The following is a 561,646-nucleotide window of genomic DNA, read 5'->3' as shown; positions in this document are numbered from 1 at the left end:
CAACCAGCACTGCTCTTGGGTGATAAGGCAATTGTGCACGCCTTGCGTTTTAATATTTTTAACAGAAGCTGGCTTTCTTAAAAACATGTAAATCATAACCCAGTACTTTGCCTGATACACCTCAGTCATTTCTCAATCCTGAGAAAAAGGAAGAGATTTTTATTTCATTGGTTGGGAGGCTCGAGGTCTTTGCTCTGGGAAGGATAGTCACTGAGCTTACCCTACCACCTTCAAAAGTTTTTAATAGCCCCCATTTCTAAAAAAATTTTATAACTATTTAAGCACACCAGAACCGACGATTTTCCGCATTTCTATAAAACTATCCAGTAAGTTCTCCTATAACTCGAGCTTGGCGCATGATGGCCTTAGTTGCCTATGCGCCATAAACCACAACATAACATCTCCTTCCGCCCCAGGGCGACCAAAACCTGCCCGCAGATGCAGAGGGCCACCGCCGCAGTACACAAGCTCACCGCTCGAGGCCAGGGCATCTCACAACAAGCCGCGCTGCGGCTCTGCAATGCCGCCACCCTGGGGGCCGCTCTCTACGCTCTCCCGGTTGTCACAGTGCGCAAACCGAACTGGAAACAGCTCGAGGTGTAAAGCCCTACGTGTTTGCCTCGGCCTCCCCGCGAACTCCCAGTGCGCGGAGACACTAGCCGAGGCGGGCGCGTGGCCACTACAATTTCAAGCCACGTGACGGGCGTTGCAGCGCATCGACATACTACACCATGCACGGGACGGCGGACCGCTACTGCAGCGTTTGCGCAAGTACCAACGCTCGCGCATGGGGGCGGTGCTCCTCGAGTACGAGCAGCTAACCAAAGCCACGCCCCCATACGGCCTCTGTTCGCCCTGGCCTGCTCTTTCGGAGGTTCAGCGAGACATCGTCGGCATCGCAGAAAAGCGGAGCACCCCGTTCTGTGCAGTGCAGCAGTTGGCTGGAGCCGTCATCTACGAGGAGCTTCGAGACCACCTCTTTGTTCACACCAACGGCTCCGTGGCGAACGAAAGCCGCTCGCTTGCTGCGGCGGCCACCATGCCCGCCCTGCACCTTCTCATACAGCAACATGTCACCTTTCTGGGCTCCTCAACCACGGCGGAGCTTATGGGCATCCGTTTGGGGCTCGACCTCCTCCTCTGCCTTGCTCCGCCGCCGCCAATTTGTGATCTGCTATGCGACTCCCACGCTGCCGTCAGCCGCCTGCAAACAAAAAGGCGCAATACCCACCTGCTGTGTGAAATCCGCGCGCGACTAGAGCGCCTAGCGCAGCAGGGCTGCGCCATACGAGCATAGTGGGTGTCCGGCCACTACGGAATTGAGGGCAATGAGCTAGCCGACGAACTCTCTCGACCGCCGAACACCAGCTGCCTTCTAGTGACCTCTCTCTTGCACTGGAGGACGTGCGAGCGGTCATCTACTACCACCTCCGACAGCAGCATCCCGACCCGCGCATCGCACGAGGGGAGCGCATCGACAGCATCAGTGGTGGCTCCCTGACACGACTGTGGCGCGCGATGATCATCCGTGCGCATGTGGGATGCGTGTGGCCCGGGGACAGCCCAATGGTCCATAAATATACAGTGGACATTCGATTTAGATACGAATGTCCAAGAGCGGAACAGGACGGCCAGGTGGCAAACACAGGACATCGACTTTCGGACATCATCAACGTCAATTTATTTTGATGCAAGAGGCGTCCTACGGAAGTTCGCACACGGCTATCAGATATATATCCTCCGACCAACGTACTCAGGACGACCTCACTGGGTGTACTTTCAACAAGATTTGTTGCACCAGGAACAAATGCTTCAATTCAGTTGTTGATAATGCAATCTGTACGCTGTTTAAATCAGTGCCAGATCTATCCCTGTCAGTAATGCGCTTGCCGTCCAAGCTACTGTGCAGAATTACGAGCATCAACAGGGACTGCGCCTCACCTTCGCGACTTAAATCCAGCTGACTTTCAACATATAAAGCGGCACAAGGAGGGTCTGGCAGAGTTATATCAACAATTTTTATGCTCCATTATGGTTCTCTGCAGGGCGGCGTCTGCAGCTTGCAGACGTTGGTCAGTGGCGACACCACGGGTTCTCGAGCATCCGCAGGGACATCCCCGCAGGGGGAGGATGGTGGACAGTGCATTACCACGGACCCGAGCACCCGCGCCTAGCCGTGCGTGGCATCGCCGTGTCCGGCTAAAAGGGGATCCTGGTGGTTCAGCCGATGCCGAGCGTTTGGACCTTTAAGGCCCCTCGGCGAAGGCAACACACCACATTGGCCCCTGCTTCCTGTAGACGCCACCTCCTGCCTGACCCGACCGGAGGAAACCGGCAGTCGCCTTTTCCTGTCCTCCCCTCTATCTTTTACTTTCCTACCCCTTTCTCACAGCTATCCTGTCTCCTACTGACTTCTTCCTTCTTTCTTTTTTCCCGGCGGCCAGGATTTACCTTGTGTGGCCAACCACCCTGAGTTACATCATATTTGGTTATAGTTAGGGCGTACAGCTGGCATGGGCAGGCCTTGCTTGCAAGTTCCTGCCCATCCCCTAGTTGGGCTCCATGGTGGGTGGCTGGCACCATAACCGAAAAACTTGATTTTTCCTTTCTTTTCCAAGCATGATTGCTCTCACAAAAGATGACGGAACGAAGTAGCAGATTTTTTCTCTAAAAGAGACAAACATTCACAAAATTTTATTTTATACACAGTCAGTGTGATGAAAGACAAGCCAAAATAATATCTCCATTCCTTTTCTCTAAATGCTTAACCGATACCTTGGGCCCTGGCTACAAGGTCTCAAAAATGGCCAGCGGTCACTTACTGCTTGAATTGTGTGACAGCATCCAGTGTTCCAAACTCTCAAACATTGCGTCTATAGGGGACATCTTTGTCTCCATGACCCCCCGCCGATCTCTCAACATAGTCCGAGGCGTAATTTCTGGAGGTGACTTTATCCATCTGACAGAAGCTGAAATACTCCAAGGACTATCCGACCAGAATGTAATTGACGTTCACAGAATCAAAATCCGCAAGGACAACAAAGAAATAAATACTAAGCACATGGTATGACAGGTTCTCTAAGATCATGAATAGCAGGATGCAAATATCTCTGAAGAGAAAAGTGTACAACAGCTGTATATTACCGGTACTCACCTACGTGGCAGAAACGTGGAGGCTAACGAAAAGGGTTCAGCTTAAGTTAAGGACAGCACAGCGAGCCATGGAAATGAAAATGTTAGGTGTAACGTTAAGAGACCGGAAGCGGGCTTAGTGGGTGAGGAAACAAACGCGTGTTAATGACATCCTAGTCGAAATCAAGAGGAAGAAATGGTATTTGGCAGGACATGTACTGCGAACGCAAGATAGCCGCTGGTTCCTTAGGTTGAAAGCGTGGATTCCAAGAGAAGGCAAGCGTAGCAGGGGGCGGCAGAAGGTTAGGTGGGCGGATGAGATTAGGAAGTTTGCAAGCATAGGGTGGGCGCAGCTGGCAAAAAACAGGGTTAATTGTAGAGATATGCGAGAGGCCTTTGCCCTGCAATGGGTGTAGTCAGGCTGATGATGATGATGATGATGATGACATGGTCTTTACATTTAACACCGGTACCTTGCCCAAAACTATCGAAGTTACGTTAGTTACCTGAAGGTCAACATCAGAGATAACATACCCAATCCCCGCCGATGTTTTAGTTTTCAGAAGTTTGGCCACGGCTCACAAAGTTGCGCGGCCGAAACACTTGCACGAAATGCGCTTCGAAGGACCCCCATTCTGAAGAATGTGACGCAGCACTACGCTGCACAAACTGCGAAGGAGACCACGCTGCGTACTCTACGGCGTGTTCGTCCTGGAAAAAGGAAAAGTAAATAATCAGCATAAAGACCAAACAAAATATTTCATGTAAAGAAGAGAGGAGGCAATTTGCCCTCCACCAACACATTTTCCTCTACAGCGAAACGCAACTTCGCTGATGTGGTACGCAGGGGCGTAGCACCACACAGCACGCCAGCACCTGCCGAGGCCGCTTCCACAGAGCCTATGGCAGGGCCGTCCACGTCCCATCCAGGGTCAGCGAAAGCTGACCTGCCGTTCCCAAAGCAGGGAGCGCCAATCCATGGGTCGGCATCCCGCCGGACTTCTTCCCATCGGGGGAGGCCTGAAACTAATACAACCGCGGCTTCTCCGTGGTCATCCAGCACCTCTGGCGAGGTGATGAATGTAACCCCCCATCCGCCTGCTTTGCAGCGGCGGAACAGCTCTATTGAGCGAAAGAAAGACAGAGCCCTCATAAAGGACCTGTCACATAAGCAAATGCCTTTTCATTCCCTCTCAAAAAGATAAACACGGCTTTCTTAATTCAGTGGAACTGTAGAGGACTTATGCAGAATTACAGTGACATAACACATATTTTGAGGGTCAATGTTACCCATAGTTTTATGTCTTCAGGAGACCAATCTTGGTCCACAACATGTGCATATCCTGAAACATTATAAAACGTTTAGACGCGATTGCGAGCAGGCAAATCGACTCTCGGTAGGCGTCGCAATTGTCGTCCGAAGCAGCGTCCCTGCTCACGAAATCAAACTAAAAAAAACTTTAGGCGGTTGTAGACAACATCGTCAGCTGCAAAACACTAACAATCTGTTTCGTATACAATCCTTCACATTTTACATTCACAGTCCATGATCTACAAGAACTGATAGATGAACTCCCAGAGCCATATCTGGGGTAGTTTGGGATTTTATCGCTCACTCCACTTTAGGCGAAGCGAGCGCTGTGAGTCTAGGGGGCAAACAATTGAAGATTTTATTCTCACAAATAATACAGGTCTTTTAACCACGAGAAAGGCCACATACTGCTCTCCAGCCTCGGGAGATATGAGCTGTTTCGATTGATTTTTATTTCACCATTTGTTTTTAATTACTTTAAATGGAATGTCATTGACAACCCATACGGCAGCGATCACCTTCCTGTATTATTAAGTTGGACATCTCCACCAGAAGTCATCCCAACTAAGCCTCGACATTGGAAGCTGCATTTAGCGGACTGGCTACTTTTTAGAGAACAAAGCATCGATGAGATAAACGAAATGTTCACGAATTGTATAATTGCTGCTGCGCGCTTAGCTATCCTACAGTCTTCAGGAGTGGCGCGGCAGAAACAAAAAGTGTGGTGTACAAAAGAATGCAAGGAAGCAAGAGAACGACAAAATAGAGCTTGGGGTAAATTTCGCAGGTATTCAACACAGGAGAACCTTGTAAATTTTAAAATGGCACGAGCTAAGGCTCGGTACGTCCATTGTAGTGCCGAGAAAGCATTATGGCACAGCTACTGTCATTCATAAACAGTGAAATCACGTCTAAAAATTGTAGGAGCAGGATCGAAAATTAAACGGCAACTTCTAACCGTACACAATTCCGCATTTGACAACACCTGGTACACAAACAAATATAAAGGAACCGGCAGACATATTAAGGAAGCACTTCGCTGCAGTCTTTAGTTCGTCGCATAATACCCAATCATTTTTAAAATACTAAAATATTGCCGGAAAACAAAGACTGCCAACATGTGGAGGTGCTAAGGAACCACACAATAGATTAATTATCCTCAAATCACTGCAGTACTGTCCGAAGGCACAAAAACTGCTCCAGGACCCGACAAATACATTAAGAAAAGCTGGCCAATCTTTCCCGGCCTGCAGAGGCACTTTTAAGATTCGTTAACAAAGTATGGGTATCGGGGAAAATACCCGAAGCCAGGAAAAATGCAAATATTTTGCCATTTCTTAAGCCCGGAAAGCCACCAACACCTCCTAGCAGTTAGAGACCCATAGCCCTTAGCAGGTGCCTAGCCAAAGCCTTTTAAAGTGTCTAAATATAATATTAAGTTTTGTTCTTAAACCCTGTGAATTTGTTGACAGCCGCGAATGTGGTTTCCAAAAGAGATGCTCCACTACAGATCACATAGTTCTTGAAAATACTGTCCGAGAGGATTTTCTTCATAAGGAATACTGTCTTGCTGTGTTTTTTTATTTGTAGAGGGCATACGACTCGGCTTGGAGTTTCGGGATTCTTCATGACCTTGCCGAGTTGGGCATCCGAGGCAGAATGTTGAATTTCTTAAGACTTCTTATTCAACCGTTCATTCCGTGTCCGCCTAGGTACAACCCTTTCGAGGAATTTCATTCAGGAAAATGGAGTACCTCAGGGGTGTATTTTAAGCACTTCTGTCTTTCTTGTAAAAATGAACTCTCTTAGTAAAATAATTCCAAGGTTCGTTAAGTACTCAGTCTATGTAGACGACCTTCAAATAGTTTGTACATCCTTCAATGTATCAACATGTAAAAGACAAATACAATTAGCAATAAATAAAGTGGGAACATGAGCAGCCAGAAATGGTTTCCGGTTTTCCCCACAGAAATCAGTGGCAATTCTTTTCTCGCTCAAACGTGGCATACACACAGATCTTACCCTGCACTTGAACGAAATAGAGTTGCCCGTGAGAAATTAACATAAATTTCTAGGTATAACATTTGACACAAAGCTCACTTTTCTACCTCACATTAATGCCTCACGTGCGTAAACAAGCCTACATTACTTTTGTCAGGCCGCAGCTAGAGTACGCTTCATCCATCAGGTCCCCTCACCAGAATTATCTATTAGAGAAGTTGGAAGCTGTCTAGAATAAGGCTTGTCGTTTCATTTTGCAAAATTACAGTTATCAGTCCAGTGTAACCCAATTAAAGATCGAACTTTCGCTCCATCCGTTAAAATTTCGCTGCGAGATTGCTCTTTTTTCTATCTTTCACAAATACATCGATGACACTGATTCACCGCCAGCACGTCTACAAAGTCCCTCCTACTTATCACATAGATTACATAATGCCTACAGCTATGCCCGCATTTGTGGTAACACACATGCTTTAAACCTCGTCACTGCCGCGTGCCATCCGTCTCTGGAACGATCTTCCTGACTGTATTGCCCTGCAGGGTAATCATGACACCATTCACGAGCATCTACTCAAGCACTTCATTGATAACGCTTAGCATGTCATTTATGTACTCACGATTCATATAACTTCGTTTTCAGCTGCTTGAGACTATTGCCTCGTTGGTTCTGTTGATGCGCAGCTTTCCTTGTGTATGCCTGATATACTTTTTTTGGTTTTGTATAACTCTTTGTGCATTTCCAATATTTTTGTTACATGGCGTATAGCTGTTTTTTACTTCTATCACTTTTTGCGAATTCCGATATCTTATCTGAACTCACTCGTTTTTTGTTTGTTTTTCGATACTTTCACTATGTTTTTTTTATTTCTAACCTATTTTGCAAAATTTCTGTATGTGACCCCTGTATCGTACGTCTAAAGGGAATAGGCACACATTGCAGCAAGGTGCTGTGCCGACGAAGAAAAAAGCCCGCTCGGCAGTTTATTCCTCTCCTTTTTAAAGGCCACGAAACGAAAGAGGGGAAGGGGAACGAGGGAGGGAAAGATGCGGCCCGCCGTTCTCGGGCTAATAAGCTGCTATCTGATACATCTTCTCTTCTGTATAAAAAACAAAAAACAAAAAGACAAACTACGATATTTGGCGGAAACTGCAGTCATAGTGAAGTCGTCGAGGTTCCGCACGTTGCCTGGTTGATTTCCGCGGACCTGACGAGGTGAGATCGTTTTCATGCGTAGCTGCTTTTGGATCTTCGATGTTCTGTCTGTGCCGTGGAGATTGTTCTTGCGAGATGTCGACGTCCCGGCCTGTCTCCTGAGCCGCGTGCGTCGGATGCACCATGTTTTGTCGGTCTGTATGTGCGTGTCCTCCCGGGCGGTCGATATCCTGGTCTTTGTCGCTGAGACACTGTTTTCCCAGGCTGTCGACGTCCTGATCTCTCTGCATACTTTCATCGCCTCCGGGAATGTGCAGCAAGTGTTGCCTGTTTCGCCTCAAGAGCCGCTGGTTCTCAGTCTTCACCACGTACGACCTCGGTGCTGCTTTCTCGATTACTGTTGCTGTGCGTGACCAGTTGTCGCCGTGCACACGAACTGAACTGCCCTCTTTGAGAGGTGGCAGTACCTTTCCCCTCGAAGATTGGCAATGCTTTCGCACTGGGACACTGGAATCCTCGTTGTATTCAGGCAGGGAAGTGCGGAGGCGTCGGCCTTGCAGCAGTTCGCCCGGAGAGCGGCCATCTTCTAAGGGAGAAGAACGATAGGCTAAGAGACCCAACCAAAAGTCACCGCGTGACTCATTCGTCTTCTTAAGGATGCGCTTGATTATCTGAACCCCCTTTTCCGCAAGCCCATTTGACCTTGGGAATTCTGGACTCGATGTGATGTGCTGGAAGTCGTACTTCTGCGCAAACAAACGAAATTCTCGCGATGAAAACTGGGGCCCGTTGTCAGTCCACACTTGCACCGGGATGCCGTACCGTGAGAAAATGGCCGATATCTTGGCTATGACCTCTTTTGCCGCTGTGCCTCTTAGCTTCTCTACTTCAGGGAAATTTGAGTGGGCATCGTACACTACGACATAAGCGGCTCCCCCAAACTGGCAGAGGTCAATTCCTACGCGGTACCATGGCCTATCCGGGGTGGGCTGCATGAGCAAGGATTCCCTCTGCTGGTTGTACGCATACTTTTGGCAAGTACTGCACACTCGCACGAACTCGTCAATGGCACTGCTGAGCGCAGGCCAGAATACCAATCTCCGCGCTCTGGCTTTGCATTTATTTAGTCCAAGGTGCCCCTCGTGAATCCTCTGAAGAATTTCTGCTCTCATAGATTTAGGTATGACAACTTTAGAGCCCTTGAGCAGTATTCCTTCTACCACAGACAGCTCTCTGGCAAACGGCTTCAGTTCACCGTCGATGGCAGCCCCTTGTGAAATTCGCTGTCTCACCTCGCTTAAGTACGGGTCATCCCTGATTTTCTTTTCCAGACGCTCTTTCATTGGCGTGCTTACGATGCTGGAGACGACCTGTACGGCATGGATGTCGCAGTCTGCTTCCGATGAGGCACTCGACGCCTGCGTTGGCACCGGTGCACGTGACAACATGTCCGCCAGCAGCAAGTCTTTGCCAGGAACGAACTGCAACGTATAATCATATTGTAGCAGCCTAATAAAAAACGCTGCAATCGCGGAGGCATGTCTGCAATGTTCTTTTGGGAAATTGCAAGCAAGGGCCTATGGTCAGTTTCGATCAGTACCCTGCGGCCATAAACAAAATGATGGAACTTTTCGCATGCGAACACTACCGCAAGCGTTTCCTTTTCAATTTGCGAATAGCGGGTTTCGCTATCTGTTAGGGTCCTTGATGCGTACGACACTGGTCGCCAGTCACTGCCATATCGCTGCAGTAGTGCAGCGCCCAAACCAGTCCCCGAAGCGTCCGCAGTGATCTTTGTTTCCTTTGCTTCATCAAAAAGCGCGAGTAATGGAGGGTTTGTCAGTGCGTCGCAAATTTCTCTCCATTCACGCTGATGCGCCGCCGTCCATTCAAACTTGACGTTTTCTTTTAAGAGTGTCCGCAGTAAGACTGTCTTATCACTCAGTGACGGGACGTACTTGCGAAAGTAGTTAACAACGCCCATCATTCTGCGCACTGAATGCCTATCTTGCGGCGCCGGCAGCGAAAGGACGCTTTCAACTAAGTTGCGACCGGGACGAACGCCTTGCTCACCTATTACGTCGCCCAAGAACGCAATTTCTTTCAACCCAAACACGCATTTCTGCCTGTTAAACGTCAAGCCCGCCTGTGCTGCCCTCGTTAGCACGGCATGGAGGCGCTCGTTATGCTGCTTCTCACTGTCACCCCACACTAGAATATCATCAATGTATATGCGGACGCCTTCCAGTCCCTCGAAGATTTCATTTAGCGTTTTCTGGAAAACTTCGCTCGCTGATGAAATTCCAAAGGGAAGACGCAAAAATCGGTAACGCCCAAATGGTGTCGCAAAAGTACACACCCGCGATGTAGCTTCGTCTAATAGGATTTGATGGAAACCTGCATTTGCGTCTAGCCGGGAAAAAAACTTTGCACCCGACAGCTCTGCCTCAATCTCTTCCCTTGTTGGCATTGGATAGTGCTCGCGTTTGATGTTCTTGTTGATTTCCCTTGGATCCATGCAGACACGAAGCGCTCCATCTTTCTTACGCGCTATCACCAAAGGGCTTACCCATTCTGTGGGCTCATCCACCTTTTTGATAATGGCAGCCTTTTCCATGCGCTCCAGTTCTTGTCGAAGAGGGTCCCGGAGGGCCAAAGGTACTCTTCGTGCTGGATGCACTACTGGGACAGCATCCGCCCGCAGGACCATCCGGTACTGCCGTCCAACACACCCCGTACCCTGGAACAAGTCTGGAAAGGCTTTCTCCGGTGCTGTCTCATTTTATTCCACCGAATCCACAGCTTTCGGCACTAGCCCAAACTGCTGACATGTCTGCAGCCCTAGTATGGCCTGCCGACCCTTCTTGACCACGAAGAAGGTCACAACGTGTGCCACACCGTTGAGAACAAGGATCTCTCTATCCACTCCGACATGCTTGATAGCACTGCCGTTGTACGCCTTCAGCACTGCAGTGCTTTTCTGGAGGCTCGCGGTGTTTTTCAAACGACGGTAAAGAGTTACAGGAACTATGTTTGCTTGTGAGCCTGTGTCAACTTTGAATCTAATTTCTTTGCCGCGTATGTTTCCGCTGACCGTCCAGTCTGCACCGGCCCCGTCGCTGATTCCGCACACTCAGATATCTAAAATATCGAACCCGTCCTCCATCTTATCTTCTTTTACTTCATCTACCTGTCTGCTCTGGCGGCGCCTGCAGCATACCGCAAAATGATTCGGCTTCTTGCAAGCATAACATATCTTTCCATACGCCGGGCAGTCTCCTTGCGCATGAGCCCTGTTGCATTGTCGACATCGAAAAGGTTTCCGGTCATGCTCCCGTTTGTGGGCGTAGTCTACTTGTAGGGTGTCATTCGACCAAGCAGCATTTTGCCGCGCCGAGACCTCGGCCGCTTTGCACATCTGCTCCGCCTTCTTTAAGGTTAGGTCCTTTTCTTGTAGCATTTTCTCCCTTATCTTCGGATTGTTAGTGCCGAAAACAACCTGATCTCTTATCATAGATTCTTCGAGCGTGCCGAAATTGCATAGCTTCGCCTGTTTCTTTAACTGCCGCAGATATTGCTCAAAAGGCTCTCCTTCATCCTGCACGCGGAGGCGAAAAACGTGTCTTTCGTAAACTTCGTTTCCTTCATCCACACAGTACGCCTCAAACTTGCGCAGCACTGTCTGGTAGTCTTCCTTGCTCTCACCTGCTTCGAAGGAGAAGTTGTTATAGACGTCGAGAGCCTCTTCACCCGCGGCGCTGAGAAGGATTGCCGTCTTGGCGGCTTCCGATCTGGGCGGTGTAGTGGGCGTAGCCGTGAAGAAAAGCTCCAGTTTTTGCTTGAACGTGTGCCAGTTTCTTCGTAGGTTTCCGGAGAACTGTAGCGGCTCTGGAGGCTTGACAATATCCATATCGGCGGGGCTTCGGCACTTCTGACACCATGTATCGTACGTCTAAAGGGAATAGGCACACATTGCAGCAAGGTGCTGTGCCGACGAAGAAAAAAGCCCGCTCGGCAGTTTATTCCTCTCCTTTTTAAAGGCCACGAAACGAAAGAGGGGAAGGGGAACGAGGGAGGGAAAGATGCGGCCCGCCGTTCTCGGGCTAATAAGCTGCTATCTGATACAACCCCTCTTACACAATGCCCCTCCGGAGGCCTGTAAGGTGTCTGCAAATAAATAAAATAACAGAAAGCGTCTCTATCCATGAGCATACTCAAAGAACTTTTCCGAAAATACTGGGGTGTGGATAGGACGTGTCTTCTGCAAATTTATCGCTCTGCAATACGCTCTGCCTTGGATTTTAGATGTGTAGTTTATGGCGCAGCAAGACCACCGTATCTTAAACGACTGGATCCGGTACATAATTTAGGTTTCCCCGCAGAGGGGCGTCTGCAGGTTGCAGGCGTTGGTGAGTGGCGACACCACGGGTTCCCGAGCATCCGCAGGGACATCCCCGCAAGGGGATGATGGTGAACAGTGCATCACCACGGACTCGAGCACCTGCGCCTAGCCGTGCGTGGCATCGCCGTGTCCGGGGAAAAAGGGATCCTGGTGGTTGAGCCAATGTCGAGCGTTTGGACCCTTAAGGCCCCTCGGCGGAGGCAACGCACCACTTTGGCCCCAGCTTCCTGTAGACGGCACCTCCGCCCTGACCCGACCGGGAGAAATCGGCAGTCACATTTTCCTATCCTCCCCTCTATCTTTCACTTTCCTATGTCTTTCTCACAACTCTTCAATCTCCTACTCGCTTCTTGGTTTTTCCTTTTTTCCTGGCGGAGAGGGTTAACCTTGTGTGACCAACTACCCTGAGTTGCGTCATATTGTCACGTGGTGGTGACGCTGAAGAACGCAGTAGCAATACTCTGAAAGACAAAACTAACTTTTATTGGGCGAACCTGTGCCCGCAAAAAAAGGCTACACTTACAGAACAAGGGTAGCGGCGAACACAGTCGGCGAACGTCAAAAATCTGCCCCGCGGGTCAAGCGCGTCGGCTGTTATATAGCAGTCGTCGAATGTTCCAAACTAATCGTTGAGACGCGCGTGCCTTCGACAAAGTTCTACACCATTCACGTCAGGCGATGAAATCAGATAACATAAGGTTCGGCTACAACAGACAGCGATTAGAAGCATCGATGACATGCCAGAAACTTCGGATAGATGCAGGCGCGTCCCGCGCTGTGCGATAACACTTGTTAGGCGGCGAAACGTGTCGCCCGATAATGATAAGTACACGTGTCAATATTTGGTTATGGTTGAGGTGTACAGCTGACGTGGGCAGGACTTGCTTTCAAGTACCTGTCCCGTCCGCTTGTTGGACTCCGTGGTAGGTGGCTGGCACGATGACCGAAAAACTACATTTTTTTATGGCTCCCCTACTTTCAAAACCAGATCGCTCTCTCAAAATAGGACGGAACGAGGCTGATGACTTCTTTCAGTTAAGAAAAGTAACCTTTCACAAATATTATGTGATTCACAGTGAAGAACCAAATAAGCAGGCAAGAATAATATCCCCATTCCTTGTGTCAAAGTGCTTGACAGAAATCTTAGGCTTTGGATACAAGCTCTGAAAAATGGCCAGCGGCAATTTATTGCTCGAACTGTGCGACAATGTCCAACACTGTAAGCTCTCCAACCTGAAGTCCATAAAGGAAATTCCTGTCTCCGTGACTTCTCATCGCTCACTTAACACTGTGCGTGACGTAATATTCGAAAATGATTTTGTTCACATACCTGAAAAAGAAATGCTCGAAGGGCTCATCGACCAAGACGTCATAGATGTCCACCGAATCAAAATCCGGAAGGGCAATAAGAAAAAAGACACTAAACACTTGATGCTCACGTTCAACACCAGCACACTGCCCGACACAATCGACGTGGGATATTTGAAAGTCAATGTAAGGCCATACATACCCAACCCTCGCAGATGTTTCAACTGTCAAAGGTTTGTCCACGGCTCACAGAGCTGCTGCGGTCGCAAAACTTGCACAAAATGTGCCTCGAATGATCACCAGTCTGAAGGATGCGATGAAGCCCTGCACTGTGCAAACTGTGATGAGACCATGCTGCATATTCCAGGGCGTGCCCGTCCTGGAAAACAGAAAAAGAGATAATCATCATAAATACAAAGAAAAATATTTCTTTTAAAGAAGCGAGCAGGCGTTTTGCGCTTACAAACACATTCTCCTTCACATCAAAACAAAACTTCGCTGATGTGGTGCGCAGGGGCGTAGCACCACACAGCACTCCGGCACCTGCCAAGGCCGCTTTTACAGAGCCTATGGCGGGGACATCCACGCCCCAGGCAGGGTCAGAGAAAGCTGCCCTGTAATTGCCAATGCAGGGACCGCCGGTCCATGGGTCGGCATCCCGCAGGACTTCACCCGTCGGGAGAGGCCTGAAACTAACATAACCGCGGTTCCGCGGTCCTCCGGCACCTCTGTTGAGGTGATGGATACAACACCCACTCCGCCTCCATTACAGCGTTGGAACAGCTCTCTTGAGCGAAAAAAAAACAGGCCCCCCATAACGGGCCCACCACATAAGTAAATCCCTTTTCATTTCCTTTCAAAAGCATAAACATAGCTTTCGTAATTCACTGGATATTGTAGAGGACTTATGCGGAATTACAGTGACATAACACATATTTTAGGGTCAATGTTACCCATAGTTTTATGTCTTCAGGAGACCAATCTTGGTCCACAACATGTGCATATCCTGAAACATTATAAAACTTTTAGACGCGATCGCGAGCAGGCAAATCGACTCTCGGGAGGCGTCGCAATTGTCGTCCAAAGCGGCGTCCCTGCTAAAGAAATCAAGCTCAATACAAAACTTGAGGCGGTTGCAGTCAGCATCGTCAGCTATAAAACACTAACAATCTGTTCCGTATACATTCCTCCACATTTTACACTAACAATTCATGATCTAGAAGAACTAATAAATGAACTTCCAGTGCCATATCTGGTTGTTGGCGATTTTAACGCTCACTCCCCTTTTTGGGGAAGCTAGCGCTGCGACTCTAGGGGGCAAACAATCGAAGATTTCATTCTCACGAATAATATACGTCTTTTACACACCGAAAAGGCCACATACTGTTCTCCAACCTCGGGCAATATAAGCTGTTTAGATTTTGTCTTTTACTTCTCCATGTGTTTTAACGATTTTAAATGGGATGTTATCGACAACCCATATGGCAGCGATCACCTTCCGGTATTAAACAGTTTGACATCCACGCCAAATATCATCCCAACTAAACCGCGACGTTGGAAGCTGCATTTAGCAGACTGGCTACTTTTTAGAGCGCAAGCAAATTTAGAGGATATATTTTTATAAAACCTCGACATCGATGAGATAAACGAAATGTTCACGAATTGTATCATTATTGCCGCACACTTAGCTATTCCTCAGTCTTCAGGAGTGGTGCGGAAAAAACACTAAGTGTTATGGACGCAAAAAAACAACAAAATTAAGCTTGGGGCAAATATCGCAGGTACCTACACATGAGAACCTGGTACGTTTTAAAGGACACTGAGGAGAAATTGAAGTTGACTTGTATAGATAGAATACGAGCTCCTGATCCCAAAAACGCCGCTCGTACTTAAAACAAAGCTTTTGAAAGGTGGAAAATAGCAAGAACCAAAATACAGGTATCGCCGCCACAGGCCAATCTCGCAAGTACAAGCGTGGTGCCGTCATAGGACAAGAGACGCCACCTTGGAGGAATTTTTCTTCCTACATGGTGTCTCTGAGGCTGACAAAGGAATGTTGCGCGGTTCAAAATTGAAGTAAGTGTTGTTTTGTAACCGACAGTGCACTTTTATCACACAAGGAACGCAGACAAAATACAACATGAATGTTGGAAGCAAAGAAAACCGATGCTTGGGGGCGCCAGAGGCGGCCAGGAGAGTTTCGATTTTTTATGGCGCTTCGTGTCTATGAGCTTTGCGTGCCCCGTGGTTTTGTGTTTGACACGCCTCGATTTAGAAGCGCCGAACAGCAGAGGAACTCAAAGTGCCGCTTCAAGTGCTAGTCAATCCTTGAAGGAGCCTGTTAAGGCTTGTCAGATGATCGCCACGGTCGATGAAAAACTATGATGGCACGATGGTCGGTGATCGTACAAGGCAGTTCGCAATATAAAGAGCACTTGTGTCTTCGCACGCTCGCCCGACGAAACATTCCCGGCTGTGCCAGTCAACTTCAAACTACTTAACGGAAATCGTTTATTAGGGACGGGAGACAAGGTACAAGGCAGTTCAGAAAAATTGCTGATAGCCTAGCTCTGTTAGGCCAGGATATACGTAGTGAAAGCGCGGAGATTTGTGCATCGGAAGATTGCATTCACTGGATGCGCATTTATTGGTGGTTGTAACTTGAGTTGTCCTGGCGGCAACTCAAGTTACAACGACCAATACAACTGCCTTGTACCTTTCCTCCCGTCCCTAATAACTTCAGTTGTCGTGGCGGCCGGCAATAAAGAAGATAAAGTTGTCGTGGCGGAGTGACAGCGTATCCGCCTGAAACACCAAAGGCCCTGGTTCGATTCCGAACCTCAGCACAGGATTCTTTTTTTTTATTCAGTGAGTGGGCGAGGGGTTTCAGTGGCTCCCATAGATTCCGCCACCGAATACGTTGGTTAGCGGTTAAGCGCAGGCTCTGTTAAGGCGTGTTTATGCTCCGGCATAACGCGCGCGCGCGAACTGCACGGCGACGTCACGACGGCCAAAGCGAGACCCTCTATACTCCAACTGCGCTTGACCGCCGACGCGTTCGGCGGCTTCGGCGCACTCTGACCGCACTGGCGGGGAGACTTTGAGCATGTCTCTATTTCGCGCCGAGTGCGCCAGCCGCCGCCGACCCGGCCAGACTGATTCGGCTCCGCGGCGAGGTGCGCGTTGTGACGTAATTCAATAGCTTCGGCAGTTGGGCGGAGGTGTTGTTTTCGAACTCTCGGCTAATTTAATCCATTCACAGTATATATCTGAAGGTACATGCAAGTGGGCGAGAGAGCCCGATCCAGTGGACCCGTTGGATCTAGCGGAAGCCGTTGAAGCGTCGTGCGCCGGCTTTAGTTTCAAGCGGCCAACTTTAAACGCGACAGCCGTTAAGCACACATCTGTTTTTGTGGCAAAAATAAACAACTTGGCTCTTGCAACCGTGAGAGACCTCGACACCGCCTACTGCACCGTGCAACCGCGCCGTTCAAGGAATCACAATCCGTTGGCCCCAAAGCCCCGGCCAGCCTCCGATGGGCGCAAGGCGCCGACCTTGTCGTGGCCCCTCGCGACTCCCCGCACTGGGGTTATGATATTTAGTTTGCAACGGCTGCTCACTGAGGAAGGGGGAAACCACCCGCCGGCGCCTAACCTAACCATGCTCCCTCAAAAGCATCGCACGCTCTGTGGGGCGGAGGTCGCTGAAATGCAGGCCGGAGTTCTTGCGAGAACTACGTCGTCGGGTTCGGGAACGGGATCCATCGTAACGCTGGCAAGACGCCGGTGCAAACGTAAACGAAGCGACGGTAGCGACCTCCGATAGATGCCTTCAACGTGCGGCGGCAGTAGCTTTCATTTCGGCAGCTGCTGGACCGCACCGCTAGCCGCCAGAAATCACGGAGTCTTCGTTTACGTCACGTTTCACGTCACTCCGTCGTGTGACGTCATAAGAGTTCTCCGTGACGTCATAAGAGTTCTCGAGTTTGAATCGAAGCGGCGGGAAAAACTTTTCCAACTTCGAATCCAAATTTCATTGAAATAAATGCATCTTTCGCTTCCGGACAAGCGGCAACAAAGCCATGAAATGCGGAACTGTCAGATTTTGCTAACAAAAAAAATTGATAGGGTTCTCCTCAGTGTCCTTTTAAACAGGCAAGAGCAAAAGCTCGGTACGTCCGTCGCAGTGCTGAGAAAGCCTCATGGCAGAGTTACGTTTCATCTATCAGTTGTCAAATAAGATGAAAGAAAATGTGGGAACAGGTTCGGAAATTAAATGGCAGCTTCTCACCGTTCACGATTCCTCTTTTGACAACACCTGGCACACAAACAAGCATAGGGGAACAGGCAGACATTTTGGAGAACACTTCGCTGCAGTTTCTAGTTCATCTCGCTATACGCAGTCCTTCCTGAAATACAAAAGTATTGTCAAAAAACAGAAACTTCCAACAAGTGGAGGTGCAAACCAACAATATAACAATTTAATCACTCTCCAAGAAATCAATGCTGTACTGTCTGCCGTCAAAAAAACTGCTCCAGGACCCAACCAGATACACTATCAAATGCTTGCCCATCTTTCCCAGCCTGCCATAGAGGCACTCTTGAAGTTCTTAAACAAAATATTCACAGAAGGAAAAATACCTAAACAGTGGAAGAAAACTATCATAGTGCCATTCCTGAAACCTGGAAAACCACCAACTTCCCCAAGTAGCTATAGGCCGATAGCCCTCACAAGCTGTCTCGCTAAATCTTAAGAAAGTGTCCTTAATATAAGATTAATATTTGTCCTTGAATCCCGTGAACTTCCTGGTGTCCATCAATGCGGTTATAGAAAGAGATGTTCAACAACAGACCATTTTAAGAGAAGCTTTTATACACATACCGCACTGTCTTGCCGTTTTCTTCGATATGGAGAAAGCGTATGATACAACCTGGAGATTTGGGATCCTCAGCGACCTCGGCAACCTAGGTATCGGCGGTAGGATGTTAAACTGCCTCACTGACTTCCTTTCAGACCGTTCATTTCAAGTACGCCTGTGAACAACCCTGCCTAGGAGCTTCGCTCAAGAGAACGTGGTTCCTCAGTGGTGTATTTTAAGCACAACATTGTTTATTATAAAAATTAATTCGATAAGTAAAATAATCCCAAATTCCATCCTGTATTCAGTGTACATTGACGATCTCCAAATAACCTGCACATCCTCAAACGTAGCAACATGCGAGAGACAAATACAGTTGACAATGAATAAACTAGTGACATGGGCAGATCAGAACGGTTTCCAGTTCTCCACACAGAAAACAGTAGCCATCCTTTTCTCGCTGAAACGAGGCATACAAGCCGCCCCATTTATACATCTGAACGGAACACAGATACCCGTAAAAAATGAGCATAAATTTCTAGGGATAACTTTTGACAAAAAACTCAACTTCCTGCCTCAATAAACGCACTGGAAAGAAAGCCTCCGGATCCCTAATTATACTCAAAGTACTGTCACGTAAACGTTGGGGTGCTGACAGGACATGTCTTTTACAAATCTATCGCTCAGTGGTGCGCTCCACTTTAGACTATGGATGTATTGTTTATGGGTCAGCGAGACCTTCTTACCTGAAACGATTAGATCCAATACAAAATATAGGTTTGCGTCTTTCCTCTGCTGCTTACAGGACGTCACCGATAAATATACTTATGTAGAAATCAATGAACCGTTACTTACAGATAGAAGAACTATGCTCACCTGCTCATACATTTTAAAAATCCGTTCACTGCCCAAACACTTATGTTGCCCAATAGTCACAAAGTGCCCATCTAGAACATTGTTTAACAATAAACCGCTCGATATTAGGCCACTCCTCCTGCGTTTTGAAGAGATGTGCCAGAACCTCGGCGTACTATATACATTACCTAACATTGCTCGGAGACGAGATCCACTATCTCCTTGGTACAATTTTCCTGCAATCTGTGATCTTACTCTTACTCAGTTCCATAAAAAACAAACTCCGCAACAACATATACTAAAAGAATTCCTTGCACTCGAAGAAAAATACAGTACTTTTACGCAGTTTTACACAGATGGTGCAAAGACAGACGTTTACGTAGGAAGCACAGTGGTCCGAGGGAAGTCGGAGGAAACAGTACGACTTCCACAGTGCTCATCCATCTTCACTGAAGAATGTTACGCAGTCTGTGTGGCCATAGAAAATATAGAAAACGAAAACCTCACCAACAGTATTGTTTGCACAGACTCCATCAGTATACTTACAGCTTTGCACTCTAGAAATGCAGTCACTTCGATTATTGGTGACAGCATACACAAGGTAGTAACAGCGACAGCTCGAGGGCAAAACATAAAATTCTGCTGGGTTCCCAGTCATGTCGGGATAAGAGGCAACGAGAGGGTGGGTTTCTGTGCTGCTAGAGCTCGTGGCAAGGAAATAAAAAAGTATATATACCTTTTGGGGATTGCATGAACTTAGTGCAGCGTAAATTAAGAGAAAAATGGCAGTCCGCATGGAACGACGAAGTGAATAATAAGCCACACTTGGTAAAACCGGTTTTAGGTGAATTTAAATCATGTGTTCACCAGAAACGTTTTAAGGAAGGAATTTTATGCCGTCTCCGGATAGGCCACACGCACCTTACGCGCAACTTCCAACTAAAAAACAAGGCAAATCGCTTTGCGAATACGGCGATGATCTCACTGTTAATCACAATTTTTTTCATGTGTTAAACTTGAAACACTAAGAAAAAAGTATTTTACTCAATTTTATAATGAATGCATTCCTTTTCATCCAGCACTGCTCTTAGATGATAATGCCATTGTTAACATACCTTCCGTTTCTAGCTTTCTAAAAGAAGCAGGGGTACTTAAAAAAATGTACATTCTGAACCGCTTGTTCGCTTTATTGCATGGTACACCTCAGACACTTTCTCATGCCTGAGAAGAAGGATGAGGCTTTTTATTTGATCACTTGGGAGACTCAGGATCCTCGCCTAGCCAAGAATAGCTGCTGAGGCTACCTTACCTTCTGTGCTGTTTTTACTATTAGCTATTTCCATCTCTTTTTACCAGGCAGTTCAATATTTTAGGCCATCTACATCATCTTTGACTTTTTATATTCCTAAACATTCTACAGAAAGCCATTTCTATACCTTGAGCTTGGCGCATGATAGCCTAAGCTGCCTATGTGTCATAAGACCCAACACAACACATAATTTAGGTTTGCGTCTTTCTACTGGAGCATACAGGACGTCGCCCATAAACAGTCTGTATGTAGAAACGAACGAACCATCACTTACAGACAGAAGAACGATGCTATCCTGTTCCTACATTCTAAATATCCGTTCACTACCTAAACATATGTCATCAAATAGTCACAAAGTGTCCATCCAGAATACTGTTTAACAACAAACCGCACAGTAATTGGCCACTCATCTTGCGTTTTCAATAGATGTGACAAAATCTCGGTGTACTAGACACATTGCCTTGCATTGCTGGAAGACGAGATCCACTGCCGCCATGGTACAATTTCTCTGAAATCTGTGATTTCACTTTTACACATTTCAGCAAAAAACAAACTCCACAACAGCATATAGTACAAGAATTTTCTGCACTCGAAGAAAAATACAATCCTTGCTAATCTTTTTATACAGATGGTTGAGAAACACGTTTACGTTGGAAGTGCATTGGTACAAGGGAACTGCAGTCAGTAAGGCTTCCACAGCGCGCATCAGTCTTCACTGCCGGATGTTACGTCGTCTATGTAGCTATTGCACAAATGGTTTCTGTTAGCGTTGGCTTTCATCACGCATGTCATAACGAGCGCCTTTTTTCCCTTCCGTTGTCTATTTTAAAGCAATGCTTTGTTTTCAATGTATGTACAATGAAGTAACTTCCCGCTGCTGCTGTTGTGCTACTCAGGCGATAGGCATTCATGCTAGACTTCAGCAGACCCCTTTGACCAGCCTCCAGACCAGGGCGAGCATTTCATTCTGCATTTTATAATTGCATTATTTGGTTCACCTGGAACTGTCAATGTCAGGTTAGCAGTTTGTAAAACAAAAAATATTCGCTGGACAGCATACTTGCATTGCCTTCATTCTGCACCTCCCAAATGGCCCATAATGAATTCTCTTCGCTCATTCTTCAGCCTTCATCCGCCACGATGGCTCAGTGTTTAGCTGCTAACCCGAAAGACGCGGATTAATTCCCAGTCAGGGCGATGGCATTTCAATGGAGGTGAAATTCTAGCGGCCTGCATACTGTGCAATGTCAGTGCACGTTAAAGAAGCACAGGTGGTCGAAATTTCTAGAGCCCTTCTCTGCAGCGTCCCTCATAGCCTGAATTGCTTTGGGATGTTAAGCCCCTTAAATCAGAAACAAACCTGCAGTCTTCATACAACTAAGGCAGTAGGAACACCTGCTAAGTGTGTCATGTCTAGCGTGACTTCACTTTTGCGCCAAAGTCAGTGTCCATACAAGAAGCGGAGAACAGCATGATCATGTGCATGCAGAGATGACACTGCTTAAGCAGACATGGTGGGCCACTGAGCCTATCGAAGACTGGTGGACGAGTATTGGACGCTAGCGTACAACACTAAAGCACTTTTATAAGCAGTCTTGAAGGTGATGTTTTTCTGTTCATTCAACACAAAGATCTATGCTCTCTCAATGGCAGTTGTTTGTGTGGAATTTTGGCATTTTCAGCATATACTGATGCGTACCTAGTGGTTTTCAGAGCTGAGCGTATTTAAATGCGTCACAAGAGCCTTTTGCTATGCAGGCAGATTTAAAGATATTTACAGACAAAAGACAAGAATGCATTATGTAATTATTAAAATATTTTCCTACAACTTTAGTGGTTTTAGGACCTGACATGAGCAGACCACAAAAAAACACGGTGGATTACGGTAACTATGCTGAATATTCTCATGAAGTTCAGGAATGCACTCAAACTTAATTTGCCCTCTTGTATACTCATCATTGCACGGATAGAATGCTATTAAAGGTACAGTTTGTGCGCAATTTTGTGCAAATGTACTTTGTTGTTGATTTATGATTTTAAAAAAATTACCCTCCGCTGTTGCTGAATGGCTTTGGCTTTCGGCTGCTGATCCCAAGGTCGCAAGGTTGATCCCGCCTGTGGCAGCCGCATATTCATGGAGACAAAATACAAAAACACCTGTGTGCTGTGCGACGTCAGTGTGCAATAAAAACACCAGGGGGTCTAAAATAATTCGGAGCCCTTCACTATGGTATTCTTTAAAGCCCAGGCCGCTATAGGACATTAAAATTTTAAAATAATAAAATGTTGAACAGGCTCATTTCTTGCGTTGTTGCTGTTACATTTGTGATTACTTCTTAAGGCAAAGAAATTTCAGAATGTGATATTGAAAATTAGCTCGTTGTTAACTGTGTTTTGTTTCTTGTGGCTATATTTTTGCACTTACAGGTTTTAAGCAGCACGTGATCAGACTTTTAAACGTGCTACGCTTCACGCTGCATCATCACGGCTAACTGTTGAACAAGATATGTGGGAATCTGCACGGAAATCGCGTCATCATATATGCCCCGCTTATAGAAGAGCCGTTTAAAGATTTAGCAGACGTTTTAATCTTCGACAACAGTTTGAACAAGGAGAAGACTGCGTGTCAGGTAAGTACTATTTTTGGTAAAAGCTAGATGAGGAAACTAGGCGTTGCAAAAGTTCAACGAAAATGTAACGGACAGCAGAGAAGAGGCTTGAAATAATTCATCATTCCAACAATCTCCATTTAACACTCTAGAAATCTTTACCACAGGCCTTTGCAATTAATTAATTTTTTGTAGGACTTTTTGGCGCACCATGTACACATTTCTTATTATGTAAATTGTTTTTTCATATTACCTCTCCCCCTATCCTCTCTTCCTGTCCCGCCACCTCTTTCATTTCATTTCTCCATTATACCTGCTATCCTTACTGCCGCTGCCCCAGCTCAGGTGCTTCAGTATCAATGGCAGACGCCGAGGCTACAAAAAGTCTTATCTTTCCTTTTTATTATTATTTTATAAAACTACTACTACTACCAGTACTAGTACTACTAGTTCGTAACTACGTAATTGGCATGCGATGGGTACTGTGTTCTCAATGTAGAAACTGTGATTAGTGCTAGAGTTGCCAGTATTGACATGCTTGGAATTTTGCATTCAGGATGTGCCTTCATTGCATTAAGGTTTTTCAATATCTGCATTTGTGTAGGAGTAGTAACAACTTTCGATTTGTTATGGCTGCACACAGCACCAATTTTTGATGTCAGTAAATGTTAGCATATTCTACTTTTATCTGCTGTCGGCAGCTTGAAAGTGCCGACATTTTTAATTTTTTGTGCAAAGGTTCTGGTTTAATTGTAATTATTTTTACAAACAGTAATTATTTTTTGCTTATGACAGTAATGAGTCATATTTCAAATCATTTCATTTTTCCTGTTTGGTTCTAATTTTATGCCTGAACTGTATAATTCACCTTATTCTAAAAGGAACTTGCTGGAGCTTTTTTCTGTATATATATATATATTTATATATATATATATATATATATATATATATATATATATATATATATATATATATATATATATATATATATATATTCAGTGAGTGTTGTCGAAATGTTTGACAAATTCAGGAGTTGACAAAGCTTGCGGGAAAAGGTCCCAACTCAATGACCTCAATGACCTTGCTTCACAATTTTCAGCGGTTGGAAGAAAAGGCAAAAGAAATTTCTCATGTTTGAAGATTGCAGCTGCAATAATAGGTAAGCTGAAGCTGCTTGCATTGGAAGGCCTGTTTTTTTCTTTGGCTGATAAAGTCTGATGTTTTTATGTAGTCTTCCCGAAGCAATGCTGTTTCACAAAATAACTTGTCAGGGTGCTTAGAGACAGTTATATGAAGATGTAGAGATGTTGTAGTTTTTTCTATACAGTGCTAGTGCTGGTTCTTGTGTTACATGCGTTAGTTTTACATTGACGTTTGTGTAAGCTCTATGTTGTTTTTTATTGTAGTGTTTGTGGGGACCTGCCCTGCAGTCCCCTGTGTTTGCTTCCCCGCGAGGCACCGTGCAGCAGCACCCTCACCTGGAGGAGGAACGCATTTCCTTGTCAGTTACATTAACTCGCAAGAGAGGGCGCCAGCGTCGCTGCGCGAGAGACTGCTTGAAGTCTGCGCGCGGGAGAGGGCATGGGGGTCTTCTGCTGAGATCGTCGGCGCGAGCGGACGTGTCGCTCTAGGGTGCCTCGATGCGCTCCTGCTCTCCGTTTAGGGTGAGGACAACCGCGTCGTCTGCTAGCGCGGCCGCCATTTTCTTGCATACGCGTGTCGCGAGGCGCGCGTTTGCTGCGTTACGCGCCTAGATAGAGATGGCCCCGCTTGCAGTGGGAGCTTGAATTGGACTTTACCTTTGGTAATCATTCCTTTTCTAGTTTGGATGAAGAGTAGGAGTAAAGATTCGTTGATGCCTTCGCTACTTCGAGACGATTAGCGAAATTATGGCGGGTATCTTTGCTTTGGATGGACAACTGCTCGCCGTCGTTGTCACACCTGCGCCGTGAACTTGCTATCATTGCGCTTGCGTGTGGATATAGTGGAAAGAAAGTGAAGTACGCCAAATGAACAGCAGCATATTCAAGTACGAACGCATGGCATGCTTACGTCCACTTGCAGTATTATGCAATGGTGGCAAACTGCGTCATGCATACACATGCAATCAAAACATAAAGACAGGCGCACGTAAGAACGATTATTTAATACCTTAAAGCACAGATACAATATCTACAAAATGATTACGAACGACGATTCACTGCAAGTATAACGCAGCTTATGATTCTTGCGCTTAAGTTTCTCTCACGCTTATGTGCATACGCACGAAAAGTTCACACTCATTACAGCGTCTTTAAGGAAGACTGACACCAGCACAAGTTTTGCTTCCGTGACCACCAGCACGTGTGGCTGTGTAGTGACGTAGATGAATGCGTAGCCGCAGTCGTGTGTAGGTGGCTATCAGCATTTTGCTTATTGCTTCCTTGTGATTTGCGCAGGTGTTCAGGCATGGGCGGTCTACCTTCGTAAAGTATTTTGTGAGAGATTTCAGCGGGGACTTCATCGTGTCTATTTTGTTCTTACACCATGCGACAGCGCCTATGAAGTATTCCTCGTAGTTCTTGAGAGTGCGGATCACTTCACTGCTCGGATAAATCAAGTTCCGTCCATCACTCACATACTTCTTGAGAACTGTCAAAGCGGCATATTCATTGCTTACAGTTCCGATGAGGGCATCCTTGCACTCGGAGCAAGATACGGACTTTAAGATGCTTTTCAGGATGAAGCCTCCAAATTAATATAAAATGGAACATTACGTTGACGTCAGCTCTTCAATGAACAAAATCTCAGAGTCGTCTATTTCTTCAGGCAAATTTTCTGAGCACTGCTTCTTTGCTTGAGAAAGGAGGTCGACGAGGTACTCTCGATCATCAAGCTCACAGCTTGTTCGCGGTGTATGCAGAAACTGGGTCACACTCACAAGCCTCAGAGAGAATTTTAAATCATACGCCGTCGGCACTGGCTTCATTAGGCGTACAAACAAAAAAAATTTTTGAGGCAGTCTTGAAGCAGCCTGCTTGTTAAGAAAAACTCGTAGCGTTCACTGCCCAGGAAAACTTCTTAGAGGCGAAGGACAACTGTCGTGGAAATAAGCAGGACAGCTTGGGATAGTTTCCATTGAGAGGTGGCGCCCATGTTCATACCTTGTATTGTTTCTGCTGCCAGGCGCAAGGTTTTTAGAGCAGAGTAATATTTCTTCATGTTTCGGTGGCTTGAAGCTAAAGTGGGATGGCGTGATGACATGAGGGCATACCACTTTGACACCAGATTCAAGAACCACGCTGTTGTTTCGGCAGATGGGTCAAGCAGGCCTTCTTTCACCAAAAATCGGATAGCCGGTGCAGCTTCTCAGAAGAATTGACGAGCTACTCCAACCTTCATTTTTGTAAAGTGGCCGGAGCTGACATGAATCTTCGATAGGGCAGGGACTACTTTAAGTTCCCTCTCTGCGTCATAGTCCACCACTGCCTGGGCATGCTCTAGTTTCACGTTAGGTGATGGGAGGTTGTTTTCGAGCATGGTGGCATCGCTCAGTGCAAAGACTTCGGAGCTTAAAGTTGCGCTCGTAGGTTTTTCAACACATGTGCTGCATCAGCAGTGAAAAAGAGCTCTTTACCGTCCAAACATGGATGCGGTATTGAGCACACTGTGGTAGAATTTCTGTGGCTCGAAAATCCTAATTCTCGCCACATCGCTCGATTCGCTAATCCGATTTCACATGTAACAGCACGGATTCTGAGGGAGATCTGGCCACAGCGCTGGACGATGTCGAGCCCCATAGTCTTTGAGCAGAGCACCTTCCACGTGTTGGCCAGTGAATTCAGAGCCGATGACCTGCTTCCATCGCTGATTGATTCCTCCCACCATGAATACCAAAGCGTGATTGGCGGGCTCCTCTGGCTTCGAAGGAAGCGTTATACTTCCAAGGAGGGCATCTTCACCTCGGTCCAGTTCAAACGCTGTAGCAATTTCCATCTCGTCTAGAAGCAGCACGCAGTCTTTTTGCACGTTTTCCATAGTTTCAGCCTTGCACTTCATGACGTCAAAAACTTCTTGAAGAATTCCTGGAAGGAACTTCAGTCCCTGGATCCTCTGTGCTAACGTCCTGCTGGACGGAAGAGGGTAACCCAACTTCCTCAATGTCTCAACTCCGGTCGTTCCGCAAGCAAACTTAATTTGCAACCTTTGCTTAACCGTCTCCGCAGACCACGTGTGTCCCTGGGTGCTATTTTTAGAAAGAGCGGATATTTGGTCTGCATTCAAGAACCGCGTATTTTTTGCGAAATTATCAGCCTTGCTTTCATACTTTGAACTTGCTTTTTAAGCTTTTGGATTGTAATCTTAGCAATTGTTTGATGTTCTTGAAACGTGGCGTATTTTCTTTCCATGTCTACCAACTGCTTTTTCAACTCAGCAGAATCCGTTTGTGTCTCATTAGCTGTGGGTGTTTCATCTGTCGAGCTTGGACTTCCGACGTTCAAAGGTTCTACATCTGAGCTGTTGAATTGCAGGTTGACCGATGACGTATCTTGTGATACCATGTGAGTTGACTCGGCGAGGAAATCTGCCTCATGCGGTGCGGAATCCTTCAGCGGGGTTGTTCACCTCTTCATTGACGGATGTGGGCACAGACTGCGTTCTGTCTCTAGGTGGTTTTCGCTTCCTTGGAGCAACTGGAAGCAGAAAGATGTACTAACAAATCATCAAACTGAACGTTAAGTAATGGGAAAATGCGGGAATCACGGAATATGAAAAATCAAGACAAAAAGCAAAGCGAACACAAGGCGTGACCAGCGTCTCGGCATTTTTTTTCAGTTTGTAGTTTTCCACACGAAAACATCTAAGGGTTGGGGCCAAAAGGTGCACATAGGTACTTGACTTGTTCCCTGCTCCCTGAATTATTTTTTGTCGCCTTAGTTAATTACATTTGTATTAATTAAAGAAGGCGACTGATTCTGCCTTTTCAAGTGGAAATGGGTTAAGTGGGTGTTTTAGATGAAGGTTGTTGCGTGAGCCAATCGACAGTAGAATTGAATGAGTGCAAGGTTTCTTCTCCATAAGAACTTGAGAAGCAGAATGGATACATACATACATGAACACATAACGTGTTAAAGGCGAAATAAGTCACCCATGCCGGGCCAGCGGCTCAAATGCCATTGAAATGTTTCCGAGCGACCACCACTTTGTTAGCAACGAATGTATGCACTTATACAGAATCAGGCAGTGAATCGAATGGGAAACACCTACCCCTAAATGGGAAAGCCGTTGGTACTGCATTCGGCTTGAGCTTCTTCCATCCATCTGCCCGGTTTTGTTTAAAACAGGATTCTTCAAAGTGAGCCTGGACGAAAAAATATTGTTGCTAATTTAAATGCTTTATTCCCTGGCAAATAAGATTAAATTACGATAAATAAAGAAAATCAAACGCACACCAGCACGCATATGGGCTCACATCCGCACACATGCACAAAATAGAGATTACTTCACACTCATTTTTTTTTGTTTTCATTTCCATGAGCTACTTCCGTGACATATGATAAGCTAGAATAAATGTCTTGAATAACATAGTGCAAACAAAAGTATAAAAGATCTGAATTTGATGCAACGCGGAGAAACACAAGCTTAACGCGTTGTGTGCTTTTTTTCACTCTGGGATTCACTTTTCGCACTGCTATATGCGCCGGTCAAATTAAGCGGGCACCGATGGCGTTTTTGAAGGAAGCGTGATGCACTGCTGTTGAAGCTTCGTGGCTAAGAAAGAGCGTAATATTTTTGCAAGGCTGGGTCTTATTTCGTGATGCGGAGTAAAATGAACGAAGCCGTAAATGCGCCGGAGGTTTCATATCGCCCCAAGCTCTAATTAAGAGACTACGTCCGTTTGCAGCGATCAAATATCAAAAGGCTGAAAAAGCATGATATGGCGCCTCCGACAGGAACACAGAATCGCACGTCTGATTATCAGAAAGAGTCGCACAGACAAGCTGACATAAGCCCCAAAATAAATTCAGCACTGCAGAGAAGTCCGGAACGAAAACATCCTCCAGCCATTTTTAGCGCTGCTAGTGCACTGGGGAACGCAGCACCCAGGCATTCTGCAAAGAGACTGTATGAAGAATGCCGCTTCCCCTGTCTAGCATGTGAGTCGGCGGGACAGCGGGAGCGGAATGCAAGAAAATGGCGGCGGCGCCTCCCGAGAACCGGTTTTGGCCCCGACGACCCATTCAAAGAGACAAGCGTTTCGGTGCAGGCGGGCTGGAAACGCTGATTGGTCAAACAAAATGTGACGTCACGCATAAAACGTCACGTGACGTCATAATCACGTGACTTTTAATGACGTCGTGTCCGGTTGGGAAGAGACATATTTTCCCTAGGTTTTTCTCGGAATTCCCCACGTTTTTGACAGCGCGCGCGGGTTCAAAAAGCGCACCTGATGCGCCGCACTTTCACACACTGCATGCGCGTTTCTGTCCAGAATGGCGTCAGTGTTTCCAAACCAGAGTGAACGTCAACCTGAGCACGGTGATCATGATCGACGTTGCGGCGTCTGCGACAAAGTCTTCACTCAGCGGAAAAACATGCTGTAGCATATGAGGATGGTGCACAAGTTGGAGACGAAAGGAGCCTTTCTCCACTGCGACCAGTGCAGCAGCCTGCTATCAACACTCGAAAATTTGGTTCATCACTACAACGTGGCGCACAAATTCCCAGCCGAAAATCTGCAACTGTCCTTTGGGAACGACAAAGGTAAGGAGACATGTTTGCAACGCGACGTGCATGAATTTTCCTGCGCTGCCTCTTTGGCTTTTTTTTTGTTTGTTTTGCTTTAACGTTCTTAGCAAGTCTGTGCGAATGCATCTATATATGTGTGCAGCGGGCGAATTTACAGCTTTTTGCAGCGAGCTAAATCCCGCATTTTATTTTTATTATATATGATATCCTTGAACTGCTGGTGTATTATTTTAGTGCGCTCGAACGGCGCGCTTCGTTGTGCATTTATTATAATCGCCACTGCCTGGCGGACCCGATACAGCTTTTGCAGACCTGAGAGGTTAAACACGTACTATCCATGCAAAGCCACGCAAATGCGCCTACGGGTGACCACGCCCGTCTATCAGCGCTCCGTCGAGTGCCTGCATTTACAATCGAGTGCTGTAGGACTATGAACCTGACCTAGAGCATACATATTATAATTTTTCCTTGTATTCTACATTCTCTACATGCAGGAGACTACACTCATAGCTTTCGTTAGTGCAGAAATTTCGTACAACCGTGTCAAAATTTGGCGGTCCGGTTTTGTTCTACACGACGTTTTGGAGGAGAAAAGCATTGGGTCTTTGAAGGACGACAGTCTATATAAACTCCTATTCACTGTGTCGTCGTACCTATCGTAATTAATGACGACATAAAAGGCTTTTGATACAACTCTCGTGATTTAAAACAAAACTGTTCGTTTCACTAACCCGCGAAAAAATATTGCGCGCAATCATTCGCCACAGCCCGTTGCTGCGTAATTTTTGTTTTGTGCGGATTTTCTTTTATAATATGACAGCTGCACGCGATAGCTTATATATATAGTTGCGCAGCCGACCACTGCAGGTACCAGTAAACACGTACCCCGTTTAGAATGAATTTAAAAACGCGGTCGGGAGTTGGAATTATTTGTCCGGGACGCTGCGGTCAAAGTTCGCAGTTTTGAAAATTGAAACACGGAAATTTTTGCGCATAGCTAGTCACTCTTGCATAAGTAAATATCTTATTCCTACCCATCATCCCTTTGTCAGAACACATATATTAATGAGAAAAACGACCCATTTGATGCAATTAAGTTCACAGTCCTACAGGGTGGGTTCCACAACAAAGAGAGCAACGGGAGTCGTACTTTATTTACAAATTTGTAACAATTCCTCACGGCATTAATGAAAGTCCGGGTTTATTGACCTCCATCGCCCCTTTCAGAGCCAGTGCTGACCTTAGGAGTGCCGGCGCGTCAAACCTCGGTCGTTTGCCGCCAGCGGCATCTTTTTCAAGCTTCGCTGCCCGTCCGCTTACACAAAGCTCATAATTCATCCCCCACCCCTGTCTTCCCAGTTCGACGTACCACCTTGTCGAGCGGGGTGCAATTGAAGAACCAAGAACCCTTGATTAAATGCTCCTGCCATTCACCTTTACCCCCCCACAGGACACTTTCGCGAACTCGTATGTTTTGCCGCCTTTTTTTTTCTTTTGTGTGTGTGTTTCATGCACAGTGCACGTGTGTGTAGTTAAGCTAACTGCGCCGCTGATTCCGCCTTCACTATTCGTACCGAAGACGCTCCTGGAACGTCTCCTGCCCTGTCTGAATTTATTGTTTATTTGTTTGCTCGTTTTGGCCGGCGGCACGGGCAGTACATGCATCTATGATTCTTATCTGCTCCGGGACTCCGCCAAAGTCTGTCATTGTTGCTTTGAGGGCCCGGATGCCCTCCCTCCCCTTGTTATTCCTTTTTTCCCCCGTGCTGGCCTCCCGCGCAAGCTCGCTGGGCGGCAGGGGACAAAGCGTTTTTCTTTTTCTCTTTATTTCTTTCCCCTTTTTCTAGTATTTTTCTTTTGTGCCCATCAAGGGTTCTTGGTTCTTCAATTGCACCCCGCTCGGCAAGGTGGTGCGTCGAACTGGCAAGACAGGGGTGGGGGATGAATTCAGAGCTTTGTGTAAGCGGGCAGCGAAGCTTGAAAAAGATGCCGCTGGCGACAAACGACCGAGGTTTGTCGCGCCGGAATTCCTAAGGTCAGCATTGGCTCTGCAAGGGGCGATGGAGGTCAATACACCCGGACTTTCATTAATGCCGTGAGGAATTGTTATTAAATTTGTAAATAAAGTACGACTCGCGTTGCTCGAGATCTCTTTGTTGTGGAACCCACCCTGTAGGACTGTTAACTTAATTGCATCAAATGGGTCGTTTTTCTCATTAATATATGTGTTTTAACAAGGGGAGGTAGGGATAAAATATGCGCGCGGTGGTTATTAAAGCGAATTCGTATAAAGTTAACGGCCTGCCCAATGTACTGCGTACTGCACACACTGCATCCTAGGAGGTATATTACGTTGCAGAAATCCCAATCAGAGTTGTCATTAATTTTCCATTTGAATCCTGAAGCTGTCCTTATTTCACAGCTTGATGTTTGTAATGTGTTTGCAGACGTGGAATCTACTTTTTCCACAAGGTCGACACCCCAAAACCGGCTCTTTATGTGACTGAGTGTATTAGAATGTTTCGAATGTTTTTCGGTCGTCTGTAGACTGCATGAGGGAGAGCAGTGAAAATTTTGGCGAGGCGCTAGCTCGCTTTGTTTGAGAATGTTGAAATGTTTTTTTGAAGATTTTGTTTACGTACGTTAGGCGGCTGGGTTACTGGTGAAGGGAAGTACGAGATTTGCCTGATGGTCTGTTTGCTCGCTGTATCGACGTCACTCCAGTATTTGCTCTCGGTTGGGTTTAGATGTCCTTTGAATGGCATCGTCGGCAATGGCGACGGGTATCGCTGCTTAATGAGGACTTCTTGCATGCGTTTGGAATTTTTTACGAAGTCTTCATCTTGGGAACATGTTCCTTTAGATCGATGTGCCTGAGAGTATGGGATGCTTGTTTTAGAGTGACGAGGATGGCAGCTTTGGAAGTGTACGTATTGTTGACGGTCCGTCGGTTTTCTATATACACTGGTGGTGAGTGAGCTTTCGTTTACCAAAATCTCAACATCTAGGAAGTTAATTGTGGTGTGGGCGCACGTGTAAGTGAAAGATATGTTGGGGTGGACGAGGTGTGTCAGTCCAAATTAAAAAGATATCATCCAAGTAGCGTTTGTATAGGGTGGGCTTAATGGGACAATCTTTCAAAAATTTAGACTTATTACTATGCATGAAGATGTTGACGTAGGTGTGGGCCATCCTTGTACCCATGGCTGTGCCGTTAATTTGTGAATAGTGTTGATTGATGAATTCGAAGTTTTTATATTCGAGTACGATTTTCAACAGTATTTATAAAACACGTGGAGCAGGGGAGCATCAAATCACTGATCGAAGCGTATGAACAAAACAGAAAGGAGGAATCCCCTGCTGCACGTGTATTAGATATGTTGTTCACAGCAACATCTTGCATGAAGCTGCAGGGAAGAGAAAAGTCGATGAGACGTAGCCAGTTGTACTTGAGCCGTCTACATCGAAGGAATCACCACCGATCCTCTCACCAGGTTTCGTGAAGCTTGCGCTTTATCGTGCCGGTTTACCACTGTCCTTCTTGCTAATGAAGCGATTATTTTTTTAATGTTCTCTTTTTGCCCCATTTGCCATCTGCCATTTTTGATCGTGCCATCTTCTGGGCAAGTACTACGTTTGAGGTTCGAAAAAGGTGCATAAGCGATCACGACCTATGCAAACAATAACAAAGACGAAACACGCTACAAGAGCACCACTAGCTGCATATCTGCTATAAAAGTAAATATTTCCAACAATACATTATCTTTTAGTATGCACCGTTTACTTGCCATACATACACACACACAAGCAAAAAAAACACGCCATAATGAAGAAAACCGCGAAAAACAACGATAAACAAACCGGCCTCCGAACTCCACTTGCCACTTTTACACGCCAGGGCGCGTGGCACATTTCGGCGCGACATCTGAACCGCGCTGTGTGTGTCTTGTGTGTCCCTCCTGTGTCCGTGTCTTTTGCGCTGTTTAAAACAAGTATGCAGCACCAACTAGCCCGCACGTCTACCCTTGTAGCCTTCATTTAAACCGCTTTGAGCGGGCGCTCGAGGCCGCGCTTCCGCAGGACTGTTCCGCATAGTGTAGTCGATTTTTCTGTGCCAAAATTCCAAATTTGATTTTTGGTGGAGGGTTACCCTACCATACTCCCTTAAAAACGCACTGATATCATTGCCTTCAATACCTTTGATATTACTTTATTCATCGGGCGCACACGTCCACAAGACAATAACGATAACACGAGGGGATCGCATTCCAGGATTCCACCACGCAATTGCATGCTTCAGCGTTAAAGTGGGTATTACGAGATAGTAACTAGGGCCACATAGCAAACACGCGTGCAGATATTGAGCAAGGTGATGGCAACAGAAGCATATAGCGCAAGTATCGCAAACCTTCGTGATATTGTTGAATTGGGCATTTGAATGCTGTATTTTCTGCAAGGTACAAAGTTCCGCTTTTTGGTATGTACAGTGTATACATGAAATTATGGTGCACATAATCCTCCATGTTTTTCGAATATTTTTCAAGCATTGTTCATTCGTCACTGACAATGACAGTGCCTTCAGTTTTAACACCTTTCTACACAATATTTTCTAAAGTATTTTTTATGCATTTTACAGAGTTCCATGATTGGAAAGGACAGGAGGAAGCGAGCCAGGTGTGCAAGTTCGTAATATCCACAGGTGAAAAAAGGCTCACCAACGGATGTACGAGGACCTACTACGCTTGCAACAGGTCAGGAGTGGCACGACCAGGTCCAGGCAACAAGACTCGTGCGATGAAAAGTCAGGGAAGCTGCAGGAGCGGCAGGACATGCCTTTCTTTTCTGATCGTTACTAGAGACGAGGGTACTGTCAAGGTATCGTACCAAAGGACGCATTATGGGCATGATGCAGATGTTGAACACCTGAGTATGACTGACCAGGAAAGGGCAAGCATTGCGGATGACCTTTCGAAAGGAGTGCCCATGAGGACAATATTGAAGAAAATAAGGGAATCGGTGACAAGCAAGCTAACTCCTCTGCATTTGACAAATCGCATGGACTTGCACAACATCAAGCGGCAATATAACCTCACAGTTCCTGAAAGATGTCATGATAATGATGCTGTGAGTGTAAGCATATGGGTGCAAAGCATGAGGAACAAGGGGCAACCTGTTGTTCGCTTGTACAAAGAGCAGGAAGTTGTTGACCCAACGAATACCTTTAGTACAAAAGACTTTGCTCTTGCCTTAATGACGGAGCCACAGGAAGAGCTGCTGAAAGTTCTAGGTACAGGAACAGTCTGTGTTGATTCCACACATGGAACAACAGGGTACCAATTTGAACTGGTGACTGTTCTGGTGCTGGATGAATATGGAGCAGGATTGCCTATGGCTTACTTCATCTGCAGCACGATTAATGAGAAAACCCTATCAGCATTCTTTGAATCCCTGAAGTCCTCCACAGGAGCCCTGTCAGCTAGAACTTTCATGACAGATGATGCATCCGAATACTTCAAGGCCTGGTCAACAGTCATGGGCCCACCTCAACATCGACTACTCTGCACATGGCATGTGGACAAAAACTGGAAGCGAAGGATTTCTGAGAAGATAAAAGGAAAAGAACTCGCAGTAGATGTTTACCATGCTGTTCGTACACTGCTAGAGTGCCCAAAAAAAGACGAAGTGGCTGAGCTTCTCGAGTCATTTCTTGCCAACAAAGATCCCAGGCTTCAGGAGTTTATTCAGTACTTCAGAGGAAATTATGCTCACCGCCTGGAGATGTGGGCCTACAGTTTTCGAACTGGACTTGGCATCAACACAAACATGTATCTTGAAAGGATGCACAGGACTTTAAAGCATAGTTTCCTGGAAGGTAAGAAGAATCATCGTGTTGACAGGCTCATCACTGCACTGATGGACATGACATACGAGTCTTTGATGAAGAGGGTACAACACATTGTGAAAGCAAAGAGAACGAGCAAGATGAGCCGGATCGAGAAGAACCACAGATCTGCTGTGGCAATTACTACGCCTGCCAAGAGGAATGAAGATGGAACATGGACTGTGCAATCCCAGTCCACAAGAGGCCTCACATACAGGATTTCAAAAGAGAAAGGTAGTGCCTGCTGCCCTCTGAAGTGCAGCGAGTGCATGGTGTGTGTGCATAGCTATTCATGTGATTGTGAGGAGCACCGAATGAGCTTGACGATCTGCAAACACATTCACTGTGTGGTCATCGCTGGCGCACCTGAAGGAAGAGATCAGAAGATCCTGAAAGCTACTGAAGCAGTGTCATCCAATTCAAAGGCAAGCGAGGCTTTCCACATTTTGGAAAGTGTTCAAACAGCAGAAGCCTCTACAAGCATGACAAAATCTGACTTGGTCTTGGCCAAGATGGAATTGCTCAAAGAGTATGTCGCAGAGCAAGAAATTCCTCAAGAAGTGCACAACAAGGCCAGCAAGCTTTTGGACCCTGTACTGAAGATTTATGAAGGCACTAAGAAGCAAGAAATGCCCCACACATCAAGGGAGCCTGCAAACAAGAAAATCGAACACCAAGTCAGGTTTCATTCCACTAAGAAGCAGAGGCTGTCCAGCTCAGGTACAAGTTTTTCAAAGCCAACTGAGCTTCAGAAGGAGAACATAAAAAAGCAAATCCTTAACAGCAATGATGAGGCAACTGTTATAATAACATCTCCAGGACACAACTACATATGAAAGATGAGATCGACTCTATGGCCCTCTCTTCTGGTTTACAACCCGTCTACAAGTTCATCTGTGTACTTATAGACCTCGCCTATGAGGTGTGCAGCTGTCTCGAACCAGATGGATGGTGTGTGCGTTAGAGCGCGAGAGGCACCTCCATACTGGCCATATATGCTGCAGGTAAGTATATTTTCCTTTCAGCAGCAGCTTTGTGGTACCAGTAGGATGGTGTGTGCGTTAGAGCGCGAGAGGCACCTCCATACTGGCCATATATGCTGCAGGTAAGTATATTTTCCTTTCAGCTCAGTGTGTTGCACACTTAAACAACTGAAGCGAAACCTACAGCACAATGGTTTCTCTGCATCTGGCTTAGCCAGACCATTTTTTTTTCTCGGCAGAACCTGACTGCTAGAGAGCGCGTCTCCCAGGTGGCGGATAGGGAGGCTCTTACCAAGCACCTGAAGTGTGCAGCTTGCAAAAGGCACAATAAGTTTGATTAAATGAGGGAACCTTCTGGCATGGTGTGTCTTATAAGTACAGAGTGCTCGGTAAGAGTGGTGCGTGCACCCGCGGACCAACAGGGGTTTCACTGCCTTGACACATTCCCCACCTGTACATGCTTCCTTTTTCCTCAGGTCCATGGCTACACATTGCTGGCAATTCACAAAGTTGCTGTTAGGGTGCAACTTGATGCAGACATTTTCTGAACAACTCTGCTAAGTGGCACATGGTACTATTATGCGCTGTCAAATAAGAGTTCGGTGTGTGCAGAGCTAAAAGCGACGACTGTTCTAATTTGCGCTGTTGTGATTGTCTTTCAGGTGACAAACAACCAAAGAGACGTGAAGACAACATTGATGGCCTTTCATGATTGTACTGAAGATGTCATTAGCATCAGTTATTGAAATACTTGGAAGATCGCAACTTATACTATGCCTTACCTTTCCTTCAGATTCTAGTATATTGCAATCTGCCTGTCATAGCACAGAAATAAACCTATATTTATTTTGTTCCTGCAACTACGTTGTCGTCCAATCTCTTTGCAGGTACATGCATCCAGAGATTTGAATTCATTACCAGCATTGTCTGGCGTGCAGTGCAGAAATAAACAAAGCTGCAACACTTTTTAAAGATGCATTGTCACCACAAGCAATCGTAAATTATTTTTCCAATAAAAACAATCTATACATTGTAGATTGTTTACATATTTTCTTAAGCACCCACATAAATTAAAGTAGATAAACTGAGGTGTGACAACTGAACAGATGTGTGAATTGAGATATGGTTAAGTGAGTGCACAAAATAGACAAAGGGACCACAATAACACTGTTCATAACACTGCTCAAAATGCTATACTGTTGCAGTACTGTAGAATCTGCAGAAAGGGCCACACAGCATTTCACTGAGTTAATAGGTAAGATAGATTAGCCTGAATTCATAGTGACAGTCATTAGAACAGCTGCATGGCAAACTCTTTAAGAATGCATCCAAGTCATCAGAGCCTTTTTTTATTAAATAATTATTGCATTAGCACTGCACAAATATTTACTGTTTACATTACAATAGACTACATTGGTAACAATAGCTTGGATTATCATCTCCTGATATGCGTATACAGTTGAGCTTAAAGTGATATAGACACAAAATTTTTGCTTACATCTTCTTTGAAATGATGCATCAAACATTAGTATAGACGGGTCATCACTTGACATTTGCCTACGGCCGCTAAATAATTTGTAACAATGTCACTAATTAGGTTACATTGTTCACGATACAAAATGTGTGATGCATGTTCTAGGTTTGGGCTAGGATTAGTGTAATGTATGCAAGTCATTTTTCATTTACAGGAGCTTATTCTAGATGTTCAATAAAGCCCAGGAAGGTGTTAGCAGAACACACAGTTATTCTTTTGATTCCATGACAGGTATGACTTAAGATGAACACCAAGATATTTATATCTTGTGATAAGCACGCTAATAGCTGTTATCTGGAAACTATCTGGAGGATATTCGGGTACTCTGTGAATGATGAATTCAGCATTAGAGACATTAAGGAGCAAGAAATTGTTTCATCGAGATGTGACCTTTAATATTAGCAGTCCATATGAGCAATCACACTGAGGTAAATCAAAGCATCATCAGTGAATAATCTAGTCATGCAGACAATCTTATATTACGTGTCGATCAACGACTGGTTCCATGTGATGAGTATAGGGTAAACTGTGCTTGATGACCTGCTTCAATTCGAACTTCCTCCCCCATGAAAAGTAATGCTGATATTCATATGCCCATACACACGCCCATGCCAATATTCATATGCCCATACACAGAGTGTTTAGCGTGGGAGAGTTGAGATGCAAATATGCAGCAGTATGCAGGCCTCCATTACATTTCTGCTACAAAACAGCTCGAATGAGTTCTGCACCAATTGCGTGAATTAATTATCAACTCTTGCAGGAGAAAATATACAATTTAGATTTCAACAACATATATCATACAAATGCTCACACTGAATTCGAAAATTTTGCTGAGGCTCTTGAGTCTGCCATATCGAAATGCACATTATGCACTACCCGTAGGTACGAACAATTCTTTGTGCCTGTGGATGAATCAGAACATACTTGAGGCTATACAAGAGAAGGATCAATGGTATCGTAAGTGGAAACGTCAAAAAGAAAACATTTGTTATTCAAACAAGTTCAGATCCTCCAGAAACTATGGAGTGGCATTAATACAGATGAGAAAGAAAGAATACAACTGTATGCTAATACAGAAAGCAGAAGGAAACTCCTGAAAAATGTGGGATGTGGGAAATAGCGTAATCGGTAGACAGTTAAAACAGCGCGTAGTTCCTGAACACATTGATGAAAACACAGTTGATAGGTTTGATAATTCCCTCACAAACATTGGCCCTGAGTTTGTAGCTCATATCCCTAATCTACCATGCTCTGTTAATGACCCTTGTGTTCATGACACCTTCTTACCGCAAGCTGTTGCCGATTGTGACATCACAGCAATCAAGAAAACTCGTTGCAAACAAGGCAACCAGACATGACGGGATTACTTTGAGAGCATTAAAGAGAACATCCACCAACTTGCTCCACTCCTATCAATAATAATGGATCATGCAGTTTACGAAGGTATTTATGCAAATATTTTGAGGATCGCTGCAGCTATACCAGTTCACAAACAAGGATAGTAATGATTCAGGCAGTTACCGTCCAATCTCGGTTTTGAGTATCATTAACACTGTGTTCGAAAAACTTGTCGGAAAGCAACTAAATTACTACTTGGAGAGAACTAGAATCATATCTCACTGTCAACAAGGCTTCAGAAATAACAGGTCTACATCTACAGCAGTAATGGCATTGTCTCAAGAGTTATGTTCATCTTTGCATAATTATGAAATGTCTGCAGCCTTGTTCCTAGACTTAAAGAAAGCATTTGATACTGTTAATCATAACATTTTAATTCACAAGCTAATGAAATATCTGCAGCCTTGTTCCTAGACTTAAAGAAAGCATTTGATACTGTTAATCATAACATTTTAATTCACAAGCTAGAGCACTATGGTTTTAGGGATTCCACTCTTGATTTCTTTACAAGCTACATTACTAACAGAAAACAATTTTTCCACATAAAACACTTAAAATCATCTCGACAGCCTGTGTGTGCTGGAGTGCCTCCAGGGGTCAGTCTTAGGCCCTGTGCTGTTGAGTGTTGCTTGCTAATACTTTGTTCACTGATCATTTATAACCAAGTTTCATGTTGGCATCTTCTGTTGCTGTAATAACAAATGTGTACATTGGGCCTATACTAGCTTCGGCTATTGACCCAGCAGTTTTTGCAAACGTTTTGTAGTATCTGAAGTTAAAAGAAAGTACATGCTCTGAATTAAGCATCTGTGATCACGACCAGTGGTAGAGCCGGATCAAACAAGTGCATTACGTCACAAGTTGAAAGTAGTTACTTCACTTCATGAAAGCTTTGAACTGCCTCAGAGTCCCAAGCGAAAGCAACGTAGTGTCACAAGAGCCTGCGCAGAGGCTCAACAACACCTGCATAGTGAGACCACAATTGGGACCACTTGTTAAAACCACCTGTTTTGAGGTGGCACCACTTGAAAACAAGTGGGACCATTTGGAATCCCACTTCATATTTGGAATCATTGTCTATAAAGTGGGGACATTTGGAATCCCACTTCATAGACACCTCGAATTGCCATGAACTACTTAAGCGCACACTCCAAGGGAATGTTGAAAATCCGCTGCAGCACGAAGAGGCTCATGACTGAAAAAATGCAGATGCAGGAACCATTGGAAGCAAGCTGTTGTCAATGCACAGTGTTTAGAGTAAATGGTACCACAGGCCCACAAAGCGCAGATTTTGTTTAAAAAATCGGCCGTCTTGTTAGCATCAATGCCGCAGTGTCCAGGTATCCAGTGAAAGCGCATTTCTTTACCATGTAGTGGAATGAAAAATCTTAGAGAATGGCCCAGAAGAGCGTCCTTCGAGCCTTCGAGTGAGTCAGGACAGAAAGGCTGTCAGCAAGTATAATGACATCAGTAACGATGCAAGAGACCTTATCTATAGGGCCAACTGAACCCCTAGAAAATGAACAGCGAATATAGGTGTATAATCAGGGGCCCGAAACGAATAACTGCAATCTAGAGCCAATAGCTGCCTATAGGCGACTTCATGCAAACATTTAAAGCGAAAGCCTTTAATGGCTCTCGTTATCCATCCGTCCGCGAAATCTGTCACACTATGACGTCATCAATGGTGGACACGGCAACCCCGTGGTGACAATGTCAACTGATGTGCCACTATTTGTGCAGGTACTTACCGGATTCTTTTCCATCGCCTTGGGCCGTGCAGTAAGCGCAGACAGCGGCTTCAATCGTCACCCAGCTTCTGCCGATGCCTTTCGACTGCCGTGCGCGGGGGGCGTACATTTTTCACACTGCGAGCTGCTGTCGTGGCACGTGGATACTACCTTCTGCGCACCCTCTTCGAGCACAGCGACGTCATCCACACTTCCAGCCCGGATTTTGCCTATAAAAGGAACGCCTGCGCCTTCCATCAGCAGTGGACACGGCAACCCCGTGGTGACAATGTCAACTGATGTGCCACTATTTGTGCAGGCACTTACCGGATTCTTTTCCATCGCCTTGGGCCGTGCAGTAAGCGCAGACAGCGGCTTCAATCGTCACCCAGCTTCTGCCGATGCCTTTCGACTGCCGTGCGCGGGGGGCGTACATTTTTCACACTGCGAGCTGCTGTCGTGGCACGTGGATACTACCTTCTGCGCACCCTCTTCGAGCACAGCGACGTCATCCACACTTCCAGCCCGGATTTTGCCTATAAAAGGAACGCCTGCGCCTTCCATCAGCAGTGGACACGGCAACCCCGTGGTGACAATGTCAACTGATGTGCCACTATTTGTGCAGGTACTTACCGGATTCTTTTCCATCGCCTTGGGCCGTGCAGTAAGCGCAGACAGCGGCTTCAATCGTCACCCAGCTTCTGCCGATGCCTTTCGACTGCCGTGCGCGGGGGGCGTACATTTTTCACACTGCGAGCTGCTGTCGTGGCACGTGGATACTACCTTCTGCGCACCCTCTTCGAGCACAGCGACGTCATCCACACTTCCAGCCCGGATTTTGCCTATAAAAGGAACGCCTGCGCCTTCCATCAGCAGTGGACACGGCAACCCCGTGGTGACAATGTCAACTGATGTGCCACTATTTGTGCAGGTTGGTGGACGAAAATATTGCTGCCGTAGCAACTGCCTTTTTTGATCGTGTTGCCGTGTCCACGCACATTGCTGGTTTGCTTTAGTGATTGTATCTCAATTGTAGGCCTGTTGCTGAAGTTATCCGGTGATGTTGAGGAAAATCCTGGCCCGGATACAATGGAAATGATTCAACAAGTAATTGCTTCTCAAACTGAAATCCTCAGCAAATTAAGCGAAATACAGGAAAACCAAACATCGTCTGAAGCAAGAATTCTGGACATGCAATCCAGGCTGTCTGCTATAGAACAAAAGCTACAAACCTTTGACGAGTCTCGGGATAGGCTTTCGAAACTAGAAACTTTTGCTGAAAGATGTGAAATAGAAATGACTACAGTTTCGAGAAAACTTGATGAGTTGGAAAACCGCTCGCGGCGCAATAACTTGATTGTACGCGGAGTCAAGGAGGAGGAATCAGAGAGTGAAGAGGACCTACTACAGAAAGTAAACAATGACATCTTTGATAAAATTCTGAAACAAAGGGTGGACACTATTGAATGGATTCACCGACTTGGAAAGAGGGAACCAGGTAGAGACCGTCCGATTATTATTAAACTTACTGACTTTAGGGATAAGATGAAAATAATGAGTAACTGTTTCAACCTAAAAGGCACTCAATTTAGTGTAAATGAAGATTTTTCTAAAAGGGTTGTGGAAATACGAAAAAATCTTTGCAACTCCTGTGCCGATGAACGAAAGAACGGCGTGAAAGCTAAGTTAATTTTTGATAAGTTAAAAGTCAAGAATACCTTATACGCATGGAACGAGGAGACCAAGCAGCGGTTCAAATGCCAGGTTGCCACTAGCTCTAGCAATGAGTGACTAAACAATCATAAGACGGTCTGCTTTAAAATTATAAATGTGAACGCTAGGAGCATGCTTAACAAGGTTGACGCCATAGAAAGTATATGCCTTGAACATGAACCCGATATTATGGTAATCACAGAGACATGGCTACATAAAGATATTAGAGACTGTGAAGTTGCTCCCCCAAACTACTCCATAGTACGAAAAGACCGTGAAAGGAGGGGTGGCGGTGTTGCAATACTGGTTAAGAGTAATATAGTATTCTCAGTTATAGAAGGGTTTGATGATTTAGAAACTGCATGGATTAAAACCAGACTGAATGGTCGTACTGTCTTAGTGGGTGCTTTCTACAGAGCTCCCAATTCAACCATAGACGTGCTTGATAACCTAAAAAGGTTACTGGACCTAAATGTACACTTTGGTGACAATATTATGCTGACAGGTGATTTTAATTTGCCAGGAATTGATTGGATGTCGCTTTCTCCCGGCAGAGTTGATACAGCTAGCAGTGAACATCTGATCGAACTCGCCTATTGCTATGGTTTGACTCAGATTGTTGAAAAGAGTACGAGAGTATGTACGACAACATCCTCGATACTAGACCTTGTCTTTTTGTCATCTGGTCTACTAGAGTTTTTGCTGAGTTGTGATGTTGAAGAAGGATTGTCTGACCATAAAATGGTGATTATGTCGCTCAATATGACTCACGAAATATGTCACAAATCTTGCAGAAAGACTGTTTTGAATTTTGCGGCTGCCGATGATGTCGGATTACTGGACTACCTTGAAATCTCGTTTGATGAATTCATGTGTTTATATCAAGACGGACTTGGCACAGATAAGTTGTGGGATTTTTTTGCAAACATGACAGCGAAAGCAATTGAGATGTTCATTCCTAAAACCACGAAAATAACAAAAAGGAAGCATCCTTGGATTAATAGAGACATTATTCACAAAAAACGACAGCTCAAAAGGAAACGAAAAAGATGCTCACAATACCCAAGCCCTGAATTAAAAACCTCCATATGTCGTATGAGCCAAGAGTTAAAGCGACTCATCAAAGAAAGTAAAAATACCTTTTACAGTCAGACTCTCACCAGATTTCTTACTGAAGCGCCCAGTAAGTTCTGGCGATATATAAATGGCGGCGGTAAAACTCACCATTCTAATGAAGAAGAGAGCCCCCAGAGGGCTGAAAGTTTTAATTCATTTTTTGCATCTGTTTTCACTGAAGATGACGGCGAATCACCGTTTTTTGAGACTCCAGGTTGCCCTCCTATACCCGATTTAGAAATAAGTGAAGAAGGAGTTCTGAAACTCCTTTTGAATATCAACACTAAAAAGAACTCAGGACCGGACGGTATCCCGAATGAATTCTTATATAGATATGCAGAGTGGAATTCTAAATTTCTTACCAAAATCTTTCAATCGTCTATCGACAGTAGTTGTGTTCCCATTGCCTGGAAATGTGCGAAAATAGTGCCTGTGCATAAAAATGGTCCCACTTCTAACGTTGAAAATTATAGACCCATTTCCCTCATTAGCACGTGTTCCAAGTTACTCGAACATATTATGTACGCTCACTTATCAACTTTTCTTGAGAGTAACAATCACCTATTTGTAAACCAGCATGGCTTCCGCAAGGGGCTTTCTACCATCACACAACTCACGGAAACTGTACATGATCTTTCTCAGTCAATTAATTCCCGCATGCAAACAGACATCATAATTTTGGACTTTGCAAAGGCGTTTGATAAGGTTTCGCACCCTAAGCTATTACTAAAAATCAGTGCCATATTTAAAAATGAAACTATAACTAAGTGGTTCAGGTCATATCTTTCGTCTAGAGTACAGTATGTTCAGGTTCAAGAGTATAAATCCAACATCATGCCAGTCGATTCCGGTGTTCCCCAGGGCAGCGTTCTGGGCCCTCTCTTGTTTTTGATCTTCATCAACGACTTGCCTGTTGGTTTGAGCGTTCCAGTTAGACTGTATGCAGATGACTGCATCGTTTATAAACAAATTAATACTCCAGAAGATCAGGCAGAACTCAATCAAAACTTGCAGAAAATACATGAATGGTGTAAGGTGTGGCAGATGGTATTAAATTCAAACAAAACAGTTTTTATGACCATTACAAGAAAGAAAACTGTCCTTGATTACAGTTACAGCATTAATGGTAGATTACTAACTAGAGTAAGTAATTTTAAATACCTTGGAGTAACACTCACATCTGACTTACGCTGGAATTCACACATAGATAATGTATGTACTAAGGCTTCCAAGGCACTCTGGAGCTTGAGACGCAATATGTGCAGTGCAACTCCTGAAATAAAAAGTCTGGTTTTCAAAAGCCTAGTTAGGCCTATCCTCGAATATGCAAAAGTTGTCTGGGACCCGTACACTGCTTCCAACTGTTCTAAGCTGGAAAGAATCCAGCGTCTCGGAGCAAGGTTTATATTTAATAGGTATCGTTATTCTGATTCTCCAACTTCTTTGTGTAAATCTGCTGATTTGCAAACACTTGACATTAGAACCAAATGCGACAGACTCAAGTTTCTTTTCCAGATCGCTAACCACTACTTGAAAATCGATCAAACAAAATACTTTGAAATTAAAACAGGGGAAACATCACGCCATCGTCACAGTTTGTACATCCCAATGCCGCCTGTCAGAAATGATTGCTTTAAATTTAGTTTTTTCCCGAGAGCCATTAAGGAATGGAATATGTTACCAAACTCCGTTGTCACGTCACAATCACTAAGCGAATTTTTAGATAAACTGCACAATATTTTATGTTCTGCTTGATTTCTATGACAATGTTTTCGTTTTGTTCAAGTGGCAAACACAATTATGTATGAAATTTAGTGTTGATCTCAGTGTTTGTTTAATGTGTTCTTTTTCTGTTTCAAGTTTGATTTCCACTCCTGTAATAGCCCGCCCAGGGCTGACAGTATGAATAAATGAATGAATGAATGAATGAATAATTGATATAACCCATATAGTCTTAGCAATTAAGAAGTAATTGGTGATTAGAAATTGCGCATTAGTTTGTAATTACACATTAATTTGTGAAGTAAATTAATAGCTCAACACGAAACGTTAAAAATAAAAATAAATAACAATTTTAAAGAAACAAAAATAAAAAGGAAAAATTAACTTATGTGACAATGCAGTTTCAGAAGCGAAAAATTAAAAATAATTAAATAAAAATTAAAAGAAGCAGCCACAGTGGGCGCAGAAAGGCTTTCGCCTCGCGCACTTTACATCGCCAAAGTGACCACTGAATTTTAAAAAAAAGTGCCTCTTCGTACAAGCGATTAATCGCCTTTTCCCGGTTCGCCCTGCACCTTCGAGCAACAATTCCATCCTATGAAGTTGTCCGACGCAACGCCAGAAACGAGCTGATCACGAACAACAGTGTTCACGGAATTGTCGAAGTCGCAGTTCTACGCAGGTTCGCGTAACTGAGCAATGTAAACCTGCAGCTGACAGGCTCGCCAGGGTTCTGTAAACATATCTTGAACCGCGGTAGCGTTCCGTCGTGGCTGAGGACAGACGGTTGCAAGTGCTGAGCGCGGTTTGAAACGTATCTTCGCCTTTCGTAACTTCACTTATGGCGAATTCCACTGCTGGATCTGAAGTGAGGCGCTCGAATCGCAAAAGAGCGCCCCAAACCGCCTCGGAGCAGATCCGCCACTGGTCGGCGTATCAACCTTGTGAGCTCCGTTGGAACGGAGTTGCTCCAATCGACCAGCGGAATTCGCGCGGTCGGTCCAGGTCGACCAGTTGAACTCGAATTCGTCGTCGCGGAGCAAGAAAAGCTGCTCCAGCACGACCAGTGGAAATCGCCATTAATTTAGGTCCCTGCTCCTTCATTTTGCGCTCGTGGCAGGAGGCGTTAATTGCGGAACGACGCTGACCTTCGACGCCGCGCGACTGCAAAGGCATGGCTTTGCGCCGGGTTGCAGCAAACTCAGGCCAGACGCCTCCTGAAAGTAGGTAGAAAACAGTGCCTTCCACTGGTTCCATGGTACTGGTGACTGGCCCGGTGTTTCTAGGAATGTACGAGGGGGCGTAAGATCCCGTGCAACTCATAGGTTTACCTCGTCGACACGTTGTTGTATTGTAGATGCAAGATCGAACGACACACCGGAGCGAGCGATGTCATGATGACGCCAAGTTTCCGCCGAACCCCCCCCCCCTCTACTTTTCTTGCGTCACGTATACGTGGTGTCAAGAGACATGCATGTGACTGAAACTCTGAAGAAGCGAAACTGAAAGTAAGACAACCGAAACTGAAAATAAGAGAAGAGAAACTGAAACTGCCGCACAGTTCATTGCCTGATGGACACATGCAGTATCACGTATTATTTAACGTCTTCATAAAACCGCTGTTTGTTCTTCTATAGGATTAGCAGCATTAGTATATGTTTCCTATTAATGACACCCAGGTAATGAACATGATTTACCAACTTAAGTAGTGTTGGTTCTGGTGTAACGCACGAATAATTTATAGACATGCCTTTGTGTATACGCCAGAAATGAAATTGTGAAGCAAGCCTTGAAACTGCCTGTGCATTTCTCATAAAAAAAAAGAAAAACATTATCTTGTTTTCAAAGCATGCGTGTCATCTATATCAGATGTGACTAATGTTGAGCTATAACTTTAAATGGCTCATGCTGGCTGCCATCAAAAATCACTTTTTTTTATTCAACAAACCTCATAACTCATTTCTGTCACGAAAGCAACGAAATGCTTCACTTATATCTCATTGCTTTGGTGCAGTCATGGTTCATTATGCAATGTAAAATCTGATTCACGAATATTTTTGTTACTTGTAGCACGATACGTTTGTTCCTGAAATTCAGCACATCCACCAGTATTGCGTTCCCGCGCGGCTTTCTTTTTTTTAACTGAGTACAGGTGAATAGCCACCGGATTCTTGGCTGATCGCCCAGTGTAGGTATGTGCCATCTTTTGATAGGCTAACAGCATCAACAAAATTCGTCTTTCACTTCCAATCATGTGTGCTGCGGTATACTTTTTCTTCGACTTTGTATTGATTCCATCCGTAGTAGGCATGGGAGGCATTGGCCACGCTATCAGCTTCCGCAAGTTAGGTTCACGCAGAATTTGTTAGCTCCGCTTCAAGTTGATCTGATCTCCTTGCAACGAGTTGCTGAAGAAAACGGGTGGACGGGGCAGTGCGGGAAGAAGAGTCGTCGAAGGAAGACATTTGTAATGTTTCTTGAATATAGCCAAAGTTTCTGTTACCGTTATTCAGTTTTTGTCCCCCTGTGATTTATCAGCTATTATTCGAACCCCCAAAGTTTAAAGTTCAAAGTAGTAGCATTACTTTTAAATTCAGAAGAAGCTACTAAACATTACAATTGGGATATATTCGCAGGATCTGGCTTGGAGCTATTCTGTTTGTATCCCTGATTATACTCCTATATTCTTCGTAGAGTTTTTGGTTATTTTGGCTCTTCTCTTAATTCCCAGGCATGTAGCTTCAGTTCTCATTCTTGCAGACTGCCTTTCAGTTCTAGTCTCCAAAATTCCGGAAAATCGTTATTGAATTGGTCGCTTAGGTTTTATGTTCCGTGCACAGTGCGTGAGATCCACTTGGTCTGAGTACCTGCCTATTCGGGTGTTTATTTTAACGAGGTGGCTGATTTATTGGCAAGGTCAGCTCTCAGCGCTCCTGTAATCTTTCCTGTCCTTCACCTCATTATGTTGGAAACTTCACGTTTCCAGCGGTTCCAACATATTTCAGCCAGCTTGAGTGATCCGTTGCTCAATACCGTGGATTTTCACCACTTAAATTACCCATGGAATGTCCAGTGGTGTAAATCAAGGCGTTGCGGGGTGTCAGTGACGCTTCTGCGATGCAAAATCCCTCACTTAAATTTATACTTGCGCCGATGCGGGTTCGCTGCGACAAACCTTTGTGTCTCATGTGGGCAAGTTGAAACAATAGGTCATTTTCTCCTCTCTCACCGGCGGTTCGCAGTTCAAGGAAAGCAGTATTTGGAGGTCCCTCTTTCGAGGTTAGGACTCCCTCTGTCTCTTCCAGTTCTTCTCTCGTTCGGTGCGAGCGCCAAGGAATTCCCGTTAAGCAGTGTTTGTGGCTACCTTCATGATTACATAAGTGCGACTGATCGGTCACCTTGTCAGCTGCATACAAAATTCTGTTGCATGTCTAAAATGCTTGATTCTATTCTCGGTAATTCATATTTCTTAAATTTTATTGAATTTTTCAATTTTTATCCTGATTCAGTCTTCTACGCCGCCGCCTCACGTCTTTTTTTTCCCCCGTGCAAATATTTCATTGGCAATCTCCACTGTACCTTGGCAAATCCCCCCGCGTGGGTATGTGCCATATATATTTACTGACGTGAAGAAGAAGAGTGTGGGCTACAAACACTGTCTGTACTTGTGCTCTTCCTTTTATTTGTTGTCTGTTTGCATTGTAAGGCATTAATAGGTAGAAAGGCATGCACGTAATGGGCATACCCTGTACGCATGAATGCGGAAGATGGTCATGGTTGTCCAAGCATTGCCATCAAAGCAACGGGACCTTCAAGAAACAGCTAGGATATGGTTGTGACCCCTCACATGCAGTGATGCTCACAAAATTTGAAAATGTTGCAAGTTACAGCAGTCCCGTGGTTATATTGCTGCAAAACAATTAAGCTAGCCCATTCATGCGGAAATATTTTTAGAGGCTGCCAAAAAGGAACATGTCAAAAAGTTACACGTCCTGTTTCATTGTGTTTGAAATGAGGCTTAAGATTAAATTAATGTTACAAATACGCGCTGAAGAAATGAAACGATTAAACTCTCATGTGAAGGAAATACAAAAGGGTATATTTACGAAAACTTATTTACAAGCTAAAATAGCATCGCACACACACTCTCACGGGTTCCTTGTCGTCTGTCACTTGACTGAGTCGCCTCCAAGCGCTGCAGGTTACCGCGCACCTGCAGTGCACCGGAAGCGCACACACACACAAACACACACACTCTCACCCGCACACGTGCATGGGTCCACTTGAAAGGAGACGCCGCACGGCTCTCCGGTTCGTACTTCTGGCAGCGGCGGCATTTCCCGCGGCCCTAACGACCACACCAATAAGCTAACGAAGCGGGCGCCCATCGGTCCGTTCGCAGAACGGAGGGTGCCGCCAAGGACGCCCTCCCGCACCGAAAGCACACATGCGGGCACAAAAGAACGCTCGCTGCGCAGAACGACACTTGCAGAGAAACACATGTATATGAGAAATGGCCCCTTCTTACAAATGATGGTGGTAAACGAAATGAACAAGCAACTGCTGTGCAATCCATGCACTGTCATGCAGTACTTACACAATCACAGTCCAGTGACTGCAGAGCGGTCTGCAACCAGTAACTTGCAAAAAAACTATACTATGCAGCGAGCTTGTTTGCACGGTATTTGTTACATTTATCGAACGATCACATGAAATTGGTATGGCTATTTCTACACAGTGCATTTCCTAAAGATTCCTTTCTGCCATACTGTACTTTTTACCCAAAATGCTTCTTACAGAGTCATAAATTGTTACGTACGCGTATAAAGATGTTTGTAGCAGGTGTGTGAGCGTGAACAAAAAAAAACTTTTTATTTTCCTTAATTCTTCAGTATTCCTGATTATGACGACATATGGGCATTTATAAGTTAGTACAATTTTTTTCACGCATCACAATTAACTGATGCACCGATGTGTTTGGTACACATTCATCTTCAGACATTTCATGTCTGTTTGGTCAAAAAAATACGAAATAATAGTTGACTGCATTAGTTTTGACTAGCATCACACAGCATGCTCTTGAAATTCCTCTAGCTGTTGTACAGAAGTCTGTAATTGGCTTCATTGCATAGCTTCATACTTGAACCATTTAAACTCTGCAAACTGTTCTTTTTACCGCACATGGCGACATGGCATGCGAAGCCGCGTGGGAACGGGCGAGGAGGATTCGGAGGTACAGCTGCAACTTCGCTGGAATCCAAAGACAGCTAGGCACTTGTCACGGTTAATTTCGGAAAGGCGGCTATGCCCCAGTAAAGTTGCGTAAGGTCTTTCCTTGCAGACCTTACTAAGTCCCTTGACTTCGCACCAGAAATGCTCACCGCCCGAGACGGTTACTTGGTTGGATGACCAAAGGCTTCTTGGCACCAAAGGTGCTCCGTCAGAGACGATATTGCGACTTTGCAGAATGCAGGTATTTCAGGGGAGTATAACTTGACTGTATTTACACAAATATTTACATTGCAAGCAGATTGATACACATGAAAGACAAGTTAAAAGTGGCAAAAAGGTTAGAAAGGTTAAACAGCAGAAAAGTGGAACTGGCTACCACTAGGGGAGGCCCCTACTCGGCATAGCCGAAGATGCATCACATCAGACCGTAGCCCAGAACCCTTTTCCATGGCTCCGGGCCCTGGTTTTAAAGACCTAAAGGCCCGGCCCATCCCTTGCATCACCCAATCACAATATACCACATGATTGGTTCATGAGCCGCGTGGCACGCCTTCAAGTTTCAGCAAATTTCCAAATCTGCTCTCAAAAATATATAGCATGAAAAAACATCAAAACTACTATGAGCAATTGAATTCCGAGAATGGACCCTCGGAATCATTGGCCCACCAGGTTTGCATGCCGTGCCCCCTACATCCACAGCATTGCGGGACTCTCTCCCCAGGTAGTACCGAACATTAGAATAGTGTTATAAAAATGTTATCCAAGTTGCAGTAACGTTACATGTTTCATTGTAATACGTTAAAAATTAACATATAACGTGTGTTATGCAGAAAACTCTATTTTAACGCTCTAAAGAAGCGTTTTAATATAGTCTTCAACAAAAATGTAACATTATTGCAACGTTTCGGTGCTACCTGGGTCCCTCAGGAGAAGGCAAGCAAATACCACCCGGCGTCGTGTCCGCATGTGCACTCGGTTAGCTCTCCTCTCGGAAGGAAAGCAAAAACAAGTGCGGTTGGTTTCGTCTTTCTCGGGAGACGAAAGCACCAACGCTTCGCGCGCGCACACGTGCGACTGATTTTCGCTGACGATCGGCCGCTCCCGCTGTATTCAATTAGCTGTGTCGCCAGATCGTCTGTAGCGAGGCGCTTTCGCTGTGCCCGCATGACCGCTTGTCTTGACCTTCCAGGGGAATTGCGCGTTGCTCGCGCGCGGCTTAGCCCGAAGCCGGTAAACCGGCTGGCCACCGCCACATCTGGACCTGGTTTGACTCAAATTGGTCTCAGCCGCGCGCCGCGTCTTGTTCGGTTCGGGCGCGAACAATACGCGAGATTCAAAGCGCTCGGCCGTCTCTGTCTCTATGGGGGGGCACTTGACCCCAAGGGCGCTCCTTTTCAACACCACCCCGCCGTCGCCCGCCTCCGATTGAACAGGCGGGGGGTGGTTCAAAAGGGAGCTGCCGCGGAGAGGCCGGGCAGCTCGTCCTAATGACAGCGCAGAACATGCGTCACTGACAGCCCCCTTCCTTTCGCCGTCTTGTCCATCGTGCGTCGCGCCGAGCCCGACAAAGAAAAGGCCGTCACCCCCCCCCCCCTTCCCCTTCTGAATCGGGGGGCGGGGGGGGGGCGGAAATTCCGCAAATAGTTTCCCAGAGGCATCCCAGAGATAAACAAAGGCGCACTGGAGCTGGGTATGTGTCATGTTTAACTGCGCAAAGAAACGAAGACAGAGAACAAGAAGGCACGACACGAGCGCAGACTATCAACCGATTTTTTATTCAAGGAAAAAAGGCCTATATATGCATCTTCATCCCGCGAAAAACATGCTAAAAAACCCGAAAGCGCAAACCCTATCACACACCATCTTGGCACATGTAACGTGATGCCACTGATCACAACCTAAAAGCAATCTCCGCATCGTCAGAGACAAGATACAAAACAAACAGCGAACTCACAGGCACACTCCTGCCAAGCTAGCGCTCCACACCGCCTGCTTGCGCTAAAGAAACTGCGCAAAAAAGGCATCGCCCCATCAATGAGGCCTACAGATGGTGATGCTACACAGTCATCTGATTCCTTCTTGATCTGGTACGCTTCCACCAACTCCCTGCAAACCTGATCCCTGTGTTTAAACAAGACGCTGGTCATGTTCAATCGTGGGAAGCAATCTTTGCACTCTTTGCAGTGCAAGGCAAGATTAGAGGAAGGTGCGCCCTTCAACGACCTGCGATGCTCTGCTAACATCTCGTTAATACATCGACCCGTCTGGCCGATGTACTTCTTCCCACACGAGAGGGGGACTTCGTATACGACTCCAGTCTTACACTCTGTGAGCCTGGTTTTCTGTCTGTGCGCTATCGAGCACTCAGCTCCAGCACGATTGCTCTCAGGCTCGAGCTTCTTTCGCACAGCACTACAAGTCCTTGAAAGCTTATTCTTTGCCATGAAAATCACGTCCGCCCCGTATCTCGCCCCAACTTTTTTGAGCCGGTGTGAAATTCCATTCCCTGAACGTTCAGGACAATCATATCCGAGCGCAACACTTGGCAGCATGTTGTGTCGGGATTTCTACGGCGACATTTGAGCTCACTCAAGCTTTCGGATCCTTTCTTGGTGAACAATTCCGCAAGTGTGGTTAAGTACCTGTCTGGGCTGGATAAGAAAAAGTACTCTACCTTCAGCATCGATGTGGAGGACTTATTTTATTCGCTACCCCATGCTCAGCTCATGCAGAGAGTGAAAGACTGCATTGTAAAAGACAATGACGAGTTGGTGTTCGTGGCGGGGTGCGGGGGTTTCCATAGAAAGTTTCCTGGAGCTGCTATCATTTTACCTAGAGTCAACCGTTGTTGGGCGGGGCGAAAAGGTGTACGTCCAAAAATCGGGTGTGTGCATCGGCTCCCGTGTGGCACCCGTTTTGAGCGATATTTACTTGAGCAGGATGGATCAAGAACTGGCACAAAATCTTGCTGACCTCGCGCTAAAAGTGTTCCGTTACGTCGATGATTTTTTAATCATTCTTAAGTCGAACTCTCCCAGGGCAGTTCCGGACGTCGTCAAAATCTTCAAAGATACAGGTAGTGGCCTGCGATTCACCTTCGAACTACCCAGCTCAGCTACCCTACAGTTTTTAGACCGACCGCAGCGGTGGCCAAGTGGTTGAGCATCCGCCTCGCATGCGGGAGGTGCGGGGTTCGATCCCCAGTGCCGGGGATACAATGGGTACAAGCTTTTCTCTGGTCTGGTGCTCGGCTTATTTAGGGTGAAATGCTTGGGAAATGGGTCTTTGACCCCACCTTGAGAAAAAGAAAATACCTTGTGTCAAGGCGTATTTGGCCATAGATGCCCTTGCGCCATAAAAAAAATTTTATACCTCCGGATCCATTATCTAGAGAGCAGGGTCTGTTGCGAATATCACCATAGGACAAAAAAAAAAACCTCTCTTGAACGTCAGTTAGGGGCATTCCACACTCGTCAAGGCGGGTATAGCGACTTCATGCTTAAAAGAGCTCTTGGGAAATCCTGTACACACAGAGCGGAGGCTAGCTTCCTGGGGCAGGTAGAGAGGCTGAAAGAAGCCGGGTATCCTGATCTGAGTTGGCTCAGATCTCCGAAAGGATCCTGTTCAAAGGAGGGAGGCCCATGCTAGTAAAAAAGAGGACGGTGGACGTAGACAAGTGGTGTGGGCATTCCATACATCCATTGAATTTCACACCGGCTCAAAAAAATTGGGGCGAGATACGGGGAGGACGTGATTTTCACGGCAATGAATAAGCTTGCAAGGAATGTTATCGGCGGTCGCACGTGCATGACAATCCTTTCGACATGCGTGACGATGCCCACCGAAGGCATTTCAGGCTGTCGAAGGGACTTGTACGCTGGCTAAGCGAAGAGCGCGGAACATGCGTCACTGACAGCCCCCTTCCTTTCGCCGTCTTGTCCATCGTGCGTCGCGCCGAGCCCGACAAAGAGGAGGCCGTCACCCCCCCCCACCCACCCTTCCCTCCTGAATGGGGGGGGGGGGGGGCGCGGAGATTCCGCAAATAGTTTCCCAGAGGCATCCTGTTTTTTTTTTTCATGGGGTCAAGGAAGGTGGCCCAAGCAGTGTGAGGCAACGTTCTCTGTTCATTCTAGAGAAGCAAGCTTACACTGCAAAATTAAACCTTGTCTCTCTCTTCCAAATGCAATTAACTAGGAGTCCTGTCCAAAACCATTTCAGGTTGTTATGTGGGCACCCCCAACCTTTTTTATTTCCGTGTAACTCCAGCACTTCTTCACCTTTGTCATTGTAGCCGCTATTGTTCAAGTACCATGCAACATCTTGTTATTAAAGGACCTTTTTAATTGGAAATGAGAGCATGTGCACAGGGTGGAAAGCGCGTGATCTGCCAGGAAACACTAAAGCGGCCCCGAGAAGGGATCTTTATTAAGGATGCCAGCCATCTTGGGCCTCTCCACTTGGCAACGACGACAAAGCGTGTGCGGTCCCTATGGTTAGGCCCCAGCTGTGGAAGCCATCCTCGGACACGACCATGACCTTCGACATCTGATGTTTTTATTTAAAAACACAGGGACCAAAGTCGTGCTGTATGCAGTGCAATCGCCATGTGGTTCCATAATCATCCATTTAGCCCGGCTCTTTGGACGGATTCAGGAAACGACTGAAAAGAACAAAAGTAACGAGCAAACAATGGTGCGCTGCATAAAAGTTAGAACGTAAAGAGACGAAGGCACGCTGCGCTAATGCTGTAGCGAGGTCTAACATGTAAAATTTCGCGGCTGGCGTCGATTTCTACAAAGCGCGAGTAGTGCCTACGGAAATAAACAAAGGCGCACTGGAGATGGGTAAGTCTGTATACAAGCACGAGTTTTTGTCTCTACCAGCGATTTACTAGCTCACACCACGCGATTTTGATGTCTGGCGTCGATTTCGACAGAGAGGGAATACGGGCACGAAACGGGACGCTCGCGATCTGCCAGGAAACAATGAGGTGGCCCTAAAAAGGGCCGTTTGCAGGAGCACTTCAACCGCGACCTGCAGCGGCGTGGCGGCGCGGTGAGCAGTAGGCCCAGCAGTGGTCCGTCTTGTGCCCTTTGGCTCCGCACCGACGACACCGGTGCACGACGTACACCTCTCCTGGTCTTGCCCTTGAAGCCGACGCTATCCCTGGTCCGTAGATCTTGACGAGGGCCGCGACGATAATCTTTGACATCTGGTCGATGCCCCGGTCTGCGGCAAACAAGGACAGCATCGGCTCGCCAGAAGCATCCAGGAAACGATGCTGCAAAAAAAGTTACGTTACAAGCGCCGCAATTTGGCGAGTTCTGCACGAGAAAACTTGCGAAAACGTTGTTCAACCCTTACCTCGTGACTGAGAACGTGCACGCCCGACAAGCGCTTCATCGTGGCTGTCAGACGGCGGTTCAGATGGCGACGCCGGCGGTCCTCAAACCGCACCTTATGTGGGTCGTCGTAATGGAGTTGCAAAATTTTGAACACCAGCACGACGTGCTCCTGCAGCAGGAAAACGAGGTCCTGGAATGCGCAAGGCATGTAGGTAAGCGGTACAGCACTTCATGAAGCGAAATTTGAGATAAAATGCGTACCTTTATGTCGCTGGCGATTTCTCGCGGGTCAGCGCCTTTTGGGTGTCGTCGCAATGTCGTGGAAGCAAGAACTGTACAGAAATTTCAGCTGGCTGCGCCGACGAGCGCACCACGCAAAAAAAAAAAGCCATACCTGGACAGCTTCCGAAACGCGCGCGCCGCCGCCTACGCTCACGAAGAGAATGCCCGCAGACCACGCACGCCCGGCGGCCGGCCAGCCGGCCCTAGCGATTCCCTAGGCACTCTAGGAACAGGCCGAGAGAGGCGCGGCGAACCCACGTCCGGTTGAGAACGAGGGAGAAGCAGAAAAACGTCACGGAGAAGCGCATCCCATCGACCAATCAGCGTTTCCAGCCCACCTGCACCGAAACGCTTCTGTCGAGAATAGGGGCGTAGGGCTAAACGGAGGAACCTGATCCTCGTGTCACGTGGTTTTTAATGACGTCATTTCAAAATGGCGTTTATCTCGGTACTTTTTTGGATACTTTTTGTCGCAAAATTAGGTAAAAATGGCGCTGAAAACTTTTGAAACGTCCCTAGCCACAGTTCCTAGGTCGCTGGCGTCTCCATGGTTGCCACGGGGACCATCGCTGCCATCGCCACGGTGGTTTGTTTACATGGTTGTTTAGCGCGCGGTGCATTGACGTGTGAAAGAAGTGGTGCCGTCAAAGGCATGGAAGGTTAGCGCAAAGGCGAGTGATATTGACCGCGCTAACGTCCGGACTTGTGCCCTAGTGCTGTCTTTATTATGTAAGCTTGCAGTGCGACCGGTTCCAGCTAGTGGTATGATATGGGAAGCTCGTAAAGACTACATTTTGCAAGGCGGTGCCTGCATTGAATGAGTGTGTCGAGAATTATGGTTTCCTTGGGTTCCGCGTAACTGATTCTGACCTGTACGTACTGATACGGCAACCTCGCATGCATAATGCAATCTCTATGCCCTGTGCGATGTCTGTATTCTGTCATCCCATTTGTCAGTTGTGGTATTTACCATGTTCCTATAGTCCTGCATATGTGCCCACCGGCGGCAAGCTATGCGCAAAAAAGGCACTTGTGTACCGAAGGAAGGCGGACAAGAAGTACTGCACTAGCCTGTGAAAGGACATATCTTCCGTCTTACATGTTTGATATGCCTGCAAAGTCTAACCACCAACTAGCCAAGCTGTAATGGATTACTTCGCATCACGACCGGCTTTAAAGCCGGTCGTGCTTCGCATTGACGCCCATGTTGCGCAAAGCACACGGTAGGCCACAGCTGCTTTGCACGACGCCGCAGCGTTTCCCGCGGAGAGACCTCACGCAACGCGACGCATCGTGCCACATATGAGCTGTGGTCCCTACGCCGCTTTCTTCACTGATAGGCTTTTAGCGAATTTTGTAGTATGGTCACACCACCTAACCTTGTAATATCTGTGAAAGCTGTTGGTGAAGTGTTTTTATAACCTATAAGTAGAACTTGTGAAAGTAACATGGTTCTTGGTGTATTTTTTCTAACGTTCAGCATTGGAATGAAGCCAGACAAGGCTAAAACTTGTTTTGCTGGCTCTGTCATTCCTGTAGTGGTTTGTGATAATGTGGGAGGCATGACAGGCTTTCAGAATCTGCGTAGCCAGAGTCAGTACAATGTGGCCTTAGGGTTCGCTTGGAAACGTTGGGTTATTGCATGGTAAGTAAAACATAATACAGAGAGAAAAGTAAACACTCTGAATGAGCAGTCTCTTGCACCTTCTGTGTGTAACATTTTCTGAGCTTAAATTCCTAGACACCATGAATGCATTCCAAATTTCACAGCTGTTGTTTCTGCTGCTGCAGTTAGTAAAAACGCCGACTGATAGGCTAGTTAGTATGGCATAATAAGGATAAAACAGCACACCTGTACAAGGACGAGACTGTGTCTTGTCTTATCTTCCTTTGTCCTTGTGGAGGTGCGCCGTTTTAGCCTTATTAGTAAAAGTATGCTGTACATATGGACGTTGGATGCCATGCATGCTGTAATCTGTTGCATGAACTTTGTGCTAGCATTTGTAGCTAGAAGGGTTTCTTTTTGACGTTAGCGCTGTATAAGTGAATATAATTTATGCACGTACGTGAACAACATGCTGGCTTGGCCTTATGTAGGTCAATGGATCATTACGATGTGCATGAGGTGTCACATTAATTGCATGCCTGGTGTTACAGCATGTTGCCACTTTTGAGGGGAAAATCTGTTTTTTGGAATGGGTACTCAGAAGTGACTAGGCAAGCTACCTTTAACTTCAAATGAGCTTACACCTTAGATGGCAGCTCTATGGGGCAATGGACGCTAAAAAAAAGAGTAGCCATGATCTTTTAATATAAAGTGAAGAACCAGCATAAACCAATATCAACACATCATACATGTGACATGCTTCTGTGCATATAGTGAAGAGCTTAAAAATGCATGAAAATGTAAGCATGGCTTGTCTACTTATATTTGGTTATTCCTTGTAGAAGGAAGCATGTTGACAAATTTTTCTATGGTTTAAGGCAAACGTCTAGACTGGAGTGCAATTTCAATAAGGAAACAGTTACAATTGGCCACATATGAGTATGAAGTCTTCAACTTGGAAGGTCTGAAAAAACCGTGTGCCTTTCCTTTCTATCTGCATTCTATTTTTACTTCCTCACTTGACATGCTGCTGAATGGATGGACCTGCTGGTTTCTGAATTACTGGTTCTGTAACATGCACAGTCAGAACATATGCACACCACAAGTATGAGGCAACATGGTTAAAAGTGCAATGAGAAAAGAGCTTATCGATACATTTTTGAAGGTAGACAGCTCAGTTTGCTGATATGTTTAGGTGCGTTTTATATTGTTAAGGCCCAGTAGGTATTAAAGGAGCAGAGGCACCAAAATTTTAGTTGTTTTCTTTCAGTTAGAATGATTCGCAGTAGCTTGGAAAACCTAGACAACTGCATGGATTGCTCCAACAAGAGACAGTATATTTATAACTGTATTTTTCTCTCACACTGTTTAGCTTAAACAACCGAACGACGACTATGAAGTCAGCGGTCCGTTCAGGTCACGTGAGGCATGCAAAGACTGCAGTATTGTCACAACTTTGTTCGTTGTTATTTATATCAACTCGTACACAAACCTGCGAAGAGTTGGAATGACATAAAGTGAACTGGCAACGATTATATCTCAATTTTTTGCATGCCTCACGGGACCTGAACTGACGAAAAATTAAAAGGCTCAAGTGTGTAGCAAACCAAGAGCAATGGAAACCAAGGAGGGCTTTGGGCAATTGTAATAATTTAAATGAAGTGGGGAAATTGCCTTTTGTTAATTTTTACATTGCAGGTATAGTAAAAGTACACTATGCCGCCACCGTCGTGCCGCCACAGTGGCTGAATGGTTAGGGTGCCTGACAACTGAGCCCAAGGACACGGGCTCAATCCCAATTGCGGCAGCCGTGTTTCAGTGGAGGTGAAATGCAAGGCGCCTGTGTACTGAGTGATATCAGTGCACGATAAAGAGCCCCATGTGGTCAAAACTAATCCGTAACCCTGCACTATGGTATCCCTTATAACCCTGTTGCCTCGGGGCATTAAACCTCATATTCCATACCATACCATAACTTTGGTGTGTGTTCTGTGTGCTTGACCATTTAAGCTGCAGTAATTGCTAGCACTCTTGAATTTTGACGCCATCAGATGTGCGTACACGTACTCTCACCTCTCTTCTCACCAGATCGGCACCCATCAGGACCCTCTTTCTTCTCCTCCTCCCCTTCCTGAGTGCAGAGAAGCAGGCCAGATATCAATCTTTCTGGCTGACCTCTTTGCCCTCGTTTCATTAAATTTACCTATCTTAAATTTTCATGAGTATTTGTGTGTGGAAATGCACAATATGTGGTGTTGACGAGGTGCATATCAACTATTACATATGCATGCCACCCATGCTATGATTGGCATGCATGTGTGCATTCATGCCTGTCATGTAAATAAATGTAAGTAGCACAGGCTCCATACAGTGGCCAGAGAGCGCTGCGGAGCAGCACTGCTTTCAGCACTACCGTGGCAGGTATGACGATACTGGGAAGGCGAACACGCTGGCTGCACTACTTGCTCTCAAGTCCTTGCTGCGTTTTGTACATGACCGCCGGCCGTGTTCTTGCTGCATCATGCGCTGTGCTTTCCAATGTCGCAAGTGGCCTTTTCTGGTTTTATGCCTATTAAAGGCTTTTAACAATGCGTTGTTCCCACCGCTCTGAAGGGCTTAATTCAGTTGCGCTTTATTTTATTGCGGAAATTCACTCTTTGGCATCAGTGGAATGCAGGACTCCAATGAGTAGTGCATACCATGGTTGTTAAGGGACGATTATGGTGTATGAAACATGTCAGATACCTATCATCTCTTGAAGGTCTCTTGGTTGCATAGACTCGGCTAACTGTAGTAATTGGCATGCGTTCAAATTGCACTTTTTTGCATATTTTCACGAGGTGGTTAGTGTAGATGCTTGTTGACTAATTCGACACAAATTTGCAGCCATCGCTCTGAATATAAAATAAGATGAAATAAAGCGACAACAGCTAATTTGCACTATGGCGCGGTATGCGTAAGCCGCGCAACACAGGCAAACACTAAAGTTTATGGGACATACAGATTTAAAAAAAGCCCAATTGCTTGGCACTCGATCTAAGCATGCAGCCACAAACTGGAACATGTTCGTTACACTTCCCTGCACGAACTGCACAGTGCACCCCTCCTCCAGCAGGCGAGGAAATCCAGCTTTTTCGTGATTTCGATATTCAGAAAACTTGTGGGCGTCAGTACGTGCTATTGGCAGCAAAGGTTACAGGACGCAAGTTCTCGGATTTAAAAAGAAGTTGTAGCGCTACCTCTTACCCAGTCGCTAGGTAGTATTACCAGTGGAAGGAACGCCCCGTCATGCATTTGTACATTTCAGGTGATATGCTTGCGTGCTGAAATAATCCCACCCCCTCCTCGCATTACGTTAGCTTCTGATTCCGACAGCACGTACGTGTTTGATATGATCACAAACATCAAAGAAACTAAAGCACGGTGAGAAGCCACACAAACGCCGAAAGTGCGGTTAGATGCCCACAATTAGAAAGTAGCTCTAGCGCTATCAAAATTCTAAATGCATGTTGCAGGAGTTGTAACGTGTATGCAATTTGAAAATGTAGCTTTAAATGCGCGGCAGTATGACTGACGTTGAACTTGACAGAGGTTGTTGACTTGACTCTCCGTACTGCTACAGTCCACCTCTCGGTTGTGCAGCCTACCAGAAAACTTGCACATTTTGATGCCAAGCTTCCTGCCCTGCTGTAATAATTCTGGACGCTGCATAACCGGCAGTAGTGTATTTTGCTTCCTGAAATTTCTTAGGTCGTTTCCGCTAGTACTCGCAATAGTTGCAGTGCCGTGAAAGCATCTGAGAGAGTGCTGCAGCACACGGCGCTTCCGCTCCCCCGCCCCACAGTTTTGTGAAAGCTGCGCTAGTTGGCGCAGGGCTCGTGACCAAACTTTACTGTACGGAGCCTATAAGCAGTGAACTAGGCGTGGTGTCAAAATGTGTGTGAAGCAAAAAATTCTCGTGTTTACATGTGCTGATGAGTCATTTTCATTGTAATGGCAAGCATGATTATGTTGAAGATTGCAGCAATATATCAGCACACTATGATTTTGAATGGTCAAATCTTTTGACTTGCATCTGTTGCAGTGTAAAGTACACATTACTGCCAATTAACGTGATTAGTGTGAGTGGTTTTATTGTACACTGTTGGGAGTGAGGCTTCCAGTCCATCCGAAGTGCTCTGATGAAAAGTACCTTTTATAATGGTACTTGTGGTTGCTTCATGTCATTGAAACTAAACTCGAATAACAAATAATGTGATTTTGAGCCATATAAGTGAAAATTATGTGACCGCTTTGTTCATGACACTACATTTGGTTTGGTTCTATCCGCTACAATGATAGAAGACTGTGCTGCTTTGAAACAGCAAAGAGACATGCACTGAAGCCTTGGATGCGCAGCAAGAGACAAAGCGTGCATATTGTTGACCATGCAATGTTGACCCTTTTGTGTCGTACGTTTCCAGCTCCTATTACAGTTTTTTTGCTTAATTTTCTTATGCGCCGATTTAGAAATCTGCTAAACATGGTCGCACGTCTCAGCTTTAGTCTAACCAGGCAGCTTTGGAGAAAGCGCACATATTTATAATGTTTTGGTTTTATTTTCGTGAATGACACTGATGTATCAATTTTATTGGCGCTTCCTTTCAATGAGTGTGTTGATTATCGACAGCTGCATAAGTGACTATCTTATTTATAATGTAAATTCTAACTCATTGTTTTTTTTTCTAGTTTATTCCCAATATAGGCTATTTTTATTTGCGCCTCTTTGAGGAAGATCGCGATGATGATGATGGTAGCGCTCTTAAAGCGCCCCCTACACTCAGTGAGCTAAGAAGAAAAAAAAACAACATGGCGCTTGTTTACGTGCTTCGAATCGCGGTCGGCGGTCGTTGCGAGTGAAGAATTCGCCGGCGTCGCGTCTTTGTGGCCTGTGTAGGTATTTAAATTTGCCCTTTTTGTTTGTGACCAGCAGACCGCCCGTAGAATGCGTGTTTACCTCCCATGCGCCCCTAAAGGTGAGTGAACAGGATGCAAGCGCGTGCCGTCCAGTATTGGCGTCCCAGATCTGGGTGTTTCAAGCTCATTGCGGAAAAGATCTGTACATATAGCTCTTGTTATAATCATCACGATGCAGTGTGTAGGCTGTGATACGTCATCGCCGTGACTATCTCATGGAGCAAGGGTTGGAGAACGTTGCAGCATGTCTTTTCTAGCCCGCCCTCTAACAGTCCAAGGCACTGATCTGGACACCAAATGGCGACAGTACCGATTGACGACTGTTGTGGGTGCTTGTGTGCGAAATTGCATTGATCTGCCAGATCGCAGAGTGAAGCAATTGTCGGCAGAACAATCGCAAGGCTTACCCGACTGTAGCTTGCAACCACCTCAGCGGTCCCAATACTTGGGACAGAGCGAAGAAATAAAGCTGCACAGTGCGAACGCTGGATTATCGAAAACCGTGCTTACGTCTCGTATAGTAGCTATTGGAATTGAGTATTCTGGAATGCACTGGCAATGCGTACTTCTGCTCTTGGGGCCGAGTGACCCGTCTTCCTTCATGGCGCAGGCAGAGTGTACTGAACGCGTGTGCACACGCTGAGTGGCGCATCTGAAAAAGTGAAAAGTGTTTCCATGTTCACTGCACGCTTTCATCGACGTAGGAGTTCTAAGGTAATCCTGTGAGTTCACGTTCTGTTGGTATACAGTCATATTTGGTTTGTGCAATCAGTAACTGCCCACATACTGTTGAAAAGCGAGATTTTTATTGTCTGCCAAAGATGATGTGGTGGCATGTATAAATTAATATAGCATAGTAACAATGTGACACTGAACACTTTTGTTAAGATGTAATAGCAAGTAATTTCGATGTTTGTGTAAGCCAGTGTGTTTGCCTTCATTGCTAAAGAGACTGAAGCAAGTGTTTGGGTGTTTATGAGTGGGGACAGAACTGGTGTATCAAGTAGGTGATAGACAGGTGCCCAGACCATGCATACTCTGATGCTATGTACAAGTGTCGCATTTTGTCAGACTTCAGCTGCGAGTGATTCTTCGTGTCCTGCATCTTTTTGTTCAATGTAAAGAAAGTTGGTAATAACAAAGCAGAGTAGCTCAGAATGGAATAGGCTTGGGCAGGTTGGTAATTCATTGTAACACAGTGAGCATAGCACGGGAAGAACGAGAGGGGACAAGCACTATTCTTGTCCTGTTTCCTCTTCGTCCTGCGTTCTTTCCGCGCTATGCTTACTGCGTTAGAGCAGCTCAGTGCGGCCAGACTTCACGGGATACCAAGGAGGACACATTAGAGTTGGGTCATAGCGATGATAGGTTACGTCATTCTAATGAAAAGGGGCTGCTTTTGCTGAGGATGAAGCTTTTATAGGCTATAATAGGCCAAAAGGTGAAATGGAAGTGTCATCATCCTGGCCGTTTTTACAAGCAACCTGTGCCAAGTTTTTGAGCGCAGTGCACCAAAGCCAGACAACATTGCTATTCACTTTCTAACAGTAATCACGGAGCCCTTCTCTATGTTTATATCACGAGTTTGAATCGAGTGCTCGGAAAAATTTGTAAATCTGATTTTATTTTTGGTGAATGCAGCAAACATCAACATAACCAGAAGACCAGACGTTAGATGGAGTTGTTCTGGCATGGTCATACTTGCCAGCCTAATTTAGAAGACTCAAAAAATGGTCGCGCATCTTAGGGTTTAGTTGTAATCAAGCAGAGTAAGGAGGAAAAGAATCTGGAGTCGTTTTTGCTGTGAATTTCGTGACTAGAGGAAAGGGGAAAAGAGGGAAGGTAGTGCTGAAATTAACTAGTGTTCAGCGTTAGTAAGGCAAGTCAGGAGGCATGCTGCTGACGCATAGCACTGACCATCGAAGAGTTGAGTCAGTGCTGTGTGTTCGGTTCTCGTGTTTGTGCTGTCTTTATTCGTTGCAATGTGATCAACCTTAGCTTCAAAAGCAGTCTTCACACTCTGTACAGGGGGAGTGCACATGCAACTGCTGCACAAAAAAGGCCTTAATAAGGTAATAAACATTGTCCATTTCGCGCTCGTGTCTGTGTACAGCACCTGGTGCTAACTGCTCGCTACACTGCACATTTCAATTTAGGCGCCAAATGTACTTCCTTGTGATGCATGGTGTAGCGTGTACTTTTCTACTTGGCATGTAACAAACTGTAGCTGTGATTCAAAAATATCATTGTAATGCGTCAGCATCAGAACCCCCATGTTGGAATAATTCGTCCATCCATCCGTCTGAAGCCTCAGGGGGCAAAGTGGAGAGAGTGGAAAGAGAAGAGAGGGTAGGTGGAGATGGTTGGCAAGCGGTTGACAATCACAGTCGAGGGGTGGGGAGAGTGGATGTGTCACAGATAGCTGGATTTCATTAGGTGAGTGGAGTGGGCGTGTCACGTGGTGATTGATGGGACCCATTCGTAGTCTGAACCTGTCAGCAGCTGCTGCGCTCCGTCTGGCAGGAACATAATGCTGACGCATACTGTGCCGCATGAGTCACATTGATGGTCTGTGATTTATTTTTAGCCTTAATTGATCAGCATTTAACACATGTACCATTCGTGATTAAATTTTATCGGTTTTCATGCGGCACTGCAGGGACCAGCTTCGCGACATTCATGCGTATGCCATCTTCACGTTTGCTACAAGTAACAAGCTCATGCATTTTGTACTATATTTCATGATTAATTTCAAACAAACCTAATTAATGTAACAGTCCTTATTTTGACATCACCTTATACTGACACCACAGGCTGATTGTGACCATTTAGATTGAACTAGCGAGAAACTATTTTCTGCAAAAGATGTGAGATACTACTACACGTGAACAATATTGACAAAGGCTTTGACCCTACAGGCACGTTTTGTTCAAATGAAAGAAACTTTTCTAATCTTCAAGTATTCCCATCATTATTGTGTTCGGACAATAACTGGAAGTTGCAGCAAAAATGCTGTTAATGAACATGCATTGAACACCTTGTCAGTTATGCCCATGTGATGTGGGTATTGCAATTAATAGACAAGTTGGTTGTTTGGTTTATGAGGTTTAACGCCCCAAAGCGAATCAGGCTACGAGGGGCGTCGTAGTCGAGGGCTCCGGTAATGTCGACCTCCAGTGGTTTCGCACAGCACACGGACCTTTAGCATTTTGCCACCATCAAAATTAAATCACCGCAGCTGGGATCGAAGCGGCGTCTAATGGAATCTATTGAATTTCAACGTTACACACACAGATTAGTTTTTGCTATGTGCAAGTTGTATTTAATGTCTGTACTAGGAAGGGTAGCTTTCTAAAGCCACAGATGGGCTTATAGGGCATCGTAAACATCCATTAGAATCAATGTTTTTGTACAGTGATCACACAATGGCAGCGTATCTATGACTGCAAATGTTTAAATCAAGCGTAGTATCTTGAAGCTTATTAAAAATAGATCATATGTAAAATTAACATTCGTGGAGAAATGCAATTGAAAATTGCCAAAATGCCTAGGAAAAGAAATTTTGGCAGCCAAGAAAGGAAAAGGAGCACTTTATGCGAGGACTGTGGAAGGATGAGTTGCACCCAATTGTGGAAAACGATGAACCCTAAGAAATGATATGTGAAGGTGTTGCAATTCACATTTCGTGCATACTGGGCTGCCTTGCATTACGACAACTTGTCCAGGTTGACTGCCACAAGTCAAGGAAAACCCCTGATACATACAACCGCAGCTTTCTGTTACATTTTATTTGCAACATTCGTTATCTAGCTGACAGGTTATCAATATCCCGAGGTGAATGTGAGGTGCAGGATGAAACGGGTGCCATGTCTGGATACTGGAGAAAATGTGGTGTGATGAGCCTTGGGAGCCTTCCTCTTCACGTGGCTCCAGGCAGTTTTGCGGCCACATATTACGGTTGACAGTGCTTCATTCTTTAACCTAATACCACAGTTACTTGCATAATGGATGCAGTCTGTGGGAAAAAATTTGAATGGTAATTTTGGTGCATTTATTACATGCTGTAAAACTTGGTGTGGTCAATTAAACTTCCCCAAATTTTGGCGACTGAAGTAGGCAAGGCATTTATTATGCAAGTGCATCCATTATGTAAGTAAATATGGTGTACGAAAGCCTGAAACAAAAATAGAAATAAGTATCTGCATGAGTGGAACAAATTCCTAGCAACTTTGCCACAGCACCATACCTATGACTGCCAAGCACATTCATTTATGAAGTGCTTTACTATTGTGAGGGAAGGCCATTCTCAACTAGTTCTACCACGGCAATATAAGTCCGTGTGACACATTGCACCAGCAATGTTCCGAAAAATGAGTAATACTGTTTGTCTGCTGCAGCAGTATTGTCTTTGTTAAATAAGATGAATGGTAGTTATGTGCTCCACGATAACTGCATATTCTCAACTGTCCTCTAAAAGGGCAGTTCACTGTGACATCACGACATGACAAAGAGGTATGTATGCAGCATGGAGTGCCACTTGATACTGCTTTTCCTGAAGTGCACCACATGCAAACAAAAATGATAGTGAATGCAAGGCAGGTATGAACAAGCAACAGAGTGCACTAATTGCCTAAAGATGAGAAATGCTTGCTAATTGTCAAGAGGTTCTCTGTTGAGCAGCACCAGAGAAAATTTACTCACACATGCAGATTCTGAGTGGGGAATGAGGGGCCTGAAATATCTTATTTTTAAACTGTGGGGTTTATATTTGAGAGCGACACATGGGCTATGAGGGACACCATAATGGAGGTCTCCGGATTAATTTGCACCCCCTGGGGCTTTTTAACGTGCGCTGACTTTGCACAACATATTGGCATTCTTGTATTTTTCCTCCACTGAAATACAGCCGCCACGGCCAGGATCAAACCCTGGGGTAAGCAGTCTAAAGACGCCAGAGCCACTGAGGTGCCATAGCGGGATGAGTTCTCCATTCCTAGGAGGAAAATGTCGGGAAGAAAGAATGACTAGAAAGGAATTACTTGAGGCCGGTAGTGTACCCTTACTGGTGCTGCTTGACATGGGATATCAGTTCCCTTGTTATGACCATGCGGGCTTCAAGAAAATTAGCAAATGGCACTCCTCTTCCCTGCTGTGTTTTGAGCTTGCTATGCTGAAGAACTTTGTCAAAGCAGCCCAGCAACTACCTCACAAAATAATCCTCACCTGAAATCTGCCATCTTCAGTTGGCAGGGTCTACAAACAGCCAGCACATACAGGTGCTACTTTCTGCATTAAATATTTTCCCTCATCAAATCTGCAAAAAACAAACGCAAGCAAGGCAAGCACACAACTTGTGAAAAAGCTACATTTTCTCTAGTCAAGGACAAGTGAGCACCTGTCCCTATGACCAGTGTGGTTCAGCCTAAAATTTGGATGGCTAGTCTGGTGTAAAAATTTAGTTCTCTATAAAAACGTTTTGCAGCCTATTCTGCTCTGCACACAAAGATACAGCAAGCTTCCTGCAATGCAAGCATGACAAGGACTATGTATTGCTGGACTGTATCAACAATGCCTAGGATTAGAATGCCTCCTTATAGTTAGTGGAGGTGCTGGCTTCCCTCAACCTGAACCCGCAGCTCTGCAGCTGTACATTGCCCCAGATGTTAGCATGGCTCAAGTCAGCAACCTGCAAGCCCGTAGCATTAAATGGAGTTGTACTCAGGATCATTGATATTGCCACTTGAATGACAAGGTAGGCTCACCATAATTCAGGGCACCAGGGTTCTTCCGTTACCTGACTGCACTTTATACAAACAGCCCGCTTTGGCCTGCTACATTAGAATTTTATAAGTTCCACCCAAATACTGTCTGGCATTGCACAAACCTTTTGCTTAAATAGTTTTTACCAAGTGAGAATGAAACATACAGTTAGGAAAGAGTTAGGCAAATACTTCAGTACATTACAAGCAATGCATTCATATGCACTTAGGCTAAGTCTTTACTGTAAGCTTGCCTATGCCACAGCAACTGGTCCATCAAAACAACAATATGGCATTTGCTGCACTTTCCTTGGAAAGTGTTCAGTGCAGTCATGCTGCGAAAATAAAATTCAGACTCTTTGAGAACAGCTATACACATCACTGGTGCTCCCTCAGTAACGGCATCTCTGGTGTCTGAGTCATCATCGGCAGCTTGTGAGCATGTCTCATGGACATTTTCAGCCAGTTTTTTTTTAAATCTTAGTTCCCTTTGTGCTGTCCAAATCGTCAACAGCTTGTGAGCATGTTTCATCGCTGTTTTGAGCTAACACATCTGCTGTCCTGTGCTTTTTGACCTTAATGGCATGTTATACCTGGGCAGAAGTATTGCAACAATGTGTATTGTGAAAGTTCTGGTTAACAGAAAAGTGACAGCTGAGTTTAATTTGCACATGCTTCCTTAGACTGCATATATATGCAACCAAAAGACTGTTTTCTCACTTCAACATATTCTAGAATTTAACTGGGCTTGCATTGAGAGCTTGCTATATACTTTATGTCAGCTCCACCTGTGGCACTGTTGGAGATGCCTCTCATGCTCTTCAACACACACACCATCCAAGCCACTGCCACACCGCTGTACACTATGTTACACATCTATGTACACTCCATGCACACACTTACCAGCAGCACACGTGACAAGGTTGGAGGTGCCTCTCGCGCTCTAACGCACACACCATCCAAGCCACCGCCACGTGGCTGCACACCATAGCACACATCTATGTACACTCCATGCACACACTTACCAGCAGCACACGTGACAAGGTTGGAGGTGCCTCTCTCTCACACACCATCCAAGCCACCGCCACGTGGCTGCACACCATACCACACATCTATGTACACTCCATGCACACATACTTACCAGCAGCACACGTGACAAGGTTGGAGGTGCCTCTCGCGCTCTAACGCACACACCATCCAAGCCACCGCCACGTGGCTGCACACCATACCACACATCTATGTACACTCCATGCACACATACTTACCAGCAGCACACGTGACAAGGTTGGAGGTGCCTCTCGCGCTCTAACGCACACACCATCCAAGCCACTGCCACATGGCTGCACACCATACCACATCTATGTACAAGTGCAGGCAGTACAAAAAGGAACATGTGGTCAAGAACAGTTATTCCAATTTATCAATTCAGTGAGCACTGCTGTTCCGCTTTTCATGGAAGACAACTGAAAAGCATGACATACTTGTTTTTTTAAGACATGTTGGGTAAAGCACTGGCTCGCTTTGGGGCATGCTTGCGTGTTCCCTTTCATAATGGTTGCACTTGTATGTTACACAAGCAACAGCACAAATTAAGTTCGAGATGCCTCTTATGTTATAACAGATGCACTATCTATGACTTCCCTTATTTATGCTTGCTATTTACTGTTTTCAGTCAATGCACTCCATGAACATTTTGCTACACAGGGATAAACTGCACATTTCTCAGCTTTGGACAAAGTTCAATCCGCAAGGAAGCATTATTTTACTTTTTTACTTTACAGTAATCGTGGTCATTTCCGGTATGAATAATCAAGACTTCTTCGTCCAGTCCATGAGAGAGAAGCTGCCGTTTTACTGTTTCCTGCTGCAGCATAGTGGGAGGACGGCCCAATGCAGGCTTGATTTTGCCATATTTCAGTGCTCCATACCGCGGCTGCTTTTCAACGTTCTTATTTGCAGGCACCAGCCGTGGTTTTTTTTCTGTTGGCTGCTTTGCGGTTGCAAGGCTATGCTTTGCATCAAACTTTGTCAGGTCTTCGTCTATCATCTTTTGCTCCTCGGCAGTTTTCTCTGGAAGCTGGTTAATCAGCATTTGGAAGGTAGACCCAGCTTTCAATTTCAGCACATTAGTTCTTTCTGGTGATATTTTTAGTGTGGAGCCTTGCTGAGTGCTCTGCATAATATGTTGAGCACTGGCCATTAAGGAGCCTGCATCATCGATAGCATAGTCTTGGATGCCATCTTTGGAAGGACAATTGGAACAGGTGGCCTGGCTGCTCTGCAACTTGCGCAACTGCAGCTCCATTAAAGCAACAGCATGCATGTGCTTGCACATGTGCGCATGCATTGCATGGTCAACACATGTGCATGTGAACATGTTGTGGCAAGCCTCACACTGCTTGCAATGAAGCTCACAGCCACTGCATGATTTGCTAGTCCTTTGCACTGTGTGCTTGAAGTTCACCAAGCTTTGTGACTTTACATGCCACTGGCCATCTCCCACTCTCTCAGTACTGGTCTTACAAAGCTCAATCCCCACTTTATGCCTCCCAAATAGGGCAGATTTGCGGTGGTCTGCTCCTCCTTTCATAAGTGCAATAGCCCTGTTGTAAAGCTTGTCAGACGTCAAATAAAAAAGTACTTGATTAATTTATCCAGTCGCCCATTTATCTTGCCACCAAAGTGAGAGTACTTCAGTGTCTTGTGCATTGACTCCAAGTGATTATTTGTTGTTAATCCAATGTACTGCCGATAGCAGTAAGCCCACTGACATGCCCTCTTTGCGTATGTTTTTTCAAAATATCTGATGAAGCCATCCAGCTCTTCCAGCTCCTTTGGAGCAAGGCGATTAAGCTGCTGCTCTTTGGAATAAATGCTAAGAAACGCAGGGAGCAACTGTTGAAACTCTGTCTCATCTGTGCACTTCATCAGAGTGTGTAGCATGTCCCTTATTGTATCCCTGCAGTCCTTGTTTGTGACCGTATTCAGGCGCGCGCCCCAGTTGTGCAGCACGTGCCAGCTGCAAAGCAGTCGACTCTTCAGGGTACCCATCACCTGCTCCCATGCATTGCCATAAACAGGGGCATCATCAGACATAAATGCCTGACACTGTACTGTGTTTGTTTTTTCTTTGATGGCCTCGAAAAACCTCACCATGGTGCCCATGTTCACCCTTTTTGAAATCACATAGGCACACGGGATACCAGATCCGTCTTCAGAAATTGTGAGCAGGGTTGTCAGTTGAAATTTGTACTTATTTGTGCCATGGGTGGAGTCAATGCACAGTTTCTCTGTCCCCAATTTAGAAAGTAACTCTCGTTGTGGGAATGTCATTAACGCTAGCTCAAAGTCACCATCATGACTGTTGGGGTCACCCTTCTTCATGTAATACAACAGTGGTGACTCGTTTTCCGCCCTCATTTCTTCGACCCATAAGTCAACACTTTTAAAATCGTCTGGATCTCTCTGCTCTTCTTTGCCAATCCTAAACTTATCTGCAATGTTGCGGAGGTCCTTAGTGGTCACAAGTTGCATCCGTGGGCTTGATCTACTTGTGCCTGCTCGGATGTTGTGTACAACGGTTTTTGCGGGCACTCCTTCTGCTAACCGACCTGAAAATTGTACAGAAAAAAAAAACTGTTAGCATCTCTGGTACATTTGCTTACTGCCATGTAATAAAGTGACAGATACTTCTTGTCAGATTCCTTTGTCTTCAGCCTTGTTCCTTTTTTACAGATGACACAAATTACATCATAACTTTAATTTCACTTTTGTGGCACTGCACAGCACACGACAAAATGCTTGTTTCACAGCCAGATGGTATTCATTTTATGTGCTTGAGTGTTTAAACATGCATAGAATGCAAAACAGGAAAGTTATATACAGCCTGTTATAAATGCAGGATATAAAAGCTCTGAAAATGTGGACAAGAAAAGAAGAAGGACATCTGGTTCTCATTCAGTCCCGTTTCATTCTACATATTCAGAAAGTGCACCAATTGACCTGACTGCACCTTTAAAGGAGTAGACAAACCAAATTTCTGAATGCGTTCTTTGTTTCTTTGGACTGGAGCACAATACTGTGCATGAGGCGCAATGTAAAATCCTGAATAATTTCTAAGTGAATATTTTTCTCAAGCTGTTTCGGCTTCAGCAACCGAATGACTGCTGCTAAGTAAGAGACTATTTAAGGGTGTGCAAGTTATGCATAAACTGCAATATAATCTGCTTGTTCTTTTTTTTTGTGATTTGAACTCTTGTCCAGGCTTGTGTTTAGTGGTTTTTGAGGAATGGAAATGGCACTGTGGGCACCTGAACGTGCCATGAGGGAAGGCAGGAACGTGGGAGTGAACGAAGCAAGGGAAAGCCGTAGTGGAGGGCTCCGCAATAATTCCAACCATCTTGGAATCTTTGGGCACTGACAATGTGCAGCACATGGGCACCTCTTGCATTTCGCCTCCATCGAAACGCAGCTGTTGCGGCCGCGTTCGAACCCGGGTATTCCGGCTCAGTAGCATTCAAACCACTGAACCACTTCAGCGGGTTAGGCTTGCATAACAAATGCTGCGAATTAAAACGACGAAAGCAGTGACCATCAAATCATCTGTGACGTCACAGCCACCGTTCAGCTGTTGAAACCGTAACGGCATAAGAGAAAAACATTCAGTTATTGTCGCTTGTTGGCACAATTCACATGGTTGTCAATATCTTCTCATGTGCTGTGCATCGTTGCAAAGACTGAACGTACAGCTAAAATTTGGTATCTCTACTGCTTTAATGCAGCCTGTTATGAGTACTCTAAACGGCTTATTAACATGGGTTCACGAAACAAAAATTTTCTGCACGTAGTACAAAATTTGGAGAGGATAGAAATGCAGTTATGGTCACGCAAAGTAATAGATGAAAAAACTAAACCTTTAACTGATACCATAATCTTTAACTATTTATGTGGCAACAGCGGACACTGGTGTCTCCCACCTGCACAACTTTACAATTTGTGTATAGCTCGTGAGATGGCCATTGCCACTCTAGGACCGGAAATTCCTCATATGAACACTGCACTGAACTATAAATGTATTATTTTTCTTTTGTGTCATGGTGAAAGCAATATCAGCAGTTAAACTTCGTGCTCATTTCTGACGAGTGATGTTTCCAGCTGGCATTTTTTGGAAGCGACACAATCTTGATCCGGGCTTCCAAGAACATTTTTGTTATATTCCGCATGTCAACAGGAATGTCGGGACCCTGTTTGTGAGTGGATTTCGTAACTGGATGCACACTACTCTGTTTTATGTTTGAAAGTGTGGGCGTCAGTGAGGAATCATTACGATTAGCATTGACTCTGTTCCAGGCATACATTTTTAATGCAACGAAACTCTGCAGCGGCGTTAACCAGCAGTGATCCCAAAAATCCCAGATGATGTCTCTGTGACATCAAATAAAAATAAAATTTCGAAGGTGCAGGGAATTGAGCCCAGGACTTCCAGATTGCAAAGCGAGCGGGGAACCCACAGGCCACAAAACCATGTTGCGTCTGGGCGAGCAGAGGTGAACCAAGTTTATGCGTTACCTTACAAATGTATGCTAATGAGTAGGTGTGTAAATAGAAAGAGAAAAATTTGAAATGAAAAGGAACTGAAATAAAAATGCTTTCACACTCATGTAAGTAGTTTAAGCGCCCTTAGTAATTTTTCTTGGTATTGCATTCACCTAGTGACCTAACAGGTTTTCATTGTTCATAGTTAAGGGGGATCCGATAACTGAGGAGACCTTAGAACTGTTCTTCAGCTTTCTAGACGATTAAAAGCAAGGCACTGAATGATTTGGGCAGTGGTTTTCGAGCACCCTCCACTTTGGTTCTCACGGAGACATTAGATTGTGCAAAGCCAACACCAAAGGAAGCTGCAGGATCTCTAAATGCATGCTCAACCAGTTGGCGATGGTAGGGAAAATGACAATGGGATGGGCTGCTGTAAAGCTTACTGACATTCCTGCGAGCATTAGTAATGAAGTGACAACACAGTGAAATAGTCCGAATTAATGAAAGTTCACTGCAGACGAACCTGTCTTGTGAGAAAAAACATGCCCCTTATACAACCGTTAGCCTGGTAGCGTTGTTGCTCTTAACAGAACAAAATGCCTACGCTTTCGACAGGCGGCCAAAATGGGGGCTAGCATTTAATTTTTTATTTGGCTCTTGATGCTGCAATTGTCATTCAAGACGCATTTCATGGAGCTCAAGCCAAATTCTTGTGGCTGAAGTTTAATGTCAGCCGTCTGAGAGACAAACCTAGGATAGTCAATGAAACCAGCAGAAAAAAATTGGCGGTGGTTTAGCTCTGGTTAAACCTGGTGTGACGCGATAGCTACAGCTGGCCGAGTGGAACTCGCTTAGTCGAATTGCAAAGTCAGTCTTTCGCCGCTCCGTTTTGCTGGGCGTTTCATCTTCACCTTCGTCCCACTTGACATGGCGCATGCGCACAAATGTTGCAGCTCGGTTTCGCCTGCTCTGCACCATGTGGCTGGTCACGTGACGAACCACGTGGCCATGTTGCGGTGGCCATGGTCACGTGCCACCACCACGCTAAAGGCTCGAAATGCTACCGTAATGTAGCTATCGCTACAAAAGAAAACAGACACTGCAGTGGTTCAGTTCTAGACGGCATTCCTAATCATGTTCAATTCGAAAGACTGGACCACTTCCACAAAGCATCTCTAAACTAAACAGCATGAAGTTCGTACGCGCAATGCGCCTGCAATGTGCCATTGTAGATCAATTGTTTTTCACCCTTCCATGCGACCAAGCAAGCTCAAGTGTATTGCACTATAGTCAGATACAGCTCAAGAACAAAGTGGCGCATGGCCCTCAAAGAAGACCCTCCATTCAATGGTATCAGCTGATTTTCATGACCCAGCAGTTAAGCCGCAACTAATCCCCGTTCATCTGCCACCATCCTGCAATGCTACTCCTTAGGATTAACGTGACATCATAAGAATTGGTCGACACCACTGCCTAGAAGGCTTCCTTTGAGGGGCATTGGTCACTTGGTTCTTAAGTTGTATCCTACTATAACTTATTCTGCCCCCTCGTTTTGTGGGACATACCTTTTCCCACTTTACAATAGGTGTTTTCATGTGTCGTACCACCTCTTTTGTGCCATGAGTGCATTGCAGGAGAATGAAAATTCATTGTAATGATCACTCTTCAGTTCAATGAACAAATTATTTCCCTAAATTTCTAGTAATGCACTTTTGTCTCACACCATATGAAGGGTTGATAGAGTGTAGCCTCTAAATGTTTTTACATTCTGGTACAGTGAACACTGCATGCACAAACGCTTTGTACAAGAGGAGTGGCTAACCTGCAAGCACTCTGGCCTCATCCTGGGACAGCCTCTGGTGGCAGACTTCATTGAAGTGTCCGTAGTGTTTCTTTTGAAACAGTACATATACTTTGCTGTCTTTCTCCGTAACCTCTAGAGTTGCAAAGCAATGCTTGCCAATTCTGCAGCTTCCTTGCCCCTTTTTCTGCCTTTGGCGCTGTTCTATAGGAAGCTCTTTGTGCGTGCCGGAACGGTGGCAATGCAGGTAGCGTTTGAAAACGCTTCATGCGCTTTCTTTCCTTCCTGTTGAAGCTATGAAATGACAGCAAGTTCTGCTTTCTTCTCCATCTTTCCAGGTGCAAAATTCTGAAATGAAAAAATTAAAAATATAACTAAGCACTCCACACAGTAGAAGTTAATTATTGGTGCAAGAGCACTATTCTGATGCGTAAACACCCGAGCAAGATTTTGTGAAGTATGTGGGTCTGTGCCAAGAGCATAGCAACGGCAACATAGCAACCACAGTGTCATAGCAGCATTACAGCATAGTTATGACGTGATCAAAGTCCATGACTAAAAAAGTAAAAGAAAAAACAGGCCTGAACATACATGTGCTTCATTTTGATAAAAATGTACACAATGACAGTGCATGAAAAACGGCATAAGGCAACATTAGAAAGCCAACAGTGAAGTAACAAGACAAGGCAACGTTCATGCAATTCTGCTTTTGCATGTTTATAGAATTTTGGCAAAAATTCTCTTTTTTTTGTGCATCACACCACTTTCATTTTTTTGAAAGGCAAGTGCAAAGTGAAGTTTGCTCTTTTTACATAGACTAACCCGACCGCGGCGGCTGCGTTTTTATGGAGGAAAAACGCTAAGGCGCCCGTGTGCTGTGCGATGTCAGTGCACGTTAAAGATCCCCAGGTGGTCGAAATTATTCCGGAGCCCTCCACTACGGTACCTATTCTTCCTTTCTTCTTTCACTCCCTCCTTTATCCCTTCCCTTACGGCGCGGTTCAGGTGTCCAACGATATATGAGACAGATACTGCGCCATTTCCTTTCCCCCAAAGAAACCAATTATTATTTTACATAGACTAATGAAAAATGCAAGCACTATGGATTGGGAACACGGGCAATACTCCCGCGCTACTACTGGCGCTCTGCTTGTGCCAAGTGCACATGACAATCACGGATTTAGTTGACCATTTTTTGCCTTTTGCCAGTAGTGCAGAACTGCGTTTCCCAGCTTATTTTTACTATTAAAAAATTGATCAGTCATTCACTTACGGTTTTTTCATGCTACTGGTGCATGAGCAACAATTTCTGGAGAATATTGTTTAATATACTAGGTTAACTGATTACACGAACTGTTACATAGTCTACTTCTGCAAAGCTCATTCCTGCATGGCAACCTTTTACGTGGCCCTGTCCTTGGACCACAAATTCAGGGCAGCTTTGTTGACTTCCAGAGGCTAGAATAACACTGGGCATTCCTCCTGCACACTTCTGTGTGTTGCAACTGCGATGGCTACAGCACTGCCAAGCCAGTGCATGCCGCGACAATGTCCTGTGTCCTGTATGTGTGTACCTCTGTCACATTGCGGTTGTGATGGAGATATGAAGTGCAGTTCGGTCAAGACATCGCAGGTGCAACAGAGCATAAGCAAGGCCTGTAGCACCGAGTCTTGCTGCTAGGATAGGCTGCACGAGCAGTTTTTTTTCCTGCAGTGGCTAATTTAAATATGAAAGAGAGCCCCTTATGGAGGACCTAGGATACCAAAAAAAATCTGCAAACACACTTAAGCGAGAATGCGAAATCATTGAGTCACGGCTACGTAGCATGACTAAGCAAACTTTGTACAACCTCTGTACACATTGCATTACTAAAGTGCTGAGTCATGCTATGCTTCATAACCATTATGAGTCGCGGCTATGACTACGCATACTTTGTAAATTTCATTACGTCGCTTGTATGATGATTATCGATTTTTATGGCGCAAAGGCATCTATGGCCAAGGAGCGCCATGACACAAGGTATTTTTGACTTCTCAGGGTGGGGTCAAAGACCCCGTTTCCAAGCAGTTCACCCCAGATAAGGCGAGCACCAGGCCAGGGGAAAACTTGTACCCATTGTATCACCGGTGAGTGCCCGGCGGCACTGGGGATCGAGCCCCGCACCTCCCGCATGCGAGGCGGATGCTCAACCACTTGGCCACCGCGGCGGTCATTACGTCGCTTGTAAAGTGCCGAGTCATGATACATTGCAGAATGACTGACTACAATCATGACTTCCATAGGTCATAGTACGCTGCGTTCCAAATTTGACTAAAACGCGCATGTCATCGCGAAGTTTTTATGCGCAAAACCACGTGCACGTTTCCCCGGGTGAGTGTAAGCCCGTAAATAAAAATAAAAAACGAACGGGCTTTGTATTAACACACTTCAAAAGCGCGCACTCGAAAGGTCAGTAAACTGCAACTTTTAAAACAGTAATCGAAGCTATAACGAGCGTCCGACTGCCTCCCGCTCTGCCCCTTTGTTGTCGTGACCACTGCGTGCATGCATGCAATAGCATCGACTTCGTTTCTTACCTGTATTAGAGTCGAAGACTAGATTCTCCACTTCTTCCTCGAAGTTGTGTTCGTCCACATGGTGCCGCCGCAGGTCACGAAGAATGACAAAATGCTTCGGACACAAGTCGCACGAGAACGACCGTACCTTCATCGTCAGCGCTTCCTCGTCTTTTACATGCTGCAAAGCTCCTTCCCCGTGAACGTTCTTTACGTGTTTTCTTAAATTACTAGTGTTGGAGAACGCCTTGTCGCAAAACTTGCACCACTTCCGTTCGGAATTCTTGCCGGTGGTCGCTGAAGCAGCACCAGCGCTCACGTCCGTCTGCATGCTTGAGGCGAAAGGAAATGGCAGGAGAGAGAGAGATGCACCTTGGGATATGGGCACCTATCGTACCAAGGAACGCGGCGCAAGCAAGGATTTTCGCAGAGTTGAAATTCTCCCTATCGGTTGAAGCACAATGCTCCCCAAAAGTCCCCACAGAGTGACGTAGCGCAGAGCAGTGACGTCTGTTTTCAGTTGGCCAATCGCAACGAGGATCATCTTCCTCTGAATAGCCGCTCCGAGAATAGGGCCCCCGGACGAACACAAGCGTTTGCGGGCAGGTGGGCTGGAAACGCTGATTGGTCAAACAAAATGTGACGTCAAACCTAAAACGTCACGTGACGTCATGGTCACGTGACTTTCATTGACGTCATGTTCGGTTGGGAAGAGACATATTTTCCCTAGATTTTTCTCGGAATTCCCCACGTTTTTGACAGCGCGCGCGGGTTCAAAAAGCGCACCTGATGCGCCGCGCTTTCACACACTGCATGCGCGTTTCTATATTTTTATTATATATGATATCCTTGAACTGCTGGTGTATTATTTTAGTGCGCTCGAACGGCGCGCTTCGTTGTGCATTTATTATAATCGCCACTGCCTGGCGGACCCGATACAGCTTTTGCAGACCTGAGAGGTTAAACACGTACTATCCATGCAAAGCCACGCAAATGCGCCTACAGGTGACCACGCCCGTCTATCAGCGCTCCGTCGAGTGCCTGCATTTACAATCGAGTGCTGTAGGACTATGAACCTGACCTAGAGCATACATATTATAATTTTTCCTTGTATTCTACATTCTCTACATGCAGGAGACTACACTCATAGCTTTCGTTAGTGCAGAAATTTCGTACAACCGTGTAAAAATTTGGCGGTCCGGTTTTTTTCTGCACGACGTTTTGGAGGAGAAAAGCATTGGGTCCTTGAAGGACGACAGTCTATATAAACTTCTATTCACTGTGTCGTCGTACCTATCGTAATTAATGACGACATATAAAGGCTTTTGATACAACTCTCGTGATTTAAAACAAAACTGTTCGTTTCACTAACCCGCGAAAAAATATTGCGCGCAATCATTCGCCACAGCCCGTTGCTGCGTAATTTTTGTTGTGTGCGGATTTTCTTTTATAATATGACAGCTGCGCGCGATAGCTTATATATATAGTTGCGCAGCCGACCACTGCAGGTACCAGTAAACACGTACCCCGTTTAGAATGAATTTAAAAACGCGGTCGGGAGTTGGAATTATTTGTCCGGGACGCTGCGGTCAAAGTTCGCAGTTTTGAAAATTGAAACTCGGAAATTTTTGCGCATAGCTAGTCACTCTTGCATAAGTAAATATCTTATTCCTACCCATCATCCCCTTGACAAAACACATATATTAATGAGAAAAACGACCCATTTGATGCAATTAAGTTCACAGTCCTACAGGGTGGGTTCCACAACAAAGAGAGCAACGGGAGTCGTACTTTATTTACAAATTTGTAACAATTCCTCGCGAAATTAATGAAAGTCCGGGTTTATTGACCTCCATCGCCCCTTTCAGAGCCAGTGCTGACCTTAGGAGTGCCGGCGCGTCAAACCTCGGTCGTTTGTCGCCAGCGGCATCTTTTTCAAGCTTCGCTGCCCGTCCGCTTACACAAAGCTCCTAATTCATCCCCCACCCCTGTCTTCCCAGTTCGACGTACCACCTTGTCGAGCGGGGTGCAATTGAAGAACCAAGAACCCTTGATTAAATGCTCCTGCCATTCACCTTTACCCCCCCACAGGACACTTTCGCGAACTCGTATGTTTTGCCGCCTTTTTTCTTTTTATTTTGTGTGTGTGTTTCATGCACAGTGCACGTGTGTGTAGTTAAGCTAACTGCGCCGCTGATTCCGCCTTCACTATTCGTACCGAAGACGCTCCTGGAACGTCTCCTGCCCTGTCTGAATTTATTGTTTATTTGTTTGCTCGGTTTGGCCGGCGGCACGGGCAGTACATGCATCTATGATTCTTATCTGCTCCGGGACTCCGCCAAAGTCTGTTATTGTTGCTTTGAGGGCCCGGATGCCCTCCCTCCCCTCGTTATTCCTTTTTTCCCCCGGGCTGGCCTCCCGCGCAAGCTCGCTGGGCGGCAGGGGACAAAGCGTTTTTCTTTTTCTCTTTATTTCTTTCTCCTTTTTCTAGTATTTTTCTTTTGTGCCCATCAAGGGTTCTTGGTTCTTCAATTGCACCCCGCTCGGCAAGGTGGTGCGTCGAACTGGCAAGACAGGGGTGGGGCATTATGATACATCGTTCTGGCGCACGAAAAACACGGACGAAGGAAGAACAGACACACAATCGCCGGACATCAACTGAAGTTTATTCACAGAAACCAGTCCTATATGTACACATGTGACCACCAGGTAACTGATATCAAAAGCACAAAATCGGGAAAACCAAAAGGCAATCAACCAGAGCCACAGGTTCCATATCGGGGGATGAATTCAGAGCTTTGTGTAAGCGGACGGGCAGCGAAGCTTGAAAAAGATGCCGCTGGCGACAAACGACCGAGGTTTGACGCGCCGGCACTCCTAAGGTCAGCACTGGCTCTGAAAGGGGCGATGGAGGTCAATAAACCCGGACTTTCATTAATTTCGTGAGGAATTGTTACAAATTTGTAAATAAAGTACGACTCCCGTTGCTCTCTTTGTTGTGGAACCCACCCTGTAGGACTGTGAACTTAATTGCATCAAATGGGTCGTTTTTCTCATTAATATATGTGTTTTGACAAGGGAAGGTAGAGATAAAATATGCGCGCGGTGGTTATTAAAGCGAATTCGTATAAAGTTAACGGTCTGCCCAATGTACTGCGTACTGCACACACTGCATCCTAGGAGGTATATTACGTTGCAGAAATCCCAATCAGAGTTGTCATTAATTTTCCATTTGAATCCTGAAGCTGTGCTTATTTCACAGCTTGATGTTTGTAATGTGTATGCAGACCTGGAATCTACTTTTTCCACAAGGTCGACACCCCAAAACCGGCTCTTTATGTGACTGAGTGTATTAGAATGTTTCGAATGTTTTTCGGTCGTCTGTAGACTGCATGAGGCAGAGCAGTGAAAATTTTGGCGAGGCGCTAGCTCGCTTTGTTTGAGAATGTTGAAATGTTTTTTTGAAGATTTTGTTTACGTACGTTAGGCGGCTGGGTTACTGGTGAAGGGAAGTACGCGATTTGCCTGATGGTCTGTTTGCTCGCTGTATCGACGTCACTCCAGTATTTGCTCTCGGTTGGGTTTAGATGTCCCTTGAATGGCATCGTCGGCAATGGCGACGGGTATCGCTGCTTAATGAGGACTTCTTGCATGCGTTTGGAATTTTTTACGAAGTCTTCATCTTGGGAACATATTCCTTTAGATCGATGTGCCTGAGAGTATGGGATGCTTGTTTTAGAGTGACGAGGATGGCAGCTTTGGAAGTGTACGTATTGTTGACGGTCCGTCGGTTTTCTATATACACTGGTGGTGAGTGAGCTTTCGTTTACCAAAATCTCAACATCTAGGAAGTTAATTGTGGTGTGGGCGCACGTGTAAGTGAAAGATATGTTGGGGTGGACGAGGTGTGTCAGTCCAAATTAAAAAGATGTCATCCAAGTAGCGTTTGTATAGGGTGGGCTTAATGGGACAATCTCAAAAATTTACTTATTACTATGCATGAAGATGTTGACGTAGGTGTGGGCCATCCTTGTACCCATGGCTGTGCCGTTAATTTGTGAATAGTGTTGATTGATGAATTCGAAGTTGTTATATTCGAGTACGATTTTCGACAGTATTTATAAAACACGTGGAGCAGGGGAGCATCAAATCACTGATCGAAGCGTATGAACAAAACAGAAAGGAGGAATCCCCTGCTGCACGTGTATTAGATATGTTGTTCACAGCAACATCTTGCATGAAGCTGCAGGGAAGAGAAAAGTCGATGAGACGTGGCCAGTTGTACTTGAGCCGTCTACATCGAAGGATTCACCACCGATCCTCTCACCAGGTTTCGTGAAGCTTGCGCTTTATCGTGCCGGTTTACCACTGTCCTTCTTGCTAGTGAAGCGATTATTTTTTTAATGTTCTCTTTTTGCCCCATTTGCCATCTGCCATTTTTGATCGTGCCATCTTCTGGGCAAGTACTACGTTTGAGGTTCGAAAAAGATGCATAAGCGATCACGACCTATGCAAACAATAACAAAGACGAAACACGCTACAAGAGCACCACTAGCTGCATATCTGCATATCGCGCGCACACGTGCGACTGATTTTCGCTGACGATCGGCCGCTCCCGCTGTATTCAATTAGCTGTGTCGCCAGATCGTCTGTCGCGAGGCGCTTTCGCTGTGCCCGCATGACCGCTTGTCTTGACCTTCCAGGGGAATTGCGCGTTGCTCGCGCGCGGCTTAGCCCGAAGTATAGTGAACTAGAATACTTTCTAGTGGCGCGACCGGTGGCTGCTGGGGCCAGCTCGGCTGAAGCGAGTTGACACTGACGGCCGCCAGGGGCGCTGCTGCGCCTTTTCCTAGCCTCCGGCGCGCGCGTTGGCAGCACATGGCAATGCGGTGTGTGATTTAGCTCGCTTCGCGCGCGCGCTGTCACGCAGTTAATTTTACTTTAGCGTTCGTATCTTGCTGTTAAGTAGGGATAGCAGTGAGCAGGAACTATGTAGCATCAGTGTCAGGGAATTTAACGAAGTTATGGCGAAAAGAAGAACTGATTCCCACTGTTTTGCGCCAGGCTGCCGCACCGGCTCTTGCAGGATCATTCATGGTGTTATACAAGTCATGACGTCACGCTTTCCAGCTGAAGCACTGCGTCCCAACTCTGCATCGGCCGACAAGATGAATTCTTTTCTGTCGTTTCTGTCAGAGTGGGAACGCCACGCAAATGGGCAGCGGGGCTTTCTAAGCCAGTCCACAGTAACTGGACTGCGTGTAACTCTATGCAGTACCTTGTCGCTGTTGAAGTACTTGACTCAACACATTGGTTTCAAGTAAGTAATGACAAGCAGGGTGAGCCAAGACCCCGTGGAACATCTTTTTGGCATCATCAGACAGTCATCGGGATGCAGTACTCATCCTACACCTCAGCAGTTCATTGCTACAGTGAACTGTCTCAGCTTCAGCAATCTTGCACACTCTGTGTCAAGAGGAAACTGCGAGCCTGCTGTTTTAAGTTCACTCTTGAATGCAGATGCTGGTGAGCAGGACACTTGCACTGGGAGGGAGAAACTCATTGACAGATTTCTCGATGCCGGAAACTTGGATGCAGCCGACGCCCTGCTCACAAAAGCTGTGCCTGACCATTCTTCCATTGTTGTGGCATCAAGCGACTGCAGGCTAACCTTTTACATTGCTGGTTACGTCGCGCGAAAATGCGTTCTAAAAACGGGTTGTGAAAGGTGTCTTAACCTTCTTTTGCTCACCAAGGAGGCAGCTTACAATTTAAACATGGCCGAGCTTGTCCGTTTAAAGGACAATGGTGGGTTACTTTACCCTTCAAGCAAGTTGTTTAAATTTGTGGCTGACCTCGAAGAGTCATTCACAACCTGCTTTAGCCTTTCAGAGCTGCACTCTGAAAGTGTGCTTGATGTTTTGGACCTTGCTAAGCAAAAGCAGCAAACTAAGCTTGGATGCCCTGAGCACGCTCATACCATAGCTGCAGAAATAACTGCATTTTACCTAACTACTCGTCTGCATTTTTTCACGAAGAGCATTAATCGAGCCAGCGACAGCAAGCGGCAGGCGTCAAAGCACCTTAAATTGAGTAGGTGCTGAACAAGGCAATGGCAGGGAAGTTGTGGATTTTTGCAAACAAGATTTTTTTCTGATCATTTCTGCACTGAAGTCAGTTGTAAATAAAAGCTTCATATGGTGTTCATGTGTACATAGCTGTGACATCAATTTTATAATTATTACTACATCAAAAACAACACCAAAACTCACACCATAGCGGCAAATCGATCATATTTACAAGGCCATTGACTTCTCTGAGCCATATATGAGCTCAAAATGCCGCATAATATTTAGCTTAAATGGTTTACTTCTGAAAGTGTGTGGACAATAAATGGCTGTGAGTCTTTCGGGTCTTGATCTTCAAACCACAGCAATGGTCGCGCAAATAATTTGCTCTGTATGTCATGCTGACCGCTTGTCATTCTGCGATGGTGTTTTGCGCCAAAAAATCACTCTGCAAGTCGGAGTTTAGCAGACGACGCGACAGTAGGAATATTGTATCCTTGCTTAGGTACGTGGTTTTCGGACGCGTTTCAATAATTAACAAGCCTAGTCACTGTAACTGACAGGCGGAGAACAGCAAGAAGTAATAAATGAGCGATTCTTATTAGTAAATGAGATGAAAAACGCAAGATGACAGACGACCTTTTCAAAACTACGCGAATTCCTGTGCCTATGAAAAGTTGCGGTGGCGCCATCTCATGGCGTCTGTTAGAAAACGGCTCGCCTGCGCCTCGCCGCTCGCGCCACTAGAGAGTATTCTAGTACACTATAGCCCGAAGCCGGTAAACCGGCTGGCCACCGCCACATCTGGACCTGGTTTGACTCAAATTGGTCTCAGCCGCGCGCCGCGTCTTGTTCGGTTCGGGCGCGAACAATACGCGAGATTCAAAGCGCTCGGCCGTCTCTGTCTCTATGGAGGGGGGGGGGGGCACTTGACCCCAAGGGCGCTCCTTTTCAGCACCACCCCGCCGTCGCCCGCCTCCGATTGAACAGGCGGGGGGTTCAAAGGGGAGCTGCCGCGGAGAGGCCGGGCAGCTCGTCCTAATGACAGCGCAGAACATGCGTAACTGACAGCCCCCTTCCTTTCGCCGATTTGTCCATCGTGCGTCGCGCCGAGCCCGACAAAGAAAAGGCCGTCACCCCCCCCCCCCCCTTCCCCTTCTGAATCGGGGGGCGGGGGGGCGGAAATTCCGCAAATAGTTTCCCAGAGGCATCCTGTTTTTTTTTTTCATGGGGTCAAAGAAGGTGGCCCAAACAGTGCGAGGCAACGTTCTCTGTTCATTCTAGAGAAGCAAGCTTACACTGCAAAATTAAACCTTGTCTTTCTCTTCCAAATGCAATTAACTAGGAGTCCTGTCCAAAACCATTTCAGGTTGTTATGTGGGCACCCCCAACCTTTTTTATTTCCGTGTAACTCCAGCACTTCTTCACCTTTGTCATTGTAGCCGCTATTGTTCAAGTACCATGCAACATCTTGTTATTAGCACTTGCTAATTCATGCCTTCTGCAGGGTTTAAAGGACCTTTTTAATTGGAAATGAGAGCATGTGCACAGGGTGGAAAGCGCGTGATCTGCCAGGAAACACTAAAGCGGCCCCGAGAAGGGATCTTTATTAAGGATGCCAGCCATCTTGGGCCTCTCCACTTGGCAACGACGACAAAGTGTGTGCGGTCCCTATGGTTAGGCCCCAGCTGTGGAAGCCATCCTCGGACACGACCATGACCTTCGACATCTGATGTTTTTATTTAAAAACACAGGGACCAAAGTCGTGCTGTATGCAGTGCAATCGCCATGTGGTTCCATAATCATCCATTTAGCCCGGCTCTTTGCACGTATTCAGGAAACGACTGAAAAGAACAAAAGTAACGAGCAAACAAAGGTGCGCTGCATAAAAGTTAGAACGTAAAGAGACGAAGGCACGCTGCGCTAATGCTGTAGCGAGGTCTAACATGTAAAATTTCGCGGCTGGCGTCGATTTCTACAAAGCGCGAGTAGTGCCTACGGAAATAAAGGCGCACTGGAGATGGGTAAGTCTGTATACAAGCACGAGTTTTTGTCTCTACCAGCGATTTACTAGCTCACACTGCGCGATTTTGATGTCTGGCGTCGATTTCGACAGAGAGGGAATACGGGCACGAAACGGGACGCTCGCGATCTGCCAGGAAACAATGAGGTGGCCCTAAAAAGGGCCGTTTGCAGGAGCACTTCAACCGCGACCTGCAGCGGCGTGGCGGCGCGGTGAGCAGTAGGCCCAGCAGTGGTCCGTCTTGTGCCCTTTGGCTCCGCACAGACGACACCGGTGCACGACGTACACCTCTCCTGGTCTTGCCCTTGAAGCCGACGCTATCCCTGGTCCGTAGATCTTGACGAGGGCCGCGACGATAATCTTTGACATCTGGTCGATGCCCCGGTCTCTCGCCACGTGATATCGGTCTGCGGCAAACAAGGACAGCATCGGCTTGCCAGAAGCATCCAGGAAACGATGCTGCAAAAAAAGTTACGTTACAAGCGCCGATATTTGGTGAGTTCTGCTCGAGAAAACTTGCGAAAATGTTGTTCAACCCTTACCTCGGGGTTGAGAATGCGCACGCTCGACAAGCGCTTCAGCGTGGCTGACAGACGGCGGTTCAGCTGGCGACGCCGGCGGTCCTCAAATTGCGCCTCACGTGGCTCATCGAAATGGCGTGGCAAGACTTTGAAGACCAGCACGACACTGGCCACGTTCTCCTGCAGCAGCAAACCGAGGTCCTGGAATGCGCAAGACATGTAGGTAAGCGGTACAGCACTTCATGAAGCGAAATTTGAGATAAAATGCCTACCTTTATGTGGCTGGAAGCGAAATTTGAGATAAAATGCGTACCTTTATGTGGCTGGCGATTTCTCGCGGGTCATCCCCTCTGTCGAGATCGTTGCCGCCAACATATAGGACAACAAAATCGGCGTGCCGAAAGCATGTCTCTCGAATCATTTCAGCTAGGCTGATTGCGTCGTGGCCGCTAAAGCTGAAAGTGCATGTTCACACTAACGGCGAAAGCCGTAAGCGAGAACTGCACAGAAATTTCAGCTGGCTGTCGCCGACGAGCGCACCACGCAAAAAAGCCATACCTGGACAGCTCCCGAAACGCGCCCGCCGCCGCCTAGGTACACGGAGCGAATGCCCGCGCACCACGCAAGCACGGCGGACGGCCGGACCTAGCGATTCCCTAGGCCGTCTAGGGACAGGCCGAGAGAGGCGCGGCGACCCCACATCCGGTTGAGAACGAGGGAGCAGAAAAACGTCACGGAGAAGCGCATCCCATCGACCAATCAGCGTTTCCAGCCCACCTGCACCCAAACGCTTCTTCAAAGAGTGGCACCACCCCCAGCGGAGAGCGGGCACGCATCAAGGCACCCTATGTCGCTCGCAGCTCCGCTCTTCCCTGGCGGGGCGAGGAAGCGGCGGGAAGACTGGCTCCCGTATCTCGTCCCGTCCAGGCCGCCGAGTTTCCCGCTCCCTAGCGCGGGCGAACATTCGCTCGGAACCTTGCTGGTGAGTCGGGCGACCTTGATTCATTAGCGTACCTTGTTGCTAGCTGGCGTTATTGTTGCTGTAGCAATAAATGCCTGTTTGTGTCAGCCAATGTGTCGTTCCCTTGTTCCCTCAGAGCAGGGCCCGCTGTGGTTGGCGTGCGCTCGGTAGCGTACGCGATCACGGGGTGGGGTTCGGGCGGCTTCGAACCGTGCCAGCCGCGATTATGTGGGGAGAACGTATTTATCTCCCCAACTCAACTCCACATGTTCGACCGAGTTTCGTGCACGCTCTATGTTCTCAGCCTTGAACATGAGCCTGCAACTCATTGCAGTGTTATGCAAAAAGGTATGTGCTGTGCACGCTTATTAATGTCATGAAAAGCTCAGCATAGCTGCAAATAAGATGTTGAAATTTAACGACGCAAGGGTAGCTTTGGCCAAAAAGCGCCATGGCACAAGACATTTTTTTTTTACAGAAAGTGGAGTCAAGCATCTATTACTGAAGCAGGGGTGAAATGGCTGCAAAAAATTAGCACAATCAATTCTAGTCTAAAAATGTTCTACACTGGATGGGTATTTGAATAATGGGAATTTGTTGCTAAAAGGAGTGAGAACGCTTTGGAGTGTTGCGCTTTGAGGAAGTTGTTAAGAATATGTACTTATCTTCAGCAATTAAGAAGAACGACAGAATGGTCGAGTTCGTTTTGCATAGTTACTCATAAAACAGCGCTACAGACACAGGACAGAGAAGAAAGGGACACATACTGCTCTGACTTTCAACTGGATTTAACGGGGAGATCATGCTTGCTTTTCAAGCAAAACATCAAGCTTGCACGCATGCGCATGGTCAAATACAAACATATGCACTTGTCACATCTAAACATTGTCTCGTGGATACACATGAGTGTCCGTAGTTCGCTCCTGGTTAACAAGCACATTTCCTTGGACGACAAGGTTACGGAAGGCTGACTAATACGCCTAATTCATTTCCTTAAAATGTGAAAAGCTCTTGCCGCTTCTCTAGTGTTGCGATCGTAGTGTACATACAAGCTTTCAGTGTCAACAAAGAACGGAGTGCACTGGCAAACAATGCTTTTGCCATGTTTGTAGACTTCATTAAAGGAATTTAGGGGCTCCAACAACCTTATATTGATGCATTGGCTGGTCTGTCCTATATACGTACGTCCACAGGACAAAAGAATTTCATACACAACCGCAATCTTACAGGCAAAGAACTTGTTTCCATGGGCTATTTTACAACCGCTCTTCTTACCTAATTCGTCTTTATTGGGACAGCTGCTCCCACCTTACCCATTTTATTAGGAGCTGAGAGCATGACATTGACACCATATCTGGCCCCCACTCTCTTAAACCTGTGTGAGATTCAATGGACGTATGTTATTACAGCCACTTTTTTACGTCCTTCATAAGGGCTAATAGATCTCTAATCCAATGAATTAGAAATTGATAGGATAAGAAATCTATTAGTCCTGATGAAAGGCGTAAAAAGTGGATGTATTGCCAGACGCCCATTCGACCGGGTCGGCAAACTCATGGTAGGGCGAGAGCGAATTGATAGAGAGTTTGGTAGAGCGACTGCTCCGGTGCAGTGGTGGTCCCGAGCTCGTACCCCAGACCAGGGCGAATTAAATACATTTCAGTTTGCGGCTCTCACCTTTAAATTTCCATCTTTTTCCCGTGGGCAGTAAATTAAAGTGGAAAAAGAGAAACCATCTCGCATTAAACAAATTTTTTATTTTTTGCTTTATATACTACTGTGGCACAAAAAATTAAGCAGCATAGCAAGATTGATCGAAACCACTATGTTCAATTTTTTTTTTAAGCCCTGAACCCGCTTGAACCAGTTCTATGCAGTCCGAACGTGTTCGAACCAGAACGAAATGTCGCTCCGGAGCCGAACCCAGCGCTATACCCGAAAGGCGTGAACCCGGACTCGAAAAATTTCTGGTTCGACACCCTGCTTTCCGCTACACTGAGAATTGGCCACTTGAATACACTATGCTGAGAAAATGTCCATAGCAAGCTGTCCATAGACATGAGCGAGCGGTGCAACAGTGATTTTGCGAAACCTGTGCCTGCGTCCTTTATCAACGTCGTGACGACAACCAGTAAAATCGTGATGGGCAGTTCGTCAACGCGCTTAATGACACACATGTTCCTTCCAGCTGGGTCTAACTGCAGACATAAGCGTCCCACTACCCTGAACTCAAAAGAGATACATTCAAAATGACGCAATTAAAAAAAACTTTAATCAATGTTTTCCGAGCTTTTATAGATGGCGCTCAAAATTAAGCTTTACAAATTTCTTAAAATTAGACAAAGTGGTGCATCAAAAAAAGATGCGCAAAGGTTCTGCGGATAGGGGGACACAAAGTGAGATGATAATTGTCAGTGTCAAGCGCCTAATACCTAAAACAATGCACTTTTTAGCCGCATCGCCTAGCCTGAATCTTTATATTGGAAACATAGATAGGGGGTTGCATTTCTAGACTATTCCTTTCGGTAGAACTCTTGAAGAACACGCGTGTTCAAAGATATATTCGCCCCCTCAGTTTCCACTGATTTCGCGTAATTACGCATACAAGGAGGTACTTTTAAGTCACCTGCTTTACTCAGCCGCAAACAAATAATTTTTTTTTTGCTGAGAACCCACAGCCCGCAAAGGTTGTCCATGATTGTATAAGGTTCCAGTATATCGCGCTGCGATTCTAGAAATTTTAATGAGGCGTTGTGCGTATGCATTTCAAAGCTTGCTCTAGATCTTCTTGAGAACTAATGGCATGTGGTACTGAGATAAATGGAGTGGACGTATTAACGGAATTATGGAAACACTGTTGTGTGGCCTCTGAATTTCGAAATGTAAACTTAGAATTTAATTCGCACTGAGGAACCAGTAAACGCACGTACATCATGTAGCCGAATTCTGAACTCTCTCCACTCCCCCCCCCCCTATTCACATACAAATGGAAGTGAAATTCTTCCGTCACTGTGTGCTGACGTCGGCGGACAGGAAAATTATGTGCTGCGTGAAACAAGGGACGAGTGGAGGCCGCTTGCGATAACGACACGGGTAGCGCGAGTTTTCCGATACTCAAGACGCTATCGCAGATGAAGCCGCAAACAGCTGCAACCGTAAAATTTTGATGCTTCTCATTTTTAATGAATGGCGCAGAAGAGAGCTCCTTCAAACGCTGGGAATTCAGTAAACTATGACATTTCGTCTTTTTTCGGAGCGCGAAACTAGTCACTGTTCGACAGCGGGGCTTAACGATACCGACTGGCGTTGCACTCTTTGTACCACTGACCAGCATTCGTCTGAGAGCCATTCACGGAGCACTTTTACTTCACCTGTTTTGTTCTCCTGGTCCTTGGTTCCGCGAGCACGCTGGACGCTGACGATTCCTCATGGAAAGCAGTAGGTATGAATCTGAGCAGTTTGCCAAACTGGTCAAGTTATTCGCAGAAAAACGAAGGTGATACTAGCGTTCAAATTGGGACCGTACTAACCAGAGAATGCCAGAAAGTGCTGTAGATCTACCTGATTCTAGTACCCCTGCCACACTGCAAATTTAATATTTTCTTTGAATGATATGAGCACTTAATGCCATTAATCGGCTGCTACAAGGGAACATTTAATGTCGATAGGTTGGAATGACATTCGCCATCGAATGAGTTTAGAGAACTCATCAGCATTCGATCTGGAACCGAATGTGTACTCTGGACAGCAGATACGCAGCAGAAACAAGCAACGCGAAAAAGTAGTATCCGCACTGCCAAAGTTGGGACTTGTTTTTATTTAGTTCTGCTGAAAATGTTAGTTTTGGTGCGAACCTCTTGACGTTTGAAGCTGTCGTGGATAGCTGTTACTCTCGGTCCCAGCAGCAGCCAACAGCAGTGGCCGACCACGAAGCAGGGCCTTTCCCGCGACCGTCGATCAATTTGGATTGCGTGTTTCTTGCTGGTTGGCGTTCCATGTTCGTTCAGCTCGGAAGCTCGGAGGGAAGTCACACCCCGCGCAACGCAGACTTGTTGACTCAGCAGTAACGACAGGTTACCTTCCGCAACCCCGTGAGGAGTGCGTGGGTTGGAGCATTCCACCGTAATAAACAAACTGGAGCGTGGTGGTGGCGTGACATTGTCATCAATCACGCAAAAAATAGGTCTGTCGGGCTCGCTGCTGTCGGCTATGGCACAATGAGGTGAGAACGTCACGACAAGTTCGCGGAGGTTGATTATCGCACCGTGTTCCCGAAGAAAATCTAACCCGAGGATGAGGTCCTTCGAGCAATGAGCCAACACAGCGAAGCAGGCAGTGAAGGTGACACCACGAATCTCCATCCATTCTAGCGGTGCAGACGCCAAGCGGTGTCACCAGACGGCCTCCAGCTGTCCGGATGTGTGTTCCAGGCCAAGGTGTCAGTACTTTCCTCAAGACAAGCGTCAGACCACGACTCATGACGGAGAAATCGGCGCCGGTATCTACGAGAGCAGTCACGCGGCGGCCATCAACGATGACCGAGATTTCAGCCGAAGCTTGGTCACCGTCAGAAAAACGCTGTGTGAGGGAGGTCGGACTAGGGGATCGTTCTCGCGGTCGGGTTGGGGCATCAAGCGGAGGCGTCTCCGTTCGTCGAAAAGTCGTCGGACTTAAGGGTCGTTCAGATTGTCCAATTGAGGCGTCAAGCGAAGAAGGCGTCTCTGGGCGTCGAAAGGTCGTCGCGGCGTGGGGTCGGAGGTCGGGTCGCATGCTAACGTCGGTGAGCGGAGGATGTTCGTCATTATGTCCGGTGACGGCGGCCCTACCTCCGGGGGGTCGCCGTACTCAGTTTTCCCGGCGCGGGCTGGAGGACTGCCGGACGTAGGACTGGCGAACTGGTGAAGAAAACCGTCGAGGCGACAGTGACCTGGACTGACGTTGGGCAGTGGGTACAGGTGGGACGTTGGCCCCTGGGTACTGATCGATCTCGCGGGGTCGTTCACCATAGCGCGGCAGGGGTGCGTCGGGCGAAAAGCCGCGCAGGCCAATCCGTCGGTACGGGCAGTGACGACGGATGTGGCCTGCTTCGCCGCAATGGAAGCACAGGGGCCTGTTGTTCGGCGTTCGCCACATGTTTGCCTTCGTGACGGGTGGGCGGTCGTCTGGCAGCGCTGTCGTATGCGGGAATCGGTGGAACGGCGCGGTAGGGGCAGGAGAGTAGAACGCCGGCGGTGGTGGCGCAGGACTTCGCAATGTCTCGCTGTATGTCATCACATAGGGCGGTGGCGGCGGTGGAGTGGGCTGCACCGTGCGGCGTATCTCGTCACGGACAGCCTCCGAGATGGCGGTGACACTAGGAGGCTGCTCCACAGAGCGAAGCTTCTGCAGCTCTTCGCGAACGATGCTCCTGATGAGCTCTCGGAGGGAGGTGTTCTCATCCCCGGGCCTCGGCATGTGGCACTCCACAGCAGTGATGTTTGAGGAACGGCCGTAGTGCGCAAACCGCAGCTGCAGGGCGCGCTCCATGCTTGCCGCCTCCTTTGCAAAATCGGTGACAGTAGCCGGAGGATCGCGCACGAGCCCAGCGAACAATTGCTTTTTGACGCCCCGCAACAAATGGCGCACCTTCTTGGCTTCCGACATCGAAGGATCAGCGCGGTTGAAAAGCCGGGTCATGTCCTCCACGAACATCGCCACGCTCTCGTTTGGCTGCTGCGCTCTCGATTGCAGGGCCAATTCAGCCCGCTCCCTCCGCTCGTTGCTGCTGAACGTATCCAGCAACTGGCGCCGGAAGTCTTGCCAGGTGTGGATGGCGGACTCGTGGTTTTCGAACCACGTCTTGGCGGCGTCCTGGAGGGCAAAGTAGACGTTCCGAAGCTTGCGGTCCTCGTCCCACAGATTAAATTCAGAGACCCTGTCATACCCGTCCAACCAGTCCTCCACATCTTCAAACTTGTCACCATGAAACGGCGCGGGCGTACGAGGCGAATGAAGAAGCAGCGGTGGCGAACTCACAGTTTGCTGGAAGGTCTGGCTGGTCACCGTAGAGGTCATCTTGCGGGATGGCGCGGCGAGGGGATTGTACTCGGGAGCTAAGCCTTTCAAACGGCGGCTTGACTTGTGGACAGGTGTCGTGTCCAGGGGGTGTGGCTGAGCGCTGGAGGTTCCTGGGACCTCTTCGTACATAGATCGTACCCAGCACCTCCACCAAAAATGTCACGGACGCCGGTAGGACGTTCAATCCCTGGCAGAACAGTACCTGGCGAGCACACTGCGCAGAGCGTAGCCGGCAGGGCCTAGCACCGAGCAGAAGAGGACGAATTCCTGCGCGCGACAAAGGTCGAAGACAGACCGCACGGGGGAGCCGGTAGCGTGATGGCTAAACTAATTGCGGCATTATGTAACTGAGCTCTGCACCTTTTGGAAGTCATTTCCATGCCCCGAGCGTCTCCGCGCTACCGTGAATCCGCGTGCCACCGTATCAGCCATTTTGTTGGTTTACATTTATCAGATTTTAGGTTTATTTTGTGCTTGGCTTAGCTTTTGATGGCTAAATTAGTGCTGCAGAATGACCATAAATATATAGTTAAGCGTATAGTATTACACAGAAATGTTCTCACCCGCTTCTGAAACACTACATAACAATTTCAAACATTTTTTTTTGCGCGCTGATGTCTTTCAATTGTACAATATTTTTTTTCACTGACCGTTACAGTGTAGCCCCGAAAGAGACCGAATGACATCCGACGCTTCGAATACCATTCGGTTGGAATGAAATTAAATTTGTCGAGTGGCAGGGATATAAGTCATTTTGATTAATGGGTGCCAGGACGAGACGTAACCAGCGGAAAGAATAAGATGCAGAACAAGACATTCAAGGTGCGCCTACACCACCGCTAACGCGCAGCAATTTTCTTGACAGGACGAGACGTAGCATGTCCCGTCGCCTTCTTCGTGCTGTGGCTTGTCGTGGCGCTTATTAACCGAGGGTGCGCTCACGAACTCACTTGCTTCGCAGTGTAAAACAAAAACAAAGAACTTGATCAGGACTTGCTTTCTTTATTTCCAGGTTCCTGCATGCTGAGCTAACCGCCGTCAAGTAACCGCGGCTGGAGCACTGGTCATCTCTGTTACTGCGGCTCGGCAGCGGTTGAGGATGGCGCACCAGGGAGACAATGCGGGAGCAGAGGTACCGTGCAGCAGCGGGTCCGACACCCTTCCAGTCTTTATCGTGAAGTTCAGCAACCGGCGGTAGAGGAGCTTGGATCCAAAGCCAGTTGGAGTGCATTCATTCAAAACCATCACACAAAGGAAACTTGTGCATGCACGGACGTAACCAACACCGGCTGGTCGTCGGTCGCCGATTTATTTTTTTTTTCCCAGATGTGCATTGAGGCTGTCGGAACAAAAGCATCTTGTTCGCAGTCAGGCGCTTCCCCGCGCACAGTCTTAAAATTATTAACGGATGGTTAGTAACAACAACTTTTTACTAACGCTGACTGATTTTTAAACTTGTAACTCTCCACTACAACCCTAAACAGTTAGCCTGTGTAGTGTGTCACTTATTCCCAATACTTGCTATTAACTTGTTTTAATAGCTTAATTAATTTTAAGGGATCATGAAAGTCAGCAAATGACGCGCGAAAGAACGGCACTCGTTGGTGACCACCAATCAGTCACCTTTTACCATCTTCCATCCCAAAAATATAGTGGGCACTTTAAATGCATACATATTAAATGTGCTCTACACGACAATTAAAGAAGCCTCTGCACCACATTTGTGCAATTTCGCGGCACCGATACCAAAGTAAACTGATATTATTTTTGTAATAAAAGTTGTTTGCAGTTTGAAGAGCATCTCTTAATCATGTTTTGCAATGTCATATTTTAAAGCTAACTTATGAATTGTATGCAGCAAACAAGCACCACTAGCTCTCACAGGTGGCTCATATATCACGGGAATATAAGCTTGGAAGGAATATAATGAGCGTATTCGAACTCTGTAACTTGTTCTTTGCAGTCTTCGTGTTTTGAGTAAAGTTACGTGTCGCGTTTGGATGTTTCTGCCTACTCAATTTTATCACCCCTTCGGAGCATAGTTTCCTCTGCGAGATCTTGCCGCATATTCTGCAGTGTGGGCATACTGCATCACTGAGAATTGACATTCAAGCCACACAGTCCGATGTCGGTTACCCCATAAGTATTCCCCTGATATTTTACGAACATCCGAAAAGGAGAGCGCCATTGGCAACCCGCCGAAAATGTGACTCAAAAAAAAAGGCATACGCACGCGGTTTCTGAATGCATTAACAATTTAAACGTAATTCCAAGACTGTTGCTGACACCTAAAGCAAATGCCTGCTGCGCAAGCTCTCTGAGTGCCACTGACATCGAGCGAGAATTCTGCAAAAGATGTTACTTTCTGGTCGGCGGCATAACCTAGAGGCGGTGACCCTCAGTTTTCAGGTCTTAGTATCACTACTACACTTTTGGTTGCCCGGCTGTTTGCCACTGCTAGCTTTTTCACAACTTAAAATACAAAGCTACAGCTACTAAGAAACCAATCGAATATCGACACACTTTTGGCTAGAAGCCCTATATCCTCATTTTTAGGACAGCAGCCTTCACACTATCTTTTCAGGCCTCGTGTCAGCGGCCTCCGACAATCGCTGCGTGTGTGCACTTTGTTCTTGGTGCACCTTTCAGCGCGTCAAGAAAAACAAAAAAATATATGAACCGCATTGTCAGGGCCCCCCAGCATAATGCACGCCCTCTCTCGAAGAAATGGCACATTAGCCTTGAGCGGCTTGCGCTCCAAGCAGGGTGGACAGCTGCGCTACCTGGTAATAACTCAAAGCGAACCAAAAGCTCGAGAAGCGACGGAGACACAATGGGAACGAAAAGGGGACAAGCTAACAGGTAAGGCCTTTATTCGACGAGATATACCATGTGTTGCAAGGAGGCCCGCTACTAAGTTTTAAAACTAGGCTTTTTGAAGTTTATTCAAAGAAAGCTTCTCCATCATGCAAAAGATAGCTTTTGCAGTGCTGGCGCACATCAGAAAATAGTAATAGCCATATCAGTTTTTAGAATCTCGTAAACACGAAAGCACCGAATTGTGCTCATCCTGCGCCAAAAGCACGCGCTTTCAAAAAGCGCGCCTCTTTCGCGAAGGCAAAGTGAAGCCCCGCATCGTACGTCACTTCGTGGTTCACGTGCCACGTGAGCTTTTATGTCCCACCCGCGCCTCGGTTGCTTGTTGCCCACACGGGAGAGGGACGGTCACGTTGCATGTACGCCGCGGAACGACTTGTGGTGATGGACGTTGCTTTTGAGAAAGAGGTCTGCATCTCAATTCTTGAATGACGAGACTTTGCGCCTTTCGCTTTTGGTGATGTTGCCCTGTTTATTTCTGAGGAACCCTTCTTCTCATGCATTTATACGCTTGCCCAATACATGCATTCCATTGCCTGTCAACGCTCGTGTGTGTCTCTTCTTCTTTTCCGTTTATTTGCGCTTTGTTCTGCTACACTTTAAAGTCACCGAATGGCCCAATTCTCTACTTAAAAAGTAGCATTACTTTCACAGCCCAGCTTGCGTACCACCGTCACTTGTCCCTGCCAACATTCGCTTTCTGAGCGTGCGACATCACAGCTTTAATAACTAGGGAGGTGAGGGACCAGTCATGGTTTTGTGAGGAGGGGTTGCATTATAAAATCATAAATTGTCATCGAAACCAAAGAAAGCATGGGAATGTTATCTTTTTATGCTGTGATTCATTAGAGTGGAAGACTAGCTACAATATAATTTTAATAGGAGCTAATTTTCTTGAAAGTGGAAGAATTGACAGACACACGACGCCGGTTGCATACGAACCAACGCCCTCCGCATGTCGCATGCAGTGCTCTAGCAACTGTGCCACAGTGGCAGCTGTCCAGCCCTCTACTTTTGAATGTATTTGTTTTACGTGTAGCCTAGCCTTGAGAGCGTCCACCAGAGCTTCACCCTAAACCAAAGCGGCGTTTGCGGAGCGTGCAGTTATACCGCAAATGCACGAAGAACATACCCGAGCGGAGAGGACAGCAGCTGTGCGTCAACTCCTTCTTCACTTGACCTTGTCTCCTCCATTGACTAGCAATGTTTCAATTCTATTAGTCTTAGAGGTCATGGGTAGAATTAAAGACCCTGACAGGAATCGTTGTTTAGGGGCTGTAGGTACCATAAGAGGGCTCTTGCACAGCTATTGGCCTCCCCGCTTGATCCTGTTCTACGTGGAATTTATGGTATAATAGGACGTTGCACGCCCACCACTATGGTCGGTGGCAACACACTGGCCGACCCTCGCAAGCCTAGGCTACACGCAATAGAGAGACATTCGATATCAGAGGGCGAGACAGGCGCCGCTGTATAGATTCGCAGGTCGAAAGGCTGACGGGTGTTGGGTTTTAGAGTTATGTGATTTTATCTGTCTGCGAGATGTTGATCAGAAAGACCGAGACAGCCTCGAAAAAAGCTGCATCCGAAATCAAAGCAACAGGACAAAAAAAAAACGGCATGCACTTTGTAAACAGTGAGCAAAGCTCTTCCCTGTCTCTTCTCGCTATCGCTACCCTCTGTCCCTTCCCTTGCTATCTTCTCTCTAGCCCTTTTATTCCCTCGGGTGCTTAAGTTATTCTATAGCAATTGCCGTGGCTGGCAACATCTTGTCCTGCCATTTTTCGCGTTGTAATAAAACTGTTAATACTACCTGACCAGTGTGGCCCACAACTTGAATAATGTGGCCAGAAGCCATGAAGCTAACGTTCATTGCTTTCGCCGCTAGAGTTTAGGCGATACAGGGGCAAAGTAAAAAGCCGATTTGTAAGATGCCCCGATCATTTCCCGTGCACTGCTAAGCACAGAATCCAGTTTGTCAAGCGCGGCTATGCTGTAGTTTACCGGTTACAGGCGACGTAAGGGACAGAAAAAAGCGCTCTCCGACCCTGGCCATTCCCCTATGTCGAAAACCGGCAGCGTGGCATAAGTGGACGTAGCCCCCTTTTTGATTACGCTTCTATATCATTCCTCCACTGCGACCAAAAGGTATAGAAATAACCGCGGCGCATTTTACCTGCAAGAAGCGGCACGTATGCTAGCCAGCCGTCGTTGGCGTTGACAGACAAGGAAGGCAAATACAAAGGTAGGATCTTAACGGTGGTTTTCTTATGGGTTTTCGGGTTTTAATTGCTCTTTGTGTCACATGCGTTCTCCGTCAACGCCTCTTCTGTGCATTCCTCGCTTTATTTTGTTCTGTTTCTTACGTCTGTCCCTGTCTATAAATATATGTCTATTCGAAAAAACCAGTTAGTCGTGAGACCCAACTAATTCTGGGTCCCTTTGTGTGTCAGCCGTTTTTCATGGCATGGGTTTATTTCGAGTTAAACGCTAAAACTCTGCTTAGCAAGCTGTTCCAATATTTCCGCGCGAAATTTATCCTATAGGCAAAAATACAGTGGTGCTTTCGTCTCACTCTCGAGAAATTTACATCCACACGTGAAGACCTCTGGTGTGTTCTATAGCATCCGTTCTCAGTGGCGTAGCCCTGCAGCACCTGCATGAAACATGAAGATAAACAGACTGCGGCGGAAGGTGTGTCGCCGTGAGGCAAGCTGTTGTGCCCGTTTGTTCGGCGAGTGCCTTGGCCATTGCCGGCAGTGTGGCCGGCACAGCGAAGCTAGCAAAAACGAGCCAGAGTGGTCACCGCCATGGATGAGCAGGCACAGTGTGGCAGCTTTTCGAGACAAAGTGGCTACTAATCCGCAATCTCACGACGAGGCGTGAAATAGCTTGCGAAATAACTATCGTGAGGTCCCTCGGTTCCAAAACGCCTCGCGAAACGCCTTGCGAACCTGACCACCTTTACTGTGGCCGACAGGTCGCCTAGCAGCGCAGCTGACGCGAAACGAAAAACGAATTTGTGTCACACTTTCGCGTTGGCCTTACGCGACAAACAGGTCTTGCGTTAGCAGTGCCTACACAAAAGGGACACGCTGCTGTAGCGAACTACGAGATCTTGGTACACACTTTAACGTTTTGGCAAAAGAAACCCCCTTTCTGTCTACAAGGTAGAGCAGCGAAATGCTGGCTATGCTACAGCTTCGTCTACACATGACATAGAGATAGAGCAGCGCCGCCTCAGGGGACATGCAATAACCTGCGCGCAGCGCTTTGGCTGGCCGGCTGAGCAGTGCGAAGCTTGTGTGCAACGTAGCCCACCCGAAAATCTCTGACTGAGGCAGCTGTGGATGGTGCTGTTGAATGGCGACTCTTTAGAACGGAAGAGTCACACTGCGTTCCTTCTTCGCACCGGACAAGAACTACCCCCCTGTGCAGCGCGGAGAGGGCAGTGTACAACAGCAGAACCAAGTGAACACAGCGCCAGTGTCGCCTTTAGGCGCGAGCGAAAGAGCGCTCTTTGACGGACGAGCCCGCTATCAGGATGCCTTGTTGCTTTCCCGGAGAAACCGGTCCCCAGGCGCGGCATTCTCCACGAATATGCTGGCTGTGACGATGCCTGGTTTGTCGTGGACGCCGCCCTTGCGCTCAGAGTTTGCTGTGGGCGCCTGGGCAGCGGGTGCTCCGCCGTCCGGGTTCTGTGGCGGGGAAGGCTTGCAGGGCAGCTGCCGGTACTCGAGGTGGAAGCCCGTGCCGCCGCCGTAGCCGTCGGTCACGAACAGGATCCGGATCTCGGGAGAGGGGCCGTCCGGGAACGGGAACTTTCCTGCACCGGGTAAAGCCCAAGATGCGTCAGCCTACGGCGCTTAGACATCGCCGCCCATATTCGCGCTGTTGATCATTCGTGAGACTCTGGGTATGTACGGTTTAAAGCCTTTAAGAGCATAATGACTGCGCCGTGTTTACCTTATTAACATTAACTGGATGGCGTTGAACTCCTCGTTACCCAGAAAATCCGGCGTCGGCGTTGTCGGTGCCGTGAGCGAAAAATAGGGTGGCGTAGGGTGGCCACCCGCCGGAGAAGCAACATAGGTGGGCCACATAGGTCATATGACCTTGTGGCGTCATCAAAGCCTTCCCTCCGGATTATGAGCAAACTGATCACTATGGCAGGTGGCTGTTAAATCATTTATTGATCGCGAGAGGTTGCTTCGGAAGAGCCACTTTGGTCGCACAAGCCCTGCCGTTGGCAGGAGTGGTGTGAGGACAACTAGGGACCTCCAAGTAACCCCAGAATGACCAATTCCAGATATATGACCACGAACTCATAAACGCTATCGCGTAATATCCTTACAGTGGAACTTAGTGTCCCCTCTAATTTTCATCAGTTAAACCCCCACCTCTCTCTTTCCTCTCCGTCTGTTTCCTCCGATCTCTAATGAAGCGTCCTGAGGCAGCCGAGACGACTCTATGTCAACAAATCTCCCCAGTTGGTCGTTTCTTACGCAGGTATTGTTCGTACTTGTGCTCACAAGAAGTATGTTTCGTGCATTTTTGTTTACCTTGTGTACTGCATACACTTCTCGAAGTTTCTTAGATGTGCTATACAAGCTGTTACAGGCAAGACTACGTAATTTTCAAAAATATGGTTTTTTTAGTTAAAAATTGATTTTGCGGAGTAGTGTTACCAGTGTTGGTGAACACCGGAAAGTTAGTGAATAGTTTTAAGTAGTAAGCTGGTTAAATGATTTCTGATAATTAAATTTTAACTATTAGAGTTGGGCACCTAGTTTCAATGAGGGATTTGTAGCTGATATAGTTTTCAGAATTTCTTAAACGCGATTATCCTCGGTTCTGCTCGGTGCTGTGGCTCGACGAAAATTTGTTACATCGTGCGAAAATACATGCGCTTCGAAAGCATGCAGGCAAAGCAACCGCTCCAGTGCACTAACTAGTCAAAAAAGCCGAATTTTGACAATCCACAGCGCCAAGGGCAATCGCGTTTTCTAAATTCTAAAAACTGATATGGCTATCACAAATTACTGGCTGCAAATTTCTAATTACAACTAGGTGGCGCTTAACTCTAATAGTTAAAAAGTGAATTATTAAAAAATAGTTAACCAACTTGCTACTTAAATCGATTCCCGGTTTTCTGGTGTCCGCCAAAACTGGTAATACTACACTGAAAAAAGCCATATTTGTACCTCAAGAAGCCGATTTTTGGAAACTACTTAGTCTTCCCTATAACACCTGGTATACTCTATAAGTGAGAAAGCACTACTCCGATGGGTCAACCACAAGCAAGATCTAGGAATGTTTGTATTCTTGCGGTCATGTGAATTTGTGCGAAGTGAAATAAAAAGATTTCAAATAAATATCCATGACTGGGAATCAAACCATCAGGGGAGCAAAGCAACCAACTTCGCAAGCCGAATCGCGAGAGCACTAGGCTATCGAAGCAGCCGAGCACGCTTCGCGTTAAAATTAAACACACTCTCGCGCTGTGCATTACACATTGTCGTCTTCGTCCACTAACACTGCTGCGAAACTAATATTCGCGCCTTGAGATATACGGTGGTAGCGACCGAGAGATGTGCACTGCATGCGTTGGCGTGGGCAACGTTGTGGCAGAAACAGGGCGCTAGAGCAACAGGCGTTGGCGTTGACAACATTGCTGCAGAAATGTGGCACTGGAGCATCGGCGACCGGCGTACATTACGTAAAATGGCATTGGCGATAAGAAAGTTGAAGACGCGCACAACTCGCTCCATGGGTGAGCGGAAACCTCAATGGTGCTTTCAGGTGCGTGGCTGTGGTGTCCGCCTGCGAAAAACTGCTTTTCCACAATATTTCGAGCTTAGCAATGCTAAACCGCGCTAATTTTTGTTTGTTTTCAGTATCTACTGCACTTCTTTCTTAGAGTTATCAGCTTGGAATACCTGAAGGTTCTTTTATCTATTAAACGTCAGAGCTGCTGCTGCAAATCAGTAACTCAATCAGGCTGAAGTTGAAAAAAAATTATTGCGCTAGCACTGAGGGTTCTAATCTAGAAAAAAACCTTCTTTGAGTGTCTGAAGCCAGGTAGGCCTGCAGAAATATCATAAATATAGCAGCGACTGCGCCACGCCAGAGTGCCGACCCCGCGGCGGGGCGAAGAGATCAACTTCGCTGGACACAGCACGAGAGCACTATGCTGCCGCCGCGGGCGATCGCCCTCGTGTTTAACTGCCACACTCTCACGCTGTGCATTGCATGTCGTCGTCTTCATCAACTTCCATTCATTCGCAGTGTATCCAGAGCACACCGCTATTGTAGCGACCTCTTAAGGTGCGTGAAGCGGTACCAAAATTTTATAGTATGCTACCACTAAGGCCCCTAATCGCCAATTTCTTTGATCATTGCCTCAAGCCTGACCCTAGTCTCGAACCGAAATGAAACTGGGCGTGCTGCCGGAAACACATCGCATTGGGCCAAGTAAGCTAAATCGGCTGTAAATTTTTGCTCACGTAACCGTTTGAGAATTGCGAATACATTTGGAACAAAAAAATGTAATGAAATTAACTTAGTTCAAATCAGTTTCCTGTCTCACTATCTGCCACCCGGGGCAACGTTTTCGGTTTGGAGGGAGAAAAACGGCTGGTTTCACGGGGCAGGGTTCCGCTCCTCCTGTGACCGCATCTCTCGCATGAACTGTTGTTGCGTATAAAGTCGTCTTCTCTCCCTTTGAGGAGTTCTTGCGCTCGGCTTTTCGGACTCGAGCACACCATGAAAGCACTGCTGAAATGCGCCGAAGCGATTGAGCACTTGTGCACAATTGGATGGGACAAGTGCTCACAGGCGTCATGGAGCACTCTGCCTCCAACGGATGACTCGAAACAGAGCATGAGAAATTAAGCGTCGGTCACTAATCTTCCCCCGTGAATGATATTCGCTTCTACGCTCTGGGCGTGAACTGAGGTTCATTTCATCTCCTGCATTTAACGCACGCATGAACCGGTGGAAGCAAAGCTCTTCCTCATCCACCCAAAAATAGTCAGCTTCCCGCAGTCAAAAAAAGTCTACCCTCAGAGCGCCATCACTGCAGTGGAGCTCACCACGCCAGAAAAAGAAGCAGATTCTCTGACACCTTCTCAAGTAAGATTGAGAAAGTTATTTCACATTAAAACTTCATGACTTAGAAGACCTAAGAGTTACGAACGAGATAATAGGATAATACTGGCTCTGTATTGATGGGTCCCAATTAGAAAAAAAAATGTGGCTGTGACAAAACTCACTTAAGCCTGGATATATAAAGCGATTGCTGTGTTAAGCATGGTTAATTATAGTTTAGCTTTGGTTCAGCTTTTAAAGACTTCAGCAGGAGCAATTCGTGCCACAATCACGTGCCACAAACGCAAGAGTGGGCGTCTAGAGCGGTTGTCGGCGCAGCGGCCGCCGTCACTGATAAATGCAAGAGCGAATCACGTGACAAATCATGTGTCACAACTGGTGAGCAGGAGGGGCCGAGCAGCCTGCGCAGCGGCGGACGTCACTGCCAAGCGCACCTGCCACGCGCGACTTTGCACATGCGGCGCGCCTCCCTTTGGAGGTCAAATCTGAGCCAGATGACCTTCAGGCTCATCATGGGATGAGTGGAGCTTTTCGCTCTAAAAGCGGTGCCCCAGTACGGATTAGGTTTATGAGGTTTAGCATCCCAAAGCGACTCAGGCTATGGGGACGCCGTAGTGGAGGGCTCGGGATAATTTAGATCATCTGACGTTGTTTAACCTCCACTGACATCGCACAAGACACGAGCCTCTAGCGCATTTCCTTCATCGAAATGCAACCACTGCGGTCGAGAGCGAACCCGCGCCGTTCGGTTGACCAGCCGAGCACCATATCCACTTAGCCACAGCGGCGGCTTGCCTAATTTTACGAGCGTATAGTATGCCCCCTATCTAAATGTCGGCCAGCTTCGACAGCTTCTCACCGACACATGGTTCAGCGTTAATTCAGCGCTCTAGTGACGTGTTGCAATGAGGTAGGCAGCGATGAAAAGGAAACGAAATGGAGGGGTGCAAAGAATTTCGTGGAGTATCAAGCAGCTCGCAGACATGAGGTGGCCTGCGCTCTCACCGGAACGGCATGGCTGAAGACCATTCGAGAAAGTGTTTTCCCTTCAAGGTATTTAATTCGGGTGGTGATAATAACGTCTCGCGTTTATACATCCCCAATCCAAGGGAGCATTGAGGATTTTCGGATTTTTCAATGTACGTGGTTCAATTGAAACCTAATGGGTCTGCTAAATGCGACAGTTAAATTTTTAAGGGGATCAGAAATGCAATCCTTTCAGCCTCGAATCACGTATTCTTAGCATGGACACTAGGGTACTCACGAATGGCTTTATTCAGGTCGTTGCCACAGTGCCGCTGCGTCTTGTCCACCTCGAGGTAGTCTTTCATGCAGCCCGGTGAGCTTTCGACATCGAAGAAATGGAAGTACATCTCCACATGGCAGTGTCCCGGCACGGGCTCCAGGCGGTACGTGCACCGTGCGTTCGGTCCGTACTGCTGCGGGTAGTTGGGACTGGACAGCTGTCCCCGGGCCTCCCGCTGGCAGTAGTCGCACAGAGGATTGGGCGGCGCAGGAGGTGCTACATGCAAGCGAAAGCCGCCACGGATTGGAAATCGGCCTCCAGAAAAATGTCGAAATACTGACAGCTGAGGAGGAGACGAAAGTCAACTTCCGATAAAGTATGTAATTTCTGGCGTATTCGAATCGGCACTCCAGAGTAAGTTTTTTTTGCTCCCGGGAAACCTAAGAGCGTGTTTCAACGGGCGATTTGGTTTCAGATCCTTTGTTCTGATTGGAGCGAACGAATATCTTGCTCCTTCGCCGTTTCGGAGAGCTGCTCCGGATCACCTTTTGGAATACTCCATTAGCAACCCGCCGGGTAGAGCTTGCGTTTCCTAATACGGCAGTGCTCTTTGCATACGTCGGCCATGTAAGAACCTCGAGTATGCCTTCGCGTTAAACCTGATGCGCCAAGTAATTCTTCAGCAGCAAAGCTTCGAGCCCCACTTATCGTACCTGCCGAGTGCGGTATCAGGTACGGAGCATTCTTTGGTCTATGATGCCGATAAACCAGCCTCGCTTCCACGTGTCGAAACACACTGACCGGAAATCAAATAATCGCCAACTCTTCGCTTCATAGTTCATCTTATAACCATTGCAGTGAGGTCGGCCTTTCAGACCACTTGCCGGCAACTTCGACGACTAAAGTGACTGGACGTAATACGTCCCAGCTGTGCCATCATCGCCTTCAGTACCACAAGAACTCAATATGCGCCGTCCCGATCATGCTGTGGCATGCACTGCTGCCGATGTGTTAGAGCATAACATCCAGTGTTGGGACATGACACTTCATCACACCTGGAGGACAAGGTTATATCGCTGGTTGAGCGTTCCTGGTTCTCGCCATAGCTCATTTCGTCCTTCCATTTTGACTAGTTTTCTATCCGCTGCCGAGAGCAACCGCTGCGCAGCAGCTCGACGGCTCCCGTTTGCGCGGAGGCACACATTCTTTTCTTCATCTATTACCCGATCGTGACATCCCTTATAAAAATGAGCCTTGAATTTATGTTGACGCAATGTTGAGCATGTGTTGAGCCAACAGAAATTCAATAGAAATTCAACTCGTGTTGAGTTTACACAACACTCACCCAACAGAATTTCTGTGCCCAAAACCTCAACACAAATATGGTGCATAATTTCTGTTGAATTTCTGTTGTTTTTTTCTTTGAGCACCCACCAGAAAAATGTTCAACAGTAAGTGCTTTGCAACCATCCGTAGCACTGTGTGCCACGTCATGAGCTGTTCTGACAGGAGAATCTACTGCTATGTTAGAAATCGGCTGCTACTCTTGATTCATGCACAAACAAAACGGCGCGAAATGCGGGGACAAAAGAGAAACATACACGACAGACCAGAGCCACGGTGTCTCCGCGACGACGCCTCCCCTCTCGCGAGCACACACCGTCGCCTGCAGTTCTTTCGAAAGAATTAACGCACACACCTCTCGCTGAACGTTGATCCGTTGGCTACAAATGGACTTCTACAGTGGACTTAGGGTTGCTTATTGACGGCGGAATTTATCTCTGATCCATCAAGGCGACTATTTGGTCCGAGACCCTTTTCTCAAGCATCACACCTTAGAAGACCCAAGGACCAAGGCAGGTGAAATCTTGCACCCATTAAAAACCGGTGGGTACCCGGGGGCACTGGGGATCCAACCTGGCACCTCCCAAATGCGTTGAGTAAAAGAAAAATCTCCCACATCATTAGCACTAATGAACTTCACAAGAACCACTTGAAAGCATGCACAGTGTCTGCATGCTGGCAGGTAATGCCGCTCTTTCTTGTTTTGGTAAAGTTATCTTATACCCAACCACACTTGCCTTACGAGCAATTGCAGTGGATCGACAAGATGGCATTCATCAAATGCTCTAAGAGATAAGATAGAAAATGACATAAAAACTGAAATGTATGAAATGCTTATTCATTGCCTGTAACATTCCTATACTTCTGCTTTCTCAAAATGTCAAGGTAAGGACTATGAAAAGCAGAAGCTGGTTTTTTGAATAATACTGCGGTGTTATCAGTAGCTATAGACGGATAAAACTCATGATCAAAGCAGCAAATGCCCTTCATACGAGGCATGGCCCCTACCGATCGTCATGATGTCCTGGTTTATCCAGGATTAATGCCTGTGCACCTGCCATTTGCCTGTGATGTCATGCTAAAGCATGCAAGGGGATTAATATCGTGATGTCATAACAATTGGTTGACACTGTTGGCTGTAGGGCCTCTTTAAAGAGTACTTGTTACATCATTCTTTTGTTTCATCACACTGTAGTAATTTATGCATGCTTTACACAATAGTCATTAATAACAATATTACTGCAGAGTAGGCAGAACACAAGAATGATTGTAATGTGCAGCAGTGTTGTGCCTTTGTATTGATATTTAGAGGCAGGAATTCAGTTCAGCAGAGTGAAGATGGCATTCCGACAAAAAATGGTACCAAAGTACAAGGTTGAAAGCGAGCAGTTTATTGCACACAAGCTAATTTTTTCAAATACAATATTCAGATCTGAACACATTTCTCAACAACATTCAAGGCCAGACTTACTTCAACACATAACGTCTGCACAACACTACGCCTTTAGTCACTATTTGCACAACTGTACAGGCAATATCAATGAGCTATTTACAAGCACAGCAGAACACTTGCAAAATAAAAGTGCATGTACAATGTGTAACCCCCTCCCCCTTTCCCTTATATTTATACCTCACATTTGTAAGAAATGCTCACATGACACTTTTCTGCTAAGTGCTCCTAATATATTTACACTCTTAGGGCAGCATTTAAATGGCAATTTCCACATGTATATTTCACATTCTGCTAACACTAGCTCTGTTTCATTCAAATACACTCGCTGCACCAGTTCCTTAAATTTCTTCAGCAGAGCTATAAGCGTGCAGTGCAACTTCTGGTAGTTGAAATGCAACTTTGCACTGGCTGTTCAAAAAAAGAATGGTCAAGTGCAGGCCAGGTCAACACCAAACTGCAGCCAGGTGCATGACACCCACGTAAACGGCTGGCAATATCTTGAACCATATGAATTTTGCCATAAACCAGCCTCAATGCACGTGCACATCATGGCAGCTGGAGCAAAACGCCCGTGTTCTTTTACTGTTTACTGCACATGAACCAAGCGTCAACGTGCAAAGTGCTGAAGCGAACGACCGCTCAGGCGACTTGATGAATATGGACTGAACAGACTGTAGTGATGATGATTGCAACTTTGAAGAAGTTGACTCATCTACAAATGGAGATGATAGGCTCCAACAACAGGCATCGCCTCAGACAGACAGCACTTTGGTACTGGGCACCCAGTGAGGCTGGTAAACAGGTATGCACATTCAAAGTCAAAGGAATATAATGGCTATCGCACAGCGAAGCAAAGTTGGAAAGATCCCGAAGAAGTGCATGAACCACTATCTGCATCACGTGAAGAGAAAGCAGCAGCCTTGAAGAATGAATTTAACGTCCTAAATGTTTCGAAAACAGAGCAGCTTGTGCCACAACCAATGGTCTCACAGGTTTTCATATGAAAATTACCCCCAAAGGGGATACATAATTGCTAATTACATGTGACAAAATGATTGCATAGCAATTCCCCATGGACACCCGTACTACAGATGTCCTTGCATGTGTTGGTTGACAGTTCGACGGCCGACCGATGGCTGGTGCAAGCTATGATTAGCAGTTCTGTGCTAGACGTCACACAAATTTTAACACGGTCAGTCCTGCACTGGTGCAACATATGGGGGCCCACAGTCTTTTCGCCAGAAACTGCCGTCTCACTGAGTGTGACAGCAACACAACACCGCCAATAAGACGCATCAATGGGATCCTTATGCTATCACATAAAATGGGCAGTGCTTATTACATACATTGCAAACTGTGACTTGACGTGACATGCCTGGTAGCCAACTAATACTGTGGGCCCCTTCACCAAGGCTCTCAAACATATGAAAATTTCGGCATCAAGATAGTGGACAAGGTCTTATGTCTATCAAGGAGAGGTGTCAGTGGTGTGGCACCTCTACAACAGCTGCTACTTATGACAGAACAAAAGGTACATATGAACTCATACAGACTCTAGCATTTCATTTTCATTCACTACACACAAGTAGAGAGATTCTGTGTCATTCAGACATATGCACTTTTTTAAAGACTCTGCGTCAACGATGCAACTTTGTGATGTACACTCTGTCTTCACAAACTGCAAATTCTTATCCAGGGGGACATTACTGAACACTGCTTGCTTTACACTCAGGACATCAACATGCACATCAACATGATCACTTCTGCTTGAAGAATGACTGCAAGGTAAAAGGATTTTGACAATGCGACCAAAAAGCCCGTTCGTGAATACATAGGAATTTCTTCTGCGAGATTTGTCGAGGCCTGCAGTGCAGAATTTGAAAGGCCCAAGCACCATTTTTCGGAACACTGTACTACCCTCCACACGTTCACCTTAGCCTAAAAGCAGAACGCACCCCACTTTAGTGAAGTTCTTTCTCAAAGTATACCCTTTCATCAGACATCTGAAGTCGGATTCTAGAATGTGGCGCCCTTTTCGGTTTAGTGAGTGTGCTGACCATAGTGTTGAAAGTGCCTGCAGAATACAGAACTTCTGAACAATTTGGAAATGAGGGTATCGGGTTCCTTTCACAAATCTACATAGTGTCCCGTTCATTGCCTCAAAAGGAAAAAGGGAATAACCCCACAATGGCCCCCAGTTTTTCACACTTTCCACGAGGTGAAGCAGGAGATGGGAGTTATATGTCATATACTCTGTGCCGTATAAGGTTTCATAATCCATAAGAAAATTTACCATTTCTTTCTCAATTAGGAGAAGCTCTTCTATGTGTACTGACGGACCAAGCAGATAGTGCATCATGGCAACAAACCTTAACCAGTGCTTGTAGTGCTTTTCTGGAACAAAGTCCTTGAGCACAACAGGCGAATAGAACAACATCCAGTTCTTCCACTCTGACGCCTTCCATTCTTTGATCTGTGATAGTGACCTTGGGAGTCTCGATATCTCCCATATAGGAGTCAGGCTTAGTAGCAACTTGTTTGCATCTTCAAGGTGCTTGCGCAGTCTGAACTTCCGACAGCGATGTGATTTGAGCCACATGAACAAGGTGCTTCGAACGAAGCCTAAGCACACCGCGTGCATATGGTCAACTGCAAACCCTCCTCCAAATGTAAAAAAAATGCAAGCATTGTCAAAACACTTGCGCCACAGCTTGCCTGCTGACTGACCCTTGCCTTGCTGGCATGCTCAGCAAAAGAATCTTGTGTCCTCGGCTTGGACAATGGTGTGGCTGGTGGATACACACGGCAAAAGCCATTACCTTTAGCTACAACTTGGCCAGGCTGCTCACACCAAGCACAACCATTTGCCCCATTAAATTGGGTCATAGTCATTACATCGCACCTTGCGACGCTGTCCACTGAACAGGGTCCAGGAAATGCCTTCGACAAGTGTGTATTTCCATCTCTGTCCTGCCACGTGACTCCCTCAGCAGACAACTCATTTATTGCCTTCACAAATGGAATAAAAAATGTATTCATTACTGGCTTCCCAGACCCTACCCACAAGCCTGCCAAAAGAAGCTTCTCTCTCCGGTGCTTGTAAGGCAGTTCATTCACCATTACCAGCAGTGGCCACATACTCAGATTTGAACTCTCAAAGAGAGGCACACCATCAGTGTTGAAGGTGAGTGTGACATCATCGGCAGACAAAGGCAATTTATGATAATGAATGCTTTGTGTAATGTCTGCCACTTCGTATTGAACCGAGGTTCCTTCTCTTTTAGCCACTGTAGAATCTAGCACCTCTCGGAGCTGGCTTTTGAGGTTCATGACAAGAAAAAAGGAAGAACATTTGATAAGACTCTCATGTGTGTGCACTAAATTACATTTAGGACATGAAATATCTTCTCCTTCCATCGCCTCACCTATGTACTCAGTGCAAGCAGTACAGTAAAAGTGTTTTTTGTATTGCTTTTCACAGGCAATAAAATGCCTAAATAAGGCATATTTCGATCCTGGGTATGTCACCCCTGAGGGCAAGTGGGCACCAATAAGTCGTACTAGGCTCTCTGTCGCCTCCTTGGAGCAGCCATGTCGTAAACTGTGAGCCATCACCATGAGCAAGCTTTCTTCTTGCGTTATATTTGCTCCTGAAAACAGCAAGTCATCCTAAAAAAAGAAAAAAACAGTAACCAACATTTGAAGTGCAATGCGAGCGTGTTCTGAGCAAACGAGCAAGGTTTCATGAAAAACGCTGTGCGTGGAAGATGCTCTTATAACTGTACATTACTGCATTACCAATCGTCTTCATGACATTACCATGCATCTCGTTGCTAGACTGTATGCGTCTTAGCGAACAAAAGATAAAATTGCACTCAGAATGACTAGAAATTAAATGACATCACTTTCAAGCATTTCAACTACTAGTTTGTAGAAAAAAAAGTGGTACACATTTGTGGCAATGCCTATGTGAAGAGACCTCAAGTGTGCTCGTCAAGTGTGCTGTGCGGCCATACCGCAGTCCTCTCGACATAAAAAACACCTACATTAGGACTGCAAATTATGTCAGAAAGTATTGTAAGGCAGCTTACTGATGGAAGAGGCTCAAAAGCTTTGGAATTTTTTCTCCGTCTTAATGGGATATGATGAACGGTGCACCTGCACTTGTAAATGCAGATAACGAAGGGTGCCTATTAGTGACAGATAGAAACATGCTAAGTGATGTTTTGTTGTTTGGTAGCTTTCAGCATGCAAAAATGTGGTACTATCGAGACGCAACTTTATGTGCAACAAGCAATCTAGTCACACAGGAGCCTCTTATGACTGCCACATCATTTAAATACTGCATATAAGAGCATGTAAGCCAGACTTCAACATCTAGAAGTGCGGCCTCAAGCAACCGGACAATAATAATTTTTCCATTTCTGTTGTCACTCGCTGGTCCTGCAGACTTTTCTTCCCGACAGTACATAGGTGCACAGTTGTCCATTTGCTGACACTTGAAGCAAGTGCAACACATGTTAAGCTCTCTTACAAAGGGATAAGAACTCTGTGGGCTCATCTCTTAAACAAGGAACAGCATTTAAATTGAAAAATACTATATTCTCCTGTCAACATTGCATGGCGGCTCTTAAAAAGAAACAGCACTTAAACTGAAAATAACCTAACTATAAGGTTCTGCTATAAGCTCCTGTCAAACAACATATAATCCATTATCCCTTTTCATACTGCAGTACAGTACGGCCTACTGATAAATGATCTGGTCTATAGTCTATGGGGGTATAACATCCCAAAATGACTCTGGCTATGAGGGACGCCATAGTGAAGGGCTCCGGAAATTTCGACCACCTGCGGTTCTTTAACGTGCACTTGCATCGCGCAGTACACGGGCCTCTAGAACTTCGCCTCCATCGAAAATCGACCGCCGCGGCAGGGATCCAACTCGCGTATTTCGGGTTAGGAGCCGAGCGTCACAACCATTGAGCCACCACGGCGGCTAAAGAATACACACGACTGCGTGGCCTCCACGCTTCGTGAAACTCTACAACCGACTGACGGCGAAAGCAGCACCAGGCGCATGCCCGGAAAAAGCAACCAAGCGTACTAACGGCGCATGCTTCTTATCATGAAATCTTTTCTCGCCAGCTTTCGCGGCAGCTCTTCGCGAAACTCGGAGGCCACGCGATCGCGTGTTCCCTTAATTCAGCAGTTCACCGCACATGCAGAAACAAATGGCAAGGGCTGTTACCAATTCACCAGTCCGCTCATCCGGTGAGGCCTCGTGACTTTCGGGTTCATGCGGTTCAGGTTCGCTTTCTTCGGACGAGACGTCGTCAACTTCGTCCGATGAGACATCTTCGGGAAAAGCGCCTTCAGAAGATTCACAAGAACGTGAGCGGCTGTGCGCAGTCTCCCCAGCACAGGCACCAGAGCTGGAATCTGTAACGCCGGCTGTGTTCTGTTCTTCATTACTTGCATAGGAGCTTTCATCACCCGATTCATCCGAGTCATTATCAGCTCGAGAAGCTGATGGCGCGCCAAGTAACTCCCGCTGCTTGAACCTACACTTTGAACGATGCGGAACCTCGGCCGACGAGTCCCACAAGTATATACTGTACTGCCTTTTCGGAGGCATGGTGGCAGCAGGCACAGTACCAGGTTAACTGGAGATTATATAGGACAGGAAGCTATATATATCTTCCGTGTTATAGTCGCCCGTGCTTTTCAAGAAGCTTTCAAAGGATCGTCGGTCGCTTCTACCAGTAACAAAGGAAGGGCGCTCGCATGGGCGCTCGGATGTTGTTGTCATCGTCTGCTATTTATGACGGCGCTACTGGCATTCGCGTATGCAATTTTCGAACGCGGTTTGAAGTGCATGTGCTAGGATAAATGATTACTCTCCTCTCACTGCCTACCGGTGAATTTTTCCTGTCTTATTATTTTGAAATCGAGTAATGAAGCGTGCTCGAAGTAAAGTAATGGCAAATGCAATCTTGCCCAACAGGTTGACTGTAGCGCCACACCAACCGTAGGTGCCCTTCCCTAGCGGCAAAAGGCATGAGTGCAGCCAAATACCGCACCTGTAATTCCAACCATCCAAGCCAAGCCACCAAGCCCCGTTTGCGGTCCAGTCGGTTCAGCAGGTGCTACAGGAAGGCCTCGTGTTTCTACCCAGTCCGTGACAATGAGCCACATTTTGATAAAATGGGTGGAGGAAGCTAAGTGGGATGTTTATCCTATTAAATCCCTCGCGGACCCTGCCATCGGCATCCGACTTGTAACCGAAGAAGGCGCCATAAAACAATTGAAAGGCTCAGTTGTAAGCGTTTTCTGGAAGGAGGGCGAGCAGCCGGCGAAAGCTGAATTGCTGTACCTAGGTGAGTACTTGTATTTCTTTTGCGTGTTTAGTCAATTTTACGCCTTTTCAGGTAGTGGAGTTCATTTGCATTGTTTCTGTCAGGTAAACAAGCCTAACTAGAAAAAAAAGGGCGAAACTTGCCGCGGAAGCGCCAGAATGCGTGGACAGGCGGAGGGAGGACAGCCAACCGTCAGCCGGGATGGCCACGTGCAATGTGCGTATCAATGATGCTGTTACGTGTGTTCTTTGCACTGTCGTTCATTTCAAAGCGATTTCAGTTCAAGGGGGGCCGTTTGAATATTTGTGCGTGCGTGGTGGCGAACGCAATATCAAGGATAACTGTGGGCATTTCACCACAGATGCTGTTATTGTAACATGCTTTTAATGCGGGGCAATTTACTGTATCAGGTTTACTAATAACTTTGTTCCTGTGTCTCGTGACGAGCAAGGGAACAAAAATGTGTTCCGCGTGCATTCGCAACCTGCACGCAGAAGTTGCATATGTAAACCCTTTACTGCCTAGGCCATCGCTTATTTTCTCTGTGTGGTATTTAAATAGTGTGACTTATAAATTTTTGCCGCAAAAGACGGAAAGGCGGGAAACCAAATACTTTAGAGGACATCCAGGCTGGGCTGTTTGTACACGCCTGAGAAAAAGTAGAGACCACAAGAACGGTCACACAACTGCATGCAAGGGCTATAAAGTAACGAACTGCTCAGGGCTTTGTTAAGGTCTGTTGCCAATTATTGCATTGGTGAAGATGGTAGTTCGTTGCATGTGCTTAGCAGCCCAAACCTAGCTGATGCATAGGTGCCCCTGCGCTTGCTGCTACGACGATGAGTTGCTAATCATTTGTAATAGCATGATCTACAATGCTGCATTTTGCTGCTGATGGTAGGGCTTTTTGTGTGTGGGGGTGTGCATTGATCAAATTATCATCAGACTAACTATGCTACGTCCACTGCAAAACAAAGGCCTCTCCTGCTTCGCTTAAACTGACCCTGTCGGGTTCCAGGCATAGTTAACAATGTCTCCTTAGAATCTTTCAAACATCTCCTCATAATGTCTGGGTATAGCTGTGTAAACCTGCGCAGTCATGAAATTTATGAGCATGAGCACTGAAGTGCGTGCCGAGCAGCCTCGAACTCTACTTGTGGTGATGCACGGCGATTGCTTTAAAAAACAGTAGAAAGGGAGGTGCGTTTCTCCGTTTGCCAGAAGCAGGCAAGGCAGCAGAACCCTTTTTGCCACATTGTGAAAAGTAGCCACCGCGCATTGCCACAACTAGAGTTTGTAGCTATCTGCCATAGGTTTCTGTGTTCACGACCATAAGTTCATTGACTGCACTGCTGTCGGCACACTTAACACGAATGCTTGACAGCATGGTTTGGACTGACGCCAGTTCCATTGAGCGTTGGCCACTGTTGCTGAGATAATATCTCAGTATGTTTACGGCAGCTAACCACAGCCGGAGTTCAGCTCGATTTGACTGGTCGACTTGTCTTTCTCCTGTGTCTGACCGGCGGGGGAAGAGCACCCACTTGACAGGCTTGTTTTGCCACTTTTTGGTCGTGGCTGCAGTCTCATGTGCACCCGGAAAATGTTGCGGTTTGCTTATCTCAGCAAAGCAACATGGTGTGCGATGTCTTGCATGCCTTTCGAGTTTGGCCTCAAAGTGTGCATCGAAGGGTTCTTTGCAGGGCGGCTTCCTGCGTAGTCCATGCTGCTCTGGAGATCTAGTGTCGGGGCATAGGAACTGCACGTACATGACTTGGGCTAGAAAGACTCGTCGATGCGATTCAAACTAAGCTTTTAATAAAGTGGAGTTTTAGGCCAGTTGGTGATTCATGATATCCAGGTTGCCTTAGCATGAGACAAACGAGGACAAGAGAGGGACACAGGACGAGCGCTCGTCCTGTGTCCCTTTCAACACAGACTGCTGTACAGGGCAACACTCATCAATGACGTCTCGTCTGGAGTCTCCAAATCTGCAGTGTCATTTCCGCGATGTTCTAGGTTATCCGCAGTTTCCTTTTCGCACTCAGCGCGGTTCCTTAATATTTGGGTACCATTCTTTCAATTCAGCATGTAGAAAGTGCAAAATATGATGGACCTCAACCCTAGCATTACCACTTGTATAAGTATCATATTATTGAACAAAAAGCTGCAATGGACTAAAGGCTCCACTACGGTACCTGTTTCTTCCTTTCTTCTTTTAGGCCCTCCTTTATCCCTTCCCTTATGGCAGGGTTCAGGTGTCCTGTTCAGGTGTCTGCTGATATGTGAGACAGACACTGGGCCATTTCCTTTCCCCAAGAAATCAATTTTCAATTTTCTGTAAAGGGTGTGATTCCCCTAGCCTAGCAAACATTGTGCAAAGCCTGCCATTTTCTAGCCTGCAAGACAGCAAGAAAATAAATAATTTCAGGGCATATGGCAATAAAATTTGTAGGGTTTTCAAAGGACTATGCAATAAATTAATTGAGATTACATAAAGCAGACGAGAGATAGGCATTTCATCACTCGTCACCTCAATGCAAGAAGTTTTAAGCTAGCATCAATAACACCGAAGATATAGACGATTTAAAATTACGCTCCTCCTCTCCCCTCTCAACTCGTACACGCGGGGCACCAGACAAAAATAAAGAAAACAGCTCTGGGACTGGGCCCCGCCCATGAATACGTCATCCGCTGACGTTCCTTTTGCAACTTCCGGTTGTCGCTCCTAGCACCCCAGCAGCAGCGTCGGCGGCGTGATTGCGGCGCGCGTCGGGTTTCTTTGCTTGTCGTCTGTTGTAGTTAGCAGTAATAGACCGGAACCTCAAGGCACGACTGCTCGCTCTTACGGCCGCGATGGGCATCGAGCCCTATATGTTCACGCCTTACCGACTGAACGCCAGTGACGACAGTAGCGACTCGGCGAGCCACTGCGAGTGGCTCCGGAACTCCATACAGAAGGAGGCGGCAGAGGAAAATTGAAACCATATGCGCGAAGGCAATGCCCTGGCTCGCGCTTGCCCGAGCGAGTCGTGCGGTGGCACGAGCAGACGATTTTCACGGCTACCGGAAGTGTGCCTGTGACTTCGTGGCTGCCGTGGCTCCAGCGAATGAGAGCGTGTGGTGGCCTGGCGACGTCATGGGCACAGTGACGTCTTTTTTCACGATATAAGTTTAAAAATCGGTCACTACGAGGACACCAATCAGCCAGCAAATTTTAAAAAACACGGTTTTTAAAAATTCATAATAAATTGCCGGTTCAGTTTCGAAGACTCATACTTGGTGTGAATGCTTCTTAGCATCATTTCTATGCATTGAAAACATTTACAAGTGACTTATTATTCATTGCATAGTCTCATAGTCTCTTTAACGCAGTAAAACTGAGTAGAGGTCATGATTTTGCTTTGCTGGGCCGTCGACACATCTGGGGACAATATTACACTCCTGTTAAGCTTGTCTGATACAGCCGCCGCGGTGGCTTAGTGGTTATGGCGCTCGGCTGCCGGCCTGAAAGACGCGGGTTCGATCTCGACCGTGGCGGTCAAATTTCGGTGGAGGCGAAATGCTAGAGGCCCGTGTACTGTGCGATGTCAGTGCACGTTGAAGAACCCCAGGTGATCGAAATTTCCGGAGCCCTTCACTACGGCGTCTCTCATAGCCTGAGTTGCTTTGGGACGTTAAACCCCTATAAGCCTATTTGCACTGCAGATGTGCAATTCACGGCATAACTGTGTTCTGCAGTTTAACACGAGGTGTGTTTGGCTGCGGTGATAGCCTAGTGCTCTCGCGCAGCGGCCTGCAAATCTGATCAGTTCACCTCGCCGCGGGTTCGACTCCCAGTGGTGGATGTTATCTTGATTTCTTTTTAACTTACCTGATGTATCATCGCTATTGCTAGGAAACTGCACAAGATCCAATGATCCCAAAATTCCTGGTTGATGTTAGTGAGCAAAACTGCTTTTGCACTAAAAGCTTATGGGTTGTATGTGTACTCGCAGGTGGTATCGAAAATCACAGATAGCAAGTGAAAAGGGTGATGTCATCAAGCGTCCTTATAGTACAGCAAGTCGAGCACTGCCACTTCAGACAATCGTATACATGTCGCTCCTCTATACAAACCTACCACTGGCCGACCTCCATGTGGCGTCATTCATGACCTGACAGTCGTACCAAAATTGTGACGCGTCGCAGCGCTGACATCAGTCCAAGCCAGCCCAAGTCATGCTGCCGAGCGTTCATGTTAAGCATGCTGATGGCGGTACAACCTTCTCGTTAAGCTCAATTACAATAGTTGCCAACATCTCATTAAGGCTGCAGAATTCCTTTTTGTTTCCAGGGATGTCACATCTAGCTCTCTCCTTGACATTAATCAGCAACATAGTACGGTGTCACCCGTTAACATTTTATATGCTTCATCTGCCCTCCTAACATCACTAAACCCTAGACATCCAATACCTGGAAATTCTTCTAACACTGCCAGGCTAGCCTCACTCTTAAGGTTTTTGCGTTACATGTTGCCAGGTTTAGTTTCCAATGGCAGCCTGTCTGGATCGAGCGATTGTTAGGACTCTCCACTGCATTGTTGTTTAGAGTGCCGCCTTGGTTAGTTGCTCTGCGGCTGCTGGGTATTGAGAGCTAGAGGTTGATTGACTGCAATTAGCCATGGATTAACCATAATGGCATAAAGATCGGTTGATGCCAATGAATGAAGGTCCTCCTTTGGGGCATTTTGCCACTTCTTTCTTGAGCTGTATCTGACTGTAGTAGATGCATAGTTTATAGCCAGAAACTCAACTGTGAGAGCTTTAAAAATTTCAAAACCGCCTTCACTGCTTTCCTCTTATATTAATGTTAGGTGCAGTGCACTACAAACCTTGCTTATGGGGGTGGAGGACAAGGGTCCAAGTGGTCGGGAGGGTGCACTCACACTCAAACCGTAGGCAGTCGCTAAGTAGGTGCCCGATCCGCTCATCAAACCCGTAGTTCTCACGTGCAGGACAGTCTGCCATTGTGATGAGGTTCGAATAGGCATTTGTAAATGCCACTCTGAGCCGCTGGTGACAAACAGCGTAGAATCGCAGTGGGAGAGGTCATACGGTATATCTAGTCTTTAGGGTTAGGAGCCGAGCACCATAACTACCGAGCCACCCTGGCAGAGTAGATGGCAGTTGTATTGTATAATGGCATAAAACCACTAGCAGGTTTTCGCTTCATCCTTAAACTCCCATTTGATGGGTAAATAAGGGCTGGGTACGCAGTACCTCCAAAGTAAACCAAATCAATTTGTTCTTTTTTAGTTTCACATTACATATGACTGAATTGCTTAATAATCAACAAGAAAACGGTCACTAAGCATGGACTCGCAAGTTATTTGCTGCCATTCTATTAACTGGTAATGGGTGCTGCCAGGGGTCACAACCTCTAAGAGTGTCAGTCAAATGGCTGAAATAGTCCTTACATTTTGGTTGGTATATTTGCCCTTTGTTTTGGTGGAGTCAAGGGGTGGTTCCATATGTGTGCACAAACATGGCTGAACTTTAGGTTTCCCACTGCCAAAGCATGCCTTTGCCTACAAATTGCACAGTGTGTGCTCCTCTTTTCTTCTCAAACCAAATCAGGGGCAAACCTGAAGCGCTAATTACTTGTGGCTGTTCATATTATGAACTAACGGATGGTGCATTATGTTAATCCATTGGTGTCTTGGTTGAAGTTAGTGTTTTTCATTTAATGCATGTGGTACTTGATGAGAATATGCAACAGCAGTAAAGTGGCTTCTAAACTATAAAGGTAGTTTTTTTGCACATGGTGCTTGTTTATTTGTGACAAGTGCACACGTAAGCAGATTGTTCATATTCGCCTGTGTCCTTGATAGTGGTTGTTTTTTCTTGTGGATTCAGTTTTTCTACCTCAGTAATGAAATGCAATCTGAAATACTCATACTTTTCAGTGCTGGATGTTTCATTATGTTAGAAATGTGTAGCCCTTGCTAGTAGCGCATATCATGTGGACATTAAAACAGCTGAAGTGCGTGCTATTCAGTTTTAAGTGGTCATGCAGTAAACTACTGCAATCATTACGAAAACCAAATCTTTTTTTTAATACTGAAGACATCTGGCATGTATACTACAGCCAGAAGTGGTTGAAACTGCACAAGGATATGCTTCAATTTTTAAAATATTTTACATTTCAATAATTGTCATGCCACTTCTTCAGGAACACCCATGCTGTAGATCAGCTGCACAGCAGCTTAAGAAGCAGCAGGAGGAGATTTCCTGCCTGAGAAATGAAGATCAAAGTTTGAAGAGGCAGCTGGAAGCAGCCGAGAAAATAGCTGGTGAGAATTCTGAGATGGCTTCACATTCCTTGCACTTGAAATTTTAGTTTTGGCATGAAACCTGTTCTTGCAATAAATCATTAAGTGCGTGCGTTTTGTGCTTGGAGGCATTACGTCATACATGTCTGAATACTTAGCATAACTGTGTGCAGTCTGCTGGTTCTTGATCACCACTTCACAGATACAACTGTTCTATGCCCGAAGCATACATTTGTACTGTGTTCGTGCTTAGCGGGTGTAATGTTTCCTCTTCTACAGCACTGTTTATTCTTTGCCTTTAACTGTCAACACTTTCAGATCAAGATGGTCTCTTTATAAGCACGCACCGTTGGGCATTGTTAGTATTGCCATATCTATTGCTTAACGAAAATATTTGCCTGCCTGAGTTTTCAAACTTCTGTCTGTGCTGACATTGTTTACTGATTTCATTTTCCTCTTGCTTCTTTTTCTGCTTCACCATTGCCCCGACACTCCTTTCTCACAGTGCAGCACAGCAAAATGGTTTGTTCTGATTAACCTTCCATGTCTTTCCTTTTCCTTCTCCTTGCTTGTAAGCACAAGTCATAACAATCTCTTTCTTGGTGTTCATTTCAGATATGAGTGTTTTAATCAGGCTGGTTAACAATGCAATAATCATTTTTAATGTAAGACGTCTGTGTTTGTTTTTAAGCAGAGCGACATCTCGGACATATCTTGCAATTTGAGATTTTATTTATGCGCAATATACTCTAGGGCATCTCATGGACTCAAGCAAGGCCCATCATATGAACTGTGTGAAAATGTTTGCAAAAAGTTCTTCAGTTGATAGCTTGTGGATAGGCTTTGCACTTGGAGATGTTTCTTCATTTTTAAAAAATGTGTTTGTCAGCCAGTTGTATAGATGACAGATAGTGTTCAACCTAACACCCAGTTTCTGGAGAATCTTTGAGAGAGCCTTGATACAGTACACTCCACTGAGATGGCTCATCATTTTGTACATGAACTAGGTTGAATTCCAGCTTTATTCTAAGTAGCTATAAACCTTTGGTTCCACACATTGCCGAGCAATATTCACTACTAATGATAATAAACTTTCCTAGAATCTATGCGGCTGCTACAGCTTAGATGCTAGGCCCCTTGCGCTTTTTGAAGGAGGAAACGAAACCTTGTGGCAGTATTTTTATTCGTGTAAATTTAAAATATAGGCCAGCGATAGGAATGCCTCTTGAATATTTGTGTATTTTGGAAAGGAAAATGTACGAAGCCTGCTCTGCGAAACAGGCATTGGCTACCCTTAACATGCCGAGAAACCGGTGTTTTTGTTTTAAAGGGCCCCTGATATCATTTTGATGGGCTCATTCTAGTGGACCAGACTTGTAGAGGTGGTCTTTGTGGGCATTCGAGTCATATTTGGAAGCTCTGCATGGACCCTATCATTTGGAAATAATTTTTACAAAATCTGCTCGCAGTAGCTTGCAACCGGTTACGGAGACACGCCTCACCGCCTCTGCCCACTGATGTCATTGGGGTGGGGGACGCACGATGAGGTGTGTCTCCTTAATCGATTGCGAGGTACTGCGAGCAGAGATTTAAAAATTATTTCAAATTATAGGGTTCATGCACAGCTTTCAAATATGAATTGAATGCTTACAAAGACCACCTCTGCAGATATGTTGCACTAGAATAAGCTCATCGAATTCATTTCAGGGCCCTTTTGACTGATTCCATACTTTTTTATAATGGTAGATGTTTATAGGTGTGTTTTGTTTACAACTGGAAAATAGACTACTTACTTGCGGGTTGCTGCCTGGGCTTTGAGTGGTGTGCTCACATTCTTCCTGTTTTAATAGAATGCTAACAATTTTCTTTCCCTGTCCATTGCAGTGCCAGCCAAAATAGTGAAACGGCTGGAGAGGATGCTGGAGTCCAAAAAGGAGCCAGATCAGCCTGTTGTGCCATGTTCAAAGGTTTGTGAGCTAAAATATGATCGTTGCACATACTCTTGAATATACAAGTGAGGTACTCTTCTGCGTTTGAAATTTTCTCTGGCATTCGATAGAGAAGTTATCACGGCTTCTTGAATTCATGCATGAGCACATTAGAGGCATGTCCTAAAATGTATATCTGCATGTCTGCAGACCGTCGCCCCACCGGACAGTGAAAGGGAGAATCGCCAGAAAGAGGGCACTGCGGGTGATCGGCAGCACATGCATGTTTTCCGCTTAGCCAGCCACGTGCAATAATCCTTGTTGCTTCCTCAAGGCATGGAGACGAAATGCTAAATCAGACACGCAATGGTGCCTTAGTATACCAACTGAGCCGTCTACAACCATAAATTCCTCAAATCTTTGCCGCGAAGTGCTGAGCACGAACAGGTTATGAAACACGTATCGAAGAAATGACCAAATTAAGTTATGACTGGCTGTGCACTAATCAGTTGCAGTGTGATCAGTCCTAAAAAAATTGGCAATTGAAAAAGTTATTGTAGAGGCATGCATGTAAATAGATGCTCAGGAAACCCCAAAAAGCCCTCCATCATACCTCGGTGTACCATAGATCCAATTTGAGGACCCCTGAAGTAGATGGTCATACAGTGCAATATGCTCAGGTAACGTGAAAGAGCCCATGCTTTCCTTGCAGGCACTTCATCTAGTCGCTAGGCTATTACAGCACTACAATTCGCAATGAACCCATTAATGCAGGATCTCTTTCGAAAAATTTTTGCAGTTGCAGTACAGTTAAGTAATTTCCTCGCATTAAACAACTGCTGACATCCCAACTGCACAGAGGATAACGGGCAATCTAGCATTTCCATTGAAACAGCTGAATTTGCTTGCTTGCCTTTATCTTTGATTGCTGTGCTGTTTGCAGGTTGACATTGGGACTGGTGTACTGGTTGACCGCACCATTCTTCAAATGTTGGAGCGGCAGTGTCAAAGCAGCCCTGGGAAATTCGCCAGGGCGCTCCTTCGGAATGTGTTCACGGAGGAGAAGTTGAGGGGAAAGTCCCTCTATGGGATGAAAAATAACGTGCAAAAGGGCCTTCCTGTGAAGGAGGCCCTAGACCCTGTTCGGCTGTCTGCTGTGATAGGTGAGTGTTCCATCTCTTCTCTGCTTGCTTGCTTAAAAATTAAGGGCCAAACTATAGCAAAGCATTGAAGAAGGAAAAGTATAGGCCATGTAGTTAAGTTTGAGTTTTAAGTTATGAGAGAGACCCGGCTGCTTGCAAGACTTTAGAGCAGTCCCTTTCAACACTCCACTGCCTCGCTGCTCAGAAATTTGGTGCACTTCTTTTATGGGCTGTACTGTCATGGCTTCAGCCTAGAAGGCTAATTCTTCTAGCGCCAGATTAACATAACATTCCACAGCACGACAGCACTTGCAAGTGTGTGTGTATTGGTTGCACCCATGGCGACAGCACTGCTTTTGTGCCATATTATGGCACTTGGCACCCCCCTTTTCTATGTCTACATAAACTTTTCCATAGGTGAAGACTACAAGGTCCACAGACCGCAAACTGCCTTGTGCTAACATTTCTCATGGTTGTTTATTATATTATTTCTACCAGAAATGTGTGCTGGCAGATATCTTAGCCCACATGGTATGCTGAAAACACCAAACCTGGCATGTGCAGTGCGAAGGTGGAGGGACCACATGAGTGGGGATGTTTGCGTGGCTGGCAGAAGTGTGTGGGCAAATAGGCTGACATATTTTATCAGTCACCCAATGCATAGCTTAAAAACAGACGCTGCACCATGAGAAAGTGCTGGCACGTGCCGCATTTGCTCGCGTATAACCTGCACCGAAATTTGAAAAAACACCTTTAATAAGTGAGGGTGCGAGTTACCTGCTAATTTTTTCTTTTGGGGGGGTCAGCTTCACAGCAGTGCGCGATGGCGGCGTTCCACGTGTAGTCTGCCATTCTCATTGTCGTCAACGCTTGTCAAGTCGACGAGGGGCCAACGAAACGTGTAGCGGAATCCACATTCAAAGTCTGTTTATTCTTCCCCCGCCATTGGCCACGTTTTCTTCAGCCAGTGTCGGGCACTCTTTCATGTACTGCACCCCAGTTTGCACTATTTCCCTGCTTTGTTTTGGCGTCATGAGTGCGACTCGGTGGCAGTGTTTCGCAGCGAAAGAGAAGCTAAGCGGAAAATTTCTCTTGCTGCCGACGATATGTGCCAAAGTTGTGCTTTCACTGTCTACGCTAGACAGCAAGGTCACGGCGTTTAGCTTAATACTTCCCGCGCTTCCTTGACGGACCTGGCGGGGCCATGTTATCCACAACCCAAGTGTGCACTACACCGCTTGTCAAACACACTCAAAGACTAGGCACTTTTCGTTCAAAGCAATCACAAAATGGCGAATGGATGTAACTTCATGAAGACGGAGCGTCACTCTGTCGACACGGTCGGAGAAATCCAAGTGACGAAACGGCGAATGACTGTATGAGACCCGCTGTGGTGGCTCAGTGGTTAGGGAGCTCGGCTACTAATCCGGATTCCCCGGGTTCGTACCCGACCGCAGCGGCCGCATTTCAATGGAGGCGAAATGCACAGGCGCCCCTGTGCTGTGCGATGTCAGTGCACGTTTAAAGATCCCCAGGTAGTCGAAATTACTCCGGAGCCCTCCACTATGGCACCTCATTGTTCTCTTAGTCCCTTCTTTATCCCTTCTCTTAATGCACGGTTCAGGTGTCCACCGAGGTGTGAGACAGATATTGCGCCACTTCCTTCCCCCAACAACCAGTTTTTAATTTTTAACGTATGAGACAAGCGATAACTGCCCCCGAGAATTTTGGCAAAAAAAGCAAGTTGACGGCGATGACTATCCGACTGCCACCTCGAAGTGTCAGAGATCGCAGGGACCTCTACTGGCAAAAATGAGGTACCAAAAGTATTTCAAGCCAATCCAACTGCAGAGTAAATCCACCTCAATCCAAGATGGCGCCTTTTGCGCCAGCAAAAAGCCAATAAGATGGCCGATTTTGGCCCGCAGGCGACTAAAATTAGTCTGAAAAATCAAACTTTCGGACTTTGAAAGTCCAAAATATCCGTCGTGAATACGTATGCGCTTCTATGGGGTAACTGACAGTGCCTCATCGAACTCCGAATTACTCGTCGGTTACTGCACTTTATTACTTGCTAAGGAGGCACAAGATAAACTGTGCGTTCATGAAATTTAGCGTTCTGTAAGCTCGGTCCTCATGACTCATTTCTGGTGCAAATAGCTGAAGCAAGCATGGGCACATTCAGTTGGGTGAGGTATGCGAGATCTGCCTTACCACTATGAAGGTTACCATAGGCCAAAACAGGCTACTGTATGAATAATAGGACTCTTTAGCAGACTGTTTTGTTTGAAGCAGAGTAGAACATCTGTGCTGACATGCTTTCTTTGTGGAGTGCCATGGAAATCAGAGCTATAAAATTGAATGTTCTATACACAACTGTAATTAATGCACAAGTAGCATGGCAGTGGTTCTTTAGGAAGGTAGTTTTATCTGCTTGTGCAGTTTAATTGCTTTTGCTGCTTTTGTGTACTTAGCATTTATCTTAGTATAACCCAGCCTGCCCAACATTGTAGTTTATTTTTTTGCAGTTACTGTTTCTCAGTGGTTGTGGATGTCGAATTTTCTTTTACTTTTCCTGAACAATTATTATTGCTGAAACTGTTCAAGACGGACAGTATTGAAGTGCACATTCTGTGTGTAACCCGATGCTTTAGTGTACTCTCTTCTGTTTCATGTACAAGGAGAAAGTAAGCATAGTATGGTAATGTTCACCGAGTTGAGGCAGCTAGTTGTGGCAATAGTTTCAGTTGATATCATGCAAGCAGTGACAGGCATATTGACTCATTCTTGACGGCACATGTAATTTCATGCATGCCCCAGTGCAGTGGCTCAGTGGTTATGCACTCGGCGGCCATATTTCAGTGCACAGAACGCCATGTGGTTCAAATCTGGAGCCTTCCACTGCGCGCCCCTTATAGCCTTGTGTTGTTCTGGGATGGTAAACCCTATATACCATACCAGTATGATGAGTTGATCAAGGGCAGTGCACACAAATAATATTGACTTTGTGTTTCAGTTGATATGTAGCACACTGTAATTGTGATTTGTTTTATATCTTTGCAGGGTACACGTGTGACCATTTTCCTGGAGTCAATGTGGCGTATTTAAAAAACAGCCTGGCAGCACTCCTTGCACGGGAACTAAAATAAACTGAAATGAGTTCAACTATTATTTCCTGCCTTCTGTTATAAAATGAATATCCAACTATATTTGTTGTTGGTCAGTAACAACGCGCAGAATATGCTCATAATCTACACCTGACAGAACTACTCGTCTCTAAGCTAAGCAGATATCTGAAATATCACTTCTTGAAAGATTTGCGAGTTGAATGAGTGTGATGCAGTAAAATGGTTGCTTCATCCAAAATAGTTCAAACCAGCTGTGCACGAAAAAATTACTAATGCATGCCCACTTTATCCAAGGTACACACTGGCTTCATCACCTAGAAAGTGCACTAGCCTGTCTGGAGGTGAATTGTGATATGACGCAGCTAAATTAACATGACGTACATACTACAGCTTTAAGCTGTACAAAACTCATGGAAATGGGGATGAGTCAGGCAAGCTTGTGCTTATCTGCCAGGTGGTAGTAAATTTAGAAGGACAAGTTGATTTCTATGGTGCATAGTAGGAGATGAAGCATTGCATTGGGGAGGTGTACCTGCCTGCCACCAGCTCTGACTGTAGGTCCTGGCTGCCGATAGCTAGAAAGGCACGAGGTAGTAGTGATCGCTGTACAGTATGCACTGTACTGCGGCCTGGAAGTTTTCTGGACCAGGAATCATTCGCCCAGCTTATTCATTGTGGCATTACTTTCACCCCTCAAGCTCATCACCATTTTGTACTCTTCAATGATCCGGAACAATCGCTCATGGCCCCAGATAGTGTTACAAAGACGACGAGGCTGGCAGTGGCATGGTGCTCATGCCTAACTGCCATTAAATCATATCTCTGCTGTTGTTCATCGCGCCTGATTCTTTGGCTGGCCGCCACGTGCCAAGTTAGCTGCTGGCTAACTTATGATCGTACACATTTTTTGTTGTTTATTGGTCGAAATTCAACAGATAATCAACTTTTAGCTTTTCAACATAACTTCAACAGAAAATCAACAGCAGTTAGTGTTGAATTAATTCAACACATGCACAACAGAAACTCATGTGCCAATTTTCAACATGGGTTCAACATGCTGTCAACACTGAATCACCCAAAACTCTCCACCTTTTCAACACAATTTCAACAGTGTGTGTTGATATGGGTTGCTGGAATTTCAACACAAAGTCAACATGGATTTTTGTAAGGGATGGTGGACTATGACAACGTGAAAGCAGCTCTTTCACGGCGCCTGTCTATAAAAGACACGCCATCTATGCAACTGCTTCATCACTCCTGGCTGCTCCGGCTGCCGCGAGGCCACGATTCCCTGCATGACAGTTGGCGCCTCCAGCAAATCATCCTGCTAGGTCGGCGCTACCCCACTGCCGCTCTTCCTTGTGAAGAGTGGGCACACGTCAACATATGAAAGGCGCTTTTGTACATTCCTATTAGGTCACTCGTCCGCAGGAGACTCTTCTGAGGGCAACGGTTTTCCCACAGCCGCTACCTGCTCATTAGTTCGGCGCAGCGTCCCAACCTCGGTGAAAGTTCCCAGTCAGAGCTGTTCTTTTCCCACCGTCTACTGTGGCTTAAGAAATACCTCGGACAACACCTCTCACACAATGTTCTAATTTCTTATGTTCTCTACCTTTGCATAAGTATATACATCTCCCTCGGCCCCTTCCTCTGTGCAGCTGGCAGCCACGTTCAAGAAAACTTTTTTTTTCTCCCAAGTACTTCAATTCTGTGGACTGACTGGGATCCACTTTGCTTTCGTGTGTAGAAAAGTGTATTGTTACCTCGCTGTAACACGAGCGCGGACGATGACACGGACTACACAAGAACAGGATGGCGACGAATGAAATGAACTGTTCACTGGATCGACCTCGTGCGCAAAGAGAAAACGAACCGGTGGCGTCGACAGCACCAATTGAACACGGTGGTAGTCGGGATTACAATGCCCGCCGCTCTCGGCCGCGATGTTGCAGGTAATGGACCTAAGCCACCGTGTATAATCCCGAACATCGTAGAAGGCGTCGCGCGTGATCATGGCCGTTTTAGAGGGATCTGGTCAGATCTCGCGGAGTAAAATGATAAGGCCGATGGTCATTAACAGAAAAAATGCACGAAAAACAAACATAGTAAGGCCCCGTGAAAACATAGTCCCTTCGACTCGGATTCGCAGTGGTATATGGAGATATATTTTGACAATTTTTGTCAACAAAATGCGTGTTGTGCACAGGCCTTCCGAAGTCGCGCAGCGAATAGAAAGAAGCAGCCGCTCTCACTACCACGTCGACGGCGTTTTCTCTAAAAGTTTGTACACTGTCACCTCGGCCGTGACTGTTCACAGCACTATTACGGGGACAGCGAGTCTTGAGATGGCAAAAACTTTCGGGGCACCACGAGCGCAGTTCTTACCTTTGTCCTGTCGAGACTCCCAAGACGTGGCCCCTGCGCAGTCGGTGACCTGCCGGATGCGAATGGAGAAGCCCTGACGGGGACTGCCCTGGTCTGAGCGGAACACCAGAACTTTCTCCGTTTCCGGCTGGTAGAAAGGAAACTTTTCTGCATACAAATGTGTACCGTCCCTATGCGTTGGCTTCGATGCCAGAATTTTTACCGGCAATCCATTCGTTCTTTCAGTGGCAAAGAAACGTTAGGACAAGGGTAGTGGTGCCCTCAGAGAAATAAATGCGAAAGAGGCCAGTTGTAATTGAAACCAAGCAATGCTTATGGAATCTCACTCTTCATGGTGGTGTTAATGTTAAAGAAGAAAAGTAGGTGCGAAATCATTTACATTGAAAATAATTTCTGCACAAAGTACTCGTGAACCATTTGTCGCCGGTGTGACTCGAACCCACGGCCTTCGCATGTCGCGTGCAGCGTTCTACAAATTGAGCTGCTGCAGCGGGTGTCTCGGTTCCTAATTTCGAATTTGTGTTGTATATTTTTTCGATTACAGATGAATACTGTAGAGCATCGCAAGCTAAATGTAGGTCGTGAGTTCGAATCCAACCGGCGGCATGCGCTTGTGTTTTTGTCTACCTGCTTAAAAAGTTATAAGTAACTGATTACAAAACTAATTTTCAACTAAACTTGATGCCATCACGAAAAGCAGTATTCCCCTATGCGTTTCTTTGGCGTCACTGACTGTTGACCTCTTTCGTACATGCATAGCAACATGCAGCAGTCACGCGTGATGCCGATGGCGTCACTTTTTGTATCTATCATTAAGTGTCAAATGATAAATAAAATGGTCAGTGTATCTTGCGACCAACGCCCTGGGACAGGCGTACAGCCATTGCATACTGATTTGTTACTAGAAATAACCATTCAGTAGCAATCGTCATGGCGATGTGTCTCTCCTCCAACGTATCTCCGCAGCCGTACTTCCGTGTCGCATCGTGCAAAACGGCGCTTTGTATCCAGTCACACGGGAATTTAAAAGGCCATTAAAACGAGGATCTAAATAAATGACCTTCCGACTGATTGTACGCAAGCAATTTTAAAAGGCATGCGGTAAATATCGTACGTAGGTGACCGAGCGACCCACAGCTATCATCATCGTCATCATCAGCCTGACTATACCCACTTCAGGGCAAATGCCTCTCCCATGTCTCTCCAGTTAACCCTGCTGTCCTTTGCCAGCTGCGGCCATCGTATCTCCGCAAACTTAATCTTCTCCGCCTACCTAACTTTCTGCCACCCCCTGCTTCGCTTGCCTTCTCTTGGAATGCACTCCATTACTTTTAAGGACCAGCTGCTATCTTGGCTTCGCATAACATGCCCTGCCCAAGCCCTAGTTTTTTTCTTCATTTCGACAAGCATGTCATTAGCCCGCGTTTGTTTCCGCACCCACTCTGCCCGCTTCCGGTCTCTTGACGTTACACCTAATATTTTTCTTTCCATAGCTAGCTGCGTTGTCCTTAAATTAAGCTGAACCCTTTTCGTGAGCCTCCACATTTCTGACTTATGGTTCTCTAACGTAGTTTAAAGAATGAAATCGCGTTCTCTCAAACTTTATGGCCAAGAACTATAGCACTATCTTGTTTGCAGGTAGATAATGGCAGGAAAGATTCTGAAAGTATAAAACTGACTTCTACCGTGGCGAGAAGAATTTGTACGGAGAGGACTCGGAATGGCACTACTCATTCCTGGCTAAGTAGCAAACAAGGCTTGCTGCTACTTGTGAAAGGGCAGCCAATATTATTCTTCTATATTTCGTTACAAAGATAAGTGTGGACACTGGAATACGTTCAAGCATTGAAATGTATACACAATGTATTTACACCAAGACGCGCGCGCACATCTTCAACGAGACGTGAAGACAGCTATATGCAGCTAATGAAAAAATGCGACATGTCCACCGAACCACAGATATGACAATTTTCAGGCGCTTAACTCCACAGTACGACGAGTAATCAGCGACAGCTGGTTCGCGAAATGATTAACACAATGATGAAGCTACGCATGACTGCCACTGAACTTTGCCGCGGCCACTCAATTGCCACTGAACAAACAAAAATAGCTGCAGTGGCTCAGGAATGACTGGACATATTCATGGCTGAGGGAAAATGTACTCTGCATGCGTCAAGGTCTGGGTTAGATTCTTCGCTTTGAATTGGCTTGTTCAAGTTGGCAGTCGCTGGTGGACAGTGAGTGACCAAGTTAGGGTGACTATGGTCTCAAGCTGGCAGCTTTGCACATAGTGTGATTATAGTCGTCTATCCTTTTGCTGCGGCATCGGTCATGCGGGCCGGATGATGACTACTCAAAACCGGGGGCACTAAGCTAATACTGCTAGCGCTGTAGTAAAATAGAAGAGCATGTGGAGGCACAGTGTGGTCAGCGGGCAGCGGTACTCACGGACGCTGTTCTCGGGAAGCGTGCCGCAGAGTTTGCGGCCGTCCACTTGCAGGTGCTCGTACTGGCAGTCCGGGTTGTGCTCCATGTCGAAGCGCGTGAAGAGCACTTCGAGCGCGCACGTAGCGCTGTCGTAGCGGCGCACCACGTAGCGGCATATGGTGCGCGCAGGGTACGGGCCCGGGAAGTTGGGGCTCTGGATGGTCATCTCCAGCGCCGTGAAGGTCTGGTCACAATCGGCGGCGGGACGCACTGGGCCCTGGCCGGGACCCGGACGAGGATACGGGCGAGGGCCTGCCCACTCGGCTGAAAACAGCAGAATTCGGCTCCGTGAGTTTGGTCATGGGATGAGTAGGGATGAAAAGTATGCCAGAAGAAGGGAATAAGGCACAGGGACGTCCAAAGTGTATGTGGAGAGAACCGGTGGATCTAGATCTTCGGCAGAGAAAGCTGACAGTGGAAACTGCCCAGTACAAGAAGTAGAGTCACTCATCAGAAGCAGCGATCCAAGTTTGATAATATAAAGGGGAATATGTAGAGACGCAATAGGACCGGCGCACCTTGTGGACGTGTAGTCTAGCGTCTCTCGCGGTCCCGCCAGGAGAGGAAGTTGCTGCAGGATGAAGGCTGACAGTTCTCTGGGTACACGCGGAGAATTCCTGTGGTGCTGCGGGAAGCGTTGGCTTTTACCTCGCGTTAACAAAATTCGATACAGCGGTCTAGTTTATTTGTTTTTGCAACCATGCGGCGCCTGAGAAGAATATAGCACTACTCTATAGCATTCATGCTAGTACATAGCATTTCTGTTACGACAGAAGGTAGCAGGAATACAGCTGTCTCGTGTAGGCTTTGACGCGTTCCAGTAAGTCTTTCGAGTAATACGAAAATGGCGCCAACTGTCTATGCACGGCGCATTTTCGCGTTTCAGATAAGCGCCCTTATCACTCTACGTGTCGTTTGTACTCGTTTCTTTTTGTGGGAGAATGTTATGAATAAAGGAAAGGAACCGTAATGTGCCTCTGTGTGAACAGGGTCCTAAGGGCACTATTCGCACAATCAGGCACATTACAGGCACCCACAGATGGAAAGGAAAGCTGCGTATTAGAAGTCTCACAGAGGTAGACACCTTAAAGAAATTGTTTTTCAGGAACCGAAAGGGGCAGTAAATGTTTTACTTTTTGGTGGACACCCGACCTGCGCCTTGAGGAAGGGGTATGAAGCAAGGAGTGAAAGATGGAAAAAGAAAACAGGCGCCGTAGCAGAAAGTTCCGGAATAATTAAGACCACTTGGAGGTGTTCAACACGCACTGACGATCTCCCCGAATAGAGAAACAGCACCGGACAGTATCACGGAAAGGAGATTAGAAGTGACCAATCTTTACTAGAAAAGGGTGCAAAGAAATATTCATAACTGCTCAACCGCATTTCATTTTTCGGCGGGAGGCAGGGGGGGTGGGGGGTAGTCGAACACTTTCCGTGACCCAGACTTTTAAATGTGCAGTCTTGTTTATTTTCTTTCTAAGCTCTTTTCAAAGTTGGCGACAATAAAAGTATGATATCCCCAGCGTAAGAAACAAATGTAGCGTTAACTGTTGAGAGTAAGATATTGTCAAGAAGTGGTGACTGCAGTCCGGAGAGAAGCGTAGCAACAAGCGTGCTCGGCGGTCGGCGAACAGAATGTCCGCCGCTGTCGGCCATGCTCAATTTAAAGCTGATAGTGAACTTTCGAGAGTAAGCGTCGAGTTACTAGAACATTCTGTTACATTGTGGAACCAGCTCTGCCTGGATACGATCAATCACAATAAATCTTGTCGCGTCTTGGATCGCAAAAAAAGTGATAAAGCGGCATGCCGGCAGCTTTGAAGAATGAACAAACACTGCAAAGATTCGCGGCAGTATCTTATGCAAATTAACAATAATAGAGATCCTAAATTCCTTCCTTGTAATACACCAGTGATAACTGGCTTCCTCAAGGAACTGACGTAGTTTGCGCCTACGAACTGCGTCCTGTATGAAAGGTAAGATTTAATGTATGCATAGATGGTTCCTCGCACACCTTCCTGCTTTAATCACGACTTTTTCACTCTCACCAAATTACCACCCTTCACCTTGTTCAAAAGAAGAATGTCCATTTTGTTTATTCTGACATAGTTGCGTGCCCAACTTTAAGAAAATAATTAGTTAGACACATTTTGTATCAACGTTCTTAGACTCTATTTCACAACTTCTTATGCCTGCCGCTCGCTGCCGTACCTGCCGTGGACGTCGCTGTTCTCGCGACGCTGTATCTGCTCTCACCTATTGAAGTGGCTGTCGTCGCTAGTCGGTGTGGAAAAATGATGATTGGTGGCGTTGTTTCTGTTGCCACATGTGCAGCCGGACTCAAAGCAGGATGGCATGTGTAACACTCACTTGAAGTCAGAAAGTGCACAGATATCACCACAAAGAGGTTTTCACAATCCCTCCGAGCCCCATTCATGCAACAATCAGCTTGAAAATACGTGTACCTGTCCTGAAACATGCGACATGCCCACAGCAACTAAGACATGAACATTGGGAGGCTAAAATGCGCATCTCAGACTCTGAGACTAAGCTTAGAACCATCCGACTGGTTGAACACGCCGCCCGGGTCCACGGATTCCAAGCCGTTGTCTAGGCGGTTGGGCTCAAGCTCATCCTAAATCTGTCGGAAAATAAAGTTATATTCTACTGCTACTAGCCTGTCGTAACTGCAATGAGCGAAACTCCTGCGACAGCAGACGATGTAGAAAAGCTCGCCTGCAGCGCCGCTAGTTCCCACAAACGCCACTTTAGCCACCTGCAGAGTGCAGCTGCGAAACTGAAAATCTCGAATAATGTTGTTTCGTATAGCAGAGACGTGCTAGTATAGACGTATGGCAGTTGACCGGACGGTGGCTGAACACGCGCAGTGGCTGGGGTGCAGCCAGTAGGGGCCACTTGGCGTGCGCAGCCAGCGTCCGGTACCCTGGTATATGTCTACGATAGTATGTGTCCGCTAGGCTAAAATAATGGCTGGTGGTTTAAAAATGCTAAGCACGAAATATTGTGCAAGAGCATGGCTTTCTGCAGCTGGACACAGTCGCCACGTACGTCAAACGCGATTGAGGTGTCCACTGACCCAGGGAGCCAGTTATGCGCCTGTGCTTACCTCCAAAACAACGGAGTCTCGGCCTTCAGCCTTCCGCTAGTTTTAAGAAAAGGAAAGGCACATAACTGCCTCGACTTGTAGGTGGATCCACTGCCTACTCAATGCACGACTTGCTGCTCAGAGGATTCACACATGCCCAGACACACACCGCTGAAACTCGGGGACTGCGTCTAGAAGTGTTTTCGCTCTAGAAACTCTAAAATCACTGCATAGTACGTCTTGCCGTTTCAGTCGCAGGTGTAAGCATAAAAGAAGCTTTTGTCCAGCAGACATATCTTCACTCGTTCATTGCACCTACATCAAGTGACTAAAAGCAAGTTCCATTATATCGCACTCATTACCCACCATGCAGTTTCCTCTAAAGGAGAACTTCTATTTTCTGACTGTGGGTCAATATGATGTCTAGAAAATAAGGTTATTTGTCTTTTTTTACAATTTGGTATCTTTTGTCATGCGTGAGTTCGACTGAGTCGAAGCCTTAGTTTTTCTACTTTTCTATCGTGCACCTTTTTTTTCTTCCTGTATCTTTGGTACCCTGCTTTTGCTACATGTTGGCTACCATCCTACACTCATTTGCAATGCCTTTCCACTTAAAGGGACTATGCACTAAATTAATTGAGATTACGTAAAGCAGACGAGAAATAGGCATTTCATGACTCGTCACCCCAGCGCAAGAATTTTTAAGCTAGCATCAATAACACCGAAGATATAGACGATTAAAAATTACGCTCCTCCTCTCCCCCTCAACTCGTGCACGCGGGGCACCAGACAGAAATAAAGAAAACAGCTCTGGGACTGGGCCCCACCCATGAATACGTCATCCGCTGACGTTCATTTTGCAACTTCCGGTGGTTGCTCCTATAACCCCAGCAGCAATGTAGGCGGCGTGATTGCGGCGCGCGTCGGGTTTCTTTGCTTGTCGCCTGTTGTAGTTAGCAGTAATGAACCCGGACCTCGAGGCGCGACTGCTCGCTCTTACGGTCGCGATGAGCATCGAGCCCTATGCGTTCACGCCGTACCGCCTGAACGCCAGCGACGACAGTAGCCACTCGGCGAGCCACTGCGAGTGGCCCCGAAACTCCCGACAGAAGGAGGCGGCCGAGGAAAATTGAAACCATCTGCGCGAAGGCAATGCCCTGGCTCACGCTTGCCCGAGAGGGTCGCGCGGCGGCACTAGCAGACGATTTTCACGGCTACCGGAAGTGTGTCCGTGACGTCGTGGCTGCCGTGGCTCCAGCGAATGAGAGCGTGTGGTGGCCTGGGGACGTCGTGGATACAGTGGCGTCTTTTTTCACGATTTTAGTTTCAAAATCGGTCACTACGAGCACACCAATCGGCCCGCGAATTTAAAAAAACACGGTTTTAAAAATTCATAATAAATTGCCGGCTCAGTTTCGAAGACTCATACATGGTATGAATGCTTCATAGCATCATTTATAAGCATTGAAAACATTTACAAGCGACTTTTTATTCATTCCATTGTCCCTTTAATGATGCGTAAAAACAAACAAATAAAACGAACAAAACTCACGTATTCCCGACATTGCCGGTGTCCACGGTCCGTGGGATTTGTGGTCAACCGGGGTCTCCTGGCGCGGTCCTCCGGGATCGGGTCTACCCCTCTGTTCATGAGCACCACCGTGGGGGTAATAATGCGGCTCGTGGGGTGGCACATTTGGTGGCACATGGGATGGCATGTGGGGGGCCACGTGGGGTGGCATGTGTGGCGGCACGTGCGGTGGCACGTGCGGTGGCACGTTCGATGGCACATGAGGAGGCCCATGGGGTGACACGTGGGGTGGCCCATAGTGCGCCGTCGGTGGGTGACCGACAACGCCATGTTGTGGGGGAGTGGGCGGCTGAAAACGGGGCGGCAAGACATGCGGGCCCCTTCCAAAGGATGGGGGCGGCTGGTAGTTACTCGGCGGCGGTAAGGACCCCTGGTGGTGAGGATCGCCGCTAGCGCGGCCGGGAGAAGGAGCTCGGATGTCTGCGCATTTTTTCTGACGCCCTTTTATCAGAAAGTCAGATGCCCGGCCACCAGATTGGGTGTGGTAGTAGAGGCACATCTCAGGCCCTTCGAAGTCGTAGTTGCCTGCATGTGAATTCTTGGTCACAGAACAAAAGGGCAAGCCGTACGTGACATAAACGATGTCTCACCCCCGCACCGCTTGGTTATATTGGCATGAAATGTGCTGTATGGCTATTTGTTTAAGGTTTTTTTGTGCTGGAAGGAAATCGAGGGCCAACGTAAAATATTTAATGAAAGATAGAAGCGCAGAGAGCATACAATATTCGGTTCGAAGCGTTTGGCGGTGTTCTACGACGACGCGTCTCTCTCTATCCTCATTTTCTTCATGGTACGGAAGATGTGTTCAGACACCGTAAAACTGCCGCTGCGCCTACCTTGCAACTGCTTATAACTCCTATGCAAACTGTGTACAAGAGGCGCTTCGAAGCGTTTAGCGGCGTATTTCACGAATACGCCGTATTTCACGTATTTCACCCGACCGCGAGGAAGGTTGTAAGAGACGAGAAGCACGGGGTACTTGCGCGGGGTCTCAAATAGCAAACAAGGTTTGGAGCACGGTGGTAGCTCTTTTGCTGCATGTAGAGCAGTTATATCTTCCGCAGGTGTTCGGGCGCGTGCAGTCTTATGAATAGCAGCTTTTAGTCATCATGTTGAGAAAGTATTTCGGGGCTGGTTTTAACACGTGTCGTCAACAGGCAGCCCAGCAAGCATAGTAGCGGCCAAGCTAGCCTGAAGTAAAAGAGCGATGACCATGAACTCCTGGTTATAATTCCGAGGGAGCCCGTCGACATAAAATAACAGCGAGATAGACATTGGTAGAGGAGTGCTGCCCACGTCTCGGTTGTAATAACAGCACGATGAGACTTCCTATACCTCCCAGTGGCCACGAACTACAGGCGATAGCGCCAATTCCTCCTTCAATTACGGTCATAGTGTTTGGTGCGCGAGTTATCTCTATGACATTAGACGACCGAAACACGCGAGCGCGCGTGGTGTTCGTATGGCATCTGCTTCAGGTATAGAATGGTTCAAAATTCGGCCCGCTAGGGGAGGTGGGCGGATGTATCGCTGTCCGCCTGTTGCTCGCGGCCGCGAGCCACGCTTTACTTCGGTTTTCGTGTACCCTTTTTTTTTGCTGTTGTGGCATGTTAAAATTGGTTGCGCTGCTGGTCTACAATGGTAACCGCAGAGCTGGGACAATGTATGGAGAATAGAGAAAATATTTTTCACGGTTGTATTGACACATACATCCTTCCAGTTGCTTTCAGTCTAATAGACATATGTCTAAAAATACACTATATATCTATGTTAAAGCATTCCGCGCAATGCAGACAATGTGTGTCGACACAGCAGAGGTGTTAAGTTTATCTCAAATGCATAGCTGGCATTTTCTGTACATCATTTCGTGCATCATTCACACAATATATATGCGATCGTTCTTGCATAATGTTCACGCAGTATAGAAGGATCTTTCTGTGCACAGTGAGCGCAAGAAATTTACGAGAACGCGAGCGCGGGTAGCGGTTCCGGTCATATCCGTGCGTGCCGCTGCACAATTCGCAGTTTCGAAAGTCAAGAGCACAGAACCAAATACCACCGTGGTTGTCGCAGCTCCAACATCACTAACACATGAAGGAACACGACACCAAAGAGTCTATAAGTGGGGCCGCTAAGCACACGAAAGCGCACGAGAATACGCGACTGAGGTAGTTCGCGAAACCCGCAAAGGATGCGTGGCGGTCGCAACGGTCACTCGGGTCAAAAATTAAAAAGGGATAGAGATAGATAGAGAGAGCGAAACCTTTTCTCTCTTCAGATCTTGTTCTTTACTACAAACGCTAGCACCAATTCTACTTCACTTACGTTCACTACGAATGGTGAACGGAGTTATTACGGCTTCAGCGGAGGTTTCTCCGCTTAGCTGAGACACAAGTTTCTTGCGCCTTCCTCCCCGTGGTAATAACTATGCGCTGAATACTCGTGGCGCCGCATTCGCAAAAGTTAGCGACAGCAGCAAGACACAATAAAATTGTATGCGACAGCAGAAGGCGCTCCGAGAAGGATCGAATATATAATGCAATAAGGTCCAACAAATGCGAATCTTTCGGTTCGTCTAAGGTATAACGGTATTCGTATCCAGGCGCGCTTGCCTGCACTCTCATGAAGCTGTTTCATCTCGTGAACGGGTCATGTACATTCCTCACGGCACAAGGCGCCGCCGGCAGTTATTAAAAAAATTCAAAAATTCAAATTCAATTTACTTTCTTTCCAGGGAAAGGGGGCGCTGAGGCAAAAGGCTGACCTGCCTGACGAAGGCCTCAGCACTCATGTGGAGTTAGCAATGCCGCGGAAAAAAAAAACATTTGAAAGAAACTTATTTGTGGTGCATGTTCGAAAAAAAAGAGGACGTATATGCAGGGTGTAACACAATAATGCACAAAAAACAATTTGCAACACACACTTTTCTACATAATGTTCACAGAACAGGCAACTAAACCAAGATTTACTCATCAGAATACATAATCATCAAACAAAGTAGCATGATTCATAAAATGCACATCTCGAGTGAAATATTATGAAAAACTAATGTTGCTACTTATTAGGTAATGTTTAAGGTTCCTATTGGGCCACGATGTCGAAGAATTGAAGTCAAGAGGTGGCGGTAAATTATTTATGGCTGTAGGAACTTGGTAGCGTAGTGTCTGTTAACTGTTATTGGACCGAAATTTAGGAACCAGTTTTCTTTGCGTTCTGAAGTGGTATGCTGTGGAAGAATTGTCAGGAATGGAAACGTATAGTCGGTTTTTGTGAATATGTTGAAATAGTAGGAAGAAGTATATCTGATCTGCATTCAGAATGCAGTGTTTGATGAACAGTGGCATTGATCGGGGGTGTTGTGGTCGACCATGATATTCTTAGATTGCTCTCAGTGCTTTCTTGGATCGTAATTATTTTTTGTAATTATCGGAAGTTTTAGTTCCCCAGACGAGAACGGAGTAACAGATATTGGAATAAAAAGGTGCATACTGCATTGATATCTTTGCCCACATAGGTATGATTCCAGCCAGTCGGTAAAGGCAGCCAACTGTTCTGGTCAGACTGTAAGCAAGTTTCAAAATATGTGTATTTCAAGACAGTTTCTCAATAAACCAAGCACCGAGAAATTTCTTACTGGAAACTATTTCAATCGTAGTGTCAGAATAATAAATAGTAAGCAGAAGTTGTTCTTTAGTGTTAATGGGCTTGAAATTTATGTAGTGCGTCTTCGAAAGATTTAATGACAGTCTGTATGCCTGTAACCAGGAGTGAAGGTTATTTAGGTATGCATTTGCCTTGCCTTCAAGTGTGCACAGAGCTCTATCACTGAAAATAATGTTTGTGTCATCAGCATACATTGCGATGTCTGTTGAATATGTTATATTACATATATCAATAATGTAAGTTATAAAAAGGAGCGGCCCTAAGATTGAGCTCTGTGGCACACCTTTTGGGATGGGGAGCTTCTCTGAATTTTGTGAGCTAATGTGGACATACTGAAAACGGTTGTCTAAATAACTAGAAAACAGGGCTCAAGAAATGAGAATAATATGATGGACGCAGTCAAAAGCTTTTCTAATGTCTAAAAACAAACCAAGCTTGTATTTTCTCTGTTCAATGTTATCAATTATTTGTCTTTAATTGTTAGCAGCGCTTTTTCTGTAGACCTGTTCATCAAAAACCCGTACTGCGATTCATTTATAATGTTACATTTTGCGAAGAAATTTTGTAACCAGCGGTTAATGGCGCCTTCAAATATTTTAGATCAGATAGGCAGAACAGAGATGGGTCTGTAATTAGAAATTTCGTTTCTGTCGCCACATTTGTAAATCGGACAAACTCTAGCAACCTTCAGGTCGTCCGGAAATGCACCGGTTGTGAATATGAAATTCACGACATGGGCTAGAACTTCTGATACGACGCGGACACAGACTTTAAGGGGATAGGTTTTATGTCATCGTATCCCGCTGATACGTTGTTTTTAATTATATGTCTTAACATAGTCACCTCATAGGCGTCGTCGGGGTAAGTGTTAACGAATTCGGTATGGGCGTGATGAGCTTTCGATATATGTTATAGTGGTCAGGTTCATCAACAATAGGGTCGATTACATTCACAAAAACTCATTCATAGCTGCTGCTAAGTCAAAACCAATAAGTTTCCCATCTGGCGTGATTATTTCATCAATATTACACGGCACCTTGTTATCAAGTAAGTAGCCGAGTTCTTTCCATATGTTCCTGTAAATATCGCGTATTTTGGAGAAACGCAGGACATAGAAATTGGTTTTGGTATACTTATGCTCGGTGATTAGCTTTTTTTCAGTATGTTTGTTTTATTCCGCTTTAAAGAAGCCGGAGCAAAGGAAAAAGGCAAGATAGCCTGACAAAGGCCTCGGCTCCGTATACAGTAGGCAGACAGGCATCAGAAACATGCAATTGATTCCCTTTTTAGGGACAAAAGGGATAAAATAAGCAACATTGAAAGGCCATCATTGCTGGCAAAAAAACAAGAACTACATATAGAACTACAAATAGAACTACAAATAGAACAAGAACTAAATATAGAGCTGCAATTGCGAACAATTGATTGCCTCTTTAAGGGACAAAAGGGATAAAACAAGCATCACTGAAAGGCCATAAATGCTAGCAAAAACAAGAAAAATAAATCAAAAGGAATTCAAAGTTTTCTTGCAATATTACATTCTTAAGGAACTTCTTGGGAATTGGCTTGCTGAAATCAAGTAGTTTGTCAGTGCGATTTAGTAGAGACGGTATTTGGAACTGTAGGTGTTGCCTACCATAGTTTGTCCTGACTATATGGATTTTTCTGCTATGTGTGCGGAAGCAGTACTCTGCAGCGGGGTTTGCTGCGCTGTAAAGTTTCTGGTTCTGAACATGTTGCAAGAGCCTATAACTATAATTGGTTAGCCTTTATCAGGGAAAACTTTCTGAATAACGGATCTGTCGGTAAATATTGTGATTGCCCGCGATAGTTTTCAATAATGATCAGGACTCGTGTCTGTAGAGCAAACAGCTTATTAAAATTGCCCTGCGTGGTTGTTCCCCAGATTATCGAGCAATAAGACATTCTGGAGTAGAAAAGCGTATAATATAGTGAGGTAATAAGTCATTGTGGTACCAATGAGCTTAGTTTATAAAGAAAACCTACACTCTTACTTAACTTGGCCGCCAGTTTCGACACGTGAACATTCCATGACAAGGTGTCCTGAAACCACACACCCAAAAATTGTTGTACCTTAACCCACTCTAGACTGGCACCATTTAAATTAATCTCAATATTAGTGTTGATTGGTTTATTTATGGGTGCGAATATCATATACTTTGCCTTGCTTGTATTCAGCTGCAAGTTACTCTTGTTATGCCGGCCTGAAAGGAGTCTCAAGTAATAATTAACATCATATTGAAGTTTCTTGTTTCTGAAAGCCTTAAATTAATTTAACGGTGTTTTTTGACGGGTCAGCACGAATGCGTGATAAATTTTATTTTTCTTGCGGACACGTTCATAGAGGGATTTGGTCATCCAAGGTTTCCTAAATTTCTTAGGATTTTTTTCATGGAGAGAATAGGCGTCATTATAGCATTTTAGAAATTTCTTGCTAAAAACAGCATAAGCCCTATTTACATCCTGAATTTCGTATATATTGTTCCATCATTGATTGTCATTTAGTGCTTTTAATTTGGATAGTGTGACGTCATGAATTTCTCTACATCTGTAACCGACTCTATTAGTAGAATGTGTTTCCTTTAACAGGAATAAAACAGAATACGGGTAAATGATCGCTAATATCGCTACTGAGTACACCAGACAAAGGTCCTGAAGACATCTGGCAAGTAATACAAATGCCCAATAACGTGACGGTCTCAGTAGGCAGTCTGGTAGGCAGAGTTATGTGGTTACAACATGCATAGCAAAAACAACTGTTGAATTCACTGATGCTACAGTCGTCGCAGAGTAAGTTGATGTTCACATCGCCCATGACCACAAACGGAAGTTTCGCGGAAATAAGGTGCTCAAAGAAACTTTCTGAAAATTGGAAAGAATGTGACTTCTTGCCGGCGGGGGAGCCTCTATATGACAACTTAACATTTGATAAAGCCAAAGAAAACGATTCAACTGCAGGGGTTAGGCCCGAAAAGTCGCCTAATACTGTATGTGGATAACAATCTTTCACATAAATTGCCAGGCCACCACCGCGTGCATGATGCCTTGTTATGTCATTAAATTTATAAGCATTAATTTATAACCATATTCTTTTTGAGTGGACAGCCAGGTTTCTGTGAACAAAATGACATCAAATTTAATCTTTAATGATGAAAGCAATGCATCAATATGATCACTTTTGTGACGCACACTACGCATGTTCATATGCAGAGGCGAAAATATATTACAGCTTGTTTCAAACAGGGAGTTAAATTTATCGTAGTTGTAATAAGCACATGCTCCCGAACGAACCATGACAAAACTGTAAGAACAAATAAAAGTAGATAAACAGTATTTTCATTTAAGTCATTCAAGTCGTCGCGGTCAAATATCCTCAAGACGTCAGATGTTTCGTTTTGCCTGGCAAAATTTTTTCCTCCTCGAGTTCGAACAAACTTCCATTTAACTTCCTTCTTCCGTGTGATAGCGGCTCCAAACAACCGTTTGATGGCTGGTGCTAGATGCTCGTTCACGTAGATAGTACTAGTCCCCGTGTGCCCGATTGTCACGTTGGACTGCTTCAGTTTTCGTGCTTTGGAGAGAAAAGCATTTCGCTTATCTCGGAGAAGCAAGCGAACGGTAATATTCTGCTCGTCAAACTTTTGGGTGGGAACCTTGTGGCATTTGTGAATGTCTTCGTCAGTCACTTGCTCTTTAATGACCTCGCCAATTTTTTTCACTTTCTCAAGTGGGTCCTCGACATGTTCCACACCCTTTATTTCCAGATTGTTCATGCGGCTATACTGCTCTAACTCTTCCACTTTCTGCGTGAGGCGTTTGTTATCAATTCTTAGTTCCTCATTACACTTCAGCGTCTCACTCAGTTCCCGCCTCAGCGCTTTCACATCAGTACTGGTCTTTATTGTTTCATCGCATGTGTCACTGCAGTACATCACGCTGTCCTTCATGGAACGCAGTTCTGCTCTCATTTCGCGTTTGAAATCTTCACGAAGCTTCTCAATGGCGTTTGGCATGATCAGCAAAGTTTGCGAGTGAAAAAGCAACCGAAAATACAACTTAAACTAAGTTTGGCAGCAGCGAGCTTTTTTCTCAAGTGAGCTTGTTAGAGACCGCACATGCAATTTCGAAAAGGAAAATGATGAGGGGTAAATCTTGTCGAACGAAAGTGTCGTCCACGATTTTCGCACTATCCTTGCATACACTGAGTAATAATTAAAAAGAACAGTAATTTTTTGTCATTACAGCACACATTACCAGCGGCTACCAAAGTAATTTTGCATTCGAAAGCTTCCCAACTCAACGCTTTTGACTTGAACACGGGCTGCCCAGCATAATGTCTACGCCATGTGCTGGTAGATGGACGTTAGAGACATCAAATTTTAGTTGTGTTTCCACACTTTAGAATGACGTGCACAATATTAAAAAACAGACAACCTTGTGTATTGCGCCAACAAGCAGTAAATTATTTATAGTAGTCTTTTTTTCTCTCCTGCTATTTCGGTTTCAACACTCAAACGATGGCTGTGGCTTAAAATGCGGGTTCAGGTCACGTGAGGCAAACAAAAACTCCAATATGGTTGCTGCCTTGTTCATTTTTATTCACATCAACTATTACGCAAGGCTGCTGATGGTTTGGAATGACAAATAAAAGAACAAGGAGCTATTATATCGCAGTCTTTGCATGTCTCGAGTGATCTGAACGAGTCTTGTACGCCACAGCCGCAGTTCGACTTTTGAAACCGAAAAGACAAGAACAAAAATTCAAGTTATAATCTATTCAACTGGCGTAGGTCAATTTCGAGTCTGGCTCGTGCATACCACTGTCCAGCGCATCACGCCAAAGAAGAAAAGCATGCATCCACAACTTTGGTGCCTGCGAGTTGATATCCGACTTGTACTTGCGAAGAATTCAACGGGCATGTAATGCGAAGCCAAGATAACCGATCGTCTTCAAGAGTAACGGAATAGATTCCAAGAAAAGGCAAGCGAAGCAGGAGGGGACAGTGTAAGGTGGGCATACAAGATTAGGAAATTTCCGGGACAACGTGGCCGCAGCTGCACAAGACAGGGATATGGGAGAGGCGTTTCCTTGCAGTGGATGTATAGTTAGGCTCACGGTGATGGCGGTGGGGCTGTGGTTATGGCATGCGGCAATAAGTATATTGGTACACAGGAAGTTGCATTAATCAGAGTGCAAGCGTTATTGAAACTAGTGTCTGTGGGACACCTTGCTTCCAGTACACTGTATACTATATCTACGCAGCATGCTGCTTCACGACAGGGCCATTGCGGCGAAAAGCAAGGATTGGCTTGTGCACGAAATAATAAAAGCGTTCGTCACACACGACACAGACAACGAGTGTGTTTGCGCCCCATCTGTCTGCCTGAACTACTATAACAAGTGATGCCTGGCTACCATCTCTATGGATGTTTACTGCCACGTGCAGACGTTCATCAGTGTAGCGTTTGCTTTCACCTTGAGGCAAATTTGCTCTTCAACAGTAAATCATTATCACCATCAGCCTGACTACGCCCATTGCAGGACAAAGGCCTCTCCCATGTCTCTCCAATTAACCCTGTCCTTCGCCAGCTGCGGTCACCGCATCTAAGCTCTAGACAATTCATCAGATTGGCAGTGATACTTTTTCGATGCTTTACCCAACCCTGATCGTACAGAGAAGTTTGGAATCATGAAAATAACTGAGCAGAGCGTTACCGATGTTGGCATGAACTGAAGTCAATTTTTAGTGGGAGTGTTCTTTCTGCAAAGAACTTACACAGCGGAGACGATGAATGCATAACACTTACACTCCGTCATTTCCTTCCCCACCCAGGGTGGACTGGAGCGATGTTCTCCGACTTCCATCGCAGTTTTCCCCCATTTTTCAAATGAAGTAAATGTGTACAAGGGATGAAACGCTTAGTTGTGCTGCACCAGTGTGCAGTCTATCCGTCTCAGGGACCCAATATGTTTCGCACTCACGCGTAGAGTAGTGGTCCAGTCTTCCGCATATCTGGACGTCCTGAACCCTGAATTGGTCCTGGCCGCAATCCACGTCGAAGCGCACAAACAGCAACTCCAGCTGACACTCCTCACGGCTCCGCCGGCGCACGATGAATCTGCGAGAATGCGTTCATTTATCAACGCTGAACAACGCCTCTATTGCCTGCGTCTTATTACTAAAGCTCCTCACTGTAACTGTATCTACTTCAACAAAAGGATTGTAGTGACGAGTACGGACGCTTTTGCGACGCTACACAGAAACAGTGCACTTATTTCTTCATATAATCTGGATGACATCATTTAAAACGATTTGAAAACCAACACGGTCGATTTCTGAGGCCCTGTGACCTTTAGTGATGTGACTTCTTCTTAGTTCAGTCGCGTCTCGTCGAACGGTATAACGGCGCTACAGTCGACCTTGTGTCGTAATGGGGATCACGTGACGCCTCTTTCTGCAGGAGCAAAGGGTCCTGGAAATGTTTGTTCCCTTTTAAAACACAGGCCGCGTTGTTCTGCTTATTTTTCTGTATTAGCTAGCTCCTGAGTTGCGCATTGTGATCATATGTAATTGTCATAAAAGCGGCACGTTACTTATGCTTCTGTCACGGTGGCTTAGTAGTGGATCAATGGTAGGCGTACAAGGCAGAGCTCGGTGCAAGCTCATAATTAGATGCGGATAATATGAAACTGCGAGAGTGGAGGTTTGCGCTGAGAATGGGCAAAAAAGTGAGTTGAAACTGTTGTGTGCGCTGAAAGCATTTCAAAGAGCAAGATTACGTTTATGTAATTGTCGCTAAACTGCTTAGTAAGCAGCATCCGATTCCGAGGACCTAGCTCAAACCCGCCTCCTCAGTTTAAGCATTTAAACATTGCTCTGAGTCGTCTAGGACCCGATATGGTCCACACTATCCTACCCACCTAGTCTTAAATAGCTCAAGGGAGCTGTGTTACGCCGCTCGTTTCTTGGCAGAAGCCGAAACCGACTAGCCAGCATTTATTTGTACTACCTCGATGAGAAGAAACGCGAACAACCCGGCGCAAGCACGCTCCGCTGTTTCAATTTCTTTTCATCGCGCTTTTACTTCGGTGATAGCAAAAAGACCCTAGACTCGCCCATGATACATTCTAGGACGACTCTAACGTCTTTTTCGTACCACCCAGTTAAAATCGCGAGAAAAATAAATTCCAACCGCGCGGCGTGTTGGCGCCGGGTTGTTCGCGTTTATTTTTATCGGGGTAGTACGGCATTGGCATGACCTGGCCTTTTTGCCAGCTTCGCACCTGAACGTAGAAATTCTCTTTTCAGCGGAATTTAGTGACCTAGTGACTCGGCGGCAGCGGCAGCACGAAAGACCACCGCTTGAACGTTGCTCTGCTTTTTCGCAGGTTGGTGTCGTTCCTTGTGATTGTTTTTATGTATATGTGCAGCTTGCTGCCACTGCCGCCGCCCTAGTACCCTGCTATCGTTTTTTTTTTTGCTTGAAACTGCTGCCTGTAACGCACGATGTCGGCAGACTTTTGTTCCTCATGCACTAACAAGTTGATGCCTGATGAAATTTTGTGTCACATGTATTGTATGCAACCAATTGTACTATCTCGGAACGTGTGCTGGGCTGACCATTAAGTAGTACAAAAGTAAATCTCAGTTGGCCAAGCAGAAATGGGCATGTCGCACATGAAAAAGAAGAAGACAATCAAGGTGAAAAGCTGGCTGTTGACGAGATAGCCGACATTAGAGCCCTACTTGTTACTGTAAACGGAAAATTAGACGAACGGATACCGCTTAAAGAAACTGTAGCTACCATTGAAACAGGTGTAGAGCTAATGTCAGAAAAGTATGGCGAAGTGCTAGAAAGGCTAACTACGCAGGAAAAAGACACAAAGGATATTCAAGAGAGATTGGAAGTTTTGGAGAGTAAGGTCCAGAAAAACGAAGAAAATAAAACGTTGCGAGATGAAGTCAATGATCTTGAATGGAGGAGCAGAAAGCTGAACCTTGAATTCTAAGGAATTCAGTCCACTGAACCTGAAAATCTGCTGGATAAAGTAAACGCTGTGGCCGAAACGGTAGGAGTTGCAAGGCTTTCGAGCGCAGACGTCGATGCAATTCACCGGCTACCTGCAAAGCCCGATAAGATCCCAGAAATATTAGTTAGATACACCAGGCAAGCTGTCAAAGGTGAATGGCTCGAAAAAAGTAATAAACTGAGGGACGAAAAGAGCAAAATTGCCATTATGGAAAATATGACTGGTCATAATCGACATCTGCTGCGACTGACAAAGGACCGGGCAAAACAAAATGCATATCAGTATGTCTCGCACAGGAATGGAAAGGTCTTCACGCGCAAAGCAGATGGCCAGTCAGCAATCGTAGTGCGCAATATGCGTGACCTTCCGTGATAGCATGTTCTATTGTGTCCAACAAATGGGTTTAAAATGGACTGCCGGAGTTTGAAATGGCTATTGACAATCACCCTCTTCCAGGGGATGTAAACGCAGTTACAATGAACCAGCACCAAAATTCACTAAAATGCCTTCATTTAAACGTTCGCTCATTTTGCAACAAGGAGACAGAAAGGGATTGTCTTATCTCTAGTTTTTCGTTTTTGTTCGACGCTATAATGTTAACTGAAACTTGGTGCAAAGACGATCAGGATAACTTTCGGTTTTCATGTCAATCCTGCTTAAATAAGAAAAATCGTCGTGGTGGTGGAGTCATGTTATTGATGAAGCAGAATGTAAACTGTGAACTGCTTCTTTTTGTGAGCTATGTGATGATTTTGAAATATTATCAGTTCGCGTAAATAAGCATGTGTTTTCTGTTTGTTACCGGCCCGCAGATGGAAACGTGTCAAACATTTTCTTATCTAACGGGTAGTTTCTCGATTTTGTTTCTGCAAACAGTTACTCTGTCACGTCAGCTGGCGACTTCAATATATATATGTTAGCAAACACTAATGAACAAAGAAACATGAAAATGCTTATTACATAAAACGGTTGCGATAATGCAATCCCATTACCGATCCGAATTATGAAAGACAATGAAACATTGCTAGACCTTTTTGTGACAAATTTTGATAATACAGACATCACAGCGGGAGCTATATCATGTGGTCTTAGCGACCATCTTCCGATATTTGTTATGATAAAGAGCAGAATTTAGAAGGGTGCAAAAGCCAACCACCCATTTTTTTCAGTCTATTACTATGTCAAATTTATACAGCTTCAGGACTGAACTGCTGAAGTCAGATTTTACATGGGTAATGGAGATAAAAAATGCCTATGAAGTGTACGAATACTTTATGAACGAGTTCCTGCAGGTTTACATGCGACATTTTCCAATAAAAACTTTTAAGCTAGGTAAAAAAATCCGCAAGCCTTGGATAACTCCAGAACTGCGCCGAAAAATCAACGATAAAAATTTCCTTTACCATCAGTTCATTAAAAAAAAAGATCGTTATACCTTAAAGCAATTTAAGGCGTACCGAAATAAATTAAACAAGAAGGTTAAAATAAGCAGATCTAGGTACATTTACTCTAAATTCCAGAGTTGCCTAAAGAAAAGTGACCTCCTATGGAAAAAGTTGAACACAGTTTTTAAACGCACGAAACTTTCACCTAGAATCGAGAAGTTGTAAATAAATGAGTGTGAAGTGTCTGTCGGCGCCTTTGCAGATTGCTTTAATGAGTATTTACTTCATTATTCTGATCATGGTATCCTTGAAGATTTTTACAATTTTATGCCCGTGAGAAATAATTCATCTGCTTTTCTAAGCCCTGTAAGAGAGGATCAAGTTACAGCAGTTTTTTCTTGTTTAAATAATAGTTCAAGTTGCGACACGTCCGGCGAAATATGTGTTGGATGTCTTATGTCTATATTTAACCCATATTTTTAACCTTTGCCTAACGAGTGCATGTTTTTCAAAACGAATACAAATCGTTAAAATATCTATGCTCTTCAAAAAGGGGGGATCCCAATGATATGAATAATTACCGGCCCATGTCCGTCTTACCCATATTTTCAAAAGGCTTGAAGAAGCTTATCTATTATTAGCTCTGCTCGTTCTTTGATTTACACAAACTTCATTCAGCGGCTCAATATGGGTTTGGGAAGAACAAATCGACCGAATTAGTTTTGCTGGTACAGAAAGAATTTATTCTGTCCAAATTAAAAAAAAGAACTTTATACTAGGCATTTATGTCGACTTTTCTAAAGCATTCGATTGTATTCATCACTCCGCTTTGCTGAAGAAACTGGAAATTTATGAAATCGGAGGACATTTTCTTGAACTTATCAGATCATATCTCAGTTTTCGACAGCAGTTCGTTCAAATCGAAACGTACCGTTCTGATTTAAAATCGATAGCTAAAGGTGTTCCTCAGGGCAGCATTCTTGGTCCGCTTTTTTTTAACATATACATCAATGATCTTACTAACCTCTCTACTAAACCTAAATACGTTTTGTACGCTGACGACGCTAGTATATATTTATCTGCTCCAGATTGCCATATCTTACACAATAACGCGAATTCTCTCTTTACGACGCTTAAAACGTGGTCAATAGTGAACAATTTAACCATAAATGTTAATAAGATGTAATAATCAAAAGATGTAATATTTAGACCTAAATTCAGGCAGTTAAATTCTCATGTAAGCTTAATTTATGGTGGTGCACCAATAGCAATCACTATTAATATAAAAATTTTGGGTGTTACATTTCCCCAGAGCATGCTATCGGATAGTCACATTGATGCTGTTTTAACTAAGTTAGCTCGAGCAGTTGGCATTATTTCCAATAACAGATCTTATCTCCCGCATAAAGTGAAGATCCTGCTTTATAATTCCCTGTTTTACTCTCATCTTAATTACTGTTTCCTGGTATGGGGCGCAACCACGTATACAAATTTGCAAAAGATCTTTATACTTCAAAAAAAGCTTATCAGAATACTTTTAATCTACCGTACAACAGTCACTCGCAAAGCCTTTTCCCCAAAGCAATCATAATACCAGTATTCAATCCTTACAATTATAAGCTAGCATTTGCATTCCAGCGCGAATTAAAATATAACCTTGAATCTCTGCATGAGCTGTCATTACTGGAAACGAGCACTGTGTGTTACCCTACCCGTCATAAAGAAGAGTGGATTGTACCAACTCCTAGAACCAACTACGCAATGAAAAATTTATCCTTGACACTTCCAACACTACTAAACAATCTGGGACTGACCTGCTTAAAATATCTAAACAAGAATTACGACAGCTTCACTGCATTGATTCTTAAAAACTGCCCCTGTATTTATTGGAAATACCTGCAGCGCCCGAAGGCATTATTGCAGGGGGCATGAGGATACATAACAGAAGAATAGGCCAGAAAAAAAAGAGGAAGAAAAAAAAAGCAATACAACAAGGCATGACACAGCAAGTACAAAATGAATGAAATATGAAACAACAAAAAAACATGACGAAAAAAGCCAACTGACCAAATGATGCTGGACCAACAAGAACGAAGACCGCGTGATTAAAAAAGCCAAAAGAAAGCCAACTGCGCACTCATACATCGGACAGCAACGCGCGGAACATAGACTCGGAACGGCACTCAACAATTTCATGGGGCAGGCGAATACAGTCATGAATGCTAAATGGGAAAAATGCGTTTTGATAAGTGTTAGTTTTGCATTTAATTTCTCTAATCTTCCACCCATGGTCAAGTCTGTTTGACCTGAAATGCGGTGGAAGCAAATAATTTTCTTTATCTATTTTTATTTTTCGGTGAAAGATTCTGTACAGCATTTCTAACCGGGAGTTGGTACGGCGTTTCCGTAACAGCTCCCATCCCAGCGTTAGTTTAATGTTAGTAACACTGCTGTTAAAATCATAATTACTTGAGACAAACAGAGCGGCAAAGTTCTGAATACGCTCAAGCATGTCTGTTAAATTTAAAGTAGGGGGGTGCCAAACAACACAAGCATACTCCAATATTGGCCGAATATAGGTGAAATATAGAAGCTCTTTAACTTTTAGTGGTGCCATTTTAAAATTTCTTTTTAGAAAATTTAGCATGCCATAAGCTTTAGCAGAAACGTGCTCGACGTGCTCATTCCAGGTGAGATTAGACGAAAAGTAAACGCCGAGGTATTTATAGTGAGTAACTCTAGAAAGTCGAGTAGAATCTAGTTTGTATTCAGCCAAGAAAGGGTGATGCTTGCGCGTGAATGAAATAAACTGACATTTTATTGGGTTCAGAAACATCTGCCACTTCAAACACCATTGCTGTATGCGGTCCAAGTTGCACTGCAAATGACAAGAATCTGAAGAACTGTTAATAACATGGTAGATAACACAATCGTCAGCATATAAACGTATTTTACAGGTCATATATTTAGAAATGTCATTAATATAAACTAGAAACAGCAGAGGTCCTAAAACAGACCCCTGCGGTACCCCCGAAGATACAGGAACATAATCAGACTGGGACCCATTAATCAATACACGTTGTTTGCGTCCCTGCAGGTAACATTGAAGCCAGTTTAGAAGGGAAGTTGAAATCTTGATCAAAGATAATTTATACAGTAGCAAATCATGAGGTACCAAATCAAACGCTTTCTTGAAATCTAAAAAAATGCAATCCGTTTGTAGACCCTTGTCAAATGATGAAAAAATATCATGGCTAAATTCTAAGAGCTGCGTCGTACACGAGTAACCTGATCTGAAACCATGCTGAGCCTGAGTGAAAAATTCATTTTGTTCCAAATGCTTCATCAACGCGCTATATATTATGTGTTCAAGCGTTTTGCAACTAATACTTGTAAGCGAAATCGGCCTGTAATTAGCAACTATGTTTTTAGGACCACCCTTATGAATGGGCACCACGATAGCGTTTTTCCATTGCTGGGGTATTATTCATGTATCTAACGATTTCGAGTATAGAATAACTAAGTAATGAGCAATGATTTCAGCACAGACCTTCAAGACATTACCGGGAACATCTTCGGGCCCACTTTCCGAAGACACCTTTATGTTATTCAACAGGTTTAACACACCGTTGTATGTAATTGTTAGCTCAGGCATTGTCTCTTGCACATGGGCATCCATGACTGGCATTTCATGATGCGAGTTCGCTGCGAAAACAGACTTAAAATAATCATTGAAACAGCATGCCTTATCAAAATCATCAGTTATAGGTTCAGCGCCGTTATTCAGTGCCGGAATACCGACTGATTCACGGCCATTAACTTTAAGAAATTTCCACAGTTCTTTTGGATTACTCTGAATTTTAGCACCTAACTCCTTCATGTATCTTTCTTGCGCAGCTTTATTTTTAACTTTTATGTCTGTTCCAAGAGCACGTACCTTTTGAAGAACTTTTGCGTCCCGGTATTTTTTGTACGTGTTTAGGAGACGACGCTTTTTCTTAATCAAAAGTTTAGTTTCCTGAGTTACCCACGGCTTGTCCTTGCGCCGCTTAGCTGATATGTTTTTGAAAGGAACATATTTGTCAATGAGCACATCAAGCTTCTGCTTAAATATGTCCCACAGCGCAGTAGCATCGAAACGCTGGCTCATGGATATGAAGTCTTGTAAATAGTTGGCAAGCTCGCTAGATAGTGATGAGTAATCGCCTCTATCATAGAAGAAAATTTTCCTGGGGTGCCTGTGTGGCACTGAATGCTGGGTCATTGGCACGTGTGCAACGACACAGTCGTGGTCACTGATACCTGGGATAATATAACTATCGCGCACAAGTGAATCTCGGTTAGTATCCTTAGTAGTATCTTAGTATCCTCTGTATTTACTGTATTGATTGTTGTTCTATTTTCTTTGTTTCTATTTCATTTTTTGATCCCCTTATTTTTCGTTCTGCGAAATAGCGAAGAGACTATATGTATATTTGTGAGTGTCTTTGCTTTGCTGTTGTTGCCCTGTAGAGGGAGGCTGTGGGCCTTTGTCAATCTGCCGTTTACGAGCAGCTTTTACCCACAACCTCCTCCATCATTCCGATGGAGATAAAGAATATTATTATTATTATTTTGTTTCTCAATACTACCTCATGGGAAAAGTGGCGCAACCATATATGCCAATTTCTTTAAAGAGCGCTTCATCGATGCACCGCAGGAATGCCGGGAAGAAGGTTTATGGTCTATGAGCGTTTAACGTCCCAAAGCGACTAAGGCTATGAGGGACGCCGTAGTGACGGGCTCTGGAAATTTCGACCCCTTGGGGTTCTTTAACGTGCACTTATATCCCACAGTACATGGGCCTCTATAATTTCGCCTCCTACGAAATTCGACCGCCACGGCCTGGATCGAACCCTCGTCTTTCGGGTCAGCAGCCGAGCGCCATAACCACTGAGCCACCGCGACGACTGAGCCGGGAAGATGAGGTTTCATATTTGCTTGGTTAGTGTTGGGCTGACAACTTGCATTCTGCCTGCGAATAGATAGCTGCGGATGGGAGATTTCCTCTGCGCGCAGATTTAATTATTTTAATTTTTTTTTCACTTCTTCAATGAATTTAACGAAGTATCAGGCTGGCATGCAAACTCTTACACCATTTTTTTGAGTTTTTCCTAAAGAAGAACCTTATCATTACGGCTGAGTCCACGTCCCATGCCCATCAATAGCCAGGCCAAATACACAACTTTCGCGGCATTCCTGCGTCTCTCCATGTTGGATGAACTAACGCAGCGCTAGTTTTCTCTTTAGGTAATATTGAGAAACTCTTTGCTGGTGACCACTCCGTGGTGAACCACTGATGTAGCAACTTTAGTGCTGTCAAGAACGGCGGCAACATATATGCTTCTGGGTGACGGAGGAGAATGTTGGTCGTTGCACCGTTTCTGCGGCGGATAAAACTCAAACGTGCTATTTGGCGGCAGCTCTTTCGCTCGGTGAGGCACTTTCGTGCTGGAAAGCCCGATATAATTCCTCAGATGGGCTGTAAAAATAACGATAAAAACACAAACGCAGCAACTGCTACTTTGTGAAGCAAACAAAACGACAATAAACTGCTTCAGACGCACTGGAAAGTAGGAGAGGGACACGTGGGATCCCCATTCTTTCGTTCCGCGTGCGGTGCTGAGAGATGGCGCAATAATATGTCATTGCTCCCAATGCTATGTGCACAAACAAATTTCTGCTTAAACTGTTCACGTGCTGTCTCGTGTTATCTGTTGTGTAATCGTCGCGGCTAGAGCGATAGCGGCGGCGCGACGATCGCGAGAGCTGTCTATAAGATAAGCCGCGCTGTTCGGCCACCGGGGGGATTCCACTACAAGCTGTGATGGAATAAACCACGTTCGGTTTTCCGCCCACCTGGCCTTCGGTTGCTGTCCCCGACAAACACGACATTTGGCGACGAGGATGGGATTCTGACCAGTTCTACAGCAAGCCGACATGGCAACGGATGGTTCGGCAGCGGCGGGAGCAGTGACGCAACTCGTGGGTCGACTGGGACACATCGAGCCCTTCGACGAGTCTACGAGCGACTGGCCGTCGTACGAGGAACGCTTAACGTCGTTTCTTCTGGTCAACCGTATCCCCAAGGACAAGGTACACGCTTTTTTTAGTCTCGTAGGCCCAAAGACGTACAGTCTCCTCAAGTCATTGACAGCGCCGGAGTTGCCGTCAGCTAAATGTTTCGACGTGCTAAAGAAACTTCTAGGCGACCACTTGTCACCGAAGCCGTCAATAATTAGTGAACGTGCGAAATTTCACAGGAGAGCGCAACTCGAGACTGAATCGATTTCGGAATATGTTGCACAGTTGCGGAAATTGGCACACACATGTGAATTTGAATCCGCACTCGATCAGTCGCTGCGAGACCGTTTTGTTTGCGGATTGCGCAGAGAAGATATACAGCGAGTGTTATTCACGGAGGATAACAAGCTAACTTTTAAAAAAGCCGTGGAACGAGCGCTAGCCATGGAAGCAGCGAAAAAGAGCGTAGCAGAAGCGCACGCCTTTGATAGGGGCGTTCCGGACGTTCACAAGGTCAGAGCCGTTGGGGAAAGCGATATGACGCAGCGAAATTGCTATCGCTGCGGGTCGGCGAAGCATGCAAGCCGACTGTGTCCGCACATAGCAGCCACCTGTTTCAAATGTGATAAGAAAGGACACATTCAAAGGGTGTGCCAAGCTAACAAGCAGCAAAAGACGTAGGGAGCGCGGCGAAACTCGATGAAGATGTTGGTTCCCGTTCAAGCTTCTGTGAGCATGAAGGAAATTATTTCGCCTGGTCTAGCTTCGATAAAAATTTCTGTGCACCTGGAAGGGCGGCCCTTGATCATGGAGCTCGATACAGGGGCCAATGTGTCCGTCATGGCTTTATATCAGTTTCGGCAGATGTTTCCCTCAATCAAGGTCATGCCAACGACGCTGAAGCTGCGAACGTTCCAGAGGGCCATAGTCCAACCTGTTGGAGTCGCTCACGTGGCCGTGCAGTACGGACAGCAGAGAGCCCAGCTGCCTCTCTACATCACGAAAGAAAAGGGACTTCCGCTGCTAGGTCGACAATGGTTGCAAGCCATCCGACTCAATTGGAGCAGTATCTTCAAGCTCAACGCTATTTCCAGGTCAGATGGTTCTGCTTGTTCGAGTCAAACTGCCAGACTACGCGCACTTCTAGACAGATACCAGAGTTTGTTTAATGACGAACTGGGAAAAATTTCAGCAGAGCAGAGTTGTCGCTAAAAGATGGTAGCGTGCCGAAGTTTCTGAAGGCAAGAAGTGTGCCCTTTGCATTACAACCTGCGGTCGAGGCCGAGCTTAATAAGCTAGAAGGCATGGGAGTCATTTCACCAGTTGCGACGAGCAGCTATGGCACACCGGTGGTACCAGTAGTAAAGAAGGACGGTGGCATAAGACTATGCGGTGATTACAAGACCACCCTAAATCCTTGTCTTGAAACTGACCGGTACCCACTGCCGAGAGTCGATGAGTTGTTTGCGGCGCTCGCAGGGGGCCAAGAATTTTCTAAGATTTATCTCAACAGAGCCTATCATCAGGTGGTGGTGTCGGAGTCGTCAAGAGAGTACTTGACACTCAATACCCATAAAGGACTTTTTTCGGTAAACAGACTATCATTCGGGGTTTCATCGGCACCATCCATTTTTCAAAGAATTATGGACACAATGTTGAAAGACCTGAAAGGCGTCAGCTGCTATTTGGATGACGTTCTCATCACTGGAAGGACGGCAGACGAGCATTTTTCAAATCTGGAAGCTGTCCTAAAGCGCTTGACGGAGCGCGGGGTTCGAGTAAAGAAAGAAAAGTGTTCGTTCTTTCAAAAAGAACTGCGCTATCTTGGTCATGCTATCAGCGCAGCAGGTGTCAGCACAACGCCAGAGAAGATAGAAGCCTTGACGAAAGCTCCCGCGCCCACAAGCAAGCAGCAGCTGCAGTCGTTTCTGGGCGTCGTAAATTACTACGGGAAGTTTGTTCCACGATTGTCTACTCTGGCCGGTCCTCTTTACAAACTGCTGCGTCGCGATCATCCATGGCGCTGGGATGCATCGTGCCAAGTGGCGTTCGAGGAAGTCAAAAATGCGTTGGCGTCATCCGCGATACTGGCGCATTACGACCCCGATAAGCTTTTGCAAGTGGCTTGTGACGCTTCCCAGTACGGCGTGGGTGCAGTACTTTCTCATGTTGCGGACGATGGAACCCCTCGCCCGGTCGCTTATGCGTCGCGCACATTAAATGACGTTGAGAAAAAATAGTCAGCTAGAAAAGGAAGCACTTGTCATCATTCTTGCAGTCAAAAAAAGTTTCATTTCTACATCTATGGAAGATGTTTCACATTGATCACGGATCACAAGCCGTTACAAACCATCCTGGGGCAGAAGACAGGCATTCCACCGATCGCGGCAGCACGCTTGCAGCGATGGGCCGTCACTTTGTCTGCTTACTACTACTCGCTCGTGTACAAAAAGTCCAGTGACAACGCAGAGGCAGATTTTTTTTTTCCAAGGTTCCCTCTCCAAGGCCAGCAAGACGGCACGTCCGAAGGCGAGGAATCATTTAATGCATTGCGCCTGGAGTCGATGCCCATATCCGCCAAAGAGATTGCGCGTGCCACATCACGTGATCCCATGCTTAGTAAGGTGCTCCAGTTTACTAGCACAAGTTGGCCATCGTACCTGCGAGATGCAAGTCTAAAGCAATTTTTCGACAGACGTTTGCAGATCAGCGTGTGTCAAGGGTGCCTCGTGTATGGCATGAGGGTTGTTATCCCGTCTACTTTTCGAGAGTCTGTTCTCAACGAACTGCACCAAGGTCATCCTGGAATCGTGCGGAGCAAGGAATTGGCTCGCAGCTACGTCTGGTGGCCGTCAATTGATGCAGATTTGGAGACAAGAGTACGAAGTTGTCAAGCGTGCCAACAACAACGTAAGGATCCATGTAAGGCACCTCTGCATCCTTCGGCATGGCCGACCGCACCATGGAGGCGAATTCACCTGGACTTCGCGGGGCCTTTTCGAGGAACCACATTTCTAGTGGTAGTAGATGCCCACTCGAAGTGGCCAGAGGTGTTCGTCATGCGCAGCACAACGTCCGAACGTACTGTTGCTTGCTTGCGTGAACTTTTCTGCAGATTCGGGTTGCCAGAGACGGTAGTGTCCGACAATGGGCCACAACTGGTGTTCGAAGAGTTCAAGGCATTCATGCGGGACATCGGGGCCAGTCATGTCGTGACCGCTCCTTATCACCCAAGCACAAATGGTTTGGCAGAACGTTTTGTGCAAACATTGAAGTCTGCTCTGCGCAAATCACCTCCAGGTGAATCTGTCGAAGTGACACTTCATAAATTTTTGTTGGCATACCGAAATACGCCTCATCCTACGACAGGAGAGGCACCAGCTAACCTCCTGATGGGTAGAAGATTGCGTAATAAGCTGGATGCAATCAAGCCGACGGTGGAAGGGAAGGTGATGCACAGTCAGTTCACCCAAATGCAACGAAGGAAAAGCAAGACTGTTTTTGCATTAATGACAGTGTTTTAGTTCGAAATTACAGAGGCTCACCGAAGTGGGTTCGTGGAACTGTAGGAGCCTGGTCCAGTTTTCTTGAGGACAAAGACCTGGTGAGCACGCCCCGAGGCAAGTTCATCTGGCGTCGGCACCTCGACCAACTGCTGGGTAACACAAGCCCTAAGGTGACACCAGGGTCATCCGACGTAGACAACGTGGAGGGGTTCCTGCTTTTCCCTCCAAACCAAACAGGTGACCAGCCAGCATCAAAAGAGCCGGTGCCCTTGCATCCTCCCGAGGTCCCTCCGGCGCCCGCTCCTACATCCGAGACGTCGGCTCTTGGAAGGCGCTACCCGTCAAGAAATCGCCGTCCACCCGAGCGATACGAAGCTGGTTTTTAACTATTGTTTAAGGATACAATTGCACCCTCTAAATAAAAGGGGAGGAGTGTTGTGTAATCGTCGCGGCTAGAGCGATAGCGGCGGCGCGACGATCGCGAGAGCTGGCTATAAGATAAGCCGCGCTGTTCGGCCACCGGGGGGATTCCACTACAAGCTGTGATGGAATAAACCACGTTCGGTTTTCCGCCCACCTGGCCTTCGGTTGCTGTCCCTGACAAACACGACATTATCCAACTACACAGGTCTCATAAATACCAATTTCTGATGTCCTGCGGCCTCGAAGCACTTGTGTCTGGGCTCGGTCAGGTGTACTAGGCGTAAAACATTTGCCGCTGCATATAACCCTTCCGCTCATTACGTTACCTCTTTCAATCAATCTGAAACTAATTTCAATCGATTTCTGGAGGTTTGTTCTTTTCAGTGGTGTGCAAGGCTAGCAGTACAGCAAAAACGAGCAAATACTAGTTTCGATGTTTGGTGAAATAAACTACGTTCAAAAATGTAATTCTGTGCATAAACTGTTCGTGCATTGCCTTATGTCATCCAAACAACACAGAACTAACTGGAGTTGGTTTATGACTTCAACTAATTGCAACTGATTCCGGAGGCCTTGCGCGCTCCAGTGATCACACTTTTGTCTAGAATTGATTACGTGTACTGGGTGCAAGGATTACAACGCCATATATGAAGTGTTGTGGTGCTGGCTTATGTAATACAATCCATATTAAACCTATTGCAGTCAGTTTCAGAGGCCTTGTGCTTAAATGACTTGTGTGCACGTTTGGTTACGTCTAATGAGTGAAAAAAATTGCTGTGATTTAGCTCTGGTTAATCCTGGAGTGACGCGATAGCTACAGCTGGCTGAGTGGAACTTTGTCACGCGACCAATCACTTGACGAACCACGTGATCAGCCACAGCGCCGCGCCGCCGGCAGCTGCTCCGCACCACGTGACAGCGTGACGGCGCAGCCACAGGGTGGCGCGCCGCCACGCTGAAGGCTCGAAATGCTACCGTAATGCAGCTATCGCTACAAAAAAACTCCCATACTGCGGGATGTTGAGGTTGGGATGCGTTGATTTGCTGATCGATATAAACTGAAGTGCAGTCGATTTGGGAAGTATATATTTCAATACTTCTGCCTAGGTTCGGTCACATGTTTAAAAAGCACGACGCTGTAAGAGACCTAATGGAGTATTTCATTAAGCCACTCGGTCAATATGTAACTGCAGTCGATGTCTAGGGGTCTTGATCTTATCGGAAATATATCGTGTCTAGTTCCCGTCATGGTACTGGGTGCATGCACTGCTACGCTGCAGAAAACCTGTTCGGTTGTTGTCTATATTCATCAAATTAATATAAAATAGGATTGATTCTAGAGCAGGGTTAATACTGTTCTATTGTAATTATAATTCCTTTCGCCTTTTGTCACTAACTAAAGCACCGCAGTGTCCATGTTATTGCAGGGATCTGTCAGAAGATACTGCGAACGAAAAGAACCCAGTGGAAAGACTAGGTGTGCCATACAAACCCGCCCAGATGTCTAATTTGTAGAACGATATTCTCACGTGTTTGTTTTCTTTCCTTACATTCCACCGCTCCCTTACTCCCTTCTCACCCTTTATCAACAGATCATTCAGCCAGCACTTATGCAGCCCCTGTATGGTGGACGCCTCCCACGCCCTGTCAGTGCAGCGCGTCCGCGACTCTGCACGTGCGTCTATGAACTGCTCCCCTCCCGCTAGAGCACGACCGGCTTTGCGCAGAATACCGCCTCCTTTATCGTCCTGATTCGGTCACCTTAGCCAATCGCACTTTCTTTCCCTCTCATATTCTTTCCTCATTTAACCAGTGGTCTTACCACCGGTCCCTGGTCGGCGCTTTTCCTTTCAGCCGCCTTCCCTCCGATTTGCCATGCAAACCCCCCAATCTGGTTTCCATATCTTCACAGATGGATCATCGTACACGTCATGTTCTGCCGGAGACGCATTTACCGCTTTTTCGTCCTCTGGCCACTTATGCCACGTGGCGTGGTACCGAGTGTCACCTGCCTCCCGTGCCTTCTGCACAGAAACGTTAGCATTTCACGAAAGCTACTGCTCTGCTTAAAACACGCTATCTTCTCTTCCCCTTCACCTTTATTCCGATAGTTTGTAGTTACTCCAAGCCCTCCTCTCGTTCTCCACCGGAGACTTCCCTGTCGGAGACTTTAAGCGCACACTCACAGTAATTTCTCTTGTTCGTCCCGTTCTCCTCTGCCATGCCGTAGCACATTAAGCAGTTTGGCGCAATGGGCTAGCCGACAGAGAGGCCTGGTTTGATCAGGCCAGAGGTTTACCCTGTCGTTCATGGCTATCCACACTCTCCGTCCACGCCTCTATACGCGTGACGGCATGTAGGCTGTGGGCTAAATCATGAACTAATTCCCACTCCCTCCTATACACTTTCGGTGCTTACATCATTTGTATTCTCCCTCCTCCTCGTCCTCTTCTCCCACTTCTGACTGAACACTTCCCATCATATCTTAACAGCTTGTACCTCATAGCCTCACCTTCTTGCCCATGCGGTGCACAAAACGGCGATGTCCCACATTACCTCCGTTAACGGCAGACCTTTCCAGACTTAACTCCCGGCTTCTTAGAGTTTACTGCGCCAGCGGCTTTCCCTCCTTTTCAGCCTCTCCTCATTCGAATAGCTTCTCGCGTGTGCTCCCGACTGCCTCCTGTCCGGCGCGCGTACCGCTGTTGCGAATACCTGTGTTCCCATATTCGGCCTCCCCATGTCGTGTGTTGTCGAGAGCACAATTTTTGTAGGCCTAATCCCTGCCTCTACTGCACTACCACCGGCTCCAAATCGCTTTGCTTTGGACTCCCTTTAAACTTTTTTTATCACACCTGGCTGTTCGCCTAGATATCTTTTGCTCCGACCCCTTCATCCCCCCATATTTCTTTCGGCATGGGCACGGCTATCACTTTTTGTCCCACGTTTCCCGCACTATGGTTTAGCATGGACTCCCATCTCCCCTTTTTTCACCGTGCCCTAGTACACCTTTTTCTCGCCTGTGTTTCCTGCCTGCTTTTCTTCTTGTTGCTTTTCCTTCCCTCTTGTTCTTCCTTCCTCATCACTGTCTTCCTTTTCTCAAAGACACCAAGACTTCAGCCAGCCTCCACGGCTGGCCTACTAGGGCACACTGGACCTTCATTCTTTATTTCGCATCGCTAAACGCTCTCACCAGGGTTTCTATGCCCTCGCTCGACCCTTCCGCCACCATACTTTTTTCGTGCCTCCCTATCTTTCTTCAAATTGGTTTTTTCTTACAATCGCTTTTGGCGCTTTGGCCAGCTTGCATGAGGGAAATTGGACAGCCTGGTTCCCGTTGTCTTATTTGGAGTTTAAACCCTACGTTCGTTTTCAGGAAAAGAAAGGCGCGCAACTGACTTACTGGGTTCGTGGACACCTCAGACGCGCTGTGGGGTGGCTGTGGTGTCCATCTACAAGGTAGGGCAGTTATTCGCCTCAAAGCCAATTTCCCAAAACCAATGAAGGGTTTAGACTGCGGCTAATGCAAGACTGAGACTATCCGTTGCCTCCACGCCGGGCTTCCTCCTTTGATCATGTAACAGGTAACTGTGAGATCAACTACACCGTTATACGTCCTATATTTGGCTCTTTTAACTAAGCTACTGCCGCTTTCAGTATAAAAAACAAAGTAAAACAAGAGAAGAGGCATAATTAAGTAACGATACCATGACGCACACTATGGTACCACAGAATAGTAATACTCGAAGTGAAATAAGGAGTAAGTAAGGGTGCCGCGGAAACGTAGATATATAGACACACTAACTACGGGACCCTAACAATAACGGCCTCTTAAACGGAAAACCTGTGTGCCTGCTTCTAAGACGAGTGTTATATGCCTATGGTACATGTATGCTTGGATTTTCGCGTAAACAAATTGCAGGATTTTAACGCAGTTAAATAGAGTAGATGTGTTGAAGCATTGCTTAGCCTCATTGGCTCAAAGTTTTACTCCGATGGGTAGTCGGCACGTCTGACGACTAAGGTTAAGCTCTGATCGAGGTTAAGCTCTAAGGCTAAGCTCTGACTAAGGATAAGCTCTGATCTGATCTGTTCGCGCTGCAGACGGCACTTGATGAAGACGACGATGTGCAATGCGTAACAGTGTGTTGCAGTTTAACAGAGCGTGATCGAGTGCAGCAATGGCCTAGTGCTGTCGTGCGGTGCTCTCTCGGCTGCGCTGTCGTGCACAAGACAAGATTCTTGCTCGAGGTTGGTGCGTCTGTAGTAGTGTTTTCGCATTATCACAAGAAGACTGCAACTTCGTATACTTTGTCACATTACACCGAGCAAAAACTGAATGTTTCTCGTCTTCACGTTGGACTGTATACAAGCGGCCTGAATTTACCTCGTGGGCGGTAGCTCTTGATGCTTGCGCTTGCGGCAGTGCAAATACATACCGGCGTCACAAGTCCTCTCCAAGCACTGCCTTCGCAGCAAATCACCGGACACAAGCAGCTAAACAGTACAACCGATAGGCATGACACTCATTAGCTCGATTCTATTCGTCTTCTGTTCAACGGATGCACCGCTTACGCACCTACAGTCGAGGTCGCCTGCTCCTAGGTCCGCGCTGCGGAGCTCGAAGTACGGTTCACTCAGGACTCGATCGCACAGGCTGGCGCCGGATGGTGGCTGCGACGAAAGGGGAGATCCTGACCCTGGAGGGGGACCTGGGTGGGATGAAGAAGCACGCGTGGTTCAGCTTTCTTTTCAGACACAACAGCGTGAGGTACATCATGCGGGCCACATGGCGTCGCAGAAAATAGTAACCGAAAGCTTTTGCGGTCGCTTTTTGCCCAAAGAGAATGCTGCCCAGCTCGTCCAGGTGGCCTTGAAGTGCTCCGTCTGTGGAAGAATGGTGGGCCTTGTAAAAGTGTAGGATTGACAAGGAAAAGTGTGTAGCTCGGATGTTTACATCAGTGGGGCGGAAAAAGTTTAAAAACGAGAGCTCTGAAGCACCCGTTCTTGGGTTTTGCGTATAATAGTATGTCGTAATCTGTAGTAGTCGTCGGAGCAACCGGCGGAATCGATGCGATCGGAATCAGTCGGAGGGCGGCTACCTTTCAAGGAGGTAGGTATAACGTGAGCGGAGAAACAGACACCATCCGGATGGAGTTTGCCATGACAGAAGGAGGGTATCGGAAGGGCGGAGGAATCACCAACCGGAGGAAGGTTACCTTGGAAGGAGTAGGGTATGGCGAGAGGAAAAGAAGGCACATCGGGTGGGTGATTTCATCGGAAACTAGACGAAGGGTAGTTGCTCTAGAAGGACGAGGGAGGTTACCCTGGAAGGAGGCTTTATGGCGATAGCGCAGGAAGGCGTAACCAAAGGATGGTTAGAACAGTAACCATCCGGAAGTCAGTTACCGCGGGAGGCGGAGGCTGTGGAGGAAGCGAAAAAATCTACCGGAGGTGATTGCCGAGGGAGGAAGGCATGGAGAGGGCGTGAGATCACCAACCTGAACGTCGTTGCCGAGGTAACGAACCGGATGGGAGTTACCCTATAAGAAAAAAGAGGGTTGCCGTAGAAGAAGTGTATGGTGTGTGGGGATAAACGCGAATCCCCTGTCCCATGGTAACGGCCGCGCGTAATTATCACGCGATGTTATGCGCGCGCTGTTGGGAGGTTTGCGAGGGAGGGCACTCACGCCACCCCCGCTTCCTTTCGCTCCCCCGCAGCGACGACGCCGGGGAGACTTTCCCTCTTTCCCCTCTTTAGCGGAGAGACCTCCTCTCCACATCCCTGGAGAAGGCGCGGTCGCGCGGTTCTCCTGAGGCCCGCTTGTCTTCTGGCGGGAGCAGTGATGCCAACCCTAGGGATTTATCCCTAGATCTAGTGATTTTCTCTTTGCTTTAGGGATTTAGCGTCTTTTGGTGAAATCTAGGGATTTTGAGGCCTTTTGATTCGTATCTGATTATACTGCCTTTCGAACAGAAAAAAAACAATGAAAAATTCTAGTTACTGCTCCTCTATTTTTGGGTGATGTTGTGCCCAGCCGATAGATGGCGACACCAGTTCTGCAACGCGAAATAATCGGCTGCTGCACAGAGAGCAGAAACGAAACCATATGAATTTCAAACTGTTTAATCGTGCGTGTCATCACTGGCGCTACGAGTGACTGCTGCTCTACGAAAGCAAAAAGTTGAGTTTTGACTTGTATCGTCTGGATCAACGCGCTACGTTTACACTCACCGCGTACCTTGTCCGTTCAAACGTGCTGCATGTCAGATGGCAACTTCTGGACCGGGAGACTTTGAGGAAGGTGAGCCAAGCAAAAAGAAAGCGAAAGCATACAACCAAAAATATTTGACAAAATGGAATGCGGATCCAAAGTACAGAGGCTGGTTATCAGCCAGTAAAAAAGGGCCCTTGTTCTTTTCCTGCAAAGCATGCAGATCCGATTACAAAGGGGGAAAATCCGAAATCGACCGCCACCTTGCGAGCTCTAAACACAAAAAAAGCGTTGCGAGCTTGCAATAGACCCGCGCGCTGACATCCATGCCTTCAATTAGTGGGCAAACTCAAGTAGACAAATCTGTCAAAGAGGCTGAAATAAGACTCGCGGCGTTTATCACGGAACACAATCTAACCTTTAATGCCATGGGGCATTTAGTTGATGTTGTCAAAGCGTCGTGTGACGACTCGCAGATTGCAAAGAACTTAAGTTGCCGCCGGACGAAGTGCGCTGCCATCATAATGTGCTTGCAGAGGAGAGTCGCGAAGAGCTCTGTGAGCTTTTGCGCAAACAGAAGTTCTCCCTTCTAGTCGACGAATCCACTGACAAGGCAACGGTGAAGCATCTGTCCCTCGTAGCCCGAGTAATGAACGTCGACGGCGGCATAATGGATGCGTTTTTGGACTGAGTACCACTCAGTGATGCGACTGCCAGCTCTCTCTACACTATCCTGAAGGCAGTGTTCAGTGCTGCGGAAAATCCGCACGACAAAAATTTTATTGGTTTTGCGGCCGACGGAGCGAACGTGATGATGGGTGCACATCATTCCGTCGCGTCGCTGCTACAGGCAGAAATTCCAGGCCTCTTCATTATGAAGTGCGTTTGTCATTCGTTCCATCTGTGCGCCTCGTATGCATGTAACACACTTCCGAGAGGAGTTGAGCATCTGGTACGCGATGTTTTCAACTACTTTTTGTCGCCGAAGCAGACATCTGCCTTCCAAGAATTCCAGAAGCTTGCAGAGGTGAAACCACACAAGCTGTTGCCCTCAAGCCAAACAAGGTGGCTGTCTCTACAAGTTGTTGTGACACGCTTACTTGAGCAGATGCCTGCCCTGATTTTGTTTTTCAAAAAAGCCGCCACTGACGACCGCCTGCTTGCTGCAGAAGCCATTCTGGAAAAACTGATTGGCCCGTCAACGAAACTCTACCTCGAGTTCCTTGAGTATGTCCTGTCTTTTTTGACTAGCCTAAATAAGGAAATGCAGTCGGAAGAAACCAGAATCCACTTGCTCCATGAGAAAGTTTCGGCCATGCTGAAATGCATACTTGAATGCTACATCAAGCGGGACTACTTGGAGGCCACATCGTTGTCCGATGTGCGGTACAAAGACCCAGCCAAGTTCCTGCCATTGGAAGAAATTTACCTCGGAGCAAAGCCAACTGCCGCACTAGCGGTAACACGCACGGCTTAAACGATAATCAGGTTCACAACTTTCGGCTGCGGTGTTTAGAGTTTTTTATTGAAGCAGCTCATCAGATCTTCCTGCGGTTCCCCCTAAAAAGTGAACAGATGAAAAACCTTCGAGTCATAGACCCGAAAGTTGTCGCTTGCGGTCTCCTTTCCTCTGATAGTGAAAGAAAACGAAGTGAATGAACTGGACAGGGAATGGCGACTTCTCCGCAACATGGAGCTGAGCGACTAAGCTGACTTGACTGCGAGCCAGTTCTGGCACAAAGTGTCTCAAATGAAAAAAGGAGACGGTTCACAAGAGTACCCCTTGCTGTCAAGTTTTATGAAGAACCTTTTGTGCCTGCCACACTCCAGCGCCGCTGTCGAACGCGTGTTTTCGGAAGTCAACTTGCTGAAAACAAAGCAGAGAAACAGATCGTCAACAGAAGCGTTGTGCGGTTTGCTGCACGCAAAAAGAGCCTTGATGGACAGCTGCTGTTACAAGTTCAAGATCACTCCTTCTCATTTGAAGAGGATGAACAAAAATATGTACGATGATTAAGACTTTAAGATTGTGTGCAGCATCGACACTGTACGCGCGTTTACGTTATTTCTGAATACAGTATCATTTCCATCGTACGTGTTTTTATGTTATTGAAGAAAGTGCTTCGATCTGTGAAGGTTTTTTTTTTAAAAGAAAAGCATTCTCCACGTTTGCCAGACCGCTTCGTTTCAACGTGCTGCTCAATTCCATAACAACATATATATTCTCAGTTTTAAGGAACCATTTTCTGATTTTGTAATTACCAACTCTACTTCTGAATCACTGCTATATAACTAGCAAGACTACATTTTTGAGGATGTCAAGTTCTCGTGATGTCATTTCTTAGTCGCTCCAACTACTGTTTGACGATCTTTGATTGAAACTTTGATAAATAAAGTACTGGGCGGTGAGGTACGCCATTTCACCGGTTCTGAGTGTTCTGCTTGAGGCGGGAAGGGGACTTTCACGAAGTTAAACGTGTTCGTCTTTCTGTCTGCATCTTAAAAAGACTGTTAATGTTGTCTGAACAAAATACTTTGATGCGTTAAGGGGGCTTAGCAAACAATGCAAGCTCTTTCAACTTGGGATCAACTCCATTCTATTTACAAAGGGCTGCAAGGGTTCTTTGTGCGTAAAGATGAGCCTGCTGAAGGAGCAGCTCAAAAGGCGGTGCAGTGAAACTGGAGTCGTTTGCTCGAATTTTACTTCAGATAGAGGGGGAGTCAGGAGAGCGTCGTTGCTGACTCCCCCTTTATCTGGTGGTGCCTTCTGTGGACCTTCTCTGCATGGCAACTCTACAAAAAATTAAGAAAAAAGCTGCAGTTGCGGTTAACACACATTTATTTATCTCTGATAAAGTGTACAAGACATGGAATAAAGCGTGAACTGCGTTGAGACTTTGTCAAAGCTGTAATCGCCACATTAACAAGAACAGAACTAAAAGCTAAGGATTTTTCTTCAATCTAGGGATTTTTGGGGGTTCATTTTAGGGATAAAACGTTGACCTGAGTTGGCATCACTGGGCGGGAGACGCGCACACGCCCGGACGCAGATCTGCCACGGAGACCGCTGCCGTTATCGCCCGGCCACCGTGTGTGAACTGACCGCCGCGGGCCGCGAGCGAGGAGCCACGCGAGGTGAGCGGAACCTTCCTCCCCCACCATTTTGTGTGCGCTCCACCCTTTTTGTGCCTTTCACCCCCATACGCGAGCGGAACACTCCCTCGTTGCGGCGGTTGCTTTGTTGCTTGCTGCTGCTTGTATTGCTCGGGAGCAATAAACGCTCATCCGAGTAGCATACTCGTGTTTGTCCCCTCTGGCCCGAACCCGCCGTGGTTGCGACTTACCGCACCGCGGGTTGGGGGTCACAGCTCTGACTGCTAGGGCTGGCACGCTGGTGCTAGAGAGCGACTACTGCTTCTGGCCCTTTGAGCGTTATTACAAGAATAACCCCCATAGGTGATAGTGTATGAAGGCATACGACGGTAACCAGCCGGAACGTGGTTGCTTTGGAAGGAAGAGGAAGGGCATACGTGAGAGCGGACGATTTTAGCACGTTCCATCTGTGCAGCTGCTGCGAATCACGCCGCTTGAGGAGAAAATCATCGGCGGCGCTTCGCTTCTAGAGCGGAGGACTGGAGAGCAATCCTAGACGAAAAACGACGATGTGTCAACAACTAAAAAGAGCGCCCTAGTAATGTGCAGGTATGAGGTGGCTCTATATTATCTGCCACAGAATATCGTAATATAGATACCTTAAGAACTGTTGCTGATTCTCGCATTAACGAGTGGTAGCCGTCCTGTAAATTTTTTAGGCTCTTTTTCACCTTTAGAGGAGGGTGCCGAGCCTCTATATTCACTTGGATCATTGCTTTCGCATTTGGAAAGAAATAGTTTGTGGTTTGGTTTTTATAGGATTTGACGTCCGAAAGCGACTAAGGCTATGAGTGACACCGTAGTGCAGAGATCGAGAAAATTTCGACCACCTAAGGTTCTTTAACGTACACTGAAATCACACTGTACACGAGCCTCTAGCATTTCGTCTCAATCGAAATACGACCGCCGCGGCCAGGATCTAACCCGCGACTTTCAGGCTAGCAGCCGAGCACCATAACCACTTAGGCACCACGGCGGCGGAAACAAATGCGTCAAAATTGAGCACTTAGATCGAAGGCATCCATCCTGATGATATTCCTTCACGTAAAATGTTAGTAGCGAAAATCCATCAGATCGTTTACGTTACAAGGCAGACTGAAATCTAGTCATGAACGCCAAGAGCTCAGGCCCTGCGATGCACATAGAATAGTGTCAAAAAGAGCACGCTAGTTACCGTACAGCCGGCTAAATCTTTAGGTATCGTGTGCGACAGCCGCTTTTTCTGCGCTCCTGCGCTTTACGACGAATCAGACTTTCGGAAAGGTCAATATTAAGCACGGGCTTAGTGATACTGTGCTTAGATTTAATATTTTCGCAAGTTTGCTCTTTCATAAGCTGCAAGAGCACGGAAAGCGCGGCCATCACGCACGCCAGCTAAAGATTTGGCCAGCTGTGCGTGTTATCTTGCCTGGAAGGGTAGCAAGCCTGAAAAGGTAGCACGAGCAAGCCCAAGAGAAAAACTCATAGGAAGGTTAAGATTTTGTATCACGAGATTCAGCGAAAGCTAGTGTAGTGGGTGGATGTCATTAACGCACCCACCGGTTGCGCCGCGGGCGATGACGCCGACGGCGGCGCGCAAGCCAGGGGCGGGCGCCTATAAAAGCTATCGCTGTAAAAACTATGACACACTTAAATCCTCGTAATCGGTCAGATGCAACGATAACGTAGAAGGAGAGCCTCTGCCTCGTGTGCAAGAGGACCGCGGTTCGAATGCCGGTTCCACGTAATTCTCCAGCAGATAAAAACTACGCGTAGCGATGAAATTACATAACCAGACCTGGGGTGCAGCCTGATCGCTGTGATCAGAACCGACAACGCATTCCCTCACCAGAACAGGATTTGTTGAGCCAAGTGTAATACTTGGCCACAGCCTCCTACATGAATAAACAAATTTATCTCTGTGATCAGAACCGACAATGCACTCCATCACCAGAACAGGATTTGTTGAGCCAGGTGTAATACTTGGCCACAGCCTCCTACATGAATAAACCAATTTATCTCTGTGATCAGAACCGACAACGCACTCCATCACCAGAACAGGATTTGTTGAGCCAGGTGTAATACTTGGCCACAGCCTCCTACATGAATAAACCAATTTACTCTCAGCCCTCAGTCCCCAGCGGCTGCGGAGCAACTGACCAAGGTGGCGATGAGACCTATGACGAAGCGGCGTGTCCTAAGAATCTCTGGCTTAAGACGCCGCAATTGGAAACAAAACCTGACGAGATTTACGCGAGAACCTTATCCAGTGAGGAGCCGCGGCGGTGGTTAAGTGGCTAGGGCGCTCGGCTGCTGGCCTGTAAGACGCGGGCTCGATCCCGGCCGCGGTGGTCGAATTTTAATGGAGACGAAATCCTACAGGCCTGTGTACTGTGCGATGTCAGTTCACGTTAAAGAACCCTAGGTGGTCGAAATTTCCGGAGCCCTTCACTACGGCGTCCCTCATAGCCTTATTCGCGTTTGGACGTTAAACCATTATAAACCATAAAACTTATCTAGTGAGGCTAGCCTTGAAGGCCTGTTCGATAAACTAGCGGGTATTAAATAGATTGTCATAGCGCTTAGAGAGGTTCGGAGAACAGACCAGATGTATACAGTGCTAAAGGGCGGGCACGCACTATGCTAGCATGGATTACCGGACGGATGAGAACTAAGTGCGCGATTCTTTATCAATCAGAATATAATTCGCAAGATAGACAGATTTTTTAATATAGTATTAACGAGAGGGTGGTAGCTATCGTAATTATGCTTAATAAGTCGTAGAAGCTGAAGGTGGTGCAGGCCTACGCACCTATATCCAGCCATGATGACCTGACCGTTGATTGTATCTATGAAGATGTGGAAACGGCAATTAACAGAGTAAAATGCAAGTACACTGGGCTTATTGGCGACTTCAATGCGAAGGTAGGCAAAAAGTAGGCCGAAGACCAGGCGGTAGGCGACAGTTGCATACGCTCAAGGAATAGCAGGGCGCAGTTATTTGTAGAGTTCACCGCGATAAATAATTTAAGGATCACGAATGCTTTCTTCCGGAAACGAGAGAACCGGAGGTGGACGTGGAAAAGCCCCTATTGTGAGAAAAAATGAAATAGACTGTATACTGTGCGCTAGCCCTGGCACCGTGTGGGATGTGGAGGTCCTCGGAAAGGCGCGTTGTAGCGACCACAGAATGGTAAGGCCTCGAATTAACTTATTATTGAAGACGCAACGGAAGAAACAAGTGAAGTGGAAGCTCATTAACGAGTTAGTGGTAACAGGAAAAGTGCAAGAATTCAGGATATCGCTGCAGAACAAATTCTTGGCTTTCACTGATAACGACGACCTTAATGTCCAAGCTATAAACGATAATCTCACAGCTACCACTACGGGGTGCACTGTAGAAGTACGCGGTAGGATGGTAGACAGGACACAGGCAAGCTCTCTCAGGGGACGAAAGATGTGATTAAGAAATGCCAAACTACGAAATCTTCTAACCACCGCACAGACAGAATAAAACTGGCGCAGCTATCAAAGCTAATCAATAAGCTCAAGGTAACCGACAAGCTTAATACGCAGAGAATCTGGGCATCTCTAACGAACGGAGGTAGCCTAAAAGCGGCGAAGAAACTAGACATGTGCTTAAATCAGACGTATGCTTTAAGAGACAAAGAGGGTAGTGTCATTCGCAACATGAATAAGGCATTTAAAGGAGCCAAAGAGTTCTACACAAATCTATACAGTGACCAATGTAATCAGGACGTAATAATGTAATGCGATAGCTAGCGCCAATCTCGGGTTGTTGACAAATTCGTTCTGCCCCTACCATACACTAGCCTTCCCGGTGTTAGATGCGGGCCTCTGGTTCGCCTGTGCCGTCTATCGCCAAGGTCGGTGTCCCCGGGTTCCGGATCGGGAGACTGCTGTAGTGGGGTTGACGAAGAGATGAGAGGGTCTTCGAGGTGAAGAAGACTAAAGGGTTTATTTACATTTATACAAACTTCGATAGAGTGAATCGGGAGCTGGCTGATCACACGCCAGATCGGTGCTTACATAGGGTCCGCTGTCCCCAGGTCCCTAGTTGGGGAATCTAGTTCATTAAAAATGCGTCGAATCACTGTGATGTAGATCACGTGTCCAGTCTTCCGGGTCCGCCCCCAGCCACACACTTTTGCCACTTCTGGCAGATTAGGGTCCGCGCTGTCTAGGCTTCAGTGATGAATAGCCCGAAGGGGGTCCCATGGCCGCGTCGAAGGTCAGTCACCTGCACTTCACAGCGGTAGCGTGGGAACGAAAGGATCCCACCGCAGTTCGCAGAAGCTTTCACGTGGAGCGTGGGACCGAAAGGCTACCACTGCAGTTTGCAGAAGGTTCCACGTATAAGGAAAAGCACAGTCTAAGACGAAGTTGTTTTCGAAGCACGAGGATTCCGGCGACGTTGGCTTAGTCAAACCCGGCCACATTTGTCACGGCTCATTTGCAGTCCCGCCGCTCGCCGGCTCCCCCGTCGTCCCCTCCGGGAGAAACATGTCCCGGGTGGGTCCGGCGTTGAGAACAAAAGACAGGTTCACCAAAGCCGTTCTCAGACAGCGGAGGGCCGTTTCACCCCGTAAACAGCAGGGGGGTGGGGCTGGAAGGACCCTTGTAGACACCACCACCTGCACTCGTGGCGCTGCAACCACATCGACGGCCCTTTGAAGCCTCTGTCGATTGATGATTCCCAGTGGCTTGAATATTCTTGGCATGTTGGCTTCTCCAAACGTAACAGCTCCTCCGCGGCCAGGACAATCTCGATCGGCCAGTGGTCACAATCACTGGTCGAGGAGAGATGACTTGAGTTGTAGCGTGGGAGGCCCTTCTTCATCTTGTCTGCAAGCACAGAGTAGTGTCCTAAACCTCGGACAACGGAGGCATTAGTCGAAATCAGCCACTCAACATGGCGCCACTCCCTAGGCAGTGCACGAAATTCACCCGAGAGCCGCCAGGCTGTTATGCAATACTACTGCATTGTCAATGTAAACGTAAGCACAAAATTTTGTAGCTGACAGCAATAATCTCGGTTACTAAGAACAGCTTCCATGTCTGCCAAATTTGCTGCCAAAGCCCGATTCGCCGAACACGGCTTGAAGAGAGGTGCCAAATTTGGAAGCAAAAGAAAAAGGATAATAGGACACCACGCCAAAACAAAGCTAACTAGTACCTAAAAAAATACGAAAAGGCACCGAATTGCCCCCGAACGGATACCTCAATTATGGGAATAACCTGCTGAATCCGTCGGAATTTCCATGATATTTGCCCCTTTTGTATCGCACAGAAAAGTTATATTGTTGGAGGGCTAGACTCCATCGTAGCAAGCGGCCATTCTTGGGCGACATTTGCCGCAGCCATGTAAGCGGACAATGATCTGTCTCGAAAGTAAATTTCGCCCCGTAAACATAACAGGCTAGCTTCTGTGCGGCCCAAACCAGACAAGCGCATTTCTTTTCCGAAGCGCTGTAGGCTTCTTCCCTTACGGTTAACTTCCTGCTGGCATAAAGGATAGGGTGCTCCTCATTGTCGTCTCCGACTTGGCTTAATACGACCCCCATACCCCGGTCGCTGGCGTCACACTGGACCACGAATTCCTTGCTGTAGTCCGGCGCGCGTAACACGGGCCGCGAAACCAGCACGCTCTTCAAGCTCTGAAACGAAATTTCTTTTGCTGCGTCCCAGATAACGCTATTCGGCTTTTCTTTGCGAAGCGCATCGGTCAAAGGACTTGCTAGCTGTGAATAGTTGGGTATGTACCTTTGGTAGTACCCCACAAGACCGAGAAATGACCGTACATCCGTCTTAGTTCGGGGCTGCGGGAATTCAGCGATAGGGGCTATCTTGAGGTCTGACGGCCTCCTCGTCCCTCTACCGACAACATGACCAAGATAGGTGGCATGTGAGCAGCCAAAACTACATTTTTCGGCCTTAATGGTTAGCCCAGCGTCCCTCAAACTCGTCAGTACCCTCCTGAGAATGGAAACATGGTCTTCCCAAGAGTTAGAAAAAATGGCCACATCGTCAAGGTAAGGCAGCGCGAAATCCTGCATGTCCTTGAGGATGATGTCCATTAGCTTTGAAAAGCTAAAAGGTGCATTCTTTAGCCCAAAACTGAGCACCAAAGGTCGGAATACCCCCATGGGAGAAATAAATGCTGCATACCGACTCGCGCTTTCCGAGAGGGGGACTTGCCAGTACCCTCTCACTAGGTCAAGGGTGGAGATGTACTGTGCCGCGCTGACTGTCTTGATCCTTTCTTCGATGTTCGGTATTGGGTACAGCTGGTCCTTCGTTATGGTATTCAGCTTCCTGTAGTCCACGCAAGGTCGCGGATCTTTGCCTGGTGCCTCCACGAGTATCAGCGGGGAGGTGTAGTCGCTCTCTGCTGGCTCTATCACTCCAAGTTCCAGCATGTGCTTTATCTCCTCCTCAATTATTTCTTTCTGCCTTGGAGAAACTCTGTAGGCTTTCGATCTTACTGGATCGGTCGAAGTTAGCTCTATCTCATGCGTGATGAGATTTGTCTTCCCCGGCCGGTCGCTAAAACTCTCCCGGAATTCGCACAGCAGTTGCCTCAATTCTTGGAGTAGCTTTGGTTCTAGATCCATGGTGCTCGCGGATCGGGACACGATTTCCTCTATGATGTAGGTAGCATTTTCTTTCATGCTGCCTTTCCACTCAGGGTTTTCGGTTAGTAGCACTTCGGGGATATTTACTGCCATGTTTACAACCCCGCTCCTTTCTACATAGGGCTTCATTAAATTGCAGTGATAGATCTTTATCTGCTGTCCTCTCCCTGGCATTTTCAAAGTGTAGTTGGTTTCTGAAATCTGATCCAAAACTTCCACTGGCCCGTCCCAGTGAACTTCCATCTTATTTTTGCGTGCGTACCTGAGAATAAGCACACGATCCCCCACCTTGAAGGTTCTCAGTCTAGCATTCTTGTCGTAGTACTTCTTCGCCGTGTCCTGAGCCGTTTTGAGATTCCGATCCACTAGTTCTCGTGCGGCACTCAGGCGGTTTAGTAACTGCAACACATACTCCACTACTGACTGACTCTCTCCTGTCCCCTCCTGTCTCTCCTGTCCCCTCCCACATTTCTCTAAGCATCCTAAGCGGGGAACGAAGAGCCCTTCCGTACACTAGTTCTGCAGGAGTGAAGCCCGTCGCTTCGTGCGGTACTGTTCTCAGGGCGAACAGCGTTGCCTTTCCCAATCGTCTTTGTGCTCATAGCAGGAAGCACGTAGCACTCTTTTGAGCACTGAGTGCCACTTCTCGACGCTGTTTGATTGAGGGTTTTAAACGGAGCTATGAATCAACCTCACCCCACACCTCTGTAAGAACGTGGTTGTGAGTGCGCTCGTGAAAACTGTCCCCTGATCAGCCTGAATTTCTGCCGGAAAGCCAATTCGAGCGAAAACAGACAGGAGACCGTCCACTATCTCTGCCGAGCTAAGCTCCTTTAGCGGCACCGCCTCCGGGAACTTGGTAGCAGGGCATATCATAGTGAGTACGTACTTATAGCCTGACTTAGTTCTGGGTAGTGGCCCGACGGTGTCAATGACCAGACGTCGAAAAGGCTCCGAGATAAGCGGCACCAGCTTTAGCGGGGCCTTCCATCTTTCTCCTGGTTTTCCGGTGCGCTGACACGCGCCGCATGACTGCACGTAGCGTTCAGCATCTCGGAAACATCCCGGCCAGTAGTATTCCCCAAGCAGCCTTTCCTTCGTTTTGTTCACACCTAAGTGCCCTGACCAACTGTTTCCGTGACAGAGGCCTAAAAGGTCAGAGCGGTACTTTTCAGGCACGACCAGCTGATTAAGCGTCTTCCCCTTTTTGTCCCTGTAATGGCGATACAGCAATCCGCCTTTGTGGTGCAATGTCACGTTACGCCTAGCAATACCCTCCTTGGCTATGAAGTGTAACTTTGACAAGCTAGGGTCTCTTTCCTGTTCTGTGATTAAGGAGTCTCTGTCAACGCGCAACAAGCGATCCATGCACAGGGAGGTGGGTAATAACATGGAGTCTGGACTGCACGCTTCTTGTAGGCTGGCATCGATTGGGCTACCTTCGGTAACAGGTTCCTGCTGCTGTTCATGTGCTCGAGCTGCATTTTCTTGCTTGGTTCCGCAATCTCGGGAATTCCCTCCCTCTCACCAGTTGCCTCTGATTCCTGGCTGTACCTAAGCTTGGAAGCAAGCTCGCGTGATTTGGACCTAGTCAGGGCTTTCACTGTCCCCTCAGCCAGCTTCTGACCTCGATCGCAAAGCAGCTGATTTGACTTATTGGAGAATAGATACGGGTACTGCAATGAAACAGCCGACGAGACGGCGGCTTCTGTCACTAGCTCGCCGAACGAGCCGGAAATCACCACCCTTGCCATAGGCAGGCACTCACTCTGATTTTCTAGTACCTGTCTTATCCATGCTACTTCCCCAGTAAAGTCTTCCTCCTTGAGATATGAGGGGTGAACAATGTCCATTGTTGCCCCGCTGTCCCGAAGGACCCTGCACGATTTTCCATTTACTTGGAGTTCGTGAATATATGGACGCAAAAGTTCCAAATTCTCCTCACTATCGTTGGCATATGAGAAAGCTAATCGCGTCTTTTTACACCTTGCTGCCATATGTCCAGTTTCCTGACAGTTGAAACAACGGAACGGCTTCCTGGCCTCGAACTCCTTCGTCAATGCTTTCTGAGCTTCGGCCTGCTTGGCACGATCCTCAGTTTTTTCTGGGGCCTGTTTAGTGCCCTCAACTGTCTCGCGATTCCTAAATTGCGATCGATTTTTGGGAATGAAGCGCTTCCTTAAACCGAACGCTTTCTTTTCAGACTCGCTTGACTCGGAACTCAGCTTTCTCCGTGTTGCATATTCGTCCGCTAGTTCTGCAGCTTTCTCCACTGTGCCCACATTTTCTCTGTCTTGCACCCATAACTTAACGGCCTCAGGGATACTGTTATAGAACTGCTCGAGGCCTACACATTCGACAACCTTATCTTTGGTGTCATATGCCTCCGCGCCCTTCAACCACTCTGTAAGGTTGGCCTTCAAACTGAATGCGAATTCTGCATAGCTCTCGCTGCTTCTCTTGCTGGCACCTCTGAACCGCTGTCGGAATTTTTCCGCCGAAAGTCGGTACTTTCTTAGCAAACTCGCTTTCACCTTCTCGTAGTCATCGGCATCTTTCGCGTCAAGCCTCGCGACTATAGTGGCCGCCTCACAGGGTAACACCATTAGTAACTTTTGTGGCCAGGTCTTCTTAGCGTAACCCCGTTTCTCACACGTCCTCTCGAAATTCGCGAGGTAATAACCAAGATCCTCGCCAATCTTATGCGGCTGCACCAATCTGTCCATAGGAAACGATTCGGCCTGGCTCACTCTCTCTGGAGTCATGCCTCTCGAACTCTCACATTCCAGTTTCTTTTGGTCATTCACAAGCTGCAACCTTCTGAGCTCCCGTTCCTCTCGCTCGGCCGCTAGCCGTTGGCGCTCATTTTCCTCTTTCTTTCGCTCACGCTCATCTTCCTCTTTCTTTCGCTCATCTTCCTTTTTCTTTCGCTCAGCTTTGAGGAGTTCCCATGTATCACTAACTGTTTCTTCATTGGCGGTTTCCAAGAGCAATGTGCAAATGTGTGACTTTTTCATCTTCTCCTCTACATCTACACCCAACTCTTCACACAATGACAGCAAATCTGACCTTAGCAACTTCATTAGATCCATGTTTGCTGCTCTGAGCCTTGACTTTGCTGAAGAACTGTTGACGTGAGCTACACGCATTCAGACCCACTGATCAACTTCCCTCGATTCCCAGCAGTTCAATGTATTAACCCAAACAATTGAAGCCTGGCGAATCTCAAGCAAAGTTCAAGCACTCACCCACGGAAGCAACACCACGCCGCATGGTCGATCCAACCGCTGCCAACCAGTTGTTAGATGCGGGCCCCTGGTTCGCCTGTGCCGTCTCTCGCCAAGGTCGGTGTCCCCGGGTTCCGGATCGGGAGACTGCTGTAGTGGGGTTGACGAAGAGATGAGAGGATCTTCGAGGTGAAGAAGAGACTGAAGGGTTTATTTACATTTATACAGAGTTCGAAAGAGTGAATCGGGAGCTGGCTGATCACACGCCAGATCGGTGCTTAAATAGGGTCCGCTGTCCCCAGGTCCCTAGTTGGGGAATCTAGTTCATTAAAAATGCGTCGAATCACTGTGATGTAGATCACGTGTCCAGTCTTCCGGGTCCGCCCCAGCCACACACTCTTGCCACTTCTGGCAGATTAGGGTCCGCGCTGTCCAGGCTTCAGTGATGAATAGCCCGAAGGGGGTCCCATGGCCGCGTCGAAGGTCAGTCACCTGCACTTCACAGCGGTAGCGTGGGAACGAAAGGATCCCACCGCAGTTCGCAGAAGCTTTCACGTGGAGCGTGGGACCGAAAGGCTACCACTGCAGTTTGCAGAAGGTTCCACGTATAAGGAAAAGCACAGTCTAAGACGAAGTTGTTTTCGAAGCACGAGGATTCCGGCGACGTTGGCTTAGTCAAACCCGGCCACATTTGTCACGCCTCATTTGCAGTCCCGCCGCTCGCCGGCTCCCCCGTCGTCCCCTCCGGGAGAAACATGTCCCGGGTGGGTCCGGCGTTGAGAACAAAAGACAGGTTCACCAAAGCCGTTCTCAGACAGCGGAGGGCCGTTTCACCCCGTAAACAGCAGGGGGGTGGGGTGGAAGGACCCTTGTAGACGCCACCACCTGCACTCGTGGCGCTGCAACCACATCGACGGCCCTTTGAAGCCTCTGTCGATTGATGATTCCCAGTGGCTTGAATATTCTTGGCATGTTGGCTTCTCCAAACGTAACACCGGTTAACTGAGTTCGCGGAGCCACTGATCTGGAGAAGCGGTGGTCCCGGGTTCGTACCTCAGACCAGCAAGAATTTTTATTTAACTACGATGTTTCTGTGGAAGATGTTTAGCTCTAGTTTGCAATTGTGTGGCTGCGCTTGGATGAATAGCAATGAGTAATTACTCCTGATTACAAATTTACTCAGCCTTGGGAGATTCCTCTAAGCATTCCACCAACAATGTTCAAGAATCTGGGAAAAGAGCGGCAGTTTAAAATTGGTAGAGAGGTGCTGGAAGTTGCAAAGTAAGTCCACTTAGGGCAGGTAGTCACCGCATATCCGGATCACGAGGGTGAAATAACGAGAACAATAAGAATGGCGTAGAGAACATTTCGCAGATTCCCAGATCATGAATGGCAGTTTACAAATATCCCTCAAGGGAAAAGTATATAACAGCAGTACCTTACTGGTACTGACCTTTGGGGCATAAACGTAGAGATTAACGAAAAGGATTCGACTGAAGTTCAGTACAACGCAGTGAGCTTGGAAAGTAAAATAATAGGTGCAACATTTAGACAGGAAGAAGGCAGTGTGGATCAGGAGAGGAGCACTGGTTAGTGACATCCCAGTCGAAATCGACTAGAAGAAATGGGCTTTGGCAGGGCAAATTAATGCGATGGTATGAGAACCGATGCTCACTAAGGGTAACAGACTGGACACCTTGGGAAAGCAAGCGTAGCAGAGGGCGGCAGAAATTTAGGAGGGCGGATGAGATAAAAACGTTTGCGGAGATAGGATGGCCGCAGCTCGCACAAGAAGGGTCAATTAACAAATATGGAAGAGGCGTCCTCTGCTGTGAGCACAGTAATGCTTCTTCTGACCGTTCAGGATATTGTATTATTGCGTATGCAACCGCAGTGTCTGGAGCAACCAACACACCGAAATAAAACTTTCATGCTGTCACTACCATATGTGCTCTTCAATTATCACGTATATTTACGGTGTGCAAAAGGATTACTTCCGGATGGAAGTGCAGAAAGTAAAGCATACTCTACAACCATGACTGCGCACGCTTTGTTCGTCAGAGTGGTCGAGGTAAGACTGGCGCGCATACGAAGCATCAAAAATGATTTTATCACAGCTTTGTTTTGAAGGTCTTGAAAAGTTGTATACTTGGGAAAGAAAATCGCATCTGAAAACGCGATGATAAGTGCATTTACAACGAGCTGCAGAACTATTGTATGTTTAGCTCCTCAAAACAGGCAGCCAGCTAATGAAACGAGAAGGAATGAAGCGCGCCCGAAGTTGGCGTTGCAAGCAGAATAAGCAGAACTTGCTCGTCTTCTATATGCGCATCTCTGGACCGGGCAGCGAGGTCTTGGTGGTCGGTTGTAGCATTGTGCATCACGGCCGCGACGGCATTCATCCAGTCAGCAGTAGGCTTCAGGCCCTAAACGATCAACGACTCGTTCACGCCTTCGGAGCTATCAATATTGGTGCCCCTAACTATGGGTGGTCGCCCAGATGCGGCATTCTAGGACTTTCATTGTTTTCAATGCATTAATGCATTCTTGGCCTACACTTCACCGTTTCCGTGTCCGCAAAAAAAGAGCCCGGATTTCAGTCAGGTCCGCCAGTTTCTGCCACTTGCCCGTTCTTTTCTCTTCAAATTTAATTTCCAAACCTCATCGAGTTCTTCCACCATCACTTCCTCCTCTATCACAAGCTCTGAGATCTCCTTCTTGCTCTTTTCTGAGCCAGTTTACATGCCTAATTCGTGGCAGATTTGACGAAAATCTATAACTTTAAACTTGCCCCTTCTGACCTGACACCCGGTGTCATTTGACGTCCCCTAAGTTCATGGTACAAGCCACCAAGGGTTTCGCTTCAGCCAATAATATTTTGAGCAGTGATCGGAAAGCACTTACCTAGCAGCTAAAGACTGCGCTATAGAAATCTGGGAAAGCGTGGACACGCAGCATGGCGAAACCAGGGCACACATCGCGTGGCTCATCTCATCGCTTCCGCGAGTGAGGTGTTGTGCGCGATCTCAGGCTTGGTCTTATTTTCGCATAAGTACAGATTCGAAGTTGCGAGAAAAAGACTATCTTCTTGTGCAAAGTTCACTTTCGTGCATTTAGGAGAGGATGAAGCTATATCACAACGGTGTTCCGTTTAAAATAGAAAACGTTCCCCAGGTTACCCCCTGGGGGATATTTCCCCAGCCTTTAGAAGTTAGTGTGCCGGGCACTTCTTCCAAAGAACCACCCTCCACAAGGCGTCAAAAAAGAGCCCCGAACCAGACATTCGAAACTAAACTGCAAAAAACCAGCTGAAGTAGTCTAGTTCGCAGAGGCGTACCGCACAAACAAGTAGTCAACCGACATTATAGAAGGCCCCATCGAGAGGTAGTTGCGGTCCGTGTGAAATTGCGCAAAATGCAGCGAGCCATGGAAAACAACATGATAGGGGTAACGACAAGAGACAGGAAGAAGAGTGAGTTAGGAAACGAATGCGAGTAAATGATACTTTAGATGAAATCGGAGAGAGGAAAAAATACTCTGTGCGGAGAACAGACAAACGATGGACGCTTAGGGTAACGGAGTGGATTACCAGGGAAGGTAAACGTAGCAGGCGCGGCAAGGAGTCACGTGACCAGATGAGATTTAGAAGTTTGCGCGGGTGGGCAGCCGCAGCTGGTGCAAAACAGGGTTGATTAGAGGTGGTTGGAAAGGCCTCCTTCCTTCAATAGTCGTAGCTGGGTCGATGATGTCTATAATTTGTGGCATGTGTTGTGGATATGCATTGCGTATCCATCGCCTTTTTCGTCATGTGATCCAGTACCTTTTTTCCCCTTTGATATGAACCAGTGGCTACGATAGCGTCAGGTACTTGTCGTTTTTCTGTCTAACAAGAGCATTTGTTCTTCCATATGATGACTGCAGCGTTCGGCTGCGCAGCATTGTTCTCTGGTTAAATTTCGTATCCCGCGGCCACGTTTTGACAGAGTAGAACTGCAGATCAAAAAAACTCCCGTTTTTCACTGCACGTTCGAGAGCTTACCCGGAGCCCTTCACTTGCGTGCCTTATAGCCTAGATGTGTAGCTTAGGCACCTAAGAATGCATCGCAGTTACACTGTTACGCAGATTCTGCAGGTTACGCAGTTACACCTGCAGAATCCAGGGAGATTTCCTTCTGGGCGATGCTGTATGGTCCGTTACACATCAACTGCACTCAAAATCTCTTGAAAGTAAGATGAGCTTTGGGCCTCAACTCTAGAAAGGTGAGGACTACCACATTAGCTGCCGCAACCGTACCACATGGCTTAGAAGCAAACCCCGCTGGGCAGTAAACTTCTGATTAAGACTGCACCTCACCTTGTGCTAGGCGAGTGCCACAGGAAGCAGAATTTCTCAAAAACGCGCTTTCGGTGCCGCGGAAGTGGATGCATGAGGTTACGACAGACAGACCTGCCAGGCCCCTAGAGGGCGAATAGAAGGCCGGCTCTCCGGATGGAGCGAACATTGCTGGTCCCAGCGGGTTTCCTCCGGTTGGTCCGCCCGCCCGGTCGTGCGGTGCGCTGTCTTCTCCGCAGGCCACCTGGCGTACGCGCAGCATGAACCCCCGGCCCTCGATGACCTCGTTTGAATGAAACCGGAACGTGGTCTGGAAGTCCCGCAGAGGCACCTGCTCTGTAGCCAAAGAAAAAGTGAAAAAGATCACAGGAAGGTTAAGAGTTTGTAACATGAATTATGCAACTACAGCTGGCTTTAGATTGCGGACAAAGGGAGACAGAGTGACAGCAGTTGTAGCGTGTGGTCTCTGCTGCGGACGCCGCAGCCAACGACGATGGGGTAAGTAGAACCTCCGAAACGGTGGCATTGGCCATGAAGTAGGTAGAGGCCTCGCATAATTGGCCGCCCCAGCGGTTCTGTAGTGGTTACAGCACACGCCTTGTGTGCGGAAGGTGCAAGGCTAGTAGGTGGGATGTGCATTTTTACGGTGGATTTGTGGTAGTCGGCTAGCCGACGCCCAGGCCATGGGCGCAAAGCTGAGGAATGACCTAACGCTGTAAAGCAAACATTGCCGCTATGTGAAGTAAGCAGGGGCACAGACATGCACTAGTCACACAGCCTGCGGTCACATCTTGCTTATGCCTGACAAGGCCCACGATTTGAGGAGCACGCTCAATCTGATGTTGATGTCTTTCCGCCACTTACACGCAGGCACGAATAGTGCAGTATTATTTATTGACGTGCCCGCCGCCTGCCTTCGGTGGACGGCGTAAGGGCAGGCGCAAACCTCATTATGCCGCCTATACACTGTGTTCACTAATAAAAATTTTATATCAGTGCTTTCAAGGCCGTGCCCAATAGAGCCTCAGTGGCATTAGCAGGAATTCGGGAGAAAAGTTTCTAGTTCCCTTGGCAACCGCCAGGCGGCCCGTGGCTTTGAACATTAAAAAAAATGCCGTGCTGACATCATCCGTGGCGTAAGACAGAGAACGGCCGAGTGGCTGCAGAACAGAACGTGATAGGACGTAATAGCGCGCGCTCGCTGCCTACACGCCCGCTAGTCGCAACTGCCCTGGATTTCACGCAGAGCCCGTGAGGCTATTTGGACACGCCTCTGAAAATTTCACTCATAAGCTGTGCTGCTTCGACCTAAGAACACGGGTCCACACGGATGCATTCCTGCAGTGAGGTTGTCTATGCGTAGCATGGATTACACCGCTGCGTTTTCCTTTCCGTCTTTGTTGTTTTTGTTTTGTCCTGTACATTCCGCCGACGCGCTAAACGATACTGCACATATAGGTACTAAATAAATTGAAACATCTTCGGGTTTTCTCATGAGGGGTTCTTAGGAGACGCCCTGGAATTCTCGGCGAGACCATTCTGGGACGTACTATAAACCGCTCCTGAGTGATCGGCAGGCGTTTTCTATACCATTTGTCGTTTCCTTGCTGTTTCGTAAAGGCCAGCTCTTTCTAGGGGCTTCGAATCTCACGCGGCCTCCTCTTGATCGTGAGGCTCACGCTCACAACAATGTCGCGCGCCTGCGCGGCCCCAAGCGATGTACCAGAAGCTCCCGGATTTGTGTTTTAGTCTCCTGGACATGGCACTGATTCGAGAAGGAAAAGGAGAGTGAGAAAAAAATCAGCCACCCTTCTTGGTCGCAGGACTATAGCCGCAGACGTTTCCCAGCGGCGGCTGTCAACCACCAGCGGTGCCTCTTCCTTTTGCCGCCTGACAAGGGCAGCCGGCGGCTGGGCGTGATTTGAACGGTGCTGGCCGATCCTTGGAGGTAATAGAGCAGGGAGCTGTTGCCGAAAATACCGTAATTTGGTTCCGTTTTGGCACTGGTATTCTTTAGGTATGATATCGCCGTGTCTGTTTCCACTCATTAATGTCCTTCACACTATAGCGCTTCGTTAAAATGCATTATTCGTTCAATACCGATAAATTGTTGAAGTTACATAATTTAAATCGATCACATCAGCATAATTTACTCCTACTTGCATTCTACCTGCTCTCTATGCGTAAAGCTTAATTTTCTGTGCACAAAAACGAGTAAATTGTAGCTGATCGTGCTTCTGAATACCGCTACTTTGCAGGGTCAGCTCATCATCTTAGTGAGGATGAGAAACATCCCGGCCAACGGGATCACTTTGTGCTCATCTTGTTCTTTTTCTCTTCTTGCACAGATGTCCATCGCTTGGACCTATAAGTTTTTGTTAACCCCAATCTTGTGGCAGGTCGTTGCTAATGTCGCTGAAAAAAGCTCTTTTACATGAAGTTCCTGCAAGCCCTCCATGCCTTCCGCTCGCAAGCCTTTCAGTTCAGTAAGCATGGTTTGCTAGGCTGAAACACGTGGCTTCACAAACCCTTCTGCTGTTTGAACCCCTCTTGAATTATCAGCACAACAAATACCAGCCACCATCTCATGACGTCCCGCTGCGTGCGCTTCACCTGCAGCATCGCCGTACCAAAATGTGACTTCACTGAATGCACCTATAAGTAACCCCTCGTAAATATTCACTTCAAAGGACACGGAAAACTAATCATAATAATGTGGCTTCACATACCATTCTGTATGGCCCCAGTTTTTCTGCTTGGCGATGTCGGAGTGGATGATCCACACTGTGCAACGTTAATCAGAGAAGTGATGGTATGCAGCATTCGAGCTGAAACTTTTCAAGTGTCCGTTGTAGATAAAACGTGATTACTAATACTAAACAGCAGGACAGAAATATAATGAACTCAGATACACTCCTGTTTGGCCTACGCGGTAGGTAAGGATTCTCTTATAAGTTCATTCACACAACCTGCAGCAATTCTCTTTAAGCTTTTGGCTCCTGCCAGCTGGGCCATCCTGCTCTCCTGACGCACTTAGCATACTTGGTCGCGCGGACAAATAATACCGCTCGACCACATATTAGTATCATTTAATTCACTCCGGACTCAACACATTGCAAAGGGAGAGTGGCAGGCGCAGCGGGGAGTCGTTAAATGCGACAGGAAAGGCAGAGAGCACCAAGCATCCGGGGGTACAGAAACATTCTCCACTTTGTAGTTCCAAGCGCAATTCGCAAGCGGGCGAGAGAGCGTTTCTGCATGGAAGACCATATTTCGAGCTGCTGAGTTCTTGTCCGCACTCCTGGCTTTTGTTCTGCCTTTCAAATTACCTGTACAGGATTCGGGAAGGAACCCAAACAAACGTCTGCAGGCATTCCAGCGGCGAAAAATTCACACACCTGTTTTCCCAGCGGGCAGCTCTCCGCATATCTTGTGGTCAGCCAGTTCGAGGTAGTCGTGGTGGCAGCTAGGGCTGTATTCAAGGTCGAAGGAGTCAAATGTGACCAGCAGTGCGCACACAGCGTCACTGTGCCGCCTGATGAAGTAACGGCAGTCGAGACCCGGCTGGTACTGGCCCGGGTAGCTGGGGCTCTCCAGCTCGAACTCCTCCAGCGCGTACAGCCGATCGCAGCTGGACTGCTGCTGACGCTTGGTCGCCGGCTGGTACACCTTTAGCGGCCCATCTGCAGGTGACGGTGCATCAAGCGGTGCAGAATGCCCTCAAGTGACAGAGCGAATCATTCCCAAATTGATTTTAAAGGGATTTTAGAGTGCGTCATGTAGTGTCACCACGGAAACGTCACCACCTTGTAAGTGAGAAAACGCGCAAAGCGGAAAAGTGTTTCCTTCAATAAATATTTGAGTGACGCCAATTGATCAAGGGGCAACGAGGGAAAGCAAACCTAATCAGTTTTCAAAAATATGTTTTTCACGTTTCATATCTCGAATGACACTGCCGGTTCCGACATTTTAATAACTGAGCTCGTCCCCAATGTTCATTGCATTCAATTTCGGAATATTATCTTCAACCCTGCAAAAGACCAGCTCTGTGTACGCGCTCAGACGCGCGCATATGTGCACAACGTGTTTGGCGAGGTGTTAGTTGGCCGCGACACAAGAGCGTATTGTCTTCATTGCGTTCTGCGCGCAATAGAAAGGAGGATATGATTTGAAAAACGCTTGATTGATTGAAACATGTCCTGCTCGAGGCATCTCTGCCGGCATATACGTGGCCACACAGTTGTCACAGCAGCCGATGGAGGCAACTGCTCTTTCTGTGGTCACCAACTGTCGTGCAGTTTGATGCTCGGGCCTTCTTCCACAAATGCTTAAAATATCTAAAAGAAACTTATGCATGCATCTCCTCGCGTTTGGCTTATTAAAGAGATAAAAAGAATTTCCCAGCGCGAATCATTATGCTAGCACGCGATACATGAGGCGCCGACACCAAAGGCCGGATTGTAGTGCACTTCATTCGCGTGCTGGTCCTCTGCGGAAAAGCTGTAGCATTAAAGATATGATACGCAGCTAAATGTTTACTGTACGATAAGGTGTTCTAGATGAACGTTCAATCAGCGGATCGGTTTCGGCGAGATCATGCGCGCATTCCTTGCCGGCAGCACAAGCTGGCGGCCGGCAGACTACTGCTGAACGAAACGTATCGCGATACTTTTCTGATTAGAGCCTTCAGGAGTTCACGAAAGTACAAATCGCCACGACCACAGATGAGTCAATCACCTTTCAGAGTCGATCGTCTGCGGTAACACCAGCATACTTACTGCCTAGTAAACGAAGACGCGGTGATCAGAGAGTACGGCGTATCGTTTGATGGGCAACGCACGGGCACTTTTTCGCTCTGATGTGGTGTCGACTAAAACAGATTAGACTGCGATTGCTTATCGCATGCTGTTGATGATATCTCGAAGCTTGCGCAGCTCACTGTGCACCGAAGGCACGAGCTCGCGTTGTAGTCGCCGATCTATACGGATGCGATCACGATCAGCTGTTTGTTCTGCAGTCTGCGCCAACCCTCAATAACTTGAGGTCATTACTTTCTCTCTCAAGCGGCCTATTTCTGCCGTACGCGTGCGTAGCAACTAGACGCAGCAGAACGCGAGGCTACGGAGAGCTTCCCTCCGTGATCCGTGACTGGCTTGCCGCCGTGATTGCCGGCGGGCTGGTTCTGGTGGCTGCGGTGGCCGCCAGTCCATGTGACCATGATCCGTTTTCCCGTCAGGGGATAGGATGGGAAAACCTTTACTGTCCAACAGAAAGAGGGCCACCAGAGGGCTACCCGCCTAGACGACAGCCCAAAGGTCTTGACTCAAGTCGGCGGCTTCGGCCAGTCGAAGGCGTTGCAGTTGAGTCGCCGGGTCGGAGCTCAGTAGTAAGGCCTCCCATTGGTATTTCGTCTTTACGCCTCCTCCCTCCCGTGGGCGATGAGGACGTTCTTATAATATGTGGTCCAAGGTTGCCGTATGTTCGCAGTTTGCGCATTTTTCTGAAAATTTCCCAGCATACATAAGACTCCAGAGGGCCGGATTTGGAAAGGTGTCAGTTTGTGACCGGCACCAGCTGATGGCTCGCTGCCTGGTCAAGGATCTTTCCGCTGGAGGAAGTCTAGCTAGTTGCAAGCGATACCGCTGTGTAATTTCTCTGTATCCCACCATGCGATCACTGTCTGTGAAGACCACCTCACTCGGGTCCACCCGGAAGGAAAAGCCTCGGGCGAACTCGTGGGCCGTCTCATTACCATGCAGGGTTGCATGCGGTGGTGTCCATACTAGCGTAATTTTTTTGGTCCATTACATGATGGCTGAGAATTATATTCGTCAGGAGGGAGACCCGGCCCCTTCCGAAATTTAGTATGAGAACTTTGCAGTCACTGATGATATGCCTCGCTTGTGTGCCTACGCATGCCAGTGCTGTGGCAGATTCCTCTGCAGTCTCTGTGTTACCCGACAGCTTGGAGGCGCTTATTTGGAGGAGTTGTTTATTATAGACGATCGCGAGGGTGATCCTGTTCTTACCATACTCAGCGGAATCCACGTAGAACATGTCCTCTTCTTTGTAGGAGGGGAAGCGTTTCTCGAGCGCCTCTGCCCGTTTTGGCCGGCACATTGAGTCATGAATAGGATGCATATTCCTGGGTAACGGTGGTACGTACGATTACACTGTTCTGAATTTTTCCCAGCATATCGACTTTGGCGGTTGTTCTGCTGTCTCGACTCAGATGGAGTTTGTCTAGAATTGCCCTACCGGTTGTGGTCACGGCTAAGCGTTCGATTTGGGACGTTCTTACTGCTTCCGTAATTTCTTCCAGGGTATTGCGCTTGCCTAGCTCTAGGAGGCGATGAGTCGATGTACGGATGGGCCACCCTAGAGATTGCTTCGGGCACCCGCTTGATAATTCCATCTAACTTTTCCTTTTCTGCCACTTCATAATCGAGGAAGTGGGCCGCGTACGAGATACGGCTAACTACGAAGGCCTGTATCAGATACAGAATGTTATGTAATTTCATGTCATGCCTTCTTTTAGCAATCTGCTGTATGAGGCGCATCTTTTATTGTGCGCAGTTTTCCATCTCCCTTATTGCATCACCGTTATACCCGTTGCTTTGTATAATTATACCTAAAATTCCGATTTTTGTTTCATGCTGAGAGATCTGCGCCCCTTGCGCTTGTAATTTGATTTTAGGGATGGTTCTAGTTTGTCTGTTGCAGACGTCGATAAAAAGTTCAGACTTTAGCGGCGAGCATTGCAAGCCTCTACGGCTGACATTGTTTTCGACCTCATTTATGGCCCTCTGTTGCATGCGTTCGATGTGACGTCGTTTCCACGGGTCATCCACATGGTGATGTCCGCATTTCGAGTCAGCGAGTTGGGCTACGTACTCTCGAGCACTTAACGCGACCTCTTATCGAGCTCTTTCCAGCGAATAAAATGTTTTACAATGTGCCGCTTGTTGGGTGAGCTCGGCGATGGGGATTTTGAGTTGCCGATTACGCTTCTGACGGCGCTATCGGCGGACGAGGCTGTGCCGAGCCTCCCAGAGGTGGAGGTGGTTTTCCACCACCGTGTTCGCCTATGAGAGTTGAACGTGCTGTTCGGTGTCTTTCAGTTGGGAGATGAGGTGTTGTGACCAGGTAGTGTAACCTTGATCTGCTATACGGGTAGGGGTAGTGTAGCTGGATCTGAATTTTGTCCAGTCAGGAAGGGTTGCTTTAATGTAGGGTCCTGTAAGGGGTCTGGTGCGGATTGTGATCGCAAGAATGCAGTGGTCGCTACCGAGGGTTTCCTCGGTGTTGTGCCAATCTGCATATCTAATTAATAATAACAGCCTTTATTTCCATCCACGTGATGGGGGAGGTTGGGGAAAAAAAGCTAGCCAGCTCGACTGGTTCTCGCCTCCAATAAAGAATGCAGAATTGCTTTCCACAAAGGCAGAGCTAAGTGGACGACAGAACACATTTCAGAAATAAGCACAGTCATAACGAGCACGAGAAATAAAAATAACATTAATAAAACAAGTTACGATGAAACAAAATAAACAGCATGGTATCAACAGCAAGGCCAATTTGTACATACTGATACAATTGTAGTGCTTTTGAAGACATGTCGCATGGCTCTCGACATACACAAAACTACAGATACATATTTACACGTGGAAAGGGGTATATTTCATGCCATAACAAAACTACGTACGAAATAGAGCACGGGAAAATTTGTAAAGGCATCCAACAAAAATATCAATTCAGGTATAGAACGATGAAGGTAAATGATCTTCAAGAAAATACGTTTTATCCCGAAAAAGCATTTTCAGCAATTGCTTTGGTGCTTTTTCGGGAGGTATGGTGTGTCTATAACAAATATGCAATAATTCTGGCAATTTTTGTTTAAACATTTGCTTTCCGTAGTTTGCTCCGCACCTCTCAATAATAATAATAATAATAATTGGTTTTTTGGGGAAGGGAAATGACGCAGTATCTGTCTCATATATCGTTGGACACCTGGACCACGCCGTAAGGGAAGGGATAAAGGAGAGAGTGAAAGAAGGAAGAAAGAGGTGCCGTAGAGTAGAGCTCCGGAATAATTTCGACCACCTGGGGATCTTTAACGTGCACTGACATCGCACAGCACACCGGCGCCTTAGCGTTTTGCCTCCATAAAAACGCAGCCGCCGCGGTAGGGTTCGAACCCGGGAACTCCGGACCAGTAGCCGAGCGTCCAAACCACTGAGCCACCGCGGCGTGTCCGCACCTCTCAATGTTGCAAATTTCCCGACAACGTGTGTCATGCAAAGGTGTTCTCTTTGATAAGGAAGCTAAGGAAGAAAGGAAGTTTATGTTTTGTTTGACATCTTTTTTTAAGTACGGGCGGTAAGGATAGAGCTGTGTAATTTTTATAATCCCGAATTTTTCATGTAAAGGCAAACTTGGCGTGGAACAATAAAAACGTGTAACATTCGTTCCTGCAATGTAAGGACTTTTCTTAAATTTGCAGCAGTAGTACTCCCTCATAATAAGTGATTATAATAACCGTGAGAGTCAAATAAAGCAATGTAAAGAAGGATCTTCACATTTAATGGCAACAACTTTTTATTAATGCATGTAACTCCTACGATGTTTGAAATCTTGGAAATAACATGTTCCACGTGATCATTACATGACAGATTTTCATTAAAAACTGCACCAAGAGTTTTGAAAGCGTGAAGAATTTCTATTTTTGAGTTACCTAACAAGAATTCTGTATTAATAGAAACGTTCTTATTTTTGGGACGAAAAAGCATGGCCTTTTTCTTGGACGTGGTTATTTTTAATGCGTTAACCTTTGCCCAGTTAAGTAGCCGTGCTAATGAGTTATTTGCTTTAGTGATCAGATCATTAGGATATGCAGCAGAGAAAAGCGTGGTCGTATCATCGGCATAGATTATATATTTAATGTTCGCGTCGATATGTACTATTGCGATCAAAATATTACGGGACGCGTGTTGAAGAAAGTTTATTGAAGCTCTATCTCGCTACCCACACGTAGTATAGCCACTAACGGAGAAAGCATGCACGTCCCCTCATATCTTGGCACATATCAGGTGACTGGATTACGTTACCGAGCCGAAATGTTTTTCCCGCATACTCGCGTCCTGCCTGTAAACTTCTGCTCGCGATAGTGCAATGTCATTTAGATAGATAAATAAATAAAAAGGAACCAAGGATACTTCCCTGAGGTACTCCTGATGTTATTGGTTTTACAAGTGATTAGAAACCATTGAGGTAAACATACTGCTAACGATCATTTAAATAAGATTTTAACAGGGTTAGAACATTCCTCCGTATTCCATATGCTTCTAATTTTGTAAGAGAGAATGGTTTAGAAAGTCGACCGCTTTCGTAAAGTCAACAAACGCACCCAAGGCCAATTCTTTTTGCTCAAAAGCATATAAAATCAATTCTTTTTGTTCTAGTAAAGCCTGTTCTATTCACCGGTGTTTACGGAAGCCGAACTGTGACCTGGTTAGTTTGTTGTGTTTATCGCATAAGTTATTTATTTTGACTAGAACGACTTTTTCTAGTTCCTTAGAGAAAACTGGAAGCATTGACACCGCTCTATAATTGCCAATGTCGTTCTCGTCACCTTTTTTATACAACACTTGACTTCCCAAGCTGTAATCGTTCCGTAAACACTCCCTGGAATAAGTACAGGTTAAATATGTACGCCAAGCACTGTGAAATAATTTCAATTACATGTTTCATAGGTTGAAATTTTATGCCATCTGCATCGCTGCTTTTACTACAGTTTAGTCCTTGAAATACTGGAACAACTTCAGCCTCTATTACAGGGCTCAAAAAAGGGATTCCTGATGTGCTACTTTAAAATAACTGAGTGCGCCATCAGTAGAAGTGTCTGAATTAAGATTGACGAAATATCTATTGAACTATTCCGCCAAAGGTGCCCCCGAGATGTTTTCCTTGCTACGCTCGACCTTCGTAACAACGGTTAGATTCGTGCGGCAGTGTAAGAGTGAGTCTAGTTTTTTTCTAAATTTCATCTGGGTTGTATACACAAGCAAAGGTGAGGTAAAGGTCAGGTCTGGGCACGTGTTACACGCCGCGGAGTTCCCAATACAAGTGGGTTGTGCAGGGTCCTTGTGAAGAGTAAGGCCCAACTTAGACGCAAGTTCCGCGAGCTTGCGTCCTCGTTTCTCTTCACGTATACTTGAAGGTATAGGTGAGCGCTATCAAAATACGGAAAGGGACGAACACACAGGACAAAGCGCTTTCTAACAACTGTTTATTCTCTGAAGAAGCGTGACTATATACACATATTAACGTCAAAACATACACAGAAGAGGGAAGAGCGCACGGCGCTGACAAGAGCGATGTGAAGGAAAAAAAATATTTAATAAAAAAACTATCAACACGTGCCTTTACAACAGCCGAAAATTACAATTCTTGAGGTAGTTTAAATCAGTTCTCTCTAACATCACCGAAGGGGAGCTGAGGCATTGCTTATCTGGAGCAACATGCATAGCGAAAGCTTCGATAATTTCGCGTTCCCGCCGGATTCTGGCCCGACCTATTACCTTGGTGTTTTTTAGCATCGGGGTGCATTTGCAGTGCGCGCAATGTGGTGACAGATTCCTGGATTTTGCTACTTGTTCGCATAATCTTTCGTCCTCTCTGAGCCTCTTGTTCAGGCATCTACCCGTTTGCCCAACGTAGGTTCGTTGACAGCTAAGCGGAGTGCTGTAAATGACGTTTTCTTCACAATCTACAGGTTTATGGAGTCAGGCTGTTGGGAAGGCAAGGCAGGTAATTATCAACGTACCTAAAGAAAGCTAAAATATTATGCGTATTTAGAGTGCTCGATATCTGACTCCATAAACGTGGAAGGTATTGTTAATGAATGGAAGAGTGCTTTTCCTGGCCTAGAGTTTACATCTGAGACCCCAAAGGGCTGCCAGATTAGATTCCTAGACCTGCTGGTGACTTGCAGCGACAACCACACTTGCTGGGCTTACAAGCCCAGGGCAGAAAAACCGCTGTTGCGATTTGATTCTGGTCATTCTAAAATAGTTAAACGAGCTGTAGCAACTTCTTGCCTGAAACTAGCTATAAAAAATCATGCTCCCACTCGATTATTCACCGCATAGTTCAACAGGTTTCCCGATTGAGGGCTAGTGACTATCCGGAGCAGTTACTTGGCGGCATTGCAGAATGCTTACTAAGGGAAGTTACTGGGTCCGATAAGACTAAGAAACCGAGCTATGAGGGACGCCTCGTTGTGATGCCGTACATTCATAACATCCCCCACAGAATAAGGAAGACAGCTAACAAGTACGGAGTTCAGGTGGTTTTTTTTTCAGCTCCCAATAAGCTCATTGGAATGTGCAGAAAGGTCAACGAGAATGAAGACCACAAAAATAAACCTGGATGCAACGTCAAACACGACGTCACCTATGTAGATTGTGGCCTACCTACGTAGGCCAAACGAGTAGATGCCTGAACAAGAGGCTCAGAGAGCACGAAAGATTATGCGAACAAATAGCAAAATCCGGGAATCTGCCACCACATTGCGCACACTGCATATGCACCCCGATGCTAAAAAACACCAAGGTAATAGGTCGGGCTAGAATCCGGCGGGAACGCGAAATTATCGAAGCTTTCGCTATGCATGTTGCTTCAGATAAGCAATGCGTCAGCTCCCCTTCGGTGATGTTAGGGAGAACTGAATTAAACTACCTCAAGAATAGTAATCTCCGGCTGTTGTAAAGGCACGTGTTGGTCATTTTTTATTATATATTTTTTCCTTCATATCGCTCTTGTCAGCGCCGTGCGCTCTTCCCTCTTCTGTGTATGATTTGACGTTAATATGTGTATATAGTCACGCTTCTTCAGATAATTTGTTAGAAAGCGCTTTGTCCTGTGTGTTTGTCCCTTTCCGTATTTTGGTAGCGCTCACCAATACATTCGAGGATGCTACATTTCCAACTAGCCCCAGTTGTAGCTCTTTTCACGTATACCAATGCCCCCATAAGAGGCTGGGGGCATTAAAGTACGCAACGATTATGAAGGGGTCCCTTTTCGCCACCACTACCACGACACTGAATAAGTCTGCGAATGTGGCGTTTGGAAGTTTGGGAGAGCTGTAAACGTTGGGTACGTGTAATGGAGGTGGGGGTCCTCTCTGAGTAGCGGAAGAATCGCCACCCTCAGATACGAGAAAATCGCTTTGTAATCCAGGTCCACTGGGGAGGCCGTATAATTTTTATGCACGCAGAGGCAGCTCTGCGCATCCTGCTGATATACTGTGTAATTTGTGAGAGTGGCTGCGTCCCTCGGCTCTTGGAGGGCCACTACAGAAGAGCGTGACTGCATGTGATGGCTATTTCTACATCCGTATTGACCGTGTGCCCGACTGCGGCATAGAGACAGAGAGGGACACGGGGGCCTCACTGGTTTATAAGGCGTGCAAAATATGCAGTAAGTGTAGACTGGTGGTGGACTCGTTAGATGTGGACTCGGAGGTAAACTCGCGATGTGGGTTTTCTTTGATGACGCACCTCTGCCCTCTCTTCGACGCTCTTGTAAATAAAGAATATAAAAGTTTCTCATTACGTCAAGAAGACCTCAGAGTACGTGCTCCTTCCAGGCACAGCTTTAAACCACCCTGGGCCATCCTTATTTTTTTACCTGGAATGAATTCCATCTCACTGCAACATTGCAGGCAATGAGCTGGATCATGACGGCCCCAGGGCGTTTCTCCCGTGCCCGCAATAAAGTGGTCGATGCCCCCTTTCTCAATCTGATAGCCTTCATCTTCGTCTCCACCGACGCTCTCGGCTCGCTGAGGTGAGCGCTCTCATACGCCTTAGCGCCCTGCCGCTTACAGTGATGAGGCATGCCGAGGACACAACCTGGAGCACTGTTCAAACATACTGCCTGCTTACAGCCCCCCTTACCCACAACATTGAGTGTAGACGGTGCAGATTGTCGCCCGAGATACCCAGCTGGATCTAATACAGGGATGCATGTTCGGCGCTGGAGCGGATGTGCCCATCAGCCACGCCCTTAAGAAAGAATGGGGGCAGATGGCTGGGAGAGTATTAGAGAAGTTGAGGAGTGTCAGGGAACGCTCCGTGATCACAAGCCGGGTGACCCAATCTACGCCGAATGTTGTGGATAAGGGGAGCTGTAAGGAGGCAGTATGTTTGAACAATTGGGCGTATATTGGGTCGCCCGCCCTGTTGTGATTGCGGGGGGTTCCCTGACACTCATCAACTTCTCTAGCACACTCCCCGCCCTCTGCGCCTATTCTTTCTTAAGAGCGTGGCTGATGTGCACACCCACTCCGGCGCTGAACATGCATCCCTGTGTGTAGACCCAGCTGGGTATCTCGGGCGACAATCTCCACCACCTATATCTTCAACTCTGCCCCGGTCTTGGGACATCATTTAATTGTCTGAGCTTAGATTAAGGAGCATTTTATTTTACTGAGTGGTCTCAGGGGCGAGATGGAAAATTTTATCTGGCATTGACAATTGGGAACGCCGTCCCTAGCTGACTGAGTATTAATAATATTAATAATTAGTTTTTGGGAAAGGAAATGGCGCAGTATCTGTCTCATATACCGCTGAGTGACTGAGCGAAGCACTGACTTAGCGAAGGAGACGTCTAGGGGGCATTTAATTACCGCATGCCTTGGTACTCAGCGCAGAAAGCTATAGCAAGTCAGTTAGCATATCTGACAGCTTTATTCACAACATTGAAGCAGAAGTTTTTTTCATTTCTTCATTGAAGCGCTCCCAAAGCATTCCATCAAACTGTTATTAAAATGAACCTCTTTTAAGCTAAAAATATAAAAAAATATGGGGGCACCTAAGTACTTATGATGTGCAAATGCGAGAGCAAGTATAACTTGGTCACTGCGTCAGTGGACACCTCAGTCGAGCTGTGAGTATGTGGTGGCATTCACCAAGAACTAGAGGCAGTTATGCGCCTTTCCTATTCTGAAAACCTTAGGCACCAGCTCAACAGGGATGCTGCCGAGACCGCTGCGCAAAAAAAAAAAATATCTACTGTTCATTTACTGCTGAATCTGGTTAGAGGGCGAAAGCTGTGGTGTATCGGGCAAATAGACGCGGCTTGACCTCTGTAACGTTGAGTGCGTTCCGCACACTGGATAGGCTACGCACCCACCCTGGCAAGTGGCGGTTAAATTAATGGTTGCTTGCGAGAGGTTGGTCACCAAACGAACGCTGCGGCCTATTGCTGCGGTGGAGCGTGTCTGCCACAAAGTTGTCAGAGCTAATGCGTGCAGCTTACATCTCTGTCACCCCTGACTTCTCCTGACGCTTGTACTTTGTTGTATATGTTGTGTGCTGTTTGTGTTTGTGTTATGCTATGTTGAACTGTACATCCTAGGACCAAGTGGTTGCTATGAATTAGAGAAAAGGAGTAGCCGGACCCGCTACGCAGCACCAATCTCTCGTTTATTGTTATGGAAATAAAAAAGTTGGTCACCCAATGTCCACTGGGGCCTATTTTCTTTCGAAGAAAATTGAAGATTGCTTTTTAAAATTGGTTCCAAATGAAATTGGTTTTTCTTGGAGAAAGGAAATGCTGTAGTATCTGTCTCACATCTCGCCGGACACCTCAACCGCACCATAAGGGAAGGGATAAAGGAGGGACTAAGAGAAGACGGGAAGAAAGGGGTGCCGTAGTGGAGGGCTCCGGAATAATTGAAGGGGAGTGCCAGCATTGTAGATGCGCGCTCTCGAACGTGCATCACATGGTGTGGGCATGCCCCTCTAACCCTTACCCCTATTTCCCCTCGCATACCTTAGAGAATAGGGAGCCAAAGAGCCCTCGTCGCTAGGGCCTGAGCTGCCGCGGAAGCCACAGGGGACCCGGACTAGGGAGCTCTTCTAGAATTTGTAAGGGGCTGTCCCTTCAGGTCAGTGACCACTCTCTCCAGTAAATAGCCTTGAATAAACGTTTTCCACCATCACCACCGGAATAATTTGACCACGTGTGGATATTTAACGTGCGCTGACATCGCACAGCACACGGGGGCCTTTGCGTTTTGCCTCGATCAGTTAGTATACCTAACAGCATTATTCACAGCATCCAAGCTTAATTTTTTTTTCATTTTCATTATGGAAGCTCCCCAAAACATTCCGCCAAACTGTTAATTAAAAACCGGAGGACGCTTAAGCTTCGTCTTAAGAGTGTGACACGACAGCGTGTTGCAGCGTTGCCAAGGGGTCCACGGAACGCCATCGCCTGTTCGGCACGACGCTTTGACCGTTGGACAACTTAAGGAAAGGAAATATAAACCGCACTCAACCCAACGCTTGTACAAACATCAAGCCGGCACCAACAAACTTTTCGAACTTGTACCTCGTCAGGAATCGCCTCGCAAGCAGCGCGCAGTTCATTCCGCTGCCTGTCCTCATCCAGTATCTCCAGACCAGCAACACGGCACTGAACAATAGCACGCGAAAGGCCGGCGGTGACGCCAACCCACTACAATAACAGAAACAATAATATGGCCATAGAACTGCCGCAGCATACGCCGAAAACAGGCGCAGCTAGCGGCATATATGGCGAACTCCCGTAATCCCCTTCCCCCCATGTCATCGCTCTCAAAGAGACAGAAAAAAATCGCATTCATATTCGCAGTTATCAGACAGCAGTCCTTACGCCACGTACGGCAACCCTCCAACTCGCATCAACGCCGGTGCTAGACCGCACACCAACAAACACGCCCGACAGCAAGGGCACTCATTATACCGCGATAGATCTCAGCTCACCCGGGCATGCATATGGCCTCACTATTCTTAACATATACAGCAATCCCCAAGATAAAGACATAGCTATTCCGGGCATCTTGGGCTCCTTTCGCTCCACAAAGCTCCTTGTGGTGGGTGATTTTAATATACGTCACACGCACTGGGGATAGAACTCGGATATCCGCAAAGGTAACCTCATTTCTTCCGCAATGGCTGATTACAACGTTGGCCTAATCACAAACCCGCACCGTACCCACTCGCACTGGCACAAGGGTCACTCGCGACACCACATCCAATCTCACATTGGCCACACCGAACAAGATCGTTAAATCTCACATGGTGCTCTAAGACAGCCTTGGGAGTGACCAGTTTCCATTCTCCACTACTATCGCTTATGACTCCAGGATATTCAACCCTCGTTCACAGTTCCTGACTTACTGGGAATACAACCTTGGTCCGTAATGTTTCGCGACTGATTTTTTTGCTTCTCTAGAACTGATTTCCCGAAATAAATGTTGATGCGTATGTGTAGCGCCATCTTGTCGGGCTGATCGGAGCTATTTATGTTAACTGCTGTGGCAGTTGCTAGATGACACTACATGTAGATAAATACGTTGTCGCTAGTCGTCTGCGCATTCTACTATGAGTGAATGTGGAGAGGTGGACGTCCACCTCGAACCGCGTGTAAACATAAATTTCTGTGTGAAGCTGGGCAAGACAGCCACACAGACGTATGAGCTCCTTCGTGACGCTTACGGCAGCTAGACATTATCGCGGGCGCGAGTTTTCGAGTGGCACAAGAGGTTCGTTTCGGGGAGAAGGTCGGTGGAAGACGCCACAAAGCAGGGGTGCCCTTCAACCTAACGGAATGAAAGCAACTTGGCTCGGATTAGGTAAATCGTACAGAAAGACCGCACCATTAGAGTCCGCATGCCATCAGATGCTCTCGACATTAGTAAGACAACATTCCACCAAATTTTGCGTAAGAACGTGGGGAAACGAAAGCTGAATGCCAGACTTGTGCTGCACTTCCTCACACAGGACCGTAAGGACACGCGGGCATCAGTGAGCGCTGATTTGCTCTCCGAGGCAAAGAAGGATGCTGCATTCGTCGACAGCATCATTGCTGAATACGAAACATGGTTTTTTTTCAATGCGATCCTCAAACAAAGCGGCAGAGCGCCGAATGGCGGTCCACAAGCTCTCCGGCGTCGAGAAAAGTGCGGCGACAGAAGACCAAAACAAAGACGATGCTGATGGTTTTTTTCGATGCCAGAGGTGTCATACACAACGAGTTCGTCCCACAAGGGCAGACGGTGAATTAGAAGTTTTATACCCGCGTGCTCCAACACATTCATGATGCACTGCGACGCCGTCGCCCTGACTTAAGGCCATCTGGACAATAGGGCCTTCTCCACGATAACGCAAGGCCACACACTGCTCTCAGCGTGACAAAATTTCTCGCCAAGGACAGCATTACTGTACTTCCCCATCCGCCACACTCGCCTGACCTCTCGCATGGATTTTTTCCGGCTTCCTCGTGTGAAGAGAGCCATAAAAAGTCGCTGGATGGCAAGCGCGTAGGCCACTCAAGACGTCATGACAAAGGAGCTGACAACCCTGCCAAAAGAAGCGTTTTCCAACTGTTTCCAAGACCTCAAAAAGCGTAGGAAGTTGTGCATAGACTGCAAAGGAGACTATTTCGAAAGGGTTCTGCACAAATGATTTCAATGTTAAACACATTTTTTTAATGGACTCAGTCTCGGAGATTTACGGACAAAGGTTTTAATTGTGCTCATGCTTGGCAGCTGATTACACCGAACCCCGTACAGTCACCGACTTGGCAGACCGTCAGGTGGAAGCCATCCAGGCGAACAGGAAACGCATTAAAATGCCCCTACGGCACCGCAGATTGATCTACATCTGGCTCATCTATAGGAGACATGACAGGGGCTTTTCACGTGCTCGCGTCACAAACGACACAATCATAAATTGATACACCGCATAGCTGCTCTCACTCGTGAGGCAGCACGATAGGCGAACGCGCTAGCCCCCGCAAACTGGGCAATCTTTTCTGTCTACCTCAACGATACATTAAGCTCTAAAGAAACGTGAGCCCTCCTACGCACTCTCTGAGATACAGAAACCACTAAATCACAGACACAAGCAAAACTCACAACGTCTAATACAACTAGTGCTCCCAAAGGACACCGACGTAATTGGCCAACTACAGGACACCTATATACCCACATTCCTTCAATCAGCAGATCCGCCCAATCTATCTCCACCTAACCGAGAACTTGATTCCGACATCACCTTAAATGAAGTCCGCCGAGCACTCTTTAGTATTCTCCGCTCTACGGCGCCGGGGCCGGAAGGCGTAACCTACAACGCACTACTCAATCTGGACGAAGTCTCCCTCCAGGAACTCACGGAGCTGTTTAATAACAACTGGCACGCTGGAACGCTCCAATCAGCCTGGACCGATGCCAGCATGAGATTTATACCTAAACCGGGCAAGCCCCTCACCCTTCGAATTTTGCGCCCCATCTCCTTAACTAGCTGTGTCGGCAAGCTCTTCGAGCATGTCATTCTCAATCGCCTGCACATCTTTGGTTGCAGGCGCGAAAAAAGACAAAACACAAGGCAGAAAGACGGGGCGGAACGGGGGCGCTCCATCCCGTCTTTTTGTAGGGTGCCTCGATGGGCCATTGCCGCTTTCAGGTGAAGACACCACTCCCGAAGGGGGCATGTTGGGTCCCACTCTCCCGTTCAGTTGCATTGATCGCATAGCGGCGACACGCCGTTACAAAGAGAAAACTGCAGCTGCCGCGAGGAATTCAGGAAATTTGGGGTTCAACCTTGACAGAGCGGTACCAGAGATTGTTTGAAAAGTGAATCAGAGGTAGTTAATCTATTAAGTATTTTATCGTTCGCAGCTAATCTGCCGATGAAGTTGGCGCCTTAGGAACAGTCGGTAAACTCATGCGTGTTGGTTCTCTTCTGTAGCGTTTATTTTGCGCTGTGTTCCTTCTTTATTTATTATTTAACAATACTGTCAACCCTCGTGCGAGGGTCCTTACAGAGAATAATAGCATTCATATTAGCACTCTTACAACTTGCGCAGCATATTCCAGTGCAACATCTTGACCCGGATACTCGACATTTCAATTACTTTTCCAAAGATTAGGATTACTTATTTCGAGCTGCAGTTGCATATTGGCCCGAAACCCATTCAGGCAGCTTCTCGTTCGCCATAAAATCAATGCGAGAAGGTGCGTTGCATGGTTGCTAATATAAAAAATTATAAGGATGCCATGATAAGTTGTGCATTATTCCTTCGTCCCCAGCAGAAACTGTTCTGTAAAACAAGCGTTTCGCATTCCTTACCTCTCATACTTTGGGGTTAACTGTTGGTAAGGCCATCTGGTATGACCGGCGATTAACAATTTTTTTCGGCGCGCGCTGTCACGAGCAAAGCCAAACCGCCGGTGCACTTCAATAGTGTGCGCAGAACACCCGGGAACACAACAGTCCCTCATAACTTGGTCTCTGACTGCTGCATCCCATACACAACGAGCACACTTCATGCAAAGGGGCGTGGCCCGTTTTCGTCTCGGTTTTGCAAGTTTTGTACGTTCTCCGCCCCTTTTCTTCTGATTAGAAGCACGTTGTTGCCGTTACGCGTCGCGGCCTTTCTTCTCCCGACTACAGCCGCCTCGGTACATATCGCACGTTCTGCGCCATGCTGTCAAAATTCGCATGTTTTGACCACCAGACCACAAGCGCTTGTACTGATGACGTAGGCCAAGAAAGCTGAAAGGCGAGTGCTAAAACCTGCCAGGCCAGATCAGAAGTTGCCGAGCGGCTTTTTCACAACCTGGTCACAAAGGCATTTCCCAATAAGGCAGCCGTATTATTTTTGCGCTCTTGCGGGTAATCGAGTATGTGAAGCTTTCGTTGTAGCGTTTTGATCAGTATATTATTTGTTTTGTCTTAATTCCACAAAGGCATTTTAACCGCTCTCCTCTCTCTAGTTCTTTGAACCTGCTCACTACGAATATCCTGGGGCCAAATATATTTTCTGTGCGTCAGTAAGCAAAGAATCAGTGGCTGCGTGACGCGAACGAAAGGCGGCTTTGTTCTCTAGTATTGGTTTATTTCCCTCATTTTAGTGTCGCTTTTAAAAAAACCACTACTGGGGGAAAAAGGCTCTTTTCATAGCCGTCAATCAGCCACGTCAGTGAAACTCGTCACGCATGTTTCTGGGCAACCACTTCTTGGCGGATTACTTTTTTTCCTCTTTCGATGACAACAGCAGCAGGGAGGAAAGCTTGTCGGTAGTGTTCACTATCCCGCGTCTTCCTGCGTGCTTTACCACAAACGTGGATTTCCACCTAGGCCGGACTCATTCCTTAATGAGAGATTTATTGCCTTGCCCGATGAGTATCTAGTAAGACAGCAAGCAAGCGTCCCTTAGAAACTGCAGCTGCAGGCGGTTCCGCAGAAGCGAGTAAGGGGTCCGATCCCGACCGCGGTGGCATATGTTTCGATGGAGGCGAAATGCAAAGGCGCCCGTATGCTGTGCGATGTCAGTGATTGTTAAACATCCCTAGGTGGTCAAAAGTATTGCGGAGGCCTCCACTACGGCACCTCTTCCTCTCTTCTTTTACTCCCATCTTCCTCCCTTCGCTTACGGCGTGGTTCGGGTGTTCACCGAGATATGTGAGACAATTACTGCGCTATTTCCTTTCCTCAAAAACCAATTTCCAGTTGTTTCCTGTGTTGCTCCGGCTCCTCTTTCTTAGTTTACCCCGGCATGGACAATGGGATTGAAAACAAATAGTTATCAGGGGCTGATTTTGTGAGGTCTCTTTGTGGATCAGTCGCTTTGGTGATTTTTCTTCATGTTTTGAAAAGAAAAAAAAAATTGTTTAGTAAAATTTGTCCTCGAATAAAGCGACTTAGTCACTACGAATTAGGAAGACGTCATTGCATCGCATCATCGGTCTACGTGTAGTCAACACCATTCAAAAGAAAACGCAACCAACTCAATTGTTTTGTGCAGGCACAAGCCACTAAGAGAAGCAGTTAAGAACATATGACCATTTGGCTTCAGACGTGTCCTCAGCTTTCTACTCCAGACCATGAGGTGACAGATTATTTGGAAGAGAAATCTGACATTATTACGTGGAATTTTTCACATACATACGGTGCAGCAACAAGACAAAGACACTTCAGAGAATGTTGAAAAGTGAATGTTGACTACGGAAAAATATATTTGGCAGGTCATGCATGCTCGGCGCTGCTTGTATACATGAGAAACTTGGAGCCTTGGAAACAGTCTTTACGTTCAAAACAACAAAAGCGGCATAATTCTATGGAATTCGGTGACCCTAATATGGTCCCATATTATCACTCTCAAGGAACACCAAATTACTTGTGTCCTTTTAAAGTGCAGCCGTTGACTTAGAAACACAGCAGTCCGTCATAACTTTTCGGTTGTCGTGTAATCGGAGCGAGTGCATCATGCATAACATACGCTCCAAACTTCCAAAACACTACTATCACGAGGGAAACAAGTATGTACAGTCAATTTCCAGACCAGTAGCATTATTACAGTCGCCACGCGACCACACGGAAGCCGTGCCTGACGCATAGCGCTCTGCACGCAACTGACGCTTGGGACCCAACATGCCGCTGCGAGGGGGGAAACGGCGGATCGGGGTGGTATAAAGGGTGTCCCCACCCTGAAAGCGGAGGTGAGCGGACATCCAGGCACCCTATCTTTCTGCCTTGTGTTGTGTCTGTTTTCGCGCCTGTAACCAAAGATGTACAGTTACGCACTTGCCCTGCAAGACGTTCTTTTAATTTCAATCGCCTGCAACCGTTCCTAGAAATAAGCGGCTTTCTCTCCAAAGTTCAATTTGGCTGCCGTCCAAACATCTCAACGCAAGACGTACTTCTCTCCCTTAAAGAGTCTCTCTTACACTGAACCACTCCCGACCTATATTGAAGCGACATTGGAGCCGCGCGCGCTCCTCCAGATGCAGGAAGGGACCTCGACCAGTTTGACATGAAAAGAGCTTTGCGCGGCGGCCCTTTACGGCGCACTCCTCGCCGCCATTGTGACCGTCCCTTCCGCATCGCGAATTGTGCCGCCTGAGGCTTGCCGCGTGTTTTTCCGCTAGTGTGTTCGCACATTTACTCTTTAGATGCCTTTACAACCAGCATACACATATGAAATGATTGCCTCCGTAACCATGGGCGCGCCCTGGGCCGGCGGTTTTCTGCAGTTAAAATATTGGCGATTTTTATTGTTTTTAGGGTCGCCATGTTCTTTCTGGGCAGTGTCGCGCGGGCTGAGAGACGATCTTCGGTCTCCGCGTTTGCGGCAAGCACAACTTTTTCACTGCGGCGGCCAGTATAAGACGCCTCCTCGTTCGCTATAATCGATGCGCCCGGCCACGACGTTCGCTATGTCTAAGACAAACTGTCATTGCCCTTATGCATATATGCACAATAGTATTGCCCTTGTTCGTGACAAGCGAGCGCTCGTTATATCTGCGACCGTTATAAGTGGGCTTGACTGTATTGACTATCCTTTGTTTATTTCTTTCTGTATATTCCACTAATTGTTCTCTGCAATTCCAGCCCCCTATGATTCTCCATGGTGGCTCAGTTGAAATAGAGCTCGGATACTGAGCTTGAGGCCGCGGGATTGAATCCCTGTCGCGGAAATTGGTCCAGTTCCCTACATTACGGCGTCTCTTATATCATGTGCCGCTTATGGACGTTAAACCCTGCGTACCGTAAGATACGACATATATTCCTGCTACCTACACGCTTCCCTTATTATTCTGCTGCGTTCGTACTAGAGCCATCCGTCAGTACAGCGTATCCCTTTGATACTTTATTCATCGCAGAATGGGCCCCTTTGAAGAAGCCCCTGAAGACAGAGGCTCCAGGAAATGCCGCCCCACATTACCCAATAACGGCCACAGTGGGTCACTTACCATCTTCTCCCCCTCCCCCTGCCGGACAGCCAAGCTGCCTGTAGAAGCCAAGGAACCCTTTCCCGGCGTCGTGGTCGTTCGATATGAAGTGCATGGTCACGCTCCGACCAGGTCCCTTGAAGTCTAGGATACCTGCCAGAAGATTCAAAAGAACAATGAGTCAATTTGGCCATCGTGTAAGGTATACGTAAACAAAAGGTGCGCGGTCAACGGACATTGATTTCAAAGGGTATCTTTTTGTTGTGTTGTGTTTTAATGCAAGTAGGCAGCTAAGGTCATCATGCGCCAGGCACGTTTTAAAAAGTATCGCCGGGGACGTCAGACATCTGAACGCAAAGTATCGTCATGCGTCCTCAACGAGCCGCAGATGCCAGCAAGTGAATTACGCAAAGATGCCAGCGAATGGTGCACCGTTCGCAGGGCCTCCAAAGATCATCCAGCGCTGCAAGTTTCCGCCCATGCTGCTATGATGGATTTGCAACGGCGTGGGGGCGCTGTGGCTCCCGTGCCTTGGCAGCTCTGCCTACCATGGCGCACGGCCTAGAACACAACGCTGATGCCTACAAGCTGACGCTGTACTTAGTGTGCTCGGATGTTCACGTCTCTCGTTCTCCCACATGAGTCGTGTTCTGGAGCATCATCCCGTGGTAGTTTTTGCTGCAGGTTAATCCAGCAAAAACTAAAACGAGTATTTTTTGAGCCTAGAAGAAAACCGTTAATCGAACACGCACCCTTCGCTACGCTGATCCAGATATCCAGTTTATAAACCAGCATAAAATTCTTAGTGTCATATTGTCTGAACAAATCAGCTGGGATCATCACGTCGCCAATATTTGTAAACAATTATGAACAGTAACAGGGGCATTGCCTCGAAATCGAGATTTGTAACCACCGAAAGTGAAATTACTGATATACAATGAGCGCTTCCATTCTCATATAAACTACTGCAGCCTAGCATAGGCAACTGCAACCAAAGCCAACATCATCAAAGAGTAGAGCCTGCAGAAAAAAAATGATCGCGCAGGTGGCAGCCAGCGATTACTCCTCTTGAACACAAATTGCATTTAAAAAATACAACATTGTTAAACATCAATACTGGCGTCATTTTAAAATCCTGCGCTCCTTTTAATTTAGAGCGAAAGCACTACTCCCGTACAAAGCTGAAGGTCATGTGGCTATGAAATTTTACCTTCAGACCAAAAGAGCCGATGATGATGATGATGATGATAACAACTTTAATATTCCACCAGATAAGGAGGCCCCCTACTCCCCGACCCCGGCACGCAGGCCTAGAGGACGGGGGCGGGGACCTCCGCGATCACAAGCAGGCAAAGAGGTCTTGACTCTTCGCGGCTTCTGTCGCCAGGCGGATGGCTTGTTGCTGTTGAGCAGAGACCTCGCTCCACAGCAGGGCTTCCCAGGCTTCTCTACATTTTATGTTTGCTTTAGCCTCTGGGGAGCTAGCGCATTTCCAGATTATGTGGTCGAGGGTCCCTCTCTCCCCAGAGTACTTGCACTTATCGTTTTTTTCTATCACCAGTCTGAATATGATAAGCCCAGACCGGGTTTACGAAGTTCCCAGCTTGAAGGCGCCGCCATGCGACTGCTTCCCTATTGTTTAGATATTTGTCCTGTGGTGGCACCAGTCTCCTGCACAACCTATAATTTTCAACAATCTCCGTGTAATTTTGCAGGCGCTCGTCCATATTCCGGCAGTCGGGCGGCTCCACAGCCACCCGGAAGTAGAGAGCTCGGGCTAACTCGTGGGCCACCTTGTTGCCAGGAACGGAGGCGTGTGCGGGGGTCCAAATTAGACTGATTTTTCTTTTCAGGCGTCTACCGGCCAGAATCCTTGCCGCTTCCGGCGTGATCCTACCCTTTCCAAAATTCCAGATGGCTGTTTTGCTTTCGCTGATTATGAAATTGGCTTCCGTTCCAACGCAAGCGAGCGCTATCGCAACTTCTTCCGCCGTTTCCGTGTTTCGGCTTCTAATGGTGGCAGCCGATACGGGGGCACCTCGGCCGTCGACTACCGAGGCGACCGCCGCACCCGACTTGCCACTTGCCGCGTCCACGTACGCAACCGGCTTGCTGTCCATCGAATCGAAGCTTCTGATTAGTGCTTCTGCTCTCTTCTCCCTCCTCTCCGTGTTGAATATGGGATGCATGTTACGAGGAAGGGGGAAATGATTAGATTTGCTCGGCAGTCCTGCAGGATGCTCGATTTGCCTCGTAGTCCCCTATCGGCTTGCAGGCCTACCATTTCGAGAATAGCTCTGCCCATGGTCGTTCGGCTTAATCTTTCGAGCTGTGAAATTCTGACAGCCTCCGCTATTTCGTCCCAGGTATTTTGCACTCCCATAGAGAGGAGCTTCTCTGTGGGGGTGCTAATTGGTAAGCCCAGGGCCCTCTTTATGCACCGCCGAATGAGTGAGTCTAATTTCCTCCTCTCCTCCGACCTGATGTTTAAGTAAGGCGTGGCATAGCTCACGCGGCTTATTACGTATGCTTCGGTTAGTTTAAGCAAGCTTTCCTTCAAAACCTCGTCCTTTCAGCGCGACCCTTCTAAAAATGCCAACGGCTTGGGTTGCAAATATCTCTAGCTTTTTGATTGCCCCATCATTATATCCATTCTTCTGAATGAATTGTCCTAAGATTATGATTTTATCTACCTCGGGAACTGGTTTCCCCTCTACTTTAATGTTAAATTCCCAGCTGCGCTTGCATCGGAGCGATGTTGGGTTATAGACGAGTAATTCCAAATTTTGCGGAGAGCATGACAGATCCCTACTGGCAGCATAGTCCACGGCAGTGTCCGCAGCCGCCTGCAGGCGTTCCTCGATGCTCGCATCGCTCCCTCGGTTAATCCAGAGGTTGATGTCATCCGCATACATACTGAAATTTAGCCCCTCTATGCTCCTCAGGGCTTCGGCGAGGTTCCGCATCACCAAGTTGAAGAGGAACGGGGAGATAACCGAGCCCTGCGGCGTGCCCCTTCTCCCTAAGTTCAGTGTGGGAGACTCAATGTCTTAGAACCTCACGCAGGCAGTTCTGTCTGACAGAAAGTCCTTGATGTAGTCGTATGTTCGCGCGCCTACTCCGATATCCTGGAGACCGCGGAGGATCGCTTCGTGTGTAACATTATCAAAAGCCTTTGTCAAGTCCAAGCCGAGAATTACTTTGGCGTCTCTAGAACGCGAGTCGATTATGCCATGTTGGAGTCGGAGCATCACGTCCTGCGTGCGCAAGCCCGGGCGGAAGCCGACCATTTCGTGCGGCGACAGGCCGTTTTGCTCCATAAAGCTCGTCAGTCTTGTCTGGACTACGCGCTCCAACAATTTCCCCATGCATGAGGTTAGGGAAATTGGTCTTAGATTTTCTAGTTTAGGGGGTTTGCCAGGCTTTGGGATTAGAATTACGCTTGCCGCCTTCCACTGCGGAGGCAGGTGCCCTGTGGCCCAAATTTCTTGCATATACTCCGTCAGTGCGCTGATGGAGTCATCGTCCAGGTTTCTAAAAATTTTGTTGTTAGGGCCCGGGGCCGATTTCGTTTTTAGTCCCAATATTTCAGCCCTGACCTCCGCCTCCGTGATGGGTGCGTCGAGCTCATCGTTGGGAGTTCCGTCGTATGCTGGGAGAGGGGTACTATGGGTATCACCAATGTACATGCTGATGAGTTTGTCCATAAATTCCGCGTCTGTACCATCAAACGCGTGCCTAGCTTTTGGTAATCTAATTCCCGATTGGGTTTTCGAGTTGGTCGGGTCTAATAGGTGTCTCAGCAGACCCCACGTTTTGGAAAGGCTCATGCCCCCCTACATCTCGTCGCATCTTCTGCACCAATTCTGTTCGCATAATTTGGTCGCATAATTTTCAATTTCTGTGTTGTGTCTAGCGATCCTCCGTCTAAGATTTCGGTTCCATTTTTGCTTCTTCAGTCTGCGCTCCATACCATGGTTTGCCTCCCACAAGTGAAGCAGTCTGCTATCGACTATCTCCGGGGCGTCGTCCCCTTCAAGCGTCTTTGTTGCCTCTCCAACGTGACGCCTTACGGCCTCCGTCCATTTCTCTATGTTTGTGATCCTCCCTGTGGGAGATTTCTCTCGCTTCTCTCTAAATAATTCCCATTCCGTAACCCTCGGTTGACGCGCACGACGCGTCTTCACTCCTTTTTTAAGGATCGAGGCCAGAATGAAATGATCGCTGCCCAAATTTTGTTCCGAATTTTGCCAGTTCAGATCTGTCACATTTTTGGAGAACGTCAGGTCAGCAGAGGTGTCTGTGCAGACGCTGTTACCCACCCTGGATGGACTACTAGGGTCCGTGTGTAGGGTGAGTCCCAGCTCGTGCGCGTCCTCCCATAGCTGCCTGCCTTTACGGTCTTGTTTAGCGTAACCCCATTCTGGGAGCGCTCCATTAATGTCACCGACTATTAGCAGGGGGTTAGTTCCGGCTGCTTTAATCGCTTTGCGAAAGAGGGCCCTGAACCTCACCTTTCTCTGCTTCGGGGTACTGTACAAATTTAATAGGAACACGCTCGGTTCCTCTTTTCGTCCCGTAAGAATTTCCAATAGCACTGCCTCAATTTCTCTCGAGTTGATTTCGTGCTCTATTGCCGCAATGTTCCTCTTAATCAACGTTGTGACGCGAGATTTCTCACCTCTGTCACTTGGAAAAGCTTAGTATGCCGATAGTTTTGCTGCTTTGCCCGTCTCCTGCAAGGCTATAGCTAATGGTTTCTAATCTAATAGCGTCAAGTATTGTTGCACTAACGCCCGCTTGCGCTGGAAGCCGCGACAGTTCCACTGCCAGATTATAGACTCACATGGTGTGCCTCTGGCCATTTTGGAGCTGGTTGATATCTTCCTCAGCTTTTTGTTGCCATTCTCCGATGGCAACTAATTCTGCCCTTTATCTTTGTACTTCGCCCGTAAGGGCTTGGATCTGGCTCTGAGTCTGATTTATTGCGCCCATAACTTGGGCCATGACAGAATCGAATTTAGCTTCGATTTTGGCTTCTAATCTTTTCTCTCGGCCGCTTGAGCTCCCGCACCAGGGGGCGCCCCGTATCCACACCCAGGGGGAGATCGAGTTCCAGGGACCCGGCGAACCCGTGGACTCACAAGCGGAATCCGAGCGGGGATCGAAAAAGTGTAAGCTTTGGCAGTGGCGTTTCCTAGGCAAAAGATAAGAAAGACAAGGAGATCGATAAATTAAGGAAAGAAGTTAGGGAGCTTAGAGATAATTAATAAGCTCACTGAAGAGTTACGTACACCAAAAGTGCAGGTGCGTACGGGGTCCCCCTCACTCCACAGTGCGTAACCAAACTTGGTATCGAAACCAACCCCCCCCCCGGCCCCTAGGGCTGCGACTCCCATGCAGCCTGCGGCACCGGAGGAGGAAAAGATGATTGTACAATTAGCTAGACCGCCCCCAATTAAACGCAAAGGAGAAGACGCTGATCCGTTGGTGGCACTAGAGAAAAGACCAAAGAGCCGAGGCTTGGCTCTGACGTCATGCCACGTGACTCGCCACTCCTCTCTGCAGCTGCGCGCGTTGAGCTGACGGCGCTCGCTCACCTAGCAACATGGAGGATCGATGCCTAGCAACTATCGAATCACGTGACTCGCTGCGCCTCGTCACAGCTGCGTATCGGGAGCCGACGGCACTCTCGCAACTGCCAGGAATCGCGTGAGGCGCCACTCGCTATATAAAAGCGTGTGGCGCGTGCTTACCTTCGCACAAAGCCATGGATGAGCAACGTGTCAAACTAGTGCTTCGACGATGCATCGTCGCCGTCAAGTGGAATCTGATTATCTTTACGATATGGAAAGGAATCAGATTGGACTGGCAGAAGAGAAAGCTGGACGCATGTGGCGAAAAAAAAGAGCTCACAGCGCTAGACCTGGCCTTCTACTAGTTCGAAGCGGGGTGTGATGATGATGGTGAATATTTACGGCGCAAGGGCCTCTGCGGCCAGAGAGCGCCATGGCACAAGGTATTTTGGTTTGCGCAAGGTGGGGTCAAAGACCCGTTTTCCAAGCATTTCACCCTGTTTAAGCCGAGCACCAGGCCAGGGGAAACTTGTACCCATTGTGTCACCGGTGGGTACCCGGCGTCACTAGGGATCAAACCCCGCACCTCCCGCATGCGAGGCGGATGCTCAACCACTAGGCCACTGCGGCAGTCTCGCTCAGCAGTTTGTGTCTAAGAGGTAAAACGAATTGAAACAATGGCAAACTGCTTGATGGACCACAAGACAGTCTTCAATTTAATAGAAAAAGTACCAAGCCAAACCATTGTTATGCTGTAAAGTTTAATCAAAGCTAAGCCATGTCTAACCATGCTGAACAGAGCTTTCGCTCGTCTTCTAGGTTCTGGCAGGTTGAACCATAGCAATTTTAATTCCTCTGACAACTACAAAACTTTTTTTCACGATGCTGGATGCTTACTATCCAACCAAGACACCATACATACTCGAAGCACAGGAGCATGGTTCATTCCAAGGTTCCGTAATAGTTGCAAATTTTAGACATTGCAAAATAATTAGGCAAATATCCTTAATAAATACAAAATTGCACAAAAGCCTACAATGAATGACGTTAGATCGCTTTTCCTGTGAATGGACGAAGCTGACCATATTGTATACAGCTATACAATTGCATTGCATAACTACTTTTTCTTTATTACAGGTGAAGTGTGTTCTTAGAATTCAGCCCATTTTTTTTCTTTTTAGTTGCCGAGTTGTACATTTTCTCCATGTTTTACGAATACATTTTTGTTTCAGAACTGCATATTCTAGCTACTTTTTCCGCAAGCACTGTTAAATGTATCTCTCTTTCTCAAGAAGTGTTTGTACTGTGCATACTGATTATTGCTGTCAACTGTGACGCTTTTGTTATTCATTTCTGCTCAAATTTTTAGTGAGTTGCCCAGCCATCTGCCATGTGATAGGGCTCCTCGGCATCGTCAAGCTGGTCCGACAGCTTTTAGCCGAGGTATCCTTTTAGTATATTTAAGAGCAAATAAAAAAATTAACTGAAATAGATTAGAAATGGTGTTCAGAACGTGCTTGTTCATGAAATATTTTATTTCTGAGCTGATGTTTTGCTGCGTGGTTTCTTTTTCTTACGCTATCATTTCTCTCCGGCCCATTATAGAGTCTCGGTGCCGTTTTTTTTTCTTTCCGTCTTTTTTTTTCAGGAAATCAAATAGCTTCAACGCATATAATATTACTTGTTCGTTTATTTTATTTATTCCTCAGGCGTATATATCCTTCAGTGTCTAGAATAGGCTTAACTAAATCTTTCCTTCTCTCCTTATCTGTATCCGCCTTTTTTGTTGTCCTCAGCAGGGCGAAACTAGAATATAACTAAGTTCAAGCTAGTAAAATCACTTGAACTACTTGAACTGTGTTGAGGGTTCTACTCGGAAGGGATACTATATGGAATTAAAAGGTTTTCCGAATGCAGGAATGAAGTTAAGGGTTACGTTTTCACGTCTATTTGTCCGCTGTTTTTGTCCGTCCGTCCAGGCCGTCTTCTATGACCTGCAAAGTGCACAAGGTGCTAGTGAAACTTTCGGCAACCACACTCTTATGGCCGGTTTGGGCTGATCGGGTGTTTGTCGAGAGCAATGAATGATGATGGCACGCTAGCCGGTGGTCGTATTCATGGCGGTTTACAGTACGAAGGCAACTTGGGGTCGTCGTCAACTCGTCCGGCGACACGTTACCGGTTGGGGCAGGAACTCCAACTTCTTGGCAAACAAAACTGATTTATTAAAGACGGGCCGAAATACAAGGCAGGCGAGAAAAAGGCGGATTAAAAGCAAGGCTGTTTAAAAGCGACCGAGAGTGAGACTCGGTGCGCCCCAACTCTTTGTTTGCAGCTAAATTTAAACCCATCGATAATTGGGTGCAGCTTTACTATTCCAGCTCTTGCATAATTTCGGCCAATAGGAGTGCGATGACATCATGCATAAAAGTGGGCGGAGCCCAGGGCACGCCAGAGCGCAACCCAGTGGACCCCGCTCCTCCTGGAACATGCAGGGCGCGCGGCTTCGCATACACAGCTCGCCGACCTTAATGACCCCCCTCCCTCTTGCGAGCTCAACCCTCCTCAAAGGAAAAAGGTCGTGGGCTCTTTGCGACCATGTCCAGGCTATTCGCTGTCTCACTCTCCCTTTCCCACGGCATTTGACAGCGTCCGAAGCGCGCGACTCGCTGTCATTATTCTAACCCCTCTCGACTTTCAGCGGAGACGGCAGATCCCGGGGAAAGGGGGAAACGAGCCACCGGCGCCATGGGCTTCTATCTTAACAATGGTGCTTGAAAAATTCGTTTCCGGTTTCTTGTAAGTGCTAATCCACGATATCGTCGATTTGAGCTGTGTCAGCCATGCAGAGTTTTAAAATTGTCCACCTACAATACCACGTTGCGAAGGCAGACACGCACAGCCTCACAAAGAGAATTGATGTTCTGGAAACACTAGGCCCCGGCAGCCATATAGCACCTGTATCAGCCCTGAGGGCGCCAGATAGTGCACGTGCCAGCGAGCTGTTCGCGCGCGTGCCGCGTCAGGTCCAATCAGCGCATACGCACTAGCGGCATGCAGCGGGCAACAGTACCCGCTATGCTAAAACTCTGTATTATACCAGTGCCAACACTAGCGTTCTTATTTCGTTCACTGCCTCTCATCCCTGACCTCACGGCGCAATTCCATGGCCAGCCCCACCTCCTGTAAGCGCTCCGTGACACTATCTCTGCACATGCTCTGCACCTGTCCAGCAGGCTGTCCGTACAGCATACGCTCTTTGCAAACATGCGCTCAATGCCTACACTACTGCTAGTCGCAACTGCCCCAGATTTCATCTGGCGCTCGATATAGAATGACCATTTAGGCCTGACTGAAATTTCACTGGCAAACTGTGTAATTATCTCCTAATACGGGTCAGCACGCATGCATTCCTGCAGTGGGGCCGTCCAGGCGCAGCACAGATCACACCGCCACTCTTCCAACAACGAGTAAAAGAAAAGTCAGACATTACTTGAGATAAAGGTTATTAACCAATTTCCACCCCATTGCATGACATGGTCCAGCTCCTGCTTGAGGGCTTCTTTGTGACTGGTGAGTAGATGATACAGTCGTCAGCGAACGGGCTGATTTGACAAGGTTCATGCAGCCGGACATCATTAATATATATTAAAATAGCAGATGAGGGCAACTAGCTCACCTAGCTCAACAAGACCAATTAGACCAAAAAGAAGTTTTATTGGAGTTAGAACAGTGCATTGTGGAAAGCTTCTTGTAAAAGAGAGAGATCTGGACGTACAGTGTTTACGATTACTGACTTGGAGGGATTCGTATATAATTCTTCGATTCAGATTATTACGTCGAGATTTAGGTTTGGCATCGATAATTCTACTATTATTCAATGCTGTGCTAACTGCCGAATGTCTTTACGCAATCGTGAAAAATGGCGTCAGTCTGTACGTTTCCAGTATGCCCAGAAAAATCCGTGCTGAGATGGACGGAAAAAGTTGTTTCTAAGGGGTTTTTACTGCGAAAGTGAATGACGTGTTCGCTGATTTCAGAGGGAATGCTGGTTAGGGATATAGGGCGACAGCTTAATGGAAATCTTCTATCACCTCATCTGTACGATGGAACGACTTCTCAGCTGGCCAGCCTTTTAGTGTTATACCTGTAGAAAGTGACTGCCATATGTAAGTTCAGTGCACTGTTACTCTAGGTATTTTTAGCAGTTTAAAGATGATTTCCTCGAGGTCCACTAATGAAAAAAATTCAATCCAATCAACAATGAAATGCCATGTAACAAAAATGTTACTGCGTAACTACAGACGCGACGCCGAAGATGCAGTTATGAAGGCAAGCCGCACTCATCTGTAAAACTACTGAAAGCAAGCAGTAACCGCGCAGTCGGTATCTGTGACAACTCCACCCAATGCATGAGCTAGAGAAACTGTGAGCCCTGGTGCAGCGTTCCCGACTTGTTTCCAAATTTCTTGGGTTGATGCATAACATGCGCGGCAGAACGCAGTAAGAAATGCGTATTTTGTGTTGCGGATGGCCGTTAAGCACGCTTTTTCTGTTAAGCAGCACTTCTTCCACGCATCGGCATTTCATTTTATCCTAGCAGCGCTGCAGAATCGGCTCTTTCTATTCTTCCGAGCTATAGTATACTAAAACTTTTGGGAATTTTCGAGACAGATTTTTGTGGGAATAAATTTGTTGGTTCTTTCGTGTAGCTCGTGCTGTTGCTTTCATGTAATCCAATTCATTTTTCACATCGGCAGAGGAAACATTTCGCAAAACCAAACTCGTGTGAAACGCAAGCTTATATCCTTCACGCACGTATTCCCCCACATTCTAGATTGATAATCATATGCTAAATGTATGTTCATGGACTTTTCGAAATCATTTGATAAATTATGTTACAAAGGAACACTTCTTGAATTAAATCATGTAAAGACTGATCATAATTTACTAAAAGGGACTTAGTGTTTTTTTCCAAATCTCTATAATTTTTTTGTCGCTAATGGTTTTAACTCTTTCTTTAAAAAAGTGAGCTCCAGCTTACAAGATACAGCCCTTGGTGCGCTTTTGTTTCTCATTTGTTTTAATTACATTCGCTTTCTTGTAAAATCTATTATTTCCCGGTCGCGTTTCTAGGGAGGTGAAACAAAAAAGGCGCCCGTGTGCTGTGCGATGTCAGTGCAGGTTAAAAGTCTCGAGGTGGTCGAGATTATTCCGGAGACCTCCACTACGGCACCTCTCTCTTCATTTCTTCTCTTAGTCCCTCCTTTATCCATTCGCTTACGGTGCAGTTCGGGTGTCCGCCGAGATACATGGGACAGTTACTGCGTATTTCCTTTCCTCAAAAACCAATTTTCAACTCTTACCTGTTCTGAGATGATGGCGTTATTGTTGGAGAAATAAATAATAACAATTCTTCAATTTTAAAATCTGTCCTTAACACTACAGCAGGCAAGTACGATACATGGCTAATGACGCTAAACATTAACGAATGGTCCGCCGTTGTGGCTGAGCGGTTATGCCGCTCGGCTGCTGACCCGAAAGACGCGTGTTCGATCCCGTCCGCGGCGATCGCATTTCGATGGAGAAGCCCGTGTACTGTGCGATGTCAGTACACATTAAAGAACCCCAGGTGGTCGATATTTACGGAGTCCTTCACAACAGCGTCCCTCATAGTCTCAGTCGCATTGGGACGTTAAACCCTCATAAACCAAACCAAGAACGCCTGTTTATAAGAGGTGTTCCGAGGCCTGGATTGGGAACAGTTGAGAATAAGAGTTAATAGAGAATACCTAAGTAATTTGCGATTCGCTAATGGCATTGTCTTGGTAAGTCACTGAAGAGATTAACTGCACAGCATGATCAACGAGTTAGACAGGAGAGAAAAATGTTGGGTCTAAACAATAACGTGCGGAACACTAAAGTAACGTTCAACAGTGTCGCAGAAAACAGCGTTTCACCGTTAGTAGTGACGTGCTAGAAGTGGTAAAGAAATACGTCTACTTATGGAAGGTCGTGACCGCTGATCCGGATAATGAGAAGGAAATAACTATAAAATGAAAATTGGTTATTGCGCAAAGTAAATGGCGCAGTATCTGTCTCACATATCGGCGGACACCTGAACCACGCCGTAAGGAAAGTGTAAAGTAAGGAGTGAAAGAAGAAAGGAATAAAGAGGTGCCTAACAATGGGGTGGAGCGCATATGGCAGGTTCTCTCAGATCATGAATGGCAGTTTATCAATATCCCTGAAAAGAAAAGTATGCAACAGCTGTATCTTACCGGCACTAGTCTATGGTGCAGAAACATGGAAAGTAGTTCAGCTTAAGTTAAGGGCAACGCAGCGAGCTATGGAAAGAAAAAATGATAGGTGTAACGTTAAGAGCCCGGAAGAGGGCAGAGTGGGTGAGGATCAAGAGGAAGAAATGGGCTTGTGGAGGGCATGTAATGCGAAGGCAAGATAACCGCTGGTCCTTAAGGGTAAAGGAGTGGATTCCAAGGGCAGGCAAGCGTAGCAGGGGGCGGCAAAAAGTAAGGTGGGTGGACGAGATTAAGAAATTTGCAGGCATAGGTTGGGCGCAGCTGGCAAAATACTTAGTTAATTGGAGAGGCATGGGACTGGGAGAGGCTTTTGCCTGCAGTGGGTGTAGTCAGGCTTATGATGATGACCAGTAAAAAACCACAGTCATTATTATAACGTTTGGACCTTTCCCTGCTGTGAAGCCTCAAATTTATTGATGACTCTTTACTAGAGTGTGTGCCACTTTCAAGAAACAATTCGGCAGTTCTCAGAAAACGCAATCTGGCGAAATGACGTCGGCCACGACTTAGCGTGGACTTCAGTGGTGTATAGGTCACAACTCAAGTTACATTGGCCGGCCTGCTGATACGGAAAGACGCCGCGCGGATGGAGCGAGAAGTCCCAACCTGCGGTCTCCCTGTGGTGCCGGGCTTAGACGCACCGCAGCGAACCAGTGTAATCATGCCCCGATAGGACCGTAAATAGCAAATCACTGCCAATTTTATCCTAGGGTGAGCCACAGAACCCGGTGCAATTAAAGAATCTATCTCAAATGCTTCCCTAGAGAACAAATTTGGCGGATAGATGAGCGAAGGGGTCACTCACGTATCTGCCCCTCCAGCTGCCGGTTGCAGTAGCGCACTCCGTTGATCTCCATGAAGTCGGCTCCGCACTGCCCATCGGGAGGGTTGTTGGAGTGCAAGTTGAACTGGATGAAGGACAGCTCTACCCTGCGCACATTGGAGTGTCGAGATGGACATTCTAAATTCGGCAGCACATGAAAAGCCTTTCTGTACCCAGTCGTAAAATAAAGGCGACTGAGTTTATGTTGCTAGTGAAGACAACAAGGCTTTCAATTCTAGTCTTTCCCACTATTCCACAAAGAATACCCGAATATAGTTGAAAACGAGCGCCTTTTTATATCAATAACCGCACCGAGACGCAAATATTGATCCGAGCTACTTCTCACAAAAATTTCATTGGACAATCTAAAGTCTATAGACAGTCTCTGGACTTACTACTTCATTTCACGTCTGGTGCTCTACAAACCGGACGCGAAATTTGGAGATGGTGGGTTCGGATCACACTGGTGGCATTTGGTTGTTTTTTTCGATTTTATTAATCTCCCATTTATGAAAAATTGCACCTTTAAAAAAAGGAATCCCCTATGTTCCTTGGTTTTGGTGGCTGTTGCCTTTCATAATGGGTGAAATGTAACTGAAAAGAAAAGAAAAAAATCACTACCTGCCGCCAGTGCGCTGTCCTCATATCCGTGAAATGAATGAATGAATGAATGAAAAACTTTTTATTGATTCTCTTAGGGGGGTGGTAGCGGTGGAGGACGAAGTCCTCATCTTGAAGCTTGAGTTCTCCTTGGCCGTGGGTGGGCCCCTATTCCATGGCTCCACTGAGTCGGGCCACCTCGCTTGCGTGCGCTACTAGGGCCCTTTGGACCCCGAGCTAGCAGCTGGTGAGCCGGCTCTCCCAGTGTTCCGCACATGGTGTTTTGTGTTTGTGGAATGCATGATTTCTTTCGCACTCCCACGTGATGAGGTATAATGTCGGTCGTGCTCCGCACCACGGGCAGTTGGCGCTATACTGTGTGGGGAACATCTTGTTTAGTATGTATAAGTTAGGAAAGGAGCCGGTTTGCAGTCTACGCCATACTGTGGCCTCCTCCTTGGTTAATGCTTTATGCGGTGGGGGATATTGGATTCTTAGCCCCTTGTATAGGTTTAGTAATTCCGAATAGCTGTCCCCACAAGCGACCTGAGACTCTTCCGGGGTTAACGACGTTCCTGCTCGGCTGGTCATTCCTCGAGCTAGGATATCTGCCCCTTCATTGCCCCTGATCCCCGCGTGACTTGGTATCCCGATTAAACTTTGTGTTTGTCGTTCCTCGGGGAGCGGGGCTCCACCGAGGATTTTGAGCGCCGTACTGCTAATTCTGCCTCGGATATAGTTCCGGCACGCTTCTTGCGAATCTGTTAAAATGTTAAGGGATTTCCCTGTTCTATATCCTTCTCTAGCTGCCAGGGCGACAGCTATCTCCTCTGCCTCCGTTATATCGGACACTTCGGCTGTGAGGCTCGTGATGTGTTCTCCTCGGTTGTTTACGACTACCGCTACGGCGTAGTTTTTGTGTGCTTGGGGGTAGAGGGAGGCGTCTGTATAGACTGTATTGTCTCTGTGCCCCATGTGCCTCTCGTAAAATTCTGCTCTGGCCTATCTCCTGTTAACATGGAGGTTTGGGTCCATGTTTCGGGGGATAGGTTGTATGCTTATCTTCTTTCTTAGCGGGTCTGGTATTGCGGCCCTACTGTTTTGCGGCTTTTCGATATCCCGACCCAACTTCGTCAGGAGCGCCCTTCCGGTTGTTGTGTTGCTAAGTCTTCGTACTTGTGCCTTGAGCTGGCATTCCCTCAGTTCTTCAAAGGTGTTGCTAACTCCAAGTTGCATGGGCTTGTCGTTCGAGGTGTTTTTTGGGAGATGAACGGCTGTCTTGTACGCCTTCCGGAGTATCGTCTCCGCTTGCTCCTTTTCTGCCTTGATGGTTACGTGGTACGGCAGTGAGTATGTTACCCGGCTGACCACTAGGCTGTTGACCAGCCTGAGTGTGTCCTCCTCCTTCATGCCGTATCGCTTGTGGGCTACTCTGCTAATCATTCGGCCCACCTGCTCCGCTGCTTTGCTTAGCAGGCTGAGGGTGTGGCTGCATTTCCGGCTTCCTTGCAGCCACATGCCGAGGATTCTAATCATCTTTTGCTCCGGGATATTCTGACCCTCTAGTTTTACTTCGAGTGGGGCATCCATAGGGTGACTGCCTACTCTGAGGAGCTCGGACTTCCCCGTTGAACATCTGAGTCCCCTTTGTCTTGTATATTCTTCGATGCAGGTGGCAGCCTCTTGTAGTGCCTCTTGCTTCTCTCCCAGTGAGCCTTGGGTGGTCCATATGGTGATGTCGTCCGCGTACATTGCGTGATTGATCCCCTGGATTCGGCTAAGTTTCTTGGCAAGATTTATCATCGCTATGTTGAAGAGTATTGGCGAGATTACGGAACCCTGTGGAGTGCCCTTGCTTGGCGTGGTGAAGGTGTCACTCCGTAGGTCTCCTAGGCCTACTGTTGCCGTTCTGTTTGTGAGGAAGCTTCTGACGTAGTCATGAATCTTCTTCCCGCAGTTGGTGGCGTTTAGGCCTTCCATTATAGCGGCGTGGGGCACGTTGTCAAAGGCCCCCTTGATATCGACGGCCATGACAACGTTTTCCCCTTGTTTTGGCATTGTTTCCAGTACCTCCTCTTTTAGCTGTAGTAATACGTCTTGGGTTGACAGGTTGGCCCTGAATCCGAACATGGTGTTGGGGTACCATCCTTCGTCTTCTAGGTGCGTTTGTATTCGTCGGTTAACAATTCTCTCGTACAGCTTGCCTAGGCACGATGTTAGCGAGATTGGTCTAAGATTTTCGATCTGGAGTTTTTTGCCGTGAAAAGCACTTCACGGACGCTATGCCGCAGGCGGATGTTTCCTGCAAACAATTTCGCCCCTTCAGCTGCAGTTTCGTTCAGCAGACCGTTTACTTAGGTGTACTGCTAGATATTGGCGTAAGAAAAAATATCTTACGTAGACTTATTCCCGTCTGTAGGAGCGCATTGTCGACAGTGCATATCCTAGGAAGCACACGATGTCGGGCCCCTGTGAGCCTTACATGGGCAGGCAGTCCCTCAGATACACCAGTCTCTAGAGTGGAACTTATGATTCTCCCTCATGGGTTCTATATTGATAACGAAAGGACTAGTCGAGCTCTATTTCTCACATCCGGCCTGCATCGGCCCCCGTCGACTTCGTGAGGGCACGCAAGACGTTGATGCGGGCTCCATCATGAAAAAAAATTGTAAGGGTTTCGCATTACAAAGCACGGAATATTTAGCGAAAACAGGTTTTTGCAGGTGGACGCCAACACCATGTGCATAAAAGCGCGCTTGAGGTGTCTATTGACCAAGGGAGCCAGCTTTTCCTTTCTACAAAATCAGCACAGTCTACAACGTTGTGAACGCCAACGGAAATGAACCCAATGAACGCTGGTGGCATATTGCTCCAGTACCACGTATCTGCGAAAAAGTTGTCAACGCAAACGCAATTAGCGCGCATATCTCTCGCCTCCGCAACGTAGCTCAAAGCACGACTGAGGAGTTCATTGACCAAGGGAGCCAGTTAGGCGCTTTTCCTTTCCTTCGTGACTTTGCGCACAGATGGAAGTTCATAAAGACGACGACGTGCAATGCACAGCGCGGGAGGGTGTTCCTGTGCAACACGAGGCGTGACCGGCTGCGGCTGCTAGCATAGTGCTCTCGTGCAGTGGCCAACGAATCTGATCTATTCGCGCCGCCACGGGTTTGAAACCCATTAGCGGCAATTTTTATTTTATTTCTGTACGTATGAGAGGCTTGAGACAGACATCGGATTTTTCAGGACTGCTAGGCTTGCTCAATAAAAAGGCTGGTGGTTTAGCATTGCTAAGCAAGAGATATTCAACGAAAGCACAATCTTTTCCAGGTGGACACCACCGCCACGTACCCCACAGCGCGATTGAGTGTCCACTGACCCCCGGAGCTAGTTATGCGCCTTTCCTTTCCTCAAAATCAGCGGAGTCTACAACGTTGTTCACGCCAACGGCAGTGAACGCTGGCGGCCGATTGCTCTACTACCGCGTTTCTGCCACAACGTTGTCAAAACCAACTCATGCAGAGCGCATCTCTCTGTCAATACCGCCACGTAGCCTAAAGCGCGATTGAGGTGTTCACTTACCCAGGGAGTCATGCGCCTTTTCTTTCGTGACTATCTAAGAGGCTTTACTTCCACTAGCGGATTTTACAGGGTAGAAGGCTAATAGTGTTTGCGCGCTAAAAGTTCAACTAGAACAACTAGGGTTGCCCGTGCAGAAAATGATGGTCCTACATCTGGTGTAGGGGGGCTCAATACCTAGCCCATCTGCGTGCTGCCAGCTCTGGTGAATTCGTGAAGGGAAGATTGAACGTAATACGGGCTTCATGCATAGAAAACTTCGGCAAGCCCAAATCGGGCCATCGACGCAATATCACAGTTCGTCCCACATCGGTCGTGGCGGTGCTGGATAAACAGGCATGCCTGAGTCGTACTGTGACATTTCTTTCGTGACCTAACCTGTACTGTGTCCATGACTATTCAAAGCTAAAGGTTTAAATGTTTTAACCCCTTTACTTTATTACAAAAACTTGTATATTATTGGATAACACGCTCGTGCAAATTGCGTAAAATAACCGCAGCATACGTAAGAGTAACTGCACCACCCAAGCAGGATGTAGAAGAAAATATATACATGTAGATTCGCCCTATTTCATCGCGCAATGGAACGCATTAGCCAGCTCACGTGGACTGTCCGGAGTAGGCCCGACATCGGATCGATAACTGGAGCGAAAATGAGCTGCCCACATCGGCCTGACATGGGCCCGATTAGGAGATCAGACATTAGCTCAGGCACGGGCTTACACATGGGCTCGGACACGATGCTGTGCCCCTGCTAGTCCCATGTGGGCAGCATAGTCTCGGGTTTCCCATCTAATTCCTACGTCGGCTCTCTTTGGGGAGTGTGTGGCAGTCGAAATTGCAATTCTGGATGTCCGTAATCCTCATGATACCATAAACAAGGCAGGTGGCGTCCAATCTTGAAAACAACATTAATGTTCGGAGGCCACTGCTGAGAGCGCTCTTTGCTACAGCGTCGGCATTCTTCTTTCACTGAGGCCCGCAGTGTCCCTCCGGCTGCCCAGTAAACCGTTTCCATGGGGACATTTTGGCGGTATTTAGGAACCCGCTCTTCCGGGAGCACCTATGCTTGAAGGTGGGCCCACAGAGAGACTTCCCGTGGCAGTGCATACGTTCTCTGGTTTTGAATGACGGCACTTTGGATCCTTCCGGACTTCGAGCTTGCCTGTTGAGGGCCCTGTGGCCAACGGTGACTTGAGCTATTAACACAGTGTCCTTTGGCCTACCGCATACATACCTTCCGTTAATTGCCCTGCCTCTCGTTCTACGGCCCTGTGACCACGGCGAAAGGTCGCAGCATATATCCTCGGCGTCCTAGCGCAGCGCGTTGTGTCACCCTTCCGCGATGCGGAGCTTTCTCGCGGTCTAGGTACGGGTGATGGTTTAAAGATGGCTGTCTCTGGAGACCCAATTCAATAAACGTTCGCTTCGTAAGCTCAGGGGGCTGTTTGTTTCCTTTTGGCGAGTCGCCCTCCGTTGTTCGGAGGTTTATCGAGTCCGCGCCGGAGCGGCGTGACAGACTATGCGTAGCCACGGCTGAGCGGGGCCTCTCGGTTCTGGCAAATCTCGCACTCGCGAGGTTGGTGGCCTTTGCGCACCACTGAATTCAAAACCTAACGCATATTTTTAATGTGTACTTATGAGCTACGCTGAGCACCAGCCAGTTGTGACACCGGCCTATTCGAGGTCCGTCACGGTCACGGGAAGCGGTTTTCTCCCGACATCATACACAATTCCCTGATTGCACAACTTTTGTATTGACGATTAACTTCTCTCGCCTCAGTGAGTGAAAGCACGCGCGTACAGCCGACGCACGCAAGCGTTCCTCTAGGTGCACAACCAGAACTCGTGTCTTTATTCCCTAGTATAGATGGCATCACCTGGCAGAACCACAGCTTCTTGTCCCATGCCGCAAAATCGCCTGTCGCGTGCATCGAGGAGGCACATTCGCGTTATCGTAGGCAGTATCAGTGTTGAAAATCTGTTATAAACATGTGCCATAAACTGCCACGGACACGTTGATAATTCTACTTAACTGGCAGGTTGCGCAAACAGACACTGTCTGACAACACCACTTTCCAGCAATAATGCTTCCTCACAACACAGCTCGCCTGAGATGCGTTTCCCCCTAAATTGATAGTGGTAATAATTGTTGTCGTGCTGTATAATGCGTTATTGGTGGGAGAAATAACGCCTTGAGGCAAAAACACCGGCAGCATTGCACTTAGTGGAGGTGTAGATGGGTGTGCCTATAGTTCTGAACAAAGTAACAAAGACACCTGATCATCCCCCATCCGCGATCACTCTCTCCGCGAATGACCCGTGCGTGTCCGCACTTACCTGCATCGATCGGGTGCTGCGGCAATGACTCGGTAAGTGCAGGACATCTGGTTCGGGTAAGGCCCCGGAAATCCCTGGCTGTAGAAGACACCACTCTGGTCGCAGAACTCGTACATGCATGGCACGCCCAGAGCCGGTGCTTTTTCTGCATCGACAGGACTGGTTAAGGGATTCACACTCCAGGCAGAAGCATCGCACGCGTTCTTATCAATATCACATTCGGGCGAAGGCTGGTGCCAGCAAAAAAAGAAAAAATAAATGCCTATCCCGTTCGCTTGCGCTGGATCTATCTGAAGCAGAACACATTTCGTTCAGACAAAAGCATACAAAAATTTTGAGATGATGCACCTATGCATGGTGCACATAGCGTCCTTTAATCGTTCGCGCCGTGAACAAACGAGTCAGGAAAGACGCAGAGACAAACAGGACATGAAGGAAGGAAGGGAAAACAAGCGCCCGTGACGCAGCGGCTGTGGCAATGTTAAAGGCGATAACAGGGGAAGTTTCAGCCCGCCGCCTGCGATTATAATAATGACGGTGATGACGGGCGAGTCACTGTAAGGGGGATCGGGATGTGCATTGCCGCTATCACAGCTTCGTCAACTACAACATATTTTGATACTGTTAAAATTTAATTCACCCCCAAGATGTATTTATTCTATTTGTTGTATTTATTTTGGGGTTTCTTACAGTGAACACTTTTTGTCGCTATCATTACTAACTCGTCTGAAGCAACCAGTCAAAGCATTAGTGATGAGATAGAATTTTACGGAAAGAGTATTAACGACCCCGAGGTGAATTTATACTCTACTTATTATAAAGTTTTAAAGTGCCGACACTTTCAAAAAATTCAGACCCGAAAACTGCGGACATTAAACCTCGCAGAGCAGTCGTTACATGCATTCTGCTTTGAAAGATTTGCCCCAACTAGAGCTGTGTAGGCTGCAATAGACCTCGCCTTAAGATGTCGCGTTGTTGAGGAGACGCTGCCCCTATCACGCATGTGCGTCTGATATTTCCTTGCAGCTTGCTATTTTGAGGCAAAAATTGTGATCTGCCTTGTTGCCGCTCCAAACCCGCAGAGCTGGGGAACACAAGAAAACACAAAGGGTTTTCTGGGCGCACGAGCATTGAAAAAAAAAGAGAGAGAAATGGGCACTACATGTGATCATGGGTAAGGAATGAATAATAAATCTCAGCCTACATTACTAAAAACCGTCCAGGAGAAACGCGGCGGCACGTTCTCTGTTCTTTTCATTGCCACTTGTGTCGGCTAGCTTGTCGCAGTAAACGGCAAGGCGTCTGGCAGCACGTGTTGATGTTTGCAAGCCGCAGTATACTGACCAATTCCCGTGACAGGCGGCAGTCTGGAGCCGCACTCGACCTGGCGTGCCTTGATGTGGAAGCCAGGGCGGCTTCCAGCCTGGTCGGAGCGAAAGCGAAACACCATCTGTGAGCTGCTGAACTGCACCAGCCCTGCGAGCACAAGAGCACCATTGAGCAGATGCCGCTGTGTTCTCGGCAGGTTTACACCACGCAGTTGTTCATTGTAGCAATCATGCATGATGCTTGCAGCGCACACTGATACGTACAATCGAGGCATGCACTTGTGTGTAACAGAAGCGCATTGGACGCCGCCCAACTGATAGTCATCGCTTTCCCTAGTGCGCTGTCTAAAATTCTATTTCACCCAACTAAAACAAATCACTTAAAACCACCGCGAGACCAGGCCTAACTCAAATACCGGCTCTTTGCAGATTAAGGTTACCGTCCTACCTAGAAATTTTGCACTGAAGTTGCAAAAGGAGTAACGCGATAAAATCCTAGACAGAAATTTAAGAGAGCCCCGCGCAGGTGAGTGGTTCCTCGGCATATAATAGTAGCACAACTTGAGGAATGAGCAATAAAGATCAGTTACGTTCACGCATCCGGCCACGAAACAAGTGCTAGAATGATCGTTTTAGCACTGCTCTGAAGGCTAAACATGAAATGGGTCGCTATATTTTACGACACTCAGTTTCTCCTGCAGCAAGACGATAATCTGTTTGTACCAAGTTCATGTTTCAAATCCTAACCCTGATGAGGTACTCATCGTGATGCCTTTTAGCGGTATAAAGAAGATATCTGCAGAATCTTTCTAGGTTCACTGTCGATTTCACGTGACAAACTCTGCGACTTCCACCATAATACAGTTTTATAGCACCCGACTTAGCCCTTGACATATATGCCGGGTCATGGCAGTCAAAAACAAAATTCACAGCCCCATAAGCCCCGGTCTCCATCATTTCACAACAGAAACAGAGTATGTTGTAAGTTGAAGATCCATATTGTGTTAGTTCTCCAGAACAAGTAGCATGGTTCTTAAACGATCGTTCTGGCACACTTGCTCCATGGCTATACTGTCTAGATGTAAAGGACATTTATTACTCTGTTCCTAAAGTTAAGCTGTGTGGGATACACTGGTATCCCCTCCTCGTCCCCCGCGCCAGCGGCGACCGTGACTTAAGGGCGGTTCACATGCAAGCGAATTGGCGAACAGAGCGAACAGCGGCGCGGCGCTGCGAAGCGGTTCGCGAGCTTTCGTTTCACATGCATCGCCGCTGCGCGTTTCCCACCGCTGCGAAAACCAACGTTGCTGGCAAAAGATATTCGCCTGCAACCGGTTTTGGTGGCCTGCAACCAGTTTTGTTGGCCTGCAAACACAAAAAAGCGTGATATAAAAGCATTATTTTGCCAATTCTTTTCACAGTTTCTTTAAATAAATATAATTCTTGCGTTTTAAGCATTAAACAGCACTTTATACAATTTATTTTTAAACAAAAGTTCGTACGTGCGGCGTACAAACTCGCGTGGCAACGCCGGGCCGTCATTGGTTGAGATGCGGTGCTGCCGCGTCGCCGCCGCGAAAATTTCCAACTTGCCCGATCCTCGCCTCTCCAGCCGCTGGGGCTTTCTGCGCCGCTTGAGAGAGGGTGTACTCGCCGCCGCGGCGGAGTTCGCGAGCGGTTCGCTTGCATGTGAAACAGGCATTACACGGGCGCGCTGGCCACCAGGAATGTGGAGAGAAGGCACCCCCGCGACTCTGCTCATTTCCGCCCCAGCAACACGTCACGGCAGCGCGCTGCCATCTGCGGAGAGGGTAGCACGCCTAAGCTTGACGGTAACGATTTGCTGACAGGGAGGCAATGCCTGAAGCACGGTGTAAGCTTGCACCGTGGCCTGAAGGGATAAAAGGGGGGATCGCGCGGCGGGAAGGGACTCTCGCTGCCGGACCTTACCTAACGGCCCCACGGACCCCTTCCGCTGCCCGCCGGCCCCCGAACACCAACGCAGACGACGTCAACGACCTGGTGAGCTGCTCAACATCTATTTTACGGATAGAACATTCTTCCGCAGTGTGCTTTACCTCGCGTTAGGATAATAAACTATTTCCTAGCGTGCCCTGCCGTTGCCTATTTCGTCCGAACCTGCCGTGGCTGCGACTCTGCGCCACGGGTTGGGGAAACATGTTGCGTACTCGAATAACGCCTGCGTGTAGCTGGCACGGAAGCTCGCCTTCCCGGCCGGCTGGACGCAGAGTGACCCCATATCTTGTCGCCCGAACGTGGGGCGAACTAGGCAATCGAGCAGTGACCTTTGTTGTAGCGAACGACTACCGTCGCCCTAACAAAGGATGGCAGCCGTCAGGAGTGACTTGCAGTCTTTGTTTATGCTGTCAGAGCCAGCGGAACATAACCAGGGCTCCCTACTTGACGCGCCGTTGGAAGGGTTTGAATTTGTGAATATTGGGCGTTCCACGCGGAATAGCCGAGAAACATCCCCTGACGCGTTGGTAGGACTTAGGCCTGGCATGAGGGGCTCCACATCGGGCGCCTCGCCGCTCCGCGGCGAGAACAATGAGGCACCTAGGCCTCATCATTCGACGCCATCAACGGCTGCGCCCAACTCCGGGGGCGTTAGTCCGCAGTCATCCGAGGTGCTCTTGCAGAACGCAATGCAGGTTATGCAGAGTCTAGCGGGCATTTTGCAAACCAATTTGCAAGCCCCGGCCTAGTCACCACGTGTTAGGATAGACTTGCCTACCTACACGGGTACCACGACACTACGGGAGCAAATGAGTACCTCGACCGTCTCCTGCATTATCAGCAAGTGACAGGAATCGCAGACGCCGAAATGCTCGCGCGTGTTGTGCCTGTTTCTTTGACGGAGCAAGCGGCCCGCTGGTACCGACTAGCCGGCAACCGAGCGAGGACAATGGAGCAGTTTTGCGCAAGCTTCCGCGACGAATTCCTACCCGCAAACTATGAGTGGCGTTTGAGGAGAGAGCTGGAGCTCCGAACCCAGCATCCCGACGAGTCTGTTCAGTACGTCCGAGCGATGGACGAACTTTATCGCCTCGCTGACCCTCGCGCCACGAACACGGAGAAAGTTGAGCGTGTCACGAGACAAGCGCACCCGACTTTCACGGCTTACCTGAGAGGAGTCAGGTTCAGAGATTTGTATGAGCTGGCAGCTGTGGCGAAGCGCATTCAGGGAGACATCCTCTCTGCGCGAGCGTATCGGCCGCCCCCACCCGCATCGCTGTCCCTTGAGCCGCGCTGCGCGTGGAATGGCAGCTCAGCCCGCAGCCCCTCCAGAGCTGAAGCGTCAGCACGATTTGCTGACCAGCGTGTCCCAAGGGGTTGGGAGTTGTCCGACCGCGCTTTGGACCCGTTCAGCTACGCGTCGCGAACAGCACACGCTGCCGCAGAGCGGAACGAACCCAGGCGAGATCACGAGGCCGACACGCGGCCCCCACCATCCGCGCCGCGAGTTCGAGATGACCGATCGGAACGGGGCGACCAGCGCCTAGCCCGTCGGGGCCCGGGTAACCGTTGCTACCGGTGCGACCAGCCAGGGCACTTCGCCCGCGAGTGTGGCCGCCCTCCCGCCCGTGACCAAACACGGTCGGGAAACGGCCAAAGCCGCCGGTGATGGACCTTCAATCCCACGCGGCGTACACAGAAAACCCTGGTTTGGTAGCGCCTGTGGCATGTCGCGTAGGAAATTCTGTTGACCTGTCAGCGCCGTTCATTGAGCTAACGATAGCTCGAAAGAAATTCACCGCGTTACTAGATACAGGAGCAAGCGCTTCTTTGTTCGGTGACGAGGTGTTAAACCATCTACGCGAGAACAAAATCCGGCTGAGAGAGTGCGATACCACTTTTCGCCTCGCGAGCGGCACCGCGCAATCAAGCGGTGCAGCTAGGATAGTGGTTCGCTGGGAAAGACGCGTGCGGCGACAACGCCTCGTTCATCTTCCCTGTTTATCCGTTCCTGTAATTCTTGGACGAGACTTCCTAGCCAAGACAGGTATTGTGATAGAGATCAGCAGCGGAGGCTACAGGGAGCGCACGTCAGGCGCCTTGAAGCCTTTCGCGAAAGCGCCCGCGGCGTCGCAGACCATTCAGACTCCGAACGCGGCGCGAGCGGGGGCAGACCGCGACAAATCCACCCCGCCAGCCCGAGATCCAGGAGGCGAGCGGACCGTCGCCGCTGAGAGAGAGGGCAGAGAGAAGGTTGCAGCGGTAGAAAGCTGCTCTGCCGCGCAGGGAAGGTCAGCGCACCCCTTGTTGTCGGAATTGAACAGCCTGACGGAGAGGGAGAAGGCACGTTTGTCATCGCTCCTCTACGAGTACAACGCGACATTCACTGACCGCCCGGGCCTCACTACCCTAGTCAGGCACCGAATAGACACGGGTGACGCACTGCCTTGGAAGTGCAATCCTAGACCAATTAGCTTGGCCAAGAGAAAAGCACTGGACAGCGCCTTAGACGAACTTATCGACACTGGCGTTGTTGATAGGTCTAACAGCCCTTGGGGCTTCCCGGTAGTCTTGGTTCCAAAGAAAGACGATACATATCGACTTTGCGTGGACTACCGCAAGCTGAATGAGGTTACGAGGAAAGACGCCTACCCTCTACTAACCATTTCTTCCCTAGTGTCCAACCTAGGTGGGGCGAAGTACTTCACAACGCTCGATGCTAGCCGCGGATACTTTCAGGTTGAAATGAATGAGCGGGACAAGGAGAAAACTGCTTTCACTTGTCACAGAGGCCTTTTCCAGTTCAAGAGAATGTCTTTTGGTTTGGTAGGAGCATCCGCTACTTATCAGCGCCTAATGGACCATGTTCTGGGAGATGCGAAGTGGCAACATGCGCTCGCGTACCTAGACGACATCGTGGTGTACTCGAAAACGTTCGAGGAACACCTGCGCCACTTGAGGGACGTCCTAGAGAGGCTGAGGTCCGCGGGAATCACTTTGAACCCGAAGAAGGCACAGATCGCCGCGACCCGAATAACACGGTTGGGGTTCACGATCGACAGAGGCCGCATTCTGCCGTGCGACGATAAGCTTGAGGCTTTGCTTAAGTTTCCGTCGCCCACAGATATAGCCGGTCTCAGGAGCTTCCTGGGAATGGCGAACTTTCATCGCCAGTTCATCCCAGATTGCGCAGCGCTGCAGGCGCCTTTGACAAAGCTTTTGAAGAAAGGCGAGCGCTGGAGTTGGGGTCACGAGCAAGAGGATGCACTGCGCAACCTCACCAAAGTGATCGCTGACACGGCTGAGTTGCAGCTACCCGACCTAAACAGGGAGTTTGTGATTCAAACCGACGCAAGCGACCTGGGCTTAGGAGCAGTGTTGCTTCAGGAGCATGAAGGCGTTCTCCGTCCGGTAGCTTTCGCGAGCCGTTTGTTGACGCCGGCAGAGAGAAACTACTCGGTGACAGAGAAGGAATGCCTCGCGATAGTTTTTTCTCTGCGTAAGTTCGACTACTACGTCGATGGGGTGGCATTTGTGATCGAGACGGATCACATGGCGCTCACCTGGCTGAGACGACTCAGCGAGCCGAGCGGCCGCCTAGCGCGTTGGTCCCTTTTGCTGCAGCGTTACGACTTCACCGTGCGCTACCGCAAAGGGAAAAACAACGCTGTGGCTGACGCACTCTCGCGAGCGCCTGTCCAGTGCGAGGAAGGTCACGCGACCGACCGCCCGACAGCCGGAGAGAGCGAGGGACTGACCCGAGCCGTAGCCCATGTAAGGAACGCGGACCACCCTTGATCCAGGGCGAGAGCGTGAACCACGTGGACTACGCTAGTTCCGTGGGGATCGTGTTCAGCAGAAATGAGCTGCTCGAAGCTCAGCAGAAGGATCCGTTTTGTCGAAAGGTGTTCGACGGGCTCCGGGAGCCGGGCGGCAGGGCCGCCGCGCACAAGGAGACAGCTGGTTTTGCTGTCGGTGCGGAGCGCTCGGAAACAGCTGGTAGTGCTGTGAGCGTGATGGATTCGTATCTGCTGGATTCCGGCGGCGTCCTGCTGAGGTATATCCCCTCCGAGAACGACACAAACGAGGCGTTCAAGGTGGTGATACCGCGAGTATTGAGAGCAGCACTGTTACGCTACTTTCACGACTTGTGCATCGTTGGGCATGCAAGCGGCCCCAAGACTTACACTAAGTTGCGTCGCTTTGCTACCTGGCTTGGCATGAAAAGGGACGTAATACGCTACGCCCGCTCGTGCCATGCGTGCCAAAGTGTGAAGCCCCGAGGCGGACGACCACCCGGCCTCATGCACCCGATTCACAGCCAGACTCCCTGGCAAATCGCGGCGTGTGACATCATGGGACCGTATCCTATGACACTGAGTAGGAACAAGTTCTTGCTGGTGGTCACGGATCACTTCAGCAAGTGGGTTGAACTTTTCCCCCTTAGGAAGCTGACGGCACGAGTGATCATGGAGAAACTGATGGACGTATTCACCAGGTTCGGTTTCCCAGAGCAGCTGATAACGGACAACGCGTCCTACTTCACTGCGAAGGTGTTCGTTGATTCGTGCGCTGCACTCGGCATTAAGCACAAGGAAACGACCACCTATCATGCTCAGTCGAACCCCACGGAACGAGTCAATCGCAACGTTAAGCACTTGCTTGTCGCGTACTCAGAGAAGCACAAAGATTAGGACTCCTATCTGCCGGAGATCGCGTTTGCTTTGCGTTCGACCGTTAACCGCTCGACTGGGTATGCGCCGTGTTCTCTCAATCTGGGTAGAGAGCTGCTAAATCCGATGGACCGGATTCTATCGGACAGAAGGAAGACGCCAGTCGCTTCGTCAGCACGAGCTGAGTACGCGACGCAGCTGCGCGCTAAGATGACGGAGGCCTTACGCAAGGCTCGCCGCAACCTGAGCACCGCTAGGGCGCAGCAGAAAGCACAGTACGACCGCTCGCACCGGGATGTTCACTACGAAGTGGGCGATCTGGTGCTTCGACGCCAGCACGTTCTCAGCGACGCTAGCAAACAGTTTGCGGCCTCGTTGGCGCCGAAATGGATCGGGCCGTTCCGCGTGCGAGAGAAACTTTCCTCGCTCGTTTACAGGCTCGAGGACTTGCGGTCGAAACCGACAGGCGGACCGGTGCACGTAAGCGACCTGAAACGCTACGTGCAGCGACATGAGTGGGTAGAGGACACAGCCCGACCCGCGCCGCAGTCGGATAACGAGCGCCGCGATCAGCCGGCGAACCCCGCGTCCCGCTATAACTTGCGCCCTAAGCAGAAACAGAATCTGCCTGCGCAGCCTAGAGCGAGGGCGCGAGCCGGCAGGCAGTCTCGTTAGATGCATGAACGTACGGGCCGCTCATGCCGATCAGTTGCACGCAAGACTGACTTGCGCTAACCCTCATGACTCTCGTGAGGGTCGAACAGCCCCGGGCGTGCTGGCCCGAGGTACTTGGGCCCCCTCTTCGGGCAGTCGCCGCACCGCCGCCAGGCTTCCCCCGCCACCTTGGGTCACTCGCCGGCTCGCTCGCCACTCTGCCAGCGCCTGATGTCCACCCCGCCAGCCCGAGGCCCGGAGCCGCCAGCAGCGCAGGCCCCGCGCCAGCCGCCCCGGGACGTGGCCACGTGGACGTACCAAGCCGGAACGGACGCGCCGGTGGGCTACGTCTCGTGGCGGCCGTGGAAGCGGCAGGAGAGGGCGAAGAGGCTCACGCCCCGGCCAGGCTGTTTAACGTATTCCGCAGCCGCACCGTCGCCGACGCGGACCAGCGGGCCGAGGGCGTGTCCCTACCCCTGCCCCAAGGAACCCTGCTGTGCCCGTGTGGGGCCGTGATGCTGCACGAGAAAGCCCACAAGGCGGGGGACCTGCACGACCAGAGGACGCGCGGGGCCACGACCCGGGACGATCTACATCCAGCGGCGGCCACTCCCAGCGCCGCGGCCCGTCAGATGCTGGCGCGAGCGGGCCGTGAGGCCGAGTTCGCTGAGTGGCTTCGGCAGGTAGCCGCCCGCCACGCCGGCGGCCCGCCGGAGCCGCGGGCCTTGGCTCGCAGTCCTCGGCCGCGGTGGCTCCTCCGTCTTCGGCAGCGGCGCCTCCTGCCCCGAGTGACGAGGCCCGGGACCCGGACCCCAAGCGGCCGGCCCCTGCGCTGGCGGCTGTGGAACTGCCGGCGCCCGACATGGAAGCAGGGGCCACGCCAGCGGGGGGGCTAGAGATGGACCTGGACCTATGGTCCACTGAAATTTAGTAAAGCTTTTTGTGCCTGTTTCTGTGTTCGGGAGGGTTCTTAAGGAGGGGAGGATGTGGGATACACTGGTATCCCCTCCTCGTCCCCCGCGCCAGCGGCGACCGTGACTTACACGGGCGCGCTGGCCACCAGGAATGTGGAGAGAAGGCACCCCCGCGACTCTGCTCATTTCCGCCCCAGCACTGACGTGACGTCACGGCAGTGCGCTGCCATCTGCGGAGAGGGTTGCACGCCTAAGCTTGACGGTAACGATTTGCTGCCAGGTAGGCAATGCCCGAAGGGATAAAAGGGGGATCGCGCGTCGGGAAGGGACTCTCGCTGCCGGACCTTACCTAACGGCCCCACGGACCCCTTCCGCTGCCCGCCGGCCCCCGAACACCAACGCAGACGACGTCAACGACCTGGTGAGCTGCTCAATATCTATTTTACGGATAGAACATTCTTCCGCAGTGTGCTTTACCTCGCGTTAGGATAATAAACTATTTCCTAGCGTGCCCTGCCGTTGCCTATTTCGTCCGAACCTGCCGTGGCTGCGACTCTGCGCCACGGGTTGGGGAAACGTGTTGCGTACTCGAATAACGCCTGCGTGTAGCTTGCACGGAAGCTCGACTTCCCGGCCGGCTGGACGCAGAGTGACCCCACAGCTGCAATTATGTCCCGTGGAATCTATTTATCTGTACGGAGTTGTTGCGTTCCCAAATGCATCTGCGATTTGTCTTAAGGATATTATCGCGTTGCTTTCTTTGTATCTTCAGTTTGCAAGGTCGGACAGCAACTTTTGCAAGGTCGGACAGCAACTTTTGCCTGCAAGGAACTGCTATTCGTGCTGGGCCTTAAGTAGTTTATTTTTCACTAAATGAAATCGAATTTCAGATGGCGCGCTAGCGAGATCTTTTGTTTGTAAAGTGTTTAGTTGTGTTGATGATTATTTAGTCTGTGATGGCTCGGTCCCTTATCCTAATGAAGCAACGTCTGAACTTTTTCAGCAGTGCAGCGAGAAACTCAAGCAACTTTTGATTACTAATAAGATTGTCCAAAGCACGTGATAACGTTTTTTGGATCTCAGAAATTCATTTTTACATGAGCCGTATGAACCAGCTGGGAATCAGACGTTTTTATTGCTTTCGCCGGCGCACTCAACGCTTCAAAAGAGCAACTCCTATCATTTGTTTAACAAATGCGGCGAAAAAATCATGAATGTATATCATGACATCCAGTTTTGACCAGCAGGTGGGACGCCTGTTTAGTGCAGCATGTTCTGTTAATTTTTTTGTGTTTGTTGCTAAACGCCTCAATGATAAAAAAATTTGACCCCGACAGTAGTCATCACTATGTTGTAACTGTGAGTGCAAATAGAAAGAGTTTCTCTGTACCGTACATACAAAATTTATGCAATTAAAATTGGCAGCCGAGTTGGCATTACTTCGTGAGGAGCAAAGCAGCAAAATAGGACGGGACTGAGGCAGGCGACAACACAGGGAGGTTTTGTACCTCACGATGTCCTACCAACTGGCCTACAACCAAGTCGTTCTAATACCCCTGTCACACGGGACTTCTTCTCGGCCTTTGCCGTAAAGTTGTCTTATTGCACTAAAGGAAGAAAACCGAAAAGGAGCAGCGACGCTGCTACACGGCAAATCCAAAGGAGCTAGAACGCGGCCTCCGTGAATGCCAAAAGTCACCGCTGTGTGTGAAGCGGCGCTAGTAACATTATGAAATTAAAGCAGACGGTAGCACTTCAGCTAAGAGTGCATTCGTTTATGTTAGAAAAAGTAGCAGTCACGATAATAAACGAGCGTTCTGACGGTGAGAAACGGATATTTTGAAACAAAGTTTCTTTTTTTTTTTCATCGTTCTCGGTCCGACCACGGTAGGCGCACTTTTCCGTTCGGCTCCTCGTTGTGTTCGAGAAGCGTGCTTTGTTGCTTGTGTCTTTGTGCACACAAGCAAACTCAAAACACGCGCTCAACAAAGAGCAAACGAAGAAAAAACAGCAAAGCGAGATGCGCAAGCACGTGTGTGTCGATGCGGCTGCTGAAAAGCGTTCAAGTCCTTTCTTAGCAGTGTGGATGTCTTTAGTCATAGCCTCCTCTACGGTTAAGTTCACTGTAACGCAAAATTAACCATTTAATAAGATAAATTAGATATTTTTTACGGTTTCAAAACTAAAAATTGCGTCAATTTTTTTATTCTTTGAGCTCGCTAGCTGCCGCTGCCGTCTGGGTTGCTCCTTTAAGCAACTTTAAGGCCGCTGACGGCCGCCTTTATTGCTACGGAACTTTATCGCAAAGGTCTCGACGCTTTGCCGTGTAGATGCGCGTCACGCGCCTTTGGGGCAAAGGACCTTAATTTCTAAGGCCTTACAAGTGCCCGTGTGACAGGGGTATAAGTGGCATTACTTACTTTCTCCGCGCCTGACAATCTTCAGAACGTTTGCCAACGTTCTACCTAGACCGTGTCGAAAACAAAGGCGGCACGAAGAACAAAAGGTATCACTATGTTGGAGGGTGGAAGATATAGGGTACTTGATTCCCTTGATTTGTGGTGGTGTATAGATTGGCTAAACTGGCAGGTGTGCACATGAGAGGTGTTAAACGAACACCATTATGATACACAGAGTTGTGAGAGTCCACTTGGGCCGTCATTTTCGAGAATTCGAAAAAGAGTGCGTCAGCATTTACTCGCTGCACATTCCTTAAAGCACTCAAAGAAAGGTTGCTGAGCGAGCTGACTGAAGAAGACGAAATTTCCAAACCGCAAGAACCGCCTGTGTCTTGGCCACTCCCCCGTAGTGGGTATGTGCCAGCAACGTCTGAGGCCTTCCTTCCTTCCTTCCACCATTGCGTGAGAACCCCTTCCACGAAGAGTTCAAGCGCTTTCATACTGTTCTTAATCTTGTTCTCTTTTTTTATTTTCACTTACTTCTCTCGTGTCTATGGAAGGCGTCTTTTGTTTGCCGGTTTTCTGGCTGCCAGCGCATACGGCGTGCTCTCCAACAAACCTTGTTGAAAGTTAGCGCTGTTACCCTCCGTCCGAGCCTTTTCAGCGCTGTTTCGCCGACGTTGTTGCAGTATTCGGCGCACTAATGGCGCTGCTCTCTCTATGAGGTCGCTTCTAGGCTTGTCCTCTGAATTTGATGTCTGCTCGTTTATAGATGGACATTTCGGGCACGGCAGGCTTTTGTAATAATTGTTGTGTTCGATAGGACAAAAACAGCAAAAATTTATACGTTTTTTCTGAACGTTTGTCACTGCACATTCTAGCAAATTTTAATCATCCGCTAAGCGTACCCTGCATATGCACTTTAATTTCGGCAGGCCATTATAATTAGGATTCGGTAGTATAGCATCATCATCGTCTTTTTTTTCTTAGGCGAAGATATATACCAGAGAAGCCTGAAAAAGCTCCGGACGTCCTCCCACCGTCTGAGGCCTCCTGGGAACCATGCATGAGTGCAGCTGAGCTGGGCACTGACGCTAGGCTTAGTGCCTCCGCTGCCACGCTGGCGGAGGTAGCTATGCCGGCGTCTCTCGTGGCATCACCTGCCACGCAGTCGACACCAGATCCGCGGCGCCAGGTCCAGCTTTGTGCTCGCGGTTCATCAGCAGATGCACCCCTCCTGCCTTCCCGAAATGCCGGACTGCTCGTGAGTGATCTGCCACCAGGGCACATGGCCATCAACTCTGCACCACCAGATGGGCCTCAAACCGCACGGCATGATGAACAGGGCATTCCAATGGACTTATCGGCACCTCTACCCATGCAAAAGTGCTCTCGCGCAACTCACAAGCGTCCCTCAAACGACAGCCAACCGATTCCACCTTCGGCAAGTGATGGCTCCCAAGGTAAGCGCACTTGTCTTACGTTCTAGAACTCGGTGGAGCCTACACCCTGATCGTCTTCTTACAAAGTGACTATTAAATCACTGGCCAACAAAAGCCTCACGGATATACCCAACAAGATTTTACAAGCTAACTTGGACGCGTTCCTCGGAACCAAAAGTTTTCGGGGCTTCACAGCCAGGACAAAATCCAACACCATTGCAGTTTGGCTTCCGACCCTGACTGCCGTAGAACGGCTGCAAACGCTCACCAGTATTTCACTGACAAGCGAAATCTCAGTGCCAGTACAAGTGTATTTAGTTGAAGGCTCCGACTTGCAGCGCTGCGTCGTCTACAACGTCGATATCACTGAGGATCAAACTGCCCTCCAGCGTGAGCTGTACTGTCCCACGCACCGTGTCATCCAGCCCCGACGCATGGGAAAGGGGCGCTCTTGCACAGTCACCTTGCAAGACCCTCTGACACTCCCTGCCCGTCTGTACTATTATGGCTGTATTTTACGGCCTTGGCCATATAAACCGAGTGCGGTATATTGCTATAACTGCTTCCGTGCTGTACATATGCGCAAATCCTGCCCCTTCACTGCTGCCGGTGAAAGTACATCGGAAGGAAAAGTGGCTTATCGATGCGGCCTTTGCAAATCCGACGACCACAAGATAAGATCTCTAAGCTGTCCGACAAAACAAAAGGCAACACAACAGGCTCATCGTTGAATGACTAAGCATTGGAAAATACAAGACAGTATAACTTCATTGCAGACATCCAATCGGTTCGCAGCTCTCCAGTGGGATGATGACGAGTGGCCGGAGCTCCCTGAGCACACCTCGCATGATCCTTCAGCTCAGCAGTCTTCTAACGGTACTGTGCGAAAAGAACGCATGCGAAAACAGCCATCAAAGCAGCGCAGTGTGCCTGAACTCCCGCAGGACGATATGGCCGCAATCGACGATCAAATCGCGCGTCTTTTAGCAGAGGTCACTAAGCTCCGGCAATACCGTGAACTGCTCGCTCGACGTAGGCGGGCAGCGGAATCATCCGCCGCATCTACCAATAGCGCAGCAACATCGCCTTCCTGCCGCCTACCAGTGTCGTTTCCTGCCGCCTCTTCCCAGATTACCGCAATACCACTGGAGAACTCTGCGACTTCTTTGCTCCGGTTTATGGTCAACCAGTTGTCCAACCTGACGTCCGTGATTCTACAGCGCTTGGGCTAGTAACTAGAAATGGCAAGTTCCAGTCGTGCTGGTGCGCCGCAGTGGAACTGCAGAGGAATTTCGACGAAGGTGGGAGAGCTCAAGACCCGACTACAAATTCACAAGCTCCAGGTATGGGCCATGCTGCTACAGGAAACAATCGCCTTGCCATCGATTCCAGGCTTCAGTGCCTACATGTCTCCTTCAATGATAGACCGCCGTGTACAAACTGCTGCTCCCCCGGGAAAGGCGGCGGTGTATGTGGACTCACGTTTTCCGCATGTACGTCTTGCTCTCGAAAACTGGTGCACGTCGTATCAAGAGGTAGTGGCAGTGGTTGCGAAACTTAAGAAGGGAACAGTTGTGGTCGTTTCATTTTACATTTGACCAGCCGGTGGTGCTTCCTCCCGTATTAATCTTGGCTGGTTAACAAGTGTCCGTCAGCAGCATCCCGGGTGTCCGATTTTAGTCGGAGGCGACTTTAACGCCCCTCACCAGGATTGGGGGTACCCCACTTCAAGCCCTCGTGGCAGGCGTGTGCGGGACGCCTTCACGGATGCCCAATTTGTGCTGCTCAACCATCCTGGGACAGCAACACGGCCAGTGCGTCAAACTCGCAGTGCTTCCTATGCTCCAGACTTGACGTGGTGGTCGGGACCAGGTACTCCCTCCTGGCACATGGAGCCAGACTGCTGGGGAAGTGACCATCACCCTATCATCATCGATCTTCACACCTCACATTTCCGACCTTTATGCTACAAATGTTCTGTGATCAACTGGGACAGTTCCCGCTCCTGTATGGACAATCTCCTCAGATTCTTCGCCAATCCTTGTTGAGCGCATACAAACAGCGCTCAACAGTGCTACAACTACCACCTGGACTGATGGTGCTCGACCGGCACCAGACCTCGGCCTTCTTAACTTGTGGGCGGCACGCCGCCAAGCCGAGCTGGCTGCTACGAGAGACCCTACTTCGTCGGAGGCACGTATGCGATTGCACTATTTTACAGCTAACGCTCCCAAATATGAACGCGACCTCTCTCGGCGCCAGAAGCATGCGTGATGCGAACAATTTTCTGCAAAATCCTCGAATGCCTCTCTCTGGCGAACATTCCGTACAATGGAACGCGGTCGCCGTACGACTGACGCAGCGGCAACCGCATGCTTCGCGGCTAACTTGTCGCCAGATGATTTCGCCAAAGAAGCAGCGCGAAAGTTTTTCCCGAAATACGATCCTGTGCCTTCTTCATCCGCTAGTTTAAATATGGCAGGCATCCCAGCGCATGTATATCAAATGCCGTCTGATGGCGACATAGATGGAATTGCGTGCCATTCTCTATGTCTGAGTTGCTGGCTGCGATAGATGATGCGAAACGGAAAAGAGCGCCCGGCCCGGACAATATTCAGTACGAGGTGTACAAGAACCTGAGTAGCGCTGCGCTCCCTAAACTACTTGACACCATAAACAAAGTATGGTTGGATGGCGAAGTGCCCGACAGCTGGAAATCCGCTGTCGTGATTCCTATCCCGAAACCAGGAAAGCCTCCGACGGACCTCGCCAACTTGCGACCTATCTCCTTAACCCCTACGCTGTGTAAGCTGGCGGATAAAATGCTAGCCACACGACTGTCATGGTGGCTAGAGCAGCACGTTTTTTATCACCCAGCACAAATCGGCTTTCGTCCATATATTGGTACAGAGGACGGGTTGGCTGTCTTAGCATCTGCAATTTTTTCATCTACCCGCAGCCGCAATGTGCGTACTGTTTTAGCAATGGACGTTGAAAAGGCAAATGATAACATCAGTCATGCCGCCATTCTGAACCCCATTGGCATGCTTCATCTCCCTCTGAGAGTGCGTAATTCTGTCCAATCATTTTTTGAAGGCAGAAAATTTGCAATACGCCTCAGCGGCGAAGCGGACGGATCATTTGTTCCTCTCTGCGGCGTGCTCCAGGGATCAGTATTGTCGCCGACGTTATTTAATATTGCTTTCATCCCGCTGGTTTGGCGCTTACATGACATCCGTGTCATAAAATTTCTTCAGTACGCTGACGACATAATGGTGTGGAGTACTCACCAAGATCTCCGTACTCAGGAGGCTGCCCTTCAATCTGCCTTGGATGTTACCTGTAATTACGCATCATCCATCGGACTTCAACTATGCGTGCATAAAACAACATACACGTCAGTCGCCAAACGCTGGGGACGCCGTAAACTTGCTGCAAGTCCAATCCGTCTTTGTCTATCAGGAACCCCACTACACGAAAGTCCGAGTGTAAAAATCCTCGGCTTAATGATTCACCAATCAGGATCAGCGACTGCATGGCTTCCTAAGGCAAAAAGGCAAGCTATTCAGACTTTGGGTTTGATTAGAAGAATTGCCCCGAAAACTGGTGGCGCAGGCTCGTTCGTTGCACGGCATTTGGTGAGGGCAGTTCTGCAGCCACGTATCAAGCCCAGTTTCAACATCTTACAAGAGCCCAATGGGTTCGCCTTGAAGCCGTGAACCGAGAGGCTATGAGGACCATTACATGTCTCCCACGCATCACACCGGTCATAGCTTTACAAGAGAATTCGCAGCTCAATACCATTGATGAACTGGTGCAGCAGCGCCGTGAAGCGCGCAGCCTTAAGACCAGTCTATCGCACTCCACGCATGCACTGAGGACTTATGTCACTCCATTCTTCAGCCGCCAACGCCAGTTCCTCCCCGATGGAAGTTTGTACAGCTCAGCGACAACAAGCCAACAGATAATCGCCGGCCAACATCTGCTCATTCGGCATCATTGCTTCGCCAGAAATTTGAGGAACAAGATGCTTGCCTGCCTGAAGAATCCATTGTTGTCTACGTAGACGCAAGCATACAAGACTGCAAAGCAACAACAGCTATCTACTGCCCGTGCAGACCTGCCCTGAATCAAACATCTTGGTTTCAGCTTAGGGAACCCCCTTCGTACTTTTGTGCTGAGCTCGTTGCAGTTCAAGAAGCACTCTGCTCTGTGGCCGACTTAACTGTGCTCCCTGCAGCCCGCATTGTCATCCGCACTGACGTCCTACAAGCTGTCCGGTTGCTACGACGTGTTAGCCGCTGTCCCACGATATGTCAGGACATCCACCGGCTCGCGGCACTCATCCCGCAGCCAGTACGTACTGAGTGGGTCCCACGGGATCTGCTGACCTATGAAAGGCAGGCAGATTTAGCGACCCGCCTTGCTAATCCAAACTCATCACCGCCTCGGCTCCTTCATTTGGACAATTTTACCCTCCTTTCATCAAGAAAGGAACTCCTCCGGCGCCGCACACGTGCTCTCATCCCTCCGTGTGCGGTAACCCTCCCCCTTGGTCTTACCCGTGCAGAGGAGGTTGCGCTTAGGAGGATCCGGGTCGGGGTTGCCCTCACACCAGCCATCACTCGGAAGTGGCCTCAGTACCGAGAATTGTTTCCTCGGCCAGGGTGTCCGGTATGTAAACACGAGGACATTGAGGCCGACATTCATCACTTACTGTGGGACTGCCCAGCTCTCAAGCCTACAAGGATCCGGCACCTGATGGTAGCAGGTCTTTCACCAAGCAACCCTTCTTCATACATTGCCTTGACGCAGGGACCGCACCATCGTTCTTTACTGGACTTCATCAAATCCGCTAACCTTTTTCCATTCATTTAGATCATTCATCACACCTTCACCCAGCATTGATGCCCTGGGGCAATAAATTTCGCTTAAAAAAAAGCCTGTGCGCGTATACCCACATGTGCTCACCCTACAGCCCACATAATCCCACTCATTAATTTGCGCTGGTGCGACAATTTTACTTTAGCTATGTGTTTAACTATCCCACGGGGATTGCTTAAAGTATTTCCGAATTATTTTTTTGCTTTCTTTAGAAGCAAGTCCTTCACGACTACACATGGTCACATTCATATGATAGGAACGGCGTCCTGCCAGCTGTACTGTATCTATGCGGCGCAGGGTGGTAGTTTGGCAACTATCTCGTGAACACGGTCTCCAAGAAACGAAAAAAAAGCGATGGGACCCCGTGTGTTCCCCGCTGAAGTTGATAAGCTTCAAGAGATACCAATTGCACCAAATGTTCATTATGAGGGCAATATACAGATGACATGACGCATTCAAATCAACACCAGTACCGGTAAAGTTGGCTACGTGACAGCTGTTCCTGTCCTGATATAAACAAGAGGGACACAGATATTTGTCTCCAATGCTATATAACTTGGCTCCGGGATTAAGACAGTCACTCAGGTGATGTTTTGTGGAGGGCGCAACAAGATTTTAAGGTTCTTCCAAAGGAAATATGGACGTATTTCCATGTTTCCTTTGCCAGGCACTCGCGTGAGCCGAAACCTTGCGGAGGTATTTTATTAAATTGTAGAATTTATCAGAAAATCGCGTTGACGCACATAGAGAACATTTTCTGTGGAACGCAAACACAGCCACGGCATCTCTCTTCTTCGCATCCGGCTCAACAAAAAAGTATATTATGCCTAGTCAACATCGAAAGGGCACAGCGCAAGCAAGGCATGAGACTTACGCTTGGAACCCGGCGGTAGGACACCGCACACACGCTCTCCGTCGATCTCAAGGAAGTCTGAGAAGCACTCGTTCTCCTTGTCGACGTCAAAGTCGATGAAGGTGAACTCGATGCTGCAGACGTCGCGTGACGCCTGCACAGTCCGAGGCGAAAAAAAAACGACGTTTATGGGGGGGGGGGGGGGGGGGGGAACCTGGCACTGGGCGCGCGCCAGACGGGTGTACGTGTGCGTGGCCACACTCTGACTTACGCGAGTCTTCAAATTTCTTCAACCTTTGAGTTTTCACATTTTGCGGATGAAGGAGATGAGGCAGTACGCGGCTGCACTGCACGATGCCAAAAGTCTGCCGCCGTTTCATCATGGTGTAAAACACTTTGCTGTTTTATTCTTTTGCCTTAAATCTGCTTACTTTTATTTTCTGCGAAATCACCACACTCTTTCCTATAGCGTTCACCATATCCCGGTTTCTTTTATACATGACAATAGCAGTAGCAAACTGAGCGGCTTAAAATGCGCACACAGCCTGTTCATGCCCTGTACGCTAATCTTTCTGTTTAGTTACTGGTTTATTAAGCGATGTATCAACTGTCCCACTCAGAAGCTGTACTTAACAGACACGTAGATTCTTACCGAGGGCCGCAACATAGGAAAAAAAAAAGATTTTCAGTATGCGAAGAAACATCGGAAAATAGAGGTATTTGTCATCATTTAGGAAAGCGCAGTAGTCACCGTATTAACGCTCAAAATTGATTTAAAGCAAAAGTAGCACAAGAATACGCACCTTCAAATAACGAGGAAGATGGGGTTGAAAGAATCTTTGAAAATGACGAAACGACAATAAATATAACGAAAATGCTGTTCGTTGATTTAATGCCTGACCAGTGCTAAGTAGTGAACTTGAGAGGAGGAAAGGTAGCTCGCGATCAGTTTGAGGGCTCTGGGAATGGTCGCGTCAAACAGTTCGTTGAATTTTCGCTCCAACTTTGCGGCTCTTTCACTGAAGCTACGAAAGGAAAGACTGCAATACATGTGGGTGCTTGCGATTCGATGCCACGAAAAAATTGTTTGCAAGTCGGCCTGCTCGCCGTGTTTGTCTATCAGGCAACAAGAGTTCAATGTAGCCCCCACGCTCCTCGTTCCTACCAGTGCTTATCACGCTCCCGCGCCGTCCCAGTGCGGGAGCGTGTACACTCCACTAAGTCGATTTTTAGAGAATGCATTATTGCGCCCTACAGTCTTATAATGTCTGACACACGAAATAAGTCCTATGCGAGAGTAGTAAATTCCAATGGAACGCACCTAAATCTCTGATATACGTGGTCACCTCGCGCCCTTTTTAGGCGTTTTTATATATCGAATAAACCAGTAAACACTCATTTACAAAATTGGAGACTAAATAGAAATCCGGGATAGGGTCACTCTCGATGAAAAAAAAATGTCATCCAATTTTTCGTGCTGCGAATGGCCACTCGCTCCCAGGTGTCCATCTCTTTAGTGGCCGGTCTGATCGGATGACCAGCCTGGTGCAGCCGCATTCCCCATCAGCACAAGCAAAGCAGCTGTATCTCGCGAGCTTGTTTGGAATGTTATAAAAACCTTGTATTTCGGAAACCACAGTGTTTGATGAGTCTCCTTTCGGCTTCGAAATATATTCTAACTGGATGCTCTGCCTCCAGCCGTTCAAAATTGATTTTAGCCCTTTTGTGATAGATAAAGTAATAGATAAAACACTTCGGAAACGAGGCGACTGCGAAAACTCAAGTTTCGCTCATACTAAATGAATGTTCAAAAATGTTCAGATATCACTTCAAGTTAGGCGCGAAACACCCTGCATTCCACCTGCTACTTTAGTCGTCATGAATGACGCGGCGCAGAAAGCAGCAGCGCCCCACCGCGGTGGCTCAGTGGTTAGGGCGCTCGACTACTGATCCGGAGTTCCCGGGTTCGAACCCGACCGCGGCGGCTGCGTTTTTATGGAGGAAAAACGCTAAGGCGCCCGTGTGCTGTGCGATGTCAGTGCACGTTAAAGATCCCCAGGTGGTCGAAATTATTCCGGAGCCCTCTACTACGGCACCTCTCTCTTCCTTTCTTCTTTCACTCCCTCCTTTACCCTTCCCTTACGGCGCGGTTCAGGTGTCCAACGATATATGAGACAGATACTGCGCCATTTCCTTTCCCCCCCAAAAAACAGAAAGCAGCAGCCAAACTATTTACTTGTTCTTTTGGAATCGGTGAGCAAATACCTCTCTCCAAAGGAGCTTCCACAGCTCAGGTGGGTCAACTGCAGCGCAGGTCATTCGGTGTGCGCGCAAGTAAGCCAGCGCTACTAAAGCGGGCGCAAAGGGAGATAAAAAGGTCAAAAACAAGCCCCTCCCTTCTCCAAGTCTGCATATCGCAGTTTTCCTTGTCCACTGCGATGCACCAAATAGCCCAGCAAAAATGTCCTGCTCGGAAAGCACACGCCACCCTCCACTGGCGCGAGGCAAGATATGGCGTCAGCTCTGCTACCCGAACAGCTCTGTTTTGTGTTGCGGCGCACAGACCTGGAAGACGATGTATTTGCAGTCCAGATTTTCGGCGTATCCGCCCGGGTAGTTGGGGCTGCGCACGTCGAACAACCGGGTGGTGAGGATCTTGTCGCACTTGTGATGGGTATCGCCGGCAGGTGATAGTCCCAGGGGCCGGAAGGGTGGCGGCCGGGGTGACTCGTCCGCGCACTCGACCTGGCGCAGCCGTATCTGGAAGCCTGGCCGCGAGTTGGCAGCGTCCGAGTGAAATCGCAGCTGTTTCTCGTTCTCGTCGAAGTCGTACATGCCTGCACCCACAGGAGCACTCCTTCCAAAATCGTGCTTCGATGGGTTATAGGCGTGTAGGACCGAAAGTTGGTCCGCTATTATGAATAAACAATGTAATGTTAGGTGGAACCCCTTCCCTTTGTACAACAGCTAGCTGTCACTGAACTCTGGTGTAGAGCATCACTGATTTGGGTTTGCTGCAGTACATATATCTTCAAATAACAAAGGCATCTTTGGCAGCTAAACCAAATTCCTTTTCGCCACTTTGCATTTACCCTAGCGCATATTTATTGCTGAGTGGGTTTTCAAATCTTTAAGCCGACCTTAAGCCAACATTACAGATTTTTAGACGTATCGTCAAAATGCGACAGACTACACTGCGAACCCCGCCAGACAGTTAGTGACAAGACACGCTGGTTTACATCGATTATCAGTAACTACTTTTTCTGCGGTATTCCTCTCAACACAGCATCGATGTGTTGTGCGCTAGCTCCTCAATAGTTTTACGCCTAGACTACCGAGACACTGCTAAATAATTTAAGTCACCAAAGGAAGTCAACAATAACTATTGGCATACGCGCTATGCCTCAACTGCAAGTCCGAGCCATGATGCGATGCGAGGAGAGAGATAGGGTAGAACTCCATCCTACCAACCGAAGCCAGCGCACAGCCTGTCATCACATCTGTTTCGTATTTTTATAACAAAACGCAGTATTTTATTTTAGCTCAAATCTCTCGAAAACCACTGTCCGGAGAGGGCAATCGGCGTTGCCAGAAAAGTGAGTAAATTTGTCTATCAGTCACTCTCACTAATTCTACGTGAGCCTACTAAACCACCGCCGAATTCCAGAGAATTTTTCACCAGCATTTGTTTGCTGCTCTTGCCATGCCCATGCTTGCTTCAGTACTGTTTTAGTGCATGGTGTTAAATCTGTCCTGGCTTAAAGAAACAGAATTACACAGACACTTTGATGTGTTTTTATTACTGTGTACTTATCGCGAAAAACGCACTGATTTCGCCGAGGTTAAACTAAATTCTCAGCCGCCCCGGGAGGATTCAAGGAAGCCGCCAAAAGAACTCATTTCCTTTGATAAAAGAACACTGATCAATATATGGCTCGCGTCATCCGAGCTAATGAGAGCACTTGATTATTTAAATCAAACACAAGATGTACTTGCACAAACCGAATCCGATTTCACAATCAGGTTAACTCGGCAACTATGGGCTACACTTATAGCATTTCGATAGAGGCAGTCAAAAGGAAGAATAATGCACTAAATTCGCGCTTTGGCAACGCATAAGAAATGCCCAAACGGGATAAGCTGCTTTCCCATGGCGGAATTCCTGACAGCATAATTGAAGCATTGGAACAGCAGTAGAAGCCAAGCTGTTACAGTGCAACTGCTAAAGTATTTAAATCGTTTCATTTCGGGTCGAGCGGATAGACTAGGATCCGTTGCTGTGAACAATGCTAATCCCGTTTTATGCACACCTTACTCGCCCATCTTCGTGTCTCAGTCAGTGCGGCCACGCAGCAGCCACGCAAGAAAATTACTGATTTCGGCAAAACCAGTGGCCAGCATTTTTCACTTCGTGTCAATAAGCCTATCATTAAAGCGGCCATGACACTCAGTTTCAGAGTATAAACTGTTTATTGCTGTGCCAAGCTACAGACCCTCAAAGTTTCAGCTCCGTCTATGTTGCAGCCAATTTAAAATTTATCTTTTAGCATCGTTACGAACAGATTGATGGTCTGGCAACTGTCCTAATCGCTGACGGCATAAATCGACTCCCCAGCACATCGCGTCGTCTGCTTCCTGCTTTTGCGCAGTGTTCAGGGCTGCCACGCCGTGGACGGCGAGTGTTTTAAAGTTTCTTTGTTCAGCGAAGTAACAGCTATTTCATTTTTTTTTGCTTGCCTGCAGCATAGTGAACTTATAAATCCCACTCCTTGAGCATTGGGAATAATCACGCGCTCGCCTTGACACCGCCACAGACGGTCGAAATAATCATTGGCAAATATCGTGTTATTGAGCATATAGTTATATTATCTGTGTGTTATGAGATAAATATCGTTCTCCAAGAGTCAAGTGATCAAGCTCCCACGTTACGCTGCATGTCCCGTGCTTGTCTCCACTAATACGCGCCGCAAAGGGCTGCGTTCGGGACTGAGAAGGTTTGCTACAATGTAGACAGGGCCATTAAAACATCAGTTAACATGAATCCAGAGCTAGAGTCGCTCTCATGGCGCGAAGAAGGCAGCAAAGACTTCGGAACGAGACAGCCTCGTCGCTGTACGCTTGCGCGTCCTCTGCGAACCGTCAACCACTGAGACTGAAGAGGGCAACCAGGATAAGCACACTTAGCGTAGTATGGTCCTGGAATTTGCAGACATGCCCACTGTCGTCACGAAATAAAGGAAGTGCGATAAACACATGCAGGCCCTCATGTCGCAGCGCGCTAGGCCTGGATCTATCAGTTAAAAAAGCACAGCTTACGAATAACCGTGAGTGCGTACAGGTACGAGAAATATGAAAGGGCGTACCAAAATCATCTGTGCTTCTGCATCAAGCATGCCAAAGTGAAAGTTATCATGCATGAACTAGAAAACTTTGCACCCAAGAAAAACAAATTGCATACCTGCTCCTCACTCATAATACACGGGTGGTATAATCGTTGGTGCATGCTAATAGTAAAATGTTCTCTTTCATATTACGACGATATTGCGTTTACTTGGACACGGCAGCGAATTATTTGCCCAGTAACAGAAAACTGAACTGAAAATCCTGCTTCTGCCAGCGAAAGCAATGAGCACAGGGGAATGTTGCTTTTTTCTTTATTTTGGTAGAGCACCGGACTCAAAATTCGGAGGTCATGGGTTCGGATTCTACCGGCGGCATGTGGTTGTCCTTACTACTGCTCTCTAGTCGATTATCTTTAAGCGATAAAAAAAAATACACTTTTAATCTCCCATTCATCAAAACCACAAATTAATATAAAATAGAATCAATTCCTTATGCTCCTTGCCTACGGTAGCTGTTGGCTTCCTTCATATGTGTGTCATTAGGCGCCCCTCAACTTGCTTTCCTTCTCTGCTCAACAGCTTAACGAGTGCCTCGTTTCTGGCAGTCTTGATGTCATAGGTAGCTTAAGAATGTTCTCGCGCAGCTTTCATCCTCACTGTTCGTTGATGTTCCACGTCACGCTCGCGTTAATACATGACCTATTACGTCCGCCGCTACGGACAAGGGTGTCGCTGGTGAACACTTTGAAGTTTCGGTTACACTACACATAAATACCACCGAAAGCAGAAGATTGGACACCCGTCACCGTAGTTCAGTCAAGAAGGCACCGGACGCTAAATTCCAAAGGATTTGGTTCGAATCTCACTGCGGCATGTAGTTGTTTTGTCTTCTGCTTTGTAGTCAGTTATCCTTAAATCATAAAATAATTTTGCTATCAATTTCCTAATGATCGACACCAGAAATTAAAAAAAAACTCATTCCCCTATGTTCGTTGGGTTCGATGGCTTCCCTCATATCTATGTCATATGACCCCTTGGCACGCCGACAAGGAACACATTTGGCAACACCAAATTGTGATGCGATTGTATACACGGGCAAATGTTTCTGCCTAAGCCTAATAACTACGTACGGCGAATCAATTCCATGCTCACCATTCATTCTTGGACGTGTCCACTGTGCGCGTCTTGCACTGGTCGAGGAACGCCACGACGTTACTGTTTTATAAGTTTGGATAAGTTCCTGGCTACGTTGCACGCTTCAGAAGGGATCATTCATAGAAATCATTACTTCATATTTACAAGACGGTTTTTTCAAGATATTTTCGAGAAATCCTACAAGAATAATTCACAGTCAGCGCTTTCTGCTTGCGTACTTTGTAAATCGTGCAAACGCTGGTGCTGCCGATACTTATAAATTTTCTATGCAGTGTATCGACCCAACGCCTAGTTGATGAACTGATGTGTTTCCATCTCCTGAAAAGCTCTTCGAGTGTTCTCATGACTACTGGCAATGCAACGCTACAACCTTAAGTGTTTTGTTCCCGTCAATTGCCCAGATATCAGTTTTGAAGAGCTATATGATGCCATGAGTCCTATTTACCGTCTCGTCTTGCTCCCGTATAGTACGTTTCCAGTAAGCCACCCAAGCTGATTTCAAAGGCTAATTGAGGGAATAAAGAATATAATCTGTGATATCATTTGTCAGATTGAAGTAGCTCACTCTTGCCTACATTTTGTCAACGTATAGAAACTACGTGCACGTTTATATGACGACTCTGCAAAACTAACAGCGTAAACAGCGGCTGTAGTGTAGCGTAGTGTAACTTTCGCTATAAGAGAGGCACGAATGATTCGTAGCGCTGTTCTGCGGCTCCTTTCAGTTCTTCGTTCCCGGTACAGCCAAGTGCCTGCTTACACGAAGAAAGCCACACAGTCTAGTTCCCAGTCTAGCCTTATTCGCAGTTTAGGCCACAGTGTCAAAAGTGGACTAGACCTTCGCTCGATTTGAGGAAAGGAAAGACGCATAACTGGATCACTTTGCAAGTGTACACCTCAACCGCGCCGTCATAGCAAAACCCGAACGCTAGCTGGAAACGAGCGTTTAGTTTGAAGTTTGAAGTTTTTCATTTCAAAATGAAACGACGGACCCGAGACAAAGAGTGAAGGTTAGTTCACTTGACGGCGCTCGGGCCCCATTATATGGCAAAACAGCAAGGTGTCGTAGTAACATTTGGTGCAATTACAATTTAGGCAGTACATCCCAGTACCATTGCAGACATTTCAGCTCTTACTACGCATAGTTTATTCTTTTTGTTGTTAAAAGTAAAGGCACAATATGAATTACAAACATTATCAGCGAATAATAGCAATTGTACATAGCAACAAACCCGCAAAAAATCCAAAAGACGTAGGAGAAACACACCTCACGAAAAGCAGAAAAATTACATTTGCGAGAGAAAGAATGAATGTATTCTTTTCTTATTTACATTTTCAATATTAACTTTATTTTCGCGAAAATAGTTTAGCAGAGTGGGCGGAGTATGTGCAAGCATTTTCTGGCCAAACGTCGTTCTTACGAACGGTACCACCCAATTATGAGCAGAACGCGAAGAATATGTTCGTGTAAGTGTTGTTAAATTAGCGATCGAAAGCATTGTACTCTCAGAGGAAGTTATGTGCTGTTTGTAGCGAACTGCTAAGTTATGCGAATAGAGATGGTGTACTGACATTACTTTAAAATTCTGAAAAAGCGGCGCAGTATGAGTGTAGTAGTCGTTTCCAGCCATATGGCGAATAGCCCTTTTTTGTAGTGCAAAATATTCGCTTTAAATCTGTTTGTGTAGTTGTACCCCATACAAGAGAACAGTAGTTTAGTTGAGACAACGATAATGAATTATAGATATGTAGCTTCATTTTCGGCGGTAGGAAGAAATGGAGTTTTGCTAAATACCTACTGTTTTTGACAGGCGTGAAACTACTTCACTTATGTGCCTATCCCAGGACATATTTTTGTTAAAATAAACACCAAGTGTTTTCATTTCATCAACAACTTCAATAGGAGCATGGTCAAAAAGGAGATTATTATTTGAGGGCATGATAGGCATCGGAGACTGCCTTGTGGAAAAAAGCACGGCTTTTGTTTTGGTTATATTTATGTCCAGTGAATTAAGTTTGCTCCAAGCGCTTAAATTTTTCATTGATTGATAATGTTATTTATATACAAGCTGGCTGTGATCATTGTTTCGAAATAAAAGGGTTGTGTCATCAGCGTATATTATATATTCTGGATTTGTAATAATGTTTACAATGTCACTGACATAAAAGTTAAGCAATAGGGGCCCTAGGATGCTTCCTTGAGGCACGCCTGTAGTAACACGCTTATAAGAAGAAAGATTTTCGCCTATTACAACTTTTTGTGTCCGATGCTCCAGGTACGAACGCATTAAGTCCAGGGGTATACCTTGAATTCCATATGTTTCTAACTTTTTTAGTAAAGTCTGATGATTTAAGCTGTCGAACGCTTTGGAGTAGTCAATGTATACACCAGCAACAATCTCTTTGTTTTCAAATCCTTTCAGAATAAATTCTTTCTGCGCCAGGAGGGCCTGGTTCAGAGGATCGGCCTCTACGAAATCCATATTAAGCGGAACTAATTAGATTACATTTTTATGCAAATATAATGATTCTAGATTGTATTAATTTTTCTGAGGCCTTAGAAAAAACAGGTAGTATAGATATCTGACGGTAGTTCGACAAGTTGTTTTTGTCACCCCCTTGTACAGTACGACTACTTTTGATGCCTGCATTTTCTGAGGAAAGTTTCCTGTGGAAAGAACCAAATTATATATAAATGAAAGAGAGTCGTCGTTCGGTTTTCTTCTTTCAGGGCGCAGTTGAGGTGTCTACTGGCAAAGTGAGCCAGTTATGCGCCTTTCCTTTTCTCAAATACTGCAGAAGGTCTAGACTGCGAATAAGAATATACTGGGAGCTATAGACGGCCTAATACTAATCGCGGGCTAAACACTTTCTTGGTTTTGAGGAAACGAAACACGCATAACTGGCTCACTTTGTAGGTGTATACTTAAACCTCGCAGTGACAAAATATTGGGCAGCTCGTTTCGCCAGCTTTCACTCTCTCCTGACCTTCCGCTGTCGACACGCCAGGCTTCCGTCCTTTACAGTGTGGGGCGGCCGCGTTTCGATGGAGGCGAAACGGAAAAAGCGCCCGTGTGCTATGAGACGTAAGTACACGTTAAAGATGAAAAAAAGTGAAAACTGGTTGTTGGAGAAAAGAAATGGCTCAGTATCTCTCTCTCACATCTCGGCGGTCACCAGAACCGCGCCGTAAGGGACGCAATAAAGGAGGGAATGAGAGAAGAATTCAAGGAAGAAAGAGGAGACGTAGTGGAGGGCTCCAGAATAATTTCGACCACCTGGGGATTTTTAACATGCACTGATATCGCACAGCACACGGCGCCTTTAGCGTTTCGCCTCCATCGAAACGCAACCGCCGCAGTCGGGTTCGAACCTGGGTACTCCGGGCAGTAGCCGAGCGCCCTAACCACTGAGCCACCGCGGCGGGTAACGTTAAAAATCCCCAGGTGGTAAAAAATATTCCGGAACACTCTTTTTTGTTTCTTCTTTTACTCCCAACTTTGTATACCTTCACTGCGCGGTTGGGATGTCCACTGAGAAGTGGCAGTTACTGTGCCATTTCCTTTCCTGAAATACCACTAATTTCTGTAATGTAACACGTGACGCTGCGTGTGCGATGGTGGGAGTGGTGAAAGACATTTATTGCCTCGAAAAAAGGTGCAGGGAGGTATGATCTGACCGAATTCTAAGGGGCTGGCCCTCACAAACACAAGATGGAGGTCCCTAGTACATTACCCTAATGGCGTCGGCCCTTGCCCGGGCGCGCTCAACCAGTGCCTTTTGGGCCTGTAGGTGAGAGCAGCCGAGCCTCAGTCGTTACACCGAAAGATATTTCGCTCTTTGACTATGCTACAAGAGCTTTCTCTTTGCCTTGGCGCTGCTGTAGCTACGCAAATCATACCTGTGGTATTGCGGGAGAAGATCCCGCATAGGCGATGACCGTCAATGTCCAGGTAGTCATACTCGCAGTCGGTGCTGGACTCCACGTCGAAGCGCTCGAAGTTCATCTCCAGGCGGCACACCGACGAGCTCATCTTCCGCACCGTATACCTGCACAGCAAGGCTCTTAATCTGTATTGCGGCTATTTGTGGTGTGCTATTTATGAACAACCTGCTTTGTTTTAACAGTAGCTTGGTTTGGGCTAGTTGGTAATAGTTCTTAGAAAACATAGCGCAAAAAGGACACGGACGACACAGAAGTGGACAGGACAGGCGCTAACTTGCAACTTTATATTTCGAAAAGCCACCACGTCTAATATATAGGAGCCGATCACCAGCATCAAGCGATGAGCATGCGCAAGGAAGAGCACAATCAGGATTACAGCGTGTGAAAATAAGCAAAAAATTACGATAAAATAACAAAATGAAAGCACGGTGCCGGGGGAACACTGAAAGAAAGAGACATCGTGTACTGAAACTTACTGCAAAAAGCGCTTTTCAAGCTTGTCAAGGTTAAGAACCAAACAGATAACGCGGCAAAAAGGGAGATAAACAGATCGACTAAAAGATGAGCGGAGTGTACAAGGCTCCACACTGAGACAAGCACGTGGTGAAGAAAGACAGAATGACAATGGGGAAACTACATTTATGGGTCATGACAATGGAAGTAAAAGATAGCAGAAATTTAGGCCAAAAACAGATAAGGGCTGTGATACTATACATAATCAAATGAAAAAATTGAAAAAGGTTTGAAACCAGGAAACAACCAGGAGCTCACTGCTTTGTTTATCGCAGCCAGCTCGCTCACTGCCTTGACGCTCTTGGTCAAGCGAAAAAGGCATTGTTCGTTTGCTCGATATTACAACAACCAGGCGCTGTAACGATTCGCTTCGTTTTTATCCCATTTCGTTGCGACGTCAATCGCGACGAAGCAACGTGAGGTGTGTAAGCAAGGCACGTCTGGCCTGGTCGCGCCACCGCCACATCCACTCCGGCTAAGCCGCAAATACTATGGGAACCATCATGCGCTTTCGTTGAACGCGAAAAGCGCAGCTCTAATGGACAAGAAAAAAAAAAGGAAGCCCAAAAACCCAGCGCTTTCTTTGCTGAGACAAGATAAGCGCTGATAAAGCCAGTCAAGCGCTTAAGACGCGTCATCGTGCTCCGTCATTCATCAGTGCCAGTCGACCGATGCGACACGGCCATGGGACGCGCTTATGCATGTTTTATAACATGGGCGTGCTCCTGCCATAACCACCGTGATGTCTGCTTCTACGGTTTACGTCACCGGGATCAACGACCAATAGCAGAGGAACAAATGTAATCAAAACGGAATGATCAAAATAGAGATCATTCTCGAAGAGTCGCGATCCTGCGCAACCGTTTCTGCGCCAGTTAACGCTGTTCCAGACAGTGGAGAACATCATCAGTAACATTTCCAGTCATTTTTATATACAGGGCGGCCGGGAGTGATGGGCATTAATAATGCGACTACTGTCTATTGGACTGGTTCCCATCTTCAAGTTGTCTTCTTTCTGTACACATATGTTCGCCCGATAAATCACTTTTTGCACTGGCCGGATTGAATATAGCGAGGCATTATTATTTTTGTTTATTAGTTTTCTTCATTTTCATCTGCCACTTCGTTCTCGAGTTAAACAATTCTAAAACGAAGGGGAGCATGCCTCTCAAAGGCATCCGTCTAGCCAATGACGTCGTGGTTCATCCCCATGCGCCGTCTAGTGCGACATCACAAGGCGCTGGCTGGTGCTAAGTGATTAACCACATTTCACCGGATTAACCACGACGTCATGACAAGCAGTCGACGCCGTTGAGGGAAGTTCGCCCCTTCGTTATGGTGTTGAGCCGACTATACAGCCCGTAGAGAGGCAATCATTTGGCTACTGTTTTAACAAGGTCACATTCTACCGGACGACTGGGCCCTCATGCTGCAGCCTGGTTTTCTTTCCTGGGCGATAGGGCCCCCTCTCAAGGTGGAAGCGGCGTACCTGCACTCCAGGTTGTTGGCGTAGTTTGCCGGGAAGTTCACACTCTGCAGCATGGCCTCCTGCTTGTTGATGGTCTCGTCGCAGCCGTCCCCGTCCTGCGGCGTGGTAGTGGCGTCGTCGCACTCGTTCTGGCGGACGGCGATGTGGAAGCCGCGGTCACTCAGGGAGTCGTCCGTGTGGAAGCGCATCACCTTCTGCGGCTCCCGGAAGTCCATCACGCCTGCCGGAGGATGAAACGCCGAGGCACGTTTTGAGAAACTGAGCTTGAACCGCGTCTTCGTACTCGGTTCCAGCCTGCACTCAGATATTGCAGTACAAGTGCCGAAAATTTCGAAGTTTTTAACTTTATTTGCACATATAATGCATAGTACAATATGCCACGAGTTTCGGAAAACGGAGGCGTTAAAGCCTCCTGACCAAGCCTGCACCTCGTTTACATTTCTGGGGCAGTCAAAAGCACTACAGAAACAATAGAAAAGGTTGTTTACTGAAAGAATTAGAATACATCTCTGTTAGCTAAAATAAGGACAATTTGTTACCCCCCCCCCCAAAAAAAAAAAGATTTAAACAGTGGAATACTAAAATACAGTGAATATATATTCGTCGAGCTCATTTGAGTGTGAAACAAGGTGATACAAGAAAATATTGATGCTATTAAACACATTCCCACAACACATTTCATCAGCTGAATGGTTAGCCATAGACTGATATATAAAGTGTTAAGGGAATAAAAGGATGGACCTGGTTTGCGTTTTAAATTGAGGTACAATCGCGAGCAAAAAAGATTAGCACAATGACGTCACCGGAGTGGCGAAAACCACATCGCGTGGCTGGCGCGGCGCCGTGCTTTGCGAGCACACCTGGCACTTTTGTTATCGGCGTGTTCGTAACCACAGCGCCGAGCGTTGCTACCTGCCTCTGCGGTTGCACGTCGCTGGTGCTAATCTTTCTTACTCACGACTGTACGCCACGGCTTTCTTGAGCACACGGAATAAGTGTCGGATACTTATTACATAACAGCACTAGCTAATGGTGGACAGAATGAGAACCGCAATGTGTCGGTGTTCGAAGCGCAACCAAAGAAATCAAACACAAATATTGGGATAATGGCCTATCAATATATGTTTCAGGAAACGAGGCGAAATCTCGGTTAAGTTCCTGAAAAAGAAAGACAGCTTAATTTGTAGTTACAACGTTCCAGAAATAGCTGAACATTGAGCCTTTCAAAAGTCTGTCTCTTGCACGCTGTGCGGACTTAAAGGGGCTCTGAAACGCCTTCCGAGGAGAGCACATTACTCACTTATTTACTGCACTGTGTTCGCACGAAAAACCAGAGCCAAATAATACTCTTCTACACGCAGCAGACGACCCACAATCACGCGTCAAAGTTGGCGAGCCCTTCCCGGCGACTTTTTCATGCTCGCGCCCTCCTCCGTCCCCCGCATCTGCGTAGACATGGTAAGAGGTGGCCATTGGTTAGATTCTTTCAGACGCCGGGCAGCTACTGTGGCTGCGGCCAATAAGCCGCTTAGCTCCGGCGGGTCGGGAAGCTCCGCTCGCAGAGGGGGGTCGGCGAAGAAGCGCCTACCTTCCAGCGAGCAAAACGTGACGAGAGGAGAGGGAAAGACGCGAAAACGCTGAAATTCAAATTTAACTACAGATAACCCCGCTTCTACAAAGCGCATGTAAAAAATTCTTGCTGGACACTATTCGTAAAGCGGCGTGCTTCAATATCCCAGGCATGCCGCAGCATTATTAGAGCCCCCTTCACAGCCCCTTTAACGCACGTTTGTGAAGATAATGTATGAAGTCTTGATTAGTCTTGGTGCAGGTACCCGAATCCAAGTTACAATAAGATGTGAGAGAATTGACTGAAGTTGCCTTATAGCTTGAACTGCCAGTAAATATCTAAGGCGGAAGAAGAGACCAATACACTTTGATATTTGAAAATATCGACATGTTCAGACCAGCCTAAGTTATTGCGAAAACAGCCTTCCAGAAATTTATGTGATTCTACCGGCATGCTATCAAAATCACTAAGGCGTAGGCGGAATTCATAATCTCGAGGCTTGATTTTAAGAAGCAGATCATAAATTCTCTTTTATTAATGTTTAGTTTGAAATTTATTAGCACGAAGCCAAATCTGAAGCACATTTAACGAGGTATTGGCGCGCTGCTCAAGTATTCGGAGATCTGAACTGGAAAACAAGGTGTTTGTGTCGTCCGCATAGAGCACAACATACCCCATATATATATATATATATATATATATATATATATATATATATATATATATATATATATATATATATATATATATATATATATATATATATCTTACTCAGGTACACCGGAGTAAGAGATATTTATTTTCAGTTCGGAAGGCAAAATTGATTTATCGCACATGATTTGGTTAAATGCTTGTCAAAGCATATTAGGATTACGCAATACCGCAGGGAATTTATTTTGATAGTATGCGCGCTTTGCTTTCTTTAATTCCGTATTCAGATTATTTGTTCACTTCTTAATTTCAGTGAGGTGATCACTGTCTTTTGTTTACAGGAACCGGTGAAAGAGTACAATTTTTGCATTCTTGTGCGTTTTAACAGGAAAGATACGATCCATGATCTTCTTACGTTTTTATGCTTTTTCATTACCACATGTGGGAAAGCAAGATGATAGTTGTGTAAAGTTTCATTTAAAAAGTCATACGCCGTTGATAGATCAGATTCGTTCAAAACTCCATTGCAGTCAGTATTTACCATTAGGCAGTAAGTATTCGCCCTTAGGGCAGAAAATGTTGCAATGTTACATTAATGATAATTCGACGCTCGTATTCTATGAGTTCGCTATGTTCCTTCATTCGAAACTGCAAAAAAATGGGAAGAGATCGCTGATATTTCACGAGAATACATATGAAGCAGTTGTGTACGGATGAAACTGTGAAGGCAAACATCAATTAATGTGTCTGAAAATTTGCTTATACGAGAGGGTAGTTTTATCATGTTCTCGTAGCCATTAGAGAGCATGTCTTCCTGGAGATTCGTCATATGAGGATTGTTTGCGGAAAGATCAATGTTTCCATCCCCGAACAAAAGAGCCCACCAGTTGTTCAATGCATTTAATATAGGAAATATTTCAATTAACTGTACGAACAGATCAACGTTACCTTTCGGGGGGGGGGGGGGGGGGGGGGTAGAAAAGCATCACAAATATTGCGGCACAAAACGGTAACAACTTCAAAATCCTCGGAGATATATGTGTAAACGGAAACGTAATAAGAGCGGCAGCTTTTCATGTATAGGGTAACTGCTCCGCGTTTTCCATCGCTGAATAAAGAGATATGTTTGGGATCCAAAATTTTTAAACAGAATATACACTGTCTCATGTATCTGTGAAGCCAGTCATGTCAAAAGAACAATGCCCTTGCTCCAGTTCGGCTTCCATTTATTCTACTTTGTTCGTTAAATTTCGCACATAACGGGACAAAATTTTATGGGAGATATAACCCCTGGAACTTGGAAAGCTATTAGAAGAAAAGGGAGCGTAATACTACATAAGCAATTTAAGGCAACCAGGGCAGTTTTTCCGGAATATTTCTGGTATCTTTGACACAAGTGATTTGTCGACGGGGTGACGACATAATCATGAAGAGTGCCGTGTCGGTTGTTGAGAAACGACTAAAACGGTGCAGTTGTCGGTGTAAATACGTGATACTGGATTCCCGCAAAGGTCTTCACTATGAAAGTCTCTTATTAAATTTCAAAGAGCTCAGTGCTTCTCCAGGCTAGCTAGCTTCTCAAAAATAGCGAACACGTGCTAACAACGATAGCCTATTGCCTGGAAACCCGAGAATCGAAGTAGCCGCTTTTTAGGCATGAAGTGCTTTTAGATCCCATTTTCAATTCGAGTGGGGTTTGAAATGGCGGCGGCGCAGCTTCACCTCACTTCCAGCTGCCTTGGACAGCTGGGCCGATGACGGCGCCTTTCGCGCTGCGTGCCCAACTAATAGGTTCTTGCGCTGTGCTTTGAATACCGTCGATTTCATCTTTCATCCGTTCGTTCTGCGCCGCTAAGAGAGAAATTGCTTTTGAGGAAAGGAATGGAAGGGTGCAATAACTGCGTCACTTAACAGTGTACACTTCAAACGCACCGTGAGGAAAGGGATGAAGGGAGTGCATGGACGACGAAAGAAAGAATTGCTCCACAAGAGAGTTCCGCATTAATTTGGACGACATAGGCTTCTCGACCGTCCACTGGCATCCCACAGCAAACGGGTGTGTTTCGCATTTTGGCTGCGTCGAAAGTAGTCTCAAAATTGAGCCCGCGTCCTTGGGGTCAGCAGCCGAGTGTGCACACCACTGAACCAACGCGGCGAGTCCCGATGAAGAAATAAAATCAGAGGGCACTTAAGACTGCTTACATGCTGTGAAGGCGAAAGCATTATTGTGCCATCAAAAGAGTTCAACTTCGACGCTGGTTGCGCCCTGAGAAACGAAACGAAGGCGCGCCTCCGAACGCTGATTCCACAAACGCTGATTCCACAACGGTCCGAACGAAACACTCGATCACTCTGTAAAATTACCTGTCCCGAGCTAGCCTCTAACCTGACTAAAACGTGTACGCTATATATAACAAGAAATCATACGACACCACCCGCAACGGTGTACGACGAATGATTGCGTCACAATTTTATATGAATATTGTTTTGTAAGGGTATGAACTGTCTCTCAACTCGACGGACACCTCAACCGTGCTTTAAGGGAAGCGGTAAAGAGTCTGAAAAGGCATACAATTGAAGCCGCATATGTCGTCAGTTCGAATCCCTGTCGCAAGCTAGCCTCCAACTCGACTAGCACATGTACTCTACATGCAACAAGAAATCGCATGACACCACCCGGAACACATATATAGACGAATGACATATATACGAATGCCTGAAATGTTCGTTCTCGTGGCCCGGACCCCGTAGAGTATCTGTTACGGGTCCAATTGGACTTATGTTTGGAAATGTGGGGGAGAGTTTGAAGGATGCTTCACTCCCGCCACCGGTTGGCCAGCTATTGCACTACTTCCGGGATCGGCCTGGTCTTTAGCGCGTTCTTTGCTATCCTTTCTTTCTATCCCATCCTTCAACTCTCCTACTATCTGCACGTGGTAGCGATTGTGGCTCGGCTTGAGCCAGTGAGCAGGCCTGTGCACTTTCCTTTTCTTTCTTACTTGAATCAACAACAGTGCTGGTCTTTCTGTGTGCGTCCAAGGCCACTTTATGACGTAACCGTATTTTCCTTTTCAATGCTGGGATTTTCTGTATCTTTGAAAGAGTATACACACACGCTTCCGGCTTTCCTCGTAATGGGACTAGTAATGCTTTCGCATTAAAAATGGCTGGCGGTTAAGTATTGCTGAGCGCGAAATATTGCGCGAAAGCACGGATTTGTGCAGGTGGAAAGCACGTCACGAGCCTCCAAGCGCGATTGAGGTGTCCACTGACCCAGTGAGCCAGGTGCACTTTCTAATCCGAGGCTTCACACATACGCGAAGCAAAAACCACTGAAACGCGGGTAGTACGGCTAGGAGTGGCTTCGCACTAAATGTTGAATTCTAGCAGTCGCTACGCAGGCCATGGTTCCGTACGTCAACTTCACCGTACGTAGATGTAGAAGGGAGATGTAGTGGCTCGGTGGGCACGAAAATTAACGGCTATGTCTTCAGGCTACTATTCAGCGAAGACAACAGCTCGCAAATACCGCTGCAAAATGTAATTTTATTTTGTCTCTTCATTTCATTGTATGCTGCCCATATCAATACTCGTAGACGTACGCAAACGCACCCAATGGTGGAAAAGAATTTCTCCCTTAGCGTAATGTAAGTCTCATTGTGGCTGCAGTGATAGATGGAAACTCACGAACTGTTCCGGGTAGGACGGCTCCGCAGACGCGCGTGCCATCAATGGCCAGGTAGTCACCCCGGCACGAGTCGGACGGCTGCAGCTGGAAGTCGAGGAAGGTGACCGCCATCTGGCAGATGTTGCCGTGTGCCCGCCGGACGGTGTACACGCAGTCCGTGCCGTCCTCATAGTCGCTGGGGTAGTTGGCACTCTCCAGCTCGAACTGCATCTGCACCGCCAGCGTATGCTCATGCAGGGCAGGGCCGCCATAACTGGCCTCCTTGCAATCACCTCGGCGCGGTGAGATTAAGAGCATACAAGGCACCAACAACCGATACGTCCTTCCGCGCGTTTATCCATACAAAGCGTCTCCTGCTGTTAACCTTGAAATGTCATAGATACAATTATGACGCATTCCCAGAGACGCACGAAATATGCTACATACGGGCCAAGCTGAGCGTACTGTGCGAGGCCTGCTGCAGGAGTCAGTGGAATGTTCAATAATCCGATGTAATTACTAATCATGGCGCCCATTTGTGTTGCTGTTGTATTTTGTGCCACTTCATAAATGCTCGTGTTCCGGCCTCCAGTGCTGCATGACAGTCTAGTTTCGCAATTAGTTGACGACGACAGAGGAGAAGACAGCAACGAAAGTATAGGAGAGTCGTCTCCTCTATCGCCGTCACGTAAGCGCACGCACACCTTCACCCACAGAAAAGTGTCCCTTCTGGTATCACAACGAATGAGAATGCGAGGAGGGCCACGTACATTTCCTCACCGGCCGTTTTGTGTGGCGTTCCACTTGGACTTACTTGTGTGCCAGCCTATTTCATTTTAATATACAGAAAGTGTCAGCGAATCCCACCAGTAATATTCAAAGATAGGCGTTTGAAGGTATAGAGGCGGCTTTTGCGGCATGATAACACCAATGGCCTCTTCTATACACTAGAAGCGGCGATAGCGGCTGCATAGTCACCATAGTTCTCCCTCCATAGGGAAAGAGGTAAATGCTTGATCAAGAATGGTGTCAGACAGGGGCAACAATCTCTCGACTACTGTTCGCTTTGTGTTTACAGAAGGTGTGCAGATAGCTGCACGGGGAAGAGTTGGGGATAACCGGTACTGGAGAATACATTAGTAATCTCCGATTGGCTGATGACGTTCCCTCTATCAGAGGACAGCTTGCAAAATATCATAAAGAACCTAGACAGGCAAAGCAGAACAATGGGTCAGAAAACTATTAAGAAGATACCGAATGAAATGTTGAACAGTTGCGGAAAATCAGCACAGTTTACGATGGCAGCGAAGCATTGTGAGGTGTCACAAAATAAAAACCACTGGGACGGACCATGCGAGTGAAATAACTAAAAAAATATTCTTAAGGTGGAGCGTATTTTTCTGGTACTCTCCGGTAATGAATAGTAGTTTACCAGAGTCCCTCATATCTTGCCAGTACACCTTAGAGGCGAAAGCTTGGAGGCTAACAACACACTGCCGGACAAAGACATCTCACATGTCCCTCCAATTAACCCTGTCCTGTGACAGCTGCGGCCGCACCATCCACACCAACTTATTATTCTCATCCGTCTACCTGACTCTGACGCCCCCTGCTACGCTTGCCTTCATTTTGAGTACGTTCCGTTGCTTTGCCCATGACCATTTCTTCTTGATTTCAACTAGGATATCGTGAACTCGTGATTGCTTCCTGATCTATTCTCTTTTCCTGACCATTTACGTCACACCTATTGCTTTTCGTAGCTCATTCAAGTGGCTAAAGTAGGCGCAGGACAGGGTTAATTCGAGGGATATGGCATAGGGGCAGTGTAGTATGTATGGATATCCGAGAAAACTTGAGCCAATGGATAAAAAAATGAGATTAGAGGCAGGCAAGCGAAAACAGTCGACAAATTGCTGGTAGCCACCTTGTGCACAAAATGCAATTTTTTTGTTTTCCAATTCGTTTTTTAGTTAATTAAGGTTATTTACCTAAATTACTAAATATGAACTTTAGGCAATAAATGGGATTTGCACAGTTAGAGAACGCATTCAGAAACCTCCACTCTATTATTGCATCGCCGAGGGTAATCGCGTTTTTGAAATTTTTTGAACGAGTGACTACAATCTCTAGTTGCAACCAGGTGTCCAGCTGTAATAGTTAAAAAGTCAGTCCCCTGAAATTAGTTAGGATTAGTTAGGCGTCCAACTAGTTAACTTTATTCACCGGTTTTCTGACGTCCACCACCGCTTGTATTATTCTTGCGAAGAAGCCGCCTTCATAGCTCAGAAAACCTATTCTTAAAAATATTTATATATATATATATATATATATATATATATATATATATATATATATATATATATATATATATATATATATATATATATATATATATATATATATATATATATATATATATATATATATATATATATATAACAGACATAGCTTCCTTCTAGAGCTAGGAGGCAATACGCTTCATGGTGAGGAAACAATCGTTCTTTTCTTGGCGTTTCGGCCGGGGACCGGCCTTCATCTGAGGGTGCGGTGCAAAAAAGGGCAAATAAAATAACAGGGGGAGGGGGCACGATGCGAAGCTTCATTCCGGATAATATCACACTAATAATGTCAAGAACGCGCATTCTCGGGAGCACGTAGGCATGAAGGCAAGCGTTCGAAAGCATTGTACGGCGTCGATGCTAATCTCTCACATTGAGACGCCACAACGACCCTCGTCAACATGAAAGATACCAGGAGTAGTATGAAATATTTCGTGTCACGCATTTGAGTGGCGTACCCAGCTGCTGGCCGCGGTACTGCTTGTCTCTGTTAGTTTCACCTATCGGTGCCAAAAAAAGGACGCATAATTTTGCTTACGTTGCCTTTTTTTACGCTAAAGCCTTCAAGAGCCCTGCGCCAAGACGGCAGACAGAAGTCCGGCAACTCCACGCAGGATGAAGTGTATGCATGAAGAGAGTAAAACAATCGCATAATAAAAAAGCGCGTGGAATTACTCACATTGGCCGCTACCTTTAGTGTCTTTTGCCCTCATGCAAACAGTACAGATCCGAGGCGAGGCAACCGCTGCCACAAGTCTAAATACTCCATAGCATTGCGGAGCTATATCGCTATATCATGAACAGAGATAATTGCTCCGAGAGCAATTAGTCCTGGTCATGAAAAATGGCCGTAATGCTGTGTAGAGTCTTATACCATGTCAATGCTTGCACACAGCGGACGTGGTGAACAAATGTTGACAGAGATCACCACATATCAGCTAATCTTGCGCCTGGTTCGATGCAGCGGCAGGTTAAACGGTATTCCGGTGCTCGGTCAAAACTAGTTCACTATAGTCCCTGCTGGTCGCTCTAGGGTGCTTTTCACCTCACAACGCCGGTGGCGGCCGCAGCGCGCACGGAGCAGGGAAGAGAACTGACCTTGTCCATGTAGACGTCGCAGGAGCGGCGCGTGAGGTACGGCTGCCCCGTCGTAGGGGTGGTAGGGGTGAAGGTCGTCGGCACCGTGCTCCGTGACTTGCTGTCCAGCTGCTGTGGCGGTGTGAGGGAAGGCGAGCACTTGATCTGGCGGCCGCGTACCGAGAAGCCACGCCGTGTGCCGGCCACGTTCGAGTGGAAGTGCAGTACCGTCTGAGTGGTCGTGAACGGAATCACATCTGCCCAGAAAGAGAGTGAGAGAGGAGCCACACGCCAGCCTTGCTGCTACAACTTTTCTGCTTTAAGGATTTCTGGCAGAGAAACAAGAACTTGAGTGGAGCTCAGAAGTACTTTGGTGTAGGCCAGTTGGTATGACATCGTGAAGAGCAAAACCGCAAAACAGGACGGTACTGAGGCAGGCGACCGCCCTGTGTAGTCGCCTGCCTCAGTCCCGTCCTGTTTTGCGGTTTCGCTCTTCACGATGAGTGGAGCTCACTCAGGTTGACGCTGTCTACGATTAAGTTCGTGGCGGTATGATGAAACCTAGGCCATAGGGTAGCAAACTTAACAGAGACCACCCTCGGACACCTACAGCTATGTAGCAGTTCTGCTAAGCAGCCTGAAGATTGTGAAAGGAATCAGTTCCCCAAACTACCTCTTCCAGGATATTTTCTGTACACCTAGCCGAACTCGCGAAGGAACTACATGGTTACACAAAATTTCAAAGTTAGATGGACTGCTTTCAAAGGCCACAGCCGCATTTCCCTTCATGCGCGGTAATTTTTCGCGCAGGCGTACTCTTCTCTGAGTATTCTATCGGGCCTGTGATGTGTTTATAAGAGTAGTTCCTTTACCTGCCAGATGCTCGTGGCACTTTCTGAAAAAACCCTGGCTTTCACCGAACGAAGTAGCATGCGTGGAAACGTGTGCAAATGTGTCCCAGCACATCGAAACAATTTGATCGACGATCATGTTGCCGCTAACTCCACTCTTGAGTTACATTTCAGCCATTTGGGTTCAGTTTCAGCCAGTTGGCTAGTCGTAGTCACTGGATTTTCTACCACAGCGCAAAACGACTCAACCGACACGCAAGACACACGGGCATGCTGTCAAGAACACAAGAATCTGTTCAGCGCACAACATTGCCCACGAACGCAAGCAAACAACATACAGGTGATCAAAGGGTATGAACGCCTAATTTTTGGTGGCGTTTTTTCCTCTTTGTAATGACGCGTAATACAATTAATATACATAGATTATCACGTGGTCTCTGCACACGACGGACAAATGATGCGCACCTAATGTCCCCTGATGACACATTGCCTTGCGCAGAGGAACGATCAGAAAAAAAGTGCGAGATTCAAACCTATAATGGGCAAACATTGTTACTGGAAAAGAAATTAAACCCGGTGGCCACGTTAGCGACGAGATGGGTGGCGTCCAACATACCGTGGCGTGAAACGGTGGAGGCGCGTTTAAATACTTCCTCGCATGCATATTTAACAGGTTATATGGATGATTTCAGAAAGAGCGAGTTATTCGCGTTAGAAATAATCTGACGGTACAAGCACTTACAGCGCCTGCACGCTTCGGTAAATAACGAACAGAAACGTGGCAAATCAGCGTGTTAAAGGAACAAACATCGAATGCGTAGAAATATTTAACGATCCAAGAAAATACTCAAGAGATTAGCATATTCACTACTCACAGGAGTGGTCGGCAGGGAGTGAACCGCAGTGTCGCTGTCCGCCGAACTCAAGGTAGTCGTACTGGCAGCCCGGCGACGACTCGACGTCGAAAGAGGCGAACACCAGCTCCAGGTGGCAGACGTCGTCTCCAGCCTTGGTGATCACGTAGCGACAGTCTTGGCTGTTCAGGTAGTGCGATGGGTAGTTGGGGCTCTGCACGTAGAACTCCCGCTGGCCGTCGAAGCGCTGGTCGCAGAGGAGGGCCTCTCTGGGCGGATCAGGCGGCAGGACTGCATGGCGGTAAGCTCTTGTACAGGCCTCGCAGTACACTGCGATCACATAATGTCCGAACGCCTCCTTCGCGTGGCGGCCTAGTAGCTGACGTTTTTAAAACGCTTCAATTCTGTCCCTCTGAACATGCCTCAAGCTTCGCGAGAAAAATAACATGAAATGGGCGCAATTAAAAAACAAAACAAACTGGTAGCTAAAACTTGATGGTTACAATTTTCCGAATACGACTCATCTACTTTCTTGAAAGACAGATGCATGTACTGACAGGGATCTCCAAGTATTCGCGCTGCAGCATCTCGACTGGCGATGTAATCGCGAGAGAGCAAGGGTCGAGCGTGGCATACTCACTGCCGCTGGCCGCCGTGGTGGTGGCTGCCGTGGCGACGGGGTCCCGGTGGGCCGCTCCACAAGGCAGCTGGTGGAAGCGCATGTGGAAGCCCTTGCCGGACACTGATTCATCCGTCTTGAACACCATCTCCGCATTGCCCTCCGTGTCGTACACGATGCGCTCTGGCGACACAGTGAGGTCTGGTCATGCTATGCTGCGCTTCGGTTTTTGCGGCAGTTGACACTCAACATTTTTTTTTTCATTTTAATGCGACTTGTTCATTCTTTATTACTTAAAGCGCAGGCAGACTGCGCTCCTAATAAAGTGAGCTTTAGGTTCTAATCTACAGAGATTGAATAAAGCCTCATCTGGTCGATGGCATCCTTTACCGTTTAGCATTCGAAAGGACGCGTGACGTATAAGTACAGTTATAAAATGCATATATGCGAGATGACAAGTATAGAAGCATTTGTGCCTCCCGACTGGGCTTTCAGTATTGTAATCAAAAGTCTATTTTTTTACATTGGCTCTAGAAACGACGCACGCACTAAGCAACTCGTCATAAAGATCATTATTCTACGCTTTATATAAAGGCAGCTAGCTATTAGTCAGATTTGCAGAACAAGTGTACTGAATGAAGCTAAAATAATACTGACGGACCCAACTTGTTGCAACTTTAAGCGTAAGAAAAGGTAAGTGCAGCTGCTGGTACTCTATCGCCATAGAGGTACACGTCATTCTCATGTACAGGGTAAAGGGCATCACTGCACTTTTCTCCCAACAACTCGATCCTTCGTGTTCGACAACCTCCTGCGTTCGTTTTCCGTTTGTTATTTGTTTTTTTTCGAACAAAACTTTAGCAGCCGAGATTTTCAGAGTGCTTAACAACCTGCTCATGCCAGACGATGAAATTCGTCATTGATTCTGTGTGCTATCAAGTGTTTGCAGGCCTTCCTACCGTCATGTTATTTCACATAACCTAAAAGATTAAAACATGGAGCGGGCGTAAATGTGCAATTTCAGGCACCCTATAGGACAACCTCGTTAGTGTTTTCGACATCGGCAACCGTGCTAGTCCAGTTAAGTGCAGAAAAAAATTCGGGAAGAGCACAAAAAGTGTTGCTTACGTGACATGGCTGACATGCGGCAAATGGTGCCACGCTGCCTAAGACACACTCAAAACCTGTAACGGAGCCTCACAGGCCACCTAGCTGTGCATTGCAAACAGTGTTGTGGTGCACCTCTTTCGCAGAAATGGTGCGTTGTGTTTGGTAGCAGCGTCATTGTGCACAGAAGAGAGATTGTAAAGGCGACACGGAATATCCAAGCTGGTTAGAACTGGGACAGCATGGGGTAAGTCACGTTGTCTGAGGAAGTGTTTTGGGCAACAAACAGTTCATAATATACAAACTAAGTAGAACACGTTCTACTGCACAAAACAAGCAAAAAAAAGCAAATTGTACACACTACGCCAGTTTCATCTTCGCAGCCGTGTCATGAAATCAGTAGCACAAAGGAGTGAAAGAAACAGGAAAATAGTAGCATTTTAGTGACCGGACTCTGCTGTTGCTTCTCCTTATATTTTCCTGTGGCCACACGACCCGGCTTTCACCTTGAAGCTTTGTTGAGGTTGCCCTCTTATTGTGTTTTGTTGTTTTTTAATTTTATCTCTGGTTGAGAGGTAAATACTGGTTGCTTCTGCTTGTCGGGCCGTGTTGGTGGTGGTGAAAACATTTATTAATCATAGAGAGAGGTGTTGGGGGTCGTGACCTGAAGGGTCACGCCCTTACAACCAATAGGTGGGATGCCTAGTCAGGCACCCCATTGGCGGGTGCCGCAGCCCGGGCGCGCTGCGTTAAGGCCCTTTGGGCCTCGAGGGTGCAGCAGCCCGACAGGGTCGCCTAACAGTCCTCTCGGATGGGGTTTGGGATAGGAGGGGTTCTGCTGGCAGGCCCACACCATGTGGTAGGTGTCAGACACCTCCCCACAGTGTGAGCACCGCCCGTCGAATTGGGGATCGAAATGCTTTAGAGTTGCCGGGCACAGCATCGTGTTAGTGAGCAGGCGCAGGAGTACCCGCTCGTTGGCCTTCCCCAGCCCTTAGCACATTGTGGGAAGAGTTTAGTGCGTGGATTTGTAGTAATCGCATATTTCCTTAAAAGTGTAAACCGGATTGAAATCGGAGTACCGGTCAGCGTCGGGTCCCGTGGGAAATGCCCGGAGAGAGAGCGCGCGGACGGCGGCGTCGGCTGCTTCGTTTCCGCGGAGGCCTTGGTGACCTGGAGCCCAAACGATAGATCGGTGCGCAGGATCCGAGTCTCGGCTACAATTTTGGTAGATGCGATAACCCAGGGGAGTAGCCCACCCTTGCTCGATGTTTCGACAAACCTCTCGCGAGTCGGTCATTGTGTATTTGGAGGAGCAGTCGGAGGCTGCCAGGGGGGTGGCAACCTCTTCTGCGTGAATTACTGACTGGGCCTTGAAAGTAAGGCCGTCTACTGTTTTGCCCTCGTGGGCGACCGCGGCCGTGTGCCATCCCCTGTGGTCCGGGCCGGAGGCGTCCACGTAGAAGACTCCTGGTCTGCTCCCAAAATGGTGGTGCAAGGCTTCCACCCGTGCCAGGCGTCTGCCATTATAGTCCTCTTTGGACATGTTGGTGGGGAAAGGCCGCACGTGGAGGGCGCGTCTCCAGTGTACGGGAAGGTGGCATCTGTCCTCTGTGAATTGGGTGTGCTGGATGTGAAGACGGGCTAGAAGGCGGCGGCCCGACCCCGTCTTTGTGAGACGAGTGTATTGGTTGTTGAGGTGGTCCTGCCGAAGCTCCCTGAAAGTGTTCACCATCCCCAGTGCCATGTGGTGGCTGGTAGCGGTAGAGACCGGGAGGTCCAGCGCTCGTTTTATGATTTGGCGGAGGATGAGCTCAAGGGCATCCTCTTCCTGTTTCCGCAGGTGGAGGTAGTGAGTCGAATACAAGATTCGACTGGTCACTAATGCGTTCGCCAGCCGCAAGGCGTCTTTGCATCGTAACCCACCGCGCTTGTTGGAAACCCGGCGGACCACGGCCCACCTGGTCCCCCACCTGCCGGAGCTTGGCGAGTGTTGTGTCGCCGCGTCGCTGATTGTGTGTGAAGAGTCCGAGGAGTCTGATTTCTTCGGATTCATGAATGGCACCGCTTTGCAATGAGAGGTGAATTTGTGTCGAGCATGTGCGCGAGGGGCGCAGATGCACGAATTTTGATTTTTGCGAGGAGCATTGCAGACCACAGTCTCGGGAATAGCGGTCCGCTATGCTGGCGGCCGTTTGCAGGCTGGTCTCCATGTCCTCTAGGCGTTCTTGCGTAGCCCAAAAGGTGATGTCGTCGGCGTACAGCGCGGGCTGGACCCCTTGAACCTCACCCAGCAGGGCAGGTAGGCACATCATGGCTATGTTGAATAGCAGAGGGGACAGCACCGCGCCTTGTGCAGCCCCCCTCGTGCCGAGCAGGAAAGGTCCATGCTCTTGGTCCTGTGTTTGGATGTAGGACAGTCTTTCTGTGAGAAACTGTTTCACGTATTTGAAGGTATTGGTGCCGCTATGAGTTTGACTCAAGTGTGAGAGCATGACCTCGTGAGTTACGTTGTCTAACGCTCCTTTCAGGTCGAGCGCGAGGACAATTTTGTCGTTTTGGGGGTTTGTGATGGGGTCCAAGTTTTCACGGTTGAGTTGGAGCAGGACATCCTGTGCGGATCTGTGTGAGCGAAATCCGAACATGGTGTCCGCGAAGGTGTTGTATCGTTCGAGGTATTCCGACAGCCGATCCCGCACCATCGTCTCCATCAATTTGCCCACACACGAGGTGAGAGAGATGGGGCGAAGGTTGTCCGTGTCGATCGGTTTCCCGGCCTTCGGCATGAAGGTGACAAGGGTCGTCTTCCAGTAAATGGGGAGGGGGGTTTCCCCCATCCAGATTGCATTGATGTATTCTAGAGGACACTGGTACGCTGAATCAGGAAGATTAGCCAAATGTTTGACGGTGACCTTTCCCGGTCCTGCGCAGTGCCCCTCTTCATATTGGCAAGACTGGCCCGCAGATCGTGAAGCTGGAAAGGCTTGTCCAACTCCGAGTTTTCCCTGCCTGCGTAGGAGTAGGCCGATCTGCGGGCGTCCTGAGTTGTGCACAGGTAGCGATCCCGGAGCGCCTGTGCCAACTGCGTTATATTTCCTTAGAATGAGCGCATGGCATTGTATAGTTGCTTCTGCGTTTCTGTGCGGGTCTGTGTTGGGTTGATGAGGGCTCGGAAGAGCCGCCACTTGTTGCGGCTTGACATCTGCCTCGCCGACGTGTTGCGGCGGTCCATCCAGTTGGAGTCAGTGAATTTTGCCGCGTATTCTGCTGCCTGCCGGGTGAGGTCCGCAATGCGCGCTTTGAGCTTCTTGTGTTTCTGGCGCTTCCAGCGGCGCGTAGGGCCGCGGTGCGCTTCCCAGAGGTGGAGGAGGTGATTGTCCACGTCCGTGACCACCTCTGCGAGCTGTATTTGTTTCTCATGGGAGCGAAGGTGCGATATGACTGACCGAGACCAGTTCGTGTAGCCCTGCTCTGTGATGTTCGTGTTGGCGTCGGATGGAAAATCTTGGCTTAAGGTGGTCCAATTGGGGATGTGTGCATGTGTAGTGGGGCGCTTTAGGGGCCGTGTATAAACAGTGGTGTTGAGGATGCAGTCGTCGCTGCCGAGGGTATCCTCGGTGTTGATCCAGTCTGCGTGTCTTATGTTGCGAGTGAAGGCGATGTCCAGGTATGTGTCTCGGGTCACCGAGTTGCCTGCGCGGGTAGGAAATGCCGGGTCGGTGTGGATGGTGAACCCCAGTGTGGACACCAACTGCGCCAGCATGCGTCAGCGTAATTCCTCCTTACGATATCCCCATAGCTGGCTAGGGGCGTTGAAGTCACCCACAATCAGCAGGGGGTCGCGACCCGCCTATTTAAGTGCACGGCTAAAGATGCCCGCGAAGGTCACTCGCTTCAGTTTCGGGGAGCAGTGTACATTAAGTACGTGTAGGGGAGGATCCGATCGGCGAAGGGGAAGGATCCTTACCATGGCGTACGAGTACGGTATATTGAGATAGAGGTCAGTTTCGGTGGTTCTGTACGACTTGTGTACGAGGAGACACGATGAGGGGTCTCGCTGGAGTGTCACATAGTTAGTCAACTTTACCGCCGCTCCTGGCTCCTGGAGGGCGACCACGGCGGGCAAAGCCTCGAAAGATTCTAGGTAGAGGCGCAGGTTCGCGCGTTTCTGCCGAGCCTTGAAGCCTCTACAATCCCATTGCGTTACGGTTACCAATTTCTGTGTTTTCGGAGGAGGGGAACGCTTGTTAGGCCGTCCTGCAATCATCAGGATTGGAGGTCAGAGATGGGGGCTGATGGGACTCCGCCCAGAGCCAGCATCAGGTGGGAGTACGGGGTTGGAGTCCTCCAATTCCGCGTCTCTAGGATTGCCGATAATTTTCTTGTCCCTGTTGAAGGCTCGGATCCGTTCGAGCCGCCGGCTCGTTCAGGTGGTTTTCGATTTCATGTATCGGCTGATAGCTGCAGGGACCGATCCCGAGCATTTGGTCTCCATGCAGTTCATCGCCGCTTCTACCATTTTCTGGAGATTGGAGGTGAGACGCGCCTCCATCGTGGCCGTTGCCGACGCAAATGCTGGTGGCAGTTCGGGCTCACTCTCCACAGCGTCGTAACTCGGGGTACCCGTTTCAGCAGCTAGCTTTTCTTCTAAATTTTTGAATTTTGGTGAGCTACTGCCCGATCTGTGCTCTAAGCTGCACATTTTGTCTGCGGCGTTCGACATCTACGCCGTAAGCCGAGGAGGGGGAAGCCGGTGAGGAGGAGGGAAGGGAGGAGGCGACTCTTGCCCAGCTGCTCACCTGAGTGTGCTGTTGCTGCGCCGGGGCCCGGGCTCCGGCAGCGCCACTTGGTTTGAAGGCGAGGAGCTGCTTGGCGTCGTCTCCACTAGGGGGTAGCGACGCCGCCTTCTTATTGTTCTTGTTTTTCTTCTTTCGCTTCTTCTCTCCCGTTGACCTCAGTCCGGAAGATGTGGAGGCCGGGTTGACGTCTCCCTCGCGCGAGCCGGTGGCGTGATTGCCGCGTACCGCGCCGCCATTGGCTCCGTAGGCGGGGGGAGCTTGCCTGTTTCCAGGCGCTGGCTTCTCGGATACACCATGTTGGGAGGGCTTGGCTCCGGCAAGATGAAGCCGGCGGAATTTTCCCGTGCAATCTTTCGAGCCCGTGGGGTGGGCTAGTCCACAGATTGCACAGGTTGGGTTGCGCTCGTGTGGCGCACGGCCGTTCTGCGTCACAGTCACAGTTTGGCCACAAATGCTACACTTAGGTGAATTCGGCGTGGGGTAAGTGTCCGCGTGATGTCCCACAGTACCACACTTCACACAGGCCGGAACGGTTCGTTTGCATTCTCGAACGGGTGTGAGTTCCCCATTGTAGTGGACGTACCGCGGGACCGCCTTTCCAACAAAGGTGATCACCGCGATGGATGATTTTCCAAGGCAGCGAATGCTGGCAATCTGGCCGTTTCGCCAGGCAGTTTGGGCGGTGAGCGTTGCGCTGGTTTCCTCGTCGGCGATGCCTCCGATGACGCCGCGGCACACGTCCCCGGTTTGTTTCAAATGCCCGTGTACGGGCAGGGCGCCTTTGCTTGTGGGCAAGCTGAATTCGCCGAGCAGGCGATCGGCGAGGTGCGGATTCCGGGCGCCCACAACGAGCAGATTCAGCTCCCAGCGGGGACGATATTCAGAATGTTCTCGGCAGTAGAAATGCCGAGGTGCGAGTTCAGGGCTTTGCCCAACTCAACCCGTCGGAAGGTATTCCTTAGGTCGGCAGTGACCGTGGGCTTGATGATGACCACGTAGTCTTCAGGGTGCATCTGTGGCATAGGACGGGGCTTCCACAGACGCGACTGGGTTTGGTTTCTACGTGATGAGGCAGGCCCGTGCGCGAGGGCTTGCTGCTTGGCTTGGGAGGCCGCCGATGTGGCAGCCGCCATGTTGGAGCCGGCTCTGCCGCACCGGTTAACAAGTTGATAAAGCTCCTCGTGCTCAAAGCGTGCAGGTTCCGCGGGAGCTTCAGGCTGTGTAGCCGAAACAGTCGTCCAGGCCATTTCGGAAGGGTCGTAGCCTCTTAGAGGGGCTTGAGAAGCCATCTTGAAAGGTGGAGAAGGTGTCACCGCCGCGGGAGCGAAGCAGCCGTTAGGCCTAGCGCCCGCTCCTCGTGGCGAAGTGAAAATCTGCCCTCGCAAACCGAAAATTGGGCCCACTTGATGAAATTTTGTGACTGCAGAGTCCTGGTAATGTTAGGGACCCGCTCGCTCAAATTTCAAGAGAGGCCGAATTGATACGCCGCAAGAAATGGCGACACTTAACGGAGCCGATATGGCATGCATCCGCTCGTGTTCTCGCGTCTCTCTCGGGCCGTGTTGATCTGTAGTGATTTCGGTCTTGTCGCGATAGCGGCTTTGCGGCTATCGCTTTTTTGCCATCTTTATTGTCGTCGGAAATAAATGTGATATTTTGGAATATACTTGCATTAGTGCGCCTAGATTGTGGCTAATAAAGCGTTCGTAGTTAGCGCATATGACCTACATGTCTATTTCTTACCGTCACCGTCTGCTTGCGCTGTTCTTTGAAAACTATCTCACAGAAAGTTTCCGTACAGCGGCGCGTAATAACCCTACCAGACAACCAGCATCACCAACGTATCCACTTCTAGCTAAACAACATTGACAGCAAAGGAAAAACAAAACAAAGGTATGTTAAACTCTTGCTGGGCTCATAAAACGGGTATGATTTAGAGAATCCTTTTACAGCATCTTCTACAGGATTGTTCAGATCGAATATTGACCCTCCGCGATGGCTGAGTGGCTCCGGTGGGGAGCTGCTGAGCTGCTGAGCCCAAGGTCGTGGGTTCGAATCCCTGCCGAAACAGCCTGAAATTTGATGGGGGCGAAATGCAAAACATGTCCGTGTGTTGTGCGATGGCGGCGCACGTTGAAAGACCCCAGGGGGCCGAAATCAATTCGGAGCCCTGCATTACGCTGTCTGTTCTGGCCACATGCGCGGCTTTGGAGTGCAAAACCCTGCATAGAAAACCGACATACCATACCACACCATCCCATACCATAACACGGTGGAATATTTCTCGTATTCCTAGCGTTATGGACGTCGTCGCGCGATGTCTTATATCTCTACATACTTCTTTCTTTCCCTTTCTTGAGCAGGGACACGTTGTACCTGTTTGGGTGGCGGTCGCCCGCATGTTTCTTTTCCCATTTCCTGGGTCTTTCATCACGCTTTTACGCCATATAATAGCAGAGACTGTAGGCTGAAATCGGTAGAAGACCTTGCCTGCACTATTAATGTACCGCGGTTGATGAAGTAAATCTATTTAAAATAAAAATAAAAAACAGTGCTATAAGAAAAATTTTTCAAAATTATAATCATGAAAAAGGGAGAGATTAACGCCTCAGGGACGTTCACTAAACTTTTTTTATTCTTCCTCCTTGTTCCTCCTCTACGGTCATTGAAATCCTCGTTGAAACATATGATGTCTTCTTCAGTAGGTAGGTAAACTTGCCAGATGTAATTTAGCCCTGGTTAAGTGTTGCTTCGTTGATTGTAATCGTGTCTCCCTTTTTTCACTTCGTTTACTGTATGCGCCGCAGGTTCTTGCTTGGTTGTGCTGATTTGCTGATTCTTGCCGCAGCTTCAGTGCCACTGTGTAATATCTCTCGGTCTTCCCTTGAAATGTGATATGATAATGATACATGTGCTGTCTGGTGTATGTTTACTGACTGTGTTGCGTTGGATGGATTTTGTTGTTTAGCTGCATTGCCCCGAGGAAGCAAGCTAGCCCCTGCCTTCAAGCCACAGAAATGACTTCGGGGAACAACGCATGCCGCTAGTCGTATGATCTGACCAGTGTATTTTCCCCATGTGCTGCAATATTCTAACTAGTTTCGGTCTTTATTATTTCTGTTTCGATCTAGAAAAAATTCCCGCCCGAGAATATTTGTGAACCTGCATCCTATACCATCCCAGGATTATCGCACATTTATTCAGAGCCCCTTTCAGAGCCCCTTCAACAGCTCGCTATTACGACGGCCAGAAAAATGAATATGAAAAGCTGAGCTGCTTTGCCTTTACTAGCATGAGCAATCCGAACTCAAGCCAAGGAGGCTGCGTATAATAAGTACTTCGTCACTGTCAGCAATGGCGAGTGAAATAAAATGAAAACTGGTATTCTGGGAAAGGAAATGACGCATTAACTGCCTCACATATCTCTGTGGACACTCGAACCGCGCCATCAGGGAAGGGATAAAGGAGGGACTGGGAGAAGAAAGGAAGAAAGAGGTGCCGTAGTGGAGGGCTCCGGAATAATTTCGACCCCCGGGGGATTTTTAAGTGCACTGACACGGGAGCCTTAGCGTTTCGCCTTCAACGAAACGCGGCCGCCGCGGTTGGGTTCGAACCTGGGTAGTTCGGATCAGTAGCTGAGTGCGAGAACCACTGAGCCACAGCGGCGGGTAATACCGAGTGGGCAACATATCAGTTTGTGTTCTAAATAGACAACCGCAAAAACCTATCTAATAGGTATCCTGTTTCTACAGCCAGAGCTGTATATGCGGCAACCCTGCAACGCAGGTGCAAGCGTGTCAGCGGGTGAGGGAAAGCAGATGAATGTGAGGGTGGAAGGTGGGAAGGGAAGGAAAATCGCAGTGCCAGCACGCTAGGCTCTACTAGCAGAGAGAGGGAGAGGTATGGTTTCTGATATGCAGCGGCGGCCGGCGCCAGGGGAGGCACAAGATAGCGGACACCTCCCCAAAGATCTGCCAGGTGTTTTCTTCAATTCTTTAGTTTTTATTTGCTTCATAATCATCATCATCAGCCTGACTAAGTCCATGTGAAGGTTGTTACTTTCTACGCTTGACGATACTCACAGCAAGCAGTCTATATTTCATAACATCTCAATCTACTAAAGATTCAGAAACCCAGCTTACGAAGTTGGTTGTGGTGTGAACCTAACGGTATTGAAGCCTCTTCGGTGCTTTTTAAGTGCGAAAGCACTTCTAGCCGCACTTCCCGGGCTTCAGCTGTGTTTGTGTATGTGTGTGAAGCCTGTGAGCAGCAAGTGAAACTGGCTCACTGGGTCAGTGGACACCTCAGTCGCCCTGTGAGTAGGCGGTGGTGTCCACCTACAAATTAAAGACATTTATGCGCCTTCCCTTTTCTCAAAACCAGCGGAAGGTTTATACTCCGTTGATTTCGAAGAAAGGCGCATAACTGGCTTCCTGGGTTAGTGGACACCTCAATCGCTCTTGCATAGTACGTGGCGGTGTTGTCCACTTGCAAAAAACCGTGCCTTCGCACAATATTTTGTGCTTAGCAATGCTAAACCGCCAGCCATTTTTTAGGAACCCAGAGGAACAGTTCCGGCGCCGCATAGGCAGTGTAGGTTGCCTATAGAGGGGAAGACGGCACAGTTGGTTTGGATTATGGGGGTTTGACTTCCCAAAGCGACTTCGGTTATGAGGGACGCCGTAGTAGAGGTCTCCAGCAATTTCGACCACCTGGGGTTCTTTAACGTGCACTGACATCGAACAGTACACGGGCCTCTAGAATTTCACCTCCATCGAAATTCGACTGCCGAGGCCGGGATTGAACCAGCGCCTTTCGGGTCAGCAGCCGAGCGCCGTAACCTCTGATCCACCGCGGCGGCTGGCACAGTTATCGCCACTACAAAAGAAATTAGCGCGGAAAAAAAATGAATACAGATATTTATGCCGGCAAGCTCCGCACGCCAGAGAACCATGGATCACTGACTAGTAACAGAATTATAACATTACAGGGCGCTATTGGGGCAGGACGGGGTAAAACCCTTTCCTGCATGTGAGCAAGCGTGTGCCGGATAAGGAGGTGCGGAAGCTTTGAATAAAAATCAGTATAATAGCGCAAACAAACAAGGCGAATTAGCGAAAAGCTTTGCAAACAATTGTGAATTGAGCCCAAACTGATTTGAACAAGGTGCTCTTTTTTCTTGACAAACACATGATGCGAATGAGTATCAAATTTGTACGGCCGCGGATTTTTATCCCTGCCGTCAGCGATGCCAGATAAAACTGGTCATTCAGCCAGCAGGCAAGAGTTAGCTGTTAAAAGCAGTGGCCTCTCACACATAAGGCCCGCAGGCCACTTGCGATCTGCACAGCCTTCTCGTGCAGTCCGCTGGACCTAAGTGTTTCAGCATTTGTTCCGGTACAGTGTCTCTCATTCTCCCCCGCCCCCTTTTTTTGCGTTTGAACTATAGCTATAAAGAGCATGACTACAGCACTACAGCTCATCATTGTGTTTTCAGTGTTGCTCTTTAGTACTTTAGTCATAAATCGCCGACTAGCTCGCCCCCTTACCCGATCGTAAATAGTTCCTCGACGTCCATTCATGGTTGATACCGTCAACGCTTACTTGTCTTCCCTTTTTTTTTAGAAATACACAGAAAGTTTGAATACGACAGGCAAAAAAAACTTTGAGAGGATAACAAAAGAGTTTAAATGTTTAGTTCTTGCTTGAATTCACTTTTGCCTCCCTCGGTTACTTAGTTCTTTCTTTTCTACCCTGGACCACTAGCTCTTTTCTCCTCTTCCCATTCGGGATACCGTCCCGCGACGAGCAAAAGTATCTCAGTGCGGCCCGCGTAACGAGATGAGGTTAAGACCCCCGACGTAAATGAAACCTTTCTTTGTTTTTTCAGCAAATAGCGAAGCTGCAAATCAACGCACTCAAGCGTAGCGAACAGAGCCAGCAGTCCGTTCCTGCGTGGCGGTCAGTACCATGCATGCTGAACGGTAGATGACGCCGTTCTGCATGTTCAACCAGCGGCTGGCCAGAAACGCTGCAAGCGAGGGCTTAGTTTTCTCGGCTCGCGTGCTCCTCCGCATTCATGCACACCGAGACGGCATTGTGAATTCGCACTCGATAAACCGGCAGCATATACTGCGTGCTTTAGCGAAAAGGCATTTCCCATTATACACATATGCGCGAATTAATCAGGTTCACATTTACAAGGGAAGGTCCCCTAGAGCGAATAGAACATAAATCGCCTTCACAATGTTTAAATTGTGCGACACGAAACTGCGAGGTCTCCGCACTTACTAAGCATTTCCGGCGTCTCCTATAGAAGCATTCGCATCGACCTAGCGGAGACCTTAACACATGCCCTAATAAGCTCTCACCCTAACAACGGTGAGGGCGTATAGAACATGGAGCTGAGCAGGATGTGGCATTTGAGGTAAGCCTCTTCAAGAAGCTGATGAATACAAGTATCTTGGCGCCACGCTAACAACGCAAGGTGGACTTCCAGTGTTACCAACTTTCGCAATCGCAAGATTTGTTTACTTAGCCGACGCTTCGGGATACGCTCCTGTCCTTTTTTTTCCACATCTATTAAATACGGCCGAAATTAAAACACAGATATGTTGCCTGGATTACCACTGTAAAAGATACAGCGATGCTTTTGAAAATTCAAAACACGCTGTTCTTTTCATGCAGGTAAAGCACATTCATGCAACCAAAACAGCAGAGGCATCATAATAGCCTTTGCGACTACGACCATTCTGTTTATTGCTAAATCACAAAATTGCGTTAAAGCATCTACCTTACTGCACTTAAAACACACATGCACCACCATGTGTCATGACGCTTACCTCGTACTTTGCAGGTACTAATCTATACAAATCTTCCGCCTTTCCCTGCATTACTCAGGATCGGAACCGCCCCCACTTTTATGTTATACCACAATCCTCTCAGTTAGTTTCTTTCTTTGTTCTATGTATTTTTATATTTCCTTTCATGCAAGCTCGACACATGTTTCTACCAGCTCACCATGTGAATGGTGCGTAATAAACTGCTCAGGGATATCATTTACAACGCTGCTTTTTTTTTGTTCGGAGAGAGGGGAGGCCTCTTGCTTAGTTTCCAGGCTCGCACTGCTTCACTTTAAAATGCACCATAAAGACGTGAATGAGCATCACTAATAAACCTTTCCATTGCTCTCACTGACACGAACACTGCTGAAGGAGCTGTGCTGTTTTGTTTTCGGAAAACATTCAACCAACTTTTCCAAGTACGCAAGAGTTGATGTGAGGGCTTGTTGGTGTGTCATGTTTATGCACAGCACAAGGAACGATGACGAGAAAGAAGAAGAGGACGGAGTAGCTGGCGCCGAGGAAGGACCCCCCGTTAACCCGAGCCTTGACTCGCTGCTATCGAGAGCACTCACTGCGATGTCCCCGGAGCATGGTGCCGCAGTAGCGGTCCCTGTCGATCTGAAGGAAGTCCCTGTCACAGCGAGGCGTCTCCTCGACGTCGAACTCGCGGAAGTGCAGCTCCACCGAGCAGAAGGCGTCCGAGGGCCGGCTGATGGTCACGCGGCACAGCATGTTGCCGCGGTAGGCTGTCGGAAAGCCATAGCTGGTGATGTCGTCGCTCAGCCGATCCGTGCAGATGTCGCACAGCGGAGGCGGGGGCAGCACTGCGGGGATGCGCGGTAAGAACCGGTGAAATGTGATTCCAGAACACACACACAGTCAAGAAAAAATTGGGACATATCAGAAGACAGTAGAACATTCAAACAGGGAAATGAGCAACAACTAATAAGAGCCAAGCAAGATGCGGCAGCGTGACTTAGTCAACATTACTCGGCCGAACGCTGAAGTGAACCGTAATTATCACAAAAATGGTTTAAGATCAAAAACAAAAAAGTCGAAAAATTCAAACAGCAAAAAACAAAATTCTCGCCTAAGTCTTCCGCCGATCATTGGCCATGAACACACCTAAGTCTTCGCTCTCGTGAATTGGAACCAATCAGAGATGAAAAAGAATTAAAAAATGAGCCTTTTTGATGTCATAAAAGCTGCAAAGGACCTCCGTTATCTCGCTGACAGAGATCACGCCTGTGTTCTGCAAATGGAGCTGTGGACTAGTTGGTACGTAGTTCCCGTTTAATGCGCTGTTCTGCATCACAGCCTGTGTTTGGATAATTCTTCTAGTGTCTGGTAGAGAGGCGCTACGGTTACATACGATTGGAATATTTTCTGCGTTTGTGATACCTCGCCTGTTGCTCTCTAGGAAGCGTTTCTTGTCGCTGACCAGTGTCACTCACATTCTTATGCACTGCGAAACGTCGCCGCTTTCCTACAAATTCTATAAAATTTCATGGAAGGGACCATTGTGCACTCATTCGAGCGCCATGTTTTGAAGCATGGCACTCTGAAGCACACTGAAGCACTGGCACACTGAAGCACTGCAAGAATGCCGACGGTAGGATCGGCGATTACAACCAGCCGCGGTAGGGCCTAAAATGAGGTCACAATTAAACAGCTTTTCGTGTGCATTCGCATACAAGATATTATGTCTCCAGATGATATATGCATCCTTTACTCTAGTTTGGAAAAACTAAGAAAATATTCTCTAGCTCCACAGCGCCGCCAGCACAGCGAGTGGTATAGAGTTCCTTTCATAAAAATTGCTCACGGCCTAGCTCTAGTAGGCCAGGATATACGTAGCGAAAGCGCGGCGACTTCTGGACCGGAAGAGGGCATTCACTAGATGCGGGTTTATTCATGACCAAACCTCGAGCCGTCGTGGCAGAGTGCGTCTCCGCCTCAAGCGCTTAAGGCCTAGGTTCGATTCCCAGCCTCGACACAGGTTTTTTTTTATTCACTGAGTGTGCGGGGGTTTCAGTGGACCCCATAGATACCGCCACCGAATACGCTGGTTAGCGGTTAAGCGCGTAAGAGCGCGTAAGGGTAAGGGCGGCTCCGCGACGACGCGCGCGGTGTGACGTCATGCCAGATGGCGCTCGCGTGGCGTTCGCCCAGCTGCGGCGGTTGTTAGGCAACGGCTCAATCTCTGTCTCTGTGTCTTCTCGGAGCACCACCACAGCGAAATTGCAAGTTCGTTGCCAGTAAAGCTTTGGCTTTCAAAATATGGCCCACGGCAGCATGGCCCAGCAACGCTACCATTATCACGAGCTGGCTGCTCTGGAATGTGACAGTCAACAAATTCCAAGTTAAACGTTTGACTCATACTCGCTCCAACGCTCCCGAAAAGCGGAAACGCTTCGCGCTGAAATTTTACCAGGGCAAGATGAGGTCACTCACTGCAGGTCTAAACGCCATCGCAGGACCTCGTGGCAAAGCCTCAATTGCTTATTCACAGTGGCTTTGTTTTCACCACTAAAACCGCCCACCCGCGGTCCACACGACAGTTCAGATGCAGGCATCCCTCCATGACGCCGGTAGCGCTGAAGGAGCAGAGCAAGGGTAATCGCAGCGCTAAATTATACCCAGAAGTAATTAGGAACAAACCAAGGACGCTGACTCATGTACGTTTGTCCGTTTACAGTACCGCCGTGATTTTTCACTCTTCGCAGCCCCGCGAAGTAATACCAGCGCAAAATGGCGCCAATCGGAAATCTAATTCATGAAATACAAATGCAGTTTGTGTTTGTGTATTTTATGGTGTAGAAGAACAAAACGTGACTTCGGCGACGATACCACGCGCGGCGAGGCCATTTCGTAAATGCGCAATGCGCGAAAGCCAACTCAACGAGCTTTCACAAACTTATACTTGATGCTAGATATTTGGAACCAGAGTGCCTCACGAGGGCTACCGTTTAGTCACTCTACAAATTCTCGCAGCGAACGCGTACCAGAAGTGGCAGTGCCGCTCTGAGGCCGCTTACTCGCTCTTTCGCAAGGACGCTTTTTTTCGCGTTCTTTTGTCGTCCTGTTCAAAACTATCTCCCCATAAGATATCCTAGCGTATTGTAGCTGTCCCCATTTATGCTAGCTTCACTTCTCCAAAAACTTAGCTTAACTGTATAAACAAGCTACAAACTCATGTTAACGCATCGGTCTCTCACGTAGAGGTCGAAGCAATAAAAAAGAAAACGCTGTATTACCAGCAGCCAAAGACTGCTTTCTCAAATTCTGTGAATGGGATGCATATTTTTCGTTTTCTTCAAAGTGTTTCTGCTGCATGCACGTTACATCTTCGTGCATTCTCTAGTTGCCATAGTGTGATTGAACTTGGCTTGTGCGTGAGAACTGACTACCCCGTACACACGGCTCGCACCTGTACTTGATCTTGCAGGCATGAGGTATCACACTACGCGCCACAAAACAAAACCTTACCGCTTCCGGGGTAGCAGGTGGTTATCTGACGAGCCTTGATGTGGAAGCCCCGCCGGTTGTTCTGGTTGTCACTGCTGAAGTGCATCAGCAGCTGGTCCCGGTTGAACATGAACACACCTGCGAAAAGCGCTCGCGCTGTTCCTTCGGGCGGCACAAATGTACGCATCCGCAGGATGGCACAGCCGCAGGAGCAGGAAGTGCGGCACGCAGTTTGAGAGCGCATAGCCAGGTCTGTCTACGCGGCTAAACATTCAACAACTGTTCTTCAAATTCTACCAGAAGGCTGGCGACAGCGCTGGCGAGCAAGTCACCGCTGTGTTACAGGCCTCCCAGTGTGCCGATCACAGCTAGGTTGCGAGGCCACCGGTTACGGATTTACGACTTGTGAAACAGCGGAAAAAAAAGACATCCGCAGAAAGAAGACAGAAGAGGCGCCGAGTTCGTCTTCGTTAATTCCAAGTGCACAGTCCTCTGACAGACACTCAAATAGAGTGACACTCAAATCGAGCGTGGGCGACAGGACTAATAAGTGAGCCTGATGAACCACAAGGTTAGGGGCAAAAAACAAAACACAACTTAACGCCTCATCGAAATTCGCACTTCAATTGGAAGCAGCAGTTGCTACGTTTTACTGATGTTCTTTTATGGACAATAATAAGGTCTCTGAGATATCTACGAAATTGTACTTGCTTCCGGATATATTAACGTGATAATGTTAAGGGCTCCGTGTAGCAGAAAAGCCGGTGTCGGCGTTCTTGTTGACGGCGTTGTAGCACGAGAATCTCGAATCTGCAAATACATAATAATTTGCGGAGAAACGGGGAATCGAACCCAGGTCGTTTAGATTGGGGGCGAGTACGCGCAGAACACGCTACGAAGGCACTCTTTTTCTTTACTGCATGGAAGTCAAACCCGCTAAGCTACCAAATGCTTTAGTACAAGCATACTATTCCGCGATGGAGACACACATTCTCATGTCGTCGTACACTGCACTCCGCCAGCCCATCAAAATTGCGGGAGACATACACATGCGTCATGAATCGGCAACCATTCAGGCGGCCGGTCCTGTGCAGCACAAACCCCCCGCACCAAGGCGCACTGTTCACTGAACAGAGACTTACATGAACGAGGTGGTTCTGCGTGTCCGTGAATGCGTAGTGGTATTTGACTTCGTAAGGTGCCTGTGTATTGATGCGTATATGAGTAATTATGAGTATGTGAATTTTGAAACGATACGTGGTAACAATCGCCTTCTATTCTAGAAAGCATTGCAAGTGACAGCCATGAGCTGTGAAGTCTGTTAGGGTACCTCGATGCGCGCGCCCCCGCTTAGGCTGAAGTCACCCTTTGATCCACTCGACGCCGCCTAAACCTGTTTTCGTGCGCTCCCTCCGCCATTGTGTTGCTCACGTGAACCTCTCCGCTCTATAGTGCGGGCGTCACTGCTGCGTGCCTGCATTCGCTCGGCTTTCATCGCCGTGCAATACCTGGATGTCGTGTTCCTCAGTGCTCCAACATTCGAGAAATGGTTGGAGGATGTTCCATTTTCGAAGAGACCTGTGGCTGGTCCGGATCAAGCGTGACAAGTGGCAACCGAAGAACTCCTCGTGTATCTGTGATGTAAGTGCCGCATGTTGGTTCAGCGCTGTTTTTTTTTTGCGATTTACCGCTTTTGTGTTTATCCAGCTAAGTGTATATATAGTACAACATTTGTATTGGTCAGATGTAATTTTCGCACTATTCGTCTTGATGGCGTAAAAAAAGGCACGCTTCAATGCCGAACCGACCATTGCCTGTCGCTTGCCTGTTTGCATCCGAAAATGCACGACACAATGTTTTCGCTCGTGAATGCGTACCAAGCGTGCTTTCGCCGCTTCTGTTCGTTAGAAATTATAATTGGCTGTACGAGGCGCTTGTCAGCGAACCGCGGCCAGCACGAATCAAGGCACAGAGCACGAGAGCAAGCGAGGGCACATAAGCTGTGGCAATTACTGTGCATCTGGGTCGTCTAGGAACCAATACGGATTAATTTAACACTTACGATTTCTTGAGTGTTTGACACGTATTCTGCGTTGGGTAGCGATATTTCGTCCAACGACGCCACATTAGGTCGGTAAATGAGATTAACAGAATATGCTGTTATGTGCAGATTGATGCGCTCATTCGAGTAATTCGTCTGGTATATTTGGACTACTTTGGTTTCTTGCGTACTGTATTCATTGATTTCATTCTCGAGCAGAAAATGTGGGGCTAATACTACTAATAAATTCATCTGCAGGCTCATTTTCAAAGGAAGAGCTTCGAAAAAAACCGCGCGGACGAATGGAAAAAGCTCAAGTGCAATGCTGTGCCTGGCCGGAATATGAAGTTCCGCGAAAGTTTTGCTTCGAAGCCTGAATTTTGAATCTATGTATATATGCAATTACAACTGTTTTGTCCATTACAGTAAAGTATTTAACAAAGATGTCTGCTTTGAAAGAGTACAATAATGTTCACGTTCCCATAAAAAGAAATAATGGTAACTTGATTGGGTGTTTTCGTAACCACTAAATAAATGATTTCATGTTTGTTCGGGTAAAAGTTGGTGTTCATTTAGGTATGCCCGGACGATTAGGCGAGTGATTATATTTTATAACGGTTGCTGATAATCTTTGTTCAAAACGTGCGAAACCAAGATGCTAAGTCGTTGACCGAATCTGCTCAGTTTTCTTACCCATCCATTGCACTCACTTGTATTGGAACATTCATAGTTAAAAATTTAAAAAAGAACGCCAAACAAGCTTCGACAGAAATCACTCGATGCATTTCAGTAATTGTAATAAACTTTGTAGTTTGAAAGTAACTACAAAAGAAGTGAACAGGATTAAATGCTTTCAATTGAGGGAGATGTAGTCTAAAATAAAATTTCCAACTCTCTAAAATTTCCAAAGCTGTCCAACAAATTATAGTATTTTATTCACATGTAAAACAAAAGCGCACCACAAGACTCCTTATTTTTCTTATTTTAAGCGCCCACGGCAAGCGAAAAGCGAGCAGACCTCCCCCCACGAGAACGAAACCTGCATGCCGCGGGCGCGAGTATGGCAGCCGCCGTAGCAGACGACGCAGCTGTCCCCACCCTGAAAGAAGGTGCGGCATCGAGGCACAATACTATGGATGGATGGAAGGTAGGAGCGTCCCCTTTGAAACGGGGCAGTGGTAGTTGTCACCATGCTGAGTTTTTTCCTTAATTTTTGTTTAACTCTGCTGTAAGTTGTTAATAAAATTCTTCATTTTCTTTTAAATACGCCTTCCTACACTTTAAAACTTATACTAGCGGTTAAAGCCCCTCAATAGACTATAGAGGGGCTTTACTAGCGATGGGAGAGTTGCGCCTTCTATGTTGTACAGAAGAAAGTAAATGCGAATAGCTTGCACTGAAGTACGATAGGTGGTGCTATACCCATGTTCGGTTTGAGTTTCGACTTATTGAGCTTTAAGTCCCAAAGCTACTCAGGCTAAGAGGAACGGTGTAGTGGAGGGATTCGGTAATTTCAGCCACCTGAAGTTCTTTAACGTGCACTGACATCGTACAGGGCTTGTGGATTTGAATGTAGAGGACCGGCAGACGAACCCTTGAAAGACATCAACTGGGCCGGACGCGGAGCCCGGGAGTCACATGACGGTTTCACCCCTGCAGGCGGTAGCGTCGGTGCAACCCTTCGCGACCTCTTCGGGCTTCAGACGGGCAGGCAGCGGCAACCAGACCTGTATGCGTTAAGTTAGAGTGGGGCATCTCTCATAGCCTGAGTTGCTCTGTGACGTTAAAGTCTATAAACTAAACCAAACCAAACAACGCAGTCGCGCTGTGGACGTTTAAAAGTGTGTTGAGTTATGAGAGGTAGGTTGCTGTGCGGCTCAAGAGCGTGAGGTGAATGAGAAGGCGATGCGACCGGAACCCGATAACACTGTCGCGTTACACTCTTAAAGACGTAAGCATCCTCCTTTTTTTCTGCTGTATGCTGAAATCCGGGCACTGTCCGTCTGAAATTTGTCCGTGGGAAAATAGGAGAAGCCCAGCTCTTCAAAACAACACTTGCAGAGTTCAGTCAGAGCTTAGAAGATGAGGCGAAGCGCGCTGTGCCGGCAACGATTTTGAATGCCTCCCATTTGTGCAACCAATCCACCATGGAGGTAAGCAAACTGCGGCTGATCCATTCAGGCAATAGCCTACAGAAATTAGTTCCTGAGCAGCTGTCCCCTGCCTTTTCAGCATCCTCGCAAAGACAATGCTCTACTATTCTGTCTTGATTCCGGTTAACTTTGCCTTGTCACTTTTCGAGATTTTTGTGAGGTTTTTAAGAGGTTCAGTGACAAATTTAATTAGCACTTTCAGAGCAAGCTTCACTTTTTTTTATTGTTGTCGCATAAAACTTTTAATAGCTCATAAGAAGACTAACACAAAAGTAACACTATTCTCCTGCATTAAATCCAAGCTCCTGAAAGCTCCAAATGATGCTTTACCGGCGTAGTGTTGGCTGTTGCTAAGCTTTTGTAATTTTTGTAAATGCATTCCAGATATATTTCTGCATACAGGGTCATTTTTTACCTGCACATATTTTTTAACACTGCAAAAGATACATCGGTGCGGTTTGTTGAGCCGTATCATACAGCAAGGCGAACATTATGTATCCCATATGGATCCATAATTAGTCGATTAATTTATTTACCTAATAACTTTTTATTCTTGGTTTTAGGACAAAAAATTATATTGCGAAACTTCTTACCATCAACATCGAAGGCAACCTCAGCTTTCAAATTTTCTTAATCGGCGATGTGGTTCTAAACATCGAACGTCAAAAATACACACTTGAAAGCTCGTTGAGTCGTCTTTCCTGGATTAAATTGATAAAATGGCGTCGATGAACGCGGTATCGTCGCCGAAATGAAGTTAGTTTCTTCTACATCATGAAATACACCAACTGCGTCTGTATCTGAAGCATAATAAGTGCGAGAGACCCCATTTTAACATTTTCTAAATGTGCACTGCGGGAAAGCCAACTCAATGAGCTTTCAAATGAGCGTTTTGGGCATTCGATATTTCGAAACACATCGCCGATTAAGAAAATTTAAAAACAGGGCTCACCATCGATGTAGAAAATCATCAATTCCGCAATATAACCTTATTTCATAAAATGAAAGATCAAAAATATTAGTTAACTCAAAATCATTAACCGTCTAATTATCGATTCATATGAAGTACATTATGTCCGCCAGGCTGTACAATCCTGCTCAACGCACCGCACCGACGTAAATTTTTAAAATAAAAATCTGTAAACGTTAAAAATCTTTCTGTATATTCTGCTAATTCTAGCTACCTGCTTTTCTCTTTACTACTCTTTTTTTTCTGCAGTGGAACCGCCAACTTTGATAACTACATGGGACACAGAGACAATGAACAGAACGAGCGCTTTCTGTTCGTCGTTTTGTACCTAGTCTCTGTGTCCCAGGCCGTTCTGTCAAAGCTAGCGCTTCCATTGCAAGAGTGCTGTACCAACTAGCCCCAACCGTCGGTTTACAAAGAAACGCCAGTGCACCGAAGTGGCAATCAGGAGACACGATGTTTTTTTAAATTCTGCCGAAATGCTCCAAAATCTCTCGCATAATTGGAAGTTGGATATTGAAGAGAATGGAAATTGCACCTTATGTGTTGTTTGCGTACCTCATAGTATATTTATAGGTTTCATTTTATACTGAAAACTGCGTTATATGATGCCTGCTGTCGAGAATGATATCTGGCGCTTAGACCACAGTAAGCATGCCAATTCATGCCACAGCATTGCACGTGGCCGTCACATCTAGCCAGGAATCGAAACTGAAACCTTAAGTTGAACTCCCGGGCGATAATAGCCATCGCTGCTTACCGTATCCGCCTTTCAGAATTTTGTTCACTTCTATCATTTCCAAATGTAAGGAAGACGACGAGCATACGCGCGAGCCGCATGCCATGGCATGGTGCACGCTCCTGGCTGGACTAGCTGACCTCGGACTGCTGTTGGCCCTGCTCCCGCTAAGAAGCTTCTCCGAATAAACCCCACCTTACACAAATAATAACCGTTCACAAAAATGGTTTTGGCGTTAACAGTGAAAACAAAATTGGAGGACGCTTAAGCTTCGCCTTTAAGAGTGGAACGCGACAGTGTGTTGCAGCCCTGCCAGGGAGTCCACGGAACGTCATCGCCAGTTCAGCGTGACCCCTTGCCCGTTAGACAAATGGCTCTGCTACGTACGGTGAAACGGACGCGCGGAGCGGCAAACCACGTACAAGCGCTGTCAGGCTCCTTGCCGAAGCGCGCGGGACTCAAGCTGCAGCATAGACTCCGCGCCGAACGAACGGGCAGCAAGCCGCAAGCTTCGTGGTGAACGCGCTGTGGATGTGCGCTGCGCTGTTCGCCGCTCACCGCGTGATTTCTGCGTGCCCGTACGGCCCCACTGCGCCCGAACGAGACGAGCGGGAGGCGCTGGTGTTCCTGTATATGCTCCCGCAGGGAGCATATGCAGGAACACTAGCAGGCGCTGCCGTCGCGGGCCATCTGTTGTGGCAGTGGCGTACATTGCGAGGAGGAGAAGGAGGAATTTTTCGCTCACGTGGAGGAGAAGGTATTTTTCGCTCACGGCCGACGCAGACGACACCGGCTTTTCTGCGACACGGGCTCCTTAACGTTGTCACGTTAAAATAAAAAATAAAGGGCAAACTATGATTTCGGGCCACCAAGTGTAATTTTTGCTACAACGAAGAACACACGAGTGCCTCGGCATTTTCCGTACCCGCATGAAAATTAAATTTGGGTTTTGGGGAAAGTAAACGTTCCAGTATCTGTCTCACACATCGGAGGACACCTGAATCGCTCCGTAAAGGAAGTGATAAAGGGGGGACTAAGAAGAAAGGAAGAAAGAGGTGCCGTAGTGGAGGGCTCCGGAATAATTTCGACCAGCTGGGGATGTTTAACCTGCACTGACATCATACAGCACACGGCGCCTTTGCGTTTCGCCCCCATCGAAGCGCGGCCACCGCGGTCGGGTTCGAACCCGGGAACTCTGGAGGAGTAGCCGAGCGCCCTACCCACTGAGCCACCGCAATGGGTCTTCATAGCCGCATCCTAGCGTAAAATAAGATAAAAGAAATCATGAGATGAAATATTTGATCGTTCGCATCACCTAAAACTTACGCAGACGTTTTGTGTGTGTGGGGGGTGGGGGGGCGTGGGGGGGGGGGGGGGCGTGCGTCCGTCCGTGCGTGCGTGAGTGCGTGTGTGTGCGTGTGAATGAGTGACAGAGACGCGACAATGAGTGTGCGTTATTTTCTTTTTTTTAATTTGTGACAAAACAAGTGTCTTGGTCTTTTGATTGTAAGACACAATGAACATCGGCGAAAGCCATCCTTTGCAAGCTAGGCGCACGCTGAAACAGCGGCTTCGAGAACGTTTGTGTTCAATGCTGGAAACGCCGCGCATATATTGGCGGCAATTTAATCCCATGTACTTATTGGCCCAGGGCAAATTTTTATTTCTTCTTTTTAATCGCGCCACAGTATTTGCACGAGATCAGTCGAGTGGAGAGAAGGAAGCACTTCTTTATGAAGGGTATTGATGCGTGCCGGGGTCGGCGATGGTGACGTAGCTAACGCCACGAAGCGTGAGACTTATGCTATTGGAGGTGTTGGGTGGTCGACCGCAATCGCCCGCGTCGGCGACTGCACCGCCGCTGGTGACGGAAGCTGCACTGCCACGGTCCACGGCGCAGGACGCGGTTCGCGTACGGAGAGCGACGCTGCCGTTCGTGCAGACCGCTTGAGAGCGGAGAACTACCAGAGTAGAAAAAACGACCAAAGTGCAGATTCATTTAAATGTCTCCGCTCTTGCTTCAAACTCACAAAAAATTCTTTTCGCACGGCATCATTCTCAAGGCGTGCCAAACTCTCCAGGACACTTTTCATGAATGGAGGGGGGGGGGGGGGGGGGTTGCATAGGCTAATAGGCTGCAGCCGTTGTCCGCAACCACACTCTTCCTATAAAAGCCCCTGGATTAAAATCTCTGCCTTCTTGTTGCTTCCGTCGTAGTGTTGTTTAACGTCCCGATGGTCCACGATGCTTATGACGGACGCCTTGGCGGAGGGTTCCGGATTAATTTAGAGCCTTGCAACATTTCGCGCCGGTCGAAACGCGGCCGTCGCACCCGAGATCCCTCCCTACGACCTTGGGTTCAGAAGTGGAGTGCTGTAACCACTGAGTCACGCATCGGCTGTCCTTGGTCTTCTGAACAACAACTATTGACTTATTCGCATGATGAAATCACATTTGGCGGGGCACAAGAGAACACCCATGCCCCTGCTCTATCAGTGCGTCTCTAAAAGAACAGCGTCCGAAAAGGCGCGCTTCCTTTTTCGTCGCCCAAGGCTTTTCCCCACGCACCAGAAAGATTTTGGCTGCAGCCATGCATAAAGCGCATTCGTGCTAATCAATTCAAATTAACGGCACCAGTGTGTGCCAAGCGAGAGTTGCAAAAATCTTCCTTTCAGACGACGTACAGTACAGGACAAAAAGATGCGATATTTTGAATTTTTTCGCATAAATACAAAATCTTTCAATAATAAAAAAACAATTTGCTTGTTTCGAGCATATTTTCATGCAATAATGCCCTCTTCTCCATCAGCAGTTTTTGGGGCCGCAACTGTTTGCCTTGAGTTCGTTTTTAATTTTCGTATTTCCTTGGGTGCTTCTCATTGCGGTATTTTCCATCTGTTCTAAAGTATTAACTTGCTGTCATTTTCAAGTGACATATTTGGTGAAGTGACATTACTTCATATTTTTATTAACAATGGGTGGAGTGCAAGGTGCATGTAACGCCACCAAGACTGTACAAATGGCAGTTATCCGTGGCCGCAACTCTGTCATGAAACACTGCCAGCTTTCAATGAGTTGCACATTGGCGCAGTTCGCGGCTTATCAAGTTTTGATGAGATATAAATTCAGAAGAGGTTTGGTATTTCGATCTTCAACGAAAGATCTCAGAGGGATCAACCAAAACAATCGACAAGGACATCGTTAGCGCAAGGCGAACAAACTCGACTATTTTTTGTCCTCATTTCCAAATGTTCCGCCCTGGTGTCAGGTTCTACTGTGGCTCAGTCATCTGTGGGACGTAATGTGCTAAGATAAATGCCAGAATCCAGCTAAAAACGCGCACCACGGTGAAGGGTACTGGTGAACTAGATCAAAGTAGACAAACGAACACCTAATGGGAATAGGCGAACAATAGAGAAGAGTGATTTCGTTCGACGAATCGAAGTTCTTATCGTGTGGGAGTGATGTGAATCGTTATATACGTCTCCTCAAACGCACTTAATATTGACCTCTTCATGGGCTTCCCACGTTAAATATTAGGAAGCGAGAACGTAATGACACGGGGCTTATTCTCTTCTTGTGGGCTTGGTCTCCTTCACCTACTTCAAGGTACCATGAGCAAACAGGTTTATCGGAGAATTCTTGAAAAGGATATGCTGACTTTGGCACGCAAAAATTTGGGACTTGGATGTGTGTTTCGACACAACAGCGACCCGAAGAACTCTTGTAAGCTTGTGGGAGATTGGTTGAAGAAGTTGAGGGTGGATCGCATGGAGTGGCCAAGCTGATCTGCTGAAATTATTTCAGTTGAACATCTTTGGATAGGCTTCGCGAGTCGTCCGAAGGACAAAAAGCCAGCTGTGCCGAAGAGAAATTCGACCAGTTGTTGCAAAAGTGGTGAAACATAGACTGTTCGTTTATTGACAGCTTCCAGGGCTCTGTGCTTCGACGGCGTCAACCACTGAGCGACGCAGAAGGCTTGCATGCGAAGTACTGTTGGCATTAGGATACTCTGCAAAGGCATTATTGAGGTTGGTGCCTCATTTTGTAATGAAAACTTATATTATCGCCGGAACCTTCAGGCAGTGCATAAACCAGTTATTCGGCAAACTTGCAGTGCGAACAAACTGTAGCCTAATATGATTATAAATATTGATTGCTATTGTGGAAAAAGTTTGATATTGTGTTCCCATATAGATGGTGCGCAAATTTTAGTGCAGTCAAAAAAGTTAGATTCGAAAAACTCAAACATGAAATCTTTTTCTTCGCTACAGCAGTGCAGTCTGGAAGCCCTGGTTGGTGCTCTTTCAGCAACAACACTTGCCTTGCAAAAGTACAGGCGAGTCCTTGTTGAACTGGCCACACCGAGCAAGGTTTCCGGTGTATGCGCTGTACTTTATCGCGCGAGCATTTGCGCCGGTAAGACGAGTTAAGCCCAGGGTTTCCAAGCTCACTTAAAAGATCGTGCCACTGCCACTGATCCGTTGGCATTACTCTTGTATAACTGCAAAGACAGGAAGCAGGGAGCTTCAATGTAAAAGCGCGCTACACATATCAGTTTTGAGCGCTCGCTCCGTGTATCGACGGCGCTTGAGCGCAACCGAGAGAGTGAGTCTCTGCCACCTCCATGTTGCAATACACGAGACACAACAAACGTGTCCAAACATCCAAGCAGTCATCCTACATCAATTTCAACCAGCTGCTAACGCTCCGCCAGATACTGTTTTCACGGCGACCACTCAGTACACGCCAAGTACAGCCGCCGCGTGGATTGAACAGAGTGTGACTCACGGACGCCGCCCGGCGTGATGTATCCGCACAACTTCTGCCCATCGACGTCGAGGTAATCGTAGACGCAGCCGTCACTCTGCTCCAGGTCGAAGTGCAGGAAGGTGAGCTCGAGGCCGCAGACGGCGTCCACGGCCCGGCGGATGTAGTACCAGCACTTCTGGTTGTTCCCGTACGGCTCCGGGAAGCCGGGGCTCCACAGCTGGAACTCCTCCTGCGAGTGCCGCTCCTCGCACGGGCCCACTGCGAGGAAGCCAGAGAGGGACGTTCTTTGACGCGGCCGTCTTTCGTGAAAGAGGCTGGTGTGCGAACTGAACGAAAATTGCCTCTCGAAGTCCTTTCACGGCGCTCAAAAGTAAATAAACTATATTCTTCCAGATGCGATGATGCCATGCGTACGAGTATACTACGAGAGAAGAATGATGTGGTGCTCGCAGCGGATGCAGAAGATTAGAGCCAGGTTGCTCTGATGCTGTTTTGCTAATTCGAAAATGTGTAGAGCCGTGTTACAATTATTTAGGTTTAAGCCGCTGCTTCAGCTGCCAGATACCCGCCAGCGAATCCAGGAGTCCTGATGTGGGCAGACATAAACTGTGCAGTCTTGTAATTTCAACAGCAGTTCGTAATTGGGCGAGTTGGTGATACGAGAACATGATGAGAAAAAGCGCTTAGAAACAGAACAAGAAAGAGACGATACACACTGGGTGGCTTGTCGGCGTCGACTCTTCCTTGTCCCGTTTCTACGCGATTTTTAAGTTTATAAATTTGCCTGCTTTTAAAAAGAGCTCTGGGTCAACTATTACGCCAGAACATTTGGACTGTGGTGATATGATATCAGAATTTTCCTTCTGACAGCCAGCGTGCATCGCGTGAGGTGCCCGACCAAGTTATTTGCGAGTTCAAGCCTCAGGTTTCCATAGAAAACCGAGGACGGCAGTCTAGGTTGTAATCATGAGTTAATCCTCGCGCTCTGTACACCACGTCAGTTAGCTTTTGAGACAGCTATTTTCTGTTGTGGACAAGTTAAGGTTATTCCCTGCACTTCGCTTTCTTTGCGTGTGATTTCTTTGAAATTTACTCTACAGTTTCTCTGTGCGAGATCCCCCTTGAGTTACTATTAGTGTCTGCATGACTTCACTAGTGTGACTTGGAATTTTATGTTATATAAATAAAGCTCTCTGTTTTTGTCGTCCTCAGCATCGGCTCTCTTTATGCATCACCACCGCCACAACTCTTTCAGGCTGCAGGCTTGAAGGAACGTAGCCGTCAGGAACGAGACAGGAAGAACCTGAACAATGCAGGAAGCTTCGTGCATGCCCCAGAGGTGGATGTGCCACGGGGCAGTGTCGTAGTCTAAAATGACCGATCAACCATGCATGAGGGCAGTAGAAGAGCTAGGTCAACACGAGCGGGGCACTTCCCATCCAGCCGACAGTTTACTATTTCGTTAACTCGGATGTTGGCTCCAACAAAGCACGATGAACACACTGCGCCTTCAGAGCACTTATGGCAGGTGATGGAAGATTTGTTTTGTTTTTTGTTTGTTTTTTTGCTGCAAGACATCGGCAGACCTGTTCGCGCTAGATGCCTTGGTGGCCACTGGCTTGCCCTAAAATATCATTATCGGGTGCTTGCACACCGTTTACACTTTGAGTAAAGCTTGTCGCTGGGCAGCTTGGTGAACTTCTCGGTATTAACAGGACTAGCACAGGCCTGTTACTTGTGTTCGTCCTGAATATCACTAGCTTAGTACCAAGCCATAGAGCTACAGTGCAAGGAACTCGCCACTTTTGTTGAAGTTATCGCACTTCAATGAACGGATTTAAGGAAGAGCATGTCGCCCCATCCCCTCCCCCTGGGCGAAAAACTTTTCATAGGGAAGCCACGTTTCCCCAAGTTTTTGTTGTCGAAGAAGGTTTCGAGAAATACGTTGAGAAAACGAAAGCAATAAAAAGTGTTATTTCCGCGGTAATTGTGAGCAGGACGCCCGTATACAGCTCAAAAGTCTTGTTCGAGCGCGCAGAGGATTTGTTAATTGTACAAAATGCTTGAAATGCGGCCTTTCTTGTGATCCTCATTCGCATGCCTCTGTTATCAATCCTGCCAGTCTGCTGTAAGTTTTTTTTTGTTGCATCATTGCACCTTTATTGTTCTGACGCTCGTTGTGGCCCACAATATTTTCGTCTGAGGTATTGTTTGAGGAGGCGTACAGCAGGCTCAAGACCTGGCTTTCTAGCTGTTTGATTATTCACGTAGTGTTGTGCAACCTGTGTGAACTCTGAAACCAGGAAATTTAGCCATTGGCCTACTCAGTGTGCAGTATGACGTTAGCAATTCTTCATTACCGTTTTCATCACTCGCCCGGTTTCGTCCAGTGAGGAAAAAAGGCCTCTCCTATTGATCTCCAGTCAGCCCTCTCCAAAGTCAGAGCCCATACGTGCAGGCATGCCCCGCTTTCTCGGGCGAAAATTTTGAAAATTGGAAAATTGTAAGACACTGTAATCGAAATATTGAAGGTCCATTGTTCTGATATGTAGCAAGATCTTTCTTTGAAGTCTTTCCATCGATCGCATAGAACAGTTAAGACTGCCAAAGAAAACCAATGGGGAACGCTTTTGACGGTTGAAAAAACGGGAATAGAAGAAAAATTTCAAGACTGCCGTCGGGTTATCTGCGGATATATTGATTGCTGTAGTTAAATCTTACATTCTATTCGAAAATTTCGTTCATAAATGGTTCAGCGCTGCAAAATTCTTTGTGCAGAATTCCTGGGTATGTTCTTTAATCACGATGATGCGGCCAACACGAGTGGGTGAAATTTAAATGTGAAGTACGCGACGTAAAGAACGCGTGTAGACCAGTGGCGGGGATTGTGGCATCGAGTGTCGTTTGAAGAAGCCCTGACTGGAGACGTCGGCAGGTTTCGCTATATGGCTCAATTAATGGCGTTGGCCCAGTCAGTAAAATGACCGCACTTGCGCACGCATATTTTCCATCAAGCACACGGAAAGCGCACTTGCTGCATGATTGTCGTTTCTGACTCCATGATGATGTTGCAGCCAACAGGGCAAGAACAGGGGACTAACTGGCAGCTCATTGTGCAGGAGAAAAACCGCGCCAGTCTCATTATAAAACACGAAGGCAGACACAAGGGAACAACTGGACAGACGAAACGCGGTGTGTGTGAAGTCGTTCCTTTGTGTCGGCCTTCGGGTTTTTCTAACGAGTATGGCGCGGTTTTTCTCCTGCACAACGTAGCTGCAATTTTACGGATATCACTGTCCCTCTGTATCACACTTGACAGCAGTCGGCACAGGCGATCTCGCAAACAAAGCTAGGAAAGTCGACGGCGTGCAAGCAGTTCTTCAAATTGACCAGCACGATGGTTGGGGGCAGAAAATTGGAGGGAACACTTAACCTCCGCCTTAAGGGTATGGCGCGATAGCGTAGTGGGTTTATTCTCAGATATGCAGAAAGCCATACTCTACTTCACATTCATTGATCCCTGGGAGTCCTCCTACCCCTCCTCCCGGCGCAATGGTGGAGCGGTTAAGCGATGCGCCACTGCCCTGCGATGGCAGGTGCTGCCACCGGTGGGACTTGTTCCACCTCGGTTGATGTTCCCGAGAGACCAATCATTACTTTAACTGCAACCTGCCACGGTGGGCAGATTGCTCACTGCCCGGTGGGCAGGTTGTGATGACGCTGTAAGGTCACGTGACCTAGGTGGCCCACCTGCATTCTAGGTTGCTATGTGGGGACCGCCTGCCAGAGCCACGATCGTGATTTTTCGTTCACAACGCTACACCGAATTTTCTGGAGAACGGGGCCTTCAACGCTGTCATGTCAGTATGCCGCGCACGACTTCTGAAGAGTTTATGACGAGCGTTGAAACCTAGTATCGAAGCTTTGTGCAGATAAGTTGAAAGGCATGGTCAAGTCTACAAGAGGCCGCAATTAACGGAGCGCTTCGCTTCTGGGCCGCGCGGAGGCTTTACATTGCGATGGTTGCGGAGGGGGAAGTTGTTAGCAAGCTCCACGTGGTAGTAAAGCTAATACTCTACTGGAGGTGCAGCAATTGGACACGCTTGCAAGAAGTTCGTGTAGCTTTCCTTGCTGCGTACCCGTGGGATGATATTACACAGGAGCATTGGCTCTCTCCACCAACTTTTTTTGTAGTAATCGCTGTTGTCGAGCAGTGCAATTGCCCTGCCCTTGTAGCCAGGTAGAAATGTAATATCACCGTCGCTACACAGATAACTTATGGCTTGCTTTTAACGTGCTTAATTCCAGTCCCTTTACTCAGGTAGTTTCAAAGCACCATATCTGCTAGTGTGCGTAAATTTCTCCCACTCGTCTTGGACTCCTAGTGATAAATATATCTGCGCTGTATCCAAAACGTCATGCCACGCTTTGACCTGGTCAGCGATTGTATTATTTGTTGCTAACATGTAATGCCTGGCGAAACAAATCTTCATCGGATACTTGCTACTGTGAGAGCTTTTCCTCAGAATTTTTGCTCTGCTTAGCGCCTGTTTGAAAGCAGAACTCAGCGCTCATGCAAGAGGGTTTAAGCCACTTGTGATGAACATATTAGCTTGTCATTTTCTAATCCTCCTTTTTGGAGCCCAGAAAATCAATAAATGAACTAAGGAGAGAAGTGTAAAGTTATGCTAATCTAGTGCATTACACTTCGGAGTGATCCCCCTAAGCGATAACGCAATACTATAATTTCGTTGCACAACACAGGGAGCCCTAAGCCCTTTTTGCGACGAAAACCCTTGGCATTCGCGGCGAGACAGAAGCCGGAACTGGTGTGTAAAACGAAAATCTCCGTCGTGGGCCGTAGCACTGCGCTTCTCGCGCGCTGTGCTTCCCCCAACACGAGTCCTGTAGCTGTTCCGAGGCTCCGAGGCACCTCTCTTCCTTTCTTCTTTCACTCCCTCCTTTGTCCCTTCCCTTACGGCGCGGTTCAGGTGTCCAACGATATGTGAGACATACTGCGGCATTTCCTTTTCCCCAAAACCAATTATTATTATTATTATTATTATTATTATTATTATTATTATTATTATTATTATTATTATTATTATTATTATTATTATTATTATTATTATTATTATTAGTAGTAGTAGTAGTAGTAGTAGTAGTAGTAGTTCCGACAATGTCACCTTGTCACGCCATTATTTTTGGCTACACAACGTGACTGACGCCACAGCGCGTTAAGCTGAGCAGAGGTGCTCCGGAGAGCTTGCGTCGGAAGCGATGCTGCGTACGACGATGCCCCGCAAGCGACAGGCAGGAAAGCCTCGAGTTGGGAAAAGCCTTCAGAACACAGCATTCCTTATCTTCGTGCCACTAGGCATGGAGGTGTATGGCCGCCGCAGCCCAGTGTTGCCAGAACAGCGAGCACCAACTTTTGCAGGGAATGTGCTAACAGCAGCGCCTTTTCAAAACCTCTACTCTAGGACTCGTGAAAGCACAACGTGCTGCTTAAAAGCGTTGCTTCTTTCTGGTAATACTACGCGATACTGCCGAAGTTGACTGTGTCAGCTGCACCGGGGTTTAAGTTCGCACTTCTAAATAACGAAGTTGCGGAGGCAGCTAGATATGCAGGGAGGTTAAAAAGTAGCGTCCTCGGCAACTTTCTAAATTGGTGCCGTAGAGACTCGAACTCCGGTACGGTGCAGCGGCGTGAGCTCGTCTTCAGGCGACGAGAAAGAAATCGGTGCGGAGTCGCGAGTTTTTTTTTTGCTTGCAGCATCTTGGCCTTAGTTTGAGCAGCCCACTCTTGCTATCATTTGGCGCCACCACATTTGGGTTCAGCCACAGATCTGTTTGTACCGCTGTTCTAAATTTCCTGATAGAATCTCACCGACTGCCTTGCTAAGTGTTCCAAACTTTTCTTTTCTATCAATTATTACATTTTGACTAATCATTAATATTTAGTCCCACTCATTATTATTATTCTTAAAATTTTAAAATCAAAACTCTCATCCCTTTTTTGTTCATTACGAAAAATTTACCGGTGTTGCGCTCCCACGTGCTTTTCCTTTTTATTAACTGCGTTCAGGTGAACAGCCACCCGATTCTTGGCCGATCCCCCAGTGTGGGTATGTGCCATCTTTTGATAGGCTAACAACAACAACAACAGCACCGAGCCTGACTTCGCCAGAACGCTGTGCCTTCCACCTGAAGTGAACGATTCGCTTAGCCGTGTTTGGAAAGCGCTGCCTAATAAAGGTCCCCTCACCCATCCAAATATTGGGTGCGCTCCAACGCTCGTCCACGCAAAGCCTGTCTGCCATTGACAGATCATCTGTCCACCAGTGAAACCTTCAACCTTCACAACTTTGTTGCAAGCATGATAAAAAAAGGTATGTTGTCCATTTAGAGAGTGCACAAAGCATGGCGAAGAAGACGCGTGACACGCTGACAGATGAGCCTTGCAGAGTTCGGCGCTTCTGAACTTACTGTGTATGAAAGGTACACAAAGGCTTCGTAGGTGAAACAGAAAGGAGTGGTTCTTGGTATTCTCACACCTCGCCGGCAATGGCCGCTCCGTTTTCGTTTTATTCCAGTTATACAAGTTTGTCGAAATAGGGCTTCATTGATGCCATGAGTGTGTACTGAGACGATCAACACCGTATCCCATGAATATCATGCGCTTAGTCGCCGTGTGTTGCGCTCTTCTCCACCTCAGTCAACATGCCAACTGGCCACGCCTCCGAGACAACTCCGAGTGAGCTGTTTCGACACCCCCACTACTCTTCGCCACTGTCCATGCTGCTAGCGCTGCGACGGTGCGACGCGCATAAATTTGTCACAATAAAAGTTCCTGCTTCTAACTTCACCATGATTCCGCAAAGAAAGGTAGTTATTTCCGTATTAGTGTTCACTTTTAAACTTAAAACTTTTTGATTACCTCGTATTTCACAATGCGGAAACCTCCAGCCACAAATTATGTAGTATCGCTATTCGTAAGCTGCATATTAACACTCCTCTCCCATGGGCTGTAAAGCGAGAAAATATTAATTTAATCACTCACTATACCAGCTCAATGTTCTAACTTTATTTCGAGAAAAGGATCACAAAAAAAAGTAGGTATAATTCAGTGAAAAAAAATTATAAATACAGAAAAGTGCAAAGCGTATTTATCAAGAATGCCGATAACCACAGAGTACACGGCAAAGAAATTATGGTTTCGTTTGGTTATTAACAGCAGTGTTGGAAGTCACTGACCCGTTTTGGTGTTCTGTGCTTTGCAGCACGCGTGGTATGCCGTTCATATTGGTCTTCACGCACTGCATTTAAAGATTTTGGACCTGCAGCACTTGCTACCTCGTTGTTAAGTACTGCACTTCGTTTACGTTATGGGCGATGAAACCCATCATACGAGCTTGTGTTCGCGTGACATCTAAAATTTGGGAAACAATCTTGGTAGACACCTCCGCCGCGTCGTATGGAAGAAATGTAGAAAATAATTTTAAGTAGAGGAACGGTTCAGTAACTGTCACGTTGTTTGTGGATACCTCAACCACGCCTTGAGGGAACGGATGGAGAGAATACAAGCAGGAACACTCGCCGTAAACTTAGTAATAGCTTTGTAGCGATTTCGCTTTCGCATCGTATTATCAGCATGAATAATGAACTTTCAGTCGTGTTGTCCTCCTTTTCTAACCTTCGTGAGAAAAATGATGCTATGTAGAGCATGAATACGCATTCAGTCCACTTACCCAAATAGCTGGAACCCGAACAATATTGATGCATTGTACACGTGAAACATAACACAAAATATACAATTTTCTCCCCAGTTTTTGTTTTCGTCACCACCGCTGTAGCAAACTGGGAGGATTGGTTTGCGCGTTTATGCACTTTTTTTTTTTGGTAGAAATACTGCCAGCGGGCAAATTAAGGCTTTAAAATTATGAAAGCGCGTTATGCACTGCCTCTCTTGCTGAAGTTCTTGCGTCCTATTCTTCGAAAACAGGTTCTTCCTCAACTTCTTTTCGAGGCTGGCAGTTAGGAAACCGCGCTGGTCAGTAGGCGTGCCCCAAAAGTTAAACGGAGCACGCCAGCGGTGTACACGTATAATCGCGGCGCACCCTAGGAGCGTAAGTGCACGAATGTAGCGACTGCGCAGGCGATCAAGTCCGGCGAGCCAATGCCGCGCTTCTGATGTTTACCCGTGCATCGCGGGCGCTTTTGGCGCTTCATGGACCGAGGCACCCTATTCATGCATGGATTCCTCACTGACATTCATCTCATCGAAAGAGTTGGTCTGTTACGCTCGTGGCGAGTGCTGTTGACCGCGAAATTTGCTTCCAGAAGAAGGCTACGGCCTTCAGACTGATTCCTCGCTTACGCAGCGTGCTTCGCGCATTGCTTGGCAGCGGTTTCTTCGTGCCCCTGCCACTCACTGCTGGAAACAGCGCCGCTTCGATTGGACCGGCGATAAGGACTTCACAAACTGACAGCCTATCTCCTCCGTCGAGAACAAATGTAACCATGTAATGCGTTGCAGTTAAGGCGCAGGGTATTTCAAGGCCGGCTCCTAGATGGCGGTAGCCGCCCTCGAGTCTTGAGAAGCATCAGCCAATTTTTTTAGTTTTACAACACCCTTGGGTTGCTTCGCCACTTTCGGTTCGCAGCGGCCAGTGTGACCAGCGTCGACCATGTGATAAAGAAGGGGAGGTGGCTCCAGCAAGCGCTACACGGGGCCTTCGCCTCGGCCGAAAGCCTGCTGATCTCAACGACCATGAAGATGCAATAATTGTGGTCGCGGTCATGCAATCGAGTACGCGCTGGTCGTGCGGATCGCTGCCGGCGCTTTAAGGGCGGTTGCATTCAACCGCTTCTCTTTCTCAGCACTGGGCAGCGAGTTCAACGTCTACCGCTGCATTAGCAAGGTATGTACCACTCACTGTTTCAAGCGCCACAGCGTTCACCCGTTCTCCAGGAGCACCCACCGCGGTGGCTCAGGTTGCATGATCAAATCGTCTCTCTACAGAGGCGAAATGCAAAAGACGCCCGTATGTTTTTCAGTGCACGCTAAGAACAGCAGGTGGCTGAAATTAACCTCAAGGCCTCCACCCTACAGCACCTTCGTCATTCATCCCTTCCCTCACGGTGCATTTGAGCTGTCCGCTGGAAACTGGGGCAGTTACTGTGCCTCAAAACCGACTTCTCTCTTCAGCTGCCATCGCAAGCATTTGCGGCGCTGAACAAACTGACGAAAGGCAACAAAGACGACAATATATTCAGCGCAAAGGGCGAGAGGCTACCAGATACAGTCCTTTCAAACACGCATTAAATTCTATCAAGAAAAATGTGAAAAACAGTTGTGTGTTTAATTAGTAACCCCTATTTCACAAAAACACAAAGAATGGCGCAAGCACTTGAGTAATTCGCGCACGCACGCGCGCACACATGGAGTCACAACCTTATTTTCTAACTGACTTATTGATGCCTAATAATGGTTCGCTTTTCACCTGAAACTTTTCCGCAGCCAAAATGCAGTTAACCATGTGCTTTAGTGATGTATTCTACCGCGTCGTAAAAAAAAAAAAGGAAGCGGCCGCAGTAAACAGATTTTGCTTGGCGTGCTGTAGAACTTCTCCATGTACTTTTTTATCCCTTTCTGTAGAGAATCGTTTTGTTAAATGGACCTGTCATTCCGCCAGAAAAGAATTTCAAATGTAGCTAGCATGATTGACTTGGCGATCACAACTCTACACGCTTTAAAAAATATTCGCAAAAGCCGCATGCACAATCGTACACGCCGTGCAGCAAAGGGATAGCACGCATAGAGAACATACAACGATGGCCCAATGGTCTTCTAGGGAAACGAAGCCGCTGTTTCGAATTTCGCTTGAGGATAAAGTTTCTTTCTGCTCGATGTCACTTGGATGGAGTGTTTCGAAATATTTCGGATACGTTCGCCCTCATATTCGACTTCAGTAAATCTTGTTGCTCGGCTAGTCGGTGACACATACTTTGAATAAAAAAGTAGCGCAGAAAGGACGACCACAGAAGGAAGCCACCATAAACACGTGGTCTCTGGTCGTCTTTTTTGAGCTACCTTTTTATTCAAAGTTCGACTTCTGGTTCGTCTCGGTTGCCGGACGATGTTTGCCTTATTTTCCTACAAGCATTTCATGCCTTAAAGAACAGCTTTTGTCAGCAACGCAAGCCTTCGCTGTTTGCATGCGTATCCTCCGCTATAGCGCAGCGCACTTCAATCTGTCCTTCTTTTAACTTTTGGGGCACCTTTAGTGTCACAGTGAAAAGTTTGCGGGACGCGAATGCACAAGAGAAAGATTTCTTTCGTCGTAATCACGTAATCTATACGCTCTAAATTTGTCAAAGAAGGAAGGAACGTGGATACTCTAACCGCTGGTAACAATACTACAATACTGGGCGACTGGGTCGCGAGACAGGGATACTATAAAGTTTGTTTGTTTTTTGCCACAGCACGCGTCCAGTAAACTTTTTATTGCAACAGTACGTCCTAAATCTACTTCTGAAGCTACAAGCCTGCTCCATAACCACACGAAACTAGAGGAGGCATGGAACCACACACTCCTGCAAGCGAAAATATGGTTCTACAATGTTTAACATGCTGCTCAGCTGCTCCAGAACTGTACTGTTCAAACTTTCGAGCACGAGAACTGCAGCATATCTGCCGAAATCAGCCAATCTAACCCAAAGGCGCATTTCGCAAAAATTCGTTTACGCAAGATTTTTCGGTATTCTGTCAGAACGTTAGTTTCGAGTATCTGGTAAGAAAACACTGGCAGTCTTCAAGTGTAGAAATACTGCGCAGTTAAATGTATCATATATCCTGCCCCATTCTCGCGGCGACATTTTCTGCAAGATGAAAAATAGTCAGTCGTTGGACACCCTGCTAATTCGCATAAACACTTCGCTGAGATTCACACAGCTTCTTCACAGTAGTTCGCTCATTTTTACTACAGCGCACTATTTTCTGGGAAGGTGCTGACAGCAACATTTGCCAGGAGAGAGAGAGAGAGAAGATGTTTGTTCGGGTCGGCTGTAGCTTAACTGACGCCTAACTGAACACTTTGCACAGCAGTTAAGACATTGCGATTGCGGCCTCTGCCAGTTCTGCCACTTTCGGGGAAAAGATTTCTTGGCTTCATAAAAAATTGTGCATGCCATGCAGGGTGTGGAAAGTGACATGACGTGCCGAGGATCTATGACCCTGACATATATAGGGATCTGTCTTGCCACTAGCAAGGTGCAGGGACTTCTTCCGTGCATTATCACACGCTTATAAACATATAGGATGCTAACGCTTTATGGAGCAAAGTAGAAAATGGTTGACACAGTAATAGCGCCACCTCTAGTTCACAGTGTGAAGTGCTCCATGAAATGGTCTGCAGTAACGCAGCAGGGTTTAAAGTGTTTAAATATTCCTCTTTGTGCTTAAACCTCCTTCAGTTGTATGTAAGTGTGTTCATTAAACGATATCAGCGCCTTCCGTGTGCCTCGTCTCGTCCTCTGTGTGTGTTTTTAGCGCTGCTTTTTAATGCGATGGATCACCACCAGCATGCCCAATCCTCAGTTCTTCTATAGTTCATTAAACGATAGTTAAGGCCTATAACTCCTATCATCATGAATACAAAAAAAATGCACCAAACAAGATTGGAACACGAACAACAACGCTGACAAACGAATGTTTTGCCGTGAAATGCGGCTAACAAACAGCAAGCCCCCCAAAAAACTAAAGCCCAGATTTAAAGCGTTCTCTGCCTGATGAGGATGCCTTAAGAGAGGCTCATCTTCCTTTACTGAATTTTTGAGTGCGTCTTACTTGGGAGCCCATGTTGAGACCTCCCTTACAGTGGGCTTTTCAACGCTGCCTTCGTGTTTCTTTATCTCGCTCCTGGCACTGAACGCTAACTTCTCCGGTCAACCATTTGCGCTGGCATCCCTCGTAGCCTGAGTCCCTTTGGGGAGTTAAACCCGAAAAACCCAAACCAAACCATTTGCGGTGGGCGCGCGCAAAAGTGCGACACTGGCAGCAGCGATGAAATCTAACTCGAAAACGCAGCGGTTACTGCGCCCACGGCAGGTACTGTATCCGCGGCGTGCAGGTTCGTCTACTTGTACACATCTGCCTTCCGCACGGCCGAGTGTGCGCATGGCGAAGTGCACGAGCGCTCGCCTTCCTGGCTTCGTCGTCGCTTCGTCGCATTGTCGGTCCGGCAGCACGCATGCCGCTGGAGTGACGGCCGGCGGTGGACAAAGTGTGTTGTGGCCTCTGCGCCCACCGTCTCCGTAGAAACCCGTCATCGCTTAACCCCGTGACGTATACGTCCCGATCTGCACAGTGGTTGTAAGAAAGTTTTATAAATGTGCTATTTGACTTGAAAGAACACTTTTTTCATCACAGCATTGCCAGCGCGGTATAGTGCATCAGAATACGGCTAAGACATGCTAACAGTGGACTGATTAACTGATATAAATAGTTAACTTTTTAACTTTGTTAGGCCCCTTGTTTATTGAGGGGCTTGCAGTCCCTGTAAGTAATATCCGTATGATTTATTTATTTATTTATTTATTTAATATTCTGTTAGTCATTTCGGGCTGCTGCAGGGTGGGAATAAGATAAATAAAACAGGAACACACAGGAACAATTTCCAAGTTACACATCATACATGGTGCAATACAGTATAATAATAAATCTCAGGATTAGGAAAAATACCGATAAGTAGATTACAACAAACGCTTAGACAAAAACTTAGACATCGTGCGCTTGCAACTTTTTCTCAAAATTCTCTGTTGATGTGGTGTCTACAAGTAATTGTGAATGCAGGCTATTCCTGTCTGTTATTGTTTTTGGAGGAAATGATGTTTAAAAACGTCAACTCTTGTTGTGTGGCTCATAATAGCTGGAGTGTGATTAATACGAGGTGACAGTCTTCTGTGAAGTCTTATTTACAAGCCACTATTAAGGTATAATTTATCGTAATAGATTTAACAACAGAAGTTCAGTCGGGCTACCTTTCTTCTTGTGGCAAGTGCTGCAAGCTGTGCTTGAGTAAGCAGAGCTTACTGGCGGCGTTGGTTGTTGGAAAAAATAAATTTAACGGCAATCCTAGTTCGAGTTTATCTCTGAGGTACTGCTGATCAGGATCCCAGATTATGACCGCGCTCTCCAAAGATCGTCTGATTATGGTTTTATAAGCTTTCAGTTTGGTATCTGGGTTAGCGTTCTGTAATTTCCTTTGTAAAAAGCAAAGCTTGCGCTGCGCCACGCCGCAAATGCCATTGATATGCTCGCTCCAGTTTAGGTTGTTAGTGATGGTAACGCCAAGATATTGCAGTTCGGTGATGTGTTTGATTTCAGTGTTGTTAATTGCATATGGAAAAATTAGAGGCTCTCTCTTGTTAGAAATGGTCATGTAAAATATCTTCCCGGGTTCTGTGCCCATATCCCACTCAACACACCAACTTCAAAGGATTCGTTTAACGCGACCTCGTCATACTCATTTTTCACGGGACACAATAACAGACAGTCATATGTGCGAATAATCGCACTTGATCAAGAGAATTTATATCATTTGCAATGTCTTTTATGTACAACACGAATAAATTGGTACCTAAAACGGAGTCTTGCGGGGCACCTGACGTTTCATCTAAGGTTGCTGAGCGTCCACCATCATTCTCAACGAATTGCCTCTTATTGCGCAGGTACGCGTGTACCCACCTGGCAGTCTTGGTATTAATACCGAACGTGTACATTTTTTCAGCACGTTTCACATGACACACCTTACCACACGCCTTTAAAAAATCTAGTGCAATCGATCTATTTGCTGTCTACAGTTGGTGGCTGTGGCAAAACTGTGAATGGTTTCAAATATAGCGTGACAGTAGAAAGGCTCCAAGAAAATGCCATTCTTGTCGCAGCTGCTGCCCAAAACAATTTTGGGACCGCACACGGCTGGAACCGAAACCCTGCAGCCAGCAGTGCGCTAGACCCGCCGACTCCTTAAAGAATGGTCTATAGACAGTCTATAGACATCTTATAGGCCTTCCTAAAGACATTTCTTTTTGTCTATTCATGGTCGAAATACTTTCTATAAACAAAAGTCTACTAAAAGTGTGTGGCCAGAAATCTAAAGATTGTCATATAGACTGTCATAGGATTTGTATTGCCTATAGACTATAGGGTTAGTCTATAGATACACTGTATATTTTATAGACAAGTATATGCACAGTCGAGCCGCCATGATGGCTGAGTGGTTACGGCGCTCGGCTGCTGGCCCGAAAGACGCGGGTTCGATACCGGCCGCGGCGGTCGAATTTCGATGGAGGCGAAATTCTAGAGGCCCGTGCACTGTGCGATGTCAGTGCACGTTAAAGAACCCCAGGTGGTCAAAATTTCCGGAGCCCTTCACTACGGCGTCTCTCATAGCCTGAGTCGCTTTGGGACGTTAAACCCCCATAAACCATAAACCATATGCACAGTCGGTAGACTGTCTAAGGAAATCCTGGCAAGGGACGTGCACGCGTATGACAAAGTGGCTGTCACGTGCTTTCTGTCCGGTGGCCGCTCCCATTCTTGCGCTGCGAAGAGAGCACGTGACACCCGCACCGCGACAAGAATAGCATTTTCTAAAATCTAAAAACTGATATTAATATTACTCAAGGTCGGCTACAAGCTCATCGATAAACAAAGAGCCTAACAGTATTAATTAGAAGACAACTATTCAGTATTAGTTGACCAGCGTGCTAGTTAGCACGTCTGAAGCCCGTTTGACATGTTTGGATTTTCTCCTCCCAAAGCTGCTATTTCCGTCGGTCTGCGACAGGAGAGAGCTTCGGTCCAGCCGTAGACAGCTTGCGGCTGGTTTTCGTCTGGTTGAAATTCAGTCGCAGCGTCGGTGTTCTCGCTCTGGGACTGACTAGTGGGTAGCGCCGTGACGTCGTGTGACGTGCAGTCACGTGGGAAAAGTTGCCGTAATGGAGTCAAAAATGTTCATTCAAACTCTAGCAAAAAATATAGTCGAAGTAGGTAATCAGGGTAGAAATATTACGCTGCATCTAAAAGTACTCATGATTATAATAACATGAACACATTCCGTGTGGCGTTGGCTATGCAAACGTCACGCAACCCTGCGCGTGGTGGTGGTGGTAGTGGTTTTTTTATTAAAATAATAGTAAAAAGGAAGGAAAAGATTTTTGCTAGCCCCGGCATCTGCCATCGATACTAAAGCACCTGAGCTGGGGCAGCAAAAATAAAGGATAGCAGGCAGAATGGAGAAATCGCTGCTGCCGAATTCGCTGGATACGCGTTGCCTGCGAAAAGCATTGACCAAAAATCGTACTGCGAAATCGAACTGCGAAATCATCAACTCCGCCGAACATTTTCGTTCTAGTCAAAGCATTTGAAAGGGCCTTAGCTGTACTCTGATTCACTGCAAAGCTGACAATGATGTGCGGGAAAAAGCGTGCTAGCTCGAAAAGCCTATATTTAAAAACTGCTGACAGTCTTAAGTGAAACACATTGTATCCATACATCTGTGGTTAATCAAGGTTGTCCTGCGTGTGTTTTCGTCATTTTTTGAGCTTTTTAATCGTGTTGACGGTATGTGCGATATATGCCAAGAGGATGAAGAACAGCAGTTCCATTCCAGTATTTTGTTTTTGGTCGTACAACGTGCTTCGAATGAATCTCTGAAACACCTTTTTCTTTGATATTGGCAAGTTATTGCAATATCTCTGCTAAAGTAGACTGCGCCGTCTTAAACGTCCCATCGAAGTTGTGCTGCCCTATATAGCCCTTAGCGCACAAAAAAAGAAGTGCAGAAATAAGAGTCCCATCTTTTCTTACGGCTCCTGTTCGCTTCATCACATCGTGATCTTGCGATTGAAACTCATGGTGGTCAGTGCCTTGACTAACAAGCACCGCCATCTGCGCTCCTGTTCAGTACTGAGATGACAGCCGTGTTGCTATAGAGAACAGCACCGACCATAGCCTTAAAGGAGGGGATGCATTTCCTAGGCCTCTTTTTCTTAGTAAAAGTACTGCAGTTCAACATGATTTTGCATTCGTTCACTCCAACTAGTGTCGGTTAAACTAAAATTTGGAAACTTTTGCAAGCATTGTCATCCCATAATGACCTCAAGACCATCAGGAAGTTGCAATACATATCATTAAACGCCGTGAAGGAAGTGCCGCGGGAGCTCACTAAGATTCTTCGCTTTAAAAAAACGCAGAACGTTGCTCAGAGACGGATCCGAGTGAATGTCGTTTGAGATCACACATACCACTAATTAGTAAAGTGAGACAATTCTTACTGACTCTCTTCCGCATGTTCCTCTTCTCTGGCAGCATTGTAAAGATCATGCGATGAAGAGATGCTTAACATGAAGGAAAAGCAGTAATAGGTTATATTTAGTGATTGAAAAGTACCCTTGAGAAGTACGTAGTTTATATGCGGATAGCAGTTGCAGGTGTTCCTTACGGTTGTCATGCCGAATCAATATACCTTGTCGTGCATGCAGGTGGGGTGAACACGAACTTGTTATAATTTGCCATCGTCGGCGGAATGCTCATGCAACTCTCTACCTACTTACCGACGTTCTTCCGGGTGTTACATACACCAGGCCTCCTGGTGACCTCAATCCAGAAGCCCTTGCCCGTGGCTACCGGGTTGGTGTGAAAGTAGAAGGTCACCTCATCTCTGTCCTTCGGGAAGTCCACAGTCTCTGGAGATAGAAATAAAGAAAACGTGTGTGGCGACACACTCTGCACATATTTCCGCGCAGCCTCCGCCTTGCTATCACCCGGCCCAGCCTAACAAGATCACACGCTGGACTGCGTTCTCGATAAAACACAGCGCCACCGCTGCCTCACCCGAGGCATACACACCGACAGTACAAAAGCAGGCTGCCCGGCTGGGAAGATCGCTAGTGTACCTTCCGTTACCGAGACGAGCGTAGCGTCGGTATGCTCGTCCGCTGCCGTCGGCAATCCAATAAACCCATGTTACGTTTTTTAGTTGGGATTTGTCCTTCGGTAGAAACGACATCCTACACGTGGTAAGTGAAGGCGATCACACAAAAAAGCCATTTATTTCCCTCGCACATAAAGTGCTGTTGCGGTAAAAGCTGCGACTAAAATTTTAGTGGTTTTTCAGATTACAATTCGCAGTACTACAGGGCAGCGTGACTACAAGACAGCGACCACTTGCATATAACCATGCTAGCACTTAATAATAGCGACCACTTGCGTATAACCATGTTAGCACTTGCGATTCTAAGTTTATAGACTCAACATCATCTGGTAGCAGACATGCTATGTTCAAAGATGCCGGCAGCTGATGGCCATATTTGTTCATTCATTCCTGTTTCGAAACTCCACATCCGTCAATATTCTTAAAGAGTATAGACTGTAGGCACTTACGAGGTGCCATCGAACGCCTCTTGCACATTGGCAAGCAGCGGGACTCACATGACAAGGAGAATGAGAAGAAAAGGCTAGCGCTGACTATCAGCGCTTGAATGAGAATATGAACTGAATAAATGACAAAAAGTTTTCACGTCAAGTGGCCAGTGTGCGCAATATCAAACAACATTAACTCGGATCAGTCTCTGTACAAAGTCGTGTATTTTCAGGCGTAGAATATTGGCCAGCACTCTCAGGACTTTCCTCGCGTTGAGTAAAGAAATCCATTGCAACCTGCTGAGAATTTTGGAGAATTGTTTTATGACAATGCCTGCAAAACCACCCGTAATTTCCCACGACTAGACACATAACATCTTTACCTCTACTTTCTGCCTCCGTAATTCTCTTATTCGATCAAGCGGGGCTAATTCGTTCATTTTAATATTATCAGGAGTGACTAACACATCTGCGTGTTCATCTGTAAATATGGAAGGTACCTGTGGTTTGAACAACCATTCCGTGTGGTATATCTGCATCTACCACTTTCAAGTGGTATATCTATCATTAAATCCTTCCTTCATTTGCGAGGAAACAATCGAGGGATAAATGGGCACATATAGAAGTTGGAACAGTAGTGTACTGAGCCGAATAAGAATATTCGAAGGTCTAGATTAGATTTTTTGAAGCGAAAAGCTTCGCTACGCCAGCCTTTCCAGCCATCAGCAAAGCCGCAAGTGTGACCTTGAATGTAGCTAGAGGTCAAACAAGGAAATGACGCCTGTCTCACATATCTCAGTGGACACCCCAAACCGCGCCCGTAAGGGAAAAAATGAAATAAAAATTGGTTTTAAGGAAGGAAAATTACGCCTGTCTCAAATATCTCGGTGGACACCTGAATCGCGCTGTAAGGGAAAGAAACTGGAACTTGGTTTTAAGAAAAGGAAATGACACCTGTGTTACATTGCACCATTTCCTTTCCCCAAAAAACAATTTATTTTTCAGTTTGGGTTACTGAAATTATCTGCAGGCTTTGCGTGTTGTTTGGAACCGGATTTGCTTCCACATCTCCTTATACAACGAGCAATAATGCAGTTGAAAATATCACCGAAGCTATATTAAATATATACTGTCGCGTGAACGCCTTTAATGTATTTTCCAAAAAAGCAAGATGTTTAATAAATAAAAAATGCCTACCACTGTGAGTGTGCCAATATGGCTATCTATGAAAACCGCCAGTCGCTCGACAACAAACGTAGCCAGGGAGATGCAGCTTTTCGCTTTTGTCCAGGGTTAACGAGAGCTAAACCACCAAATTGTTTTATTCTACCAAGCGTGTTTGCTTGGGAGTGGACAGAATATTGAGTGCCCTCAGAAGTACGCAGAATTGTCGTTCATCTTCTGTGTGAAATAATAAAGGAAGAAAGAGGAAACTGAAAATTGAAGATTGGATTTTGAGGAAACGCGCGGCGGGGCCCGGCGCAGCGGCGGAACCCCTGTGGCTCGGTGCAACTAATGGCGAATGTGCAGCAGTGACTAGAGACGCTTACCCGAAATGCGCCGCTGACTAGCCTATAGTGTAGCTTTCGCTACAAACGAGGTGCGCTGCATGTGTTGGCGTTGATAACGTTGTGGCAGGGACGCGGCGCTGGAGCAATAGACCGGAGGCGAAACACCAAGGCGCCCCTGTGCTGTACGATGTCAGTGCACGTTAAAGATCCCCAGGTGGTCTAAACCCTTACAAAAATGACTTTTGAGCTTCCGTTGACGCCTTGTTGGCCTCTTGTTTAATCAACTGGAAACCAACACGACCCCAATGTATGTTCAGCCTACTCAAAATCTCCTGAACAAAATTTTGGTTGGTTACACTCACCATAGTCAATATCGTAGAATTCAAGTTTATTTTCAGCTTTAATAGCTTTTGCAGAGCATACAAATCGCAAATTTGGGCCCATAGGTGCATTAGCCGAAACATGGGAATGGACTCCTCTCAGAAGGTATTCCATAGGACAAGTACCCCTCTGCACTGCATATTTCGGTAGATTAGGGATACGATCTCACATAAACGACAAGCTACGCGAAAACCGAATATGCTGACGACCTCGCGACCGCTGCACACCAATTACCTGCCAGCGATCTGCCCCTTGCGCTGGAGGACGTGCGTGCGGCCATCCACGACCATCTCCGAAAGCAGCACCCCGAACCACGCATCGCGGGAGGTGAGCGCATCGACAGTGTCACCGGCTGTCGCGCACTTACACGGTCACAACGTGCAATGATCCTCCGCGCGCGCATTGGCTGCGTGTGGCCCGGGGAACGACGGGTGCGTCACGGAATCTCGACGAGTGATATGTGTGACGGATGCGGTGCAGTGGAAACACTAGAACACCTGCTCCTTCGCTGTTCCGCGTTCGCCGATGCTCGTCGCGATATGCTCGCGGCCTATAGGGCGCAGGGCATACTACCAGACTCCATCAAGACGCTATTGTGGCCGCAGGGCAGTGCGCGCACTCGTGAGCGAACTTTGGTGAGCCTCTGTGCATTCCTCGAACACACGGGCTTGACGTCCCGTCTGTTCTCCGTCAGGTAGTTACACGCAGTGACCGAACGCTCCGCGAGTTCTACCTTGAACGATTAATAACTGGACGCCCCACTCCAGTTGTAACCAACACAGTGCTGTGCGCGTGTGTGATTTAATTCCTCTAAAATGAACTAATCACGCGCACAACCTGGTCACATTTCTTATTGTGTAAATAGTTTGTACATATTACTTCTCCCCCTATCCTTTATTCCGGTCCCCTCACCTCTTTCATTTCATTTCTCCATTCTGCCTGCTGTCCTTTATTTCCGCTGCCCCAGCTCAGGTGCTTCAGTATCGATGGCAGATGCCGGGGCTAGCAAAAATCTTTTCCTTCCTTTTTGCTATAATTTTTAATAAAACCACTACCACCTGTCATAGTACTGTGGAACATGACAATGTTCTGTGCTAACACGTGACATCATCTAACTGTTCATAACGAGCGGGTTTCTCCAATCGAGAAATTATCTTGTTTTTTGCCTATGCAGTTCTCGGATTCGAAATCCTGTGAAAGCCCACCCATTAACATTTTTCTAGCTAACTGGAATTCAGGTAATGGAATGGCAAGCCTTGAATACTTTAATTTAGTTAAGCTAAGCCTGCGCTAATAGGACAAGGACAAGATTCAAAGAAACGACGACATCACGCGTGCTCTGGCGTAGTGTTCGTTTCCTTGCCTCTACTTCATGTTCTACTCGCCCAGTCTTACGTTTCCTCGAAATGAACCAACTAGCTCACAAGAACGTTCCACTGTAGCTTTAATTCTGCTTTCGGCTTTTCTATTGGAGGCTCTGTGAGCATCAAATTACCAGGGGTTGGCTGATGATGACGATGATGTGAAAAACAATGTCTTCTATGGTCACCACGGAAATCAAGCAGATAACGCATGCTCTACTTGCACGATTTCTCTTAGCATTAATATCTTCTGCATCACATTAGCGAGTGACCAAAGCCAGTAGGCTGTTGACCATAGTCATGGCGATTTCAACAAAATTTTTGTTGAACGTAGTTAACACATTAATTCTTGAGTAATTTATGTTGAATTTATGCTGAATCGTGTTGAATCGTGGCAGTCGTGTCTAAGCCTAACTAAATGAAATCAGGACTAACATTGACATGCGTCGTGTAAACAGAACCTTATGACATTATGCATAATACGAAAGCATTCAGCACTTATTGAGACTTGTAAACCGCTCAAAACACTTTTATTGCACAGAAAAAAGTGCCAGTGGTGCCAATATGATCTTTCAGGCATACCTTCTTTGGAGGATTTGTACGTGCGCTCAAAAAAAGGGCGCTTAATTAGTGCTTTATTTCAGTCGTTTATGAATGAATCAAGGTCTTCAACTAATAGAACGTCGCATGTGATGTTTATTAATTTCACTACAGATAAAATAAATAAATAGTAACAGTAATAACTGATAAAACTGCTTATCGGCAGGCCACCACCTGCGCGGATATGGACACCCCTGTGTAGGAGTAAAAAAGGCTGAAGCTCAGATTGTGCTTAAGATGAAAAAGTTGTGAACTCTTAGTCAGTTCCTGTTATAGCCTCGTGTGCAATACTGTTTCATACTCTTTATCTGTTGGTTGTATAGTCGAGAGTGTATGTATTTATGTATAATTCTATGTATTTATGTATACACACACAAACACTCGCGTGTTAGTGCGTATGTGTAAAGCACTACATGACTGGGGTGTCAGCATCACGTGAACGTGAAATTAGTTTAGTGTAAGGGGGGTTTAACGTCCCAAAGCGACTCAGGCTGTGAGAGACGCTAAGTGAAGGTCTCCGGGAATTTCCACCACCTGGGGTTCTTTAACGTGCACTGACATCGCACAGTACACGGGCCTCTAGAATTTCGCCTCCATCGAAATTCGACCGCCGCGGCCGGGATCGAACCTCCGTCTTCCGGGCCAGCAGCCGAGCGCTGTAACCACTCAGCCACCGCGGCGGCGGAACGTGAAATTGCAGCAATAAATATGACTATACCGCCGAGAATTGCATCGGTAGTTGGTCATTGGTGCAATACGAATCTATTCCTAGGAATCTTTTTGTTATCACAGCCGAGATTCAGAATGATTTCTTGAATCACCCCCGTAATTTCAACGTGAATTCAACATAAAAGCAATGCAGAAATTGTGTTGAGAATACTCAACTCTAACATGTTGGCCGCTTTTCTGTTGAAATTCTACGCTGCCTCAACAATCGACCAACCCAAGCACTTCCTGGTCTCAACATGAATTCAAGATAGCATGTTGAGCCCGCTCAGAAGAACGTCAACACGACCTCAACGATCATTTTTGTAAGGGAATTGTTCCGGAGCCCTCCACTGCTGCATCTATTTCTTCCTTTCTTCTTTCACACCCTCCTTTATCTCTTCCCTTACGGCGCGGTTCAGGTGTCCGCCAAGATATGAGACAGATACTGCGCCATTTCTATTCCACAAAAACTAATTTCCAAACCAATCTAACGCTGCGGTAGTGACAGGGTTGTTGCGACCGCAGGAAGAATGAAAAGGAAAGTGCACGGCCCTGCACACTGCCACGTGCAGACAGTATACGTGAGTTAAAAGGTATGAAAGGAGAGATTCAAAGAAAGGACGCGCGTCGCAACAACGGCGTCATCTGAAGCGACGACGGCGGTTTAGCAACACGTAACCCCGGTGACAAGGAGCCCTCGCCACATGTGTGAGAGCCCGTAGATCCCAGCCCTGCAAGGCCAGGAAGCCACCGAAATGGCCGCTGCATGTGTTGGTGTTGACAACGTTGGGCAGAAGCGCGGCACTGGAGCAGTAGGACGCCGCTCTTTATTGCGTTCAAGGCGTTGGCGTTGACAACGTTGCACACTCCGTTGATTTTGACGAAAGGAAAACCTCATAACTGGCTCCCTGGGTCAGTGAACACCTCAATCGCGCTTTGAGCACGCGGCGGTAAAGACAGAGATGTGTGCTGCATGTGTTGACGTTGAAAATGTTCGCGGAACTGGAGTAATAGACCGCCGGCGTTCACTGGATTCATTGTTGTTACCGTTAACAACATTGTACACACCGTTCATTTTGAGGAAAGGAAAGCAGCATAACTGGTTCCTTGGATAAGTGAACACTTCAATCGCGCTTTGAGGTACGTGGCAGGTGGTGCGCACCTGCAAAAAATCGTGCTCTCGCACAACATCCCCAGCCGCGGTGGCTCAGTGGTTAGGGCGCTCGGCTACTGATCCGGAATTCTCGGGTTCGAGCCCGACTGCGGCGGCAGCGTTTCGATGGAGGCGAAAAGCATAGGCACCCGCCGCGGTGGCTCAGTGGTTTGGGCGCTCGGCTACTGATCCGGAGTTCCCGGGTTTGAACCCGACCGCGGCGGCTGCGTTTTTATGGAGGCAAAACGCTAAGGCGCCCGTGTGCTGTGCGATGTCAGAGCACGTTAAACATCCTCAGGTGGTCGAAATTTTTCCGGAGCCCTCCACTACGGCCCATCTTTCTTCCTTTCTTCTTTCACCCCCTCCTTTATCCCTTCTCTTACGGCGCGGTTCAGGTGTCCGCCGATATAGGAGACAGATACTGCGCGATTTCCGACTCGCTCCCTGTAACCTAAATGAACGTAGTCTTTATGGTATAATATTCATCCCTATGCTTATAAGGCTTTTCTGTATTTTGCGCCTTTTTGTTCATTGCTGTTTCGCTTTGTGAACGGGGGGCTGTCCTTTGCCAAGCTATCGCAGGCTTTTTGCTAGCACCCTGTAGCATCACAAGTATTGCAGTTTCGCTGCAGATGCTGAAGCAAAGTTATTTGATCTGATTTGAAGCTTTTGGCTATAGGCAACCTGCGATTAAGTTTGCCTTGTCCACCAGAACAGAAAGCCTGGCGAGAGGAGCGAGCATAATTTAGGCGGACCTGTTGTGCCAGCTGCCACGCCAGCTGCCTGCACTTGTAGGCATGAGCACCTTTAACCGAGAAATGTTATCAGCCAAGCGCGCGCCTCTAATCGCTCAGAATGTGTTCTCGCTTTTGTAGCAGCCCACATCAGCAGTTTTTAGGTGCGCAGTAAACAATCGCATCGCCGCCTGGGCGCTGTAGGTTGTCTATGGCTTTCGGGTGCTGAGCTCAAGGTCACGCAATTGCATCCATACCTCGGCGGCCACATTTCGATGGTGGCCAAGTGCCCGTGTGCTGTATGATACCAGTGCATGTTAAAGGACACCAGGTGGTCGAAATATGGAGCCCTCTACTACGACGTCTCCATAGCCCGTGTGCAGTTCGGGACCTTAAACCCCACGTACCATACCATACCTGTTTTCTAATGTCCCTCATCCGCTGGTATAACTATGCGCGAAACCCATCTTTATGCCTAAAAACACTGGAGGGGACATTTAAGCTCCACCTTAAGGGTATCACGTGATCGCATTGTGGGTTAATACCCATATATGTGGAATTGGTCATTCTCTACTTTACATTCATAGATCCCTGAGAGTCTTCACACCACTCCTGGCACAGTGGTGCAGCGGTTAAGCGAGGAGCCACTGCCCTGCGATGGCAGGTGCTGCCACCGGTGGGGTTTCTGAGATCCAGGTTGATCTTCCCGAGTAGCCTCTCTCGACCAATCATTAATGTAACTGCCACCTGCCACGGTAGTCAATTTCCTCACAGTCAGGTGGGGTGACTGCGATTACGCCACAAGGCCACGTGGCCTAGGTTGCTCACCTATAGGTCGCCGGCTCCGAGGCTCCGGCCACGAGGCTTCAAACGGTCACCAACGCCGGACAGTTTTTACGATATGGGGGTGCTAACGCTGTTACGATAAGAAAATCTATTTTTAAAAATTACTGGCGGGATTCGCTGAAGCACCCTGTGCGTCGACTGCACGAAAAACGATGATAACTCTATGAACAATGGATACAAACGCAACACTGGCCACTAATCTGGCCCTCACGGCCGACAACTCGTTCTAATGCAATGCATAATGGAGGTCTTCGAGGTTTATGTTAGAAGCATCACATGTTCACGGGTTGTGGCCCATGAAAAAGAGCAACAGAGGTTCGGAATTCAGCAGCAAAAATGGCCACTCGACGACAAGACAGGAAAGATGCTTCGAAGGTATCGGAATACCTTCAGAAGCATCTAAACGAGGTGCTCGGACACCTCGATAATGGAGGAATGGCGAACAAGCGGCTTGCCATAATTACGAGCGTACCCGTGTGCCCTCGGCGCCGGCCGCAGAACCTCCGGTCACCGACGGCCAGGTAGTCGTTGCGGCAGGCGGGCGACTCCTCGAGGTCGAAGTCGTGGAAGTACACCCGCAGCGAGCAGGCGTCACCCACCCGCTTGACGCGGTATGTGCACTCAAGCAGCGCGGGGTAGTCCAGAGGGTAGCCGTAGCTGGTGAAGTTGCCCTCCCCGTCGAAGAGGCAGTAGTCGCACACTCCCTGGTGCACCAGCCGGCTATCCGCTGTAAGACAACGAACGGCCTCTGTCATGTTGGGACATCAGGAAAGCACAGGACTGCTTTCGTGATTCGTGCCTGGTTGTACTAACGAAGAACTTACGGGACGTGGTACCGTGCTTTAGTAACGTAACCAGACTGCATGATTTGCATTTAACACGTGCAGTGGATACCTTACGGCTTCTCCAAAGATTAAAAAGGTTTGAAAGGTTAGCACAATGGTTATTCTTGCCTCGTCGGGGTTTGAGCTTGGTGGAGCTTGACTACTTTTGGCGAAGGCGGTATATTGAGCTAGCCCAAGCCTTAACTCTGCAACTTGACAAAAACGATGAGTGAAATTCTTGCGATATTGTCAACGCAACGGATAAAACAAATTTTTTTCGCACACGAACAACATGACAGGAATGCCAGAAGCTCACATTACACAATTTAAAAAAAAAAGAATTCTTGAATCACAAAAGTGTTTTTTTCGGCATAGCATCGTCAGCGGTGTAGTATATCAGAATACTGCTAAAACATGCTAACTAGCAGGCGGGTTAACTTATATTGCATAGTTATTTTAACTATTACTGTTAGCCTCCTTAATTATTGAGAGGCGAGTAGCACACCGTAAATAATATCCAATCAGTTTCTAGAAATTCAATAACGTGGTTACCCTCGGCGCTGTGGCCCAACAGATATTGGCTGCATCGCGCCAAAACACATGCGCTTTTGATAAATGAGAAAAACGAAACTATATATAAAAAGACAATAGAGTCCATAAGCAGCCTATAGAAACGATGATGATGATGATTTTTATTGCGTAAGGGCATCTGTGGTCAAAGAGCGCCATGGCACAAGACCCATTTTCCAAGCATTTCGCCCTAAAGAAGCCGAGCACCAAGCAGGCGAAAGCTTGTACCAATTAACACGACAGCGTTAAGAAGCTCGTGTCGCAGAAAAGCCGGTGTCGTCGGCGTCGGCGTCTTTGGCCGTGAGCGAAAATTGGCGCATCTCGGTGGACGCCTGAACAACGCCGTAAGGGAAGGGATTTTAACGCGGCAGCGTTGAAAATTGATTGATTGGTGAATTAATTTATTGATCAATGAATTGATTGGTTAATAGATTGATCTATTGATTGGTCATTGATTGATTGATTGATTGATTGATTGATTGATTGATTGGTTGATTGATTGATTGATTGATTGATTGATTGATTTTTCTTTCCCTTACGGCGCGATCCGGGTGTCCAGCAAGAAATGTGAGGCACGTCATTTGCTTTCCTTGGAAGCAATTGTTCATTTCATTTTACTTCTCTTACGGCCCGGTTCGGGTGTCCGCCGAGATACGTGAGACAGGCGTCCTTTCCTTAAATTCTCCAACGGGCCACGCGTCGCGCCGAACGGGTGATGGCGTTCCGTGTACTCCTCAGCAACGCTGCGACACGCTGTCGCGTCTCACTCTTAAAGACGAAACTTAAGCGCCCTCCAATGTTTGTGTCACCGGTGGGTACCCGGCGTACTGGGTTCAAACCCCGCACCTCTCACATGAGAGGCGGATGCAAAAAAGCTGATCTTCGCCCTGCTGCAGTGCGATCAGTCCAAGCAGCTTCGCGCTCTGGTAGCGCTGCACGGAGGCTTTCTGCCCGCGCACGCAAATGGAGGCCCCACCAGTGAAAGGCCGCGCATGCCGTGTCCACGCATTCATGGTTGGCTCTTCAGCAGCCTCAAAGAAGACGCCGCCAAGCTCATTCGAGATTCATCCTTTGTCTTACTGCACCGGAAGTTCTTCCTGGTACTGTCGGGGATTCAGAGCCACAAAAGAAGCCGGCCTGCACCGGAAGCGCCCACGGCCCGGAAGCCCTTCGGCCCGCAGAAGGCCACAATTAGACGGTGACAATAAGCGGTCTGCTATAGGGCCAAGACGCTCAATTCGGGACGCGTATTGTGGCTCGTTGCTCGGTGACGAAAGGCGGCGCGGTGTTCGAAAGAGTCGCTACCCGGAGAGGCGGTGTTGGCGCCACCGGCTCGCCCTTCGTCAAGTGGACACGAACACGCGATAGAGATTCTCGGAATCCTACGAGAGAGATTGCGGCTCCGCTTGGTAAAATAAATAGGAAAAGAAATTCTGAGCTGATGACTGCGACATCCTGAAGGAGCACGCGCAAAAACGGTTGACATACGCAGGCCAAGTTTACTTAGACGCGCAAGACGCTGCTGGGACGCGCGCGGCAGCAGGTAGCTCGAGAGAGGAAGAGGATAAACCATCTAGCCCCTGGAACCCAAGGCTTTCCAAGTGCCAGGTGATACAGTTTAGCCGCGGTGCGGTGCCACTAGAGGGGTCAGTAGTATGGAACTAAGTATCTCGAGCAGTTGTTCACATCCGTCCCGTATGCCAGAGAAAAATAGTGTGCCAGAACAACAAGACGAGACAGGAAACCACAGCGGACACAAGCATGTTTCACAGTATACCCTTGCGACAGAACATTATGAGCCAATTGGTTCTCATCGCAGAATAAATGAGAACCTTTTTTGCTTTTCTTGCTTTCATGAGCCGCGGAAATTTCTCACGGGCTGCTTTTTCTTGGTTTTTGAATAACGCTGTAGCAGAGTGTTTTCACGCTTCGATTGGGACGCAAAACAGATTCGCATTATAAGACTGCGTATTAACCGCGACATTGTCTTGATTTTACACTCTTCCTTCCACCTAGAATCTGACCGCGGCGGCCGCGTTTCGATGGTGGCGAAACGCTAAGGCGCCCGTGTGCTGTGCGATGTCAGTTCACGTTAAAGATCCCCAGGTAGTCGAAATTATTCCGGAGCCGTCCACTACGGCACCTCTTTCTTCCTTTCTTCTTTCACTGCCTCCTTTATCCCTTCCCTTGCGGCGCGGATCAGGCGTCCGCCGATATATGAGACAGATACTGCGCCATTTTCTTTACCCAACTACCAATTTCACTTCATTTCATTCCACCTAGAGCTCCTTTAAGCCACTTTTTGGTGCTCATCAGCGAAACGCCATGACCTTGCGGCTAAGACACCATGATGTCCAGTGCTGTAGATGACTCAGCAGGCGAGGATTTGGCACAGAATCACGAGCTCTTCCTTTTTACCTCACCTGAATTTTGAAAATTAAGTCGCTACTAGCTTTGCACAGAAGCAATGTGCCCTGATATTGAGTCAGACACTGTTTCGGTAACAAAAGAAACGTGGTTATTTTACTACAATCTGGTGGTAAAACTTTTCATTCAACGCCTTGATCTGGGCATGACCAACAAAAAGAAAGTCGCCCGTCCATCACAGTACCTAATGACGCAACCCTTTACTCAGCTGGACCAAAATCCACTGCATGGGACGGTTCACTGCGCGAGCGTCGGTCATTCAGACGGCCGGCGCGTTCGGCTGCTTGTTGAGTTGCACTGGAAAGGGGGAGGACAGGCATGGAGATCCCGAGAGAGGCTAAATCTCCGATTGGAGCAGACGGGGCTGTAGTCGCAACCGCATCTATGAAAGTGTACGACACAGGGATGAAACGACCTAAACAGACAGTCGTCACCACCATGGCGACGATGTGAGCGCAGAAGCCGCACACTGTATACCTACCATGTGCTCTCGCAGAGCTCAGCCATCGCTCGCTTAGCAAGCTGTAAATTTCCCGTTCGAAGTAATGTAAAGCTCGATTAGCGTCAGCGTGTCTGGCAGTAGCAAATTAAAAAAATCAGGAGGGGACAGTTTAGCTCCGCCTTCAGTGTATGACGCAATGGCTTTATTGAGGTTATGCCCAAATATGAGAAATCGGTCATTCTCTACTTTTCAGTCATAGATCGTTGGGAGTCCTCATACCGCTTCCGGCAGCAGCGGTGCAGCGGCTAAGCGATGCGCCACTGCCCCGGCCGGTGGCTGTTTCAAGCACAGCCACCGGTGGGACTTGTGAGCAGAGATGGACATCCTCACGAGGGCGTCCTCACCCTCACCTCGTGAGGATTTCACTCGGTGAGGTGAGGGTGAGGGAGGATGGGTGCATGAAAATTTATGAGGACGAGGGTGAGGGAGGAAAGGCATGGTGAGGTGAGGGCGAGGGAGGGCAAGATGCACTGCCTGGGGGCGAGGGTGGTTGCCCGAACCGTACTCCGGGCTAATTTTTTTTCTTTGCAGCCCGTTATGAATTCCTGTTTTAAAGCGCTACTTCTTAGGGTGAACGTTATCTGGAGAGGCAGTTTCCGCAGTCGGGGGGGGTACATGAGGCGAACACGAAAGACGGGGAGCCGCACACCTTCTCCGTCGCCACGATGTTCTACACCGCTGACAATGCTATGCTGAAAAGCCTATCTTTAAAAAAAATTAGGTGAACACTTTGTATAGTGCGTTAACAAGGGGGCACTGGCCGGGCCGTTGAGGTGGCCGCCGATCCAACGGGAATCGTGATACCGCAGTCAACATTTTAATTATCAGCCCCGACTCTGTCAGATGATGAGAGGGTAGAGTAAAAACATCTAGAAATTATACATAGTAAGGCTTTTCAATTCCCAAGTTCAAAAGCCTCTTTGTTTCTCGGAACGAAGTTTGATTTCAGCTCAGTGAGGTTTCAACGAGCTGACTGCAGCACAAAATATGCTTCTACGAAATTCCACTGTCAAATCAAGGCCTGATGGAGGCGTTGGTGTGGAATTTTTTTCATTCACACTGTGAGTAGTTAAGTACAGTCGTCTTTTTTTCTATTTTCTAGTTTCTCTGGAATTTTCGTATATAGGAAAACGGTGCCGCAAAGTCTGGTGGGCAAAGCCAACCACTGTATAGTTTTACCTCAGGAATAAAGCGGCCGCGGTAGGAATCATGGCTTGCTCCGCCTTTCATTGTAGGAGGTGTAAAAACAAAATGTTGTTCTGCTGTGTAAATAACCGGAACATCTGTTGTTATTTCTGTCACTGGTGAGATGTGTGACCACGTAATCGAGCGCCTGATTTTATGAGCCAAATTTTTTGCAGGCACGGTAGGGAATTGACATAGCGTTTGGGTAATGCGTAGACGTGAAACCAAAAAAAAAATCACGGGCGGTTTACATTGGACTTAACCACAGATTATCGTGTGTTAGCACCATTAGCCCTTGTTTTCCATGGTTTATCTTTGTTTTCTATTATTTTGCTAGTCCTGAACTGGCTTACTTTTGTTGATTGATCATATGATGCAAGATCGCGTGATAGTGCATTATTTTAGACCTGCACTGCGGTAGAATTGGTCATTCTCTACATTCACAGATTACATGGTACTCCTGATTCCGCTCCTGGCTCAGAGGTGCAGCGATTAAGCTACGCGCTACTGCTTTGCGATGGTAGGTGCTGCCATCGGTGGGGCTTGACCCATGTTGTTCCTGAGAAATCTCGCGACTAATTAAGTGGACTGCCACAGTGGGCAGTTTGGTCACAATCCGGTGGGCAGCTTGCAATGACGTCCCTATGTAAACGAGACCAAGGTGACCCACGAGCTAGAAGCAGGCTTCGGAGAGAGAGACAATAGCTTTTCGGAGGGAAAGGAAGCGCTAGGACACTAAAATGGTGACCACAGAAATAGTTGACTCCAGACTCAGAGTGTTAGTGGTTAAAATTATTCAGGACAAATTCTGCATTTTAGCGACCTGTTTCATCTTCAAGTGGCCTGAATATTGCTTTATTTTAAGCAACAGCGTAAGAACCTCACTGCCGCAGAAAGCCGGAATCGCACTGGGGGAGACACTAAACAAATAAATAAAAAATTCATAGCTGAGGGAACGGGATCCGAACCTGAGGAGGCGGTAAAAAATCAGTTCCGCTGGCCGCTGCTTCAGACCACTACGCCATCACCACAGCTTTTTTTTTTTTTTGAAGCTCTTTGTAAGCTTTTAGGAAACGCAAAATGCTGAAGTTTGTCAAACGCACGTGGTGCTTTAGTTTGTGGAATAACCAGAAGGCACACTTGAGCGAATCTCACTACACGGTGGCTGGGCAGACCGGGACGACGTCATGTTCCTTCGAATATCCCAACACGAGGTGGTATGCGTGGGTGGTCTACAGACTTTCATGACTCCGGAACCTTCATTTTAGGTCTCCGTGCTGCTCGAGGCACAAAACAAAGGTAATTCCTCTTTCTTCTTCCGCACCCCGGAGAGGCACCGAAGAATAGCATGTACCGTCGTTACCGCGATAGCGCTAAAAGCCCCGTTACGCAAAAAATCCGGAGTCGGCGTTGTCGGCGTTGTGAGCGAAAAATAGGGTGGCGTAGGGTGGCCACCCGCCGGAGAAGCAACTATATGTGGGCAACCTAGGCCACGTGACCTTGTGAGATCATCACAAGCTACCCTCCGAATTGCGAGAAATCTAACCACACTGTAAGGTGGCAGTTAAACTAATGGTTGATCGCGAGAGGTCGCTCGGGAAGAGCAACTTGAATCGCACAAGACCCACCGCTGGAAGCACCTGCCAAGGAGTGGTATGAGGACCCCCAGGGACATATCAATGTAAAAGTTGAGAATGACCAATTCTTCATACGTGGTCATTAACTCATTAACACTATCGTGTCATAACCTTAAGGTGGAGCGTAAGTGGCACCACCGATTTAACCGACAACATGCAGTGATGAAAATATATTGTGAGCATGGCCTTCACGTTGTTTAGAATTTCTTGTGCCTTCGTATGGCCCCCTTCACTGACAATGGGTACCACGCACTTTCGTATCAAGAACACAGCTCTATGCCTCCTCCTTGTCTACTGATGCAGTCAAATTCGCGAAATGCGGCGCATTGCCGAAAACACTTCATATCCCGTGCGTCCTCGGCGCGAGTTGCTTTTCTGCTCGCCTACTGAAAGTTTCGAGACGACTTCGATTCACAGTTTCGAAATGACAGTTGGTGGAATGGTCATGGCCGCCTTCCTCTCACTGTCAAATGCCGATATTCATTGCTGGCCATGAGCCATTTCAGAAAGTCGGGCTTAATAGCAACTGAACTTCCCGCAAGGGGTATCATTTTCAACATTGCTTTGAACATTCATTAACAGGCGGTTCATTGATGGAATCGCCTCTAAGTGTTTAATGGGTCATTATAAAAGCTCCTAGAAACGAATGTCGAAGGCGGTAACAGAGTTCCGCAACACCGAATAGCTCTGAAAGCTCCACAGTTTTGAATGTCACGCTGACACTGCATTGCCTCTCCATCAGCGGTGTCTGACTGGTGAACGGGGAGGCGAAAAAAGGGAGCCATTGGTTTCGAATATGTTGACTTTTCCCGCGTGCTTGTCGGTAAGAACTCGCACGCGCGTCGTTCTCTAGTGGTGCTGAACATTTGCGCAGTGTGCAGGGAACGACGTGTGTTCCTTGGGCGCCAATTCGATTCCTGTGCCTTTTGCCCGACACTTGGCTTTCGTCTCCTCAGAAAATATGAGCGCAAATATGGCGGGACTCGACGAGCTTCCGCCCAGGTTAGGAGCTTTAGGGCAAAACCAAGCTATTAAGCAGAGGCTGCTGGCTAAATATGGTTAGTTGTGTCCTCAGAACTATTTAAAAATTAGGGATGCAGAGGATTTTTTTCTTCTCACAGTGCGCAGATATCTTGTCATTCGAACAAGTCTACCGAGAAAAAGAACGTTATTGAATTATTTGCCTCGAACTAGCACTGCTGAACATCACTGAAGTAAGGGTATTGTTTGAAAAAATGACTACGATTACGCTTTCTCCATAAAGCCAGCCGTCAGCGAATTGTGCATTTGGGGTGCGCTGCGGGGCGTCATCTTGGCGTTCGTTGCGACTCCTCCTTTAGCCCGCTGACCTCTTCTGGCATCAACGTGGCTAACCGCAACAGAGGCGCTCGTAGGTCAAGCAGTCAAAAGCATCGTATAGTCACGTGACCTGCGATCGGGAAGCGCACTCAGACGGCTGCATGATCGCGGTGACGTCGCGGCACAGGGCCACGTGACAGGCGCTGGTCGCACGACAGCTGTCAACGGTGACAACGGCTACGTTGGATTCGCCAGCAGTTATTCACTGAAAGCTATGCTGTAAAAGCCAGCGGGGCAGACTGGGAATACCGCGCACGCGATCCATTAGTAACAGGACGCTGCATGAGGGCGGTTTTGTATATAGTGTGTTACTGTGTTTTAAATATGTGCAGTGGTCGCTCGCACGCGGTTATATTATATAGAGCGCCTTGACATTCGCGCCTGAGAGGCGCAAACTTGTTCACTTTTTATAGTATTTTGCAAATGTTGCAAACGCTCTATCAAGCTCTCCCCTGCCCTTTCTCGCTATCGCTCCAATCTGTACTATTATTAGATATTCGATATTAGATAGCAATTGCCGCGGCAGGCAACATATTTTTCTTCCTTTTTGCATATTTGCAATTAAAAACCACTTCTACCACAAGGAATTTCGGCGATCATTATGGACAGAAAATTTCATATCGAAATAAGTCTGCTGTTAATTACACGCGCGCTAACAACATAACTGAGCAATCATTAATATTGTCCTGACACTAATCAGCACCAACGTTGTGTATTGAACGAAAACTTGTCTGGTCGGGGATAATGATTATACAACGTGGAAAACGGAGGCGGGTGACAGAATGAGAGGGGGGCGACAGCACTTTGACTCCCGTACAGGAGCCTCGTTGATTTCACAGCGAAGAAGAGAAGGCTGCAATCTTTTCATCCCAAGCAGACTACCGTGCGATGTGTCCCCCTATCCCCCCTTTTTTTTCTCCGCCGGCTACCGTTTTATTCTTTTATTTTTGTCAATATTCAACATTATCGAATGGCAGTATTTGGAAATGCCTGCGGGGCATTTTGTCGATCAGTATGTTGGCTGGTCTGAAGTACTTCAGTATTCAGGGTATAGCCACCAACGACTGCTTGGGCACCTGCGTTCGTTAGCATAGTTGTACAGCCAAGAGATAATTGCGACATATAAAGGGTAAATTAACTGTACGCCCCCTTTTAGCATAGCCAGCATGAGGAGTTTCATCGCTGCAGTCGGCAGCATGTGCTTTCTGGGCGAGGTCTTTAAGGCACGGGGCCATGCCAAATGGGCGCAGTGCGCGCGCTTTAACGAACTCATCACAGTCGTCTGTCGACTTGTGATATCATCGTCCCCTAACAAAAGCACTCTTGGGTTGGCCAGTGAAGCTTACGTATCTCGTTGATCGGAAGCTGCATTCAATGGGTTTGACAAGAGCGCGTCTGCAGCCAAAGCGAGACGCGGGCGCAACCTCGCCGGCCCAAAGAGCAAGGCCGCGCCACAGAGGGCGGCCGGAGATGCCAGCACGCACGGCGACAAAGGAGAAACGGAAGGACGTCAAGCGCGACGATGGAGTCACGGTAGGGCGGTCGTCACTGCAACGCCGTTGAATGCTGCCCGACGGGGAAACACAGTGTGTCGGCGTGAGGGGCCTGCTCTCACCGGTTGCAGCCTGCGTGCCACAGCGCTAAGCGCCCGGCTCTCCGGACGCTTTCTCCGGGCAGCGTGCGGCAAGAGACGGTCATCGCGTCCCACTCACGCGCCCAGAGAAAGAAACAACGGGTCGCTCCCCTTGGGACAAGACGTTCCAACACGTGTCCCGGTTTCATTCGAGACTGTCCAAGGCTGCGCCCTTCGAGCAGGGTGCGATCACGCTGAGAGCTTACCCTGGTTAGGTTACTGTCATCCGTACTTTGTAACTTAATTGTTTGCTTACAACTGAATAATTAAGCACAGATTTGGAATTAACAGTCCACTAGTGAACGTTTAACTGCTTTAGAAGCATCAGAGGTGCAGTTAGGAAGTACTTCAGGCTAGAATGAAGCCACGAGCGCAGCTCGGGAAAAGGCAATGAAATGCCAGCACCAGGAGCAAACATAATAAGTTGTGCCGAAGTGGCAAGTATAGTAGGTTGCTCGAGATCGGGTCAGATTTGTTAGCGGCCAATGGGAGGATACTCTTGTTCCCCAGCACACATTGGCGTGGTCATGGCCGCATAAAATGAGGGGCTTACGCACTAAACCAGAACAACAATTAGTTGGTGATTTGTTCTGAAATGAGCCGGATGATAGAAACCCGCCTATTAGCATCCCACCATGCATGTACCCCAGTGATAAAGCACGCTGGGAAGAAGCTCTGCTTGGGAGGAGAAATTCGTACTCAAGCGAGTCTGGCGCGCAGGCTTTGCCGTATCATAGAACAACCACGCTTTGCTGATGCGGGGACAGATAGGCAAGAATCCGCAAAACCGTAACACATTTCCCGGAGTCCCACCTTGGTTCTTTATCCACGGCTCTGTCTGGTTGGACGGTGGCAGCGGGAACGGCAGCAGAAGGCCAGGAGGGCTCGTGTCTCCGAGGCTCACTTGGAGCGTGGCCCTCCTGGTCGACATGGGCGTTGTCGTGGGCCCTTCGTCCGTCGACGCAGTTGACGAGGACGAGCTCGTAGCTGGTTCGGTGCCACTTTGCACTGCCTGCAAGCCGAGAAGGCATGTTGATCGCTTCGATGCCGGCAAAACACGTGTGAACACAGGCGCAAAACAAAAAACTCTGTAACACGATATTCAGCGGCAGCTTATCATGATTATGTCTCCTACTCTGGCGCAGTGCATTTGGCGTCACTATGGTGTCACCCATGATGTCACTGCATGCTGACCTATCATTGTGGCGCGGTGCACCCGCTTCACTCTCCCACTTTTACTGCTTGCCCTCCTTCGCGTTACCTCAACGCCACAGAGCCTGGAAACCTATGCTCGACAGGCGTCGCTGTGAAACTGGAGTTATTGTCAAAAAGAAACAGAGAACTTCCAGAGCATGAAGTGTATAATTTCGAGCTGTAGCTGTATTTTGGACTTGTTCTAAAAAAAGTGGCTTCGATTTCACACTCCTGGTGTGACGCAGCAATACATTTTCCATTGCACCGCTGGACCACAATGGAGCATGCGGCCGTAGAGCGCACGCTCACCAGTAGGTGCCTGTCATTGCTGTGTGGTCCAAGTGCGCCTGTAAAAACTGTGTGCTTGCAGGCGGCAGGAAGAGGATGCGCTGAAGCTGCATTAGTTTGCGCTGTTCGTTATCCTGAATATCCACCAACTTCCCCAACTTCTGCTTTGCTGCGCAAAAGCTCTCGGTGTTCTTTTCCCTGGGCAAAGACTAAAAGTCGCAGAGTTCTCTTTTCTCTTTAATGAAATCAGCTACTCGGAACCTTCGCACTAGCAATGATTACGAACATTGCGGTTTGCAGCGGCGGAAATCTGGGTTATTTTGCAACGTCATAACGGCACCTTTCTGTACCACCAAATCAGGACAACTGAACCCCACATTCCTGCCTTTGGTTCTATTCATAAAATATATTTATCACTGTTGCTAGATGTGATTGCTTTGTAGATCTAGACACGGACTTGGCGCCGAAATATTTTGTCCTAAATCTGTAGCCTCATAAGAAAAAAAAACTTCGGCAGAGACACTTAAGACTGCACACGTGTGGGAATGCGACAGTATTACTGTCCCAGTGTGCATTGACACCCACCCGCACTCACACCAACCGCACGTTTACGTGCGCGAGTGACACGAACGATGTACGACGAACGGTTTGCATCACAAATCTGATGCTAAAATTTGTTAAATTTGTTTGAGGAAAGGAAATGGCGCAGTAACTGTCTCACATCTCGGCGGACAGCTCAACCGCGCCTTAAGGGAAGAGGTGAAGAGTCTGGGAGGCATACAGTTGAAGGTGCACATGTCGTCGGTTCGAATACCTGTCGCAAGCTGGCCTCCAGCTTGACTAGCACATGTAAGGTATAGATGCAATGAGAAATGGTATGACACCAGCCGGAACGCCATAAAACAAATGGTTACGCCACAATTTTGGTACGAATGTTATCGCGAAAACGTGCACCACAAGGAGGTCGGCCAGTGTCGAGTATGTGCAAACGAACGACATGTATATACATTTGTCTGGAGTGGCGGCGCTCGACTTGCTGTGTGCGTCATACGGTCGCCTGGTGATTCACCCTATTTTTCTTGCCATGGCTGGCATTTTCTGTACCATCTGCGAGTACACAGGCACACATACAAGCAGCCGACTTTCCTACTCATGGGTCTGGTAATGCTTCCGCATTAAATGAGTTTATGTAATACTGTAGTTTCACTCGCTTGTGAAATGAATTCATTTTTGTTGCTTCATAATGTACTTCGCACAGCGCCCTGCCCATGTCTTGCGGATGCTTGAAATATGTCCACGAAGCTTTCACAGGGTACTTCAATTTGAAAATAAATTGGCTGTAGGCAAAAAGGGCACGATAATACAAGTGATTGTTAGGAAGCCTAATATTTCCCGAATAAATAGAATAAAGAATAAAAACTCTGTCTTCTAATTAAATGACTGCGCCTTGCAAGAGCACACTGCCTTCAGAGTCTTTATTAACAAGAAGACGTCGCTTAAAGGCCTTACCACCATGCACTTACTTCCTTGGTTCAAGCCTACAGCCGGTGTGCGTTAGGCAGCACCAGATATGTCGGATGAGGCCACAGCGTACGTAGCACCCGCTTACGCTAAAATGCGCTCACTGGGTGTGCCACGTACTTAAAGCAAGAAGTTTAAATAAAAATTCATGCATGCTCCAGCACTGTGACTAAGACAGTACTGTCTGTGGGCTTATGCAGACAGAAAAAAAATTGTAACTACATAAATCATTTACTAAGAATAAATCATGAACATTTTAAACGCTGATTGCACGACCACCGTAAAAACTCCCAACGGCGAAGTCTTCGTAACGAAACCTTCATTACGAATGTTCCTTCTGCCATCTAAACTGAGCGCTTGATGTCCAAACGGTCGCAGCAGCAGCGCTCGTTTCCAAGATCCCGCGCTCGGCGTCTGTCAGGCAACGGCCGCTGACGCTGTGTACTGAGCTTGGTGCAGCCGATATCGCTATGAAAACGGCGTCCTCCATGGGCAGCTTCAGGCGACTCTTTAGTGCATCGTACAAACAGTAAGCATAAGGCCGTGTTTGTAGAAATTTCGCCACTGGGAGTTTCGTTCAACGCGCAAGAACTTTTTTATAGAATGTTTTCGCCCACCTCTAGGGGTTGAAAACATCATTAATACTGTTACTTATAAGAATCAGTACAGAACAAAAAGGATTTTCCTTTGCTCTTCGAGACCTCTGAGGATGCTGGTTTTATTTTGTTCTCTGAAGGTACACCAGTGTTTCGCACAGATTTACCTACCTTTACGTGGGATGCCCTATACTCAAATGCAGAATGTTCCGCCTAACAGCTTTTTATTCAATGTTGAAAATAAAATAGCTGGCTAAAATATAAAGAGTTGAAGCTCGTTACAGCGAATTCGAAGTGTCCGCAATCTCTTCTTTATAGGATTTACTTCGCTACAGCTGCAGGTTATCTTGGCCGCAACTGTCGCATGGCAACAGGCTTACGTGCCACGACAGCGTCAGACGTTCAGGCCCAGAGAGGCTTGGCTGGTAGCGGTTCGCACACACCTGGTCGGAGACGAGCACCGCGAAAAAGGCTTATGGTGTGCCGGAAGTAAAGTGCCAGCCGCTGCGAGTTCGAGTACCTTGGAGTAGGAGCCGAAGACCACTCTTACGGTGAAATCGATTCCCCGAGTGCGGTCGGGGCGGCGGAACCACGATCGGGGGACGGAGACCCCTGGCCGTGCCTCTGTTAGGAACCTCTGCCTCAGATGGCCAGAAACCTGGCAAGCGTCTAGGGGTGTTGGGAGTCCGCTTGAATGCCGAAGGCCGCATATTCGGCTAAGAGCGAGTGCTCGCCCTCTAAGTAGGCCTGAAGAGGAGCTCGACTCGATCAGGATCATTGAGAAAAGCCCACGTTGTCCCCATTTCCATCCCAAATTCCCACAACCCCTTCCCATCAACCCTCTACGCATTCCCGTTTCCCATCTCTTTCTGCTACCCCCCAGAGGAGACAAGGGGAGTCCCCCCCCCCCCCCCCGCATGTGGTGCCGTAGCAAGCACCCCCCCCCCCCTTTTGGATAGACGGATAGATAAAGAGGAGGAGGGAAAGGCAGAGATGTTAGCCAGAAAGGGGTTCCGGTTGGCTACCCTGCACTGGGGAAGAGGAATTAGGTGACTAAAAGGAGGAAGAGAAGCGGGAAAAGGCATAACACACACACGCGCACAACGCTGTCACTATTTGTCACTCAGTCCAGTCGCTCTCAAGTATGCAAAGAGTGCCTCGTATGCCTTGAGGGCAGTAGACTGCTGTGGCCACGGAACGAGGATCTTTTGCTCTGTTAATGGGCGAGGATCGAGGCGGTCCAGGGCACAACACAGTGTATGTCTTGCACTCGCAGTTGCAGGGCACTCAAAGAGAAGATGAGCCCCCTTTTATTTTCCCATTTTCCGCCTGCGGGCGAGGCAGACAAACTTTTGTCCCTCGGGGCCAATTCATTTATTTTACCATTCAATTAAGCCTTTTACGCATAGCGGTGTATGCAAGGGCATATTATTTTTCGTTCCATTTATAGGCCCCAAAATACTCATTGTGTAGTCAGAGAACAATCTACCTAGTGTTTAGTGTGCTGCCGACGTGTACTGAGTGAGCCAACGACACGCGCACCGAGAGGCCCCGACCCGTCCTAATATCGGCACACCAACCGAATATGTCAGCAGCGCCATGCACGAACGTATTTTCCGCGGCTCTGATTGGTTTCAGGGCCCATTAGACGGTTCTCATAGGAATAATGACACTGATGGTAGGCAGAGACCTCTTCAAAATAATGAGCTCCCTTTTTCTGGGTGTAGCTAAAGATGGTACGGGCCGCTGTGAAAAAAAAATCCGTACGCGGCGACAATTTCGGCGCGACTGCTCGTTTCGGTTGGCTTCACCGCATTCGCGGCCATAGCAATTTACTACATGACAGCTTGTCTTGTGCAGAATGGGCTCGTCAGACTAAAGGGTTACGAAAAAAATCATTTGAAAATGGCTCTCAAAGGCTTAGAGGACAAGCGATCGCAGCTTCCTTCTAGTTCCATCCACACCGCGGTGGACGGGCGTTAGCGATTGCTTCATTGTTGCCGAAGGTCTAAACAACGTCTTCAAAGCGACGTCAATGCACTTCACTACCTGAAGCTTCGCACCCACTGTGGCTGCCTTCTGATCGCAACAAATTGTCTTGCGTTTTCAATTTTCCCTGCTATCCCTTGTCTTGCCCTTGTAAAATCAGCGAAATGTCGATACCGTCAGTAGAATGCATTGTTAAACTGCGCGAATAAACCAGAACACAGGCCATGTGAAGTCTTGCCCCTTACAACTGCGCAGCGAAAACGGAAACTACGCTTGTCCACGGCACCTGAGAAGCACAGCGTGCTAGCAGCGGACCGTAGGCAACGAGGACATTGGAGAATGGCGAAACTCCAATGCCCTTGGAAACCCTCGATGTGCGCTCATGGTGCAGCGAGCCGCACGCACTTCGCACTCGAAGTTTTTGCCACGACCAGCTTTGTTTTGGCCAAGATGGCGTGCGCGAGCGCCAAAAAGTGTGTATCTCCGAGGCCGGAGAATCATCCGCAGATAGAGCGGATAGAGCGCTGCTAGAAAGAGCAGAGTATTCGCTCTAATTTATGCAGGAATGCTTTTAACGGCTGCATTTTCACTCCTCCTTGTCCGCACGTATTTATCGATAAGTTCACCCCACTCTGAAACTCGCGAAAACAAAATACGAATTGATACACTCAAAGCGAAATGGCCAGTGGGGTTCGCTTCTGGTTCGTTATATCCCTTTACTGGAAGTTTTTAGGTTCCAAAAACAAGATATCAGATACTAGCGAGACTGTCGCGCAGTAGGGTACGAGGGCACACGAAGAAGAAACGAACAACACGAGCACTAACTTCCAAAAAAATTTATTTCACATATGCATCACGTTTATACGTCAAAGACATGCTGTCAGTTGTTCTAACAGTGTCGATGCATCCGAAACGATAGTTCTTTATCACATAAAACTATAGACGGAGCTCTAACACATGTCACACTTGAAGCATTTATCCTTTCGGCTTCAATTATTAATCGCGTGGTCATGTCGATACCTTTTCCTATCCCAACAGTCTTTTCAAGAAATGGTTTGCACGTTTGCGATTCGCATAAAAGAAAGTGGTTGACAAGTGAATACCCTTTCCTGTTCTTGACTTTATAGTGCGCGCTCCATTAATCCCTCATTTAGTCATCGCCCCGTTTGGCCTACGTAATGACCCCCGCATTACAAAGGTATCTTGCATGCGACACCTTCCGTGCAAGAGACGTACGGCTTCTGATGACAAGTCGTGTATCCACGTGCTCTATTGCTGTCGGTATTTCGTATCTTGCACAATGAGGCGAGTTTCTTTGGGGCCGAAAATACAACTGTTGTATTTGCCCGTGGTCCAATCCTTTTCAGATTATGAATTTCCCATGTTCGAAGTGAAATGCTCGATGTGAATTAGGCACGTGAAGGTGTCACTGATTCGTGTGTACCTGTGGAGTCATGAACTTATTATCCGACTTCCATTATTTTTGCACAAGTATAAATATTAGCGAGAGGGAAAAAAGCACTCAGTTTCACGCCATTACTGCAAAACTCATTCAGTTTTCTCGGCTGAAGGATGGCACGCAGTCAAAAGCCCCAAACCGTTTTCATGGGTTCCACGAATGTCAATGACCGGAAAGAAACTGAGACCGATGTTTTTCCTCCAGCGGAAAACCACTTATATTCTTTTAAACGGATTATGATGATTATGGCTTTTTATGGCGCAAGGGCACCTACGGCCAAAGAGCGCCATGACACAAGGTAGTTTCGACTTCTCAAGGTGGCGTCAAAGACCAATTTCCCAAGCACTTCACCCTAAGTTAGCCGAGCACCAGGCCAGATATTCTTTTAAGCTGTCATAGCTGCGCAGCGATGGGGTAGAGATCATCGAGAGCATTCAAGAGGACCGCGGTTTGAGTCCCAGTGCCGCGCAGTTGTCCACAGGATAAACAAAATCCTCGTGTTGATGGAATTTCATAACCAGGCATGGGGTGCGGTCTAATCACGGTTGACCAGAGTAGACAGCGCATGTAATCAGCAGAGGATTTGCCCACCTTTTTGTAGTACTTGGCCGCAATCTCCTAAATGAATATACCAATGAACCCCGGCCCTGAGTCCCCAGTGGCTGCAGAGCAACTCACCAAGGAGGCAGTCAGACCTATGAAGCAGCGGAGGGTGTGGAGTCTTTTTCTCCGGACAGTCTGCCATTCAAACCTGCACCAGTGAGGGTAGTCTAGCCGTGCTGTTCGGGGAACCAGTGGGCATTAAATGGGATGTCACAGGGCTTCGTGGGATTATAAGGACAGATGAGGCGTATACAATGCTATAGTGGGTGGATTACCGTACAGACGTCAACTAGTAGATTTAATCAATAAGGATATGGCTAGCAACAACGAAGAATTTTGTAGTATTAACTAGAGAGTGGAAGTTATCATAATTTAGCTTAATAAGAGGTGAAATCTGGAGCAGGTGAAGGCATACGCGCCTACATGCAGTCATGATGACCAGATCGTCGAAAGTTTCTACGAAGGCGTGCAATCGGCAATGAACAAAGTAAAATCACAGTGCACTATACTGACGGGCGACTTCAGTACCATGATAGACAAGAAGCAGGCTTGAGACCAGGCAATGGGCGATAATGGCATAAGCTCCAGGAACAGCAAGGAGGTGACGTGGTGACATGCTGGCCGAAAAGCGTGTGGAAAAGCGAGAAACAGCAGCGGCGCGGCGGTGCCGCCTCACCCGGGCGTCAACAGATGAGAACAGGCTCTGAATTTTTTTCCGGCGAAGCGAATCCGCTTCGCTCCCCAGATTTTTAGACAAGTCTGAATGCCTCTTTACGGCGTGGTTCTGGTGTCCACGGAGATATGCGAGACAGCTACAGCACCATTTCTTTTCCTCAAAAACCAGTGATCCGTCGGCACCTGTCATGGCAGCTAAGTGGTTAGTGCGCTCGGCTAGTGATCCGGAGTACCCGGGTTCGAATCCGACCGCGGCGGCCGCGTTTCGGTGGAAGCGAAGCGCTAAGGCGCCCGTGTGCTGTGCCATGTCAGTGCACGTTAAAGATCCCCAGGTGGTCTAAATTATTCTGGAGCCCTTCACTACGACACCTCTTCCTTTCTTCTCTTAGGCCCTCCTTTTCTGTGTATTTATTTTGAACCTGAAGAGTCCTAGGCGGGACATTACATGAGGGCGCCTTCCCTAAAGGCGCGGTTCAGGGGTCCGCCGATATGTGAGACAGATACTGCACCATTTCCTTCCCCCAAAAACCAAATTTATTTTTAGGTGTAACGTTAAAGGAGTATAGACACCTAACTTTTAGGTGCATATTTTCGTGTTTGTAATGATGTGTAAGACATTATTATGCATGGATTTCCACGTGGTGTTCTCCTATGGCGGCTAAATAGTTTATAATCTAATTTTTTTTGTGCTGTTTCGATTTCAACAGACGTAGTACAATGACTGCGATGTCAAAGTGTGGATGTAGGTGACGTGAGGCATGAAAAAACTGCATTGTGATCGCTGCTTCTAAATTTGTTGTCATTCCGGCTCTTGAGGAAGGCTGGCTTCAGCACTGTAGAGAATTAAAACAATGAAGCAGCGATTATATCCCAGTTTCTCTATGCCTCATGTGACATAAAACCACTGTTTGATGCCGCAGCCATCGTTCGGCTGTTGAAACCGAAATCGAAACAGCATGACACAAAAATCTGATTATCAATTATATAGCGGTCGTAGGCGAATACCATATGGTGAGTCATGCATCTCTTTAGAAAATAAAGCATGCTACCAAAATTAGGTGTCTATACTCCTTTAAGAGACCGGAAGCGGGCAGAGTGGGTCGGGGAACAAACGTGAGATAATGACATGCTAGTCTACATCAAGAGGGAAAAATGGGCTTGGGCAGGCCATGTAAGGCGAAGGCAAGATAACCGATGGTCGTTAAGGGTAAGGGCTAGGTTTCAAGAGAAGGCAAGCGTAGCGGTGGGCGGCAGACTGTTAGGTGGGCGGATGAGATTAAGAAGTTAGCCGGGATAAGGACACGGCGGCTGGCACAGGAGAGAATTAATTGAAAATTTGGATAGGAATCTGCCCTGCAGTGGCCGTAGTCAAGCTGATTATTATGATGATAATGATAAAGTTCGCACGGCCCGCTATTCGGCCTGTTCGCCATTAGGAAAAAGTGCGGCTGAATAGGATGTAGAATTGTCGCGTGTCATGAGAGAAAAGGGGATATCGGCGCTATGCACCAGCACGAAAAGAGCGATACCTAATCCTGCACCTTCTTAATCATCATTATCATAGCAACAAAACTATGTTCCCTGCGGGATGATGACTGCTCTCCGATAACCCTGTCCTGTGCCAGCAGCGGTCAACCTAATCGCGCAGATTACTTCATATCATCCTCACACCTGGATCTCTGTCACCACCTGTTATGTGTGCATTCTCTTGCAGTCCACTCCGTTATCCTAGGAGCACTGCCCTTGGCAGTTTCCTCTATATGTTAGCTAGGTTATTATTAGGTATCGTTAGCTCCCGAACCCGCTTGCCTTCACCATTTAGCATTCAACTAAAGTTAACTATTTCACTCCCAGAGTCGCCAATTCGCGACGTACCATTTGCACGCCGTCTACACATCACTGCGTGGAGCTGGCGTGCAAAGTAAATTGAATGTCAGAATGTGGTCAGTAGCCAGCGTCCTCTCGGTCAGAATGTTTGCCGTCACTGTGAGGAAGCTGTGTGGGAAAAAAAGGGGGAGGGGAGGCGAACTTCCGGCGAGTGTTTAACAATTTTTCAACTCTCGTATCCTGCAAATTTTTGCCGGCAAATAAAAATTATCTGCTGTCCTTTGGTCTTCGAATTGTCTTCGAGCTGGTCTTTCTCACAACTCGTACTAGCTGCAGAGAATGGCCCAAGTTCCCACTGTCGCGAATTCTCGACATACCGGTTTCTGAAGTTTTAGCAGCGCTAACAAGTTTTGGCATTGGATTTAATTCATCAGTTAGCGTAATGTGGAGGCAGCAATTCTTACTTTGATTCCGTCGTAATTTCATGAATAAATGGAATGATACCATGAAAAAACAGCCATGCTCCGCATTTATGAAGATAATTCATTAATCACTGAAAAGTACGTGGTTGCGAATGTACTAAGAGGATAGTAGAGGCCGCATGGATGTGCTTGAGCTACTGCTCTTTGTTGCCAGTGAGTGATGACCGCGAACAAGGAAAATCTTGTCGGAGCACTTGCAGATGGCGATGCAGGCAAGATTGGTTACTCTTGCGCAACCAAAACCTTGAGCAGCTCTCATCAACTACAAGAAAGGCCATGTAGAATCATTAGGCGAGGTTCTCCGCGCCCATGTAGCCAAAGAACAATCTGCTGTTTATTTTCTAAAAAAGACCTACCATGGGTAACCCCTGACGCCTCCTTCCCCTGAATTTTTTCCTCAGACCTGAGCCAAGGCTCCGTTTTTCAGCGTTAATCAAAAAATATTTCTCAAGTCTGGGTGTTCCCATGAACGTACAAAAAAAATTGTAGATGTAGGCCCAGCAATTCTTTCTTTAAAGGCTTTCTTCATGCCCCGTTCTACGGATTTCTACGCTTTCAGAACCATTCAACGGCGTATTATAACGCATATTTAGTTCGATACATATGCAGCAGGAGACGTAGTCAAGTCAAGATACAAATATTTTCAGGGAAAAGCGTGGAAAACCTGAAAGTTATTCAGCTGCTGGGAGCAGGAAGATAATTTTTAGAAAGCAACCGACTTCAAAATACGCTGAAAGCTGCAATTTTACGGCACAATTTTTGGAAAGGTGATACGTGGGAGCATTCCGAGTACTCTTTGACTTCCATCGGAAGTTGGTATGCAGGACGGAGGCGTTTTCCTCTTTAAGGAGCGCTGGAAAAGACGCGTGTTTAATTAGGATTTAAGCGGACTCTGAGATAAAAAAAATACTGCAAACGACTTAATTTTGGCGACGACCGAACTTCCCCGTTTTTCTCGAATTGCACAAAGCTCCCGAAATATAGGTCCCGCTAATAATTTCGAGAAAACATCAACTTAGAATTCGGCAAAGATATCTCTGAGATCAGTACACCGTCCCTATCTTCAACAGTTGGAAAGTGTGGAGGCAACTGTGCCCCAGTGCTGAAAGGGAAGTAGTTTAGCCGTGATCTACTTAGGAAATTTGTGATCTACTTAGGAAAGTTTGTTCGTTTCCAGTTTATTTGCTTCATGTAGAGCCTCCCTCCCCTATGTGACTATCCATGAGGGTATTCAGTATTCGACTTGGTAGCTGATACAGTTTTTCCCGCCCATTAGTACTTGACCTACGTTAAGAAAATGAATCATGAGTAACACCTTCACAGAAGCCAGAACTATGCGAGTGTTGAAAAGCCCTAGTGCGTTCCTCCTTTTAGGATTTATAATACGGCCAGTGCCACTGGAGGCGGTATCCACTGAAAGCCACGTGCAACGAAACATACCGGAGGGATGATTCCCTGCGGCACACGAAGTCACGTCACGAGAAAAGCACACGCCGCCAATGCTCGCTGGCTCGTGGCGCCGCTCAGCCAGAAGAAGCACGTCACAGCGGCTACTGATGCGGCGCTCTGCTCCAAGTCTGCGAGTTACGAAGGGCTTCGAGTGGACACGCGCGAGAGATGCACACAGGCGAGCGCAGAAAGGATGCGAATGAGCGCAGAGCCCTCTCGGCACCAGGTGCCGCGTTCGCAGATGTCGGTGTGCTGCCGCTGATGTAAAAATGGAATGAAAATTGGTTTGGGGGAAAAAGAAATGGCGCAGTATCTGTCTCACATATCGGCGGACACCTGTACCGCGCCGTAAGGGAAGGGATAAAGGAGGGACTGAGAGAAGAAAGGGGTGCCGTAGTGGAGGGCTCCGGAATAATTTCGGCCACCTGGGGATCTTTAACGAGCACTGACATCACACAGCACACGGGCGCCTTTTGCGTTTCGCCTCCATCGAAACGTGGCCGCCGCGGTCGGGTTCGAATGCGGGAACTCCGGATCAGTAGCCGCTCACGTTGTCAATGTGCTTTTCTGGACAAAACTATGCCGACGAGCATATACCGGGTGTTTCAGCGAACACTTTCAAAAATTCTATTGCTGGTGGGCACCAGAAAACCGGTTAACAGTCCTAAGTAGTAACCTGCCTAACAAATGTTTAATAAATAACTTTTTGACTAGCAGAGTTAGGTGCCTAGTTGCAGTTAGAGATTTGTAGCCGGTATTTAGTAATGGCCGTATCAGTTTTTAGGACTTCGAAAACGCGATTACCCTCGCTGCTGTAACCCGACAAAATTTGGCTGCATCGTGCGAAAATACACGCGCTTTCGAAAGTATGCAGGCAAAGCAACCCCTCCAGAGCTCGTAACTAGTCGAAAAAGCCAAATTTTGTCGAGCCTCAGAGCCAGGAGTGTTCGCGTTTTCGAATTTTTAAAAACTGATGCGGCTATTACTAAGGACCGGCTACACATCTGTGATTGCAACTAGGCGCCTGAACTATTAGTTAAAAAGTTAATGATTGAATATTAGTTAACCAGCTTACTATTTAAGACGATTCGCCGGTTTTCTGGTGTCCGCCAACCATATGCCTCAGAAGGCATATTTTTACCCCAAAGCGCCCATTTTTATAAATTATGGAAAGTGTTCGCTGAAACACGCAGTACATACACGAGCAGTTTGGAGTTGGCATGCGATGAATCGGCAAGAAAACCCGGATCGCATTTACGTCAGCCAGCTGAAGTTCATGTGTGCTGCGGGTCACTGCACGCGTTATGGCGCATTCCGGCTGAATCAATCTGATGCACAGAGCGGCGAGCGGGCACTTCACAGCTAACAAAGCAAGTATGAAAATGGGATGGAATTAAGAAGCCCAAATGGCAACGACAGGCATCCCGTAGCTTCTTGGCAAAGAGCGCGTTCGTATTTCTAGAGGGCTAGGGAACGTCCGTAGACAGTGGAGGTATGTCATCGACTTGATTCTGCGCGTTACGCGAACGCCTTGGCGACCCTTCCTTTCCAGCCTCCCTCCGCTGTCGGAGCCGGCCATACACCCTCCGCTTCCGACCAACCAGGCTTCCGTCAGGCGACGCCCGTGGGAAAGACCGCTCGCTTGCGCGGTCCGTTGCGCTTGGCCTGCGAGCGTAGACTTCCGCCGCGTCAGAGTTGATTCGCGCCATCAAGCGGTAACTTGATGGCACACCGGCTACCCGGGTGGTGCGCTAAGGCACGCAGTACGCTTTGCGCCCCTTCGCCGCAGTTACCTTGAAGCGCCCGAGCGTCACGTCCGCGGGTGTATTTCAAGGAGACTAGCCTACTGCGTCCATTTCGACGGCGTACCTTCATCTCCATCTGCAGGAAACGACAGCCTCTGTACAGTCTGTAGGGTGACCGCACAGACGTCCACACATTAGTCTAGAGCACTCGAACGCTGTGTTCCGACGTGCGTATTTGCGCAATTCGCCGCTTCCTGCCTGGCTCGACATAGGTTATTGATACATGAGGAGTAGATCATGATCATGCGAATGCGCATGCACGACAAGGTGTTGTTTCGAGCTCGAGGTAACATTGTGAATGACGCAAGTGTACTCCAGAGTGCGCCGTTCGAGTGTCCAATGTGTGGACGTGTGTATAATCGTTCACATACTTTTCTACAGAGTGCTCAAACGGCGCGCTCTCTTCAGCATCTATGACAATCATCACTGCTTGGAGTTCCCGATAGAACTTTCAAATACATGTGGAGTTAAACCCGATCCATGGGAATGTGCATGCGCGGTAAGTTCATGTGTCAAGCCCTGGGCCATTCGTAAATGAAAAGAGTGTACTCCAAGTGTACTCGGATCCAGACAGGTGTACAGGTGACTGTGGAAGGGATAGCGCAGGACACTGCGAGGCAGTCACGTGACTGGGACGACAGTGACGACTGTCTCCTGCAGCAACCAAATAGACGCAGCGCCACGCATACACCTGACGTTGTAAGAGTGCATAGAGCGCATCTCATTCTTTGTCGTTCACATTTGCAATTAAAGAAACCAACTAGGACGCTTGCTGCTTATGTGCGCTGCTGCCAACCTAAATGTCTGTCTGTGTCGTCTACGTTCCTGAAGTGAATAGCTATTGAAGAGGGAAAATTTCCGGGTAATGAAGCCGTAAAAGACTCAAAGGATGAGAAAGGCCAGCTTCATAAAGAAAAGAGAAACTTCAATGGACAAATTACGAATTTCAAACGTGATATGAGGACGGCAGTAAAAAAAATTATAAAATAGTGCATAATTCTGCTCAGAGACAAGTGACGACGGCAGATATCTTACCAAGGAAATCCCGACGCTGAGTTGGGCACCAATAAAGCTATTCCAGAATGAAAACCAGAGTGAAAAGCGCTTTGGAAACTGTATGCGAAAAGCTCACGCAGAATGAATTAAGAGATGTCAGTGATCGAATGACATGCAGTTTAAAAGCATTTCGTATGCGGGGATGATGTGAAATAGAAAAATATTAGAGAATCACTCGGTGAAATTGGAAATCAAAATGACAATGACCCATGTCTCAGGGTTTCAATACCGAAAGCTGCATTCTGGACAAATTGTAGGTCGCCTTGTGTCAAGAAGCAAGATAACGTGCTTGCTGAGGATACAAATCAGAGGCTTAATGCATCCATAGCACCTGGAATGATACTAGGTGTCATTGGTATCTCTTCCTTAAGGAAACGATATGCTTTTGGCGAATGCAAAAACACACTGAGGCCGAATTTCATTGTTTCTTTAGACCAGAGCTTCAGACCAGTGGCACAGTATGTGTTAGCGAGCACGTCACTGCAGCCAGCAAGAAACTGCTAGGGTGAAGGGGGGGGGGGGGGGGGGGGGGGTGAGAACAAGGAGGTGAAATGGAAGCTTGCGTGAACATAGACATTCAAAACGAATGTGGCTTATCGAATTCCGTTATTCAGAGTATCAAAACTTAATAGTACCATACAACTTGTAACCGTGGCAAACAAAAAGAATAGCTGTATGCGCTGTTATGCAATGGAGTATGAAAGTCACAGAACATTTTTTGGATTTGTTTTACGAAAGTGAAAAGAGAACGCCTCATCCGACATAGATGGACCATGTGCGTTCACCGCATTTAGTGCCCACTGGAGGCACAGCGAACTGCTCACGTGGGCGTAGAGTTCGACCAGATGTGTACAAAACAAACTAAAAACTTTTGGACCACTCATGTTTCAGTACAGCTGCGTAGGTAAAAACCACAGAGCAACCTCTCAATTTCAAATATGGAAACACTTCAACGTTGTTATTTCGCACCGTACCGTAACATGACAGAGGTTCGGCAGTCATACGCAAGACGCCGGCGGCGAAGATAACCAGCGGTCGTACGACAGTAGCCAGACATTGCCAGATTCCTCAGAAGTTATTTGACTTGTGACCAAGACGCGCAGATGAGAAGCGTGGCCAGATTTCTAGCTCTCTGTGAGCGGGTTGTTTAATGGCGGCTACCAGTGCATTCCGTAGGAACCGGTAGGCCCATTATTTTCGAGTTTGTCTAGGATACTTACGGCCACACTAGTGGAACAATCACCCTTGTGTTTTCAAGCGTACAGCGGGCACACTCGGACGAGGAAATAGAAAAAACTAGCCATAACAGGAACTTTTAGGCAAGCGCATTTTTTTAAAGCGGGAAGTTCTTTAACGCAATATTTTTTTCAATTTCGTAACATTGCACCAATGGAGTTCATTGCTATTTGTTGTCAGATACGCACTTCGTCGATTTTCTTTCTTAACAACTCGGTGCGAGCGCAAGACAAACTTTAGAAGCCAGACCTTGCTATACATCTGAAGATTAGACAATTCCCGCAAATATATTCATAATAGTAACTTAGAATACTTCCATAGCTGCTTCGCAATTATTGCCAAAAACGCACCCTTTTGGTTTTTATGGCAGTCGTAGCTACTCGGTGCGAGTTTAGGACACATTTTAAAAGCAAGATTTTGTTACGCACTGGAAGGTTAGACTATTGCCATCAGTTTCTACATGACGGTATCTTACAATATTTTACAGTTGCCTCAAAATTAAAACCGATGTTCAAGAGAGCTGGACTTGGCTGAGCCTGGCTAATATGAGCGCCATTTAAATGCAGGAGCGGATCGGCAGGAGCGGATCGAGTAAGCCGCATGCTTGAGAAAGATCTCTCCGACTGGACGACTGCATGTTTACATGACTGTTTTTTCGAGTCGAAACGAGCGCGACAACAGGGACTCCCAGCATCGAGCACCGCAGTGTGACGTGCCTAAGCGGCCTCAAAGATCGCAGCACAATGCCGCTGTCTCGAAGACGCGATGGCAAGATTACCAAGCAGGTTCCTATTTCTCTCTTTCCGCTCGTTAACCGGACCCCATCACTAGACGGAATTTCTATGCGCCTTGCCAAGCGGTTCGGTTTGAGCCAATTTACTCCCTGCAGTCAGATTGAATCGAATCAACGGGATGGTCGCTCAGCCCGAGCCGCTGGCACTTACATGAGCACGGCAGGCAAATTTCGGCACTACGGCCCAACTGTACCTGATGTTCTCGAGCTCATGTAAACGCCCACATAATGGTTTTGTTCAGATTACAAACTTTTTCCGCTGTCATTGGCTGAAGCAACGCTGCAGCACCCCTCCCCCTCCTCGTCTTCAGCCAATGAAGAAGAACGAATGCCGGGCGGAGCATACCTTAATCCAGGGATCGAGATATAAATGAGTATATTAAAAGTAGTGTGTGCCACGACTTATTTTACTTTTCTTCACGCTTAAAGTCGCGGACACTCAGCTTTGTCATTCTGTTTGTGACGCAAGATTGTTCCAGGTTGGTGCAGTTTCTTTGAAGCCTTATCCTGAAGGTTCCTTGGAAGTTTTAAATTGAGCGCGGCCGAGACCGGCACGTATCCTGTTCGACGACCACCGAGCACGCTTGTTGCTACCACTGCCGCTAAGTGATTCAGTTCTTTGTGGGCGCAAGTCAGCCCAAATAAAGAGTTTTAATTTTGCGCCACTCCACTTGTCCATAGAATCTGCACATAATCATTAAAATTTCGCGACCGTCTCTTAAATTGTCTTTTTCATTGTACATTGGACTTAGCACTCCTATGCCCTGAATTCTGCGGGGTCCAATATTCGCAACGTGTGGGGCTCTGTGAGCCGGCTATACTGACAAGGGAATAGTGTTTATGAACTAATGTTACTCACAGCGAAAGGCCACTTGAAGGAGGTTGAGCCTACCTAAAAAAAAGTGCCTGCTTACGTGAAAATTCGCTGAATTCGGACGTGCACACACAAATTAATCTGACCAACGGAAGCAGATTTCAAATGTACGCATGGTTCCTAGAAGTATTTGTTCCCCAATAATGAAACCTCCCCGCATGTGTTTGGCACTTGGCATTTTCTATAAAGTTTTCATTTTCTTCTGAGCTTCGTATCCCCATTGGCATCTTAATAAACAGAGCGAGCTCAGTAATGTTTTGTGCCCTTTTTGTTTAATATGCAAGCTGAGCAGCAGAATCTTTCAACTACTATGGACGCAGCAGTTCAAAATGGCATACTGCTGGCAAGTTGGCGCAAGTTCTCAACGCAAGGGCCACTAGCAGGGTCTTGTATCATGTGTTGTTTTCTTCGTGTCCTTCACGTTGAGGGCATGACAGTACCTGTTTTATGTAATTCTGGCGCCATGTTCTCCGAAAAGTGGCTACTTCTTCTGGCGACTGAGTGAGGCGACAGCATCGCCTCAAGGAAGAGGCGCATTCCCTGGTTAGTTACGGTAACTAACAAGGAAGGACGCCACAGAGACTGCTTGCGCGGCCCGGGGCCACGGGTGCCGCTACGAGCTCGCTGGTATTGCAGCTCGGCACCGGGCGCTCCGACACCGTCCGATACGGTGGGCGCCGACCGCTCAGAAGCGGCTTCGTGCAGTGAGTGCGGTAGGATCACCCCAGAAAGCTGATGTCTCCTCGCGACTCCGCGCACGTAACTCGTCTCGGGGGTTTGTTTTGTTTTCACGGTCGTTGCAGTGGTAGTAAGGCCTAATGCTTTCGGAGCTGCCTGCACCACGTCAGAAAAGACGCGACCGTTGGGAGGGGCGCACTTAGCTGCCAACTCGGTTTCTTTTTAACCTCGCACGAACTGAGCCGTCTCGTTCAACTCAAAAAAGACCTTTGTACACTCGAACTTTGCGTATGCGCAGCCGCCCGACACGTTTTGCTTGCGAGTTATGCGCCACGGGGCCCTTGCGGTTGCCGTTTCCCCTCCCGTGACCTACGTTAAAGGCATGCCGAGAGCGTTTCGGCAATTTTGCAGATCCGGTGGAGCCACCCAGGCTAACTGTTCAGTGCACACCGTCTCTCTGCCGCCTGCTGCGACGGAGCGGCATCCATCCTGTTCGCCGTATCCATCCGGGGCAGCTGTGGCGAGGCTAGTCATCAGACACCTCGGGCTGCTGTTGCCCTGGCGACTACTGCAGAAACCTGGCCTGCAGTTTTCAACTCGCCTTCTCTTCGCAGGCTTACGGACGCGGAGTCCACGGGCCATGCGAGTCGTCCCAGCGGAGACCTTCCCGCCGCCTTCGGAACACCTCGGAAGTCTGCGTGGACACTGCATGTCGGCGGGACCTCTGCTGCGAGACCTGCCTCAAGTGCACGAAGACCTCGAGACTCCTCCATAGCATGTACTTTCAGGCGCGTGGGTCTATTTAAGGTTCGAGGGATGTGGGGAACTGCCCTGCATACCCCTTTGTAGGCTTTCCCGCGATACACCCTGCAGCGACAGCATCGCCTCAAGGGAGGGGCGCATTCGCTGGTTAGTTATCGTAACTAACAAGGGAGGGCGCCACATAGACTCCTGGCGCGCGTGCGCGGGACGTAGCTTACAGCATCACCCTCTTCGCCTGGGATCGACGGCGCGAGCGGATGTGTCGCTCGCGGCTCCGCTCTTCGCCAGCGGGGCGACGAAGTAGCGGGGAGACTCGCTCCCGTATCTCGTCCCGTCCGGCCTCGGAGTATATCCCTTGCCCTAGCCTTGCCCTAGCACGGGCAAACATTCGCTCGTAACCTTGCTGGTGAGTCGGACGACCTCGATTCATTAGCGTGCCTTGTTGCTATCTGGCGTTATTGTTGCTGTAGCAATAAATGCCTTGTTTGTGTCAGCCAGTGCGCCGTTCCTTCGTTCCCTCAGAGCAAGGCTCGCCGTGGTAGGCGTGCGCTCGGCAGCGCATGCGATCACGGGGTGGGGTCCGGCGGATTTGAACTCTGTCAGCCGCGATTAAGTGGGGAGGACGTATTTATCTCCCATATAAAAAACCCCGCACCGTCTATGCACCTGCGCTCCAAAGCAAGCATTGTCTTTAGAACCGAGTACCTGCTACAAAAATTTCACTTCTCTTGCGCGACAGGGCGGCGTTCGAGCACTCTCGACAAGCGGTTTGACGGCTGGACTGAAATAAAGCCAGTACATAATCCCGAAGCTCTGCAGCTTTAGAATTACAACGCCCGAAGTTTCAGAGATGAAAATTGCTACATGCCTCTCAAAGGCATGCTTTCTCACTGAAAGTTATAGCTGGGTGAAATTCATGTAGCATGACAGACTTTTGTACAGGGATAAAAGGGGCTTTATCTCCGAGTGATTTCGCAAATGTTCATTTAACAGAAAAGTTCGTTCAAGTGATATGTTTAACTGTATTGATGCGCGAGAAAAACTTTGTCCACATTTCAAGGATAGGAATATCTTTTTTTATTTACGCAATAAAACTATCGAACTAGAAGACTCAGACGGCAGGGATGACTGCAAGGTTCCTCCGCCCAAGATTCGCAACTTCTGATTTTTTTCACAGCTCTCAAAGCGAACTACAAAGCATTTCGGTTGTAGACAAAAATTCTACAAGGTACGAAATTGTAGGGCACGGTAGGCTGCGCTGTGTACCCTTATGTGTCGGTTTTTTGCTAGCGCTCGAAGTATTCGACAGTGAACGAGAAAAAAATGTTCTGGGGCATTGTTCTCCGTTCTGGTGCCAAGCAGTTTTAGAGACTCGAAGTTTTCCGTAAAACTGGTTTCCGAAAAGAACTCCTTTTCAACGCTGCATTAAACATGGGATGCCGCCGCAGAGAGTTTTTTGCGCTGTGGAAGATGTACTGCTGCTGCTTGGACATTGCGAAGGTCACAAAACCCCTCTGATAAGACTATCGCTACGAACAGCGGACGTACTGCAGTGCGCAGTGACGGTTAGAGAGCCGCCTCATGCACGTGTGTAGCTCATAAAAGAGCGTTCACTCCTTTTAATCTTTTTATTCGTCCGCACACTCCATTTCGGCCTTTTTCCAGCTATGCATTTCAAGCAACTTGCCCAATTTTCCGCTCTTCATGCAAGTGCGACCACATCGATCCTCTCCCGTGCCTCTCGTCAAGGAGTGCGGAGGCTCGGCTGCTAGCGAAATACCGCATCGTCCCAAAACTGAGATTTCAGACCAAGCGAAAGAACGTTGTATTAGAAATTAGTCATTCGCTCGCTACTACGGCATGGACAATCGTCCGAGCTAAAGGTTCACAGGCAATGATCCGCAAAAAAGAAACTGCGATAGTGCACTGTTCCCTGCAGCTAACAGAGAATTATAGCATATCGTTACCGTGTTTTACGTTACCGGACGCCGGACTTTCCGGTTAGCGCGGCGCGTGCCAGAAGACGTTTTAGCTTACCGCCTCTCTCGTAACAAGTTACCGTAAGGCTAAAACGAGTGATGATGATGGCAGATGCCCAACTTTTGTTGGAAACAAAAATACGGATGCAGTGCAATCATTTCTATGAAGCGAGATGCTACATGCACTTTAGCAATCTTTTTCTCTGCATATAAAGACGTACCGACTACACTTCAGCTAACAGCCGACTCGGCGGCTTTTCAAATGTGCCCTTGAAACTAGACACCTTTGCCGACCCTGGCCAGTAGACAGTTTCACTACATAGACCTCAGTAAGCTTGCATACGCAGCGCACGTTGCGTTGCGAGTGTGTAAAAAAGCTCAAATACGACACCTGTTTGCCGTGCCGCATCGTGGCTTCTTTATGTGTTTGGGTGTAAACACAGTGGCGCCATCTAGTGACAGTAAGGTAAATGGCGCTAACTCCGGGCTGGAGAAACTTTTTATTTTCTGCAATTGCTGATGAATATAGTAACGGAATTACCAGTCTTTTTTCCAAGAAAAAAAAACATGAAACTATAGAAAAATGTTAAACCGGGCACAAAACTGAAGAGCTGCAGCGTAGTCGTTGCTATTTGGCTATGTACACGACATATAGTTAGGCTTGACTGCTCAAAAATTGTCAAAAAAATCTCAAAAACATGGCCTAGTTGTTCCTCAAACCTCGACGTATGAGTGAGAATCTGCAAATTAAAAGCGGATGTCGTCATTTATAGCGAGAAATGGCCCAGAAGAACGCGGCGGTTGTGCTGTATTTGGTCCGAAGCGGCCGTGCAGTGCGCCGCCTTGTTTGTTTACGAGCGAACACTAACTCTCCGCAACGCTAAAAGAGATTCCGTAATGTGCTAGCGGACCGGTAAGTGCCGGCGCATGCGCAGATGTCGCTATAGCCGGGCCCGGTAAACGGTAACGTGAACATGGTACCGATATGCTATAACTCTCTAATGTCTAAACAGCGCTTGGGATTTTAGACAGCTGGGCTCCTTGGTTATGCATAATGGAAAAGCAGCGCAAAAATGCAAGCCAGTGACCATTGATATGTGTTACCAACCGTCGAGAGCACGCACCTGGCCGATGGCACGGTGATACCTTTACCGGCGTACCGGAATCCCGCCCACCGCCGGTGAGCATGCGCTAATTGGTCCCGATGCGGAAGGCTTGCACGCAGCTCCCGGGTACTTGGCGCCAGCTGGCGGCCTCTAGGCGATTTGCGCATGCGCAGTGACGGCGCGCGGTCTCCCGCTACTCCGGTCACGGTAACACGGTATGCTAAAGCTGCACGTAAGTACATGAGAGATGCCGTAGTGACGGGCTCAGAATTAATATAGACACGTGATTTTTTAACGACCATTGGCATAGCACAGCATATAGGCGTGTCTTGCATTTCGTCTCCATCTAAATGCGATCGCCGCAGCCAGGATTCGATCTTGCGACCTCGGACACCGAAACCACTGATCCACCGCGGCGTATTAAGCGTTGCATTCCGGAGGCTTCATCGTGTTTCTTTTTTTCTCTCCTGAGCAGGTGGCGGGAGTGAGGGCGGTGTTAATTGCAATGGTTATGCAAATGAAACATATGAAAATGGATGTTTTTAATCCAAACTGTCTCGCCACACAACATGTGTCTTTCCGACCAGGTTCGACACAAGAGTCGCGAAAATAGACAGCGAAGAAGACACGCGTACGACGTACGGACAGCGTCGCCTATACGCGTGTATTCTTTTCCGTCTGTTTATGTCGAAATCTCATAAACCAACTCGCCCAGTTGAAAAGTGCGGCTTGTTTCGTTGTTACGTCGCTGTCAACACTTCGCCGCTTCTTGCAGCTCACTACACCTTCATCCGGAGGGAAAACAGCGCGCACAAACGCCAGCCAGCGTGTTTGAAACTCGGCCCCACTCACCTCTTCGAGCGAAGTCTGCGTAACCTCGGACGTGGTGGAGCGCGGCACCTCGGTAGTGGTCTCGGAGTCCGTTCCAGTGTTGGTAGTGGGTACTTCCTCCACCGTCATCTCGGTGATCTCGAGGGTCGTCGACCCGAGCAGCATGGTCGTCGTTTCGGTCGATTCGCACGCACATAATTCGACGGCGGCGAAGAGCAGAAGCAAAGACAACGTCCGCTTCCTCCCCATTTTCGGAATGGTATCTCGCAAGCGACGAAGAGACGCGCACAGGGTCCACACCGCCGGAGACACACTGGCGCGCACTAGGATGCGCCGGGCTACTTCATGGGCACAGGGAGCACCTTCCTGGGCGGGGGGATAAAATAGCAGGCGTGCATCAGTGGCGATGGCCTAGGTGAACATGTCCCCAACATAGTAAGCAATTGCCCGGCTCGTATACAGATAGATCCAATATTAAAGCTTGGTTTGGTTTGGTTTATTAGGGTTTAACGTCCCAAAGTGACTCAGGCTATGAGGGTAGCCGTAGTGGAGGGCTCCGGGTAATTTCGGCCACCTGGGGTTCTTTAACGTGCACTGACAACGCACAGCAAACGGGCCTCTAGAATTTCGCCTCCACCGAAATTCGACCGCCGTGGCCGGGATCGAACCCGCGTATTTGGAGTCAGCAGCCGGGCCCCATGACCACTGAGCCACCGCGCCGGCCCAATATGAAAGTCAGCACGCAAGAAAAAATTTTGTGTTGTTACATACACCAAAGTTGAAAATGTCTACTAGGCGTCATCACTGCTGTGAAAACCTGCTTAGAAGAAAGAAGACAGTGCACTTTAGCGCTTTAACTCATACTTACGGTATAATAAAATCGCGGGTTCAATGCACGTAATCTGTTCTCTTTCGCATTGAAGCCAACTGTACAACGGCAGTTCAACTCCCGAGTCCATGTTTGGCAGCTTGGTGACACGCCAAGTTAACTTGGGAACACATTATTTACAAAATGTCGAGATCATAAGTGAAGTGAGCTTCAGTAAACACCATTGAAATTTCAACCCTGCTACTATTGCAGAGATTCTTGATTCAGGATTCAAGACTCTAGACCTTATCCCAGCAAAATTTTTAAGCTCATCCGCCCACGTAAATTTCTGCCGCCACCTGCCACACTTCCCTTGGAATCCAGTCTGTTAGTTTATAAAACGATGAAGTGGCGAGACGCGTCTGCATCACTGTGACCGCCATAAAATGCCTCTGTATCCTCGAAACGCAGCACCAAGGACTGTCTCCGAAACTAATCGAGTAACAAGGCAGTAGCTTCGAAGGGCAGTGTTATATGCGCGTTACAAACGACAAATTAAGTATATCGCCGTGAACACTTTGCTTTTTCCACAGGAAGTGAATTACTATCTCGCACGCGCCCTGCCCGTTCTTCAGAAGATGTTTTGACGGACAAAAAAAATATTGTCTGTCAACGCCGATGTCAATGACTCGGTGCACACTTGTCGAGAACACAGTCATGGCACAAAAGAAGGAAGGAACTATCACTGCGAGAAATGGAGCTAGTTTGTACTGCATAGCAAGAAACTGCTATGTTTGGAAAAGGCTTCGATGTGTATATTTTCTGCGCAACACTCTCGACGCTGAAGGCCTTTTCTATATTTGAAATGAGGCACATGCTGTCCAAGAACGAGAAAAGAATTATTATGACTTCAAATGTATATTGTGGGGTATTTTGTCGTAAACGGTTTAAAAGAGGCTAAAGCAACGTTAACTCAGAGTGATCCGTGTTAAACCGTAAGCTCGTACTGCACTGTGCGTAATAATGCGATGTGGTTATACCTGTGACGCCTCTGAAAAATTTTTTTATATAATTTTGAATTAACGCTACTGCAAGTTTTATTTTCTCAGTTTGGATGCAAACATAGGCGCACCATGGGACGTTTTACGATGACAAATCGCAGCAGCACGCTAACTACGCGGAGGATCTTCACTATCAGCCACGGCCGTAACACAACAGGGAACAGCTCAGAATCAGAAAAGAGCTGATTGTTGTATTAGTGATGCATCGATTTTTGTGTACACTTCGGAGTTCGACCTTCTCGCAGCTATAAGATAAGATGTGTTTCTGATGTTTCCGTAGCACGTGGTTGTTTTTCATCATCTCTGTAGGGCGCAGACGCGTAGAGCCTTTATTTACGCAATATCTATTCCCAATAAAACCAGTTGTGAGTGCAGCGTTCGTTCGTGTGTTTGCGTGTTTCTTCTCCTTCGCCGCCGTTATGAATGAGGGAACAGCTCGACGGGTCCGTGCGGGCGTGCGTCCCTCCAGCGCCTTTGATGAAATCGCCTACGCGGCCAGGCATATCTCTTGAAGGGACACTGATGGGAAAGAAATGCAATTTTGTCTCTTCGTAAAAATTTAGTTTCTGGCTCTTCCTTCCTATATTGTTGTTTGTCCGGCGGCAAAAGACTCGTTTATTGCCGAGATAGTTTAATTTTAATAATTTCCCGCCACTACATTCAAACTCGTGAAGTCAAGAGCTAAAGAGACTGGTGATCGCTGTTGGGGGTCTATGGTGTTTTAGCCTGGCCTTAGGGATTCGCCCTAAAGAAAATTCTCTCGATGTCATCATCATTTGACTGCAAAATTGGCCAACGGTATTGGAACTTGTATCCTAGTTATTTTTTTTCCTTTTCTAGTTTATAATAACTAGTTTTTGGACAGAGTAGGCCTTTTGTGATTTGAACGCGGTAACCTATCTATACAGCCAACGCCGATTAGTTGTGAGTGTCTCTTTGAGAGTACCCTTTATTCGCAGATTCACTCAATTAAACACGTGTGCAGCGCGAACTTCAAATAAAAAAATGCATCACATTTGTGAATGAGTTGCGCGGCAGAAAAAGAATTCATCCTAAGATATTTCGCGCTTACTTCCCCTTATAAACGCGAGACCGCGCACATGAACGGCATCCGATCAAGGGGTTTATAATACCTGACCTTGGCAAAGCATTCCTGAGGACGACCCTTTAAGCGAACAACTTCCTTTACAACAAAAACGTTTTAGATTTACAAACAGCCATCAAACGGACCGCACGTTTAAGAGTGCAACACGCTTCGAACCGAGCGTTCCACTAGCTGGCAAATGGCTGGACGCAGTGTTCGTTGGAAATACTATTCCTGGAAAGGCATGGTGATAGAGAAAACTGGCGCTGAAATTTGTCCGCACTATTTTTACGCGTAAATATTACGGCGAACGAAAGCCTCTTGAAAGCCAAGGCGGACACGTGCAGCTGACGGATTTCATTAAGGCGCACACGAGGCAGTAATCGCGTCCGATTTTAAACTCCCCCTGGTAGCGAGTCGCCGGGAAGTTGCACAATTCTAAGCATCCTGCAGGCTTCGACTCCAGGCTGCGTGCTTTCTAAGAAAGGAATGCTTTTAGCTCCGATTCTCGGCATTCTCTCTTGAAAATTCTTCTGAAATCACAGTGAAGTTCGGCACGGAACTGAAGACAAAACTAACGCCCACAAGGACGAACCGACGCCAGCGCGACGCAGAGCGTGCCAGACGAGACGGTCATGTATAGTAGTGCTGCATCCAGGTGATTTCACAGCTGAACTTAAGCAGTGTCTTCAAGGTCTTGAACGCCACGTTGGTTTGACGCCCCAACTGCGAAGCGCTCGACTGTGTCGGCAACGGCAGTATCGTGGCCACTACTATAGCCCGTTCTGGGAAGCGCTACGATTGTACCGCAAAGCGTACTCTCGGCGAAGATATGTACCGCAGTTATTTTTTTATGTGTGTGCGCTTCATTCAACACGCGCGCTGCTGGAGGCGAACCATAGTCTCAGGTTATGTTGATGTTGTTTGTTTCACAAAATGGCACATACCCACAAGGCGGATTGGCCAAAAAATGGAGGAAAAAACATGTAGGATGGCAAGAAGGAAGTACCCAAATAAGGGTGAAAGGCCAGTACGAAAGCTTATGATGGGAGACGTTTTGTTTCTAGAGGAAAATTTTGAACGGCAGAGCAAACACTCGGGTTCTGGATTCTACGTCGGCGTCGTCGTCGTCATCAGCTCCTCGCCTCGACACGCGCTCGGCGTCTCATCATAATCCGCAAGGCCACGGAATGCTCGCCGCGGTCAACAACAACAGGTGTTGGCCCAACGCCGTCTTTCAGCCCACTTCCATCGCTTGTGTGCAAAAGCTCACTGCGTTTGTCTCTTGACGGCACAATGTCAAAAGGAGACCCCACTAAGTACGTCCGCTTTATTCTTTCACAAACAGCTCCTTATTCAGTCATGATAATGTAAAGAAAGGTCAAGCGCTAACGAGCGCGGGGCTTGATGATCACGACTCTCCGCCGTTTCCGCGCTCGTATAGGCGCGCATGCGCGTTCTGGAGTGGGAGATAGCCAGGGTACGCACGTTGCCTTGAGGGAAATGTGGCGACAACCTTCAATTGCGCCGTCTCCGAAGACATGAATTTGTTTAATTGCATTGGAGCAAAGGATTTGGGTTTTACGGGGTTTAATGTTCCAAAGCGACTCAGGCTATGCGGGACGCCGTAGTGGAGGGCTCCGGATAATTTCTAACTCCTGGAGTTCTTTAACGTGTACTGACAACGCAGAGTACGTGGACATCTGGCATTTCGCCTCATCCAAATGCGACCGCCGCAGCCGGAATCGCACCCGTGCCTTTCGGATCAGCAGCCGAGCACCATAACCACTGAGCCACCATGGCGGCTTGTATTGGGACAAATTCGCAGGCATTTCCACAACACCGAACTGTCACGAGCGGGATAAGAATCAGAGAAGTCGAAGCTAAGGGAGCCGAACAAAAAACAGGCAAACAACTTCAAAACGACAGGATAAAGTATTCGTCGAGAAGCGAGAGTGCCAGGTGCTCATGCCGTAAAAACACATCATCAGGTACCCACGATCGAAGCGTACGATTTTCAGAAGCGCGAAAAGAATGAATGCCTTAAGAAAAGAGAAAAACGCCACGAGATACCAATATTTTGCAACAATGTAGCAAGACGCACTAAAGTTATGAGAGTTCACCGAGGCGTCTTTAACGCTCACGGGTGCATTTCAAGTCAAAGCAGCTGTCCTATCGTGAGAAAGAATCCACTGTAGATGGACCAGTGGAAGGTGCTTAACGTCTTCCCATCAGTGAGCACATGCACAAGAAGAGAGCGTAGCTTCAAGAACGTGGTGAAGGAACTAGCTGCGCGTGACTTTTGCTAACTGCAATATTCACTAGAAGCTGTCACGTTGAGCCAACTCTGTACTAGAGACGTTGTTCGTGGCCAATTTTGGGAGAACTTAACATTTTCCTAAGCTGGTTTCTTGCTGCACAGAGCAAGCGTCTGTCTATTGACGCCAGTCAACTTTAATCCTTAAGTTTAGAAAACCGTCCTGTTGCTCACAAGATGTCAGATTTGCTCTTCCGTTTTCACAAAGAGGCCATCTCTCCGTATCCTGCTGCTGAATGCTGAAATCACTGTGGATTCTTACAGGCAGCAGACAAATATGTATATATACGCACAGTCAAAAGAAACAAGTTGGCTCCATCGTGGGTGCCTTAGCGAGACTAACGTTGCATGAACAGTAGCACAGCTGTACAGTGGCTTGAGATAAGTTAGAAGCCTCAGAAAAAGGGTCAGCGTTTCAGAAGACGCCTATCTTCTATGATAGTAAACACTTTGCGTCTGTAAAAAAACTTTCTGCATATACGCGGGAAAAATCTGGCCCGCACCGCGTTTTCCAAGCACCTTATAGATGGCTCGGTGCTCCAGCATACTCGCAGGAGTGCGCCAATGTGCTCCGCAGCTGGAGCATTTCCCTCGAAAAGCTCCACCTGCTTAGCGGCGCATCGAAACGGGCTGAAACGCGGCGACCGATGTGCGGTACTCACGGCTTGTCTCGGGGGGCGGTCAGCGTCGTCTCCGGGAGCACGCAATCCCCGGCGTCGTCTCCGGCCTATTAGGGGGAGGGCGGCTCCTCCTCGTGCGGCGGATGCTCCTCAAAGGAGCTCGGCGGAGGGTGAAACGCTTTCGGGTGAAAACAAAGGGAAGGCCAATTGCCGTGGTTCACTTGGCGGGGGCCGCCCTCTCAAGCGGAACCGCCGAGCAAGCCACCCTTCCGCGCCGGCCGAGACGCCCGGCCAGGAAGCCCGTTCGCACAATGGGCAGCGCGGGCGAACCGGGGGACCCCTTTCATCAAGGTTTCGCTGCCTGTGGCCGCTGCCCGAGGAATTAGCGGCCGGTTTCCGGGACGCCTCGGAGGACCATCACAAGAGAACGCGAGCCTGAAACGCGCTCCTCCAGTCTCAAGACTACGACTCAACACGCGTTTCGGTTCGTTCGCGTGCATGAGTGTCGAAAATGATGTTAACACGGCTTTTCTAAAAAGCTAACCACGAGCAGTATACACGAAAGCTGTTTATTTTTTTACGTAATTTTTGCGACCGCGCCGACAAAAAGTTAAAGCCTGGACTCCATGTGCGCGAAAGAGCGAGCGACGCGACAAGGCGGCACTGCGACGCTCGCTCCGTCGCTTGTGGGCAACCTCCATGCAAGCGAAGGCGGCAGGCGACGCGCACCAGCGACGTGCGCAGCGGACTCTGTGCTTTGCGCACTTAGAAACACGCCCGTAACCTGTTCTCTCTCTTAAAATTTTGTGAGTGTACCTCGTAGTCAGGGCGAAAGGAATATTTCTTCTACGGCAGCGGTGTAGCGGCAGGGGAGATGACCAACGGCGTGCTTTCGGAGACGAAGTCACATCACGGATTCACGGGGGAGGTGTGCTTTCGTTCGGTGCCTGTGCACTCCGGCTTACTAAAAACACTCCCATAAACTGTCACTGCAATCTGATTGTCAATGAGTAAACTATAATATACCAGTGAGAATGCGCGCCGCGAGTGTCTCTGAGCAGTTGGAGCGCAGCGGCACGGTGGGTCGAGCGCCGGTACGCGCGGCTCGACACGCATCTCTCCCTGCAGTACGCCCGCTCGCGTAGTCCGCTCCAAATGCTGTTAGCCCTCCGCACCCAACAAGTAGATTGTTTTAATTATTTAAATCATGCGGGTCTGCCTCTCAGCTACAAAACCAAATATTTTCTCGACGGTGGCGATGACCAAGACGACGCGCTGGTTTCGTGAGGTGTACCCGCGAGAAACCGTGGACAAACCGGAAACGGCTTTGTGGGGCTCTGATTGGCCAGCCGCGTGGGGGACTTCCGGACGACGAGCGAAATTTTCTGTGGGTGCAGATCCGAGCGACACGGAAAGCGACACATGCATTTTGCTTCGCGGGACGGCGCCGCCTTCGCGTTCGCATGAGTTTTCGTGTACATGGAGTCCAGGCTTAAAGGCTAGTTGTTGCAGTGCCCGTTCTATAATTCTCCGAAATCCATTGACAGTCCTTTCAGTCACTACAGATGGACGCCACATTTATATTGGGGAAGAGGGCTCTAATACGGGCCGGTCGGTGTATTTTTGAAGAACTAGAATACACAACGCTACGGAAGACGAGACAAGAGAAGTACAAACACCAGCGCTCGTGTGTGTCCTTCACTTGCCTCGTCTTCCGTAGCGCTGTGTCTTCTAGTTCTTCAAACATTATATTGAGGGCTCAGACTCAGTGATGCTCCTAAGCTATTTTCTAACTGGCAGAATTCTCGTAGCCCGACCGTATTCCGAAATAAGTGCCTTCAAATTTCGAGCTAAATTATCTTCATTACGCATGCATGCAACGTGACTAGCGTCACAAAACTCCTCATTGCGTGATGTGACGCAGTTGTTGCGCATGACATTTTTTTTTCACTAGCCGAAAGTGAAAGGTATACCGCTGTCACCTTCACGTATTCCACGACCTCCACGACGTCACCTGGGGAAACAAAATACGTAAAACCTGCTAACGTCGTATGACGAAAGAGGATAGTTTCCCGCCGGTAGAAATTTCGTGGCATATATACCTCGGAACACCACGGGCAGGTTACGCGAGTTCCATGTACCAGATGAAACAGTCGAGTCATGAGAATTTTTTTTTGTATTGTGGTGATGGCTACTAGTTATGTTACTCGTGACCTTAGCAGTTATAGACAAACGTGCCTCGCCCATTGCAAGTTAACAGGGCAACTTGCGCCGTTTGTCATGTTAGGTTGACATTTATTGCTCATTTCTCGTTTAAGAATTTTTCGTCCGCCTGTCTCCGTTATTTGTGTCTTCTTCGTAATTGTGGACGCGTGCACGCATCGGTTATGCCACCCGAGTGCGCGACTTCTGTTGTGATGTCCGCTTTAAAGCAGGAGCGAGCTTTCTACGCGAAATCTGTCCACGGCCCTAACTCTTTTTGCTCTCGATATGGCGTCCAATGCTCTCGCCTTGCGTGGACAATGTGCAAGCTAACCCTGGTCCAAGGATCGAAGCCGTACTGACGCTGAGAAGTTATAGTGCCACGCAGAAACCACATATCCAAGAAAAAATCACTCAGCAAGCCCACAGCACTAACTCCCCCGAGTAAAAAAATTGACGATCTGTTGGAATTCATGGCAGCTTTGCTGTCGTCATAAGAGCCACGAGGTGGAAATCCGTAAATCGCCCGTAATGCTTCAGAATATATTGCATAACCGTAAGCGAGGAGACAACACTATCATAAAACGGCTTTATTAAGCTCTATATGAAAGTTTTGCGGATTCCTAGCACATTGTTGAAGTATGTTTTAGCAGCTGTCTAGAAATTTGCTCTGGCGACATTGAAAGGTACCGTAGATGAGCGCCAACGTCTTCGGCAGTGACACATAATTTGCGCAATGCACCCAAGTCGAAGACTGATGTCGCGTAAAGCTTGGTTAGAGGAGGATTTCTACTGAAAATTACAACATGCAAGAAGAAATGCACATGACTGAGCTGAGTGCCATTGCGCGCCGAACGAGTGCATTTTTGTGTGTTTCAGCAAAGTAGACATGCAATGCGCAATTTATCGCTACCCTTAAGCCACCGCTGTGTCTTTCATGCTTCTGCAATTAAAAAGCCTTCCGCTGAATAGCGACGTACGAAGCGGCAACAAAGGACTGTCACGATCAGTGCGGCTTCCTTAGCCTACATCCCCAACATAAGCCATAAGCTTGACGCCTTAAACACAGACGTTCACACTTCGCCCACCGATAAAACAGTCGGCACGAACACCCGGTTTTCCGAGTCAACACGGAGCAAACGGCGCAATTCGTAAGTACAGCTGAGGGTAACGCACATGACAAGCAGCCGCCGACTACTAAGTGCTTATATTAAGCATGAAATGTGTTTAGCGCTCGTTGTCTACGCGTCGCAAGTGATTTGTCACAGAATGCGGGGAGAGCAGAGAAAACAAACGGAGACGAATCTATAGACCTCCAGCATGTTTGCAAACAAACGAGGTGGCGCTGCAGTCTCTAGCGGGCTCGCGGCAGGCAAAAGGCCGGGGAGTGGCGTCGCAGAGAGGTGTTGAGCGCGGGTTTTCAAGGCTTGTAGGCGCGTTTCCAGTTTCTGCGAATTCCAGCAATAGTTGATGATTTCAACTTAGTAATTTGTCGAAGTACACGAGCTCGCGTTGGCCACGTGCGGCGTATTCAGAGAAATAGTTAGTCACTGTGTATTGCATATATGGTTAATAGTAAACATAAAGCGTTTCTGCCAATCATTTCTACGCTAGGCATTGAATAAAATATTAAATTTTAACAGTCTGCTCTAGCCAGAATGATTTTACTTCAGGACCGTAGTGAGGGGAAGTGCTGGCGTTGTTTCGGCGGAGCAGACGTGCGCTCACCGTCTGTTGACACACGTGTTGCGCTGTGCGAAAAGTGGGGACAGCGTCGTGTCCCCGATCTCCTCTGTCTCGCTTAAGCGCTGTTTTTAGCCTCAAGATCACTCACCAGCCAGGCCGACTTCTCAAGTTCTCAAATTTTTTTTATTTCTGAAATTATTTTCGTGCCTAGCCCTAGGGTCTTCTGTTTCGTGACGAAAAGTTATAGCAAAATATTCAGTAGAAATTTACAAATTACGCTTTTTAGATGTGCGGTCGTCGAAAATTGTGAGGTAGTTTCTTTGAGGTTTTCTTTGATTTCAGTGCCGCATTTCTTTGACCAAAGCAAATTCGAAGAGGCCCTAAACGAGGGAATAAACTTTAAGGTTCGTTTTCTGATCTTTTACATTTCCTGCGATTAGCATCACTCACCCCTTCGTAATTTCGTAACACATGAAAATAGAATAATTCTATTTGTCGCCAACGATTCCTCAGACATTGGGGAGTGTAATAAATCTCGATTTTTTCCCTACACCTGCAGTACTATGTTAGTTATTTTTGAAAGACACGTTTTCATGTAACAATGTATGCATAAGTACTGATCATCTAAAAAAAAAGAACTAATGCCGTCATCATACAGAACAGGGCTTTATGAATATGCTGGCATCAAAAAATTTGCGCACTTTCTACTGAATTATTTATGACCTTTGGGTGACTTGACGACGGTGTGGCTTTTAGCACACTTAAGGTACGCTATTCTAAGCACGCCAACGTGACCGCGCAATATTGACACAACTTACCAGACTTCTTTCTACTCGAATCAAATAATTAAGTCCGTCGTATTAAGAAACAGTTTCAAGTAAAGATTAAATTCCATAAAACGCGACATTAAAACATGCTGTGCTGTTAACAAAAGAACGAATTTCTTGGGGGCGAGTGAACCTGCCGGCGCCCCGTGCACACCGGCTCAAAATGATACGTGTGCAGCTACATATGTGCTTTTTTCTTTGCGCAGTGATAAGCGTACTATGCTGATGTTCAGGTGAATGGACGCAGTAACTTGCATGCTATTAAGTACATTGATTGGCAGTGCCGATCGACTCCCAGACTACGCGCTTTACTACCGCGGCCCATTCCCTGTTAGCCAGTTTCCTAATGCTGTATTCTTCTGCGAGAATCCTATCGAGGCTAATTTAAATTTCCTTTTATGCTACTACGCGGACCCAACAGCTGGTCAATACATGCTGCTTCTGCAGTGCGTAGGCATGACGCAACCGCCGGTAGCTGCGGCAGCTTCGGTAGGCACGGGCAGGCGGAACCTGTTTTGCCTACCATGGGAAAGTCGCTGCTGGCATCAGCGCCACCGCATCTTTATGACTTCGCGAGGTGAAGGAGGTCTATATGAACTTGGGCGAAACTTTCAGTCACACCTCGTGCCTACGCTCTGCGCTGCCGCCAGAGCAGTGCACACATCCACAATAGCATCTTCCTATAGTCGGATACAACTTAAGAACGAGGTGGCAGATGCCTCTTAAAGGAGGCCCCCCGACCAATAGACTCCACCGATTTTCATGACGCCGCGGTTAATACGGCTAAACCGTGTGTAATTTCTTTTCATTCGCCACCCCCTGCGATTTAAGGCTATTAAGTCGTAAGGGATTAACCACAATGTCATGAGAATCGATCGATGCCATGGGCTGAAGGGCCTCCTTTGAGGGGTAATTGCCACTTCGTTTTCTTGAGTTCTATCCGACTATATATTCTCCGAAAGCACCGAAATCCGGCTTCCCTCCTCTCCTAGCGCGCCGCTGGATAACCGAGTCTCCCATTGGCCCAGCCACCGTGGTCATGTGTTAGCGCGCGCTTTTTGGCTCCGCAGCAGACGCCGGCGCCATTTTCGAGGGTGAAATCGCGGTTAGTTTTCTTTTTGTGCGACAGAATTTTGGCGGAAAGCGTTCCTCGAGCTTTGACGGTGTCTACGCGCTGCGGCGACGCCGAGCTTATGTTGCGATTGCGAGGGAAGAGGGAGTGGGAAATTTTTTTTTCATCATTCCGTCCGGAAAAAGCAATGCGGCTCGCCTAAAGACTTGGTTTCTTAAGGTCGACCAGGAAAACATTGATAATGTGCTTGATACGTGTCTTTACGATGTGATGTGAGTGGCTGCTGTACAGTTGTCGCGTTTTTTTTTTTTTTTTCAGAGGATTTGGTGTGAAGCGCGAGCGACTACAGCCTTAATGCCGTTTGGCATGGTTGTAAATGGATTCGTTCGCTCGCGTGCTGCGAAAGCAGTGCTTCTCTTGTCTTAGCCCCGCCGTTCACGCTGCTCGCTCTGCCATGCTCTGCAGGTGTAACTGATGTCGCGGGCATTACTTGGCGTATTGGTATGGCTGTAGTCGGACTCGTTCGCGGGCTCGACTCAAAACTTGCGCTTCGTGTCGTTTGAGCTCCGCCGTTTATACACTGCTCGCGGTGCAGGTCTAGCTTTCATGCTGCGCGCCTTGCTGACCGTATTTGATCTGGTAGGGTTCATACCAAAATCGGTCGAAAGGTAGCTATCGCTTGAATACTCCATATCTGTGTAGACAATACTTGAGAAAGCAAGCGAGGACCTCCGTAAACGTAGTTGCATACATTTTCTTCTTGTGTTTTCAGTTTTCGCGTCAAACTTCCTGAACATAAAACGTTTAGCATCAAAAGGGCTGAGAAAATTCGGGTTTTGGCTTTTCACCGCTTAAACTTTTTTTTCTCACGCTGCTTGCATAAGAAATCGTGTACTGTCAGGCACGTAAGTTTTCGGCGTGCGAGGAAAAAACATTGTCCACGGCCATGGCATGTTGTCCACTGAAAACCATGGGAATGTATGAGCCACCTTCACCCGCTGGAACATCAATAACCGCTGACTTTGCTTCGAGACAGCTGAACTTTATGCAGCGCGAGGCTAGGCGTACTGCTCGCCTCATTATTTCAGTTCCCATGTCATGCTTGCACTTGAGTTTTGATAGAATATTGCTTTACAAACGTAAAATTTGATGCGCAAACGCGGTGTTCAGTGCGAGTGGTTTCGATCCACAGGCGTGCGCTGTGGTGTCATGCGTGCAGCGCGCTCACGTTAATAGCGCGAACGTAAACAAACACATTCGAACCATTGTACTGGGTGTTTTATATCAGAAACTTTTAAGCACACTCTTTCGTCTTAACTTTAGCATTGTATTAGCTCCGTAATACTGCGCCAAGGCGCAAATTTGTATTTAGCTGCCAAAGATGTACACAGTGCCATGTGACATATTGCTGATTCATTGTAGAGGTGTTTCGGAGAAGTAGTTGCCCTTCAAAAGCAGCGGCAAATGTGTACGCTGTATAACAAGATTCCAAGAAACGGACGCTTGTTACAGTCAAAGTAGAAAATATAAACCGCGCTTTTTCCCTAACCAGACTTAGAACACATCTCCAACCAAAAACCTATCGTTTGAAACCCAACGTTTCGTAGCCGGCTCGGCTCCTTCTTCAGGGGTGACTGGGGGCTGTAGCTAGCGCCTTTAAGTACGCATGGAGGGGAGCAGGATGTCAAAAGAACGAAAGCTGTGATGCGAAAGGCGCGGGGGAGGGTAAGAAGACGGGGGGGATTAAGACTGCAAGTCTCGTTGTTGGAATGTGGAGAGGTGATCAATGAGACTTTTCTGCTTTGGGCTTTTATGTTTTATGGAAGTTTGACGCGAAAACTGAAAACACAAGAAGAAAATGTATGCAACTACGTTTACGGAGGTCCTCGCTTGCTTTCTCAAGTATTATCTACACAGATATGGAGTATTCAAGCGATAGCTACCTTTCGACCGATTTTGGTATGAACCCTACCAGATCAAATACGGTCAGCAAGGCGCGCAGCATGAAAGCTAGACCTGCACCGCGAGCAGTGTATAAACGGCGGAGCTCAAACGACACGAAGCGCAAGTGCACTGTGGAATTAAATTCATGAGAGTGAACTGGGAAAGGGTTTACATTGACTGGAGTGTTTCGAACGTGACATCATTGGTAGGAGCTGATTTATGTCTTTATGTAGAGCGAAGGAATGCGTTCAGTCAGTCACAGGAAATGGTCTACGGTGAAGTTCTTGGAGCTAGCATCTGAAGTTTAAGTCTTCGTTTGTTATGCTCATCTGTGGTTCAGCGCGTTAATTTTGTTTCTAGTTTTTTTTCGTGCGTGTGTGTATGCAGTGGGAGCGACGTCGTACTTCTGAGAGTGCTTATGTCGTTTTTCACATTGTTTCACCTAAGCTTTCGTGTATTTATTTGCATCATTTTATTTCCTTCAGTGGTTTAAAATTTTGTATCTTTATTTGTTGCATTTATGAGATCTCAAATCCTGTTCTATACGAATAAAAAGAAAAGTAGAGAGTTGTTCAAATTTCTCTCTATATATATTTCTTGGATTTCACATCACTAAACCCTTAATTTCGGGAATTGATCTTTTGATTTTAACTAGATTTACCGTCCCAATGCAACGAAGACTATAAGGGGCGCCATAGTAGGAGGTTCCAGATAATTTCAACCACTTGGGGTTCTTTAAAGTGCACTGACATCGCGCAGTACGCGGGCCTCTAGAATTTTGCCTTCACCGAAATGCGACCGCCGCAACCAGGATCGAACACGAGTCATTTGGGTCAGCAGCTGAGCACCATAACCACTGAGCCACCGCGGCGGCCTTTCTATAGTTAAGTATTTACCAAAAGAGAAATACGACCAAAATAATTCATGTAATTGGTGTCTTCATCAAAATTCCTGAAATGAAAGTCCTGTGGAAGATACCTAGCAAGAAGCCCATCGTCTTTTTTGTATGCTTAGAGCTATGCTTCTCTGAGAGGAATACACAAAGTAAAGAAGTGTCGATCCTGCAGGATGTAGAGCACTATCATCTGATATATATGTGTAGTAAGTTTGCGTTTTTCGCATTTCTAGCCGACCATTCACATAGTCGATGCCACAGTGGATGTAAATTACATAGCTGATATCATTATTCGGGTCAGAGCCTTTTTTCTCAAACTGTAAAGGTACTTAATTAATCTCAATAAGCTCAACTGCGCTGCCAGATATTGCAGTGCCGTCGGAACTGCAACACAATCATGGTTGCTCGGAATCGGCGATCAGCCCAACCTGAAAGCAATTGAAACGAAATGCAGCAGTGGTGGCGTCAAGGCTTTCAATGCGTTGAAATCCGCAGAGAAAAAGGCGTTGACTTAGAACGGCATCGCGGTCAGTGCGCGTCTGCTATGCGGCGCAGGGCCACCACGGCCAGTCTCGAGGGGGGCGCGCGCGCTCTCCCTTCGAGAGACCGGCCGTGACTGAGCGTCCGGTTAACGCGGCGAGTGCCACGAGGCGGCGCTGGCGATGTGGTCGCTCCTGGCGCCACCATACCAGCGCACGGAGCCCATAGCGCGACTAGAGAGCAGGACGCAGCGACAGCACCTTGGCCTGGCGCATTTTTTGTGCGGGCGAGAAGCGCCTTCCCCGACGCGATTACAAACGCGCGAGCATCCAGGGGCCCTTTGTAGCGAGCGTCAGCGCTGATAGAGACGAACGCCGCACATTAAATTTATCAAGCGCGTTTCGTGCCCGCGGTATAGTCAGGGCATAGCTTGTCGTCACTTGCTGCACCTTCTCAGGCGCCCGATGTAGTGTTCCCATACGTATATGAACACTAGCCCAACGAGCCCGACGTAGCCCGACGGAGATAGCAGCCCCCCGGTGCGGCCCCGCAGCCGCCTGCCGCCGGGACCGTGTATTTTAAAAAACAACTGTGCATTCGTGGGGGGGGCTTGTTTAGAGCGCTGGATCGGTGTGCTGCAGAATAAACCACAGCGCGCAAGTGCCGAGTTAAGGGCTATATGGTCGTTCCTTGCTTTTAATTCTTTTCACTTTTGCTTCAGCGCGAGTACTGACCGTGAAACGAAGTAATTGCTGTAAAATCTTGTTTCGTTTGCTGCGCAGAGGTAGGAGCGCTCGAGTGTTTCTATGCAAGCTGCTCACGTCTGTACATTGCGGCGTCAACTGATACCATCGAGTCGGGATGCGTCCTCGGAGGGCGACGGTGCAGCCAGCGCGCCTCTCTTCGCTTCCAAGCTTTATTCTGCGGACCGTAAAACATGAATGTTTAGAATGACCAGACACCAATACGAAAATATAAACGCACAGAGGAAAAAAATAAAATGGCGTTGCTGTGTAATTACAGCTTGGGCTACGACGGGGTACAATTTTCTGAGCATTACGATTGCATCGCGGCAGCAAGTGCAGCGACCAGCCGCGGTTATCACCCTAGTCGTTCAATTAACACCGAAGAAAGCTATAATGAACCGAGTCCTTACCTAGAACAAAAAATCGTCTCCCTGAAAATGCTGCGAACACACAACTACCGACGCTGTGACTGGCGTACAACCCGCACTTTCTCCACCCAAAGATGCATTCTCTTTGGGTGGCTATGGGTAAGCAATGGAATTATGCCTACCAGCTTTTCGATCCCGTTGGCGTACGAAGAGGCGTGCAGCAGGGCTACCGAGCTTCTTTTTGCCACGACGTTCCGGGGACGACATCCGAAAGTGCTTTCTACGCAGCACCAGCAGCATGAAACGCGAATCTGCCGGGCGAGTTCTCCGTAGACGTGTTCGCGGCGCAGGCGCAGTGTGTGGCGTTTTTGTCGTGAAAACCGCCAATATTTTTCTCTAGTAAAACTCTGCCAAAAGTATCTGAATGCGCCTACGAAGCGCTCGCAAAGGACCAAATGAATGCTTCGCGTGCTGCCGATACTTCTCATACCTGTGCTACACGGGCACGTTCATATGACATCTGAGTCGAATGGCATTCGCGACTTGTTATGACATTCGGACTCCTCGGACTCCCGCGGTGCTACACGACACTTTCCGAACGCCTTTGAAATTTGCTCAGCTCGTTTTCAGTGTACAACGACGATGACGATGGCGGTGGTCACTGCGGTCACACTGGTGCGACGACGCTGTAACGGTCAACAGCAGCATATGATTGTAGTGGGACAAGTTTACTAGGTCAACGACACTGACGAATCCGATCGGCGGACGGTCAGCCTTCATTTCCTTGGCAGGCCGGCGGCTGAGCGAAAACACGCTGATGAGCAGACGGTGTGAATATATTCGCGCTTCTACCTTATCCGTATTGAAAATAAGCGAAACGAGCGGGTATATTTCACATGTGCACACTCGAACACTCACCAGCGATAAGCGCTTGCCAAATTAATTTTAATCGACGGCGACTCCCTTCCCTTCCGCGACGACTAGGCCTAGCGAGTCCGCAGGGTTACGTCTGTGAATTCGGCGGTTGTTAACAGCGAATTCACAAGTTTAAGCGAATGCAAATGATCAACGAGTGTAGTTTTGACAACAGTGATCTGAAATCAACTATTGCTCATATCCCAGGGCGCGCATACGATGAACGGGAAGCGCTGGTGTTACCCAGACCGCCTAGCACTGCTTTACGGCCAGCAGTAGGCGTCGCCGTTGCTATTTTCTGGATAACAAGTTATGCCTTTTCAATCACCGTGAATGGTCACCACTCATACTTCTGAATAAAGCAGTTTAAAATTAACTACTGATCGCGTTGCAGGAAGTCGGGACAATTAGCGACAAGCGCCGTTCGTACGCGATGTCAGCAGCGCGGCTGTCAAGTGTTTCTCAGGCGAGCGATCGTACCGGTGCTTCCGAAAGATTATCGCACTGCGTTAACAAGCACGGGCACAACCGGTACAAATGAAAAGAGAATATTTAATAGAACTAAAGCGCAGGATGCGTTTTATGTCATGCAAACTAGCGCTAGCTCTTCATACGCAGCGATGTAAACAACAGTATGAGTGCAACGAACCGTCCTCGTCGCGCACTCTTGGGGAAATTTCATGCTCACGCGGTAAATGTTCATTGGTGTACTATTATCTGCAAGAACTTACTTAGACAGAACAAGAGCAATTTGCTAAACAAACAGCAAGAAAAAGCGAGCAGCGGGTATCGAGATGAGCAGCCACAGAGCCGAAAGCAGCCGCGCGGCTGTGGGCGGGGCGAAGCGATGACGGCGGCGACGCCTATTGGTCGGTTCGGGCTGTGTTGGCGTTTCGAAGGTATTACAAATTCTGGAATGTCTCCGCGGAGCTCCGTCGACTCGAATGTCATCTGAACCGAATGCCGTTGAAAAACTTCGTGTAGCAGCGGAAGTTCGGCAGTCGAGCCGAATGACATTCGGTTAGAAAGCATTCGAAACGCCCGTGTAGCAAGGGTATCAGACTAGTTTGCGGCGCCGCCTCAGCGTGGCGTCGATTTCGTGAAAATCGCCAATTTCAAGGCACTCCTATCTGTCGTTCAACAGTCGGCCTTTTTCCTTCGGCAAGGAGCTGTTCGCGGCCTCTCGTGTCCTTCTATCTTCTGCACAAGAACAGCGCTTAGCCGACACTGCTTGTGTCCGTACGGATTTCGCTGTTGTCGTCCCAAAGCGACTCATGCTCAGGACCACAACACACAGTTTTATTTGCCTGCCAAATTCCGTATACAACTTTCCCTGGATGGGTGCCGTTGTTATCGGACTTTATATAGCAGAACCAATGCGCACATGTATGACGGTCCCGTAACGGGACAATTTTCCTACCCGTTTTAAGGTATTTTTGGTGAGGAGGAGGGATGGAGGGATGAGAGGGCGCAACCGATTTTCATGGCCGTCATCTTGGATTCGAGAAACCGAAATTATGACGCCATATCGTCCTCGGACGTCATATTCACATAGTTCCACATGTATCCACCATATTGGATGGTGACGTCATATTGGACTGATTTTCATGGCCGCCATCTTGGATTCGAGAAACCGAAATTATGACGCCATTTCGTCCTCTGACGTCATACTCACATAGTTCCACATCTATCCACCATATTGGGTGGTGACGTCATATTTGACCGATTTTCATGGCCGCCATATTGGATTCGAGAAACCGAAATTATGACGCCATTTCGTCCTCTGACGTCATACTCACATAGTTCCACATGTATCCACCATATTGGGTGGTGACGTCATATTAGACCGATTTTCATGGCCACCACCCTGGATTCGAGAAACCAAAATTATGACGCCATTTCGTCCCCTGACGTCATACTCACATAGTTCTACATGTATCCACCATATTGAACGGTGACGTCATATCGGACCGATTTTCATGGCCGCCATCTTGGATCCGAGAAACCGAAATTATGATGCCATTTTGTCCCATGACGTCATACTCACACAATTCCACATCTATCCACCATATTGGACCGTGACATCATCATTGGCACGTGGCAAGTGGTTGTTTATACAATGCTATTGTACATGGCGCTGCAAGTCTCAATGCGAGATGCACTGTTTTCTTGTTGCATCCACAGATGGCGCTTTGATCTCAGGGCGGGAGGAGACCTCACGAAATCTCTAAACGTGATGAATAATTGCTGCCACAGATAACGCTGGGATCAAGGTGGTAGCAGACCCCACAAAATCTTGAAACGTGATGAGCAAGAGCTCACGCTCTTAAAATTCGCAAAAAACCACCGGGCATACGCGCACAGCTCCAGGAATCTGCGTTCTACTTTCTTGTCTGCCGGCTGCCGAACTGTGCGATAGCAAATGTTTTCTGCGGGTCTGGGCGCACTCTTTCCTTGTTGAAGATGTGGCCAAGACACAGCAGCTCCTGGTAAGCGAAGTCACATTTTTTTCTTATTTGATACTATAGAGTTGCCCCTAACGACCTGACCGCCTCCATCTGTTCGAACCTTTTTCAGGTGGTCGTCAAAGTTCGAAGCGAAGACGACCACATAATCTAAGTCATCATCATCAACAGCCTGACTATGCCAACTGCAGGGCAAAAGCCTCTTCTAAATCTCTGCAATTAACCCCTTCCTGTGGCAACTGCGCCCACCCTATGCCCGCAAATTTCTTAATCTCATCCGCCCACCTAAATTTCTGCCGCCCCTGCTACGCTTGCCTTCTCTTGGAATTCAGTCATTTACCCTTAAGTACCAGCGGTTATCTTGCCTTCGTATTACATTCCCTGCCCAAGCCCATTTCTTCCTCTTGAATTTGACTAGGATGTCATTAACCCGCTTTTCTTCCCTCACTTACTCGGCCCTTTTCTTGTCTCTTTTAATGTTACACCTGTCATTGTCATAGCAATAGCTCGCTGCGTTGTCCTCATTTTGAGTTGCACCCTTTTTATTAGCCTCCGCGTTTCTGCCCCATATCAGTTGCCCAGGGGCTATTCAATGGTAGGATGACATCGTCGCGCAGCATTTCTTCGACTTGCTTCGGGCTGGCTTGGCGTTCGCGCGTCGACACTCGGAAGGGGCTTCGGCGGAGAGGGCATGTGTCTCTCTTGTTATAATTGGATGTTTGGCAACAGGCGTTCTTTGCACCTTTGGAGAGGTATAAAACAGTCACAGTAATTTCTAAGCGGGATCTGTAGTTGTATGTGCTGGGACAGGGCCGAGTTGATGTCTAATGTCAGCCTTGAGGTTTGGGTAAGTAGGATCGTTGGCGCCGGGTCCGAGAGGGAGAATGTGTTGCTCACTTCACCAATTTCTTCCAAGACGGCGATGGTGATGCCTTTGTACAGATGGCGGTACTCCTGGCTGAGTTTAATACCAACACAGACCTTTGTCAATTCAGGAACTTGGCGATGCCTCTTGCGATGGCGATTCCTCAAGCACTAGTAGCTGCACGTTTCCTTCGAAATGCCATTGATGTTTGCGGCAGCGCCAACGATTACAGTGACCGAAATTCTCGAACGGGGGGGGGGGGGGGGGGGGGCGACGCTCACTTTTTCCTCGAGCACACTGACCGCTATGTGAGCATTCAATGCATAGATCGGAGGTAGGGTCTCGTTCGTCAAAAGTGTGATGGACTTGGACTTCAGATCGACAACCGCTCGATGTGCCCAGAATCGCGTCACGGGAACGCTACTGAAGCACTAAGAAAGTCGTAGGGTACCTGTGTCCGATGACTGTCACTCTTACAGTACGTCGTCCCGATAGGGTGTTCAGCTGGCATCCAGCTCTGCGTATCTGTGGTCGTCCCAAGCGGTCTTCACCATCTTCGCATGAGCAGCGAACGGTCCACTGTTGACTGAGAATTCGGCGCATGTGTTCACCAAGGCAGTTACCGCGCGACCGCCAGTGGCCACTTCAAGGTTGGATGTTCGTTTCCTCGCATTGCACCTTGGCCTCGGGAGTTCGGTCTCGGCTTCGTCTTGTGTGTGATCGCGGCGGGGGCAGGCTGTCATTTTGATGGGCGGCGGCATCATTTTGAAGTCGGGTCGCATTGTCGTCGAGGTTGGCTTTGTATGCAGCATCGGTGTAGTGCGGGCGCCGTCTTCATGCAGGATAGACTGTAGAGGATCTTCGTCCTTTTGCTGGCGAGCAACATCGCCTCCACAGATTGTTGTTTCTAGTTTCTCCTACGCGGACTGAGGTATCTCATGCGGACGGCCTCTGCGTTGCTGCGACCTGTCAGAGAGAGGCGTGCGGTTGATGACGGTGATGAGCGCGCCTGACTTCGGCACGTAGTACTCTCGATGATTGTAATCGTCGATCTGCCGTGGCCGTTGGCTGGGACGTGGTCGCGGAGCATCAAAGGAAAAGCCACGAAGTCCAATTCGCCTCTCCGATTAATGCCGAAGGATGTAGCCGGCTTCACCGCAATGACAACTGACTAGGCGGCGCTGGTCGGGGTTCCTCCAGACGTCTGCTTTCCTTGGTACGGCTTGTTGAAGAATGGCAGGACGGGTGGCCATCTGTGGTCGTTGGGGCAGCATATAGGGCTCCTGAACTATGTTCACGGGACGCCTCTGGCAGCGTACCGCGGCGGCGTAACTCAGGGTCATGTGTTCTTGGGTCGTCTTTCAGGAAGGCCAAACGCCCGCTGTACTTCTTCACAGACAGCATCTGTCAGTGTTGCGACACGTGGCTGCGCTGGTTTCGTCAGCCTCACAAAGCTCATTTGCCCGCTTACTGCCGCTCTTTCAATCGCTAGCTTGATACAGGCTGTTTTCAAGAGAAACCCCAGCACCGTTACCAGCCAGGACGTGCTTCAGAGATTGCTGCAGCCTGGTTCTGTTCGTCGCCTGAGGTGTTATAGTGAAACGATTCTTGTTCCTCCTATCATTCGTTCCTGGTTAAGCAAGGCAATTTGTTTTATTCTGGGTCTCATTAGAAAACAAGCATTCCAAATCGTCCTCCGCGGTGGCTCATTGCTCATAGCGCTCTGCTGCTGACTTCAGGATACTGGTTTTATAACGGCCGCAGCGGCCGCAAGTTCGATGGCATTCAAATGCGAGATGTCCGGGTTCTTGCGATGTGAATGCGCGTTAAAGAATTCCACATGGTCATAGTTTACATGGCGCCTTTCACTACGGCATCCCACCAAGCCTGAGTCTCATCGCGAGGTTAAACCCCACAAATCAGAATTCAGTCCAAATAACAGCGCGTCGTTTAGCTGTCTAGCCAGCAGTAACATATTTTGTCGCTATTTTTTTAAGTGCAGGCTGTAATGCGAAGTCGGAGTGCGGCTCCGTTTACAAAAATGAACGCCGTGTAATGAATGAATGAATGAATGAATTTATTTATTTCCATAAATATACAATTTTGTCGAGGATATAAGGGAAAAAGTTGTAAAAAGCAACTTGACTAGTCCTTACATCTTCTCATGGCAGTAGCAGCAGAATCATATGACATAAGCATGTATTATATAGCAAAAAAAAAGAAGAAAAAACGTTCTGATACAACTATCCATACAGAATGCAGCAATCAAAAATACGCATTCAATAAAATGAAACCTACTTATACATAGATTAAAGAACAATAGGCACGAAAACATTTTATTAACATGTTTTACTGCAAGAAGAAACATCAGTACCATCATGAATTAGCTTATTTAATAATTTCGGCAAAGTATATGAGAGCTTATGTATCGCATAGTGGGTACGTGAGTGTGGCACAGAACAATGTTCCGGAAATCTTGTAGCATAGCAGCTTCTGTTTCGTGTCAAGTTTGCTATAGACCTGACATGGTTTATGTTTTTTGGCACTCCTTAACTTATGTTTCATGCTAGGTGAAAATTGGAGAGGTTGGGAGGTTTAAGTATCTCTAGGTTCTTTAAACAATGAATTAATTGTAAAATCAAACGGTACTTTGCACACAATACTATTACGAGGTTAGTTCAGCAGCAGAAACGGTACGCCGTACACAGAAGACACACCACGATATGGGTCACACAAGCACTTCTTCTTCTCCTTAGTAAGCACACAAGCACTAGCTGCAGCGTCTTCGTCTGCGTGGACTACTCAGCGACACAACAACGTCGTCTTCGCTTGGCGACTGCGTACCGTAACACTACCCCCCCCCCCTCCGCCCCGCGGGAGAAGGCACATACCCGGGGAGGCCTAGGGGGGTGGGTGAGTGTGGTAGGGTTTAAAGCGGGCGACGTGCACAAGCTGTGTGGAGGGGGGCACGGAAGGAGAGGGGAGGTGCAGCGGCGTGAGTTCATAGGTCACATCGCTCAGTTGCCTCAAGACGCGGTAAGGACCGACGTAACGGGGCAGGAGCTTCTCACACAGTCCCACACGCCGTGCAGGGAGCCAGAGGAGGACCAGGGAGCCGGGAGGGTAATAGACGTCACGATGATGAAGGTCGTAACGACGTTTTTGAGCGGTCTGAGAGGCGTGGAGACGATCCCTAGCGATTTGGCGGGCGGCGTCAGCACGGGCAATGGCGTCACAAGCATAACTGCTAGTAGAAGGGTCAGAAGGCAGTAAGCTCTCGAAGGGTAGCAACGGGTCGCGACCAAAAAGCAGGTAGAAGGGAGAGTATCCGGTGGTATCATGCATGGCGTGAGGAATTGTAGGAGAACATCACGAAGGGGAAACTGACGTCCCAGTCACGATGGTGGTCGTAGACATACACGGACAGCATGTCCGTCAGGGTGTGGTTGAGTCGCTCAGTAAGGCCGTTAGTATGGGGATGGTAGGCCGTGGTGAACTTGTGACGGGTGGAGCAGGAGCGGAGAAGGTCGTGGACCACTTTAGAAACAAAGCAAGGGCCTCGATCTGTAAGAAGATGACGTGGAGCGCCATGAAGCAAGACGACGTCATGGAGGAGAAAGTCGGCGACATCGGAGGCACAGCTGGTCGGGATAGCGCGCGTGATAGCGTACCGGGTAGTGTAATCAGTCGCAACAATACGAATACGTTTCTTTTGCAGAAGAAAAATGCGATTAATATTAGTGGCAGATGCCGTGCCCCATACGAGGCAACCGTAATTTAGGTGGCAGAAAGCAAAAAGTTATAGAGGAGAAGTTTTAACTTCTGAGGAATCTGTTAAATAGTGAAAAGAAGGCCGCAAAATTGAGAAAGCTACCTTGCTTTTTAAAAAGTTAGTATGGCAGTTCCAGGATATGTCATGTTCAAAGAAAACACAAAGCTTTAATGGAACTCAACGAGTGTGATTTTAGAAAAATCTAGTTTAATATCATAGTTGACAACAGCATTCTTATTCTTGGCCTGAAACAAAACTACTTTAGTTTTTTTGTGTTAATTGTCAACCCATTTTCAGCAGACGAAGTATATAGTTCTTAACCACAAAATTCGCAGTTGTAACCAGAGCTACAGTACTACATGAAGGAAACAACAGTGTTGTATCAGCAGCGTATATAATAAACTTTCTGTGTTGGTCCACATTATCAAAGTCAATAATAAAAATATTAAAAATAAGAGGGCCTAAGCTGCTACCCTGTGGAACGCCAGTATGCACTGGTTTAACTTGGGATGAAATTATATTAATTTGCACAAATTGGCATCTGTGACACAGGTACGACCTAATTAAATCTAAAGCGATGCCACGAATACCATAAAAATTCAGTTTAAATAGCAGAAGCTCATGACTGATATGATTGAAGGCCTTACTAAAGTCGACAAGAGTAAGAGGGGCTTTTTCAAAATTCTCTAACATAAATTCTAGTTGCTGAGGCAGGGCAATTTGCGAAAATTTATTGTTCTCAATAAGCGATCTGACAATCGTTTAAGGAATTCTTACTTGCGAGGAAATCAGAATTGCGCTGAAAAATAATTTTTTTACAAACCTTTTGAAAATACTGGGAGAACAGAAATTGGTCTATAGTTTGACAGCAATTTCCTATCCGCTTTCCTAAATAAAGATAACACATTTCCAGTTTGCATCTCATGAGGGTCTACACAGGAAGAAAGGCGACATAGTAGACATGCATTAGCAAATGCACAATTAAATCTAAGACGTATTTCACACGTTTAATCTGGATATCACTCACATCACAAACGCTGCTATTGTTGAGTTCACTGAATTTTCATGTTATTTCAGTTCATTTGCTGGATGCAGAAAAAAAATCAGTTGGAACTACCAAAGGATAAGTGACGACTGGGCATTCATGTTAATACATGCGTGTCAGACGCCTCAGAGAAACTGCCATTTGTGGCCAGCAGCGAGAGGCAACAAGAAATCTGAGGCGAAAGTACGTTATGCCCATAGCATCCTTGTACAAGGCGGTGACCGTACAAACACCTACAATGGCTGACCCCCCCCCCCCCCCCATGAGAATTCACGACTATTACGACAAACAAGACGACTAATAACATTACTTCAATTGAAATGGTAGAAATCATAGTTCAAGAGAGTTAATTGCTGGGCTGTTGGTTCATAATGCACAGGTGGTAGAACAAGCGAAACTGACGCACGACCAGAGCGAGGAGGCACGCACACACAACACCGCTTAATCAGAATTACTCTACTCACTTCATCTGTTCCTGTTATAACCGAGCTGCCAGTATAATTTATATGAAATCGGATATCTCATTCGCCATTAGTATACCGCCGCAAAAAAATTTAAGCTGTTTTCACAGGATTTACTATCAACCAACCCTCCGTGATGAATTCTTTTTTCAGCCACATATACCGGGCGTTCAAAATTAGACTACTGATTTTTTTAATGTGAAACGCCGTACGCTAATGAGTGCTTTTGAACGTTGGTAATGCGGCCAGGCGGACACAAATTGGGGTAATATATGTCCCCGTAAATTCAGTAATTAAGTAAAAGTCATTATTAACTTTTTATTGGCTGAAGTAAGCGTGCATATTTATATTGAGAACTTGAAGGCAGTTGCTTTTGAGGGCTTTTCTTTTTTGTACAATTTTAGTAATGCGCCTGTGTCCTGAAATGCGCGTGTCTAAAATTTCGTCCCAGTTCGTGTAATTACGCCTGCCAGACAGCGGATTTGTTGCGTATGGCACCCTGCCTTGCAAGTGTGGCAGCGATCGGCATCGCGTCTTTCTACCGGCTGTAGAAGCAAACGCCTAAAGAAATAGCTCTCCCTTCTCGCCGACCGAAGAGTGATTGATAGGTTTCGATCCCCAAGAAGGAAAACGCTGGCCCAGAACGAAAAGTCATCTGCGTCGCCGCTCGCTGCGCGACGCGGATGACTAAAGAAAAAATTTGTTTATTTAAGCCTCGGCAAGAATCGTGTTTTTGAATAGACGTCACCTTGGTCAGCTCGGGCGTACTTTACTTGATCTACATGAGAGACACAATGAACCCTGGTGCCTATGTAGAAGATATCACTAGCGTAAAAGCAGAGCTTCAACAGTTTGAAACCGGGAGATTCAGGGCGGCCTTGATAGGATCTAGGTCCCGTAGGTTTCTGGATGAGCAACTATATCGTGGGACCCTGAGTGATGAAAGGCAGACTGCTCTTGCTAAGAAAATATGGAATTTCAGCATGGAGGTTGCACATCCACCGATAGTCCTGGTATTATTGATGCTTTCTTTGATTATTATCGGAAGCTGTTTGGGGGTGGTGCGGACATAAATGTGAGATCAGATTGCAGTCGCTTATTTGAAGCCTTTCCTCGACTTGACGACGAGCAGCGTGCTGCAGTGGAGGGACCTATAACTTTGGACGAAATTAAATTTGCCATTTCTGACCAGACGACTCAGGAATCTCCTGGGCCAGATGGTAATATTGCCGAGTTCTCTAAAACATTTCCCCCTTGCCTTGCGCCTGTTTTCACAGAAGTTTTTCAGGCTTCTTATGGTGTTGGGTTTATGCGCCCCACATTCTATTCAGGGCATAGCATATTAATTCCAAAAACCACTGATAAAAATCGGCTGAAAACAGTTGAAGGATATCGTCCAATTTCCTTCTGTAATGCAGATTAAAAACTTTTTGCAAAGGTTCTTTGTAATCATCTGCAGCTAGTCGACGCTGACTTAATAGCCTGGCATCAGGCCTGCGGGATCAAAGGCCGCCGCATACAAACCAATATTCATATTGCACGTTCGGTATTGGAAACAGTATCAGATGAGAGCGGCCAAGTCGCTCTTAATCAGATTGACCTTGCAAAGGCATTTGACAAAGTTCGTCGCGATTCCTTGTTTGCGGTCTCAGAGCATGTTAATATTGGAGATATTTTGCTCAGGGTCAGAAGACTGTGCTGTAAGGAGTCCTATACACGGCTAATTGTAAACAAAGAGCTAACCAAATTACCACTGAAATTACCTATATCTTTGCGCCCTTTGAATCAGTATTATTAACAGCGCAACTATCCATGGTTTCTTTCTGGCACAATGTGATATTAAGATTTTAGCCTATGCAGATGATGTCGCCCTCTTTTGTTCTGACAAAACGAATGTGCTTGAGGCATTGCATTTGAATGAACAGTTTTGTGAGGTATCAGGTTCCGCTCTTAATTTAAATAAATCCAAGGGGTTTTGGCTGGGTCATTGAGGTACAACGCCACGTCATTATGGTGGCATAAGCTGGGAATGCGGGACCCTTCAGTACCTAGGGTTCCTCTGCACCAAATTCAGAACAGTGGAGTCTACTGGGATTCACAGATAATCTCCATGAGGTACAAACCCAGGTTTGGATGGGTACGGACCTGTCAGTGTTTGCTCATGCTCAAGTCTACAACATTTTTTTATTCGCAAAACTTGCCTATGTGCCACAGGTTCTCCACTGTGTGAGGAAGAAAGTCCAGGTGATGCACAGAATATCTGCTACCTTCGTATGGCGTTCTCAATGGGGACCCATGCTTCGCGATAACCTATTTCTTTATGTAGAGTCTGGTGGAACAGGCCTTGTTCACTTATTCGTGCATCAACTTGTTTCGCGTGTTTTCTTTTTTGAAATCGGCAAACCACCTTTTTTTGTAGCTGTGCTTATTAGGAGTCTTAGTGCTAATTTGCCTTTCTTATTAGCACCGACTGGACACACTCGCGTGGGGCCCTTATGGGGATTACTTAAGAAAGTTGCGGACACTTTAAACTTCCTCACTGTACGCTTCTCTTTTGACAACCGTATAGCCTCTCCAGAAGGCAGATGACTCAGACACTTACAGAGTATTTGTTTCCTGTGCCGTTGTATCGGCAACCTTTCCTGGAGTTCCTTGACACCAGTGTTTTTAAACGTCTTAAGCGAATGTGAATTTCAACTGCTGCAAAAACGGTCTGCTTTAACCTGCACACACCGACGCTACCTGTCAAGGCATTGCTTCATACTAAGCAGATGTTTGTGCCATGGACGGTAAATTGTCGCCTGTGCAATGTGCCAGAGACCGTTGTTTTCTTCTGTGTAATGATGCTATGTTCTTCCGGGACATATTACAGCGAACACTTAAGGAGATTGACATCACACCCTACAGTATCTGTTTTTTGCCTGAGGAGAAAAACTGTGTTGTGCCAGTGATCCATTTATGTTGGTGGGACTATTTAGTCTCTGGAAAATCCGCATGATGGACCGCCATGCTGAACCACCGCGGTCATCGAAATGTTTGTTCAGTGAGCAGTGCGCTTTGGTGCAGGCATTATATGCTGCCCTGCCACAGCCGCCTAGCTGGCTCCCCTATCTAGATGCATATGTGCGCCTCCCAGACTTTTGATGTTTGGGAAGGTGGAGACGCGCAGAGGTAGAGTGGGCTCGTATTACACAGCCTACTGATTTGTGGTATAAGCACACTCAGATTTTCCTTTTCGGCACTATTTCCATGCAAACAAGAAAAAGAACCCTTCATAGCGTGTTCTGCAAGCGCTCGCATCGCAGTCTGGAAGAGCTGGGTTCGATTTTCCTTATCTCCACCAGATTTTGTTATTTGGAAGTTCTCGTGTTACAACGCGCATAACGTCACCAACGCCAACAACGGCTATTCTGCGACACGAGCTGCTTTACGTTGTCGCGTTAAAAGCTTGGGATAGCACTAGACACCACTGTGAAAAAGACGAAAAGGTTTCCCGCTTTTTACATAAACTGTAAATCAGTGGTAAAGCATTCGAGTGGAATAGCATAAGGACAAAGTGCCCCTGCAAAACAACGACGAAGTCAGCCCACCAGTGACACGTCATAAAGCACCAGGTGAAAGATACAGATATAGAAATTGTGTTCGTGGAAATCATCCTCTTGAAAAGGACGATAGAGAGTGCGCTCATTCGAAACGTGTACACTCCGGCCACACAGAGAAGGTCAACTTCGACACCCTACTGAGACCAGCGATGAGGAGAGCCAAAACCAACAGCCTACTATATCATGGGGGGCATCAGTGCTCGCATAAAAGTTCGGTGTATGAAGGAGACATCATGAAGGGGAAATGCCTAGACCGCTGCAGGGTTAGAACTAATTACAGACTTTGCAAAAGCCGGCTTGCATTGGCAACCCAGTCAACGAGGGTATAAGGGACAGGGAAGGAAACAACACTTGGGAAGAACCCGGCAGCAACCACTACACCCTCTCTGCCACGCTGGCTATGGCGGCAGTTAGGAGAAAGACAGGCAAGGCCGTGGGCTAACGAAATGGAAGGCATTCAGGGATACGTGCAGCCAGGATTCGACAGACACTATCAGGGAGTGGAGTCGCATGCTACGGGAAGCACGTGACACCAACTCCAATGTCTTGTAAAGGACAGCAGACATACCAGGAATAGACAGCCGTCTATTGCACCTCTGGGAGGCCTGTAGGTGCTTAACCAAGAGATGGCAAACACAGAAGTACAAAAGGAGGCTTAGGCTACGCATAGCTCAATTCTCAGCTCAGGCTAAACAGCACACGGTAACCACGGCCAGACATAACTAGGACCGGCTATGCAACTCGCTGCCGGGAACACTCGACATGGTCAAAACGTGGGGCCTGCTTAGGCACGTGATTGATCCCACTAAATTCAAGTCCGAATGCAGCAGGACCTTGCAATGCATCACCCACCCCTTCCAGGATGACGATGCAGCCCTCCTGCGTAAGATTACTGACCGATAGATTAGGCCGACTATCTATGCTGCTATCAAAGCAGAATACCAAGGCCCGGAAAAAATCTAAACAAGATAGAGCCATCACTGAAGAAAAGTACTACGCCGCAGTTAACATGGCGACAAAAACACCGGGATGGGACCGAAGCGGTAATGCAAGCAACCAAAGCCTGGTACCCAGGCACGTAGCCAGAATTTTTTTCGGGAGGGGCCCGAGGCAGTTGTATAGGGCGAAGCCCGCGGGGAGGGGGGTGCATGCCTGAAATGAACACTGCCGGGGGGGGGGGGGGGGGTTAAGTGCGCTTTTGGGGAGAAGGGGCCGGGCCCCCTCTCTAATATAGGTTCCTGCTGGTACCCAAGCAGACTGGCAACTTAACCGTCTACCTCTTGAACTTCTCGAAACAAGGACAGTACCCCAGGAGTGACATCGTAATGGTCCCCAAGCCGGCGAAGAAACCGGACATAGACAACCTCAGACCCATCTTCTAGGCATCGTGTCTAGGGAAGTTCTATGAAAGGGTCGTGCAAATGAGACTCCAGAACTACCTGCAAAAAAACAGCCTTCTTCCCAAAACCATGTCCGCCTTCCGGCCACTCCTGTCAAAAGCAAGGCATCCTCCTACTATATAAAAGGAAGTCTTAACTAACATACCAAGTTTGACGAGAATATCGTCCTAGTCATTTATTTATTTATTTATTTATTTATTTATTTATTTATTTATTGTACCCTCAGGGCCAAATGCATTACAGAGGGGAGTGGGTTTAGGATAAACAACAATGAAATAGAATACAGTGAAAATAGGTATTACAAAGAAATTTCCTCCAGAATAAAACAAATAACAACATCCAGAAAACGTTAATAGTATAGAAACAATGTATACAATACAGTGAAACCGATAAAACACACAATCAACTTACTTCAGAATAAACAATATTAGCTACAGCGTTATGAAAGATTTTATTATCAGGAATGACTGCAATATCGGGAGGAAGGCGGTTCCATTCCACAGATGTGCGGGGAAGATAAGACTGAAAAGAAGATTTGGTGTGGCCTGTTGGGATGCCAACCTTGTGGCGGTGATCGATGCGACGTGAAATGTATTCGGGGGGTGACATGAAATAGTTGTGAAGCGCAACGTGATGATATAGCTTGTGAAATAGCGTTAGGCGACCAATTTTGCGGCGAGATTGTAACGGTGGGAGTGAGACGTTAGATTTCATGGCTGTGATGCTTGCCGTACGGTTGTAAATTGAAAGAATGAAGCGAACGGAATTATATTGGACTAATTCCAAGGAATATGTGAGGTTTTCATGCTTAGGGTCCCATATTGATGCTGCGTATTCTAGTTTAGGACGTATTAGTGTTTTATAGAGTAGAAGTTTAAGGAAAGAGGGAGCGGTAGAGAATTTGCGAGGTATGTATCCTAACATGCGGTTAGCGTTATTAATCACGTAGTCAATATGAATAGACCACGTTAAGTTTTGAGTGATATGAATTCCTAAGTACTTATGTTTTTACCCAATCAAGAGGAGTTCCATCAAGATAATATGAAGGAAGAGCGTTAGATGTCCGTGAAACACGCAAAGTTTTACATTTATTAGTGTATAATTTCATATCCCATGTAGTGCACCAGTTTGACACCAAATTAAGGTCTGACTGGAGAGTGTCAGTATCGTTAACGTTATTTATTTCCCGAAATATTACACAATCGTCAGCAAAAAGGTGAATGTTAGAAGATATGGCAGAAGGAAGGTCATTAATATAGATTAAAAATGGGAGTGGCCCAAGGACCGATCCCTGTGGAACACCAGATAGCACGTTAGCAATCGGTGAATTAGTGTTATTAGCATGCACAAATTGCCAACGGTTTAGAAGGAAAGATTTAATCCATTGAAAGACGTTAGGATCGAGATTAAGATGGCTCAGTTTATGTAGTAGCAATTTATGGCATACTTTATCAAAGGCTTTGGAAAAGTCCAAAAAAATGCAGTCAGCGCAAGATGAGTTGTCAAGTATGCGGTACAGCTTATCAGTAAAGGCAAGTAATTGAGTTTCACAGGAGTATGCTTGACGAAACCCATGTTGCGCAGGCGTGAAAAATGAATTCTCATGGAGAAAGGTAACGACATTCTTCAAAATGATATGTTCTAGTAATTTGCAGCATGTGCTGGTGAGCGAAATGGGACGAAAGTTTTGAGGGCAGTGCTTACCACCGGACTTGTGAAGTGGAACCACCTTCCCAATTTCCCAGTCGATAGGAAGGCTTGCTGTGTCGAGTGACTGTTGAAAAAGTTTGGTAAGTATAACTGAACTATAAGCACAAGTATGTTTTAGGAATTTAGCGCTAATCGCATCAGAACCAAGTGAAGAATCATTTTTTAAAGATTCGATTAATTTGGCTACGCCAGGTGGATCGACAGTTATGGGTGGCATTGTCGGGAACCTGTGGTGCGGTATCATTGGAAGATTAACGCTTGAAATGGAGGAAAAGCTTTCAACGATTGTGTCATTCAGCACGGAAGCACAAAGATCATTGGGGATAAGTTTACTGGGGGCGTCTTGTAGTCTAATTAATGGGTCGTTCGCAGGATGTATAACGCGCCAAAATTTTTTAACACTCGTTTTCAAAATTGCTGGTAATGTGGCAGACAAAAAGTTATTCTTTGTAAGTTTAATCGCGTTGACGTAAGCGTCGGAAGCAGACTTGTACTTCGCCCATCGCGCATTAGATGGTGAAAGCTTCGCGCGGCGGTATAGACCTCAAAGTAGCCTTTGTTAACGTCAGCCATGACGCAGCTCTGCCGGGCCAAGCGATAAGTAGTAGCAATAATATCCACGATTACGTTAAAACATTCCTAACGGTCAGATTAGCAACCATTGGAGTAGGAGAATTGAGGTCAGAGAAGCTGGCAATGCCCAATAAAGCCACCCTGCAAGGCTCCAGTGTTCTCCCCTCTTCTCTTCAACATAGCCATGTCAGGGCTGCCTTAAGGACTCGACCGCACTGAAGGCACCAGCCATGCCATGTGTAACAGACTGACGCGTGAGTCACAATGCACAGAATCAAAAGCGCTTTATTCCAAGAACACGACTGCTTAAATATCTGCGGCGGTGGCCCGTTATCAGCACAACCGGTGATAGCAACACAGGCACAGAACTGGCGCATGCTCTTTTGTGGCACACCTACGTCACAGTGCGTGACTGCACAATCTACCACATCCCTTCCCCCTTAGTCATCGATGCCGTAACGTCGCACTGGGTTACGTTGGCGAGTGGAACGCCGGAGCGGCTGAGACGTCTCGGGCTCCGGAGGTCCCAGTGCGCGGCTTGACATAGACGGCAGAGCGAACGAGGGACAGGTTTGCTGGTCTGTTGTCCGGGGATCAGAGCACCATGCTCTGCGAACGTGGTTGCGGTGGCGTCGGTGCACAGCTCCGTCTGCCGTACTCAGCTCGTACATGACGTGGCCTATCGGTCGCGACACGCGTGCAAACAACCACTTGGGCCCTGGCCGGAAGTTCCGCGCGTACACGGCGTCACCAGACTGGAAACCTCGTGGTGGCGGCTGCCGAAGGCAGCTTGCGTCACTCTCATCCGGGCGAAGGCTGGATAGGGCGGTCCTGAACTTCCGGCCCAGCATGACTTCGGCTGGAGATTTTCCGGTCTCGGCGTGCGGCGTAGAGTGCTGTTTGAATAGAAATCGTGCAACCTTGCATAATACGGTGCCCTGTCTCTGTTTCCGTAACGCACACTTTAGTTCTCGGACCATCCGCTCCGCCCTTCCGTTGCTCGCCGGGTGGTACGGCGCCGCATACATATAGCGTATACCATTCAGTTTCAGGAAAACCTGAGTTTCTCTGCTTGCAAAAGCGGTGCCATTATCCGACACAACCAAGTCGGGCAAACCATGTGTTGCAAACATTTTGCGAAACTTTTCAATTACTGCAGATGACTGGAGAGACGGCATCACTTCAATTTCGGCCCAGTTTGACAGGGCGTCTACAACCACCAAAAAAAACACGCCCTGGACGGGTCCTGCGAAATCCACGTGTATTCTACTCCACGGTCGTTCAGGCTTAGTCCAGAAATGCGTTGGTGTCCTTGGTTCACTCTGCCTGTTTTCCTGGCATGGCGTGCAGTGCCTCACAAACTCGACGATCTTTTCGTCCATCTTCGGCCACCACACGTACGACCTAGCGATTGCCTTCATGGCCGTCACTCCTGGAGGGTTAGCATGCATAAGGCTTAGAACTTGCTTCTGCAGTGCCTCTGGAATAACTACGCGGCTCCCCCAGAGTACACAGTCACGATGTACGGACAACTCGTTTTGTCTTACCCAATATGCAGAATACTTCAGGGCTACCCGTTCTCGCGGCCAGCCCTCCAGGATCCATTGCTTCACCTGGTACAGCAGGGGATCACCCCTGGTGAAGGCTGCCACTTCCATTGCGCTCACTGGAGGGTACTCCACAGCTTCCAGAAGGAGTATGTCGCCTGGCGCCTCGGTCTCTTGGCGGGTTAAGGGGCCCGGTAACCTGCTTAGGCAGTCGGCGTTTCCATGGTCCTTGGTTTTCCTGTACTCGAGCACGTAATCGTATGCCGACAGCATTAGAGTCCACCGTAACATGCGGGGAGAAATAACCGCCGGAATTTGCTTCTGCCTCTGGAAAATTCCTAGCAAGGGTTTGTGATCCGTGATAATGAGGAAATCTCGCCCACAAAGGTATTGGTGAAAATGTCGAACCCCAAAAACCACGGCAAGGGCCTCACGGTCAATCTGAGCATAATTGCGCTCCGCCCTAGATAGCGTTCTGGACGCATACGCCACAGGCTGCTCATTTCCTTTGCTGTCGCGATGAGCCAAAACAGCTCCTACACCCACAGATGATGCGTCGCATGACAACACTAACGGGACGTCCGTCTTAAAATGCACCAGCAACGAGTTAGACGTTAGCAACTTCTTCAGGCTCTCAAACGCTTCCATATGCTCTGCACCCCAGTTCCATGCTACGTGGCTATCCAACAAACGATACAGCTTTTCCGCTACTTCTGTTCTTCCCTTCAAGAACCGATTATAGAAATTTATCATACCCAAAAAGGCTTGCAGTTCCTTTTTGTTCTTGGGTGCAGGAGCTTGGTGGATGGCCTCGACCTTGACCTTGGAGGGGTAGATGCCCTTTGCGTCAATCCGATGCCCTAGAAACTCAAGACTCTCCTTGAAAAATTCGCACTTTTCCGCTTTAACTCTGAGACCCGATTTGGCCAAGCGGCTGAGGACTTCAGCCAACATCCTTTCATGCTCCTCAATCGACTCGCTGGCAATCAGGATGTCGTCTAGGTATGTCGCTACGTGCGGCATTCCAGCCAACACGGTGTCCATGGTTCTTTGAAAAACACCAGGAGCAACGGACATGCCGAACGGCAGACGACAAACCTTGTATCGCCCCTGCACGGTGTTAATCGTGAGCAACTCTGCCGTTTCTTCATCTACCAACAGTTGCTGATAGGCCTGCGTCAGATCCAGCTTGGAAAAAACACGCCCCCTTCCTAACCTCGCAAAAAGTTCTTTGCTTGTCGGAAGTGGGTACACATTGCTTTTGACGGCCTGGTTCACAGTGCTTCGATAATCCCCGCATATTCTGAGGGAGCCGTTTTTTTTTCCGCACCACGACGATTGGCGTTGCCCAGTCGGAATACTGAGTGGGTTGTAGAATTCCCAGCTCCACCAAGCGGTTAAGCTCTGCCACGACTTCCTCCCTCATCGCAAACGGAATGCTACGACATTTCAGGAACCTGGCTTGGGCGCCCTCCTTGAGTTCGATGTGGATGCGGGGTAGGGCAGCCCCTGGAAACGTGTCACTGAACACCTCTGGAAACCTTTCCAAAATGCCTTCTGCTCTGGCGTGGATGCTGTAAAGGCCAGCTATGCTGATTTCCAGTGGCTGGAACCAATCCCGGCCTAGAAGAGTGTTTCCCTCTTTTTTCACTACAAGTAGTGGCAACTTAAATTCTCTGCCTATGAACTTCACGGGCACGGACGCTTTTCTCAGCACGTCGAGACCTTCCCTCGTCCAGGTAACGAGTTGCGTGTTGCAATCTTCCAGCTTGATCTGTTTCGCCACTTGCAGCTTTTGAAATTTGTTCACACTAATAACAGACCTGGCAGCTCCAGAATCTACTTCCATAGGCACGCTTTCCTTCCCAATCTCTACAGCGATGACGTACTTTGGCGTCCCACTTTTTACTTGGCTGATACTGAACGACTCGTCGTACTCGCTCTTCACAGCATGTTCCATATCATCCAGCTGCATTTCCACTTCTGCTTGCTTTTTTCGGCATGCTTTTGATAAGTGTCCCTTTCCACCGCAGCTGAAGCACACAGAATCTTTGTATCTGCACCGCCATCCTGAATGGGCTGCCAAACAGCGAAAACAACGCCGCTGTCTTTCTGGTTTCTTCATGCTCGCCACCCTTCCTACTTCCGCCGTCAACTCCTGCTGGAACTCGGGTTCTTGTGCATTGCTCCTCATTGCTTTTTGCTGCTTGGCAGTCGTTTCCGCCGTTACTGCTAACTCGTATGCCGTCTCAAACGTCAGATCCTTTTCCGCCAACAAACGCTGTTGAACCACACTGTCCGAAATTCCAAAAACCATACGGTCACGCAACATTTCCTCTAACGGAATTTTTGTACCGCCAAATCCGCAGTTCTCGGATAACTTGCGCAAAGCAGTGACATAGTCAGCCACGCCCTCTCCGTCTTGTTGGTCGCGCTTCGAAAAGACGTACCTCGAGTATAGTTCAGATGGCTTCGGGTTGATATGCTTCTTCACTGCGTCGACGATGACTTGATAGCCCACGTTGGGTGGCCGCGAAGGCTTGACGAGGGTTGCTATGAGGGAGTACGTCTCTGGCCCACAGCAACTGAGCAACACAGCTCGTTTGTCGTCATCCGTTGTGAGCTTGTTAGCTGCGCACGATAACTCAATGCGCTCGACATAATCTACCCACGATGAATTTTCACTGAGGTCGAACTCTCGAATGCGACTGCCGAAAGCCATGTCGCCGACCAACAGGCCCTTGCACGGGTTCGACCGTGCCTCGTCGCCACTGTAACAGACTGACGCGTGAGTCACAATGCACAGAATCAAAAGCGCTTTATTCCAAGAACACGACTGCTTAAATAGCTGCGGCGGTGGCCCGTTATCAGCACAACCGGTGATAGCAACACAGGCACAGAACTGGCGCATGCTCTCTTGTGGCACACCTACGTCACAGTGCGTGACTGCACAATCTACCACACCATGCACGCTGACGAAATCACGACGTAGTCAAACGAGGGATCCCTCGGGGAAAAAAACGTCACACTCCAAGAAGCAGTGACCTGCATTAGCCGGTACGACAGTGAATGCGGTCTCTCCTGCGCCCCAGAAAACTCTGAACTTATACGCATCCACCCATGTAGATACAAGACAAGCCTCTGACTCAGCATTTATCTTGACGGACAGGAGATTAATGAAGGAGCAACACTAAGAATCCAGGGCATGTGGCTACAATCCAACCACAGAGTGGACCACACCCTCAGACTCCTCTCCAACTCTACAGGCCAAGTGATTCGGATGATCATCCAAGCAGCCAACAGAAGACGAGTTTTCAAGAAGGAGCGTACGGTCAGACTGATACGAGCGCTAGTCGTCAGTAGAGCCACGTGCTGCCTACCGTACACTATTAATGCACTCTTGTTCAGCATACCGTAAAATCTTAGTAACTAGAACTTGAGTGGCGCTTATTTTTACGTTCCACTAATATAAGTGTAACGGACGTTCCAGATATAAAATTAAGGAAATAAGTGGAGCAACGTTCCAGTTAAATGGGGAAGATTTTGAGTGGAACACAAAGCTCCACATACAGACAGATCGCCAGTACCGACCAAATTGACGGCTTCACTGCTCGGTGACACTACACGACATGGACGCCCAACTCCGCCGGATGTTCAGCGTCCTCACATTGCGTGCTCTGGACACTGTCGACACTAACCCGTAGGCATGTTGAGGCATCACTGAACTGGATCAAAAGAACCTTTTGCACGCAGCGTACATTTCCGTTAATGACCTTGCTTGTGCTTCGCCAAACATATTCTGTGTGGTCAAAGATGACTCGGAGCTGCAGTGACTACTGACCATACATCTACTGCGGGGTTGGATTGTGGAGATAAATATGTTTTCCCCCATTTAACCGCGGCTGACACATAAAGTTAAAAACCGCCAGACCCCACCCCGTGATCGCGTACGCTGCCATGCGCTCGCCGACCACGGCGGGCCTTGCTCTGACGGAACAAATGAACGGCACATTGGCTGACACAAACAGGCATTTGTTGATACAGCAACAATAACGCCAGCTAGCAACAAGATATGCTAATTAATCGAGTTCGTCCGACTCAACAGCAAGGTTCCGAGCGAATGTTCGCCCGCGCTGGGGTAAGGGATATACTCCGAGGCCGGACGGGACGAAATACAGGAGCCAGTCTTCCCGCCGCTTCCTCGCCCCGCTGGCGAAGAGCGGAGCCACAAGCAACCCGTCCGCTCGCACAGACGATCCCAGCCGAACTCTCCTGCCCTCCCGCGTGCGAGCAGTCTCTCGGATCGATGGATGGAAGGTAGGAGCTGATGATGATGATGGGTTTTTATGGCGCAAGGGCATCTATGGCCAAAGAGCGCCATGACACAAGGTATCTTTCAAATTCTCAAGGTGGGGTCAAAGACCCATTTCCCAAACATTTCACCCTAAATAAGCCGAGCACCAGACCAGGGGAAAGCTTGTACCCATTGTATCACCGGTGGGTACCCGGCGGCACTGGGGATCGAACCCCGCACCTCCCGCATGCGAGGCGGATGCTCAACCACTTGGCCACCGCTGCGGTGGAAGGTAGGAGCGTCCCCTTTGAAACGGGGCAGTGGTTCTTGCCACTATTCCCAGTTTTTTTCCTTCATTTTTGTTTAACTCTGCTGTAAGTTGTTAATAAAATTCGCCGTTTTCTTTAAAAAAACGTCTTTCTACACTTTAAAACTTATGTCACCTCTCTGCTTTTGTGCCACCAATCTTCCAATCGCTTTTTGCTAATTTCCACAGCAGATTTACTTACATGACTATTGTTATCTCTAAACCCTAAGGCCTCAGGAAGAGTGACTGCCTGCATCGAGATCGGGATGGGTACCATCACATTTTAGAATGAGGTGTTCTATTGTTTCCACAGATTTACCACACACAGCACATGTGTCATCTTCTTTCTTTAAATTTCTTTTTGTAGCTGCGCGTTCTAAGACACCCTGACGTAGCTTCAAAGATTAGGGCACTGCCTCTTGAGTTATCATAAAACGTTTCCTTCCTGATCTGCCTTTTCCATCATCGATATAGTTCTACACTGTTTCTTTTCCATTGAATCTATCCAATTTTTACCTTCGACGTTTTTAACCTGTCGTTTAATGCTCTCTCTTTCTCCTTCCTCGTCTCTGGCAAACTTACTGGCCAGCTTTCTAGTTCGTTTCCGCCAATGTGTGTCAACGCTCTTTCTGTACAGGTTTTTAAATACCTTAGTTGCCCACCTGCTATCATCCAATTTCCTCAGGCGTTCTTCGTATAGTACTTTACTCTGAGCTTCCCGTGCTTCGAACGATGCCCAGCCCATATCCCCCTGTACTGCCTCGTTTGTGGTTTTCCCGTGGGCACCTAGTGCTAATCTTCCAACAGTTCTCTGATTTACTTCTAATCGCGAATGAACTTCAGCCCTTAAGCATAGAACGCGCTGTGACACTGGCGCCTTCTCTTGCTAGTTGATGTAACTAACAAGGGAATGCGCTGCTCTCCGTGGCGAGGCTGCTTCTGCACGGTGCATCGCGGAAAAGTCAACAAAGAGGACTCGCATTTGCTAGTGTTTTCTGTGATTTACGTCGGGAGGAAATAGACTTGTGCTGAATTTAAGTAAGCTGCTGAAGCACAACGAAAATCATGAGAGTACTACAGGGGTTAGATGAACCACCATATGAAATAAATCCTTCAGCAGTGTTATGGAGAACTTATATCGCGAAAATTGAAGTAAAATTGGGGAAAGCCGGCTTTGGATCATTTATTTTCCAGCAACACCTCTCTAAAAACATGACTGTGTCTGCTAAAGTTATGATTTCTGAGAAGCAAAGGTACACTTCTCGGCGAAATCAAATCTCCAGCTATCATAACTTTTCAATTTTTTCGCATTTTTATTTCTAACAAACAGTTACACACGTAGCTGTTCGTAACCGTAGTTATTATGTCTATTGAAGCGCCGAAATGCAAAGCAAACAAGGTAGGAGGGGCAGACCTAATGAGGATGACATCCAAGCAGATGCTCTGTGTGTGTGTGTGTGTGTGTGTGTGTGTGTGTGTGTGTGTGTGTGTGTGTGTGTGTGTGTGTGTGTGTGTGTGTGTGTGTGTGTGTGTGTGTGTGTGTGTGTGTGTGTGTGTGTGTGTGTGTGTGTGTGTGTGTGTGTGTGTGTGTGTGTGTGTGTGTGTGTGTGTGTGTGTGTGTGTGTGTGTGTGTGTGTGTGTGTGTGTGTGTGTGTGTGTGTGTGTGTGTGTGTGTGTGTGTGTGTGTGTGTTGGACTAAGTATAGTACCCTCCGTCTGAGAAGTGTGCCAAAATGCATGGAGCAAAGAAACAAGGAACTCGGTCCGCCATATGGGTTCAATTCCTCGCAGAATTGCACCTCTGATTCGCCGTTTATCGACACTCAGCTGTGTAAAAATTTCAGGCAGTGTCTGATGCAGTACCTGATGCTTGTGGTGGTGCTCTTCTTATGGTATGTCAGTTAATAAAATATGTATTCACATTAGCATATGGCAAATCCGTCACAAAGATCAAAACGGCTCGCGGTCAATACTCCCAAGAGGTGCTGGCTGGCATTATCTTTTTTTATCTAGACTCCAGGATATGAGAGTACGCGTCAGTCTTGGTTGAACGCGGAGAGGCAGGTAAATGAAATTCGCAATCGACATTACGAATTTGCATTTTATTTTTTTTATCGGACTGTTTATACTACAGGCTGGAAACGTTGCATTGCGTATAGGGCATTTTCAAATATACCAGATGTTCCAGTGAAGGTGAACCAGCATTTTTAAAAATAGGCTTTTTGAGGCACAAAGGCAGCCTCTGTGGCACAACAGTACGTGCGTTGACCGACATCAAAAAACAGGCGGATTATGTTAACAAGTTAGAAATTAGTCACAAATATTTGACAATTACTGTTTAACGCAGTTGGACACCTGGCTGCAATCAGATATGTGTATCCGCTCACTAGCAATAGCAACATCATTTGTTTACAATTTCGAGAACGCTATTACCCTTTGCGCTGCGGCTCGACAAAATTTGGCTTTTTCGACAAGATACGTGCAGTGGAGGGTCTGCTTTGCCTGCACGCTTTTCGAAAGGGCATGTATTTTGGCACTGTGTAGCCAAAATTTGTTGGGCCACAGCGGTGAGAGCAATCGCGTTTCGTAAATTATAAAAATTTATATGGGTGTTACTAGCGACCGGCTTAAAATTTCTAATTGCCACCAGCTGCTTATCTGTAACAGTTAAAATGTTAACTATCAGAAATCAGTTACCTGGCCAACTAAACATTATTCACCCTTTTATGATGTCCCCCAACGCAGGTATTATTGCGCCGCAAAAGGCGCCTTCATACCTAAAAAGAACGTATTTTGATAAATTTCGGATAACTTTCAATCAGCACCCGGTATGTTCAGTCGTACAGCTTCACCGTAAATATTTCTTTTGCCGGCATTCCACTTTTTTAGGTAAAAAGTATTTGCGAATGAAAGTGAAGAGTACAGCCGAGATAGGCGCGGTGAATATTGCCATCAAACCGTCTTATCAACAGCCGCATATAATTAGAGCGCTTCTTAAAAAATGATTAATCAAGCTATTTTACCCAGAAAAGTGACATTATTTTTATACAGTGAAGACCGGCATCATTACCGGAAAAAGAATCCGGTAATGTGTTTGAAATACTTTGAAATCCTGACAAACATACTTTTACAGAAAGTGAATAACCACTACGATTTGCATCCCAAGAATGGAAAGAACTTATAAACAAAGATATGGAACAGCGTTATTATTGTCGGTTAGCAACATTCTCCATAAAAGGGTGATCGTAGACCATTTTGGGTTTAATGGCGCATAAGAATAAAAGGCTATCAAAATGCGAAAAGTGATCGTAGACCATTTTCGCATTTTGATAGCCTGAGATGCTTATGCGCCATTAAACCCATTTTCGCATTTATTTTTTACGTAAAACACTGCCTATGTAGCGAGAAGATCTTGGCCGAAGTCCGACATCGAAATCAAGTTTCGTGTTAGAAAGGCGCCTCACAATTCAGAACCGAACAAAATCTTACAATATTGATTGATCGAACTGAAAAACAACATAAAGCGGAACTGTTGTCGCAGAGTAAGTCGTTCAAACCGAAAGCCGATCATTTTTCAATGAAGTACAGTCCAACTGCGCTTAGCATTCAGATATAGACCAGGACAAAATACCATCCTCGTTTTTCATATTATGCGATTATGAGCAGTCTTCCACATACAGAAATAAAAAAATAGCTGGCGGTTTAGCATTGCCAAGCACGAAAGATTGTGCGAAGGCAAGATGAGGCACTGAAACTTCAGGGGGCGCGCAGATTTTTGGGGTGGGCCAAACGAATTAAGGGGGTCTCCCAAGTCGGTTCCGAGCGTGGGTCAACAAAATTCTAAAATTTTAGGGGTGGGCCACGCAAATTTCGGGGATAGGCCAAAGCCCAGCGGCGAAAGAGAAAAGAAGTTCCCCATCGCGGCGCTCGCCGCCTTTTTATCTCGTGAGCAGTGACCTAGTTCTATCTGGAACGCGCCATGAAGTAACTAACCTGTGTTCCACATGGTCGTTTCGAGAAAAAACGACGAGCTGGCTGTTCCAGTAATATGAACGTGTTCTACTTAAGTTCCAGTGATAAAGGAGAGAAAGGGGCTGCAAAATGTGCGTCCCACTTAAAAAAAAGCCGAAACAAGGCTCGTTCTAGATAAAACAGAGGCTTTAACCGGAACCTTTGTGGGCCTACGGCAGTTTATGTGGAAGCGAGATTAAGAGTGTACTAAATCCTTACATCACAGAGGTCGAGCAGGTAAAGGCTATGCTGTGGAAGGCATTAAGATGACGCTTGGTCTACCTCTGAGAACACCTAAGCGTAAATTAATGGACCTCAGAGTCCCCAACACGTACCTAGAGCATAAGGAAGCACTTCTCATCGCTCAGAAAGAATGACTTCTTCATATAACCACGGGCAGGGCCTTACTCAAACGACTAGGATACAATAACACCCACAAGAAGATTCAACAGACAGAAGACGTCCCGGACGACATCCGATCGATCGACAGTCTTACCCATCCCTAAGTGCATGCACCACAACAGCACCGAGGCATGAGGGAAGCAAGGGCTCAGGCTTTAGAACAGCGCATCGCTGGTAAAAAAGAATCCGTCTTCGTAGACGCAGCCAGCGACACAAGACGCACAGCCATGGTGGCAGTGGCAATGGACTACGCTCCCAAGGAGCCAGGCAGCGTCATCATAAATAGTTTGTACCTCTATTGAAGCAAAGAAGACTGCGATTGCTCTCGCCGTAGCCGAAGGAAAGAGAAGAGGCGAATCCCTGGTAATCATCTCGGACTCGCAGACTGCCTGTCGGGATTTTTGACAGACAGAATTGGCAAGAAAGCTCTCCGCGTTCTAAGCCAAGGTGACTCAAGCGCCGAAAAACATTCTATCAGATAGGCTCGGGGACACGCCGGCCTGGCCGGGAACCACGCAGCGGTCACCATCCATCGCTCCGCGTTATATTAACCGAGCGACGGCTGATGCGTTGGGACTCGAGCCAATTAGTTTAGGAGTATAACCACATACTGTAGCATCTTAGGGGAGTAAGCAGGGTCTATCCCCCACCGCACAGCCAACTCACTAAAGAGCAGACTGCACGTTGGAGGCAGCTCTATACAAGCACATATTCGTGCTTATTTCATTATTACCATCAGCCTGACTATGCCTACTGCAGGGCAAAGGCCTCTTCCATGTCCCTACAATTAATACTGTCCTTTGCCAGCTGCGTCTACCGTTTCCCCGCAAACTTCTTAATCTCATCCGTCCACCTAACTTTCTGCCGCCCCTGCTACGCTTGCCTTCTCATGAAATCCATTCAGTTATCCTTAAGGACCAGCGGTTATCTTGGCACATGCCCTGCCCAAGCCCATTTCTTCATCTTGATTTCGCCTAGGATGTCATTAACGCGCGTTGGTTTCCTCACCCACTCTGCCCGCTTCAGGTCTCTTAACGTTACCCCTATCATTTTTCTTTTCATGCCTCACTGCGTTGTCCTTAACTTAAACTGAACTCTTTTCTTTAGCCTCCACGTGTCTGCCTCGTAGGTGAGTACCGGTAAAATTTATCTGTTGTCTACTTTTCTCTTGAGGGCTATAGGTAAACTGCAATTCATGATATGACAGAACCTGCCATATGCGCTCCACCCCATTCTTATTCTTCTAGTTATTTCCCTCCCATGATCCGGATCAGCGGTCACTATCTGCCCTAAGTATGCGCATACTCTTACCACTTCAAGCACCTCGCCACCAATTGTGAACTGCATTTCCCTTGCTAGGCTACTGGACATTACTTTCGTTTTCTTCATGTTAATTTTTAGCCTAACCGTTCTGCTCTGCATGTCTAACTCATCGATCATGATTTGCAGTTCATCTCCTGAGTCACTCAGCGAAGGAATTTTATAAGTGAATCGCCGATTATTTAGGTATTCTCCATTAACTCTTATCCCCATCTGTTCACAATTCAGGCCTCAGAATACCTCCTGTAAACAGGCGATTATAAGCATTGGCGATATTATGTCTCCTTGCCTGACGCCCTTCCTTATTGGAACTTTATTGCTGACTTTATGGGGAACTATGGTACCTGTGCAGCTGCTATATATATTTTCCAGTATTCTCACATAAGGCTCTTTTACACCCTGATTCCGCAATGTTTTCATGACTGCTTAGGTTTCCGCTGAGTCGCATGCTTTCCCTTAATCAATAAAGACTATATATAGCGTTTGGATATACTCTGCGAATTTCTCTATCACCTCATCGATATTATGACTAAGATCTGCTATGAAATATCCTTTACGAAAGCTTGCCTGATCATTTGGTTGATTAAAGTCTAAAGTTGCCCTTACTCTATTAGCGATTATCTTAGTAAATACCTTGTACGCAACAAACAGTAAGCTGATCGCTCTGTAATTTTTCAAGTCCTTGACGTCTCCGTTCTTATGAATTAAGATAATGTTAGCGTTCTTCCAAGGTTTCTCGTGCGCTCGAGGTCATAAGGCATTGCGTATACAGGGTGGTTAGTTTTAAGGTAAAAGCCTTAAATAGCTCATACTCGCGGCCACGGGCCTGTCCGTTCGATATCTCGCTCATGGTGTTGGAATAAGTATTTAACACCATGAATAGGCATTCTCCCTCCTAGCGCTCGCTTCAATGGAGTCCCATAATTCCGGCAAACGCAAGCGTACTTCCTTCCCCAGCACCACAGCGACAGAAGACTAATGAACGAATGCGTCGGCATCCACTTAATGCTTCGTTGCGTCCATCCGTTAATAATAATAGGCGAAATCTGCCTCACTATAGATGTCAATCAAGTGATGTCAACTCGATAAAATACAAATCTTTGCGCACGGCGGGATTCGAACACCCATCCTTCCGTTCCGCAGCCGAGCGTGCTAACGACTACGCTACGAGAGTAATAGCAGGGGCTTGTTGGTGGCTCATCGTGCGGAAACCGCGCTGTACTGAAGCAAGACACGCTATCAGGACGACCGACGAAGCGCGCTTCATCTGTCGTCTTTATAGTGTCTTGTTCATTCAGTAAAGCGCGGTTTCCACACGATGACTACGCTAATTCCTGCCATCACATATGTAGTTACAATTGTGCAATTAACATCTAAACCACACATCAGTGACGCAAGCAGCAACACCGTGCTAAAGGCTTTCGCCTCACCGCATTTTAGGTCAACAAAGTGCCGCCCTGAATTTTTTTCTAGCACAATCTCTCATCTGTCGTTCAACTGATCTGCGGTTACCTTATCCTCACCAGTTCTTTTCCCCTTTGCACTGCTGCTAAGGCTTTCTTTACTTCCTCTTTCGTTACTGGCGGGCTGTCCCATTGGTGTGCGCCACTGCCTCTCATTAACGCTCTGATTACGCCGGCTACTGTAAAAATTTGTGTAGAACTATTTGGCTTCTTTAACTATCTTATCCATATTGTTAATGACATTGTCATCATTGTCTCTTAATGCGTACATCTGGCTTTTACCTATGCCTAGTCCCTCTTCCCCTCTTTTAGGCTACCTCCGTTCTTTGGCGCATGCTCGATTCTGTCCATATTAAATTTTCTTATGTCGGCTATATACCTTGTGCTTAATTAACTTTTATAGCTCTGCCATTTCTATATCATCTATAGGGTTAGACGCTTTCCGGCTTTGGCGTTTCTGAATCAGATCTTTCGTTTCCTGAGATAGCTTGCCGGTATCTTGTCGAACCATCCTACCGCCAACTTCTACTGCGCACTCCGTAATGATAGCTGTGAGATATTCTTTCATTGTTTGAACATTAAGATCGCCTTCCTCCGTTAAAGCCGAATATCTGTTCTGCAGCGATATCTTGAATTCCTCTACTTTCCCTACCGCTAACTCGTTGATGGTTTTCCACTTGACTATTTTTTTTCGTGAAGCTTATTTATTCTATCTAAAATACATTCCACTACTTACATGCCCGCATGCCCGTGGTGCGGAGAAACCGCCGCGCTATACCACAGTACATGGGGATGCCAACACAACCCTGCAGCCCCAGTCATACACAATGCCACACCAGAGCAGTGGGAGGTAGCGCTGTCTAGCTGGGAGTCCGGAAATTAGCTTTCACTGGTCGAATGGGCCCAAGCTGCCGCAGCCTGCAGCAGGAGTCCTTGACTAGAAACTTCACTCATGAAGGCTCCCAAGACCCTCGGAGTGGTGCATTAACGTTTTTTTAAACATAAATGTCAAAACCCTACTGAACGAAATAGACCCGCTCGAGATCGTCCAATCCAATCGAGAACTTCACATAATGGCCGTAATAGAAACGTGTCTCTCAGCAAACACTAGAAAACAGAATTTTCTCATGATATTGTTCCGCAGTACTTTTCAAGACCAAATGTAAATGAAATTGACAAAAATATGAAATTGTTGCAGCAATCGAAGTAGCGCAAGCTCGGGATGATTGCGTGAGTGCTCATTTAATCCTGGTGTCAGAAAAAGAGATGCCTAATCTTTCTTCAGGTACCGGGGCAGCTCGATAAGAAGGGAGGAAAGAGAGAAAGAATCATTGTTGATAACTCTTTGTTAGAAGCTTTGTAAGCATGCGCAAGTCAACGCCAAGAGTATAAATACCGATTCCTCCTACGAATAAAATCAGTTGTAAGCGCCCTGTGTCCGTCTTTTTATGTCTTCACCGGTTAAGCGCTATTACGATTAAGTAATAACATCAGTCATGGCGGTATTTATAACCTCCTGCACATCGATGCGAAAAAGCCAGCAAACCTGACACAAAAATTTTGATTATTGGCAGATGGTAATTTAATGCTATAGAAATATTGAAGGTAATGGTCCATTCTTCAGATACGCACCGAAATATTTGCTTTAAAGTTTTCACATTCCTGGTATCAAGCAGACAAGACTGCCATAAAAACCAATGGGGAACGCTTTTGACGATAGCAGAAACTAGAGATGTGAAGAGACAAAAAAAAAACACTGAAAATATGGAAAAAAACGAGTTTTTTATTTATTTTTATTGGTCTTTCATTACATATAATGGAGGAGATAAGGCAAAAAGCTGCGTACGCAGCTTGACTAAGGCCTTATCCCCTCAAAGGCAAAACAGTAGTGAACACAGACCGAACACCGATCAGAAACTAGTAACAAAGAATAATGAAGACAATAGTTACAAATGTACAATAGATCCAAGTATCTGCGCAAAAGAAAAACAAATTTCGGTTAGGAGCAAACACAAAATGCAGTGATAGGCCAAGTGGACAATGTACACAATGAAGAAATTATGGGTACGGAAGGAGCATGAGTAGCACAGCATATTATGACGTGAAGCAATGAAGGCACATAAAAATGTCTAGCACATCATTTGACATAAGAAAACAAGAGAAAAACGGTTAGGTTCTTACTCGCTGAGCATTAAAAATAGCGATAAGGACACAAAAGTATGGTACAGCTGCACATTGCTTAAGATATAAAACTAATAAGGACATTACAAAAAAAGTGTCGTGAATTATCATGAAGGAAAAAAAAGTTGTTTTATATGTTTGAGGTGAATGTTAAGAATGTCTATATTTTCTTGAAGAAAATTGTTGAGAAGAGTTGGTAACTGATATTTTAGAGATTGTGTTGCATAATTACTTCGATAATGCTCTACTTTCCAGTATAAGGGATTTCGCGTATTATAACCCGATGGCTCTTTGATTTCCAACTCACCAAGGTTAATAAGATAATTATTGTGCTGTAATTTGCAACGAATCAAACATTTACAAAGCTGGTATCTATGTATATCATTAACGCTTAGCAAATTCAGGTTATGGAGCAAGGGTGCAATCGGATGATCATAGGCAGACCGGGTCATAACACGGACTGCCTTATTTTGGAGCCGGGACAGTTAACTTGTTGCTTAGTGTGGTAGTACCCCATACAAGAATGCAATAATTTATGTGTGACATGAACAGAGAATTGTATAGGATTAATGCTATTTTCTGAGGAAGGTAGTCTCTATGGCGATGAAAAATACCTACCATGTTTCCTAACTTGGAAGCTATGTGGTCCACATGGGCGTCCCAAGACAAGGTTTCTGTAAATAATACGCCTAGCGTTTTAAAAATTAAAACTAGGTACTATCTCTACTGTGCAATTATTGAGGGTAAGTGTTGTGTTTTGCGGAACAGATCGAGACTTTGCGCGATAAATGATGGCTTTAGTTTTTGTTTCATTAATTACTAGACCATTTGCCCTTGCCCAGTTACTAACTTTATGTAGAATTGAGTTACCGGTATCAAGAAGTTCTGTGCACGTGTCTGATGAGAGTAATATGGTGGTGTCGTCTGCATATATTAAAAATTCTGCTCGTGCATCAATTCCTGAAATGTCATTAAGATATATGTTAAATAAAAGTGGACCCAATATACTGCCTTGAGGAACTCCAGAGTTAATTGGCAACGGACATGATGGGTGATCGTTTATGCTTACGTACTGGGAGCGATTACTCAAATAAGACTTCAGTAAGTCTAAAGGTGGGCCGTATATACAATAATATTGTAATTTGTCAGTAAGAAGATTGCGATTCATGTAGTCAAATGCTTTAGTGAAATCAATGAATATGCTTAGTACAAATTTCTTAGCCTCCAGATTTTTAATTATGTATTCTTTCTGCTTAAGAAGAGCTAACTGAGTTGATCGGTACTTGCGAAAACCGTACTGATCGTCGCTTAGTATATTCATCTTTTCACAGTATGATGTAAGCCGTTTGTGAATTAATTTTTCAAGTCCTTTCGAGAAGACTGGCAAGATAAAAATAGGACGGTATTATTGAGATTATTTTCTTTACCTTTTTTATGGATGACAGTTACTTTTGCTAACTGCATTGATGCAGGAAAGACACCATCTCTGAAGCACATATTAAATATATCAGTAAGAATGGGGGCTATGATGTCTAGTACAAATCTGATAGGCTTGATTTGCATGTTATACGCATCACAGCTGCAACTGTTTTTGAGGGACATAAACGCGGTGATTACTTCGTTCTCAGTTACTGGATGGAGATACATACTGTTTGTGTGGTTAGGTTTTATAAAAGAACTTGCAGCACCGGTCAACGTCGGAGTCGGCAAATTAGTAAAGTATTCATTGAATACATTCGCTAAGTCAGAACCGGATATTGTTCGACCATTTATGACAAGATCGTCTACAGAACTTGAAGATGCTGACCAATTTAAGAGACTGTTTAGTTTGTTCAACGTAATTTTAACGTCCCTGGCGGTACTTTGAAATGAATTTTCAAAGTAACTTACTTTAGCAACCTTCAGTGCTTTATTGAGATTGTTGCGGTATTTTATGAACTCGCGCAAGTCGCTGACTTCACGGGTGGCTAAGAATTTGCGAAACAGTTGATTCTTCATGGTAATTTTGGTTAACAATTGAGTTGTTATACAAGGTTTTCGAATTCGTTTAGAGGTACGATATTCTATAACAGGAAAGTATTGATTATAAAGTGTACTTACTTTGTCACGGAACAAATCAAATGCGTCACTTGCGTTTACAGCATTTATCACATACGACCAATTGACGTTCTGTAGATCCTAACGAAACCTTATCAAACTTGAAGGCAAAATTTTCTGATACAAAACAGATCGCGCGTTGTTTATTCGTTTTCTACCTAACTTAACACATATAAAAATTGGAAGATGATCACTGAAGCCGTAAGCCATAACTCCTGACACAGTTTGGTTTAATTCGTAATTAGTTAGAAATAAATCAATTAGCGTTGCAGAACTGCATGTAACTCTTGTGGGTAGTTTAATGGTATTTTTTATGTAATGTGTCTTAAGTAGAAGACTGAGCTCTTTCACAGCTGATGAATTTGAAAGAATGTTAAGATTAAAATCACCGCCACAGACAACATGAAGTCTATTCTCATTAACATATGTAAAAAGACGTTCTATAAACGCAAAAAAGGTGAATAATTTCCTTCTGGTGGCATGTATATTGTTACCAGTATGGTTTTGTCACATATTACTGATAGTACTTCTATATCTCTAGTGCAAAGTGTAAAAGATGGCAGCAGCTCATACTTTATGGTGTCATGTAATAATAAGGATACACCCCATCCACGACTGTATTTTCTGTTCAAGTTGCATGTATTGTAAGCGGGAAGTCTGTAGGCGTCCATATCACCTGTGTACCAAGTTTCAGAGAACATTATAACCTGATATTGAATTCTTGACTGACTGAAAAATGTGTTAGTAAAGTACTTTTATTCCTTGCCGACTGCGTGTTCACGTGAAATACCTTAAACGAAGTTTCGAAACCTGCACCAAGAAAGTTGTATATATTATCTGGATCTATGTAACATTCACCCGACATTCAAGAAAAAAAGAATCCCCTTAACCAAACAACAACCATGGAAACTACAGTTCTATCGTTGCCAGGTCACCTACTGTCTTGACGCGCCACGCATTCTCGCCATCTTTCCGCCTGACAATGATCTTTGCATTCCTGTGCCATGCATACTGGAAGTTGTGGCTTTTCGCCCATTGTTTCGCGTCCCAAAGAAGAGCCCTGCAGTGCTTAGTCAAGTTTTCTTGAATGTAAACTGAAGTTCCAGATGTCTTTAGCGCATGCCTTTTCTGAAACCATTCGTCCCGCGTGTCTTGTGCAGCAAACCGTACGATGACACCGGGCGTCTTATCTGGCTTAGGCGGCAGTCGATGAACTGTTACAATATCTGCTTTCGAGACGGGTGTGACTTCCAGTGACTGCGCTACATCATTTACTTTTGCTAGCAGGTCCTCATTTTCTGTTTCCTTGATACCGTGTATTTTTAGGTTGAGCTTGCGGTTCCGCCATTCCAAATCATTCAGTTGCTCCTGTACGGACGGCAATGCAATGTCTGTCTTTGCTTCTAGCGCCTGGACTCTGTTCTTGATGTCCTTTATCTCATTGTCATGACGCGCGGTGGCAGCAAGAATTTTGTCATATTTATCCGACATTACCTGTACAGATGCTTCAATGTTTTCAACAGTGTCTTTCAATGACATGAGAGCGCTGAGCTTCTCTTGAATGTCGTATAAGACATAGCTGATGTCAGGCCTGTCCTCATTCTGCTGCGCAACACTGCTCTCAGCTGCGTCAGCCTTGCGCTTTCCTTTCGCATTACCTCTTGATTTGCTAACACGACATGTCTGACATCGCCATGTCTTTCGTGTCACTTCCCTCATTGCAATATATTGCGTTTCTGAGGTGCCGCAACACTTTCCTAAGTGGTAGACGTATTCACACTCATTACATTTTAGGTAATGTTCACTGTCGACCTCTACATTGCACGCTACACACGTTAAGCAGTCATGATCACTCATCATTCAGAGCAAAATACACACTTTTGGCAGCAGCAGGGACACGAAGGAATGACAGAAAACTACTTAGAGTACACGGAAAGACACCAACCTGTGAAAAACAGGAGTGCGGCTTAGAACGATGTTTCCTGTGTCACCGCTGCTGCCAGAGTGAAAGCAGGTCACTTCTTCCTCGGCTTATATAGCTGTCAGCCTTGGCACGTGTGACGTCAGTCGGTCCTTGCGGTGCCTTGAAGCTCGACGAAGTGTTGCTTCGGAGCAGATCTTCTGCGCAGCAGTTGAATCACAGCGTGTGATTACAGCCTCTGGGGATGACCACGGTCAATTGAAGAGACGATGGACCTGCCAAGTTGTCGTGCCTGTGAAAAACAGGAGTGCGGCTTAGAACGATGTTTCCTGTGTCACCGCTGCTGCCAGAGTGAAAGCAGGTCACTTCTTCCTCGGCTTATGTAGCTGTCAGCCTTGGCACGTGTGACGTCAGTCGGTCCTTGCGGTGCCTTGAAGCTCGACGAAGTGTTGCTTCGGAGCAGATCTTCTGCGCAGCAGTTGAATCACAGCGTGTGATTACAGCCTCTGGGGATGACCACGGTCAATTGAAGAGACGATGGACCTGCCAAGTTGTCGTGCCTGTGAAAAACAGGAGTGCGGCTTAGAACGATGTTTCCTGTGTCACCGCTGCTGCCAGAGTTTTTTTTTTTTCAATCAGAATGAACATGAAAAAAAAAATTCCCCACGGATTTTTTTCCCGCAACCCGACATTGGGGCGCTTTAGCGAAACCAGAACTCGCGGAGAAAACGAGTCGCTCGAGTTCTAGTTTCACTGGAGTGCCGCGACCGAACCGGTGGAGGATCGCCATTGCCATTTTCAAATGGCATGTCGTGTTTCTTCACGCTTCGACGTACCTGAAAAGCTATAACTTCGACTATTGGTCCCTACCGTCTGTACTTCGCCGTGGCGTGGCTGTGTATCTCAAGTTTCGCTGCGGTTCGTCCACGATCGCAGGTGTGGAAACATTTTAACGTATGTGACTCGCTTACTGCAGGCAAAAAGCTGCAGCGTTTTGCAAATACTGTGACGCGTCACATGGCTTCCCTGACGCTACACGTCTTACTAAACATCTCTTGTGCCATGCAAAAAGTGCCCTCACGAGGTGAGGGAGGTGTATGACGTCGCAGCCAAAACAAGCCATCTGGAAGCTCCTCGGCCGTCTCGTCAAGTGAGTACCAGAGCTCCAGTGTCTCACTGGAACCTTCTTCGATGAAAAATTCCGCTAGCGTCTCCTCTTTTGTCGACAGAATCACGCCTCAAATGCAACAAAAAATTGATAAAACCTTGGTCAGGGATGTGTATACAACGAACACGCCGTTTTCTCTATCGGAAAATGGGCACTGGCTCGCAACTTTGAAGATGCTTCGGCCTTCATACACACCACCTAGCCATTACCTTTTGAGCGGCCCCCTGCTTGACGCTGAGTATGAGTGAGTAAAAACTCACGTAGAGGAGGCTCTGACCAACTCGACGTGCCTTACTGTCCTCACAGATGGGTGGACCAACGTTCGCGTCGAGTAAATTGTGAACTTCGTCACCGCAACATCGCAGCCTCTGTTTTACAAATCGGTTGAAACAGGCACGAATCGGCACACCGCGGCCTACATCAGCAGCGGGATCTGTAATGTCATTGAGTCTCTGCAACCCCACAAAGTAATTGCCTTGGTTACTGATAATGCGAGCAATATGCAGGCAGCATGCAAGAACGTTGTTTACAAATTTCCGCACATTGCAACCATTGGTTGCTCAGCACATGGGCTGAACCTGCTCCTCAACGACTTCATGCGCCTAAATGTATTGCAAGAAATCCACGAAACATCCAGAAAAATAATCAAATATGTGAAAAACGCTCACGTAGTTGCTGCTACGCTCCAACAAAAGCAGGAGTCAAGGTGCGAGAAAGGCAATTTCACAACACTCACACTGCCTAGCAAGACAAGATGGGGTGGCTTCACCCTGTCAATACAAAGCTTTCTCAACAACAAGGAGCCACTGCAGGGGACTATAATCATGGGAAAACTCTTTGTGAACAAATATATACGGCAGGCAGTCTTGGACGAGGATGTGTTTTGGATGCAATTGTGAAGCTGCTTAGATCTGGTGACACCAGTCTCCTCGGCAATTACTACGCTTGAATCTGACAAGGCCTTGTTTTCGGACGTCTACAAAGTCGTCCAGTCTATTAAAACGCAAGTCGTGGCGAGGCTGGGAACTAGCGCATTGACACAGGAAGAACAGGCTCAAGTAATGCGCGTGATTAGCGAGCATGAGGAGTTCTGTGTACGACCCATTCACATAGCTTCCAACCTCCTAGGCCAAAGGTATTTATTTTATTTATTTTATTTATTTATGGCATACTGCAGGCCGTGAGGCCCAAGCAGGATTATATTAGAGAAACAGATCACAAATTGAGCAAAAATACCAAAATGCAAACAGAACACGAGCAGCGGGAAATGACATGAAAAGACAAAAAACAAGCTAACACAAGAAGCAGGAAAAAAAACTAACAATATTCACTTATCAGGTCAAGAGACCGTACACACGAAGCTGGTAAGCTGTTCCAATCACTGATGATTTGCGGAAAGAAAGAGTGCTGAAATAAGTTAGTCTTTGCAAAGTACGTGGTCAGAGAAAGGGGGTGGGAGTGTTCTGTAGTATAAGATACGGTGAAGAATTTATTCAAAGTTTACGGTTATATAACAAAAACAAAAATTTCAACCGAAGAAACTTGCGCCGGGACTGAAGGGTTGGTATTAAATTCGACTGCATTAATGCAGAGACTGAAGCAGTTCTATTGTATTGCGAAAACATGAATCGCACAGCTTTCCTTTGGATCCGCTCAAGTGCATTTATATTAGTGACAGTATACGAATCCCATACAATGCACACATATTCCAATTTAGTTCTTATAAAGGTTTCGTATGCCAGTCTCTTAACCTGAAGTGGTGTATCTTTTAGTTTATGGCGAAACAAAGTTTACGTAAGGCAGACGAGCAAGTGTTATAAATATGAGTGTTCCAGCTTAGGTTGTTAATTAATGTAACACCTAGATATTTATATTCGTTTACTTGAGTAATTTCCCCGGAACCCAGAAAAAAAGAGCATATGAATGGATTAAGTTTTCTTGTAACACATAGTAGGACTGTCTTTTCAAAGTTAAGTTTCATGCCCCATCGATTACACCATGCGTGGATATTATTAAGAGACGTTTTTAGTACTGCCTGATCATCAGCTAACCGGATCTTACTGAAAATAATACAGTCATCAGCATACATGCGAATCTGTACAGGTTCATCAACCACATCTACAATGTCGTTGCAATATATCAAAAACCGCAGGGGCCCAAGCACACGGCCCTGAGGGACACCAGATGTGACCGGAAGAGCACCAGAATCATGGTGGCAAAAGCCTAGGTGACGCGCAGGTTGCAGTTACGTTCGACTGGATTTCGGGTCAGCAGTGTACCTATCGCTGGACGTCGGGAAACTACTCTATAACGTCGCAGAATACAGCGCCTGCAAGGGAATTTGGTCAAGAAAAGGAGTTTGGGATTCTGCGAAACACTTGGATTCATCCACATGGTGGCAACGACTCTGCGCCAACCCGCCCTTGAACCCACTCGCCTGTCGCGTACTCCACATTCCCCCATCTTCTGCGGCATGTGAACGGAACTGGTCTGAATTTGGGAATGTGCACACTAAATTGAGCGACAGCCTCACAGGGGAGCGAGTGCAAAAATTGTATACGTGCGTACTAATCTAAATGCCAGGAAGGCTTTTTCCGCTGCACAGTGAAGCATGGACCTGTCTGGTAGAAATGAGTCGGACACGGACTCAGGTTGGTATGTCGGTGACGGTAGGTCAGAACGTACTGATGTGAAATTGCTTCAACCAGGAAGCTCGGTTGTGACTTTTGGCGTAGAATAATATAAGAATGATATTCCCTTCAATGTTCAAGAAATAAATATGTTGTTCATTGTACAACTCTTTGCGTGATGGTTTTTTTTCGTTTTTTTATTTTTCTGAAAAAAAACATTGAAAGAAACAAGTTTTTTTAAGCGCCTCAAAATTTCATGAAGGCTTACATTTCTAGCAGAAACGTTAATAGCAAAAAAATTCAAGCCTGCCGACGCGAGATCTGCGGTTATATTGATTGTTAGTGAAATCTTACAATATATCAAAAGCTGCGTTCATAAACTATTTCCTGTTGAAAAGTATATTTGTTCAAAATTACTTGGTATAGACATACCGAACGTGTTTTTTTTAAACTGCGGAAAATACTGCAGCGATTGCTGGGCTTAATATTCCACAAATCCCTTTCATAGTTAGAACTACCGGACGACTGAGAGATGGCAAAAAAATTCGGCAAAGACACTTAAGACTGATGTGTGTAAGAATGCGAAAACGTTCATGGTTCGCTGTTCGTTGCACGAGCACACACACAACTGGACGCAATAAAACACAGGGACAAAATTTGCGGCGTTTCCGGTGGCGCGATGTTTGACACCACCCTCCCCCTACACACACGCGCGCGCGCGCACACACACGCACACACACACACGCGCACATACGCAGGTGTGTGACACCACCCGAAACGCTGTACGACGAACGGCTGCATCACAATACTGATAAGACTGTCAGGGAAGGCAGAGAGGTGAAGGTGCATATGTCGTCGGTTTGAATCCCTGTCGCAAGCTAGCCTCCAACTTCACTAGCACATGTAAGATATATGCAACCAGAAATCTCATGACACCACTCGGAACACTGTACTACAAACGGTTGCGTCACAATTTCTGTGCGAATGTAGTCGGGAATACTGGCGCCACATGGAGGTCAACCAGCAGAGGTACTTATAGACGAACGACATGTACAGGGTCTTCTGAAGAGGCGGTGCTCGGATTGCTGCGTGAGTCAAAATTTATTTTTCTGTCTCGCCCTCTCCCCTTTATTTAGCGGAGCCTTGCTCCCGCAGGCAACGGGTGAAAAATAGGATAATTGTTTTTTTTGCTTGTTTAGCAGTTATATTTGCGAGCGGCCTCAGCCGCGCTGCACTTGGTAACTGCTTGAACAGCTCTGCATCCAGGAGCTGCCATGGCCTCCCAAAAGAGCAGATATGAATATGATTGAAAATATATGGAGGTTACTGAAAAAACGACTAGCTAAAAGACAGCTGCACGAATCATCGCCAGATATCTTTTGGGCGGCGATTCAAGAGGAATGGAGCAGGCTCCAGGCTCTTCCAGACCTTGCAAGCAGCCTGTTTGACTCCTTCCCTGAGCGCCTTCAGAGCGTTGCGAGGGTCGATGGGGCCTATGCACGCCGTTAGTGCAATGAGGTGTTTCCTCTCCTATCACGACAGCGTGCTTCCTGTCCTCCTCACTTCTTTTCCTGAATTGATGGGATAGTACTCCTGTTAATATTGTTACTACACTTTCCCAACAAAGTGACTTGTGTGAACTAGTTCCATCGTGAAAATAAACTCTTTGTTTTTCGAGCTTGTGTAATACTGGCTAAAAGCAGCTCTATCATCCCGAGCGAGCTCCTTTTGACAAACCATCACGGACATAAAAAAACAGTAATAAAAAAGAAGCCATCTTTGCTCACGATAACAGAGCCAAAATAAATGCCGCATGCACAGTCACGTAGCATCGACACTTCGACGCTCGGGCGATGGCACGCTTCATAGAGCTTACTTCCTGCCGTCCCCCCGTCCCCCCCTTATGCTGCAAATATCGAAACGACCCGATAGACACGTCTGCAACCCGCAGCGCCGTGTGGTGCGATATAGAAATTCTGATCGCCAGTGATTTGCGCTAGTATTTTTTACTCGCGACTGTATCACAAGGGTCAGTTCTGAGACCACTTTTATTTGTAATTTTTATAAATGACATTTTCGCTTGTATTGTCTACATTGAGGCTGTTCACAGATGACTGTGTTTTGTACCGAACTGTATGTGATCCTGCTGACCGTGATGCTTTGCAATGTGACCTTGACAGAATTTCTAAATGGTATGAGAAATGGGGCGTCACTGTTAATCTCCGGAAAAGTCTCCATATGTATTTTACTAAGAAAAGGTCACCTTGTAATTTTCTTTACAGCCTTTACTCGGTGAATTTGTTGTCCGTCACCGAATACAAAAATCTCAGTGTGTATTTAAGTAGTGATCCGTGTTGGCATAGGCACATCAAATACATAACTGCAAAAGCAGGTCGAATTTTGAGTTTCTTATGCATGAATGCCAAGTGTTTTCCTTTACAAAGTAAAGAACTGCTATACACAACTAACGTAAGGCCTATACTAGAGTATGCGTGCACAGTATGGGGCGCTGAAACTAAAAATATTGACAAATTAGAAAAGGCCCAAATCATAGCTGTTCATTTTGTTTTAAATACTTACAGCAGAAATTTCAGTGTGTACTGTGCAGCAGCGCAGAACTCTTTCGGGTGGGTTTCACTGCATGGACGCAGATACGTACTTAGGCAGAAATTCTTCCGAAAATATACCATTATAAAACATGTATTGACCATGACCATTATTTCCACCAGACTATATATCTGCAAGAAGGGACCACCCTTTCAAAGTAAAAGAAATTAAATGCACAACTCATTTACAAAAATGTCATTTTTTTCCAAAAACAATACATGAATGGAATAAGTTGCCCCAGGAAGCCCTTTTAACAAAATCTAATGAATCGTTTGCCGCGTTGATGTAAATTTATGCTGTGTTTGTTTGTATCAAATTATGCTGCAATGTATTTTTCGTGAGTATTTTTTCTCTGCCACTATGTTGTATGATTATGTTGTAACTCTCTCCTCCACCGTTATGCCAAGCAGGCCCTGTCGGTAATATGATAAATACATTATACAGCCGAGTTTGGAATGTAGAACTTCTTTTTTATTTGTCTCAGAAACCACATACGAGGAATATAAATGGGCTTTAGAACAACACAAACGGGTTGCAGAAGTCAAAAACTGTCAGGAGGACCTCTGATTATTAATGTGATTGCTATTGTTTTCACATCAGATAAACACAACACTGTACCTTTCCGGTCAAGCAAAATAAATGTCCCCCTTTGGCAAGTAATAAAAAGAAAGCATGCACAAATACAGTTAATTAAAAGACACCAACAAAAAGCTGGCATCATTAAAACTGAAGGTCATCACTTATTTGAAGCAATATTACCAAAATATTTTAAAATCAAATTAGGAACTGAGAAACAGATCGCACAGTTTGTACCTCTCCGGTGAAAGAAAACAAATGACCTTTGGCAAGTACTAAAAGAAAGCATGCATATATATAGTTCATTAAAAGACACCAACAAAAGGAAGATGTCATTAAAATTCGAAATTATCACACATCTGAAACAAGATTGTCAAAAATCTTAAAATCAAATTAGGAACAGGGAAACGTATCACATAATTTGTACCTCTCCAGTGAAGTATAATAAATGACTTCGACAAGTAATACAAAGAAAACATGCATAAATATAGTTCATTTAAATACTCCAACAAAAATCTGGCACCATTAAAACTGAACGTTGTCACATATTTGAAACAAGATTACCAAAATATCTTACAAATAAAATAAGGAACTGAGAAACAGATCACACAGTTTGTGCCTCTCTGGTGAAGGAAAACAAATGACCTTTGCCAAGTACTAAAAGAAAGCATGCATAAATATAGTTCACTGAAGACACCAACAAAAAGCAAGCTTCATTAAAACAATATATGTATCTGAAAAAACATTGTCATTGTCCTCTAAACAAATTAGGAACTGAAAAGCACATCACACAAAAACAAACTGAAGCTCAACAAGGATGCAAAAAAAGCCACCGCCTCGGTAGATAATAATAGTAATAGAAATAGGAGCATATTATTAAAAACAAAAAGTACATTACGTTACTGCACACTTCTGACTCAGAGATCTAATATTGCTCTTATACTGTTTGTGATAATATTTCACAGCCTTATAGTTACCCATAAGGTATTAGGGTAGATAACCGCAACACTGAGGACAAATAGAAGCCGGTCTGTATTGTAACGGTACCGTGTTCAAACCACAAAGAGACCATTTCCACAGAAATTGGAGCCTTTGTAAGCTAGAAAAACAAGCATTGCCATCAGTGGCCGATTTCAGAAGTGGAAGGCATGTATCAACACAGATTTTTGGGCGCGGATCCCAGAAGCTAAGCTACACCACCATTCACTTGTGCACGGTGGCAGCCCGGTGGCAGAAAGTACCGATGTCACGAATTTGAATTGACTGCTGGCAAGGTTTTTTTAATCCAATTTTCTCTGCTACAAATGCATCTTTTGGTGCTAAAGAAATGTCAACACAGCCAGAAAGAGCCAAAGAATCAGCCGCCGCAGTCGCTCAGTGGTTATGGCGCTCAGCGGCTGACCCAAAAGACGCGGGTTCGACCCCGGCCGCTGCGCTCGAATTTCGATGGAAGCGAAAATCTAGAGGCCCGTGTACTGTGCGATGTCAGTGCACGTTAAATAACCCCAGGTGGTCGATATTTCTTGAGACCTTCACTACAGCGTCCCTCATAGCCTGAGTCGCTTTGGGACGTTAAACCCCCATAAACCGTAATTTGTATCAAAAACAATAATGGGATGGATTTGTCCTCAGCGTTCATTTAATGCTTCCGAGGCTGCTGCACGTTACGGAGGCATCAGTCGCTATTTTATATTCTCGAAGTGATTAAAGGAAACTGAATAATGTGGCAAGGTTACGGGTGTAGTTCACCTCAGTGTTTAGGTGTTGGTGGTGTGTTGGTGGCTGGTGGCGATGGTGTCCTGTTGGCTGGTGGCGGTGGTGGAAATTGGTGTTGCAAGTTCATGTTTGGTGGTCCCATAAATTGTGGGAAGCTCGACGTGTGTTGTAGGGATGCCACCAATGCTTCCTGCTGCGAAAAAAACTGCCCCATTAAAGCTTGCGTGTCCTGCAGAAAGGTACTGGAAACACATTGCAGGAGCCCCTGCGTGTCTTTGTTTTCATCTGCAAGCAGTTGCTTTTGTCGCTCAAATTGCATGTCTGCTTGCTTTGTCAAAAATTCGTTTTTGCGGTGCATACTCAACAGCACCTTTCCAATTTCGCTTCTCCCATGTGGCATCGTTTCTGTGGCGGAGATCTGCTTGAGGTGCTTGCAACAAAAGGAAGGAAAACACGTGCAAATGGTCACAACAGCCTTCCTTTGTTGACTATTCACACTTTGCTGAAAAATAAAGAATTGTAGAGCAAAAAAGGCAGGTCTGCTAAAAACAGGTTTGAACTTTTAAATTTTTATACGTGCTGTGTCTGAAGCAATCATTTCTTGCATGAAAACTACATGCAGCGTAAACGGAACAGTGCTACAGCTAACCTTCCCCGCAGGACACTGTTTGTTTCTGGTGTAAAAAAAAAAGAAGGGGTACTAGCAGTTGTCACTGACATTCTATTAAAGAAGCATAGCTTATTGGAGCTTACTGGGCCGGTTGGTGCATGGTACGTGGAAAACCAGTGGAAAGGACGCGTTCACAAGCAGGAGAAGTACACAGGGCAACTTTGCCCTGTGTACTTCTCCTGCTTGTGAACACGTCCTTTCCGCGGGTTTTCCATGCATCACCGACATTCTTTTTGCGTGCAGCGCGAATGCTAAAAAGTTTCTGAAAACTGCTCACAGATTTTCTTCTGTGTTTATGCGTATCTTAAAACACAGCCTTACCCAAATGGAACAAGTACCCATTACATTGATAGCATCCTGCCAGCTGACCCCTTTAGTGAACAGATACACTGCCTCATATCCTCGAACAGCACACATACTATACCAAGGTGCTCACTTCTTTGCGCATAGTTAACTTTTTCTTTGCTAGAGGAGCCAGCGTTCTGAGTTCATGCAGGTTGGAAACTGAAGAGAGTTCTGATTTTGTGTGTCATAACTATTATTCTGGTATATAACACTCTTTGGACGCAGCAATAGTCAAAAAAGTGAAATAAGGCAGGCACATACTCACCCTTAACCTTGTGCAAGTGAAACTTGTACCCCTGTTTCACGGGCAGGGTTAACCGCGGTTAAAGAAACCACGGAAAAGCGGAACCATCGTTAGCCGCTGTTACACGGTGAAGGAAACTGCGGTTACGCAGCTAACCGCGGTTATCGCTAACCGAGATTGGCAACCTCGGTTATCGTCATTAACCGAGAAGATGGCGGCGCCCACAGAGACAGCATGCAGGCCCGCCTCCGATACGAGACGTACGAATTGGCCTCCGCCAACAACGGAGAGCCTGATACGAATCTGGGAGAACCATCTGCCCCATCTTCGTGGGAACGTGAGGAACGCCAAAATTTATGCCGCCATCACAGCCCAATTGAACGCGGGACTACCTGCCGACGAGGGACCCTACAGCACAAAACAAGTTCGGATGAAAATTGACAACCTGAATAAAAAGTACCGGTAAGTACAAATGCTATATTCTGTCGCCCAAGTATAATATTATGCGGTTCGCTGCTGCACAGCCGCGTCGGGACGGCTGCGCTCAGTGTGAATGACGCGACTACTCGGAAGGCATGTAGGGCTAGTGTAGGTACACACGGCGCTGCGGCTCTTACCGAGCAGTTTACTAGTTGTTCCTACAAAAGTTATTTACATCTAAAACACGTCTAGTTTTGCGTTCGGCTGGCATGAAATGGTACTCGCACCACTTCTATCGGTGGTGACGAATTACGAGGTTTCCTGTATGCACTAATTGCTTTTATTGAATGAGAACTGCAGATTTTTTTTTGCGACGCTGTTGACAGACTAGCGGTGGGTTAATTAGCACGCGTCCTCTGTGCTTTGTCTAACCGCTTTGTTTTCGGTAAACCACCTTTCTAAAGAAGTTTCATTACGATTTAATTATGCATCGTTCAGTATATACATAACAGTGCAGTGTAAATACATTTTCAGTTTGGTGTTTTCGTTATAGTTTCATAGCATTATTCTGAGTTGCTACTACAAACTATTATGTCCTGTAATTATGAAGCATAATTTTACATCAGCACTGTCACACATTTTACGCAATGCTTAATAGATTGCTTGGAAATGTAAATAGTGCTCTCTTTGTTTAGCAAACTGAGGCGTGATGGCACAACCACCGGCTCACAAGGAATTGGATGGGAGTACTACCGAATGCTCCACAAATTTTTGGGAACCCTGGCAACTAATGACGATACCTTGGTTGAAGAAAGTATTGAGGTAGTATGTATTTTTGAAGTTCCAAAGTATTCACGTCTGAAACTAAATTCAATGACATAAATACGTGTAAATAGAAAATATTCATAAAATGATTTTTATAAGATGCGTTGACTATGTTGGAATAAAGCTATGAATGAATACATAAAAGGAGTGTGGACTAAAAAGAAAATTTGTGACAACCATAAATTGTGTACTGCACCACTGCACTCGTAGGATTTTCCTCACCAACACTGCGCTTAAATCTCAGTACATGACTTGTTAAAGTGGTAAGACGAGCTATTTGATCTTGGTACGTAGAATACATATATTTTTCAGCCGAAATACACAGGACCCGGAAGAAAGAAGATAGACGGAGGACGAACGCTGACTTCAACTGATGCACTTTTGCTGATATATGTTTTGTATGCCCGACCAATTTTAGAATTTGGATCTGTGCTGTTTTCTGGTACAGCTGCTTACAAAATTCGCCCGCTCCTTCTTTTGGAGCGGGAAGCGCTTCGGTTGTGCCTTGGCCTCCCCAAATTTGTGGCCAATAGCGTGCTTTATCTTGAACCACGTATTCCTCCTTTATTATCTAGATTTCAATTCCTAACTGTTCAGATGTGCCTAAGGATATAGGAATCAGATTTACACCGCTCCTTGTCTCTTTTTTGTTGCCAGCCGACTTCCTTTTTTGGAGTCCACTGGCCTAGATTTCATACCCCGCAGGTAGTTCTGGTACAAAATTTGCTTGATCCTTTAAATGTTCTTTTGTATAACATCCTTCCAACAAAAAACAGTGGGTCCTCTGTAGAAATTGTCTATGATGATATTTTCCTGAAAAATGCTAAGCATTTACCACCCCGCATTTTAAATGGATTATTAGAAGACCATTTACAAAACCTACCTATTAGCTTAACGATAGCTACTGACAAGCAGCTGTGACAAGTTCTGGTACAGCTTCGGTCATCCAATGTAAGAAGCCTTTGTCTGCCTATGCATGAGATGTGTTACGGTCATGGACATGTCCCTCTTGCGTTGGTTACAAATTTGGATTATTGCAATGTAAACAAGGTTTCGTTCGATGCTTTACAGGTGCCAGAGGTGGCAGCTCTGGTTGAAGGGTCTGAGGTGTTGTCTACTTGGGAGGATGCAGGTGAAATTGATGCCAGCCCGAATGGTGTCATTGAGCAGCAGGAAGACAGGCTCTACAGCATACCAGCTCACTCAAGTACCAGCATCGCCGCAGTTAACCGATGCTCCAGAGATGAAGACAACGTTGCCGCTGCAGATGTGACTACCCACAGCAGCGGAAGGAAACGGGCTGGCAACTCCACAATACAGCAGCTGCTGGAGCTGCAGAAGGAGGAAGCTGCCACCGCTGCCAAGCTTACCAAGAAGTCATACAAGCTTCAAAAGAAAGGGCTAAAACTGCAAAAAGAATCTAACGATATGCAAGCCTCTATGATTCAAATGATGCAGCAGTATTTTGAAAAGCAAAACAAATAAACAGCTAATCACAATTCTAGTATTGTATTTGGTTTTATGCCGCATAAGCAACTCAGGCTATCATGTTCCAAACACATGGTATAATCTCAAAAATTGGGTGTCCTCAGCGACAGTCCTTGTCCGGACAAGGACTCCGAGGAGCCCAACAAATCAAAACATAGACCTCAGCCTTCTTGTCAGGCCTGAGAAAATAGATCAGGTGCATCACAGAATGCGTCAAGGCACAGGGTAAGAATTTTTAGATCCAGTAGTTCTGTGATATTATATTTTGTTTAAAATCGCCGCTTCTTTCAGAAAACTAAAAACAGATGAATTACCAACAGGTGGTTTATTGCCTAAAAGTAAATTGGGGTGGAAGGGAATGCATTCATTGTAAAATACTGTAAAATATTTTTTCCTTAGCCGTTAGAGCTCTGTGCACGAGAATAAGATGTGATTTACTGTCAGCTCATCTGCACGTTTCTCACATAAAGGTTTGTCTTGTTTTGTCATTGGAAAGTTGTGTTAGGTGTGTGTGTCCGATGTGCAGGTGGCATACAATTACCTCTATAAATCGCTCCTGATGCCTGCATGTTCTCCATTCTCCCAGAGTAGGTTTTGCTAAATGTAGCTTATTTCCTTCACTAGTCCATGTAGACTGCCATTTTTCTTTAAGTTTATTTTTTGCTAACTTTATGCATTCTGCACAGGGTATGTTTACAGTCCCGACTTCCTTATGGCGAGCTTGAGCAGCGCACCACATTAGACAGTTTTAGCTGTGCGTGCGCAACGGCTTAGCGTACGCAAGGAGTTTGCGGGGACGGTAGTGCGCATGTGCAGAACGCAATGGCAAACCTTGCGTCTTGCGTGCGCACGCTAGCCAGCGGACTTTGCGTTGCGGCGCTTGCGTGGCTTGCGTACGCAAGCGTTGACAAGATGGCGGCGCACTACTCGCCCGCTTCGGAATAAATACATGTCGCCGCTGGATTCTCCGACGCAATAGCTCGCTTAAATGGTAGCGGTTCGCTTTTATTTCGCCTACTCTTGCCCACACCTACCGGTATAAGTGATAACTAGCCCCTGTTTTTCAGATAATTTGGCGATTTTCAAGCTCCTAGGCCTAACTGAATGCAGTGTGTTCTCCTCGTAGCAACGACACCTGGCGAAGCAGCTTTCTAGCTTTTAGCCAGTTCTTACATTTTCTGCGGTTTACATAGTTTTTCTTCTTGGCACAAAAAAAGGCTCCCAATGCACTCGCACTAGTTATCAGTAATCACGGATGAAATTTTCTTCAACCGAGCGTTGATGTCATTTGACGTCTTGTCACTAGATGTCGCTACGTGCGCCTAAGGGACGCTACCGCTCGGTCAGCTACAACTATACTTCGGAGCGGAGAGCATAACGCACGCAGCGCCGTAGCGCTTTGCGTACGCACAGCTAAAACTGTCTATTAGCTCTCTCGTTTACTCTAATTCCAAGATCGCCTGTAATCCAACAGAGCTTAATTACATGTCTTTGTTTCATCAGTTATTATGTTATGTAGTATATCTACTATTAAAGGTTCTCTCACATTTCTGGTGTTCAGTGCTATGATTACTCTCAGCGAGTCCATGTTGATAATGTTGTTTGGAATGTTCTTTTTGACTATTTTTGATATAGCCACCGAAATGGCATAACACTTGAGGTTGTATCATACGCTTTCTCGAAATTTAAAAAAACAGTAAGACAGCGTTTTGTGTACAAAAGCTTCACAGACAGTATTTTTAAGATGAACCGGGTGGTCTCTTGTGGAGCATGCATTTTTGAAACCGCACTGATGGACATGGAGAAGCTTACGGGGTTCTAGCACGAAGGTTACTCTAATGTTCATGATACTTTCAAAGGGTTTCGCAAGGCAGCTGGTGAGGGCTATGGGCCTATAACTACTGGGAAAGGTTGCTGGATTTTCAGGTTTTAAAAATGGAACTATGATGGCCTTCTTCCAGGCTTCGGGTAGTATACCCTATACCCAAACCTTATTAAAAAATTTAAAAGTGCCTCTACGGCAGGTTCAAAGGAGTGGGACAGCATTTGATATTGTATTCCGTCAGGGCTGTGTGCAGTATCTTTACCAGCGAACAAGACTGTGTTGGTTTCTTGAACTTTAAAAAAATTATATGGTTCATTTGTATATCCACTTGAGGGAGTCTTTTTTTCTCTGCTGTGTTTTCTAGTGTTTGTAGATTTATAAACACAGCAACTTACTCAATCTCAGTATTTCTGTACACCCTAGTTACGGTGTTATAAATATAAGTAAAGATAGAAAATTCAATGCATATGCCTGTAACCTAGTCAGCACAATGAACCTTGGTGTATGCAATGCAATGAAAACTTTAATTTTGGGTTAAATAAGCAAAAGATAATTCCAATAGATAACTGAATGAGCTACTCTTTTGTCAGTACATATTGAAATACATTAAAACCAAGCATGTAATGGTTGCGCCTACAGTAGTGCATTTCATACAATGTGTTTTGACATATTACGACGAGATGCGATATTTTGCTTTTAACATTGCAGCGCAGTAATTGCATGGAATGTAAATTGAGAGCATGAAATAACAGCATTTATATCACAGCATCATCCAAGCTTCAAAAGAAAGGACTGAAGCTGCAAAAAGAACTAAAAGGTACACAAGACTGCGTTTCAAATGGTGCAGCAATATTTTCGCCAGAAACAAAAGGAGCAGGAGATTAACTATAGTGAAATTGTAATTACACTACAGGACATTGCAATTCACTACCACATGAGAGGCTCGCGACCGCAATATTGGTGCTCAGCCAAGTTTTTGTGCGAAAAATATAAAGGAAATGCTATTTCATGTTGCAGCAAAGTTAGGCTGCATATAACCCAATGCAAAGTTTTGGCTGGTACATTACACATTCTGCTGCCACAGTGGCTCACTATAGTTACGACGCTCGGATGCTGAACCAAAAAACACGGGTTCAATCTCGGCTGCGGTGGTCGAATTTCGATGGAGGCGAAATTCTAGAGGCCCGTGCACTGTGCGATGTCAGTGCACATTACAGAACCCCAGGTGATCAAAATTTCAGTAGCCCTTCACTACAGTGTCTATCATAGCCTGAGTCGCTTTGGGACGTTGAACCGTCATAAACCAAACATTACACATTGTCAACAAAACAATTCAACCAAGAGTCGGCCTGATGAGATAACCTCTGTCCTCAATACACCAGCAAAGACACTAAAATTAAGCACGGAATAGCTGCACCTATATTTATGAGTTTCATGTGTTTCAACAAGGCAGGACGAGATATTATGTTCTGCTTTGAACATCGCAGTGCAGTAATCAGATTAAATGGCAAATATAAAGCGTTAAAGAAGAACAGGGTTTCACAACAAAGCTGTACTCACAATCATATTAGCAATTCAAAACAACTGATGTAACAAACTCGTTAGGAACTTCAGTTCAAAATAAAATAGACAATGAAAAACAGGGCACAGTCTTCGGCTCACAGCCCACTGAAGCGACTTCATGGACACAATCCAGGTGGTGCATTGTTCAGTTGCCAGCAAGGAAATTTGCTAAAACATTTCGAACCTCTGCACCACCTGGTGTAGACCGGCTAGTTGTGCATGCTGGCTGAGGCCTGTTGACCTCAGCAGAGTGCATGCATTCAATCCAACTTGAATCACACCGATCCCCGAGCTGTTCACACATGTTATACAGCACGCAGCACGCACGAATGATAAGTCTCACATTGACAAGTTTGTTCTCCGTGCCTTTCAATAAAATCCTGAAACGTGCCTTCAGACGGCCAAATGCGTTTTCAACAACCCGTCTCGCACTGGACAGGTGGTAGTTGAAAACTTGTGACGGAGAACCTGCTGGCCCTGGCTGCGGAAATGGCTTCATCACATGGGTTTGTAGTGGGAAAGCCTGATCTGCAATTATTACAGGGCTAACTGGCACTCCATTGAATGTTCTTTTTCCCAGCTGGAACAGGTCACTGGACAGCACCTTTGGGACACGTGACTTGAGGAGCACATCAGAGTCATGGTTCCTTCCGGGTGTGCCAACATTTGCATACATAAACTTATATGAATGGTACACCACTGCAAGAAGGATCACAGAGTACCAACCCTTGTAATTATAGTAATCCGCAGCTTGTTCTTTGGGTGGACACACCTCAATGTGGCAACCACCTAAGGCTCCCACACCTTGGGGAAATCCGGTCACTGCTGCAAATTGCCTAACGTGCTCCTCCAACTCGTGCCGTCGTGGGTAGCGCACAAATCGCGACTCGAGGACACGAACTATAACGGCGCAAAGCTCACGAAAGATGATGTTAACCGAAGCACGGCTAACTCCGAATACGTTGGCCACAGTTCTGTCCTCGGCAGAAGACGCCAACCGGTAGAGCCCGATGGCTACCCTTTTCTCCAAAGGGATCGCATCGCGCATGTTTGTGTCGACACGCCTCATGCAGTCACAAACTCTCACCACATAATTGAATGTGTGTCTGTTCATTCTGAAGTGTCCTCTAAAGTCGTCGTCCGAGAGGTGAGGTTGGGTTGTTTCCCACCATGACGGACCTCGTGGATAAGCCCATAGGCACCTGTCACGCAAAGCGATTCGCGCAGTCATCACCATCAGCTGTTTACGGCGCCTTTCTGCACGTCTTCGCTCCATGTTAAGTCTTTCCACTTCAGCGAAAACTTGGCGCTCCCGGATTCGCCGCTGTTGCAGCCTTGCTTGCACAGACATGAAGAAGGTCCAGAATGCCTCATCTTCGCCGCTTTCATTGACGACTGGCCTGGTCAAAGCCATTATTGCTCATGCAGCAGTATGTGCACGGCCGATGCTACACAAAACACCGCAGCAGCCGAGAGCAAAGGCAACGCAGCGGATGAATGAGCGCATTCCACGAGAGATTTCGAGAAAGAACGAGAGTGGCGCCAATGTTTACAAACTGTTTTAGCCTGCCGCCCTTCTACCGAAGCAGGCGTAGGCTGCAAAATATCTCACACGAGTCTTCTGCACGCCGTAAAGTGCATTTTGTTTTAAGTAATCATGTTTAAAAAGCAACGTGGCGAAAATGCTGCTCTCATTTGTGAACTGCGACTATTTTGCCGATCGCCGCGTCATTTTTATTGTTTTACCCTAGAGGGCGCTAGTGACTAATAACAGCCGCCTCTAGCCGCTGTGTAACAGCAGTAAACCGTGGTTCGCGTTAACCGTGGTTAAGCTCGGTAACCTCGGTTAAGCATAACCGCGGTTAAGCCAGCCGTGTAACAGGGGTATTAGTCCACCAGACCTTGTGGTACAAAGGTTACAGACAGTTTAGACGAAAACATTAAAATGACCAGAATGGAAAAATGCCATACTTATGCATAAATTCTGACCACCTCAGCAATGCCCATCACATGCACACTGCCCCTTCACTATAAAAGAAAGTATTTTTGTCCAAACACTGGCCACATATGTGTTTAAGTTTGCACTACCTAAATATTCCCGGCAATATACAACACATCAGGATTCTGCAAACAACCACACTTAAAGCCAGCAAGTCGCATCACTTTACTTTGACAAGACTTGCTAATAGTAGCATAAATATAATAGCTTTGTGCTGTGTTTGAATGCCTTTTTCTTGAATAAAATTTGTCTGCTACTCTTGTTCCCCCATTACTGCTGCATATAGATGAGCACCAGCGACGCCACTAGGCGTTCAGGGTACAGTACAGTGGCCATTATAGTGGCCAGTTAAGTGGATGCTGCGGTGGCGCAGAGGTAGAGCATCCGCCTCGCGTGCAGGAGGCCCATAGTTCAAATTCTAGTGCCGCCACAATTATCCACCAAAAAAAAAAAAGAAAGAAGGAGTGTTGAGGAAATTGAACAACAAAACGTCTCTGGTGTTGAGCGATGTACCAAAATGCCACTCGGAAATGGTGTAGGGTAAGGCGACACAAGCTCTTTGATGCTATACACTGCATGTTTACAAGAGTCAAAGGAATGGACTGGGAAGAGCTTGGGATAAACATTAATGGAGGAAATGCTAGGAACCTCCGACTTGCTGATGTTGCCCAGCGACGTAACTCAGAAGGAGTTCCAGTGCACGACTCAAGGCCTCAACATTCAAGCAGATTGGTAGAGCTAAACTTTAATAAGAAAACTGAAGTCACGTCTACCAATTTGGCAAGGGACAAATAGGTAGAGTTAGGCCGCGAAGTATTGTATATTGTAATAGAATACACCTATTTTGGGCAAGTAATGACCGTAAAGTAGGACCATGGCAGTGAAATAGCCAGGAGAATACAAATAGAACAGAGGGCATTTGGCAGGCACTTGCATCATTTAGAGCAGCTTGGCATTGGTCCTTAAAGGGAGAGCACATAGTATGTGTGGAATGGTATGGTATTTGGGTTTAACATTCGAAAGCAACAAATGGGCCATGAGATATGCCATACTGGAGAGCCCTGGATTAATCTGAACCACCTCGTGTTCTTCCAGGATGCAGGAAAGACTAAAGTGCAGAAATAAAAATTCGATTTTTTTGTTTTTCTACTAATATCAAATTTCGAAGCCTTCATGAATATCATTCAGCGTCTCGCGTGCTTTTCTGCCCTTTAATAGAGCCAGGACAGCCTTTCTTTTCGAAGCTCATTTCTTTGAAGCTTGCATTTGCTCACAATTCTGCCATGAAAAAAATGTCAAAATAAACACTGGAAATTTCATAAACACAGTTGATCTATTAACAGCATCCAGGCACTGCAAGAAAAGCACTATGCATGTTTTATTCAGTGCTGACACGTTTTACTCTGCACTATTCTCGCCTCACGTGAGGCGTAAGGCCTCGCTTTTCTATGGATGTATTTAAAAATTTCTTTTGCTTTTAGTGGGCACATAGAAATTATGCGTAAGGCTGTTTGGCACAGGTATTTCCACATGTTGGCTATCAACAGCAATGCCTGTCAAATGCTGTGTTCAAAAGACTGAGGCACCTGCTGTGCTGACAAGAGTAAAATGATGAACAAGCCTTTCCTGCATAGGTACTCGCTCAAATCAGTTCTTCACACTACAAAGCATGCTCCCCAGCAAGTAGCGCAATGCGCAACCAAAGCTTCTCGAATAGTGTTTCTACAGGAGATGCCAAAATACTTACGAGTCATTTAACCATGCCGTTTGGAAATACGCACCAATGAATGCCTTCTTTAGTAGGTGCACATCCGAACTACCATCTTAGACGCAGCACTCACATTCAGTCATGGGAGCATAGCTCAAATTCATGCCCTTTGATATACCCGGTGACATCCCAAGGTATTTCATGCAGCACCGGGACGCTACATCGTATCATAGCTGTGTGAGGTGAACCGTTGTAGAAAGTACTTCGCTGAAAGATATGCAGAACAGATCAAAAAGGAAGCTCAGCAGAAAATGACAGACAAAGCAAAGTAAAATTTGCTTTCGTATTGACTACATGGCTAGTAGCTGTACATTCAAGTTTCGGTGCATGTTGGTTCTATTAAAAAAATTGACGCATATATGTGTTTGTCTTCATCTCGAAAAACTCAAAATGTCATTTGTTGTTATATTTGAACAATTATTGGATAAATAAGAAAAGAAATGAGGCTGTCTTTTTCTATCTTCAGCTACACAAAAATGCAAAACTACTGAATCGAAATCATACGTAGAAAGTATGCAGGAAGCATAAAGCAGGGCAAATATTCTAATTCTGATCTCTAGAGAGACTCGCGAGCATTCTTTGATTGGTTGAAGCAGCAGGAGCAGTCGTGTCTCTTGCATCGTCTGCATTTGCGAGTAAAAAGCCCGAACGGTGCCACATTAGTGTAAAATGTTTATATAAAAAATAAAATGCAGTAACCTTGGAACCTCTCTGCGCCAATAAAACTCTGCGCCAATAAAATCAACACCATCCCACTCAAACGATGTCTGGAAATATAAATCAACTCGTTAAAAAGAACAAATATTTTATCTGCCGCATTTTATTACAGCTGTGTACATCTAAAATATAAAAATGTCATGAGCACTTGTTCCAGAAATGCTGTGTCTCAAGGCACTGCAGCCCCATCTGCATTGTCAGTAGCTATGCAGCAAAAAACAGAATTGCCAAATTAGGTGCACTCTGGTAGTCACGTATACCTCACTATCTTCAAGGCTGGTCCGACGACCCTTTGCAGTGCAGCTGAGCAGCACATCCGCTTCCGCTGCCTCAGCCAGTCTTTGAGCACCTCTATGGATTAATACCGCGAGGGATCAAAGTGTGAACATGGGCCCACGGGACCAATTTTGTTCTTCAGTCGACATATTAAATGCCATCCTGTGCTTAAAAATTGGCCAAGATTATGTTCACTTTGTTCCTGAAGGCCATCAGCGCCGTCCTCCTCAGTCGTGATGTCACCATCGCTGATATCTGCAAAACAGAAACAAAAATTACTTCTCCTATAGCCAAAAGTGTTCAAATTGCACATCTTGCAATCCAAGGATTGTAAGATGCCATACAATCCCACTGCACAACATGGGCCTTCTATCTCCAATCACCTCTCTTTTGCAACTAGCATGGCCACCCTGTTACCAGCAAACTTCCTTGCTTCGTTACTGCAAGAGACCCTCTACTAACATTAACTACTTGTGCTTTGCCTTTACAGTCACTCAAACACACCGTGCTACATATTGCATGTTACACACATGTCTATTTCCTACTGTTGATGCACTGAGATATCATTAATTCATGTTCTCTCATACACATTGCTCTTGTGTCCTTTTTACATTACACTTATTGTTTTTCTGCAATTGTACAGCCCTTTGTTATTTTTTAGTTATTTGTTAGCTTCAAAGTTTCAGCCCTGTGGGCAAACACTAGCAAAAAGTGTTAAAATTTTCTTTTGGGGGATATCATCCTTTCAACACTGTCTGTATCTAATCAGTACATAAAGCCGCCGTGTTGGCCCAGTGCTTATGGTGCTCGGCTGCTGACCCGAACGACGCGGGTTTGATTCCGGTCGCGGCAGTCGCATTTCAGTGGAGGCGGTATGCTAGAGGCCCGTGTACTATGTCAGCCCAGTGAAATTTGCATGAGATTAACCATGTCTCATTAGAGCACAAAATAATCTACTTCAAAGAAAAGGTGTCCTTAAGAGTTCTATTTTAAGAGGATCTTTGCTGCGGCACACAAATTTTAAGCCACTGCATTTTCAAAGCTGTTGGTGCGTACTGCAGTCAATGAAAACGTGCACTAGGAGAAAAAACATTTCATGTTAGGGCCAAGTGTAGGGCACCTTAGTTATTTGTCAAATACATCCGCACAGTTACATGATTGCATGATAAAAAAAATTAAGTCAGCTCACCTGCATGCCTAGTGCATTTGTCAAGGAACAAATTCAGTTGTCAAACTTATTAAGGCTCTTTACAGGAAACAAGAATGTTTGTGCGTCTCGCTCAAGAGCAGCAGTGTGCATTCGTTATCAGCGCAGTGCCGCATTTCTCCTTACGATTATACGTTTTCTGGAATCAATTTTTTTTGTGTTTATATAGCATTTAATATAGGAATAATATCTTGTCGCGGGCTAGTTGGTGAACCATCATGGAAAGCTGCAGAGCGAAGCAACAAGTTCGAAAGAGAGACACGAGATCAGCGCTTGTCCTGTGTTCTTGTGTCTCTCTGTCGTCCTTGTAGCTTCGCCCTGCCGCTTTCCATGCTAAAGTACTGGGTTGTAAATGATCACGCTATTAGAAATGCAAAAGCTGGTTGAAACTGCGTTAACCGCTCAACCTTGTGGCATTCAACCCAGCGCTCACCAAAACAACGCAGCCCCGAGTCGCCGACTTCGGCGCTGCTGACATGCTACATCACACAAAAGAAAACGAGCGGGAAAACACATTTGGGCGTATACTTGCCTAGCTGCTAGTTGTCACCGTAGTCTGCTGGGACATCTGGTGGGACATCTTGCGAGTCCACGCCGTACTCGCGGGCCTGCGCCATCGGCCTGTGGCTGAGCAGCGCTTTTGTGGTCATACCACTTCCAAGCCGACGGTGCAGCTCCACTTCTCTCGTGCTCCAACCGTTGCTGTCACACAAGACAGAATTGTGCTGCACCGTCGTATCATTACGTAAAGGCGTCGAAATTCGGGTGAGGGACTCTTTATACTCACGGCCGTGAATCGTTTCTTCAAATTCTTCCAGCAGTTCCGCAACTGCTGTCACGTCCATTGGTAGCATAGACTGGCCATTTCGGCCTGCAGGTCTTTGAATACGTCTTGGTTGCGCTGCCGTCTGCTGTCCAGCGCCTCGCTCACTTTTTCCATTGCCTAGTCTCAGAAAACATTCCACTTCCCGGTCGGTCCAAGAAGCTCGGGTGGAAACAGCGCGGGGACCGACGGCGGCTGCCATTTTGGTCGACTGATCACATCACCGAAATCTTTCCCAGAGTTCCCTGTTACCCGACTCCCTGACCCGACGGCATATACATGGTTTTTGGAAAGCGGGTCTGGCGAGTTAACTCGACTCGCTCTGCCGCTTATTTTACTCGACCCGACAGCGTTAACATGAACACAGCAACTGGTTTTTTAGCCGACAAGCAAACTGTACTCGACTATATCGAGTTCCTGTAGACAAGGCTAGAGGCATGATTATGTGCCTTGGCGTATTTAGAGGGTCTCCTGAAAGAGACAGGGAGCAACGGAAACAATTCAGGCCAAAATGGGGTTGGCGCCCAGCTGGCTTTGGTGGCTAGCAGAAACCAAACGAGTGCTGCAGTTCTTCCATCTTAAAAAAGAAACCGCGAACCGGTTTTCTTGTTCTGATCGATCGTCAGAGAGTGGGCCGAAAGGGGTCGGTCATTCCGACCGCGACAATTGGACGCCTCTTCGTAGCCGGGGCTGGAACCTCGGTGCAGTAATCGGCTGCCGGCTGCTAAGGGCTTTGCTCTTGCACAGATTCCGTGGTCGTGGGTTTCTAACAAAGTGACAGACCAGCACTGGTCACAGTGTCCGATCCGCCGTCTGAGTGCGCAATTTCAGTGCCCTCTATAGACGCAGTTCCTGGCGTAGCCCGGTAATGACGGCGGATTTGGTCGACTTGGCGCTAAACTGCTCCCGTTAGCGTGTTCACTGCTATTATTCTCGCCCCCGAACCCCCGAAATGGACAGTACACGCTTAGGCACCCATCTTTGGCCGGCGCCGTAATTCGGCACGTATACACTGCCGCCTGGCAAGACGGTCCAGCCGTCAATGTCCGCTGACGAATCCGTACCTCTGAGCGGTAGACATGTGTCTACATGGAAACGTAGCTGTAGCTGAGAAGCATCTCGGAAGGCGACCTTCGTTCTTTCTGGGTGGGGCCCGCCTGTAATTGAATAAAAACCGCATGAGGTTATCTTTCGCCTGCCAGTCTCCCATTTTCCGCAAACCATCCTTCACTCCTCTTTCCGCTACTCTATTAGATTGGGGATGAAAAGACGCAGCACGCAGGTGCACAATAATTTTCCTTTATACGAGCGTGGCGAAATCTTGACTTGCGAATCGTGTGCCATTACGAGAAAGCATTTGACTCAGTCGAAACCTTAGCGGTCATGCAGGCATTGCGGAATCAGGGTGTAGAAGAGCCTTATGTAAAAATACTGGAAGATGTCTATAACGGCTGCACAGCTACCATAGTCCTCTATAATGTCAGCAATAAAATTTCAATAAGGAAGGGTGTCAGACAGGGAGAAACGATCTCGCCAATGCTATACACCGACTTTTAACAAGAGGCATTTAGAGACTTGATCGGGAACATTTGGGGATCAGAATTAATATAGAATACCTTAGTAATTGCGATTCGCTGATGGCACTGCCTTGCTAAGTAACTCAGTGGATGAATTAAGAATATGATCAATCACTAGGACAGGCACAGCAGAACGATGGGTATAGAAATTAATACGCAGAAAACAAACGTAGTGTTCAACATTCTCGCAAGGGAACAACAGTTTACAATTGGTAGCGAGGCTAGGCAAGTGGTTTAAGAATACGTCTACTTTTGGCAGGTAGTGTCCGCATATCTGGATCAGGAGAGGGAAATAACTAGAAGAATAAAGATGGAGTGGAGCGCATTTGGCACATTCTCTCAGATCATGATTGGACATTACCAATATTTCTCTAGAGAAAGGTATATCACAGCTGTATCTTACTGGTACTCACCTAAGGGGCTAAAATGTGGAGGCTAACGAAAAGGGTTAAACCTAAAATGAGGGCAACGCAGAAAGCTACGCACAGGAAAATGAGAGGTGCAACGTTAAAGTACAGGAAGAGCACAGAATGGGTCAGAGAACCAACGTGGGTTAATGTCATCCTAGTCGAAATGAAGAAGAAATGGGCTAAGCCGGGCATGGCATGCAATACGAAGGGAAGATAACCGATGGTCGTTTCAAGTAACTGCCTGAATATAGAGAAACAGAAAGCGCAGCAGGGTGCGGCAGAAAATTAGATGGGTGGATGAGATAAAGAAGTTTGCGCGGCAAAAGTGGCCACGGCTGGTATATGGCAGGGTTAATTGTAAAGGTGTGGGAGAGGCCTTTGTCCTACAGTGGACGTAGTTAGACTGATGATGATGGGACACAATTGTGCGTGGCACGCCGAACCGATAAAGCATGCTTCTTAAGCAGCGGGTGGTACAAGCTGTGTTCGCGTGCTTCATGAACACCTACCACTATGAGTATCATCTTGCCGACTAGCAGGTCTGCAAAATGGATGTGGATCCTGTACCGCAGGTACGCAGCATTCAGCCAACTTAGTAGGGGAGCTGCAGTATGCATGGGAAGGTTTTCCACAAAGTTTCTGCACTGCGCCTACAAGTCTTGAATGTCCCTGTCCATCAACGGCACGCGAGACAGATTTCATTTTACGAGGAGCCCTAGTGTGTTCCATGTAGCACCTACAACATCCTTTCCGCGGTATCACGGCTCTTTGCCCCACTAGATTAGATGGTGAGCCAACGATAACTCCAGCCTGAAATTAAAAAAATGGCAAGTGTCGCGCATTCATCCGCTGATTTAAGGCCACCCATTCAAGATTAAGTGCGTGACAGTTGCTATCATCGGGTCCTTGGCAGTCAGCTCCTGTAATTCGTGGGTCATCACTATGCCTTCTGCCAAGGCTTCCAACGAAAGGGTGTATTCCAGAGGTTCCTCCTTGGTCACCAGTTTTGTATTCGAGCTGGCAGCCTGCTGAGGGCAGGAGCTTTCAGTAGTTGTTTCCCTGGCACGTAGTGTAGCTTGTGCTGGTAGCAACGCAAAAATAGTGCCCACCGTTGAATTCGCGCGGTGACCGTCACTGGCGTCTGGTGGTTAGGCCTGAGCAGTACTAGCAATAGTTGATGGTCGGTTACCAGGGTAAATGTCTGGCCTAGAAGATAGCCACAAAAACGAGAAACGCCAAAGATGAGGGCTAGTGCTTCCTCATCCAGCCGCGAGAAGCTTTGATCTGCTTTTGTTAGCGTTCCTGAGCGGAATCCAGGTGGTGTTTTTATTTCCCACCGAATTAAAAAGCACTGCGCCCATGTCAGGAGGGGAAGCGTCACAATCTAGTTTCAGTTCCTTTTTAGGGTGAAATACACGAGAAGTGGATTCATCAAGATTTGTTTAGATCTCTCGAACGCCGACTGCTGCGGCTGTAACCACTCCCAACGTGCTCACTTCTTCATGAGATAATGCAACGGGCTGGTCACACTCGATATATTGGCCAGGAACCGCGTACATAGTAAGTGAGCATGCCAAGGAACAAACACAACACTCTCACGTTACGTGGGCCCGTGGCTTGCATGATGGCGTCTACGTCTTTTTCGATGGACTGCAGGCCTTTCCGACCTGTACGAAGCCCAACCTAAGGTACAGAGGGCTGAAGTAACTTGCATTTGTCAACCCTAAGCTTAACGCCATGCTATTTGAACCATTCGAACACTTTCTTGAGCCGCTCTTCGTTGTCACTTTTGCCATCTCACATTAACGTTTCGTCGAGGTAGGCTCGGACGCGTGGTAGCTTACCGAGTATTGCGACCACCTTCCTCTGCAACATAGCTGGTGCAGAAGCCGTACCAAAGTGAAGTCTGTTTAGCAAGCAGTCCGAGGTGCGTGTTAATGACACAGAGTCCGCGTGACGCTTCGTGAAGGGGCACTTAGCTGTACAAGACTTTCAAATCCAAGGTGCTGAAGCACTCACCTACATTAAATCTTGGGAGCATGTTCTTCACTCGACCACTACACGTCGGTAATGCTCCACGTCACATGCAGGCCTAAGCGTGACTTTGAAGTCAGCGACAAACTTCACTGTGCCGTCCTTCTTCAGGAAAACTACGATAGGTGCAGCCCACTCTGAATGCTGCACAGGTTATAAGACCGCACGCGACATTAACCGATCATTTTCTTGAGGAACCTTATCCCGAATGGGACAAAAAAGTGATCTGGCCTTACGGACTTTCGATGTCGCCTTATCCATAAGTTTCAGGCTGACTGGCAGTCGTTTGGTGAGCCCCAGGTCTGTCGAAAAGATGTCCTCATACTCGCCGGGCAGCCTGTTCACCATGTGGTCGCTTGGCTCCTTTCTGGTCAACTCCAGCATAGTCAGGCCTCCAATCTGAACGCCCGTCGTTCCAAGCGCCGCAATCATATTGCAGCCACATAGGCTCCGTCCAGGACATATATAGTATGCTGAAGCAAAATATGAAAAAAAATAAAGGCCCCTCCTGCACCACTACTGTATCGCGGGTATAATCCCAATAATAACATAAAAGATGTGGCCCTGGGGCAATTGAAATTTTGAAACCCGAGGGTGGAAAGAAATCAATAGGGGAATGCTACTATAGCGACCCACAGCCGGTTGAGCGGGCCAGGGAAGACACCCCTGATCTCCCCTGGAAAGTAGCGGAAGGAGCTGAATAAATGGGTTATGGGAATTTGGAGGCGAATGGGGGCCGCGAGTTTTTCTTTCAGATCCTTCGAATGTCTCAACTCCATTACAGGCCTATCCGGCCAGGACAGGGAGGGCATCGAGATTGCCCAATGGTGCGGCCCCCGCTCACGGCATGCCTGACCACCCACCAAACGCTCCGACCGCCGGAGACAGGCGAACCTACGACGGGGTTAGCTACCTGGGGCCCCTCCACGATACTTGGTTCCACTGTCTGCCCTGACGGCAGGCCAGGTCGTCGGTTAATCCGACTCACAGGGGCTGTTTCGGACCACCCAGCTACTAGCCGTAGAGAGTTTTTCACAGTTTTTCAGACACCGGAAGTATGTGTGGTGTGATGCGACCCGTAGAGGCTTAGGTCGTCAACCTATCGACCCTCCGGCCCTCGGCGCCATGACCTAACACCTCCGGGGGGACCCAGCTGTGCTTCCATCAACCAACCATGCACTTATTTTCTCCCCTAACTTGCTCCACACCTACTGAGAAGTGAGTGTTCAAGACAGGGCTGACTTGAGCCACATGCCAAGAACGTGGCTTAGGGTGAGATGACCCGGGCCTACTCCACCGTTATTCCACAACATCGACGGTTTTTGCACAGGTCGTACTACAACCTTCTTCCTCAGCGTCCCTCGATGGCCCTTACGACCCCACGGCCGGCATAAGGCAGCTTCCCCGAGGCGTCGGTTCGAGCCCGGCTACTATGAACCCCCGCGCAGACCTGGTTTCTGCGGAACGAGAACCCAGGGCGTCCGTAGCTAGACGTGAAAGCCCCCGCGTGCGGAAGCAGGTAGAATGGATTTCAAAACCTTTCGCAATTTTTACATATGCCTTCCGTGCCTGATTCTGTGGGTCCAGCCTGAACCAGGCCTGCCTCCGCTGAGGCGTCGGACCTCGCGGGCGCAACTGGCCCTCACAGCTGCACGGGAGCCGCTGCCACTTTCATGGGGTTCACATCCCCAGAGGATGGATGGGTCCCGGCCATACCCATCCCCACCACTGACGTTGCACCGGAACAAAGCCTAGTAGCCGAAACTATACCAGCCCGTAACCGGTAACGAGGGGGGGGGGGGGGGGCACGAACCGGCCGCAAAGTCGGATTTCTCCTCTCTCGTTCAGGACAGTGAATTACATTAATTAAACAAGCTAAGGATACTTTTCTGTATCGCACCAAAAGTTAGAGTTAATCCAGCTCCGGCTTTCGCCCCGCGTTACATAACCACGCGTTACCACTGCGCCCGATATCAGTCGTAAATTCGCAGTGAAATGGCGCATACCTGGGATCCAGTGGCGCTTCCCTGGCCAGTCCTATGTACCCCATTTAAATGTGCGGAATACCAGTGGTTCTCTGCTATTTTTCCTTTCCAGTGCATTCACTCGAGCAGTGCGCCTTGCAGCATTTACATCTGTTGGCGCACAGCAGCATTTCTTCACTGGGTGACCGCGCCGACCGCAGCGAAAACAAAGTGCGTTAAGCCTGCATGCAGCTGCCATTATCATCATGCTTTGCGCTTCCAGATCGTGTGCGCTCTTGCGCCGCGCCTCTGCTAAGGTTACTTAGAGCTGATCACTCGCCCGACATGATGCCTGATAGTTAATCGCGTACTGCAATGTTTACCCCCACTATCAGCCGCAATACCCCGCACTGTCGTCCGGAGGAATCCCCGGTATCGATAATGTGCACACCTCACGTCAATCTGAGGGAGGGCCTTCTACATCTGACTACCTCCTCGGTGCAACCATCCACAAGCACACCAGCGTCCATCGTGAAGCAGCGACCTATCTACCTCCCACCTCTTGCTGACACAAGAGCTGTTCTTCGAAGGCACTCCAGAAAAGAACATGCTGTCGCCTGTCCAACACACAAAAAACTCGGCGATGAAGTCCAGCCAAAACAAAATCCATCAGTTTGGAGGCTCAGAGTTTTAATATCATACTCTGAAAGTTCAGAACGTAGCCCTTATCTTGGTACCCCTCGTCAAAGGATAGAAGACTCCTCCAAGCTGTCTCGCCTGAAGAACGGCCACCTGGAGAAGAAGAGGCGAGACCTTCAAAGGATACAGAAATGTCCAGTTACTGATCTAGCCACTTCAAGACCTCCACAGACAATTTCAGCGATAACTCTGGTACTAATTTGTAAGACAGCACACGGGTCTCGTTCGCTCTGAAGAGCTGACGCCAGCGCAGCCTGGTCCAAGTTTCCCGCATGCTCGCAGAGTGCAGCCTGCTCCCAGTGTGCAGAACAGAATACTGATGGGATACTGATGGGAACAAGAAACCGGAACAGGGAGCTCGTCACACATCATTCCCTTCGCGCAAGGCGCTTCCACCCGAGTTCCTGATTCAAGATGCTGCCAGGTGCCTGCACTCGCCCACTGCAGACGATTTAGCTGTTGTAAGGCATGCTCAGTCAGAAGCAAAACAGTCACTACCTGTGCCGGAGCCTGGAGCTCAAACAACAAGCCTTGCAGAGTGTGGAGACTTCGGATCCAGGTGACCTCGAAAAACTCCACTTATGAACACCTATGATTACACAGTTCCCTAAAGCAAGATTCGCTCATATAACCTGCCAAACTGAATAGATATTAGCTGAGGCGTTAAGGTGCCGGCACTTAAGGAAGGGAAGAAGACCGGCTGCTGCTGCATACCTGTGCACTGCCAGATCGGCACTTCACATTTCGGCACTCGACAGGGTAGCATTCCTGACGTTTGCATTCCACTTTTCAGTAGTCCACTGGTTGGTACTGAAAACTTCAGTACTGCAAGCTTCGGCACTGCAAACTTTGGCATGCCACTGCACCATACGGCACTGCAGATGTCTGCAAAGGACAGGTCAGCATTGCTCAGTTTTGGATGCCTGCTGAAGCGGAAGAGTTCACTACTCTCTTCGACAATGGCGGTAGCGAGCAAGTTGAAGACGCGCCAAGCAGAACCTGTTTTCAGGTGTCAACAGTCTCCCTGCGCGTGACCGAATTAGCAGCCAGTGGGGAACAACGCGCTGTCGAGGAAGAAGACCAACCTTTTATTGAGCAGCACGCAATCAACATCAGTATTTCTGAAGCCTCAGTAAGTTAAGTGAAAGAAGAGGAGGAAGACGTGACTATGTCGGATGCCTCCTCAAAGGCGCTCTAAGAATTTCAACCGACTCGCATGGAAAGCCCAAAAGCCCGCTGGTCGTGGAGCTCTGGCACGAGGACAAGGAAGACTGAGGCACCTTTGGCCAAGATCACTAATAAACAGCCGCCGCCGACAGTGCATGCACTCAATATGGCGCGCGAGCCCTCAGCATGATGAATGACGCCAGCAGCCGATGCAAAGCACCTACAGTTTGAGCAGCCAGCAAGCAAGACAGCGGCAGCCAGCGAGAGCTCAGGTGGTCCCAGCACCAAGCATGCAACCACAAGTCCAAGCCGGAAGTCGGGGACGCCCAGTTCAAGAGGAAGAAGCAACGCGAGAGCCGTCCTGGAATCTCTGTGGAGTACAGGCAAGAGGCTACCCACAACCAGCCCTCGCAGACAATCACCGACGCCCAGTCGGAGAACAGGGGTAGCCAGGAAGGAGTCTGCAATGCCCAGCCACAAACAACAGCCACAAACAAGCCCCGTGAAACCACACCACAAATCCCATCTGGCTTCTCACAAGCGGGAAACTACCAAAGAGCATGCCTCATTTATACGCAAGCAGAGTCATCGCAATCGAGCTGCTTGGAGGCCGAGTCCTCAACGGAGCATCCATGCTGAGTCTTGCTGAGGAATCTTGCAAAGAAAATCACGAAGTTTCAGCAGCGTTCCTCTTCAGCGGACGTCTAGGAACGGTTACCTGAGCGATTTTCCAGCGGCAGAAAATTTTCCAGCAAGAAGGCAGGGAGCAGAATCGCAAGGTGTTCCCCTGCCACAAGTGCTACGAAGTAACTGTTGCCTACGCCGTCCCAACGCCGTTCCCGACTGACACATGAAAGGCAGCAATGCCCAGTAGGGCACACTGCAGCTCCACCGTCCAGGCTAAGTGGTTATCGACACAGGCTCTCTTTGCAGCTAGCACCTACCATGCCATTGAGAGCACTGCTGAAGCTGATTATGCTGGAAGTGACGAAGTGAGGAGTCCTCGCTAGAGGAATCCAAGTCAGAAAGGCAAACCCCACCAGACTACGAATCCAAAAAGGGACATTCTGGCCCACCGCAGAAGTCACCTCTAGAAGCGCAGTGCTGGGCATAACGGCTCAAGCGCCTGAGGCCAAGCAGAACCGGTGCCAGAGCCAACCTACCCTGCACCCCGCTGCGAAGGCTCTGCCAAGAGCAAGGCCAGTGAAGGGAAAGAGCCGCCGGTTGAAGATGCGAACCCGTCGCCACCTGAAATGCAGCGATCTTCGAAGAAACGGGCCAAGAGATCGGCTGATGCTGAAGGTTAAGAGCTTGTCCAGCCTGCAAGCGTACTGATAAAGGCTCGCGACGAAGCCACCAGCGGATCTCTTCTCGGCGCCCGTTACACTGCAACGTCAGCTGCAGAAAGACGGGGAAAGTCCGCTGGTGCCAAGTCGTCTCCCCCCCCCCCCCCCCCCCCAGAAAACGATGCAGCGGAGGTGCGTCGTGATAGTGCCCGTGCTCTCACGTTCATCTGAGCCCATCAGAAGGGCAGCTGCAAGCAGCACAACATTCCAGATGTCCAGGCAGCCATTGGTTCGTTCAAGCTCAAGCTGAGACAGCCAACAGTACCAGTGTACCGAGAACGAACCCATCACCATCCACCAGGACTCCCAGTAATAAAAGCACGAAAATAGATGAATAGTGGCTACTTCTTTTGAAGCTGATTCAAAATACTGAAGTTATAGTTTTCTTTAAAAGTGACGACAGAATGATATGCCACGTACGCCCGCTATACGCCATGGGCAGGTGGCTCGGTTTGAATTAAAGCGAAAATGGTTCGCTTTTTGCCTGAGCCAGCCTACATCTTTATAGTGAAAATAAAATGAAATTTAAAAAGGCTCTTCTAGATTGCTGTCATTACTTGAGGACCAAACTGGGCTCCAGCATATGTTTAGTGTAAATTTGCAGCCTACAGACGTCTTTGGCAGTTCTCCAGTAAAAATAAACACTGCTAACGAAAGTTTCAAGTGTAATTACAACTTTTGCTCTTAACCAGAAAAACAACTTGCAAGCATTACTTACACCACCGCACAAATGAAAATTTGAGTAATTGATGCGCTGTTCTTTGACGGAACTGCACTTCTCAGGTTTAGCTTCGGCGACTGTGGCTCTCCAGAATGTGGCTGGCTCAGGGACACTGGGTTTTAGAGTTCGGCTTAAGAACTACAATGGTTCTGAAAATAGCCCTAGGGCGACACAGGTGTCTAAGTGTCAAATGCACCTCGCGCTCCACAGGTGGTGACTGAAAAGTGCAGAATTTGCCCTTGGATGGGAAGTAGGCGGCTTGAAGCATTCAGTTGGGGGCATCATTTGTGGGGATAGAAAGGGAGGGGGGCGTCACATATAGTGTCGTCGCAGATGGCACCAAACAGGTTGTGCGCAGGGTTATCGGTCTGGGCTATGTGGTTCATTTTTCTTTGTAGGAATAATCAGCGCAACAAACAAGGACAAGTTCATACTTTGTCGTCTCTTGCACCGTCCTTTTTCGTCCACCGTTTTTCCCTTGAAAATTACGTACTTTGCGTTTGTCTGCCACTGATGCCTGCCTGCTGGACTTGTCAACAGTGGTGGCCCCAGAAACGTGTTCTTACATGCATTTTTCTAACAGTGCATGTCGCACCACTGTGGCATTTCTGATGATTTTTGCGTCCCATAGAATCGTGAAGAAATGCTCTGAGTCTAGGTGTTTTTCAAATTTCTGCAGGTTTGTTCGAGTAATGGCGCTGCTTACAAATGCATTTCGGCATGAAAGGAGTGGTGCAGTTGATGCTCTGCTTAGTACAGGTAGGGGCATGGCATTATAGTATTGGTGGAGATATTTTTCGTTCTAACTTAAACGTGACCTTTATTGCTTCAATTTGGCCGCCGCGGTGGCAGAGTGGTTATGGCACTCGGCTGCTGGCCCGAAAGACGCGGGCTCGATCCCGGCCGCGGCGGTCAAATTTCGATGGAGGCGAAATTCTAGAGGCCCGTGTACTGTGCAATGTCAGTGCACGTTAAAGAACCCCAATTAGGTCGAAATTCCTGGAGCCCTTCACTACGGCGTCTCTCATAGCCTGAGTCGCTTTGGGGCGTTAAACCCCCATAAACCAAACCACTGTTTCAATATGTTTCTTAGAAATCCCGGAATTGTTTCTACGAGCAAAATAGCTAAAACCAGGAAGGTGTGCCACTAAGGCTATTTGCCTATTCCGGGTTTAAATGTTACGAAATATAATGTCCACATGTAATAAATTCTGTGACATGTAATGTAACGTAATTCCATTCACTACAGCGTAAGAGTGATACATAAACACCGTGCTGTGGTCTGCCGTAAATTCTTGAACAATAGCACCTGCTGAGACCAGATGTGTGTCTTTTCGAGCGAATGTAGAAGCATAGAATAATTCCTGTGGGCACAGTGCGGACAGAGCGCGGGCAGTATGCAGGCAAGATGGGGCACATCTAGAGTGCAGTCCTCTTTCTTCCGGCACCTCGCTCAAACTCAATCTTTTCAAAAGCAGCGCGCAGCGCCGACAACCGTTCGCTGCTGTGGATGAAACTTTCAGAGAGCTTCTTCCATGCACCTCGGTTTCACTCATCGAAGAAGTGACTCCGACAACACCGCACCTTGCCGACAAGCCAGCAGTGGCACGCTGAAACGAGTGGTTTCATCCGTGATAAAAGATTTGCCGCTGTTGCCTGCAGTCATGCGAACAGCTAACACTAGCACGACGTTGCCTAGCGCCAGAAATAGCTGAGGCCAATAATGTATGTGAAACTATAAAATGACAAAAATTCAAAGGCCCCAGCCATTGCAAGGCTTCAGTTGACGCCCCAGTACGACGGTGAAGGCTTGAAAGGCTCCCTTAGCCCAGTCAATCAAGGTCAGTTTAGGACAATGTCAAGAAACGGCTGGTCTCGAAAGGAGCGCGCGCTTCTCTTCTTACGGCCTTCGCAACGGGGTCTGTTTCCGCCTCCCGCCGCACCTCGGTGGGGTCGCCACTGCCCCACCGCTGCGACCACCGTTCGCGTAGAAGGAGAACGCGCGCTCGCTCCCAGTTCGGCCCGCGTCAGTGGTAACCGTCAAGCCTTTATATTTTATTTCTTACCCTTTACGCAAAGACCGCGTAGCCAGCCCCTTTGTCACACTAAAAAATCTGAAACAACGGATTAACGATTCCGCGCTCTCTCCTTTAGCCCGACTGTGTATGGTCGAACGTATTGGTTCGAGCACAGACGTCAACACGTTCTACCCTTATATTTGGCTAAAAATCAAGGCTATCAGCTTACATAATTCGTCTTCTGGAAGGTTCTGTATAAGTGTCTAGAATGATATTCAGCATATAATACTTGGATGGCAAGTTTCAAAGAGCAAAATATTATGCAGCGCACATATAGCTCCTTACATTTTAAGCGCTGCTGCTTTAATTTTGCACAAGATCGGCGTTATGAATAATTTATGGTGCTCCCCAACAACGCATCATGTCATTCGCGAAAGGAACGGGTATAGACGGAACCCAACCCTCGCCGCAGGAGCAGAGCACGTTGCACGCACGCGACGTCCAAGGTCTCCTCTTGGAAAAGAATTTTGAAGTTTGGCGCAAAAATTAAGTCACTTGTTGACAGTAACTGCATGCATGAACTAACTGCCAGCAAAGCAAAATAAGTTCGGAACTGCGTTCTCTCATTAAATTGCCCTTTACGAGCGAACAGACTTATCTGAGAGGCAATGACTATAAAAGCTTTGCATTTCTCTCCTGCATTTCTGTAGCCTCGTCATCGCTTTCGATGACGAGGCACGAATTTTCCTCACGTCATTCAAGAAACAAAGTAGCACCACAAAAAGCAGTTTTCAGCAGCATAACGGAGCTGCACTAAAACTCCCAGCAGTGCGCGTTATACCAGCTGGCAAAGCTTGCAGTGTAAGGAAATAAAAATTAGCATTTGCGATGCTTACCTCTTAATAAAAGTTCTCGAATTTAAAAGGATAAAGGGCACTTGACATTCAACTGCATAATCTGAGACCTTTTGGAAAGATATTTAAACCAAAATTTTTTGACAGCTTGAGGACCCGCCGCAGGTTGAATATCCGTGCAAAAAAGGCGCTCTTTATGGTAGCTGAAGTCAATCACTGGACATACTCACTCTCTGAAATTGCAAAACTCAGTACGCGTCAATATCTGTGCAGCATACGCAGCTTGTACTGGTTGCTTCTGTTACGTTCCGGTAAAGTTAGGCCAGAATGACGACAAGGAAGCTTGCGTCCAAGTCGGAAATTGTTTTTTGGGCGAACTCGTGTCCTCAAACACGCAGCGCCGCGATGAAACGGAATTTAAAGGTGACAAGGAACTTGAAACATTCGACGCCTAATGCGCTTACGACAATTTCGAACATGAAGAGAGACTTGTGCGCGGCCACAGTCATTCCAGAGAAATGTGGGAGCCTCTCGTTTTACAACAAAAGAGGAAAGGCCGCGTGCCATCGGCTTCGAGCACGGAGCAATGCATTACAATTCTTCTTGACACTTGCTCGCACATTAGTAATTAGAATTATTTTGAGGTATCGATACAGCCCTCTCGTTCAAGGAAATTGTTATGTATGTGAGGGTAAAAATTCAGGGCGTGCGAAAAGCGATATCGGCGTAATTTAAGGTCCCCTGAAAAGTTTTTTAATGGTCATATTAAATGCAACAGATCTGTAGAGATTGTCTTGGCGAGTATTAGAGTTATATAAACAAAGCTCTGCGTGAAGCCCATAATTTACTAATGAGTTTTGAAAATTGCCGCTCACAGCCGATTAGGGCAGAGAGTTTCTAACTAATTGGCGGAGCTGCAACTGAACCTCCATGGGCGCGCAAAGCATCATGGGGCGATGAGCGACTTGGTGCGGGACAGTAGGTTTTTTTCAGGAACACAGAGTGGCGTTACTGAGATGCGCCGTTCCGTATCTGCGGCGCGCTCCGCGCGCAGACGACTTCGGCGTAAAAGTAGTGCGCAAATGCCATAGTAGCGAAAACGCAACAGCACACGAGGCCAATAAAACGTTTTTGTTTTCCGGAATGCTGTGAAAAAACATTTTAAACTGTTGATGCGACATTTTTTTTTTCAAAAACATATTTCTTTTTAAAAATGCGCCTGTTAAGAACGAAATATTGGCTTTTGCGGTCAGCAATGCTTGACCAATAGGAAAGCAAGCCATCGCTTATTTTTATTAAAATTTCCATTTACATGCTTTTCTGCTCGATTGTTGTGATTTATAGACAGGATATTAAATGATAGGACATTCTTGCTTATCGAAAAACGTTTGTTTTTTTCATTATTTTTTGGCCAAAACTTAGAGTTCCTAAGTCGGTAGCTCTCCGCCCATGATGCTTAGAGCGCCCATGGTGGTACAGGTGGTCTCGAGGACGCTCCATGCAAACTCCCATAGGCGGGACGCCAGCTTTCCTTCTAGTTAATAGTAAGAAACTCTATGAATTAGGGCGACACCACATCGCGCGTTTTCAGCCACCCCCTAGCCATTGGCGTCAATGGGGCTCTCTGGTCGAGCCTTTTCATTAACCATGCCCCAATAACGTCACGTGCTATTTTTGCATTTCTTTATCTAAAACTAATTACTAATGTTCCTTGCAATGCTATTTTAGTTAGTCATTATTGTTTTATAAAGGGCACATATACGGAGGTAAGGATTCAGCACGTTACTTGAATGCAAAGCAACACACTTCCGACGGAGGGCAAAATCCGTCTGCTCGCAAAAGCACTTGTTCTCGCCAAATACTGCCGCTGCGCATAGCCGCTGCAGTTAGCGGCTCTTTGTTTCTCGTCCGAAATGGACCATAATTGCTGTGTGGTTGGCTGTAAAGCCAAGGATAGGCGAAGTATCACAACTAGGCATCGTGTCCCAAGAGAAGGACACAACCGGGCAGGTTGGCTGCAACGCATCGGGCTGTCAATATCGGACAATCGTCGCAATCTAAGTCTTTGCGGCCGCCACTTTTCCTCTGATGCGTACAGCTATAATCCCAGCTTTGTGCAGCAATCTGGCGTCGGTATGAAGCAGCTGCGCCTCAAATCCGACGCGTTGCCGACGCTGTTTCTCCCCGAATGGGAAGTTTCTTAGGCGGTGTGGATTTTTAGTTATGGTGAGTTGTGCACACACGTGCAGCTGTTGTTTACGAGCGAGCACTATGAGCATGTCTCACATTAAGAGGTCTGGAACTGTACCCATCGAGTTTTTTCAAGTGTAGGAATTTTGCATGCAGTGAAGGGTGAATGAGTCGTACGCATGTTTTGCGACCGCATACCTCGCACACATTTTGTACGTGGAACTGCTTTTATGATGTATTGACAGCAGTGACTGAGCCAGAATGAGTTTCGCGGCTCATACCGCACTAGCGCAACAAAAAATTAGCTGAAAATATACAAAAGCTATTGCTCGCGCCCTGCGTACGGTCTCATAAGAGAACTCAGAGCGCGGATTTTCCCGCTTCGCTCCGAAGTCGCCAGATCGCTGGCGCGTTCTGAAAGTGCATGTTGCAGAAAAGAAAAAAAATAGAATGACGTAAGCTGCACATGGCAGCACGAACATACAATGGCACGCATAACGCGATCGCAACGAACCGCAGTAATTGATCAGCCTGGCGACACAATGCACTTACTTATAATACAGACCTAAAAAAAATGTCGCCTCTGAATCTACACTGCGTGCGTTCAGTACAGTCTACTTTTGAAGTTTAAACACTACAGCATGCTTAGTTTTTTGCCATTTTTTAACATCTCTTACATGTCATTTATCAAGTGCGCTGTGTCATCAATCCTTGCTGCGATCGTTGCGATCGCGCTATTTTTGTTTCCTTGTTCACTATGCACTTTTAGATCGCGAAAATGCAGAAAATGAAAACTGCCATTTTTGTGTGTGTGTTCATTGCACAAAAATTTCCGTTCCTGCCAGGGTGAGTCATCTTCACCAGGAGGCCTGAAAGACTGCAGCACTACACAAGTTCTCCCTGGACAGGTTAGCACTGTTACCAGTTTGCACGCATTCATAGCTTATGTACATCCTCAAGAGTAAGCTGTACTAAACAGCACTGCACTATATGCTGCATAAGATGACTGTATTGCTGGAGCATAAGATATGGGACTTAGTAAAAAAACTATCTGTCTTCATGTTGTGCTTTCACGCAGCTGTGTGTTGAGACTTCACTTAGATGTGATAGAAGTGGTCTGGATGCAGTAGCTCTTCCTAGAGAGGCGAGTATATTTTCGAAGTTAAAACAATAGTTCGTTAAAGTAGTTTGTCCTGGCCTGCGAATGATGCAAGGTATATAGTGTGCACTGCCACTTCATGAAAAGAAAGCCTCAGAAAATATGCCAAAAGTAGTAGCTGCATTAACACGCAGACATAAAATTCAATGTAAGTTGCTGGATTCGCTAATGGAACAGAATAGTCTGTTGTCCCTCATTGTTGATGTCTATTGTTTGTGCTGCTAATATGCCTTTGAATGCCGACTTGTCTATTGCACGAGAAAGAAATTGACAACAGTTTTGTGTGTGCAAAATTTTAGCCAGATTAGAATTGTCAGACTTTTCAGTTTACTCTCTAGAGTACCTGACACCAGATGCATGAAAAATAAATATGTAACATTCAATATTTTCATGACCATCCTTATCTAGGAAGCAGCACAAGCATGCCTCGCAGCTGCTGGAAGGCATAATGTGGCAACACAGACAACATGAGAACACCAGCCAGTTGGCAAGTGGTCAGTGAGAAAGCTAAAGTGTTGCAAAAATGTTTTTGCATGCAAAATACAACTTATAATAAAATCAAGGTTAGAAACTGCTTACAGCCATAAGTGAATTTGTCCCCTGCTAACTATAATTAAATTTGTCAGCTATACCGCGGAGCCTTGCGGTGAAATCTCTGGTTTCTGCAAAGGTGCAGACAGAGAAGGATACCACTAAAGAAGCCAGAATACAGGCCAACCAGGAGGCTAAGGCGCATAAAGTTGAGAGAGAACACCCAGCTGCAGCGACATCTGATCCGCTACCACCTCTGCCAGCAAGTTTCAAAACTCCTTGTGGCTCAACACCCATCCCAATGGAAGTGGATGATTTGGTTAATGGGGGTCTAACGTCCTATACAAACTCAGGCTATGAGGGAAGATGTAGTGAAAGTCTCTGGAAATTTCCACCAACTGGGGTTCTTCAACGTGCACTGACATCGCACAGTACACGGACCTCTAGAATTTCGCTCCCATCGACATTCGACCGCCGCAGCCGGGATCGAACCCGCGTCTTTCGGGTCAGCAGCCGAGGAAGTGGATGAGTCCCTTTGCACTGAAGATGACGACCAGCACCAGCTAACTGCAGAAAAAGACATCAGCTATGTGCTATCATCTGACAACAGCTTCTACAGGTATTCATAGCACTGCTCTGAATGCACCGCATTGTTTAAAGGGAACCTTCAATGAATTTGATGGTCCCAATCCAAATGCAAAAAAAAAATTGTAGACGTTGTGTTTGCGATTGTTTCACTCAAGTTTGATAGCTCTGCGATGAACCTGTAATTTACAAATGATTTTTAAAAAGTACAGCCATAGCTGCCACGTTGCTGTTTTCTTTCGCACAAATATTTGACCAAGCTCTGAATGCCCTTAAGAATATTCAGCTTGGTTTTTAAAAAATATATTTGCACACCCCTACTGTGCAGTTACTTTGCTAGGGTATTTTATCTTTCCTGCTGTTAACAGGAGGAAAAAATTCCATGTCAACTCTGTACTTTCACAGCAGCTTTATTTAGCACACCTTTTTATTTCCACATTCTCAAGCAAACATTTACTGCTGCCACTTACTGGCACAAAAGCACAAAAGTAACAATTTCAAGCTATCAATTGTCGATATAAGTGCTCTTCCTTTCCAGTGACCATCAAGGAGTGGTTCAGTCACTGACTGAGGCTAGCCTCCACAAGTAACTAATGTTTCTCGTGTTTGAGGGCTGCCTGCGGCAGCTACTTGAGTCCGGCACGGTGCGCGGCCGAACAAGAAGCGTTCAGTTCAGCGTGGTGGGGAGCCTTCTCACTGCGAAGGGAAAATGCTCACTTCAGCACCTCTTTATCTGCAAAAGCCAACCACTGGTTGCAGACAAAGCAGCAGGCAACATCCTTCTGGCTGCAGGCATCTTGTTTTGTGGCTCTGGGGTCGCCTCAGTGATTCGGTTCCTGCAATCCATGGGAGTACAAGGCATCACGCAGAGGCACTATTACCACTATCAACGTGCATACTTGCTCCCTGTTATAACTGAGGTTTGGAAATAATGATGTGTCACGTACAATAAGTGAAATTACGTGTCATTCACGTGCACACTTTGATGCATCCTTTCATAGTGAGAACTGGAAAAATGCAGAGCAGTGCCACTGGTGCGGCACATACGTTGCCATAGCCTTTGCCTTTAGGCATAACTGCATCCTGTAGTATTGAAATAATCGGCATTTTTGTACTCTAATCATTGTCCAGAAAGTGGGCCGAGACAAAATTCAAAGGTAATAAAGTACCTGAAGAAACACAGAGCTGAAACTATACCTCATACTAATATGGTTTAAGGCACATACAGTACAGTGACGTGTGTAGCATATAAAGTGTGCATAATCTTCTTTTCAACTTTTTCAGCAAAATCAGAAAGAACTTGCCAGTAGCCTTATCGGCATGGAAGTAGACCTTGCAGGAGATGGGCGCTGCGACTCTCCATGTTGCCTAAAGTTAAAATAGCGGGAAGAACAAAGGCACAGCAAGGAACATGTTTTTCGACTGCTCATTACTGTGTCTGCTATTTTCCGCTGGTATTCAAATGGTGCAACTTTTCACTCTAATGACATGACTGTTAGCACTGAGGTTGCAATATCATGATTACAAACTTCTAAGCCACTCAACTCACCCGCCGCGGTGGCTCAGTGGTTAGCGCGCTCGGCTATTGATCCGGAGTTCTCGGGTTCGGAACCGACCGCGGCGGCTGCGTTTTATATAGGCAAAACGCTAAGGCGCCCGTGTGCTCTGTGATGCCCGTGCACGTTAAAGATCCCCAGGTGGTCGAAATTATTCCAGCGCCCTTCATTACGGCACCTCTTCCTTTCTAATTTCACTCCCTCTTTTATCCGTTCCCTTACGGCGCGGTTCAGGTGTCCAACGATATATGAGACATATACTGCTCCATTTTCTTTCCACAAAAACCAATTATGATTATTATTACTATTATTATTATTAAGCCACTCAACTCTGCTCTTCTAACATTTTCAAAGAACTAAATAACAGGAATTAATTTTTTTCTAAGACCGGCACCCTGCTATAAAGCGGTACTGCAAAAACTGGCGCAATGGCTAAATTTTTTGTCAATTCTCCTTCTGCGGACTAGGCAAATTCATCTGCTGCGATAGGCTCGACTGATATTGCCCCTACTGTGGCGACGAACTTTTGGAGCGTAGCAAAAGCCCCGCTCGTAACGCGCTTCTCTTGTCACAGCCGGAGTTTCGTCTGAAGCAGGGGGAAGACCCTACATTAGAGGTCTGTTGGAGGAATCTGGGGCAAACCTTTCCTGGAAAGGGACAGATTGCCCATACCTTTAATCTAGAGAACGGCGTTCTTTTCCGATAATACCAAGTGTGTCCCGGACAAGTGATCGAGCAAGCAGTGGTACCGAAGTGCTTGCGCACTAACGTCCTCACGCTGGCGCATGAGAGTGCACTCTCCGGCCATAAGGGCATAAGAAAAACTACAGCTAGGGTACTCAGTGATTTTTTATTGGCCCGGGATCCAGGCTGACATAAAATGTTTGTCAGGTCTTGTTATGCGTGCAAACGCAGCGTACCAAAAGGGGAAGCTGAGCATCGCACCATTGGGTCGAACACCTCTCACTTCTACACCACTTGAGCGAGTGGCGGTCGACATTATCAGGCGTTCATTCGTAAAGGGAAGCGCTACCAGAAGGGAAAGGAAACTGTTTTTTTTTTCTCTACGGACAAACCTTCAGAATCCAAACCGACCATCAGTCGCTCAAGTATTATTCCAAGGCCAAACATTTAAACAGTCGTGTGTTCCGATGGAGCCTCGTGCTCCAGAAGTATTTTTTCCAAGTCGAGCATATTAAGGAATCCACAAATGTTGGCGCGGATTATTTGAGCCAGCTGTGAACTTGGAGGTTTTACTCTAGGCACAACAACCATGTGATACTGTGCATAAGGTCTTGGACGCCTTTCGGCCGCCTGCTTTGTTGACTGCTTTGTTAACTTCTTTTGTATGTATTCTGCATGTCAAGCGCATGTGGGGTGAATCGTGGACCAGTGACCCAGCGGGTGGTGCTTGCTGTATGTGTGTGGTGTGTGGTCTGCCTTGTGGGTTGTGCCTTTTGCGGTGAAATGGCTCCAGCATGTCAACGACTCATAAACATCAAAAGTTTGCTGCCGTTCTTATAAAGTTTTTCTCCTCTGTAGAAAACTCTTCGCGGGGCGGCATCTGTAAGGCACCTGTGCCGCACTGCGGCTGGCGAAGACACCTATGACGAGAAGAAGAGGAGGAGGAGAAGTGAAACATGGCTTAGAGCGCATGCTGGGGCAGAACAGGAGGAACGCGGTCGGCGACGGACGTGGACGAGAGCTGCTGGTTCCCCGAGTTCCACGGCTTGGGCCTCAGCCGCAGAAGTCTGGCCTACCAGACCTAGACAGGCCGCCATCGACAGCCTGAACCACAAGACGCAGGCGCCGCTGCTTCCTGCTTTTCCCGCGGCCGGCAGCCTCTGAACGCGGCCGCCTCCATCGCCCGCTGCTTCCCCGGGCTGCGTGACCGAGGGGCCGTGCCTGGGTTCCACAGGTGAGGCGGATTCCGGCAGTGTTGAAGCCTGCCGTGGAGACCGCCATGCACCCGACGCTTCTATCAGGGCATAGACCGGAGCCCCCTGACTGCGTCGGCACCCCGCCACGCCTCCTCTCCCGACACACCATCTACCAAGCTCATACGTGGAACACTGAAGCCGAATCTTTCGCAGAACATTGAACGCTGAGGGAACATTTCCTTTTTTCCACAAGCTCTTCTTTGTCTTCCGCAAGTTTTGTTTTGTTTGTTTGCTTTCCTATTCATGTGTTCGCGGATCCTTTCCCCTCAAGGTCTAAAGTAGAGCTTTTTTTCTACATGCCACCAGGTCTGTTTCTTCTAGCATTAAACGTGTGGTAAACTGAACCTGCAGTCTTTCCTCTCACAATCACGAACACCATTAAAGAATTGGGAGAGAAGTTCATTTAGGATCTGGGTGTCTTGCACTTTTCTTTGATGTGTCCTCCTCGCCATCAACGTCCCTCATGGTCTCCGCCCCGAGTCTCTTCAAACGGCTCGCTAAAGAGCGGGCATCTTCACTAAAGTTCTGACGGCGTTCAAGAACTTTCAAACTTTTGTGCTCACCGGTTCATTGTCGAAACGCTTCAATGCGAGCGCTTTGAAAGATTTGTATGTGGCAGCACTAGCCACCTCCTCATCCCTACATGCGATATCCTGAGCCGCCGCGACCATTTCGCACCGCACTACCTCAATCCTTTGTTTTTCCTGCCATCCTCCCATGTTTTAGGAGGGTAGATGTGTAGGCCAGTTGGTGAGACATGAAGGGGCTAAACACCGCAGCGGACACGGGACAGAGAAAGAAGACGACACAGGGCGGTACTTGCAACTAAAATTTTATTTGAAACTTCATGGCTTTATAAAGACAGAGGCACGTGTGATCCTACAATCAAGTAAAAAAGGGGGAATGAAAAGCAACAGATAACAAGACCTAACTGACAACAATGCACATGAAAGATATGCGAGTCACAATCTACAGAAATCAGACTTTAAAACGTTATGCAATGCTCATCATGCGAGTCACAATCTACAGATATCAGAAGTGTTAAAAAACCGTCGACCGCATGTGGAAGCACGAAAACCACAAGACAAAGGAAGAAAAGAACGTCAAAAGGAAGCAGCCCAACCTGTTACCTGTCAAGGAAACCCAGTTCTTTTTGGAGGATGGAAACCGAAGGCGATCTAACGCATTCATCCGGTTGCGAGCGCAAGATGGCAATGGCCTCCATAATCTCTCTCTCAAGCTGCCCCTTCCTTCTTCCAACAATCTGGGTCTGGCTGAACTGAGGCCAACAACCCCGACACTTGCGGCAATGAACAGGCAGATTCGAACCCCCCGCCTCCCCCAAGGAACGCGGATGTTCTCTCAAGCGATCATTTAAGCACCTACGGTTTGTCCAATATAAAAAACGCCCACAACTGAGGGGGATATTGTAGATTACCCCTGTTGCACATGCGACACGCTTATTTTCTTCCAAATGTTTCTTGCCGCAAGTTCCTCGAATCGAGTCCCCCTTTCCCACTAGATTGCATAATCTAGAGAGCTTACAGGGTGCTGAAAATACAATGTCGATGCCATATTTGCCTGAAATCTTTTTGAGATTATGTGAAACCCTGTGCAGGTAGGGAATGACTTCCACTTTTTTCTGGCTGGCTAGTTCTTGGGAAGCAACTCCTTTTTTCTTTTTACGGAGCTTATTGGCCACTGTTTCAGCCACCGTGGTTAACAAAAACCTCGGGTACCCTGCCTTTTCCAGCCGCTCTACTTGAAGGGAAAAACTGGACTTCAACATATGAGTGCATGATTTTAAAACTGCGGATCTAAAACAGGAGGAGGCAATTGCCTCCTCCTGGAAAAGGCAGGAAAAGGCAGGGTACCCGAGGTTTTTGTTAACCACGGTGGCTGAAACAGTGGCCAATAAGCTCCGTAAAAAGAAAAAAGGAGTTGCTTCCCAAGAACCAGCCGGCCAGAAAAAAGTGGAAGTCATTCCCTACCTGCACAGGGTTTCACATAATCTCAAAAAGATTTCAGGCAAATATGGCATCGACATTGTATTTTCGGCACCCTGTAAGCTCTCTAGATTATGCAATCTAGTGGGAAAGGGGGACTCGATTCGAGGAACTTGCAGCAAGAAACATTTGGAAGAAAATAGGCGTGTCGCATGTGCAACAGGGGTAATCTACAAGATCCCCCTCAATTGTGGGCGTTTTTATATTGGACAAACCGGTAGGTGCTTAAATGATCGCTTGAGAGAACATGCGCGTTCCTTGGGGGAGGCGGGGGGTTCGAATCTGCCTGTTCATTGCCGCAAGTGTCGGGGTTGTTGGCCTCAGTTCAGCCAGACCCAGATTGTTGGAAGAAGGAAGGGGCAGCTTGAGAGAGAGATTATGGAGGCCATTGCCATCTTGCGCTCGCAACCGGATCAATGCGTTAGCTCGCCTTCGGTTTCCATCCTCCAAAAAGAACTGGGTTTCCTTGACAGGTAACAGGTTGGGCTGCTTCCTTTTGACGTTCTTTTCTTCCTTTGTCTGGTGGTTTTCATGCTTCCACATGCGGTCGACGGTTTTTTAACACTTCTGATATCTGTAGATTGTGACTCGCATGATGAGCATTGCATAACGTTTTAAAGTCTGATTTCTGTAGATTGTGTGCATTGTTGTCAGTTAGGTCTTGTTATCTGTTGCTTTTCATTCCCCCTTTTTTACTTGATTGTAGGATCACACGTGCCTCTGTCTTTATAAAGCCATGAAGTTTCAAATAAAATTTTAGTTGCAAGTACCGCCCTGTGTCGTCTTCTTTCTCTGTCCCGTGTCCGCTGCGGTGTTTAGCCCCTTCCCCTCCCATGTTTACCACCTGTTCTGAAAATTTGCAGAAGTCCCCTATTTAGGGACTCGTGTCATCCTCTGTGAACGTCGGGATCATACAGCCCAGCATTAGTGCATTAGCTCCTAACGTTTCGCCGTGAGAATTCTATGATTGCGGTAGCGACATGTTGGCCCTTTCTCCTCTGGTGCAAGGGTGAATGTCTTGCACCACAACGTCAACAAAATCCCACCGCTGCTACCACTTCTGACAATCCTGCCTGTCGGCGGTCGGTCACACAATTTACTGGTCTTGCTGAAGCGAGGAGATTTGTTGAGCCAACAAGGCGGTAACCCGGCAAACCGTTATTTATTCCTTTCTGCCTGAAGGCTAAACCGGTGGTCTGCTCACCGCTGGCTCTTAAAGGACCTGGTTGTCGGCCCGGCAGGTCACGGCTCCACTCCGCTCGTCTTGCGTCGGCGGGCCGCAGCTGCTTCGGCTCTCCTGTGGTCTGCCTCTCTTCCCAGCGTCTTGGCTGGCAGTGCTGTGAATCGTCGAGGGCTCAGGATTCTTGGGCGTCTCAGTTTGCGGTCAGCTTGCTACGGTCCCTGAGGGCTGGCTTCGCGGACTGTAGACCAGCCCGATATTGCGTCCGTTCGCCTCGCCCGTCTCTGCTCGACCTTTTTACGTTGTCCCTTCTGCCTCCGCTGCGTCTCTTCTGGAATTTTCTTTCTCACTCTCAGGTAATCCTCACCCAACGGTTTTTCGCCGTTGTTGCTCATGCAGCTGACCAAGGGCATCCGCCAAATTCCCAGGAACCCGCGGCCATTACGATGGGAAGGCCAATGGCCTCGTTGGAGATGTGTCGAAAGGTATAAGGTGTCCCTCTGAGGGCAAAGCTTCCCTGGAGTCAGTGTCTCGCCTCCTCTAGCAGCAGCCCGTCTGGTGCCAGCTGCCGGCCTCCCCCGCCACCTCGAGCCGTTACGCCGTCTGTTGTGTCCGCTGCCAGTAAGGCCGCCTGTCGGCCTGCACCCACGTGACCATCTATGTCGATAAATTTGAAGACGGGCAAAATTTCTTTGGCGCTAGTCGGCGGAGTGACTTCTTTTCAGCATGCCTGGGCCTCCCGTATGCAGCCCTTCACACCCAGCAGATACAACAAGGCAGATGACAATCGAAGAAAGGTGGAATGCTCAGTAGTGACAGCTGCAAGAGGCAGTACATGGGCAGTGGCCGAGACAGCGGCTAAAATAAAGCTGTTTCAGAGCCTGCAGTAATGTGTCTACACTTTGAAAGCAGCTAAGAGGTGCCAGTTAGTCCCAGTCTGAAGTTAGAAGAGCGACACAATGGAAGTGCAGTTGCATTAGGCTGCAAATTCATTTTCCAGCTCAACAAGCACAGGAACAAGAGTTGCAGCCTGATCAGTGCTACGCCTCCATTACCTTTGCTAGAATGCATGTGTGCTGTGCCGGGGTCTGTTTTCATGCATACACAGCAAGTGGTATCAATAAACAAACCCTTATAGACTCATTACGTTGTATCATAATAAGCACTCACATGGTAACAATGGTCTATCAACATTATCTACTTAGTTTTCTCCTGTTTTTGCCTTCTCAGCACGAGCGTCTGCGTATTATTTTTAGCATCCTCTTTTCAGTGGTGCCCAACATTACATGCGAGGTACAGCAGGCGGATATAGCAAATGATTGAGGAGTTGGAATGAGAACAGGCATTTAATGCATACACTAAGACAACCAAGTGCACTCACTAAAAAACTGTTCCACACGAAGAGAACAGAACAGGGACACATTAAGCATATGTGAGAGTGGATAAGAGCACACATGAAGGAGGGAGGCCACTAATTGTGATCAAATGCTTGGGTGGCTTATATGTCCATGCAACACCAGCACATTCATCAGGTGTACATTGCTACATACCAAACCACAGACCAGATCTCTCAGAACAATTGATCCAAGCATGTCAACAAACTTTTCTGTACAGTGAACAATGAAATGAAGAAATGAGCCCTAAGGCATTTTCTTTCTTACTGTACTATGCAACCTACGGAAAACTCACTTGAGGCGCCGGTGCTGTCAATGATGTTTCTACAAAATTCTATCAAATCGTTATCACAGAAAACCATATGCTGATACATACCTCGCCCCAGAGTGGCATCTTTATTGGTGATGTGCTTAGGCTTCCCTCCCTTCTAGTGCTTTGTTGCCTAGTCATGTCTTTTTAAGATCGATTTGAAACTGGTTCCTAATGAGTATTATAACGTTTATGGTTAGTTTCAGAAATTTGTTGCCTGCTCGTCTGCAAGTTCCGCGACAAACACGCAATATTTTGGAACGCTTTATAGGAATGAAATATCTTTTCTTGAACAATAACACAAAACAGAAGCCTTACGAAGTAAATCGCTTTATTTCGCGCTCGTTGAATACCATTTCATCTTTGGCCACCATAAAAGTAAAGGTCATTGGTACTCATCACTATTCTCAGGGTGCCAGACGCACGCGATAAAGGGGTCAGCATACAGCGAAGCGACAATTACCTCAGATTAAAGGGTAGGGAGCCTGAACCCTGTGTAGCTTGGCGAGAGGAAGTGGCGACGAATCCGGGCGACGACGCAGGCGGGCAGCACTACCCTGTTGCCTCTTCCCAGCCTGCCCCAAATCTAGTTAGTGAAGAGGCGGTACGCGACGAAACGGTTTTGCGTGAAAATAACAAGCGTTACAGCGAGTCAAAAATCCGCGCACCTGTCTTGCGACGCTTCCGCACTGCTGTAGTTGACCTTGGTGAAACATTGCCTACTTGTTCACATCGTCGTCATGCCTTGTGTTGTCTACGTTTTCCTCCGCCAGAGCTATGTACACAGCGCGCAGTACTTGCGGCGTGCAGCATACGCTCTCGAAGGCGGGGTGGCCGGTGATGCAGCCATCGCCCTGCTCATTCACCACCTGTGGCACGCTGCGGCAACAAAGCTGCTCGTCGACCGTCGGCATGCTCTCACAGCAGCCGCAAGTGAACCTTCGAAGGAGCAGAGGCAAACATGAAACGGGATTTCATGAAAGAAGTAAACTTATGTGTCTTGGCACGCAAACTAGAAGTCCGCTCGTCACGGAACGCACCATGGAACGCTGTCGTTTTCTCTGCCACAGGGGGAATCTGGTGAACCCGCCGGCGAGTCGCTGATGTCGTCGATCTGCGGGTCTCGAAATGGCGTGAACGCGTATGGCTCCAAACCCATCACGGCGGTAGCTTCACGCAGCCGCTTTTCGAGCTCCGGATCCATGGCAAAATCGCAGACTACGTCGATGTGCCTACCAGAGCGGCCTTGAGAATACTGGCTCGCCACCAGAAGTAGGCAATCAGAGCCAACCGACGTGACGTTTTCATAGGGGGGGCAGCGGGGCATAGTCCCGCCCTGTTTTTTTTTTTTTAGACAGAATTTCGGCGGCCATGAGTTAGGGGACATAAGCGTGGAAAGGAGGGCCATCATTCTTAATCGCCAATACCTTCGGTGTTAGTGAGGCTGGCATAAAAATGTTCGCGGTGCGGTGACGTGTGGTGGAATACCGACACCTGGTGCCCTTTCGTAACATTGGTGTTTAGCTTTTCATGGCCTCTTTACATACTATATACATCTCCCAGCAATCAGTTTGTTTGACAGTTCAACGTTGGTGTACATGAGTCTGACTTTCAACATTACAAGTATCGTCTCAAGCCGCCAGCTACGGCGCTATCGGATTTACGGCTCACACGTCGTAGAGAATATTTTCCTCCATATGTACATTTTTATGCAACGAGCGCAGCGCTTTCGTTCTCCAAGATTTCATTCTTTTCCACTAAGCATTAACTTGTCACTTAATCACGGCCCATGAGACATACGCGACGAAGTGACAAGAGTATTTCTTTCTGGATTTAAAATCACAAATGCTGGACATACTTCTGAGAAATATGAGAGGTATTCCTCATTTTAAATGTTTTCATCGAGCAAAGTTTCTGATAAAGAATCTGCGCACACATGGACTGTGTTGAAGATAAGCTGCTTGAGCATCTGCATTTTGTTTTCTTTGAATTCCGAGCTGCGCTCACCATGAACCAGCGGGCTACAGTACGCATCCAGGCAAAAACCACCCGACGCCGCAGGTGCTGGCGTGGAACGAGCGCTAGGGTCGTCACGCCCCTAGCGGCGGCGCGAAGCGTAACTCTCGGAGATAAACTCGCATTGCTTCCGCGGTGAATGCGCAGGCCGTATGAAAGAGAGCGCGTGCCCCCCTCAAGACCAGCCGTGGTCAAGAATAACTAAGAAAAGCACATCCAAACCCCGTTGAAAGAAGAAATCCGTGCATTTGCTTGTCGGTGGCCGATGGACTTAAGCTAGCATTATGGAGGTGCTGGGTTCGAACTCGTGTGCCACCGGGTATCCACCTGTTTTCTTATGGTTGCAAGGTTTCAACGGATTGGCGCTCGGTTTTATTGGGGCGAAGTGCTTAGGAAAATTGTCCCGGACCAAACCGTTGCGTTTATAGGTCAGTGACTCGTTCCGCCGTCAAGCAACTTTAGTCCGCATTGTGGGGTCCACATGTGGCTTTTATGTTGATAGCCTTAATCCTTTATGTGCAAATCAACGCTACATCCGTAACTATTGTTCCTTTATTTATTCATTGGACTCCGAAACGCGGCCATGTTTCTCGATGTTAGGGCGGAATGACTAGTTTGAAGTGCGAGAAGGTTTATAGTTTATGTGGGTTTAACGTCCCAAAGCGACTCAGGCTATGACAGACGCCGTAGTGAAGGGCTCCGGAAATTTCGACCACCTGGGGTTCTTTAACGTGCACTGACATCGCGCAGTACACGGGCCTCTAGAATTTCGCCTCCATCGAAATTCGACTGCCGCGGCCGGGATCGAACCCGCGTCTTTCTGGCCATCAGCCGAGCGCCATAACCACTCAGACACCGCTGCGCCGAAGTGCGAGAAGGAGCGGACAAGGAGCGTTAAACCTCTGTGGAACCTTAGAAGGTAAAGATGGCCTCGATGTTCGTGCGCGCGCGCCCGTGTGTGTGTGTGTGTGTGTGTGTGTGTGTGTGTGTGTGTGTGTGTGTGTGTGTGTGTGTGTGTGTGTGTGTGTGTGTGTGTGTGTGTGTGTGTGTGTGTGTGTGTGTGTGTGTGTGTGTGTGTGTGTGTGTGTGTGTGTGTGTGTGTGTGTGTGTGTGTGTGTGTGTGTGTGTGTGTGTGTGTGTGTGTGTGTGTGTGTGTGTGTGTGTGTGTGTGTGTGTGTGTGTGTGTGTGTGTGTGTGTGTGTGTGTGTGTGTGTGTGTGTGTGTGTGTGTGTGTGTGTGTGTGTGTGTGTGTGTGTGTGTGTGTGTGTGTGTGTGTGTGTGTGTGTGTGTGTGTGTGTGTGTGTGTGTGTGTGTGTGTGTGTGTGTGTGTGTGTGTGTGTGTGTGTGTGTGTGTGTGTGTGTGTGTGTGTGTGTGTGTGTGTGTGTGTGTGTGTGTGTGTGTGTGTGTGTGTGTGTGTGTGTGTGTGTGTGTGTGTGTGTGTGTGTGTGTGTGTGTGTGTGTGTGTGTGTGTGTGTGTGTGTGTGTGTGTGTGTGTGTGTGTGTGTGTGTGTGTGTGTGTGTGTGTGTGGTGTGTGTGTGTGTGTGTGTGTGTGTGTGTGTGTGTGTGTGTGTGTGTGTGTGTGTGTGTGTGTGTGTGTGTGTGTGTGTGTGTGTGTGTGTGTGTGTGTGTGTGTGTGTGTGTGTGTGTGTGTGTGTGTGTGTGTGTGTGTGTGTGTGTGTGTGTGTGTGTGTGTGTGTGTGTGTGTGTGTGTGTGTGTGTGTGTGTGTGTGTGTGTGTGTGTGTGTGTGTGTGTGTGTGTGTGTGTGTGTGTGTGTGTGTGTGTGTGTGTGTGTGTGTGTGTGTGTGTGTGTGTGTGTGTGTGTGTGTGTGTGTGTGTGTGTGTGTGTGTGTGTGTGTGTGTGTGTGTGTGTGTGTGTGTGTGTGTGTGTGTGTGTGTGTGTGTGTGTGTTTATGGGGATGGTGCATGCGTCGTAGTGGCGGTTCGCTGAATCGTCCCTTGATATTGGCAGAGCATGCTTCAATAATTGTCTTCACCCATACGAACCCACTGCGCGCTTTATAGCAGTGGATATGCTCTGGTTACGTGCTCCTTGCGGTCAAATTCTCTTTAATTGTGGTCTTCGTGTTTTTTGTTAATTTATTTATCAGAATGACCACAGTGCCATTGTCTGGCGTAACGGGGAGTGGGGGGGATACTATGCATACAAATACCACCGCGTGCAGCTGGTGAGGAAACGAAATGACATTGTGCTAAACAATTCTGAATCATTGTGCATAAGATATGTAAAAGAAAGACAATGAATCGTTTGATGGCATGTTCCTCAGGCAGCTTGTTTCCTTCCGATATCGTGTTTGGAAAAACAAGACTTAAAGGGCAGTTCCGCACCTCTTTTCTTTAACTTTTGTGAATGATCTATCTGCAATGACACATAATCACGGTTAAATACATATTGCGCTCGATTAATTCCAGTTCCAGAACGGTATATCTCCAGAAAGAATTTTAAACGCAGAACTTTCCTACGTTTCTGAAGTGTCTCCCTGCGTGACAACGCGTTGCAGGTTAACCGTAGTACAACGCAAGGAGCACTTGTTGATGACGGAACTGCCATTTGCTTCAGGCACAAGTGGCGGCTGTCACATTTCAGCTTCTCAAGTGTTTATTTCCGTTTTCGGAACAATGTGCTGCGCCCAAAGCATTTCTAAAACCAGCAAGTTTTTTTTTTATACTTGTCCCCGTCAAGCGGATATTGGCGCCGTTTTGGCTTATTGTTTGTTTTGCTTATGTGATGCACGCGGACTTTGGTGACTATGCACTTGCCACTCGAATGTTGATAAGCGATATTTGTCATTCAGGTCGAGAGATAAGGAAGTGCACGAGCACTTATCTGATCTCCACTCCTATCAGTCATAGCGAAGCTCGTTCTTTATGTCCCAGTGGAACCGAAGCGTCGAACGACGAGATTAAGGAACTCCAGGCCTCGAAATTTCTTATTTCGCAAACAATGTTCCAGGATATCCGTGGCCACTGCACCACTGATAGAGGCTTTTGTATTAGTACTTCGCCGCCTACTCCTGTGCCACTGCGCTGCTAAGACTGGGGCCACGTGACGAAAGTATTGCCCATATTAACGCTGCTCTCCTGTGGTCAATGGTCACGTGTTTACAGCGCATGCATGACGACGGCCGTTTCAGAGGAAATCAGCTTTCTTTCTCGTCGGACGCAGTCAGATTCCCTCTTAGCGAAGCTGATGGGGCGCTGATATTGCTTATCGTAGCCGTTGCTTTTCTAATTTCAGTATCGTGCTAGCGCCTCAGGTTACGATTCACTCTGGACAATAATAATAATAATAATAATAATAATCTTTATTCATGCCTACAGGTATGAAAAAGGAGTCGAGGGAAAAAGCTCCGAAGCTTGCCACGCCCTCGACCCCTGGAAGAAGAAACCGGCAAGCAGGGTTTTTCTTTCCACATAGTTATTTCCTAGCATGTCACAAGCGATCTTTACAAAGAAAATAATACATGTTTATAGAAAATTAGCATTAAAAGAAAACAGGAATAGATTCACAGTTAATAAAACAAAGGAAAGAAAGCAGTAAAGAAGAAAACTATAAACATGATTTGACATAATATAAAATGGGCCTTAAAAGATATGAGTCTTAAATCAACGTTGTTCTTTTGCAGTATAATGAGGTGTTTTAGAACTTGATAGGATAGCATTTGTTGTCCATAATTTGTTCTCATAGTTTGTATATGATATGGAATAATGTTGCGTGTGTTATACGTATGATTATTTCCAGTTAATGAGGCCAAAGTTTGCAGTTGTTGCATATTATTTCGTACTTCGTTCTTAAAGTGCGATAATAACTTAAAGCTGTACAAGTAAAAGATTTTCAGTGCATTAAAAGTTATGAAACTGTTGGTGGTGCTTTGTTTTATATTTAATTGGAATATTCATCGTATGGCCCTTTTTGGAGAATAAAGATAAATAGCGTCTCCTTAACTTGTCAGCTACTTTATTGTTGAGAGCTTCGTTAAAACGAGGCTTAACTGTGGTACAGACCAGTGGAAGATCGGCTCTCCAGTCTATGTGCGGAATGTACCCCGCGCTGGCACTGGTGTCGCAGAGCATGCGCAGAGATCTCGGAGGCTCCTGCCCGCATGAGTAGGTGCACGGAGCTGGTGCACTGCGGAAGGGCGCCCCGTAACATTATTGGGTAGTTTCCTTGCTGGAAACCTGCACGGCCGCCACTGGTTGTCCGAGTGCACAAAAGGCGCTACCGTGTCGTAATGAATTTAAGGGCGGACACTGAGCACAATTGCACGAGCTTTCGTTTTGTATAGAGCTCTATTTTGGACTCCATCGATATTCCTTCTAAAGTATAAAACGTTTTCTCTGCTGGGAAATTCGGACTTAAAGTCGTTTTTCTCCCTCGACCTGGGTTCACAAGCACAATAAGTTAAGAGGCCGGGGGCGTGTTTTTGTATCGTACCGAAAGCTCGAATTCACCCAGCATCGACCGTTGTTCCGCGTATCTTGTCATTTTGACTTGTCGCGAGTTCAAGCTTGGCCACTGACCCCATTGTTGATCGTTACCTTGCCGTGCCATGACCCACACCGGGGATCCAGTGCCATTCCATGGCGATTTCTATGTCACCCCACCAAAATGTGCGGCGCACTGGTGGGGTCAAGCTGCGTTTCCTTTCGGAAATTTCCGTCGAAAAGGACGCCCTGTCCATGCCTTCATTGCTCAACGCGGGCTCAACGGTCAGTGCCTTTATACAAGCAGTATGTCTTGCAGCGTTTGCATTTGTTATGGAATTGCAGCATTTCTTCACCAGGAGACCAGGCTGGCCACTGCGGAGGCGCAATCGTCGTGGTTCTACATCACCCGCATTCTTCCACCACGCCTCTGGTATGGTTGTCTCGAAGCGATCTCTCGCCCGACAGGGTGCCTGATTGTGAATCGTGTGCCTCAATGTCTACTCCGACTGTCAGCCACTATTCCCCGCACTGTCGTCTGGAATATTATGTGGTATCGATAACGTGCACGCCTCCCGTCACTCTGAGAGAGGGCCTTCGACATCAGACAACCTCTCCTGCGCAGCCAACAACAAGCACACCAGCATCTATCCTGAAGCAGCGACCCCTGGACCTCCCACCTCTTGCTGCCACAAGAGGTGTTCTTCGAAGGGGCTCCAGAAAAGAACACGCTGGCGCCTGTCTTAGGCATACAAGACTCGCCAAGGACGTCCAGCCAAAAGAAAATCCATCAGTTTGGAGACTCAGAGTTGTAATGTCAGACTCAGAGAGATCAGAAGGTAGCCCTTATCTTTACGCCCCTCGTCAAAGCGTACAAGACTCCTCCAAGCAGTCTCGCCTGAAGAACGGCCAGCTGGAGAAGAAAGCAAGACCTTCAAAGGATATAGAAATGTCCAGTGACCGATCTAGCCAGTTAATGACTTCCACAGATAATTGCAGCGATGATTCTGGTACTGATCTGTAAGATAGCACATGGGACTCGTTCGCTCTGAAGAGCCGACGCCACCGCAGCCCGGTCCAAGTTTGCCGCATGCTCCCAGTGTGCAGAACAGAAGTGCCAACCGGTATACTGATGAGAACAAGGCACCGGGACAGGGAGCTCGTCAGACATCAATCCCCCCGCGCACAAAAATTCTGCCAGAGTTCCTGATTCAAGATGCTGCCCGTTGCCTGCACTCGCCCACTGCAGACGATTTAGCTGTTGCAAGGCATGCTCAGCCAGAAGCCAAACAGTCACTATCTCAGCCAGACCCTGGAGCTCAAAAAACAAGCTTTGCAGAATGTGGAGACGTCGAATGAAGACCACCTCGATGAAACGCCACTTATGGACAGCGATAAGGACACGTTTCCTGAAAGAAAGATTCGCTCACATAACCTGCGAGAGCACATATGACCAGAGGCATTAAGGTGTCGGCACCTGAGGAAGGGAAGCAGACCGGGTGCTGCTGCATACGTGTGCACTGCCATATCGGCACTCGACACGGTAGCACTCCAGGCGTTTGCATTCCACCCGTCGCTACTGCACAAATCGGTACTGAAAACTTCAGCACTGCACGCCTCGGCGCTGCAAACTTTGACATGGCAGTGCACCATACGGCACTGCAGATGTCGGAAATGCACAGGTCAGCACTGCTCAGTTTCGGATGCCTGCTGAAGCGGAAGAGTTCACTACTCTCTGCGACAATAACGGTAGCGAGCAAGTTGAAGACCCGCCAAGCAGAACATGTTCTCAGGTGTCAACAGTCTCTCTGCGCGTGACCGGATTAGCAGCCAGTGGGGAACCCGCTGCCGAGGAAGAAGACGAACCTCTTATTGAGCAGCACGCAGTCAACATTAGTATTTATGAAGCCTCAGTAAGTGAAGCGGAAGAAGAGGAGGACGACGTGATTATATCAGATTGCTTACTAAGAAGAAGAAGAAGACTGCTCCTCAAAGGCGCTCTTGGAATTATAACCCACTCGCATGGAAAGTCCCAAGGCCCGCTGGTCGTGGAGCTCTGCCACGAGGACAAAGAAGACTGAGGCACCTCTGGCCAAGATCAGTAACATGCTGCCGCCGCCGTCAGTGGGTAGACTCAAAGTGGCGCGTGAGCGTTCATCAGGGTGGATGACGCCAGCAGCCGATGCCGAGCACCTACCGGTTGAGCAGCCAGCAAGCAATACATGGGCAGCCAGCGAGAGCACAGGTGGTCCCAGCACCATGTATGCAGCACCAAGTCCCAGGCGGAAGTCGGGGACGCAGAGTATAAGACGAAGAAGCAAGACAAAAGCCATCCTGGAATCTCCGCGTAGTCCAGGCAAGAGGCTGGCCACAAGCAGCCCTCGCAGGCAATCAACGACGCACAGTGCGAGAAGGACAGGGGTAGCCAGGAAGAAGTCTGCAATGCCCAGCCACAAAGGACAGCCAAAAACCAGCCCCGTGAAACCACACCACAAATCCCGTCTGGCTTCAGGCAAGCACAAAACAGCCCAACAGCATGCCTCATTATCACTCAAGCAGAGTTGCCGCAATCCAGCTGCTCAGACACCGAGTCCTCAACCGGAGCCCCTATGCCGAGTCCTGCTGAGGAATCCTGAGAAGAAAATCATGAAGTTTCAGCAGCGTTCCTCTTCAGCGGAAGTCCAGGAACGGTTACCACAGCGAGGTTCCGGCGACGGCAAATTGCCAAGCAAGAAGGCAGGCGGCACAATGGCAAGGCGTTCGCTTGACACAGGTGTTGCGAAGGAGCTCTTGCCTACGTCGTCTATACGCCGTTCTCACCTAACACCTGACCGGCCGCAGTGCCCAGAATGGCGCACTGCAGCACCACCATCCAGGATAAATGGTTATCGACGTAGGGTTTCTTCGCAGCTAGCACCCACCATGCCATTGAGGGGATTTCTGAAGGCTATGATGCTGGAAGTGACGCAGAGACAAGTCCTCGCACTAGAAATCGAAGTCACAAAGGCAAGCCCGACCAGACTACGCAGCCAAAAACGGACCTTCCAGTTCACCGCAGAAGTCGCCTACAGCAGCGCAGTGCTGGATATAACCGCTCAAGCGCCTGCCGCCGAAGCAAAACCGGTGCGGGAGTCAACCTACACTGCACCCCGCAACCATGGCTCCGCCAAGCGCAAGGCGAGTGAAGGGATGGAGTCGCCGGTTGGAGATGCGAACCCATCGCCACCTAAAACGCAGCGATCTTCCAAGAAACGGGCCAAGAGATCGGCTGATGCTGAAGGTTACGAGCTTGTCCAGCCTACAAGCGTGCTGATAAAGGCTCCGAGACGAAGCCACCAGCGGATCTCTTCTCGCCGCCCGCTACACTGCAACGCCAGTTGGAGAAAGACGGGGAGAGTCTGCCGGTGCCAAGTCGTCTCCCCCCAGAAAACGAAGCAGCGGAAGTGCGCCATGATAGCGCCCGTGTTCTCACGGGTACCTGAGTCCAGAAAAGGCCAGCTGCAAGCAGCACAAAATTCCAGAAGACGCCCAGGCAGCCAGTGGTTGGTGACAAGCTGAATCTGGTAAAGCCAACAGTTCCAGTGCACTGAACGACCCGATCATCATCCACCAGGACTCCTAGCACTAAAAGCACGAAAAGAGATGAATAGTGGCTACTTCTTTTGAAGCTGATTCAAATTTTTTAACATATAATTTCGTTTAAAAGTAACGATTGAAATCACATTCCATATACAGCCGCTGTATACCATGTTCAGGGGGCTCGATTTTCATTCAAGTGAAAATAGTTCGCTTTTTGCCTGAACCATGCCTTATACTTTATGGTGCAAATAAAATGAATGAAAAAAAATGAACTTGGAGGTGTCTGCCTTTACTTGAGGACCAAATTGGGCTCCAGCAGAAGTGCAGAGCATACATGCAGCCTGCGCACGGCCTTGAAAGCTCTCTTCTAAAACGTTTTAACTGTGAACGAGGTTTCAATTTCACTTACATTTTTTTACAAAAACAACTTGCAAGCGCTAGCCGCTATTCGTTCCCTCACCAGAAAGTGCTCCTTGCGTTGTATACGCTTTAGCAGCAACGCTCCGTCGCGCTGGGGCGAATAAGAAAAAAGAAAACCACACTAAAAGGGTATTAGACCGGCAGGAGCAGGTAACCAGTGCATATGTGCTGCTGCAACGTGCACAGCGGGTTCGTATCAGTGAAGACAATTATTGTATCATGCTCAGCAGGTAAGAAGAAAAGCATCAGGGAAAGCGGCAGGAACACGCTACTGCAGCGCATGCACGTGCAGCCCCATAAGCAGCGACTTTAACGCTGCCGAACATAGTCCTCTCCTGTCGTTTGCGTTCGTGCTGGCGGAAGAACCAATCAAAGCTGTGATTTCCCAGCGCGGGTTCGTTCGCCAAGTTCAAACGTGCCGAAGTGCGAGAAGAAGAGGTAAAAAAAATTGAAGGCCTGCAAATTTCACTTTTTTTCCTTGTAGCCGCGAGCGCACGCCCCATCCGCCCATTCCTTCTCCCCAACACACACATACACGCACGCACACACACACACACACACACACACACACACACACACACACACACACACACGCACACACACACACACACACACACACACACACACACACACACACACACACACACACACACGTACGCGCCCACACACATCGTAGGGGAGCTTCATGGTCTAAGATTCCATTGGGGTTCAACTCTCCTTGTCCGCTCAGATTCTTTCTCGCACTTGAAGCCAGTCAATCCGCCCCAACAGCAAAAATCATGGCCAAGTTTTTGAGTAAAATGAATAAATAGAGGCACAGTAATTACGGAGATTCTGTTCATTGGCGCATACGCGATTATGGCTATCAAAAAGAGGGCCATCGCCAGGAAAGCCCCACTTCAGGCCAGGGGAAATCTTGTAACCATTAGAAAACCTGTGAGTGCTTCGTGGCACGCGGGATCGAACCTAACATATCCTGAATGCGAGCTTTAGTCTCTCGGCCAGCAACGACGCTGCGGTAGCATGGGTTCGGCCTTTCAAGGGGTTCGGATGTGATTTTCTTAGCTAAGTGTGGCGTCGTTTGAAACTGACCTTGATTTTCCGGTCTAATGAAGCCTTTAATGCCTTCCTCCCCGAACTTTGACGTCAGCTAAAGCGCTGCAGTGGCTAGGGTCTTGTAATTTCTGTCTGGTTATAGTTGAACATATTCAAAGTCCTCAGCTATTACTGGCGCTTTGCAACGTCGTGTTCACGTTAGCAGTTCGCATGACTGTAGGCAACAGCGGCAAATCCTATATCGCGGATGAAAGAACTTCCAAAGTACCAATGCTGGCTTTTCGTCAAAGCGCGGTGCTGTCGTAGTCACTTCTTCGATGAGTGAAACAGATTTGCATGGAATAGTCCTTTGTTGGATTTGTTGGTAGTCCAACAAGTTCAACTAGTCTGTGTGCATTACTAGAACCTGCCTCAATCGATTAGAATGGACGAAGCCTTCCCAAAGCTTCATCAGCAGTTTCGAAGACATTTAAGTTGAGCAAGGTGCAGCTCACGTCCAGGCACGACGTGGAAGGCTTGAAAGGCTCCTTTAGCCCAGACTGTAAGGGTCATTTTGGGACGCTGTTGCGAATAACGAGGAAAACAACATCAGCAACCCCTTTTATAGGGCAAAGCCGCGCTATCGCTGCGTCCATTCTGTCCAATAGACTAAAGGTTACATTCGGGAGGTGCTGGGTTCGATCCCGTGTGCCACCGGGTACCCATCGGTTTTCTAATGGCTATATGATTTCCACCGCCCTGGTGCTCGGCTTTCCTGATGCTAAGTGCTTCAGAAAATTGTCCCGGGCCAAACCGTTGCATTGACGGGTCAGTGAGTCGTTCCGCAGTCAAACAACTTAAACCAGCACTGTGGAGTCCATTTGCGGCATTTTTATAGCCTTAATCGCTATCAAATAATTAATCATTTAAATCATGTTAATCATGACAGTTAATCATTTTTTTCAAAAACTCGGTCTAGTTTCTTGCTCTCGGGGCGGATTAAATGGCGTTAATCATGACAGTTAATCATTTTTTTTCAAAAACTCGGTCAAGTTTCTTGCTCTCGGGGCGGATTAAATGGCTTGATGTGCCAAAAGGAAACTGAGCGGGAGAAGCGTGAGAGTGTGTGTGTGTGTGTGTGTGTGTGTGTGTGTGTGTGTGTGTGTGTGTGTGTGTGTGTGTGTGTGTGTGTGTGTGTGTGTGTGTGTGTGTGTGTGTGTGTGTGTGTGTGTGTGTGTGTCTGCGTGTGCGTGCGTGCGTGTGTGCGTGTGTGTGCGTGTGTGTGTGTGTGTGTGTGTGTGCGCGCGTGTGTGCGTGCGTGCGTGCGTGCGTTCGTGTGTGTACAAGGCCGTGTACAAGCTTCATGCATGCACTGCACTCCTGCTTTCGCCCAACTTGGTCCTCAAGTAAAAGCAGCATTCTGCAAGATCCTGCTTTTTTCATTTTTATTTACACCATAAAGATGAAGGCATGGCTCAACCAAAAAGCGAAATAATTTCGCTTGGATGTAACCCGAGCCCTCGGAAAATGGCATAAAGCGACTGTACATAGCGTATCATTTCTACCGCCACTTTTAAAGCAAAATAAATAAATTTGCATCAGCTTAAAAATAAGTAGCCACTATTCAACTATTTTCGCGCTTTTAGTGCTGGGAGCCCTGGTGGATGGTGATCGGATCGTTCGGTGCAGTGGAACAGTTGGCTGTCCCTGCTTCAGCTTGTAACGAACCACTGACTGCCTGGGCGCCTTCTGGAATTTTGTGCTGCTTGCAGCTTCCCTTCTGCTCGGCTCAGGTGTCCGTGAGAGAACGGGCGCTATCACAGCGCACATCCGATGCTTCGTTTTCGGGGTTGAGACGACTTGGCAGCAGCAGACTTTCCCCGTCTTTCTGCTACTGGCATTGCAGTGTAACGGGCGGCAATAACAGATCCGCTGATGGCGTCGTCTCGGAGCATTTATCAGCAGGCTTGTAGGCTGGACAAACTCTTAGCCTTCAGCATCAGCCGATCTCTTGGCCCGTTTCTTCGAAGATCGCTGCTTTTCAGGTGGCGATGGCTTCGCATCTCCAACCAGCGACTCCCTCCCTTCACTCGCCTTGCGCTTGGCGGAGCCATGGCTGCGGGGTGCACTGTAGGTTGGCTCCCGCACCGGTTCTGCTTCGGTGTGAGGCGCTTGAGCGGTTATGTCGAGCATTGCGCTTCTGGAGGTGACTTCTGCGGTAAGCCAGAGGGTGCCTTTTTGGCTTCGTAGTCTGGTGGGGCTTGCTTTTCTGACTTGGATTCCTCTTATGGGGACTTGTCTCTGCGTCACTTCCAGCATCATCGCCTTCAGCAATGCCCCTAATGGCATGGTGGGTGCTAGCTGCGAAGAAACATAGCGTCGATAACCATTTAGCCTGGACGGTGGTGCTGCAGTGCGCCGTTCTGGGCACTGCTGCCTATCAGGTGTCAGGTTGGAACGGCGTATGGACGACGTAGGCAACAGCTCCTTCGCAACAACTGTGTCAGGCGAACGCCTTGCCATTGTGCCGCCTGCCTTCTTGCTGGGCAATTTTCCGTCGCTGAACCTGGCTCTGATAAGCATTCCTGGACGTCCGCAGAAGAGGAACGCTGCTACAACTTTGTGATTTTTTTGCAGGATTGCTCAGCAGGACTCGGCATAGGGGCTCCGGTTCAGGACTCGGCGTCCGAGCAGATGGATTGTAGCAACTCTGCTTGAGTGATAATGAGGCATGCGGTTGGGCAGTTTTGTTCTTGCCTGAAGCCAGACGGGATCTGTGGTATGCTGCTACACGTCCACGCTCGCTGATAGCATCGGCGCAAGTGGAAGGACTTGCATGCCTGCCCGTTATACTCTTTAACGGCATCCCTGTCAGTAGTTCCTCCTCTACGTTTGCAGGAGAACAACGTCGCCTGGCTCTCAGAGTTTTCGAAGGGCTCGGTTTCTTGTACTTCTCAGGATTGTCCAAAAGTGGTCTCCGTTGACGACTTAGTTTCTGAGCAGTCTTCTTTCGAAGTTATCGCCTCAATGGCGCCTCCTGCTTGGTTGCGCCTGCTCTGGACTGCCCCGTCACGTCTTGTGCTGCCTCCTTCATTTCAGAGCTTGGAGTGCGAGGCTGTTTAGAGGCTTTCACGGGGCTGGTTTTAGCTGTCGTTTGTGGCTGGGCATTGCAGACTCCTTCCTGGCTACCCCTATCCTTCTCGCACTGGGCGTCATTGATTGCCTGCGAGGACAGGGTGTGGCCAGCATCTTGCGTGAATTCCGCCTAGAGGCCAAGATGGCTTTTATCTTGTTTCTTCCTCTAGGACTGGGCGTTCGCAACCTCCGCCTTGTGCTTGGTGTTGCATGTTTGGGGCTGGGTCTACATGCGCTCTCGCTGGCTGCCCGTGCCTTGTTTGCTAGTTGCTGAACCTGCAAGTAATCTGCATCGGCTGATGGCGTCGCCCACCCTCCTGAGAGCCCACGCGTCACTTGGAGTGCATCCACTGATGGCGGCGGCTGCATGTTAACTGAGCTCGGCCAGTGGTGCCTCAGTCTCCGTGGTGCTCCTACCAGAGCTCCTCGACCAGCTGGCCGCTGGGCTTTCCATGCGAATGAGCTGCAATTCCAAGAGCGGCTCTAAGGAGGTTGTTGCTGTTACCTCATTCAATGCCACATGCCCACATAGAGGGATTGGCCAAGAATGGGGGGCACAGAGAGTTTTCCATATAAATATTTCCTGGACGAAAATAAAATGAATGCTGAGGAAGGAAGAAATAAACAAAAGGGAATAGCGAAATTAAACGGTAAATGCATAACGCACGCAGGAGACCGAGACTGATGTTTATAGCAGGATGGTTAAATGATAATGATAATAGTAAGAATAAAATTATTATTGGAAAAATAAAATTACCAAGGTAGCCGATTTGATCCCATTAAAAAATTTTGGACGGCGGTAAAAACAAACTTGTGGATGTAACGAAGTATGGTGGCTCGAAACGACAATATGACTGGGCCAAGCTGTTTAAGTGGTTTCTCTCAAAACGCTCTTGTCATCATGGCGTACCGGCGACAAAACAACAAAAAATGGTCTATGATTTCGTGCTCGCCACAGAATACGCAGACTTGATTAAGCGCCAACCCAGACCTGTGCAAATAAAAATTTAAGGGTGGGATTCGGCAGCGGAGCTTTGATAGAGATACCTCAAGCTGCCGTGATGGCATGATTGCCTGCTCCACAAATACTTCAGGTGCAGGAAATCATAAGATCTTAAAAGAGATCCAGTTGTCATTTTTAGCAAATTCTGTCTTCGAAACCTCGCTGCGGTGATGTACAGGGGTAGTCAAAAAATGCCAGGCCGCTCCGAATGGCCGCGGAGCGGCTCCTCTCCGCTATCGGGGCGCTGTTATCGCACGCTTCGTCTCTCTGCGCTTGTGTTTCCAGGGTATGCGCTGAGAGGGAGTGATGCCCCCTCTCTCTCACTCTACTCGACAACGAAGCAGTTCGCTCTTGGCTCTCCGTATTCGGCTGTGGTGCAGCGCATCGCGGTGCAGACGACCATTCGCATAAAGTGACGCACTATGCGGGCGGCCGTATTAAGTATGACTTCATGAGCTTCTTCCTACGTTTCGGTTTCCTGGCGTACGATATAGTGCATTTACCTTCACCTACGCCAGGAAACCGAAACGTAGGAAGAAGCACACGAAGTCATACTAAATACGGCCGCCAGCATATCAGCGCCCCATGAGCTCCGCTATGAAGTCTAACTGCGGCCGACCAAAAGGAAGGCTGATTTTCTCCGAAACGGCAGCGTCGTGCATAAGCACGTGTCCATCTACTACAGGGGAAGCGGCGCGACTAGGCGCAATACTTTCGTCGCATGGCTCTAGTTTCTAGCGGTAGTGCGCTCAGCAGCGTGGCCGCGTATGAGTAGGTCCTTATGTACGAACAAGAAGGCCTCTATCAGTTGTGGGTCGTCCCGAGATATCCCTGAGTTCCCTCACCAACAAGTGCTCCTTGTGTTGTAGGTTTAACCTGCAACGCGTCTTCACGCTGGGGCGAATGTGAAATATGAGTTTTATAAAATCATTATTGTCAGTACTTGCAGCGAAGACACACTGATTAAAATTTATGGCCATGGAGTAACGGCAAAGTAATGTGCGGTGCTTTTTACGGTAACGGTGACGGTAATGGGGTACCTTTTTGTAGCTAACGTAGGACACTAACGCGTTCCCTTTTTCAGCGTAACGAGTAACGTATTTAGTTACCTTTTTTGGGTAACGCCTACAACACTGAGAAGAATGCACTCCAGTCTCCGTGAAAAATTTCGCTACTTCCGCTGCTGTTCCTTTCGGTAGGGCTAAAGCCCCTAGATACGCTTTTTTTAGAAATGCTCATGAAGTGACTTTAGGTAGGGCTTTTGCCTCGGTGTAGCGGGTCAGGTAGTCGGTCGCTATGATGATCCCCTTATTTCTATAGTCATTTATCTATTTATTTACTTTATTTAAAACATACTGCAGTCATTGAAGACCAAGCAGGAAGGGCAATACAGGTCACAAAAAATGCAATTCAGCGCCACCATTGGAAAGCAATCACAAAATATAAAACGAACAGGGTGCAGTGCAAACACATGATATTGTCACGTAGTGGTGACGGCAGTCGAAGCAGCGATGGAGACAGACGAAAGGGTCGTCTAAAAGAACTGTTTATTGGGCTGACTTGCACCCAAAATGGACTGAATCACTCGGCGGCGGCGAAGCGACAAGCGTGCTCGGCGGTCGTCGAACAGAATGCCCGCCGCTGTCGGCCGTGCTCAATTTAAAGCTGATAGCGAACATTTGAGATAAAGGGCGCAAAGTTACTAGAACATTCCGGAACAACGTAGAATCAGCTTTGCCTGGCTGCGATCAATCGAGATAAATCTAGTCGCGTCTTGCGTCGCAAACAGAGCGATAAGGTGGTGTCGCGGCAGATTTGAAAAACGAACAAACACTGCAAATATTGGCGACATTACTCCCCTCTCAAAGAAGCATCGACCCGATGCATTAAAACAAATAATGCGACTAGTAAGGGAAAAAAGCGGATCTTGCGAAAATAGAGCATGGAAATGCAGCGGCCTTTAGCGCGCATAATACGGCTTCAGACGGACTACATGGACAACTTCTGGTCGTACGCGGCGTCGCTGGGATGCCGTCATTGCGTCAGGGATGACTTCATAATCCAGTTCACCCAGCCGACGAAGAACCTTGTACGGGCCGAAATAGCGGCGCAAAAGCTTTTCACTCAATCCACGGCGGCGAATGGGCGTCCACACCCAGACTTGGTCTCCTGGCTTGTATTCCGCGTTGCGTCTTCGTAGGTTGTAGCGTCTGGCATCGGACCGCTGCTGATCTTTGATCCGTAATCGGGCAAGCCTTCGAGCTTCTTCTGCGCGTTGAAGGTAGGCGGCAACGTCGACGTTCTCTTCTTCTGTAACGTTGGGCAGCATGGCGTCTAGCGTGGTCGTGGCATCCCTGCCATGGACGAGCCTAAAAGGCGTCATCTGGGTGGTCTCCTGCACTGCGGTGTTGTAGGCGAAGACGACGTAAGGCAGGATGACATCCCAGGTTTTATGTTCGGCATCGACATACATAGCGAGCATATCGGCGATGGTGAGCGCGAAAAGCGGTTCGGCGTGTACTCTTCTCGACGCAGGTACTCGTCGATTTCGTGCGGACGTTGTCCGAAGCGTGGTCGTGGGGCGTTAACGGCAAATCCTCGAAGACCGATACGTCGGTACGGGCAGTGACGAAGAATATGGCCGGCCTCACCGCAATGGAAGCACAACGGCCGGTTGTCGGAAGTCCTCCAGGCGTCGCATTTCCTGGGGCTTGAGCGTCGGTCATAGGCTGGGCGGGCGGGGGCTGGGAGGCGGCGTTGTGGAACGATTGGCTCATCTCGGGGAGGACGTGGGGGCTGTCGCTGGGGCTGAGCAGTACTTACTGCAGCGGCGTAGGTCATGGCCTGGGGTTCTGTGGCCGTCGGGGTGCCAAGTGCCTGTTGCACTTCTTCCCGTACCACATCCATCAGAGTCGCTGCTTGTGGCTGTGGGGAAGATGGCAGTAATCGGCGTAGCTCCTCTCGGACGATTTCGCGGATAACTTCCCGCAAGCTGTCGCTGGTGGTGGCTGGCGTGTCCGAACGAATTGCACAGGCAGAGGAAGGGCGATTGTACTGCCGAGCTCGAACGTCGAGGGTATTCTCAATCGTGCAGGCTTCTTGCATAAACTCCTCGACTGTTTTTGGCGGCTGGCGGACGAGGCTTGCAAAGAGTTGTTCTTTTACGCCGCGCATTAAAAACTGAACTTTCTTTTCCTCGGTCATCCCGGGATCGGCGCGGCGAAATAGGCGCTTCATCTCCTCGACGTAACTGCGGACGGGCTCATTCGGAAGCTGGATCCTGGACTCGAGGAGTCGTTCGGCTCTTTCTTTCCTCACGACACTGGTGAATACCTTCAATAGTTCTCTCTTGAATAGCTCCCATGTCGTAAGGGACGACTCGTAGTTTTCGTACCACGTGCGTGCGGAGCCATCCAATGAGAAAAAAACGTGTCCAATCTTTGCCGCATCATCCCACTTGTTGAATGACGCCACGCGCTCAAATTGGTCCAACCATTCTTCAGGGTCTTCGCCTAGGGATCCATTGAAAGATGGCGGCACCCGCGGCTGCTGCAGTATGATCGGTGTCGACATCTTTGGCGAGGTTGCAGTGCTGGTAGCAGCGTCTTTTCGCTGTCAGGTGCGGTCCGGCAGTTTCCCGAACTCAGGCTCCTCTCCCTGGAGACGTCGGCTGGCTCGCTGTGCTGCTGTCTCGTCCTCGGGTGCGAAGCGCTGAGGGCTGGCTTCAGGACTTGAAGGGGGCGTCCGGAACATGGAAGTTTACCCCGCACCTCCACCAGATGTCACGTAGTGGTGACGGCAGTCGAAGCAGCGATGGAGACAGACGAAAGGGTCGTCTAAAAGAACTGTTTATTGGGCTGACTTGCACCCAAAATGGACTGAATCACTCGGCGGCGGCGAAGCGACAAGCGTGCTCGGCGGTCGTCGAACAGAATGCCCGCCGCTGTCGGCCGTGCTCAATTTAAAGCTGATAGCGAACATTCGAGATAAAGGGCGCAAAGTTACTAGAACATTCCGGAACAACGTAGAATCAGCTTTGCCTGGCTGCGATCAATCGAGATAAATCTAGTCGCGTCTTGCGTCACAAACAAAGCGATAAGGTGGTGTCGCGGCAGATTTGAAAAACGAACAAACACTGCAAATATTGGCGACAATATAAAGTAGAGAAGGGGAAAAATGAATCGGCAACCATTCGGCAAAAAAAAATCACAGGAAAAAATCAGCACAGGGTTTTTCGTACAATTGCTTCAAAAACTGTTACATTATCAGCGGAAAAAACATCTCTTGGAAGAGCATTCCACTGGGTGACAGTGCGTGGAAAAAAAGAATTTTTAAATCTGTTAGTACATGCAAAGATTGGTTCCAGGTTGTGAAGGTGGGAGTGCCGAGTTTGACGACTCACACGTGGATGAATGAACAATTGTGGATTGATGCCAAGTTGGTGATTGTTGAGCAGATACAGAAACCGCAGCCTGGAAATCATTCGTCGGCTTTCTACGTCAGAATGTTGTTAGCACTCATCAGAGACGATGGTGAATCTAATCGGCCATATGAATTGAATATGAAACGAACGGCTTTTCTCTGTACCATTTCTAGTTTGGTTACGTTTTTCTTCAAGTAAGGGTCCCATACTACACAAGCATACTCCAGCTGAGGTCTGATTAGGGTATTGAATGCAAGCAGCTTAACATGGGAAGGGGCTGATCTTAATTTAAAATGAAGAAAACCTAGTTTTTTAAAGGCTGATGCGCAGGTTTTATTAATGTGGCTCGTCCAATTCAAGTGATTAGTTATCGTCACACCTAGGTATTTATACTCGTCGACCTGAACTATTGGATATTCGTTGATTTCGTACAAAAACTGAAACGGGGTTTTCTTGTTAGTTACCTGAAGAAGGACGGCTTTTTCTCCGTTTAATTCCATAGACCAAAGGCTACACCACTGGTGTACAGCATTAAGGTTATTGTTCAAAGCAATTTGGTCATCGGTACAACGAATAGTTTTGAACAGAACGCAGTCATCTGCAAGTAGCCTGATACTAACAGATGCGATGTCAACTGAGGCAACGATGTCATTAATATATATTAAGAATAAAACAGGGCCAAGGACACTACCCTGAGGGACCCCAGAGCCAACCGGTAAAATTTCAGAGGAGCAGCCATTGACGTGGACGAACTGTTTTCGGTTACTGAGGTAGGCTTGAATCCATTTCACTATCGGTAGAGGAAGACCAATGTTCTGAAGTTTTAGGATTAGTTTGCTATGTGAGACACGATCAAACGCTTTGCTGAAGTCTAGGAATATCATATCTATTTGCTCGGCCTTATCAAGAGAGGATGCCACTTCGTGAATGGTAGTTACCAGTTGAGTAACAGTTGAAAGACCTTTCCGAAATCCATGCTGGAAACACGACAAAATATTGTTTTTCGAGAAATGCAATTATGAAGTTAGACACGATATGTTCCATGAGTTTACATATGCTGGAGGTTAATGAAATTGGACGATAGTTTCCAACATCTAGACGGTCACCTTTTTTGAAAGCCGGAATCACTCGAGCCATTCGCCAATCGTCAGGAAGAACATTGTTTCGAAATGATAACTGGAACTGATGAGTAAGAATATGGGCCAGGGGTTCCGCATAGCGACGTAGGAATACGTTAGGTACATTATCAGGGCCGACAGAGGTCTTCACTTTAAGGTTGAGGAGCATATTAAAAATACCTTCGTACGTAATGAAATCGGGTGATAGATCCGGGAGCGAATAATCAAACTGGACGTCATCGTGTGTTGTGGTGAAAACAGAGTGAAAGTACTGATTAAAGCAGTTGGAAATCACGGACGGGTCATGTGAAATGCAATTATTAACAGATAATTGACTCGGCTCTTTTTTAGTTTCGCTGAGGTACCGCCAGAACTTCTCAGGTCTATCCTTTAAAAACCTCGGGAGTGAGTGAGTGAAGCATTTTGCTTTTGCTTCGGATAAGTGAGAGGCTAGCGCAGTTTTAAGGGATTGATGGGTGCTATTGAAATGACCGCTACGTTTAGCACGTTTTAGCTTTGACTTTGGGGAAGGGCCACGCAAGTCCATGCCGATCTGCTGAAAGGGCCTTAAAAGGGTTCAGTGGGGTTCAGAAACCCTGCTAGTCGGGTGGAAGGGGTTTTCACATAATGTGCGACATCGGCCGAGAGTCGAGGCCAGTAATACTTCTCTTGAATGCGGCGGAGGGTGCGAGAAATCCCGAGATGTCCAGCTGTCAGCTCGTCGTGTGAAGCCTGTAGTACTTCTTCGCGGCGACTTGCAGGTACAACAAGCAGGTAGGCTGTTTTGTTCGCTTCGAAGTTCTTCACGAGGACATCATTCTGTACACAGAAAGAAGACAGTCCTCGCTTGAACGAGGTGGTGGGTGAAGAAACCTTGCCTTCCAAGTACTCGATGAAGCGTTTTAGGTCGGGGTCCGAGCGTTGCTGCTGTGCAAAGAACTGGAGCTGATGGGTCCCAGGAAGGCGTCCTCATCGTCATCCGGCGGCGGTGCATCTACAGGAACTCGTGACAGGCAGTCGGCGTCGGAGTGCTTGCTTCCGGGCTTGTAAACGACGGTGACGTCAAACTCCTGGAGACGCAGACTCCATCGAGCGAGTCGGCCGGAGGGGTCCTTCAAACTTGCAAGCCAGCACAGTGCGTGGTGATCGCTGACCACCTTGAACGGCCGTCCAATCAGGTAGGGGCGGAATTTCGACGTGGCCCAGATGATGGCGAGGCACTCCTTGAGTTGTCGAACAGTTAGCCTTGGTCTTGGATAGGGAACGGCTAGCTTGTACTTGGATCAGATTTCTGACAATTGAAACACTTAAGTCTAGGACTCTTAATTCAAAGCACAGTGTGGCTCAGCTGCATGGCTTAATAGCCAGTTGTAAAGCACTTCGTGTATGAGCAACCTAAACCAGTCATGTCCCAACAGAAGTCGACTGTCTGTCTCGTGTACATGATCATGATTAGCAGAATTTAAACAAACTATGCACAGACTTTTTTAATGCAACTGATCACTCCTCGTGTGTAAAGCTTCCCACTTGTAAAGCTCCCCATTAAAATTGATATTATAATGCCACAAATCTTTGCACCGTTTGTTCGTTCGCACTCACAACCGACGGCACGCGGCTTTATCAATTTGATTTGTAATGCGAGATGCGACCAGACTTATATCCATTGATCGTGGCCACGTGCAAATGATTCCACATTTTTCCAGATCCTTGTAGTTGTTTTAGGTTCTTTATCTCGAAGGTTCCTTGCCAGCTTTAAATTGAGCACGACAAAGAACTGCATGGCATTCAGTTGGATGACCGCCGAGCACGCTTGAGGCTATCGCCGCCGCCGAGTCATTCAGTTCTATTCGGTCATTCCAGCTCCTATAGGTGGCGCGGCGACTGTACGACATCGAAGGAGGATAGACCGGTTACAGCAATAGCTTCACTTGAGCAAGGACAGTGGGAAAGGGCAGAGAAGAAGGTTCCTAGTGGCACATCAACAGGACCAGATAGTATCCCGATTATGTTGATAAAGAAGTTAGGACCAAAATCCAAGCAAACATTAATACAGGTAGTGAACAAAATGATAGTGGATGAGAAAGTCCCCGATGAATGGCGATTAAGTAGAATGAACATGATATATAAGGGAAAGGGGGACAAAGCAGACGTAAGTAACTATCGCCCCATAACAGTGACGTCTGTGGTTTACAGGGTGGTGATGCAAATTATAAAGGATAGACTGCAGGCTTGGGTGGAGAACGAGGGGGTGCTAGGGGAACTACAGAATGGGTTCCGGAAACAAAGGAGGTTGGAGGACAATCTATTTTCATTGACACAGTGTATAGAAATTGCGGAAAAGGAACATAGGCCCTTATTGCTAGCATTTCTGGATATTAGGGGAGCCTATGACAACGTTACTCAGGAGCATTTGTGGGACATATTGGGCACATTGGATGTGGAAAATGGAGTAATTAATCTTTTAAAAGATATATATAGAGGTAACAGAGTGCTCATAAAATGGGAAAAAAATGTATCAGGGCCTGTAGAGATACAGCGGGGGCTTAGACAAGGATGTCCTCTGTCCCCTTTGTTGTTCATGTTGTACCTGCAAGGTTTGGAGGCCAAGCTAGTGGGGAGCGGACTAGGTTTCAACCTATCTTTTTTCAAGCAAGGGGAATTGATTAAACAGACATTACCGGGACTAATATATGCGGACGATATAGTGATAATGGCTGACAACAAGGAAGACCTGCAGAAGTTGTTAGACATATGCAGTACAGAGGGAGATAGATTAGGCTTCAAGTATAGTAAGGAAAAATCTGCAGTCATGACATTTAATGAAGAGGGCGGCGAGCATAGAATACAGGAGTTCGTGCTAAAGGTAGTGAATGAGTACAAGTATCTTGGGGTGTGGATAAATAACAGTGTTGAGTATCTGACAGAGCATGAAAAATATGTAATGAATAAAGCTAGTAGGAATGCAGCTGTCATGAAAAATAGGGCACTGTGGAATTACAATAGGTATGAGGTGGTAAGAGGGATCTGGAAAGGGGTGATGGTCCCTAGCCTGACCTTCGGGAATGCGGTCCTGTGTATGAGGCCAGATGTTCAAGCAAGGCTGGAAATTAGGCAACGGGGAGTAGGGAGGTTAGCTTTGGGAGCACATGGCAATACACCAAATCAGGGGGTACAGGGTGATATGGGATGGGCGTCTTTCGAGAGCAGAGAGGCTAGCAGTAAGATAGCATTTGAGGAACGATTGAGAAGGATGGAGGAAAAGCGGTGGGCTAGGAAAGTTTTCAGATACCTGTATATAAAGAATGTTGACACGAAATGGAGAAAGCGAACTAGAAAATTGACAAGCAAATATCTGGACAGCAGTAAGGGGGCAAATCAGCAATTATCGGTTAAGAAAAAGGTTAAAGGAACAGAGAGAGCTTTGTGGAAAACAGGGATGCTGACGAAATCGGCACTAGAAACATACCGGACCTTTAAACAGGAAATTGTCAAAGAAAATATCTATGATAATTGTAGGAGAAGTTCTTTGTTGTTTGAGGCCAGGACTGGAGTTTTGCGGACTAAGAAGTATAGAGTCAGGTACCAGGAGATAGACACTTTGTGCATTGCGTGCGGAGAGGAGGAGGAAACGGCTGAACACTTGATACTTTTCTGTAAAGGGCTTCACCCTACAGTGGAAGGCAGCGGGGCTGACTTACCCAAGGCATTGGGGTTTAGGGATAGTGAAGGGAAAGTGGATTTTAAGAGGTTAGAAGTAACCAAGCGAAGGTTATCTGATTGGTGGCTAAAAGCAAGACAGGAGTAAAATTTCACAAGACATGGCTAGGTGGCTTGAGCCACCGCCCGATGTAAAGGGTTCAGCCGTATCCATCCATCCATCCATCCATCCATCCATCCATGGTGGACGAGGCGGTGATGGCGCCGATGCCATAGTGTGCGTCTCTATAGAAGCATTGCGGCTTCGATCTTGACGCTGTAGCACCTTTCGTGTGATTTTTAGAGTGTAGATAAGCAGCAGTAAATGATTGTCCGTCATTAATAAGATCCTATGCTTAAGTTTGGCTGCATTACACGCTAGAAATAAATTTTTGTCGATATGAGCTTGGAATCGCTACTTCGCAAGTGCCGCAAAAACTCCGTCGGCGCTGAAACTTGCGAATTGAGCATAGTATAGTGCGCTAAACACTTTGAACTGTAATTTTTTGCGCGTTGACTTTCTTGTTCTTTCGGCACTCACCCGAAAGCGGAAAAAACTACTTTAATGACCCAGTCTGACGCTATACTTCGTGGGGCCCTTACCCGCATAAATATTGCGTGTATTTATTGCGCGCTGATCTGGTAAGGACACAGTTGAAAAGGAAATAAACTGTTCGTAACACTGTCCACGGTCCGCTGCGTAATATAGCTACACTTAACAATTACAATATCAGACAATAACAGAGATCAAAATCAACCTTTTAATGTTGGGCTGTATCAAACAAGCCAGAAAGATCAAAATCCTTGAACCTACAATTTCGACTGGTGATTGGCTGGTTGTTTAGGTAAACAGAAAATTTTTACCAGTGGTATACATTTTCTCACGGGGGTATTCTGTACGGTGCTCCTGAATGTGGGCGGAGCTTTGCTGCAGCCTTAATTGTGTCCTACTGTAGTCAACCTGCCGGGTACGTTGGTCGCATATACGCGGAAATAGAAGAGGCAATGTAGCTGTTGTTTGAAGCGGCAGCCAAGGGGTCATTCGAGATTTAATTAGTCGAGTCGAAATAGCACTCAAAATGTGTTTTGACTAGCGAGGGAAAATGCTGTGATCAGGGAGCGTTTGCGGTTATTCATCCACTTTGCGCATTATATCTGAGAAATGAAGGTACAATTGTGAAGTTCTTTTTATTCATATCGCTATTTAGGAATCACGTTGTGGCCAGAAAGCCGTGTTTAATCTAGGCCAAAATGGGCTGAAGCTTGATGAAAAATGTCTGTTTGCTGCAAACGTCTGCCTTAAAATATAACCAATATACTTCATATCAGCTCATCACCGGCTCGCCGTTTCAGGAAGAGGCCGCGTGGCGCCGCCACCGTCGCTGGAATGACCGAATAGGTAGCACGAGTCAGCCCTTAACTCGTGCCTTTTCGTTCTCTTCCTTTTCGTTCTCTTCCTTGCCTTTTCGTTCTCTTCCTGACTGCTGGACTGTCATCACCACAACGTGAGTTTTCATCACGCTTTGAACATTGAAAATAACAAATAACCATATAAAATTTATTATGTAAATGAGCATTAAATAAATAAATAACAAAATAAGCTCGAAGTCTTGCCCCCCCCCTCCCCCACTCAAAAAAAAGTTCTGGAGTCCCTGCCATCCGGAGTAATGAATGCGGTCTTCTCGCGATCTTTTTCATCGACCTCAGTTTGCCAGTAGCCGCTCTTGAGGTCCATCGACGAGAAATACTTTGCGTCGCAGAGCTGGTCCAGTGTGTCGTCTATGCGGGGAAGGGGGTAGACGCCCTTATTCTTTATGTTGTTCAATCGGCGGTAATCGACGCAGAATCGAAATGCGCCGTCTTCGTCACTCGAACGGCCGGTGCCGCCCAGGGCTCCTTCGATGGCTGGATGACGCCGTCGCGAAGAATTTCTTCCACTTGGTCCCGGACGGCAATTGCCGTTCTCGCGGCGACACACGCGGTAGGGGCTTTGGCAGAGAGGTCGGGCATTCTGGTTGGTTATAATGCAATGCTTGGCAATCGGCGTTTGTCGGACCTTCGACGATGACGAGAAGCACTCGCTGTAGCTTCGAAGCCGATTGCGGATCTGGTCCTTTGTGTTGCAGGGCAAGGCTGGGTTTATGTCGAAAACGTGCTTGCGATATCTCAGGTGAATCTTCTGCGACTCGATCGTAGAGAGTGAAGGCGTCGCGAACGTCGGATAGTTTGTCGAGGATAGCAGTCGTCGTTGCTTTAATTTCTAACGTGCCGGTATTCTTCGCTGAAGTTCGTCAGCACCACTTCAGCTTGTCCGTCGCGGAAATGTGCAATGCCTCTTGCGATGCCGATTCCTCGCTCTAGAAGCAACGTCGTGCTCCCCTCGATGAGAGCTTCCATGTTCTTGGCATCTGTATGTGGCACCTACGATGACCATGACGCTTGATCGGGGTGGGACGCTCACTTGTTCATCCAGAACATTCAGGGAAGCATGCTTCTTCATGGTCGTCATTGAAGGAATGGCTTCGTCCGTCGTAAGCGTGATGAGCTTGGAAGGCAGTCTTAACTGCTCCATGCGAGCGATGGAAAACTAAAACATTTTGCTACACACCGGAAAAATGGGCCATTATCTTCAATGTTTCCATAGGAATACCTTACAATTTTCCAATATTCTAAATTTTTGTCCAAAATTGTTGTACCTGTGTTGCGTGTAGAGTATTATTTGGCGCAGGTGTTCATGACGACAGAATGTAGTGATTGAGCAATTTATGTACACTTCCTCAAAATGTGTTTCAGATCCCTTCAAGATCCATCGTGATCATGGTAGTCTAAGGAAAAATACAAAATGCGGCGAGAAAAAAATTTAAATTGAACGCCACTAACGCTGGTGACTTTTGTCCCGTAATGCCACTGCACTGCACAACACTGCAGCGGCACTGTTCAAAATCCTGCACTTATCTCACAAGTCGTTTCCAGCGCTGTAAAAGGTTGAGTTCTCTCATCCAATCAGGGCCATGAAAGACGGCAAATAGTTCCTAAAATATTTGAGAAGTGTTATGACTATTTTTTAAACAATTATTGCAGTAACTGAAAAGGTAGTTCAGGACGGTGTTTTGAAAATACCGCGTTTCATTCGCTGGTTGAACAGGCAGAGAAAGTCCGCAAGAACACGTCACTGTGGGGCCCTGCAGTAGAATGGTTAACCCCCTTTGAACAGCTGTATTGTGAAATTGCAGGGGGTGGCAGATGAAAAGGGACTACCTGCAGTGTCACAAAAATCAGTGGACGCCATCTGCCACTTCGTCTTTCGAGTTGTATCCGACTATGGTGCTCTTTCATTCCCGGCGATGGAACCACCAGACGCGGGGTAGGGAGGATAGGCTCAGATCGTCGCTGCCATCACAGCGCTGCAAATGACTTCAGAGATGGAGTAATCCGCCATGTACTCACACATTCATACTCTCCCACCCTGATCGTAGCTAGCATCAGCGCTTCTCACGTGCTGGGTTTACAGGAGCAGTGGCGCGCGCGTTATCAAGCGACTCGGTCATCTGATCCCACCACGACCGGAAGTTCCGCTTTGCCTTCTCTTGTGCCCTCCCTACTCTCACCTGGAGCCAACACATTTTGTCAGCCATTCGAAATATGTAACAGCAGTTATTCGTTTAACAGAGCAGGTGCAATACAGCCCTTATCCCAAATACAGGATAAGGAATTTTGCCGTATCAGTAGAACATCCAGTGCAGTCCGGTACTGAGGCGTGTTCTTCTTGTGATGTATAAAATTTGCTCTATGCCACAGGTTCAGCCGTAGTCACCTACTAAACTCACCCCAATAAATATGAAAAGGATAATACGTTGAACCTCATGAGTCAAAAAATTACCTCCCAAAAAGTTTGTTTTTTCTTCACAAAATAATATAAAGTCGGGTCTCAAGGCATGGGAACCAATGATCCTAAATTTTCAACGTATGCAGTGTATGACAACCAAAGAGCTACCTTGAGGTGTGCCCAGACAGCTTTGGTGTCAACACTTCCTTTCACCGGGCCATTGTTTACTCAGCAGATGCGATTAAGCCGATACACATATAGCGAGGGCTAAGTCAACCTATTTCTATTTTTTTCGCTGACCCACCCCCATTTTATTGCCGAAACAGAGCCCGCGGATTGTACTTATCTAAGTAACTGCTTTAAAACAACGAACAACTACACAGGACCGAGTTAGGCAGACGTTTCAATGTCTTAATAACTGGCCTACAACTGCATCCTCCCAAGTAACTGCTGCAGCGCACTTACCATGAGAAGTGGCACACAGTAAAAAAGAACTCCTAGCTGTAAGTTGGCACCAAGGCTTATTTATGGAAGATGGGAAGTGAGGGACAAGGAGATTACAGTCAATGGTCAATGCCTGTCTCGCAGCGAGGCTCAGACCCAAGCGTTGTTACATGGTGTAGTGGATGGTTTAGTTTGGTTTATAGGGATTTAACGTCCCAAAGCGACTCAGGCTATGAGGGACACCGTAGTGAAGGGCTCCGGAAATTTCGACCACCTGGGGTTCTTTAACGTGCACTGACATCGCACAGTACACGCGCCTCTAGAATTTCGCCTTCATCGAAATTCGACCGCCGCGGCCGGGATCGAACCCGCGTCTTTCAGGCCAGCAGCCGAGCGCCGTAACCACTAAGCCACCGCGGCGGCTCTCATGGTGTAGTTGAGTCACTGCATTCAGGGCATGTGGTGACGTGTCTTGAGGTGCTTTTTCCGGGCTTCGTGGTAGCCACAGCAGCCCCACAACATGTGCTTGAGTCTTGGGCGAGCACCCGTGTTATACTTTGTACACGCAATCGACTGTTGCCGCTTGGTCGGTGTCTGTCTCCAGGTCGTCATTCTCGCACAAGAGAAGCTCGTGCTACATGGAATGGCGGAAAGGTATGTACTTAAGTACGTACTGTAAGCAGTACGTCCGCAGTGGATGCAAGTTTTCTGGTACGCGCTTTGTCGCGGACCATGAATTCAACTTTTTTTTTTCCTAATCGACTGTATTTTGTTCCTGAAGTATGCATTTCGAAAAGGACGCACAGTTTATCGCACGCAGACGAAATGCTCCGTCTACTGCGCCTGCTCCGCGAAGGCGCCGCAGCACACGATAACCCGACTACGCAGGAACGTTATCTTTTAGAAAGAAACGATGTGGTGAATACCGACAGCCTCCCAGCTTGATAGATAGTTGCGATTTTGTGTAAAATGCACTGACGAAATGCGTCGTTCGCTTGTGCAGCCGAGTGAACGACGGTGTTGATGGAGGCGGTCGAATCTAAGCTGCGTGCGCACACCTACTCGTGCACTTTGCATTCGTTGGCTGCACGAGTATGTGCTATGGTAGGATGTGAGCTTTCGTATTGCCTATGATTTAGTGCCCCGGAGCTGCATGAGAGAAGCAAGATTCCCTGTTGGTGATACATTTAGACCAAAGTTTAAATACAGTTTCTCACTAGCATCATACAACACGCTTGTTTGCGTCGTTCTCGCTTATAAATTCGGTCGCCAGACGAACTATAATACAGGCCACCTCGCCCTCTGCAGCAGTGTGATTTGACCAAAACACCGCTACGACACATGTGCTCGCGCGAGCGATTTCATTCGGTTCGCTTGTAACACAGCGAACCTTTTTAAAAACAAAGCACTGGAGAATATAACACAGAAAACCACCTTTTTATTGAAGTACTCAGACTAAAAAAAACACAGGGAGTGAGTTTATGTAAAATTTTATTTGTGACGTTGATCAACTCAGTCAGTAGAGTAACCATTTTTACATTTAGGATAACAGACTAGAAAGTAGGAAAAAAACAGTCATCATGCTGTCAATGCCAATTACATCTTTTGCAGGTGTCTTATCACAAGTTTCCCAGAGACAGTCTACAGCTCAAGAAGTGGATTATTGCTATAAAGAGAGACCCAGGTCCTAATTTTGCAATTGACCAATCAACTAAAGTATGCAGCAAACATTTCAAGCTAGATGACTTCGTCAGCAATGTAGCAAGTGGAAGACGTTTCCTCAAAGAAAATGCTGTTCCATCACAGTTCCCATTTTCGAAACCGGTGACCAAACGTCGACCACCAAAGCAGAGACTAACACACTGCATCAACAGGACTCCAACAACCAACACAAGCACAGCAGGGTCTGGAGAAACATCTCACCAATGCAGCACTGAAGATGACGAGCCTCCTGCAAGCCCCAACATTGCAGTTTGCGACTACCAGCCCGCAGACTTGGCAGACCAACCACTCTCCTACTGAGAAGCAATTTGAGCTTCAAGATTGTTCTGTGTGCACAAACGTGAAGGCAGAGCTTCAGGCCAAATATGAGGAACTTAAAGGCCTCTATACTTATGTAACAAATCTGAGAAGTTCTGTACAGAAGTTAAAAGATGACCTTGAAGTAGAAAAACAGGAGAATGCTGAGCTTGCAGCACATAATGGAAATCTCCAGCAACAGCTTGCAGTGACCACTCAGCAGCTGCAAGAAGCACAAGCTGTAAATGAAAAACAGCAACAGAGGGTGTTCTCACTAGACAAATTCAAGAATGACGATAGCAGCATGCAGTTTTACACAGGGCTGCTCAACTACCAGGATTTCCAGAAGCTGCTGCTGCTGTTAAAACTAGGCGAAAATGCACGTAATGTGTATAGCAAGAAACATTGCCTGCCCAATGATGATGCCAGAGGTCGACCTCGTAAGCTTTCACAAGAGGAAGAGCTATTTCTGACACTGGTTAAGCTCAGAACAGGATTCTTTCACCCGCACCTTGGCCACATTTTTGGTATCTCGCCTAGTACGGTGTCGAGGATATTCTCTAGTTCTGCGAGCTTTATGTATGTCCAGCTAGGGAAACTACCTTTGTGGGCGCCCAGAAGTGTGATCAACCGCAATATGCCTGCTGTGTTCCGAGAGCTCTACCCCTCCACAAGAGTGATTATTGATGCCACAGAGATTAGGTGCGAGGTACCTAGCTCTCTTGTAATGCAGTCAGGTACATATTCAAATTATAAATCAGCCAACACTTTCAAGGCACTTGTTGGTGTATCACCAGATGGTCTGCTGACTTTCGCTTCAGAACTTTTCATGGGGTCACTCTCAGACAGAGAAATTGTGATTCGAAGTGGATTTCTAAACCAGACATTTTCTTCTGGAGACACTGTCATGGCTGACAAGGGTTTCAACATCACGGACCTGCTTGAAGAAAAAAAAGTTGGCCTCAACATGCCACCATTTCTCAGACAGAACCAGTTCGAAAAAGAGGACGTGCAGGAAACGCAAGATATCGCATCTTGTCGAATCCATGTAGAGCGAGCGACGAATAGAACGCATCAAGTGCTATCACATCTTTGACCGCCCCATACCACTGTCTCTTGGCCCGCTTATTAACCAGATATGGTCAGTCTGTGCAGTGCTCAGCAACATGCAAAGCCCTTTAATTCTAGAATCCGAATAGAAACATTTTTCAACTTGTGTGGTCTGCTGAATCAAGCCTTACATTTCATTGTCCTTGAGCTGCTTCACCATAAAAGGCAACAGTGTGTTGAAATAAAAGCTGTTCAATACGGATTCCATGTTGCTCCATTCTTCTTCACAGAAACGCAATCTCTGGACAATGAGGAAGTGCGGCCCGAACACTACGAAGTCTGCCCACTGTGTCTGGGTAACGCCCATGTGGCCGAGCACTTCACTTCACTTTATTCACCTTAAAGACCCCCTTCAGGGGGTATTACATAAGGGGTGGGTTAATATGTTGATCAACAAGTACAAGTCATTTCTTTGAAATAATTGCTTAGCGTATCTGAAAATGCAGACAGGTGTGTGATGGCAACGATATCGGTGGGGAGGCCATTCCAGTCCACAACAGTTCGGAGAAAAAATGAACCTGAAAAAGTTGCAGTACGCGACACAGGGCGGGCGATCTGAAACGGATGGGCAGTGCGGTGAGATATGCGGTTCGGATGAGTAATTTAGGGTGGTTGATTTAGAGAACTATGGAAAAACTTGTGGAGCAAATAGAGGCTGGCAATGCGGCGGTGGTCTGCGAGGCTTTCAAGAGCGGAATTCTTCTTCAGAGCTGAAACGCTGGTGGTATATGAATATGCAGAGTGAATGAAACGAATGGCGCGGTTCTGAACTGATTCGAGTGCATTTGTTAGGTATGCATGGTGTGGGCTCCAGATGGGGCTGGCGTACTCAAGTTTGGGTCTGATGAGGGTTTTATAAGCGAGAAGCTTCACGTGTTGCGGCGCATGACGAAGATGACGTTTCATGAATCCTAGAGATCTGTTAGCAGATGATATGATTGTGGTAATGTGTGTTCGCCAAGAAAGATCGCTGCAGAGGGTGACACCAAGATACCTAAACGATTGGACGCTTTCTATAAACGAGTTAGCAACTGCATAGGAAAAAATAAGAGGGTTGTGTTGTCGATGAAAGGAAATGAGTTTGCATTTGTTAGCATTTAGCGTCATTAGCCAGAGGTCACACCATTTATGGACGCTGTTAAGGTCGCTTTGAAGGGCCATTTGATCAGAAATGTTAGTGACAGTACGATAGATTACGCAGTCATCAGCGAAGATACGAATTTTACATGACACATGTGAAGCTAGATCATTAATATATATTAGAAACAAGAGTGGGCCGAGCACAGATCCCTGAGGGACGCCAGATTTAACAGGGAGAGCGCTTGAGCGGTGGTTGTTAATAGGAACGAACTGAGATCGGTTAGCTAGAAATTCTTTAATTCATTGCAGGATATTAGGGTGTAAATTTAAAAGGGCGAGTTTTAGTATTAGGCGCTGGTGAGGTACCTTGTCAAATGCCTTCGCAAAATCTAAAAATAACGCATCGGTCTGCAGGTTGCGGTCAAGGTTAGCATGCACGTCGTGAGTGAAGATTGCCAGTTGGGTTTCGCAGGAGAGCCCCCTACGAAACCCGTGTTGAGCCGGATCAAGGAAGCTGTTTGAATCTGGAAAGTTTATGATATGGGAATAGATGACATGTTCCATGATTTTGCAAGACACGCTGGTTAAGGAGATGGGACGATAATTTAGCGGAGAATCCTTTTGACCTGATTTGTGGGCCGGGATGACCCTCCCCACCTTCCAGTCGTCCGGTAAAGTTCCTGTCGACAGCGATTGCAGAAACAGTAATGAGAGATAAATGGCAGAAATGTGTTGTGTTTTTCAGTACTTTTGAGTTCATTTCGTCCACTCCAGCGGCTGACGAAAGTTTAATTCTGTCGATAAGGTTTTCGATACCCTGCGCTGTGATTTCGATGGGAGACATTGCTGGCAGTGTTAGAGTAGGCGGAGTGGGCAATGGTGAGGCAGTTTCGTTTGTGAAAACAGATACAAACGCGCGATTAAATATTTCGGCACATTCAGTATCACTGGCATCCTCGCCTGCGGCATTCGTTAGAGCGATGATGCGAGTTGCTTGCGGATTTATTATTTCCCAAAACCTCCTGGGGTTATTCGTTAGGATTTTTGGTAGATCAGTTTGGAAAAATGCTTGTTTGGCGCAGCGAATTGCATTGTAATACGTGTCCTCGGCCTGATAGTACCTATCCCATGCATCTGCGTCTGGGCTCCGTTTCGCTGCACTATAAAGTCGTTTTTTTCTTCTTTCTAATCTCTTACGGTTGTGTGAAAACCACGGTTTTTGGCGGTTTGCTCGAAAGCTGATAGAGGGAATAAATTTGTCAGTTCTTCGATCTTTTTGAAAATCGACCAGTTATCATTTACAGACCGGTGATGAAATGTGGATTGAAAATAAGGCAGGAATGCTTCTAGCTCGTTGTTGATTTCTTCGTAATTGCCTTTGTCGTACATACGGATGGTTTTCTTGAACGTTTGGCGGGATGTGGGGGAGAACTTGAATATGGCATGAATAACCTTATGATCACTGATTTCACGCAGGTAAGTAATCGATGATAAGCTTTCAGGGTTGTTGGTCAGTATTAAGTCCAGAATATTTGAAGATCCGTGAGCGACGCGTGTCGGTTCGAGCACCATTTGCGTCAGGTTAAAGTTTAAGCATACATCTACGAATTCTCTTGCTTCAGGGTTACCGGCGGTTAGTGGTCCTACGTTTTGCCAATCGATGCCAGGGTAGTTAAAATCGCCTAAGAGAACAATTTGCGCACCAGGGTGTTTTTTAGTAATTTGGACTAGTGCATCGTTCAGGTTAAGCGCGAATCCTGGGTTGCTGTTGGGGGCCCTGTAGCAGACGCCAAGTAGAACTGTTTCCGGTGGAGCGCAACATTTTAACCACAATATTTCTAGATCTGAACTAATGTTAACATGAGAACAAGATATTTGGTTGTTAATGGCAATAAGAACACCTCCTCCGCGTGTGCCTTGACGATCATTGCGGTAAACATTGAGATTTGGCAATTCATCCAGAATTTCATTATCTGTCACGTCGCTTGTCAGCCACGTTTCAGTTAAGATTAATATGTTGCTGCCTGAAGATGACAGGAGATTAGACAGGGCTTCGCGCTTTGGAAGAAAACTGCGTATATTGGTGTAGATTATGGAAAAAGAAAGATTAACTCGACGGGTAGCCTGTGGTTGCTTGCGCGCGATCCGACGGCGACATGATTCCTATGCGATTTCTTTCACGGTCTGTGTGTCTTGGTCAAACATATAACGTTTTGGTCCCATGTGCAGCGTTTTGTATCGAAGGGAAAAGGGTCCTGACTTGGTTCTGGCGAAAGCCACAAGGTGTTTTCGTGCATTTCGGACGGGCCGAGAAAAATCTTCGCCGATACTGAAATCTGTATTTTTAAGCTTAGGGCCATTCGAAAGAATGACCCCTTTGGTTTTGAAAGCAGACAGCTTCACTATTATAGGTCTTTGGCGGTCAATGCTGTGACGGCCAAGGCGGTGTGCGCGCTCTGGGTCGATTACGAGGTTCAAGCTATCAAGGCAGTGCTGGATTATTTTTTCTGATTGGTCATATGATTCTTTCTCATTTGGGTCGGGAAGTCCATAGAATACTAGATTGTTTCTTCTTGAGCGGTTCTCAAGATAATCCAGACGTGTGTCTATCTCGGAAAGCTGGTGGGTCGTTCTAGCAGTGCTGGTTTGAAGTGTTTCGATTTCTGTTCGCAGGGTACTAATTACCTCAAATTGGGTTTCAATATTCGCAATGCGTTCGCTTAGGGCAGATATTGTTTTATCTGTTGTTACTAGTTGATTTTTCAGGCCTTGGACTTCAGAAATAAGTTTTCTCTGACCAGCGCTCAACTTTTGCAGTTCGGCCAAAACAGCATCAGTATTAGGTGGTCCCGGATTTGTTTCAACATCGCCCGATAGTAATAGTAAAGCACGAATCACATTGACACATTCAACAGTAAGGCAGAAGCAGCACTGTGGGCTCGGCAGCTGCACCAGACAATAATTACTAGATTTCTTAGCAAAAAGAGTATATGGAACACCGACCTGCATGACGAAGGTAAGCGGATTAGCGGTCCGTACAGTGGCACAGCCGCAAAGCCCACAGTGTGCCGAAGGTGGGTGTCGCTGTTTTATAGCTGACGCAAACGGTGCTGTCGGTGACGATGGGGCCGCCGACGCCGCTTGTTTGGTCCAGTTTTCGAGAGGTGGCGTTGCCAGGGGCTCCCAAAATTTTCAGCAAAGCACGTGGTACATAATTTATCGAAGGAGGATAGACAGGTTACAGCAATAGCTTCACTTGAGCAAGGAGAGTGGGAAAGGGCAGAGAAGAAGGTTCCTAGTGGCACATCAACAGGACCAGATGGTATCCCGATTATGTTGATAAAGAAGTTAGGACCAAAATCCAAGCAAACATTAATACAGGTAGTGAACAAAATGATAGTGGATGAGAAAGTCCCCGATGAATGGCGATTAAGTAGAATGAACATGATATATAAGGGAAAGGGGGACAAAGCAGACGTAAGTAACTATCGCCCCATAACAGTGACGTCTGTGGTTTACAGGGTGGTGATGCAAATTATAAAGGATAGACTGCAGGCTTGGGTGGAGAACGAGGGGGTGCTAGGGGAACTACAGAATGGGTTCCGGAAACAAAGGAGGTTGGAGGACAATCTATTTTCATTGACACAGTGTATAGAAATTGCGGAAAAGGAACATAGGCCCTTATTGCTAGCATTTCTGGATATTAGGGGAGCCTATGACAACGTTACTCAGGAGCATTTGTGGGACATATTGGGCACATTGGATGTGGAAAATGGAGTAATTAATCTTTTAAAAGATATATATAGAGGTAACAGAGTGCTCATAAAATGGGAAAAAAATGTATCAGGGCCTGTAGAGATACAGCGGGGGCTTAGACAAGGATGTCCTCTGTCCCCTTTGTTGTTCATGTTGTACCTGCAAGGTTTGGAGGCCAAGCTAGAGGGGAGCGGACTAGGTTTCAACCTATCTTTTTTCAAGCAAAAAGAATTGATTAAACAGAATTTACCGGGACTAATATATGCGGACGATATAGTGATAATGGCTGACAACAAGGAAGACCTGCAGAAGTTGTTAGACATATGCAGTACAGAGGGAGATAGATTAGGCTTCAAGTATAGTAAGGAAAAATCTGCAGTCATGACATTTAATGAAGAGGGCGGCGAGCATAGAATACAGGAGTTCGTGCTAAAGGTAGTGAATGAGTACAAGTATCTTGGGGTGTGGATAAATAACAGTGCTGAGTATCTGACAGAGCATGAAAAATATGTAATGAATAAAGCTAGTAGGAATGCAGCTGTCATGAAAAATAGGGCACTGTGGAATTACAATAGGTATGAGGTGGTAAGAGGGATCTGGAAAGGGGTGATGGTCCCTAGCCTGACCTTCGGGAATGCGGTCCTGTGTATGAGGCCAGATGTTCAAGCAAGGCTGGAAATTAGCAACGGGGAGTAGGGAGGTTAGCTTTGGGAGCACATGGCAATACACCAAATCAGGGGGTACAGGGTGATATGGGATGGGCGTCTTTCGAGAGCAGAGAGGCTAGCAGTAAGATAGCATTTGAGGAACGATTGAGAAGGATGGAGGAAAAGCGGTGGGCTAGGAAAGTTTTCAGATACCTGTATATAAAGAATGTTGACACGAAATGGAGAAAGCGAACTAGAAAATTGACAAGCAAATATCTGGACAGCAGTAAGGGGGCAAATCAGCAATTATCGGCTAAGAAAAAGGTTAAAGGAACAGAGAGAGCTTTGTGGAAAACAGGGATGCTGACGAAATCGGCACTAGAAACATACCGGACCTTTAAACAGGAAATTGTCAAAGAAAATATCTATGATAATTGTAGGGGAAGTTCTTTGTTGTTTGAGGCCAGGACTGGAGTTTTGCGGACTAAGAAGTATAGAGTCAGGTACCAGGAGATAGACACTTGTGCATTGCGTGCGGAGAGGAGGAGGAAACGGCTGAACACTTGATACTTTTCTGTAAAGGGCTTCACCCTACAGTGGAAGGCAGCGGGGCTGACTTACCCAAGGCATTGGGGTTTAGGGATAGTGAAGGGAAAGTGGATTTTAAGAGGTTAGAAGTAACCAAGCGAAGGTTATCTGATTGGTGGCTAAAAGCAAGACAGGAGTAAAATTTCACAAGACATGGCTAGATGGCTTGAGCCACCGCCCGATGTAAAGGGTTCAGCCGTATCCATCCATCCATCCATCCAGTGTCGGTGGCGACCGGGTGACGAGCACAAATTTCGCCTTCTTGGTGTGGCGTCCAGATGCCTGGAACGATGCCAGGTGGTCTGGCCGTCAAGACCGGCAGGAAAGCGAAGGCGATGATTTGAGCAAATACCTGCATGACGAAGGTAAGCGGATTAGCGGTCCGTACAGTGGCACAGCCGCAAAGCCCACAGTGTGCCGAAGGTGGGTGTCGCTGTTTTATAGCTGACGCAAACGGTGCTGTCGGTGACGATGGGGCCGCCGACGCCGCTTGTTTGGTCCAGTTTTCGAGAGGTGGCGTTGCCAGGGGCTCCCAAGTGTCGGTGGCGACCGGGTGACGAGCACAAATTTCGCCTTCTTGGTGTGGCGTCCAGATGCCTGGAACGATGCCAGGTGGTCTGGCCGTCAAGACCGGCAGGAAAGCGAAGGCGATGATTTGAGCAAATACCTGCATGACGAAGGTAAGCGGATTAGCGGTCCGTACAGTGGCACAGCCGCAAAGCCCACAGTGTGCCGAAGGTGGGTGTCGCTGTTTTATAGCTGACGCAAACGGTGCTGTCGGTGACGATGGGGCCGCCGACGCCGCTTGTTTGGTCCAGTTTTCGAGAGGTGGCGTTGCCAGGGGCTCCCAAGTGTCGGTGGCGACCGGGTGACGAGCACAAATTTCGCCTTCTTGGTGTGGCGTCCAGATGCCTGGAACGATGCCAGGTGGTCTGGCCGTCAAGACCGGCAGGAAAGCGAAGGCGATGATTTGAGCAAATACCTGCATGACGAAGGTAAGCGGATTAGCGGTCCGTACAGTGGCACAGCCGCAAAGCCCACAGTGTGCCGAAGGTGGGTGTCGCTGTTTTATAGCTGACGCAAACGGTGCTGTCGGTGACGATGGGGCCGCCGACGCCGCTTGTTTGGTCCAGTTTTCGAGAGGTGGCGTTGCCAGGGGCTCCCAAGTGTCGGTGGTGACCGGGTGAAGAGCACAAATTTCGCCTTCTTGGTGTGGCGTCCAGATGCCTGGAACGATGCCAGGTGGTCTGGCCGTCAAGACCGGCAGGAAAGCGAAGGCGATGATTTGAGCAAAGACCTGCATGACGAAGGTAAGCGGATTAGCGGTCCGTACAGTGGCACAGCCGCAAAGCCCACCCTAAGCACCTGCATATAGTGTCCATGGTCCTTCTTGAGTATTTTTAAGGCAGTTCTCGTCAAACTCGACGAAAAAGTCTTGAGACAGAAGGTCTTCTTTTGTAGCATCCTTCAGAGAATAGGGGCACTTCACTTCCACGGTACCCCACGGGAAGGGCTCACAGGGGTCAAAGGCAATTGCATCTGGTGATGCACCCAGTCATGGTTTTGTGGGGTTCACAAAGATTCCACAGTTAATTATTTCAACAGGATGGCCTGCAGCGATCATGGTGTCCTTATATAGCAGGATTGCATCACTTTCATTCGCAATTCCATATCTGAAAAAAAAGGGGGGTAACGTTAGGAATGTGTTTTTTTTTCGGAGATGTATCTGTGTCAGTAGCAAATACACATACCTAATAGCCCTCACACGGGAAAGGTCCTTCATAGCTGTTAGGTTTGCTAGCCCTTTCTCCGTCCATTTTTTGCGGCTCATGACTATGCCAAAGTGGGACGCCGTCAATCGATGGCTGTGGGCGTGAAACCAAGCTGTGCTGTTCCTTTAGCAAAATGGTGGTTTGAGCTAGTTGGTACATATTCACAATTTCACCAGCGCTGCGACTAGGAACAAGAACAGAGAAGGAAGACAAGGACAAGCGCTACTAACAACTGAAAGTTTATTTGAAAAAAACACAGATTATATGCACACAACTGACAACCCAAAGCGCCTGCGCTTCCCCCACCAGGCACGCAAAAGAGAGTTAAAAATCTAGATACAAAATTTCACACTCATGTAAGTTTACAGATGGTGTGCTAACGCACGTGTCGATGTTCTTGTGAATGTGATAGGCTTCACACAACTCCCTAGTTAACTGAGCTGGATGTCTGAATTTAATCTTAGCCCTGTTAAGCAGAGGAAAGCATGTTTTTTTGTTAGACACACCGGGTTTGTTTAGAAGACAATCTCTGTAATGAAGGGACAGATTTGATGAAGGAGCACCATTCAAAGAGGTTCTATGCTGACGTAAGCGTGTATTTATGCATTTACCGGTTTGCCCAATGTAACTCTTGCCGCATTTAAAAGGTATGTCATAAACCACTTTTTTCTGGAGGCCCTCTCCAGTTGTTGGGCTTCAGCAGGTGTAACAACTATCCCCTAAAAGGTGTATAAAACAATGACTTAGCATGTGCTGCACAGATACTGTGTGCCACAAACAACATTAGAGGCCACATGTCAAACAGTTCGCGGCTTGTAACAGATATAAAGTCTTTACTGAAATGAACTAAACGTACGAGTGATGCAAATACCTTAAGCACTGCCGCAGTAGCTCCATCCACTGGGTAAGGAACCTGCCAAGGTGTCAGGCCACTGAAGCACACAAAGGGTTCAGCTGTCTCCCACAGCTGTGGCTGCCTGCTTCTTAGGTTGTCTGACATAAGCACATAAAACCCATGCGGCACAAGCGACTGTTGGTAGCTCAGCAGACAACCTTTTATCCGCTTGCTATATCTGGTTTCGACCACTTCACTGCAGTCGGCAGCTTGAAGCACACTACCAAAATGTTGCATTCCACTCGATGTGTTCAAGGCATCAGCAAATGCTTTTATGCAATCTTCTTGCTGCTCCAGTGGCTCACTTGCAGCATGACCGCTGTATACCTTTGAGCTGCGGGGAACAGCTTGCCCGCCTTCTGCAACTTTTCGCCAGTCAATTTTTTGGACACTGGTTCCTCGTAATGGATTTGTTCTTGGGACTCGCCACCGCTGAGGCAAGTCAGTGGATGACTATGAGCTGGTGCCTCAGAGAATCATTTTTCCTGAAGCAGTGCGACAATCCTTAGCACTGCTTGTAAGTGGTTGCACACATACTTTCCAGCAGCACATTCACACTGTCCGCCAAGCTCGTCACCTTGCAGAGACAAGGCCACTGAAACTGCATATGGTGGCTTCGTCTTCCTCTGGCTTCTGTGGCAGTTGGCCTTCACAAATACCATATTGTCGCTGAAATAAAGACAAAAGTACTGGCATCAGCATTTGTTGCATGACCACTGCAGTCTCGTCCCCAAGGGTCTTTAAGGGGAGAGAACAGCATAGCAGGATGAAAACGAAGAAGCGACACTGCGCTTCGTAACACTGTCACTTCACCCTCATCTTGTCGGGTTGCTTTATCCCGTGTACTGCAATGTATGCAAACCTGAAATAGTACCGCCGTCTTACTTTATAATGAATAAATATCTGGGTGTTGCAACGCTCTGCAGTAGTAGGTCTTATCTACGTAGTGAAAGGAATACTGCGAAGCCACTGTGCGCGACGCGAACACATGCACGAAACAGGATAGCACGAATACGAGCAACACCAGACGTCAACACAAGATTCTAACGTGCGTTCTTTATTGCACGTGTATTTAATTCGATCTTTCGAAGCAGCGCGTACAAATAAAAATAGACAAATCAGCTTAATGGGGCAGACCTACACGTCAACCCGGCAGCGTAAAACAAAGCGAGCACATCACATCGGGCGCCTTTCTCCGTCACTCCGCTTGCGCTTAATCAGTTCGGTTTAACAACATTTAAGCGCCCAAACGAAGTATGGGTACTTACGTTGCGCAGGAAAAATTCGCTAACACAGATGACATGACGACGTAGCTTTCGGTGACGAGCTTGTATGCTTTCCGCTGACATTTCGTGGTCGCTGTCAACCGCGACACGTATGCATCGATGTGTGCCCTCCGAAGCGGCGGCAACTTGGTCAAGTCGCTCTCCCATAAACTTGCCATAAACGCACCGGATACACGATATCACTCATTTCCGTTCAAACAATGCCTCTGTACCAACGGTGGCTCAGCACTACAGCAGCAAAATCGCAGCTTAGCAAGTGGTGCGTGCCCACGCCAATGGAACAAAGGCAGTCAGGCTACAGAGAATCACAGCAGTAGTCAGCTTGCGGCGATACAGTGCTCTAGAATATGGGTAGTGGGTTCAGGAGCCGGCGCACTCCATGCGATGCGGTGAGGCGGCGAGTGTCGACAGGTCCCGGAAGTAAGCGGTGGCGCTGTTGTAGCGTGGGCTGTTGGAAGGAGAGTGGGAAGGAGCAAGGAGAGTGGGAAAGGGCAGAGAAGAAGGTTCCTAGTGGCACATCAACAGGACCAGATGGTATCCCGATTATGTTGATAAAGAAGTTAGGACCAAAATCCAAGCAAACATTAATACAGGTAGTGAACAAAATGATAGTGGATGAGAAAGTCCCCGATGAATGGCGATTAAGTAGAATGAACATGATATATAAGGGAAAGGGGGACAAAGCAGACGTAAGTAACTATCGCCCCATAACAGTGACGTCTGTGGTTTACAGGGTGGTGATGCAAATTATAAAGGATAGACTGCAGGCTTGGGTGGAGAACGAGGGGGTGCTAGGGGAACTACAGAATGGGTTCCGGAAACAAAGGAGGTTGGAGGACAATCTATTTTCATTGACACAGTGTATAGAAATTGCGGAAAAGGAACATAGGCCCTTATTGCTAGCATTTCTGGATATTAGGGGAGCCTATGACAACGTTACTCAGGAGCATTTGTGGGACATATTGGGCACATTGGATGTGGAAAATGGAGTAATTAATCTTTTAAAAGATATATATAGAGGTAACAGAGTGCTCATAAAATGGGAAAAAAATGTATCAGGGCCTGTAGAGATACAGCGGGGGCTTAGACAAGGATGTCCTCTGTCCCCTTTGTTGTTCATGTTGTACCTGCAAGGTTTGGAGGCCAAGCTAGAGGGGAGCGGACTAGGTTTCAACCTATCTTTTTTCAAGCAAGGGGAATTGATTAAACAGACATTACCGGGACTAATATATGCGGACGATATAGTGATAATGGCTGACAACAAGGAAGACCTGCAGAAGTTGTTAGACATATGCAGTACAGAGGGAGATAGATTAGGCTTCAAGTATAGTAAGGAAAAATCTGCAGTCATGACATTTAATGAAGAGGGCGGCGAGCATAGAATACAGGAGTTCGTGCTAAAGGTAGTGAATGAGTACAAGTATCTTGGGGTGTGGATAAATAACAGTGCTGAGTATCTGACAGAGCATGAAAAATATGTAATGAATAAAGCTAGTAGGAATGCAGCTGTCATGAAAAATAGGGCACTGTGGAATTACAATAGGTATGAGGTGGTAAGAGGGATCTGGAAAGGGGTGATGGTCCCTAGCCTGACCTTCGGGAATGCGGTCCTGTGTATGAGGCCAGATGTTCAAGCAAGGCTGGAAATTAGGCAACGGGGAGTAGGGAGGTTAGCTTTGGGAGCACATGGCAATACACCAAATCAGGGGGTACAGGGTGATATGGGATGGGCGTCTTTCGAGAGCAGAGAGGCTAGCAGTAAGATAGCATTTGAGGAACGATTGAGAAGGATGGAGGAAAAGCGGTGGGCTAGGAAAGTTTTCAGATACCTGTATATAAAGAATGTTGACACGAAATGGAGAAAGCGAACTAGAAAATTGACAAGCAAATATCTGGACAGCAGTAAGGGGGCAAATCAGCAATTATCGGTTAAGAAAAAGGTTAAAGGAACAGAGAGAGCTTTGTGGAAAACAGGGATGCTGACGAAATCGGCACTAGAAACATACCGGACCTTTAAACAGGAAATTGTCAAAGAAAATATCTATGATAATTGTAGGGGAAGTTCTTTGTTGTTTGAGGCCAGGACTGGAGTTTTGCGGACTAAGAAGTATAGAGTCAGGTACCAGGAGATAGACACTTGTGCATTGCGTGCGGAGAGGAGGAGGAAACGGCTGAACACTTGATACTTTTCTGTAAAGGGCTTCACCCTACAGTGGAAGGCAGCGGAGCTGACTTACCCAAGGCATTGGGGTTTAGGGATAGTGAAGGGAAAGTGGATTTTAAGAGGTTAGAAGTAACCAAGCGAAGGTTATCTGATTGGTGGCTAAAAGCAAGACAGGAGTAAAATTTCACAAGACATGGCTAGGTGGCTTGAGCCACCGCCCGATGTAAAGGGTTCAGCCGTATCCATCCATCCATCCATCCATGTAGGCTCGGCCCGCCCGCGCGCGCGGCTAGCAGTCCCGCCAAGCTGCCTGCAGCTGTTTGTTTCTTTTTGTGCGGTGCATTTTTCCTCTTTGTGAGTTCGCGGCGTTAAGACTACGGTCATGCCGAATCGTCGGCGTCAACTGCATTGTTTTGCTCCCGGGTGCAAAACGGGATACCAGTGGACGAAAGGCGATCAGCCGTCGCTCTTCGCTGTGCCAAAGGATGAGAACCGACGGAAGCAGTGGGAACGCAACCTTCATCGAAAAGATAAGGTTTTAGACGAAACCTGTTGTGTGTGTGAGCTACATTTCGAGCCATCATGCATTGTGAGGGACTTTATACACATCATTGACGGCAAAGAAGTCCGCATCCCGCGTGGAAAGCCGGAACTTTTACCCGATGCGGTGCCAACTTTGCTGCCGAACGCGCCGAGCTATCTGTCAAAGAAAACACCGCTACAGAGGCCACCTAGAAAGAGGAAAAGCACAAGTACATATCCTAATGAAGCGAAAAGACACAAAGTAATGCTTCCGACGTTAACAAGGAATCGAGGTGTCCGGGCATTGACACTGAGAGTAGCGTGTTGGCGAACGACCAAGACCCTTGTGGGAAACGCATGCAAACGGTGCAGGATTCATAAGTTTGTCAACAGCAGTTAGCTTTAAGGTCACACTTACTGCCACCATCGAACTATTGGACTTCCTGAGTACACAGGGTTTTAAGTATTTAATGACATCGCGCTTGAGTCAGGATCCATTGGAGAACTTTTTCGGTATAGTTAGGCAGTCCTGTGGATCTAACGATCACCCTACACCAACCCAATTTTTGATTGTAGTGAATTGTCTTTCGTTTTACAATCTAGCGAGAGTAGTGAGACCAGGCAACGCCGACAGCAATGAGCCACTTAGTTCCTTGCTGGACGCATATAATGCCAACACTGCAGAGGAAGACATTGACAAACTCATAGAGTCAGGCAATCTCTCATTGGCTGAAGGCAAACTACGCCAAATATCTCCAGATCACAGCGGTTATGTTATTGAAAACAGCGATGACCGGCTAATACACTACATGGCAGGTTATGTAGCGCGCAAGTTCATTGCACGCAATGACTGTGTCGAATGCAAAAACTTGCTTCTACAGGCGCCAAATGAGGAAAGCCAGGACAGTGAGTTTACTGCAATTTGTGACAAAGGAGGGTTGCTCTACCCGTCTCGTGTGCTTTTTTTGATGGTGAGAAGGCTGGAAAACCTTTTCACAACTTTTTTAGTCAGGAAAAGCTGTGCAGTAACAGCATAGTAGATGTTATGGTGCTGGGAAAATCTCAGATTTCATGTGGTGTAGGGTGCAGCCAGCACTCAGAAGCGCTCACAGTCAGCATTCTCAAGTTTTATGTTTTGACAAGGCTGCATTTTTATGTTAAATCAATCAATGAGTCGCGAGAAGCTCGCAGGAAAAAGAAGCTTCATGCTAAGATGGGCAAGTGCTCATAGTCGCGCGGCTAAATGTACTGTGCAAACAAGAAAACACGGCATTCCTTTGAGAAATTCAAGAATATGTCTCACACTGTGCATAGTTGGAGCGCTGTGATAAAGGAGTGCTTTGTTTTATAAAAGTTATTTTATCTTGTCTTGCATTCATCAGCGTTTATACATCGGCGGCAATTGACCCTTCGTTTTGATGAAAAAAATGCATGCATCAAAACAACAATTAAAACAGGGGCATGAAATCTAAAGTTCGACGAAAACTCGTCCGGTCAGGTAGAAGATTCATGTAAAAAGGAAAGGAACGCCGACCAAAGGTTGTTAGAAAAAAAGACGTTTCGGCTTCCCTACGGAAGCCTTGATCAGAGTTATCAAGGCTTCCATAGGGAAGCCAGAACGTCTTCTTTTTTAACAACAACCTTTGGTCGGCGTTCCTTTCCTTTTTACAAAACAGAGGCATGCATACCACACTTAAAATTATCGCATTCACATATAGTACGCTGTACACACAACGGTCTCTAAGTGAAGCGTTCTTTTTATTCCAATTTCTTGTTGCCCCGCCCCTCTACTAAAACACTTCCGATGGCTCAAGCTGGAGTACACTCGGCCACGTTTGCCGACAGCTTCGAGTTGGCCGCTGGATAACCCCGATGATCGATAGAATGTTTGCTCCTCTCCCTGTACTCAGCCTTTCCTATGGGCGGCGATAATACTAGTATGCACTAACGTTGAAATATGGGAGCCGTACCTGCAAAAGAGCACGATCAGCGTTGCGAAGCATTAACGGGGCCGCTCGTCCGCACCACCGCGCTATCGGCTGTTGGCTACTACTACATCTAATTTTCTTGATTCGCCGACAATATCTGTGTACAGCTTCACCTATTTGTAGGACCTGTTTTAAAAGACAGAGCATTGCTTATTTCTCCGACGATTCTATGCACAGCGCGCATCCACGGCGCGGCGCGCCGCATTTCATACAGCCCATGCTCTGGTGGCGCCATCTGGTATCGTCGACACAAGTCGCCTCACCGCTGGCCGCTCCCTGAACCCACTAAGCGGCGGAGAGGCGGCTTCCCCTAAAATGGCGAATGTCTTCCCAGCGTGCTTTTCGAACCGAAACCGGAACCGAAATTCACCGGCAGGTGACGTATTTTTGCAAGAGGTCTATTGGTGACAGCAAGATGGCCATCTGCAACCTCGCCAAGGGAAGGGTGGCGGCAAAAATTAAGAAAATACTCGAATGCAAGGAGATTTCCCGCAAGATCAAAATTATTTGGACCACTGGCCACGAATCGGCACCGGGGAATGAAGCCGCACACGCGCTCGCTCGAGAACTCTACTACCGGGCGAACGCCGAGCGGCTCGACGACCCGGTACCCGAGCAGCGGCTGAACGTCTTCATAGATATTTGCGACTACTACAAACTCAGTAGACAATCATACGCCACAACACACAATCAACTGGACAACGAACAGGCCAGACGCCTGAGAAGACTCCAGCCTGGCAACTATTCGAACCCATAGGCGGCAGAGAACACGACAGATGTAAACATTGCGCCCAGAGAGGGACACTAAACCACATAATCTGGCAATGCCCCTACTTACCTGGGGCTGCCGTAAACATTTGTATTGAGGAAGCTTGGGAGTCTCTCCTTCGAAGCTCGAAAACCAACTCGAAGCCATCCGCCTGGCGACCGAGGTAAGGTGGTTAGATTGGGAAGGTGTGAAGACTTCTTGTGGCTATGTGGGGGGAATGTGCTCGATTTCTGCCACGCTTTCCGTCGGCCGCGCGTGACCCCTCTGCGCACCGGTGCCGCCAGGAGGAATGTGGCGCTGCTAGTAGCGGCGCGGTAAGCTCTGCCGCGTCGGCCTTGCGCACCCCGTAGCAGTTAGTCAGTTCAGTTCGTTTCGTCGCCTGTATTGGAGTGTCTGTAGCAGCGTTTTCTCATGCGAGGGCGAAATGCCTTCGACAACAAAAATGAAGACGGAGCGTTTGTGCTTTGCGCCTGGGTGTGGCATGGGATACAGAAAAACAAAAAAAAACCTTTCTGTTCCGTGCCCCTGCCTGCCAGGGAATGTTCGCCAAGTGGTCTCGAGCGATCCCAAATGCCGACAAGGCCGTCAGTATCATTTTACAGTATTGTCACCATCCTTGAAAATGAACTTGCACATGTGTTCAGCCGAACGTGCTTGCATGTCGAAGCTGCGGAAGAGGTATTCTACAGTCAATTAGTGATATGTGCCAAAAATTAGTCGTTTTGAGCATTCTGTTGCGCTGACAGCATAGTTGACCGTTTTTATTGCCTCACAAGGATTATTTTTTTTTTCCTTAAGGGTATATCAGGAGGATAGTGAGAAGAAACGGAAAACACTGCAGCTTTGTGTGTTGTAGATACAATTCTGAAAAATTTTCCCCCTCACTTGTAAATAAACGATTTCATGGCCAGATGTGCTGCTTCATTGCTAACATGAGCGTCAAGATGGCATACATGCTACAGGTTCGCAAGCGGCAACAAAAACCGGTTTGTGCGTTGGGGCGCCTGGTTTGTGCTTTGCGGCGCCTTCATCCTGCCCGTCGCGGTGGCTACTAGTGGTTATTAGGGTACTCGGCTACTGATCCGGAGTTCCCGGGTTCGAACCCGACCACGGCGGCTGCGTTTTTATGGAGGAAAAACCCTAAGGCACCCGTGTGCTGTGCGATGTCAGTGCACGTTAAAGATCCCCAGGCGGTCGAAATTATTCCGGAGCCCTCCACTACGGCACCCCTTTCTTCCTTTTTTTTTCAATCCCTCCCTTATCCCTTCCGTTACGGCGCGGTTCAGGTGTCCACGATATATGTGAGACAGATAGGGCGATATTTCCTTTCCCTAAAAACGAGTTTTCATTTTCGACTTCAGCCAATGCGACTGCAGTTATGAGGTCCTACAGCACGCATTACAACCTGCTTTTCTCGCCGTACGTACGTGTAGTGGCTGCGTTTCGGTGGCGGCGCAACGCATAGTGTCAGTGCACGTTAAAACCCGGGTCGTTTAAATTATTCCGACCTGCCGCGGTGGCTCAGTGGCTAGGGCGCTCGGCTACTGATCCGGAGTTCTCGGGTTCGAACCCGACCACGGCGGCTGCGTTTTTATGGAGGCAAAACACTAAGGCGCCTGTGTGCTGTGCTGTGCGATGTCAGTGCACGTTAATGATCCCCAGGTGGTCGAAATTATTCCGGAGCCCTCCACTACGGCACCACTTCCTTTATTTCTTCTTTCACTCTCTCCTTATTTATCCCTTCCCTTACGGCGCGATTCAGGTGTCCGCCGATATACGAGACCGATACTGCGCCATTTCCTTTCCCCAAAAACCAATTATTATTATTAATGGCTGCCGCCATTGTCAGCAAGCATGCAGAGTTTATTTCCCATCATGCCTTAAATTTATGCACCTTATTTATATTTATTCTTACAGTTTGATGCAATGCATAAACTTCACTGCTGCCTATGATATCAAAACGATTTTGTTGCAGCCAGACTAAAATAACTAGAGTGCCTACTCAGCCTTCAAATCTTGTAGCGCTGACTGCGAAGGCATAAGATAACGTATGCGCAAAGAACAGAATTATCAGCGGTTCCTGAATTGGATATAGGCAAACATTAAAGGTAGACAGACGGTGGTTATTACGTCCAAATGTTTTAAGTAATAAACTATAACAGAGGCAGTACACTCCTTTTCTCGACCTGCCATTACGTCCAAATGTTTTAATAAACTATAACGGATGGATGGATGGAAACAACTTTTATTAGAAGAAAAAAGAAAGAATAAATCTTCCAGGGTGGTCCTACTGGTCCAGGAGTCCACGGGCTTGTGCCTCACATAAGGCCCGACCCACCAGCCATTTCTGGCCGGTGGGCTGAGCGGTCCGTAAAGCAGCCTCCCAGGAAGAATGAGTGGGATTGGGGATGGGGGTACTACCTGTGGGAAGGACATTCCCAAAGGTAGTGGAAAAATGTGGATGTGGGCACACCACAGGTATTACAATGAGGAGGAAAGGTGCGGTGAAAGCATGAGAGACGGTAGGGTGAAACAAAGCAGCCCGTCTGTAATTGTCAGCATGTGGCGCTGGATAAGGGAGACAAAGTACCGCGGGGTGGTGGTAATTTCATGCGGCCGAGTTTGTAGAATGCGGTGATTTGATGATATGTATAAAGGACCGATGAGGCCTCTTGCTCAAGGTTGGGTGCCTGATCGTCCGGGGTCCGGGAGTAGAGTTCTCGGGTCAGCGCATGAACGCGCTCATTACCGGGGATCGAGGCATGCCCAGGGATCCACGACATGTAACCGTTCGGTCGAGAGAGATGGCTGTGGCAAGAATACGGTGTGTGGCCGGCGTCGCCACGCCCTTTAGGTAGTGGCGGTATACGGCCTCGGAATCTGTGCAAATATTGGTTATGTTTTTGTCAATGGTGTAGTGGGCCAGCTCAAGTGCGATGGCGGCTCCTTCCGCCTCTGCAGGTGGATTAGTTCGGATAGTGGGGGCGGCCCCCACTGTGCCGTCTTCATAGGCTGCGACTGCCGTGAAAAATCTATACTTTAGAATTTTCTGCCGCGTCGACATAAAGGATATCGGAGCGGTTGCTGTATGTTTTGGTGTAACAGCTAGCTCGAGCCTGTCGCCTACCCTGATGGAGGCTAGCGTTCATATTGCGCGGTAGAACCTTCTATATATGTGATCCTGCGTGCGCAGAGAAATCATGTAAGGTGTAGGACTTGGAGTGGGAATGAGTGGATTGAGACGGAGCTGTCGCAGTACGCATTGTCCTGTTTCCGTGCGACTCAGGCGGACTAATTGGTTGGTGCGTAGAGCCTCTATTAATTCGATCACGGTATTGTGGGTACTAGTGGCCAGGAGGCGTTTCGTGCTATCCGTCCGTGGAAGACGTAGGGCGGAGGTGACAGCCGTGCGTATTAGGATGTCTGCCTGTTGTGTTTGGCGCTGAGTGAGTATGTGGTATGGGAGGTGGTATGTAATGCGGCTGATGATTAATGCATGGTGTAACAGCTAGCTCGAGCCTGTCGCCTACCCTGATGGAGGCTAGCGTTCATATTGCGCGGTAGAACCTTCTATATATGTGATCCTGCGTGCGCAGAGAAATCATGTAAGGTGTAGGACTTGGAGTGGGAATGAGTGGATTGAGACGGAGCTGTCGCAGTACGCATTGTCCTGTTTCCGTGCGACTCAGGCGGACTAATTGGTTGGTGCGTAGAGCCTCTATTAATTCGATCACGGTATTGTGGGTACTAGTGGCCAGGAGGCGTTTCGTGCTATCCGTCCGTGGAAGACGTAGGGCGAAGGTGACAGCCGTGCGTATTAGGATGTCTGCCTGTTGTGTTTGGCGCTGAGTGAGTATGTGGTATGGGAGGTGGTATGTAATGCGGCTGATGATTAATGCATTTGTCATATTGAGGGTCTCGCGTTCAGACAGCCCATGGTTGCGTGCTGCCACCCGCTTGATTAGTGCAGCCACCTGTTTGGTCTGCCTTTGCAAGAGCTGAAGGGTGGCGGTAGCATCGAGTGTGTTAATTCTTAATGAGAAGGCTGAGAATCTTCACCTGAGACGCAATGGGCACTGGATTCCCTTGCATGTGCAGTTCAATGGGGTGTCACTGGGCAGTGGTTTCAGTTGCAAGAGGTCCGATTTATTTGGAGAGCAACGGAGGCCTGTGTTTGCTAATTGGGTGGTGGTGATGTCTATGGCAGATTGCAGGATATCCTGGGCTGTTCCAATAGATCCTCCCGTCGTCCAGAGGGTTATATCATCTGCGTATATGGCTGTGTGGAGCCCTGGGATAGCAGCAAGGGCCTTTGCCAGTGGCGCTAGGGCAATATTAAACAGTAATGGTGATAGGACCGCCCATTGTGGGGTTCCCCGGTTAGGCAGGGGGAAAGGCTGGGAGGCGACATCCACAAGATAGAGTTTTGCCGTGCGTCCCTGAAGGAAGGCCCGAACATATTGCCATATGCGGGTGCCACAGCCGGTGGTGGCTAATGTCGTCAGGATATGGTCATGGCTTAGTGTGTCGAAGGCCTTATGAATATCCAGGGCCAGTATAGCTCGCGTAGCGGCTGTACGGCGCTTAGTGTAAAAGAGAGACTCTTTAAGGGCGAGAAGTACGTCTTGCGCCGAGATATTTGGATGGAAGCCAAATTGAACGTTGGAGAGAAAGCCTGTTGTTTCTAGGAACGGTTGCAGGCCATTGAGAATGACATGCTCGAAGAGCTTGCCGACACAGCTCGTTAAGGAGATGGGGCGCAAATTTTGAAGGGTGAGGGTTAGGTGGAGGTAGATTGGGTGGATCTGCTGACTTAAGGAATGGGGGTATATAAGTGTCCCGTAGTTGGGCAATTACGTCTGTACCCTTTTGAAGCTCTAGTTGTATTAGACGTTGTGTGCTTATTTGTGTGTCAGATTTAGTTGTTTTTGGATCTAAGAGAACGCGCAGGAGGGACCACGTGTGTTTAGTGCTTAATGTACCCTTGAGGTCGTTACAAAAGGTTGGCTAGTTTGCGCGGGCTAGGGCGTTCGCGTATTCTTCTGCCTCACGAGTGAGAGCGGCTATGCGGAGTCTCAATTTACGATTGTGTCCATGGCGACGCCAGGGCTTGAAATCTCCCTGTCGGGTCTCCCATAGATGAGCCAGATGCGGATCAACCTGCGGTGCCGCAGGGATGTTTTTAATGCGTTTGCTGTTCGCTTGGATAGCCTCCACCAGACGGTCTGTCCAGTCGGTGACAGTACGGGGTTCGATAGAATAAGCTGCCAAGTATGAGCGCAATTTATCCCAGTCAGTGAGGAGCTGTGAACGAGGGCTGAAAATATTGGAATCGTGAGCAATAGTAATGGAGACTGGAAAGTGGTCACTCCTAAGGCTGTCTTGGAGCACCGCGAGAGATTTAACGATTATGTTCGGTGTGGCCCATGTGAGATCGGGTGTCGTGTCGCGGGTGACACTTGTGCCAATGCGAGTGGGTACGGTGGGGTTTGTGATCAGGCCAAGGTTGTAATCAGCCATTGCGGTAGAAATGACGTTACCTTTGGGGGTATCCGAGGTGTATCCCCAGTGCGTGTGACGTGCATTAAAATCACCCACCACAAAGAGCTTTGAGGAACGAAATGAGCCCGGGATGCCCGGAATAACTCTGCCTCTATCTTCAGGATTGCTGTATATGTTAACAATAGTGAGGCCATATGTGTGCCCGGGTGAGCTGAGCTGTATCGCGGTATACTGAGTGTCCGTGCTTGCTGGCGTGTTTGTCGGCGTGCGGTCTAGCACTGACATGGATGCGAGTGTCAAGATTGCCGTACGTGGCGTAAGGACTGCCATGCGATAACCGCGGATATGAATGCGATTTGTTTCCATCTCTTGCAGAGCGATGACACGGGGCGATTATGGGAGTTTGCGATATATGCTGCTAGTTGCGCTTGTTCTCGGCGTATGCTGCGACAGTTCCATTGCCATATAATTGTTTCTTTTGGTGTAGTGGACTGGCATCGCCGCCAACTTTTTTGCGTGCTATTTTTGTGTGCCATGTTGCTGGTCTGGAGATACTGGATCAGGACAGGCAGCGTGTTGAACTGCGCGCAGCTTGCGAGGAAATTCCTCATGAGGTACAAGCTCGAAAAGCTTATTGATGCCGGCTTCATGTTTTTCCAAGCGTGTGTTGATCGTAGCTTCTATCCTGTCCGTCATGGACTGTATCAGCTGTGCCTGGGCTAGTATGAGCTGATGGTGCATCGCTCAGAGTTGTTCAGCAGGTATAGTGTTTATTATGCGTGATTTCTGAACGAAATTCAGCGGAACGTATGTCTTGCTTTACCGCCTCTTGAGGTGGAATAGGAATCCCTTCCCTTACGGCGCGGTTCAGGTGTCCGCCGATATATGAGACAGATACCGCGCGCCATTTCCTTTCCCCGGAAACCAATTATTATTTAAATTATTTTGAAACCTTCCGCTTCGTCATTAACAGCGTCCCTCACATCCTGGGCAGCGTCTCGAAATGTGCACGCACGAAACGCGCTTCAGTCCAGCTATGCAATGCAAACTCGGCTTGTGAAGCAGCACATTTCATGGGAATGACGATGCGAGTTGACGAAACACTATTATATGATAAAGATCCATTCTTTGACACTAGCAGAAAACGCGCGATATGCAAAACGGGCTCATTTTCGTTTCAGTGGTTAAATTTAGCCTACGCGATGCGCTCATTTTGGCTGCGCGCCTTACCGCGCCTCTGCCGTCAGCGCCGCCGCACGGCATCGACGCACTGCGGGGCCATGTTTCCCCCGCCGGTTTTCACACCTTTCCAATCTAGCCACCTTAACCGAGGCCTCGAAGAACCAAGTGGTTTGCCCCCCAGGCCTCTAGGCGCGGAGCCCCCTACTACCTCCCGGGTCCACGTACCTGAGTTGGGAAGGTAGTGGTGCCTCCTATATCAGTGGAAAATAGTTTTTTTCTTCTTCCACATGAATGCGCAAACACGGCACCTGCATTCGATCGTGGTACCAAACCAAGCAGGACAAAAGCAAGGGCATATACAATAACGAACTCGAATCTTGATTTCATCAGGAAGTGGGCAGCTTGATCTTGCATTTCTCAGGGTCCAATTGGAAGGCAGAGCACAAAACGGCCAGCATTTGCCTCGGGGAACTTACGAGAGCGAGCCACGCAGCGAAGTGGCATTACGGGTCAGCAATAACCAGCGGTGACAGCATTCCAATTTCAAAATTTTTTTTTTCGCCTTGAACAAAAAAAATAGCTCCAATAAAAACCACTACGCACAATGACACTTACATTAAGTATGCAATGAGCAGCATTATGCATTTTTACTTGGACCACTTCACTACAAAATTTAGGGCTGAATACGCGGCCTACTGCGACCTCGGAATTTTTTTCATTGACTTGTGGCGTTTAGCTTCAGTTCAAGCATTTTTACCAAGCAGTACATGTCCCAGACAGCCGATGAAGCATTTAATGTTGCTCATGAATGTCCCATTGGTTTTCTGAAAAAATTGTAAAAATGCTGCTTTTCGGATTAAAGATCTAAAAATATATAAAACTTTCCTGCTGGAAGTTTATTGTTCACTGATACCAAAGTGTAATGCTCCTACATCATTGAGGAAATTTTGAGTGTGGAAATAAAAACTAATATTTTGTAAGTTTTTACAGAGACCTTCTGTACTTGTCTGGAAAGTTCAAAAGGCTGTCACATGTCAGGAAAACTTTTTCCCCAAAAATATAGAGAGAAATTGCTTTCCACATGCTACAAAGAGCCATCAATTTTCTAGAGGGAATCCGGAAGAGAAGGGCCGAGAGGAAATTCTGGTGCATTTGGCATGGAATTACCCCTGGTGTATCCAAAAATTGCACTCTCCCCTCCTATCTGTGGTGGCCCCAGGCCACCAAAGATAGCCAGCATATGCCCGCTACCTGTTCAAAGGCACTGGTGTCCAAGCTGCATGGAGGTGCCCATTGCTATGGCTATTGCTTGTCATTAAACTCAGCTTCTTCGCAGTTCTGGCTATCTCAAAGTTTCGTTTCCTCCACATGCGGCAGCCTACACTACATTTTTGGCTGACTAGCGCAGCTGCGTGGATGTGATTCGGCCCTGTTTCATTGTGTTGACATGATAATGGTGTCGTCACAGATAATGCACTTCCCGCATGCAGTGCTTCCCAAATGACATCACACTACAGCATGTCTCACGTCAAGACGAGGCTCCGAGGGTTGACCATCAAGGAGAACTTCAAAATAATAAAGAATATTGAGCATGGGAAGAGGAAATCTGTAATGGCACGTGAGAAGGATCTTCCACTATCAACAGTTTATGGTAGAACAAGAAAAAGTTCCACGCTCCACACAGTGCAACTTTTTATGCTGCACTAGCAGCTAGCTGCAAGGCCACCTTAGAGGCAGATGAAAATAATGGACTCTTGTAGTCCAAAGAGAATAGAAGCTTCTGCTTATGTCTTCCTTTGAGGAATATGTCAGGTCTCATCTTTTATCGTGCAAGTTTAAAACTTACAATATTTTCAATTAGGGCATGATGCCGCTTTGCGTGTAGTTGTTCCACAGTCCCATAGAGTATGCCTTAATGACGTTTCACTGTATATTGTTTGGTAGTGAATCCCCCCCCCCCCTCACACACAGCCCAATGAGAGGAAGGACAAGGACTTGAAACCTAGCCTGGGCTATGCCAGCTGTGTACTGCTATGCATGGCCAATATGACGTACCTAATGCTGCTGACATTACACAAGGTTAACCTTCAGCTGCCAGGAAGAATCAAAAAGAGAGAAGACGACAGATGTAAGAGTGGAAATAGGAAAGAGAAAAATTGAGAGGCTGTTGGAAGAGTGCTGATTTCCACCAGTGAGATCAGCCAAAGGGTGCCATTTACAAGAAGACGAGGCCAAAACGGGCGACTGCCTCTGCCCAGGGTCCTCAAGGGTCCTTTTTCCCAGACACAGTCCGAGTGGCTTGGACGGGTTAGGCCCACATGTATACTTGGGTCCGTAGAGAAGGAGAAAGATATTGAACATTACTTCACCACAGCACCAGATCTTGAGCCGGAGTCCCCGAGGTCAGCTGGTTAGCCACTTCTGGGGAGAAAGGTTCATGGAGTAGCGCCACACACATTTGTCAGAGCATGTATCAAGAGTGTTCCTGTGCAGTTGAACCAAGACTTATCGAACTTGGAGGGGATGACAAAATAGTTCTATACACTAATAATGCAATATATAAACAATGCACTAGACGAATTTATTTGGAACCTAGAAGTGAAAATACATTGCCCCCACGTCAGTGAACTGCTCCTTGCAATGCAAGCCAGCAGTGCACCACTTACTAGGCAGTGCTAGGTCTAACCTGCTTTGCATCGAAACCACTGCGGACGATGCTTTGGAACTAGCCACTGCCTATCACAAGATGTCTAACCCTTTTACTAGTACACTATAAATAGACTAATCGCTCATTAAAAATAAGGTATAGTTGGTTTCCGCAATGGCAGCGAAGTGAAAAACGCATGCCAGGTGAGCACCGCCACTAGGGTTTAGTAAGTTGGCTTGACCGTATAAGAACTAGGTAGCACGGAAAATGAGTACGAGATTGAAGGCCATACTCAAGCACACCCCATGTTCACCTTGTCACATGGTTTCATACCACTGGCGCTGCCAGCAGGTGCCCAAGGCCACGCAGCCGACCACTCTGTGGGCACGGAAAGCAATTGAGGGGTGCTGTTAAAAGCACCACTTGCAGGTTCATGGTGCGCAGTTCGATATACAGCGCGACTTTCCTATACAGTACTTGCATACAAGATTTTCTAGAGGATAATCTGTGTACAATACAGCCAATAATTCAAAATATCCGGGTTTGATACATCCAGGCTCGACTGCACTACAGTAGAACCTCTACTAATGTCCTCCATTCATGCGACGACCCGTATTTTATGACCAATTGGTGCGGGCCCAGCAACTCTCCCATAGAGATAATGCATTAAAAATCTTGATTATATGACAGAAAAATATGCATGCCCCACTTGACACAACAGCCAGCGGGAACAATTTGGAATGACAGATGCTGGCGGAGCACTTTAATGGTAGACATGACATCAACCAAGTTCGTTTCAGATCGGAATCAAGATGAAGATGTGCGCGCAATGGTGCGACAGAGAGCACAATGGCTTGTAATGACGGTTCTGCCGACAGCTCGAACTCACGACTCTGTGTGTGCGACCTGCGGCCGTCAGTGTGAGGCCGCTCAGCTGGCGTGTTTTTCCGAGTGCTCTGCAGACGAAGGCGTTATGGAACTCAACTGTACGTTCATGCCAGCATGAAGTTACTATAGAGGTGTCAACAAAGTTAGAAATTTCCATGATCATCAGCAGCTAGTTTAAAAGTGCTTTCCACTGCAGCTTCAGTACGCAGCATGTTAGGCCTAGCAACACCGAATGAGCCAGGAGCCAGCGGTGCGCTGTCAGCTGGCGGGCCATACATCGCTGCAGAAAGTGCGCCACCGGTGCAATTGTGTCGCAGGCGAAAGTAATGCTTTTTTTTTCCCTCTGTGACGCAAATTCCGAGTACAGACACAGCTGCCTGCTGTCGTGGGGTGGCAGCAGTTCTCGAGGAAGTCTGAACAGAGACATGTCGCTGGCATGGCCGTACTGCATGCCACAAAACATCTTCGAAGGGTCAGAGCAGCCATATTTCTGGCGCGTCGTTTAAAGCATTGTTTTTGAGGCACACGTGACATCTACTTAACGCACAGGGACGGTAGCATTCGTGCCTTGTCCAAAGCCGCCTCTTAGATGCCGAAGAGCCTAGCTGTGAGCAGTCGTAGAACTAATTCTTGCAGAACAAAAATGGCCGCTTTTCTAACGCAATAGACGATATGCGAAACTGCTTGGAGGTTTGGCAACACCGCGCCCACAGCATCCAGTTTCCATCTTGGTACGGTTGAGCTCATGTGTCTTTACTATGCGTACTTTCTTGAAACCAGTGTAGCTATCATGAATCTCGCAGGAAGAATTTCAAAAGCTACGCTTCACCCACTGCACTACTAGCACTGCTAATCTTTTACCAAATGTAGCACCAGCATGCTCCTACCGCGTCCTCAGCTTCACTTGAAGTTTGGCGCTGATGATGGCAAGAATCGGCACTGGAAAGTGGGTTAGAAAGTCAAACTCTGTGCCATTGTGGTTTTAATGTGCATATTAGAGCACTGGTTCAAGCGTCCCACATTATCATAGCAATTTGATTTTCAAGTGGACGCAAATTCATCTGCATCTGGTAGGGTATCGTGCGGTTGTTTTGCACTGAGTGCACAGATGTGTTAACCAACCACTGTGACAGGGCGAACTATCGTGTGCACTGGTGCTGGCAGTTGTGTGCATTGCACTATAATCACACAAGAACCTCGGCCAGCTGTGCAATGCCATTTCTTTAAATGCAATTAATTTCCCCGTTCTTCAATGTTACCAATTCAGAGCCCAGTGCCGTTGCTATTGTTTATACGCCTCGTTGAAAGACGCAGTTGATGCGTGCGGCTCAGCTGGTTGATAAGCGCAGCTGAGAGCCGCAATCACACCGGGCTGACGGCGAAGCTTCAAAAACGAAACTACCTGGCCACACTTCACACTTTCTATCGGCCTATCACCAGCAGCCTGCCGATCGTTGCGCGCATGTCAGAGAGGCACAGAAAGCAATCTAACGTGCAGTTCAGGCCTGGGGCTGATTATTTGGACTATCAGTTGTCGAGCAGGTCATACCTTGACACAGCACCACTTCGGGAGCCTGACTGAATTAACCGATACCAGCTACTGGGCATCCAAATAAATGAGCTTCCAACGGGCGTCTTGCAGGACTCTGGCAGCAGTCTACATTATCCGCATTAACGGGGGTTGAGAAGGAGGAATAAATGTTTGTTGAATTGGGTCGAATTAACTATATTTTACTGCATAATGTTGCAGCTGCTGCTACTGGTAATTTCACAGAGGTACATATTCCTGTCTCGTAGCTACGCAAGGTACCACCGGCAACGGTGTGGTTTTATTATATTTTAAAATGTTTTTCGCAAATAAAATTCATTTTCCATAAAATCTGTGACAACACTCAATATATCATAAAATGGGTCCAAATTTGCCCGTTGTACAGAAAATTCGGAAGAGTTGCAGTGCATGCTATAACAATGTTTATAAAGGCCACACCACTGCCCCTTGATTGAGAAGTAGCATGCACATCTTAAAGAGACAGAAATCTGCAGTGAAACCAGTCACTGTTCTTATCACCACAGGAAACTAAGGAGGCTAATCAGCATGTGATTACCTGAAGAAAGTTTTGTTCCCACAACACCTACCAGTTGCTCTGCCTGTGCTTGTTGCCCATGCAACCCTTGCATCTCATTTTCATACAAGCTATAACTTGCCAGCGCTGTTCATTCCAGCTTTCAGGTTTGTACTACAATTGCCACTGCAATTTTGAGTTTTTGCATGCGACATGCAATCAATAAGAGAAAAAGGAGAAACAGCATGGTGTATGTGCAGATATATTGTTACGAGGTGGCAAGCCAAGGAAAGCACGACATGATGACTGAATGAAGATAGGATTTAATGGCTCAAGGGCCTAGCGCGAGCACTCCGTCCCGCGCCACTGCCCTCTTCTTCGTCTTCATAACATGACCCCGGTCCTCCGAGCGATCGTCCCGATCGACTGCTTGAGTTACGAATGATGAGGTGACGATGAGGATGATCAGGAAAGATAGAAGAAGATGAAAGGCTTGCCACCACCAAGATGAAGGAGATGATCTGGTGGACGGTTGCCCCCGGAGCTTCAGGTCCAGCGGTCGGTCACCCACAGCCGAAGGTCAAGGGTTGAGGGATCGCCGCACAGCCTGGGCGGGGGTGCCGTCTTGGTTCGGGTCGTAGTCGGGTCATCGTACGTCAGGTCCTGGTCGTCATGTCTTGTGGTCGGGGCTGGGGACGGGGCGGGGGAAAGCGGCTGGTCGGTTCTGGTCAGTTCGAGCTGGGGTTGTGCCGGGCAGCGGAGCCCAGGTCCCCTCGGCCGACGACGAAGGCAAGCAGAAGGCGGCGATGCTCCGGGGACTAGGATGACGATGAGTACCCAGCACCTCACACCAAATGTTACGAGGTGGCAAGTCAAGGAAAGCACGACATGACTGAATGAAGATAGGATTTAATGGCTCAAGGGCCTAGCGCGAGCACTCCGTCCCGCGCCACTGCCCTCTTCTTCGTCTTCATAACAATATTTACATAATGAGACGTGGACAGGCTGAGACAATGCTCCATCTCCTTCAGTAGCGCCTGAACTGCTTCTTGAACTTCTCAAAGTGAAAGTCGTCAGTTGCTTTTTCATCGTCATTGCCTCTGGACCTGGAGAGCCCTTTGCCTCCTGCAAATAAAGTAAAGCACCAACGCCAGCTGTAAAACCAAAATCCCAAGCTCCACCAAAATGCACCATAATGCCACCCGAACCCCTCTAGAGATCACTGAGCAATGCAGAGCAGAGTAAGAACAAATTGTTCAAAAGCTACTTTTAAGGGGGGAGGCTACCCTTGAACACCAACTTTTTTGTTTCTTGATATATCTGAATGAAATTTTCAGGGTAGGCTCACAGCATAACCATTTGAAGAACTACCAAGCTTCATGGAGCTGTGGGCACCGGTTCTCAAGTAACAGGGGTATATCAATGTGGTTCACATAGGTCGCTTATTCCAGGCCTGGAGAATTTGAAAATAGTGTTAGCACTGTGAAATTCATTGTGGTCATTCCTGGATAGGTGCCCCAGGGCAAGACAGAGCCCTTTTTCTAAATTTCCTTGCTGAAAAAGTTTAGCACAGCACTGAATTTAGTGTTGCCAATTAGACCTTCATTAGGCAAATTTTAATTGCTTACGACAAATTTCAGACACAATAACTTGGAAAAGTAGGCTTGTCTTGCCCTCAGAAATTTATTCAGGTACGGAATAAAAAAAACCCCATGGTAATCCGATAAGCAGTTCCCGAGCAGCAGCCAGAATGAGCAGCCACGCCAGGCAAAAAATATTCTGAGAAAACAGCCCTCAAAGGTTGCGAGAACACCAGCTTTCTTGTTCCTTGAGATATCTGAATGAAATTTTTAGGGTAGGCTCAGAACACAAACATTTGAATAAATACCAAGTTTCATGAAGCTGTGCACACTGGTTCTAAAGTTACGGGAGTATATCAAAATGGTTCACATAGGTCCCTTATTCCAGGCCTGGAGAATTTGAAAACAGCGCTGTCACTGTGAAATTCAATATGGTTATTGCTGGATAGGTACTGCAAAGCAAGACAAGGCCCTTTTGCTGAATTTCCTTGCTGAAAAATTTTAGCACAGCACTGAATTTAGTGTCACTAATTAGACCTTCATTAGGTAAATTTTAATTGCTTATGACAAATTTCAGATACAATAACTTGAAAAAGTGGGCTTGTCTTGCCCGCAGAAATTTATTCAGGTACGAAATAAAAAAAAAACCATGGAAATCCGATAAGTGGTTCCCGAAATGCAGTCAGAATGAGCAGCCACACCAGGAAAAAAGTCATTTCTAAACATGGCCCTCGAGAAAGTTTCAAACCTATTCCTAGGTCTAAAATGACCCTGCAGAATAGCTGGTGGTGTCCTTGCGCACTTTTTTCCTTCACCGCCTCTCATTCTTCACAGGATTCCTTTTCTCGGCCTTGTCCATGCGCAGGGCATCTTTTTCTGCAGCTCGCTGGATGACTAGGTGGCCAGGTGTGAGCCCCACTGACGCAGAGATTTCTTTGGTGGCCCTTTGACAACCAGCATTATATCTCAGCACTGCTTCATGCAGTGCTGTCTGCACAGCAATCAAAGACGCGTGCAGCTCCTTTGGCATCAGGGACCATAGGACAGAGTGGAAAGACTCGGACGCATTTTGCATCTTTTCACCCAGGCAGCGTTGCAGAAGAGAAGCCTGCGAGAGGCGCTGGTAAACAGGCAGCATAGCCTCAGCGACGTAGCCTGGAAGGCTGTACTTATGCTTTGGCTGTGGTGAATCACTTGCCTCGGCAACCTTATGACGGCACCACGAGTTGGCACCTTCTAGGCAGAAGTCATGGCGAGGCTCCTCTTCAGTTGATGTGACATGGTAGTACGATGCATTCACTGCATTCACTGCACGCTGCATTGCAGCCACATCGTTGGAGTTGTTTCTCAGGGCCCAGCCATAATAGTCTGTCAGTTTATCAATGAGAGCCTTTGTCAGCCTGCCCTTCCCTCCCAGTGACTTTTCACATTTTTGCACAAGGTTCCGCAGTGCCGTGCCCATCCTCTTTTGGAAGTGGTTGAGGCACTCTTCTTTAACAATGGGGACTAGTCCCTAGACGTTCTCTTCCACTAGGGCTGAGAAGGTGGCGCTGTCTCCATCAGAAACAAGCGTTGTGTAACACAGGTTGTGCTTTGAGACTGAACGGTTGAAAAGAATCAGAGCTGCTTCTACTTCCATCCTCCCGGATTTAGCATCAGTGTTTTTCTGGAAAACATGACGCTCATGCCAGCTTGAGTAATCTGCTTCTCCAGGTTGTGGTCCTACTTGAAAACCAAGGCACTAGTTAGACAGAACCACAGCATCCATGATGAGGCCTGTATGGTACTCAATCACCGCCCCAACTACAATGTGGGATGTGTGGCCACGCTTATGCCAAGTTCCATCATATGCTACAGTGATGTCTCTGCAAAAGCTTGGGTCCATCTCCTTGTAGACCTCCTTCACTGCAGCAGCTGATTCGGCGTAGAACTTGTCCATGCACTGGATCTCTCTGTCCCTGAATGTCTTCTTCAGGTGCTTCTGGAATGTGCTATGATGAAGCCCTCTGTGAGATACATTCATCGTTGCCCCAGAAGTCATTGAGAGCTGTCTGGCCCTTGCCAATCTGCTTCATTGTCATAACGGCTCGTATGTTCACTTCAAGGCCATTGCTTCATTCTGGCGTTGGGAGTTCCACGAGCTTGCAACCATCCCACAATGTGGGCACATCAGTTCAAGCTTTGTTGCCAGTCCAAGCTGGGTGCCTTCTTGAACGGTCAATCCGGGCGCAAGGCAATGCTTGCACAAGGTGCTAGAGAGCAGGTCCCTTAGGGTATCGATTTGCACAAGACAAAATTTCGCACCTTCACCTGTAGCGGTGGCAGATCTGGGATCGGGCGTCATCGCTTCAAACTTCCGTTGTATCGCTGGCATGGCGCCAAGTCTTTCTTGAACAACAGCACGTTGTGCATCCGCCGCCTCGATCTCCTCGCGCTTCAGGGTAGATTCCAGACCGGAGCTGGAGGCCGCAATCGCCGAGGTTGAAGAGTTCGGTACACAAGGCGTGCCCGAAGCAACGCTTTCTTGCACCGAAGAAGCTGCTGGTACGTCGCTGAAAGCGGCGACGCAATCACTGTCTGGTAGCGATGTAGCAGAAGCCACGCGGATGGAAGCATCGACACAGTGACTGTTGGTGGCACGCTTCGCCGCACGAACCAACTTCATAACATGCTTCCGCGCACCGAACGCGTGTAGCGTCTTTCGCTTTGTTGGCACATCGTGACTGACCGCGCAACAGTCTGCAGGAAACTGTTCGGATGGCACGGCGAGATATCATAAAGACGGTGACAACAGCGAACACAAACCTGGCGAAACGTGAAGAGAGCGCACAAACCACAAAGACCGCCAACAACGAGAAAAGGAAAGAGCCATGGCGGCCAGTGCAGACGATACGCCGGCCGCCACCGAAAGGGGACCGCCTCGTCAGCGCATGCAGCAGCCAACAGCAGCCACGCGATCCCCTGCGTTCTTGAGGAGAGCGCCCTTCGCCCAATCGCAGCCTCGCATTTACAACGCGGGAAGCTCGAAAGGCGCTTTGAGGGCCCCAATCACAAGCGAGCCGCACTTCCACCATGCTGCCGCCGCGGTCGTCGGAAGAGGCAAAAAAAAGAGCAAGAATTCCCGAACAAAACAAGACCAAGATGGCGGTGCTCAGTTCGCTGGCTGAAAAACGGCATGCGCTCGAAGTTAGGGTACTTTCGGCGCTTTCTCGCAGCTCAGCGGCTGCCGCAGCTTGTTCGATATTTAATTTGAAGTACTTTCACAACGAATCAGGCGTTGATATTTGCAGAACAGGTAGTTTATGACACAAACTGTCAGAATACTCACTTTTCCAAAAATCGACTTTTTCGCGATTTTTCGGTTTTCAAGGGCCGCGTCCCCCCTTAAAGCAGCCCTGTGACAGAGATTCGGGGCACCTCTTTCTCTTCATTGCTTGGAGCTTGGCACACACTGTGCTGAGGTGTGCTAAAACACTCCAAATACTCTATTTACATGTGTATTTTGTAGGGGTGTGCGAATATTGAAATTTTTGAATATGAATCGAACATCGAATATCTGTTCAGTACAAAAAAAATCCCAGAAAATGATGAACAAGCAAACATTGTTGCTCTTATTTTTTTCAAAATAGTGCATGGTCTTTGCAACTAAAATAAACAAAACTAGACTGCCTCAGTATCATATAAAAATAACATGATGTGCACAGAAATGTATACTACTTCATTAGACAGCATAACAGTATCCAAACTATAATGAGGTCATGCAAAACAAAATCCATAAAGTGACAAGACTGGCAACAAAAAATAACATGATGGCTATTAAACCTCATTCATTCGGAGTTCAAGGGAGCGGAAGAAATGCCCGGTTCATCCGCAGGCCTCAATTAATAAAATTGACCGTGCCCCCCCCCCCCCCCCCCCATGCAAAAAAAAATGTTGCCGAAAATGCTGAAGATGCAGTAAGGCCTTATGAGGCAGCTCCATCGCACTAACACCAGTAAGCCCGTGACGAGCCACCCGTTTTGGAGTGCTGGAAGAACAACACAAATGCAAGCAAGGGGCCGGGGAACGCATACTGGCGTCAGAGCGGCGAGGCGGTTTCTAAAAAGGAAAAGGAAATAAGCCGCGCGGAGCTGGGATTGGACTTTCGGCGAATGCGCAAGCCGACATTTGAAGTTGTCGCGGGGCAGCGGTGAAGCTCAGAAACCGAAACTACGCAGCCAGGCTATTTTTTTGCCCTAGCGACCGAGGCCTCCGGATTGTTGCCACGCCTGCCGTTACGCCCGCTAAAGAGGTATGAAGGTTACAATGCAATAGGCGAGATTTTAACAGGATCCGTTGCCCTATTGTGACTACTTGACGCGCCCCTTCAGGAGGCTCCCGCAGCATTCCGCAAGTAGGCTTTCTCGCATAGCGTAGTTTACAAAACAAGATGGCGGAAGTCACACTCGGAAAGTTATGAAGGCGACAGGATGCATTCTTCGGATGTGGGCATTAAATATGTAACGTACTACCGAAGGATTAAAAAAAAAAGTGCGATTTCGCGTTGCGATTGCTCGAAGCGGGCCGTCGGCCATCTTGTTCGCAGCACGGGTGATGTGTGGGAAAGCCCACTAAAGGAAATTCTCACGAGGTGAAGCCTTGCGGCGTCGGGATGCGGTCGGTCCGCGTAATAAACGGCAAAGATAGGACCTCTGTATTGTTGTCCTGGAATTTTTAACTCGATTATCGGCTAATTTGTCCAGATATTGTGGTTTTGCCATGGTCGAATTTATGAAAGTATGCGCAGTATATGATCGCTGGCGAGTATTCGGGAATTTTTGAATATTCGGAAGTTCACGAATATCAATTTTCGAATACGAATACGAATCGAATATCAAACATATTCGATTCGTATTGGAAATTTCGAATATTCGCACACGCCTAGTAATTTGTGCACCCCCAATTTATTATCCAATTTCAAAAAAAATAACATTTACTCGCATATTTTGCGCCCTCTGCTGCGCAAGCACACCAGCATGCAGGCGGGTGCATGCAGAGAAAGCTTGGAAAGATCGGCATGGCCAGGTCGCCGCATGCGGCTACAAAAGGCGAGTGGTGTAAAAAAAAAATGAATGTGGATTAGCTTAGCTAATCCAGGATATACAGAGCGAAAGCTGTCGGTGTTCACTGCGTTGACAATTGCGTTGACAATTGCGTTGACAACATTCTAGATGCTGAAGATTTTGAGTAAAGGAAGAGAGCCTGCGCTGTGCTCATAGCGGCTGTGCCGCGGCGGAAGATATAAGCTGCGGAGCGGCCGCTCCCCTTGTGACAAGGCACAATGAGCCTATGGGAGGCTGCTTGTACCGACCCTGAAGTCACTGCCTGGCGTGGGGCTGCCCGTCTACACATAAGAACGAAGCGCGGAGATGCCCGAGGTACGTGAAGAACGTCTCATCAAGTGTCTTCACCTTCCACCATCACGTCTCCTTCCACTGCGCCTTCTCCCAAGGCGAGCAACTGCTCCGCGGCTTATATCCTCCGAAGCAGCGCAGCCGCTAAGTGCATAGCGCATGCTCAGTGAGGCGTATAGTTAAATGATGATGTCACACGCGGCGCTGCGCGGAGACCGGTGAGGCAACGGCGCGTGGCTCGGAGTACCACGAATGCACAGTGAGGCACATAGCTAAGTGACGACGTCACACAAGGCGATGCGCGGAGACCGGCGAGGCGACGGCGCACGGCGAACACCTGCGACTCGGCGTAGCTGGTTGCCATGGTTAAGGCGCATGCGCAGAAGTGACTAGCGCGGACTGCCTGAAATGCGCTGCTGGCTAGCCTAGTGTGGCTTTCGCTACAAAAGTCGGCAATTCGTTTGTAAATTGGTTCCTATAAAGAAAAGTCAACTGCGTGCCGTTTACCCGGCTCCCTCGTGCCGGCGAGGGACGGTCAGCTGCGAGAGCAAACTTCCCGTAACCTCCGCAGCGTGCGTCGCGCCAGAATCTGAAACAACCTAACTGCCTTGCTTTTCAGTTTGCCGCTACTCAGCTGGGCCATATGCGGGGGTGCCATTTTATCGCCTTATATCTCCACAACTGCTGGATTTGCAGCTGTATCGCTCCACGTTTAGCGCTTTTGAGCTGCACATGCACCGTCATGCCATCGCGCGAAGACCTACATAACATGGGTCTGGGGCAGGCATGAGGTGGGGTAGGGTATGCATCAATTTATATTTGGATTCGAACTTCTATCCTGGCTTCCGAGGGGCGCAAGTTGCGGGGTCAACTTATATGCAGCGATATATGTATACATTGTGCGTTATGACCTTTGTCGAGCTTTTAGGACGTGTTTGCAAAATCTCCATGTAATTTGTGCACACTCTTTTTTGAAGCCTTAAATCTAAGGAAAAAAATAAAGCGTACAAATTACACGAGTAAATACAGTAAATTCATCCTACTATTACATTACTAATCATTCTTCATTGTTTCACCCAGTAGAAGAAGATGAAATCCATCATGATGCCATACACTCAACACAGCAGAGCTAAAAATCACATGAAACAGGGCAGAACCAGCTTTGTAGTCACAATTATGGGTGGGAAGGCAGCCACATATGCATAAAACTGACCTGTATCTCACCATTTCATGCCAGCAAATTAAATTCAATGTGTGTCAAATGCACAATATACAATGCAAGAGTTCCAATGGCAAAAAGCTAAAGGGGGAAAATCCTGTCAGTGAAGAGAGCAAAAAAAAGCACATATATTAGCAGCATCACATAACAGAAGGGAAAAATGACTAATATGATTACTAACATTTTACATGTGGTACATTGTTAAAAACTAATAAATTAGAAATCATGCTCACTTAACTAGTAGCTCTAATTAATAAAGGTAATGATAGTTTAACCCTTTAAAAACATGCCTAAATCGCCACATTGGTTGGCGATTTTTCGGAAAAAATGAGTATTGTCAGGCTTAAAACATGAGATTCTAAAAGCGCAAAAGGTGTTTCATGGACAACTATTGCCCTCTAGTGTTGAAAATTGCAACAAACACAGTTACTGACCGTAACTCGACTTTGGCGATGACAGCAGCGCAACATCAGACTGGACGAATGCAACTCATCATTGGTGATATAGGTAATCTCCTATGAGGAGTACAGCTCGGGACTGGTGGTTAACGAGTTAAAATAGTAAAACTTCGTTAAGGTGTACTAACTTCAGCAGCAGTCACAATTAAGACACAACTGCGTGAAATACCCAACAGAGCTTAAGCATTTAGCGTTTGGTGCCTGCTTATGGCATAGTGACTTCTTGCAAATATCTTGGTTAGCATCTGTAAGCTATGCGACACATCACGGGGGAAGGTTCACTGGTACTCAAAATGCGTAGATTGCGATGACACAAGAATACAGTCATACCTCGTTATAACAAACACTGATATTATGAATTATAGGCTATATTGAACTGTTCCTAAATATTTTTTAACAAACACATGCATTTCTAACTTTATATATCGAACACGATTTTTCATAAAACAGATATATCGAACTGCCGAGCGTCAAGCTGTGCCCACACGGATGGCAGGTGCCAGGCTTTGCGTCGTTACATAGGTGACTAGTGGTGGTGTGGAAAGCATTAGTGCCATGGTTCTTGCTTTACCTTGCCTTTGCCAACAGTGCCATAGAAGACATAGTGGTGAGAACAGCCGAGTCTGAGCCACATGGACGTGCCCATCGTCATAGATATCACTTATTGTCATGTGTTTCAGCTTCTAAGCAGTTCAGGCTAGCTGCAGCAAAGTTTCATTTTCCTCCATGTGCTGCAGCTCCCATTGCTACAGTGCAGGCTGACCGGCATCACTATGCGGCTGTGATTTGGCCCTACTGTGTTGCATTGGCTTGATGTTGGCGTTGTCATGGATCACGCACTGCCTGCATGCAGCGCATCTCAAGTAACATCCCTTCCCAGCCAGTCTTGCTCTGGGGCAAAGCTCCGACTGTTGACCATCAAGGAGAAGCTCAACATTATACAGAATATCGAGCGTGGGAAGACGAAATCGGCAGTCATGCACAGGAGGACATCCCCTAATAACAGTGTGTGGAACAGGAGAGAGAGCCTTGTTTCATACTCCATGCACTGTTAGTGCAGCTATAGACAATGGACTTTATAGGCCAAAGCGAATGCCTTGTGTGTGCCTTCCTTCGTAGAATACAATGCGTCTCATACTGTGTCAGGGAAGTGGAAACATTGAAGCTATTGTAACGAAGATGATGACAAAAACAAAGCAGACGATTTGTGACAACGAAGAAGATGGCCCTGTGCGTCAGCCGCATTGCTATCGCCCCGAGTGTCTGTGCTCGACCTGGTTGCCCTCGGACTGTTCTTCTCACCACTGCTCCCGTCCTCCCAGCTATTTTCAATAAACCCCCGCCTTACATTTGGTGGAAGTGCCGAGTAACAGCTCTGGAAATGCGCAACCGCACTCTCCCGCCACCTCCAATGCCTAATGACGTTCAACATCAAGCCGTGCAAGTGGGCCCAGCTGTTACCTGCGCCGGCTCCCTTCACCAACGGGACCCGGCCATCTTCAGTGGGCAGGATGTCGAAGATTGGCTCATGTCTTACGAGAGGGTGAGCCTTTACAACAAATGGGACGATGTGACAAAACTAAATAACGCAATTTTTTATCTCACCGGCATGGCTAACCTGTGGTATTGGAACCACGAGGTGGACATACGAACTTGGTCTGCTTTCAAGACAACCTTCTCTGAAGTGTTTGGTCATCCTGCTGTCCGGAAACTCCACGCCAAACAACGCTTGCGCAAACGGTCCCACCAGGTCGTCGAAACCTTTACCAGTTACATAGAAGAAATCATTGACCTATGCAAGCGTGTCAACCTCAACATGTCAGGAGCTGACAAGATTAAACACATTTTGAGGGGTGTTGACGACGACGCCTTTCAGATGCTGGTTAGCGCACAACTTGCGCACCGTTGCTGAAGTCGTCACCCTCTGCCAAAGCTTCGAGGAGCTGCGGAAGCAGAGGCTCCTGACTCGACAGCACCCCCGACAGGTTGAGTCGCTTGCTGGACTGACGCCAGCACCTGACACCTCATCGCTGCTGCAACAAATCAAAGACTTTGTTCAGGAAGAAGTGGCGTGTCAGCTTTCTCTTCTGCCGAGCCCACAGAGCGAGCTGCATATTTGGCTCCGGCTCTTCGACACGCCATCCAAGAGCAAGTTGCTGAGCCTCTTCCACCCGCTTATCCGCCACCACCTGTCGCCGCTCCCCTGACGTCATTGCCCAGACGCCGCCCCCTATGGGCGCTCCGCTGACGAACGCGGACGTCATCGCAAGACCTCAACCGCCTACCAATTCTTTGCCTCCAATACTTGCACGAGCAGTGGCTGCTTCTCTTCGACCGGCTCCGCGAGTCGGCAATCCCTGGCGCACCATCGACAACCGGCCCATCTGGTACAATTGCGGCTTGCCTGGTCATGTGGCCCGGCTTTGCCGTCGTCGTCTCCCAGTCTACGCGCCACCTTTTCCAGATCCCGCGTACTGGCCTTCCACGAGTCAGTACTCCGGCACTGCTGAGCTGCCGCCTGGACGTCCTTTTTCTCCTGACCATTTGGCCTTTTCTAAACGTTGTTCACCGTCACTGAGGTGGCGCTCTGTTTCTCCTATGCGACGTTGCCCCAATACCCCTCACGAGGAAAACTAGGCGCCACAGTTCCTGAGGCGAAAACTGCGTCCCCGTGGAACTTTCCAATGCCTCGCATATCCCCTGCTAATTTGTTCGAAATTTCTGTCGAGGGCATTTCTGTCTTGGCCCTTGTGGACACCGGTGCTGCGATTTTTGTTATGGACGAAAAGTTTTGTCGTTCGTTGAAGAAGGCAAAGACCCGATTGCTGGACTGTCGCTGCATACGGCCAGCGCTGAGCACATCAGGCCGTCCACAGCCTGTACCGCTCGATTTGTGATTCTGGACTCCCTCTACACGATAGAATTCGTCGTGCTGCCTTCCTGTTCCCATTCTGTTATTCTGCGCTGGGATTTTCTTTCCGGCCATGAAGCTCTCATTGAATGTGCTCGAGCGGAAGTCTGGTTCTGTTCTCTGCCCAATCCTTTGCTGGACGCTACTCCTTCTGTTGCCTGTGTTATCGCCCTCGCTGAAGACATCGGCATTCTCCAGTGCTCTTCCGTTCTTGTACACCTGCCTTGTGACTCTTATTGGTGACGACACTGTCCTCTTTACTCCAGGCCACACTTTTCTGCACCGCAAATGTCTCCTCTGCCATACGCCGTACTGACTGTGTCCGCTGGCCTCTCGATATTTTTGGTCTCTAACCCGTTTTCCTGCCCTACCAGTCTGCGCCTTGGTGATTGCCTCAGCAGTGTGCAGCCCATCTTATCTCTGCTCATCCGCGAGGAGAGCGACGATACACCGCTCCTCGCCATGAACGCGCTCAGCCCTCCTGCCTCTACGCCAGATCCCTCTTCTACCGAACTGTTCTTGCGCTCCATCGACGCCGATCTTCCCCCGCCGCAACGAACATAGCTCCTCCCCCTCCTTAACTAATTTTGCTCTTCCTTCGACACCCACCAAACTTCCTTAGGCCGAACTTCCACAGTCACCCATCGCATCGACACTGGTGCCCACGCGCCGCTGCGGCAGCGCCCCTATCGTGTGTCTCCAACCAAGCGCCACACTATTACAGAGCAAGTCGACCAAATGGTTCAAAACGGCGTCATTCAGCCCTCAAGCAGCCCTTGGGCATCGCTGGTTGTCCTTGTGAAAAAGAAAGATGGCTCCATACGCTTCTGTGTCGATTACCACCGCCTTAATAAGATAACGCGCAAGGATGTCTATCCGCTCCCACGCATAGATGACGCTCTGGACTGTATGCAAGGGGCGGAGCTCTTTTCATCCCTCGATTTACGTTCCGAGTACTGGCAGGTCCCCATGGAAGCAGCCGATCGTCCCAAGACTGCTTTTGTGACTCCCGACGGATTGTATGAATTTACTGTGACGCCATTCGGCCTTTGTAATGCCCCTGCAAGCTTGGAAAGGATGATGGACACCATTCTGCGTGGACTCAAGTAAAAAATGTGTCTATGCTACATCGACGACATTGCAGTCTTTTCCCCCGACTCTGAAACCCATCTATCCCGCCTGAAGGACGTTTTGACCTGCCTCTCTGACGCTGGCCTGCAGGTCAACTTGAAGAAATGCCATATTGTTGCGCGTCAACCGACAATTTTCGGCCACGTTGTCTCTAAGCAAGGCATTTGTCCCGACCCAGCCAAACTTCGCGCTGTCGCTGCCTTTCCCAAACCTACTTCCATCAAAGACCTGCGCAGCTTCTTAGGTCAGTGCTCTTACTTTCGGAGGTTTATTCCCAACTTTGCTTCGATTGCTGTGCCTTTAACACAACTGTCCGGCAGTTCCGACTTATCGATAGGGTCTCCGGCGTGCGACGATGCGTATAACACCTTGCGCCGCCTCCTCACAGTGCCCCCCATACTGCGCCATTCGACTTGACCGCTCCTACTGAGGTCCACACAGACGCCAGTGGCGTTGGCCTCGGCGCCGTACTCGCCCAGCGCATCTGTGCTTTTGATGAATGCATTGTTGCCTACGCTTTGTTGGCTTTCCTCCTTGAAAGACCCATCCGGCCGCCCTGCAAGGTCGGCTCTTTGTCTGCAAGAATAAGACATCCGCGTGGTCTATCACTCCGGCCGAAAACATCAAGACGCTGATGCCCTGTCCCGTTGCCCACTTCCAGCCGAGATCGCAAGCCTTTCCACCTCTGACGTCTCCCTGTCGTCGTCGCTCCCGTGTTCTCCGCCGCAATGCTTCCCACTTCGTGATTCGCGATAACCTCCTCTATCGCTGGAACTACAGCACCAACGGCCGCAAGTGGTTGCTCGTTATTCCTCACCACCTGCGCACGCACATATGTGCCTATTTCCACGCTGACCCGCAATGCGGTCACGCGGGAGTTCTCAAGACATACACCCGCATCCGGCTGCGCTATTACTGGTGCGGCATGTACACCTTCGTACCTAAATACGTACGTTCCTCTCTCACCTGTCAACGTCGCAAGGCACCTCCTCATCGTTCTACTGGAGTTGCAGCGCTCCCTTACCCACCACGCCCTTTCGACCGTATCGGCGTTGATTGATACGACCCACTTCCGTACACTGCGGCCGGCAACCATTGGGCTATCGTTGCAGTTGATCATCTCACGAGGTAGGCCGAAACCGCCGCCCATCCGTCTGCCACAGCGACAGACGTTGCCTCCTACCTTTTGCAACAATTCGTCCTTCGTCAGTGAATCTCGTGAACTGCTTAGCGGCCGCGGATGCGCCTTTCTGTCCGATGTCATCACAGCCCTGCTCCGCCAGTGCAACATAATACATTGAACCACCTCCGCCTATCATCCGCAGACCAACGGCCTCACCGAGCGATTTAACCACACCCTCGAGGACATGCTCTCTATGTATATCGCATCCAACCACTCTAATTGGGATCTCATCCTTCCTTATGTGACTTTTGCCTACAACATCGCCCAGCAGTCTATTACTGGCTTCTCTCCCTTCTTTCTTCTTTACGGCCGTCATCCATCTGCTACAATAAACACCATTCTGACTTACCAACCTGACACCGCCGAATATACCCGTTTCCGAAGCCGCGCAACATGCCGAAGATTGTCGCCGGTCACTCACGACTGACACCCAGTATACTTAGAAATTCCGAGTCGAACACGCTCACACCACATCGTACTTCTCTCCTGGTATGCTTGTGTGGCTCTGGACGCCGTCAAGTACTCCTGGACTGTCCTCGAAATTTCTCGCCAAGTATAACGGCCTTTACCGTGTCCTGAAGCGCTCATCTCCTGTTAATTACATCGTCGAACCCCTCATGCCGTCTCCCAATCTCCGCCGCCGCGGCCGCGAGACAGTTCACATCCCTCGTCTCAAGCCTTACTACAACCGCTCCATCTTACAGTCGCCGTAAGTCGCCAGGATGGCTTCTCTTCTCCCCTGGGGGTGATTGTAAAGAAGGAGATGGCAAAGGCAAAGCACATGACTCGTGACAACGAAGATGGCAAAGGCAAAGCACATGACTCGTGAAAATGAAGAAGATGGTCCTGCGCGTCAGCCGTATTGCTATCGCCACGAGTGTCTGTGCCCGACCTGGTTGCCCTCGGACTGTTCTCGCCGCTGCTCCTGTCCTCCCAGCTCTTTTCAATAAACCCCCGCCTTACATTATTTTCAGTTAGGGTGTACTGCTACTTTGCACATAGTTTTCCACAGTCCCACAAGGTACGCCTTAGCAAGGTTTTACTGAACAGTCAAGCCCATTGATTTCGTTCACTGTATCCAAAGTTTAGTAAGTGGAATTACCATATTACAGTAGAATATCGTTACAACGAACTTCACGGGACCGCTGAATTTAAATCGTTATTTTGAAATAACGTAGTACTGAAAAACCATTATTTTCATGTCAGTAATGCATCACAAGAACTAAAATTACGTACCTTTGCAGCAGATTTACGTTTTGGTAAGTAAATAATAAACGATCACGCTCGGCACAGTTTAACTACAATTTATTGCTTGAAGAAGTCTGTTATCTTCTTCTGGCGAGTAGACGACAAGTGCTGCAGGACAAACACCTCCACATCCTCGACCTTCCTGTGCACGTCATCGGGGACATCTTTGCAGCGCCCGAGGAATGATCGGGTCTTCTCTAGAAAGACTAGGACATCCGAGCCGGAAACAATCTCTTCCTCTTCGTGCGCTGATCCAGTGTCGGCATCGTCTTCGTCGCTACTACATTCTTCTTGCTCACGCACTTGATTCACGATGTCTTCGGTGGTGAGATCCGCGGATGTAGCCGCCGCGCTGTCGCTATCCACATAATTCGAAAGTCGCTGTCCACATAAGTCGCTGTCCACGGTAGTTGCCCAGCCGCAGACGTTTTCTTGAGGGAGCCAGCGGCGACTCTCGATGTAGTTTTATGATCTTGTCCCGATCTTTGAGCATCGTTGCCATTGTTGACGGTGCAATGTCAAGCTCCCTGCACAAGTCCGCTTGCTTTTTTCCAGCAGCTGCGACAGAATGTCCGCTTTTTCTTTAAGCGAAAACTGGCGTCGCTTCTTTTTAACGCGGGGGCCAGGAGAACTCATTGTCAGCAAAGCTAATGCACAACACAATCACAGCGCCGATAACTTTGCAGATCCCAACGTTCGCTGTTGACGTGGTGACACTGCGCTGAATAGGCTTAAGACTACTGCGCAGTATGTGACCACACATTGGATGGATGATAATGGCCTTACCCTTTGTATCGGGCGGCAGCTTGCGCCGCCTAGCCTATATTCATTCAACGCGACACTCGCGTGATGGCGATACCGCTGGGGCTGTATCCGTTGCAACGAGTTCCCCAGCGCATAGCTGATGCTTCGGATGATGATGACAGGCATCAGCTTCAGGGATTTGGTACGGAACTTCGTAATAACGAAGCGTCTTGCGACGAATGCGAGATTAAATTACATACGTTATTCTGAAATATTCGGTAATTTGAAATTCGTAGTACTGAAAGTTTTTTACATTGAAAGTATAGGCATTTTGGCGGGGATTTAAAAAAATTCGTAAATCTGAAAATTTCGTTAATCTGATGTTCGTAGTAACGAGATTTTACTGTACAAACAAAAACTAGAAGTCAAACAAAAGTGCCATTTATTTTTAAAACAAAGTCCATTATGCATGTCCAAGCAGAGCCTATCATGGCACTTTCAAATCTCTCCAACACGGTCATGTGCTCATCACCAAGACCTCTGCTGCTGATGAGCTGCTTTAGGGACGTGATGTAACTAATCACAGTTGAAGCATTTATGGAAACTGGTGGTATGCTGGCTTCCTCAAAAAGGTGTCACTACTGCCAGCGGCATGTGTAGCAGCCCAGTGCATCACCGACTTGCACTACATCCTAGTTCCTCGTGCCATGGTTCCAACAAGGCCGGAGTAACGTTTTTAGAACAGATATGAGATGATCATGAAGCTGAATTTGAACTTTTTATCTGATGACATATGGTAAGTAAGCATGAGTGGTGAAGCATTAGTATGGTAAAAACTGAAGAGAGTATGAACTGGTTCGTAAGTGGGGTTAAATGCATTCAATATGTGTTGCCCCCCGTGGAACCGCAATTGTTTAATGTGACTGTGAATAAACGCAAAGAGTGAGCAAGGCTGGAGTAAAAAAGTATGACCTCGCTTATAGCACTGTCAAAGTGCATTTTTTCGACTACAATGGGCACTATGCTTTGTAAACTTCAAATTAGAACCTATAACTACAACAGGAATGAACACTCACTACCTGCAGAAATGCGATGATTGCTAAGAATGACTATGAGCAATTACAGCTAGTAGGTGCAAATTGACACAGGGCAAATTTCGTTATTTTTTGTAGCCAATTTTATCTCATTAAACTGACTTTTTAAAAGCTTACGGATTTTTTTACCTGCCCAGCTACTGTGCTCACCTCTCCCCTGGCGACCCGGGATCTGGTCAGTGACTCCTTCGGCCTCTGCGATGACCACCACGGGCTTGGGAGGTGGGGGCTCCTTCTCACGCACGGGGCGTCGAGCATGGCGTGACCGGCTGCCATCATCGATGTTGACTGCAGCAGGAACAGGCATTCAGTGAGAAGCACAAATGCAGTGACCTTCGTGGCAAACCGTGCCAGCCCAGGTTCACAAGCACAAATTTTCACAGTATACACGGCAACACCAGTTCTGTAAATGGCCTTCAGAGATTCGACCTTGCTCACAACAAGCACACATTATCTCATAATATGCAGCTTTGGCATCACACAGATGCTCGAGTTAGGATGAGCAGGAACAGCACCAGTGCCACTGCCCTCAAACTGACCATGTGCTGCTCACACACAGCTAATATATTGTTTGAAGAGGCTACCACTTTGGCCAGATACTTTGCCGCTCTGAAGGGCTGGCAAAACTTTTCTCTTCGAAAATTTTTACACTGGCAGCCCAGCAAGAGCATGCGGTCCAGAAACGCGTTAATTCTCTTGTATGCACCATCGATTTCTAACAAAAAAAAAACGGAAGCAAACATGACAGAATGCAAGCAGAGAAGGAGGACGCACAGCGGTTATGCTGCACAAAGTTGACAGCCATGTTGGTGGGCACGAACGAGGTTTCTCGCTCCTTCCTGGCCATCCTGTCCCGGATCAGCTTCAGCTTGGCCTCTTCTGTCGCCTCAATGTTGCGTATGCGCTCCCTGCATACCAGGGTTACAATCAATATGGATCAGTTTGACAGCAAAGCACTTCAAAAAAGAGGAGAAAAAAAGAGAAGGGCAAACAAAACAACAAACTCTGACTTCTAAAGGTGACTGAACATGACCCTTAACCTCTTCCTTACCATCCCCATTAAGCATGGGTCGCCTGGTGCCCATAGACAAGAACTTTTTCAAAACCCCCAATGCACTCTCAGACTTGTTATACCAGCCATTATGTAGCCAATCTTTGACTTCAAAATGATTACCATATGTATATTCAATGAACCCACCCCCCACATTTGACTGCCAGCATTTACTTTTTTTTCAGCCTTTAGTTTCTTGTAGCGGGTTCCTTTTTTGGACACCGACAACATATCACCACTTATTTTGTTTATCTTTTAAAGAGAGCTCCTGCCAGAGCGGTGGAAAGAGAAAAAAAGGGGGCGCTCAGCGAACTTGGAAGAGCGCCAAGACGTTGCGTGCTGTAAGCTAAGGCTGAAACATTCGCATTACACACTCATCACCATCCTGCGTGTTTTTTTAACCCCATGTAAAAATGTGCACCTGACCTGCAGGGCTGGTGTTCAATATGTTTGCGTTATCCTAATTAAGTGAATGATGCTAAACACCTGCGGCACAGCACGAACACATCTGACTGCTTGCGTTTGTTGACAGGACGCACGGACCGAGAAAGGTATGGTATGAAATCTCGACCCTTCCAAAAAAATGTGTTGAAACTTTTTTTTCCCACGTAATGAACCCTCCCGCCAAACTGATGTCAACTTTTCTGGAAAAAAAGTGGGTTCATCACACGAGTATTTACGGTACTTCCTCTGCATTGAGGCACAGAATCCTGATGTGGATCTGAATGACATTGTGTGCAACATTCCTCAGTTAGCATGGCAAATTACCCAACAGCTGGACCCTCCTGCAAATAACGCTGGTTTGAGAATCTTTTTGCATCTTGAGAACATTTCGTGAAGTGCTAGCAGTAGCAGCGAGTCTCTAATGGCTTTTGACAAATAAGGTCATGGAAAGTAACGCCTGGCTCTCCTGAGTGCCGTGTGCTATGGCACCCAAGCAAACAATAGCTGGGCACTGCTATGCCTTAGCCCCTGAACGATGCTTGCATTGCACAAGCGCACTCGAAAAAGTTTCACTCTGCTAGCAAGTATTTTGGCGGCCCTGTGGAAAGCCAGCTCGACTGCTGGACCCTGGTTCACACAGTGCGTGCACAGTAAGCCTCCATGCAGGTAGAAAGCACCATGCAGAGGGAGTGAGGAGGAGAAGAGCGAAAGCACACCAGAATGGCGAAACTCTCCCTTCCCAGCTTTAAAAACACGACTGAAGGGCCTCTTCCATGAGAGAACATATAATGTTTATAATCCGGAAGCAAGGGTTCTGCATTACTGGCATGGTGCCCCCTTCCTTACATGCTCGTCCTGCCATTGAAGCCCACTGCCTATCAGGCTGGTGCTGTACAAGGCAAAGTTGACGTCAAGCTGCCACTGGAGCAGTGCCAATACTGCAGCACGACATACTGTGTCAACTGCACTAGTTTACTGCTATCATGGGCATTCCCTTCGAGACCAATTGTGTTTTATTCTTATTTGACTTGAATCCTTCATGAATTTCAGCTGAGTTCTAGAGTAATACGACACAAGCTACTAAATGGCGGGTGTATAGTTCAATGAACTGTTTCTTCACCCAAGGTCAACGCCACAAGTTTGTCACATGAAGTGCACAAATACACAAACTGACATTAAGGAATTCAAAACTTTCTAATATTCAGGCATCAGCTACATGCAAGCTCATTACACCCAAATTTAACTGATTGCAATGCACATGCCTTTATATGGAGAAAAAAGATGGAATACCGTATTTACTTGTGTAATTTGTGCACCCCTAATTTATTACACGGGTTTATAAAAAAAAAAGTTTTTATTCGCACATTTTACGCTCCCTGCAGTGCCAGACCACCAGCATGCACACGGGTGAGCGCAGGGGAGGTTTGAGAAGATGGGCGCGGCCGCGCCTTCGTGTGCGGCTGCGAAACGTGCAAGTGGCGAACGGATGAATTGTGTGCCGTTTACCCAGCTCGCTTGCGCTGGCAGTCGCTTTCCCAGACAAACAGTTGTGCACATGCTGGAATCAGAAACTACCGAACTCTTTGCTGTTCGGTTTGCCGCTAGCCTGATACGGCACATGCGAGAGACCATTACCTCCATTTGCCTCTGACTGCTGGCTTCGCGATTGTATCATTGTGCATTTCATGCTTGAGTTGTGCTCGTGCCATCATATGGGGAACTAGTACATAACATGCGGCGAGTAAGGAGGGGATATGCGCCTTATATTTCGAGTGTTTTTTTTTTAGCCAGCAAGGGGTGCGAGTTGGGGGTCGAGGTATACAGATGGCAATATTGTATTCATGGCAATTGTATCCCCCCCCACTCCTGCCTTGGCAAACAAAAGGCGGCTGGCAGTATTGAATAAATAAATAAAAATATTGGCCATATATCGTATATACTGGCATAATGAACCCATTCAGATAATGAACCTGCTCCTTACTTTCGTCGGGCAGAATTTACTTTTTTTTTTTGGCCTTTAGCTTTTTGTAGCGGGTTCCTCAGTTTTCACGCTGCCTGCAGCACAGATCTTCGCAGTGTGCCAAGATAATGCTGCCTGCCGTCCATAACGTCATCACTTGTTTATCTTTTATGGAGAGCTCCTGTCAGAGGGGTGGGGGGAGGGTATAGCGCACTCGGCCAACTTGCAGAGTGCCAAGCCGTTGGTTGTGTGCTGTAAGCTAAGGCTTAAACATTGACATTACGCACACATCACCGTCCTGTGTGTTTTTTTAACCTCGCATAAAAAATGAGCGCCTGACCTTCAAGGCCGGTGTTCAGCATGTTCACGTTATTCTCACCGCAATTGGCCAGCGCCGCCAGCTACAACAAAATTGCCGGATTGAGCCAAACTGAACGATGCTAAACACCAGCAGCTTCAACACATCTGACCGCGTGCGTTTCTTGATGACGAATATGAAATCTTGACCTTTCCAAAAAAATCTGTTGAAACTTTTTTTCCCGCATAATGAAACCTCCCCCACACTGATATCAACTTTTCTGGAAAAAAGTGGGTTCATTACGTGAATATATATATATATATATATATATATATATATATTGTAAGGCTAAAGAAGAAGATGCGTCTGATGATTTGAAAAAGACGAAGACGAGGTGACAGTGTTCTCGAGAGTTTTTGCCAGCGCTACGCTTGTGTGTCTTTTGCCGATCTGATCCCAGACTGCTGCCGTTGCCGTTCCCGTCGCCCCAGTACCTCGTAACAAACCCCCCGTTACATTTGGTGGAGGAGCCGGGTAAAAACATCGGCCCTGGAGCTCCGTAGTCGTGCTTTCCCGGCGCGCACGATGCCTGAGGACGTCCAACACCAGGCCGTACAAGTGGGCCAGGCTGTCATCTGTGCCGGCTCTCTTCGTCAACGGGACCCGACCATTTTCAGCGGGACTGACGAGAACGATGTGGAAGATTGGCTCACATCGTACGAGCGGGTGAGCGTATACAACAAATGGGACGATGTGACGAAGCTAAACAACGTCATCTTTTATCTCGCCGGTGTGGCTAACCTCTGGTACCGCAACCATGAGGCAGATATTCAAACCTGGTCCATTTTTAAGACTAAATTTGCAGACGTATTTGGTCGACCGGCTGTCAGGCAACTCCGAGCCGAACAGCGATTGCGTGAACGATCTCAGCAGGCTAGTGAAAGCTTCACTAGCTACATTGAAGATGTCGTCGACTCGTGCAAGCGGGTCAACGCTCGTATGTCGGAAGCCGACAAGATCCAACACATCTTGAAAGGCATCGATGACGACGCTTTTCAGATGCTTCTAGCGCGCGACTTGCGTACCGTTGCTGAAGTCGTCACGCTGTGTCAAAGCTTTGAGCAGTTGCGCAAGCAGTGGATTCTGACACGCCAGCGGCCACAGCAGGTTGAGTCGCTCGCTGGGCTCACGCCTGCTCCTGACCCCTCGCTGCTACAGCAGATTAAAGACTTCGTGCGGGAAGAAGTGGCACGTCAACTTTCCTTTCTGCCGAGCGCTCACGACCGACCATCATATCTGACTCCAGCGCTCCGACATACAATTCAAGAGCAAGTTGCTGAGGCTCTTCCACCGGCTCATCCGTCACCACCTGTCACGGTTCCGCTGACATACGCTGACGTTGTCGCTAGATCACAACCTGTGGCGGCTCCGCTCACATATGCCGAAGCCGTCGCGAGACCGCCTCCTGTCGCGGCTCCAGTGACATATGCCGATGTCGTAGCAAGACCGCAGCCGCCAATCTATAGTGCGCCTCCGGCGCATTTGCGAGGGCCAGTGGCTTACCGACGACCTACTCCAAGGGTCAGCGATTCCTGGCGCACAACGGACAATCGGCCGATTTGCTTCTTTTGTGGTCTCCCAGGTCATGTAGCTCGGCATTGCCGCCGTCGTCTCCCGGACGCGGAAATTCCTCCCCAAGCTCCTGGGTACTGGCCCCCACCGAGTCAGTACTCTGTACCAGCTGCGCCGCCGCAAAGTCGTACTTCCTCGCCGGACCGTTCTACCCTCTCCAGCCGCCGGCCCTCTTCTCCACGACGCCGGTCTATTTCGCCTATGCGACGTCGCCCCACCGCTAACCAGGAGGAAAACTAGGCGCCGCAGTTCCCGAGGCGAGAACTGCGTCCACAACGAACTTCGAAAGGCCTCATCCGTCAGCCGCTAACCTCATTGAAATTTCCGTCGACGGCGTTTCTGTCATGGCGCTTGTCGACACTGGTGCTGCCGTTTCCGTCATGGACGCAAAGCTGTGTAGTTCTTTAAGAAAAGTAAGGACGCCAATTGCTGGACTCTCACTGCGCACCGCCAGCGCTCAGAACATCCAGCCATCAGCAGCGTGTACCGCTCGCGTTGTAATCCAGGGGACCATTTATGCCGTCGAATTCGTCGTACTGCCCTGCTGTTCTCATGCTGTTATCCTGGGCTGGGATTTCCTATCGCGCCATGCTGCTATCATCGATTGTGCTCGAGCTGAAGTCGAGTTCTCTCACCTGCCCGAAGCTGTCTTGGACACTGCCCCTCCTGGTGCCTGTGTTAAGGCCCTAGTTGCCGAAGACATTGACCTGCCTCCCTGCTCTTCAGTCCTCGTACCCCTCTCTTGCGGCCCTCTTCGCGACGACACTGTCCTCTTCACTCCGTCCCCTATCTTTCTGCACCGCAAGTGTCTGCCTCTGCCATACGCTGTACTGACTATATCCGCTGGCCTCTCCGTACTGTTCGTGTCTAACCCATTCTCGTTCCCCAACGCCTTGCGCCTAGGTGAATGTCTCGGCACGGTACAACCATTCGCGTCTCTGCTCATCCGCGAAGAGACGGACGACGCGCCGCACCTCTCCATAGCCGCACTCAGCCCACCTACTGCTGCGCCCGATCCCTCCTCAACCGAAGCATTCCTTCGCTCCATCGACGACAACCTGCCAGCGCCGCAAAGGGCACAGCTTCTCACTTTACTTAATCAGTTTCGCTCATCATTTGACTCACATCAAAGTTCCTTGGGCCAAACTTCCATTGTCACCCATGCCATCGACACAGGTGACCACGCACCGCTGCGACAACGTCCCTATCGTGTGTCTGTCGCCGAGCGCCAAGTTATTGAAGACCAAGTCGACAAGATGCTCCAGAGCGGCGTCATTCAGCCCTCAAGCAGCCCATGGGCGTCGCCTGTGGTGCTCGTCAAAAAGAAGGATGGCTCCATACGCTTCTGTGTAGATTACCGTCGCCTTAATAAGATTACGCGCAAAGATGTCTATCCCCTCCCGCGCATAGACGACGCTCTGGACTCTTTGCAAGGGGCCGAACTCTTTTCATCTCTTGATTTGCGTTCCGGGTACTGGCAAGTTCCTATGAAAGAAGCCGATCGCCCCAAAACCGCCTTTGTGACACCGGATGGCTTGTATGAATTTACGGTGATGCCCTTCGGGCTTTGTAACGCCCCCGCGACTTTTGAGAGGATGATGGACACCATTTTGCGCGGACTTAAGTGGAAGACATGCCTTTGCTACCTCGACGACATTGTGGTCTTTTCCCCGGACTTTGACACCCACCTCTCCCGTTTGAAGCACGTCTTGACCTGCCTCTCTGACGCCGGCCTGCAGCTGAACTTAAAAAAATGCCGTTTTGCCGCTCGTCAATTAACCATCTTAGGTCATGTTGTCTCTAAGCAGGGCGTCAGTCCCGACCCAGCGAAACTTCGTGCTGTGGTTGACTTTCCCAAACCTCCCTCCATCAAAGACCTGCGCAGCTTCCTGGGTTTGTGCTCATATTTCCGCCGGTTTATTCGCAACTTTGCGTCCATTGCTGCGCCTTTGACTCAACTGCTGTCTGGAAGTGCGGATTTATCACTGTGGTCTCCAGCGTGTGACGACGCATACACCACCTTGCGCCGTCTCCTCACGGCGCCGCCCATTCTGCGCCATTTCGACTCGGCCGCTCCTACCGAAGTTCACACGGACGCCAGCGGTGTTGGCCTCGGCGCTGTCCTCGCCCAACGAAAACCTGGCTTTGACGAATACGTCGTTGCTTATGCTAGCCGCACACTCACACCAGCAGAACGCAACTACTCCGTAACTGAAAAAGAGTGTTTGGCGATTGTATGGGCCCTCGCGAAGTTTCGACCGTACATTTATGGGCGCCCTTTTGACGTTGTGACCGACCACCATGCGCTCTGTTGGCTTTGCAACCTGAAAGACCCCTCCGGCCGCCTCGCTAGGTGGGCCCTTCGCTTGCAAGAATATGATATCCGCGTCGTGTATCGCACCGGCCGCAAGCATCAAGACGCCGATGCACTGTCACGCTGCCCCCTTCCAGCCGAGATCGCCAGCCTTTCCACCTCCGACGCTTCTCTGCCCTTGCTTCGCCTCAGCGACATGCCTTCAGCGCAACGCATGGATCCCTGGATCGCTTCCCTTCTCGACTTTCTCGCCAACCCGACGGCTGCTTCACCGTCACGTGCGCTCCGCCGCCAAGCTGCCCATTTTGCGATCCGTGACACCCTACTTTATCGCCGTAACTACAACTCCGAAGGTCGCAAGTGGCTGCTCGTTATTCCACGTCACTTACGCTCGAAGATATGCGCATACTTCCATGCTGCCCCCCACAGCGGTCACGCGGGCGTTTTCAAGACCTACACCCGCATACGGCTGCGCTACTACTGGCGCGGAATGTACACCTTTATCATGAAGTACGTGCGCGCATGCATTCCCTGCCAACGTCGCAAGACACCTCCCCATCGTTCTGCTGCTGAGCTGCAGCCGTTACCATGCCCTCCACGCCCGTTCGACCGCGTTGGCATTGATTTATACGGTCCGCTTCCATACACTGCAGACGGCAGCCGTTGGGCTATAGTAGCGGTGGATCACCTTACACGATATGCCGAAACTGCTGCCCTTCCGGCTGCCACAGCGACGGACGTCGCCTCCTTCATTTTGCACCGATTCATCCTTCGCCACGGTGCACCTCGTGAACTGCTCAGTGACCGAGGCCGCGTGTTCTTATCTGAGGTGGTGAAGGCGCTTCTCAAAGAGTGCAACACGATTCACCGAACTACCACCGCCTATCATCCGCAGACCAATGGCCTCACTGAGCGATTTAACCGCACACTCGGAGACATGCTCTCCAAGTACGTCGCTTCTGACCACACGAATTGGGATCTCGTCCTTCCGTACGTTACTTATGCGTACAATACCGCTACGCAGTCTACCACCGGATTCTCTCCTTTCTTCCTACTTTACGGCCGCCAACCCTCTGCTACTATCGACACTATCCTCCCTTACCGCCCTGATGAATCCGAATATCGGCCTGTTTCCGACGCCGCGCAACACGCCGAAGCCTGCCGCCAAATTGCCCGGTCACTCACCACTGACACCCAGCATCGCCAGCGCTCCCGCCTCGACCAAGACCAAACCCCACCGAACTACACTTCTGGTGCACTTGTGTGGCTCTGGATCCCTTCAGGAACTCCCGGTCTCTCCTCAAAATTTCTTGCGAAGTACCATGGTCCCTACCGTGTGCTGGAGCGCACCTCTCCGGTTAATTATATCGTGGAACCCCTCACGCCGTCTCCTGATCTCCGCCGCCGAGGACGGGAGACCGTTCATGTCCAGCGCCTCAAGCCCTACTACGACCCCGCCGTCTTGCCATCATCCTAAGTCGCCAGGATGGCTCCTCTTGTCCCCGGGGTGATTGTAAGGCTAAAGAAGAAGATGCGTCTGATGATTTGAAAAAGACGAAGACGAGGTGACAGTGTTCTCGAGAGTTTTTGCCAGCGCTACGCTTGTGTGTCTTTTGCCGATCTGATCCCACCAGACTGCTGCCGTTGCCGTTCCCGTCGCCCCAGTACCTCGTAACAAACCCCCCGTTACAATATATATATATATATATATATATATATATATATATATATATATATATATATATATATATATATATATATATATATATATATATATATATATACGGTAATTCGCGCTATGACGCTTGTAGTTTTTTAGGGATTGTTCAAGAAATCTTCATTGTAATTTGTTCAATCCCTTTTTAAGCCGTAATCTGAAGAAAAAAGTGCGTAAATTACGCCAGTAAATACAGCAAATCAAAACAAAAATGGACCACAGTGCTAATAACCTTATAGGCCTAGAATACCTACAAAAAAGACCGCAAAATTGTTTGAATTAAGCGAAGTTCAAATTATCGAATGGGCAATCAGTGGTGGTCCAGCCATTTCAAGTTCTGGAGCAATTTTTGAAGCAGAAAAATATTCATTTTGGAGCACCTTTGTATCAGAACAATAATTATGAAGCAAGCCGGGAGCAGCACGAACAGAATAAAGAAGACACACAGAAAACTTTGTTACTAACAAGATCAGGTTCAGCCATGAGTAGCTAGGAAGAAAAAAAAACAAGGTGCTCACAAAAAACAGTGACAAAACATCTTATTAATGCTGGCACTGTCTAGCATGCAAATTCAGCCAAGCATGCTTGACTTAACGTCCAAAGGACACCTTGAACCATTTTTTTTTTATGTTGGCACTATCTCAATGCTTTTTGGAATTTTTACAAATTCATCAAGCTCGCAAAGTGTATCAGCAAGGCTGAAATTCCCTTGTTCCAACAAAGCTTGACCTCGATGGACCTGCTCCAAGCTTTTGTTTTTCAACCTAGAAGATATGACTTCTTCAGCCTGCTTCAGGGTTGACTGACATGATACAACCGACATGACGCACGAATATGGAGGAAGGAAAACTCAGGAGAGGCTCTCATTATCCGAGCTGCACGCCAAAAAGTGTGCCAGGAGTCATGCGCTTTTGCAAGGACTACTGGGAGTCTTTGGCCGAAGGTGCAGCCAATAGTAACACTGGGCGCAGCGTCATTATCTGCTGCGTTGTCTGATGCGCATGCACAAGCGTGCTGAGACAGCGGCCAAGTAAGGGGGGAGGGAGCAGGGGGGAGCCGGCTTCAAAAAATGTGACTTAACCACCTCTTCTGAGTTCTTTGCTTCCTCCATGTGCACGAATGAACTGGCTGCTAAATTCTACCAAAAGCCAGCCCACCCTGGATTGCCAGCTACAGAAACCTTTTAGTAGCCTGCCAACTGAAAGCCTCTAGGGTTCCAAAAAAAGCCGTTTTCCTGTGACTGAGTCTTTTTTTGGCACAGCTAAGGTGCAATATTGATCAATTTTCTGCTTTTCAAGCAGACTGGTGCAGCAAACTGTAAATGTATTATTAAAATGGTGCAAATGAAGCAGCTGGAACACCATTGAGCGATAGAATGAGCAGTCATAGCACCCTGCCGCGCAGGCAGAACTAGAAGCAGTCACATCTAGACACGTTATCGCGGGCTAGGTGCTACTATGCGTTTGTGGCGGGCAATTCTGAGAATTAAATTCATCCGGTCCTAATGGCAAATGAAATAAATTGATCGGACAGTTATGTGCCAGAAACAAGTATTGGAATGCATTCGTGTGAAAAGCAAGCTTTAGTGCTGGAATATATGGCACTATTTATGCTCCAAAACGTTTATTTACGGGGAAGGGTTGTCAAAATTAAAAGTAATCAGCAAAGTGCATTTGCTTGCGTTTCTTCTGCCGAGACTCCATCAGCATCACCTGCAGCTTGCCCAAAGCTCCTGCGCAACGTCAGAGTTCTCAATGACAGAGAAGTGGCGTGCAGCAACATCGAGCGCCGACGCTACCTCATGTGCACTTGGTGGTGGCATAGTCTCGTCGCCGCTGTCGGACTCATCACTGTCGGCTGTTCTCACTGCACGCAAGCCCTGCAACGTCTGCCGGGAGCATGCAGCCTCAATTATATCGGCATCACTCAAGGGCTCAGTCTCCACACTCCCGTCCACGTAGCTCGCGGCACCAACAAAAAGCATGACTATGGCCGCCGAACTGGCTGAATTGCATTGTGTACACCACGTGATCGCGACCTAGCAACCGCGACACAATGAAAACCTGGAACGGCTTGCGGCGAAGCATCAGCGGCGAGGGCGAACGCTCTGGCAGCGAAAACGTGCTATGGCATGCACCAGAACGCGGGCTCCGTGAGCCTCAAGCACTCGGCTTTTTTTTCTTTTCCGTTGTTTTACATCTGTGGTAAATTTGGAGCATGTTTTACTCGCTATGCAATCTACGAGGAGCAGTGTCAGCCAGTGGCTCCTAGTTCGAATTAGCCGTAGCGGATGCCGACTTGTTCGAATTATCGGAAGTTTACCCCCATTGTAGTACACAGGGCTGAGCCGGGACCCGGGGGTCAGTTCGAATTAAAGAGATTTTACTGCACAAACAATGCTTCTGAGTGTGTCATGCATGAGGGACTCACTCAATTCCAAGGTCAACTTCAGGGATGCCTGAAAGCATTTGATTGGACAGCATCTCTTCAGACTTCTTGGAGGTTGACTTGCGCAGGTGCTCCGGCACGTGAAACAGCACATCCTTCTCGTCGACAACCCTGTGCACACAAAGCCAGCACATAATACATGTGCTCTAAGCACTCTAAGCAGGTAATGCCTCTGGACTGAAAGCTAGCACAAAGGTTTTCTTTGGACAGAATTACCTCTGAAACATGCCGCGTAAATTTCATGAAAAACTATCCCAGCGATGAGTGCCTACATTGTACTCCCATCTTTGCTACCTGAAGGCTCGCTGAACTAGTTTGCTCTGCATTTCCTTGGTACACCAAGCCTTTGTTTCTTTTTCATAGAGTAGACTCTCATTAATTCAAATTTCAAAGGACCAAAGATTTTTGTTTGAATTATCAAAAGTGAACCATAATATGCAATGCAAGAATAAATGATTTGCTTCATGGATATCCACATGCATACAAACAGTATTTTGAAACTGTCTCTCTAGGCAAATGTAGATAAAAGTGTTAGCACAATATAGAATATGGGTGAAAAGCACTGATATGTTTACTCAACCAGCAGTCTCCAATTGGTTGTGTGACTGAAGAAAAGTTGTCAGAAACGTACTAGTTTCCTGAGAGAGTAACAACATATTAAATGGGACATCAAGGGACTGGAAAAACACCCAAATTATTTGAAGGATGTATCATTGAGTGGGTACAAAAAAAAAACTTTCAAAAACCGATTTCACAAAGCAAAAAATTTCACTGATAAAAAATAGGCAACACTCGTCTGCTTTTGAGTGAAAACCATGCTGCAATGACAATTTTTTTGCAATTCAAATCAAGCTGTACTGCATGTCCATTGCTGGGAATGTGAAAGCAGAACCTCTCCAAAATAGTAAGGCCTTCCGCAGCTTCTTTCAAGGGTGTGACGCAGTATCGGTGGAGCCTCCTCACAAGTGACAGCGTCCATGTAAGACAGCTTCACCACACAAACCATGAGCAGCTCATGATTAGCTCATGATTTGCACAAGAATGGCACAAACACCTTCTAAAAAGGAAAAATACCAAATCAACATCTGAAACGACATGCAGCTGGTCTTGGCCTCTTGATGCACGGACGACAGCCACTATCGCCATGGGCTGGTATCAAAGCTCACTAAATGAAACTACGTGGTGACAAGCCACCTCCAATCACTTGAAGTGCCTGCCAATCTGACTTCGACACGGCAGTCCTTCAAACCACATCCAAGTTAACCGGTTGTTGGGGCCAAATTTGCAGTTCACGTGGCTCCGCAAACCTGACGCACCCGACCTCAACCGCCGGTCTTTCACATGCCGGCACCGTTGGAGCAAGACAAAAAGTTTGAATTAAGCCATTTAAGTGAAACCACAGTATGAATTAAGCAGAATTAAAATCTACTGAAAATACCGCATTTACTTGCATAATTTGTGCACCCCAACTTTTTATCCAGACTTCTGAAAAATGAAAAAAAAAAAAACTTTTACTCGTACATTTTGTACTCCCTGCTGCGCAAACACATCAGCATGCATGAGGGCATGCGCAGGGAAGGCTAGGGAAGACTGGAGCGGCTGCGAAAGGTGAGCGAGTGGTTTCAAAAGTCGGCGATTTGTTTGTAAATTCGTTCCGGTAAGAAAAAGTGAATTGCGCGCTGTTTACCCGGCTCGCTCGCACTGGCGGTCGCCTTTTCGTACAAAGGGGTATGACAGCAAACTTCCGGTAACATCCGGAGCATGTGTCGTGCCACAGTCCAAAACTACCGACCCGTCAGCTATTCTGTTAGCCGCTACACAGCCGGAGCCGCATGAGGGTGCGCCGTATTGTCACCTTGTATCTCCATCTGTCTCTGACTGCTGTCTTTGCGACTGTATCGTTCCGCGTTTACTACTTCAGCTGTGCATTCGCCAGCACTTGGGGAACTACGTAACGCGATTCTGGGGCGGGGGCGACTGAGGGGATGCATCTACTTATATTTGGAGTCAACTTTTTTTTTTTTTTAGCTAGGGGCGCGAGTGCGGGATAGACTAATACACAGCAATATACCATATACATTGCGCATTATGACCTTTGTAGTGTTCTTAAGGATGCGTTCGCAAAATCTCTGCATAATTTGCAGATCCCCTTTTCAAAGCCTTAATTTTAGAAAAAAAGTGCACAAATTAAGCGAGTAAATACGGTATACCCATCAGCCAAATATATTGCAATTTGTTTGAATTAATAGAAAGTACAACTTGAACTTATCTTAGTTTGAGTTATAGAGTCTACACCTTGTTTAACCCATTTTTATGGCAACATTTGTGGAGTTTTGACTATGTGATAAAAATAATAATGTGCAAAACAATACTGGCATATATTATTTGCAATGAAAAGCATTTTTTGCCAACTGTACAGAAAATTCGGCATGGTGATACCTCAGAAGTCATCACACAGCTGACTGCAAAAATCTTATTGGTTCGCTCCACCTGATGCCTTCAATGTTAAAGGGACACTGAGGAGAAATTGAAGTTGGCTTGTATCGATAGAATACCAGCTCCTGATCACAAAAACGCTGCTCTTACTGAAAACAAAGCTCTTGTAAGGTAGAAAATAGCAAAAACCAAAATATACAGGTATCGCCACCACAGGCCAATCTCGCAAGTACAAGCGTGGTGACGCCATAGGACAAGAGACGCCGCCTTGGAGGAATTTTCCATCCTACTTGGTGTCGCGAATCTCTGAGGCTGAAAAAGGTAGGTTGCGCAGATCAATATTGAAGTATGTTTTGTTTTAAAACCAATAGTGCACTTTTATCACACAAGGAAGGCAGGCAAAAGACAACCTGAATGTTGGAAGCAAAGAAAACGGATGCTTGGCAGCGCCACAGGCGGCCAGGAGAGTTTCGATTCTCTTATGGCGCTTCGCGTCTACGAGCTTTGCGTGCCCCGTGGTTTTGTTTTTGACGCGCTTCGATTTACAAGCGCCGAACAGCAGAGGAACTCCAAGTGACGCTTCAAGTGCTAGTTAACCTTTGAAGGAGCCTGTTAATGCTTGTCAGATGATCGCCACGGTCGATGAAAAGCTATGATGGCACGATGGTCGGTGATCGTACAAGGCAGCACTTGTGTATTCGCACGATTGCCCGGCGAAACATTCGCGGCTGTGCCAGTCAACTTCAAACTACTTAACGGAAATCGTTTATTGGGGACAGGAGACAAGGTACAAGGCAGTTCAGAAAAATTGCTGATGGCCTAGCTCTGTTAGGCCAGGATATACCTAGCGAAAGCGCGGAGATATCTGCATCAGAAGAGTGCATTCATTAGATGCGCCTTTATGGACGGCTGTAACTTGAGCTGTCGTGGCAGAGCGGCAGCGTTTCCGCCTCAAACGCCGAAGGCCCTGCTTCGATTCCGAACCTCAGTACCGGACTTCTCTTCTTTTATTCAGCGAGTGGGCGGGGGGTTTCAGTGGCTCCCATGGATGCCGCCGCTGAATACGTTGGTTGCGCAGGCTCTGTTAAGGCGCGTTTATGCTGCGGCAGGGCGCGCGCGCGCGCGCTGCACGGCGAAGTCACGTCAGTCAAAGCGAGACCCTCTATACTCCAACTGCGCTTGGCCGCCGACGCGTTCGGCGGCTTCAGCGCACTCTGACCGCACTGGCGGGGAGACTTGGAGCATGTCTCTATTTCGCGCCGAATGCGCCAGCCGCCGCCGGCCCGGCCAGACTGATTTGGCTCTGCAGCGAGGTGCGCGTTATATTCAATAGCTGCGGCAGTTGGGCGGAGCTGTTCTTTTCGAGCTCGGCTATTTTAATCCATTTACAGTAGTACATGTCTGAAGGTACATGCAAGTTGGCGAGAGAGCCAGATCCAGTGGACCCGTTGGATCTAGCGGAAGCCGTTGAAGCGTCGTGCGCCGGCTTTGGTTTCAAGCCGCACCCATTTGTTTTTTGTGGCAAAAAATAAATAACTTGGCCCCTGCAACCGTGGGAGACCTCGACGCCGCCTACTGCGCCGTGCAACCGCGCCGTTCAAGGAATCACAATCCGTTGGCCCCAAAGCCCCGGCCAGCCTCCGATGGGCGCAAGGCGCCGACCTTGTCCTGGCCCCTTGCGACTCCCCGCACTGGGGTTATGATATTTAGTTTGCAACGGCTGCTCTCTGAGGAAGGGGGAAACCACCCGCCGGCGCTTAACCTAACCGTGCTCCCTCAAAAGCATCGCACGCTCTGTGGGGCTGAGGCCGCTGAAATGCAGGCCAGAGTTTTTGCGAGAACTACGTCGTCGGGCTCGGGAACGGGATCCATCGTATTGCTGGCAAGACGCCGGTGCAAAACGAAGCGACGGTGGCGACCCCCGATAGATGCCTTCAACGTGCGGCGGCGGTAGCTTTCATTTCGGCAGCTGCTAGACCGCACCGCTCGGCCCCAGGAATCACGGAGTCTCCGTTTACGTCACGTTTCACGTCACTCCGTTCTGTGTCGTCATAAGAGTTCTCAAGTTTGAATCAGAGCGGCGCGAAAAAAATTTTCAACTTCGAATCCAAATTTCTTCGAAATAAACGCATCTTTCGCTCCCGGACAAGAGTCAACAAAGCCATGAAATGCCGAACTATCAGATATTGCTAACAAAAAAATTTTGATAGGGTTGTCCTCAGTGTCCCTTTAATGAAGTCCCAGTTTTCATCTCTGCACTTGTCTCCTTACGTTGGTCTGCCAAGGTCAAAACCTTTTCTTCCTCCCCAATTTTCCTTTTTTCAGCCCTGTGTATATGGCACAGTTGCACCTGTGTCGAAACCAAACAGATTTTATTCTAAGGAACGACCATACGCAACGCCAGCACACAAGTGCCATAGCCAAGCTGTCACCAACTATAGGTAAATGCACTAGCTCTGCCACATTTCACTTCAATGATCCCATTTTCATTCAGCTAAAGCAAGATTTGAAAAAATAGTATCTGTACACTCCTTTCAGTTTTACCATGCCGCACCCGCAAGGTGGACTCTCCCGGAGCTGCCACAGCTGTTTGCCACATGCAGTGGATTGCTTGAACGGGTTACATTTTGTATGTATCCTTGAGCACGTTTTCCCACTGATCTAGCCTGAAGGCAGCAAGGGTGATGTGCCGAGCCTTTCAGTGAAATGCACATAACCAGCTGCTTACCCGCAGGCAGCCCCAACAGGTGTGTGCTAGCCATGACACAGCGTGACACGACAGTGCAGAAGCGTAACAGAGTGCAGGGAAACTTAATTACACCTCTCAGCAGCATGCCAATCAGAAGTGACCTTCCCTACCGGAATTTTTTCTTTTTCTCCAGCTGCCCAGTTTTCAGAAGATCGAGCGATCCCCGACAGGTCTAAAAAAATCAGTTCGTGACCGTAACTGGGTCCCAAGATACAGTATTCCACAGTGTGTGCAGTGCCCTTTCTCCTTTTTCTCGTTGATGCACCATTTTCAATCATTGACTAGTAAACTGAATTCAGCTGCAGCAACAACTTTTCATGTCTCTCTCAAGACTGCATCAATCCACCATCACTCCGGTCTTAAGCCAACCAGACCATCATGCACTCTCAAATAAGAGCAATTAGAAAAATGAAACGCGCAGGACTGCGAAAATAGGTTTTTTTTAATTCAGTAAAAAGAAAAACAAGCAGTTTGCCAACCCAAAACCAAGTGAGCAGCAGCTTAGTTGGTACTCACTGTATCTTCTGTTCGGTCGGAGTCTCTTGGACTTGGCCTCGGCGCTTAGCCAGCTCTTCCTCAATGTACTTCATCCTGGGCAAGGAGGAAAGGAAAGCCACTCACAGCACCACTCAAGGTGACAAAACACCACATAAAGCTTTCGAGAAAAACCCCTTTAAGGCAAATGTACCACAGCTACACTTTTCGGCAGTTCTACCACTTGGGGCAGACACTACAATACAGTAGAATCTCGATGATACGTATCTCATTGGGTCGCAAAAAATATCTGCATCATCCAAAATTCGTCACTCAAAACGAACAAAAACCAGATGCAAACCCACTGAAAAGGCATTCATGCAGATCTGTTTTTGGATGATGGGATTTAATTATGGCCACACACTGCCTCTCATTGCTTGATTTGTTTTTGTTTTTATGCGGATTTAACATCCCAAAGCGACTTAGGCTATGAGGGACACCGAAGTGAAGGGCTCCGGAAATTTCGACCACCTGGGGTTCTTTAACGTGCACTGACATCACACAGTACACGGGCCTCTAGAATTTCGCCTCCATCGAAATACGACCACCGCGGCCAGGATCAAACCTGCGTCTTTCGGGTCAGCAGCCGAGCGCCGTAACCACTGAGCCATCGTGGCGGCCTCTCTCTACTTGAGTTACACACTGCGCAAATGGCAATAGCAAAGTAAGGGCTGTGTGCCATCACTGACTGCTCACGCAGCATACTTTTTGCACAGCAGCTGCTAGCCTCATTCTAGCCCAAGCAACGAATAGCTTCAACTGTTTTGCATTAAACCACTGTCTCCACTACCAGTTAAGCCAGGGCACTGGCAGGCAGTACTTACATGTCAGCATCCTCATCACGCTGGTTTGTTTCCACCGAGAACGTGTTGCCCAGGTTCACTGCATCCAGCTCCTCCATGGTGACCCTTGAATTCAATGAACAGAAATGTAAGGTGCGGCCACCTTCACAGTTGCGGCAAAATCCACTGCACTTACACTAGAGTGGCCGTGTACACCACATATGCTTTCACAATGCTAGTGGCAAGTGAGCACATTGGGCAACCACGCAGCTTTCGAGGAACTCCAGCCAAAATGTCAGTGCAAGGCAGCAGCAATGCACTGCTACACACAAAGCACGCCCAAGGAGTCCAAAAGGAATCAAAAAGCAATTCCATCACAAAGTCACAAAAAGTACACTTTATTCTAATCAGAGCTACCGAGCTGCCAGGTTTGTTTACCAGCGTTCCGCAAGGCTCCAGCACACAAAGAATGACAGGATGTGGCACACAAGGACTGCAATGCAGTTTAATGCCCCGAACAGGTTATAAGAATAACTGCCTAGGGGAAACAACATTGCCACTGCATTTGCTGGGACAGACATCAAAGCAATGGCAGACCAGTGAGCAAGCTCCCACTTGCTTTGTGGGACTCAGCATGTGAAGAATAACAAGCTGCAGAGCTGAACTTGCATTTTTTTCCCGTTTTATACAGTGTGTCCCAATGAGCCCAACAAATTGTGTGCACTGGCTTCATTTGCCACTGGGACAACAAGTGAAGCAACAATTTGGTCAATCATTTTGTGGTGACTTAGTCCCTCCAGCAACCGTGAACATTTCCCTGCTTGCTTGTTTCTGCTCAAGAAGTGGCCCTCAAAGACTGCACGCATGCGACTACCAATGCACGCATACGAGTCTCTTTCATGGGCAAGAAGGCCTTTGAAACTTTGCAGTTAGCAAGCAGTTTTGTGTCCTTCACTTTTATAAAGCGTAAGGTACGGCAACATGAATCCGTCTCTGATGACTACTCCAACACAAGCATGCATTCTGCACTAACTCTTCTGTCTCGCACAATGTACAGTCTCGGCCAAAAGTAACCACGCAATGGGGTTCACTTTTAACTAGGCAGTGGAGCACTAATGGTGCCCGTTAAGCTTCAAATCTGTGTAAGTTATGGAGAACCCTTGTCCTCACCTTTCGAGACTTTTCGGGCTTCATGGGTGCCGCAACAGCTCCACCCTACGGCTGATAAGCAAACCCCATTGCCTGGTTACTTTTGGCAGACTGTACCAACCAGACCAACCACCCATTTTACACAAGGCAGCATACCTTTCCGATGTTCCCAGTTTAAAGACCTCATGATGCAAAAATTTTGAGACCAGGTACAACAGCTCCTGTCCCACAGTTTACCTTCAGGTGCAATGCCCAGTATTGTGTGACTGATGAGAATAAACATATAAGCATGCGCCATTTGATACTAGAGGCAAAGCATAGCAACAGTTTCATTGATGGGCTGTAATGCCCAGAAGCCAATTCTTTGCTTGCATGCTGCCTGCCATGTCTTTTACTGGCAGCATGTCCTGTGTGAATAAAAATTAGGGACCCTCAACTTTACATGACATGTAGGATACTCTAAAGCAGAAGCTGTGGGTTCTCCTTTGGCCCAACTTTAGTAATTGCTGTGGAACCTCCTTGGGAACACCTTTGGTATTCTACCCAGGGCCTCTTTGGGACAACTTTGAGAGCTCTCCTGCACTCGGTGTAACTGCTGTGATGCGTCTTGTTGTGCTACCGTCCTGCAATAGTCAAGCCTAGAGGCAACATGGGAGGGCCAGCACTGCAGCTTATACACACCAACCAGCCATCATTAGAAGAGAAACTCGCACCAATACCATGCACTTGTTCTGCCCTTGACTAAAGCCCCAACTTTACGCGGCGGAAATTCCTCAAATTGAGAACAAACTATCCGCGAAACTTCACAAGACACATCAAGTAATGCTTCAAAATGCACCTCATGCTATATTCGAGAACAAGGTACATACATATACAGTGGGGATACCAATAGAGCTTTTCAAGGTAGCTAAAGCAATCTTCGCCACGAGGCTTGAGAGCCGCTAGAAGGAGCCAGCTTTTACAGCAAAAGCTGTTATAGCTTCGGTTTAGCCATACAGCCCGGCATTCAACCGTGGAATCTATAGAGTCAGCTGCAAGACCTTATTCACTTCGTGAATTACCTGAATTTAACTTAACGGAATTGAATTCATTCAATTAAACTAAATTGCCACCTGCCAACCCAACCGTGGTAGCGTGGAGGCAGCTGTGCAGCATACCTCCATGTTCCCGCTCAAAATCACAACACTGCATGAATACAGAGGGACAGATACCTTTTGCAGTGAGTGCTGTCAACAAGGACCATGAAAAACTGAATGCAGGAAACAACTATGCAAAGTTTGCCGATGAAGGCTCCCATTACATTTCAACAAAAAGAGAAAATTCAGTAAACACAAGCACCATTTAAAAGTAATTAAGAAAATAGGCACTTGTTCCTGCAGCACATTTAGGATGACTGCGTCAAGTTTCTCAGCAGTGTTGGTACTGTCTGATCAAAAAAAAAAGGCATTCAAAACAGCACTCCCACTTCACATATTTTTTCACTATTCAGTGACTGCAGAGGAAAAACAAGTTTACCCATATTGTTTTATATCTATGTATTAGTTTAAAAACGACAAAATGCATATCCCGCGACGTGACCATTCTTGCTCTGCGCCCGTAACGAGTTAACTGCACGGAACGCCAGCGTGCGCCATTTCTTTGAGTGGTGTGCTGTGGTTAGTGGTTATCGGCACCTTTGATCAGTTTAAGTATTGTCACATATAAGTCATTCTTTCTTCAAAAAAACGACCACCCAAAATGGGGGAGTCGACCAATACGCAGAGCCAGCCATTTTCGGGGCCTAAGCCAGTTCTGGACGAGCAGCGAGTCATATATGCCCTCATGCCAGTGCCCATGCCCAGCAGGATGCACGCATCATTAAATCATATGCCAATCTGTTCCGCTGAAGAAAATTTGAATTTCGTGCCATTTACCTGGCTCGTTCGCACTGGCAGTCATTTCCTCGGACAAGCCCCCTCATACGGGGTAGCACCGTCATCTGAGTTGGGTGGACGCGGCCGCTGTATTGTTATCAATGCAATCACGCGTCTTTGCGAATCACTTAGACAGGAACGAAGAGCATGCAGTTAGCCTGAGCAGCAACAATGTGGTACTGAATCCATCAAGCCTATCCATGTCAATCCGTTCAATTAAATCCGTTTGAATCTAAAATGGCCCTGTCTGGGGCAGTGATGATGGCAATGACTCCACTGCTTATGGCAGCAATATCTGCTCACGTCTATTTCAGTGGCAAAAATCGAACTTTCAGACTCCACACAGCCGAAAATATTAGTTGTGAATACATCATACATGTTCCTAGAGACACACGACAGTTCGGCAATAAAGTCCGAAATGCCGGACAAGTACAAATTATTCCAATCTGAAAAATCGGTTGGCTACTATTTGGCAGTGCTCCAACTGGAAGTGCTCACTATGGTCACGCCATGAGCTGGTGATATTTTTGCTGTCGAAGGAAGTGGTGGTCTGACGGAGTGAATGCCGCAGAAAGCAAAACGTGTGAGAGTGAATTTCTGGAATCTGGAAGTTCCCCTAAGGATGGACTGGAAATCCCTGAGAGAGGCCCTTGTCCTACAGTGAGCTTAACTAGGCTGATTATGGCAATGGGAACAGTGGCACCATAATCTACCAACAGGCAATAAGCACACATGCTCCTCATATATAAGGTCTGCAATACTGCTGTGGAAAAGATATTTGGCAGGGGATGGTGGTGGTACCTGTTTACCACAGCTCTGTGCGGCAAAATCTGCTGCAAAGATCTAAGCACATGAAGGAAGCCAACAGTCACCGAAACTAAGGAGCATAGGGGAATGTTTTTTTTTTTTAATTTGTGGTGTTGAGCATTGTAAAATTGATAATGTAATTATCTTATTGCTATAAGCTAATTGATATTAAATTATAATTACCTTACAGCAATACACTAGTAATTTTCCAATCATCAACACCACAAATTGAAAAAAAAAAATTTTAATGTTTCCCTTTATGTTCTCTGACTTCGGTAAGAGTTGGCTACCTTCATGTGTATCTCATAACAAGCCACCTCATTTCGCTTCCCTCGTCTACTCAAAAATCTGCTAAGGGCTTGCAAAGTCCCAATAAGGCCGCATCAAAGCCCACCATGGAAAGGAAATAAAAATGCCTAGCAAGAACACTCCCTCAATGAGCTGGCATATGCTCACACCGTGAGAATGGCTGCCCAGACAGGTCTTTCCACCCACGCTGTGCTGCTCCTACAGTGTTTTGGCCGACCCCAAACGTCTCGAGCACAGCTAGCACAAATGCGCCGCAGACAAGGCACACTAGCTGTTAAGTGCAGCGACACTGCAAGCAGCAGCCCACACTCTTTGGTTGGGGAATGAGGAGAAGTGGCAAGCATCTTTGTCACCCTCCTAGTCAAGGTCTCCATCTCCACACTCAAGCTCTCTTCCTTCAGTGTGTTCACAAAGCAAAAGTGGCCGCACACATAGAAATGCAACCATTCTTCCTTCTGATCACACAAGGGTGGCTAGTCAGCTTGATTTTGCTCTAATCAAGCTGGCTAATGCTGCATGTGCTTGCAGCCAAAAGATGTAATGGGCAGCATGCATGCAGAAGGGCTCACCTCTTCCCTTTCAGGGCCTTCATGTCGATCATGCCTCCAGTCTTCAGCTTGAAGGGGTCATCCTGCAGCAGTTTTTTGCATGACCCATTAAAATTATGGATCACAACTAGCGAGAGCCCATTCTCTACCACCTCTGAATTCATTACCACTGAGAAGTAAGAAAAAGGCAGACACTGTCATGAATGGCACACCACTTACAGTTCTAAACATTCAGTACCTTTCAAGTACACAACTGCACTCACTTGCATTGATGTATTTCTCCGTACTAGGTATAACTAATCAAAACCATTCTAGCATTGCACAGAGCAAATGCCTGAGTGACAGGTGACAGCACAAGTATATGGGCAGTAGTCGGCATAATAACAATAAAAATTCTGAGGGCACTTACGTCTGCTTACTTGGAGGAATGCGAAAGCACGTGGGTTTTTTCCATGATGCCAGGGCGTGTTCTATTTATTTTGAATTTTCATTTATTTATTTTTTAAACTTCAGTTTTGACGCCCACGTGCTGTCACCGTCTGTGGCTGTTTTGACATCCAGGTGCTATGTCGACATCCGTGGCTATTGTGACGTCCAAGTGTAATTTTTGTGTTAATTAAATAATTATAATTCATCAACCAAATTTTTCCCATAGCAAGATCTCATCATGCACTATCCAACACCATCAAAGTTTTGTGCATTTATCTTCACAGAACGACGCAATCATGCGGAGAAAGTTTTGCCGACACGAAACACGGGGCTATTATGACGTCAGTGTAATTTTCGCGATTAATTACTCATTTAAAATTTATCAAAAAATTTTTCCCTCAGCAAGAACTCATCACGCACTATGTAACGCAATAAAACTTTTTCACATATACCTTTATGGGACGACACAATCGTGCAGAGAAGGTTTTGCTGACGTGACATAGCCATCTAATGCTTTCGCATTAATAATACTGCACAGGTTACAATTAATGCATAACCTGTGAAAAAACTCCTTGAGCACTTTTAAGGTACCATAAGCATATACTGATAACTATACAACCCAATCACTTGCACCCTATAGCCACAGCATCAACCGCAGGAAGTTTCTTAACAAATGTTTACCGCAATGCAATTCACAACCCACGCAGGGTATCCCAGCTAACAGGAACCAGGATTTAAAATAAAGCAAGTAAATCTGATGTCACTAAGTGTACAGAAGCCTATAAGCTGCAAGTTATGCCATGATTCACACACATTGCATACAAATTATCTCTGTTGTGACCCCTTCCCACAAAAAAGAGAAAGGGCAAAATTGGAAAAGTAGAGCGTGGCACTACACTATGCCCATCCAACCAAGAAACCCTGCCCCAAGGAACACCGGCAACTGCACGCTGGTGGCACATTCACATGCTTCAATAGGGCATGCTGCCAAACTAATTGGTGCAGCATGCTTAATTCGGTGCCACACAGATGACACAAAATACCCGGCACTTTGTGTCACCTATGCTGCGCCTTGTTCAAATCAAGCATTCATGTGCTGTCAGTGTGCAAACACTGCTGCTTAGTCAACCACTGCAAACTCCGTGCTGGGCACCCAGAGGGCCCAACACTGGCTTCTTTTCACCATAATTCCCATAATGGAGCTGTAACCAGGCCATGCAAGGGCATACCATTACATGGCATTTTTCATGAACTTCACAAGTTTCGCTTCTGGAAAAAAAAATCCACAGACCAAATAAAGACAAAGTAAAGTAAAAACTGCCTGCTTTATAGTGTGGCATGTGGGGTTTGCTGTGAAACAGCATGCGGGATATCAAGGACACCGTAGTGGAGGGCTCCAGACTAATTACAACCACCAGAGGCTCTTTAATGTGCCTCATCTTGAAAACAAAAACCAGCGCGACGGACAAATGACAAAGGAGATGGGTAGACACAAGCACTGTCTTGCAACTAAGCTTACCATTTATTTAGATACAGTAAGCTTAATAGGCCACACACAAAGTAGCAGCACATGTCAAACATGACCACAGAAATAAAAGCTGACAAATCGGTGTCTGGCACTGCCCAAACCAATAACCGTCTCGGTACAAAGCCACTGAAATGTGAGCAGCAGGTGTGCACATAAAGAATAAAACGCTACTTCAACGTGCAGGGGTTGGGGAAAAACTTGCATGCACTCCTAGGCTCTCCACGCAGTTCAATCCCTCACAGCAGCTTGCCAATCGCAGTATCGCTACAAAACATACACGTCAGGATCTGGTTACCAATTGTGCGAAATTCTCAATGCAAAGCTCACACTGGCCACCGCCGAAGACTGATCAACAAAGGGAGATGAGATGAAGTTGAATACAAACACAACGTGCACTGCTTACCACAAATTGTTTCACTTTACACTCAAAGGCTTTCATGGTAAGTCAGTGACTGGTTCAACTGTTTCCCCACAGCAAAGAGTGCGGCAACAAACAGTAGCACACACTGGGTGGAATGAACACACGAATTCTCAAGGCAAACATGGTCACATTCATCAACGACTGCACAGGGCCGCTCGATGGTGGTGCGTTTCCATCGAGCGGCCGTGGTACAAGTCTCGCGCACACAGGGCGAGCGCCAAGGCTCGTTTTACTCCTTTTCTACGGCGATGCATGAGCGCCGAAAGCGGCGTATCACACTGTGACGCCGGTGAAACGACTCACTTACGATTACGAGCTCTTCTTTGGGGGTGAGCTTCTTGCCCAAGTTCAGTCCAATAACGCTGACGCCGTTGGGCCGCTTCCGAAGCTTCTGGATCTCTTTCGTGTCTTGAAGAATTTCCCTGCGCCGAAATTACAGTTCACATCCCCGAATAAATACGTCAAGCCATCTGCAACCCGCACTGAGAGCTATCTATCAAAAGGGCGAAGCAACAAGTGAAGGACAAACTCGGAGATTAGTTTCTACTGCGCCCGTTTGCGTTCACCTTACGTAAATGTAATGAGCGCGACACTCAACAGTCCTCAATCCTCAACGCGCGCATAGACTTACCTTGAAATGCCATCTTCTGCCTCGCTTTCCGAGCTATCCTCATCCGAAGACCTTCGTTTTCTGAAGCACTTGCGCTTTTTAGCCCCACTTCTGAACACAACGCCAGCGCAGCTTTTATCTGAACTGTCTGCCATTACTATAGTGAACTAGAATACTGGCATGGAGGAAAGAAGGAAAAGGTTTCCTTCCTCCGTGAATACTGGTCTAGTGGCGCGAACGGTGGCGCGCGGCAGCGGAGCGGCTGGAGCAAAACGCCTCTCTTCGCCGCAAGAGGCGCTGCCGCGCCTTTTACTTTTTTTTATCTTTTTTTTTCACAAAATGGAGAAAGCGAACTAGAAAATTGACAAGCAAATATCTGGACAGCAGTAAGGGGGCCAATCAGCAATTATCGGTTAAGAAAAAGGTTAAAGAAACAGAGAGGGCTCTCTGGAAAACAGGGATGCTGACGAAATCGGCACTGGGAACACACCGGGGACCCGCCGCGGTGGCTCAGTGGTTAGGGCGCTCGACTACTGATCCGGAGTTCCCGGGTTCGAACCCGACCGCGGCGGCTGCGTTTTTATGGAGGAGAAACGCTAAGGCGCCCGTGTGCTGTGCGATGTCAGTGCACGTTAAAGATCCCCAGGTGGTCGAAATTATTCCGGAGCCCTCCACTACGGCACCTCTTTCTTCCTTTCTTCTTTCACTCCCTCCCTTCTCCCTTCCCTTACGGCGCGGTTCAGGTGTCCAACGATATATGAGACAGATACTGCGCCTTTTCCTTTCCCCAAAAACCAATTATTATTATTATTATTATTATATTATACCGGACCTTTAAACAGGAAATTGTCAAAGAAAATATCTATTGGTGTATTCGGCTGAGCCGCACTGCCTCCGTGCCGATGCTTGGGAAATGATGTCAAATACTACACGAGTGGCACGTCCACTTGCACCTCAGCCGAACGTGCAAAACATTCTCAGAGAGCAGTTGCTCTTTCTGCCCTCTGTTCACCGTGACCTCTGAAGCTTTCACTGATCTCAGAGGCCATTTTTACGAGCGGCCGACGCCAACGACTGCAGTCATCCATTTGTACAGTTAGCAACAACCCCTTCAGTAACAGCGCCCAGGACCGGTGTTCATAGCGACGGTGGGCAATTCGGGAACCACGATCATGCTCATGAAATACTGCGACTGTGCTTGTGCAGGTTTGTCAGACACGCCACGGCGTTTTGCTTGCTGGTTTCGATGCATACGATTTAAAGTGACTTCCGAAAATATCTGCCGACGATTCTCAATCCAATCTCAGCTCCCCACATTGTCACTGTATTGATATATCTTTTAACCTATGCTCACGTTGACAAAAAGTATGATGTCATAAAGTGCATGCGTGCAGATGAACCGCATTTGCCGTTCGCCGCACTAAAAATATTGACGAACCTTGTAATTTCCTTCGATAAATTATGTACCACGTGCTTTGCTGTAAATTTTTCCGTCATCGTTGTTCCTATATGTTTTATTGCTTCATCCCCTTCTAGTCGAATACCTTCATTTGTAACAATAAACCTTTGTTTTAGCCTAGTCTTATTACTCATTGCATTTAGATGTTTCCAGAATTTTTGGGCTGCTTTTCTGTCCTTTTTATTTACTTTTGGCATCCATTGGGCGCCCTTCTAATTTTCTCACTCTCGAAGGGAGAGTGCGAGCGCCCCCTCGAGACTGGCCGTGGCCTTCCTCCATGCCCGATGCGTTCGCGCCAGCCCGGCCGCATAGCAGACGCGCATTGACCGCGATGCCATTCTAAACGTCAACGCCTGCTTCTCTGCGGATTTCAACGCATTGAAAGCCTTGGCGCCACCACTGCTACATTTCGTTTCAATTGCTTTCAGGTTGGGCTGATCCCCGATTCCGAGCAACCATGATTGTGTTGCAGTTCCGATGGCACTGCCATATCCAGCAGCGCAGTTGAGCTTATCGAGATTAATTAAGTACCTTTACAGTTTGAGAAACAAGGCTCTGACCCAAATAATGAAGCCAGCTATGTAATTTACATCCACTGTGACATCGACTATGTGAATGGTCGGCTAGAATTGCGAAAAACGCAAACTTACTACGCATATATATCAGATGATAGTGCTCTACATCCTGCTGGATCGACACTGCTTTACTTTGTGTATTCCTCTCAGAGAATCTGGCTCTAAGCATACGAAAAGACGATGGGTTTCTTGCTAAGTATCTCCCACGGGACTTTTATTCCAGGAATTTCATGAAGGCGCCAATCATGAATTATTTTGGTCGTATTTCTCTTTTGGTAAATACTCAACTATAGAAAGGCCGCCGCGGTGACTCAGTGGTTATGGTGCTCAGCTGCTGACCAAAATGACTCGGGTTCCATCCTGGTTGCGGCGGTCGAATTTCGGTGAAGGAAAAATTCTAGAGGCCCGCGTACTGCGCGATGTCAGTGCACGTTAAAGAACCCCAAGTGGTTGCAATTATCTGGAACCTCCTACTATGGCGCCCCTTATAGGGCGCGTTGCATTGGGACAATAAACCCAATTAAAATAAAAATAATAATTCCCGAAATTAAGGGTTTAGTGATGTGAAATCCAAGACATATATATATATATATATATATATATATTTAGAAATTTGAACCTCTCTCTATTTTTCTTTTTATTCGTCCAGAACAGGATTTGAGATCTCATAAATGCAACAAATAGATACAAAATTTTGAACCACTGAAGGAAATAAAATGATGCAATACACAAAACCTTAGGTGAAACAATGTGAAAAACGACATAAGCACTCTCAGAAGTACAACGTCGCTCCCACTGTATACACACACGCAGGAAAAAAAAACTAGAAACAAAATTGACACGCTGAACCACAGATGAGCATAACAAACGAAGACTTAAACTTCAGATGCTTGCTCCAAGAACTTCACCGGAGACCATTTCCTGTGACTGACTGAGCGCATTCCTTCGCTCTACATAAAGACAAAGCAGCTCCTACCAATGATGGCACGTTCAAAACACCCCAGTCAATATAAACCCTTTGCCAGTACACACTCATGAATTTAATTCCACAGTGCACTCATTTCCAGCAGACCCTCTGTGCATGAGCGAGCATGCACGATGTCCAAGGAAAGCGTTTAAATATATTCGGTACCTTGACTGCGGTGTTTTTATAGCTGTTATGACATTGGGTAAACACAGCAGTAGGTCGAGCACCCATAATTATCCAAGTTTGTTTTCGTCTTCGGACGAAACACCTCACCGCTCGCCTCGCTCACTATACAAACTGAACCAGAGAGCTGCGTTGGCTGCGTCTGCCTTTCGCCACCGCTGTTAACCAGGTGGCGCCACTCGCGCGCTCCAAACTTCTTGCAGTTCATGAGCCACAACCGATGGGCAAGGCGGGTCTTTGAATACCTCGCTGCGACATGCCTACGCACTACATGGGTGAAGCGCCTCCACAAGATAGAAGGCAAGTATGGACTTTTCCAGACACCCATAAGTGCCGAATAGGCAACGGCATGGAAACAGGAGGCAAGGAGACGGGTCCAGGAAAAAGAGAATCGCCAATGGCTGCAGGCGCTCGCGGAAAAACCGACACTGGCTGCGTACCGCGAGTGCAAAAACAGCATAGGACCCGAAAAGATTTTTGACAACGGCCTGGGTAGCGCATTGCTATTTGAGGCCCGTGCCGGAGCGCTGCGAACACTGGTGTACCGCCGTCGCTTCGATGCAACACCAGAAGCACAGGCAGCAATATGCCGAGCGTGTGGCGACGCGGAGGAGACCATCGAGCACCTGGTGATGTCGTGCCAGAGACTCCATCCGATGCCGACAGAGGGCACCACAT

The 561,646-nt window shown here is 47.4% G+C and overlaps 6 protein-coding genes, 2 long non-coding RNA genes and 1 pseudogene across 10 annotated transcripts; 3 read left to right on the top strand and 6 right to left on the bottom strand.

Moving 5' to 3' along the window:
* Nucleotides 1-7,520: 7,520 nt before the first annotated feature.
* Nucleotides 7,521-11,585, bottom strand: LOC144116025 (uncharacterized). 3 transcript variants are annotated; one of them, XM_077650684.1, is made up of 3 exons: nt 11,304-11,585; nt 8,954-9,079; nt 7,521-8,184 (listed from the first exon to the last, which is right to left on the bottom strand). In XM_077650684.1, exons 1-3 carry the CDS (start codon nt 11,506-11,508, stop codon nt 7,574-7,576), a joined length of 942 nt encoding a protein of 313 aa, XP_077506810.1. In that variant the 5' UTR covers nt 11,509-11,585; the 3' UTR covers nt 7,521-7,573. The 3 variants fall into 3 exon arrangements, with proteins under 3 accessions (XP_077506810.1, XP_077506812.1, XP_077506811.1); XM_077650686.1 differs by lacking the exon at nt 11,304-11,585 and adding an exon at nt 10,168-10,721; XM_077650685.1 differs by lacking the exon at nt 8,954-9,079.
* A 23,425-nt stretch (nt 11,586-35,010) lies between these two features.
* On the top strand, nt 35,011-37,393 carry LOC144116024 (uncharacterized). Its single transcript, XR_013311682.1, has 2 exons — nt 35,011-37,104; nt 37,196-37,393. It is a non-coding gene; the product is annotated as an uncharacterized LOC144116024 (long non-coding RNA).
* Nucleotides 37,394-95,085: 57,692 nt separating this feature from the next.
* Nucleotides 95,086-359,706, bottom strand: LOC144116022 (cubilin-like). Its single transcript, XM_077650682.1, has 30 exons — nt 359,690-359,706; nt 353,779-354,123; nt 331,368-331,566; nt 320,890-321,144; nt 312,316-312,447; nt 295,711-295,950; nt 286,159-286,218; nt 285,038-285,154; nt 282,121-282,372; nt 268,819-268,980; nt 268,200-268,469; nt 266,495-266,730; nt 263,078-263,288; nt 257,170-257,389; nt 255,123-255,271; nt 247,290-247,561; nt 244,746-244,878; nt 226,945-227,076; nt 225,601-225,745; nt 219,064-219,188; nt 206,384-206,515; nt 186,975-187,259; nt 183,691-183,912; nt 164,593-164,725; nt 146,588-146,724; nt 136,882-137,445; nt 132,185-132,487; nt 129,737-129,883; nt 105,706-105,963; nt 95,086-101,157 (listed from the first exon to the last, which is right to left on the bottom strand). Exons 2-30 carry the CDS (start codon nt 354,004-354,006, stop codon nt 100,871-100,873), a joined length of 6,006 nt encoding a protein of 2,001 aa, XP_077506808.1. The 5' UTR covers nt 354,007-354,123; nt 359,690-359,706; the 3' UTR covers nt 95,086-100,870.
* Nucleotides 124,154-127,394, top strand: LOC144116023 (uncharacterized). The gene is made up of 2 exons (XR_013311681.1): nt 124,154-124,244; nt 127,287-127,394. It is a non-coding gene; the product is annotated as an uncharacterized LOC144116023 (long non-coding RNA).
* A 95,738-nt stretch (nt 359,707-455,444) lies between the features above and the next one.
* On the bottom strand, nt 455,445-456,052 carry LOC144125926 (uncharacterized). The gene is made up of 2 exons (XM_077659749.1): nt 455,766-456,052; nt 455,445-455,664 (listed from the first exon to the last, which is right to left on the bottom strand). Exons 1-2 carry the CDS (start codon nt 456,050-456,052, stop codon nt 455,445-455,447), a joined length of 507 nt encoding a protein of 168 aa, XP_077515875.1.
* Nucleotides 456,053-485,945: 29,893 nt separating this feature from the next.
* Nucleotides 485,946-487,180, top strand: LOC144104465 (uncharacterized; annotated as a pseudogene).
* Nucleotides 487,181-490,238: 3,058 nt separating this feature from the next.
* LOC144125919 (uncharacterized) lies at nt 490,239-493,739 on the bottom strand. Its single transcript, XM_077659735.1, has 2 exons — nt 493,734-493,739; nt 490,239-491,255 (listed from the first exon to the last, which is right to left on the bottom strand). Exons 1-2 carry the CDS (start codon nt 493,737-493,739, stop codon nt 490,239-490,241), a joined length of 1,023 nt encoding a protein of 340 aa, XP_077515861.1.
* Nucleotides 493,740-515,633: 21,894 nt separating this feature from the next.
* Nucleotides 515,634-558,039, bottom strand: LOC144116019 (splicing factor C9orf78). Its single transcript, XM_077650680.1, has 9 exons — nt 557,806-558,039; nt 557,482-557,596; nt 554,818-554,879; nt 550,113-550,196; nt 549,271-549,345; nt 543,552-543,680; nt 532,480-532,613; nt 531,856-531,993; nt 515,634-515,869 (listed from the first exon to the last, which is right to left on the bottom strand). Exons 1-9 carry the CDS (start codon nt 557,937-557,939, stop codon nt 515,772-515,774), a joined length of 969 nt encoding a protein of 322 aa, XP_077506806.1. The 5' UTR covers nt 557,940-558,039; the 3' UTR covers nt 515,634-515,771.
* On the bottom strand, nt 516,996-517,913 carry LOC144116021 (uncharacterized). Its single transcript, XM_077650681.1, has one exon. The coding sequence runs from the start codon at nt 517,784-517,786 to the stop codon at nt 517,136-517,138; it is 651 nt and encodes a 216-aa protein (XP_077506807.1). The 5' UTR covers nt 517,787-517,913; the 3' UTR covers nt 516,996-517,135.
* Nucleotides 558,040-561,646: the final 3,607 nt, after the last annotated feature.

This window comes from Amblyomma americanum, chromosome 1 (assembly GCF_052857255.1).
Source record: "Amblyomma americanum isolate KBUSLIRL-KWMA chromosome 1, ASM5285725v1, whole genome shotgun sequence".
NCBI classification, from domain to species: domain Eukaryota; kingdom Metazoa; phylum Arthropoda; class Arachnida; order Ixodida; family Ixodidae; genus Amblyomma; species Amblyomma americanum.
The sequence above is the reverse complement of the archived record's forward strand: the minus strand, read 5'-3'. Positions and strand labels throughout refer to the sequence as shown.

Bases quoted from the DNA above. Each gene is read 5' to 3' on its own strand.
- LOC144116022 (XM_077650682.1), bottom strand. From the start codon at position 354,006: ATGGGGAGGAAGCGGACGTTGTCTTTGCTTCTGCTCTTCGCCGCCGTC. The intron at 268,981-282,120 runs GTGAGTGCTCTC...CTGTGTCGCCAG, and splicing joins CATGCTCCGGGGACATCGCA to AGCGCATCGTGTACGACACG. The intron at 268,470-268,818 runs GTGAGTATGCCA...ACCGCCATGCAG, and splicing joins CACCACGGCGGCCAGCGGCA to TCCTGCCGCCTGATCCGCCC.
- LOC144116019 (XM_077650680.1), bottom strand. From the start codon at position 557,939: ATGGCAGACAGTTCAGATAAAAGCTGCGCTGGCGTTGTGTTCAGAAGT. The intron at 557,597-557,805 runs GTAAGTCTATGC...ATTTCGGCGCAG, and splicing joins GCAGAAGATGGCATTTCAAG to GGAAATTCTTCAAGACACGA. The intron at 532,614-543,551 runs GTGAGTCCCTCA...CCTGGTATGCAG, and splicing joins GAAGTTGACCTTGGAATTGA to GGAGCGCATACGCAACATTG.
- LOC144116021 (XM_077650681.1), bottom strand. From the start codon at position 517,786: ATGGGCACGGCACTGCGGAACCTTGTGCAAAAATGTGAAAAGTCACTG.
- LOC144125926 (XM_077659749.1), bottom strand. From the start codon at position 456,052: ATGCCCCGCTGCCCCCCCTATGAAAACGTCACGTCGGTTGGCTCTGAT. The intron at 455,665-455,765 runs GTGCGTTCCGTG...GCTCCTTCGAAG, and splicing joins GAAAACGACAGCGTTCCATG to GTTCACTTGCGGCTGCTGTG.
- LOC144116025 (XM_077650684.1), bottom strand. From the start codon at position 11,508: ATGGATATTGTCAAGCCTCCAGAGCCGCTACAGTTCTCCGGAAACCTA. The intron at 9,080-11,303 runs GTGAGAGCAAGG...TATACGTTGCAG, and splicing joins CAACTTCTCCTTCGAAGCAG to TTCGTTCCTGGCAAAGACTT. The intron at 8,185-8,953 runs GTAAGCACGCCA...CTTCTCCCTTAG, and splicing joins TACAGGTCGTCTCCAGCATC to AAGATGGCCGCTCTCCGGGC.